The sequence below is a fragment of the Ranitomeya variabilis genome, chromosome 1, assembly GCF_051348905.1.
Source record: "Ranitomeya variabilis isolate aRanVar5 chromosome 1, aRanVar5.hap1, whole genome shotgun sequence".
NCBI lineage: Eukaryota > Metazoa > Chordata > Amphibia > Anura > Dendrobatidae > Ranitomeya > Ranitomeya variabilis.
In genome coordinates, this window is record NC_135232.1 from 920,431,093 (window position 1) to 921,007,808 (window position 576,716).

At 42.7% G+C, this 576,716-nt stretch overlaps 1 protein-coding gene across 1 annotated transcript; it reads left to right on the top strand.

The window, feature by feature from the left end:
* The first annotated feature begins 111,366 nt into the window (after positions 1-111,366).
* FAT4 (FAT atypical cadherin 4) lies at positions 111,367-451,854 on the top strand. The gene is made up of 17 exons (XM_077279100.1): positions 111,367-117,137; positions 329,106-329,237; positions 349,778-350,039; positions 350,526-350,876; positions 380,127-381,049; positions 381,174-381,348; positions 402,476-402,656; positions 403,543-403,790; positions 405,359-409,708; positions 413,278-413,382; positions 426,076-426,383; positions 433,046-433,131; positions 436,613-436,792; positions 442,483-442,607; positions 444,511-444,722; positions 446,688-446,949; positions 448,993-451,854. The coding sequence occupies exons 1-17, from the start codon at positions 111,990-111,992 to the stop codon at positions 450,849-450,851; spliced, it is 14,907 nt and encodes a 4,968-aa protein (XP_077135215.1). The 5' UTR covers positions 111,367-111,989; the 3' UTR covers positions 450,852-451,854.
* Positions 451,855-576,716: the final 124,862 nt, after the last annotated feature.

A 576,716-nucleotide genomic window follows, 5' to 3' on the forward strand; every position in this document is an offset into this window, starting at 1 on the left:
AGGTTGATACATAAAATGAGAACAATGGGGATAGGGGAAAATATGTGTAAGTGGGTTAAGAGCTGGCTCAGGGATAGGAAACAAAGTGTGGTTATTAATGGAGCACACTCGGACTGGGTCGCGGTTAGCAGTGGGGTACCACAGGGGTCAGTATTGGACCCTCTTATTTTTAACATATTTATTAATGACCTTGTAGGGGACATACAATCAATATTTGCAGATGACACTAAACTCTGCAAGGTAATCAATACAGAGGAGTACAATTTTATATTACAGGATGATTTATGTAAACTAGAAGCTTGGGCTGATAAATGGCAAGTGAGCTTTAATGGGGATAAATGTAAGGTCATGCACTTGGGTGGAGCAAATAAGATGTATAATTATGTGCTCAATTATTCTTATTATTCGTATTTATTATTATAGCGCCATTTATTCCATGGCGCTTTACATGTGGGGAGGGATATACATAATAAAAACAAGTACAATAATCTTGAACAATACAAGTCACAACTGGTACAGGAGGACAGAGGACCCTGCCCGCGAGGGCTCACAATCTACAAGGGATGGGTGAGGATACAGTAGGTGAGGGTTGAGCTGGTCGTGCAGCTGTTTGGTCGATCCGTGGTTACTGCAGGTTGCAGGCTTGTCGGAAGAGGTTGGTCTTCACGTTCTTTTTGAAGGTTTCGATGGCAGGCGAGAGTTTGATGTGTTGTGGTAGAGAGTTCCAGAGTAGGGGTGATGCGCGAGAGAAATCTTGTATACAATTGTGGGAAGAGGAGATAAGAGGGGAGTAGAGAAGGAGATCTTGTGAGGATCGGAGGTTGCGTGCAGGAAAGTACCGGGAGACGAGGTCACAGATGTGTGGAGGAGACAGGTTCTGGATGGCTTTGTATGTCATGGTTAGGCTTTTGTACTTGAGTCTCTGGGTAATGGGGAGCCTGTGAAGGGATTGACAGAGGGGAGAGGCCGGGGAATAGCGGGGGGACAGGTGGATTAGTCGGGCAGCAGAGTTTAGAATAGCCTGGAGGGGTGCGAGAGTGTTAGAGGGGAGGCCACAGAGCAGGAGGTTACAGTAGTCGAGGCGGGAGATGATGAGGGCATGGACTAGGGTTTTTTCAGATTCTTGGTTTAGGAAGGTACAGATCCGTGAAATATTTTTGAGTTGAAGGCGGAAGGAAGTGGAAAGGGCTTGGATATGTAGTTTGAAGTAGAGATCAGTGTCAAGGATTACCCCGAGGCAACGAGCTTGTGGGACTGGGGAGAGTGGGCAGCCATTTACTGTAATGGATAGGTTCGTTGGGGCGGTCGCATGAGATGGGTGAAAGACGATGAATTCTGTTTTGTCCATGTTAAGTTTTAGAATTCTAGTGGACAAGAAGGATAAAATAGCGGATAGACATTGAGGGATTCTGGTTAGTAGGGTGGTGATATCTGGTCCAGAGATGTAGATCTGTGTGTCATCAGCATAGAGGTGATACTGAAAGCCTTGAGATTCTATGAGCTGTCCCAGGCCAAGGGTGTAGATGGAGAAGAGCAGAGGCCCTAGGACTGAACCTTACGGTACTACGACAGATAGGGGGCGAGGTGAGGAGGTGGTGTGTGAGCCCAACAAACAGGCTTTCCATGCATGTGTTGTGACTGTCACACAGCAGCGACACATACAGCTGCAGCATCGGACAGCTGATTATCGGGAGCACTCCAGGTATCCAGGTTCCCGATGCAGCTATTCGGTAAGTTCTATAGCTATTCGGATAAGGAGTTAAGTACTTTCACTTAAGTTTATGTTCTGCTTTGGAACTTTAATACTAGAAAGTCCACCTCCTTGCTAAAACAAGGAGTTAGCAAGTCAGACATGTCATTTTACGTTACATAATTTTACACATGTGTCCCATCTGTGTGCCCTCAGCCACTGTGATCGACACAGCTATCCATACATTCCATAGTGTTTTGTTATGCATACAATACAATTACAATACTGACCTCTTGTGGAAAAATCTTCAACTACATCATTTTCAGAACAAGTTAAAGGGAGCTTAATTTTAAGGAAGAATACAAAATGAAGTAGTATTTTGATGCAATACATGCAATAATCTGATTTGTGTGCAATGCATCAGAACTAAATAGTCTAAGTTAGTAAAGTGAAGTGAGAAAAATATAGGCATAAATTAAATTTATGGGATCAAATAACTAAAAATTGGCATGTACATATGTATTCACTCCTTTTGCGATGAAACCACTAAAAATTTCTGGTGCAAAACAATTACATTCATAAGTCACATGCATAGTGAAAGGAAGACCACTTGTGCGCAATCTAAGTGTCACATGTTCTGTCATGACCGTGTATGGCCAATATGGCTCCTTCTTACCCATAAAACATCACCCACCACCCCGTGCGCTCAGAAACCAAAACTTCAAAATAAAAACAAAACACAAAAGCTTCTTTTGGATAATTTTGGCCACAGCGGCCAGTTTATTAACAAACAATACAAACATTTACTTTACGCATTAACATCCATTTTATGCAAAACATTCGAGGGGAGGGTTCTTGGAGCCCACCGGGAAACGTTCTGGCTTAAAATATTTTGGCAAAAGCCAAAAACATAACTTAAACATCTCAAATTACCCTCAGCCGTACCACCAGCTCGAGGGCACCATAATTCCCATTCCGGGAACAAATTAACCACCACCAGCTCCCAGAGTAAAAACCCCGTCCAGAGCCTGTAACCAAAAATGCCAGAACAACCAACCCATTTAACTGTCTGGAATTTCCTTCAAATTCCTTCCCCGCTTAATCCGCATCAACTCCAAGAACCCCACCCCCCGCCACGAGCCACTGCGACAAATCAATGACAAGCCTTTACAAAATTGTCCGCCACCATCCGTTCCTAAAAAACAACCCATGGTTACCGCTACCAACTAAATAAGTGAATCTAAATAAACATATATACAAAATACAACCTGTCTATAGGGAGGGTGGGTGGGTCTCTTTCCTCTGGCTTGATCTGGTGCAATGTGACACCTTTTCCCGCACTTTTCCCCTTTTATACCCTCGCCCTCCCCCCACTTCAAAACCCCTCTCAAAGCTCCCCTTCTACCCAATCATACTATTCAGGCCCGATTTCAAATAATGCCTTATGGCCAAGCACAGTCATGGGGGGCCTACATTGAGCTGCACCTATTCCTGCCCCCTCCTGTATATAAACACCTTTTCTGAAAGGCCACAGAGGCGACAACACCATTAAGCAAGTTCTCCACTAACCATAAAACACCATGAAGCCCTATGAGATCTCCAAACAAGTCAGGGGCAAAGTAGTTGAGAAGTACAAGTCAGGGATGGGTTGTAAAAAAAATCCCAATCTCTGATGATTCCCAGAGTATCATCAAATCCATTATCATCAAATGTAAAGAACACGGTATCACAACAAACCTGCTAAGAGAGGGCCTCCCACCAAAACTCTAAGCCCTGGCAAGCAGGGCATTACTCAGAGAGGCAGCACAGAGACATAACCTTGAAGGAGCTGCAGAGTTCTCAATCAGAGACTTTAGTATCTGTTCATATGACCACAATAAACTGTACACTGTAAACTTTACATAGTGATGTCCCACCCTGGGACAATGTAAAACAGTAATAAAAAAAAAATACTATACTGTGTAAAAATAAATAAATATTGTTCCAATAAATACATTTCTTTATGTAAATAAAAAAATAAAAGTACACATATTTAGTATCGCCGTGTCCATAACGACCCGACCTATAAAACTTTCCCACTTGTTAACCCCTTCAGTGAACACTGTTAAAAAATAAATAAAAAACAAGGCAAGAAACAATGCTTTATCATCATACCGCTGAACAAAAAGTGGAATAACACGCGATCAAAAAGATGGATATAAATAAACATGGTAACACTGAAAATGTCATCTTGTCCCGCTGCCACACAGCTTCATCAGCAAAAAAATAAAAAAGTTATAGCTCTCACAATAAAGTGATGCAAAAACAATTATTTTTTACATAAAATAGTTTTTATTGTATTAAAGTGCCAAAACATAATAAACAGATATAAATGAGGTATCACTGTAATCATACTGACCCGAAGAATAAAAATGCTTTATCAATTTTACCACACGCAGAACGGTATAAATGCCCCACCAAAAATATATTCATGAATTGCTGGTTTTGCTCACTCTGCCTCCCAAATATCGTAATAAAAAGAGATAAAAAAAAAGTTATGTGCCCGAAAATGGTACTAATAAAAATATCAACTTGTCCCGCAAAAAACGAGACCTCACATAACTCTGTGGGCCAAAATATGGAAAAATTATAGCTCTCAAAATGTGGTGATGCAAAAACTATTTTTTGCAATAAAAAGCGTTCTTTAGTGAGTGACAGCTGCCAGACATAAAAACTCGATATAAAAACCCATTATAAATAGCAAATCAAACCCCCCTTTATCACCCCCTTAGTTAGGGAAAAATGATAAAATAAAAAAATGTATTTATTTCCATTTTCCCATTAGGGTTAGGGTTGGGGCTAAAGTTAGGGTTAGGGTTGGGGCGAAAGTTATGGTTAGGGTTTGGATTAGGGTTAGAGTTGGGATTAGGGTTAGGGTTGGGATTAGAGTTAGGGTTGTGTTAGAGTTAGGTTTGTGGTTAGGGTTATGGTTAGGGCTGGAATTAGGGTTACGGGTGTATTGGGGTTAGGATTGGAGTTAGAATTGGGGGGCTTGCACTGTTTAGGCACATCAGTGGCTCTCCAAACACGACATGGCATCCGATCTCAATTCCAGCTAATTGTGCTTTGAAAAAGTCAAATGGTGCTCCTTCCATTCCGAGCTCTGCTGTGCGACCAAACAGTGATTTACTCCCACATATAGGGTATCAGCGTACTCGGTTCAAATTGGACAACAACTTTTGGGATTCCAATTTCTCCTTTTACCCTTGTGAAAATAAAATAAAAAAATTGTAGGCGAAAAGATCATTTTTTGGTGAAAAAAATATGATTTTTTATTTTTACGGCTCTACATTATAAACTTCTGTGAAGCAATTGGAGGTTCAAAGTGCTCACCACACATCTAGATAAGTTCCTTAAGGAGTCTAGTTTCCAAAATGGGGTGACTTGTGAGGGGTTTCCACTGTTTAGACACATCAGGGGCTAGCCAAACACGACATGGCGTCCTATGTCAATTCCAGCCAATTTTAGTTTTAAAAAGTCAAACAGCACTCTTTTCCTTCCGAGCTCTGCCATGTGCCCAAACAGTGGTTCCCCCCCCCACCTATGGGGTATCGGCATACTCAGAACAAATTGGACAACAACTTTTGTGATCCAATTTTACCTGTTACCCTTGGTAAAATAAAAAAAAATTGGATCTGAAGTAAATTTTTTGTGAAAAAAAGTTAAATGTTCATTTTTTTAAAACATTCCGAAAAATCCTGTGAAGCACTTGAACGGTTAATAAACTTCTTGAATGTGATTTTGAGCACCTTGAGGGGTGCAGTTTTTAGAATGGTGTAACTTTTTGGTATTTTCTATCATATAGACCCCTCAAAGTAACTTCAAATGTGATGTGGTCCCTTAAAAAATGGAGTTGTAAAAATAAGAAATTGCTGGTCAACTTTAAACCTTATAACTTCCAAACCAAAAAAAATGTTGGTTGCTGATGTAAAGTAGACATGTGGGAAATGTTACTTATTAAATATTTTGTGTGACATAACTCTATTATTTAAGGGCATAAAAATTCAAAGTTGTAAAATTTCTGTTTTTTTTTCACAAAATAACACAAGCCATATCAAAGAAATGTTACCACTCACGTGAAGTAAAATATGTCAAGAGAAAACATTGTCAGAAACACCGGGATCCATTGAACCATTCCAGAGTTATTACCTTATAAAGGAACAGTGGTCAGAATTGTAAAAATTGGCCTGGTCATTAACATGCAAACCACCCTTGAGGATAAGGGGTTAAATACCTCTATGTGTGCATTATAACAAGTGCTAATGACATTTGACTCTATTCATATTATGGAATAGGGTTGAGTAGGATGTCCCTAGCAGGGCATATGACTCCCCTTACCCTTCTTGATATGGATTTACCCGCTCCAGCGAATAGGGGGTGTTACCCGTTCCTTTGCATGGTTATGCTTTACTGTTTGTGTCCTTTAGCCTGCCTTATATTTGGCGCATATTCCCATTACTATTTCAACATTTTTAGCAGTTAATTGCTGGAGCATTATTATGCTCTTTTTCTATATTTTCTAAGAAGGGGTGATGTCTTCATCTTTTTGTACTATATTGGTATTGTATGTGGATGGCATTGCATGTGGATGTATTTTATGGAAATTATATTGTAGTAGATGGAGGCCTGATGCTGTTGCATCCGGAGGGCGGTAATGTAATGATGGGGTGTGGCTTTACAGCATTGAGAATCTCTCCCCCCATGTGCTCACCCACCTATCCACTCTCTCCCCCATGCGCTGACTTCTCCCGTCTACCCCCCCGTCACGTCTGTGCTCTCTTCTTTGACCTGTCTACCCCATGTGCTATCCCCCTTGTCTGCTGTGTTGTGCCTTCGCTGCTTTCTTTTCTTTGTCATTGGCATACTTTTTAGGAGGAGCCATGTTGGCGTTGATATTTGCTTTTTAAAGGGATTTTCCCACAAATGAAAGTTAATTTTAAAAATTGTCTGTGTCTGACCGTGTACGGAGCATACCACAGTTCCTGAGCAGGGGAGGAAGCAAAAGATAATACTAACATTACAGCAGGAGATCGCAGAGGATACATTTTGTGAGATAAAATATTGTTTAAAAACAGTCAGTGAAATATTTTACCTGACAAAAGAAATCCTCTGTGATCCCCTGCTGTAATGTCAGTATTGTCTTTTGCTTCCTCCCCTGCCCAGGAGATGTGGTATGCTCCGTACATGGTCAGACAAAGACAATTTTTAAAATGAACTTTCATTTGTGGGAAAACCCCTTTAATGTGACCGGTTTCCTCTGCCTGTAGACACGTTGCGCATCTGCCGCCGGGATCAGCCGAATTATTCCATGCAGGCGCAGTAAATCAGACCGCTCCTATCTTTGTGCAGACAGATAGCGGCGAGCACATTAAAACTGCGCATGTGCTTCTCCTATACAAAGATGGTGGCAGTCAGTGAATCATTTGGCTGATCCTGGCGGCGGCGTGTTCGCGATGGTGTTTCGCTGGTGGTACCGCGCTAGAGGCTGCGTACGGTGTATACAGTGTGTGTGTGGTGTGTACGGCGCATACAGTGTGTGTGTGTGCGTGTGGTGCGTACGGCATATACAGTGTGTGTTTGTGTGTCTGTGTGGTGCTTACGGCGATGGTGTTCCACTGGTGGTAACCTGCAAGAGGCTGGTACCACTAGCAGTTTCCATATTGAGACATCCATCACTTGGGTGTCTCAATATGGAGGTTGGTGAACTTCCGCCATTTGGAATTCTGGGATCCGGACACATCTGGACAGAACAGGATGTGAAGCCATTACAAGGTAAGTATATATTAAGATGTGGATGGTATTGTATGTGGAAGTAAATGGTATTGTATGTGGACATACTGGATGTTGATGTGGATGTATTTTATAAGGATGCATTGTATGTGTATTCGGACACATTTGGATTGTTTGGAAAGGGTTCTAATACTCTGGCCCATGTGATTTCTATTGGCTTTGGTTGTAATGTCTATAATGGCAGTGGGCAGAATATTTACCCAAACATCATAGTGGAAGGTTTATTTCTATTTCTCAGTCATCCAGGGGACACAAAGACTGCTTGTCATCAAGGTGTATTTTGGAAGTGGATGAAGAGACATTGCATTCCTGCATTGAGCAATCACATTATATTTTTTAGGTGTGACCTGTCAAGAGGTCAATTGCCCATGGTATGGGTAAGGTAAACGAGTTTTAAGGATATGTATGCATATTGCCTGTGCAAAGTAGATTTCATTTGTGTCTGACCCACAACATTGGCATCACTGAGACTCACCTTCTACTACCTGTTGATTGGATGGTTACAATTCTTTGCCTATGTGAAGTGTTCTACCTCTCTGATGAGAAGTTGGCATCTCAAGTAAAGCTCCCTGTTGCTTGCTTAAGTTTGTGATGAGCACATATATGCGGTCACGTTCTGCTATTGCTGGCTCTGACACCCAAGAATGCCCACAGCGGGCGCTATGTGAGGACTAACAACCTGAATGTTCTCCCTCATGTCTTTGGTAAATATGTATTTACTCAACCTGATTTTTTTTATTGATCCAGTGGCATGTCATGTGTTTTATTCTAATCCTATAGCTATCATTATACAGTTCTAAAAGTACATCTACATTTGTGAATCTTTGCTGACAGCATACCTCCAGATTCCTCTGAGAATGTCCTGGGCATCCTCGCAAGAGTTATTAATGTTCAAAAATAAAATCTAGAGTTGTCTCCAGTCCATTCTACTGTCATATTGATATTAGCAGCTTGTGTAAAGGCACCAAGACTTACAGGAATCTGTCAGCCCCAAATGGCATTTTAAACTGAGCAGCTAGCCTGATATCAACATTCGCCTTATCCAAATCAAACCGTTTATTTTTCTCTGTTTCCATTAAAATCATCTTGATTCCATGTGCTAATTCCTTAGTGCTTGGTGCCTCCTAGGCATGGCTGAGTGCCAACTTGCTTAGCATATACGCATATTTCCCTCTCTGGTGATTGACAGTGATGACTTTCCTGAGGTGAGCGTTGTGTGCAATCTAAATCCCACACATACACATTACATTAATGGTAGCCAAACCCACCGAAATCGATGCGTTTGGATGACAGTTTAATGAATATATAGGCCTCGGAAAATCCATTATTGAGGGAGCTAAGTATCTGTCATGTTCGATTTCAAACTGCCTTTTGTTCTCCCTGAGATCAGCCACTGATAGAGATGGGAAAGCTGTGTAAGATGGCTGCCGGCCTAACAATGGCTCAATTGACAGCCATCTAATGTATATGTTGGGCTTAAAGAGTTTGTCTGGCCTTAGACTACAAGTCTGCAGTCACTGCTCGCTGTGTGGTTTTTACGGTGCTGGCGTCTTGATCGGTTGGTCATGTGACTGCAAGTATGCGGTTTTCATACTTCTGGCCACAGTCTGACTAGACTGTATCCATCTAGTCGGCACGTTAGTGCATGCATGAAAATCACATACTTAAGTCAAATGACTGCCCGCTCCTAGCACCGGCACCGGAGAATCCTCACAGCACACAGTGCACGCAATGCACTGCATATGTCTGCAGTTGTAGTGACCAGGAGGGCAGCATAGAATGAAATAGTTTACTTCCTCTCAAGGCAAGACAAGGAGCCAGTGTCGCAAGTGTAATCATGTAAGAAATAGAGAACACACTTACCATATGATATATAACATACATTAGTAATGGCTTTCCTGGTCACTACACAGTCATATAGAGTGACTGCAAACATGTAGCCTAAGGCTGGACAACCCCTTAAAGCTCCAGCATGCCAGTATATATGCACAAAGAGCCTTCTTATGTGTCTTCAGACTTCACTCACTACAACCAGATGTATAGAGGAGCAGCCTCAATAACACAAGAGAAGTCTATAGCTGTAGAGTAGCTAATCTCTGCTACTCCCACAACTGTGTACATCTATATCTATAAATTAAGTTATGCCAGGTGGTACCTGTAAATCAAAGCTAAATTCTCTGTAGGTAAAGGTGACATTCAGGGGAGTTGGCTTACTGTTAATGAGAAGCTGAATTGGTATTGCAGATTATTTTACCATGGATCATACATTGTTGGAATACCATTTGTTTCCTCGAGGTTCTTCTAGATAAACTACAGTTGATAGCCTTCATTTAACATTAAAAGTAATTCCACAAAATGTAATCCAGTGACAGCAGTAAGAATAAATACAATAAATACCAGAAAAACTAATCCACATTCAATTGCCAAATACTATAAAGACCATCAAAAGTAATCCAGGTTCAATGGCCAAAAGCCTTAAAAAATAATCTCAAGTAATTCAAACCGTATGACCGAAAACTTAAACATCATCAAATGTAATCCTGACCTTATTGCCAAATGTCATAAAGGAAAGCAGAGGCAATCCAGGAACAAAATGGAAAAGTGGTCTTCTCAGGATATGCCTCCTGGCTTGTGATAGGTGTTACATTTGATATGTCAGATGTATGTTAACTCCTAGCAAACCTGTGGTGGTTCTTGTCACAGTAAAAATTGGGATCCACATTATTTAAGCAGCACTATAATCAGGAAATACCAGGACAGTGATTTCATTTTTAATGCCTGTATCAATAATTTTAAAATCCCTACGTTTTTACACTGATCATTAAGCACCAAGAAGGTAAACCACAATGGGAAGATGTCCTGGCTGCATCTTAACTGTTTACCGATGACATTTGTGCTGCGAAAGTTGATTGACAGCTATTTCTCCTGATTCCCAATGCACATACTTGCTCGGCTAAGCGTACATATTTTTTAATGGTGTAAAGCACAGTAAAAGCCTCCATAAACATCAGACAAAAGTTGGCCGAATTTGATGATTTTTGGTAGGATTGGCTGACCATGATATTGTGATTAATGGATCTGACCTCCTGGTGACCCCAGCTAAGGCTGGCGGAAGCATACCTGGGGCCTCGCAGGCCTGCCAGGTTATTTGTTTTCTATTTTCTGTAAAATTACTTTAGTTAGAATTTTGAAACTCTAGGTATTCCTCAGGTATATAGTTGTTAGTAATTTCCAGTTGTTCATATATTTTTATGTTATAGGCATTTCGGTATAACAACCTTTTTTTGGGACTACCCCATATTCACGCACCTGGGGCCTTTTAGGCCTGTGTGCAAATAACACGGAATAACTCAAATAAAAATACTTTTCAAAATGTATTTTACAATTGCAAGGTAAGGATGCATTCCAACTAGCGCTGGGGTCCGCCAGGAGGGGATCCGTAATGGATCTGACCTCCTGGTGACCCCAGCGGAATCCCGCCATTCCGGCAGCCTTAGCTGGAGTTACCAGGAGGTCATATCCATTATGGATCCCCTTCTGGCGAACCCCAGCGCTACTGGGAACACAGCCTAAGATGTGTACATTTCAAAACATAATTATGTGCATAAAACAACAAAAAAGTAAGTAAACGGGCACGCCAAATATAGGCATTGTATATGCAATTTTTTTATGAAAACGTTTTTTGGTTGTAGCAAACTTGGTGCAGGAATATTTATTTGTAACTTTACATATTCCCCCGACAATTCTCGCATATTATTTTTTCGGCTGAATGTTCCTTGCGTACATTTTGTCCGAAAGTAGAACAGAAACGCTCCGATTTTCTTTCCTTCTTTGCTGGACAAATATAGCAGCGCTTTCTTTTTTTTTCTCTTTGCTCTGGATGTTCCAGAAAGCGTATTCCACATCGGATCATTGCCTCCGTAATTTACCTTGATAAGAAAATCTGTGCATCACATGTAAATCTAGTACAGGCCTAAAAGGCCCCAGGTGCGTCAATATGGGGTAGTCCCAAAAAAAGGTTGTTATACCGAAATGTCTGTAACATAAAAATATATGAATAACTGGAAATTACTAACAACTATATACCTGAGGATTACCTAGATTTTCAAAATTCTAACTAAAGTACTTTTACAGAAAATAGAAAACAAGTAACCTGGCAGGCCTGCAAGGCCCCAGGTATGCCTTCTAGGGTTAACACAGCGGAACAGTCACCCACGGCAATAGGTCAGAGGTGGACTGTCATGTTTAGTGACTGTAATTCAGAGGATATGTTTCCCGGCTGCGATCCAGAGGATATCGTGTGCTGTGTTTGTATGAGTTGGACTTTAATGCTGTGAAGTAAACGCATTAAAGAGACTTTTGCTGGAACTTTGCTGGGTCACTGCCTCATTACTGCATAAGTGTGCTACCGCTGCACTACAATGAGAAAATAATTATTAAATGTGAATCCATTATAAAAACTCAATCTAGGAGCAACAAATTACACGACTGCCTGAACAGTTAATTGATGAGTGCTTTTGTTATGAATGAGTAAAGCAGACATCATCAGTATCATGGACACCCAGAAAAGAGAATAAACTCTTTGGACACACAGCAACTTTAATCTTCATCATCAACATCATCATCATACAAGAAAGAACGGAGAGGTCATACAGTACCTGCACCCACATATCAGCAATCTGTAACTGTTAATATAGCGCTATCTGTTGCCTGCTCAAGATAGGAAGCAAATGTAGCATATGTCTGCAGCTGTTGTGTGCTCCAATTCAGACAGCTCTATCAACCCACAGCACCAATGATAAATGATTATTAACCCCTTCATGACCCAGCCTATTTTGGCCTTAATGACCTTGCCGTTTTTTGCAATTCTGACCAGTGTCCCTTTATGAGGTAATAACTCAGGAAATCTTCAATGGATCCTAGCGATTCTGAGATTGTTTTTTCGTGACATAGTGGGCTTCATGTTAGTGGTAAATTTAGGTCGATAATTTCTGAGTTTATTTGTGAAAAAAACGGAAATTTGGCGAAAATTTTGAAAATTTCGCAATTTTCACATTTTGAATTTTTATTCTGTTAAACCAGAGAGTTATGTGACACAAAATAGTTAATAAATAACGTTTCCCACATGTCTACTTTACATCAGCACAATTTTGGAAACAAATTTTTTTTTTGCTAGGAAGTTATAAGGGTTAAAATTTGACCAGTGATTTCTCATTTTTACAACAAAATTTACAAAACCATTTTTTTTAGGGACCACCTCACATTTGAAGTCATTTTGAGGGTTCTATATGGCTGAAAATACCCAAAAGTGACACCATTCTAAAAACTGCACCCCTCAAGGTGCTCAAAACCACATTCAAGAAGTTTATTAACCCTTCAGGTGTTTCACAGCAGCAGAAGCAACATGGAAGTAAAAAATGAACATTTAACTTTTTAGTCACAAAAATGATCTTTTAGCAACAATTTTTTTATTTTCCCAAGGGTAAAAGGAGAAACTGGACCACGGACATTGTTGTCCAATTTGTCCTGAGTACGCTGATACCTCATATGTGGGGGTAAACCACTGTTTGGGCGCACGGCAGGGCTCGGAAGGGAAGGAGCGCCATTTGACTTTTTCAATGAAAAATTGGCTCCAATCTTTAGCGGACACCATGTCGCGTTTGGAGAGCCCCCGTGTGCCTAAACATTGGAGCTCCCCCACAAGTGACCCCATTTTGGAAACTAGACCCCCCAAGGAACTTATCTAGAAGCATAGTGAGCACTTTAAACCCCCAGGTGCTTCACAAATTGATCTGTAAAAATGAAAAAGTACTTTTTTTTCCCAAAAAAATTATTTTAGCCTCAATTTTTTCATTTTCACATGGGCAACAGGATAAAATGGATCCTAAATTTTGTTGGGCAATTTCTCCTGAGTACACCGATACCTCACATGTGGGGGGTAAACTACTGTTTGGGCACATGGTAAGGCTCGGAAGAGAAGGAGCGCCATTTGACTTTTTGAATGAAAAATTATCTCCATCGTTAGCGGATACCATGTCGCTTTTGGAATGCCCCTGTGTGCCTAAACATTGGAGCTCCTCCACAAGTGACCCCATTTTGGAAACTAGACCCCCCAAGGAACTTATCTAGAGGCATAGTGAGCACTTTAAACCCCAAGGTGCTTCACAAATTGATCCGCAAAAATAAAAAAGTACTTTTTTTTCACACAAAATTTCTTTTAGCCTCAATTCTTTCATTTTCACATGGGCAACAGGATAAAATGGATCCTAAAATTTGTTGGGCAATTTCTCCTGAGTATGCCGATACCTCATATGTGGGGGTAAACCACTGTTTGGGTGCACGGCAAGGCTCGGAAGGGGAGGCATGCCATTTGACTTTTTGAATGGAAAATTAGCTCCAATCGTTAGCGGACACCAAGTCGCGTTTGGAGAGCCCCTGTGTGCCTAAACATTGGAGATCCCCTACAAGTGACCCCATTTTGGAAACTAGACCCCCCAAGGAACTTATCTAGATGCATAGTGAGCACTTATAACCCCCAGGTGCTTCACAGAAGTTTATAACGCAGAGCCGTGAAAATAAAAAATAATTTTTCTTTCCTCAAAAATGATTTTTAGCCCAGAATTTTTTATTTTCCCAAGGGTAATAGGAGAAATTGGACCCCAAATGTTGTTGTCCAGTTTGTCCTGAGTACGATGATACCCCATATGTGGGGGTAAACCACTCTTTGGGCGCACGGCAGGGCTCGTTTGGCTTTTTGAATGGAAAATTAGCTCCAATCATTAGCGGACACCATGTCGCGTTTGGAGAGCCCCTGTGTGCCTAAACATTGGAGCTCCCGCACAAGTGACCCCATTTTGGAAACTAGACCTCCCAAGGAACTAACCTAGATGTGTGGTGAGCACTTTGAACCCCCAAGTGCTTCACAGAAGTTTATAACGCAGAGCCATGAAAATAAAAAATAATTTTTCTTTTCTCAAAAATGATTTTTTAGCCCACAATTTTTTATTTTCCCAAGGGTAACAGGAGAAATTGGACCCCAAAAGTTGTTGTCCAGTTTCTCCTGAGTACGCTGATACCCCATATGTGGGGGTAAACCACTGTTTTGGCACACGTCGGGGTTCGGAAGGGAAGTAGTGACGTTTTGAAATGCAGACTTTGATGGAATGCTCTGCGGGCGTCAGGTTGCTTTTGCAGAGCCCCTGATGTGCCTAAACAGTAGGAACTCCCCACAAGTGACTCCATTTTGGAAACTAGACCCCCAAGGGAACTTATCTAGATGTGTGGTGAGCACTTTGAACCCCCAAGTGCTTCACAGAAGTTTATAACTCAGAGCCGTGAAAATAATAAATGTGTTTCCTTTCCTCAAAAATATTTTTTTAGCCCAGAATTTTTTATTTTTGCAAGAGTAACAGGAGAAATTGGACCCAAAAGTTGTTGTCCAGTTTCTCCTGAGTACGCGGATACCCCATATATGGGGATAAACCACTGTTTGGGCACATGCCGGGGGTCGGAAGGGAAGTAGTGACGTTTTGGAATGCAGACTTTGATGGAATGGTCTGCGGGCATCATGTTACGTTTGCAGAGCCCCTGACAGGGGCGTAACTACCGCGGTCGCAGCGGTCGCAGTTGCGATGGGGCCCAGACTACTTAGGGGCCCCATGGACAGTAGTGAAGCCGGAGAATGAAATGACCCATGATTGCACCATTTGTGAGTGACCCGCGGCAGGGAGCCGTCACTGCTCTCTAATTATACTTACCTACTCCCGGCGCGGTCCCTGGAAGTCTCTGCTTCTTCCAGCGCTGCAAATTCTTCCTGCACTGAGCGGTCACATGGTCCCGCTCATTACAGAAATGAATATGCGGCTCCACCTCCCATAGAGGTGGAGCCTCATATTCATTTCTGTAATGAACGGGACCATGTGACCGCTCAATACAGGAAGAAGATGCAGCGGTGGAAGAAGCAGTGACGCAGCGCCAGGAGCAGCCTGCAGGTGACTGGTGTTGAGTATATAGCGCTGCGCAGCGCTGGGCGATATTTACCTCTCCTCGTTCTGGTCGGCTCTGTCATCAGCGTCCTCTGGCAGTGACGTTCAGGTCAGAGGGCGCGGTGACGTAGTCAGTGCGCGCCCTCTGCTGAACGTCAGTGCCGAAGACGGAGCCGCACGAGGAGCAGCCAGGTAAATATTGATAGTGCCGGGGGTCCTGAGCGAAGAGAGAGAGGTGAGGTGAGTATGTGATTTATTTTTTTTATGGCAGCAAAAGCAAAAGGGGCAAGTCGCAAGTGGCTATACGGAGCATCTTATGGGGCCATAACACTTGTGCAGCACCAGCACTATAAGGGGCAGTGGCTGTGCGGAGCATCTTATGGGGCCATAACTCTTGTGCAGCAGTATAAGGGGCATTGACTGTGCGGAGCATCTTATGGGGCCATAACACTTGTGCAGCACTATAAGGGGCAGTGGCTGTGCGGAGCATCTTATGGGGCCATAACACTTGTGCAGCACCAGCACTATAAGGGGCAGTGACTGTACGGAGCATCTTATGGGGCCATAACTCTTGTGCAGCAGTATAAGGGGCATTGACTGTGCGGAGCATCTTATGGGGCCATAACACTTGTGCAGCATTATCCCCTGACGAAGGAGCTTCCGCTCCGAAACGCGCGTCGGGTGCCCGTGCGGTGACCGTTCCTGGCTTCCTCCTCCACATCCCCCTGCTTACAGGTAAACTCCCGACCGCTATTGCGGTGATTAGTCCTGGTTTTCCAGGCATAGACAGTTGGAGCTGCACGGTCTTTGATGACCAGGGGGGTACAATTTACATGATATTGACTGGATGTTATTTGGAGTAGGTAGCTGTTGGGCTCGGGTCCGCACGGTTTCTATACATGGTGGCCATGTTATAGGTGCACAGCCACCATTTTAGCACCTTGTTCCATTTTCTGGTCTGAGCCTTATTAAGTGTGTTACTTATTTGTGGTTATTTTCAATAAAGATTTTGTTGCATTAATACCCAGTTTGGTCGTTTCTTATGTGGTTTTCCACATTCCCATTGTATTCAAAGTTGTACGGCTGGGCGTTGATATATCCAGTAGAGGCAATGTTAATACTTATGGTATTTTGACAATGTTGCTATATAATACCTTTATTTCTTCAGCATTATAAGGGGCAGTGACTGTACGGAGCATCTTATGGGGCCATAACACTTGTGCAGCACTATAAGGGGCAGTGGCTGTGCGGAGCATCTTATGGGGCCATAACTCTTGTGCAGCACTATAAGGGGCAGTGACTGTGTACGGAGCATCTTATGGGGCCATAACACTTGTGCAGCACTATAAGGGGCAGTGGCTGTGCGGAGCATCTTATGGGGCCATAACTCTTGTGCAGCACTATAAGGGGCAGTGGCTGTGCGGAGCATCTTATGGGGCCATAACTCTTGTGCAGTACTATGCAATGGCTGTGCGGGCTGTGCTCTATATACCCCTGTGCGGGCTGTGCTGTATATATCCCTGTGCGGGCTGTGCTGTATATATCCCTGTGCGGGCTGTGCTGTATATATCCCTGTGCGGGCTGTGCTGTATATATCCCTGTGCGGGCTGTGCTGTATATATCCCTGTGCGGGCTGTGCTGTATATATCCCTGTGCGGGCTGTGCTGTATATATCCCTGTGCGGGCTGTGCTGTATATATCCCTGTGCAGGCTGTGCTCTATATACCCCTGTGTGGGCTGTGCTCTATATATCTATATACCCCTGTGCGGGCTGTGCTGTATATATCCCTGTGCGGGCTGTGCTGGATATACCCCTATGCGGGCTGTGCTGGATATACCCCTGTGCGGGCTGTGCTGGATATACCCCCGTGCGGGCTGTGCTGTATATATCCCTGTGCGGGCTGTGCTGTATATATCCCTGTGTGGGCTGTGCTCTATATACCCCTGTGCGGGCTGTGCTCTATATATCCCTGTGCGGGCTGTGCTGGATATACCACTGTGTTGGCTGTGCTCTATATACCCCTGTGCGGGCTGTGCTGGATATACCACTGTGCGGGCTGTGCTGGATATACCACTGTGCGGGCTGTGCTGGCACCCAACACCATGTTGCAGTGCAGGAGATTCCTGCAACAGTCCGAGGCGTATCTAGGGGAAGGTGGGGGGGCCCCATTTGGAAGTTCGCACCGGGGCCCATGACTTTGTAGTTACGCCACTGGCCCCTGATATGCCTAAACAGTAGAAACCCCCCACAAGTGACCCCATTTTGGAAACTAGACCCCCCAAGGAACTTATCTAGATGTGTGGTGAGCACGTTCAACCCCCAAGTGCTTCACAGAAGTTTACAACGCAGAGCAGTGAAAATAAAAAATCATTTTTCTTTCCTCAAAAAAGATGTTTTAGCAAGCAATTTTTTATTTTCACAAGGGTAACAGGAGAAATTGGGCCCCAATATTTGTTGCCCAGTTTGTTGTGAGTGTGCTGGTACCCCATATGTGGGGGTAAACCACTGTTTGGGCACACGTCAGGGCTCGGAAGGGAAGTAGTGACATTTGAAATGCAGACTTTAATGGAATGGTCTGCGGGCATCACGTTGCATTTTCAGAGCCCCTGATGTGCCTAAACAGTAGAAACACCCCACAAGTGACCCCATTTTGGAAACTAGACCCCCGAAGGAACTTATCTAGATGTGTGGTGAGCACGTTCAACCCCCAAGTGCTTCACAGAAGTTTACAACGCAGAGCCGTGAAAATAAAAAATCATTTTTCTTTCCTCAAAAAAGATGTTTTAGCAAGCAATTTTTTATTTTCACAAGGGTAACAGGAGAAATTGGGCCCCAATATTTGTTGCCCAGTTTGTTGTGAGTGTGTTGGTACCCCATATGTGGGGGTAAACCACTGTTTGGGCACACGTCAGGGCTCGGAAGGGAAGTAGTGACATTTGAAATGCAGACTTTGATGGAATGGTCTGCGGGCATCACGTTGCATTTGCAGAGCCCCTGATGTGCCTAAACAGTAGAAACACCCCACAAGTGACCCCATTTTGGAAACTAGACCCCCGAAGGAACTTATCTAGATGTGTGGTGACCACTTTCAACTCCCAAGTGCTTCACAGAAGTTTATAACGCAGAGCCGTGAAAATAAAAAATAATTGTTCTTTCCTCAAAAATTATGTTTTAGCAAGTAATTTTTTATTTTTGCAAGGGTAACAGGAGAAATTGGACCCCAACAGTTGTTGCCCAGTTTGTCCTGAGTACGCTGGCACCCCAAATGTGGGGGTAAACCACTGTTTGGGCGCACGTCGGGGCTTGGAAGGGAGGGAGCACCATTTGACTTTTTGAACGCAAGATTGGCTGGAATCAATGGTGGCGCCATGTTGCGTTTGGAGACCCCTGATGTGCCTAAACAGTGGAAACCCCTCAATTCTAACTTCAACACTAACCCCAACACACCCCTAATCCTAATCCCAACTGTAGCTATAACCCTAATCACAACCCTAACCCCAACACACCCCTAACCACAACCCTAACCGCAACACACCCGTAACCCTAATTCCAACCCTAATCCTAACCCTAATCCCAACCCTAACCCTAATCCCAACCCTAACCACAACTGTAACCCCAACGCACCCCTAACCCTATCCGTAACCCTAACCACAAGCCTAATCTTAACCCTATTTCCAACCCTAGCCCTAATTCCAACCCTAACTCTAATTCCAACCCTAACCCTAAGGCTATGTGCCCACGTTGCGGATTCGTGTGAGATTTTTCTGCACGATTTTTGAAAAATCTGCAGGTAAAAGGCACTGCGTTTTACCTGCGGATTTACAACAGATTTCCAGTGTTTTTTTGTGCGGATTTCACCTGCGGATTCCTATTGAGGAACAGGTGTAAAACGCTGCGGAATCCGCACAAAGAATTGACATGCTGCGGAAAATACAACGCAGCGTTTCTGCACGGAATTTTCCGCACCATGGGCACAGCGGATTTGGTTTTCCATAGGTGTACATGGTACTGTAAACCTGATGGAAAACTGCTACGAATTCGCAGCGGCCAATCCGCTGCGGATCCGCGGCCAATCCGCTGCGGATCCGCGGCCAATCCGCTGCGGATCCGTGGCCAATCCGCTGCGGATCCGTGGCCAATCCGCTGCGGATCCGCGGCCAATCCGCTGCGGATCCGCAGCCAAATCCGCACTGTGTGCACATGCCATAACCCTAACCCTACCCCTAACCCTAACCCTACCCGTAACCCTAACCCTACCCCTACCCCTAGTTTTAACCGTAGTTCTAACCCTAACCCTAGTGGAAAAAGAAAAAAAAATATTTTCTTTATTTTATTATTGTCCCTACCTATGGGGGTGATAAAGGGGGGGGTTTATTTATTATTTTTTTTATTTTGATCGCTGTGATAGAACCTACCACAGCGATCAAAATGTACTTTGTAATGAATCTGCCGGCCGGCAGATTCGGCGGGCGCACTGAGCATGCGCCTGCCATTTTGGAAGATGGCGGCGCCCATGATGGAGGCGGACGGGGACCGGGAGCCTCGGTAAGTATAAGGGGGGGAGATCGGGGCACGGGGGGGCGTCGGAGCACGGGGGGGTGACATAGGAGCAGGGGGGGAGCGGGCAGGAGGACGGGGGAGCGGAGCACAGGACGGAGGGGACCGGACCCCATAACGGAGCACTGGGGGGGTGATCGGTGGGGTTGGGGGGGGTCACTTCAGGTTTTCCAGCCATGGCCGATGATATTGCAGCATCGGCCATGGCTGGATTGTAATATTTCACCAGTTTTTTAGGTGAAATATTACAAATCGCTCTGATTGGCAGTTTCACTTTCAACAGCCAATCAGAGCGATCGTAGCCACGGGGGGTGAAGCCACCCCCCCTGGGCTGAAGTACCACTCCCCCTGTCCCTGCAGAACGGGTGAAATCGGAGTTAACCCTTTCACCCGCTCTGCAGCGACGCGATCATTCCATGACGCCACATAGGCGTCATGGGTCGGATTGGCACGGGTTTTCATGACGCCTACGTGGCGTCATGGGTCAGGAAGGGGTTAAGGATGTCTGAGCGCAAATTTTGAGCTTCTGAAAAAGTGTTTGTGGGGAATCTAGATGCACATTTCAAAAATTGTCCTCAATCCGAAGGCTGGTGAGAAACGTTCACTGCTGAAATGTATAGCTTTGATTTGTAAAAACAGCATCAGTTTTTTACTCTGCAATTTTCACATTCATTTTTCTAATTTTCATCAATGGATCAAATAGTCACAAAAGCTCCAGGAATAAGGAATCACAAGGGTATAACTAAGGCAGCTGACCCTAAAACCGCAACATAGAGAAGAACAAAGCCTCATGTTAACCTAGATAGAAAAGGAGAAACCTTGAAATCCTCTGATTCAACCTTCAGAGCACATGGAAGAATTTGTGGCTTATGTGGTCTTTACTTTTTGATTAATAATACTATTAACCACCGCGCTAAACCGAAACTGGAATATCAATGTACTTACTTTTGATATGGCTATTACTATGTTGTCTGGGGTCCCTTGTGAGTGAAGGGTTACACCTGGTTACAGTGGTTTGCTGAAAGGTAAAGTGTGCAGCAGAGTGATATATTATTTGATTTGGACCTTACAAAAAAAAAGGTGTTGATTACAAACACTTACTCTTTTTATGAGGCTGTATAGGTTGCACCTGTGGTGTTTCAATGTGGGGTTAATAGTTTCTCTTTCCACAGTGTAGTGAACCAATACTGGAAGGCAAAGTGTGTAAAACCTCGGTATATTGTTTATATTTTATACACAAAGTATCAAGGGTATTAGCTGGGTGCACTTACTCCTTATATAAGGTTGTACAGTTTACACTTGGGATGTTCTTATGTGAGGTTTTGGTATTTGTCTTTCCACAGTGTGGTAAACTGATGCTGGTGAGTAAACAAAGTAGAGAATAAAGTGATTTGCAAGCAATACACTAGAATAGTAGGAAGTTACTGGCCACAATAATTGCAGTGGTATTAATAGGAATTAGTTGGCACTCACCACATGTTTGCTTATGAAGGTACCCGCGGTGAGGTAGGCAAGGTAGTCCACTGGATACGGTGCCGATAAAGTAACCCGCTGAGCTGGGAGGGTTAGAGTCCGGTGTGCGTGCCAGAGGCCGCGGTTCCTGGACGAGAACGTACCGGCGAGTGGTGAGGAGGTACCAGCGCCTCGCGTGCCCCGGCCGGAAGCAACGCTGAGGATGCGGTGCCGAGATGGGGCAGAGCTAGTGTGACGTCACAGAAAGCAGGGATGGGTGCGCGAGAGAGACAAGCTGCCAACTAGTTTCGAGAGGTAACTCCCCTCTTCGTCAGGGCTAGCCTTCCCTTCACTCACAAGGGACCCCAGACAACATAGTAATAGCCATATCAAAAGTAAGTACATTGATATTCCAGTTTCGGTTTAGCGCGGTGGTTAATAGTATTATTAATCAACTGGTTTAATTTTTAACAGAGTTTTGCACAGAACCTGTTTTAACCACCTGCAGCTTCCGTGGCTTCCTACCTCATCCTTCCAGGTGAATAAGCGCCAGTGTATATACGTTTTTATTTTTGGTCTTTACTTTTTCCCAAACACAGATTTTTTACATGCTCCAGATATGACCAAATCTGCCCTGAGTTTCCAGATACCGTACATGTACACAGAATCAATCGTGTCCTTGGACTGTTCACTAATTATGCTAATAATTATGTATAACTAACAAAATCCATCCTCAAATACAAAGAAAAAGTGAAAGGACTTTTATGCTATCACTAAGATGGCAATGATGAAATATTACAAGTATAAGCAATAGATCATTTCTAACATTTCTCCTTGACTGCATTCTGAACTGCATATCATTTTACAAACCACCGACCATATCATCTCATAGCAATCTCATTTACGCTGAGGTTTATTATGAGCAGTCACCACCACAAGTGCATTATGCTTCACTGACCACAAGATGTAGCTGTCCTATTAAATCAGCCTCATGTTCCGCACTGACGCAGGCAGCAGGATATAATGAAACACTGTGCTATCAATGCTATTTAATCACATGGTATATGTAATGATTCCTAGATTGGTTTTCTGACTATGAATAATAACATTTTCTTGGATCAGGATTCAGCAAGGCTCAAACAGTTTATGATTAGTCAGCATCATAAAAGAGACCGGACACTGAATAGGATTTTTTGTACAATAAAGGAGTTGACTGGTATTTTCATGAAAGTCTGCACTCTGTGACAGCAGACTTCTGAATCCTTTTAGCATGCACTCCACATGGTGTCAGGATTCTTCAGTGCTACTGGTATGAGCTGATGGTAACGTGACTGAAAGTACAGTTGTGCTCAAAAGTTTACATACCCAGGCAGAATTTTTGCTTGCTTGTTTTTTTTTCAGAGAATATGATTGATAACACCAAATTGTTTCCTCAACTCATGGTTTTTCGTTGGGTGAAGCCATTTATTGTCAAACTACTGTGTTTTCTCTTTTTAAATCATAATGACAACCCAAAACATCCAAATTACCCTGATCAAAAGTTCACATACCCTGGTGATTTTGGCCTGATAACATGCACAGAAGTTGACACAAATGGGTTTGAATGGCTGCTAAAGGTAACATCCTCACCTGTGACCAGTATGCTTGTAATCAGTGTGTGCATAAAAGTTGAGTGAGTTTCTGGGATTCAGACAGACTCTTGCATCTTTCATCCAGCCACTGATGTTTCAGGATTGTGAGTAATGGGGAAAGCAAAAGAATTGTCAACGGATCTACGGGAAAAGGTAATTTAACTGTATAAAACAGGAAAGGAATACAAAAAGATATCCAAGGAATTGATAATGCCAGTCAGCAGCGTTCAAGCTGTGATTAGCAAATGAAAAAAATCAGAGGCTCTGTAAAAACAAAACCACAGTCTGGTAGACCAACAAAAATTTCGTCCACAACTGCCAGGAAAATTGTTCGGGTTGCAAAGAAAAACCCACAAATAACATCAGCTGAAATACCAGACTCTCTGAAAACTAGCGGTGTTGGTGTTTCAAGAAGCACAATAATGAGGCACTTGAAGAAAAATGGGCTGCATGGTCGAGTTGCCAGAAGAAAGCCATTATTGCATAAATGCCACAAAGTATCTCGCAAACAATACTCAAAACAGCACAGAGACAAGCCTCAAAACTTGAACTTTTTAGCCACAACCATAAATGTTACATTTGGAGAGAGGTCAACAAGGCCTATTGTTATGAACTGGTGGCCTAGGAGCAGCATGGACGAGCTCTGGAGTAGGTGGCCTCTATACTGACCGCAGACCCTGAACTTAACACATCAACTAGAAGTAGCCGTGGGATGTTCCTGTCACTCCCTAGACACCTCGTCACGACCGGAGGACTAATTACACCTAAAGAAAGAAACAGGAATACTATCTTGCCTCAGAGAAAATTCCCAAAGGAAAGGCAGCCCCCCACAAATATTGACTGTGAGAGGAGAGGGAAATTACAAATGCAGACTGAAAACAGAATTTAGCAAAGGAGGCCACGCTACCTAGAAAGAAAAGACAGGAAAGAGTACTGTGCGGTCAGTGTCATGGTTCCCAATGGCAAGGGAACGTAAGAAACATATAAATAACGAACGAGCTCTCGGGTGATGGAAACTCGAGTTGACCATGAGCTAAATCTACCACACAACTAATAGTAGCCAGGGAGCATTCCTACGGCTTCCTAAAGGCCACGCGCCAGCCGGAGGACTAACTAAGCCTGGTAGAGGAAGAAACAGACCTGGCTTACCTCTAGGGAAATACCCCAAAAGATGATAGCAGCCCCCCACATGTAATAACGGTGAAATAAGAGGAAAAGACATACACAGTATGAAAGTAGATTTAGCAAAGAGAGGTCCACTTACTAGATAGCAGAAGGATACAAAAGAGGACTTCACGGTCAACTGAAAACCCTTTCAAAAAACCATCCTGAAATTACTTTAAGACTCCTGTGTCAACTCATGACACAGGAGTGGCAATTTCAGCCCGCAAGAGCTTCCAGCTACAGAGAATTACAAAAACTGCAAACTGGACTAAAGATACAAAACAAAAGGACAAAGTCCACTTAGCTGATCAGCAGACTAGTAGCAGGAACATGCAACCGAAGGCTCTGGTTACAATGATGACCGGCAAGGAAATGACTGGAGAGCAAGGCTAAATAGGAAACTCCCAAACGCTGATGGAAGCAGGTGAACAGAAGCAGCAAAGTGCAAACAAGTCACCAGTACCACCAGCAACCACCAGGGGAGCCCAAAAAGCGGATACACAACAGTACCCTCCCCTTAAGGAGGGGGCACCGAACCCTCACAAGAACCGCCAGGGCGATCTGGATGAGCCCTATGAAAGGCACGAACCAAATCCGAGGCATGAACATCAGAGGCAGTTACCCAAGAATTATCTTCCTGACCATAGCCCTTCCATTTAACCAGATATTGAAGTCTTCGTCTGGAAATACGGGAGTCCAAGATCTTTTCTACCACGTACTCCAATTCACCCTCCACCAGCACAGGAGCAGGAGGTTCAGTGGAAGGAACCACCGGTACCTCATATCTCCGCAACAGCGACCGATGGAACACATTATGGATAGCGAAAGATGCCGGGAGGTCCAAACGAAAGGAGACAGGGTTAAGAATCTCCAAAATCCTATAAGGACCGATGAACTGAGGCTTAAATTTAGGAGAAGAAACCCTCATAGGGACAAAACGGGAAGACAACCACACCAAGTCCCCAACACGAAGGTGGGGGCCAACACGACGACGGCGGTTAGCAAACTGCTGAGTCCTCTCCTGGGACAATTCCAAATTATCCACCACTTGTCCCCAAATCTGATGCAACTGATCCACTACAGCATCCACTCCAGGACAATCCAAAGATTCAACCTGACCAGATGAAAAACGCGGATGAAACCCTGAATTGCAAAAGAAAGGAGAAACCAAAGTGGCAGAACTAGCCCGATTATTAAGAGCAAACTCCGCCAACGGCAGAAAGGCAACCCAATCATCCTGATCCGCAGACACAAAACACCTCAAATAAGTCTCCAAAGTTTGATTAGTTCGTTCCGTCTGGCCATTGGTCTGAGGATGGAATGCAGACGAAAAAGACAAATCAATGCCCAACCTGGCACAGACTGCCCGCCAAAATCTAGACACGAACTGGGTACCCCTGTCAGAAACGATGTTTTCCGGAATACCATGCAGGCGAACCACATTTTGAAAAAACAGAGGGACCAACTCAGATGAGGAAGGCAACTTAGGCAATGGCACCAAATGAACCATTTTAGAAAAACGGTCACACACCACCCAGATGACAGACATCTTCTGAGAAACAGGGAGGTCCGAGATAAAGTCCATAGAGATGTGCGTCCAAGGCCTCTTCGGAATAGGCAAGGGCAACAACAACCCACTAGCCCTAGAACAACAAGGCTTGGCCCGAGCACACACATCGCAAGACTGCACAAAAACACGCACATCTCGAGACAGGGAAGGCCACCAGAAGGATCTAGCCACCAAATCTCTGGTGCCAAAAATTCCCGGATGACCTGCCAGAGTAGAAGAATGAACTTCCGAGATGACTCTAGTGGTCCACTCGTCAGGAACAAACAGTCTACCAGACGGACAACGATCAGGTCTATCCGCCTGAAATTCTTGCAAAGCACGTCGCAAATCAGGAGAGACAGCAGACAAAACCACTCCATCCTTAAGGACACCAGCAGGTTCAGAATTCCCAGGAGAGTCAGGCTCAAAACTCCTAGAAAGAGCATCTGCCTTCACATTCCTAGAACCCGGTAAGTACGAGACCACAAAATTAAACCGGGAAAAGAACAACGACCAACGTGCCTGTCTAGGATTCAGGCGCCTGGCCGACTCCAAATAAATTAAATTCTTGTGATCAGTCAAAACTACCACCTGATGTTTGGCACCCTCAAGCCAATCACGCCACTCCTCAAATAACCACTTCATGGCCAAAAGCTCCCGATTACCAACATCATAGTTTCTCTCGGCGGCCGAAAATTTTCGCGAAAAGAACGCACAAGGTCTCATCACTGAGCAGTCGGGACTTTTCTGCGACAAAACCGCCCCCGCTCCAATCTCGGAAGCATCGACCTCAACCTGAAAGGGAAGGGAAACATCAGGCTGGCGCAACACAGGGGCAGACAAATGCGGCGCTTAAGCTCCCGAAAGGCCTCCACGGCAGCAGGGGACCAATTGGCAACATCAGCACCCTTTTTAGTCAAATCCGTCAGAGGTTTAGCAACGCCAGAAAAACCAGCTATAAATTGACGATAAAAATTAGCAAAGCCCAAGAATTTCTGGAGACTCTTCAGAGAAGTAGGCTGCGTCCAGTCGTAAATAGCCCGAACCTTGACAGGGTCCATCTCAATAGAAGAAGGGGAAAAAATGTACCCCAAAAAGGAAATTTTTTGAACCCCAAAAACACACTTTGAACCCTTTACACACAAAGAATTCTCCCGCAAAACCTGAAAAACCCTCCTGACCTGCTGAACATGAGACTCCCAGTCATCAGAAAAAAATCAAAATATCATCCAAGTACACTATCATAAATTTATCCAAATATTCACGGAAAATATCATGCATTAAGGACTGAAAGACAGAAGGTGCATTAGAAAGGCCGAAAGGCATTACCAAATACTCAAAATGGCCCTCAGGCGTATTAAATGCGGTTTTCCACTCATCCCCCTGCTTAATTCGCACCAAATTATACGCCCCACGAAGATCAATCTTAGAGAACCACTTAGCCCCCCTTGTTGTGAATTTGGATTCTGGGCTCCCCCGGTGGCTACTGGTGGAATTGAACTTGTGACATCATCTTCCCTGTTCACCTGTTCTGATTAGATCTGGGTGTCGCTATATAACCTGGCTTCTCTGTTAGATGCTTGCCGGTCAACAATGTTATCAGAAGCCTCTCTGTGCTTGTTCCTGCTCCCAGACATCTACTAGATAAGTTGGACATTCGTCCATGTTTTGTTTTTGTATTTTGGTTCCAGTTCACAGCTGCAGTTTCGTTACTGTGTCTGGAAAGCTCTTGTTGATCAGGAATTGCCACTCTGGTATTATGAGTTAATGCCAGAGTCCTAAAGTAATTTCTGGATGTGTTTTGTTAGGGTTTTCTACTGACCATGAAAGTATGCTTTCTGTCTTCTGCTATCTAGAAAGCGGACCTCAAATTTGCTAAAACTATTTTCCTGCTGCGTTTGTTGTTTCATCTCATATCACCGCCAATATATGTGGGGGGCCTCTGTCTCCTTTTTGGGCATTTCTCTAGAGGTGAGTCAGGTCTTATATTTCCCTCTGCTAGCATTATTTAGTTCTCCGGCCGGCGCTGGGCATATAGGGATAAAAAGTAGGACATGCTACCTGGCTACTTCTAGATGATGCGGTAGGTTTAGTTCATGGTCAGTATAGTTACATCTTCCAAGAGCTTGTTCCTATTGAGGCTTATGCTAGTTCTCTGGCCATGGAGATCATGACAGTTTGACCGGACACGAAAAGGGTTAAAATCCTTGGCTGAGAAAGGAGAGAAATAAGAAGTCTGCTGAGAGTTTTTTTTTTTTCTCTGTGCTCTTAATTGGATCACTTGCCAGTCTTTCTATGCTGCAGTCTTTCTTTTTTTTCTCTCTCCTTCTAATCTTTGAATGGCTCTATGTTCACCTGTCTATAATGGATCTACAGAGTGTAACTGCAGGTTTGAATAATCTCGCCACGAAAGTACAAAGTTTGCAAGATTTTGTTGTTCATGCTCCGGTATCAGAGCCGAGAATTCCTTTGCCGGAATTCTTCTCAGGGAATAGATCTAGCTTTCAGAATTTTAGAAATAATTGTAAGTTATTTTTGTCCCTGAAATCTCGTTCTGCTGGAGACCCTGCACAGCAGGTTGGGATTGTGATTTCCTTGCTCCGCGGCGACCCTCAAGATTGGGCTTTTGCATTGGCACCAGGGGATCCTGCGTTGCGCAATGTGGATGCGTTTTTTCTGGCCTTGGGCTTGCTGTATGAGGAACCTCATTTGGAACTTCAGGCAGAAAAAACTTTGATGTCCCTATCGCAGGGGCAAGATGAAGCTGAAATTTACTGCCAAAAATTCCGTAAATGGTCTGTGCTTACTCAGTGGAATGAGTGTGCCTTGGCGGCTACTTTCAGAGAGGGTCTTTCTGATGCCATTAAGGATGTTATGGTGGGGTTCCCTGTGCCTGCAAGTCTGAATGAGTCCATGACAATGGCCATTCAGATCGATAGGCGTCTGCGGGAGCGCAAACCAGTGCACCATCTGGCGGTGTCCACTGAGAAGACGCCAGAAAACATGCAGTGTGATAGAATTCTGTCCAGAAGCGAGCGGCAGAATTTTAGACGGAAAAATGGGTTGTGTTTCTATTGTGGGGATTCTACTCATGTTATATCAGCATGCTTTAAGCGTACTAAAAAGCTTGATAAATCCGTTCCCATTGGCACTTTACAGTCTAAATTTATTTTGTCTGTGACCCTGATTTGCTCTTTGTCATCTATTGCTACGGACGCCTATATCGACTCTGGCGCCGCTTTGAGTCTTATGGATTGGTCCTTTGCCAATCGTTGTGGGTATGATTTAGAGCCTTTGGAGACTCTTATTCCTCTGAAGGGGATTGACTCCACCCCATTGGCTAATAATAAACCACAATACTGGACACAAGTGACTATGTGTATTAATCCGGATCACCAGGAGACTATTCGTTTTCTGGTGCTGTATAATCTACATGATGATTTGGTGCTGGGATTGCCATGGCTGCAGTCTCACAACCCAGTCCTTGACTGGAGAGCTATGTCTGTGTTGAGCTGGGGATGTAAGGGGACTCATGGGGACGTACCTTTGGTGTCCATTTCATCATCTATTCCCTCTGAAATCCCTGAGTTCCTGTCTGATTATCGTGACGTCTTTGAAGAACCCAAGCTGGGTTCACTACCTCCGCACCGTGAGTGCGATTGTGCTATAGATTTAATTCCGGGTAGTAAATACCCAAAGGGTCGTTTATTTAATCTGTCTGTGCCTGAACATACTGCTATGCGAGAATATATAAAGGAGTCCTTGGAAAAGGGACATATTCGTCCATCGTCATCTCCCTTAGGAGCCGGTTTTTTCTTTGTGTCAAAAAAAGACGGCTCTTTGAGACCATGTATTGATTATCGGCTTTTGAATAAAATCACGGTTAAATATCAATACCCATTGCCGTTGCTGACTGATTTGTTTGCTCGCATAAAGGGGGCCAAGTGGTTCTCTAAGATTGATCTCCGTGGGGCGTATAATTTGGTGCGGATCAGGCAGGGGGATGAGTGGAAAACCGCATTTAATACGCCCGAGGGCCACTTTGAGTATTTGGTGATGCCTTTTGGTCTTTCTAATGCCCCTTCAGTCTTCCAGTCCTTTATGCATGATATTTTCCGCGATTTTTTGGATAAATTTATGATAGTGTATCTGGATGATATTCTGATTTTTTCGGATGATTGGGACTCTCATGTCCGGCATGTTAAGAGGGTTTTTCAGGTTTTGCGGTCTAATTCTCTGTGTGTCAAGGGTTCTAAGTGCGTTTTTGGGGTTCAGAGAATTTCCTTTTTGGGATATATTTTTTCTCCCTCTTCCATTGAGATGGATCCTGTCAAGGTTCAAGCTATTTGTGATTGGACGCAGCCCTCTTCTCTTAAAAGTCTTCAGAAATTTTTGGGCTTTGCCAACTTTTATCGTCGATTTATTTCTGGTTTTTCGGATGTCGTTAAGCCATTGACCGATTTGACTAGACAGGGTGCTGATGTTGCTAATTGGTCCCCTGATGCTGTGGAGGCCTTTCAGGAGCTTAAGCGCCGTTTTTCTTCTGCCCCTGTGTTGCGTCAGCCTGATGTGACTCTTCCTTTTCAGGTTGAGGTCGACGCTTCTGAGATCGGGGCTGGGGCAGTGTTGTCGCAGAAAAGTTCTGACTGCGCCGTGATGAGGCCTTGTGCCTTCTTTTCCCGTAAATTTTCGCCCGCTGAGCGGAATTATGATGTTGGGAATCGGGAGCTTTTGGCCATGAAGTGGGCGTTTGAGGAGTGGCGCCATTGGCTCGAGGGGGCCAGACATCAGGTGGTGGTATTGACTGACCACAAAAATTTGATCTATCTTGAGACCGCCAGGCGCCTGAATCCTAGACAGGCGCGCTGGTCATTATTTTTCTCTCGGTTTAATTTTGTGGTATCGTACCTACCGGGTTCTAAGAATGTTAAGGCGGATGCCCTTTCTAGGAGTTTTGAGCCTGATTCACCCGGCAACTCTGACCCCACAGGTATTCTTAAGGAGGGAGTTATCTTGTCAGCCGTTTCTCCAGACCTGCGGCGGGCCTTGCAGGAGTTTCAGGCGGATAGACCGGATCGTTGTCCGCCTGATAGGTTGTTTGTTCCTGATGATTGGACCAGTAGAGTCATCTCTGAGGTACATTCTTCTGCATTGGCAGGTCATCCTGGAATTTTTGGTACCAGGGATTTGGTGGCAAGATCCTTCTGGTGGCCTTCCCTGTCACGAGATGTGCGAGGCTTTGTGCAGTCTTGTGACGTTTGTGCTCGGGCCAAGCCTTGTTGTTCTCGGGCTAGTGGATTATTGTTGCCCTTGCCTATTCCTAAGAGGCCTTGGACACACATCTCGATGGATTTTATTTCAGATCTGCCTGTTTCTCAGAAGATGTCTGTCATCTGGGTGGTGTGTGACCGTTTTTCTAAGATGGTCCATTTGGTTCCCCTGCCCAAATTGCCTTCTTCTTCCGAGTTGGTGCCCCTGTTTTTTCAAAATGTTGTTCGTTTGCATGGTATTCCTGAGAATATCGTTTCTGACAGAGGAACCCAATTTGTGTCTAGATTTTGGCGGGCATTCTGTGCTAGGATGGGCATAGATTTGTCTTTTTCGTCTGCTTTTCACCCTCAGACTAATGGCCAGACCGAGCGGACTAATCAGACCCTGGAGACATATCTGAGGTGTTTTGTGTCTGCTGACCAGGATGATTGGGTTGCTTTTTTGCCATTGGCGGAGTTCGCCCTCAATAATCGGGCCAGCTCTGCCACTTTGGTGTCCCCGTTTTTCTGTAATTCGGGGTTCCACCCTCGATTTTCCTCCGGTCAGATGGAATCCTCGGATTGTCCTGGAGTGGATGCGGTGGTGGAGAGATTGCATCATATCTGGGGGCAGGTGATGGACAATTTAAAGTTGTCCCAGGAGAAGACTCAGCTTTTTGCCAACCGTCACCGTCGTGTTGGTCCTCGGCTTTGTGTTGGAGATTTGGTGTGGTTGTCTTCTCGTTTTGTCCCTATGAGGGTCTCATCTCCTAAGTTTAAGCCTCGGTTCATCGGTCCGTATAAAATATTGGAGATTCTTAACCCTGTTTCCTTCCGTTTGGACCTCCCTGCATCCTTTTCTATTCATAACGTTTTTCATCGGTCGTTATTGCGCAGGTATGAGGCACCGGTTGTGCCTTCCGTTGAGCCTCCTGCTCCGGTGTTGGTTGAGGGTGAGTTGGAGTACGTTGTGGAAAAAATCCTAGACTCCCGTGTTTCCAGACGGAGACTCCAGTATCTGGTCAAGTGGAAGGGATACGGCCAGGAGGATAATTCTTGGGTCACTGCATCTGATGTTCATGCCTCTGATCTGGTTCGTGCCTTTCATAGGGCCCATCCTGATCGCCCTGGTGGTTCTGGTGAGGGTTCGGTGCCCCCTCCTTGAGGGGGGGGTACTGTTGTGAATTTGGATTCTGGGCTCCCCCGGTGGCTACTGGTGGAATTGAACTTGTGACATCATCTTCCCTGTTCACCTGTTCTGATTAGATCTGGGTGTCGCTATATAACCTGGCTTCTCTGTTAGATGCTTGCCGGTCAACAATGTTATCAGAAGCCTCTCTGTGCTTGTTCCTGCTCCCAGACATCTACTAGATAAGTTGGACATTCGTCCATGTTTTGTTTTTGTATTTTGGTTCCAGTTCACAGCTGCAGTTTCGTTACTGTGTCTGGAAAGCTCTTGTTGATCAGGAATTGCCACTCTGGTATTATGAGTTAATGCCAGAGTCCTAAAGTAATTTCTGGATGTGTTTTGTTAGGGTTTTCTACTGACCATGAAAGTATGCTTTCTGTCTTCTGCTATCTAGAAAGCGGACCTCAAATTTGCTAAAACTATTTTCCTGCTGCGTTTGTTGTTTCATCTCATATCACCGCCAATATATGTGGGGGGCCTCTGTCTCCTTTTTGGGCATTTCTCTAGAGGTGAGTCAGGTCTTATATTTCCCTCTGCTAGCATTATTTAGTTCTCCGGCCGGCGCTGGGCATATAGGGATAAAAAGTAGGACATGCTACCTGGCTACTTCTAGATGATGCGGTAGGTTTAGTTCATGGTCAGTATAGTTACATCTTCCAAGAGCTTGTTCCTATTGAGGCTTATGCTAGTTCTCTGGCCATGGAGATCATGACACCCCCTTATGCGAATAAACAAATCAGTCAGCAAAGGCAACGGATACTGATATTTGACTGTAATTTTATTCAGGAGTCGATAATCAATACAAGGCCTCAGAGAGCCATCCTTTTTAGAGACAAAGAAAAAACAGGCTCCTAAAGGTGATGAAGAAGGACGAATATGTCCCTTTTCCAGGGACTCCTTAATATACTCGCGCATAGCAGCATGTTCAGGTACAGATAGGTTAAACAAACGACCCTTTGGAAATTTACTGCCAGGAATCAGATCTATGGCGCAATCACACTCCCTGTGAGGAGGGAGTGAACCAATCTTAGGCTCTTCAAAAATATCACGATAATCAGACAAAAATGCCGGAATCTCAGATGGAATAGATGACGAAATGGGCACCATAGGAGTGTCCCCATGAGCCCCCCGATATCCCCAGCTTAACACAGACATAGCTTTCCAGTCAAGGACTGGGTTATGAGACTGTAACCATGGTAATCCAAGCACCAAAACATCATGTAAATTGTACAACACAAGGAAGCGAATCACCTCCTGATGGTCTGGAGTCATACGCATAGTCACTTGCGTCCAGAACTGTGGTTTATTACAAGCCAAAGGTGTAGAATCAATACCCTTCAGAGGTATAGGGACTTCCAGAGGCTCTAAATCAAACCCACAGCGCCTGGCAAAGGACCAGTCCAAAAGACTCAGAGCGGCGCCAGAGTCCACATAGGCATCCACGGTAATAACTGATAATGAACAAATCAAGGTTACAGACAAAATAAATTTGGACTGTAAAGTGCCAATTGAAATAGACTTGTCAACCTTCCTAGTACGTTTACAGCATGCCGATATAACATGAGCAGAATCACCACAATAGAAGCATAACCCATTTTTACGCCTATAATTCTGCCGCTCGCTTCTGGACATAATTCTGTCACATTGCATTTTCTCTGGCGTCTCTTCAGAAGATACCGCCAAATGGTGCACGGGTTTGCGCTCCCGCAAACGCCGATCAATCTGAATTGCCATTGTCATGGACTCATTCAGACCTGTAGGCGCAGGGAACCCCACCATAACATCTTTAACGGCATCAGAAAGGCCCTCTCTGAAATTTGCCGCTAAGGCGCACTCATTCCACTGAGTAAGCACAGACCATTTACGAAATTTTTGGCAGTATATCTCAGCTTCATCTTGCCCTTGAGATAGCGCTACCAAAGATTTTTCAGCTTGACTCTCCAAATTAGGTTCCTCATAAAGCAACCCTAAAGCCAGGAAAAACGCATCCACATTGAGCAACGCAGGATCCCCTGGTGCCAATGAAAATGCCCAATTTTGAGGGTCACCTCGCAGCAAAGAAATTACAATCTTAACCTGCTGGACAGGATCACCTGAGGAGTGAGGTCTGAGAGAAAGGAATAATTTACAATTATATTTGAAATTCAAAAACCGAGATCTATCTCCGGAAAACACCTCTGGTGTAGGGATTTTAGGTTCAGAAATAGGAGTATGCATAACAAAATCTTGTAAATTTTGAACCTTTGTAGCAAGATTATTTAAACCTGCAGCCAAACTCTAAGGATCCATCTTTAAACAGGTGAGCTCAGAGCCATTCAAGGATTATAAGGAGAGAAAGGCAAAGGCAGTAATTAGAGCTGAAATACAACTGATCCAACTATGGAGCAAGCATAGGGAAAAAGAAAAAAAAAAAATTTACAGACTTCCTTTTTCTCTCCTTTCTTCTGCCAATAAGTTTAACACATGGCCGGTCATACTGTCATGGTTCCCAATGGCAAGGGAACGTAAGAAACATATAAATAACGAACGAGCTCTCGGGTGATGGAAACTCGAGTTGACCGTGAGCTAAATCTACCACACAACTAATAGTAGCCAGGGAGCATACCTACGGCTTCCTAAAGGCCACGCGCCAGCCGGAGGACTAACTAAGCCTGGTAGAGGAAGAAACAGACCTGGCTTACCTCTAGGGAAATACCCCAAAAGATGATAGCAGCCCCCCACATGTAATAACGGTGAAATAAGAGGAAAAGACATACACAGTATGAAAGTAGATTTAGCAAAGAGAGGTCCACTTACTAGATAGCAGAAGGATACAAAAGAGGACTTCACGGTCAACTGAAAACCCTTTCAAAAAACCATCCTAAAATTACTTTAAGACTCCTGTGTCAACTCATGACACAGGAGTGGCAATTTCAGCCCGCAAGAGCTTCCAGCTACAGAGAATTACAAAAACTGCAAACTGGACTAAAGATACAAAACAAAAGGACAAAGTCCACTTAGCTGATCAGCAGACTAGTAGCAGGAACATGCAACCGAAGGCTCTGGTTACAATGATGACCGGCAAGGAAATGACTGGAGAGCAAGGCTAAATAGGAAACTCCCAAACGCTGATGGAAGCAGGTGAACAGAAGCAGCAAAGTGCAAACAAGTCACCAGTACCACCAGCAACCACCAGGGGAGCCCAAAAAGCGGATACACAACAGGTCAGTATAAAAAATACTACAAAATCCACCACAGAGAATACAAAAATCTCCACACCTAACTAAAGGCATGGAGGGTAACTCTGTGACTCCAGAGCTTCCAACTTGGCTGAGTAAATCTTAACACAGACAAAGCTGGACAAGAAAAAACAAAGCAATTCACAGAACTATTAAGTCCACCGCATGTGGACTGCAAAAACAGAGCCAGGACTTATCTTTGATGATTTGAACAATCCAGAGGGAGAAACCAAGCAGAGATGTGGATCCCTAGAAAACAATGGACAACTGGCACTCAATAAAGGAAGGAGCCAGACTAAATAGCCCCGTCCAAAGTGGAAGCAGCTGATGACTGTTGTGAAGGACAAACAGCAGCAGTACCACTTACAACCACCGGAGGGAGCCTAAGAGCAGAACCCACAACAGAATTCACAACAGTACCCCCCCCGTGAGGAGGGGTCACTGAACCCTCACCAGAGCCCCCAGGCCGATCCGGACGAGCCAAATGGAAGGCACGAACCAAATCGTCAGCATGAACATCGGAGGCAACAACCCAAGAATTATCCTCCTGGCCATAACCCTTCCACTTGACAAGATACTGAAGCCTCCGTCTAGAAAAACGAGAATCCAAGATCTTCTCCACAACATACTCCAACTCCCCATCAATCAACACCGGGGCAGGAGGATCAACAGAGGGAACCACGGGCACCACATATTTCCGCAACAAAGATCTATGAAAAACATTATGGATGGAAAAAGAGGCTGGAAGGGCCAAATGAAAAGACACTGGATTGATAATCTCAGAAATCCTATAAGGACCAATAAACCGAGGCTTGAATTTCGGGGAAGAAACTTTCATAGGAACATGACGAGAAGACAACCAGACCAAATCCCCAACCCGAAGCCGGGAACCCACACGCCGACGACGGTTGGCAAAATGCTGGGCCTCCTCCTGAGACAACACCAAATTGTCCACAACATGAGCCCAAATCTGCTGCAACCTGTCAACCACAGAGTCCACCCCAGGACAATCAGAAGACTCAACCTGCCCTGAAGAAAAACGAGGATGAAACCCAGAATTACAAAAGAATGGTGACACCAAGGTAGCAGAACTAGCCCGATTATTAAGGGCAAACTCGGCCAATGGCAAGAAAGCCACCCAATCATCCTGATCGGCAGACACAAAGAATCTCAAATAAGTTTCCAAAGTCTGGTTAGTTCGCTCAGTTTGGCCGTTTGTCTGAGGATGAAATGCGGAAGAAAAAGACAAATCAATGCCCAGCTTAGCACAAAAGGACCGCCAAAACCTAGAAACAAACTGGGAACCTCTATTGGACACAATATTCTCCGGAATGCCATGCAAATGAACCACATGCTGAAAAAACAACGGAACCAACTCAGAAGAGGAAGGCAACTTAGGCAAAGGTACCAAATGAACCATCTTAGAAAACCGGTCACAGACCACCCAGATAACAGACATCCTCTGGGAAACAGGAAGATCCGAAATAAAATCCATAGAAATATGCGTCCAAGGCCTCTCCGGGACCGGCAAAGGCAAAAGCAACCCACTGGCGCAGGAGCAGCAAGGTTTGGCCCGCGCACAAGTCCCACAGGACTGCACAAAAGAACGCACATCCCGTGACAAAGAAGGCCACCAAAAGGACCTACTAACCAAATCTCTGGTACCAAAAATCCCAGGATGGCCAGCCAACACAGAACAGTGAACCTCAGAAATCACTTACTAGCCCATCTGTCAGGAACAAACAGTTTCCCCGCTGGACAGCGATCAGGTTTATCAGCCTGAAACTCCTGAAGAGCCCGTCGCAAATCAGGGGAGATGGCAGAAAGAATCACCCCCTCCTTAAGAATACCAACCGGCTCAAGAATCCCAGGGGAATCAGGCAAGAAACTCCTAGAGAGGGCATCAGCCTTAACATTCTTAGAACCTGGAAGATACGAGACAACAAAATCAAAATGGGAGAAAAACAGGGACCATCGGGCCTGTCTAGGATTCAGCCGTTTGGCAGACTCAAGGTAAATCAGATTCTTATGATCGGTCAAGACCACAATACGGTGATTGGCCCCCTCAAGCCAATGTTGCCACTCCTCAAATGCCCACGTCATAGCCAACAACTCATGATTGCCGACATCATAATTGCGTTCCGCAGGCGAAAACTTTCGAGAAAAGAAGGCACACGGTTTCATCAAGGAACCATCAGAATTCCTCTGAGACAAAACGACCCCTGCCCCAATCTCAGAAGCGTCAACCTCAACCTGAAAAGGAAGAGAAACATCCGGCTGACGCAACACAGGGGCAGAAGTAAATCGGCGCTTAAGCTCCTGAAAGGCAGAAACGGCCTCAGAGGACCAATTAGCTACATCAGCGCCCTTCCTCGTCAAATCGGTCAGGGGTTTAACCACACTGGAGAAGTTGGCAATAAAACGGCGATAAAAATTAGCAAAGCCCAAAACTTTCTGAAGGCTCTTCACGGATGTGGGCTGGATCCAATCATGAATGGCCTGAACCTTAGCCGGATCAATTTCTATAGATGATGGAGAAAAAATGAAGCCCAAAAAAGAAACCTTCTGTACACCAAAGAGGCACTTAGACCCCTTCACAAACAAGGCATTGTCACGAGGGACCTGAAATACCATCCTAACTTGTTTCACATGAGACTCCCAATCATCTGAAAAAATCAAAATATCATCCAAATATACAATCATGAATTTATCAAGATAATTCCGAAAAATATCATGCATGAAGGACTGAAACACAGATGGGGCATTAGAGAGTCCGAATGGCATCACAAGATACTCAAAATGGCCCTCGGACGTATTAAAAGCAGTTTTCCATTCGTCACCCTGCTTAATACGAACCAGATTATATGCCCCTCGAAGGTCAATCTTAGTAAACCAACTAGCCCCCTTAATTCTGGCAAACAAATCAGAAAGCAAAGGCAAAGGGTATTGGAATTTGACCGTGATCTTATTCAAGAGGCGATAATCAATACAGGGTCTCAAGGAGCCATCCTTCTTGGCAACAAAAAAAACCCCTGCTCCTAATGGAGAAGAAGATGGCCGAATATGCCCCTTCTCCAAAGACTCCCTTACATAGCTCCGCATGGCGGCATGTTCAGGCACAGACAGGTTGAAAAGTCGGCCCTTAGGAAACTTACAGCCTTGAATCAAATCAATAGCACAATCACAGTCTCTATGCGGTGGAAGGGAACTGGACTTGGGCTCATCGAAAACATCCTGGAAATCTGACAGAAACTCAGGAATTTCAGAAGAGGGGGAGGAGGAAATTGACATCAGAGGAACGTCATCGTGAACCCCCTGACAACCCCAACTAGTCACAGACATAAATTTCCAATCCAACACCGGATTATGTACCTGTAACCATGGAAACCCCAGCACAACAGCATCATGCAAATTATGTAACACCAGGAAGCGACAATCTTCCTGATGGGCTGGCGCCATGCACATGGTTAACTGTGTCCAAAACTGAGGTTTATTTTTAGCCAATGGTGTAGCATCAATCCCCCTCAAAGGGATAGGACTCTGCAAAGGCTGTAAGGAAAAACCACAACGTCTAGCAAATTCTAAGTCCATTAAATTTAAAGCGGCGCCTGAATCCACAAATGCCATGACAGAGAATGACGATAATGAGCAGATCAGGGTCACAGATAACAGAAATTTAGGTTGTACAGTACTGATAGTAACGGAATTAGCGGTTCTCTTGGCAAGCTTAGGGCAATCAGAAATAACATGAGCAGAATCGCCGCAGTAAAAGCACAACCTATTCTGACGTCTGAATCCTTGGCGTTCCGCTCTAGACACAATCCTATCACACTGCATAGGCTCAGGACTCCGCTCGGAAGACAACGCCATAGTGTGCACAACTCTGCGCTCACGCAAGCGCCGATCAATTTGAATGGTCAGAGACATAGAATCACTCAGACCTGCAGGCGTGGGGAACCCCACCATAACATCTTTAACAGATTCAGAAAGACCCTTTCTGAAAATTGCCGCCAAAGCATCCTCATTCCACTTAGTAAGCACAGACCATTTTCTGAATTTCTGGCAATATGACTCTGCCGCTTCTTGACCCTGACACAGGGCCAAAAGTGTTTTCTCAGCATGCTCTACAGAGTTAGGTTCATCATACAATAACCCAAGCGCCTGAAAAAAGGTGTCTACATTAAGCAAGGCCGGATTCCCAGATTCCAGGGAAAATGCCCATTCCTGTGGGTCACCACGCAACAGAGAAATGACAATTTTAACCTGCTGGATGGGATCACCAGAGGAACGGGGCTTAAGAGCAAAAAACAGTTTACAGTTATTTTTAAAGCTCAAAAATTTGGACCTGTCCCCGAAGAACAGATCGGGGGTAGGAATTCTAGGCTCTAAAACAGGAGTCTGCACGATATAATCAGAAATACCCTGTACTCTAGCAGCAAGTTGATCCACCCGAGAAGCAAGTCCCTGAACATCCATGTCAACGCCTAACTCCTGAGCCACCCAGAAGTGAAGAGGGAAAAAAAACACAACAGAGTACAGAAAAAAAAAAAGCTCAGCACTTTCTTTCCCTTCTTTTGAGATGCGGTTAACTCATTGTTGGCCAGTTGTACTGTTATGAACTGGTGGCCTAGGAGCAGCATGGACGAGCTCTGGAGTAGGTGGCCTCTATACTGACCGCAGACCCTGAACTTAACACATCAACTAGAAGTAGCCGTGGGATGTTCCTGTCACTCCCTAGACACCTCGTCACGACCGGAGGACTAATTACACCTAAAGAAAGAAACAGGAATACTATCTTGCCTCAGAGAAAATTCCCAAAGGAAAGGCAGCCCCCCACAAATATTGACTGTGAGAGGAGAGGGAAATTACAAACGCAGACTGAAAACAGAATTTAGCAAAGGAGGCCACGCTACCTAAAAAGAAAAGACAGGAAAGAGTACTGTGCGGTCAGTATAAAAAATACTACAAAATCCACCACTGAGAATACAAAAATCTCCACACCTAACTAAAGGCATGGAGGGTAACTCTGTGACTCCAGAGCTTCCAACTTGGCTGAGTAAATCTTAACACAGACAAAGCTGGACAAGAAAAAACATAGCAATTCACACAACTATTAAGTCCACCGCATGTGGACTGCAAAAACAGAGCCAGGACTTATCTTTGATGATTTGGACAATCCAGAAGGAGAAACCAAGCAGAGATGTGGATCCCTAGAAAACAATGGACAACTGGCACTCAAAAAAGGAAGGAGCCAGACTAAATTGCCCCGTCCAAAGTGGAAGCAGCTGATGACTGTTGTGAAGGACAAACAGCAGCACTACCACTTACAACCACCGGAGGGAGCCTAAGAGCAGAACCCACAACAGAATTCACAACAGTCTATGATGAAAGGAACACCATTCCTACTGTAAAGCACAGAGGTGGATCGCTGATGTTTTGGGGATATGTGAGCTACAAAGGCACAGGAAACGCGGTCAAAGTTTAAGGAAAAATGAATGTGGCATGTTATCAGCAAATACTGCAAGCAAATTTGCAATCATTAGCCTAGAAGCTGCGCATGGGATGTACTTGGACGTTCCAACATGACAACAATCCAAAACACAAGGCCAGGTCAACCTGTCATTGACTACAGCAGAACAAAGTAAAGGGCCCGGAGGGGCCATCTCTGTCTCCGGACGTCAATATCATTGAGCCACTTTGGGGAGATCTCAAGCGCGCAGTTCATGCTAGAGAGCCCAGGAATTTACAGGAACTGGAGGCTTTTTGCCAAGAAGAGTGGGCAGCTTTACCATCTGAGAAAATAATGAACCTCATCCACTTAAGGTCAATAATAAAATCCATGGACAAGTGTGACCATGGTCTACTAGGAATAGGTAGTGGAAGAAGGGTACCAGACGGATGTGTATGAGATACTTTAGAACGTGCGCAGTTACTACAAGCAGCTACTTATTCAAGCACATCACAATGCATCCCTGGCCATCAAAACAATGAGAAAGGAGGTCCGTGGTTGCCTTGCCACCTGGGATGACCACCAAGCACACAGTTGTGATGTTCCCCAATTACTTTGCGGCACAGATTTGGTGGCACAAATAACCTTCCTGAAGGGCAGGAGGGCAGGGCGTCCCCCTTGGCCTCCAACATCTCACCCTCCAGCTCAGGGTACAATACCAAAATGCCTATCCCCTTCTGCAAAATCAGGACAGGGTGACAGCTATGGATCCATCCAAAAACCTGAAGATGACAACAGGTACCCCAAAAACGGCACCTCCTGGATGGCGGAAACACATTTTTCTAGTTTGGCATATAATTTGTTATATCTTAATATTTGCAGCACCTGTTTAACATACCCCCGATGTGTCTCCAAATCAGGAGAGTAAACCAAAATATCATCTAGATAGACCCTACAAACCTACCCACCAAATGATGGAAAATATCCATCATGACCAGACTCTCAAAATGACCCTCAGGGGATATTGACTGCCATATTCCATTCACGCCCTTCTCTTATTCTAACCAGCTTGTAGGCCCCCTTTAAATCCAACTTGGAGAGCATCTTAGCTCCCACAAACTGACTGAACAGATCAATAATCAGAGGAAGAGGGTATGGATCTTGGACGGTAATTTGATTTAATTACCAGAAATCTAAACAGGGTAGTAGACCGCCATCTTTTTTCTTCACGAAGAAGAACCCTGCCGCCATGGGCAAAGATGAGGGTCTGATGTGTCCCTTCTCCAGACTTTCTGCAATGAAATCCTTAAACAGTTCTCCTGGCAGTAATCCCTCCACTCAATAATCTCCCTGGCTTGCCAATCCACCAACGGAATATGTTTCACCAACCAGGGAAGACCCAATGCAATTGGGGTGGGAAGACCGTCCAGGACATAGCAAGGAATTATTTCGGAATGAATCGACCCCACCCTCAGTCTTATATTCTATGCAATTTGAGCGAGAGCTTTCTGTGCAAGTGGCGCTGCGTCGATGGCGAAAATGGGAATGGGCTTAGCTAAAGCACAGCAAACCAGCCCGTGAGTTCTGGCAAGCTCAGCATAAACCATGCTGACTCCAGCTCCACTGTCAACAACACAGAAATATGCTTGGTTTTGCTCTCCAGCACTACCTCAGCTGTCAGGACAAACTGGGAACTGGAGGATGACAATAGATGTACCACTTGCTTATTCCACTTTAGACTACCACGGGGTTAACCAAGTCTCCGTTTGTTTAGGCATCAAAGGACATGCCCCAATTAAATGTCCCTTTTTTTGCAAAAAAGAGCACACCCCTTTTTTTTGCAAACATCCTGGGAAATATACGATGCAGAGGCACTCCATAACTGCATAGGTTCCTCCACCCTCTCCTGTATAAGTTTACCACTAGACTGCTCCCTTGGCAAAGGGGAAATACTCCAAAAAAGAGGCTCCAGAGAAGGTGGTGTTACCCACCTATCTCGAAGGTGTCTGTCAACATGTATAGCCAATGACATAGCGGCCTCATAGGACAAATGGGTTTCATATACCGCCAAGGTATCTTTCAACCTTTCAGCGAGACCCTGAAGAAATTGGTTTCTCAGAGCCAGGTCATTCCACTTAGTATCAGTTGCCCACCTGTGGAATTCGGAGTTATACATCTCCACTGACCAATTCTCCTGCTGAAGGTGACGCAACCTGGACTCAGCCAAGGTGACTCATTAGGGGTCATCATAGATAAGGGCTAGAGCCAAAAAAAATCCCTCCACAGACTGGAGACAAACCGTATCCTGTGGCAAAGAGAAAGCCCAGGACTGCAGATCTTCCTGTAGTAGAGATACAATACAGACTCGTTGCTGTTCATTTATGGAGGAGTGACGACGAAGTTTAAAATAAAGTCTGCAAGCTTCCTTAAACACAAAAAACATGCCCCTCCCTCCAGAAAACCTGTCTGGGAGGGCAAACTTGGATTCAGGTTGGACTGGCCTACCTGCAGAGACCCAAACATCAGCTACTGTCGTTGCTGCTGAACCTCATATCAGAGTTCATTCACCTCCAGAGACAGACAGTGTAGGTGCTCTGTTAGCCCTGTGACTGGATCCATATCAAGAGAGAAAAAGAAAAAAAAACACACCTGAAAAAACATACACAAAAAAACTAAGTCAGTTTTTTTTTTCCTTAAATATGCACAGCTAGTGATAATGTCACGCACGGTGTTGGAAAAACTAAGTGCAACATGATGGTATGAGGGGAAAGAAGCCCAACACTAAGGAAGGGGAGAGTGTAGACCTAGATCTAGCATCTTCCTGTCTGCCCTACACATCCCTATTTAGGTTCTGCACCTATCGCCGAGAAGGGACCTAATCATTGCCTGACCCTGTCTATAAGTTCTGCTTAGGGAATGACGAGGTAAGCACTGGTCGATCCCCACTAAACTAAAGCCAGCTGAGATAGGCAAACAAGGGGAACAAATATCTTGAGTAGACTCAGAGATGTAACACAGATGTCCTCCAGCAACACCGAAGAGGAAGATAGCCGACTGCTATAGCTCAAAAACTGTCAACTCCCAGCAGTAGCCTGGGAGTCCATAAACACCCAGGTCCAGGTGTGTCAATTAGAGCCAGAAAAAAGTTGCCACTGGGTCAAAGAGTCAAAAGGGTTAAGAAGGTGTCTGCAAAGCCAAAACACAGAGACCTTCTGCAGCTAGATGCAGTGTGAGTGTCTGCAGCCTCTGACACACCCATGACAGCGCCTCTCTATTACTAATCCTATAGTTGTATGGTAAATAAACACAGAGCCAGTATAAAGTCCTTTATTTGAAATCAAAACAAACGATACTTTTCAGTTTTATTTAAAAATAACAAACACAGTTATACTCACCTAACACCAATTCCATTGAAGCCCTTGTCTCCTGTAAGAAAACATAAATAAAAAAGCAATATCCCTCACCTGTCCAATGTTCTATCCCATGCCTTAATCCATGTCTGCGGAGAAATAGTTTTCAACTTGAACGGTGCCAAGATGCGACCATCCAGACTGAGAACCACTGATGAATGAGCTGCTGTGATCACAGCATCGGTGAGCAGCTGTGACCTCATCGAGGTTACCGCCAGTCACTGAGGCTGCGTTCCCAGTCAGGCTGAACTTTGCTGACCTCAGCACCATGAGAAAAAGTCAATGAGTTTACCACCGTTCAGGTCAGTAAGTTCACCGCAGATCTTTGAACCTGCTCTGGCTGATTGACAGGTCAGTGGTCATCAACCAGAGAAAACAACCTGTCAATCAGCCAGGGGAGAGAGCTGCTAGGTAGGGAATACAGCTTGAGGTCTCTTTCACACATCCGTGTCTCCGGTACGTGTGGTGACAGTTTTCACACGTACCCATTAAAATTAATGGTTCTGTGCACATGTCAATGTTTTTCTATGGACCGTGTACCCCACATATAGACATGTCCATTTTTTACCGTCAACACGGGTGGCAAAAAATCTCACACTCGTGCACATGGAGAACACAAGTTGACGTCATCTGTGTGACACGCATCGGCAACGGGGAACAAGCGCTACAGTAAGCACTGTTCCCCAGAGGCAGGTGCTGATGATGGCTTTCATCATTCTCCCCTGCTCTGGCAGCGATCGGCGCGATCAGAGGAGAAAGATGAGAGTTATACTAAAGTCAGAATGATGACATCAGGTGGGGGCTTTTGGGACTATTACTCCCATCATCCGACACCTGCTGTCTAGTGTTGAGCATTCCGATACCGAGTTCCGATATTTTTGTGATATCGGAAATCGGAATCGGAAGTTCCCAGTGTATGGTTCCCAGGGTCTGGAGGAGAGGAGACTCTCCTTCAGGCCCTGGGATCCATATTCATGTAAAAAATAAAGAATAAAAATAAAAAATATGGATATACTCACCCCTCTGGCGGAGCCTGGACCTTAGCGGTGTAACTGGCAGCCTCCGTTCCTAAGAATGCAGTGAGATTAGGACCTGCGATGACGTCGCGGCTTGTGATTGGTCGCGTGAGCAGTCACATGAGCGGTCACGCGACCAATCACAAGCCGCGACGTCATCGAAGGTCCTTTACTCAGCATTCTTAGGAACGGAAGCAGACGCTTGGACCGGTAAGAGCCAGGGGCCGTCCGAGGGGTGAGTATATCAATATTTTTTATTTTTATTCTTTATTTTATACATGAATATGGATCCCAGGGCCTGAAAGGAGAGTTTCCTCTCCTTCAGACCCTGGGAACCATTCCGATATTTTGTGTCCCATTGATATGCATTGGTATCGGGTATCGGTATCGGCGATATCCGATACTTTTTGGGTATCGGCCGATCCAATCTGACACTGATACCTTTGCATATCGGAAGTTATTGCTCAACACTACTGCTGTCGCTAATAACAGTAACAGCAGGAGTGGATGATCGGGGTATTCCTCAACCACTGCCCGCCATATAATGAAATAAATGAATGAATAACCCGGCGTGGGTTCCCCCCTATTTTCTTTAACCAACCAGGCAAAACTCACAACTGGATGCTGCACCCCTCAGGTGTTAGCTTCAGCAAGGTTGGTTATCAAGAATAGATGGGTCCTCACCCTGCCACAAATATTACACACAAGGACACGGATATCTCCAGTAACGGTTTTTCTGATACCAGAAATATCAGGATGCGTGAAAAAGGCCTAAGGCTGAGAAGCTGCAAGTGCATCGTCACGTGTCAATGCAATTTCTCACTGCTGGAGTTATGTTCATAAAGAGATTCATTTATGGTCATAAAAAGATTCAATTAACCTATCTTTTAAAGGGCTACTCAATCATATATATTATTTAGGGAGTTAAAGTGTCTGACAGGTTCTCTTTAAAAGATCAAGCAAGCTTTTTTTATTGCAAATTAAAGGGTTGCCTTCTAATAAAAGTCTGCAGTCACTCTATGTGGGGATTGGAATAGTAAAACAGGTGTCCTTTAACATAATGTAACATCTATGGAATGAAGAAGTGTATCTACATTACCTCCATTATTGTATTTTTGTACAGGATACGTTATAATTAGTGTTGAGCATTCCGATACCGCAAGTATCAGGTATCGGCCGATATTTGCTGTATCGGAATTCCGATACCGAGATCCGATACTTTTGTGGTATCGGGTATCGGTATCGAAACAACATTAATGTGTAAAATAAAGAATTAAAATAAAAAATATTGCTATACTCACCTCTCCGACGCAGCCTGCACCTTACCTCTCCTTCAGACCCTGGGAACCATCAGGAATACCGTCCGATACATGAGTCCGATTGACTTGTATTGGTATCGGGTATCGGTATCGGATTAGATCCGATACTTTGCCGATATCGGCCGATACTTTCCGATACCGATACTTTCAAGTATCGGACGGTATCGCTCAACACTAGTTATAATGATTTTTTCTCACCAAAGAGAACCACTTATGTTCATAGGTTGTGTATGCTACTAGCCCTGTTCAAGTGAACTGTGTTGGCTTTTTTTTGATCAGACATGGTAAAACACGCTATCTGGCATTAGGTGCATGTTATGACCCCAATGGCAGAGGGTCTCAGAAATAAATTCTAAGTCTGCAAACACAAAAAACCAGCTCATAGGGCAGTGGTAACTGGGCTGACAGTATATCTAATCCTAGCACCACAAATAGCAGCAGCCGGGGAACGTGCCTACGTTGGTTCTAGACGTTTCGCGCCAGCCGGAGAACTAACTAACCCTAGAAGGGAAAAGATAGACCTTTCTTGCCTCCAGAGAAAAGACCCCAAAAGTTGGATACAAGCCCCCAACAAATAATAACGGTGAGGTAAGAAGAAAAGACAAACGTAAGAATGAACTACAGTGCCTACAAGTAGTATTCAACCCCCTGCAGATTTAGCAGGTTTAATAAGATGCAAATAGGTTAGAGCCTTCAAACTTGAAACAAGAGCAGGATTTATTAACAGATGCATAAATCTTACAAACCAAAAAGTTTTGTTGCTCAGTTAAATTTTTATAAATTTTAAACATAAAAGTGTGGGTCAATTATTATTCAACCCCTAGGTTTAATATTTTGTGGAATAACCTTTGTTTGCAATTACAGCTAATAATCGTCTTTTATAAGACCTGATCAGGCTGGCACAGGTCTCTGGAGTTATCTTGGCCCACTCCTCCATGCAGATCTTCTCCAAGTTATCTAGGTTCTTTGGGTGTCTCATGTGGACTTTAATCTTGAGCTCCTTCCACAAGTTTTCAATTGGGTTAAGGTCAGGAGACTGACTAGGCCACTGCAACACCTTGATTTTTTGCCTCTTGAACCAGGCCTTGGTTTTCTTGGCTGTGTGCTTTGGGTCGTTGTCTTGTTGGAAGATGAAATGACGACCCATCTTAAGATCCTTGATGGAGGAGCGGAGGTTCTTGGCCAAAATCTCCAGGTAGGCCGTGCTATCCATCTTCCCATGGATGCGGACCAGATGGCCAGGCCCCTTGGCTGAGAAACAGCCCCACAGCATGATGCTGCCACCACCATGCTTGACTGTAGGGATGGTATTCTTGGGGTCATATGCAGTGCCATCCAGTCTCCAAACGTCACGTGTGTGGTTGGCACCAAAGATATCGATCTTGGTCTCATCAGACCAGAGAACCTTGAACCAGTCAGTCTCAGAGTCCTCCAAGTGATCATGAGCAAACTGTAGACGAGCCTTGACATGACGCTTTGAAAGTAAAGGTACCTTACGGGCTCGTCTGGAACGGAGACCATTGCGGTGGAGTACGTTACTTATGGTATTGACTGAAACCAATGTCCCCACTGCCATGAGATCTTCCCGGAGCTCCTTCCTTGTTGTCCTTGGGTTAGCCTTGACTCTTCGGACAAGCCTGGCCTCGGCACGGGAGGAAACTTTCAAAGGCTGTCCAGGCCGTGGAAGGCTAACAGTAGTTCCATAAGCCTTCCACTTCCAGATGATGCTCCCAACAGTGGAGACAGGTAGGCCCAACTCCTTGGAAAGGGTTTTGTACCCCTTGCCAGCCTTGTGACCCTCCATGATCTTGTCTCTGATGGCCTTGGAATGCTCCTTTGTCTTTCCCATGTTGACCATGTATGAGTGCTGTTCACAAGTTTGGGGAGGGTCTTAAATAGTCAGAAAAGGCTGGAAAAAGAGATAATTAATCCAAACATGTGAAGCTCATTGTTCTTTGTGCCTGAACTACTTCTTAATACTTTAGGGGAACCAAACAGAATTCTGGTGGGTTGAGGGGTTGAATAATAAATGACCCTCTGAAAAGACTTTTCACAATTAAAAAAAAAAATAAACAAAGAAATAACATTCTTTTTTGCTGCAGTGCATTTCACACTTCCAGGCTGATCTACAGTCCAAATGTCACAATGCCAAGTTAATTCCAAATGTGTAAACCTGCTAAATCTGCAGGGGGTTGAATACTACTTGTAGGCACTGTATGTATTTAGCAAAGAGAGGCCCACTGACTAATAGCAGAATATAGTAAGATGACTTATACGGTCAGCAAAAACCCTATCAAAATTTCCACGCTGGATATTCAAGAACCCCCGAACCGTCTAACGGCCCGGGGGGAGAATACCAGCCCCCTAGAGCTTCCAGCAAAATCAGGAATCACATTTAGTACAAGCTGGACAAAAAATAATAGCAATACAAATAACCAAAAAACAAGGAAGCAGGACTTAGCTTAATTATGCACGAACCAGGACCAGCAGACAGGAGCAAACAGAAAGAACTGATTACAACGATGCCAGGCACCAGACTGAGAATTCAGGAAGTTCATATAGCAACACCCCTGGACTAACGACCCAGGTGGGTGCCAAACTGAGGAAAGACAATCCCAGAGTCATATCACTAGTGACCACAAGAGGGAGCCAAAAAAGTCTAATTCACAACAGTACCCCCCTTTAAGGAGGGGTCACCGAACCCTCACCAAGACCACCAGGGCGATCAGGATGAGCAGCGTGAAAGGCACGAACTAAATCGGCCGCATGCACATCAGAGGCAACCACCCAGGAATTATCCTCCTGACCATAGCCCTTCCACTTGACCAGATACTGAAGCCTCCGCCTGGAGAGACGAGAATCCAAGATCTTCTCCACCACGTACTCTAACTCGCCCTCAACCAACACCGGAGCAGGAGGCTCAACAGAAGGGACCACAGGTACAACGTACCACCGCAACAAAGACCTATGGAACACGTTGTGAATGGCAAACGACACCGGAAGATCCAAGCGAAAGGACACAGGATTAAGGATTTCCAATATCTTGTAAGGACCGATGAAGCGAGGCTTAAATTTAGGAGAGGAGACCTTCATAGGAACAAATCGAGAAGACAGCCATACCAAATCCCCAACACGAAGTCGGGGACCCACACCGCGGCGGCGGTTGGCAAAACGCTGAGCCTTCTCCTGTGACAACTTTAAGTTGTCCACCACATGATTCCAAATCTGCTGCAACCTATCCACCACAGAATCTACCCCAGGACAGTCAGAAGGCTCCACATGTCCTGAGGAAAAACGAGGGTGGAAACCAGAGTTGCAGAAAAATGGCGAAACCAAAGTAGCGGAACTAGCCCGATTATTAAGGGCAAACTCAGCCAACGGCAGGAAGGTCACCCAATCATCCTGATCTGCAGAAACAAAACACCTCAAATAAGCCTCCAGAGTCTGATTAGTTCGCTCCGTTTGTCCATTAGTCTGAGAATGAAAGGTAGACGAAAACGACAAGTCAATGCCCATCTTAGCACAAAAGGATCGCCAGAACCTGGAAACAAACTGGGATCCTCTGTCAGACACAATATTCTCAGGAATGCCGTGTAAACGAACCACATTCTGAAAGAACAGAGGAACCAGATCGGAAGAGGAAGGCAGCTTAGGCAAAGATACCAAATGGACCATCTTGGAAAAGCGATCACATACCACCCAGATGACAGACATGCCCTGAGACACCAGAAGATCTGAAATGAAATCCATGGAAATGTGTGTCCAAGGCCTCTTCGGGACAGGCAAGGGCAAGAGCAACCTGCTGGCACGAGAACAGCAAGGCTTAGCTCGAGCACAAGTCCCACAGGACTGCACAAATGACCGCACATCCCGTGACAAGGAAGGCCACCAAAAGGACCTAGCCACCAAATCTCTGGTGCCAAAAATTCCCGGATGCCCTGCCAACACCGAGGAATGAACCTCGGAAATGACTCTGCTGGTCCACTTATCAGGAACAAACAGTCTGTCAGGTGGACAAGAGTCAGGTCTACCAGCCTGAAATCTCTGCAACACACGTCGCAAATCCGGAGAAATGGCTGACAAGATTACTCCCTCTTTAAGAATACCAACTGGTTCAGCGACTCCAGGAGAGTCAGGCACAAAGCTCCTTGAAAGAGCATCAGCCTTCACATTCTTTGAACCTGGTAAATACGAGACCACAAAGTCAAAACGGGAGAAAAACAATGACCAACGGGCCTGTCTAGGATTCAGGCGTTTAGCAGACTCGAGATACATTAGATTTTTGTGATCAGTCAAGACCACCACACGATGCTTAGCACCCTCGAGCCAATGACGCCACTCCTCAAATGCCCACTTCATGGCCAGCAACTCCCGATTGCCAACATCATAATTCCGCTCAGCAGGCGAAGACTTCCTAGAGAAAAAAGCACATGGTCTCATTACAGAGCAACCAGGGCCTCTCTGCGACAAAACGGCCCCTGCCCCAATCTCAGAAGCATCCACTTCAACCTGAAAGGGAAGTGATACATCAGGCTGGCACAAAACAGGCGCTGAAGTAAACCGGCGCTTCAACTCTTGGAAAGCTTCCACGGCTGCAGGAGCCCAGTTAGCAACATCAGAACCTTTCTTGGTCATATCCGTCAAAGGTTTAACAACGCTAGAAAAATTAGCGATAAAACGACGGTAGAAGTTAGCAAAACCCAAGAACTTCTGAAGACTCTTAACTGACGTGGGTTGAGTCCAATCATGAATAGCTCGGACCTTGACTGGGTCCATCTCCACCGCAGAGGGGGAAAAAATAAAACCCAAAAAGGGAACCTTCTGTACTCCAAAGAGACACTTTGAGCCCTTAACAAACAAAGCATTCTCACGCAAAACCTGAAACACCATCCTGACCTGCTCTACATGCGAGTCCCAATCATCAGAAAAAAACAGAATATCATCCAGATAAACAATCATAAATTTATCCAGATACTTCCGGAAAATATCATGCATAAAGGACTGAAACACTGAAGGAGCATTAGAGAGCCCAAAAGGCATCACCAAGTACTCAAAATGACCTTCGGGCGTATTAAATGCAGTTTTCCATTCATCTCCTTGCTTAATGCGCACAAGGTTGTACGCACCACGAAGATCTATTTTGGTGAACCACTTGGCACCTTTAATCCGGGCAAACAAGTCCGACAACAGAGGCAAAGGATACTGAAATTTAACAGTGATTTTATTCAGAAGCCGATAGTCAATACAAGGTCTCAAAGATCCGTCTTTCTTGGCCACAAAAAAGAATCCAGCACCAAGAGGGGAAGAGGATGGACGGATATGCCCCTTCTCCAGAGATTCCTTGATATACGAACGCATTGCGGTATGCTCAGGTACAGACAGATTAAACAGTCTTCCCTTAGGAAATTTACTGCCTGGAATCAAATCTATAGCGCAGTCACAGTCCCTATGAGGAGGCAGAGCACTGGACCTGGACTCGCTGAATACATCCTGAAAATCAGACAAATACTCAGGAACTTCCGAAGGAGTAGAGGAAGCAATAGACACCGGCGGGGAATCACCATGAATTCCCTGACAGCCCCAACTTGATACAGACATTGCCTTCCAATCCAAGACTGGATTATGGGTCTGTAACCATGGCAGCCCCAAAACGACCAAATCATGCATTTTATGCAGAACAAGAAAACGAATCACCTCCCGATGTTCAGGAGTCATGCACATGGTTACCTGTGTCCAAAACTGCGGTTTATTTTCCGCCAATGGCGTAGCATCAATACCTCTAAGAGGGATAGGATTTACCAACGGCTCAAGAACAAAACCACAGCGCTTGGCAAATGACAGATCCATAAGACTCAGGGCAGCACCTGAATCCACAAACGCCATAACAGGGTAGGAAGACAATGAGCAAATTAAAGTCACAGACAAAATAAATTTAGGTTGCAAATTACCAATGGCGACAGGACTAACAACCCTTGTTAGGCGTTTAGAGCATGCTGATATAACATGTGTAGAATCACCACAGTAAAAACACAACCCATTCTGACGTCTATGATTTTTCCGTTCATTTCTAGTCTGAATTCTACCACATTGCATTAAATCAGGTGTTTGTTCAGACAACACCACAAGAGGATTAGCGGCTTTGCGCTCCCGCAAACGCCGGTCAATTTAAATAGCCAGCGCCATGGAATCATTCAGACTTGTAGGAATGGAGAAACCCACCATCACATTCTTAATGGCTTCAGAAAGGCCATTTCTGAAATTTGCGGCCAGAGCACACTCATTCCACTGAGTAAGCACGGACCATTTCCGAAATTTTTGGCAATACACTTCAGCTTCATCCTGGCCCTCAGAAATAGCCAGCAAGGCTTTTTCTGCCTGAATTTCAAGATTGGGTTCCTCGTAAAGCAATCCGAGCGCCAGAAAAAACGCATCAATATTTGCCAATGCCGGATCTCCTGGCGCTAGCGAGAAGGCCCAATCCTGAGGGTCGCCCCGTAAGAAAGAGATAACAATTTTTACTTGCTGAGCTGAGTCTCCACATGAACGGGGTCTCAGAGATAGAAACAATTTACAATTATTCCTGAAATTCCTAAACTTAAATCGGTCTCCAGAGAACAGTTCAGGAATAGGTATTTTAGGTTCAGACATAGGACTACTGGTAACAAAATCTTGTATGCCCTGCACACGAGCAGCAAGCTGGTCCACACTTGTAATCAAGGTCTGGACATTCATGTCTGTAGCAAGCTCAAGCCACTCAAAGGTAAAGGGGAGGAAGAAAGGAAAAAAAAAAAAAAACTCAGAATTTCCTTTCTTATAATCCCACTTCTGCAATGCATTAAACATTCAACTTTGGCCTGGCATACTGTTATGACCCCAATGGCAGAGGGTCTCAGAAATAAATTCTAAGTCTGCAAACACAAAAAACCAGCTCATAGGGCAGTGGTAACTGGGCTGACCGTATATCTAATCCTAGCACCACAAATAGCAGCAGCCAGGGAACGTGCCTACGTTGGTTCTAGACGTCTCGCGCCAGCCGGAGAACTAACTAACCCTAGAAGGGAAAAGATAGACCTTTCTTGCCTCCAGAGAAAAGACCCCAAAAGTTGGATACAAGCCCCCAACAAATAATAACGGTGAGGTAAGAAGAAAAGACAAACGTAAGAATGAACTAGGTATTTAGCAAAGAGAGGCCCACTGACTAATAGCAGAATATAGTAAGATGACTTATACGGTCAGCAAAAACCCTATCAAAATTTCCACGCTGGATATTCAAGAACCCCCGAACCGTCTAACGGCCCGGGGGGAGAATACCAGCCCCCTAGAGCTTCCAGCAAAATCAGGAATCACATTTAGTACAAGCTGGACAAAAAATAATAGCAATACAAATAACCAAAAAACAAGGAAGCAGGACTTAGCTTAATTATGCACGAACCAGGACCAGCAGACAGGAGCAAACAGAAAGAACTGATTACAACGATGCCAGGCACCAGACTGAGAATTCAGGAAGTTCATATAGCAACACCCCTGGACTAACGACCCAGGTGGGTGCCAAACTGAGGAAAGACAATCCCAGAGTCATATCACTAGTGACCACAAGAGGGAGCCAAAAAAGTCTAATTCACAACAGGTGCAGGTATTTTTTTAAATTATATCTGATACCGATTTTAGTCAAAGATCGGTAAAAAAATAATTTTCTACAGTTAATCCACCATTTGTGAACATCTCCTAATTCTCATAGGAGTATTTGCAATCTAAAGCCTATAGGAATGACAAAACACAAAAAGGTACAAACTTTGCATTTTACCTTTTTCTCTGTGTTTGTTCTACTGGTTTTAGTTTAGAAACATTGTGTGAAAGTGTGAGCTCCTCCTCAACCTCTTTCCTAATTATGGAGCGTATAAAAATATAATCCTGATATTGTATATGGATTGTTATTATCCAGTTTCAGCGCATAGAACTTTATGAGTAAAATCTGTTGTAAAAGTAAAAAGTAAAGAGTTTGTCCTGAGGTATAAGAGTGCGTGCACAAAATGTCTTTTAAACTCGGGCAAACCAGACAAATTTTGAAAGTGAAATCGGCTTCAGGAAACGACGACTTTTTTGCAGCATTTTAAAAGTACTACAAATGATGCCAGCCATCTTCTGTTTGTCTTTTGGAATTCCCCCCAAAAACGTCTTCATTTCATTTGTGACGTCTTCCAAGCTCAAGACTTTAGAAGAATGGTCAGGTCACTTGTAACTGCTTTGCATCTATTGAAGCCGTTAAAAGACAATCATAGTAACATAGTTAGCAAGGCCGAAAAAGACATTCCATCCAGTTCAGCCTATATTCCGTCAGAATAATTCCCCAGATCTACAGTATGTCCTTCTAAAGAACCTAATAACTGTAAGATACAATATTGTTACGCTCCAGGAAGACATCCAGGCCTCTCTTGAACCCTTGACTGTGTTCGCCTTTACCACCTCCTCAGGCAAGGAATTCCAGATTCTCACTGCCCTCACAGTAAAGAATCCTCTTCTATTTTGGTAGAAAAACCTTCTCTCCTCCAGATGCAGAGAACGCACCCTTGTGACCGTCATCTTCCTTGGTATAAACAGATCTCCGGAGAGATATTTGTATTGTCCCCTTCTATACTTATGAATGGTTATTAGATCGCCCCTCAGTCGCCTTTTTTCTAGACTAAATAATCCTAATTTTGCTAATCTCTCTGGGTATTTCTGGGTAGTTACCCCAAATCAAAAGGCTGAATATATACACTGCTCAAAAAAATAAAGGGAACTCTTAAACAACAGAATATAACTCCAGGTAAATCAAACTTCTGTGAAATCAAACTGTCCACTTAGGAAGCAACACTGTTTGACAATCAATTTCACATGCTGTTGTGCAAATGGAATAGACAACAGATGGAAATTATTGGCAATTATCAAGACACATTCAATAAAGGAGTGGTTCTGCAGGTGGGGACCACAGACCACATCTCAGTACCAATGCTTTCTGGCTAATGTTTTGGTCACTTTTGAATGTTGGTTGTGCTTTCACACTCGTGGTAGCATGAGACGGACTCTACAGCCCACAAAAGTGGCTCAGGTAGTGCAGCTTTTCCAGGATGGCACATCAATGCGAGCTGTGGCAAGAAGGTTTGCTGTGTTCGTCAGCGTAGTGTTCAGAGGCTGGAGGCACTACCAGGAGACAGGCCAGTACACCAGGAGACGTGGAGGGGGCCGTAGGAGGGCAACAACCCAGCAGCAGGACTGCTACCTCAGCCTTTGTGCAAGGAGGAACAGGAGGAGCACTGCCAGAGCACTGCAAAATGACCTCCAGCAGGCCACAAATGTGCATGTGTCTGCACAAACGGTTAGAAACCGACTCCTTGAGGATGGTCTGAGTGCCCGACGTCCACCATGCTGGATGCTTGCTATTTGCCACAGAACACCAGGCGCCCTGTGCTCTTCACAGATGAAAGCAGGTTCACATTGAGCACATGTGACAGATGTGACAGAGTCTGGAGACGCCAAGGTGAGTGATCTGCTGCTTGCAACATCCTTCAGCATGACCAGTTTGGCAGTGGATCAGTAATGGTGTGGGGTGGCATTTCTTTGGAGGGCCGCACAGCCCTCCATGTGCTCGCATGAGGTAGCCTCACTGCCATTAGTAACCAAGATGAGATCCTCAGAGCCCTTGTGAGACCATATGCTGGTGTGGTTGGCCCTGGGTTCATACTAATGCAGGACCATGCCAGACCTCATGTGGCTGGAGTGTGTCAGCAGTTCCTGCAAGATGAAAGAATTGAAGCTATGGACTGGGCTGCCCGTTCCCCAGACCTGAATCCAATTGAACACATTGGGGACATCATGTCTCGCACCATTCACCAATGTCACGTTGCACCACAGAGTCTCCAGGAGTTGGCGGATGCTTTAGTCCAGGTCTGGGAGGAGATCCCTCAGGAGACCATCCGCTGCCTCATCAGGAGCATGCCCAGGTACTGTAGGGAGATCATACAGGCACGTGGAGGCCACACACACACACACACTACTGAGCATCATTTCCTTGTTTTGAGGCATTTCCACTGAAGTTGGATCAGCCTGTAATTTGATTTTCCACTTTGATTTTGAGTATCGTTCCAAATCCAGGCCTACATTGGTTAATAAATTTGATGTCCATTGAATATTTTTGTGTGATTTTGTTGTCAGCACATTCAACTTTGCACAGAACAAAGTATTCAATGAGAATATTTAATTCATTCAGATCTAGGATGTGTTATTTGAGTGTTCCCTTTATTTTTTGAGCAGTGTATATAGTCTGCAAAGCAGGTTGTTTTGAAATAAAATATGCCATATAGTTTGAGCATTTTAGGGCACTTTTTTCAGGATGGTTTCAGAACAGAACAGCCTGAAAAAACATCATGTGCATATGCCCTAAGAGTGTAAAAAAATTCTTCATCACGCGCTTTCCTTTCCACAGTATACATCCGGTTCCCAGGACAATCAGTAACTAAGCCACTTTTATTAACAAATTGCATTGCCTTAGCTGCTAATGTTGATGCAGATCTACTAATTTAACTTTCGGTTTTTATGATCAGAGTAGAGCAGTTGGCAGCTTGAACCTTGTGGCTTTCTATATGAAAACACTGGAGATGTAGCTTTAAAGGTGTGTGCACCCTACATATTTTTTCAGGCCTCAAAACATGAAAGTAGTGCACAGCAATATAAAAACAACATTGCTGTGCACATGTTCCATTTTTTGATTCTTCAGGACTCTGAAACCGTGAAGCAGTTAAATGAAATTACACAGTCATTCCTCACGTTCCTCAGGTCCACTAGGATGTGTTTCGCCCCTCTTGTGGAAAGTACAGAGAACAAATGCTGAAGGCAGAACTTCCACAAAAAAATGACGGCAATGCCACTAGCAAAGCCACATGAGGAAAAAGATTGCCAGCGTTATCCTGGAGCAGTTTTGTCTGGAAAAATATGGCAGCTCTACTACTTGTGTGTACATGCACTTAGGGATCTTCTGCTTTAAAGCAAACCTGTCATAAGGATTTTGCTAAGTAAACTACAGATACTGTGAGGTTGGTGCTGTTATACTGATTAAAATGATATCTGGGTTGAAGAAATCTGTGGCTCCCCAGGAGTCCGGTTGCCACAGTGGCATTGCCTTCCTCACAGTGGGTGATGTCATGCCTGGAAGCAAGGAGTGATCCCCTTTCCAGGTACTGCAGCATGCAACACCTTTCCTACTCCAGACCAGAAGGGGGAGCGCTAACACCTAATTTCAGGGGAGCTTCCCGATAAGTTCTGGCATGGAGGCGGGGTTAGTGAGTTTTAGGCAGAGTCTGAGAGAGGCAAGTGAGGAGAACCTGGGGGATTGGAGCTGCGACTGAGCTCACCCCAGGACTGAGCGCCAAGGACCGGACACCGGAGTCCGTAGTTGTGTGGGGACTGCAGGCCCAGCAACTAAAACTGGAGGGTAGGAGATTGCAGGTCTCCTGGCCCCAGCTGACACCCTGAAACACAGCAGCATATAAGAGCCCGGAGTCACCATGAGGGATTGACACCTGGAACAGGTTCAAACTGCCTGACATGCGGGGAAATGTTCCATTTCATGAACAGACTGTGACAGGGACTTGTGCGGAGCTTAAGGCACAAAGGACCTAGGGAACAGCGCAGAGGGAAGGCCTCCAAATCCACCTGGCTAAGTGTACCCTGAAATACCTCGGACTGCACCTTCAACCAAGGATTAAATGTAAAGAATACTGCAGCCCTTGTGTCCACTAGTCCTTTCCAGCACCCTCAGTCCTGCACCCCAACGTTCACAATCCCTGATAGACTATACTGGAAGCCCTGGGGCCCCACTCCACCTGTGGGGAGCAGAACCATCTCAGCTGCGACACCATCAGCCCCAGCGGTCCCCTTAAACAGCGTCGGCTACCCATTGCCAAACACCACAGGTGGCGTCACGTGAAATCCCCTACAAACATTCCTTTCTCATTTTTATTGCGCCCAAGGCCACGGATCAGGTCACTGCTGCCATGAACCGTCTGACCCAGTCCCAAGTACCCCATGGCCTTAGCGGATGTAGCATTCTGGCGTCACGAACAGGATGGACTGACCCAGCAAACTGGGTCCTGTGCGGCATAGATTTTATTAAACTATATGATAACCGCCATTTTTCACGCCGCGCAGCGTGCAAGAAGCAGAGGAGGTGTGTCTTTGTTGGGGGAGCAAGAGAAAGAGCGCGAAGGGAAAGCGTGCTCCGTGCTCTGCCATCAGCGGGCAAAAAAGCAGGAGGCCCCAACAGGAAACCCGCAGGATCTCAACCCTGAGCGATTTTAAGGAGAGCCTATGTAGTTTGTTTGAAGTGTACTCCCTGTCTCAGAATCAAAAAGTCAGCATCCTAACTGGCCAGTTAACTGGTGAGGCCCAGAGGGAGGTAAAGTCCTGGCAGGACGCTGATAAAAAAACTGTTAAGCAAATCTTGGCCAGGCTGAAGGACACCTTTGACACCCAGACTGCAGCAGAGTTTAAAATGAGATTCTTTGGGTGCAAACAAAGGGTGCAGGACAGTACACGGGACTATGCCCTTAATCTCCAGGAGGTGCTGTGGGCCATTAAGCAGGTTGACCCCAACAGCGTGCAAGATGGGGACAGATTGTTAAAGGAGCAGTTTATTGAGGGACTCCTGTCCAACACCCACAGGACACAGCTGCGCATGATGGCCCTACAAAACTCTGACCTGGACTTTGAACATTTTAAAGATAGGGCCATCCGGGTGCTGTGTGAACCAAATTCCAGCACAGCGCCCCCTAGGTGACCAGCAATTACTTACCACCAGGAAGTGACATCCTTTCCCCAGACCCTCTTGGAATCCGATGCACAGACCCTAGATAATGACCCTTCTGCAGAATTATGTCTTCAGGTTCAGGAGCTGACCAAAAGTGTGGCTGCACTAACCAAAACCATGCCCTTGCAAGTGTCCCCAAAGGAGAAGATCCAGCTGGCCTCCAGTCCAGATGATGTCCAGTGGCGATGGAAGAAGAGGATCCCACCATTGAGAGGGAGAGACAACGATCGCTATGACCAGGATGGACGACCCATTTGTTGCCGCTGCAGCAAGGCGGGATACATCGCAAGATTCTGCAATTTAAACGAGCAACTCTTGGGGCAGAGGGCCAACCCCAGGAGTAAGATGACCAGGCCCACAAAGCTGGCGAGGCAAGTCCATGGGAGGATGGCCGGTCCTGCCCATTGTGATAGATGGCATCCAGATGAACGCTTTACTGGACATTGGCTCCCAGGTGACGACTATGCCATATATTCTTTACAAACAGTACTGGGCTGACTCTTTTACCCGCAGCCCAGATACTGATCTGACAATAGTCGCCAGCAATGGTCAGCCTTTGCCGCAAGTGGGGTATAAGGAGGTGAGCATTAAGGTGGGGCGAGTACAGTTGAAAGCCCAAGGTCTGATAATTGTAGATATTGTTCAGCAAGAATGCAACCCAATGATGACCTTAGGTACCAATGTGATAGAAAATTGTCTTGGCGAGGTTATTGTTTTATTGCAGCAAGTAGCCGAAACTGCCAGTTCTGGTGAGCAGCGTGTCCTGTAGAAAGAGATCAAAGCCCTAATGCAGCGACAACAGGTAGAGCTGTGTGGTGGAGAATTTGGCATGTCAGAGTGAGTGATCCAATCCCCATTGCAATACCCTCTAGGAATGAAATGCTAACCTGGTGTTGAGCAGCAATAGGCCTCAGGGGTCAAGACTACCAGGCCCTGGTAGAACCCGTGTACTCTGACAGTAGGCCCACCATCCTGACAGCCAGAGGGGTAGTCGGTGTCCATAAGGGGAGGGTACCGATACACATCCTGAATTGTGGGGAGAAAGAGGTCCATTTACACCGATATGCCACCCTTGCTAAGCTGTTCACTGTAAATAACAATGCAATACAGGCAGTAGAACCCTTGCTTCCATCTGACCAGGTGGAAGACAATGGCTCTGAGGGTCAATTGGAGGATTGGTATCAGAAGTTACACGAGGGCACTGACTCCACCCCATTGCACCAAAAGCATGGGGCTTACCAGGTGGTCCAAGAACATGAGTGGGTCTTTAGCAAACACCCTCTAGATTTTGGGCATGTAAAAGGGCTCCAACACCTTATCCCCACCGGAGATTAACCCCTTAACCCCCAAGGGTGGTTTGCATGTTAATGACCTGGCCACTTTTTACAATTCTGACCACTGTCCATTTAAGAGGTTATAACTCTGGAACACTTGCATGAATCCAAGTGATTCTGACAATGTTTTCTCATGACATATTGTACTTCATGATAGTCTTAAAAATTCTGTGACATTACTTGCATTTATTTGTGAAAAAAATGGAAATTTGGTGAAAATTTGGAAAATTTCGCAATTTTCTAACTTTGAATTTTCATGCCCTTAAATCACAGAGATATGTCACACAAAATACTTAATAAGTAACATTTCCCACATGTCTACTTTACATCAGCACAATTTTGGAACCAAAATTTTTTTCTGTTAGGGAGTTATAAGGATTAAAAGTTGACCAGCAATTTCTCATTTTTACAACTCCATTTTTTTAAGGGAACACATCACATTTGAAGTAACTTTGAGGGGTCTATATGATAGAAAATACCCAAGTGTGACACCTTTCTAAAAACTGCACCCCTCAAGGTGCTGAAAATCACATTCAAGAAGTTTATTAACCCTTCAGGTGTTTCACAGGAATTTTTGGAATGTTTAAAAAAAAATGAACATTTAACTTTTTTTCACAAAAAATGTATTCAGATCCAATTTGTTTTATTTCACCAAGGGTAACAGAAGAAATTATACCACAAAAGTTGTTGTGCAATTTGTCTTGAGTACGCTGATACCCCATATATGCGGGTAAACCACTGTTTGGGCGCATGGCAGAGCTTCGAAAGAAAGGAGCGCCGTTTGACTTTTCAATGCAAAATTGACTGTAATTGAGATAGGAAGCCATGTCGCATTTGGAGAGCCCCTGATGTGCCTAAACAGTCAAACCCCCCACAAGTTACACCATTTTGGAAAGTAGACTCCCTAAGGATCTTTTCTAGATGTGTGGTGAGCACTTTGAATCCCCAAGTGCTTCACAGAAGTTTATAATATAGAGCCATAAAAATAAAAAATCATATTTTTTAACAAAAATGATCTTTTTGCCCCCAATTTTTTTTTCTCAAGGGTAACAGGAGAAATTGGACACCAAAAGTTATTGTGCAATTTGTCCTGAGTTTTTTTTTATGGTGTTCACTGAAGGGGTTAACTAGTGGAACAGTTTCATAGGTCGGGTCGGGTACTAAATATGTGTACTTTTATTTTATTTTTTTTTTTACATAAAGAGATGTATTTACAGTATTGGAACAATATATATATATATATATATATATATATATATATATATATATATATATATATATATATATATATATATTTTATTATTATTTATTTATTTATTTTTTCTTTATTTAGGATTTTTTTTTTTTTTTACACATGTTAATATTTTTTTTTTACTTTGTCCCAGGGTGGCACATCATTGTATAGTGTCAGATCGCTAATCTGACACTTTGCAAAGCACTGTGTCAGATCAGCGATTTGACAGGTAGTGCAGGAGGCTTGCCGGCCACCGCCCTGCAGGACGTGGAACGACCCCCGTGGCCATCTTGGATCTGGGGCCTGCAGAGAGTAGGACGGAGGAGATGCTCGGAACAACCCGATCACATCGCGCTGTTCCGAGGGTCTCAGGGAAGCACGCAGGGAGCCCCTCCCTGCACGATGCTTCCCTATGCCGCCAGAACGCTGCTATCATGCTTGATCGCATTGTTCCAGGGGTTAAAGTACCAGGAGCAGTCCGTGACATGTAATGTCTGTCCGTGTAATAATCAGCTGACACCCGGCCGCGATCAGCCGCACTCCCCCGTGAGCACGGCTGATCGCCTATGATGTACTGGAGCGCCCCCACGTGTAGGGCAATGGGGTACTTGGTACCGGGTCTATCTCTCTCGGTTCTGGGGATGTCACGGTGGCCCGACCCAGTCCGTGGCCCTTCTGAGGGGCGTCCAATTAAAAGTGAAGTAGTTTGTACGGTGTTCGTGACACCACCTGTGGTATTCGGTCAGGGTGACCGACGCTCTTAGGGGTCCACTGGGGTGATGGAATGGCAGCTAGATGGTGAACCTTCCCACAGGTGAAGTGTATCCCCAGGGCTTCCCAGATGTATAGGTGGTGATGGTGGACGTTGTAAGGCGCAATGAATAACGCGGACACAAAGGTTGCAGTCTCTTTACCTTTTACTGAAGACGTCAGCGTCCACAGTCCAGAGCACAGATCACAGGGTAGGCCGAGTCCGGCCGGTCCGAAGGCACATCCAGAGTTCCCTTATCCAGGTGGAAATCAGCAGCCTTCCTACTAGCGCCTGTGTGTTGTAGTACATCCCTGCTGAGCACCACGGGATAGTCCTTACAACTTTCGTGGATGTTTCTGATGTTCTCTCTCTCTGTCCCCCAGATGATATGGATAGGACAACCCGTATGACGGGGTAGGCCTGGAGCTTATTTATAGGGACCCTAGAGACACCCCTCTCCCACAATTTGCCTCCGTGTCTTCATAGGTATTAAGGTCGGGCAGCCAACTTGGAATCAACTGTCCTGCCGGTCTCTGAAGTAATGCATAGAGCCTATTACTCCCTCGGTGTTCCGGCCACTGGCTACGTGCCTCAGAAGGAGGCTGTCGATCTTGGGGCAGAACTCCTCCCGGTATTATCTCCTTGTGCTGTGACTTTGTTTCTCACTCTCCACAATACAATTAGCTTTGTGTCCTTTCTTAGGATGCTGCCACAATGGGTGCAGGCGCAGCTCCGTAACGTTCTATCTCAAGCTTGGTCTCTTGTCATGATCTCAATGGCAAGAGAACATAGCATAAGCATATATAGGAACTAGCTCTTGGAAGATGGGAACTGAGCTGACCATGAACTAAACCTAACGCACAACTAGCAGTGGCCGGGTAGCATGCCTACGTTGATTCTAGATGCCCAGCCCAGCCGGAGGACTAAATAAAGCTAGCAGAGGAAAATCTTAGTCCTAGCTCACCTCTAGAGAAATACCCCGAAAGGAGACAGAGGCCCCCCACATGTATTGGCGGTGAGTTGAGATGAAATAACAAACGTAGTATGAAAATAGGTTTAGCAAATTTGAGGTCCACTTACTACATAGCAGAAGACAGAAAGGACACTTTCATGGTCAGCTGAAAACCCTATCAAAAAACACCATCCAGAAATTACTTTAAAACTCTGGCATTAACTCATAACACCAGAGTGGCAATTCCCGTTCACAAGAGCTTTCCAGACACAGTAACGAAACTACAGCTGTGAACTGGAACAAAATGCAAAAACAAACATGGACAAGAGTCCAACTTATCTAGTAGTTGTCTAGGAGCAGGAACAAGCACAGAGAGGCTTCTGATAACATTGTAAACCGGCAAGCAACTAACAGAGCAGCAAGGTTATATAGCGACTCCCACATCTTGATGGGAACAGGTGAACAGAGAAGATGAAGACACCAGTTCAATTCCACCAGTAGCCACCGGGGGAGCCCAGAATCCAAATTCACAACAGTACCCCCCCCTCAAGGAGGGGGCACCGAACCCTCACCAGAACCACCAGGGCGATCAGGATGGGCCCTATGAAAGGCACGAACCAGATCGGAGGCATGAACATCAGATGCATTCACCCAAGAATTATCCTCCTGGCCGTATCCCTTCCACTTGACCAGATACTGGAGTCTCCGTCTGGAAACACGAGAGTCCAAGATTTTCTCCACAACGTACTCCAACTCACCCTCAACCAACACCGGAGCAGGAGGCTCAACGGAAGGCACAACCGGTACCTCATACCTGCGCAATAATGACCGATGAAAAACGTTATGAATAGAAAAGGATGCAGGGAGGTCCAAACGGAAGGAAACAGGGTTAAGAATCTCCAATATCTTATACGGGCCGATAAACCGAGGCTTAAACTTAGGAGAAGAGACCCTCATAGGGACAAAACGAGAAGACAACCACACCAAATCCCCAACAGAAAGCCGAGGACCAACACGACGGTGGCGGTTGGCAAAAAGCTGAGTCTTCTCCTGGGACAACCTCAAATTGTCCACCACCTGCCCCCAGATCTGATGCAATCTCTCCACCACAGCATCCACTCCAGGACAATCCGAAGATTCCACCTGACCAGAGGAAAATCGAGGATGAAACCCCGAATTACAGAAAAACGGGGACACCAAAGTGGCAGAGCTGGCCCGATTATTGAGAGCGAACTCCGCCAATGGCAAAAAAGCAACCCAATCATCCTGGTCAGCAGACACAAAACACCTCAGATATGTCTCCAGGGTCTGATTAATCCGCTCGGTCTGGCCATTCGTCTGAGGATGGAAAGCGGACGAAAAAGATAAATCTATGCCCATCCTAGCACAGAATGCCCGCCAAAATCTAGACACGAATTGGGTCCCTCTGTCAGAAACGATATTCTCAGGAATACCATGCAAACGAACAACATTTTGAAAAAACAGAGGAACCAACTCGGAAGAAGAAGGTAACTTGGGCAGAGGAACCAAATGGACCATCTTAGAAAAACGGTCACACACCACCCAGATGACAGACATCTTCTGAGAAACAGGCAGATCTGAAATAAAATCCATCGAGATGTGCGTCCAAGGCCTCTTAGGAATAGGCAAGGGCAACAATAATCCACTAGCCCGAGAACAACAAGGCTTGGCCCGAGCACAAACGTCACAAGACTGCACAAAGCCTCGCACATCTCGTGACAGGGAAGGCCACCAGAAGGACCTTGCCACCAAATCCCTGGTACCAAAAATGCCAGGATGACCTGCCAACGCAGAAGAATGAACCTCAGAGATGACTCTACTGGTCCAATCATCAGGAACAAACAGTTTATCAGGTGGGCAACGATCAGGTCTCTCCGCCTGAAACTCCTGCAAGGCCCGCCGCAGGTCTGGAGAAACGGCTGACAATACCACTCCATCCTTAAGGATACCTGTGGGCTCAGAGTTACCAGGCGAGTCAGGCTCAAAACTCCTAGAAAGGGCATCCGCCTTAACATTCTTAGAACCCGGTAGGTATGACACCACAAAATTAAACCGAGAGAAAAATAATGACCAGCGCGCCTGTCTAGGATTCAGGCGCCTGGCGGTCTCAAGATAAATCAAATTTTTGTGGTCAGTCAATACCACCACCTGATGTCTGGCCCCCTCAAGCCAATGGCGCCACTCCTCAAAAGCCCACTTCATGGCCAAAAGCTCCCGATTCCCAACATCATAATTCCGCTCAGCGGGCGAAAATTTACGGGAAAAGAAGGCACAAGGCCTCATCACGGAGCAGTCAGAACTTTTCTGCGACAACACTGCCCCAGCTCCGATCTCAGAAGCGTCGACCTCAACCTGAAAAGGTAGAGCAACATCAGGCTGACGCAACACAGGGGCAGAGGAAAAACGGCGCTTAAGCTCCCGAAAGGCCTCCACAGCATCAGGGGACCAATCAGCAACATCAGCACCCTTCTTAGTCAAATCGGTCAATGGCTTAGCAATATCCGAAAAACCAGCAATAAATCGACGATAAAAGTTAGCAAAGCCCAAAAATTTCTGAAGACTCTTAAGAGAAGAGGGCTGCGTCCAATCACAAATAGCTTGAACCTTGACAGGATCCATTTCAATGGAAGAGGGGGAAAAAATATATCCCAAAAAGGAAATCCTCTGTACCCCAAAAACACACTTAGAACCCTTCACACACAAAGAATTAGACCACAAAACCTGAAAAACCCTCCTGACTTGCTGGACATGAGAGTCCCAGTCATCCGAAAAAATCAGAATATCATCCAGATACACAATCATAAATTTATCCAAATAATCGCGAAAAATATCATGCATAAAGGACTGGAAAACTGACGGAGCATTAGAAAGACCAAAAGGCATCACTAAATACTCAAAGTGGCCCTCGGGCGTATTAAATGCGGTTTTCCACTCATCCCCCTGCCTGATTCGCACCAAATTATACGCCCCACGAAGGTCAATCTTAGAGAACCACTTGGCCCCCTTTATGCGAGCAAACAAATCAGTCAGCAACGGCAATGGGTATTGATATTTAACAGTGATTTTATTCAAAAGCCGATAATCAATACATGGTCTCAAAGAGCCGTCTTTTTTTGACACAAAGAAAAAACCGGCTCCTAAGGGAGATGACGATGGACGAATATGTCCCTTTTCCAAGGACTCCTTTATATATTCTCGCATAGCAGCATGTTCAGGCACAGACAGATTAAATAACCGACCCTTTGGGTATTTACTACCCGGGATTAAATCTATGGCACAATCGCACTCTCGGTGCGGAGGTAACGAACCAAGCTTGGATTCTTCAAAGACGTCACGATAGTCAGACAGGAACTCAGGAATTTCAGAGGGAATGGATGATGAAATGGAAACCACAGGTACATCCCCATGAGCCCCCTTACATCCCCAACTCAACACAGACATAGCTCTCCAGTCGAGGACTGGGTTGTGAGATTGCAGCCAAGGCAATCCTAGCACCAAATCATCATGTAGATTATACAGCACCAGAAAGCGAATAATCTCCTGGTGATCCGGATTAATACGCATAGTTACTTGTGTCCAGTATTGTGGTTTATTATTAGCCAATGGGGTGGAGTCAATCCCCTTCAGAGGAATAGGAGTCTCCAAAGGCTCTAAATCATACCCACAGCGTTTGGCAAAGGACCAATCCATAAGACTCAAAGCGGCGCCAGAGTCGACATAGGCGTCCGTGGTAATAGATGACAAAGAGCAAATCAGGGTCACAGATAGAATAAATTTAGACGGTAAGGTGCAAATGGAAACAGATTTACCAAGCTTTTTAGTGCGCTTAGAGCATGCTGATATAACATGAGTAGAATCACCACAATAGAAACACAACCCATTTTTCCGTCTAAAATTCTGCCGCTCGCTTCGGGACAGAATTCTATCACACTGCATACTCTCTGGCGACTTCTCAGTGGACACCGCCAGATGGTGCACTGGTTTGCGCTCCCGCAAACGCCTATCGATCTGAATAGCCATTGTCATGGACTCATTCAGACCCGCAGGCACAGGGAACCCCACCATAACATCCTTAATGGCATCAGAGAGACCCTCTCTGAAAGTCGCCGCCAGGGCGCACTCATTCCACTGAGTAAGCACAGACCATTTACGGAATCTTTGGCAGTAAATTTCCGCTTCATCTTGCCCCTGAGATAGGGACATCAAAGTTTTTTCTGCCTGAAGCTCCAAATGAGGTTCGTCATAAAGCAACCCCAAGGCCAGAAAAAACGCATCCACATTGAGCAACGCAGGATCCCCTGGTGTCAATGAAAAAGCCCAGTCTTGAGGGTCGCCCCGGAGCAAGGAAATCACAATCCTGACCTGCTGTGCAGGGTCTCCGGCAGAGCGAGATTTCAGAGACAAAAATAATTTGCAATTATTTCGAAAATTCTGAAACCCGGATCTATTCCCCGAGAAAAATTCCGGCAAAGGAATTCTCGGCTCCGATACAGGTGCATGACAAACAAAATCTTGCAAATTTTGTACCTTCGTGGCGAGAATATTCAAACCTGCAGTTACACTCTGAAGATCCATTACAAACAGGTGGACACAGAGCCATTCAAGGGTTAAGAGGAGGTAAGAAGCAGCTAGACAGCAATTAAGGGCTAGGCAGCAAAACTCTGAGGGGAAAAAAAAAAAAAATTTCCCTTCAACACTTCTTTTTCTCCTGCTTCAGCCCAAACAATTAACACTTTGCGGGCCGGTCAAACTGTCATGATCTCAATGGCAAGAGAACATAGCATAAGCATATATAGGAACTAGCTCTTGGAAGATGGGAACTGAGCTGACCATGAACTAAACCTAACGCACAACTAGCAGTGGCCGGGTAGCATGCCTACGTTGATTCTAGATGCCCAGCCCAGCCGGAGGACTAAATAAAGCTAGCAGAGGAAAATCTTAGTCCTAGCTCACCTCTAGAGAAATACCCCGAAAGGAGACAGAGGCCCCCCACATGTATTGGCGGTGAGTTGAGATGAAATAACAAACGTAGTATGAAAATAGGTTTAGCAAATTTGAGGTCCACTTACTACATAGCAGAAGACAGAAAGGACACTTTCATGGTCAGCTGAAAACCCTATCAAAAAACACCATCCAGAAATTACTTTAAAACTCTGGCATTAACTCATAACACCAGAGTGGCAATTCCCGTTCACAAGAGCTTTCCAGACACAGTAACGAAACTACAGCTGTGAACTGGAACAAAATGCAAAAACAAACATGGACAAGAGTCCAACTTATCTAGTAGTTGTCTAGGAGCAGGAACAAGCACAGAGAGGCTTCTGATAACATTGTAAACCGGCAAGCAACTAACAGAGCAGCAAGGTTATATAGCGACTCCCACATCTTGATGGGAACAGGTGAACAGAGAAGATGAAGACACCAGTTCAATTCCACCAGTAGCCACCGGGGGAGCCCAGAATCCAAATTCACAACAGTCTCTGTCAGGATCCCACCCCTGACAGGGACCCTCTGTCTGCAGCTCAGATGTTCCTCCTTTCCCCCTGTCTGCCTGACAGGTCCTCTCTGGGTCAAACCCAGGTAGCTTCTGCCTAACTTCCTATCCAACCCACCAGTTTTACCCGTGTGTGAGGAGTGGCCTAGCAGATAGTACCTTTGCTCCCCCTGGTGGACTGGAGTGTGAAGTGTAGTGTGTGACTGTGATACCTGGCAAGGTGAACTCCTTTAGTACCATCAGACGTAATATCACTCCCCCTGGTGGAAGAGCGACATTACTGCAATGACCAGGACTCTGGGGCGCTGCAGTACTATCCCGTCCCTGGGAATTAAGTCCCAGGTCACTTCGACGGGATAGTACATCAAATGGCAGAAAGGGGTTAAAGAGAGTTACCGGCCTGTACCTCCAGCTCACTATCAATGTGCCAAGGGTATGTTACAGGAGATGAAGGAGGCTGGGGTGATCAGAGACAGTTGTAGTCCCTGGGCAGCTCTGTTAGTCCTCGTTAGAAAAAAAGATGCTACAATGAGGATGTGTGTTGAATTCAGGCAGATTAACCGCATTACACATAAAGATGCCTACCCGTTACCCAGAATTGAGGAATCATTAGCTGCACTGAAATCTGCTATTTCTCCATCATAGATCTCACCAGTGGGTATTGGCAGGTTCCCATGGCAGAGGCGGATAAAGAGAAGACTGCCTTCACGACACCCATGGGCTTAAGCGAGTTCAACTACATGCCATTCGGGCTTTGTAACGCACCGGGGACGTTCCAGAGGATGATGGAGTGTTGCCTCGGGCACAAAAACTTTGAAACCGTTCTGTTGTACCTGAATGATGTCATCATCTTCTCCAAGACCTATGAAGACCACTTGAAGCACCTCTCCGAGGTGTTTGAAGCCCTATCCAACTTTGGCCTGAAAGTGAAGCTGTCCAAATGCCACCTGTTGAAGTCCAAGGTACAGTACCTAGGCGACGTAGTAAGCACAGAAAGGCGTGGCACCAGACCCTGACAAAGTCACCGTTATCAGGGACTGGCCAAAACCCAACACCATTCATGAAGTAGGCTACTACCAGAGAATCATCAAGGACTTCACCAAGATAGCCACACTCCTGCAAGACCTGCTGGGCCAGTCCAAGAAGGCCAAGAACAAGAATCCTCAATTCGAGTAGAACAGCAGGCTAGAAGAATCCTTCACCCGGTTGAACTTGGCTCTCATGGGAGATGAAGTCCTGGCCTACCCTGACTGTGACCAACCATTCATACTTTACACTGACGCCAGCAATGTGGGATTGGGAGCAGTGCTGTCACAAGTGCAGAAAGGCAGAGAGAGAGAGTGATTGCCTACACCAGCAGGAAGCTTCGTTCCACTGAATGGAACCCCGACAAATATAGTTCCTGCAAGTTGGAGTTTCTCACCATAGCCTGGGCTGTGACCGAGGGATTCAAACACTACCTGGCTTCAGCAAAGTTTACCGTCTTCACAGATAATAATCTGCTGACTCACTTGGAAACTGCAAGGCTAGGTGCATTGGAACAGCGGTGGATGGCCCGGCTGTCCAACTACGAGTTTCCCATCAAGTACCAAGCGGGGCATAAGAACGCTAATGCTGATGCGCTGTCCAGGATGTCCAATTTACCAGACGAGGGAGAAGACCCGGAAGAGCTAAAAGAAATCGAGTTACCGGCCTTCCACCGCCCCAAGGCGGCCCAGTGCTCCCATTGCGTGAAGAACAAGCTCTATGTCATGAAAGAGGCCACGCTTAACCCATTGCCCCACCTTGGATGGGCAGAGATGCAGGATATCGACCTGGCAGTTAGACTAGTAAAGGAGTTGCTGACACAAGCTGACTCACACCCTGGCCCAGATGCTCCACAGGAAACACAACAGTTGTGGAAGGAGAAGGGCAAGCTGTTCATCTACGAGGGTAAGCTGTGTCAGAGGAACATCAACTCATGCACAAACAAACTGGTCTGGCAAGTGGCAGTCCTGAAGCGGGATGTGCTAATGGTCTTAGAGGCATACCAAGATGGAGCAGGACACTTTGGGTGGAAGAAGCTGGAGGACCTACTTCATGAGAGATTCTACTGGATTGGCATGAGGAAAGCCACTGAGAGGTGGTGCCAAGAGTGTGGCCCCTGCAACCTGCGCAGGAAAGACTGTAACAGCAAGCGAGCCCCATTACAACCAATAATCACAAAGCAGCCACTTGAACTGGTAGCTTTGGACCACGTGAAGCTAGCCCCAAGCCGGTCATTCTAAGTCAACGCCCTCACAATAGTGGACCATTACTCAAGGTCCCGGGTAGTCATGCCTGTCAAAGACCAAACCACGAAGATAGCAGCCAAAGCATTTCAAGAACACTTTTGTCACCTGCACGGTTACCCTGAACAAGTGCTCACTGACAAAGGCCCAGCCTTTGTAACCTGTACGGCTGCAAGAAAATCAGGATGAAGTCGTACCATCCACAGACAAATGGCATGTGTGAGAAAATAAACCAGATGACAATTGACCTGTGGAAGACCTTGCCCCTGGAAGAGCGAAACCAGTGGCCAGAGAAGTTCCGGACATATCCATTATTCTGGGCTTAAATAAAAGGTCAGTGACCTGCCTGCTATTTTAAATAATGCGCTTGTGCAGTTAATATTTTGGTCTTCAGAAAAAAATTTGGCTCCAACAAAATGTGGATGGCAGCGGCACATGCACAGTAGCATATTTCGGCAAGTAATATTCTCAATCTGTTCATATGCCCGCCCATTGTGTTATGAGGACCAGTGTGGAAGAGCACACAAGAAGAGGAAAACATCGCTGCTGAGCACAGCAATGCAGGGCACACAGGAGATTTGATATTAACATGTATAAAATAATGAGTTCAACCTCACTGTACCACCAATGTATTAGCATATATCAAATCTTAAAATGTATCTTTGGAACACAGTGGGTGGAGCATGCGCAGATTGAGAGCACATCAGGATCTCTCTAAACTCGACATGGCATCCGATCTCAATTGCAGCCAATTATGCATTGAAAAAGTCAAACGGCGCTCCTTGCCTTCTAAGCTCTGCCAAGTGTCCAAACAGGGGTTTACCTCTACATATGGAGTATTGCCGTATTCAGGAGAAATTGCACAACAAATTTTGTGGTTCATTTTCTATTTTTACTCTTATGAAAATAAAAAAAATTGGTTCTGAAGTAAAATGTTTAAAAAAAAGTTAACTGTTAATTTTTTTCTTCCACATTGCTTCAGTTCCTGTGAAGAATGTAAAGGGTTAATAAACTTCTTGACTGTGGTTTTGAGCACCTTAAGGGGTGAAATTTTTAGAATGGTGTCACATTTGGGTATTTTCTGTCGTGTACAACCCTCAGCGTGACTTTAAATGTGAGATGGTCCCTAAAAAAATAGTTTTGTAAATTTTGTTGTAAAAATGAGACTCGCTGGTCAACTTTTAACCATTATCACTTCCTAACAAAAAAAATTTTGTTTCCAAAATTGTGCTGATGTAAAGTAGACATGTGGAAAATGTTATTTGTTATTATTTATTAACTATTTTGTGTGACACATCTCTCTGATTTAAGGACATAAAAATTAAAAGTTTGAAAATTGCTAAATTTAAATTTTTTTTGCCATATTTCCATTTTTCATAATTAAACGCAAGTAATATCGAATAAATTTTACCGCTATCATAAAGTACAGTAAGTCACAAAAAAACAGTCTCAGAATCAGCGGGATCCGTTAAAGCGTTCCAGAGTTATAACCTCATGAAGGTACAGTGGTCAGAATTGTAAAAATTGGCCTGGTCATTAAGCTGCAAATTGGCTCTTTTTAGTAGCGTAGCTACCGGGGGGGGGGGCAAAGGGGACCAATGCCATGGGCCCCACGCTCTGCGGGAGCCCACTCGGAGCTACACTAGTGTAACTGCCGATACATTTACATTCTGCAGCAGAGCAGGGAGAATCGATCTCCCTGCTCTACCGCCAGGCCACTATGCAGCCCCTGAGCAAGCGGGGGGGGGGCCCGTGCCAGCAGTGGGCCCCCACCCATCATCGCAGGATCAGCTGTAACGGCATCTAGCTGATACAGCTGACCACATTGATGAGAGAGGGCGCGTAATGCTCCCTCTCCCATCATCCCCCTGTCAGTGTTTGACATCTCTGATGCTGACACTGACAAGGGGTTGCGATGACGTAATCACTCAGCGCCCACGGTCCGAAGACGATCAGGCGCTCAGAGCAACAGAGGAACCAGGAGAAAGAAAGGTGAGTATTGGATTTATTTTTTTGGGGGGTGCATCATGTTATAAAGTCTGCCTATGGGGGGTGTATTATACTGTAGAGGCTGCCTATGGGGATGCAATATAGTATACAGGCTGCCTATGGGAATGTAATATGGTATAATGCACCCCCGTAAGCAGACTGTATACATAGTATAATGCACCCCCATAGGCAGTCTGTATACTATATTGCATCCCCATAGGCAGCCTCTATAGTATAATACACCCCCATAGGCATATGGGGCTGCATTATACTATACAGGCTACCTATGAGGGTGCAATATACTATACATGCTGCCTATGGGGGTGCATTATACTATACAGGCTGCCTATGGCGAGTGCATTATACTATATAGGCTTCCTATGGGGGTGCATTACACTATAGAGGCTGCCTATGGGGATGCATTACACTATACAGGCTTTCTATGGGGGTGTTAGGTGTCGAGTTCCCACCTCTGCACAGGGGGAATCTCAAACCATCTCTGCTGCGGTCTCCCATTTTTCTCCAGCTGCAGTGCAGTCTGCACAGCAGAGACGTCGGTCCCAGCATCTAGCTCAGGCTGACACTGGACAACTGGTTACTACTGCCCTTCCAGGCTCTGTCCTTGTAGCCAGCAATGTTCAGCAGCGAGCAGGTCTTTCTGGGACTAAGTCCTGCTTTTCACATACTGAGCCTGCCCATGGTAAGATCTCTCGTTGGAGATCAAGGGTCACATGCTTAGATACTGCAGCAAATCCCATTGGTCCTCTAGGAAGGTCCTGAAGGTGCTCAACTTCTGTGGCAGCCTCCCATTGGTCCTTCTGGGAAGGTCCTGTACTTGCTGCAGCTATAAAAGGTTTGCATGACCGCACGGCCATGCGCAAGTGTATACTTGAAATCGTGTGTGTGTTGATGTGTGAAAGTCGTTCATTAATTATCCCCTCCCTTGTGTATGACTGCTCGTGTAAGGTGGATGTTTGCTATCTAGCGCCCGACAGAGCCATCAGTACTAAAAACACGATACAGCGTCAATTGCTGTGACTACCAGTGCGGTGCCGTGCGCTATTAGAGCGCTTTCCTATCCCAAGTCTGGGTGGTTAGTGGCTTCGGCCAACGCGGCACAACACCCACTCTTGTGCATTTAAATTATATTTTCAGTTACTCTGACACCCCAGATGCGGTGTCGAGCGCAAGTGGTCTGAACGTACTTTAATCCTGTGTCTTGGGATTGAGTTCTGAGACTCCTTGCTTGCGCTCTTGGTGCGGTACCGCAGCCCTGTGACGCAACAGGGTTTGCTTCCTTCACACAGGGTGAAGTTAACCCGTGTTTGTATCCACAGTGTACTGCCATACAGTCCGTCATTACTCAGCAGCAGGTTCCATCTCTGCATGGTGGACCCCGGGCTGCGAACGCACCTTATACCATCTCTCTTATAATTTGGTGCGTTCCGCTAGCCCTAACATTACACTAGCGCCAGGGTCTGGCTAGTAATGACAGACAAGCAGCAATCCTTGTGGTACATCCAGCTGCTGGAGGGCAGGTTGGCGGCTCTCGAGTGCACAACCTCAGCTGTGGATGTAACCGCAGTTGTTGTTCAGACTGCTAGCGTGGCTGCAGCAACATTGTCCACTGCCACCTCTGTTCCAACTCTATCTCACCTCCCGCTGCCAGAAAAATGTTCTGGTGATAGTAAGTCTTATACTCAAAATACCAAACAACCACATTGTGACTATACCATGTGTAAAGTTACGCTAAACAAAACCTCTAAAAGAGGGAAAATGTTAACCCACTCCATATATGCATAGAAAAATTGGAGGAAAGTTGAGTATTAAGGGTTAAAACGAGTACTTTATTATAAACTTGTCAAGTGGCATAAATACAATACAAAAAGTAAAAGAGGAAATGGATGATGTGCCAGATCACAGTTGTCACCCCCCCCCCCAGTAATACACAAAATCTCTGAGGTATAGGAAGCGTGCTCTAAGTAAGGTGCAGACATATCATGACCAAATGGTCTGTACATACATATATATTTCCAGAGCAACGCTTACCAGCAAAAATTAAATGGGGTAGATGGCACCAGATTGCATCCAAGAGCGCCCCAACGCACGTTTCGCCTGTTGGTATCTAGCTTTTTCAAGGGGATAACTCTATAGTCAGGCAAGGACCTTTATATCCCATTAGTAATCGTTTAAGGCCGGTCACATGTTGTGACCTGGCCATTCACATCAGCATATGCGGCGCGTGCGCACTGCGAGCCGCAGGTCCTGTATCGGCCACCGGCGTCAGGCGCGACTGCGCTTGCGCGGGAATAGGATTCACCGCGCACGCGCAGGGAGCTGTGGAGATGCCGCGACAGGGAGAGGAGCCGCCGCAAAGACAGCGCGCACGCGCACAGTCAAGTAAATATGGTAAATACACATCCATATGAGGTTTAACCCTGTATCCACATATACAGCAGTAAAATATTGTCCAATATAGTAATAATCCACAGGCCGCTGTAAGTCTTTAAAAGGTGTTTGTAACAGGTGATCCTCATGCTGAAATAGTCCATTCATGTTAAATGTTGAATACAGAACCACCAATATACTGGATTCAATAAAACGGACATAGGATGTAGCTGGAAACATATATAGATACATATGGGAATATTTTGGTCCGTGCCATGAGATTTACTAAAAACTGTAAAGATAATAAAGAAAGATAAAGATTAAAATAACGAACATTAAGAACAACAATAGAATCCAAACCGTGATCATGGGGGTGCATGATGGTAAGAAACTGGGAACGATTTCATGAATCTCAGGGAGTAGTCTATTCATCACAAAAACGAGGCAAAACTCAGTGCCTCGTTTAACCCATTTGGTACCATAGTATTGAGGTGCACTATCCAGCTTGCCTCTCGTTGGGCCAAAAGTTTTTTGTAATTCCTACCCCTCACCCCAAGTGTAGACTCTCAATCCCCCTGACCCGAAGAGATCCCGCGTCACAATTGTGAAAAGTCCTGAAATGAAGCGGGATTATCTTCAGCTCAGAAGGGTAGACCACCGCCCTAGCCGCGCAAATGTCCCGAACATGCTCGCGCACCCTCACTCTGAGTTCCCTAGACGTGAGGCCAATATAAATCCGGGGACAAGCACATGTGGCATAGTAGATGACATTACTTGTACCACAAGTGATGTGCTGTCTGATTTTAAATTGTTTGAGGCCATCTGATGTTTCAAAGGTAGAGATGCGTTGGACATTCGAGCAGGCCAGGCAGTGGCCACACTGAAAGCACCCCAGAAGGGGGCCCCGAGTGCCAAAAATGTTCTTGATGGGTGGAACATAATGACTTGTTTTGAGCATTCCGATACCGCAAGTATCGGGTATCGGCCAATACTTGCGGTATCGGAATTCCGATACCGAGTTCCGATATTTTTGTGGTATCGGAAATCGGAATCGGAAGTTCCCAGTGTATGGTTCCCAGGGTCTGGAGGAGAGGAGACTCTCCTTCAGGCCCTGGGATCCATATTCATGTAAAAAATAAAGAATTAAAATAAAAAATATGGATATACTCATCCGTCCGGCAACCCCTGGACCTTACCGATTGTAACCGGCAGCCTCCGTTCTTAAGAATGAGGAGTTTAGGACCCTCGATGACGTCGCGGCTTGTAATTGGTCGTGTGCCGCTCATGTGACCGCTCACGCAACCAATCACAAGCCGCGACGTCATCGCAGGTCCTAAACTCCTCATTGAGGCACATATTAGCTGTATAGATCAGCTGCCATGTGCCCAGAAAGGTGCAGGTTCAGCGCCGGAGCCCTCACCAAACAGGGGGAGTCCACATGTGTGCACTATTACGGCACATGTCGGAAAGGGGTTAAGGAAAGCAGACATCAATTGATCTTATATACCTAAAATAATAAACAGAACAGGTACGGCTCTTTTCTTGGTCCATTGGTGGATTCCCAATGCTGCTTGGATCTCAATGTTTTGGCTTCATAGAAAAGAGTGCGCATAGCCACTACAGCCAATCACTGAGCATAATGACATGTGCCGACTATCTTGACTTAGCCGTTGAGTTCAGAGCTTGGCCATGGTGGTGATGCGGGTCCACTTTCCTTAAAATAGAATAACACTTTAACTTACTCATATCAATTTTATTTTGACACAAACTTATCTCAACAGGTGTAGTTATTGCTCTAAAGAACAGTTTTCAAGTATCAGGGTTAAAAGGATGGATGTGATCAAAAGAAATATTGGGCTATTATCTTTTACAGACCCATTCTGTGTGCTGCTATATGGAGCCTTTGGTAGAATGAGGGAAGGTCTTCTGTTTCGAATTTAACTGCTTCATAGTTTAGGCCGTTGTTTTGGATCAGGAGTAAAGATGAACATATTGCTTTACGCAACCGTGGTCCACAGTCCAGGTCAGTGCTCTCTGGCCATGGACAAGTGCTGTGGGAATCTCCAGAGCTTCTAAGCTCCCCAGAGAAGCATTTGATTTAGCAACCTGGCATGTAACCATCTGTCGAGTGTGCAGGTGACGACTGGCCAGCTTGACAAATGATTAGTGATGAGCAAATACACTCGTTACTCGAGATTTCTCGAGCATGCTCGGGTGTCCTCCAAGTATTTTTTAATGGTAAGAAATTTAGTTTTTCTTGCCGCAGCTGAATGATTTACATCTGTTAGCCAGCATAAGTACATGTGGGGGTTGCCTGGTTGGTAGTGAATCTCCACATGTACTTAACCTACCTATCAGATGTAAATCATTCAGCTGCGGCAGTAAAAACTAAATTTCCGACCACTAAAAAATACTCGGTAGACACCCGAGCATGCTCGGGAAATCTTGAGTAACGATTATGTTCGCTCATCACTACTAATGATCCGTCAAGCCTGGGATCCCAAAGGGTAAGAACATGTACGCAGCTCCTGTCCAAGGCCAGGGAACACTGTCCTGGACCGTGGATATTCACATGTGGATATGTTGTAGAAATGTCTGTGACTAAAAATACATTCCATTTTTCTAAATAGAGCTTTTCTGCACCATGTGTATAGATTTCTGAAGACCCCAATGAGATGAATGTAATTGGTGCACAGCCAATGTTGTTCCTCTGCTATGGCTGTATATACTGTAGATATAAAGTAATGATAATAGATGTCTCTGCGTGAGTGAAGGAAGTTTGTATACATAATTGCTTCATATTATAATGCTTGAAATGACCCAAGATTACTGTTTACCTCTCTCACAGTGTATACATTTTAGTGGCAATGTAGTCGCTGCCTAAACCCACAGACTAATTAACATTTATGTTGTTCCTAAATGTTATTTCAGTCCTAGACACCATTATATAAACACACCTTCCAGCACCGCCAGCCAGTGTTAGACTGCGGCCGGGTGATTATAATGCATCATTCATTGTGGTTACATCAAGAATTTATCTCCAACCTTAATTATCATGTGCCCAGTTTTCCAAACATTTTCCCACACATACAAACATTATGGAAAATAATTTGGCACAAAGCCTTTTTAGTCATTTAATCTCTCCAGTGGTGCAGAAATGTGGATATCCCGGCAGGCATCAATGGCACAGACACAGCGCTGTCTACAACTGCAAGAATACAAGCCAGGAATAAAGGGAACGTAGCTGTGTATATATGTAGTGCTAAGCCAGCCCTGCTGAGTTACAAATTGGCTGGTACTGTTCATCTGATTAAAACAATAACAATTTGAAACAATATGTTCATTATATATTTTGGAATAGATATAATCATTAACATCTTCTTTTCAGACTGGGAATTTCTTGTATAATTTGGGTCCTACTGCAGGGAGTCAATGTAATAAGCTTTTATTATACGGGGACTACAATAGAATATATTATTTAAGGGGCTAAAAACTGGTGCAGACCTTATTCTTCCCACAGCTGAGAGTATGTACATATCCAGTTCATGCAATCTTCTGTGAGCTGAATACTAATCTCTTTCCTATAGTGATACTTTGCTAGTATGTATAAGTGTAATGTTGGCTAGACTAACACCATGTTTGTGAATTATGCTTCCCAGAATCTTTTGTATGCCCAGGCTGTATGCAGCTGTATACCCAGTGGTAAAATCATTACAGTTCTCCTTAGTACTCTCAAAATGGTTTTGTAAATTGACAGTCCATTCTAGATTGCAAAGAAAAGTAAGATCCTAATCTAGTGAGCCTGGAATTAAATGTATCAGCATCCATAGGGCACAGTTACAAGGAGCCATCAGGTGCCTAGCAGTGAGTCTAAAAAAACTGCTATAGAGCAGGCAGCATGATTACATCATGGTGTCGACTGTGATGCCTGATCCTGACAAGAACGTACCTGATTGTTCATTCAATTTATTGCAACAAGAGCCATTTTACATAAAATGTTTCAGTATGGCTATATGGTCACTTCTTCCAGTTTTATCAGCATGTACCTGAGCTCACGTTACCCTACCAGCCACTCAAGCACACATCTCATATGCCCCACCTCTTGGGACAGTCAAAAACGCCCGTCATCTCTATCTGTCTCTGGCCGCCGGATCTTCTGGCTTTTCACTGTGGCTTACTCTAACTCCAAGGTTTTCCACCTGCTCTCTACCAGCAGAAGTCTGCACATCTCTAATCTGCACCTAAGGCCCTCAGCCTTTCTCCTCAATCGCATTCATGAGCTAGTCTTTCATAGATGGTTTTGGATGTCTGTTGCTTCAGGCAGTGGACCCCCATCACTCACTCTCCCTATATGTCTGTTCATCTGAACTTTGGTGTCTACAACTAATACAGACAGCATATACTTGTCAGTCTCTCCTGGTGACAACAGCTTCCTGTCTTTTCAGGAGTTGGACTTCTTCTCCTTATGGGCAGGCATGGCTTCTTCCAAACAGGACAGTTACAGAGGCAATTTCACCTCTGTAACTCCTGTTCACTCTACATGCTGTCTGCAACTGATCCAGAGTGGCTGGAGACCAGTCCTTAAATCTCCTTCATTCTGACACTACCCAGACTCACATCAATCAACAATACACTTAAAGCTGACCGTCCCCCAGTTTTAGCATGTTACATTTCCCACATCATATTATAATGGCTGCAGAGTGGAATAAAATATGGTTTTTATTATTTTTTATCTCTATTGCAGAGATATTAGCTTGTAGTCTATATGTATCTTCCCTTTTAGCAAATCTTTAGCAAAGATTCTTTTTTGAGGCAGTGGGAAAAATAATGTATGTCAACAATGACCAATCATAACCAATACTGTAAGTATACTGCATGGGGAAAAACATGTATCCAAAAAAATGTCAGAGCCAGCTTTCTCTGCGTGAGACATGTAGTGACACTTAGCTCTGCCCTTTGATGGCATTTAATGTGACTACAAGTGGGGGAGTAGAGATGAGCCATGGGTCATTACAAACACCTCTGTATCTGCAGATCTCTTCTCACAATGCTGTCATCCATGCTCTACCATCCCCTCCCTCCACATTGAAAGTGTAGTGAGATCAGAGCTGCAGAGGTGTTTGTAATGACACACAGCTCTGCTCAGCAGTTAGATAAATGATGAGAGCAGGGCATTATGCCATTAACCCCTTCACCCCCAAGGGTGGTTTGCACGTTAATGACCGGGCCAATTTTTACAATTCTGACCACTGTCCCTTTATGAGGTTATAACTCTGGAACGCTTCAACGGATCCCGGTGATTCTGACATTGTTTTCTCGTGACATATTGTACTTCATGATAGTGGTAAAATTTATTTGATATTACCTGCGTTTATTTGCAGAAAAAATGGAAATTTGGCGAAAATGTTGAAAATTTTGCAATTTTCCAACTTTGAATTTTTATGCCCTTAAATCACAGAGATATGTCATGCAAAATACTTAATAAGTAACATTTCCCACATGTCTACTTTACATCAGCACAATTTTGGAACCAAAATTTTTTTTTGTTAGGGAGTTATAAGGGTTAAAAGTTGACCAGCAATTTCTCATTTTTACAACACCATTTTTTTTTAGGGACCACATCTCATTTGAAGTCATTTTGAGGGGTCTATATGATAGAAAATACCCATGTGTGACACCATTCTAAAAACTGCACCCCTCAAGGTGCTCAAAACCATATTCAAGAAGTTTATTAACCCTTCTGGTGCTTCACAGGAATTTTTGGAATGTTTAAATAAAAATGAACATTTAACTTTTTTTCACAAAAAATTTACTTCAGCTCCAATTTGTTTTATTTTACCAAGGGTAACAGGAGAAAATGGACCCCAAAAGTTGTTGTACAATTTGTCCTGAGTACGCCGATACCCCATATGTGGGGGTAAACCACTGTTTGGGCGCATGACAGAGCTCGGAAGCGAAGGAGCGCCATTTGACTTTTCAATGCAAAATTGACTGGAATTGAGATGGGACGCCATGTTGCGTTTGGGGAGCCCCTGATGTGCCTAAACATTGAAACCCCCCACAAGTGATACCATTTTGGAAAGTAGACCCCCTAAGGAACTTATCTAGAGGTGTGGTGAGCACTTTGACCCACCAAGTACTTCACAGAAGTTTATAATGCAGAACCGTAAAAATAAAAAATCATATTTTTCACAAAAATTATTTTTCGCCCCCAATTTTTTATTTTCCCAAGGGTAAGAGAAGAAATTGGACCCCAAAAGTTGTTGTACAATTTGTCCTGAGTACGCTGATACCCCATATGTGGCGATAAACCACTGTTTGGGCGCATGGGAGAGCTCGGAAGGGAAGTAGCACCGTTTGACTTTTCAATGCAAAATTGACTGGAATTGAGATGGGATGCCATGTTGCGTTTGGGGAGCCCCTGATGTGCCTAAACATTGAAACCCCCCACAAGTGACACCATTTTGGAAAGTAGACCCCCTAAGGAACTTATCTAGAGGTGTGGTGAGCACTTTGACCCACCAAGTACTTCACAGAAGTTTATAATGCAGAACCGTAAAAATAAAAAATCATATTTTTTCACAAAAATTATTTTTCGCCCCCAATTTTTTATTTTCCCAAGGGTAAGAGAAGAAATTGGACCCCAACAGTTGTTGTACAATTTGTCCTGAGTACGCTGATACCCCATATGTGGCGATAAACCACTGTTTGGGCGCATGGGAGAGCTCGGAAGGGAAGTAGCACCGTTTGACTTTTCAATGCAAAATTGACAGGAATTGAGATGGGACGCCATGTTGCGTTTGGAGAGCCACTGATGTGCCTAAACATTGAAACCCCCCACAAGTGACACCATTTTGGAAAGTAGACCCCCTAAGGAACTTATCTAGATGTGTTTTGAGCGCTTTGACCCACCAAGGGCTTCACAGAAGTTAATAATGCAGAGCCGTAAAAATAAAACAAAAATTTTTTCCCACAAAAATTATTTTTTTAGCCCCCAGTTTTGTATTTTCCCGAGGGTAGCAGGAGAAATTGGACCCCAAAATCTGTTGTCCAAGTTGTCCTGAGTGCGATGATATACCATATGTGGGGAGAACCACTGTTTGGGCGCATGGGAGGGCTCGGAAAGGAAGGAGCGCCATTTGGAATGCAGACTTAGATGGAATGGTCTGCAGGCGTCACATTGCGTTTGCAGAGCCCCTAATGTACCTAAACAGTAGAAACCCCCCACAAGTGACACCATGTTGGAAAGTAGACCCCCTAAGGAACTTATCTAGATGTGTGGTGAGCGCTTTGACCCACCAAGGGCTTCACAGAAGTTTATAATGCAGAGCCGTAAAAATAAAACAAAAATTTTTTCCCACAAAAATTATTTTTCAGCCCCCAGTTTTGTATTTTCCCGAGGGTAACAGGAGAAATTGGACCCCAAAAGTTGTTGTCCAATTTGTCCTGAGTGCGCTGATACCCCATATGTGGGGGGAAACCACCGTTTGGACGCATGGAAGGGCTCGGAAGTGAAGGAGCGCCATTTGGAATGCAGACTTAGATGGAATGGTCTGCAGGCGTCACATTGCGTTTGCAGAGCCCCTAATGTACTTAAACAGTAGAAACCCCCCACAAGTGACACCATGTTGGAAAGTAGACCCCCTAAGGAACTTATCTAGATGTGTGGTGAGCGCTTTGACCCACCAAGGGCTTCACAGAAGTTTATAATGCAGAGCCGTAAAAATAAAACAAAAATTTTTTCCCACAAAAATTATTTTTCAGCCCCCAGTTTTGTATTTTCCCGAGGGTAACAGGAGAAATTGGACCCCAAAAGTTGTTGTCCAATTTGTCCTGAGTGCGCTGATACCCCATATGTGGGGGGAAACCACCGTTTGGATGCATGGAAGGGCTCGGAAGTGAAGGAGCGCCATTTGGAATGCAGACTTAGATGGAATGGTCTGCAGGCGTCACATTGCGTTTGCAGAGCCCCTAATGTACCTAAACAGTAGAAGCCCCGCACAAGTGACCCCATTTTGGAAACTAGACCCCCCAAGGAACTTATCTAGATGTGTTGTAAGAACTTTGAACCCCCAAGTGTTTCACTACAGTTTATAACGCAGAGCCGTGAAAATAAAAAATCCTTTTTTTTCCCACAAAAATTATTTTTTAGCCCCTAGTTTTGTATTTTCCTAGGGGTAACAGGAGAAATTGGACCCCAAAGGTTGTTGTTCTATTTGTCCTGAGTACGCTGATACCCCATATGTTGGGGTAAACCCCTGTTTGGGCACACGGGAGAGCTCGGAAGGGAAGGAGCACTGTTTTACTTTTTCAACGCAGAATTGGCTGGAATTGAGATCGGACGCCATGTCGCGTTTGGAGAGCCCCTGATGTGCCGAAACAGTGGAAACCCCCCAATTATAACTGAAACCCTAATCCAAACACACCCCTAACCCTAATCCCAACAGTAACCCTAACCACACCTCTAACCCTGACACACCCCTAACCCTAATCCCAACCCTATTCCCAACCGTAAATGTAATCTAAACCCTAACCGTAACTTTAGCCCCAACCCTAACCCTAACTTTAGCCCCAACCCTAACTGTAGCCTTAACCCTAGCCCCAACCCTAGCCCTAACCCTAGCCCTAATGGGAAAATGGAAATAAATACATTTTTTTTATTTTTCCCTAACTAAGGGGGTGATGAAGGGGGGTTTGATTTACTTTTATAGCGAGTTTTTTAGCGGATTTTTATGATTGGCAGCCGTCACACACTGAAAGACGCTTTTTATTGCAAAAAATATTTTTTGCGTTACCACATTTTGAGAGCTATAAATTTTCCATATTTTGGTCCACAGAGTCATGTGAGGTCTTGTTTTTTGCGGGACGAGTTGACGTTTTTATTGGTAACATTTTTGGGCACGTCACATTTTTTGATCGCTTTTTATTCCGATTTTTGTGAGGCAGAATGACCAAAAACCAGCTATTCATGAATTTCTTTTGGGGGAGGCGTTTATACCGTTCCGCGTTTGGTAAAATTGATAAAGCAGTTTTATTCTTCGGGTCAGTACGATTACAGCGATATCTCATTTATATTATTTTTTTTATGTTTTGGCGCTTTTATACGATAAAAACTATTTTATGGAAAAAAATAATTATTTTTGCATCGCTTTATTCTCAGGACTATAACTTTTTTATTTTTCTGCTGATGATGCTGTATTGTGGCTCGTTATTTGTGGGACAAGATGACGCTTTCAGCGGTACCATGGTTATTTATATCTGTCTTTTTGATCGCGTGTTATTCCACTTTTTGTTCGGCGGTATGATAATAAAGCGTTGTTTTTTGCCTCGTTTTTTTTTTTTTTTTCTTACGGTGTTTACTGAAGGGGTTAACTAGTGGGCCAGTTTTATAGGTCGGGTCGTTACGGACGCGGCGATACTAAATATGTGTACTTTTATTGTTTTTTTTTTTTATTTAGGTAAAGAAATGTATTTATGGGAATAATATTTTTTTTTTTTTTTCATTATTTTGGAATATTTTTTTTTATTTTTTTTTACACATTTGGAAAATTTTTTTTTTTTACTTTTTTACTTTGCCCCAGGGGGGGACAATACAGATCGGTGATCTGTCAGTTTGCATAGCACTCTGACAGATCACCGATCTGAGAGAAGTGCAGGCTGCTTCACAGTGCCTGCTCTGAGCAGGCTTCTGTGAAGCCACCTCCCTCCCTGCAGGACCCGGATCCGCGGCCATCTTGGATCCGGGTCTGGAGCAGGCAGGGAGGGAGGTAAGACCCTCGCAGCAACGCGATCACATCGCGTTGCTGCGGGGGGCTCAGGGAAGCCCGCAGGGAGCCCTCTCCCTGCGCGATGCTTCCCTGCATCGCCGGCACATCGCGATCATGTTTGATCGCGGTGTGCCGGGGGTTAATGTGCCGGGGGCGGTCCGTGACCGCTCCTGGCACATAGTGCCGGATGTCAGCTGCGATAGTCAGCTGACACCCGGCCGCGATCGGCCGCGCTCCCCCCGTGAGCGCGGCCGATTGGCTATGACGTACTATCCCGTCAAGGGTCAGATAGGCCCAGGTCACCTCGACGGGATAGTACGTCAAAGGTCACAGAGGGGTTAAGGCTGCCGTCACACTAGCAGTATTTGGTCAGTATTTTACATCAGTATTTGTAAGCCAAAACCAGGAGTGGAACAAATAGAGGAAAAGTATAATAGAAACACGTCACCACTTCTGTATTTATCACGTACTCCTTACAAATACTGATGTAAAATACTGACCAAATACTGCTAGTATGACGGCAGCCTAAATGTCTCACAAAGAAAAAGCTGCTTCTGACCTTTTCTGGAGAAATTATTTTTATTCTCTTTTTATGATGGCTCCTGCTTATGAATTGTTAACATCATGCAGAGGAAAAAAAGTCAACACCCCAGAGAAGAACTTCTGACTATGCCCTTGTGGCTGAAGGGAAAGTTAACATACAAAATTTAAGAGCTAATGTGTTTGCAACAGAGATGGGAAATAAAAACATAAAAATGTTTTATTCAGATCTTCAGGAGCTGTTTATAAAGTGTCCAGTTTAACATGATAAAACTGGTGAATGGTCCTTTTTATTGAAGGGTACGCTGGAGTAAGATGCTCCTCTTAAAGGATTATTCTTAAGTTGTATCATGAGCAGCACACAACTCTGCAGTCTATTTACTTCCTTGTTGCTGATAGTGAGGGGGTGATCCTCTTTGAGTGACAATTCTGGTCAGTAACAGAATATTTAATGCATTAGCAGCACTTCTACTGAGCTTTCTACTGTAAGGGTACTGTCTCACAGTGGCACTTTTGTCGCTACGACGGTACGATCCGTGACGTTCCAGCGATATCCATACGATATCGCTGTGTCTGACACGCAGCAGCGATCAGGGACCCTGCTGAGAATCGTACGTCGTAGCAGATCGTTTGGAACTTTCTTTCGTCGCTGGATCTCCCGCTGTCATCGTTGGATCGGTGTGTGTGACACCGATCAAACGATGCGTTCGCTTGTAACCAGGGTAAACATCGGGTTACTAAGCGCAGGGCCGTGCTTAGTAACCCGATGTTTACCCTGGTTACCATCGTAAAAGTAAAAAAAAAAAAACAGTACAAACTCACATTCCGGTGTCCGTCAGGGTCCCTCGCAGTCTGCTTCCCGCTCTGACTGACTGCTGTTATGATCACCAAACTGACCAAACTGGTAGGATCACCAAACTGACCTGATAGGTAAACCTGAATAGTAGGACAAGCTCCTGGAATGTGGAACTATACCGACCGTAATCCTGATCCTATCCACACACACTAAAGGCAGCCGTGGAGCGTTACCTAAAAACCTAGACACCTCTTCACAGCCTGAGAAACTAGCTACCCCTAGAGAGAAAGCAAAGCCTCACTTGCCTCAGAGAAATAACCCCAAAGTTTAGACAGCCCCCCACAAATAATAACGGTGAGTTAAGGGGAAAATACAAACGTAGGAATGAAAAACAGGTTTAAGCAAATGAGGCCCGCTAACACTAAATAGACAGAAGATAGCAGGGATCTGTGCGGTCGGTACAAAAACTATCAAAAACTATCCACGCAGAAAGTACAAGAACCCCCACACCGACTCACGATGTGAGGGGCGCACTTCTGCTCCCCAGAGCTACCAGCAAGCGAAAAATCACATATAAGCAAGCTGGACTGAACACATCATATACTGAGAAACATATTCAAGGAAACAATGAGCAAAAAGAACTAGCAAGACTTAGCTTCTCAGAAATAGACAGGTCACCAGGAAAATCCAGGAGAGGTCAGAACCAGTACTGAATACAACGACAGCAGGCAACAAGTAAAGGTCCAGGTGGAGTTAAATAGGAACCAGCACAGCAGGAAATGAGGCAGCTGAGCCCAGCTCCAGACCCGCAGTATAGCTAAAGGCCACCAGAGGGAACCCAGACGGAATTCACAACAGTACCCCCCCCTTGAGGAGGGGTCACCGAACCCTCACCAGAGCCCCCAGGCCGATCAGGACGAGCCGAATGAAAGGCACAAACCAAATCGGCCGCATGGACATCAGAGGCGACAACCCAGGAATTATCCTCCTGACCATAGCCCTTCCATTTAACTAAGTACTGAAGCTTCCGTCTCAAAACACGAGAATCCAAGATCTTCTCCACCACATACTGCAATTCTCCCTCGACCAAGACCGGAGCAGGAGGGTCAACAGAAGGAACCACAGGCACCACATATCTCCGCAACAATGACCTATGGAACTCATTGTGAATGGCAAATGATGCTGGGAGGTCCAAACGAAATGACACAGGGTTGAGGAGCAAAAAGAACTAGCAAGACTTAGCTTCTCAGAAATAGACAGGTCACCAGGAAAATCCAGGAGAGGTCAGAACCAGTACTGAATACAACGACAGCAGGCAACAAGTAAAGGTCCAGGTGGAGTTAAATAGGAACCAGCACAGCAGGAAATGAGGCAGCTGAGCCCAGCTCCAGACCCGCAGTATAGCTAAAGGCCACCAGAGGGAACCCAGACGGAATTCACAACAGTACCCTCCCCTTGAGGAGGGGTCACCGAACCCTCACCAGAGCCCCCAGGCCGATCAGGACGAGCCGAATGAAAGGCGCAAACCCAATCGGCCGCATGGACATCAGAGGCGACAACCCAGGAATTATCCTCCTGACCATAGCCCTTCCATTTAACTAAGTACTGAAGCTTCCGTCTCAAAACACGAGAATCCAAGATCTTCTCCACCACATACTGCAATTCTCCCTCGACCAAGACCGGAGCAGGAGGGTCAACAGAAGGAACCACAGGCACCACATATCTCTGCAACAATGACCTATGGAACTCATTGTGAATGGCAAATGATGCTGGGAGGTCCAAACGAAATGACACAGGGTTGAGGAGCAAAAAGAACTAGCAAGACTTAGCTTCTCAGAAATAGACAGGTCACCAGGAAAATCCAGGAGAGGTCAGAACCAGTACTGAATACAACGACAGCAGGCAACAAGTAAAGGTCCAGGTGGAGTTAAATAGGAACCAGCATAGCAGGAAATGAGGCAGCTGAGCCCAGCTCCAGACCCGCAGTATAGCTAAAGGCCACCAGAGGGAACCCAGACGGAATTCACAACAGTACCCCCCCCCTTGAGGAGGGGTCACCGAACCCTCACCAGAGCCCCCAGGCCGATCAGGACGAGCCGAATGAAAGGCACAAACCAAATCGGCCGCATGGACATCAGAGGCGACAACCCAGGAATTATCCTCCTGACCATAGCCCTTCCATTTAACTAAGTACTGAAGCTTCCGTCTCAAAACACGAGAATCCAAGATCTTCTCCACCACATACTGCAATTCTCCCTCGACCAAGACCGGAGCAGGAGGGTCAACAGTAGGAACCACAGGCACCACATATCTCCGCAACAATGACCTATGGAACTCATTGTGAATGGCAAATGATGCTGGGAGGTCCAAACGAAATGACACAGGGTTGAGGAGCAAAAAGAACTAGCAAGACTTAGCTTCTCAGAAATAGACAGGTCACCAGGAAAATCCAGGAGAGGTCAGAACCAGTACTGAATACAACGACAGCAGGCAACAAGTAAAGGTCCAGGTGGAGTTAAATAGGAACCAGCATAGCAGGAAATGAGGCAGCTGAGCCCAGCTCCAGACCCGCAGTATCGCTAAAGGCCACCAGAGGGAACCCAGACGGAATTCACAACAGACTGCCGGCCGGAAAGTAAGCAGAGCACAGCGGTGATGTCACCGCTGTGATCTGCTTTCACTTTACGGCGGCACTCAGTCAGAGCGGGAAGCAGACTGCGAGGGACCCTGACGGACACTGGAATGTGAGTATGTACTGTTTGTTTGTTTTTACTTTTACGATGGTAACCAGGGTAAACATCGGGTTACTAAGCGCAGCCCTGCGCTTAGTAACCCGATGTTTACCCTGGTTACCCGGGGCCCTCGGCATCGTTGGTCGCTGGAGAGCGGTCTGTGTGACAGCTCTCCAGCGACCACACAACGACTTTCCAACGATCACGGCCAGGTCGTATCGCTGGTCGTGATAGTTGGAAAGTTGCAGAGTGTGACAGTACCCTTTTACACTTTAAGCTATCAGTTGCTTGTTCTGAACTGTACACTATCACTATATTTGAATATGGAGATACCAGGGCTTTTGAACAAACATACAGCTTGGTATAATGAGAACCAAGAACTGCTCTGGAAGCTGCTGATGGTGGGTGCTGTGGGATTGTTATTTTGCAGTCTTGATTAGAGGACAGGAGTCATAGAATCATAAAATCACAGAATGTTAGAGTTGGAAGGGACCTCAAGAGTTATCGTGTCCAACCCCCTGTTCAATGCAGGATTCACTAAACCATCTCAGACAAATATCTGTCCAGCCTCTGTTTCAAGACTTTCATTGATGGAGAACTCACCGCCTCTTGTGGCAGCCTGTCCAACTCCCTGCTCAATGCATGCTTCACTAAATCATGCAAGACAGATGTCTGTCCAGCCTCTGTTTGAAGACTTCCATTGAAAGAGAACTCACCACCTATCGTGACAGCCTGTTCAACTCATAGATCACCCTCACTGTCAAAAAGTGTTTTCTAATATCTAATTTGTATCTTCTCTCTTTCAGTTTTATTCCATTGCTTATCTTGTTTCCATGTGCAAATAAGGATAATGATGATCCCTCTACACTGTGACATTCGTTTAGATATTTGTAGACAGCTATTAAGTCTCCTCTTAGCCTTTTCTTTGCTTTTTTGCAAGCTAATCATTCCCAGATCCTTTAACCGTTCCTCGTAGGACATACTTTGCAGTTCCCTTACCATCCTGGTAGCTCTTCTCTGAACTTTCTCCAGTTTTTCAATGTCTTTTTAAAATGCGGTGCCTAGAACTGGACACAGTATTCCAAATGAGGTCTGACCAAGGAGGAGTAGAGGGAGATAATTACTTCACGTGATCTGGACTCTGTTTCTCTTAATACATCCTAGAACTGTGTTTGCCTTTTTTGCTGCTGCATCACACTGTTGACTTAGGGCAGTCTGTGATCTATTCGTAGACCAAAGTCTTTTTCACACGTGCTGTTGTTTGGTTCTATTCCTCCCATTCTATAGATGTAATTTTCATTTTTCTTGCACAGATGTAGAATCTTGCATTTCATTTCTCCCTGGTAAATACTATTCAAGCTTATCTAGATCCTTCTGAATCCTTTCCGTCTTCTCTAGTGTTAGCTATCCCTCCTAGCTTTGCATCATCTGCAAATTTGATTAGTTTACCTTCAGTTCCCTTATCTAGATCATTTATAAAAAATGGTGAACAATGCTGGGGCCAGGATAGAGCCTCTTGGTACCCCACTTGAAACACTTCACATTGGATGTGCAACCATTTATTACCTCTTTGAGAACGGTCACTGAGCCAGTTATAAATCCACTTAATTGTAGTCTTGTCAATCCCATACTTAGTCACTTTATCAAATGCTGTGCTGAAGTTGAGATATACTTTATCTACCACGTTTCCCTGATCCACCTCTCACAAATGACACGGTTAGGTCCAGCAGACAACACAACATATACCAACAATGGGATGGAATGGGGTGAGAAAGGCCCTAACCATAAGGAACGAGGGATGGGACACCTCTTGAACTCCAACCTGTACCTGTCCCCAAACTCCCCTAACATCCTAAGTGGTGGGTACTTCCCCACCAACCAACACTTCAGCCAGAGTGGTAAACTGAGATGTAAAGGTGGTGGAAAAGAACACCCCCTGGTCATCTCCCCCCATATGACCAAGGTAATGTGGCTTTTGTGATGGAGTACATACTTTGGCACAAGCTGGGCAGACATTGATTTAATGATCAATCAGACCACAGAAAAAACATGCCTCCATCCTACGGAGAACTGCAGGCAATCTAGTTTGTGCAGATGCTCCTCTCACTTGCAAGGATTCATCCATCTGCACCATTGGGCCAAGGAGTAGCATACTGCACCAGAGTATCCTGAAGCCTAACTGACAGACCTGGACAGAAATGGCTCCTAACAGCAGGGTCATTCCACTGCATGTCAGTGGCCCATCTCTGAAACTCCGAGCAGTACTCCTCAGCCGCCCGGCCCCCCTGCTTGATTTTACGGAGTCTACATTCAGCCAGGGAGACGCCATTAGGACCGCAAAGATGGTGAATCGGTTGGCAGGGAGAAGGCCCAGGATTGGGGATCACCCTTGAGAAGGAAGACTATAATCCCCAAATGATGTTCCTCACTCCCTGAAGAATGAGGGCGAAGAAATATAATTTACAGGCTACTTTGAAGACCATAAATGTATCTCTCCCTCCCAAAAATCTGTCAGGGAGAGATATTTTGGGTTCCAGTTGAGCCAGGATTTGATTTGAGACCAAGAACCTGGTCACCTGCTGAAGCTGCAGCACCACCTGAGTCCGCAACTAGGTAACCTCATCCATGAGGGTCTGGTTCAGGTGAGCAAAAGCCTCAGCCTGAGCCATGGGTTCACCTGAAAAAAGTATGGGTCACTAATAATGTCATGAACTACAAGGTTAATTTCAGCGGACGACACAACATATACCAACAATGGGATGGAATGGGGTGAGGAAGGCCCTAACCGTATGGAACGAGGGATGGAGCACCTCCTGAACTCCAACCTGTGCCTGTCCTTAAACTCCACTAATGCCCTAAGCGGGTCCATCCCTACGCCGCTGTCACATGTCTAGTCTCTGATTATCACCTCGCTATTCCCTGTCTAGTGCACTGGCCAGCAAGTATGCTAGCCTCATCACTGCAGATGGTGAACAGCACAGGGAGAGAGACAACAACCAGACAGACAGAAAAAGGAGAATAGTACTTAACACTGTCCCTTTTTGTAAAGCACCACACAGCAGATGATAAGGCACCAGGACCACGAACTCCATGAAAACAGTAGATTCACCACTAAAACCAGAGAGCTCTTTACTCCAGGCTGGTCATCATAAATTACTCTATTAACGACAGCTAGTGTTGAGCGATACCGTCCGATACTTGAAAGTATCGGTATCGGATAGTATCGGCCGATACCCGAAAAGTATCGGATATCGCCGTTACCGATACCCGATACCAATACAAGTCAATGGGACACCAAGTATCAGAAGGTATCCTGATGGTTCCCAGGGTCTGAAGGAGAGGAAACTCCCCTTCAGGCCCTGGGATCCATATTAATGTGTAAAATAAAGAATAAAAATAAAAAATATTGATATACTCACCCTCTGACGCGCCCTGGTTGTAACCGCCAGCCTCCGTTCATAAGAATGAGCGCTTGAAAGTCCTTAGATGACGTCGCGGCCTGTGATTGGTCGCGGAGCGGTCACGTGACCGCAACGCGACCAATCACAAGCTGTGACGTCATCTAAGGTCTTTCAAGCGCTCGAAAGTCCTTAGATGACGTCGCGGCCTGTGATTGGTCGCGGAGCGGTCACGTGACTGCAACGCGACCAATCACAGGCCGTGACATCATCTAAGGACTTTCAAGCGCTTGAAAGACCTTAGATGATGTCACGGCTTGTGATTGGTCGCGTTGCGGTCACGTGACCGCTCCGTAACCAATCACAGGCCATGACGTCATCTAAGGACTTTCAAGCGCTCTTTCTTATGAACGGAGGCTGGCGGTTACATCGGTAAGGTCCAGGCTGCGTCGGAGAGGTGAGTATATCAATATTTTTTATTTTTATTCTTTATTTTACACATTAATATCGATCCCGATACCGATTCCCGATATCACAAAAGTATCGGATCTCGGTATCGGAATTCCGATACAGCAAATATCGGCCGATACCCGATACTTGCGGTATCGGAATGCTCAACACTAACGACAGCTGATGGGTCATGTGACTTTTTAAAGAATGATGGAAGTGGTCATCACCCACATCAGCTGACTAGCAGCAAAGCAGCTGGCAGCAAGGAAATTGACATTATCTCTTGCTGGCCTGAAAGGAAAAAAAGCTACATTTAAATTAGAGCAGAAGCAGAGCTGAAACAAATTCAAAAATGAATGGTGACACCACCCAGTCAGTGATTCCATCATACAAGGAAATTAGATTAGTCTGGCATGACTAAATGCTACAAACTGGCGCTGGCCCTGGTTAATTACTGTACTCTTAACCGAATACTTACATATATGTGGCGTCCTTGAGGGTCCAATCGCCTCAGAGGTACTGAACCTCAGTCAGAGGTGTGGTATACAACTCTCGGGTAAGGAGGGGGCACTACCCAGTACCTGCACATTAGCATCCAACACCACACCACTCCAGGCCAGGGAATCTGGGCAGAACCCATTTAGGAAGGGCCCCATCTCAGGCTGTAGGGGGGAACTAGGTAGAGGGTGTGGGTGGAGAGAGTGATAGTTGGGAGCGAAGTGTTGTCATGGAAATGGGAGGAGGAGTCCTTAAAGAGTAAGTCAGTCAGAGAGAGGAGGACGAAGGAGGGACGGAGAGGAGCTCCAGAGAGAAGGGGTCTTAGGGGCCAGGGAAGTGAAGAATCCACCCATTGCGCCCAAATCCAGACCGACGGTAGTCAGGTGGAGGGACCAGATCGCAGTGGGGGACCGGCCCCAGACTAGTGGAGAGACTGTAGGACTTAGCTAGCAAATCGGAGGCTGTGGTGTCTGTATGTGCCACAGCCAAATCTACACACATTCGCTAAAAAGGCAGCCACATGGGGTCAGGAGGACCAGGAGGATGTCGTCCGACAGGACCTGAGGCTGCTGGCTTGGGACACTGTGTGTAAGGCGCAGGGCAGGACAGCGCAAACCAGCACAGGGAGAGACAACCCGGAAAGGTAAAAAAGAAGGGGGTCCCGGAAAAGTGCACCCCAGACTACCTGAGAGTAGGCTGGACCACCTAACCGGAGGACACAGCAGCTGGCTGGTGTTTGTAACCAACAGACTGTGAGTAAAGTGTGAAGACTGCACCCCGATGTGTCCTCAGAATTATTTACTGCATCACCTACCCTGTACCACAACAGTTACCATCATCAAATTTACCCTATAACTGCCATGGGGCCCCACTCTACCCGTGGGGAGCTGTAGCATCTTTGCCACATCATCGGCCCCAGTGGACCTGAACTGCAGTGTCAGCCATCCCTTGCCGACACCACGGGTGGCATCACAAATCAATCCCATATAACTTTTCCCCTTGCATCATTTTTATTGCATGCCCAGGGCCACAGAGTCGGGTCACGGCCCCTTGACTTCCCCAAAGAACTGTCTGACCCAGTTCCGAGTACCCCACAACCCTGGCGGGCGTCGCATATATGATGTTTAATAATTTGTTCTAATATCTTCCCTGGTATAGAAGTAAGGCTCACCGGCCTGTAATTTCCTGGCTCCGTCTACTTTCCTTTTTTGAAGCATCAATAGTAAAAACATATAATCTTAAAAATAATAATAATAAAAAAAAAATCATTATATTCTCACCTTCCGGCGTCTGCGGCAGCCTTTCCCGCTCCTCCCGACGCTCTAGTCCCAAGAATGCATTGCGGCAATGACCCCAGATGACGTAGCGGTCTCGCGAGACCGCTACATCATCACGGGTTATTGCCGCAAAGCATTACTGGGAATGTAGCGTCACAAGGAGCATCGCTAAAGACCTGGGCTGGATCCGGGGGCCGCCGGAAGGTGAGTATATAACTATTTTTTATTTTAATTCTTTTTTAACAAGGATATGGTGCCCTCACTGCTATATACTACGTGGGCTGTGTTATATACTACGTGGGCTGTGCTATATACTGTGTGGGCTGTGTTCTATACTGCGTGGGCTGTGTTATATACTGCGTGGGCTGTGTTATATACTACGTCACTGTGCTATATACTACTTGGGCTGGGCTATATACTACGTGGCTGTGCAATATACTATGTGGCTGTGCTATATACTGCGTGGCTGTGTTATATACTATGTGGGCTGTGTTATACACTGCGTGGGCTATGTAATATACTGCGTGGGCTGTGTTATATACTACGTCGCTGTGCTATATGCTACGTGGGCTGTGCTATATACTACGTGGCTGTGCTATATGTTATGCCATTCTATACTTACCTTTCCGGCCAGCACGCTCCCGACGCTCCTCCTCGCCCCTCTGTCTCTGCTTTCCAGGGTGCTCGTCCCTTTGCCGGTCCGCGCATGCGCAGACGGGCTTCTTGTACCGCTGGGGCTTCTGGGAGTTTGTGACCCGTTAGCTCCGCCCCCAATATGGCGGCGCCCATTGGGTATTTCACTCCTGCACTTGCCCTGGTTAGACTATTGGCCTATCGTGTTTGTCGGCTCCTTGCCTGCATCCCTTTAGTTTCCTTGGTTCCACCAGCATTTACTCTGTTTTGGTCCTTGTCTCATTGTTGCCTTCCTTGTCAGTCCTGTGTTCCTGCCTCCGTGCCAGTCCTGTGTTCCAGCCTCCATGCCAGTCCTGTCTTCCTGCCTCTGTGCCAGTCCTGTCTTCTTGCCTCCGTGCCAGTCCTGTGTTCCTGCCTCCGTGCCAGTCCTGTGTTCCTGCCTCCGTGCTAGTCCTGTGTTCCTGCCTCCGTGCCAGTCCTGTGTTCCTGCCTCCGTGCCAGTCCTGTGTTCCTGTCGTCTTGCCAGTCCCGTGTTCCTGCCGTCTTGCCAGCCCTGTGTTCCAGCCTTCCTAGCCGGTCCTGTGTTTCTGATGTTCCCCATCACACACCGAATCCTGTGTATTCATTGCATTATTCTGAAATGTTCATAAATAAACTACATACTTGTTCTAGAATACCGGATGCGTTAGAGTCGGGCCACCATCTAGTATATATATATATATATATATATATATATATATATATATATATATATATATATACAGTACAGACCAAAAGTTTGAACACACCTCATTTAAAGATTTTTCTGTATTTTCATGACTATGAAAATTGTACATTCACACTGAAGGCATCAAAACTATGAATTAACACATGTGGAATTATATACTTAACAAAAATGTGTGAAACAACTGAAAATATGTCTTATATTCTAGGTTCTTCAAAGTAGCCACCTTTTGCTTTGATGACTGCATTGCACACTCTTGGCATTCTCTTGATGAGCTTCAAGAGGTAGTCACCGGGAATGGTTTTCAATTCACAGGTGTGCCCTGTCAGGTTTAATAAGTGGGATTTCTTGCCTTATAAATGGGGTTGGGACCATCAGTTGTATTGAGCAGAAGTCTGGTGGATCAGCTGATAGTCCTACTGAATAGACTGTTAGAATTTGTATAATGGCAAGAATAAAGCAGCTAAGTAAAGAAAAACGAGTGGCCATCATTACTTTAAGAAATGAAGGTCAGTCAGTTCGAAAAAATGGCAAACTTTGAAAGTGTCCCCAAGTGCAGTGGCAAAAACCATCAAGCGCTACAAAGAAACTGGCTCACATGAGGACCGCCCCAGGAAAGGAAGACCAAGAGTCACCTCTGCTTCTGAGGATAAGTTTATCCGAGTCACCAGCCTCAGAAATCGCAGGTTAACAGCAGCTCAGATTAGAGACCAGGTCAATGCCACACAGAGTTCTAGCAGCAGACACATCTCTACAACAACTGTTAAGAGGAGACTTTGTGCAGGAGGCCTAAAGAACACAAGGAATGGACATTAGACCAGTGGAAATCTGTGCTTTGGTCTGATGAGTCCAAATTTGAGATCTTTGTTTCCAACCACCGTGTCTTTGTGCGACGCAGAAAAGGTGAACAGATGGACTCTACATGCCTGGTTCCCACCGTGAAGCATGGAGGAGGAGTTGTGATGGTGTGGGGGTGCTTTGCTGGTGACACTGTTGGGGATTTATCCAAAATTGAAGGCATACTGAACCAGCATGGCTACCACAGCATCTTGCAGCGGCATGCTATTCCATCCGGTTTGCGTTTAGTTGGACCATCATTTATTTTTCAACAGGACAATGACCCCAAACACACCTCCAGGCTGTGTAAGGGCTATTTGGCCAAGAAGGAGAGTGATTGGGTGCTACGCCAGAAGACCTGGCCTCCACAGTCACCAGACCTGAACCCAATCGAGATGGTTTGGGGTGAGCTGGACCGCAGAGTGAAGGCAAAATGGCCAACAAGTGCTAAGCATCTCTGGGAATTCCTTCAAGATTGTTGGAAGACCATTCCCGGTGACTACCTCTTGAAGCTTATCAAGAGAATGCCCAGAGTGTGCAATGCAGTCACCAAAGCAAAATGTGGCTACTTTGAAGAACCTAGAATATAAGACATATTTTCAGTTGTTTCACGCTTTTTTGTTAAGTATATAATTCCACAAGTGTTAATTCATAGTTTTGATGCCTTCAGTGTGAATGTACAATTTTCATAGTCATGAAAATACAGAAAAATCTTTAAATGAGAAGGTGTGTCCAAACTTTTGGTCTGTACTGTATATATATATATGTACTTGGTATTGCTGAGTTCAAAATGACCCAAACTATAGGAATCGGGAAATATAGGATTCCAGTGAGACAGTGTGAGGAAGCTAAAAATCCATGATAAAAAATCCATGAAAAAGCTCATATGATAAACCTACACCTTTCAGCTGTTGCCAGCCTTACTCATGCCATTTCTAACCCCCAAACTATTTTTTAAGGCTTGGTCTGTTTTTTTCTAGTACTTTTGCAATATATCACATCAGCCTTCTCATTGCCATTTCTAGGCCACAAAAATAGCTTTTCAGCCCTGGTGTCTGTTTTCTAGTAGTTTTGCAAATCAATATATTGAAGGAGCCGTCTCGTTGCCATTGTTAGGACCCAAAAGCAGTTTTCAGGCCAGGTGTATGTGTGTTTTGTAGTACTTTGGCAAATTAATATATATTACTATATCACATCCACTGGGTTGTTGCCATTTCTAGGCCCCAAAAATAATTTTCAGGTCTGGTGTCTGTTTTCAACTAGTTTTGCAAATGAATATATTGCATCAGCCTTCTCGCTGCCATTTCTGGGCCCCAAAAATATTTTTTAACGTCTGGTGTATGTTTTCTAGCACTTTGGAAAATCAGTATATCACATCAGCCATGTTGTTGCTATTTCTAGGCACGAAAAATGCTTTTTCTGGGCCTGGTGTGTGTTTTGAAGTACTTTGGCAAATCAATATATACATCAATGTCGCTGCCATTTCTAGGCTCCAAAGATACTTTTTCAGGCCTAGTGTCTGTTACATAGTAGTTTTGCAAATTAATATATCGCATCAGCTGTGTCGTTGCCATTTATAGGCCCCAAAACTAATTTTTAGTGTATGGTTTTTAGCAGTCTGGGAAATTAATGATTTGCATCAGCCGTCTACTTGCCATTTTTAGACCAAAGATAAAAGTCAGGACTGCTGTGTTTTTTCAACGTGGGTAACCAAATATTCCTTAAAATGAACCAGGCATGGACCCCACACGACTTGTCCATATCTTTGGATGACTAGACAACTATAACAGCCGCACCCAGTCAGTCTTCAACTGTATTTGCCATTCATTTCATTTGGGGGCCTCGTCCACAAATAAAAAACACAAAAACTGTGTTGGCTACCTCCGCCACCTCTTCCACCTGTACGACTACGTCCACCTCCTCCACTTGGAACTGTACTTGGAACTGTTCCTCCTGGTTCAAGATTCTTAATTTTTATTTCTACTATGCTTAGCATGGAGACAGGAGACAGCTGTATTGAGGGACAGTATTACGTTTTGCATGTATGTAGTTTTACAAAAACACTATGTGTACTATGCAACCATGTCTGTGATAGTTCCATGCGTACCCAAAACTTTTTAGCATCTTCAACTGGGAGTTATGTGTATGTAAATAAAATGTGTACTCTTAGGCAACCATGTCTGACATAGTACTGTGCCAAAAGGAGCTGTGTGTATTCTTAAACCAATATCTGTGGGAGTAGTTTGCCAAAAGCCGCTGTGTGTGTGAGTCTGTGAGTACTTTGCCTGTGTGGTACTGTGAGCCACTGTCTGGGTGTGAAATTTGTTATCAGCCTCTGTGTGAAAAATTTGGAAACATGCTCTGTGGATGCAATTTTTAACTGGACTGCCAGTAGCAATCCTCGCTGCGGACCGACAGTTTGATCCAAGATCATACTACAAGCTTTTCATCGGCTGCATTTGGAACATACGCTACTAGGGCAGACATTTTGGAGCTGTTGGGGTACTCTACCCCATGGTCTGTGGGTCAAATCTGTAAGCTGCTTCTTAGGGGGTACTCTGCCCCATGGTCTGTGAGTGAAACCTGTAAGCTACTTCCTAGGGGGTACTCTGCCCCATGGTCTGTGGGTGAAATTTGTAAGCTGCTAATGGAAGGGTACTGTTCCCCATGCTCTGTGGGTGAAATTTTGAACAGGACTGGAAGTAGCTATCCCCAGTCTCTGTGAGGGTACTGTTAAAATTTTTATTTTATTTATTCGCAATTTTTTGGCAGGGCAAAAACCCCCATCTTACCCCCATTTCGCTTCCTTTTGCAGCCCACTAACCCTCACTTCAACTATTTTACAGCCATTTTAAAGCACTGAAGTTCAGGTCCCCATTGACTTCTATTGGGTTCAGGTCCTTGGTCTAGTTCAAGGTCAAGTTTGGACCCAAACTGAACTTTTTACTGTATGGTCATCGAACCCAGCGAACCCTAACATCCATGGGCTCGCTCATCTCTAGCCAACAGCATAAAAAGGAAATAAAAATTCCTGAATTGCTAGTTACATAATCTTTCTGTATCGCAAAAATTGGAATAGTCAAAAGTGTTATGTGTCCCAAAATAAAATCTTCATGGCCAAACAAAAGGCCCTGATATAGATCTGTCAGTCAGGAAACTAAAAAATTGTATCGAAAATGAAAATGACTGCATTGAATTGAAAATGGCAGTGAAAAAATGTCTTACAATTATTTTTAGGGTTCGCTCACACTGGCGAATAACAAGGCCGAGTGCTATGCTATGTTTTATCTGATAGAACTTTATGCCCAACGTTATACTTTTGGGGAAGTGCGATTATTTCCTTACATGAATTCGACATGAGAGAACAATTGTAGCATGCTGGAAGGAACGCCGATATTCAGATCATGCGCATTCATACAAGTCTATGGGTGTGTGTGAAACCTCAGACTGTACTCAGTTCCTCACAGAGACAATGGAGAAGATGGAGAAATTCAGTTATTCACCTTTTTCCTTCTGTGCTGCAATTCTCTGTAACAGCAAACTAAATATTCTGTGAACATTAACCCCTTCCTGACATGCGCCGTACTAGTACTGCTTCGGAAACTGCGTTCCCACAAACTGCAGTACTAGTACGGGGCACGATCGCGCGGCCTCACGGTGAGCGCCGTGGCGATTGCGTGCGGGTGTCAGCAGTATGTGACAGCTGACACCCTGCAGCAATGCCCACGATCGGGGTTAGCGCCAATCATGGGCATTTAACCCCTATGATGCCACTGTCAGTAGTGACAGCGGCATAGAGAACAATCACGCAGGGAGGGGGCTCCCTGCGCTCTCCCAACCGGAACAACGTGATGCAATCGCGTTGTTCCGGTGGTTTCCATGGACACCTTGGATCCAAAATGGCCGCGAGGATCCTTTCAGGTCCTGCAGTGAGGTGGCTTGGAGGGCCTGCTGAGAGCAGGCGCCGGCAAGCCTCCTGCACTGCCTGTTAGATCGCTGATCTGACACAATGCTATGCAAAGTGTCAGATCAGCGATCTGACTTTATATAGTGATGTCCCAACCTGGGACAATGTTATAAAGTAAAAAAAAAATTACACTGTATAAAGATATTTTAAAAAATCCCCAAATAAAGGAAAAAAAAAATATTTTTCCAATAAATCCATTTATTTATGTAAATAATAAAAAACAAAAAAAGTACACATATTTGGTATCACCGCGTCCATAACGTCCTGCTCTATAAAACTATCCCACTAGTTAACCCCTTCAGTGAACACTGTAAAAAAAATGAGGCAAAAAACAATGCTTTATCATCATACCGCCGAACAAAAAGTGCAATAAAACGGGATCAAAAAGACGGATATAAATAATCATGGTACCGCTGAAAACGACATCTTGTCCCGCAAAAAACAAGCTGCGATATAGCTCCATCAGCAGAAAAATAAAAAGTTATAGCTCTCAGAATAAAGTGATGCAAAAACAATTATTTTTTATATAAAATAGTTTTTATTGTGTAAAAGAGCCAAAACAAAAAAAAATGATATAAATGAGGTATCGGTGTAATCGAAATGACCCGAAGAATAAAGCTGCCTTATCAATTTTGCCACAGGCGGAACGGTATAAGCACCCCCCCCCCCCAAAGAATTGCAGGAATTGCTGGTTTTTGTTCATTCTGCCTCCCAAAAATCCAAATAAAAAGCGATCAAAAAATGTCATGTGCCCGAAAATGATACCAATAAAAACATCAACTCTTTCCGCAAAAAACAAGACCTCATATGACTCTGCTTGACAAAATATGGATAAATTATAATGTAAAGAAGTACACCAGCGCTGCGTTCCCAAGATCACTGAGCCGCAGGAACCAAGACAGAAAGGGGCTTAGACTGTCAGGTAGTGAAAACAATGAACATAAAAAACAACTGGGTCCGCGCTACAGTGCTGATAAACAACTATAAATGAGTACCCAAAGCACCGCTTGGATACTACACAATGTGACAGTTAGAAAGATAAGTGCTGCGTTGTCCAGCACAGCCCAGGACCACCATATGCCTGATATCACTGGTCAGGGTTGAGACCTGGAGACAGGGATGAAGGTGTGCCTAAAAAAGAGGATAGTGCACTAACCGTTATGATGCAGTGTTCCGGCAAACGATAATGGATGGGGTCCAGTTGGAGGGTAATGTCCGTCGGGCAGGTGTGTGGGCAAGCGGGCGGGCAAATGGAGAAGCACTGTAGCGCGGGCCCAGTTGTTTTTTATGGATAAATTATAGCTCTCAAAATGTGGTGATGCAAAAACTATTTTTTGCAATAAAAAGCGTCTTTTAGTGTGTAACAGCAGCCAATCATAAAAATCCGCTACAAAAACCAGCTATAAATAGTAAATCAAACCCTCCTTTATCACCCCATTAGTTAGGGAAAAATAATAAAATACTAAAAGTGTATTTATTTTTTTTTTCCGGTTAGGGTTGGGGCTAAAGTTAGGTTGGGGCTAAACTTAGGGATAGGGTTGGGACTAAAGTTAGGGTTAGAGTTGGGGCCAAAGTTAGGGTTAGAGTTGGGGTTAGGCTTTGGATTACATTTACGGTTGGGGTTAGGGTTGGGATTAGGGTTAGGGGTGTGTCAGGGTTAGGGGTGTGATTAAGGTTATGGTTTGGATTAGGGTTAGGGGTGTGTTGGGGTTAAGGGTGTGGTTAGGGTTGGGATCAGGGTTATGGTTAGGGCTGGGATTAGGGTTAGGGGTGTGTTGGGGTTGGGGTGTGTTGGGATTAGTGGTGTGTTTGGGTTAGGGGTGTGGTTAGAGTTATGGTTACTGTTGGGATTAGGGTTAGGTGTGTGTTGGGGTTGGGGTTAGAGTTAGAATTGGGGGGTTTCCACTGTTTAGGCACACCAGGGGCTCTCCAAACGCGACATGGCGTCCGATCTCAATTCCAGCCATTTCTGTGTTGAAAAAGTAAAACGGTGCTACTTCCCTTCCGAGCTCTGCCGTGCACCCAAACAGTGGTTTTCCCCCACATATGGGGTATCAGCGTACTCAGGACAAATTGCACAACAGCTTTTTGAGTCCAATTTCTCTGGATACCCTCGGCAAAATAAAAAATTGCGGGCTAAAAGATCATTTTTGTGAAAAAAAAATGATTTTTTTATTTTCACGGCTCTACATTATAAACTTTAGTGAAACAAAGTGGGGGTTCAAAGTGCTCACCACACTTCTAGATAAGTTCCTTGGGTAGTCTAGTTTCCAATATGGGGTCACTTTTGGAAAAAATGGGTGTGTAAAACGGGCTTTACTGTGCAGGAGCATGGTCTGATCATACCACATCTCCTCGGCAGGTGAGGAGGCAAGAGAGTATTCAGAAAGGACAACATGGGATCACAGCTGATTCTTTTTATAGAATCATAGAAAGGTAGAGTTGGAAGGGACCTCCTGGGTCATCTGGTCAAACCCCCTGCTCAAAGCAGGATTCACTAAATCATCCAAGACAGATGTCTGTCCAGACTATGTTGAAGACTTCCAGTGAAGGAGAACTCACCACCTCTCGTGGCAGTCTGTTCCACTCATTGATCACCCTCACTGTCAAAAAGTTTTTTCTAATATCTAATCTGTGTCTCCTCCCATTCAGTTTCATCCCATTGCTTCTAGTCTTTCCTTGTGCAAATGAGAATAAAGATGATCCTTCTACAATGTGACAGGCCTTGAGATATTTGTGGACAGCTATTAAGTCTCCTCTCAGTCTTCTTTTTTGCAAGCTAAATATTCACAAATCCTGTTCCTCATAGGACATGGTTTGCCGACCGGTCACCATTCTGGTCGCTCTTCTCTGAACTTGCTCCAGTTTGTTGACGTCTTTTTAAAAATGTGGTGCTCAGAACTGGACACAATATTCCAGATGAGGTCTGACCAAAGAGGAGTAGAGGGCAATAATGACTTCACGTGATCTAGACTGTATACTTCTGTTAATACATCTGAGAATTGCATTTGCCTTATTTGCTGCTGCATCACACTGTTGATTGATGTTCGGCTTTTGATCTATTAGTATACCCAAGTCTTTTTCACATGTGCTGTTGCTTAGCCCTATTCAACCCATTCTGTATATGCTTTTTTCATTTTTATTGCCCAGATGTAGTACTTTGCATTTTTCCCTGTTAACCCCTTTACCCTGAAGGGTGGTTTGCACGTTAATGACCAGGCCAATTTTTACAATTCTGACCACTGTCCCTTTATGAGGTTATAACTCTGGAACACTTCTACGGATCCCAGTGATTCTGAAACGGTTTTCTCGTGACATATTGTACTTCATGATAGTGGTAAAATTTCTTTGATATTACCTGCATTTATTTGTGGAAAAAACGGAAATTTGGCAGAAATTTTGAAAATTTTTCAATTTTCCAACTTTGAATTTTTATGCAATTAAATCACAGAGATATGTCACACAAAATACTTAATAAGTAACATTTTCCACATGTCTACTTTACATCAGCACAATTTTGGAACCAACATTTTTTTTTGTTAGGGAGTTATAAGGGTTAAAAGTTGACCAGCAATTTCTCATTTTTACAACACCATTTTTTTTAGGGACCACATCTCATTTGAAGTCATTTTGAGGGGTCTATATGATAGAAAATAACCAAGTGTGACACCATTCTAAAAAACTGCACCCCTCAAGGTGCTCAAACCACATTCAAGAAGATTATTAACCCTTCAGGTGATTCACAGGAATTTTTGGAATGTTTAAATAAAAATGAACATTTAACTTTTTTTCACAAAAAATTTACTTCACCTCCAATTTTTTTTATTTTACCAAGGGTAACAGGAGAAAATGGACCCCAAAAGTTGTTGTACAATTTGTCCTGAGTACGCCGATACCTCATATGTGGGGGTAAACCACTGTTTGGGCGCATGGCAGAGCTCGGAAGTGAAAGAGCGCATTGACTTTTCAATGCAAAATTGACTGGTATTGAGATGGGACGCCATGTTGCGTTTGGAGAGCCCCTGATGTGCCTAAACATTGAAACCCCCAAGTGACACCATTTTGGAAAGTAGACCCCCTAAAGAACTTATCTAGATGTGTGGTGAGCACTTTGACCCATTAAGTGATTCACAGAAGTTTATAATGCAGAGCTGTAAAAATAAAAAATCATATTTTTTCCCAAAAATGATCTTTTTGCCCCCAATTTTTTTATTTCCCCAAGGGTAAGAGAAGAAAATGGATGCCAAAAGTTGTTGTACAATTTGTCCTGAGTACGCTGATACCCCATATGTGGAGGTAAACCATCGTTTGGGTGCATGGGAGAGCTCGGAAGGGAAGGAGTGCCGTTTGACTTTTCAATACAAAATTGACAGGAATTGAGATGGGACGCCATGTTGCGTTTGGAGAGCCACTGATGTGCCTAAACATTGAAAACCCCCACAAGTGACACCATTTTGGAAAGTAGACCCCCTAAGGAACTCATCTAGGTGTGTTGTGAGAGCTTTGAACCCCCAAGTGTTTCACTACAGTTTATAACGCAGAGCCGTGAAAATAAAAATTCTTTTTTTTTCCACAAAAATTATTTTAAGCCCCCAGTTTTGTATTTTTCCAAGGGTAACAGTTGAAATTGGACCCCAAAAGTTGTTGTCCAATTTGTCCTGAGTACGCTGATACCGGATATGTGGGGGGGAACCACCATTTGAGCGCATGGCAGAGCTCGGAAGGGAAGGAGCGTCATTTGGAATGCAGATTTAGATGGATTGGTCTGCAGGCGTCACATTGCGTTTGCAGAGCCCCTAATGTACCTAAACAGTAGAAACCCCCCACAAGTGACCCCATATTGGAAACTAGACCCCCCAAGGAACTTATCTAGATGTGTTGTGAGAAATTTGAACCCTCAAGTGTTTCACTACAGTTTATAACGCAGAGCCGTGAATATAAAAAATCTTTTTTTTCCACAAAAATTATTTTTTAGCCCCCAGTTTTGTATTTTCCCAAGGGTAAAAGGAGAAATTGGACCCCAAAAGTTGTTGTCCAATGTGTCCTGAGTACGATGATATGTTGGGGTAAACCCCTGTTTGGGCACACAAGAGAGCTCGGAAGGGAAGGAGCACTGTTTTTTTTTTTCAACGCAGAATTGGCTGGAATTGAGATCGGACGCCATTTTGCGTTTGGAGAGCCCCTGATGTGCCTAAACAGTGGAAACCCCCCAATTATAACTGAAACCCTAATCCAAACACATCCCTAACCCTAATCCCAATGGTAACCCTAACCACACCCCTAACCCTGACACACCCCTAACCCTAATCCCAACCCTATTCCCAACCGTAAATGTAATCCAAACCCTAACTTTAGCCCCAACCCTAACCCTAACTTTAGCCCCAACCCTTACTGTAGCCTTAACCCTAGCTCCAACCCTAACCCTAGCCCTATCCCTAGCCCTAACCCCAGCCCTAACCCTAGCCCTAACCCTAGCCCTAACCCTAACCCTAGCCCTAACGCTAGCCCTAACCCTAGCCCTAACCCTAACCCTAGCCCTAGCCCTAACCCTAGCCCTAACCCTAGTCCTAACCCTAGCCTTAAACCCTAGCCCTAACCCTAACCCTAATGGGAAAATGGAAATAAATACATTTTTTTAATTTTTTAAATTTTCCCTAACTAAGGGGGTGATGAAAGGGGGTTTGATTTACTTTTATAGCGGGTTTTTTAGCGGATTTTTATGATTAGCAGCTGTCACACACTGAAAGAGGCTTTTTATTGCTAAAAATATTTTTTGCATTACCACATTTTGAGAGCTATAATTTTTCCATATTTTGGTCCACAGTGTCATGTGAGGTCTTGTTTTTTGCGGGACGAGTTGCCGTTTTTATTGGTAACATTTTCGGGCACGTGACATTTTTTGATCGCTTTTTTTTCCGATTTTTGTGGGGCAGAATGACTAAAAACCAGCTATTCATGAATTTCTTTTGGGGGAGGCGTTTATACCGTTCCGCGTTTGGTAAAATGGATAAAGCAGTTTTATTCTTCGGGTCAGTATGATTACAGCAATACCTCATTTATATCATTTTTTTATGTTTTGCCGCTTTTATACGATAAAAACTATTTTATAGAAAAAATAATTATTTTTGCATCGCTTGATTCTGAGGACTATAACTTTTTTATTTTTTCATTGATGACACTGTATCATGGCTCGTTTTTTGTGGGACAAGATGACGTTTTCAGCGGTACCATGGTTATTTATATCCGTCTTTTTGATCGCGTGTTATTCCACTTTTTGCTTGGCGGTATGATATTAAAGCGTTGTTTTTTGCCTCGTTTTTTTTCTTTTTACGGTGTTCACTGAAGGGGTTAACTAGTGGGACAGTTTTATAGGTCGGATCATTACGGATGCGGCGATACTAAATATGTGTACTTTTATTGTTTTTTTTTTTTTTAGATAAAGAAATGTATTTATAGGAACAATATTTATTTATTTTTTTGGAATTTTTTTTTTTTTTACACGTGAATATTTTTTTTTTTACACTATAACATTGCCCCAGGGGGGGCATCATGTTATAACGTAAGATCGCTGATCTGACACTTTGCTGTGCACTGTGTCAGATCAGCGATCTGATGTGCACAGCTCCAGGCTTACAGGCGCTGTGGAGCCACCTCCCTGCAGGACCCGGATGCCTTGGCCCTTTTGGATCCAGGCCTGCTGCAGGGAGGAGGAGGTAAGAGACCCTCAGAGCAACGCGATCACATCGCGTTGCTCCGGGGGTCTCAGGGAAGCCCGCAGAGAGCCCCCTCCCTGCGCGATGCTTCCCTATACCACCGGAACACTGCGATCATGTTTGATCACAGTGTGCCGGGGGTTAATGTGCCGGGGGCGGTCCTTGACCACTCCTGGCACATAGTGCCGGATGTCAGCTGCGATAGTCAACTGACACCCAGCCGCGATCGGCCGCGCTCCCCGTGAGCGTGGCCGATCGCATATGACGTACTATCCCGTCGGTGGTCATACGGGCCCACCCCACCTCGATGGGATAGTACGTCTAATGTCAGAAAAGGGTTAAAAAACATTCTGTTAGTTGCTGCCCACTGCTCCAGTTTATTTATATTGTTTTGAATCCTCTCTCTCTCTTCTCTAGTATTAGCTATCCCTCCTAGCTTTGTGACATCAGCAAATTTAATCATTTTACTCTCAATTCCTTTATCTAAATCATTGATAAAGATGTTGAACAATACAGGGCCCAGGACAGAACCCTGTGGTACTCCACTTGAGACATTCTTCCAACTGGATGTGCAGCCATTTATGACCACTCTTTGGGTCCGATCACTAAGCCAGTTGCCTTGTCCATTCCATACTTAGTCATTTTTTCAATAAGGTTGGTGTGAGATACTTTGTCAAATGCTTTGCAGAAGTCAAGATATACAATATCTACAGCATTTCCCTGCTCCGCTCAGTCAGTGATTCTGTCATAGAAGGAAATTAAGTTTGTTTGACATGACTTATTAGTTACAAACCCATGCTGACTCTGATTATTATACACTTCATTCTTATCCAGGTACTTACATACATGTTGTTTAATAATTTGTTCAACTATCTTTCCTGGTATAGAAGTCAGACTCATCAGTCTATAGTTCCATGGGTCCACCTTCTTCCCCTTTTTGAAGATAAGAACAATATTTACTCTTCTCCAGTCTTCTGGGACTTCTCCTGTTCTCCAAGAATTTTCAAAGATTATGGAGAGTGGTTCAAAAATGTATTCTGCTATCTCCTTCAGTACTCTGGGGTGTCTCTAATGATCTACTAACAGCTAAATCTAATGGTCACTGCTCCCTGCTAATTCTCTTGGATCTCTCTGCAGCATTCGACACTGTAGATCATCGGCTCCTCCTCACTATGCTCCGCTCCATAAGTCTGAAGGACACTGTTCTCTCCTGGTTCTCCTTCTATCTCTCTGACTGCTCCTTCACTGTATCTTTTGCTGGCACCTCCTTCTCTCATCTTCCCTTTACTGTTGGAGTTCCTCAAGGATTGGTTCTAGGCCCCCTCCTCTTCTCTTTGTATACTGCCCCTATTGGTCAAACAATCAGTAGATTTGGTTTCCAGTACCATCTCTATGCTGATGACACCCAATTATACACCTCTACTCCTGATATCTCGCCTGCCTTTTTAGAAAAAACTAGTGATTGTCTTACCACTGGCTCTAGCATCATGTCCTCCCTCTATCTGAAACTGAATCTACTAATCGGCCTCCCTCTTACCAAACTCTCCCCTCTCCAATCTGTCTTGAATGCCGCAGCCAGGATCATATTCCTCACCAATCGTTACACCAATGACTCTACCTTGTGCCAGTCATTACACTGTTTACCTATTCTATCCAGAATTCAATATAAACGTATTACCCTCATCCACAAAGCACTCCATGCTCAGCACCACCCTACATCTCCTCCCTTATCTCAGACGACCACCCTACCCGTGCCCTCCGTTCTACTAATGACCTGAGGTTAACATCCTCAATAATCAGAACCTCCAATTCCCATCTCCAAGACTTTTCACATGCTGCTCCAATTCTTTGGAATGCACTACCCAGGTTAATACGATTAATCCCCAATCCCCACAGTTTTAAGCGTGCCCTAAAAATGCATTTGTTCAGATTGGCCTACCGCCTCAATGCATTAACCTAACTATCCCTGTGTTGCCCATTCAAAATTTTGACCATAACCAGGTTCCTCGCATCATGTTCTCATACGCTTTATGCAGTTAATAGCCCTCTGTGTCTGTACTGCTACATATTTAGGCCAATAACCGGTACATGCAGCTTTACATGAAGACCTGATTCTTGCACTATGGCTGCTCCGAACAACAAAAGCAATTGTTACCATCCACCTCTCGTGTCTCCCCTATTTCCTCATTGATTGTAAGCTTGCGAGCAGGGACCTCATTCTTCTTGGTATCTGTTGTGATCTATGTTCTTATTATTATGCTGTAATATCTATTGTCTGTACAAGTCCCCTCTAAAATGTAAAGTGCTGCGAAATATGTTGGCGCTATAGAAATAAAATTATTATTATTATTATTATTAATATTATTATTAATAAGATGGTATCAATAAAAACATCAGATCAAGACACAACAAATAAGGCATCCCCCGGCCCCAGATCCCGAAAAATGGAGACACTAGGAGTCTCGGAATATGGTGACAAATGCAAAAGAAATTTCATACAAATGTGAGAATTTTTTTTCACCACTTAAATAAAAGAAAAAACCTGTACATCTTTGGTATCTGCATACGTGTACTGACCTGGGGAATCATATTGCCAGGTCAGTTTTACAATATAGTGAACATGCTAAATAGTTTCCAGTCTTGCTTTCTTTTCTGGCACAGTTTCCATTTTAGGTTTGTTCTGACTGAAGAAATAAATTGAGTGTTAGTTTACTTATTTATTGTAGTTTCAAAATAATCTCATTGCTAAATTCCAACGGAAGTGGAGACGGGTCAGTCCTTTGTGTAGTATAGGGCACTTTCATATCGCAGTTCTCTATAATTGCCACTAGATGTCCTCGGTATTCGGATTGTTTGTCGCATTACTGCGGTGCAGTTCCACACTCTGGTCAGTAGATGCCACTGTTCCTCCACTTTTGCACACAATGGCACTGCATAGCGGAGGTGCACGGGCAGGAGACTGAGTGGGATGCTTCGTTACAGAATCGCGGTTTATTTACAAGGTGACTTCTGAAATTTCATTGGGGGGTGCAGTGAGAAGAGAGAAGGGGGCAGCAGCAGCTCTTCACATGCTGCCCAATGGTGGGCTCCGGAGGAGGGTCTGGAAGTGACAAGCGTGTGGCTGGGCGGAGTGAGGGGAGGGCAGTCTGGAGCCTGGGCTGAAGGGAACGAGGATCAATGAGAGAAGAAAGTTTTTTTGTTCCAGGAGACAGTTGTGCTGCACGGAGCCCCCCGTCCTGTGCCATGCAATAAGCCCCCCACATGTACTGAGGATGCCCAGGAGAGCTGGCATCTTCTCCAGGCTGCAGAGGACTGCAGGGGCTTCTGTGCGGACAGTACCAGCAGCCTCTGCCCAGGGGACCCTATGAAGGTTGTGGGGCAGAGTGTGGGCATCTGTCCTCTGCTGATGTGGATGGATCTGGATGGACCAAGCTGCTCCTCAGTGCCTGACTCTACATTTGGATGCTTATCAACTGCAAGAAGTTCTTAATGAGTCTTTAAGATGTTCCCTGTGGGATGTGTGACTGTCCTGAGCTCCTGGATGGACTACTGAACTCATCATCTCATGCCTGTGCACATCCAGAGCTGTCCAGGAGAAAGTGCTAACACCCTGTGCAGTGCTCTCACAGTAAGTGGATGCTTTTCGCCCCTTTCTGATATTCTGCATGGACTTGCATGTGCATCATGAGCCCCCTGTGTGCCAGGACTGTGGACCCCCAAGATCTGGCACCCATGCGTTTCTTACTGGCTTTTTTGATACTATCTGTGCCTGGAGCATTCAGCAGCTCCCAACCTCGGCAGATCTTTCAAGTTTTGGAGGAGCAGCCACCAGGGACTTATGTCGGCACCATCAGCACTAAACCAGGCTTTACCTACAGACTTAGTGAATCCCATGCACTGTTTAGCATTAACTCCTCGTCTGGCTCCATATACAGCACCTCCACCATAGACAGGGAGAGTCTTGCCAGTGATGTTATCAATTTGGTGGTCCTGTCTAGTCAACCGACGTATCCAACCGAAGTTCGGATTACTGTGCTGGATATCAATGACAATTCACCTGTGTTTCCCGATCCATCCATTATGGTGTCTTTTAAAGAGGACACCCAAGGAGGAAGGCAGGTTATACTGGACACTGCAATGGATTCTGATGCAGGTACCAATGGTGTGGATCACCGCTCTTACCGGATTGTGTCCGGCAATCAGGATGGGCGCTTCAAATTGGGAATTACAGTTAACCCAAGTGGTGATGGTGCATTTCTCCATTTAATGTCACAAGGTCCGTTAGACAGAGAGGCTGTTTCGTGTTATTATCTCGTGGTAGAAGTGGAAGATAAAGGTACACCCAAAAAAGTAGGCCACTTACAAGTGAATGTGACAGTTCATGACATCAATGACAACCCACCCATGTTTAGCAGCTCACAGTACCGAGCTAGAGTTGAGGAAGATGCCCCTGTGGGTTCAAGTGTTCTTAAAGTAGAGGCCAGTGACAGGGATGAAGGGGACAATGCTGCAATCATATACCAACTGGCAGAGGGAACCCCTTTTCAAATTGACCCAGAAAGTGGACTGGTTACCATTAGGGAGCCATTGGACTATGAAAGTCAACAACAATATACTCTAAGCATTGAGGCCAAAGACCTTGGCACCCCACCACTAACTGGTCGTGCAGAAGCTATTGTTTCCTTGATTGATGTTAATGATAATGATCCTGTTGTAAAGTTCCGCTATTTTCCTGCCAACTCTCGTTATGCATCAGTGGATGAGAATGCCCAGGTTGGCACAGTGGTGGCTCTACTTACCGTCACAGACTCAGACTCACCTGCTGCAAATGGAAACGTCACAGTGGCTATATTAGGAGGAAATGAGCAGCGCCACTTTGAGGTACAGACTCTAAAGGTGCCCAACCTAAGCCTTATCAAAGTGGCTAGTGCACTGGATAGAGAGCGCATCCCTTCCTACAATTTGACTGTTAGTGTGTCAGATCAGGGTCATCCCAGGCCAAGATCATCTGTGGCTAGCCTTGTCATCTATGTGAATGATATCAACGATCATCCTCCAGTTTTCCAAGAGCCACAAAGTAAAGTTGAAATCAATGAGGACTTACCACCTGGATCTTACATTTGTGGAGTATCAGCTACAGATGGGGATACTGGTCTTAATGCCAACTTACGATATTCAATTGTATCTGGAAATAAGCTTGGATGGTTCTCTATTAGTGAGAACAGTGGACTGGTGACCAGTATATCTGCTTTAGACCGTGAAACAGCTTCACAGTTGCTTCTTAATATCAGTGCACGAGATCAAGGCCCTCAACCGAAAACAAGTTATGCTACCCTACTTGTCAATCTCTTGGATGTAAATGATCAAAGGCCCACGTTTACTAGCCTTCAAGGGGATAACAAGCAGTGGGTCTCCATACCAGAGAATTCCCTTATAGGTACTGAGCTGATCACGCTAAAGGCCACGGATGGTGATCTAGGGAGCAATGGCACTATCCGTTTCTACCTTGACTCTGATAACCCAAGCGCATGTCAAGCATTTTTTCGTTTGGACCCTTTGTCTGGACTACTCAGTACACGAGCAGAACTGGACAGAGAGCATCAAGAAAATTGCACTTTGGCTGTGCTGGCTACCGATCTTGGAACTCCAGCCCTTTCTTCCTCCGCTAAAATTACTGTCACTCTATTGGATATAAATGACAATAGTCCTGTTTTTTATCCTGTGCAATACTTTGCCAACATTCAAGAGAATGAACCACCCGCAAGTTTTGTTGTTTTTGTGACAGCAGCTGATTCAGACATGGGTGCAAATGGTACAGTTAAATATTCCATCAAAGCAGGGGACACTTCCAAATTCCAGATAAATGCTGATACGGGAGCCATTACTACAAAAGCTGCATTAGACAGGGAAGAAAAAATGGCTTACCAGCTAAAAATTGTTGCCACTGATGGAGGAGGCCTACAATCCCATAACCATGCCATTGTTACTATCACTGTGTTAGACACCCAGGACAACCCACCAGCCTTTTCACAAGACACTTATACTTTCGTTATGTTTGAAAATGTGCCTTCAGGATATAATATTGGGACTGTCACAGCAACCACTATGGATCTTAACACTAATATCACTTACCTTATAACTACGGGGGACCAAAAAGGCATATTTACTATTGATAAAAACAGTGGCCTCATCATGACAGCTGGGGTGGTTGATAGAGAAGAACAGGGCTCTTATCATCTTAAGGTTGTGGCTACTGGTGGGGCAGTAACTGGTGAAGCAATAGTTAATATAACAGTGAAAGACTTGAATGACAATGCTCCCCATTTTCTGCATGCAGTGGAAAGTGTAAATGTGGTAGAAAATTGGAAAGCCGGTCATATTATCTTTCATGCTAAGGCCGTTGATCCAGATGAAGGTGTAAATGGCAGGATTGCTTACAGCTTAAAACAGAACCCGCTAGGCTTGTTCCAAGTGGATGAAGCTGGTGGAGCTGTGAGCATCACTGGAGTCTTAGATGTCACTGCTGGGTCATACCAAGTAGAGATTTTGGCCTCAGACATGGGTGTTCCTTTGCTCACAGCTAGCTTCATATTAACTGTCTCCGTACACGATGTCAATGATAACCCTCCAGTGTTTGACCAGATTTCATATGAAGTTACTTTGTTAGAGTCTGAACCAGTTAATTCAAGATTTTTTAAAGTACATGCCTCTGATAAAGATTCTGGGACAAATGGAGAGATTACATATCATATTGCAGCTGGGAATGTGGGGGATGCATTTGGTATATTTCCTGATGGACAGTTGTATGTAAAGAGTGAGCTTGACAGAGAAGTTAAAGATATATACCTTTTGCTTATTACTGCTTCCGACAGAGCCGTAGAGCCGCTGAGAGCTACAGTGAATGTCACCATCATCCTTGAGGATGTCAATGATAATAGGCCATTATTTAACAGCACAAACTATGTCTTCTACTTTGAGGAAGAACAGACAGGTGGGTCATTTGTAGGTAAAGTCTATGCTGTAGATAGAGACTTTGGTTCTAATGGGGACATCATGTATGCTTTCGAAACTATACAACCTGACTTTCAACTGAACACAATTACTGGGGACATAACCAGCACCTATCAGTTTGACCGTGAGACTCTTATGAGGCAAAGGGGAGCAGCCACATTTACTCTTAAAGTGGTCTCAACTGATTTAGGTTTACCAAAACCACTGAAGGACCAAGCTACAGTCCAGGTTTACATAAAAGATATCAATGATAATGCTCCTAAGTTCTCTAAAGATCTCTATCAAGCTAGTATATCCGAATCTGCAGCAAACATGACCCCCGTATTACGAGTCTCTTCTTCTGATGTCGATGAGGGAAATAATGGATTGATAAACTATTCTATTATTAAAGGCAATGAGGAAAATCACTTTTCAGTTGACAGTAGCACAGGACAGGTGTCACTGATAGGAAAGTTAGACCACGAAGCCACAGCTGCCTATTCTCTTATGATACAAGGTGTGGATTCTGGGAAGATTCCACTAACCTCCACATGCACTTTAAGTATTGATGTACTTGATGAAAATGATAACACTCCTTCATTTCCCAGGTTGGCTCTATTTGTAGATGTTTTAGAAAATATGAGAGTTGGGGAACTGGTGTCTTCAGTTGCAGCAACAGATTCAGACACTGGGGACAATGCTGACATTCACTATAGTATTACAGGGACTAATAACCATGGGACTTTTAGTATTAGCCCCAACACTGGAAGCATCTTCCTGGCTAAGAAGCTGGATTTTGAAACCCAGTCATTATACAAATTGAACATTACAGCGAAAGATAATGGTAGGCCTCCCCGCTCATCCACCATGTCAGTTGTCATACAAGTCAGAGATTTCAATGACAACTCACCCAGCTTCCCAGACGGAGACATTTTCAAGTCGGTGACAGAGAACGTCCCTATTGGTACATCCATTTTGACTGTGACTGCCTCAGATCCCGATGCAGACATTAATGGACAACTGAACTATGCTATCATCCATCAAAAACCAAGGGGCAGTCACTTTGTAATTGATGAGTTGCGGGGAATCATTTTCACTAATGCAGAAATTGACCGAGAGTTCTCCAATCTTTTTGAACTCACTGTTAGAGCCAGTGACCAGGCCGTGCCTGTAGAATCCCGAAAATATGCCCTGAAAAATGTAACTATATTAGTAAATGATCTTAATGACAATGTTCCTACATTTGTGTCACAGAATGCCTTTGCTGCCGATCCTACTCTGGTTATTGGCTCTGTCTTGACAACAGTAACGGCTTTTGACCCAGATGAGGGCCCTAATGGGGAGATAGAATATGAAATTGTTAATGGAGACACTGAAACTTTCATTGTGGATCGTTACAGTGGGGACTTGAGGGTGGCCTCTGCAATGGTGCCATCACATCTCATTTACAACCTTATTGTGGCTGCCACTGACTTAGGCCTTGAAAGAAAGAGAACTACAACCGAGTTGACCATTATTCTTCAAGGGACTGATGGACCAGTCTTTTCCCAGCCAAAATATATAACAATTTTAAAAGAAGGGGAGCCTGTTGGTACAAATGTTATATCTCTTGATGCATCCAGTGCTCGGGGCTCAGAGACTTTAGTGGAATACTTCATTGTTTCGGTAAAATGTGAAGGCAAGACTGTTGGACGTGTATTCACCATTGGGCGCAATACAGGTGTCATCCAGACTGCAGCCGTTTTGGACAGGGAGCGAGGAGCAAAGCTATACATGCTGGACATCTTTGCTATTGAGAAAGTAAGCAGTTTTCCCAAGACTCAAAAAGCCGAGGTAAGATTTTCTGTTTCACCTTTCTGTATTGTACATGAGTATTGTGCAACTTTATGCTTCTTGCGTGTTTTAGAAACCCTTGTCTATACTGCTCAGGAAGCATTGGGTTTATGGACTGTTAGTGCTTACCCCAGACGTGCCCAAGAGTGCGATAGGAGCTTGGATTTTATGATGTAACTTTTAGATTAAGGAAAGATTGATGGATGCTGGACAGCTCAGGGAATGACGACTTCTGCTGAACCTTGTGCTGTTCCTTTGTATATAATAGTTTAGTTCACCTTGTCTTTATTACAGATGAATATTATAGTGTATAACCTGATATGTAGCATGTAACCATCCTAAGAATGAATTGTAATTGTCTACATGATTTCCGGGCTGTTGTGTGTTTGTAGTAAAGTTTGGTATCTAAGAGTTCCACCATTATGGTGTCTGTATTGGTCGGTACCAGGAATCCTGACTGTCAGATATGCCCATTTACGCCATACTAGTGACAAATGTATCACACAGTAACCAGGCATATTGGCCTTTCAGGAGCACAAGGAAGTTGGGTGACTACTGCTGTGGGAGCTGGTACTTAGGCACTCACCTCTTTGCAGAAACAGATATAACCAAGAAATGGCTGCATGGAAGAGTTATCAGACGAGGACAAGATAAAGACATATCATTCCTGGTGATTTTTCTTCCTGTACTTGATAAGTCCAGATGTTCCTGGGATCACGTACCAAATCATTCAAAGTGTCCTCCACTCTTTTATTTCTTACTTCATAGTTTAAGGTTGAAGGTAGACTTAAGTCTATCAAGGTCAACCTACAGCCTAAAATGTTTAGATTTCTATTGATATATATATATATATATATTGAGCACAATTGTCTTCTTATGGGTTGTGTCTTCTAATGGGGACATTGGGCAAGCAGTGACAGCTACTCCTGGGCCTCCTATATCTTGCAGACATGCTCCATGGCATAACAGCCCAATTTTATGTGTCCCAATTTAGGCAGATGGAAATTTGTTGTACATGTGCTGAAGGACATCATTTCATTAATAAGTAGGATTGCACCTAGGGCCTCATTCAGACATTCATGAGTGACATATGCATTCTATCCATGGTTTTCAGGGAACCCTTAGCTATACATGTCTATGGGACTGTGATAATCGCTGACAGCTCACAAATGGCATCAGTGTATAGTCCGTGTCCTGTCCGTGGTTAATCTATAGGAGAAAAGCTTTGTAATCTATTTGTATATCCAAATGTAAAAATCACTGATGGAAAAAACTGATCCACGGTCCAAACACTAATGAAACTCGGACTGTTGTTTTGCGTACGTGAAGAATCGCGGATGTCTGAATGAGGCCTTGTGGGGTCAGTTTCTGTCTTGCAGAGATGGCATGCTACTGCTATAAGCACTGACTAAACCTCTGGGAAGTTGTGTGGCCGTAAACTAAACACAAGATTAGGTTCTCTCTACTTAATGAAAACATTTTCAAAGTGCTCAAGTTCTGTCGCTGACATGCTCAGTGTTTCATTGCAAGCTCTCAGTGGCGGAGTGAACTCTTCTGAGTGAGGAGCTCGGATTTCCAGCCAATGCTGAAGTCTTTTTGGTTGCAGTAGCCTGAGAAACGTTCTTTTGCTTACAGAGCCTTTCTACATGCGAGTTATGGCTTTTTCTGGTAAGCACAAGTCTTACCTCAAATGAAAAACAAATGTTTTACTAGTGAAGCATTTTAAGATCTTCAGTTTGAGGGTAAAGTTGATGCTTGCATGGCTTCTTGCCTTACATTTCAGACAAATAATAGCTTTACTGGGAGATTCCTATAGAACTGCGTACACTTTTCTGAATACTAGACAGATGTAGCTGGTGTTATTAATAACTGCCCCCCTAGAGAACTTGACCAAGCAGGGGTCTCGGATTATTACCATTCAGAGTTACAGACACACATATTGCACTAGAAATGGCTCAATTTCAAAAGTAAACTTATGTTTATGTTTTTTTTTCTTTGTCTGTTTTGGACACAGAAATACTTTCACACAGTTTTGCTGATCTGAATTCTGCAATCTGACAGTAATATGCTGCTATGAGCAATCTTACATTAGATAATGGATTATATTAATGACTTTTTTTATAAGCTTTTTTCCTTTGGCCAATTTCAGACCATGGTAATATAGCTGCAAGATGCAGACACCCCATTGTTCTAATTAAGCAAACTGCTATCACCTATGGTAATATATATTTGGCTGAGAAGAAACATTAATTTCTGATTAGCACAGCAAATGGACCATGATTTGGTGCAATGCATCCTTTGTTTTCTAGAATAAGCTGCAGAACTAGGCTGATTGGTGATCTGGAGTCTAGCAAAGCTGGGTGACCCTATGGGAGGTGTAATGGCAGCCGGGTTGGTTGTTGCCTTCCTCTAAACCCATACCAATGTAGCAAATGCCAAACCAATATGCTAAGAAATGATCACATTGCGCTTTTTTTATTTGCATAACATGGCCGCTCTTTACTTTTGTATTATTTGGCTGCATTTCTCAAATAATGTAGCATGTCACATCTGTTTGCTGAATAGATTTATTTGGGTAGATTCGCACAAGGCAGATTTAGTTGCAGACATTTATACGACTGTTTTATATATCTAAATAGAGCTTGAAGAAATCCATGCACTTACCACCAAAACAACCTCAACCAGATGTTTGAAACTGATTTTCAATTTCTGCAACAAAATCTTCCATTTGTGAATCAAAGATACTTCTTTGTGGAATTTATATGCTTTCATATGATCTGTTGCAGTTAGAGATAAGCAAAAGATTTGCGGTGCCTTGTTCTGACCTTCCAGCTGGCCTTTGTTGCAGCCAGACTTCACTTCTATGGCCATCTTCCTTGGCCCAATATCACCTGGACACCTTTGCCGCTTCCTCGGACTAACGCGACGTAATAAAGTGTGTCATTCAACATTGTCATGGATGTTGCATGGCCTAGAAAGTAGCCATGCAGCATCCATGACAATATGGCACGACACACGTCATTTCATTGCGTGAGTCCTACTAGGAAGCAGCAGAGGTGTCCAGAAAATGCGGGCAGAGAAGTCAGAACAGGAGGTCATGACAGGGTACCACAATTCTTTTTGCTCATTCCTAGCTGCAATCTTAATGCACATTGGATTACACAACTATAAGGAGTACAAACTACTGTTAGAAGAGAAGAGTTAGCAGGATGGTGAGCTGACTGCAAACCATGTCCTACGAGGAACGGTTAAAGGATCTGGAAATGTTTAGCTTGCAAAAAAGAAGGCCAAGAGGAGACTTAAAGGGAACCTGTCACCCCGGTTTTTCATTCGGAGATAAAAATACCGCTACATAGGGCATGAGCTGTGCTTTACAAAAGTGTTTTTTTTTCTACCCTGATTCCCCACCTAAGCTGCCGAAATTACTTACCAAAGTCGCCGTTTTCGCTTGTCAATCATGCAGGTCTGGTCATAGGGGCGTGGTGACAAAGCTGTTTCTTCCCCCAGATCTTGCTTAGGTTTCCGTTGGTGGCGTAGTGGTTTGCGACTGCGCAGGTGACGAAAAACAGCGCGCTCTGCGCTATATCCCTGGTGATCGGTGGGGGCGGCCATCTTCCTGTGGCCGCGCATGCGCAGTTGGAGCGCTCTGCTGCCCGGCGCTTCAGGAAAATGGCCGCGGGCTGCCGCGCATGCGCAGATGGAGATCGCGGCGGCCATTTTCCTGAAGCCGAGATGCGAACTCTGCTTCAGGAAAATGGCCGCCGCGATCCCCATCTGCGCACACGCGGCATCCCGCGGCCGTTTTCCTGAAGCCCAGGGCAGCAGAGCGCTCCAACTGCGCACGCGCGGCCACAGGAAGATGGCCGCCCCCACCGATCACCAGGGATATAGCGCAGAGCGCGCTGTTTTTCGCCACCTGCGCAGTCGCAAACCACTACGCCACCAACGGAAACCTAAGCAAGATCTGGGGGAAGAAACAGCTTTGTCACCACGCCCCTATGACCAGACCAGCATGATTGACAAGCGAAAACGGCGACTTTGGTAAGTAATTTCGGCAGCTTAGGTGGGGAATCAGGGTAGAAAAAAAACACTTTTGTAAAGCACAGCTCATGCCCTATGTAGCGGTATTTTTATCTCCAAGTGAAAAACCGGGGTGACAGGTTCCCTTTAATAGCTGTCTACAAATATCTGAAGGGTTGTCACAGTGTAGAGGGATCATCCTTATTCTCATTTGCACATGGAAACACGAGACACAAAGGAATGAAACTGAAAGGAAGATACAGATTAGATATTAGAAAAACACTTTTTGATAGTGAGGGTGATGAATGAGTGGAACAGGCTGCCACAACAGATGGTGAGTTTTCCTTCAATGGAAGTCTTCGAACAGAGGCTGGACAGACATCTGTCTGAGATGGTTTAGTGTATCCTGCGCTGCATTGAGCAGAGGGTTGGACACAATGACCCTGGTGATCACTTCCAACTGTAACAGTCTAAGATTCTAGGAACAGTTAAGAAAATGCAGCGAGCACCATTTGCTAGAAGGCCCAGTTCTCAGCTTTTGGTCAGCACTGACAGTCATCAAACCAGTTGAGTTTTTCTTCCACATTGCTGCAAATGTGTAAAAAATAAAGTGTATAGATGTGAATATTCTGTGTATCAGTTGGTCATATTCTATGGCTTCTTTCAATGTTTTTTTTTGTAATTAATGTAGCTTCTTACTATTACTATTAAAAAGACAATTTGGTGGATGGAAAGCCATTTATTTCATTACACAAATTAGATTTAAATGCAATTTTGTAGTCTGTAATAATCGCTCCAAGTGCTCTGCAGCAGACACTGAGCGCTGATTGCAGTGATTGCATTCTCCCGTAATGGGTTCATTATGTTGTTTGGTGTTATCTGTGGACACTGTGGCGGTAATGTTGTGTTCAGTACAGCCATGGCTTATGCTCTGCAGATCATCTCCCACTTGGGGATTTGAAAAACTATTAATATGTAATAACAGAATATTCTTTTTGTCACAGTATACGGAGAGATTCTTTACTTTAAACTTGCCTACATTCAGACAACCATCTCTGAGGAGCACAGGTCTCCTCAGGATCCCGTGCCTACACCAATATCCCATAAACTATAAATTATGGATATGAAACAGGTAAACGTTCAGCCTTCAGAAGATTTTCTTAATTGGGATAATATATGTCCTTCCTCCAAGTCCCAAGTAAAATATTGTGCACGAAGCGAGGAACATTACTTTTCCCCTTAAATGTAGAAGAAGCAAAAGGAAATTAGCATTCACATGATTATTCATTGGATCTCCAATGTAATACATCTTCTTCTGAGTAACGCTCCCTTATTCCCCCTCCACCACCACTTCCCATATTACCTGCATATATTATGTGGGAGCATAGAAATCTGTTCAGCAAACCCCTCTGACCGATATTGTCCTGATGGCTGGTCAGTGGACCTTCTGGGTGAAGCTCTTCCTTCCCTTTGTCAGTATTGCTCCTGCTTATAATGCACTTATTCTATAATATCCTTGTATTAGAAGACTGATGAAAATGCCATTCCTAGATAGAATATTTTATTTAGTTTTCTAGTTTCTTCTTCACTCTTGTATGATGTAAAATTATACTCCCTATTAGAAATCCTTATTGTTTGTCTCCTAGGGGATAGAAATCTTCTTGATCATGTGATGACCCCCCAGGCACATAGCTCCATTGTATTGTAGTAATGAACCATGCTTATAGCGGTCATACAGTACTTTAAACACTACATACCATCTATATCATATCTAGTGATAGACACTAACTTAGATGTGCAGCAGCTTGGTGGGGGTCCTGTTCATGAGACACCACCGGTCATTCATAAAACGGTTCACTGCTCAGCAGGCAGAGGTGGTCTGAGCGCTCTGTAAAAGGATATGAGCATGTACTCTACTCCATATACAAACTCATAGCGCCTGATTCATGAAGACCAGCGTTGTTCACGCCTGCCTTGATGAGAGGGCGTGCTGCATTTAAATGCTCCTGATTCATGAAGAGGTGCATGCATCTTTATGAATCTGGAGCATCTGACAATTGGCGAGTGCTTCTGTGGGACATACCAGAAATCTCACTCCAGTCATTGACTAGAGTGAGATATTTGGCATCGGGAACACCACAGCTCGTTATGAATTAGACAAGCTGTTGCGTCCTGCCAAATTTGTCAGCTGGGAGAAACTGAAAATGCAAAAAGTACCAAAATTTTGGCTCAACTCTGAATTGCATCAAAACTTTAAGACTGTTCAAAGCTTTTACGCCAGAACTCTTGTGTGAAAACTTTGCTAAACCGGGGCCATAGACTTTGTGCTAAACCTGTACACCACTCTCTGCACATGCTCAGATAAAACCTCAGCTCTTCTGTCTGCTGATCATTGCATCGTAGAGCGGCTACTTGAGCAATTGGTGGTGGTCACAGGACGAGGTCCACATCTTAGCTAGTATCTATCATTAAAAAAATGTAAGTGATACATATTCTATAAATGGGTGACCTATGCCCAGAATCAATGTTAGATTGATAAGGTCTGACTCACAGTGCCCCCGTCATCATCATCTCTATGGAGGGGATGGGGTGGTCATTATTTACCATGCACAGCTCTGTACTTTTTAATAGCAACCTGGAATTACAGTTAGGATTGCATTGTAGTATTATGGGCAATTGCTACTAAATGAAGGAGCTGTGCCTGGTAGGCAGTGAGGTAGATGTGATGCTTAATAGAGCACCAAATACCCTTAGAAAGCTAATTAAAGGGGGTTACCAAAGTCAGACCTGCACTGATTTCATATTGATCACTTGTTAGTAGGATAGGCCTTCAATATTAATGGACCAGATAGCCTTTTGAATGAATGTTTCCATTCAATGACAACAAGCAGGGCACAGTTGATGCATGAAAGTCTCCAGAAATGGCATGTCTTTTTAATTATGACTGAATGCAGGTCATTGTGATTTTCCTATAGATTTTCACTGCCACTTTCATTGTTATATCCCCTCATAAAGCAATATTAGCCGTGATGTGAATACGGCAGTTCAGTGGAGGGTTTTCACATCATAGATGGCACAAGAATGAATTTTCATTGCGTGGTCCTCCCCGCGCCTCCTGCCTGCTAGGCCCAATATCTTCCGCATATCAGCTAGAGTTCTTCTTCCTACGCGGTATGTCTGATCTCATCCTCTGCTATGTAGGACGATCCTCGTCACCTCGCGTCTGAGTCTAGCATGTATTTTTCTCTTAACCATCTGTCTATAGGCAGACATAAGATTACATTTGCTAAACCTGAGATCTGCCACAGACTGTAAATCAGCTGCAGCCTACAGAGGCCTCCAGCAGGAGAATGGTCAGTGCTTCCTTTTGTAATAAAGTAGCGAACAAGAGGAAACCGGGCTCTTCCTGTTGAATTGTTCAATCATTTTTATTGTTCCAATGACAAAAGATCATTTTTATTCCACAAGCCCCTACATTCTTGTCCCAGTCATTTTCTGCAGTGGGCATCACTATAGGATATGAGGTCCCAGTGCTGGACCCTCGTAGCGCTGGGTTCCCCCCAGCCTATAGCGTTGGCATGTCCAGCTGATGTGGTGTTGCTAGGTAACTCATTAGTTCCCAGACTGCAGTTCTTGTTGGCACTTTACTTTCTGAAGTTTAATAAACCCGCTGGACATACTTGAGATGCCATTGTTGATTAATTGCATCCTTGCCATTCTGTATCTGCCAGCTGATACGCTAAGTGCTTTTGTGCTCACTACTGGACCAGACACACTTTTACTTATGGTTTTCTCTGCTCTCCTATACACTCCATACATACTGTAATGTAGGATTTATGGCCCATGAATGACAATACTTTAGGCCCAAACAGTGCTCTGCACTATGAATAACCTACGGATAATGGATAGTTAAAGTGAATCTGTCGCTTACTGAGATGATGGCTGTAGTTTTGATAACATTTCACATGTTTATCAGTGGGAGATTAGCCCTAGAAAACTAATAAACCTGCTTACAAATCGTCCTCCATATCCATGATCTCTGTTTAACCTGCCCCAAACACTGATTGGCAGCTTTCTGCCTATGCACAGTGTATACAGCAAGCTGCTAATCAGTGTGGAGGGCGGGATTATACAGAGCTCAGCATTCCGAAAACTGGAAGATCTGTAGCAAATAAAACTGTGATTTTATCAAAAGTGCAGCAAGCAGTGACACATTGCTGGAATCATAGTCTCTACCCTTACATCATCCTCTTCTCAGATTGGGTAGCACAAACCTGCTTACAAATTCTCTTTAAACGTGGGTTATTCACAGGGCTGGTGCGAGGGGTACATATGGGTGGCACAATTGCCTTCAGTTTTCATTCTGCAACCAAATAGGCACTGTAGATGAATAATATGAATGTTAGACACCAAGCCATAATGCACATGTAGAAGAGCCAAATATACATGTCACTGGTGTATTACAGCGGTTGTCTGGCCTCAGGCTACAAGTCTGCAGTCACTCTTTAGGACTGCAGTTGATTTGTCCTCACATTGCACTGCTCCGGTAGTGAGCGGTCATGTGACCCCAAGTATGCATACATCTGGCCACATTCCGACTAGACTATATCCGGCCTTGCTCAATGCTCACACATTGAGCAAAGTTGTGTTCATCTAGTCAGCACGTGACTACAAGTATGCAAATCACATACTTGCGATCACGCATCCACTGCCCCCAGCGCCAGCACCAAAGAATCCTTATAGACCAGTGCAATGTGAGGATTCACAAGTCTGCAGTCACATAGCCTAAGTTTGGACAACTCATTTCAGGTTGATATCATCTGTGGGTGAATATTTGTCAGTTCAGTAGCTATCATACTAAGGGACATGTTGTGGGGGGCGGACGTCCAATGTAAAACCCATTACTTGGGCACCAAGAGAGCATATCCCATCTCTAATTAGTCATTCTACTACTCAAAGCATCTAATTAAATGTCATACTGATATAGACAAGAATGGACAGAGACAGAAGGGGACCTCTGTGCAAGAACAGTATGTGAGCAATTTAAGAGTTCATCAGAATGCACCCCCTCACATGCTGCCTTGTAGGTGTAATTGGATCCCCTTCTCCTTGGGCCTCGGTCACCAATGCTACGTCCGCCATGGACACTAGACCATTCTAGGTCATACATAAGTTGTGCCACACCATAGTTTAGGAGCCTCAGATTTACACTCTATAAACCCTCCATAAAATTATGAATATTAGATATTAGAGGGAGAAGCAGGGTGGGGGCAAGCGTCTTGTTTTCTGAGCCCCATTGTCACCTTTCTATGGGACACGCTCCTGTATACTTGCATTTTTTGATCCTCGTCTATATTAGTATTTGTGTTCATACCACCCCATTGGGCTTTGATTATTTTTAAAATTGTTCAAAATCTAATAACTGGGCCATTCTCCATGTTTATTGAAGGCTCCTTATCAAACAATGATATCAGACTGCAGACAGATACGAGTCTCTGAACATCTAATTCCAGCCATGATTCTGTACACATAGTTATTCTGCGAGTTTCCAGGCCAAATAATACTTAATAAGCAATGTAATGAAGCAGACTCTGTGGAGCTCTCAGTCCTCTGCAGTCTCCAAAAAATACTGGAGAATCCGATCCAAGAGTCACAGTTTAGTTGCAGATTATGACCTTTGGCTTACAAGACAGTTTCGGATATCTCTTTAATAATATACAGCACAATATATATAAATTACTTTCTCTGTTACATTACCATAGACAGTGACCTTCCTTAAAAATATATTAATAACAACTGTCTTTCCCTTCATCTCCTAACATTGTTTTTCCCATTGGGCGTTGCTTGCCCCTCATATGGCGAGATCAGTCACCCGTGCACAAGCTGTTAGACAGACAGACGACAAACAGGCGGAATACAAACAGACTGATCGGCTACAGGCAGATAGTGAGGCTGGAGCTGTAAAAGGTTATTTAAGATGCTGCAGAGAGACTGACCTCCAGTTCAACTGATGATTTGCTGCATCAGATGCTGAGACATCTAAATGACCTCATAAGTTATGTGACTTCACAGGTCTAACGGTAAAGGTCATTGACCGTAATGTTCTTGGGTGCATTTTGTAACTATCATAAAAGTAATCAAATAACAATAAATATTATTTTTTATTTTATTAAGTCTTATTCTTCAGGCTGAACTAAGACTTAAAGTCTATCCCTGAATCTTGCCCCTTCGTAGTAGCAACAGTTGAGGTTACCATTAGTGGCCAAACAAGGACTCGTGTTCATGTCATCTTGTATAGGTCAAGTGTTTCATGATAATGCATGAGTTGGAGACAGGCCACATTCTTGCCATGAATAAGACGGATGTCAAAATGTCAAGGCTAAACGCAGCACGGTGGTTCAGTGGATAGCAGTGCAGCCTCGCAGCGCTGGAGTCCTGGGTTCTAATCCCACCTTGGACAACATCTGCAAGGAGTTTGTATGTTCTCCCTGTGTTTGCATGGGTTTCCTCCAAGTACTCCAGTTTCCTCCCACAGCCCTATCGGGGACAGTGATGGTAATGTGTGCAAAACTGCGTTATATAAATATTATTATTTTTTGTAGTGGTGTACCAGCAATTTTTTGCATCAATAATTTTATATTTTGTGATATAATAAATACTAAAATTTTATTCAACATTATTACATCCCGCTGGATCTATATTTTCTTTGCTCTATTTACACTGGTTGCTATATCCATTCCGTGCGGGATTAGATGTGGAGGAGTCCCTATACAGGTGAGCTGACTTTTCTATTTTTCTGACAGGCCACAGGAGAACCGGTAAATCCTCCGGTAGGCCCCTGTGCAGGAATGTGGCGCTGGCCTCTCTACATGGACAGTAGTTGGGACAATATGCTTGATTCACTTTGTACAGACAAAGACAAGTTCTCATCATTCATTTTATAAACTACTCAAGCTATTATTATATTAAAGCACTAGAAAATTACTGAATGAGGGAAATATAATATTTGCACGTAGCTGAACAGTGGGTGCCGAGAGTTAATGTTACTGGTGGTCTCTTGGTACTCTACTCCAACACTTGCTGAAGAGTAAAAACCTTGCAAATTAAATTGAAGGACAAGAAGAACAGATGGGCCGCAGCGAGGGCTTTCTTAGGCTACTTTCACACTAGCGTTAACTGCATTACGTCGCAAATGCGTTGTTTTGCCGAAAAAACGCATCCTGCAAAAGTGCTTGCAGGATGCGTTTTTTCTGCATTGACTAATATTAGCGACGCATTTGCGACGCAATGACACACGTCGCGACCGTCCTGCGACGGTTGCGCTGTGCTGTGGCGGACCGTCGGGAGCAAAAAACGTTACATGTAACGTTTTTTGCTCCCGACGGTCCGCTTTTTCCGACCGCGCATGCGCGGCCGGAACTCCGCCCCCACCTCCCCGCACTTCCCCGCACCTCACAATGGGGCAGCGGATGCGCTGGAAAAATGCATCCGCTGCCCCCATTGTGCGGCGGAGACAACGCTAGCGTCGGGAACGTCGGCCCGACGCACAGCGACGGGTTGTTCCCGACGCTAGTGTGAAAGTAGCCTTATGGATCTGTACAGCACTGGTCATGTTGTATAATGACCTAGTCTGTGGTACTTGTCACTCAGTCAACTGCAAGCTACCAAGAATGGGAGCTATTTTAACATAACGTTAAAGGAATTGGCCATTTTATCTTTATTTTAACAAATGTGTCAGAGACATAATTTTGTCGCACTTACTAATTAATGTTGCAGGTTCTCCTACACTTCATAGTAGAAATTTATTCATAGACTGCACAGCACTACTGTCCTTACAATGACCACATATGGAGGGACAACCAGGTCAGTCCATCTTCCTCCTTCAGTTGAAAAACAATGCACATGGGAAAGCTGTTTTCCAGTTGTAGGAAGTTGTTAGATCTGATTATATGCTGTTTTCACACAACCCAGTCCAGCGGCCAGGACAATAATCTGTGGTCACTGGATGGAAGCCCTAAGAATCGCCTCCAACCTCCCAGAATCCGTGACTCTTCTTTTAACTAGCTGGCCTGACTAGAAATCACATGTGTGTCATGACACAACAATAATGTTATGCCAGGCTAATCAAAAGAAAATCTGCAGATCCCATCAGGTAACAGGCAGTTCTTATGGCTCCCATACAGTGGCAAAATATTACTGATGTGGACTCTGGATTGGGTCCTGAAAATTGATTCACATATACTCTAGTGTTCTTCCAACAATGGCCATTTTGAGAATAGAAGCACTGTGCAGTCTGTGAAGAATCCTGTACTAACAAGTACAGTATCACGGGTTTACCATAACAGAGAGTAGCCATAAAATCACAGCATCTGATTTCTCCTACTAGGTTTCTTTTAACAGTGCAGGGGTTAATCTGCTCAGGTGAGAGCTCCTGGAAGCTTTCCTGCATTATGGCTCTCAGCTGTGCACTTTTAGACACTCCCATCTCTTATATAAATATGGTCCTGGCTAGCACTCATTGTCAGAGGTAGCTAATGCTGCATGGCTGGAGGTTCTTGTTGGTTGATATTTGAGAAGGTGTTTGATGGATTTATATGTGACTCCAGCTAGGTTTTGAGTGTGTGATAATTCCCTTTCTTCTCCTACTTTGGTTTAACCCCATCCTCCACTTCCCTAGTGTTTTCCTCTGTTGTTTACTGTATATGTGTATGTTTGTAGACTACTACTACCCTGTTCCCTTGGTGGGGGAAGTGTACAGACTGAGGGTGGATTCATGAGCTAAGGCAAGGTATGTGGCCCCGGCGTCTTCACCATCTGAAGTAATCCAGGGGACAGGGCGAGCTAAGGGGCCCCTAGCGTTAGGAGCCCCTGGTCCTGGGACACCCGACAACATAGTTGTGACATGCAAAAGGAGAACCTGTAATACTTATGTAATTGCAAACACCACAAAATCATGTGTCAATACTTCTATGAAAATAAAGATATAGTGGACAACTGCTTTAACTCTCTATATTTGTGCAAATTTGTTCTTTTCATTTATGGACACAAAAGGAAATTTCCAGCATTAATAGTAACCTCTATGTGGCACTTATAGCTCCAGATATGAGTGCTGCAAATAAAATGTTTCATATAATCGATGAGTCAGTACATTTTTTTCATATTATTTCATTTGTTTGTATATCAGTGTATTTGATGAGATACATGACATCATTCCATACTCTTCTAAATCCAGCCGCCACCTGATCGCTATGTTTCTTGCTATTAAACAGTAGGTTTAGTCATTGTTGAGCAATGTGGGAATAGTTGAATTTTCCAAGAATGCTGAAACAACAAACCTCAGTATTGAGTATCCTCACCCGTGCAATAGAGTTTTTGTGAAGGTTACTGAATCCATTTTTTTTTTTAAATAAATAAAAAGGTTCAGATTCAATATTCAGATTTCACTTTTTCCTAGTTTCCTATTCAGCAGAATGGGATGCATCCACTGCTGAATATTAAGCTGGCTCTGGGCACGTTAATAAGATTATATTAAGCTGAAGCGGTGTGAAGTGAGCTGTACAGCATGTCGAATAAAGGAATAAGCATGGAAAAACTGTCATTTGGGCTGCGATTATTCACTTGGTGGAATTTAGCTGATCAAAGCAAAATATGACTCTAGAAGATCCGCACATCTACATATTCATAAGAAAGTGATTGACTATTTAATTGGCAGCATACTTAAAATACAGAGTGCAGTACAAAGTCGTTTGGGTCACATATTCACCTCTGAACATAACGTTGGCTATACCCCTAAATAGTGTTACTGTATAAATACCTGTCTTATACTTATCCTGACTTTCTCACTAGTTGGCCCAGAGATTTTTCTAGTAATTTTCATTCTGGAAAGTTTGCGCTTTTATACCAGATATTGCGCAAATATTTGATACTTGATCAGAAAATTGTTCTAATACACTTAGTAGCTCATAGAAATGTCACCTGCAAAATGGATACCTGTGTGTTAAGGTAGAAGAGCAGTTCTCATGAGGAACAGTTGTAGATGAGTTGCAGTTCCAATATTGTAAGTGGTTCATTAGTGTTCTCCAAAATTAGGCCTCAATATTCAAATATTTAATTTGTAATGGTTTCTGACTCAATTCCATGGCGGCAACTCTGCCATGCACTGTGCAGGGAATCCACTGCACAACTCAGTTCAAGTGAATGGGACCAACTGCATTTCCCTGCACAGCCAGGAGTAGTGCTAAGAAAACAATGCTGTGCTAAAGCAGTTCTGGAGCCCTTCATTCTCAGGAACAGCAGAGTTCCCAGAGGTCAGACCCCAACTGACTACAAAGTGATGGCAATATGTAATGGTACCAAGTCATCCAGGGAAGTACATAGATATTCAGAGGCCCCATAGCGAATGACTGAATTGAGCTCCACCCATTGGTCTGAATTGAGCACAACCCATCAAGTCTGTGAGATCGCACTGCCACAATTATAGAGTGGACTCCCAACTTCTGCTGTACATCTGCAGCAGATGCTGGATAAAGTGGGCAGGTGCCCAAGAAAGGGCAGGAAAAATTCACCACTGAGCCTCTCCCATCCATGGGCCCCATAAAAATTGCATGGCTTGTAGTGATGAGCGAATGTGCTTGTTACTTGAGTTTTCCTGAGCATGCTCAAGTGTTCTCCGAGTATCTTGGGCGTGCTCATAGATTATGTTTGTGTCCCCACAGCTGCATGATTTGCGGTTGCTAGACAACCTGAACACATTCAGGGATTGCCTGTTTGTTAGGGAATTCCCACATGTATTCAGGCTGTCTAGCAGCCACAAATCATGCAGCTACGGGGACTCAAACATAATCTACAAGCACGCCCAAGATACTCGGAGAACACCCAAGCAGCACACTCGCTCATCACTAATGGCTTGTAACCGTAGACTGAACACCACTGATGCCCTCATTATATGGGAAAGGAATACATCTTTAATAAATATTAATCTGCTGTAAGAAAATATGTTGTGTGTTTATAACCCATTTAATATTATTTTAAATGAAATGGTCCCATTATGGTGAACATTATTTTCCCTTCTGGAAAAGTAAATAATATGGTGATTCTGTCATAGCCAAATCACACAGGACAGGTTTAGAGGATTTTACGTATTAGGTGAAGATTAGACATTTTTACTTTGACTTATATGAACATGGCATAAAAGTTCCAATATAGAGAAACATAACAATAAGATGATTACATGTCCGTTGGCTTTTCTATATGCCGTATAGAGCATATTGTCAGGCCCAGAATCTTGTATTGCAGTACGGGAGGCATAACCTGGGAAAGGAAATGCTTAGTCACAAGGAGCTACCATAGCCATCTCCCCCTCTTTGAAGACGTATTAGTGCAGTGGAAATAAAGGGTAAATGCTGGAATTCCTAGCGCTGAGTGCGGAGAACAATACATTGCACCTTTATCACTAACAGCCATCTGTGTTCCCTTAGTCCAATGCAAGGACTTGGCAAACGGACACTGCTTCCTCCTACGCTCTGTGATTTTACTCTACACTTTGTGTTTTCAGTTCAGATTCTTCTATTTTTATTAGGGAAGACCCAAGTCATATAAACTTGCAAAATTGTTTCTGGCAGAAGTTAAGAGCAGAGGAGCAGCGCTATTACTTGTGACTCGATAACCTTGTGCTATGTCATTGGCAGGACGCTCGAGTAGTCAGTTTATAATGCTGAGCATCATCGGTCCGGTGGTGACATTCTGCTGCAATTTTGGCCAAACCATGCAGAACGGTTTAGAAACATTTTGGATTCTGCTCTGTAAACCCAGACCCCTTTTCTTATGTCTTCGAAAAAACCTGAATGGTTACTATTCAACTTGTGGTGCAGAGAGAATACAGAAGTGCGAGACAGGGCAATAAATTCTTACATGGGTCTAAACAGCCATAAATTATTTCCTGTAATTTAGCACTGGTTGACGCCAATTTCTAACCACCCGCTGGGGTGAAAAATCTCTGTTTTCTTCTGTTTTGCTACTGAGCCAGCAATTTAGTAAATGAGGTAAACAAAAACTGCTTAATACACAAAATACGGCCGAATCGCGTCTGGATTTACTTTTTGTCTGGGATTATTATGACCTTGCTGGGGTTTAGTCTGTTAAATAATACTAAGGTAAAGTAAATGGGCTGTGTTTAAAATAAATAACCTTTACGGATTTAGTATGCAGGGACCACATGGAGACAGTATTTTTATGAGATGATCTGCAGATCTTGTATGGGAACCATTTTCTCTTGTTTCCACGTTTCGCAGCGTAAGTTTAGTGTAAACATGATCTCACCTCCCAACGTGAATTTTATCTGCCACAAATGACCTACTTTTTCAGCGTACCGTGAGCAGATCATGTTAGATGGTGGGATAGGAGAAAAGTTTAACGTCCTGCCAAAATTGGAAATGTAAAAATAATTAAAAAGAACAAAAAAATCCTATAGCACCCATTTATAGTAACAGGGGCTCATTGCACACCTACACCAATGCCATATTTGATCAAATATTGCTCTTTTTTTCCCACTTTTTTTAGTAAGCTGGTGTGACCTAGTGGGGGATGGGATGTAACCTGGAATCAATTATAAAGAAAATGTTCCGCAGCTTATACCTACCATAGATTTTACTTTTGGCACATAAGCTGTTCTGTGCATCTCTTAAAGGGGTTATCCAGCCGAGCACAATTTTGGAGCAAACAAGCTCGTTGAATCTTAACAGTGGATAAAATACACACTGTTAGGTCACATGCAGACGAGTGTATAAATCGGATGTGTGCTGTCGGATTTTTATTGAGACAGAATACGGGCAGCACATTGACCCATGTTATTCAGACGAGCAATTTTTTTCTCGGTCCAACTGTCCATTAGAAAAAAAATCGCACCATGCAATACGTTCTCCTGAGTCCCGTCTGAGGGGCATAAATGAGCCGAACCAACACTTAACATCTGAATGGCAATCAATTATAACAGATACTTTTCTATTATCAAACTATATTTGATCTTGTACATTTTTCAGTGTACATGTATGAAATCAGATCGCACACGTAGAAAACGGACACACGGATGGCACAAGGATGAAAATGGGAAGTTTGAGTTTTCTGGATGAAACTTGGACGCTTTCTCATATGGTCATCTGCATCCCCCTCTGGATTCTTCTCTGCTTGCCAGTTTGTGCGGTCAACACATGATTGCAAGTATGAGCTTTGCATAGTTGCGGTCATTTACTAGCTTTTCCTCTGTCTCAATAGAGCATTGACAGGAACAATTGAGAAGCAAGTCGACACATGACCACAACAAATCTGATACTTGAAGTCATGTGATGACCAATCAGACACTCAAGCAGAGCCGGATCTTAACAGTCTGCATGTTACACACTGCCAGGATTCGACAAGCTGGAGTGCGTGCCAAACAGTTACACAGGGCTGGACAAACCGATTAATAAATTTGGTACACCTTGCTTCAGCGCTGATAAAATTAGGATCGCCACATGAATAGTGATGAGCGAATATACTCGTTACTCAAGATTTCCCGAGCACGCTCGGGTGTCCTCTGAGTATTTTTTAGTGCTCGGAGATTTAGTTTTCATTGCCGCAGCTGAATGATTTACATCTGTTAGCCAGCATAAGTACATGTGGGGGTTGCCTGGTTGCTAGGGAATCCCCACATGTACTTATGCTGGCTAACAGATGTAAATCATTCAGCTGCGGCGCTAAAAACTAAAACTCCGAGCACTAATAAATACTCAGAGGACCCCCGAGCATGCTCGAGAAATCTCGAGTAACAAGTATATTCACTCATCACTACACATAAACATTCGACTTTACCGGCGTCACCACTCTGTACTGTGCCATGATACCACTACTAGGAAATGTGATCACTGAAACTACAGATTGGCTGCAGCGGTCACAAAATGTTCTTTAAAAAAAAAAAGGCTTAAAGTATTTATCACATTTATCTAATTTGTAAGACCCTTGTTCATTTGCCCTATTAGGGCATATGATGTCATGAAGAGGGCACCCTGTCTCTATTATGCAGGGTGGAGAGCCTCTGCAGAAGTGTCTCCTGCTGAGGAGTACCATGGACCTTTCCAAGCTGTAGTATATAGTTTGCTGGTAGGCTTCACTGGAAATGTTATTTTCTATGTCTCCTTACTTTAGATTCCACAATTCTTGTCAGAGGAAATTGCAGGTAATTAAATAAATTAACATTTGCACCTCCAAAGTGGGCATGCAAGATAAAACTATACCAAAACTGTGGTCACCAAAACCATGAGGCAGGTGGGTTCATACTTTGAAGGGTTTTCTGGTGTCACCATATCGATGGCCTATTCTAAGCGCACATTTGATTTCTACAAGTGCTGAGACTTTAGCTGTAATACTTGAATAAATTCACATTTTAGCTACAATTTGTAACCTCCACATCTTCCTTTATTTGGGCTTATTTTATTTTAAAGTCTCCAGAATACAGAATATGCAATAACTCAGTATTGTCCATTGTATGACTCTGCCTCTTTAATGAAATTGTCTGTAATTATAATAGTAATAACTTATTATTTACTTTGCCTCTTCAGTAAAAGATGTCTGTTAAACATATCAGCTGGGACCCCGGCCAAATAGTGTTCATCTACGGTATTGACTTTCAGCAGATTTGTTCCAGTTATGGAGAGATTTGGTTACCGTACCAAAAGCCAGGGAATATAATCGTGCAAGCTACTCCCCAGCTATATATATTTTACATACATTACATTGTACTTCTATATTGATTCTTGGCATTAGATTTCCATCAAATAGTTTTAAGATATTTCTTCTTTTATGTCATTTGTCCTTTAGCTTTTAAAGTGAACAATGTGTTATCCCCAATTTTGGAATTTTGAAATTAATATTCCTTTTTAAAGACTGACATTTTTTTATTTTATTTTTTTTTTATTTGTAATGATCTGCAAAGTGCAAGGGTTTAGGTAGTCTTATTGTTCTTGCCTTGCAGATGCATCATTGCACAGTAACCTAAGAGCTCGTATTCTCATCCCTACAGGTCTATTACAAGATGGTCAGGGTGTGACTGGGATAACATAATATTGTACCGAGTTTGGAAGCTATCCCCTATCCACAGAATAGGGAACAACTTGCTGATTACAGGATGTCCGATCCTGAGCACCAGGGCTGAGAAGAGTCCTATGAGAATGCAGTGGTGGTCCATCATGCGCACATCTGCTCCTTTCATTCTTTATTGGACCGCCTAGGATAGCTAGGCGCAGCTGTCCTATGGATTGGAGTTAACGTCCAAGCTTGGTACCACCTCTCCAAGGAAGTTTTCATCTATGCAATTTCCTACTGTGTTTTACAAAATGTACTCGAGTGTGACTCTGCACCTCAAGGTCTCCTGCACCTGGCAGCGCTGTGTGCACAGATCCAGTATGGTGGTTCACCAATTTCCTATGGTTCTTTAGATTGGGCCATAAGGTCTCCACGTATGGAGCACCATATGGTGGCAGATTTGTACTATGCCAATGTGCATGGTCTCGTATAGACACTGCACAGCACAGGGCTGCTCAGTCACACTCATAAGAGCTCTGAAAACAGGACTATAGGGATTTTTGTATTAAATGGATATTGAAATGGGTGCAGAAATGGCATCAGAATTGCTAGCTGCAGGGGACTTGGTTTCATGCACTAACTGATTTCTGGCACAAACAAATACATTGTAGATAATAGATTGTTATTTTTTGCAATAATATAGTATTGAGTAATCCTAGCCAGTGTTGGAGTGGGGTGCCAAGGGCCCACCCGTAGCATTGACTCTGGGAGCCCACTGATCAGTTACATGCAATCATTACTTTACCCTTTTAGCCTATTTAGCTTTCTTCTGTAGAATAATAAACTGAGTAGTTTTTTTAAATGACTGATGAGACCCTGCCATTATTTGTACATAGAGTTTGTGGCCAACTACTAATCTTATAGAGAGGTGGGGCCTACCGGGGGATACACCTGCTCCCCAGTGAGCCAGAACTGACGGCATATACATATTAGGAAGTATTATATATGTATTTATAGGTTTTCTTCCTTTTCGGATTTCACAGTTGTCTTTGCTCATTTAACGCCCACTGTGATGAGTTTGAAGTGGTATATTGGAATCCCCGGTGACCCCACTGAGGTCTTTGGTGTGACCTTCCTACAATTCATGTCCAATCAACACATTAGAGTCCAGGAAGTGCCCAATGAAAGTAGCTCTGCTTGGATTATGGGATTGTAACGATCACTTTGAAGGCAGTAATGGATATTCTCTAAGAATCCATCAACCCAATTAGTGTCAGGTACATCGGTGATTTCTATCCCATGCCATAAAATATTCTTGTGAGAGATTTGCAGATGATCTGCGAGCTGTCTGTATCACATTAACCTTTTCTAGTGCCAGGTAAAGATTTATCACTAGCCCTATTCCCATTTTGCACTTTTTTCATCAGTGGATCAAAATAAAAAATAAAAATCAAGTGAGCAGGACCATTTATAATTTGAAGATTCCATGCCCTCAAGCAAAATCTGTCTAATAGCCCCTGTTAGGCATCATTGTTAGTACTGGGATCATTTTAAGCCCCCTGAGGATCCAGGGTCCAGGTGTGAGTTTTATTCCCAATCACTAACATGATGGTACATCTGACTACGGTACTAAATTGCAGGGTCATGTCACAGATCAAGAGACTGGTGGTGGTGGGGTAATAGCAGATTCTTTATTTGCCACTTACAGCAGTCTTCGAATATGTGTGTAGGATGGCAGTAAGATGCAAGTGACAACTATGTTTGTAATGCACTATTTTACCAAAGCCTGAAACACAAGTAGATCACACTTATGTATCTATTTTCTAAGATTTTAGGCATATTGTACAATGCAGCAATTCCAGGAGTATTCTTCTATAGAGCGGATGCGGCAGATGTATTGCGAGCACCACAGTGCCATCTAGTGGCCACATGTCAGTTGCATTCCATGAATGTCTAGCAATTCATTTATATTTCTTTACTGTCATCATGTAATAAAATTTCCTATGTCCTTAAATTTATGCTGCTTCTAGAATAAAATAAATCTATTATTGTACAATTCCACAAAGTATGTCAAATATATGAGTTGCGGTCACAAAGGACAGTACAGAATGTACTTTTGCATTTGTAAACTAATCTTAACTCTTAATTAGTCACAGCATAACCATGAGCGAAGTATAGATTTTTATTGTTTATGGAAGATTTATTATCAGTGCTATTTTCCAGTGCTTTCCTGTAATTCCTCACTCATTTAGACTTGTCATGTCTTTTACTAAACATTTCCCTTGTGAATGAAAATGAGAAGGACAGGAGTGAGAGCGAATGAGCGAAAAACTAGCGACTCAATAATGATCTATTACCTTAATGACAAAGTGACAATGTTTGTGATTCAGGCACAAGCTTCAGCAATGGAATAGACAACTGCACACGTATAATCCTCTAACTTTATTTGTATTTCTCATATACAGTGGGTATGGAAAGTATTCAGACCCCTTTAAAGTTTTCACCATTTGTTTCATTGCAGCCATTTGGTAAATTCCAAAAAGTTCCTTTTTTTCTCATTATTGTACACTCTGCGCCCCATCTTGACTGAAAAAAACCCCAGAAATGTAGGAATTTTTGCAAATTTATTAAAAAAGAAAATCTGAAATATCACATGGTCATAAGTATTCAGACCCTTCGCTCAGTATTGAGTAGAAGCGCCCTTTGAGCTAGTACAGCCTTGAGTCTTCTTGGGAATGATGCAGCAAGTTTTTCACACCTGGATTTGTGGATCCTCTGCCATTTTTCCTTGCAGATCCTCTTCAGTTCCGTCAGGTTGGATGGTGAACGTTGGTGGACAGCCATTTTCAGGTCTCTCCAGAGAAGCTCAAATGGGTTTAGGTCAGCACTCTGGCTGGGCCAGTCAAGAATGGTCACATAGTTGTTCTGAAGTCACTCCTTTATTATTTTAGCTGTGTGCTTAGGGTCATTGTCTTGTTGGAAGGTGAACCTTCGGCCGAGTCTGCGGTCCAGAGCACTCTGGAAGAGGTTTTCATCTAGAATATATCTGTAGTTGGCCGCATTCATGTTTCCTTCAATGGTAAACAGTTGTCCTGTCCCTGTAGCTGTAAAAAACCCCAATAGCATGATGCTGCCTGTTATGATCCGGTGACCTTGGAGCCGCATGAAACTTTCTCTGGAGTGGGTGGAAACTGTACTGACCGCAGATCCTGAACTAACACCGCAACTAGAAGTAGCCGTGGGGTGTGCCTAACAAACCCTAGACACCTCGACACAGCCGGAGGACTAAATACCCCTATAGATGGAAATAGGAATACTACCTTGCCTCAGAGCAGAACCCCAAAGGATAGGCAGCCCCCACGAATATTGACTGTGAGTAGGAGAAGAAAATACACACGCAGGCAGAAAACAAGATTTAGCAAAAGAGGCCACTCTAGCTAAATAGGAAAGGATAGGACAGAATACTAAGCGGTCAGTATTAAAACCCTTAACAAAATATCCACAGCAGATAATACAAAAACTTCCACAATCTAACTAAAGACGTGGAGTGAATATCTGCAACCCTAGAGAATCCAACAAGACTGAGAAAATACTGACACAATCTAAGCTGGACAAGAAAACACAAAAGAATAGCACTGAATTATGAAGCACACAGCATGTGCGCCACAAAAAAAAAAACAGACACTTTGCTGATTTGGCAGAAAGGCAGGAGGAACCAGGCAGAGGTCCAACACCTCCCAACAACAATTGACAACTGGCAAGGACTAATGAATCCTGCACGCCTAAATACCCCAGTCAGAACTGCCATCAGCAGATACACCTGACCAGGACTGCAACTCAGGGACACCTGCATTACCACCTACAACCACCGGAGGGAGCCCAAAAGCAGAATTCACAACAGTACCCCCCCCTTGAGGTGGGGTCACCGAACCCTCACCAGAGCCCCCAGGCCGATCAGGACGAGCCAGATGAAAAGCATGAACCAAATCAGCAGCATGGACATCAGAGGCAAAAACCCAAGAATTATCCTCCTGGCCATAACCCTTCCATTTGACAAGATACTGAAGCTTCCGCCTCGAAAAACGAGAATCCAAAATCTTCTCAACCACATACTCCAACTCCCCATCAACCAACACAGAGGATCAACAGAGGGAACAACGGGTACCACATATTTCCGCAATAAAGATCTATGGAAGACATTATGGATAGCAAAAGAGGCCAGAAGCGCCAATCGAAAAGACACCGGTTTAATAATCCCAGAAATCCTATAAGGACCAATAAACCAAGGCTTAAACTTAGGAGAAGAAACCTTCATAGGAACATGACGGGAAGACAACCAGACCAGATCCCCAACCTGAAGCCGGGAACCAACACACCGACGACGGTTAGCAAAACGTTGAGCCTCCTCCTGAGGCAACACCAAATTGTCCACCACATGAGCCCAAATCTGCTGCAACCTGTCAACCACCGAATCCACACCAGGACAGTCAGAATTCTCAACCTGCACAGAAGAAAAACGAGGATGAAAACCAAAATTACAAAAGAAAGGCGAAACCAAAGTAGCTGAACTAGCCCGATTATTAAGGGCAAACTCGGCCAATGGCAAAAAGGCCACCCAATCATCCTGATCAGCAGACACAAAGCATCTCAAATAGGTCTCCAAAGTCTGATTAGTTCGCTCGGTTTGGCCATTTGTCTGAGGATGAAATGCAGAAGAAAAAGACAAATCAATGCCCAGCTTAGCACAAAAGGCCCGCCAAAACCTAGAAACAAACTGCGGACCTCTGTCGGACACAATATTCTCCGGAATACCATGCAAACGAACCACATGCTGAAAAAACAACGGAACCAAATCAGAAGAAGAAGGCAATTTAGGCAAAGGCACCAAATGAACCATCTTAGAAAACCGGTCACAAACAACCCAGATAACCGACATCCTCTGGGAAACCGGAAGATCAGAAATAAAATCTATAAAAATATGCGTCCAGGGCCTCTCAGGGACCGGCAATGGCAAAAGTAACCCACTAGCACGGGAACAACAAGGCTTGGCCCGCGCACAAGTCCCACAGGACTGCACAAAAGAACGCACATAACGTGACAAGGCCACCAAAAGGACCTACCAACCAAATCTCTGGTACCAAAAATACCAGGATGACCAGCCAACACAGAACAGTGAACCTCAGAAATAACTCTACTAGTCCTTCTGTCAGGAACAAACAATTTCCCCACAGGACAGCGGTCAGGTCTGTCAGCCTGAAATTCCTGAAGAACCCGCTGTAAATCAGGGGAAATGGCAGAAAGGACCACCCCTTCTTTCAGAATGCCGACCGGTTCAAGGACCTCAGGAGAATCAGGCAAAAAACTCCTAGAAAGGGCATCAGCCTTAATATTCTTAGAACCCGGAAGATACGAAACCACGAAATCAAAATGGGAAAAAAACAAGGACCATCGAGCCTGTCTAGGACTCAGCCGTTTGGCAGACTCGAGGTCAATCAGATTCTTAGGATCGGTCAGGACCACAATACGGTGCTTAGCTCCCTCAAGCCAATGTCGCCACTCCTCAAACGCCCACTTCATAGCCAACACAAGACTCCTCAGCCACCCATAGATAAAGAGGGAAGAAAAGACAAAACAGACTGCAGAAAAAAAAATGGCTCAACACCTTTCTTCCCTTCTTCTGAGATGCATTTAACTCATTATTGGCCAGTTGTACTGTTATGATCCGGTGACCTTGGAGCCGCATGAAACTTTCTCTGGAGTGGGTGGAAACTGTACTGACTGCAGATCCTGAACTAACACCGCAACTAGAAGTAGCCGTGGGGTGTGCCTAACAAACCCTAGACACCTCGACACAGCCGGAGGACTAAATACCCCTATAGATGGAAATAGGAATACTACCTTGCCTCAGAGCAGAACCCCAAAGGATAGGCAGCCCCCAGGAATATTGACTGTGAGTAGGAGAAGAAAAGACACACGCAGGCAGAAAACAAGATTTAGCAAAAGAGGCCACTCTAGCTAAATAGGAAAGGATAGGACGGAATACTAAGCGGTCAGTATTAAAACCCTTAACAAAATATCCACAGCAGATAATACAAAAACTTCCACAATCTAACTAAAGACGTGGAGTGAATATCTGCAACCCCAGAGAATCCAACAAGACTGAGAAAATACTGACACAATCTAAGCTGGACAAGAAAACACAAAAGAATAGCACTGAATTATGACGCACACAGCATGTGTGCCACAGAAAAAAGAAACCAGACACTTATCTTTGCTGATTTGGCAGAAAGGCAGGAGGAACCAGGCAGAGGTCCAACACCTCCCAACAACAATTGATAACTGGCAAGGACTAATGAATCCTGCATGCCTAAATACCCCAGTCAGAACTGCCATCAGCAGATACACCTGACCAGGATTGCAACTCAGAGACAACTGCATTACCACCTACAACCACCGGAGGGAGCCCAAAAGCAGAATTCACAACAGCTGCCACCACCATGTTTCACTGTTGGGATTGTAGTGGGCAGGTGATGAGCAGTGCCTGGTTTTCTCCACACATACCGCTTAGAGTTATCACCAAAAATGTCCATCTTCATCTCCTCAGACCAGAGAGTCTTATTTCTCATAGTCTGGGAGTCCTTCATGCTTCAGGCTGTCATATGTCTTGCACTGAGGAGAGGCTTCCGTTAGGCCACTCTGCCATAAAGGCCCGACTGGTGGAGGGCTGCAGTGATAGTTGACTTTGTGGAACTTTCTCCCATCTCCCTACTGCATCTCTGGAGCTCAGCCACAGTGATCCTGGGGTTCTTCTTTACCTCTCTCCCCAAGGCTCTTCTCCCATGATTGCTCAGTTTGGCTGGACAGACAGGTCTAGGAAGGCTTCTGGTGGTCCCAAACTTCTTCCATTTAAGCATTATGGAGGCCGATGTACTCTTAGGAACCTTGAGTACTGCAGAAATACTGTTGTAACTTTGGCCAGATCTGTGTCTTGCCACAATTCCGTCTCTGAGCTCCTTGGCCAGTTCCTTTGACCTCATAAATCTCATTTGGTCTGACATTCACTGTGAGCTGTGAGGTCTTATATAGACAGGTGTGTGCCTTTCCAAATCAAGTCATAGTTTAATTAAACACAGCTGCACTCCAATGAAGGAGTAGAACATCTCAAGGAGGATCACAAGGAAATGGACAGCATGTGACTTGTGTTGAGCATTCCGATACCGCAAGTATCAGGTATCGGCCGATACTTGCGGGTATCGGAATTCCGATACCGAGATCCGATACTTTTGTTGTATCGGGAATCGGTATCGGGATTAATATCAATGTGTAAAAGAAAGAATTAAAATAAAAAATAGGGATATACTCACCTCTCCGACGCAGCCTGGACTTTACCACCATAACCGGGAGCCGTTGTACCTAAGAATGCGCGCTTGAAGGGCCTTAGATGAGGTCACTGCGCTCTGATTGGTCCGTAGCGGTCGCGTGACCGCTACGCGACCAATCACAAAGCAGTGACGTCACCTAAAGTCTTTCAAGCGCTTGAAATACCTTAGAAGACGTCACTGCTTTGTGATTGGTCGCGTAGCGGTCACGCGACCGCTACGCGACCAATCAGAAGCTGCGGACGTCTTCTAAGGTATTTCAAGTGCTTGAAAGACCTTAGGTGACGTCACTGCTTTGTGATTGGTCGCGTAGCGGTCACGCGACCGCTACGGACCAATCAGAGCGCAGTGACCTCATCTAAGGCCCTTCAAGCGCACATTCTTAGGTACAACGGCTCCCGGTTATGGTGGTAAAGTCCAGGCTGTGTCGGAGGGTGAGTATATCCCTATTTTTTATTTTAATTCTTTCTTTTACACATTGATATGGATCCCAGGGCCTGAAGGAGAGTTTCCTCTCCTTCAGACCCTGGGAACCATACAGGATACCGTCCGATACTTGGTGTCCCATTGACTTGTATTGGTATCGGGTATCAGTATCGGATTAGATCCGATACTTTGCCGGTATCGGCCGATACTTTCCGATACCGATACTTTCAAGTATCGGACGGTATCGCTCAACACTACATGTGACTTAAATATGAGTGTCTGAGCAAAGGGTCTGAACACTTATAACCATGTGATATTTCAGGTTTTTTTTAATTAATTTGCTAAAATTTCTACATTTCTGTTTTTTTTCAAGTCAAGATGGGGTGCCGAGTGTACATTAATGAGAAAAAAATGAAGTTTTTTTAAATTTATCTAATGACTGCAATGAAACAAGGAGTGAAAAGTTTGAAGGGGTATGAATACTTTCTGTACCCACTGTGTATACTGTACATATATATATATTCTGCATGAAAAGTGATTTAATAGATGACTGCATATGTATAAGAAATACTCTAACCCTATTCTTTGTGTTGGTATATATACAGATATGGTTAGAGTACTATAAGTGTGCAGTCATCTATTTAATCAATCCAAGTATGCGCTTAAATCACAAACATATGTCTATATATATCCCGTATGTGAACCTGGAGTAATTGAACAGATGACTGCATACTAATAATATGCTAACCTTATCTCTATATACAGTGGCAGAAAATATAGTCATTTTTTTACATTTAAAAAGCACAAAAAGGAAAGTGGGACGATGCAAAACTTTGGGCACCATGCATGGTTAGTACCTGGTAGCACCCCCTTTTAAAAGTATCACATCTTGTAAACACTTTTGTAGCCAGCCTAGAGTCTTTCAATTCTTGTTGAGGGATTTTCCTCCATTCTTCCTTGGCAAATTCTTCCAGTTCTGTGAGATTTCTGGGTTGTCTTGCATGCACTGCTATTTTGAGGTCTTGCCACAGAGTTTCAATGATGTTCAGATCAGGGCACTGTGAGGGCCATTATAAAACGTTCAGCTTGTGCCTTTTGAGGTAGTCTATTGTGAATTTTGACGCGTTTTTAGGATCATTATCCATTTGTAAAAGCCATCGTCTTTACAACTTCAGCTCTTTTACAGATGGTGTTATGTTTTCATCAAGAATTTGTTGAAATTTATTTGAATCCATTTTTCCCATGACATTTTCTTTGTGCCATTGGCTGCAACACAATTCCAAAGCATGATTGATCCACCCCCATGCTTAGTGGTTGGTGAGATGTTCTTTTACTGGAAATCTGTGCCCTTTTCTCTCCACACATAGCTTTGATTATTGTGGTCAAAGAGTTCTATTTTAACCTCATCAGTCCACAGGACTTTTTTCCAAAATGCATCAGACTTGTTTAGATTTTTTTTGCACATTTCTGATGCTGAATTTTATGATGAGGACACAGGAGAGGTTTTCTTCTGATGACTGTTCTATGAAGGCCATATTTGAGATGGTGTTTTTGAACAGTAGAGCAATGTACAACAACTTCAGACTCTGTTAAATCTTTCTGAAATTCTTTTGCAGTCAAGGCGAGGTTCTGATTTGCCCCTAGCAACCTACGAGCAGCTGTCACTGAAATTTTCCTTGGTTTTCTAGAACTTATGTAGAAATCCACTGTTCTTTTTACTGCCATTTCTTAATTTCATTTCCAACTGAGGAAAGGGCACCTTGAAAATGCTTTGCTATCTTCTTATAGCCTTCTCCTGCTTTGTGGGCCTCCACCATTTTCATTTTCAGAGTGCTAGGCAGCTTCTTAGAAGAACCCATGGCTGCTGTTTTTGGCACAAGGTTAGAGGATAGCGAACAAGCCATAACCCTAACAGGCTAATTAAGGTCTGAAACCTTGGTGAAAGTTATCAGAGCGCACGAATCTGCAAGGGTGCCCAAACTTTTGCATCTCCCCATTTTCCGTTTTGTAATTTTTAAAATGTAAAAAATGACATTATATATATTTTTCTTTTATTATTATTATTATTATTATTACTGTACATTTTTTATTCCATGGCGCTTTACATGTGAAAGGGGCAGTTATGGACAAACACAATAAGCATGAGCAAAACAAGGCACACACAAGTATAGGAGAGAGAACTATATACAGTGGGGCAAAAAAGTATTTAGTCAGTCAGCAATAGTGCAAGTTCCACCACTTAAAAAGATGAGAGGCGTCTGTAATTTACATCACAGATAGACCTCAACTATGGGAGCCAAACTGAGAAAAAAAAATCCAGAAAATCACATTGTCTGTTTTTTTATCATTTTATTTGCATATTCTGGTGGAAAATAAGTATTTGGTCAGAAACAAAATTTCATCTCAATACTTTGTAATATATCCTTTGTTGGCAATGACAGAGGTCAAACGTTTTCTGTAAGTCTTCACAAGGTTGCCACACACTGTTGTCGGTATGTTGGCCCATTCCTCCATGCAGATCTCCTCTAGAGCAGTGATGTTTTTGGCTTTTCGCTTGGCAACACGGACTTTCAACTCCCTCCAAAGGTTTTCTATAGGGTTGAGATCTGGAGACTGGCTAGGCCACTCCAGGACCTTGAAATGCTTCTTACGAAGCCACTCCTTCGTTGCCCTGGCAGTGTGCTTTGGATCATTGTCATGTTGAAAGACCCAGCCACGTTTCATCTTCAATGCCCTTGCTGATGGAAGGCGGTTTGCACTCAAAATCTCACGATACATGGCCCCATTCATTCTTTCATGTACCCGGATCAGTCGTCCTGGCCCCTTTGCAGAGAAACAACCCCAAAGCATGATGTTTCCACCACCATGCTTTACAGTAGGTATGGTGTTTGATGGATGCAACTCAGTATTCTTTTTCCTCCAAACACGACAAGTTGTGTTTCTACCAAACAGTTCCAGTTTGGTTTCATCAGACCATAGGACATGCTCCCAAAACTCCTCTGGATCATCCAAATGCTCTCTAGCAAAGTTCAGACGGGCCCGGACATGTACTGGCTTAAGCAGTGGGACACGTCTGGCACTGCAGGATCTGAGTCCATGGTGGCGTAGTGTGTTACTTATGGTAGGCCTTGTTACATTGGTCCCAGCTCTCTGCAGTTCATTCACTAGGTCCCCCCGCGTAGTTCTGGGATTTTTGCTCACCGTTCTTGTGATCATTCTGACCCCACGGGGTGGGATTTTGCGTGGAGCCCCAGATCGAGGGAGATTATCAGTGGTCTTGAATGTCTTCCATTTTCTAATTATTGCTCCCACTGTTGATTTCTTCACTCCAAGCTGGTTGGCTATTGCAGATTCAGTCTTCCCAGCCTGGTGCAGGGCTACAATTTTGTTTCTGGTGTCCTTTGACAGCTCTTTGGTCTTCACCATAGTGGAGTTTGGAGTCAGACTGTTTGAGGGTGTGCACAGGTGTCTTTTTATACTGATAACAAGTTTAAACAGGTGCCATTACTACAGGTAATGAGTGGAGGAAAGAGGAGACTCTTAAAGAAGAAGTTACAGGTCTGTGAGAGCCAGAAATCTTGATTGTTTGTTTCTGACCAAATACTTATTTTCCACCAGAATATGCAAATAAAATGATAAAAAAACAGACAATGTGATTTTCTGGATTTTTTTTTCTCAGTTTGGCTCCCATAGTTGAGGTCTACCTATGATGTAAATTACAGACGCCTCTCATCTTTTTAAGTGGTGGAACTTGCACTAATGCTGACTGACTAAATACTTTTTTGCCCCACTGTATATATATTTATATATATACTTAAAAAAAACAGGCAGCACTCCATATTCCTTGTGATAATATGCAGGATTTATTCAGACCCACATGTCTGTGTGACGTTTCGGCTCTAAATGAGCCTTTCTCAAGCTCATTTAGAGCCGAAACGTCGCAATATGGAGTGCTGCCTGTTTTTTTGAAGTATATGGACTAGAGACAACCAGTGGGACAGCGGGCTGTCTGTGGGCTTTGCACCCGAAGATAAGTAAAGGATTTGTGCTGTTCCTTTTTTTGTTATTATATATTTATATATATATTTATATACAGTATGAAGGCATCAGGGCAAAGCTAAACTGTAAGTGAATGAAATCAAATCTGAAATGATATGAAATACTTCATCCTTTCCAATTATATCATTCCTACAACAGCGATGTACCTGTTTTCAATCCATGTTCCAAAAAACAGTATGTAATATTATGTAGATGCTGGTCATTTTGAATCATACTGCAAGGGTTGATAACCTTGCGGATGGAAACTATCAGTATTTCTTCATATGTGTTGCATCTACATACAAGTTGAGGTGTATCTTAAAGGGAATCTGTCATCAGGTGTTTGCTAACTCATCTGAGAGCAGTCTGATGTAGCAAGGCAAAGAAAGCCTGAATCCAATTATACTAATAAAGGAAAAAAAAAGTGGAGAATCAGCACTGCTAGGTGATGAATGCAAATCCACAGTCTATGCATTTCGAAGTACCATACTTCTTCCTCAGGACAAAAACCAATCTCAAAGCCAATGATGTATCACGTAGATTACTGGGTGCAGCCATTCTGACACAATCAGAGTTTTAGATTGATTTAGCAATGCAGCAGAGCTTAGAAAGCTAACACCACACACACCAGGCTTCTATGTACATTGTCTATAGACAGTGAGCTGCTTATCATAGGAGAGGGTGGAGTAGGACTAACATGACTTTGGAGAAAGTCATTGGCCAATCTTGAGATCTATATAATCGTCTAAGGGTCACTTCCATCTGTTTGTCTGTCACGGAAATCCCGCGTCGCTAATTGGTCGCGGCCGGCTGCCCGCAACCAATCAGTGATGGGCATAATTCCCCTTCCCTACTCCCCTCCAGTCAGTGCCCCCTCCCTACTGCCCTCCAGTCAGTGCCCTATAGTGGTTTAGCAGTCCGTTAAAGAGACTGCGTTACACCGTGGCATAACGCGGTGTAACGCAGTCCCTTAACGCTGCTATTAACCCTGTGTGACCAACTGTTTACTATTGATGCTGCCTATGCAGCATCAATAGTAAAAAGATCTAATGTTAAAAATAATAAAAAAAATAAAAAATCATTATATTCTCACCTTCCGGCTCCTCGCGACGCTCCGGTCTCAAGAATGGATTGCGGCAATAACCGGACATGACGTAGCGGTCTCGCGAGACCGCTATATCATCACATGTTATTGCCGCAATGCATTACTGGGAACAGAGCGTCACAACGAGCATCGATAAATGCGCGGGCTGGATGCGGGGGCCGCCGGAAGTATATAACTATTTTTTATTTTAATTCTTTTTTTTACAGGGATATGGTGCCCACATTGCTATATACTACGTGGGCCGTGTTATATACTGCATGGGCTATGTTATATACTATGTGAGCTGTGCTATATACTACGTGTCCTGTGTTATATACTGCATGGGCTGTGCAATATGCTACGTGGCTGTGTTATATACTACATTAGCTGTGTTATATACTGCGTGGGCTGTGTTATATACTACATGGGCGGTGCTATATACTATGTCTCTGTGCGATATACTACGTGGCCTGTGTTATATACTGCATAGGCTGTGTTATATACTGCGTGGCCTGTGTTATATACTGCTTGGGCTGTGTTATATACTGCGTGGCCTGTGTTATATACTGCATGGGCTGTGTTATATACTGTGTGGGCTGTGTTATATACTACATCTCTGCTATATACTATGTGGTCTGTGCTATATACTACAGGGCTGTGCAATATACTACGTGGCTGTGCTATATACTACGTGGCTGGGCAATATACTATGTGGGCTGTGTTATATACTACATGGGCTGTGTTATATACTACGTGGACTGTGTTATATACTACGTGGGCTGTGTTATATACTGCGTGGGCTGTGCTATATACTGCGTGGGCTGTGCTATATACTACTATACATATTCTAAAATACCCGATGCGTTAGAATCGGGCCACTATCTAGTTTCTTAAATAAATGTCTACATTTGAGGAAGTTTTACCTTATGAAATATAATGATGAACATTTTCATATGGAAACACACTTAAAGGGGTTGACCCACGCACAAAGTACATTTTAATTAACAGATCTTAGAATAAAATATTGGACTAATACTATATGTTATGTAAGAAATATACACTACAAGATAAAATAAAACAGATTGGTGCCTCAGACCAAGCAAACAGAGGCCAGCATAATGTAGGGAGACACAAAATTGCTATATGATATAATTTCTCCACTGCGTCAAATGGTCTTTTGGTGATATTAGGGTACATATATAATCCGACAAAATATTATCAATCAAAAAAATAGTCCAATATTTGCAAATATATCCATCTGTGTTACTGGTATGACGAATGTAGGAGACATCGAAAACATATCCACAACTCCCAAACAAGTACTAGGGGCGCGGTTCTGCCATCAATAGAAAAACACATAGCCCCTGCAGTTGTAATGTCCCTTCACATACCCAAGCACACAAGAAAAGCAAAGTACCCGTTACTCCACATATTACCTAGATAAATGTCCACCAAGTAGTTCATTCCACCCCTATGGGAGGTGGAGCCGCATATTCATCACTGTAATAAGCGGCACCACGTGACCGCTCATACAAGAAGAAGCTGCGGTGCTGAGAGGAAGCATCGAGGGAGCCGGGTGAGTATTTTATTTCCAGCGGGCGGGAGCACAGGGGGTGGGAGGGGGGTGTTGACAAGGATCTTTATTTAAAACACAAAAAAACCCAATGATTTTTCATTCATTCTCTCCAGTGAACGCTGCTGGAGAGAAGAAATGAATGGCGGCTTCAGCACCACGCTGGGGGGGACAGCGCTTACTGTAGCGCTGTCTCCTGCACGGCACACACGGAAAGCATCCATGTGCGGTATGTGTTTTACACGGACCCATTGACTTTAATGGGTCCGTGTGATCCATGCGCTCCCACGAACACTGACATGTCTCCGTGTTTTGCACACGGACACACGGTCCGCAAAAATCAATGACATGTGCAGAGACACATTGATTTTAATGTGTGTCAGTGTCTCCGGTACGTGAGAAAACTGACACCTCACCTACCGAAGCCACTGACGTGTGAAACCGGCCTAAGAGGACTAAGAACAACAGTGAAAAGTAAAGAAAAATGTTTTAAAAAATATGAAAAAAATAAAAAAACAAAGTTCAATTTTCCCCCAATTGAAAGGAAAGGTATTCATTTTTTAAATAAAAATACACCTATGTGGTATTGCTGCATTCAGAAGGCCAATATCAAAATATAAAAACAATTAACTTGATTGGTAAACACCATAAACAAAAACAACTTCAAGAATGTGAAAATTGCATTTTTTGGACTCTGCAATTCCAGAAAGAAGGCTGTAACAAGCGATCAAAAGGTAACATCTATCCCAGAACATTGTTTTGCCCTTTGATAGCTCCATTGGACAAAAAGAAAAATGCTACGAGTCTCAGAAAATGGCAACACAATCCCCAGCATTTATTCTTTGTAAACTCCTGATTTTTTTCAGTACTAAAATAATAAATAAATTGGACATGTTGGGTATCACCTAATCGCATTGATGAGGACAATCATATTGCAAGTAGTGTTGAGCGATACCGTCCGATACTTGAAAGTATCGGTATCGGAAAGTATCGGCCGATACCGGCAAAGTATCGCATCCAATCCGATACCGATACCCGATACCAATACAAGTCAATGGGACTCAGGTATCGGACGGTATTCCTGATGGTTCCCAGGGTCTGAAGGAGAGGAAACTCTCCTTCAGGCCCTGGGAACCATATTAATGTGTAAAAGAAAGAATTAAAATAAAAAATATTGCTATACTCACCTGTCCGACGCAGCCGGGACCTCAGCGAGGGAACCGGCAGCGTTGTTTGTTTAAAATTCGCGCTTTTACTTGGTTACGTGAGGTCCCGGCTTGTGATTGGTCAGGGCGGCCATGTTGCCGGGACGCGGACCAATCACAGCAAGCCGTGACGAAATTACGTCACGGCTTGCTGTGATTGGTCCGCGTCCCGGCAACATGGCCGCCATTAACCAATCACAAGCCGTGACGTCACGGGAGGCTGGACATGCGCGTATTTTGAAAAGCGCGCGTGTCCAGCCTCCAGTGACGTCCCGGCTTATGATTGGTCACGGCGCCATGTTGCCGGGACGCGGACCAATCACAGCAAGCCGTGACGAAATTACGTCACAGCTTGCTGTGATTGGTCCGCGTCCCGGCAACATGGCCGCCATTAACCAATCACAAGCCGTGACGTCACGGGAGGCTGGACACGCGCGCTTTTCAAAATACGCGCATGTCCAGCCTCCCGTGACGTCCCGGCTTGTGATTGGTTAATGGCGGCCATGTTGCCGGGACGTCACTGGAGGCTGGACACGCGCGCTTTTCAAAATACGCGCATGTCCAGCCTCCCGTGACGTCACGGCTTGTGATTGGTTAATGGCGGCCATGTTGCCGGGACGCGGACCAATCACAGCAAGCCGTGACGAAATTACGTCACGGCTTGCTGTGATTGGTCCGCGTCCCGGCAACATGGCCGCCATTAACCAATCACAAGCCGTGACGTCACGGGAGGCTGGACACGCGCGCTTTTCAAAATACGCTCATGTCCAGCCTCCCGTGACGTCCCGGCTTGTGATTGGTTAATGGCGGCCATGTTGCCGGGACGTCACTGGAGGCTGGACACGCGCGCTTTTCAAAATACGCGCATGTCCAGCCTCCCGTGACGTCACGGCTTGTGATTGGTTAATGGCGGCCATGTTGCCGAGACGCGGACCAATCACAGCAAGCCGTGACGTAATTTCGTCACGGCTTGCTGTGATTGGTCCGCGTCCCGGCAACATGGCCGCCCTGACCAATCACAAGCCGGGACTTCACGTAACCAAGTAAAAGCGCGAAATTTAAACAAACAACGCTGCCGGTTCCCTCGCTGAGATCCCGGCTGCGTCGGACAGGTGAGTATAGCGATATTTTTTATTTTAATTCTCTTTTTTACACATTATTACATTAATGTTGTTGCGATACCCGATACCACAAAAGTATCGTATCTCGGTATCGGAAATTCCGATACAGCAAGTATCGGCCGATACCCGATACTTGCAGTATCGGAATGCTCAACACTAATTGCAAGGTAATTGTCTCTACAAAATGTACACTGTAAAAACAATTCACAAAAATTGATGTCAGAATTGCGTTTTTTTACAATTTTACTGCACATGGAAGTTTTTTTCCCATTTTCCAGTACACTATGTGGTAAAATGAATGGAGTCATTCAAAAGTACAACTTGGCCTTCAAAAATACAAGTCCTCATACTGTATGTCTATGTGGACAGAAAAACAAAAGAGTTATGGCTCTGAGAACAAGGGGAGGAAAAAACAGAAAAAAACAGAAGTTCTTATGCCCCATACGAGATCTGTGAAGGAGCATCCACCAGTTTTTGCCATTGTAAATAGTTATTTATTGCATTTTATTAATTTAGTGGCAACCTATGTAAATGCTTGCGTCTGCACACGTGGCAAGGCCAAGGTACGGGTGTGATTACTACCTCTTCACCCACCACTGCTGATAGCATAAAGGAGTCACTATTGCAAACAGGTCAGGCGTTATTATTTTTGTTGTGTGGGCATTTATGGGGCATTATTGGGGGTGGATGATGCTATTCTTTCTCTGTTACATAGTGTACATTCATTTCTGGAGACTGACGGAACCATGGTGCGAGCGATGTTCTTTGATTTCTCGAGTGCATTTAATTCCCTGCAGCCACCTTTACTACACAAAAAGATGACTGATATGAAGGTGGAGGAGGAGATGAGAAATTGGATAACTGACTACCTATCAGATCGGCCACAGTTTGTACAGATGGGAGCAGTTGTGTCGAGCAGATTACTGAGCAGTGTAGGTGCCCCTCAGGGAACGGTGCTTGCACCCTTTCTATTCACACTGTATACATCAGACTTTCAGTATAAATCTGATCTTTGCCACCTTCAAAAATTTTCGGATGACTCCGTGGTTGTGGGATGTATTAGGGGAGATCGGGGGGATGAGGAATATAGAAGGGTGGTGTCGAATTTCGTGGATTGGTGCAATGGTAACTATCTACAACTAAATGTTAAGAAAACCAAGGAGTTGGTGGCCAACTACAGCAGGATTAAGTTGGAATGCTTACCGATCACTATTGCTGGTCAGGAGGTAGAGCAGGTGGAGAGTTACAAATATTTGGGGGTCCATTTGGATAGCAAACTGGACTGGAGATGCCACTCAGAGACTGTCTACAAGAAGGGGATGAGCAGATTGTATTTCCTAAGGAAACTGAGGTCTTTTAATGTGTGCAGCAAAATGTTAGAAATGTTCTACCAGTCTGTGGTGGCAAGTGCCATCTTTTTTGCAATCATATGCTGGGGTAATAGTGTGTGGGCCTCTGATGCTAATAAGCTGAATAAGCTTATCAAAAAGGCAAGCTCTGCTGTCGGCTGCAATCTGGACTCTCTTGAGGAGGTAGTGGAGAGAAGAACTCTGAAAAAGTGTATGGCAATTATGAACAATAATGCACATCCATTATATGAGCTATTCATGAGACAGAAGAGCACCTTCAGTAACCGGCTAATACTTCTGAGGTGTAAGAAGGAAAAATTTAGGAAATCGTTTGTGCCAACTGCTATGGGGATGTACAACAATAACATTAGGGTTAAATCATCAAGGTGAATGTCTACTTTATTTCTTCTACTTTTCAGTTCACCCGCTGTGTATGTCCTATTCTAATGTATAATGTATAATGTTCTTCTGTCAACAAACTGTCATGTCAATTAAGTAATTCATTTTATGATTCTTATGATGTAAGTTGTGCTGCTGTGATACCATAATTTCCCACGGGATCAATAAAGTGTATTGTATCGTATCGTATCGTATTATTACTGGGTTAGGAGGTGCAATTCTTGCCTTGTCCCTGGCACTGTGGACCCATGCTGCGTTACTGGCATCATCATTATACTCCTCTGCTTATTCCTCTAATACTATCATGATACACATGTCGTATTCCTCACTACCCTTATAATAGCAGCTTACGGACAGGGCAAAACTATCAATATGGTGAGAATGTGCTGGAGATAAGACAACTAGATTGTAAGCTCCAGAGGGGACGGGATCTACAACCTATGGACAGCGCTGCGGACTGTGTTGGCGCTATAATAATTACACTTGTGGAATGTGGTGATCGATAGAAAAATATAAAATCCTTCCCACCATACAAAGGGCCTTTCATACTAAGTAACAAACAAAAATGGGATCACTGAAAGACTGGGATTACATAGATATCCCCATGCCTCACAGATATTAAAGCACAGCCGTGTTTATAGACTGAACCAGCAGGTCATAAACTGCGATCTACATCAGTGTCTTTGCGATTGTGGGTAAGAAGAAAAACAAGGAACAGACCTGGGCTCATATACTGAGAGGGAGACTTATTCTAGTCTGACCATTTAATTTCTTAACACAACATCTATAGAGCAGGAAAAGTGCAGGAGACGAGATCTGGTTCTTGTATAAACAGTTTATTTCTTTGGGAAAATGAAGTATTAATCACCAGATCGCTTTTCACAAAGACCAATATTATGTAAATATTTAGCTCATATTGGGACGCTTTTACTGGGTCAGAAAAATACATTTGTTTTCTATAGAATTATTAGGACTAGCATGTGATATTTACATTGGGGCAGACATCCTGGCCTGGAAGCCACTTTTATTTCTTTCCAGCCTTGTCGTTCTTGTTTCTAGTGACTAGTGTTGAGCATTCCGATGCTGCAAGTATCGGGTATCGGCCGATACTTGCTGTATCGGAATCCCGATACCGGGATTCCGATACTCTTGTGGTATCGGGTATCGGGTATCGCAACAACATTAATGTTAAAATGTGTAAAAGAGAGAATTAAAATAAAAAATATCGCTATACTCACCTCTCCGACGCAGCCGGGACTTCAGCGAGGGAACCGGCAGCGTTGTTTGTTTAAAATTCGCGCTATTACTTGGTTACGTGAATTCCCGGCTTGTGATTGGTCAGGTCGGCCACGTTGCCGGGACGCGGACCAATCACAGCAAGCCGTGACGAAATTACGTCACGGCTTGCTGTGATTGGTCCGCGTCCCGGCAATATGGCCGCCCTGACCAATCACAAGCCGTGACGTCACGGGAGGCTGGACACGCGCCCATTTTAAAATGAGCGCGTCCAGCCTCCCGGCTTGTGATTGGTTGACCGCGGCGCAACCAATCACAAGCCGTGACGTCACGGGAGGCTGGACACGCGCCCATTTTAAAATGAGCGCGTCCAGCCTCCCGGCTTGTGATTGGTTGACCGCGGCGCAACCAATCACAAGCCGTGACGTCACGGGAGGCTGGACACGCGCCAATTTTAAAGTGAGCGCGTGTCCAGCCTCCCCTGACGTCACGGCTTGTGATTGGTCAGGGCGGCCATATTGCCGGGACGCGGACCAATCACAGCAAGCCGTGACGTAATTTCGTCACGGCTTGCTGTGATTGGTCCGCGTCCCGGCAACATGGCCGACCTGACCAATCACAAGCCGGGAATTCACGTAACCAAGTAATAGCGCGAATTTTAAACAAACAACGCTGCCGGTTCCCTCGCTGAAGTCCCGGCTGCGTCGGAGAGGTGAGTATAGCGATATTTTTTATTTTAATTATTTCTTTTACACATTTATATGGTTCCCAGGGCCTGAAGGAGAGTTTCCTCTCCTTCAGACCCTGGGAACCATCAGGAATACCGTCCGATACATGAGTCCCATTGACTTGTATTGGTATCGGGTATCGGTATCGGATTGGATCCGATATTTTGCCGGTATCGGCCGATACTTTCCGATACCGATACTTTCAAGTATCGGACGGTATTGCTCAACACTACTAGTGACACATTATTCTGATCCGAGTACCTGCTCTTATTTGTAATATTTGGGGCTGAGCTATCAATGTACATAATGTACTGTACAGAAGTAACGGAGCTGAATGAAAGACATGTTTTGGTGCAAATTTTGCCAAAATTCTGGTGTATTGAGTGTAATAAATATACCATATTTTTCAGATTATAAGACGCTCCGGATTATAAAATGCACTATAAATTTTGAGGAGAAAAATAGGAAAAAAACTTTTTTAAAATAAAGTGGTGGTGCTTCTTATAATCCATGCGTTTTATTGCTTACCGGGGGTGGTGGTTGCGGTGAAGTGGGGTCCCAGGGTCGCTGCTGGAGGAGGCAGCACTGGACACCACCCGCAGCACCGGACACCCGTGGCAGCGCGCCCAACATCCGAACACCCCCTGTGGCCTGCAGCAACCCTCCACTCTTTCCTCCCTCCAGCTGCGACCTTGGGACCCTGCTCCACAGCGGCCGGTAAGGTATATCCGCATTATAAGGCGCACCCCCATTTTCCCCCCAAATTTGGGGGGAAAAAGTGTGTCTTATAATCTGAAAAATACAGTGTTTGCCACGCTGATTTTTTTATGTTCTATATACAATTAATACATATAATATTTTTAATCATATTTAGCAACTTCTTATAGTGCAGTAAAGAATCGGTGAACTTACAAGGCTGATTCCATGTAAATATGCTGGCGATCGTCTGATGAATGGACAAAATGCTTGTTAGGTCACTGGATAGTTTATGCTAGCAAAAAAAAATCTTTGTTAGCGCTTGTGCACACAACCAGTTATATCGGACCAGTGCTATCCGTGGTTTTCCCAGGTAGCAGGGAAACTTGTAACCAGGTAACTTGTATCCAGGATATTTGGAAATGTCCGTCTTTGATCTGAGGGTCAGATTAAAATTGCCAATGAAAGTCTATGAGTCTGTGAAAAACATCGTATGGCTCTCGGATGACATTCAAGTGCGGTACAATTTTCACTGACAGACTGAGTGGTATGGGGGACTTGCATATACTTGATTGTTGCCCGTTAATGGTGCATTGATGGGCTAAAATCGTCAAGTGTAAATGCAACATAAGTATGGCCATCTGCGAGGAAATAGATCCTTTTTTGACCATGCCCTGTGCTTCTGTGTATTTGGGCACGGCTACAGTCTCCTGCAACCTCTCAGAAAACAGGTTTTAAGAAGGTTTGGTGGCTCGCATTTTGCAGGTCCCTGTTGGACCTTCTGGGAAAGTTAGCAGCAAGTATGCTTTGATTACATTGTTGGTTTTAGTGTTTTTTTGTGTCTATTTATTTTTTACAAACGTCTTAATACTTAAAGGGAACCTGTCACCCCTAAAATCGAAGATGAGATAAGCCCACCGGCATCAGGGACTTATCCTGAAAGATGAGAAAAAGAGGTTAGATTGTACTCACCCAGGGGCGGTCCGGTCCGATGGGCGTTGCGGTCCGGTCCGGGGCCTCCCATCTTCTTATGATGTCATCCTCTTCTTGTATTCACCTTGCGGCTTAGGCGCAGGCGTACTTTGTCTGCTCTGTTGAGGGCAGAGCAAAGTTTTGCAGTGCGCAGGCGCCTAGAAAGGTCAGAGAGGCCCGGTGCCTGCACTGGAAGATGGGAGGCCCCGGACCGTGACGCCCATCGGATCGGATCGCCCGCCCAGGTGAGTATAATCTAACCTCTTTTTCTCATCTTTCAGGATACATCAGGGGCTTATCTACAGCATTACAGAATGCTGTAGATAAGCCCCTGATGCTGGTGGGCTTAGCTCATCTTCAATTTTGGGGGTGACAGGTTCCCTGTAATAGTGTTTGCACGGCCAGCGTAGCATATTAGTATATTTATCATTGACTACGGAAGAAATTGGACTTGTATACATGTCTGTAGCCGTGAACTCTTTTGTTTCAATTGCATGTTGCATCCAGCAAATTATACATTTAAGGCTGCTTTCACACTAGCGTCGGTACGGGGCCGTCGCGCTACGTCGGCCTGACGTACCGACGCATACTGTGAAAAAAATGCCCGACGTGGGCAGTGGATGCAGTCTTATGACGCTTCTGCTGCCCCATTGCAAGGTCCGGGGAGGAGGGGGCGGAGTTTCGGCTGCGCATGCGCGGTCGAAAATGGCGGTCTCGACGCACAAAAAAACGTTACATGTAACTTGCACGACGTTGCAACGTGTGGCACTGCGTCGCAATGCGTCGCTAATAAAAGTCTGTGGAGAAAAAACGCATCCTGCAGATAACTTTGCAGGATGCGTTTTTTTCTCCACAACAACGCATTGCGACGTGCAGTGCCCGACGCTAGTGTGAAAGTAGCCTAAGGAAGAAAATTACTTTAAAATGTGGCTTTTTATTTTTGTGGCTAAACAGCTCTTTTTATGTAAAAAAAAAAGTTTAGACCGTCCCTCGCCCCTTTAAATTTCACTTAAGCCCTGCTGCAGGTTTCAATGGCGGATGCTGTTCTGTAGATTACTGCGAGGTGAGGTCTGCACAGCGCGCTGGGAGTCCTGTACAATGCTCATCCATAAATATACTTTTAGGACTCATTAAAGAAGTGGTTGCTTAGCAGTGCAGCATGCCAGAAAACTTCACACAAGCCAATCTTTTAATAGTGTGAATCCTTTTCGGCAGTCTCACAATGTTCAATCACTTTGCATTGCTGAATAGGGAGGCTGCAATCTGCATAGTTGATCACAATGAAGGCTTGACACTGGAAGAGAAGAGCGAGGGATGAAATAAAAGAGGGCTGCAAATTCTCTCTTGTGATCTCTATAGACATTGATTAATTAGGACAGTTAGCATGTCTGTTTTCTGATGGAGAAGGGTTAATTATGAACTAAATATTCTTTTCTGTTTGGTGCACAAAGCGGTTGTGAAATGTGTTATACTCTAGAGCTGTGCCATCGCGGTGCACAAGGGTAACATAGCTAGGATAGATAGAGATACATAGATAGATAGATAGATAGATAGATAGATAGCACTGCTTGAAAAAGGTTCGCTACACTGAACCGAAATGTCGCCATCATGGGCTAAATAAAATAGCTCCTTTTTCACAGACAGAGTTGTGTTCCTTCCTTTTTTGGACTACTAGACAGATAGAGAATAGACAGATAGATAGAGAATAGATAGAAAGATAGATAGACAGTAGCTAGATAGATAATGGCTGGATAGATAGACAGATAGATAGACAGATAGAGAGAGAGATAGATAGATAGATAGATAGATAGATAGATAGATGATAGATAATAGAGATAGATAGATAATACATAGATAGAGATATATACTAGATAGATGATAGATATGAGATAGATAATAGATGATAGATATATAATAGATACTGTAAATAGATATCTAGTAGATTATATATATAGAGATAGACATATATATATATATATATATATATATATATATATATATATATATATTTAATAGACAGATGAGAGGGAGAGAGAAATATCTGCCATTCCTTAAGATATCTTCTTTCTCATGACTCATCATTCCGGAAACGTCACGATTTCCGGAAACTTCACGAAGCTCTTAAAAGCCCAAATATCCATGTAGTCAAAGAAGCACTGTCATCAAATTTTGTATCCTCTTAATATATTGCAATCTTCATATTATATAGCACGGTGTACTTACAATTGCTCATTTTGCCTTTCTACCCAGTTAATGCTAATCTTCCTATTAGGTCATGTGATTAAAAACTGACTAGCTAAATCCTTCTAAACTCTATGTAGAAACAGGAAATCTCTTTTAGCTGCATGAGTCATCACTGTAATATCTGTCATAGGGAGGAGTGGAGCAGCTGGTTCGGAAGTTGAAGAGGGAGATGACTCATGCAGGGAAAAGAGACTTCCTGTTTCTACATAGAGTTTAGAAGGATTCAGCTAGTCAGTTTTTAATCACATGATGTCATAGACTTAATGGGAAGAGAAGAATGAACTGGGTAGAAAGGCAAATGAACAATTGTAAGTACCCAGTGCTGTATAATATGATGATTGCAATATATAAAGATGATAAAAGCTCTGATGGGAGGAGTGCTTCTTTAATACTTAAATTAGTTTAATAAGTTTTGACCAGTTTTATGAATTCCTCTGTATCTACAGTCCAGCCTGACTCTACAACCCTAAATTCCCCCATATCTGATATATCGCACAGGTTCCTATATCTATGTTCTTTTTTAGATGCTGGACTTTTCTTTTATACTTTTTATACTCAGTAGAAGGAATTATTGTATGTAACTTTGATTAGCGGAACAGACATTTCTTTGTGCATGATGAAAAGACATATGACATGTCATGGCTATTCAATATATGCAGTAAAAAAAAACCAAGTGATAGTTGAATCGTTGGCTTTGTCAGCCATACCCGCTGCGTGAAATAAGCCCCAGCCGAGAGTCTGACGGGCACTGAACAATCCCTGCATGTTGCCATTATAGTCCTGACAAGGCACATGCAGTAAGTTCATGGATGATTATATGAAGTGAACTCCACTTTTGCCAAAAAAGAAAATACTCTGTTGTCGAAGCAATTACCCTAAAATTAGCACAAGCAAATGGCCTGTGGTATTACGTAATGGATGAGAAATCAGTGTGCCCGGGTGCAAGTCAGTTTTACTTTCTCGTGTTTCTTTATATATTTTTCTGTATTTGTTAAACTCATTAGATGATGTTATAAAATCTAATTATAAAATATTTATTCTAAACTAGATTTAATACATTGTGTATAAAAGTGTAATTTTGAGCACTTTACGGCTATGTGCCCACGTTACGGATTTTTAGCATTTTTGCAGCAGTATTCCGCTGCAAAAAAACGCTTACATTAAGCATCCCCTTAAAATAATGCATTCTGCAATTTTTGTGCCCATGCTGCTTTTTTTTCGCAAAAAAAAACTCATCGCGGAAAAAAACACAGCACGTTCATTAATTTTGCGGAAAATCTGCAGATTTGCCGCTATATTATTGTATTGGGAACCTCTGGAAAAAAGGAAAAAAACATGAAAAATACGCAAAAAAACCCGCCAGAAAAACACGAGCGGATTTCCTGCGAAAGGAGTCCGGTTTTGATCAGGAAAATTCTGCGAACAATCCTGAATGTTGGCACATAGCCTAAGTCTCAGTTCAGGATGTGTCTTCCACCAGTTATTTCCCAGTACAAAGGACTGAGAACAGTATAGAATTAGAGGGCTTGTCGAGGCATTTAATACTGATTCTCATGATAAGTCATGGGTGCAATAGGTGGGGCCCAAGAGGTGAAGGGGCCCCTTCCATAATGCCGCAAGCAGCTTCTGTCACAAACACATTATTGGACTGTGAAGGGTCTATATACGTTTTTTGCATAGGGACCCTCGTCTGTCTATGTCCGTCCCTGTGATAATCAATACCAGATCAGTGGGGGTCCACCAGATCGGCTGTTATTAGCCCCAATGGAAGTGCGAAATAAAAATTAGGTAAAACCGATCAGCCCAGCTTGGTTTAGTATGTAGCGCCGCTGCCGGGTGCTGTGGATCCGCTCTTATGCAATGAATAGGGGTTGATCTGCACAGTGTTTTTTATTGTTCATCCATCTCTTACATGGTTAGTTGTCCCTTCACAATTTAAAGCCACGCAACAGATACGGACCAGGATTTTATCACTCATCGGCATTAAAATTAGTCATACGTGTTTTAGGTAAGTGTATTTTTTATCATTTATTTATGTGCAGTTAGGCTGCCGTCACACTAGCAGTATTGGGTCAGTATTTTACATCAGTATTTGTAGCCAAAACCAGGAGAGGAACAAATAGAGGAAAAGTATAACAGAAACATATGCCCCACTTCTGCATTTATCACCCACTCCTGGTTTTGGCTTACAAATACTGATGTCAAATACTGACCAAATACTGATAGCGTGACGGCAGCCTTCGACTGATAATTATTGTTTGGTTAAACATATGTGCGATAAATATGCACATACACATACATATATTTTGGCAGATTTACAGAGAAAAATTAACACCAGACCCCACTGCATACTATACGCAACTGTGAGCAACTAAAATTCCCAGTAATACCACAGACTACCTGTACATATTAGGTCTGGTATAAGACGCTGCTAAATCCCCAGACTTCTGGGGTAGAAGGAGATCCGGAGACATAAACGCTTCTCCAAACACTACAGGTAAACACTGGATATGTTCAGTTTATAATGTGTGTGTATTCTGTGAGAAGTTGCTCATTGCCCATGTTAGCAAAGGATCTAAGGATTCCCATGACATCCATCATCAGCGGAAGAGCCGAAACACCTCACACACATAAGTCATATGGCTAGTTTCATCTAATGTGTTTGGCCAACTCTGTCAGCAAGTTTTTTGCTATATAATCTGTGAGCAGCAAGATGTAGGGCCTGGAAGCCTGATTCCAGTGATGGATCACTTTCTAGGCTTTGTATTGGTGTTTCAATAAAATCCAGTGTTTTATCTTCAGGAGATTATTATTAGAGGACTATTGGTCTTGTGCCATGTAGTCCTTCTGCTCTGTGTAACCCTGCCACCACCACTGATTAGCAGTTTTCTGCCAATGTATAGTGTACACAGAAAACTGCCAATCGGGGCTGTGGGCGGGGTTACATGGGGCTCAGCATTCTGAGCACTGCTAGATCAGTTGCAGAGAAAATAGCAAGCAGACCAGCAAGTTACACATCACTGGAATCATTGTCTCTGCCCCTATATCATGCTGGTCTCAGATTACCTATAAAAACCTGACAGATTCCCTTTCATTTCTTTAGTATTATTCCCACCCTTGACATACCTGAATGAAAATGGTAGTATACGGGGAGCTATATCTGTGTTTTTTCCATCTGGTGAAACTAGTGCTCCACATATGTTTCCCTTTATATATTATTTCTCCGTTAAAAATGCATTACTTTAGTATTTTATAACATTGAAAAATTGAGACGCTTTGAAAGTATCTCCCTTTTCTTGGTTGTCTCTTGCTGTATTGTCAAATTGTAATTGATTCATGATGTTGATCAATGATAGTTTGAAACGTGTTGAGAACTTGAGCAGAGTCTTTTTTTTTTCCTTTCCTCAAAGAATAAAAGATCTGCTTTTGTTTTCCATAGAGCATCCAAAACCACATGATTTCCAGGGCTGGTGTGCCAAATTTGCGAGAATTATATGTCTGCGTAAATGCTTGGTGCACGTTAAATAATTATACCTTGCAAGAGTTGGCATCGATGTTGGGTCTCATGGGAAACATCTGAAAGACAAAAGAAGGAACATAATGTAAATCGTGTTCCTATTGAAGTTCCCCAAATTGTCTTGATACTCAGGGTTTCATACTTGACCCGTCCGCTGCTGTGACTATTTCTATGTGTGAGGATGTGATCTCTTTCACAGCTTGGCTGGGTCATTATCGAGGGAGATTATTTACGATTTGTAAGTATCAGATGCAAAATCTTCTCTTGTCTCCAGTGTTCGCTCCTCGTCTGCTTGTGCTTCAGGCTGCTGGATCTTATCTGGCTCAATCTAATGGAAAAAATCCTCCCAATTTGAATGATCTCCAAGTTGTCTTTCTTTAATTTCCTACTGAAATCCATGCATTACAAGCCTCCCATTAATCGTTTTACCAGACTTTTTTTTTTTCTCAAAATGCTCGTTCTAATTCCTACCACAAGAAGCATAGACCCTCACTCAACAAGTCACTAATCAAACTTATGTCATTTTCTCCTACAGAGCTTTTGCAAGTTTTCTCATTTTGATGTCATAGTTATTTTGCCACTATGTGTATTAGCTAAGGACACTTTCCCCTAAGCTGCCCGGAGTAACTGTAGGTCATCAGGCCCATGTATAAGAAAGTGTAAGGCAGGCTTCCTGAGAGAATATCTTCCCGTTTCTGAGGACTCCACCCTGACTAGATTACGGCTACTCATTTTAACGTCTCCTGTTTCCTGGATGGATAAGACCTTTTCTAGTTTCTTGAGATGGTTTGTTCTATAGATGAGCCATCTCAATTCGAGAGGATTTAGCACACCAGATCTATATATGTTTAGATTTCTTTTTAACTATATATTCAAATTATCTATGTTCTGGAAAGAAAATAAACTTTTCGGCTAGTGTAACCTTGTGAAAGTAGCTAGCCTATAAGTCAATGACCAGCCCAATCTTTGAAACATCACTAGGGGTGTTAGTAAACTTACAGATAGGTATTTCAGGGCACTTGAATACCAAATGCTGCCAGGGAGAGTAAAGATCATTTTCTCCCCATTCATTCTCTGCATTCGGCTGCGTGCAAGCGCCAGACAGCATAATAACAGTGTTAACCTGCAGATTAACCACATATCTGCAGGTTAACAATGTTATTTCTGGTGACAAGTTCCCTTTAAGGCATGAATTCTATTTGTTTCCAAAACAAAGCTGTAATACATGTGAACATAGGCATATTGGCATTTCTCTACGGGGAAAAAACCTGGTCTTTACTAGAGGTAAATAAACCTATCCCACTACTGTGACAAATTAGAGGTATGTAATTGCCTTGTAATTTGATGTTGACTGTTTAATGATCGGAGAAGTTATATAGAAACAGGGGCGCACTATAGTATCCTGGGAAGATAATGATCATCAAGGGGTGCAATACCTAGTCTATGTATGAACATATGAAACCAAAGAGAAAAAGGTAGACTAGTATAGTATGCACAACCACAGTCAATATAGAAAATATATATAACACCTTTATTGCACCTCAAAAGATATACACATAAAAACATTTAAAACATGGTACATGAATTAGTACGAAAAAACCCCCACTCCAAACGATAGAAACTCCTCATAACACCTATAAATATTGTCCTACATATGCATTGAAAATGAATGGCAATCCCTATATATGACAACAACAGCACTATGTATATACCCACTATCCCAGGTATGAAGAGCAAATAGCCCAAGAGGGTGACCCATACATATAGTCCCCTGAAGTAAAGGTGACAATGAAATACATCAACCCTGTGGATACAACCTGTGCATGGATAAGATGGATCCTGAAATGTGCTGCAGAAAAATATGAGGCAAAAGTCCAAAAATAGCAAGTAAATAAACTCCCTATGAATGAACCGGGGAGACGGGCAGAATAGCCCAGAAATGGAGGAGTGTGGTGGAAGCAGGCCCCATGCGTATCGCTGCTGCAGCAGCTTCGTCAGGGGTCTTCGTCAGGGTCGACTGTTTAATGATCCTCACATATCTAGGGATGTTATCCCAGATAGACACTTATCTACAGACTGCTGTTTTGGTGAACCTCTCATCAGTGAAAGTAAGGTTTGGCCAGGCAGAGCTTCACCTTGGGCAAAAAGGTACAATCTACTGCCATTTCCCTGTTTCTAAGCACCTTTGCAGAGGCAATGTGGCCAGTTAGCTCCCACTGACACCCAATACATGGGGCAAATGCCCTAGCTGCCACTCATAGCTAAGCGCCTGTAATGAGATATCTTTGTCTCAGCTTTGGGATGGTGGGGATACTCTTTACATATATAAATATTTTATTATTTACAAATCATAGATCTTAAATATTCCAAGGTTTCAAGTGAAGGCTCATTAGGTTGGAGAAGTGAAATATTCAAGGCTAAAATATAATTCTATAACTCATCCGCACATCTGCTAGAATTAGGCAAGTGCTGGAGTAAAGCAGGTGGTTTGCTAAATTGAGCTGTTTTTCTTACCCCTTGCTTTGCTTCTTGCTTACGTCCTTGAAACTGTCTTCACTCAGGGAGTGGCCTCTCAGCAAGGCACTTAGGGTGATGGTCTTACAATAACATAAGTATCAAGTCTCCTTAATCAACTTATGAAACATGTTTAGGATCGGGATTGTCTCATAAGACTGCTCGGCATCCATTGTAATGATTTTAAGGTTTTTTAATGAAATATTGGAAGGGATTTGGCACAGACCAGAACTTGCTTTCACTGGAAACAAGCTTAGTGAAAAGATAGTAATTCAATGATGGGTGTTCCTTCCAAGTAAATTGCCAAATATAGATGGACAGATTCATTTTTTCAAGCTATAGTTGAAGATCCTTCAGTACCTATTTTAATAACTATTGTGAGACATTTCGGTCAATGGCTTACTTCAAAGTTGATACCAGTAGCATAGTGTTCTTTAATGTCACTGGTGGTTTTCTTTCAGTTTGCATTAACATTTGGTCTGTTGCCCACAAGCTCAATGATAATAATGACTTTTTTTTTAATAATGATGTCTCACCAAGAAAGACCTTCGCCTTTTCCTTTAACCCCAGAGCGGTGAATTCCATCCCTTTCTATTGTAATAATAGAAAAGAAAAATAATATGTCTATTGCAAGGAAATTTGGCAACTTGTTTTCATTTGTTGTATTGTTGTGCTTGGCAGGCTTTAGGTTTGGATTGTAATGGACTACACAACCCATTAAAGATAAGGACCGATGACAAGCACACTGGGACAGAGAGCGTTACCCTTGCCAGCATTCATGTAGGCCAACTTATCTCAAGTGCCAAAATGTCCTATATGTCAATGTATCTTCCTTGCATGTTGCCAGATATAGTAAGACTGACTTATTATATCTGGACTTGTGTCAGTGGTCGGTGTAGTCACATAGAAGTAGCATGCTTCATATCTGCTTCTTCAGGGTCTGAACCTTCACCGCGGAGAATGACTCATTTTGCTATGGTGCATTTGTGTACATTGAGTTTAATAATGGTCTGGGATCCTTGAGTGTTTCTCACAAGCTCAATTCGGCTCAGTGTGTGTGATCTGCTTGGGATTAATCTTTTGGAGAAGGATTTCTTATTTAGCTTGCTGTCTACAAGTTTTCCTAAAAGTAATGCTCTTAGAAGGTCAGTAGGCTTTTAAAGGTTATTCGGTTTGTTAGCCCAAACACTAAAACTTTGTGTCTTTTCATTCTGATTAGTGACACTTTAATAAAGTCATTTGAAGTTCAGTGGACTGAATTTTCGACCATTTCTAATGTTTCTATGGTCACAGAGAAGAGTCCCGAATGTAAACCTACATATAATCATTTTGATGCAAATCCGTCCAAAGTGACTGTGTAATGTCGTTATCAGATTCCTTTCCTCCTGGCGCACAGATTTTTTTTTTTTTATTTAAGACGGAAAGACAAAAAAGATGAAGCTTTGTTGTTTTGATATATTTGTATGTGACAACCATTCACCGTGGCGGAGACCCTTTTTAGATAACAAAGGATTGAGAAGATCTTGAAAACGTTTTATTGCTGCTCTCTGGATGGGCCAATGGGAACAAAGACCTTTTGTCTTCCACTTGATTAGATAATAAAGCTAAGGCAGACTTTAAGGAAAACATTTCTAAACATAGCCAGAGTTATTTTTTTCCACCCTGAAAGTAAGAAAAACTATGTCTAATCGCTCACAATTAAATCATTCATGGTGTGCTCACATTGCAGGAATTAATGCATTTTGTATTAGGTAACAAGTGAACTTTTACAACATGTGAGAACTAAGGGGGAAAAATTATAGTCTCCCTTTGCTTCACAAGGGGCTTGGTAGTCAGGTCAATGACTTGATTTTCATGGGAACCCTGACTCCGCACAGCATATTCATAGGGTAAACAGCCCCTTTATTGACAGCTGCGGTTTGGGAGCGGGGCGCAGTGTAGTGCCGCACTATGGTTTGTTGAGAAAAAACAAGGCAATATTTAAGACAAAGAGCTGAATGGGAACAGTGGCCCTTGTGTCCTGAAGTTGACTGACTAATACTTGTTAGCGTCCAGATAAAAGCACTCCTCTCCTCTCTCCTCCTTCTTTGTGTTATTTTTATGTAAATTGACATGAGAGATGGGTGAGTTGTAATTAAACAATTCTGGTGAAAATGAGAACATGGAAAGAGGAGTGTAACAGAGCACCGGGGGGCTTACGTTCTAAATGCACACTCCACAAGACTGGCCTTGATACATTTCTCTTCACCATACCTCACATGAACAAAATGAAATATCACATTCACTTATGAGTGTAGACTCGCACTATAGTACGGGAGCCTCATTATGTAAAGCGGGGCCGCATTCATCGAGATCATTTGCTTGAATCATAATGAGAAAAGAAGTATATGGTAACTGCTGCCTGTCAATAGATATGAATATATTTTGCAAAGTATTCTTAGTTTGATACAAATAGATTATACTATGAAAATTATTTTTCTATGATGAGTTAATTTATTAATTACATTTTTTGTTCAATTGGAACAATTATTTTCAAGAAAAAAGGCTTAACATTCAGGCCTGGGCTACACTGCAACTTTTTGTAGCATTGAATGATCTTAACTATTAAGTGGTAGCTGTAATCCACCCAATTGCCTACAAGTCAATGTATTTCTCTGGACTGTAACTGTAACTACTGCGGTGGCAGCGCTGGACTCGCCAAATTTTCTCTTCACAATGCACACTGACAGTTCACTCTTTTGCCGGCTTGTTCTCATCAGAGCCGGCGAGGGAGAGCACTCACTGTGCATTCAAAGCATATTGCATAGTGACAAAATCCCATTGAGCATATGTCAAAATTGACAACTGAAACATGCTCAGTAGAGTAGGGACTGCCTCACAAGCTGAAAAGGCCTTAACTGATGACGCTTCGTTTCAAGGTTGGGGGTTGAGGCTTTGGCAGTGACCCCTAATGATGTCTTGTTTAAGTATCCCTGCATGCAGTGGGGGTTGTCAAATGAAGCATCATCAAAAAGAAAGTAGGAAAAACAATAAAGCAGTTAGATAGTGTAGTGATGGAATACAGACTTTTTAATTAAAATCTGGTGCATTCCCAGGGATGTGCAATTTTTACTAATATGATACAAAAAATGTATTAATCATTTTTTTAAATAAATGCTGTATTTGTTTTCAACACTTACCTCTCCGGATCTGTTGCTGGCCATCTTCCCTACCAAGTTGACTTTTTAATTAACGTATGTTAGAAATTAGATTAGATTATTACATTAAGTAAACATACATTTAGGCTTAAAATAAATGTTAGTTTCTATCTACCCCTTTAAAATCATTAAGCAGCACTACAAAAAGTTACAGCGCAGTCCAGGCCTTATATACTTGTTTATATGTTGTTAAATGCTGCAAATATTGACTGTGCAGTTCCATGCAATGTGCTTCTATCTGGAGGTTATACCATCTGGTGTTGCTGACCTAACCTTTGAAATGGTCATCAATATCTGGTGACCAGACAAGCCCTTTGCAGCACTGAAGTTCTGAGCTTAAATCTCACCAAGGACCCCGCCTGCAAGGAGTTTGTATGTTCTCCCCATGTTTGCGTGCGTTTCTTCCAGGTGCGGAAATTTGTTTCCACATTGTAAAGACATACTAAGATGGAATTTAGATTGTGAGCCCCAATGGGCACTGTGATGACAATGTGTGTAAAGCGCTGTGGAATAGGATGGTGCTATATAAGCAAGTATAACAAATAAACCCATTTAAGTATAATTAATACTGGATACAGTCACAGGTGTAGGTTTTATCAAAGTTTGCAGGTGCACAAAAATTGCGGAAACCATTAAAAGTGATGGGAAGCTTAATGTATGCATTTTTTAAGCATTTTTGCCTCGGAAAGCCGCCGAAAAAACGCACAAAAAATGCAAAAAATCCGCGAATAATCCGAAACGTGTGCGCATACCCTAAAACTTTTTCTCCACTCATGGTTAGTGGTTGGGTGAAAACATTTATTGTCAAACTACTGTGTTTTCTCTTTTTAAATCATAATGACAATCAAAAACATCCAGATGACCCTGATCAAAAGTTCACATACCCTGGTGATTTTGGCCTGATAACATGCACAGAAGTTGACACAAATGGGTTTGAATGGCTACTAAAGGTAAAATCCTCACCTGTGACCTGTTTGCTCGTAATCAGTGTGTGTGCATAAAAGCTGAGTGAGTTTCTGGGATCCAGACAGACTCTTGCATCTTTCATCCAGCCACTGACGTTTCTGGATTGGGAGTCATGGGGAAAGCAAAATATAGAAGTGTATTGTATTAGTGTACACAATTATTGTTGTTTAACCATATGGTTTTAGAAAAGTTTTGTAGATATGTTCTTTAAAACTATTATGGTACCACCTGTAACTACTGTCAATGTATTTTTGGCAAAATACATATTATTAGGCACATTGTAGTTTTATCTGCATCTGGCTACCATGGTGATTTACGATAGCCCAAAAAATGCTGCAAAACTACAAAATGAATACTGTACTCTGTAGAATAGTACAAATCCTTGATTATTAATTATTGCTACTATAAGGTGCAAATGTCAAATGACTTCTACAATATATTATTAAACCATATGGATGAGCTAGTAGCGTGGAGTTGACCGACTTCCTTGAACACTAGAATATTACATTTATACAATATGTTACATTCTGTCACTCAGACAAGTGAGGAGCCTGAATGACTTTGGAAGGTTTAATAGCCCAGAAGTTCTGCAATTTCCATAGGTTGAGCTATACCAGACCCAGTATGGTATAGACCACAGTGTTCGGAGTAAATAAATCACATGAAGCAAGCCTTGAGACTCACGAGGGAAGGAATTCTCATTAACAACTGCTTTCTATACACAAACAAGACTTTGTATGCTCTCTGACTCATAAATGTTTTCTTTTGCAATTGATGAAATAGCAAGCTGTGAGCAAAAGTCGCTGCAGCCAAGTCTTCCCAATATTCAACGATTAAAGAAAAGGCAGAAGAATTTCTGACGCTTCTGACATGGTTATTACTTATTCTCACTGATCATCTAAATTGAACACAACATCATTGATAGGGAAAACAATAAGAGTCATTTACGGACTCGGAATACATCGCATGCCAGGCCCCATTCTACTTCTTAATGGACCATTGAGGCAAATGTTTGGATATTGTGTTTGTTTGTAAGGGCAGTTTGTATTTCAACGAAAAGAAGTATAATAGCCACTCGAATATCTGAAGTGCTTCCTTGTTATAGTTGTTTGCTGACTATATTACCTAGATTCAGTATTTAAAGGGAACCTATCACCCCGTTTTTTAAAGATTAGATAAAAATAGTGTGAAATAGGGGCAGAGCTGGGCTTTACATTAGTGCCTTTTTGGTGCCTTTACACCCCCGTTAGGCTGCCGAAATACCTTTATGAAGTGGCCGTTTTGTCCTGTCACTCAAGTTGGTCAGGTCGGATGGGCGTGGTCACAGCGCTGTTTATCCCCCAGGATCCTGCTCATCATTACGTTGGTGGCGTAGTGGTGTGCGCATGTCCAGCAGGTGAATCCACTGCCCAGGAGATGAATAACAGCGCGGTCTTCGCTATTCAGCCGTTTACCGGTGGGCGTGGCCATCTTTCCTGTGGCCGCGCCTGCGCAGATGGAGCGCTCTGCTGCCCGGGGCTTCAGGAAAATGGCCGCCGCGATCTCCATCTGCGCACGCGCGGAATCCCGCGGCCATTTTCCTGAAGCCTTGGGCAGCAGAGCGCTCCATCTGCGCAGGCGCGGCCACAGGAAAGATGGCCGCGCCCACCGGTAAACGGCTGAATAGCGAAGACCGCGCTGTTATTCATCTCCTGGGCAGTGGATTCGCCTGCTGGACATGCGCACACCACTACGCCACCAACGTAATGATGAGCAGGATCCTGGGGGACAAACAGCGCTGTGACCACGCCCATCCGACCTGACCAACTTGAGTGACAGGACAAAACGGCCACTTCACAAAGGTATTTCGGCAGCCTAACTGGGGTGTAAAGGCACCAAAAAGGCACTAGTGTAAAGCCCAGCTCTGCCCCTATTTCACACTATTTTTATCTAATCTTTAAAAAACGGGGTGATAGGTTCCCTTTAAGTGTTACTTTTACTACTAATTCTATTGGCAATATTATACGTTCTGTGATTTAGTCATTGTTCTTTACAGGATACTTTTAGTTATTTTTCTTAGTCCTTTGATTTTATTTTACTATACAATGACATTTAAAAAAGTGACACCCCATGTAAAACTACCGAAATTTCTAGAAACTGACATTGCCGACAGGAGATGTTGTTTGTTCTCTACATTCTTGCATACAGTATCTATGTCATATGTGGAAAAGCGTATATACTGTGGATATGTTTCTCATTTATTAAACCTCTAAAAGCCATCACCACATCACAATGCGGTACTCTAATGAACTGCAAGCTAAGCAGACTGTCTGCCTATATCTTCCTTAAATTAGGTGAGTTCTCTGCAAATTTGGCAAACGTGCGTTCATACGAGCGTATAACGGTTTGTGTAAATATGCAGCATATCGTATGATGAACAAAACTCTTGGTCGTTGGTGATTGGATCACATCGGCATCATAAGATTACCTGCCTCCTGTGTACAAACAGAATAGTCATATTAATGTTCATTCTATTCCCATCAGTGTTCAGCGGCCAGGATAAACAGGACAGTAAATGAGCACTAACTTATTGATCAATATATATTATTAATTAGTGATCGCTAATGGTCCAAAATCGGTCCATCTAAATGCTTCATTAAAAGCTGGGGAGCTTGTTCTTCCCAGTTTATCAATTTACATGGTAAAACCTATGGATTACTAAGTGATACTTTGTTTGTGCTCTTATAGAGGAGCTGTAATCAGAAATTTACCTATTGTTTAAATCAGTATTTTTTCCAAAATATCTGGCATATTTCATAGATATATATGGGGACATGTACAAGTTTAAGCACTGATTGAATTACTGTTGTTCAGAACAGTTAAGCAAGTTGAAGACGAAATGATCTCTAAAAGGGCTAGAGAAAAAAATAAATGAAACATTTATGAAATATATATATTTTCATGTTGTACATTTTAAAGATTACAAAAAAGAAAATGGGCTGATGCGAAAGTTTGGGCACTCTGCATGGTTAGTGCTAGTGAAGGGCGAGCATTCTCTAATAAGGTGTTATCCAAGCATGCTCTAGTGCTAATAGAGCATCATTGGCGTGCTCTAATACTATGTTTGAGCTGCCATGCTGGCATGTCTCGCGGCTGTTTGACAGCCTCAATACATGCAAGGATTGCCTAACAAACAGCTATAGTGACTCTAACATAGTATTAGAGCTTGTGGAAGATACTCTATTAGTACTCGAGCATGCTTGGATGACACCTTATCGGCACGCGCTCGCCCATCACTAGTTAGTACCTAGTAACATTCACTTTTTGAAAGTATCACAGCTTACAAACACTTTTTGTAGCCAGCCAAGTCTTTCAATTGTTGTTTAAAGGATTTTGATCCATTCTTTCTTGTAAAATTCTTCCAACTCTGTGAGAATCCTGGGTTATCTTGCATGCACTGCTATTTTGAGATCTAGCCACAGATTTTCAATGATGTTCAGATCATGGGACTGTGAGGGCCATTGTAAAATCTTCAGCTTTTGTTTTTTGAAGTAGTCTATTGTGTATTTTGACTTGTATATAGGATCATTATCCATTTGTAGAAGCCATCCTCCTTTCAACTTCAGCTTTTTACAGATGGTGTTATGTTTGCATCAGTAATTTGTGGAAATTTAATTGAATCCATTCTTCCCTCTACCTGTGAAATGTTCACCTTGCCTTTGGCTGCAAAACAACCCCAAAGCATGATTGATCCTCCTTTTCCTGAAATTCTGTGCCTTTTCTTCTTTTCCTCCACACATACCTTTGATCATTGTGGCATACTGCTGAATTGTATGGTGACGATGCAAGAGAGGTTTTATTCCAATGACTCTTGCATGAATGGCATAGTTGTGCATGTGTTACTGTCGAACAATGTGCCACAACTCCATAGTCTGCTAAATCTTTCTGTATTTCTTTTGTAGTCAAGCGGGGGTTCTGATTTGTCTCTCTAGCAATGCAACAAGAGGCTTTCATTGAAATTTTGCTTGGTCTTCCAGACCTTTTCTTGATCTCCACTGTTCCTGTTAACTGCTGTTTCTTAATTACATTTCAAACTGAGGAAAGGGCAACTTGAAAATGCTTTGCTATCTTCTTATAACCTTCTCCTGCTTTGTGGACCTCCACCATTTTCAGAGTCCTGGGCAGCTGTTGAGAAGAACCCATGGCTGCTAGCTTTTGGCACAAGTTTAGAGGAGGCTGGCTTTTTCTAAAGCTGGGAAATTGGCATCACCTGGCTTTTCCTAATGATGATAATGAACAAACCATAACCCTAACAGGCTAATTAAGGTCTGAAACCTTGGTCAAAGTTATATGAGCACAAAAATTTCCAAGGGTGTCAAAGCATCTGCATCAACCTCTTTTCCTTTTGGTAATTCTTAAAATGTAAAAAATGACAATATTTTCTTTTTGTCTAAAATACAAAGGAAATGTGTCATCTTTATCTTTAGCCCTTTTAGAGATCATATCATCTTCAACTTGCTTAACTGTTCACAATAACAGTAATTTTGACCGGGGTTGCCCAAATTCTTACATGTCACTGTATATATACATATATATCTCATGATTTAAATATTTTGTTTTGCTTGTTTTTTTTTAAATAAACATCACTATATACAGTATATATATATATATATATATATATATATATATATATATATAGTGATCTTTATTTTAAAAATACAAGCAAAACAAAATTAGTAATCTTGAATTGTTCATACCTCTATTCTCAGCCATTAACACAAGAATCATCAATCACAGCTATTTACTTCCATTTGTGTATATTTAGTACATAATGTGATATGTAAAATAAACACTTTGCGAAATAGAATAAAGCATGCATATCTTCAATCACTAAGGCTTTGTGCACACGTTCAGGATTTTTAGCATTTTATTTAGCGTTTTTTTGGCCATTTTCCGCCGAACAAACACTAAAAAAAGCTTACATAAGCACCCCATCATTTTTAATGCATTCCGCATTTTTTGTGCACATGTGCGTTTTTTTTCCACGGCGGAATTGCATTCTGGGAAAAAAACACAGCATGTTCATTCTTTGTGCGGAATCGCAGGGATTCCGCACACATAGGAATGCATTGATCTGCTTACTTCCCACATGTGGCTATGCCCACCATGCAGGAAGCAAGCGGATCATGTGCGGTTGGTACCCAGGGTGGAGGAGAGGAGACTCTCCTCCAGGCCCTGGGAACCACATACCTGTAAAAAAAAAATAATTAAAATAAAAAATTGTGATATTCTCACCTTCCGGCGTCCCCCGCAGCCTTCCCGCTCCTCGCAATGCTCGCATTCCCAGTAATGCCTCGCAGCAATGACCTGTGATGACGTAGTTGTCTCGCAAAACCGCTACGTCATCTGGGGTCATTGCCGCAAGGCATTACTGGGAGCGGAAGCTGCCGGGAGCATCGCAAGGAGCGGGAAGGCTGCGGGGGATGCCGGAAGGTGAGAATATCACGATTTTTTATTTTTTTTATTATTTTTAACATTCTATCTTTTTACTATTGATGCTTTATAGGCAGCATCAATACTAAAAAGTTGGTCACACTTGTCAAACACTATGTTTGACAAGTGTGACCAACCTGTCACTCAGTTTTCCAAGCGATGCTACAGATCACTTGGAAAGCGCTAGCATTCTGCAAGCTAATAACGCTTGCATAACGCTAGTGTTTAGTGGGAATATGCATGCCAATTCTGCATGCTTTATACCCAGGGAGTTGCAGAATTGTCACAGAAATTTCCGAGGCAATTCTGCAACATGTGCACATAGCCTAAAGTGTAATCACCTAAAGTTTGTTAATGGCTCGCATTGGAACCTTCCAACATTGAGGTTTCAGCTAGATGCTGCAGACCCACGTTTGTCATTTTGGGAGAAAAAGATAAACTCTACTTTCAAAATAATTATTCCTTTAGTACAACAATCTACAATCTGCAGGAAAGTATCAACATCAGTGAAATCTTAAAGTTGTATTGTTTTACCATTTCTTTTTTTTACACTGGAATCAATCAGCAACCAGCTGTTATTATTAGTGGAAACTGCATGTAAGTGAGACAGTCTTCACAAGCAGCTCTTCACTTATTCCCCCTTATGACTTCCGTATGCTCTAATATGACATATTACAAGCATTGTATTCATTAGACAAACCCTTTAATTCAAAATTTACTGTACAGTTATATACAAATCTGAAATATATGCACTATTTCTACTAGAATAAGGGTAATAAAAGTAGCAGAATAGGAATATGAAATGGAATGTATTGAATCTATGGAACACTTGGGACAATTGTATGAATGAATGAAACCTCATAATGATATGCCCACGGTGTCTAGATCAAGGGCTGTTAAATCTACAGAGGGTTGAAACATGGGCTGGAGATATTTAAAGTAGCAGTGGAATTCTGGATAATGGATCAGACTGTCATCTCTAATAAATGTTTTGTTACATATGATTGGGAGCAAGTTTCATTCATCATGGAAATGAGTTGTGTAAAAATCCATATTGTTAGTATCTTTCTATCTACCTATCTAAAAAAAATCCAGAAAAATTGGAGGCAGCACACCGTTTGTAGTGAAAAGGAGTTATTTAATCAGCCCAGAAGGCGACGTTTCGGTCCCAGCAGGAACCTTTCTCAAACCATCCTACTGGGACCGAAACGTCGCCTTCTGGGCTGATTAAATAACTCCTTGTCACTACAAATGGTGTGCTGCCTCCAATTTTTCTGGATTTTTATAATTGAGGTTTGGTATTTGCCTGGGGGGAAATTTACAAGAATAAATTTGGGACTAAACAGAAATCATTTGTGCACATGTAATCCCTTTAAAACTTAGCTTTTAATATATTATTAATTATAAAACCCTGACCCAAAGCAAACCTTGGTTTAATACCATATAGAGTAAAATACAATACCACACATTAGGTCACCTATAAGATTACTGTACTATAACCTACTGTTCTCGCCTGCCTTACTGTGGAGGTTGGCACCCTAAGAGATGATTTTTTGGCGCCCCCACTCAACGCAGGCTGTCCCTCTCTTCCCTACAATGTCCCTCTAGATGTAGGTGGGAAAACAATATAGCGGAGAACAGTGGTGAAAAAATAGAATTTTACAAAATATGTGCAAACAGTGAAATAATTTAACAGGTGCCTCCAAATGCTACATAAATCCAGCACATAGCTAAACACCAATAAAGTATGGATATTCAGTCCAGCCAATACCGTATTTGTCCCATGTAAATGATGAACATTCAATGTCACATACTCAATATCAAAGGGACCAGCCCAAAAGGATCAGAATATACCAATGCACAATATAAAATATAATATAACTTAGCGTGTGCTGGTATTGCCCCGACGCGTTTCCCCGTTAGCACGGTTCATCAGGAGGGGATAATGTGGTCTTCAGTGCCACCGGATGCCATATGGATGAATATTCATCCATATGGCATCCGGTGGCACTGAAGACCACATTATCCCCTCCTGATGAACCGTGCTAACGGGGAAACGCGTCGGGGCAATACCAGCACACGCTAAGTTATATTATATTTTATATTGTGCATTGGTATATTCTGATCCTTTTGGGCTGGTCCCTTTGATATTGAGTATGTGACATTGAATGTTCATCATTTACATGGGACAAATACGGTATTGGCTGGACTGAATATCCATACTTTATTGGTGTTTAGCTATGTGCTGGATTTATGTAGCATTTGGAGGCACCTGTTAAATTATTTCACTGTTTGCATATACAGTTAGGTCCATATATATTTGGACAGAGACAACATTTTTCTAGTTTTGGTTATAGACAATACCACAATGAATTTTAAACAAAACAATTCAGATGCAGTTGAAGTTCAGACTTTCAGCTTTCATTTGAGGGTATCCACATTAAAATCGGATGAAGGGTTTAAGAGTTTCAGCTCCTTAACATGTGCCACCCTGTTTTTAAAAGGACCAAAAGTAATTGGACAGATTCAATAATTTTAACCCCTTCCCGACCCATGACGCCTATGTGGCGTCATGGAATGATCGCGTCCCTGCAGATCGGGTGAAGGGGTTAACTCCTATTTTACCCGATCTGCAGGGAGAGGGGGAGTGGTACTTCAGCCCAGGGGGGGTGGCTTCACCCCCCCGTGGCTACGATCGCTCTGATTGGCTGTTGAAAGTGAAACTGCCAATCAGAGCGATTTGTAATATTTCACCTAAAAAACTGGTGAAATATTACAATCCAGCCATGGCCGATGCTGCAATACCATCGGCCATGGCTGGAAAACCTGAAGTGACCCCCCCACCCCACCGATCGCTCCGTTATGGGGTCCGGTCCCCTCCGTCCTGTGCTCCGCTCCCCCGTCCTCCTGCCCGCTCCCCCCCTGCTCCTATGTCACCCCCCGGTGCTCCGACGCCCCCCCCGTGCCCCGATCTCCCCCCCCTTATACTTACCGAGGCTCCCGGTGTCGGTCCGTCTCCTCGCTGGGCGCCGCCATCTTCCAAAATGGCGGGCGCATGCTCAGTGCGCCCGCCGAATCTGCCGACCAGCAGATTCATTACAAGTACATTTTGATCGCTGTGGTAGGTTCTACCACAGCGATCAAAATAAAAAAATAATAAATAACCCCCCCCCCTTTATCACCCCCATAGGTAGGGACAATAATAAAATAAAGAAAATATTTTTTTTTCTTTTTCCACTAGGGTTAGGGTTAGAACTAGGGTTAGAACTAGGGGTAGGGTTAGGGGTAGGGTTAGGGTTACGGGAAGGGTTAGGGTTAGGGTTATGGCATGTGCACACAGAGCGGATCGGCCGCGGATCCGCAGCGGATCGGCCGCGGATCCGCAGCGGATCCGCAGCGGATCGGCCGCGGATCCGCAGCGGATCGGCCGCGGATCGGCAGCGGATCCGCAGCGGATCGGCCGCGGATCCGCAGCGGATCGGCCACGGATCCGCAGCGGATCCGCAGCGGATCCGCAGCGGATCGGCAGCGGATTGGCCGCGGATCCGCAGCGGATCGGCAGCGGATTGGCCGCGGATCCGCAGCGGATCGGCCGCGGATCCGCAGCGGATTGGCCGCTGCAAATTCAAAGCAGTTTTCCATCAGGTTTACAGTACCATGTACACCTAAGGAAAACCAAATCCGCTGTGCCCATGGTGCGGAAAATTCCGTGCAGAAACGCTGCATTGTATTTTCCGCAGCATGTCAATTCTTTGTGCGGATTCCGCAGCGTTTTACACCTGTTCCTCAATAGGAATCCGCAGGTGAAATCCGCACAAAAAAACACTGGAAATCTGCTGTAAATCCGCAGGCAAAACGCAGTGCCTTTTACCTGCAGATTTTTCAAAAATCGTGCGGAAAAATCTCACATGAATCCGCAACGTGGGCACATAGCCTTAGGGTTAGGGTTGGAATTAGAGTTAGGGTTGGAATTAGGGCTAGGGTTTGAAATAGGGTTAAGATTAGGCTTGTGGTTAGGGTTACGGATAGGGTTAGGGGTGTGTTGGGGTTACAGTTGTGGTTAGGGTTGGGATTAGGGTTACGGTTGGGATTAGGGTTAGGATTAGGGTTGGAATTAGGGTTACGGTTGTGTTGCGGTTAGGGTTGTGGTTAGGGGTGTGTTGGGGTTAGGGTTGTGATTAGGGTTATGGCTACAGTTGGGATTAGGATTAGGGGTGTGTTGGGGTTAGTGTTGAAGTTAGAATTGAGGGGTTTCCACTGTTTAGGCACATCAGGGGTCTCCAAACGCAACATGGCGCCACCATTGATTCCAGCCAATCTTGCGTTCAAAAAGTCAAATGGTGCTCCCGCCCTTCCAAGCCCCGACGTGCGCCCAAACAGTGGTTTACCCCCACATTTGGGGTACCAGCGTACTCAGGACAAACTGGGCAATAACTGTTGGGGTCCAATTTCTCCTGTTACCCTTGCAAAAATAAAAAATTACTTGCTAAAACATAATTTTTGAGGAAAGAACAATTATTTTTTATTTTCACGGCTCTGTGTTATAAACTTCTGTGAAGCACTTGGGGGTTGAAAGTGCTCACCACACATCTAGATAAGTTCCTTCGGGGGTCTAGTTTCCAAAATGGGGTCACTTGTGGGGTGTTTCTACTGTTTAGGCACATCAGGGGCTCTGCAAATGCAATGTGACGCCCGCAGACCATTCCATCAAAGTCTGCATTTCAAATGTCACTACTTCCCTTCCGAGCCCTGACGTGTGCCCAAACAGTGGTTTACCCCCACATATGGGGTATCAGCGTACTCACAACAAACTGGGCAACAAATATTGGGGTCCAAATTCTCCTGTTACCCTTGTGAAAATAAAAAATTGCTTGCTAAAACATCTTTTTTGAGGAAAGAAAAATGATTTTTTATTTTCACGGCTCTGCGTTGTAAACTTCTGTGAAGCACTTGGGGGTTGAACGTGCTCACCACACATCTAGATAAGTTCCTTGGGGGGTCTAGTTTCCAAAATGGGGTCACTTGTGGGGGGTTTCTACTGTTTAGGCATATCAGGGGCTCTGCAAACGTAACATGATGCCCGCAGACCATTCCATCAAAGTCTGCATTCCAAAACGTCACTACTTCCTTTCCGAGCCCCGACATGTGCCCAAACAGTGGTTTACCCCCACATATCGGGTATCAGCGTACTCAGGAGAAACTGGACAACAACTTTTGGGGTCCAATTTCTCCTGTTACTCTTGCAAAAATAAAAAAAATTCTGGGCTAAAAAAATATTTTTGAGGAAAGGAAACACATTTTTTATTTTCACGGCTCTGCGTTATAAACTTCTGTGAAGCACTTGGGGGTTCAAAGTGCTCACTACACATCTAGATAAGAAGAGAGAGAAGCACTCACCGTCCGTGCAAAAAACGGCCGTCGTCCTTTTTCCACAACTTCTCCCTGCAATACTCCGCTATTTTAATGTAATGCCACATCAATAAAGGATTTTTTGCACGGACGGTGAGTGCTTCTCTCTCTTCTTTTTTGCATTTATGGACACTGTTTTTCCTGAGATAGCACCTTAGTCCGGAGTGGCGGCATAGACGTTTCAGAGATTAAGCAGAGTGCAACAGGAAGATCTGGCTGAATGTGCGCCCATTTGGTTTTCTTATGTTGGACACATCTAGATAAGTTCCCTTGGGGGTGTAGTTTCCAAAATGGAGTCAATTGTGGGGAGTTCCTACTGTTTAGGCACATCAGGGGCTCTGCAAGCGCAACCTGACGCCCGCAGAGCATTCCATCAAAGTCTGCATTTCAAAACGTCACTACTTCCCTTCCGAACCCCGACGTGTGCCAAAACAGTGGTTTACCCCCACATATGGGGTATCAGCGTACTCAGGAGAAACTGGACAACAACTTTTGGGGTCCAATTTCTCCTGTTACCCTTGGGAAAATAAAAAATTGTGGGCTAAAATATCATATTTGAGAAAAGAAAAATTATTTTTTATTTTCATGGCTCTGCGTTATAAACTTCTGTGAAGCACTTTGGGGTTCAAAGTGCTCACCACACATCTAGATTAGTTCCTTGGGAGGTCTAGTTTCCAAAATGGGGTCACTTGTGCGGGAGCTCCAATGTTTAGGCACACAGGGGCTCTCCAAATGCGACATGGTGTCCGCTAATGATTGGAGCTAATTTTCCATTCAAAAAGCCAAATGGCGTGCCTTCCCTTCCGAGCCCTGCCGTGCGCCCAAACAGTGGTTTACCCCCACATATGGGGTATCATCGTACTCAGGACAAACTGGACAACAACATTTGGGGTCCAATTTCTCCTATTACCCTTGGGAAAATAAAAAATTCTGGGCTAAAAATCATTTTTGAGGAAAGAAAAATTATTTTTTTATTTTCACGGCTCTGCGTTATAAACTTCTGTGAAGCACCTGGGGGTTATAAGTGCTCACTATGCATTTAGATAAGTTCCTTGGGGGGTCTAGTTTCCAAAATGGGGTCACTTGTAGGGGAGCTCCAATGTTTAGGCACACAGGGGCTCTCCAAATGCGACATGGTGTCCGCTAACGATTGGAGCTAATTTTCCATTCAAAAAGTCAAATGGCACGCCTCCCCTTCCGAGCCTTGCCGTGCACCCAAACAGTGGTTTACCCCCACATATGAGGTATCGGCATACTCAGGAGAAATTGCCCAACAAATTTTATGATCCATTTTATCCTGTTGCCCATGTGAAAATGAAAGAATTGAGGCTAAAAGAAATTTTGTGTGAAAAAAAAGTACTTTTTCATTTTTGCGGATCAATTTGTGAAGCACCTGGGGGTTTAAAGTGCTCACTATGCCTCTAGATGAGTTCCTTGGGGGGTCTAGTTTCCAAAATGGGGTCACTTGTGGAGGAGCTCCAATGTTTAGGAACACAAGGGCTTTCCAAACGCGACATGGTGTCCGCTAACGATGGAGATAATTTTTCATTCAAAAAGTCAAATGGCGCTCCTTCCCTTCCGAGCCTTACCATGTGCCCAAACAGTGGTTTACCCCCACATGTGAGGTATTGGTGTACTCAGGAGAAATTGCCCAACAAAATTTAGGATCCATTTTATCCTGTTGCCCATGTGAAAATGAAAAAATTGAGGCTAAAATAATTTTTTTGTGAAAAAAAAGTACTTTTTCATTTTTACGGATCAATTTGTGAAGCACCTGGGGGTTTAAAGTGCTCACTATGCTTCTAGATAAGTTCCTTGGGGGGTCTAGTTTCCAAAATGTGGTCACTTGTGGGGGAGCTCCAATGTTTAGGCACATGGGGGCTCTCCAAACGCGACATGGTGTCCGCTAAAGATTGGAGCCAATTTTTCATTCAAAAAGTCAAATGGCGCTCCTTCCCTTCCGAGCACTGCCGTGCGCCCAAACAGTGGTTTACCCCCACATATGAGGTATCAGCGTACTCAGGACAAATTGGACAACAACGTTCGTTGTCCAGTTTCTCCTTTTACCCTTGGGAAAATAAAAAATTGTTGCTAAAAAGTCATTTTTGTGACTAAAAAGTTAAATGTTCATTTTTTACTTCCATGTTGCTTCTGCTGCTGTGAAACACCTGAAGGGTTAATAAACTTCTTGAATGTGGTTTTGAGCACCTTGAGGGGTGCAGTTTTTAGAATGGTGTCACTTTTGGGTATTTTCAGCCATATAGAACCCTCAAACTGACTTCAAATGTGAGGTGGTCCCTAAAAAAAATGGTTTTGTAAATTTTGTTGTAAAAATGAGAAATCACTGGTCAAATTTTAACCCTTATAACTTCCTAGCAAAAAAAAAATTTGTTTCCAAAATTGTGCTGATGTAAAGTAGACATGTGGGTAATGTTATTTATTAACTATTTTGTGTCACATAACTCTCTGGTTTAACAGAATAAAAATTCAAAATGTGAAAATTGCGAAATTTTCAAAATTTTTGCCAAATTTCCATTTTTTTCACAAATAAACTCAGAAGTTATCGACCTAAATTTACCACTAACATGAAGCCCAATATGTCACGAAAAAACAATCTCAGAATCGCTAGGATCCGTTGAAGCGTTCCTGAGTTATTACCTCATAAAGGGACACTGGTCAGAATTGCAAAAAACGGCAAGGTCATGAAGGGGTTAAATAAAATGTTCATTTTTAGTACTTGGTTGAAAACCCTTGGCTGGCAATGACTGCCTGAAGTCTTGAACTCATGGACATCACCAGACGCTGTGTTTCCTCCTTTTTGATGCTCTGTCAGGCCTTCACTGCGGTGGTTTTCAGTTGCTGTTTGTTTGTGGGCCTTTCTGTCTGAAGTTTAGTCTTTAACAAGTGAAATGCACGCTCAATTTGGTTGAGATCAGGTGACTGACTTGGCCATTCAAGAATATTCCACTTCTTTGCTTTAATAGACTCCTGGGTTGCTTTGGCTTTATGTTTTGGGTCATTGTCCATCTGTAGTATGAAACGACGACCAATCAGTTTGGCTGCATTTTGCTGGATCTGAGCACACAGTATGGCTCTGAATACCTCAGAATTCATTTGGCTGCTTCTGTCCTGTGTCACATCATCAATAAACACTAGTGACCCAGTGCCACTGGCAGCCATGCATGCCCAAGCCATCACACTGCCTCCTCCGGGTTTTACAGATGATGTGGTATGCTTTGGATCATGAGCTGTACCACGCCTTCGCCATACATTTCTCTTTCCATCATTCTGGTAGAGGTTGATCATGGCTTCATCTGTCCAAAGAATGTTCTTCCAGAACTGTGCTGGCTTTTTTAGATGTTTTATAGCAAAGTCCAGTCTAGCCTTTTTATTCTTGATTCTTATGAGTGGCTTGCACCGTGCAGTGAACCCTCTGTATTTACTTTCATGCAGTGTTCTCTTTATGGTAGATTTGGATATTGATACGCCTACCTCCTGGAGAGTGTTCTTCACTTGGTTGGCTGTTGTGAAGGGGTTTCTCTTCACCATGGAGATTATTCTTCTATCCTCCACCACTGTTGTCTTCCGTGGACGCCCAGGTCTTTTTGCATTGATGAGTTCACCAGTGCTTTCTTTCTTTCTCAGGATGTACCAAACTGTAGATTTTGCCACTCCTAATATTGTAGCAATTTCTCGGCTTGTTTTTTTCTGTTTTCGCAGCTTAAGGATGGCTTGTTTCACTTGCATGGAGAGCTCCTTTGACCGCATGTTTACTTCACAGCAAAACCTTCCAAATGCAAGCACCACATCTCAAATCAACTCCAGGCCTTTTATCTGCTTAATTGAGAATGACATAACGAAGGGATTGCCCACACCTGTTCATGAAATAGCCTTGGAGTCAATTGTCCAATTACTTTTGGTCCCTTTAAAAACAGGGTCGCACATGTTAAGGAGCTGAAACTCCTAAACCCTTCATCCAATTTTATTGTGGATACCCTCAAATGAAAGCTGAAAGTCTGAACTTCAACTGCATCTGAATTGTTTTGTTTAAAATTCATTGTGGTAATGTCTATAACCAAAATTAGAAAAATGTTGTCTCTGTCCAAATATATATGGACCTAACTGTATTTTGTAAAATTCTATTTTTTCACCACTGTTCTCCGCTATATTGTTTTCCCACCTACATCTAGAGGGACATTGTAGGGAAGAGAGGGACAGCCTGCGTTGAGTGGGGGCGCCAAAAAATCGTCTCTTAGGGTGCCAACCTCCACATTAAGGCAGGCGAGAACAGTAGGTTATAGTACAGTAATCTTATAGGTGACCTAATGTGTGGTATTGTATTTTACTCTATATGGTATTAAACCAAGGTTTGCTTTGGGTCAGGGTTTTATAATTAATAATATATTAAAAGCTAAGTTTTAAAGGTATTTGCCTGGGGGGCTCTGCACCCGGACTTTTTCTTTGTGTTGCTCTAATTTTCTCTAATTTTCTTCCTCTATCTATCTATCTATCTATCTATCTATCTATCTATCTATCTATCTATCTATCTATCTACCTGTCTGTCTGTCTATCTATCTATCTATCTATCTAGGGAACAAAACAAATGGAAGGCAGCACGTTTTTGCAAAACATATAAGTGGACTTTATTGGGCCCACATGGCGTGGTGCAACGTTTCGGCTTCCAAAAGCCTTTCTCAAGCAGTGGACTACAAGTGCATACAAGCCTATATATACAGTAGAGGTACATATCAATAAAGTGTAATTAACATTTTAGTCAAACAATATCTTTGTATACATAAGAAATCCTTTTCTTTTCATACAATCCGTGTAATTTATACAGTTAAAAATAGTGCACTTGCTTTAAAGTGCTCAGAGACAATTAGACATACAGTAAAAAGGAAAATATAGCTTATTCTAAATCAAGTGGTCTCATGTGCATCACATTAATGTATTATCACTCACCCAGGTGTGCATTGCTATAATCGCTATTGTATTTAGCATACACGCCATAGTCAGCGTGTTTAGGGTGTAACCACATACACAGTGTGCGTCATTCCCCTGTCACTAGCTGCATAGCCAATCAGAAAGTCATTTCCGCAGGATATTTCCCACGCATGCCCACAACTAAGAATCGGAAGCTTATCAGCGCCATGTTTATCAATCTATCTATTTATTATTATTATTATTTATTTATATAGCACCATTGATTCCATGGTGCTGTACAGGAGAAGGGGCTACATGCAAATTACAGATATCACTTACAGTAAGCAAACTAACAATTACAGACTGATACAGAGGGGCGAGGACCCTGCCCTTGCAGGCTTACATTCTACAGGATGGTGGGGAAGGAGACAATAGGTTGAGGGTTGCAACAGCTCTGGTGTTGGTGAGGCGGTAGCTCAGGTAGTGGTGAGGAGGCAGCGGGGTCAGTGCAGGCTGTAAGCTCTCCTGATGAGGTGGGGTATCAGGTTCCGTCTGAAGCATCCGAATGTGGTCGATAGTCAGATGTGTTGGGGCACAGAATCCCAGAGTATGGGGGATATTCTGGAGAAGTCTTGGAGACGGTTGGGTGAGGAGCAAATAAGTGAGGAGGCGAGAAGGAGGTCTTGGGAGGACCGGAGATTACGTGAGGAAAGATATCCGGGAGATTAGTTCAGAGATATATGGAGTAGACAGGTAATGGATGACTTTGTAGGTCAGTATGAGTAATTTGAATTGAATAAGCTGAGGGAATGGGAGACAGTGAAGAGATTTGCAGAGGGGAGAAGCGGAGGTGTAGTGAGGAGATCGATGAATTAATTGAGCAGCTGAGTTAAGGATGGACTGCAGGGGTGCAAGGGTGTTAGCAGGGAGGCCACAGAAAAGGATTTTGCAGTAGTCAAGGCGGGAGATGAGGGCATGCACAAGCATTTTATTAGATTGACGGTTGAGGAAAGAACGGATTCTGGAGATGTTTTTAAGCTTGAGGTGACAGGAGATGGAAAGAGCTTGGATGTGCGGTTTGAAGGACAGGGCAGAGTCAAGGGTTCAAGGCAGCGGACTTCCGGTACAGGGGAAAGTATGATGTCGTTAATTGCGATAGATAGGTCAGGTAAGGAAGTTCTATGAGATGGAGGAAAAATTACCAGTTTAGATTTGTCCACATTGAGTTTGAGGAAGCGAGAGGAGAAGAAGGAGCATATGGCTAATAGACACTACAGGATTCTGGACAGCAAAGAGGTGACCCCTGGGCCAGAGAGGTACATCTGAGTGTCATCAGCATAAAGGTGGTACTGGAATCCATGAGACTTTATGAGTTGTCCCAGGCCACGTGTATAGATTGAGAAGAGTAAGGGTCCTAGAACAGAGCCTTGGGGGACTCCAACAGAGAGAGGGTGGGATAAGGAGAGAGTGTGGGAGTGGGAGACGTTGAATGTGCGGTTGGAAAGGTATGAGGAGATCCAGGATAGGGCGAAGTCTTTCATGCCAAAGGAGGAGAGGATCTGTAGTAGGAGGCAGTCGTCAACTGTGTCGAAAGCAGAGAACAGGTCTTGGAGGAGGAGTATAGAGTATTGTCCTTTAGCTTTGGCTGTAAGTAGGTCAGTAGTAATTTTGGTCAGGGCTGTCTCAGTTGAGTGATGGTGGCAGAAACCAGATTGTAGATTGTCAAAGAGAAAATTAGATGAGAGGTAGGAGGAAAGTTCAGCGTGGACGTGCTGCTCCAGGAGTTTGGAAGCGAATGGGAGCAGCGATATTGGCCGATAGCTGGACATAGCAGTTAGATCGAGGGTTGGCTTTTGAAGGATAGGCGTGATTGTGGCATGTTTGAAAGCAGAAGGAAAGGTGACAGAAGTTAGTGATAGGTTGAGTAGGTGGGTTAGGGATAGGATAAGAGTAGCGGTAAGGTTTGGGTGGAGGTGGGATAGGATGGGGTCGAGCGCACAGGTGGTGAGGTGCGATTTGAAGAGGAGACAAGTAAGCTCTCCTTCAGTGATGCTGCATACGGAGGTTATGGGTTTTGGCATTGGTCTGGTATACAAAGGGGTTGTGGTGGTTGAGCAAGGAAGACTTGCCTTGTGTGGTCGATCTTATTTTTAAAGTGTGTGGCAAAGTCCTCAGCAGAGATGAGGGAGGTTGGAGTGGGCAGTGGTGGGCGCTGGAGGGAGTTAAAAGTTTTGAATAACTGGGGTTGTAGAATAGGGAAGCTACAAGGGTTGTGAAGTAGGCCTGTTTAGCAGAGGTGAGAGCAGATTTGAAAGCAAGTATTGCCTATTTGAATGCGGTGAAGTCGTCTTGCGAATGTGTTTTCTTCCAACAGCGCTCTGCAACCCTGGACACTTGCCAGAGATTTTAGTGGTGTTATTGTGCCAGGGTTGTCTATTGATATGTCGCACTCTGCCATGAATGAGAGGGGCAACTGTGTCAATAGCTGATGCGAGAGTGGCATTGTAGAAAGCAGTGGCACTGTCTGTGTTGTGGAGCGAGGATATGGATGCCAGTGGTAGGATAGAGTCAGAGAGTGTGTGGGTGTCTAGGTGTGTGAGGTTTCTGTGGGGGTGCGCATGTTGCTGGACATGGCTGACCGGTGAGGACAGGGATGAGAAAGTGAGCTGATGGTGGTCGGATAGAGGGAGAGGGGAGATGGTGAAGTTAGAGAGCAGAGACGGGTGAAGACCACGTCTAATGTATGTCCGTCTGTGTGGGTGGCTGCAGAGGACCACTAAGTTCAAAAGAAGAAGTAAGGGACAGAAGTTTGGAGGCTGTTGACTGAAGGGTATCAGTGGGGATGTTGAAGTCACCCATGATGATAGTGGGAATGCCAGTGGAAAGAAAGTGAAGAAGCCAGGTAGAGAATTGGTCAATAAAGGCAGTGGTCGGGCCCGGAGGTCGGTGTATGACGGCCACTTGGAGGTTGGGGGGAGAGTACATGCGGACAGAGTGGACTTCAAAAGAGGGGAGGATAAGGGAGGGTAGAGGTGGGATTGGGTTAAAGGTGCAGTTAGGAATTAAACTAAATGGTTCTTTGACAGACTCATTTCAGATACACAATGGCACGAGGCAGGGCTGCCCCCTATCCCCGCTACTATTTGTATTGTCGATCGAGCCACTTATACAAGCCATCCAACAATGCACTGAAATAACAGGCCTACAGATCCAGGGAGCCCACTACAAAACTATAGCGTTTGCAGACGACCTCTTGTTGATAATCACTAGACCACTGAAGACTATTCCAGCCATACTAGCAATTTTGGAAAAGTTTAGCAAATTATCAAATTTCAAAATAAATGAATCAAAGTCTGAATTCTTAAATTTAGGCCTCCCCATACATGTAGAAAATATGCTTAAACAAACGTACTCATTCCCTTGGCAAGCGGACAGCCTTAAATACTTGGGTATACAATTAAGTGCGTCAGAAAAGGACTTATTTGAGCTTAATTTCAATCAGCTATTAAAGAACACAACGAGAACCCTCCACTCCTGGAAGGACGCACATTTGTCGTGGGTGGGCAGAAAAAATATACTAAAGTGCATAATTCTGCCAAAATTTCTTTATGTATTTAACATGCTCCCAATCCAAGTCCCTTCCTCCTACCTCTCTAAAGTGCATTCACTCTTTTTTAGTTATATTTGGCGAAAAAATAAGCCACGAATCAACTCAAAAACCCTAACACTACCAAAGGAGATGGGAGGGATGAACGCTCCGGACATAATAAAATATTATCATGCAGCACACATCTCTAGAACAATTCATTGGATCAGAAATACTGAAAACAAACAATGGCTAAATATAGAACAAGAAATGTCGCCTCATCCTCTGCGTTCTATACTACTAGGACAAAACGCTGTTCAGTACCCAACAAAAATACAAAACGTTCTCACCTCAGCCACAATCAAGGTATGTTGAAAATATCGCCATAATTTGGCTCCTCCTATATCTCCCTTAGCAGCAATTACAGATTTGCTAGATTCCCTCCCAAAACAGGCTGCACAAATCTCATTGGAGCACATACTCGAAGACGGTGCCCTTATATCATTAGAAAAATTGCACAAAATTTCGGGTCTCTCAGGCCTCACATTTCTGCAACACAGAAAACTTTCCCATATAATTAATCAATATGCCCGTCAGGCCGATCTTAATAGATCATTAACCGCTTACGAAAGATTATGTGCTGAACTGAGGCCCCCTACCAAAATTTTGTCAACCATATATCAATCATTAATCAAAATTGACACAACGTTGAAACGTGCCTACTTAGCCAGATGGGAGAGAGATCTAGGTTGCTCCTTTTCTGACTCACAAATCAAACACATTTATAGGAACTCACATGGCCACTCAAAATGTGTGAGAATCCAAGAAAATTCTTTTAAACTACTCACTAGATGGTATATCACGCCCAAACAAATCCAAAAATGGAATCCTGCTGCGTCTATAGACTGTTGGAGATGTGGAGGGGAGGAAGGAAATTATCTACACATATGGTGGTCCTGCCCGGCATTAGCCCCCCTCTGGAAAGAAGTTAACTCATTATTATGCAAGCTACTAAATAAACGCATTATGTGTGGACCAGAGAATATATTCCTCCACTTCCCAACTGTGACAAACGACAAAGCAACCGACAAATTAGCTCAATTTATTATAGCAGCTGGGAAATCCTTGATCCCTCAACACTGGAACTCCAAAACAACACCCACTAATACCCAACTACTTCTTAAAATAGAACAATTATATCACATCGAAGAATTAGCTGCCAAAGTCAATCATAATCTAGAAAACTTTATCCGCGTCTGGAAACCTTGGATTCTTTACAGAACGCAACAACCCTTTATTTCTGAAATAACAGAAACAACATCATAAACCTACTCATGGATATCACAGGTGCCGTAGTTTTTCCCCCTCCCCCCGTCCTCCTCTCTCATACCTACTCTTTTGACCCTAATTTTCACTCCTTTGCTTCTTCCTCTCTTCTTCCTTCTAATATACTGGTGGATTTCTCTTTAAATTAGAACTGTTTATCAAATATGCGCCGAGAATGCAGTTTAATTCTATTATTCTCATATGTTACTATGTAGGTATGTCTGTACATATTTACTGGACAGTGGCGCTTAAAGAATAAGCAACCGATATTATTATGTAATTTTACTCTATATGCTAAAATTACCTTATATAAATGTGTATTCAAAGTTTTGTTTGTATAAATATGCTTTCAATAAAAAGAACGTTGAAAGAAAGAAAGGTGCAGTTAGAAGAAAGGAGAAGTCCCACTCCTACACCATGTCTGTTGCTGGGGCGAGGCATGTGGGTGAAATGGAGGCTGCCGTAACACAGCGCAGCAGGGGAGGATCTATCTATCCCATATCTATCTATCTTTCTATGTTTATATCTATCTGACACCAGTTCTTCAACATGTTTACTGTGAAATACAGGGCACCAGAGTTGAATGGTACTTGGACTTGTTGCTGCAAAGTTTTTGTTGATGGAGATTTGGACTTGTTTCTTACAAATTTGATCTTAATGTTTTTTCCTTTGTTTTATGTAATTATTTATTTCTTTTGTAAAAGATATTTTGATCCAGATCAGCTTATGCTTGGTTCACATCTTCAGCTGAGTTTATTTTAGGAAGCTTTATCAAAGGCTGCGTCATTTACAATGGAAGAAAAGATCAGCATGCTGGACTATTCTTTCCAGTATAATGACTGACTCTCTAATGGACAATGGGACGATATTAAAAGTAGTAAATAAGTAAATAGTAAAAAGATCTCTTTTGGTGCTGTTTATGTCTGTCATGTGATGGATCCATTTACTGCATGAATTTCATTTTTCTGTCCCAACAATGGGACAGGAAAACCACATTCCGGACACCAGTGTAAACCTAGCTTAAGATGTCAATTTCCCATTGGATTTCCTAGTTACCTCAGAGAAACCAGCACCCTAACTCTGTAGTCCAGAAAATGTTTTGCTGACAGATAACATATGGTGCCAATTATGATAGAAACCAATAGAATTGCAACCAGTCCAATAACAGGAAGACATAGAAGTCCTATGAATGAATCACTATCTATGAATCTCATTCATAATCAATGAATGTACAATAATTGGATTAAGATATATATCAGTTGTTGTTTTATTCAATATGATATATTCAGCTATTGATGTGATATAGTCAGCAATAGTAAAAAAAAATATGCATTGGGAAAAATTTGGCAAGAACTGCACTTTACTGAATCATAACAGTGTGTAATATGTACACTGTTAGATGTGTACTGCATGCACTGTTAGGAAGTGGCTCTGCTTACTAGTTTGGGCAATCATCAAGTCATCACAAGTTTGCACTGTGAATATCTGTGATCACTTGCCAGGCAGCTTCTCATCTGGTTCTCTGAATGTTAAAATTGCAGACTTGCCGTCACCTGATGACCCCTCGAACCATCAAGCAGAGCAGAAGTTGGCTGTAATTGCCATACATTTCCCCAAGGCCGGACATCCAGTTTAAGATAGTATTTTTTGGAATTTAAGTTAAAATTCTTTATATGTCTTTAAGAACTGTAATTTTAATTTAGAGTTTTGCATTCAACAAGCATATTTTTTGCTTCCTTACATTTGACTTTTGTTGATGGACCATGTCAACAGAAAAGTTTCAATGTCTCCATATTGAGCATTGTAATTCAGTTCAGTCTGGACCTGGATGATTTCACTTTAAAGAGGAGTAAGACTTTTTTCCACTGTTGAAATTTAGCTGACAATTTGAAGTGTCTCCAGGAAATTCACTTCCCCTCCAAAGGACACATTACTGCCTGTATAACCGACTCCTGGCTGGTATCATGTTGCTCCTTTATGGCTTTCCTGTTCACTGCCTTTATGACAGTGTTGGGGTCCTCCCTTGATTTTAACATGTTAACCCCCTCTCCTGTTCCCATGCCATCAGCAGGAAAGGGATTATTCTTTCTCCCTGAATGGCAGACATGGCAAAGGGATTATTTCTAGGCTAAGACCTCTTTTCTCAGCAATTCACCCCCTTCCACTTCTACACAAAAAAAGACACATATATAATGTTCTAAATCTAAAATTTGCAATCTTTGATTTAATTTAGGGAAGCTCGGTGCACAGAGGCTGGTTAGTTTGGAAATCCATTGATGCACAAGTCTGCACGGAGGTGGAAGCTATTAACTGTTCAGTTTTACAATGAAATAACCCTTTTTCTGTGATACCTTAAATTTTACAGGAAATTCTTTGAGCATTGTGTAATTTTATTATAAGGATGTGAATAAACTACCACATTTGGAAAAAGTAGTCTCCTGTTACATCAGAATTTTGAATGATTGATGTAGCATACTTTATTATTTACTTTTCATGAGGATCCATCATCTTTCCTAATAGGTCTCTTGTAGAGAAAAATTGTTTTTCCATGAAATTACACTTCTGGAACATCTTTTCTTAGAATGCTATTTTGTACCATTCCTTTGTTATTCCTACTAAAACTTTATAAATAAATTGACAACTGGGCTTTACCAGTTGGTGGTGCATCCTTACAGGTTCTAACTTTATCCAATCAATGCTGCTTGTATCATTTGACAAGGGAAATGGTAACACCCAATTGCTAATTAATTCATAATTCATACATTTTTAGGAGGAATAACAAAGCAACAGCACAATACAGATTTCTAAGAATTTTTTTGGGGGGGAGGGTGTTATGACCCCAGTGGACAGGGTCTCAGAGGAACGTGTAAGTCTGCGAGATTCAAAAATCCAGCTCATAGGGCTGTGGTAACTGGGTTGACCAAATAGCTACTCCTAACGCCAACACTAGAAGTAGCCGGGGATCATGCCTACGGTGATCGCTAGATGACTCGCGCCAGCCGGAGAATCTAACTACCCCTAGGAGAAGAAAACAAAGACCTCTCTTGCCTCCAGAGAAAGGGACCCCAAAGCAAGATACAAGCCCCCCACAAATAATAACGGTGAGGTAAGAGGAAATGACAAACACAGAAATGAACCAGGTTCAGCAAAGAGAGGCCAGCTTACTAATAGCAGAATATAGCAAGATAACTTATCTGGTCAACAAAAACCCTATAAAAATCCACGCTGGAGATTCAAGAACCCCCGAACCGTCTAACGGTCCGGGGGGAGAACACCAGCCCCCTAGAGCTTCCAGCAAAGGTCAGGATACAGATTGGAACAAGCTGGACAAAAATACCAAACTAAACAAAAGCAAAAAGCAAGGAAGCAGACTTAGCTTGAAATAGAGGAACCAGGATCATAGGACAAGAGCACAACAGATTAGCTCTGATTTCAACGATGCCAGGCATTGAACTGAAGGTCCAGGGAGCTTATATAGCAACGCCCCTGAACTAACGGCCCAGGTGAGGATATAGGAAAAGACAGAAGCTCCAGAGTCAAATCACTAATGACCACTAGAGGGAGCAAAAAGCAAAATCACAACAGTACCCCCCCCTTAGTGAGGGGTCACCGAACCCTCACCACGACCACCAGGGCGATCAGGACGAGCGGCGTGAAAAGCACGAACTAAATCGGCCGCATGAACATCAGAGGCGACCACCCAGGAATTATCTTCCTGACCATAGCCCTTCCACTTGACCAGGTACTGAAGCCTCCGCCTGGAGAGACGAGAATCCAAGATCTTCTCCACCACGTACTCCAACTCGCCCTCAACCAACACCGGAGCAGGAGGCTCAGCAGAAGGAACCACAGGCACAACGTACCGCCGCAACAAGGACCTATGAAACACGTGGATAGCAAACGACACAGGAAGATCCAGGCGAAAAGATACAGGATTAAGGATTTCCAATATCTTGTAAGGACCAATAAAACGAGGTTTAAATTTGGGAGAGGAAACCTTCATAGGAACAAAGCGGGAAGAAAGCCACACCAAATCCCCAACACGTAGTCGGGGACCCACACCGCGGCGGCGGTTGGCAAAGCGCTGAGCCCTCTCCTGTGACAACTTCAAGTTGTCCACCACAAGATTCCAGATCCGCTGCAACCTATCCACCACAGAATCCACCCCAGGGCAGTCAGAAGGTTCCACATGACCCGAAGAAAAACGAGGGTGGAAACCAGAGTTGCAGAAAAACGGCGAAACCAAGGTGGCAGAACTAGCTCGATTATTAAGGGCAAACTCAGCCAACGGCAAGAAGGTCACCCAATCGTCCTGATCAGCAGAGACAAAACACCTCAAATAAGCCTCCAAAGTCTGATTAGTTCGCTCCGTCTGTCCATTAGTCTGAGGATGGAAAGCAGATGAAAACGACAAGTCAATGCCCATCCTACTACAAAAGGATCGCCAGAATCTGGAAACGAACTGGGATCCTCTGTCTGACACAATATTCTCAGGGATGCCGTGCAAACGAACCATGTTCTGGAAAAACACAGGAACCAGATCGGAAGAGGAAGGCAGCTTAGGCAAAGGAACCAAATGGACCATCTTGGAGAAGCGATCACATATCACCCAGATAACAGACATGCCTTGAGACACCGGAAGATCAGAAATGAAATCCATGGAGATATGTGTCCAAGGTCTCTTAGGGACAGGCAAGGGCAAGAGCAACCCGCTGGCACGAGAACAGCAAGGCTTAGCTCGAGCACAAGTCCCACAGGACTGTACAAATGACCGCACATCCCTAGACAAGGAAGGCCACCAAAAGGATCTGGCCACCAGATCTCTGGTGCCAAAAATTCCTGGGTGACCTGCCAACACCGAGGAATGAACCTCGGAAATGACTCTGCTGGTCCACTTATCAGGCACAAACAGTCTGTCAGGTGGACAAGAATCAGGCCTATCAGCCTGAAATCTCTGCAACACACGTCGCAGATCTGGAGAAATAGCTGACAAGATAATACCATCCTTAAGAATACCAACAGGTTCAGCGACTCCAGGAGCATCAGGCACAAAGCTCCTGGAAAGAGCATCGGCCTTCACATTTTTTGAACCTGGTAAATACGAGACAACAAAGTCAAAACGGGAGAAAAACAATGACCAGCGGGCCTGTCTAGGATTCAGGCGTTTAGCAGACTCGAGATACATCAGATTTTTGTGATCAGTCAAGACCACCACACGATGCTTAGCACCCTCGAGCCAATGACGCCACTCCTCAAATGCCCATTTCATGGCCAACAACTCCCGATTGCCCACATCATAATTTCGCTCCGCAGGCGAAAACTTCCTAGAGAAAAAGGCGCAAGGTCTCATAACAGAGCAACCAGGGCCTCTCTGCGACAAAACGGCCCCTGCTCCAATCTCTGAAGCATCCACCTCAACCTGAAAGGGAAGCGAGACATCAGGCTGGCACAAAACAGGCGCCGAGGTAAACCGACGTTTCAACTCCTGGAAAGCCTCCACGGCAGCAGGAGCCCAATTAACCACATCGGAGCCCTTCTTGGTCATATCCGTCAAAGGTTTCACAATGCTAGAAAAGTTAGCGATAAAACGACGGTAGAAGTTAGCGAAACCCAAGAACTTCTGAAGACTCTTAACTGACGAGGGCTGAGTCCAATCAAGAATAGCTCGGACCTTGACTGGGTCCATCTCCACAGCAGAAGGGGAAAAAATGAACCCCAAAAAGGGAACCTTCTGTACACCAAAAAGACACTTTGAGCCCTTGACAAACAAAGAATTTTCACGCAAAATTTTAAAGACCATCCTGACCTGCTCCACATGTGAGTCCCAATTATCAGAAAAAAACAGAATATCATCCAGATAAACGATCAAAAATTTATCCAGATAGTTCCGGAAAATGTCATGCATAAAGGACTGAAAAACTGAAGGGGCATTAGAGAGCCCAAAAGGCATCACCAAGTACTCAAAATGACCTTCGGGCGCTTTGAATGCGGTTTTCCATTCATCCCCTTGCTTAATGCGCACAAGGTTGTACGCACCACGAAGGTCTATCTTGGTAAACCACTTGGCACCTTTAATCCGGGCAAACAAGTCAGACAACAGCGGCAAAGGATACTGAAATTTGACAGTGATCTTATTTAAAAGCCGATAGTCAATACAAGGCCTCAAAGATCCGTCCTTTTTAGCCACAAAAAAGAATCCCGCACCAAGAGGGGAAGAAGACGGACGGATGTGTCCTTTCTCCAGAGACTCCTTGATATATGAACGCATAGCGGTATGTTCAGGTATCGACAGATTAAACAGTCTTCCCTTAGGAAATTTACTGCCTGGAATCAAATCTATTGCACAGTCACATTCCCTATGAGGAGGCAATGCACTGGACCTGGACTCGCTAAAGACATCCTGATAATCAGACAAATACTCCGGAACTTCCGAAGGCGTAGAAGAAGCAATAGACACAGGCAGGGAATCCTCATGAATACCACGACAGCCCCAACTAGACACTGACATAGCCTTCCAGTCAAGGACTGGATTATGGGTCTGTAACCATGGCAGCCCCAAAACAACCAAATCATGCATTTTATGTAGAACGAGAAAACGTATCACCTCGCGGTGTTCAGGAGTCATGCACATGGTAACCTGTGTCCAATACTGCGGTTTATTTTCTGCTAATGGCGTAGCATCAATACCCCTAAGAGGGATAGGATTTTCTAATGGTTCAAGAATAAAACCACAGCGCTTAGCAAATGAGAGATCCATAAGACTCAGGGCAGCACCTGAATCTACAAACGCCATGACAGGATAAGATGACAGTGAGCAAATCAAAGTTACAGACAGAATAAACTTAGGATGCAAATTACCAACGGTGACAGGACTAACAACCTTAGATATACGTTTAGAGCATGCTGAGATAACGTGTAGAATCACCACAGTAGTAGCACAAGCCATTCCGGCGTCTATGAATTTTCCTCTCATTTCTAGTCAGGATTCTATCACATTGCATCAAATCAGGTGTCCGTTCAGACAACACCATGAGGGAATTTGCGGTTTTTCTATCACATTGCATCACATCAGGTGTCTGTTCAGACAACAACATGAGGGAATTTGCGGTTTTGCGCTCCCGCAACCGCCGGTCAATTTGAATAGCCAGGGACATGGTATCATTCAGACCTGTGGGAATGGGAAAACCCACCATAACATTCTTAATGGCCTCAGAAAGGCCATTTCTAAAATTAGCGGCCAGTGCACACTCGTTCCAATGTGTCAGCACGGACCATTTCCGAAATTTTTGGCAATACACCTCAGCCTCGTCCTGGCCCTGAGACATAGCCAGCAAGGCTTTCTCTGCCTGAATCTCAAGATTGGGTTCCTCATAAAGTAAACCGAGCGCCAGAAAAAACGCATCAATATCAGCCAATGCCGGATCTCCTGGCGCCAACGAAAAAGCCCAATCTTGAGGGTCACCCCGTAAGAATGAAATAACAATTTTTACTTGTTGAGCAGAGTCTCCAGACGAACAAGGTTTCAGGGACAAAAACAATTTACAATTATTCCTGAAATTCCTAAACTTAAATCGGTCTCCTGAAAACAGTTCAGGAATCGGAATCTTGGGTTCAGACCTAGGATTTCTGGTAACATAATCTTGTATACCCTGCACACGAGCGGCAAGCTGGTCCACACTTGTAATCAAGGTCTGGACATTCATGTCTGCAGCAAGCTTAAGCCACTCTGAGGTAAAGGGGAAAAGAAAAAAAAAAATGAGAGAGGGAAAAAAAAAACTCAAAATTTTCTTTCTTATAATCCCACTTCTGCAATGCATTAAACATTTAATACTGGCCTGGCATACTGTTATGACCCCAGTGGACAGGGTCTCAGAGGAACGTGTAAGTCTGCGAGATTCAAAAATCCAGCTCATAGGGCTGTGGTAACTGGGTTGACCAAATAGCTACTCCTAACGCCAACACTAGAAGTAGCCGGGGATCATGCCTACGGTGATCGCTAGATGACTCGCGCCAGCCGGAGAATCTAACTACCCCTAGGAGAAGAAAACAAAGACCTCTCTTGCCTCCAGAGAAAGGGACCCCAAAGCAAGATACAAGCCCCCCACAAATAATAACGGTGAGGTAAGAGGAAATGACAAACACAGAAATGAACCAGGTTCAGCAAAGAGAGGCCAGCTTACTAATAGCAGAATATAGCAAGATAACTTATCTGGTCAACAAAAACCCTATAAAAATCCACGCTGGAGATTCAAGAACCCCCGAACCGTCTAACGGTCTGGGGGGAGAACACCAGCCCCCTAGAGCTTCCAGCAAAGGTCAGGATACAGATTGGAACAAGCTGGACAAAAATACCAAACTAAACAAAAGCAAAAAGCAAGGAAGCAGACTTAGCTTGAAATAGAGGAACCAGGATCATAGGACAAGAGCACAACAGATTAGCTCTGATTTCAACGATGCCAGGCATTGAACTGAAGGTCCAGGGAGCTTATATAGCAACGCCCCTGAACTAACGGCCCAGGTGAGGATATAGGAAAAGACAGAAGCTCCAGAGTCAAATCACTAATGACCACTAGAGGGAGCAAAAAGCAAAATCACAACAGGAGGGGTAGTCAAATATTTACTTAGACTTGTTAGTAGAGCCCGCAGGTCCTTTACGCAGGTCCTTTACTTCTGTAGTAAATCAATAATCTCTTTTGTACAAACATATATAACAGAGCTTTAGACTCCGTGTCATCCGTTATGCATCAATATTAATGATGAGCGAATGTGCTGAAATTCAAATTAGGTACTTTGCTAAAATTTGGCCAGGACTTTAAATTTGCATCGACTTTATTTGATACAAACTGAATGTACATTATTAAGCTCTGAAATCTCTCCAGATCCCAGAGCAAAATAAACATCTGCAAATAAAGAATATTCTTACCACTTACCGTACTTTTCCAATCACACAGCTCCGCTCACACCTATCTTTTTTCTAGTTGTCGGTGTCATCTTCAATTGTGCCTCTTCTTTCGCATCATGCTGTGCACAGCATGTCCTATGCCTCCTACACTCCCTCGGCCATGCTGTGACATCATGACTAGGGATGAGTGGACCCGTACTTAAAAGTTCAGCATTCGTACCAGAAAGTTACTGTCTAGTGCTAAATGCCGAACATCGATTTTTCGTGGAAGTCCGTTGCAATGTTCAGAATTCTGGGGGAAGAGATTGAGAAAAAAATTTGGATTTCAAAAGTCTGGGTCCTCATTTTTTTCAATGGGGTTCTGGTTCTGGTTCGAGTTCAGAAACAGTTCTGGCACCCGAACCGAACATTGGAATAAAGTTCTGGTCGAGCACCAGAACCCGAACTTCCACAGGTCTTCTCATCCCTAATCATGACGTTATAGCCTAGCAGGCGCGGGAGATACCAAAGAAGCCGATCACCGGAAGATGTTGAAAATAGCCCAATGAAAACTGCACTGGTAACCTAAGAACAGAGGTGAGAGTCAGGTGAATTCACTAATGTCTAATCAACATAGAAAAGATGGAGTTTATGAGTTCTCCTCGTGTTTAAGTGCTTTTTCTTCGGGTACTCCAGTTTCCTCCATCATTACAAAATGCATTCTGATAGCAAATTTAGAATAAGAGCCCCGATGGGAACACTAAGTGATAACAGTGTATATAGGGTGCTGCAGAACATGTTGGCACTATATATGCATAATTAATTAAGTCGAACCTCATTAAGGCATAAGGATATCATGTCATGGGTTATGAGTTGCACATGCATTAATTCTTTTGACTGGGGAAATGTATAGGCAGATGCAGATCTACGCATTTAAAACAAAAGGCTACATTGGGTTAAAGAATCCAGACCTGTGCAATTAGTTAAAAAGAAATTGTCTGGGTGTGACAACCACGTTAAGTAATAGTTTAACATTTAAATTTTGATGATGTGTCATATAGGCTTCCAACATCGCATAGTAACATTTGGGAAGAAATAAGGTCAAGGTAGAAAAAAAGCTGAGATGTAAAACATTCTCTGGACGCCGTTGTGGTAACTGCCAGTCATCTGAATAAAGAAATACTCCCTCTGGTAGATATCACAGGAGTCAGTAGAGGGACTAATTATTTATACAGAGGACAGACGGATCATGACTATGTTGAGTGTATAGCATATGTGTGCCTTGATCTGGAGAAGCCAGGACAGAAGAGCCCTGGCAATTTATTCACTTCAGGGCCTTAAATAATACGATTTAATCTTTCCTCAACTACTGTAACGTACTTCTCTGTAACCTACCACACTAAAAATGTTGCCCCTCGACCATGGTTTCTTTTCAGTTCTTCCTCCACTGGTTGCTCTGGTTTATGATGCCCCCTACCATGACCAATATTACCTTTTTATCCACTTTTCTAAATGATTACACATTCACTATGCTTTAAAGGCATTTTTCCCAACTCTGCAATCTCTATTATGCTTAGCGGTCCCATAAACAATGAAGAAAGTGTTGGCCATTTCCCCATTCTAGCAGGGCATTTCAGAGCTCATCTCTCGGGATCAGTATGGTCTCAGTGGTTGAGCCCCAGTGAATAGTAAGTTATCATCTAACCTGTAGATAACTAATAACTTGCCAAGTTGACATGTGAGGAAAGGGAAAAAAGGAAAAATCATCAGCTCACCAGTGAAGAAGGAATGCCAGATAGGGTGCTGTCCATGGACAGTTTCAGGCCGGTTCCTGGGTTGAATATGCAAGAGAAAAGGGTTTTCATCCAGCAGCTATATCAAAGCAAAAAAAAAATCTAAAACTTCACATTGATTAATTTGGATTAACATTAAAAAACTGGAAAAAAAAATGAAATTATAACAGTAAGAGTTCCGACTTCTGGTCTATGTGTGTGGAGCAAAACACTCTTAATCATGACAATGTGTCTTTTCCACCCACTGGATTGTACCAATGGGAATGTCCATTGGACACTTGAAATGTTTTTAAACTTAAAAGTTGGCCATGAGGTGCTTTGTTTTCTGGGATATTGGCCTTATTGTTGTATGTATGCCCGAGCAAGGTATCAATGTAAGCCTTACTGGCCTCAGGGACTGACGTGAGTGCACCATTATAATAAAGATAGAAATAAAAGAAAATATATGAACCTTCAGAATAAAATCATTTCTGTCGGGACATTTGGAAAAGCTCGTCCAGCAGAGTTTTCAATCAGCTTTATGTAATGTGTGCTTGGAGAATTCAGTCTCTTTCCTACTTTAGAACCTATTCATATCCTAATGTAAGGGATCCGTCTGGATAAAAAAATAGCTATTTAGAGCTGACTACAGTAAAATGTGCTGCGTGCGGTCGGCAGCATTCTGTGCAGCACGACATGTAATGGAGACTAAATGAGGGGCTTCAAAACTGCTTGTTGAAAGACAATGCAATAAAGCCGGCGTGCACGGAAATGGTGTAATATTGTATTACCCTCTTCATTTACTAGTAACATAATCTTTACAGTTACAAAATTGGTGCCTATTGACATTCCTTAATAGTACGGTGTGAGATTTCTACAGATTTGGGATTTGCTGTAAATCTCAGGATAGGGTCATTATGCCGGCACTAATTATAGTGGGCTGACATCATAAGATGCAGTTAACACATCGCGACCAATGTCTCCGGCTGGTTTCCTAAACGGTAATTATTACGCTGTTTATATGTTTCCCCTAATCTTTTTTTGATAATATTATATCGTACTGAGTGTTTATTCAGAGCCCTACTCTCTGGTCCTTGGCATGAGTAATGATGACAGCGTCATTTGTTGGAAAGGTTAAGAGGAAAGGACAATAATTACCTGATAACATTTTATTTAAACAGTTCATGAGAAAAGTGAAAAGTGACTGATGTTTACATGAGAACGTAGCTGGGGGGGATCGTTAGCTCATCTCACTCGTTGTGCTCGTCTCTAGTCATATCATCTATTACAGGAAGTCCTCATAGATTGCAGTTACTATTTGGAGACGATTATGGCATTTTATTATCATCTTATAATGTAAAGCTACTATTTCTAGCTTGTCTATGCAATGTAGCCCAGAAGTCAAGGTGGGACCAATAGGGTCAAGTTCACATGCTGTAGAGAGTTTTTGCTGCAAAAATAGCACAAAGAATCCACATTTTGCAACCAATCTAACTGCATAATTCAACCATTGCAATGGGTAATATTTGGTGCAAACCAGTGACAGATTGGACATGCTGCAGATTTGTATAAACCGATTTACACCCATTGTATATATAGCACTTTGTAGAAACTTTTCTGGAATGAATGCTAAATGTGTAATTTTGGCAATACAAACTTATGGGCACTTTGCAGGCAGGATATGTCTGAGGTAAGCCATAAACTTGAAGCGAAGCCTAATACATGAAGATTAACAGGAGAAAACGCTGAAAAGACGAGAGAGGGAACTGTAAAAACGTGTATATAGATATAAGGATGTCAAACTAACTGAGAGATTTTGGTGGGATCAGCCAGCCATCTAATGTGTAATGGGGCCTCTAGAATCTCCCTTAGGGTATGTGTCTACGTGGCGTAGTGGCAGCTCTTTGGACGCAGTGGATACCCTACTCTGCCCAAAGCGCCACCCCCTGTTGTACACGTGGTGATTCCTGATGTGTTCATTGAACACATGTGGAATCACCGCATCGTATTCATAGACTATGTTATTTATCTTGCAGAGATGGAGCGTATCCAGAAGATAAATAGACATTCTGCAGTCTGGAAAGACGTACCGCATGTCCGGTTATGCAGGGCCGCCAGATGCGGCCCTACACGCATAGTGGAGATGGGATTTCACTATGCTGTAACATCTGGACGCTGTGGATTGGATGCTGCTGATGTATGCAGCGTCCAATCCACAGCAAGTACTGAAGGAATCCGAACAGTGGAAATATACCCTAAAAGTGTTTGTCCAGTCTTAATCTACATGTCTGCAGTCGCATTGTTACACACTTGTTCCAGGTCTGGGCTCTGTTCCCCTCCACCTGGTCCTCTCAATTCTGTTTTGCTTCAGTAGCCGGTGTGCTGCCATGTGATTGTCTGCCTAGGCCTATGTAAGGCCTACCAAGACACACACCTGTGTCTTGGTATTAAGATTCTTAGTTTTATCTGTGTCCTGTCTGCTTGTGACATCCTGAGCTTCCAGATCTTACTCCATATCCATGCCTTCTTCCAAGTGCTTCCAGTCCTTTGTGTCTTACCTGCTGCACCGACACCTGTGGCCCATGTGTCCACCCGGACCAGGGCCTTGGAGGATCCACCTCACCAGGTGAGTCAAAACACACTCTATGTGACTGCAGATTTGTGAATCCTAACTGCGCACTATGAGAATTGTCTGGTTCCAGCATCAGGAACAGTGGTCATGTGACCGCAAGAATGCAATATGCATACTCCCGGCCAAATTCTGACTAGGTAGGCTCAGCCTTGCTTAATTCCAGTGTATTGAGCGAGGCCGGAAACAGTCTAGTTGGAATGTGGCTGGGAGTATGCATGTCCATGTACATGACCACTGTTCCCGATGCTGGAACCAGACAAAAAAAGTAGAATTTCACACCATTCAGACTCATGGGAGGATTCGTGACGACCCCTGCAGGCACTGTATGGACTGTCACTGATATGAGTGTTTGGGTAGTTTTAGAGTTGTAGAATGGCTGCCTCATCCCGCAGGCAGCTGTGCCATTAAAAAACCACAGCAGCTTCTTCCATAATGTGTTAATCTGCTAACCTTTCTACTGTTTAAGGCCCCTTTCACACATCAGTTTTTTGCCATCAGTCACAATCCGTTGGCTCGACGGATCAACGGAACCGTCTCAGATTTTGAAAAACTGATGTGATGGATTCGTTTTTCCACGGATCCAACTAGCAGATCTGGCTAATTGGATCGGGGCAGGCTCAGTTAAAATAAAACAAATCCGTCACCGGATTCCATCATTTGACGGATCTGGTGCCCATAGGTTTCCATTCAAACAAACGACTGACGTCGCTGTCTGATTTTTCGATGTACACGAAAAAAGTTACTTTGTCCGTTGTCTCCGGCCGCCGGACAAACAATTTTCGACGGATCCGGCGAACAACGGATGAAACGTGAGGCCATCCATCACAATCCGTCGCTAATACAAGTCTATGAGAAAAAAAACGGATTCGGCGGCATCAGTCGCGGGATTCTTTTTTTAAAAAAATTCAACGGATTGCGACTGATAGCAAAAAACTGATGTGTGAAAGGGGCCTTATACTACCATACAATATATGCGTTATTACCTACCGCACAATGTGTATCTTATTACCAGTGTGAGCGCCAAACCTTTATTGGTTTAAGCAATTTTGACATAACAAACAGCAGAAGCAGCACTGCATGTAAGTAGACTGATGTTCTCCTGGTCATGTTTGGTCAGTGTCTTTTGTTTTGAGGAAAAAAAAAACAACTCCTTGTAGCTAAGGTGTTAAACTATGAGCCCATCGCCACAACATACACAATCCATAAGAGCCATAAAAATGCTCAAAGTGATTCTAAAGTGAAAGATTATTTACACTGGTCTAGACCTGCCTGTCCTGAAGGTGTTAAATGTCAGCGGTAACTGCTTTATGTCACTATCCAAAGAGCTGTGCAATGACTTCATGCACTTCTGTTCTCAGCTTCATCAAAGAAACCATCTTGCATTTGTTTTAATGGTATCTTGAGGGATGTGGAAACACAACGCCAATACCTTTTCCATTGCCTCTATGTTGTCAGATATTTCAGTAATAAAGGGAATATGGCTGTATGTGTATATATATACTGTATATATCTCAAATAATTGATGTTTTAATTGTGGTTATTCTCTTATGAGGGGTGCTACTACTGAGCTGTAGGCAGATATTCTGACAGAAAGTACATGTGTGAACTCAGAAAGGGCAGCACAGTTGATATTGTCCAGAAAGGTTTTTTCTTACTTATTTTGAATATTGTATATATTATTTAAGTTGTATAGTTACGAAGAGGGAACATTTGTTTAATGGTTCATTAGTACTTACTCCGTTTTGATCCTTGAGGGATCAGTTTTGTTGATATTAAGCAGAAGTGTGACCATAAAAAGGATTACTTAGCAAAGAATAAAGCAGCAAAAAGATAACCATGAAAATATCTAGTGCAAACCCCCCCCCCCCCCTGAAAACTTAAAAAAAGGTGGGTGGCCTGACATGGCCCTCACAGGGAATGTATGATGAGCCTATGGGTAGATAAAGCTACTGGCCAAATGCTCGATCTCCTTACGTTTTTTTCGACCCTCTGACCACATGAGCCATGCGTGGATGTGTTCTCCATAGTGAGTGGGGAGAAAGCCAGTCTCAGACACCTCTACTGCTGGCTTTACACCTAGAGAAAGAAGGATGGGGTATGTTGAAATCCGACATACCTAACGAATCTTTTCACAAACGTGCCACTGAGGGAGCATCAGAACACCACTGTGCACTTTAGAAATTGTCCTGTGTAGTGGACATTCATCCAGTGTGTAGGATTTCCTTAAGATCTGCTTATATTCATGTTTCCCATGCATTAGATCTATAAAGAAAGCTGAGCAGATACTACCACTAGACAACCTGTGGCTCCACAGTGAGTGCTCCCAGCTTATCCCACCATCAGATTACACCTTTTCTCATGTCATCTTAACTACATTTGTCTTTCCTTATTCTTTCTAGCCAACTACTTAAATAGCAGAAAATGGCTTTGACGTTTCCAAGTGAAGAGATAAATGCCCTGCTTGTATGATAAGGAATAGATGATATTAAACATTGAATGCCTGTAGTAGATGCATCCTACTGATGAGTGTCGTGGGAATGTTTCACCTTTTGATAGACATTATGTCACACCCTGTCAGTAATAGGAAATGTATAGTCAAACAAGGTCCTCCTTAAGTTCCCATTGTGTTCTTCATTATTGGTCCTTGAAGCTGAATAGTAAAGATTATTCACAAATATTCACAAATATATCGTACTCAATGTGACCTGTCCAAAGGTCAAAAGATTTCCAGTTTTTGCTCTAATTTCTTTTCACACTGCTCCCCTGATATTGCCGGCCTTTGTAATTTTAAAATCTGACATTTGAGCCAACAATAAGACCCTTTTAATGTATTTCTAATTTTTATGGTCTTTACAAGGGGGTGTGGCTCGCAGTATTCTCTGAGGGTGTGTCTTTGGACTACTCTATAATATAACCCTGTGACACAGCCCCCTTAGTAAAGGCCATAACAGTCAGCACCAAGTCCCATATCTCAGAAACCATGTGACGAGTTTACAATGAAAAAAAAAAAAAAAATTACTTAGGGGATAAAATAAGAGCAAAAACTGGCCAATATTAACTTGGTGAGTGCAAAAATAGTATAAGAACAGCGAGCACTCACCATCTTCTTATGTCCAAACTTTATTGTGGCATATTTACAATAGAAGGTATGGTCAGGGAGAAATGTGCTGACACAAGACGACGGCCGTTTTGCGCTCCTGCGCTTCCACGGGTCTTGATGCATACTGAAGGAAGGTGGAGCTCTTATGGCGTACCGCCACAGAGTTACCTCCCCTTCTGTGGCGGTAAAAGGATATCAAGCGAGCGGGTGAGGGTGATTTAACCAGCTGTTGGTGCTGCTTTTTTCGTTTTTCTTTAGTTTGGTAATTAACTTGGTGAGAGCTGCTTTAAGCTTAAACAGTAACAATGTATCTCCTTGGAAGGGCCATAAAGATGAATTCAGGAGAATACCAGAAACTCCTATTGTAATTATACATAAGTAAATCTTTTAATCTCATCCACAATATTTTTTATTTATTTCTCTACGTAGAACCAACATATTCTAGTGCACTGTACACAGATTAGCATTCCCGGTGGGCCAGGCCATTGCATAGCACAGCCCATGAGTGAGACATGCCGGTCACATTACTCTTTTGGACCTCAGAATGTATGTCCTGTTGTGTTGGTAACATTAGCTTGTATTGATGTATACTTTTCTGATTAATGGTGCCATTTAGTGCCCATTTAACAGCAATTGTGCAATCGGATGTCATTATCAGAAATCACTGTGATAAAATGATTTTCCATAATTTCTCCAGTTCCATAAACCCATAACGGGAAGATAAAATACATTTTTTCAAAATACATTAATGATTCCTTTGAAAAAATGTACAATCATCCTGATTTTGACATAAAATGGTTAAAAACATTTAATAATGTTTTCTTCCAGAACGCATTTTTTGCTGTATAGAGGACCTGAATTGCTAAAACTTTTACCGTTACGCTTTACTATAAGATGATCTGTGGGTCGGCACCTTTGTAGATGTGGTGGAGCTCAGGCCGCTTCTTTCTTATTCACATTGTTCTCTTTTTTAGTTGACCCTGCTTTCTATTTATAACTCGCATTGTTCAATATCTTTCCTTGAACAGTTGGTCTGTTGCCAAGTTTTTCTTGCCAAGAATGTATTAGAGCTAGGCTTAAATCACTTAACCCACCCCCCCAAAAAAATGTTTATTGCTTTTTAAAGTTTAATAATATCCCTAGGAGTTGAAATATAAATCTGCATTTTTTCCTTGGATTTATGGTGCTTGTTGTTTGTTTTTAATGCACATTGCTTTATACATTTGCTTTGAAGTTGAAGCCAGAGTAAGAACACCGGTGTAAACTGCAGCTAAAAGTATACATGAAATGTAGGCAGGAGGTTGCTAATGCACCTGCGTTGGCCAGGAACGGTTAGTTAATTTATCTACCATGACATTCACTTCTGGTGGACCTACGCTCAAGCACTAGGGACTTGCACATTGTGAGACAACTCCTTTACACTAACCTCTAGCCAAAAATTACGGCTCGTCTTTTAATTGTTTACATGTCATTACTTTTTACCCATTGCCTGTCTTCTACATTCCATTATTAGTTTAGGAAATAGCTGGCTGAAACATACTTCCTAGCAGCTGAGGAGTGAAACTGCATGAGTGTCATGGAAGAATGCTTCAAACACAATATTTTGTTAAAATCTCATGTCCCTTACTTACACCACAGTAGATACAGGGATAGATAGCAATGTTTCGCCAATGTTAACACCCTTCTTCAGGCATATAGAAAAGGATGAATGCACATATGTTAAGGAAGAGCCAAGGTACAGGGTGGGCTTCCTCTGGAGGCAAATTAGGACACAATACACTTTTCTGAGGAAGCCCACCTTTGAACTCTGAATCTTCCTTAACTTATGTGCATCCTTTTAATATTCCTGATGAAGGGTGTTATACCCAAAACGTTGTTATCTATTTTGTACCTACTGTGGTATGATTAATGGACATACAATATTAATAATAGGTTGTGTTTGAAGCATTCTTCTTTTCAAGTCGGTGTGCAGTTCCTTCCACTATCTGCTGCATTCTGATGGGGACTGTGTGTTTGACTCCATAGGAACTAGCACCCACCGTAATCTGCCAAACAATTCATGAGAGGGCTGTCTATCCAGGTTTATTATTTGAAACTTTCTTCCTACCCTTCATAATTTCTCTTTCTATTTTGCTCTTTTATTATATTTTACTCTTTAGGAGATCCTTTGCTCTCAAATTACATAGACTGACCTTTACGCCCATAATCTATAAAAAAAAAAATCCTTTAAAATGTCATCTGGTAATTTGTGAGTGAATACTTATTTGTCCATCAGACGCTCAGAGGCTATATAACTAACCAAGCCTTTGGGTTCAATTCATCAAGCAATTATCAACAAAAATCTGTCATAAAACTGTTTGAAATTTAGTTAGCAACTTTTTGAAAAGTGGATGGAGCTCAGGCTGGATGAAGTTTGACTCCGTGAGCCTTTACATGTTCATCATAATTTATGCCACACAAGAACAGTAAATTAGAATAAAAATGAAGACCAGCCCATATCTAATTTTTATATGGCGCGTATGGTGCAAACCGACTAGATAGTCTCAAAATTTATTAAAGTGGTTTGTGCTATTTGTTAAATCGATCTAATTTTAAGACTAAACTTACACCTGGTTTACTTTCTTCCAGAAATTTGCACCACAATTTTGGCACATTTTTTTATGTATAATGTCGCACTTTAAGCCATGCCCATTTTGCAATAAGCCACATCCCTTTCAGCACAATTACATCCTCTTTTCACCAAGTCATAATAAGTGTCTAAAACACATTATAAAAATGTTGCAAGTCTTGAGAAACATTTCAAAAGATCATTCTCTGAATAATAGAATAAGAGCAAGCAATTGCTACAGAATTTTCTCCCATAATTATATATATAAATATATAATTATGTATAAAATATCTAAATAATTTACATTGTTATGGAATAAATTGGGGCAATTTATATATATATAAATAAAATGGTGGCCCTTCTTATAAACCATGAGTCGTATTGCTTACCGGGGGTGGTGGCTGTGTGAAGCAGGGACCCAGGGTCGTTGCTGGAGCAGGCAGGAGTGGGGTAATGCTACAGGCCGCAGGCTGGGATGAAGAGGTGTCCGGCAGTGCTTCTAGTGTCTGGTGCTGCTGCCCGGTGCTCTGTGGATGTCTCCGGTGCCCGGCGGCACTGCTGGGGGGGTGTCCAGCGGTCCTGCTGCGGGAGTCCAGGGATGCTGCCCGGTGCTTTGCTGGTGTCTCCAGTGCTGCAGGTGCCCGGATGGTGCTGCTACGGTGGTCTCCAGTGCTGCCGGGGCTATGCCGACATTTTGTGAAAGGCCATAGCCATGATTTCCTGTGCAGTGGACTCCGGTAAAATGGCTGCCGGGAAGCGGCGCATGCACAGATGGAGATCTAGGCACCGAGATCTTGGGAAATGTGATTTCAGCGCTGAAATCTCATCTCCCGAGATCTCGATGCCGAGATTTCCATCTGCACGTGTGCCACCCGGGGCCATTTTACCAGAGCCCACCGCACAGGAAACCATGGAACTGCTGGGGTGGGCCCCGTCTGCACCGGAGCCCGCCGCAACAGCGTCGGGCAGCACCAGCAGCGCACCCGCAGTACCGGAGACACCAGCAGAGCACCGGGAAGCAGCTTTGGACACCCACAGTAGCACCGCCAGACACCTCCATAGCACCGCTGGGCACCGGAGACACCCACAGAGCACTGGGGAGCTGCGCCAGACTCCCCCAGCACAGCCGGACACCCCTTCATCCCAGCCTGCGGCCTGCAGCAACCGTATCAGTAAGGTACATTTACATTATAATACGCACCCCCATTTTCCCCCCAAATTTTTTGGGAAAAAAGTGCGTCTTATAATCCGAAAAATACGGTAATTTAAATTTTAATTGTAGAATCATTTTTTTTCTTTTCTCTTTGTAATGCCATGAAATGACCAGCTAATGCTGGGACTTATGACCTGAACACCTTTGTGTGTGTGTTAGTTCATTTACAACCCTGCAGTTTGTCTCAGTAAAACCTATACAGCTGAGTCCAGCTGTGCAGCTCCCCGGAGACCCATTTCCTTCTTCTTTTCTGTTAGATCCAAGGGACTGTTGAAGAATTCTTCTAGATTTGTAGAACCAGTCTGGAGCTGTGTACTCCTCTGGTGGCCTCGTGTGGGTCTTTACAGTCATGAACATACAAGGTTCATGTTACATTATGGAGATTATCTTTGAAGAGTCAAATCTCAAAATTATAAAACAAACAAGATGTGAATGCAAGTAAAAACCTTTAGACTGACATTGTATGGCTATGTGTAGAGCCTGTGCGAAAGCTTTGCTGACCTCTACAAAGCAATATCCCGGGAGCCTGGAGAAGACTGGTTTACTCACAGCAAGTTTGGCCTCCCCATTTGAGGCTCCAGTAAAGGGTAAGTAAACATAGTATTCAGTCTGCTCAAATTTATGATGGTGATGTATATAAATTTTCAGCTTGTTAAGAGTAATAAAAGTTTTACCAGAGCAGTTTTGTTAGCAGAACTGTAATTTGCTCCTGCGCTCTGAAGATATCACTTTAAGAATACCCACCACCTTGTTTAGCCATGTTCTCTTTAAAATGGAAAGAATTGATCATTAAATAGTTGCTGCTGAGATCTCTCCACCGCAATTTATACTAACCATAAAGTGTATTTTGTTTAAGCATTCTTAATGACTGCTTATATGAGCACAGGCCAACTGCTATGACGCCATCTTTTCCATGTCCTGTTTGTATGCATAAGCCAGAAAAATGGTGTTGTGTGACAGCTGATAAAGTTATGGCTTCTTGATAACTGTAACACCAGGGATATTGTTACAAAATCCTTATTGTAGTTTGTTTACTGAATACTTGTGGATTTAACAATGAATACTTGTGGATTTAACAATGTACTTTGGAGAAGCGGTCCTTATGGTTTGCATCTGCAGACAGCAAACATCTCAAAATGTGTGGTTCTGTTGAGTTGGGCGCGCAAAATTGGCATTTTACTAACATTTCATTAGTTGCAGTAAATGTATTTATTTTGCTTGCTTTTATAGTGCCAACATATTCCACAGCACTGTTTCACAATCTAGATTCCCTATCAGTATGACTTTGACGTGTGGAAAGAAACCCACGCAAACACGAGGAGAACATACAAACTCCTTGCATATGCTGTCCTTGGTGGGATTTTAACTCACAACCCCAGCACTGCAAATTACTAAATGATTTATTCTTATGAAATTAATACATTTTGCATCTTTTATGTATACATGACAGCTGCAAAATAATTTGAAAACACGTGTTTTCATCTATTAAACAGAGATTTCAGCATCACCCATAGGTGACACGAACTTCAGTAGGGCTTCTTTTCTCCAGAAGGAACATCATCATAAATGAAATTGAGGTAATCTGATCAAAGAGTTATGACTCTCTTTCATCCAAAATAAGAGAAGGAAAAACATGCTCCAATCGCTTATGAGATGGAGCACAAACTCCAGGACCACAAGGTCTATTTTATTATTTTGCGTTGAGCTCTCATCCTTTGTGAAGGACCTTGCCATTGACTTGATAGGGCCTAAAATGAAACAGCCAAAATAAAGTGAAACAAATTATTCTGCCTTGGCAAAATATTTAACTTTTCTATAGAGCTTGTAAATGCTGTTCTGAGGCTGAACACATCATTGGATCCAGCCAGCTTCAGTGCCCTTGTGCTTTTTGCAGTGCAATAGAGGCAAAGCTGCCTTATCTAGTAACATCAGAAGCTCTAAGATCAAGCCAGTTCCACAACATTGCTCCTATCTGAACTGTCAATCAGAGTGAAGTGCACTGCTTCCCTGCAAATAGAAAGTCAGAAGGCAGTGGAGCAGTGCACTCCTAAAAATCTAGATATCACTTGGTAAAAAAGTGCATTAATATTTAGCACAGTTCCTTTTCTTTTAATATAGAGTAAGCTTGGAAGATCGAAACTGATACCTGTCTGATAAGTAAACCTTTTGATAGATAAATCAGTTTATTAAGGAACCATTTAGATAAACACAGATTTTTTTTAAATTATTGTGTTGAGTTAGGTTTACCAATGTAATGTCAATTAAGCAGAAATTAGATTTATACAAATATTCAAAGTGACACATTATTATTCATTTATAATTAAGTTATTCTGCCCTGAAAATGGTTAACACACATTATCATGAATTTTATTATATTTACAGTTTCCCCTTTAACCTAGGTTTTTACACTATGTTAAATAAAAAAAAAAAATCCTCGGCAGAATCAATCATATTTTGAAAACACAATTTTTTACGGCAGATTTTCTGCAGTATCTTACACTGCCACATGGTCTGGAGAAGGATCTTATCCCTCGTTCATTTCAGAAGTAGAACTTCAATTTAAATTAATTTCAATATTTTAATTTTTTTCATGTATTATAAATGCCCTAGAAAATATTTTCTATCTTTTTTCTAATAGGAAAAAATTACAAAATTTCATGCTAGGCGATATAAGGAGACAGGATTACAGAATTTCATGCTTGGATATATAAGGAGACAAGATTACAGAATGTCATGCTTGGAGATATAAGTTGAATATCATTTCTATGCACACTACTAAGTATAGCAATATTAGAAGAGTCCATTATTGAGAGCTTGGGTTTAAAGACATACACTAGTTGTTTTTTTTTTCAGGAATATAGAATATAGTCTAACAAAACACTATCACTCCCAGCATAGCCTGACCATCATTTTACTTTTCTTTCCCTGTCTCACAACGCGCCTAACTAGAATATTTGGACAGTTTTACTGTGAGTGAAGAGGTGTATGAAAGTTGACAATAATTTTACGAGAACTGTGGATGGTCAGTATATTATTCCTCGTGTGGGGGAATTTCATCTGGCTGTTTTACTGCAACTGGCAAAAGATCAAAAGAATTGTGCTGCGCTTAAATCTATTCCATCTCGTGCTTGTTCCACCTCACATCTTCTTATTTATTGCGGCAGCTCGAGTGAGTGAGTGGTGGTACTGCATGGGACTGGTATTATGTCTCACCAGCTCATGATGTCACTTGGTGTCTGGCATCCTCATCTACCACATGTTAACAAAATTATATGGCAGCCCTATTGTGTGCAGAGGCAACTTCTGTTCTTCACATGACTTGATGAGATTCCCGGTATCTCTCGGAAGAATTCTTTTTTCATATGTTTTTACATGTACCATTTTCATGATTAATTTTACACACACCGACAAAAGCTGAACAAGTAATCCCATCATAAATTGTTTTATGTATCCAGACAGTGATGAGGACTGGCTGCTTCTATATTTTATATTAGAATAAAAAAATGGAATTTATGGGTAGCCTACCCTTGCCAGATATTAGTCGGGAGCAATAATTATTGTTTCATATAAGACATCACATCTACATACACATTCTGTATGGTGGTATCTGGAGTCTACAACCTACAGAACTGTCGGCATACAATGCTCCACCATCTAATACTTTACATGGCAGTATATTACCTAGATGTACTATGTGGTGTGGTGGGACTAAAAAGTATATGCTTTTTTCTTGAAAGCTAATTGCATATTATGATATCAGGCAGCTCAGAAGCCCTGATGCCCCCAATCTAGTTACTAGCAGTGGCGCAGTTGGTGTTGGGTTGGGAATTGACAAATTGACTGTTAAGTTCCCATACACATTATATGGCTGTCATCTAAATAATACTTCGGCTGATCGTTCAACCAGCAGCCGACTCTCCCATATACAGGAGCACTCATTTGACCTTAGTGGTTTCGTGTTCTCTATGAGAGCGCCGCAGCCAGACCTGTCACTGGGAAAATAAAAGGAACAGCAGTCCAAAATCGAGCATGCCGGATCCTTACCTCCCCTGAGAATCAATTGTCCGAGGTCTGCAAACACAGACTTTCACCCGAACCTATCGATATCGGTGTGTTCAGCTGACATTAGTGTAGTGGAGGCTTTACTTGTGATGATGAGATTTAAAGATGTAGATAGTAGGTACCTAGCAGGAGGAAGAGGAGGTGGTGACCATTTTGATTTGCTATGAGTCCTCCCTCCTTACCGTTCCCAGTTCTAGTACATGGAAAATTGAGAAAATTATGTATTTGTTAAAAAAGCAGTCCCATGAATATTTTTTTACGTTAAACGTCAGTATATGTGCATGTAATGTAGTGTGAGTGTATTATGTTACCACCTACTGCCATTTTCTCCGGTGTCCATTGCCGTTCTTCTCAGTGATGTCACCGCTCTGCAGACTCTCCGTGTCATACTGTGCCCTCTATGACCCAGAAGTCTATGGACCTTCAGAACAAGATTTCTTCCTGCTCTCGCACATAGAAGAGAGTGATCCAGCTAGTGGGAATTGTGGTGACATAACTGAGAAGGGGAGCGAGACAGTGCTGGATCCTGGGGAAAGCGGTAGGTGAGTATGTTAATACACAAACACTACACTACATATGCATATATACAGATTTAATGAAAAAAAATTCATGGGAGTGCTTCTTTAAGGCTAAGTTCACATTGCGTTAATGGCAATGCGCTGGCGGCATCCATTACATAGTGGCACTAACGCTATGTAACGGATGCGTTGGTGCACCCATTAACTGCCATTATGTAGCGCATCGCTAACGCATTTCATAATCGGCATGCGTTAGCGATGTGCCATCATTCTGTGACGGACCCTCGGACGCGGTCTGCAGCATTTTCAGGTCCGTCACTGCTAGCACAGATGGAGCTTCTTCGCTAGCACAATCGCATAACACAATCTTTAAAAGGCACTTGCGTTGCGCAGTCCGTTTAATGCATGCGTTGAACGGACTGCACTAACGCAATGTAAACCTAGCCTAATAGCTATTGACAACTGCACAGTTTTTTTTTCCTGGGCACTGAGGATACAATAGAATATTTCCTATTATAGGCTCCATTTCACAACTGCTTTTTTTTAGATACATTCTTGTTTATGCGTATGTAATATTTGTAGATGATCAATACATTAACATTGGTCAGGTAAAGATTTGTAGCACACCATTATTAAGGGTTAATCAGGGAATTGGTAATTCTTATAATAAATTACCAGCTGATGTACATTATAGAGTCAGAGAAAAGACACATTAGTTTGTTATTTTTCAGTTCTGATTCTTCTCACTTGTGGTTTTTGGCGGCGGCCCCTTTTTCTCCTTGCCTTACTTGCTTTGCATCCTAATACACATTAGGCTGATCTCATCCAAGCTCGGCATACATAAGCACAAGGAAGCTGATTAAGCTCATTTCAGTGCAGTAGAGCATTGTCTCAGTCACAGCTGCCCTCCCTGATTGACACACCAATATCTCAAAAGACGCTACCCTGCTGCTTCAATCATGTTTTGTCTTCTGTCATAAATGCATCACACGTATCCCGCTCAGTTCATAAACCCAAAGGGAGAGCTGATAAAGACTGCCCCTTGCCTCTCCGCCTTTGAACAACTGAAAAAGTACAAAAAACGCAGCTGAGCTCATTCTATTCTGTCCTGGTGGTCAGGACCAAAAAGCACAAAAAACCTCAAAAGAAAATTTTACAGTTGTGGCAAAAATATTGGTAATGTTTTTAATGAAAGAAAATTAAGCCTAATAAATATAGCGTAAAACAACTTAAAAAGATGCAATTTTTTTTTGGACAAGAAGCAGTTGCACAAAAATATTGCGACTTTTGGCACTTTTACACGAGTGCCGACCAGTTTTGTCAAAATGGGCTAAGCTGGGGAGGGACAGGGTCTAGCTAAGCCTGCCTGGCTAATTCATGACACTTCAGGAGCTAAATTTTGCAAAAAATGTACAGAGTGCATCTCTGGCAGGGAGTGCACAGCACTTGTAAGATGTGCCTAATTTACTGTATTAAATGGCAGAGTCATCTTGAAGAACTTGGTGCATCAAATCCGACTATGTCCCTTCATTAAAGGGAACCTGTCACCCCCAAAATGGAGTTGAGCTAAGCACACCGCCATCAGGGGCTTACCTACAGCATTCTGGATTATGACCCCAACAGTGCTCAATGGAACCTTTAGTAGTTGAGAAATTCTTCTGTAACCAATGTCATCAGTTCCTTTTTACAACAATAAGGTTGCAAAATCTTGAGACAGCTCACTGGTTTTACCCATTATGAGATGTTTGTTGTGTGGCACCTTGGTAATGAGACACCTTTTAATAGGCCATCATTTGAACTAGCTGACATTATTTTTCACTAAGTAGCAGGATTGCTTTCTAATTGCTGATAGATTTCAGTAGTGTCATGACTTTCCTTGGCTTTTTGCACCTTCTTCATGTGTTTAATACTATTTCCTTTTGTGATTTCTGATGATTAAACATAACTTAATTTATGGACATCTATGGTTTGATTTCTTTGCCTGTGTGGATTGGATGGGTTGTTACCGAGATCTAGTGAGAATTTCATGTCAATAGCACCTTTATAAATATATTTATTTCGAAAATTGGTGACATGTTCAATACTTGTTTCACCCGCTGTATGTATAATGAATGTGTCTTACTCTGCTAGCAGGAATATTCTGTATGATTACCAACAACAGATCTACTTTCTATAACAGTTGGCCTCCATTCTCTCCCCGGACAGATGATGTTGAGGGAGAGAAGTATCCAGCCTGCTGATCTTTTTAGATAAGAGATGTGTGGCAGAGGCCCTCTCATAAAGGGTATGGGAACACTCGGTTGAGCTAAGTGTTGGGAGAAATCTGTTGGCTGAACGATGGGCTCACATCTATATCCTGCAGAAAATATACGCAGTGCAGGAAAGAAAAGTTCATGCTGCAAACTTTAAAAACCAGTTAGTGTTTTCTCTCTACAGCCATAGATAATCATAAGCTGAACTTTTACTATAAACCACTTGAAGCAAAAGGCTTAGATTTCTCTGGAGACAATGATGAAGATTCAGCTTCTCCGGGGACAATGACAACAGTTTATTGCACACAAGTCTGTTGGAGTGAACAATAAAACTGTATTCTGAGCTGTAATGAACGCCATGATTTCAATTACAATACTGAGCATCTACAGAGAAAGAATGTATTTCATTGGCAGTGCCATCCCTTGTGTTTGAAGTGGAGACATTATTTTAATAGCAGCAATCTCCCTTTACTGTAGATTGGATTTCAGGCTTATGTGTGGCGCTAAAGCTTATGACTGCCCCTTGGAGTTCAATCAAATGACAGGATGTGCCCCATGTTTATTCTCATTCTCTAAAATAAATTAGAAAATTCAGTTTGCTATTTTAATTGAGATTTGGGGAAGGTTCATTGGAAATAGGATAAGCTTGATATTTTTAGTTAACTTGCTTATATAGCTCCACTAATTTCCGCAGCGCTTTACAGACATCGGCACTGCCCCATTGGGGCTCACTACCTAAATTCCCTATCACTATGTCTTTGTAGTGTGGGAGGAAACGTCCTGAAGATGTTGTCCTTGGTGGGATTTGAACCCAGGACCCCAGTGCTAACCACTGTGTCACTGTTCTGCTCATGTATTGATATATACTAATCTTCAATAATGAATATAAAATCTTACTTTTTAATTGGAAAACAAGTTTTGGGGCAGATTCTACTTTGTATTTAGGTGCCACATCAATTAGCCTAGGAAATGTTACTTGTATCGATCGACATCAACTAAGGGTCTGTTAATACCGACTGGCAGCACTAAACGACCGCCGATCCATAAACATTTGCTGATTGGCAGTAGTTTCATAGCCTGTTTATACAGACAGACAGCAGTAAACAATGCAAACCGAATAATCTGTAGTAGATTGCACAGTTCACATAGGCTGCCATTGTTATCACTAGTTTACTTAGGGCGATTTACCGCTGAGAATGCTGCACAAAAGATCATTTCACCTCATGAACGATTGATTACTGAAAGATTATCGTTCATAATGTAAATGCTGCTTCAGATGAACATCTGTCACTTCCGTACTGAATATCCTAATTGTGGCAAATAGATAAAAACAAATAGCATACTATGTGTGATGACAAGGATACTTTAGATTCCACATGCATAATGGCCAGTCAACAATATGGCTCTGTATAAGATTCTTTGTCAGAGAGCAGACTGTTCTACCTGCTGTGTCTTCATAAGGTGTTAAGAATCCACCAGAGGGCTAGCTGCAGGCCCTTCACACAATTACACCATTAGCATCTAGGCTTGGTAACATCTGTCATCTATACTCTTGCTTTTAGCACCACAAGAGTTTATTGCTGGCACAGGAGTGGGGCAGTATCCTTATTTTCACTTGCCTTGGCTATTACAATATGGGTCACCGTGTCAAGCCACATTGCATGTCATCTCTCAGCAGACAAACAATGGTTAAAAATGGAATTAGAGATGGTGGGAACTCTTAAAATGAGGAACCATTTCATTAATTTATTGTAAACCATTTTCTAAGGTTTCATTGTGTGTCCATGTGCATAGTACTTTGCATTTCTTTGTGCCTACATGCATGGTACATCGCATTTCTTTGTGCCCATGTGCGTGGTACATTGCATTCCTTTCTGCTATATGAATGGTACATTGCATTTCTTTCTGTCCATGTGAATGGTACATCGTATTTCTTTGTGCCCATGTGCATGGTACATCGCATTTCTTTGTGCCCATGTGCATGGTACATTGCATTTCTTTCTGCCATATGAATGATGCATCGCATTTATTTTTGCCCATGTGAATGGTACATCACATTTCTTTCTGCCCATGTGAATTGTACATCACGTTACATTGTGCCCATGTGTATTATTATTATTATTTATTTATATCACCATTGATTCCATGGTGCTGTACATGAGAAGGGGTTACATATAAATTACAGATATCATTTACAGTAAGCAAACTAACAATTACAGACTGACACAGAGGGGCGAGGACCCTGCCCTTGCGGGCTTACATTCTACAGGATGGTGGGGAAGGAAACAGTAGGTTGGGGGTTGCAGGAGCTCCAGTGTTGGTCAGGCGGTAGCGCTGGTAGTGGTGAGGAGGCAGCAGGGTCAGTGCAGGCTGTAGGCTTTCCTGAAGAGGTGGGTTTTAAAGTTCCCTTTGAAGAATCCAAATGTGGTAGATAGTTGGATGTGTTGGGGCAAAGAATTCCAGAGGATGGGGGATATTCGGGAGAAGTCTTGGAGGCAGTTGGGTGAGGAGTGAATTAGTGTGGAGGAGAGAAGGAGGTCTTGGGAGGACCGGAGATTATGTGAGGGAAGATATCAGGAGATTAGTTCAGAGATATATGGAGGAGACAGGTTATGGATGGCTTTGCAGGTCAGTATTAGTAATTTGAACTGGATACACTGAGGGAATGGGAGCCAGTGAAGAAATTTGCAGAGGGGGGAAGTAGAGGAGTAGCGAGGAGAGAAATTTATTAATCAGGCAGCAGAGTTAAGGATGTACTGGAGAGGTGCAAGGGTGTTAGCAGGGAGGCCGCAGAAAAGGTTGTTGCAGTAGTCAAGGTGGGAGATGATGAGGGCATGCACAAGCATTTTAGTAGATTGATGGTTGAGGAAAGGACGGCTGTGCCTATGTGTATGATACATTGCATTTCTTTGTGCCTATGTGTATGATACATCACATTTCTCTGTGCCTATGCGTATGATACATCGCATTTATCTGTGCCTATGCGTATGATACATTGCATTTCTCTGTGCCTATGTGTATGATACATTGCATTTCTCTGTGCTTATGTGTATGATACATCGCATTTCTCTGTGCCTATGTGTATAATACATTGCATTTCTTTGTGCCTATGCGAATGATACATTGCATTTCTCTGTGCCTATGTGTATGATACATTGCATTTCTTTGTGCCTATTTGTATGATACATTGCATTTCTTTGTGCCTATGTGTATGATACATCGCATTTCTCTGTGCCTATGCGTATGATACATTGCATTTCTTTGTGCCTATGTGTATGATACATTGCATTTCTCTGTGCCTATGTGTATGATACATCACATTTATCTGTGCCTATGTGTATGATACATTGCATTTCTTTGTGCCTATGTGTATGATACATTGCATTTCTTTGTGCCTATGTGTATGATACATCGCATTTCTCTGTGCCTATGCGTGTGATACATTGCTTTTCTTTGTGCCTATGTGTATGATACATTGCATTTCTTTGTGCCTATGTGTATGATGCATAAAATTTCTCTGTGCCTATGTGTATGATACATTGCATTTCTTTGTGCCTATGTGTATGATGCATAACATTTCTCTGAGCCTATGTGTATGATACATCGCATTTCTCTGTGCCTATGTGTATGATACATTTCATTGCTTTGTGCCTATGCATATGATACATCACATTTCTCTGTGCCTATGCGCATGATACATCGCATTTCTCTATTTCTCTGTGCCTATGTGTATGATACATCACATTTGTCTGTGCCTATGTGTATGATACATCGCATTTCTCTGTGCCTATGTGTATGATACATTGCATTTCTTTGTGCCTATGTGTATGATGCATAACATTTCTCTGTGCCTATGTGTATGAAACATTGCATTTCTCTGTGCCTATGTGTATGATACATCGCATTTCTCTGTGCCTATGTGTATGATACATTTCATTGCTTTGTGCCTATGCATATGATACATCACATTTCTCTGTGCCTATGCATATGATACATCGCATTTCTCTATTTCTCTGTGCCTATGTGTATGATACATCACATTTGTCTGTGCCTATGTGTATGATACATCGCATTTCTCTGTGCCTATGTGTATGATACATTGCATTTCTTTGTGCCTATGTGTATGATGCATAACATTTCTCTGTGCCTATGTGTATGAAACATTGCATTTCTTTGTGCCTATGTGTATGATACATTGCATTTCTCTGTGCCTATGTGTATGATACATTGCATTTCTTTGTGCCTATGTGTATGATGCATAACATTTCTCTGTGCCTATGTGTATGAAACATTGCATTTCTTTGTGCCTATGTGTATGATACATCACATTTCTCTGTGCCTATGTGTATGATACATTGCATTTCTTTGTGCCTATGTGTATGATACATCGCATTTCTTTGTGCCTATGTGTATGATGCATCACATTTCTCTGTGCCTATGTGTATGATACATCGCATTTCTCTGTGCCTATGTGTATGATACATTGCATTTCTTTGTGCCTATGTGTATGATGCATAACATTTCTCTGTGCCTATGTGTATGATACATTGCATTTCTTTGTGCCTATGTGTATGATATATCGCATTTCTCTGTGTCTATGTGCATGATACATCACATTTCTCTGTGCCTATGTGTATGATACATCACATTTCTCTGTGCCTATGTGTATGATACATCACATTTCTCTGTGCCTATGTGTATGATACATCGCATTTCTCTGTGCCTATGTGTATGATACATTGCATTTCTTTGTGCCTATGTGTATGATACATCGCATTTCTCTGTGCCTATGTGTATGATACATTGCATTTCTTTGTGCCTATGTGTATGATACATCGCATTTCTCTGTGTCTATGTGTATGATACATTGCATTGCTTTGTGCCTATGCATATGATACATCACATTTCTCTGTGCCTATGCGTATGATACATCGCATTTCTCTATTTCTCTGTGCCTATGTGTATGATACATCACATTTCTCTGTGCCTATGCGTATGATACATCACATTTCTCTGTGCCTATGTGTATGATACATTGCATTTCTCTGTGCCTATGTGTATGATACATCGCATTTCTCTATTTCTCTGTGCCTATGTGTATGATACATCACATTTCTCTGTGCCTATGTGTATGATACATTGCATTGCTTTGTGCCTATGCATATGATACATCACATTTCTCTGTGCCTATGCGTATGATACATCGCATTTCTCTATTTCTCTGTGCCTATGTGTATGATACATCACATTTCTCTGTGCCTATGCGTATGATACATCACATTTCTCTGTGCCTATGTGTATGATACATTGCATTTCTCTGTGCCTATGTGTATGATACATTGCATTGCTTTGTGCCTATGCATATGATACATCACATTTCTCTATTTCTCTGTGCCTATGTGTATGATACATCACATTTCTCTGTGCCTATGCGTATGATACATCACATTTCTCTGTGCCTATGTGTATGATACATCGCATTTCTCTGTGCCTATTTGCATGATACATCGCATTTCTCTGTGCCTATGTGTATGATACATCGCATTTCTCTGTGCCTATGTGTATGATACATCACATTTCTCTATTTCTCTGTGCCTATGTGTATGATACATCACATTTCTCTGTGCCTATGCGTATGATACATCACATTTCTCTGTGCCTATGTGTATGATACATCGCATTTCTCTGTGCCTATGTGTATGATACATTGCATTGCTTTGTGCCTATGCATATGATACATCACATTTCTCTGTGCCTATGCATATGATACATCACATTTCTCTATTTCTCTGTGCCTATGTGTATGATACATCGCATTTCTCTATTTCTCTGTGCCTATGTGTATGATACATCACATTTCTCTGTGCCTATGCATATGATACATCACATTTCTCTGTGCCTATGCATATGATACATCACATTTCTCTGTGCCTATGTGTATGATACATCGCATTTCTCTGTGCCTATGTGCATGATACATCGCATTTCTCTGTGCCTATGTGTATGATACATCGCATTTCTCTGTGCCTATGTGTATGATACATCGCATTTCTCTGTGCCTATGTGTATGATACATCGCATTTCTCTGTGCCTATGTGTATGATACATCGCATTTCTCTGTGCCTATGTGTATGATACATCGCATTGCTCTGTGCCTATGTGTATGATACATCACATTTCTCTGTGCCTATGTGTATGATACATCACATTTCTCTGTGCCTATGTGTATGATACATTGCATTTCTCTGTGCCTATGTGCATGATACATCACATTTCTCTGTGCCTATGTGTATGATACATCGCATTTCTCTGTGCCTATGTGCATGATACATCACATTTCTCTGTGCCTATGTGTATGATACATTGCATTTCTTTGTGCCTATGTGCATGATGCATCACATTTCTCTGTGCCTATGTGTATGATACATCGCATTTCTCTGTGCCTATGTGCATGATACATCACATTTCTCTGTGCCTATGTGTATGATACATTGCATCTCTCTGTGCCTATGTGTATGATACATCACATTTCTCTGTGCCTATGTGTATGATACATTGCATCTCTCTGTGCCTATGTGTATGATACATCACATTTCTCTGTGCCTATGTGCATGATACATCGCATTTCTCTGTGCCTATGTGTATGATACATCACATTTCTCTGTGCCTATGTGTATGATACATTGCATCTCTGTGCCTATGTGTATGATACATCACATTTCTCTGTGCCTATGTGTATGATACATTGCATCTCTCTGTGCCTATGTGTATGATACATCACATTTCTCTGTGCCTATGTGTATGATACATCGCATTTCTCTGTGCCTATGTGTATGATACATTACATTTCTTTGTATTGTTTGTTAGACGTCCGAATGAAAAAGTAAATATTTTCTGGATAGTTTTCCAACATTGGAGGAGAGTGTCAGTGAGCATACTGTACAGAAGGCTTGTGTCATAGGACTTGTGTGCAGCTTGCCTTCACAAAGGCCACAGACCTTCTTTGTAGGGGGCTTGTCATTTACAGCACAGCCTGTTGTTGCCCTGGTGTGAATGGCCTCTGAGAGCCCTCACACATTGTTTTCTAAACTGTGTAAATTAATGAAGTGACAGGTCTGGTAACCCTCATCCACTTCAAGAAAGAGCAAAGCTCAGTCCTTCACATTTCCTATTGAGAAGTATAGAAATAAGAAAGCTCTGCATGCTAAGTTGGTTAAACGCACCACCCCAGAAGATATTAACAGTGTACTGTACAGCCGTCTTTCCGATGTATTTTATTACATGATATTTCATTAATAATTTCTTCCATTTTACTGTGGTGTATAATATAAAAATATGGCAAGTTTGACTTTCTTAGATGCAGAACAGTTCATCATCTGGTAGAAGAGAAGACGACACTACAATAATAATAATTTTAATATTTTTTTATACAGTTAATCAATACACTTTCTTTTGTTTTAAATAAAATACCAAGTAAAACCCATCCCATTACCTGATGATTTATGAGTTAACGTGGAACAAACAGTTTTGTCAGACAGGTTCTGTATTTGAAAAGTTCGACTCTGCTTCATCTTTCAATATTTTGTTCTGCTGAGAGGTAGGGCTGGCCCAACAAAAGCCTAAACTAGAGCAGATTAAGTTGCCAAACATTTTCCTTCAGTTTGGTTACAAATCTGAAATGAACCCCCAGCAGAATTTACCGTATTTTTTGGACTATAAGGCGCACTCAGGTTTAGATGTGGAAAATAGGGAAAAAAATATTTGAAGCAAAAAAATGGTAAAATATTTAATAACATAAATAACATACTATTATATGTAATAACACCACATATAATAGTATGTTATAATGTTGGAAGCTGCGGGACCAGTGTGGTGTCTGTGAAGTACTATATGAAGATGCTGGAGGGTGAGTATAAGAATGGAGGCTCAGGGCTTATATTGAAAGCACCACTCCAGCACTGCAAAATAACACTGGAGTGCTGCTTTAAAATCCCATGGGAGAACTATAACTCCCAGCATGTCCTGCAGATCCTATGACGTGCTGGGAGTTATAGTTCACCAAAGGAGTGGCAGAGTGCTTTATTGTGTTTTGTAAAGACTAACCTCTTAATTGTGGCAGCCTGCCAGCCACTGTGGTGAGGTAAAAGCATCCCATGACTGCACACAGAGCCCTTCCTCTTGTTGCCTCTCCACAGCACAGGTTATAAGAGGAAGCTGCAGATTCTAGTGTTGGAGTCTGAAGGACCTGTGTTGATGTCAAGAAGAGGGAGGGTTCTGAGCTGCCATGTGATGCTCCAGCCCGCCCACTTCTGACATTACACAGGTCCTCCTTGTGCACAGCACTCAATGTCCAGCCCAGGCAGGTATGCAGCGATCTCCTCTCCCCTGGCCCCTGCTGCTGCTGCCTCCTCCTCCCCCCCCAGACACACAGATCTCCCCAGCTGCTGCAGGAATCAGCGCTGAGGAAACCATGTGTGTCCCTGCTTAAGTGCAGTATTCATTTGCTGCTTCCCTCACGGCTCAGCTGATAGGTGGGCGGGGAAGCAGCTAATAAATATTCACTGCACTTAATCATTGGGACCACATGGTTTCCCCAGCTGATTCCGAGCAGGGGACATTTTTCTGAAGTGGGATAACAGTGCGATCCCACTCGCTGCTGCCCCTCTCCCCACATGCTACATCCCTACCATAAGACACACCCACACTTTCCCCCCAAATTTGGAGAAAAAAAAGTGCGTCTTATGGTCGGAAAAATACGGTATATGTGTTACTTGCAAACATTCTTGTGGATTTCACTGTATTACAATGTATTGAAATCTGCAATGAAAATTTGCAGAAGAATGAGCATGCTTTCATTTTTGGGTGTTTTTTCCACAGCCTGAGAATGAGATTTTGAAAACCTCTTTTTTTTGGAGTGTCAATTGCTGTGTTAGAAATTAGCCGTTCTAGAAACCAACCTTTGTAGACTATGTGGAGTAACATCAGATGTTGCAATGCAATTAAAAATGTACGTGGCCAAAATTTTGCCCAATGGGTATCCCAGTGTCACATTGTAAATTCAGAATTTTCAGAATCTTGGTGGTACACACATGGTGTGGTACTAAAAACCACCGATCAACCATGGTCTACCATCTAGCTAGCAATTATCTTTTTTGTACATATGGAAAACACAGTGGAACAAAGTGTTACAGTTTGATCCGGAGAAATCTTACACTATTCCCTCTGTGCTGAATCCTGCTTTCTCGAATTGGTTGCATGTTCCTGTTGGCTTCAATGATGCTGATGAAGCAGGGAGACAGATTTCTAATGGGAAGAACGACCACAGTGAAAGCACCAAGTGTTTGATCTGCTCTTATGTTTCATTTACTCTGTAAATATGTGTGGAAAGCACATTAAAAGTTACTTTCTTTAGGTCATTTTACATGCAAATAAACACATGTTAAGTATCATAAATCTAACCAGGATGTAGATAAATCAATGGCAAAAGAAAAAATGAGCTCCCAATTTGTATCAACACCCACCCTCATCCCAACTATCCAGAAAGAGTGGGATATAGATGTTTTTATCTTTATACCCTGACATTAAACTACTGACAAGGCTTCCTTTTCCAACAATTAGCCATAAACTGCGCTGGAACAGTGTTCCATTTATCTGTTGTGCAACCACAGGGAACATCGACCGATAGGACTCTCAAATGGTGATCTGACCAGTGGGACATATCGCAATCCCAAGAACAGAGCTCTGAATAAAGCGGACTCCATTCATTGTCTATCGGACTACTAGAGAAAGCCCATTAGAGTTCTCCACTTTTTACACAGACCCTTGACAATGAATAGGGTGGAGGCCAAGCATGGGCTGTCAGGGTTTCGTAGCCCTCTTCTCTAGATTACCAGGCCCCTTCAGTCAACCCTCAGCGATCAATGAGATATCCACTTGACTATGGAAAGGAAATTATTATTTTGATAATATTCTGATAGTTTTAGAAAACCTCTTTAAGCCTAATAATTTCAGTGGCCGTAAATATTATGGACATTCTGTAAAGTAAAAGATGCAATTACATTACGAGAATGTTTGCAGCCACACATGCGTTCTCAGATTTTTAGATTTAGACAAGGCTTAATATAAAAAAGCACATAGTATTAATGGCCGGCGCTTAATTCACAGAATTGCTAATTAAATGTTTCACATAATGGAGAATTAATGCATAGAGAATATGCTCTTTACAGTATATAAAAGCTTAAAATTCATTGCTACGGTCATGAAAGCTTTTCCCTTTCTCAAGCGCCTTCTAATTTGTGCATTCAAGCAGATTGCAGAAACAAAGCGCCGTGCATACCATGCAATTCAGCTGGATTTGTGAGGAAGGCAGTACCATTGATCAGTTAGGTAGTGAATGCCTTTGAGAAGGGATTAATGTTCACAGTGACCTTTTCCCAAAGTCCTATTTGCCATCACTATGCACTCGGCTAAAGCGCACTATTTACAAATATTACCTATAGTGGTGTTACATTAGTATTCTGCCTGCGCACATGCTGAAGCGCGGCTGCATAGCTGCGGTGTGGAGAAATTGTAGCGGTTTATTAAGAAATACAAGACTACTAGAGTGATCTAGGAAAGTCTGGAAAAATAGACTTGTCCGTAATCTGCTGCCGATATGAGCTTATGAGCTGAGCAAAAGGACATTTTTCACACTTTGTTCCATTGACGTTGCTCAAAGCTAATTGTTGTGTTATGAAAGTTATGCACCATTTTTCTTCTTCTGCTGAAGCTCTTCATTTTTATATGTTTTCTCGCTGTCTGTGTATAAAACATTTGTGCTTACATTTAGGGGCGAATAACCTCTACCTATAATGTTCTCCTCACACTGCTATATGGTCCCATAATGGAGTATTAGAAATAGACGTTTAGGGTATATTTATATGAAAAAAAGATCAATGTCCCCTTTGCTCCTTTTGTGCAGTTGAAGCTGAGAGTAATGTATAGAAACGGGAGGAAAAGCAGATGGGTCTTCTCGTCTGAGGTTATTGCAGAGAGAATCTCTTTAAATTTTTACCGTCGTTTAAAAAATCTTTTCATATGACATAGAGACACACCAAAAGTTTTCATAAGTTGGTGTCTGGTTATTAAGACCACCATCAATGCCTAACGTGAAGCAGTAGAAGCCAGAACTTTTCCAACTTTGTGGATGGACTCCATAGACTTTCTGTTGAGGTTGTTTTTAGTAGCACTTAACTGAGCACTTCTGCTTAGGAAACCCCTTTCCCCATTAATGTTTTTGGAAATGATAGTTACTCTTCAAGCATATCAGAGATTTTTCTTCCTAAAAAGGAACATACTACTAAGACCTCCGATGTAGCACCCGTTCAGTAGTTGCACAGTGTTTAGCCTCCACTGTATAACTTACATTTGTAGACGTTGTCTATTCACTCTTATTGTAAAGAAAAAAATATATGTTTTTGTCTCTGCAATAAAACATCTTGAGTTGTGCTACAATGCACTACTTTAAAGAGTAAGAAAAATTGAATGAATTTAACATATAGCAGGTTTGTCAGCTGCAAATAGTTTTTTAAGGTCTATTTTTTTCCTTAATTTAATGCATATGGAAACATTAAAGCCTGGGATACATCTGTGCTACATATGCACTATTAGCCTAAAGACAGCTTTGACGCAACTCAAGACTGGAGTGTAATTCTAGCAAGTCATTACTGTGCGTACAGTAATAGGGTAAAAAATTAATAAGTTGTATCTGATCTTCATGGATTGACTTGTTATTGAATGACAAATTAGAAGCGATCAGCAATTGCAGTTCACTAGGCAAGTTGCCAAACATTCTCAAGACATAGTAGAAATATGACAGAATATGCCTTGAGGAGCACAAAGGCGCCTCAGGCAGAAGAAGAATGTGTATATGTGTGTGCATTTCTGTATGGATGAGAAGGGGGAGGACATGAGGTGGCATAGTAAATTTAGTTTGAGGGAGTACAGTTATCTCCCTTGGTGGGTGACCTAAGAACTTACCATTTTTTTAGCAATGGTTTGCTCCATTAATCATAGGATTTAAATACCCATTGAGTCAGCACTATGTTCTTCCTTGAACTGCTTCGTAAATTGATCTTGGGAGAATAACCCACCACAGCCATTTTCTCATCCACATGGACGTATTAACTAAATTCTCGTCTTTCAGAACTAGACTACAAATGGTGAGCGATTTGTGATATTTCATTTGTTTCTTTGACCATTTTCATTCCATTCATTGCTGAGAACATTCTTCCACCATTGTTGCTTTTATATTTTAGCCTAAATAGTCCTGTTGTCTGAATAATTTATGATCTTCTGAAAATGACAGGACCTTTCTCGGTTGTCAGGCCTTAGTGTACAAATCGGCAATTACTCTATGTGACTGCAGACTTGTGAATCCTAACATCATGCACACAGTGCACTATGAGGTTTGTCCGGTGCCGGGGACAGCGTGCACATGACCATAAGTATGTATATATAAGTATGTTATTTTCGTACAAGCGGTCATGTGCTGACTGAATGGATGTGGCCTTGCTCAGTGCAAGTGTATTGAACAAGACTGGGTGAGTCTAGTTGGAATGTGGCTGGAAGTATGCAAATTGCTCCTGGCGTCGGCACCAAAGAATGCTCAATGATGTGAGGATTCACAAGTCTGCAGTCTCGAAAAGTGACTTGGGACTTGTACTCTAAGATTGGACAACCCCTTTAAAACACTTGTCCATGTGCCCTACATAGCTGACATACAAAGGGAGGAACTTGCTGTTGTCATGATGCAACTATAGGGTAGCTGGGACTGTGGGCCCTAATTTAGTACCCCTGATGGTGAGGATGCCTGGGTCATGTACCTCACTCAACTCCTGCAGCGTACTAATCTGATCCCCTCTCCCACCCAGGGAAGAAAGGGGTAGAAGTAAAAGGGTTAACACAGAAAAGACAGTAGAAAACAGAAGCTCAGTCACAAAGAACTCACACAGGAATAATCACTAAGGTACAATAGTAAAATGGCGTTGAGGCAAATAAAATGCATGAAGAACGAATGGGAATGAAAAGGCTTTCTCCAAAAACCACACACAACAATCACAGAGCAACCACAAAAATGCCTGGATATGTCCACCTCTCCAGACAAGGTTAAGGCAAGCTACAACTAGCACTACCTGAACAGTCCAGCACACATATATAGGGGAAAAGAAGATATGAGTGATTCTCTCACCGCATATGACCAAATAGTACTAACAAACTATCCCAACAGAGATTTAACTCATTGTAACCTGCCTACAAGCTACAAGTCTTTGCATTGACGCCGAAGTCTCCCTGCGCTGATTACAGCTATCCCCAGATCCTGATGCCACCATGACAGTCGGCGATGTTTGGAAATACCTCCTTGTGACAATTGTAAACCAAAATCTGCCACTAGTTTCTTCCTTACGTTGGATGAGACTCACCTATTCAAGTCTATGGGTGAGCAAAAACAAATCAGATTCTGTATGGATCAACCGTATAACAATTGATTTGTATTGATACATTGCTATTCTTTAACATAGGAAACTGTATGTGATCTTATTAATAGCTGATGAATCTTGGACGATTTTTTAGACGCTCTTATGAACTTAGCTTTTCAATGTATTTTCTTATTTTGTGCTCTATTTTGCTTTTTTTAACACATCACATCATGTATTTTGCATTTTACATTTTAGTCCCAGACCAATACAAACAATGATTTGGTAGTAATATTACAGTATAGTGCATTGGTCGGTCAGAGGAACAAGACGACATATCTATCATTTTGCGGTGACACAAAATTACAAAGTACATTAACATGAAACAACATTTAAATTGCAATGTTCATTTTGGATTTGAAGCTAGAACAAACGGAAGTGGATGCTGTAGGGGTGCAGGAATCATTTTACCAATCTGTTTTAGTTAGCCACGATATTTGTCCTTTAATATTGGATACACATTGCTGACAAGCTGCTTGTAAGATATATTACTTAGCAATATTATTATTATATGTTGGATTATTTTTTTTGCTTCTTGCACACTTTGTGATCATTATAGAAGCTGCTGCGGGACTGTTTTGGTATTTGTATTGGCTATGCAAAAGAGCCTAACTCAATTTAAATGTTCAGAAAACTTCACTTGTGGGAAAAGGCGTTTTCATTTCCAACTTATTCCCACGTTTCCTGATGGCATAAGGGAAGAGAACTCATCTCTACTAAATGTGTGCTCTGTGCACTATAGTGAAGCTAGAAGAAATCACAAGAAAAATAAAGTATTTTTAGTATATTTGCCTTCATCGTGTCCTGTGGTAGCCGATGTGTACAGTTAAAGAAGCACTCCCCCTCCCATCAAAGTTTTTATCATCTTAATATATTGAAGTCATCATATTATATAGTACTGGGTACTTACAATTGCTACCCAGCAAATTAATCTCTTTTCAATTAGGTATGTGGCATCACTTGACTTAAAACTGACAAGCTGAATCCTTCTAAGCTGTATGTAGAAACAGGAGGTCAATTTTCCCTGTATGACTCATGAGTCACTGCAAAAGATCCTGAGAGGGGGATGGAGGGAGAAGCTGGGTCAGAAGTTGAAGAGGGAAATGACAAATGCAGGTCCAAGATACTTCCTGTTTCTACATAGAGCAAAGAAAAAAGAGAACAATCAGCTGGGTAGAAAGGTAAAATGAGCAATTGTAAGTACACAGTGTTGTATAATATGATGACTGTAATATATTAAGAGGACAAAAACATTGATGGGAGGAGTGCTTCTTTAATACATTATACTAGGGTTGAGCGACTTTTCCTTTTTTGAGGTCGAGTCGGGTTTCGCGAAACCCGACTTTCTCAAAAGTCGAGTCGAGTGAAATCGGCCGATCTTCTTGAAAAGTCGGGGTCGGGGGTCGGCCGAAACAAAACCCAATGCAAGTCATTGGGAAATCTATATATTTTTATATTTACTTCAGCGCGATATATGTGAAAAGCCGGTAATTCAATTGCCGGCTTTTCATTTCTCCTTCCCAAACCCAACATGATATGAGACATGATTACATACAGTAAACCATGTCATATCCCCCTTTTGTTGCATATTCCACACTACTAATGTTAGTAGTGTGTATGTGAAAAATTTCGGCGCTGTAGCTATTAAATTTAAGGGTTAAATCGCGGAAAAAATTTGCGTGGGCTCCCGCGCAATTTTCTCCACCAGAGTGGTAAAGCCAGTGACTGAGGGCAGATATTAATAGCCTAGAGAGGGTCCATGGTTATTGGCCCCCCTGGCTACAAACATCTGCCCCCAGCCACCCCAGAAAAGGCACATCTGGAAGATGCGCCTATTCTGGCACTTGGCCACTCTCTTCCCACTCCCGAGTAGCGGTGGGATATGGGGTAATGAAGGGTTAATGTCACCTTGCTATTGTATTAAGCCAGATTAATAATGGAGAGGCGTCAATTATGACACCTATCCATTATTAATCCAATTGTATGAAATGGTTAAAAAAACACACACACAATATTGCAAAGTATTTTAATGAAATAAACACACAGGCTGTTGAAATATTTTATTGCTCTCTCAATCCACCTGAAGACCATCGTTCTGTAACAAATTAAAAATAATAAACCAACAATATACATACCTTCCGTAGATCTGTAACGTCCCACGATGTAAATCCATCTGAAGGGGTTAAAATATTTTACAGGCAGGAGCTCTGCTATAATGCAGCTGTGCTCCTGCCTGTAAACCCTGGGGAATGAAGGTAATGTAGGTCAATGACCTATAGTTACCTTCAGTCGTGGTGATGCGCCCTCTGCTGGATGTCCTCATATGACCTCGAGCGTGGGAACTTTTACTAGGCTCCAGTTCATGAGGACATCCAGCAGAGGCTACATTTCTGGTGTCCTTTGACAGCTCTTTGGTCTTCACCATAGTGGAGTTTGGAGTCAGACTGTTTGAGGGTGTGCACAGGTGTCTTTTTATACTGATAACAAGTTTAAACAGGTGCCATTACTACAGGTAATGAGTGGAGGAAAGAGGAGACTCTTAAAGAAGAAGTTACAGGTCTGTGAGAGCCAGAAATCTTGATTGTTTGTGTCTGACCAAATACTTATTTTCCACCATAATATGCAAATAAAATGATAAAAAAACAGACAGTGTGATTTTCTGGATTTTTTTTTCTCAGTTTGTCTCCCATAGTTGAGGTCTACCTATGATGTAAATTACAGACGCCTCTCATCTTTTTAAGTGGTGGAACTTGCACTATTGCTGAATGACTAAATACTTTTTTGCCCCACTGTATATATATATATGTGCCTCAATTATATATATATATATATATATATATATATATATATATATATATATAAAGAAACCCGACTTTGGAGCGAAGATCGCCGACCGCCGACCCGATCCCACAGTGAGATCGGGTCGGGTTTTACGAAACCCGACTTTGCCAAAGATCAGCGACTTTTGAAATTGGCCGATCTGTTTCGCTCAACCCTACATTATACCAATAGACAATATATTCGGACCAACAGTACATATCTGGGAGTTTGATCTATGCATAGTGTACATTTCAATCAAGAGTCAACAGTAATCCTACATTTAGGCCATGTGCACACGTTCAGTATTTTTCGCGTTTTTTTCGCGTTTTTTCGCTATAAAAACGTGATAAAAACGCGAAAAAAACGCTTACATATGCCTCCTATTATTTTAAGTGTATTCCGCATTTTTTGTGCAAATGTAGCCTTTTTTTCCGCGAAAAAATCGCATCGCGGAAAAAAAAGCAACATGTTCATTAAAATGCGGAATTGCAGGGGATTCCGCACACCTAGGGGTCCATTGATCTGCTTACTTCCCGCACGGGGCTGTGCACACGATGCGGGAAGTAAGCAGATTATGTGCGGTTGGTACCCAGGGTGGAGGAGAGGAGACTCTCCTCCACGCACTGGGCACCATATAAGTGGTCAAAAAAATAAGAATTAAAATAAAAAACAGTCCTATACTCACCCTCGATGTCTTCCCGCCTCCACTGCATGCTGCCGTTCGGTTCCTGTAGCTGGTGTGCGGCGAAAGACCTAGCCGATGACGTCACTGTCCTGTGATTGGTCGTGAGCGGTCATGTGACCGCTCACGTGACCGTGACATCACGGAGGGTCCTGTGCGCACAGACCAGCTATAGGAAGACGAACGGACGCCGCTGATGAGATGTCTGGGTGAGTATAAGCATTTTTTTATTTTTTTTATTATTTTTAAACATTCTATCTTTTACTATAGATGCTGCATAGGCTGCATCTATAGTAAAAAGTTGGTCACACTTGTCAAACAGTATGTTTGACAAGTGTGACCAACTTGTCAGTCAGTTTTCCAAGCGATGCTACAGATCGCTTGGAAAACTTTAGCATTCTGCAAGCTAATTACGCTTGCAGAATGCTAAAAAAACGCGAAAAAAACGGAAAAGAAACGCAAAAAAAAAATTGCGGATTTCTTGCAGAAAATTTCTGGTTTTCTTCAGGAAATTTCTGCAAGAAATCCGCAACGTGTGCACATACCCTTAGGTTCAATTCTCTTATCAGCTAGATTTTATCCAATTTAGCCTCTCGGGGTCAAGTGGCCAGATCATTCTATATTTGGCTAGTGTATAAGAGGTCTTGAATAATGATTTGTGATGGCAGTCACTGGGCAAATCCATTAGCATAACCTGCACTGATTACATTTTCAGGTGAGGGTAGTGGCAGGAGTAGTAGTCGGGCAGTGCATGGAGGCTTGGCATTGAATGGCACTTTTCACTGCACTCAAAAGATTTCAACATTCAACCAATCAATCAATCAATCACAACATTATTTCCCATAATGTGACATCACAGCTCAATGCAATCAATTAACCCTTCTAAAGGACTATTATGGTATATAGTGATCTACGTAAGCATCCATGGATTTATCAATTACACTCTCCCTAACCTTTCACAAGAGTATTTTTGCTTGTCCCAGAGAACGTCCTATCCTTGTCCAACATCAGGTTCTTTTCATTTTTCAAGAAACATTTGTGAGAAAAGTTATTCAGCTGCATCATTTATTTTCTTATTTATTTTTATTGTAGAATTTTATATATTTGTACTAAATATTTTACATTTATAAAAAAATAGTATTATAGTGTCTCACCACTTACGCTGCGGCCTGTTAGAACTAAGAGTATTTTATTCCATTAGATGATGAAGGGGCTCATATTTAAGTAATGTAAAACGTTCAACAGATAGATATCTGCAATTAATTCAGTGGTGGCAAGTTACATACATTGAACTTACTGTTACCTTCTGCTTTAGCATCCCACTTAATTGATGGATCAGAATACCGAATGGTGAAATTAAAACCTGCATGTCTGGTCATGGTTGACAAGTTGCTGGGTTTTTCTGTTTCTCAGTCTTCACCAATAGAGATGTTGGTTATTCAGATGTGGTTTGCAAAAGAAAATGCTTCTCACAAACCATAAAGATTGTACATTATTCCAATGCACAAAACCCATGTATCAAAAATACATGAAATATGTGAGTTGAGATTTGATAATAACTATTATGGTTTCTTATTGCATATTACAATTTATGTAGGAATGCAAATCATGCGTTTAAGGGCTCTAAGGACTTATTTATTGAAATGAGACTTTGGCGCCATTGAGGTCAATGGATTTTCAAACAACTGAAATATCCACATACACGTCACTTAAGGTCGCCATTGATGTTGTATGGAAATTGGCTGATGGTTGATCAACCATATCACCTGCTACAGTCTTTTAAACTGACTATACTTGTCCAATAACAGCAGACATACATCCTGTGATATGATTTATCATTCGTGAGAATAAGGAGGCCCCAGTACACATCAGATAGTGCCATCAAAATTCGCAGATTCTGCCAACCTTATTCTAATGTGGATTCAGGAGTATGTGTGCCTTTAGAGTTACTAGATCCATGCTTTTAATATGGAAACAATCATGCAGTTATCTCATTGAACATAATATTAATCCCTTCACGACCTTTGACATACATTTACGTCAAAGGTCATGTCCAAGCCTCGGATGCGGGCTCGCACGCCAATCCTACATCTTTCCCCACTTGATTTATCAGCCATCATGTACCTTTATCAGCCACAGATGGAGCGATGCTTCGCCCGTGGCGGTTAACCAGTTAAATCCCACTGGCAATCACTGACAGCTGGATTTAACTCAACCACCAGAAGAGTGTCATTCATCCCACCCATTGACGACCCTGTTACGTAATCACAGGGTGCTGTTGGGGTTGTCATGACAGCCGGGGGTCCGCTGATGATAGGAGATCATGATTTCGGCTATACTTTGGAGTGCTGATGCTCTGTTATGTGTAGCACAAGTAATCAGCTCCCCTAAGAGGACTATTCAATATAGTAAATAGTGAGAAAAAAGTTTTTAAAAATATTAAAAAAAACAACTTCAAATCACCACCCTTTTGCCTCATTAAAATTAAAACAATAAAAAATACATATTTGCCATTGCTGCATTTGTAAAAGTCTGATCTATACAGTAAATTAATCCGATTGGTAAACATAACTAGAAAAAAGTCAAGATGTCAAGATGTCATGATTGCGGGGGGGGGGGGGGGGGGGGGTTTGTCCACCGCAACATTGCAATAAAATGCAATAAGAGATGATTCAAATATTGCATGCACCCCAAAATGGTATCAATAAAAATGACAGCTCAGGGTGGAAAAAATAGGCCACCACACAATGCCAGATCCTGAATAATGAAATGCTTCAGGTCTCCGAAATTGGTAACATAAGCAAAAAAAATTTCTTACAAACTTCTGAATTTTTTTTTCACCACTCAAAAAAAACCCCTATACATTTGGTATCTGTATACTCGTACTAACCTGGAGAATCCTATTGCCAGGTCAGTTTTACCATATAGTGAACATGGTGAATAAAAACTGCAAAAAACAATTGTGGAATTTGTAATTTCAACACACTTAACCCATTACTTGCCAAATTAAAATTTTTACAAGTACCGATTTTTCAGAAAAGGGCGTCCCAATATTCAATTAAAAATGACAATGACATGATTTTCTATTTTGAAAACATTCACTTTACAAACACAACACAAAAAATTGGACCTAATTATAAAAATTATAAAATCTTAGTTGCTAGAAGCTAAAGATTAGGCGTCCCCAAAAAAAGGACATTGGTAGATAATGGGTTAAAATTTTGTTTCTTACTTTCCAGTGCATCACATTATAAAATGAATGGTGTCATTCAAAAGAACAACTCGTCCCACAAAAAAAAAACAAGTGCACATACTGCTGTGGGAACTGAAAAATAAAAAAGTTATGGCCTTTGGAGTAAAGAGGGGGAATGAAAGGGCAAAAATGGATAATCGCAAGGCTGTGTTAGGTTTAAAAAAGTTGAGTAATGCTTCTCAAGTTATTGCTGAAAAAAAGTTGTAGCATTCTTACATAGCGGTGTAGTTAATTATATCATTACGATGCAGCAAATTTGTTGTAAGTACAGCACAGGCCAATTGATATGCAAATCAAATTATATAATTATATTCATAAGCTGCATAAACTTCACAAATACGTGTAAATAAATCAGATACGGAATATCTTGACATCTCTGTTGCAAAAGTAAGCAATTGAGGAATACTCACAACAGACGCTGTTATTCTTGTGGCAGACTGTATAATTGGATTTTAACCCCTTCCTGCCATGCGCCGTACTAGTACGGCGCTGCCGGCACTGCATTAGTGCCGGCCGCAGTACTAGTACGGCGCCCCGATCACCGCGGTCTCACGCTGAGCGCCGCGGTGATCGGGTGCGGGTGTCAGCTGTATAAGACAGCTGACACCCCGCAGCAATGCCCACGATCGGCGCTGTCGCCGATCGCGGGCATTTAACCCCTCTGATGCCGCTGTCAATAGTGACAGCGGCATAGAGGGGGATCGCGCAGGTCTCCCACCGGAGCAGCGCGATGAGATCGCGCTGCTCCGGTGACCTGGAAGGAGTCCCCGGATCCAAGATGGCCGCGGGACTCCTTCCGGGTCATAAGATGACCCTGCTTGCCGGCGTCTGCTGAGAATCCTCATAGCAGGCGCCGGCAAGCCCCTGCAATGTGCCTGTCACATCGGTGATCAGACCGAGTGCTATGCACACGGTCTGATCACCGATCTGTGATGTCCCCTCCTGGGACAAAGTAAAAAAGTTAAAAAAAAATTTTTCCACATGTGTAAAAAAAAAAAAAAAAAAAAATTCCTAAATAAAGAAAAAAAATATATATATATTCCCATAAATACATTTCTTTATCTAAATAAAAAAAACACCACACAATAAAAGTACACATATTTAGTATCGCCGCGTCCGTAACAACCCCACCTATAAAACTATATCACTAGTTAACCCCTTCAGTGAACACCGTAAAAAAAAAAAAAAAAAAACGAGGCAAAAAACAACGCTTTATTCTCATACCGCCAAACAAAAAGTGGAATAACACGCGATCAAAAAGACGGATATAAATAACCATGGTACCGCTGAAAACGTCATCTTGTCCCGCAAAAAAAAAGCCGCCATACAGCATTATCAGCAGAAAAATAAAAAAGTTATAGCTCTCAGAATAAAGCGATGCAAAAACAATTATTTTTTATATAAAATAGTTTTTATTGTGTAAAAGCGCCAAAACATAAAAATATTATATAAATGAGTTATCGCTGTAATCGTACTGACCCGAAGAATAAAACTGCTTTATCCTTTTTACCAAACGCGGAACGGTATAAACGCACCCCCTAAAAGAATTTCAGGAATTGCTGGTTTTTGTTCATTCCGCCTCCCAAAAATCGGAATAAAAAGCGATCAAAAAATGTCAAGTACCCGAAAATGGTAACAGCAAAAATGTCAACTCGTCCCGCAAAAAACGAGATCTCACATGACTCTGTGGACCAAAATATGGAAAAATTATAGCTCTCAAAATGTGGTGATGCAAAAACTATTGTTTGCAATAAAAAGCGTCTTTTAGTGTGTGACGGCTACCAATCATAAAAATCCGCCCAAAAAACGCTATATAAGTAAATCAAATCCCCCTTCATCACCCCCTTAGTTAGGAAAAATAATAAAATTTTAAAAAATATATTTATTTCCATTTTCCCGTTAGGCTACTTTCACACTAGCGTCGGTACGGGGCCGTCGCGCTGCGTCGGCCCGACATACCGACGCATACTGTGCAAGCGCTGCACAACGGGGGCAGCGGATGCTGTTTTTCCACGCATCCGCTGCCCCATTGTAAGGTGCGGGGAGGTGGGGGCGGAGTTCCAGCCGCGCATGCGCGGTCGGAAATGGTGGACCGTCAGCACAAAAAAAGTTACATGTAACGTTTTTTGCTGCCGGCGGTCCGCCACAACACGACGCAACCGTCGCACGACGCTTACGACGTGTGACAATACGTCGCTAATGTTAGTCTATGGGGAAAAAACGCATCCTGCAGATGACTTTGCAGGATGCGTTTTTTCGCCAAAACGACGCATTGCGACGTATGCAAAAAAACGCTAGTGTGAAAGTAGCGCTAGGGTTAGGACTAGGGTTAGGGTTGGGGTTAGGGTTTCAGTTAGAATTGGGGAGTTTTCACTGTTTAGGCACATCAGGGGCTCTCCAAACGCGACATGGCGTCCGATCTCAACGCGTTTGTTTGCGTTAAAAACGCATGCGTTTTTATAGAAAAAAAACAGAACACACACTGAAAAGTCACCCACCACCATCAAGGTGATAAAGGGATCCAAACCCTAACCCTAACCCTACCCCTAAACTCATCCCTAACCGTTTAATGAACATTTTCTGACAGTCATAGTGCCACGTATTTCAGTGCCACGTATTTCAGTGCCACGTATTTCAGTGCCACGATATTTCAGTGCCACGATATTTCAGTGCCACGTATTTAAGTGCCACGGTATTTCAGTGAAATACTTCGCACTGAAATATCGTGGCATTTACGTGAAATACGTGGCACTTAAATACGTGGCACTTAAATACGTGGCACTTAAATACGTGGCACTTAAATACGTGGCACTTAAATACGTGGCACTTAAATACGTGGCACTTATATACGTGGCACTTAAATATCGTGGCATGTACATGAAATACGTGGCACTTATATACGTGGCACTTATATACGTGGCACTTATATACGTGGCACTTATATACGTGGCACTTATATACGTGGCCACTGAAATATCGTGGCACTTATATACGTATATACGTATATACGTATATAAACGTATTTCAGTGCCACGTATTTCAGTGCCACGTATTTCAGGTTAGGGGTAGGGTTAGGGTTAGGGTTTTTTGGTTTTTTCTTGTTTTCTTGTGTTTTTCTATAAAAACGCATGCGTCTAAAAAAACGCATGCGTTTTACCGCGATTACATGCGTTTTTTCACACATGCGTTTTTTAAAAACCAGCCTTACCCTTGGGAAAATAAAAACATGGGGGCTAAAATATAATTTTCGTGGAAAAAAATATATTTTTTATTTTCGCGGCTCTGCGTTATAAACTGTAGTGAAGCACTTGGGGGTTCAAAGTTCTCACAACACATCTAGATAAGTTCCGTGGGGGGTCTAGTTTCCAATATGGGGTCACTTGTGGGGGGTTTCTACTGTTTAGGTACATCAGGGGCTCTGCAAATGCAACATGACACCTGCAGACCAATCCATCTAAGTCTGCATTTCAAACGGCGCTCCTTCCCTTCCGAGCTCTGCCGTGCGCCCAAACAGTGGTTTATCCCCATATATGAAGTATCAGCGTACTCAGGACAAATTGGACAACAACTTTTTTTGTCCAATTTCTCCTGTTACCCTTGGGAAAATAAAAATGTGGGGGCTAAAATATAATTTTTGTGGAAAAAAAAATATTTTTTATTTTCACGGCTCTGCGTGATAAACTGTAGTGAAACACTTGTTGGTTCAAAGTTCTCACAACACATCTAGATAAGTTCCGTGGGGGGTCTAGTTTCCAATATGGGGTCACTTGTGGGGGGTTTCTACTGTTTAAGTACATCAGGGGCTCTGCAAATGCAACATGACACCTGCAGACCAATCCATCTAAGTCTGCATTTCAAACGGCGCTCCTTCCCTTCCGAGCTCTGCCGTGCGCCCAAACAGTGGTTCCCCCCAATGTATGGGGTATCAGCGTACTCAGGACAAATTGGACAATACATTTTGTGGTCCAATTTCTCCTGTTACCCTTGGGGGAAAAAAAATTGCGGGCTAAAACATCATTTTGTGGAAAGAAAAAATGATTTTTTGATTTTCACAGCGCTACATTCTAAACTTTAGTGAAACAACTGGGGGTTAAAAGTGCTCACCACACATCTAAATAAGTTCCTTAGGGGGTCTTCTTTCCAAAATGGTGTCACTTGTGGGGGTTTCCACTGTTTAGGCACGTCAGGGGCTCTCCAAACACGACATGGGTTCCGATCTCAATTCCAGCCAATTTTGCATTGAAAAGTCAAATGGCGCTCCTTCCCTTCCGAGCTCTGCCATGCGCCCAAACAGTGGTTTATCCCCATATATGAAGTATCAGTGTACTCAGGACAAATTGCACAACAACTTTTGGGGTCCAATTTATCCTGCTACCCTTGGGAAAATAAAAAATTTGGGGCAAAAATATCATTTTTTGTGAAAATTAATATTAATTTTTTTTACGGCTCCACATTATAAACTTCTGTGAAGCACTTGGAGGTTCAAAGTGCTCACCACACATCTAGATTAGTTCCTTAGAGGGTCTACTTTCCAAAATGTTGTCACTTCTGGGGGTTTCCACTGTTTAGGCACGTCAGGGGCTCTCCAAACACGACATGGGTTCCGATCTCAATTCCAGCCAATTTTGCATTGAAAAGTCAAATGGCGCTCCTTCCCTTCCGAGCTCTGCCATGCGCCCAAACAGTGGTTTATCCCCATATATGAAGTATCAGCGTACTCAGGACAAATTGCACAACAACTTTTGGGGTCCAATTTATCCTGCTACCCTTGGGAAAATAAAAAATTTGGGGCAAAAATATCATTTTTTGTGAAAATTAATATTAATTTTTTTTACGGCTCCACATTATAAACTTCTGTGAAGCACTTGGAGGTTCAAAGTGCTCACCACACATCTAGATTAGTTCCTTAGAGGGTCTACTTTCCAAAATGGTGTCACTTGTGGGGGTTTCCACTGTTTAGGCACGTCAGGGGCTCTCCAAACACGACATGGGTTCCGATCTCAATTCCAGCCAATTTTGCATTGAAAAGTCAAATGGCGCTCCTTCCCTTCCGAGCTCTGCCATGTGCCCAATCAATGGTTTACCCCAACATGTGGGGTATCGGCGTACTCAGGACAAATTGTACAACAACTTTTTTGGTCCAATTTCTCCTGTTACCCTTGGTAAAATAAAACAAATTGGATCTGAAGTAAAAATTTTGTGAAAAAAAAGTTAAATGTTCAATTTTTTTTAAACATTCCAAAAATTCCTGTGAAGCACCTGAAGGGTTAATAAACTTTTTGAATGTGGTTTAGAGTACCTTGAGGGGTGCAGTTTTTAGAATGGTGTCACTTTTGGACATTTTCTGTCATATAGACCCCTCTAAGTCACTTCAAGTGTGAGGTGGTCCGTAAAAAAAATGGTTTTGCAAATTTTGTTGCAAAAATGAGAAATCGCTGGTCAACTTTTAACCCTTATAACTCCCTAACAAAAAAAAATTATGTTTCCAAAATTGTGCTGATGTAAAGCAGACATGTGGGAAATGTTGTTTATTAACTATATTATGTGATATAACTCTCTAATTTAAGGGCATAAAAACGAAAAATTTGAAAATTGCTAAATTTTCATAATTTTCGACAAATTTCTGTTTTTTTCACAAATAAATGCAAGTCATATCGAAGAAGTTTTACCACTATCATAAAGTACAATATGTCACGAGAAAACAATCTCAGAATCACCAGGATCCGTTGAAGCGTTTCAGAGTTATGACCTCATAAAGTGACAGTGGTCAGAATTGTAAAAATTGGCCGTGTCACTTAGGTGAAAACAGGCTTTTTGGTGAAGGGGTTAATGTGTAGGACCATATGTAGACAGGCACGTCTAAGCCTGAATGTAAACAGCGCATTTTCAGTGCTATTCGTGTATATGTATTATCTATATTCTCTCATAACACCTGTGAGATATCGCTCTGCAGATTAGGCATAAATTATTTAAATAAAAGGGGAGAAGCCAGCGCTGCTTGTAGTCAGAACGCAATACGAAAGTGCACATGCACATATTAATTTCTAACTGTATATCAAAATGAGACATTTAGTACTCTACGATTGTTATATTCGAGTAGGACTGCCCCATTATGAAAATGCCTTGGCGTGGCAGGGTGGCTCAAAGAATTGATCAATTGTTTGCTAAATGTCTCATTTTGATATACAGTTAGAAATTAATATGTGCATGTGCACTTTTGTATTGCGTTCTGACCACAAGCAGCGTTGGCTTCTTCCCTTTTATTATAAATTATTTAATAAAATGTTAACATGAAATAAATCATGAAAATATGTTGAGGTGACCATAGACACAACCAGTGTTGGACTGGCATGCCAAAGGCCCACCAGTAACATTGACTTTGGGAGGGCCCACTTTTCACCTACATACAAATATTACACTACCCTTTGTTAGGGGTCGAGTTCCCGCCTCTGCACGGGTATCTCGAGCCATCTCCGCTGCGGTCTCCAATTCTTCTCCTGCCGCAGTGGAGCCTGCACAGCGGAGGCATCGGCCCCAGCATCTCGCTCAGTCTGACACTGTTAAAAGGGTTACTGCTGCCTCTCCAACTTTTGCCATTGTAGCCAGTGCTGGTCAGCGGCAAGCAGATGTCTTTGGGACTAAGTCCTACTTTTCCCCTTCTGAGCATGCCCGGGGTAAGATCTCTCATTGGAGATCAAGGGTCACATGCTCAGGTACTGCAGCAACTCCCATTGATCCTCTGGGAAGGTCCTGAAGTTGCTCAAGTTCTGTGGCAGCCTCCTATTGGTCCTTTGGGGAAGGTCCTGTAGTTGCTGCAGCTATAAAAGGTTTGTATGACCGCACGGCCATGCGCTAGTATAAATCTATGTTATGTGCTTTGTGCCAGTGTGGTCTTGTGTGTATGTATTTAGGGCCCCGGCTGAAATAAGCCCCTAGAATACCGGCACCTCTGGTGAGGAGTTTTATGTGTATGTATTCAGGGTCCCAGCTGAAATAAGCCCTAGAATACCGGCACCTCCGGTGAGGAATTCGTGTGTGTGCAAGACCACTGACTGCTATCAGCTCAACAGTTAGCTGTGTACTCCTGTGAGTCTAACAGGGCACAGTGCTTTCTTTTGTCGGCGATTCTGTGAAGTAACAGAGTTTGCTTATACCGTCATATAGTGCCATTTGCTAGCAGCATGTTCCTCCTGCACGGTGGACTCCGGGCTGCAAATGCACCAATAACTTCATCTATTTACTCAGTGCGTTCCACTAGCCCTAACACCCTTGTTCAGGAATTTACCTATATCTGTATGTAATAATAAACTGGGTAGTTTGGTTAGTGAATGACAAGATGCTGTTTTTTGTGTACAAAGTGAATCAAATAAATTATGCCAAGTACTGTCCATAGAGTGGGGTTGGGGGCCCAGATCTGCATAGGGACCCACCTGGGGATTCCACTGTTCCCCTATGAGCCAGTCCCAGCCTGGACACAATTACAATATGAGCAGTAAGTATACACAGTGGGGGTGATTCATCATTAAGTGGCTCGCTCATGTATCTTGAATCCTGCATTGAGCAGGAGGTTGGACATGATGACCCTGAAGGTCCCTTCCAACTCTAACATTCTATGATTCTTAATGAATCAGGCGAAGTGCATAGTGACGTGTGCCACTATGTGCTCCTCACCATAAATCTTATTTCAACCTCTGAATTTGACGAACGGGGGTCGCCCCCACCCCCGTTCCGCCCAGATCTGTCCACTCTGTCAGAGCTGGGGCAAGAATAACGTTAATGACTTTTTGGGGCAACCTCACATTTCCATAAAAAATTTGACTTTTCAAAGGCTTTTTCACTAGAGAACTAGCGAATAAACTTTGATTAATCATCCCTATATTATATATGGTGATATGGATGATAACTGGCAGATTTCTTTTAAAAAATGTTGAATATTGCTGGGAGAAACCACATTTGCCCCCAAAACAACAATATTCGATTCAATGGACTTAATATTCAGCTGCAGAAATTTCTGCTCCATGTCTGTTGTTCGTGAATATAATCTTTTGTTGGGTTAAACATCAGTAGCAAAATTATGCATGAAAATTTGGGTCATTGATTCTTCTATCTTTTTCTATTTAGATGGCCATAGAGGTAAATATTTTTACTTGATATGATGAGCGTTCTGAGTTTGTTTTGTAGTCCGATACCTTGCCAGAAATATGGGCATGCTGAAAGGGCACAGACAGGAGATTCACACTGCCCAAACTACAGGCTGTGTCAATTGGACATTGGCAGCATTTTTATAGCCAGGTATGTTTTACTCTGAAATGCTGCAGTGTTTGTTTCAGAAAAGACATACCTTGAAAAGCCGGCTGAGGACTATGTGTCTTGTATGACTAGTCCAAGAGGCCAGTCCCGATTGCCTTCTTCCTGTCTCGCTCCCCTTTATTGAGCAGTCTATCCATAGATGTGTGTATAGGGAGAGACCTGTCAGTCTAGGGGAGCAGGGTGGGGAGAAGCTACCCGGGATTGGTCATCAGTCCCCGTTTGGCTTATCAAAGTTTGTTTTCTCTGAAATGCGGCAGCATCTCAGAGTAAGTCATACATGTCTGTAATACCATTGAATGAAGGAGAAAGAGTACAGCTCAAGGGCATCCCCTTGGAAAAGCAGCAAATAACACACGAAATGCGCGTTTTGGTTATTTTCATCCGGTCCGGTGCCTCCTGCCACCTGCACTTCATTCGTGGTAAGCTTCGCCTTAACCTGTCTAACATATATTGCCACTTGGCTACTTGGATCTTGCATGTGGTCTAAATACTGTATTAAATATATGGCTTCTTCCACTGTAATATTGGTGACGACATTATTTGGTGTCTGCTGTAATTTGGCACCGTTGGTTTGACCCGCCTGCTGTGCACTTTATGGTTTTGTACTACTTATTACTATATATTGATACAATAATTTTTTTTTTCACCGCAATATTTCTCTTTCTTCTTCATTTAATGTTATATGTGGAGTTGGTCTTTTTCCCTCGGGGACTCTTTGAACAATTTTTTTGCAATCCATTTTGCATAGAACTGCAACCTGGTTTTGTCTTCGTGTCTGTAACACTGCAGCCAGACTCTGATCTGTGGTGTAGAATCATTTTATTCAAGTATAACTGGTAGTGTTAGAGCCATAATCTAGCTTAGATTAGACCTTTATGGCACCGACTGAATTGCTAATATTAATCATGTTTATATGAGAAGAGAAAATAACCGCACTTTCAAGAAGGTTTTGGAATTTTTCAAAGTTGAAGTTTATTCGTTCAAAAATAGCATTGTGTCAGATACTGGAACATATGCAACAAATTAGAAGACGTGTTGTTTCAACCCACCCGGGGCTTTATTCATATAGTCACTGTGCCCAGAGCTAGGTGGGTCTTAGATGTCAGCTCCATGCAGGCTATGGGGAAGGTGTATAGCCAGTCCTGGTTACATTCTCCAATCAAATATTTGTGACTTGTAGAAATTGGCCCAATATCTGAGCAATTATCTATTCACTGGCAAATCATTGTGTCTATGGCTGCTTTTTTAACGGATGTCTAATTACAGAAATCCACTTTAGGCCATGTTCAGTATTTGGTCAGTATTTTACATTAGTAAATGTCAGCCAAAATCAGAAGTGGAAACACATCACCACTTCTGCATTTTTCCCCTGCTCCTGGTTTTGGCTTACCTTACAAATACTAATGTGAAATACTGAACCTGTCCTAAATCTCAGAATAGCCATGGCGATTAGTTTGTTGCCATAAATCCGCTGCTGGATATCAGAAGACATTACTAGGAGCATTTCATATACTTAGTGGCTATTCAGATGAGTGGTCACCCAAGAAATACAGAGTGTGTACTAACTCTAAGCTCTGGATCATATTCGTAGAGAAAGGTCCTGATTGAGGAACGTTTGCCTTCTATAAGATCCATGTATCTTTATAGTCTACAGACAGGACCTGAGGTTCTCCTGATGATGAGATTCTCTGGTATGCAGTTGATAGATTATTTTGCTTTCTTACTCATGGGTTGCTCTTTGCAGGAAATAGTGATATTACAATGACTTAGGTAGCGGTGTCATTCCCTAATATTTGGAGTGATAAGTGTGATAATAATGTGTCCACAGCATAGCTATGGAGAATTAAATTAAGTCCCTTATTTCACACTTGCTATATCCATCTTCCTAAATCTGCCTTTTCATGTCTTTCCATGCTGAGCAAATGAGACTGGAGCCCGCCATTAAACATAAGCACACTAATGAGCTTACAAGTCATTGCTGACTTTAACTTGATGGATGCTTGGCTGTCAAAGTGATAAGATAAATTACAGGAAAAGCGGCCAGGCCTCTGTGTAGATGGATAAGTTGTGGGTGGGTTGGTGATGTTTTACCTGCTGCTACGAAAGAAGCCAGCTCGGGTATCTAATCCTCCCACAGCTGTCCCATGTCTGTGGTCCCAGAGGTGGCTCTCGTAGAGCGCTCAAGGACAGACGGCCCCTGTTTATGTTAGTCCTGTATATAAACAGCGGTGGGGGGACCAGTGTAAACTCACCGACAAGATGCACTTAACCAGTTCCCTGTGGTTATTTAAATACATGATGATGTTAGTAAAACAATATTTAATTAATGCAACTCTTTGGCACGAAGACACCATGGCTAAAAATGTCTGAGCAGCTCCTCGGCCTACAATGCTTTGTATTGTTTTTCTTTTTTGCAGTGTTAAAATTTGCCTGCAGTCTCAATGAAAACCAAATACCCCCCCATGTGACTAGTTGAACCCCTCAAACTTGCCTCCTCATCCATCGCGGACATATGTGCGTGAGATATGACTTTGCTATGTTAGAAAACATAAGGAACATATGGCTGGAGCTGTAATTATGTGCTACAAGAAGAGGGATAATTAAGCAATAATCAGTAATAATAGTATTAACTGGCTGTAAATGTTGTACTTTGGGATTATGAGGATTCTACAATGTGCGATGAATAGCTGCCATTGTATGAATTACTAGTTTAGGCCAATACCATCTGTTTTACTGGAAGCAATTCCAGCAGAATCAGAATTGTTTTGTGCAGACCGGTTTGGTTTTAGGAGTAGAGTTGGGCGAATATGTTCGGAAGCAATCGCCTAATCAGATTTTTGTACCTATTCATGCCGAACATATGTTTGACGATTGGTTCTGAACATATTCGCTCAACTCTAGTCCCATTGACTCCAATGACATTCGGCTGTGTTCAGCGAATATTGCAAATACAATGTTCGCCGGTGATCGATATCCGAACCAAATTTTACAAGATTCGCTCACTCTAGTTAGGAGTCATCTTAGTACTCAGAATAAAGGGTTAAATCTGTGCTGCTGGTAAGGAAGGTTAAAGAGGAGAAAAAATGTCCAGGAATGCGGTTTTAATAGTCAACGTGTTTCTAAGTTAGAAAAACTTAATCAGAGCAATAAATGAAAATCACACATAGGACAGGAAAACTCCCATAAATACATGAAAAATTGTAATATTTGGAGTCATAAAATCTGGTGAATGTATTTGGTGATACTCTCCTGACTATCTATTTTGCCCTGTGTCCTTTGCATTGAATTTTTATCTACATAATATAATCTTGTACTGATTGATTTTATTGACTAGTTTGTTATTGTCATGTTGTTTATGGATTAATAAAAATATTTTGCATATACCTTTATGACAGATTTTATGACTCCAAATATTAAAATTTGTCGTGTTTCGAAGTTAGAAACTTTTTCATCGGGACAAAAGAAGTATGAAACTTGTTGACTCTTAAAGCCGCATTCCTGGACATTTTTTCTCCTCTTTAAACTTCCTTACCAGCAGCACAGATTTAACCCTTTATTCCATTCAACTTTTCTTCATGCCGTTAGAAGTCTAAAAAATGAATTAACCAAATGTTGCTCTACACATGCCGGATACCCAAGAATTTAAATTGAATCTGTCACCAGGTTTGTACTAACCCATCTGAGAGTGGCATGGTGTAGGACAGAGACCCTGATTCTTCAATGTATACTGGGCTGCGTGCTGCAGTTTTGAATAAAAAATGTTTTCCTTGCTGCAGATTTGCCAGGTCTCTGAGCACTGTACAGAGTACATAAAAAGTTGCTAGTCAGTGACATGTGCGGGGTTGCACATGTCACTGACTAGCAACTTTTTATGTACTCTGTGCATAGACAGAAAGCTGCCAATCAGTGGTGGTTGCATGGTTATCCAGAGATTATAAGCATGGAAGAATAAGCAGATTAGACCATGACTTTATAAAAAGTACACATAGCAGCCGGCTAAGTAACACATCCCTGGAACAAGGATCTCTGCCCCTACATTATGCTTTAAAGAGAATCTATGACTGAAGCAATAGGTATGTGAGACAATCACCTAATGATATAATGTGTTTTTTAAACATACCGTAATACTGGCAGATTTTCTTTCAGAAAACCATGTTAGTAATACACATTGTATCACTACCAACACACTGGGGCCAGTTTATTAGCTAAAAATGACCTGACAGGTTCCATTTAAAAGGACTTTCCACCCCCCCCCCCCCCCCCCCGCCCCACCAGCAAAAAAAATAAATTGGTATCTGCTCTCCTTAAAATAACTTGAGAATTGCTGGGAGTCTGACCACAGGGACCCTCAGCATCCTGAGATTGGGGCTGTGCAGCCCCTTCCTGAATGAAGCAGTAGTTCGCCTCCTCTCCATTCATTGTCAACTATTTGTGGCAGTCCCATAGACAATGAATGGGGCAGATGTCGAGCATGGACATCCGATTCTTCTCCACTCCATTAAGGATGGAGCTGCAGAGCCCCATTCTCAAGGTTCCTATGCCCCATTCTCAGGATTGCTAGGGGTCCCAGAACCCCGTAATTTAATGTTTATTCACTGTAAAATACGCTTAAAAAAAAATAATGTAAAAAGATATTAGAATTTACTTGACATTTGACCGCTCCAATACATACTGCAATATGTGTGGGAATGAAATCCCCTGACAGTATTGTAATAGTATAATTAACATACCAGCATTACAAATGCTGAATATTAAGTATATAGATTATTACAGTACACTCTTGCTTTTATAATCTGATTGATTATAGGAGCACAAATCTGCAAACACATGTATCCTTATTAACGCTTAAATGGAATTAATTCAGTATGACATATTATAAAGGGTTCCCCAGTGCTCAGGATAATCTTTACTGTTTAGACTATGGCCATCTGGTAACATATTCAACCTGTGTCATGGTCACAGTATGATTAATGAACACAACTTCATGAAGAATAAAGGCTGCTCTCACCCCTGTAGCTTTTGAATACAGATTCACTGCACAAATGATCCTTACAAAAAGAAGCTGTGGATCACGTTGGATCAGAATTGGCTTTATTTACAGTGGGATGGGCTTTATGTACAGTGGTACGGGCAGACCACAATGGCTGTGCCAGGGGCAGACATACCGCATGTGGTCCGGGAGGCCCCTGCAGGGCGGCTAATAATGAGGGCAATCTGGCCTGTTCATCCAGCTCTAAGGCTCCGGGAGAGCCCTGGCCAGATTTCCCTCATGTGCGGTGGGCTGGGAGAGATCCCTGCAGCTCCGCTGCCTACAAGAGAAAATGGCAGCGGAGCTGCAGCTATCCATCCTGCTTCCTGCCTGCGCTTCCTGTCTCACACAGCAGTCAGCGGCTGGATGACATCATCATTCAGCACCGTGGCCACTGTGCCAGTGAGAGGAGCTGCCAGCGACGGTGATGCTGTGGGACAGTGTGCGGAGAGGTGAGAGGTGCTGTCTGCTGTGTGTGTATGTGTGTACGTACGTGTGTGTGTGTAGAGATGAGTGGTGGTGTGTGTGTGTGCGTAGTGCTGTGGGGGAACGTGCAGAGAGGTGAATAGTGCTGTGTGTGTAGGTGGAGGAGAGGGCAATGATGGGGCTGATAGAGGAGAATGCAATGATGGGGTGACGGAAAGGGCAATGATGGGGGTGGTGGAGAATAAAGCAATGATGGGGGTGGTGGAAAGGACAATAATGGGGAGTGGGAAGGAGGAAATGATGAGGTGGTGGAATGGGCAATGATGTTGGTGGTGGGGGAGAAGGCAATGATGGAGATTTTGAAAAGGACAATGATGTTGATGGTCGAAGGGGCAATAATGGGGTGGTGGAGAGGAGGAAATGATGGAGGTGTTGGGATGGGCAATGATGGGCTGGTGGGGGAAAAGGCAATGATGGTGGAAAAAGGGCAATGATGGGGATGGTGGTGGAGGAGGAAATGATGGAAGTTGTGGAATGGGCAATGATGGGGGTGGTGGGGGGAAGGCAATGATGGTGGCAGTGGAAAGGACAATGATGGGGGTGGAGGGGAAGGAGGCAATGATGGGGATGGTGGGGGAGAGAGCAATGATGGGGGTGGTGTGGGAGATGGAGGTGGTGGAAAGGGCAATGATGGGGTAGTGGGGGTGAAAGCAATGATGGAGGTGGTGGAAAGGACTATGACGGGGTGGTGGGGGAGAAAGCAATAATAAGAATCCTTATATAGCGGCAACATATTCTGCATCGCTTTACAGTTTATGCAATGATGGAGATGGTGGAATGGGCATGATGGGGTGGTGGGGAAAAGGCAATGATGGTAGTGGTGGAAAGGACAATGATCGTTGTGGTGGAAAGGGCAATAATGGGGGCGCTGGGGAGGTGGAAATGATGGAGGTGGTGGAATGGGCAATGATGGGGTGGTGGGGGAAAAGGTCATGATGGTGGTAGTGGAAAGGACAATGATGGTGGAAAGAGCAATGATGGGTGATAGGGGAGGAGGAAATAATGGAGGTGGTAGGATGGGCAATTATGGGGTGGTGGGGAGAAGTCAATGATGGAGGTGGTGGAAAGGGCAATGATGGGGGTGCTGTGAGAGAAGGCAATGATGGGGGTGGGGAGAGGACAATAATGGGATGGAGGAGAGGAGGACAATGAGGGATGGGGGATTGGGAAGGGAGGAAGGGGGATTTTTAATGGATTTCGGAACAGAGGGAGGTGGAGGAAGATGTTATTATCACTTATTATGTTTAACACAGTCCCTTAGTATATTGTATACTCAATAATTATACATAGAACAGCCCCTTAGTATATAGTGCACTCGCTTATTATGTATAGCGCCATCCCTCAGTATGTAGTGTAGTCAATTTTTATGTATAGCACAGTCCCTTAGTATATAGTGTACTCATTTATGTATAGCACAGTCCCTTAGTATATAGTGTACTCACTTATTATGTCTAACACAGTCCCTTAGTATATAGTGTTGTCACTTATTATGTATAACACCATCCTTAGTTACATAGTTTCCTCTTTTATCATGTATAACACCGTCCCTTATTGCGTACCATCCTCTCTAGTTATATATGGTGCCATCCCTTATTGTATGGCTTTCTCTGCCGTTATGTACAGTGCTGTCTGTTACATAGTGTATTCTTGTTATTTTTGTTATTCACAGCGCCCTCTTTTATTACATAGTCCGCTCTCTGGTTAGATATAAAATGACTACTGATGGAGGAGCCGGTGACCAAACTACCAGTCCATCATCTCCTCCAATAGAAAAGAAGCTTTCTCATTCTCCATCAGCCATCATTGCATTATATATCTAACAAGAGAGGACAGTATGTAATAAAAAGCAGGGCTTTTTATATAATCTAATATGTAAGGGACGGTGCTATACATAGCAAATTGAGGGCTCTGTATAAGGGACAGCAGTATACATAATAAAGGAGACTATGTAATATATACACATGTATGTGTGTATGGATATATACAGTATATATATATATATATATATATATATATATATATATATATATATATATATATTCATAAGTTTGTCCTCATAAAAGGATGGGGCCAATACACATTTCTTGCACAGAGGCCCCAAGTTGTTGGTGCCCGCCAATGGGCTGTGCTCTGCCATGTGCCTTTAATTAAATGTCAATATCTTATATGACAAAACCACATGTTGTAGCAGTCAACCCTGACTACATTACCAGGGCCATGTGTATAGAATACTAGGACTATTATACCCTATCATTATAATTTACATAGGGATGCACACAGAACAAAATGATACTAGGGTCCATAGTAGTAGAAATTTACAAAACTTTATTTATTAAAATGCAAACAACTCAGGTGAAGGGGGGGGGTGTCACAAGGACTAGCACACATAATACATTGCAAACGTATGGCCGCGCACAAGATAGAACTGTGAGGTATTAGCACTCTCCCTCACCCAAGCACACAGTATTCAGAAGTATATTATATACTAGATGGTGGCCCGATTCTAACGCATCGGTATTCTAGAATATTCTGACTGACAGAATGTGTTCAGTGAGCGTGACTGAACTATGTCGCACTGTGACTGACTGAACGTGTTCAGTAAATGTGACTGAACTACGGCCGGACTGCGCCTGTCGCTGATTGGTCGCGGGCGGCTGGCGCGACCAATCAGCGACGCGGGATTTCCGTTACAGACAGAATTAGATGATTATATAGTAGACAAGATGGTGGCCCGATTCTAACGCATCGGGTATTCTAGAATATGCATGTCCACGTAGTATATTGCCCAGTCACTTAGTATATTGCCCAGTCACATAGTATTTTGCCCAGTCATGTAGTATAATGCTCCATGCAGTTATGGCCCCATAGATGCCCCATATAATGCTCCATGCAGTTATGGCCCCATAGATGCCCCATATAATGCTCCATGCAGTTATGGCCCCATAGATGCTCCATATAATGCTCCATGCAGTTATGGCCCCATAGATGTCCCATATAATGTTTCATGCAGTTCATTATGGCCCCATAGATGCCCCATATAATGCTCCATGCAGTTCATTATGGCCCCATAGATGCCCCATATAATGCTCCATGCAGTTATGGCCCCATATACAGTAATGCTCCATGCAGTTATGGCCCCATAGATGCCCCATATAATGTTCCATGCAGTTCTTTATGGCCCCATAGACGCTCCGTACAACATTGTGCCACATGTAATGCTGCTGCTGCTGCAATAAAAAATAAATTACATACTCACCTCTCGTCGCTGCCTGCTTCTCCTCAGCGTCCCGTCTCTCCACACTGACTGTTCAGGCAGAGGGCGGCACACACACTAATACGTCATCGCGCCCTTTGACCTGCACAGTCACTGCAAGAGGACGAGAAGACGGAGCGGCGCCCAGCGGATGGAACGCGGACAGGTGAATATGAAATACTCACCTGCTCCTGGCGCTCCTGACGCTGTCCCTGCCTGTCCCATGGTACCGCAGCTTCTTCGCGCCTGCGCGAGAAGAACCTGCCATGACGTAACGGTCACATGACCGTGACGTCATGCCAGGTCCTTCTCACGCAGTCCCTGTGATGACGTCACGGTCACATGACCGTGATGTCATGGCAGGTCCTTCTCGCGCAGGGCCTGTGATGACGTCGCGGTCACATGACCGTGACGTCATGGCAGGTCCTTCGTGCATACCATCCTTGCCACCGAAACCTGCCGGCAGAAGGTGAGTATATAATGATGTTTTATTTTTTTTACTATTTTTAAACATTAGATGTTTTTACTATTGACACTGCATAGGCAGCATCAATAGTAAAAACTTGGTCACACAGGGTTAATAGCGGCGGTAACGGAGCGAGTTACCCACGGCATAACGCGGTCCGTTACTGCCTGCATTAACCCTGTGTGAGCGGAGAATGGAGGGGAGTATGGAGCAGGCGCCGGGCACTGACTACAGGGGAGTAGGACTAATCGGACTGCGGCCATCGCTGATTGGTCGCGGCAGCCATGACAGGCAGCTGGCGAGACCAATCAGCGACTTGGATTCCATGACAGACAGAGGCCGCGACCAATGAATATCCGTGACAGACAGACAGAAAGACGAAAGTGACCCTTAGACAATTATATAGTAGATTAGATGTCAATGAGGGTTTCACCGTATCTCACCTATACTGCGCCCTATAGATCTGCCAAATCCCATATAGTATCATAGACAAATGTTTGGCCAAAAGGACCGCAATAATAATCCCAAAGATAATGTTTATTATAGGCAATCAAAGGCAGTTCAGGGCACAGTCCACACCCCTATCCCAGCCAGTCCGCCCCTTTACAAATAAAGCTTTGTAATTTTCTACTACTATGGACCCTAGTATAATTTTGTTCTGTGTGCATCCCTTTAATTAAATGTGCACGCCACCGTCACTCTGTTCCTGACTCCTCCTAACTCCTCTTTTCTAGTCCCGCACTGCTCCCGGATGAACTCTCTAGCTGGATTTGCATAAGGACGCCATGCCTCCTGGCTGAGGTACCTTTCCAGCCAGAGAGAGCAGTGTATGCTTGGCCCGGCCGGAAGTAGTTGCACATGTGAAGGTGGCTACCGGCTGTTGGAGGCGGAGTGTGAGGAGCTGAGGCTTTGTGGAGACGGAAGATGGTGAGCTGGGCCCGCTGTGATTTTTTTTCGGGGGGGCTATGGGGCCCCATGATTTCTGTATATGCCCCTGGGTGTGGACTTCATATGCAGTGGTACGGGCTTCATGTCCTGTGGTACGGGCTTCATGTCCTGTGGTATGGGCTTCATGTGCAGTGTTACGGGCTTCATGTACTGTGTTACGGGCTTCATGTACTGTGGTATGGGCTTCATGTACTGTGGTACGGGCTTTATGTACTCTGGTACGGACTTTATGTACTGTGGTACGGGCTTTATGTACTGTGGTACGGGCTTTATGTACTGTGGTACGGGCTTCATTTGCAGTGGTATAGGCTTCATGTACAGTGGTATGGGCTTTATGAACTTTTGTATGGGCTTCACGTACTGTGCTCCGGGCTTCACGTACTGTGGTACAGGCTTCATGTGCAGTGGTATGGGCTTCATATACTGTGGTATGGGCTTCATGTACTGTGGTACGGGCTTTATGTACTGTGGTACGGACTTTATGTACAGTGGTACGGGCTTTATGTACTGTGGTACGGGCTTCATGTGCAGTGGTATGGGCTTCATATACTGTGGTACGGGCTTCATGTACTGTGGTACGGGCTTTATGTACTGTGGTACGGACTTTATGTACTGTGGTACGGGCTTTATGTACTGTGGTACGGGCTTCATGTGTAGTGGTATGGGCTTCATATACTGTGGTACGGGCTTCATGTACTGTGGTACGGGCTTTATGAACTGTGGTACGGACTTTATGTACTGTGGTACGGGCTTTATGTACTGTGGTACGGGCTTCATGTGTAGTGGTATGGGCTTCATATACTGTGGTACGGGCTTCATGTACTGTGGTACGGGCTTTATGAACTGTGGTACGGACTTTATGTACTGTGGTACGGGCTTTATGTACTGTGGTACGGGCTTCATTTGCAGTGGTATAGGCTTCATGTACAGTGGTACGTGCTTTATGAACTTTTGTATGGGCTTCACGTACTGTGATACGAGCTTCACGTACTGTGGTACAGGCTTCATGTGCAGTGGTATGGGCTTCATATACTGTGGTATGGGCTTCATATACTGTGGTATGGGCTTCATGTCCTGTTGTACGGGTTTCATGTACTGTGGTATGGGCTTCATGTACTGTTGTATGGGCTTCATGTACTGTGGTACGGGCTACATGTACTGTGGTACGGGCTTCATGTACTGTGGTACGGGCTTCATGTACTGTGGTACGGGCTATATGTACTGTGGTGCGGGCTATATGTACTGTGGTATGGGCTTCATGTACTGTGGTACGGGCTTCATGTACTGTTGTACGGGCTTCATGTACTGTGGTATGGGCTTCATGTACTGTGGTACAGGATTCATGTACTGGGGTACGGGCTTCATGTACTGTGGTATGGGCTTCATGTACTGTGGTATGGGCTTCATGTCCTGTGGTACGGGCTTCATGTACAGTTGTACAGTCTTCATGTACTGTGGTACGGGCTTCATGTACTGTGGTATGGGATCATGTCCTGTGGTACGGGCTTCATGTACAGTTGTACAGTCTTCATGTACTGTGGTACGGGCTTCATGTACTGTGGTACGGGCTTCATGTACTGTGGTACGGGCTATATGTACTGTGGTGCGGGCTATATGTACTGTGGTATGGGCTTCATGTACTGTGGTACGGGCTTCATGTACTGTTGTACGGGCTTCATGTACTGTGGTATGGGCTTCATGTACTGTGGTACAGGATTCATGTACTGGGGTACGGGCTTCATGTACTGTGGTATGGGCTTCATGTACTGTGGTATGGGCTTCATGTCCTGTGGTACGGGCTTCATGTACAGTTGTACAGTCTTCATGTACTGTGGTACGGGCTTCATGTACTGTGGTATGGGATCATGTCCTGTGGTACGGGCTTCATGTACAGTTGTACAGTCTTCATGTACTGTGGTACGGGCTTCATGTACTGTGGTACGGGCTTCATGTACTGTGGTGCGGGCTATATGTACTGTGGTATGGGCTTCATGTACTGTGGTACGGGCTTCATGTACTGTGGTATGGGCTTCATGTACTGTGGTATGGGCTTCATGTACTGTGGTACGGGATTCATGTACTGTGGTATGGGACTCATGTACTGGGGTACGGGCTTCATGTACTGTGGTATGGGCTTCATGTACTGTGGTACAGGATTCATGTACTGGGGTACGGGCTTCATGTACTGTGGTATGGGCTTCATGTACTGTGGTATGGGCTTCATGTCCTGTGGTACGGGCTTCATGTACAGTTGTACAGTCTTCATGTACTGTGGTACGGGCTTCATGTACTGTGGTACGGGCTTCATGTACTGTGGTGCGGGCTGTATGTACTGTGGTACGGGCTTCATGTACTGTGGTATGGGCTTCATGTACTGTGGTATGGGCTACATGTACTGTGGTACGGGATTCATGTACTGGGGTGCAGACTTCATGTACTGTTGTACAGGCATTGTGTACAGTGGTATGGGCTTCATGTACTGTGGTGCAGACTTAATGTACTGTGGTACGGGCTTTATGTACAGTGGTACGGGCTTTATTTACAGTGGTATGGGCTTCATGTACTGTGGTACGGGCTTCATGTACTGTGGTATGGGCTTTATGTACTGTGGTACGGGCTTTATTTACAGTGGTATGGGCTTCATGTACTGTGGTACGGGCTTCATGTACTGTGGTATGGGCTTTATGTACTGTGGTACGGGCTTTATGTACTGTGGTATGGGCTTCATGTACTGTGGTACGGGCTTTATGTACTGTGGTATGGGCTTCATGTACTGGGGTACGGGCTTCATGTACTGTGGTGCGGGCTATATGTACTGTGGTACGGGCTTCATGTACTGTGGTACGGGCTTCATGTACTGTGGTACGGGCTTCATGTACTGTTATATGGGCTTCATGTACTGTGGTACGGGCTTCATGTACTGTGGTACGGGCTACATGTACTGTGGTACGGGCTTCATGTACTGTTATATGGGCTTCATGTACTGTGGTACGGGCTTCATGTACTGTGGTGCGGGCTATATGTACTGTGGTGCGGGCTATATGTACTGTGGTATGGGCTTCATGTACTGTGGTACGGGCTTCATGTACTGTGGTATGGGCTTCATGTACTGTGGTACAGGATTCATGTACTGGGGTACGGGCTTCATGTACTGTGGTATGGGCTTCATGTACTGTGGTACGGGCTTCATGTACTGTTATATGGGCTTCATGTACTGTGGTATGGGCTTCCTGTGCAGTGTTACGGGCTTCATGTACTGTTATACGGGCTTAATGTACGGTTGTATGGGCTTCATGTACTCTGGTACGGGCTTCATGTACTGTGGTTCGGGATTCATGTACAGTGGTTCGGGATTCATGTACAGTGGTATGGGCTTCATGTACTGGGGTGCAGACTTCATGTACTGTTGTACAGGCATTGCATACAGTGGTATGGGCTTTATGTACTGTGGTACAGGCTTTTTGTTCTGTGGTACAGGCTTCATTAAGGGCCTTATATATGGATGTGTCCCTTTTAGAAGCAATGCCTTTAGGCAGAAATACCTCTTTGCATACGGAGACTGATGCAACATAGCGCAATTTTTTACAGTCATATTTGAATGGTGTCCAAAAGAAATAACATTTCTAATGCCTCCATGTGAAATCGGAAATAAATCGCATTGATTCTATGATGGGTGCATTTGAAAATGTGCCACCATATAGGAAATGTATCATGCACATGTACAGTGGAAATGACTAATGTGCCTATGGAAAACTACTTTTCAAAAGTAAAAGTATGGTAAATGTCTATGAAATTGTGATCTCCGGTAGCTAAAAATAAGCAAAAGTATAAAGTAATTGGACACATGTCGTACTCCACGCGCGGTTCCAATTCTACGCTTGCAATCTCTTAGAGCTGGGTTCATCTGTCAAGGCGTAATCTCCAAGAGTAAAATAATCTGCAGGGCCCTGTAAAATATTCATGTAACACAGCCATTGCCCTCTTTGAGGTGTATCACCTTAATGGGTCAATGTTATGATAACTAAATAAATAATGAAAAGAGCATTGCAAATGTTATATATTTAGTGGGGATTTAATTAACCATGAAGTTCACCCACAAAGTTACCACTACTAATCAAAAGTTACAGCTGTACATCTTTTAGCTGTTGTTTTTGAGTTTTTTTTTAACTTTTACTTACATTAAATTGGTAGCTACCATCACAGACAAACATTTAATGCAAGGAAATATCAAATTCTATTTAGAGTTGCACTTTCAGATGAGTGAAATTTAAAGGGAATCTGTGAGAACGATTCACCCCTCAAAACTGTTCAAAGTCATGTTGCACCATATTGTTACTGATACTGAACTGAAAAATCAGTTTTAAGGCATATGCAAATGAGGCTTAAGTGCTGTAGTCGTGATCAGAGCACTTCCCAAACCTCTGCCTCTCTGGCTTTATTCCCCGCCCAGTTCTCAATGTCCACTGATTATCTAACAGCTCACTGGTAGTGTAGTCAAACAATGGAGATGTCAGTCAAATAGGATAGGTGAGGCTGGAGGGGGGGGGGGATGGAGGCAATTAGGCAGAAGTTTGGGAAGTGGTGAGTTTAAAAAAAGCAAACACTTTATTCCATCATTTGATAGAATTCAATTTTGTGGATATTTTGGCTGAAAAGAGTCCTTGCTCATTTGTACTTCTCCACTGGATAGGGTTTAGCTGGTAGATTAAGGTGGTCCAAACACTGGAATGGACCCCCACCACTCACTAGAACAGGGGTACCCAAATCCTCTGTATGAATGCAGCCACAATTAGTAGGTCTCCTAGCCATCAAAACCCATTGATCTACTACTTATCATCTAGAAAACCTACAAAAAAGAAGTCCTCCAATAAATTCATATAAAATATATATTTTATTAAACCATGTCTAAAAAATATTTAAAATGGGATGACATCATACAGAAAAGAAGCAAACAAACGTTAGGCAGGGGGATGAATCAGGTCCAACAATAATAATGAATACATGGAGAACAACAACATGCCACACATTTACCCCTGAGGAAGACACTCGTGCGGTGTCGATACGCGTGGGGCCCTCCCCGGCCTGCACATAGCACTTTAGCCTCAGATGGTGACCCTGAGTTGCCACAGCCTTATCCATTGATCACACTGGCGGGTTCTCCACTTGGTAATTATATGTTGATGTAGTACTAAGGCCATTTCTCCACAGTTAGGCTCTATTTGTATGAGATTGGGTTTTTTTAACCTTCAATTTTCTATTGGCTCTATTTGTATGTTTTGTTTTGTTTTTTACCCTCCAATTTTCTATTGCCTCACTAGGGCTGGCAACATACAGTGCCTACAAGTAGTATTCAACCCCCTGCAGATTTAGCAGGTTTACACATTTGGAATTAACTTGGCATTGTGACATTTGGACTGTAGATCAGCCTGGAAGTGTGAAATGCACTGCAGCAAAAAAGAATGTTATTTCTTTGTTTATTTTTTTTTTTAAATTGTGAAAAGTTTTTTCAGAGAGTCATTTATTATTCAACCCCTCAACCCCCCAGAATTCTGTTTGGTTCCCCTAAAGTATTAAGAAGTAGTTCACGCACAAAGAACAATGAGCTTCACATGTTTGGATTAATTATCTCTTTTTCCAGCCTTTTCTGACTATTTAAGACCCTCCCCACACTTGTGAACAGCACTCAAACATGGTCAACATGGGAAAGACAAAGGAGCATTCCAAGGCCATCAGAGACAAGATCGTGGAGGGTCACAAGGCTGGCAAGGGGTACAAAACCCTTTCCAAGGAGTTGGGCCTACCTGTCTCCACTGTTGGGAGCATCATCCGGAAGTGGAAGGCTTATGGAACTACTGTTAGCCTTCCACGGCCTGGACAGCCTTTGAAAGTTTCCTCCCGTGCCGAGGCCAGGCTTGTCCGAAGAGTCAAGGCTAACCCAAGGACAACAAGGAAGGAGCTCCGGGAAGATCTCATGGCAGTTGGGACATTGGTTTCAGTCAATACCATAAGTAACGTACTCCACCGCAATGGTCTCCATTCCAGACGAGCCCGTAAGGTACCTTTACTTTCAAAGCGTCATGTCAAGGCTCATCTACAGTTTGCTCATGATCACTTGGAGGACTCTGAGACTGACTGGTTCAAGGTTCTCTGGTCTGATGAGACCAAGATCGAGATCTTTGGTGCCAACCACACACGTGACGTTTGGAGACTGGATGGCACTGCATACGACCCCAAGAATATCATCCCTACAGTCAAGCATGGTTGTGGCAGCATCATGCTGTGGGGCTGTTTCTCAGCCAAGGGGCCTGGCCATCTGGTCCGCATCCATGGGAAGATGGATAGCACGGCCTACCTGGAGATTTTGGCCAAGAACCTCCGCTCCTCCATCAAGGATCTTAAGATGGGTCGTCATTTCATCTTCCAACAAGACAACGACCCAAAGCACACAGCCAAGAAAACCAAGGCCTGGTTCAAGAGGCAAAAAATCAAGGTGTTGCAGTGGCCTAGTCAGTCTCCTGACCTTAACCCAATTGAAAACTTGTGGAAGGAGCACAAGATTAAAGTCCACATGAGACACCCAAAGAACCTATATAACTTGGAGAAGATCTGCATGGAGGAGTGGGCCAAGATAACTCCAGAGACCTGTGCCGGCCTGATCAGGTCTTATAAAAGACGATTATTAGCTGTAATTGCAAACAAAGGTTATTCCACAAAATATTAAACCTACGGGTTGAATAATAATTGACCCACACTTTTATGTTTAAAATTTATAAAAATTTAACTGAGCAACAAAACTTTTTGGTTCGTAAGATTTATGCATCTGTTAATAAATCCTGCTCTTGTTTGAAGTTTGAAGGCTCTAACTTATTTGCATCTTATTAAACCTGCTAAATCTGCAGGGGGTTGAATACTATTTTTAGGCACTGTACCTATTATTTATAGGGTCCACCTATTTTGGTATAGCATAGATTTATATGTTTTTTGCCTGCATCTGAGTTGTTCACTTTAATGCATTATGTTTTGGTAATGACAAATGCATTTATTGTCTTTATCATCTCTTTATTGTGCTATGTGAGTCCCTTTAGGAGGGACCATTTTTGGTTTTGAGCGTTTGTGCCTATTGGAATTTTTTAAATATTTTTATTGTGCGCCTATGTTTGTTCTTTTTTGGTATCCCATTTCATAATAAAAATTGTTGTTCAGGTGATCCCTGTTTTTGTGCATATTCTTTCTGCTTTTTGGTTTTCCCGAGTAATTGGTATAGCTTTAATAACTATGGACACCCATTTGGCTAACAGATTTATTGCGCTGATTGATTTTTTGAAACCTCTGGAGACTGAACCATGGGACAAATGAGAACACACAACTAGGAGGCTTTGAAATTTGTAGGTCCATTAATTGTTCTTCTCTTGGGGGTCTTCACAAACATTGCTTTGGTGACCGACCTTGGCTGAACAGTCTTTGGTCTCTAGTCCACAGCTATATGGACATTAATCAGTTGACACTTTCTTTGTTTGTGCAGAATTGATGGAATTGGCGTTAATCAACTTTTCATCAGTTGTTTTATTATTTTAGACATGAAAAGAAATGTCTGTGTTTTGATGCCATATTGCCCTTGTGGTCGGCAGGCTAGAAATTGTTTTGGGTATTGCACCTATTCACTGGGGGACACACTTCAAAGCCAAGATGATAATCTAATATAGATAGAAAATGGCTTTCTGAATCTTCTTAAAATAAGCCCCAGTAATAAAATAAAAGAAAACTTCACAGACAGATGAATTCAAGCAATTACGAAAAAAAAGAAACCCAAAGCATTCCAAAATGACCAAATGGTCTTTATCTGACATTGGGCCTAATGGTTCTACATTCTTTGTTAGTGAAAAAATGTTAAATAGACCTAATTACTAAACATAATAAACCAGAATTATTTTGAGACCTAAAAGCAAATACGGGGGAATCAGGATAGGTCTGAGTTACTCAATGACTTCCAGATCTAGTCCATTCCCAAGCTATCAAAAGTAGTCTTTGGCATCTAACAGATGTAAATAGCAGTGTCAAGGTCACAGTACGTGCTGACATTGTGTATATGTTGACGGAGGCCAACACTATGAAATGTATTATCTTATCTTTCACCATGTATACTCCACTAGTCTTATTAAAAAACGTTCTCCTTATGTCCTAGCAGCTGAAATAGGAGAATAAAGTCTTTCCTTAGGTGAATGTATGTACTCTAATGCAATCCATGTGGTCTAGCCTTTTTTCGATTGATCATGAGTAAGTGAACACTCTTTCATCAGAATCACTTAATCTATCATCTATTGCTTTTCTAAAGCAGGGATACTTCTGGAGGCCATCCTTTGCTATAATTTTAAGACGTGTTATGGAAGGCTGACATAACAGTTATTCCATGCTCTTCATGTTCCTATCTGAGCAGATATTATATCATTGTATAGGGAATGTTTTACTTATTTTGCTTAATGGTGAATTTAATTTTTGGGGGTTTACGTCTTCAGATAGTACAGCGTCCAAAGTTAGCGATAATTTATCAATCCACAATCAGAAGATCAATGTGTAGCAAGCCTTTATCATAAATAATCAAACAGGAGGAATTTCACATCCATCCAGTTCTTCATAGTAGTCAGTAGTTACATGAGCATGGAGCTCCTGGGCCCTAATACCATCCATTTACCATGAGCCATTTCTACTTGGTGGGTTTTCATGTTGAAAAGGCACCTTTGTGTCTCACCATACACCAAGGCCAAACGCGACTTCTACTTTGTTGACCAACATTTTATATGGCATCATGTGTGTCATGTTACCTAAACTAGTGGTGCCTTGGCACCGCTCTGTCTGATACAAATTGGACTCAGATCTGGTCCTTGACAACACATGACCTGCTTAATGCTCTAATGATTGAAACAGACTACAAAGAGTGGCCAAAGCCGTTTCTAACTACTCCTCTCAGTACTTAAAGGGAAGGTACCGCGTTTGTAGATCATTAATAAATCAATGTAATGTAGGCTAACATGCTGTTATAACCAAGATTTGATTGCATTTGAAACACATTTTGTGTGTTATAGGGCTTTAAAGAAGGCACTGGAGGCTGACATTTTTCTTTCACAGCAGCAGCACGACAGTATCAGTTTCATAATACGGCACCCCATGGTCATAGGAGATAACAGATCAGCCGCTGACCCTATCTATTGTAATGGAGCAGTCACTGCTGTGAACTGGGCATACCTCTGTGGGCTGCACAATTCACAGTAGTGGGAGTGTTCTGCTGCCATTTTCATGGAGCCCTCAGCTGTCAATTTGTCTCCTGTCATTAGGATATGCTAACAGAAGCAGTACTACTTCAGAACAGATCCTATATTGGGAGGAGTAAAATGCTAGAGAAAAGATCTGGCAGAGTATCATTGACTGGAAAGACATCAAGGAGGAACAGTGTATGATCAGCATTATCCCAGCAGGAGCTGTCAGCAAGAGCTGTGACTCATCCCTCAGATAAGGAGCTGTGGGTCTGCAGTGAACTTGTGGAGAGGGGTGAGATACATGTAGTCTGGGTGAGAGAGACATGTGAAGACTGATGGGAGAGAGAGAGACAGTAACTGCTGAGGATAGCAGATCACAGGGCAGTCTCCCCTCAAAATGGTGCTGCCCTGCGATGCTACTCTTCATTCTGCCCCAGGTATACTAGACCACCCAAAAGGGGAGGGAAATGGTGATGTCAGCTGTTATTGCCCCAATTTTTGCAGCTAACAGTAAAGCTGGTAAGTCTTACTATAACTGCTTGAGGTCTAAAACAGAAAATGCTCCCTCTAGTGGTAATTATGTATATTTGTAAGAAAATATATATTTGTCACATAGAAATGTTTGCAAACAGTGCAAACATTGCATTAACCCCTTTCTGACATTAGACGTACTATCCCGTCGAGGTGGGGTGGGCCCGTATGACCACCGACGGGATAGTACATCATCACCGATCAGCCGCGCTCACGGGGGAGCGCGGCCGATCGGGGCCAGGTGTCAGCTGACTATCGCAGCTGACATCCGGCACTATGTGCCAGGAGCGGTCACGGACCGCCCCCGGCACATTAACCCCTGGCACACTGCGATCAAACATGATCGCAGTGTTCCGGCTGTATAGGGAAGCATTGCGCAGGGAGGGGGCTCCCTGCGTGCTTCCCTGAGACCCCCGGAGCAACGCGATGTGATCGCATTGCTCTGAGGGTCTCTTACCTCCTCCTCCCTGCAGCAGGCCCGGATCCAAGACGGCCACGGCATCCGGGTCCTGCAGGGAAGTGGCTTCACTGTGCCTGCTCAGAGCAGGCGCCGGGAAGCCTCCAGGAGCTGTGCACGTCAGATCGCCGATCTGACACAGTGCACAGCAAAGTGTCAGATCGGCGATCTTACACTATAACATGATGCCCCCCCCCCCCGGGGCAATGTTATAGTGTAAAAAAAAAATTATTCACATGTGTAAAAAAATTTAAAAAAATCCCCCCCAAAATTTAAAAATATATATATATTGTCCCTATAAATACATTTCTTTATCTAAATAAAAAAAAACAATAAAAGTGCACATATTTAGTATCGCCGCGTCCGTAACGACCCGACCTATAAAACTGTCCCACTACTTAACCCCTTCAGTAAACACCGTAAAAAAAAACGAGGCAAAAGACAACGCTTTATTATCATACCGCCAAACAAAAAGTGGAATAACACGCAATCAAAAAGACAGATATAAATAACCATGGTACCGCTGAAAACGTCATCTTGTCCCGCAAAAAATGAGCCACCATACAGTGTCATCAAAGAAAAAATAAAGTTATAGTACTCAGAATAAAGCGATGCAAAAATAATAATTTTTTCTATAAAATAGTTTTTATCGCATAAAAGCGGCAAAACATAAAAAAATGATATAAATGAGGTATCGCTGTAATCGTACTGACCCGAAGAATAAAACTGCTTTATCCATTTTACCAAACGCGGAACAGTATAAACGCCTCCCCCAAAAGAAATTCATGAATAGCTGGTTTTTGGTCATCTTGCCTCACAAAAATCAGAATAAAAAGCGATCAAAAAATGTCACGTGCCTGAAAATGTCACCAATACAAAACGTCAACTCGTCCTGCAAAAAACAAGACCTTACATAACTCTGTGGACCAAAATATGGAAAAATTATAGCTCTCAAAATGTGGTAACGCAAAAAATATTTTTTGCAATAAAAAGCGTCTTTCAGTGTGTGACAGCTGCCATAAAAATCTGCTAAAAAACCCACTATAAAAGTAAATAAAACCCCCCTTCATCACGCCCTTAGTTAGTGAAAAATTAAAAAATTAAAAAAATGTATTTATTTCCATTTTCCCATTAGGGTTAGGTTTAGGGTTAGGGCTAGGGTTAGGGCTAGGGTTAGGGTTAGAGCAAGGGTTAGGGTTAGGGCTAGGGTTAGGGCAAGGGTTAGGGTTGGGGCTACGGTTAGGGCTAGGGTTAGGGCAAGGGTTAGGGTTGGGGCTAGAGTTGGGGCTAGGGTTAAGACTACAGTTAGGGTTGGGGCTAAAGTTAGGGTTAGGGTTGGGGCTAAAGTTAGGGTTTGGATTACATTTACGGTTGGGAATAGGGTTGGGATTAGGGTTAGGGGTGTGTCAGGGTTAGGGGTGTGGTTAGGGTTACCGTTGGGATTAGGGTTAGGTATGTGTTTGGATTAGGGTTTCAGTTATAATTGGGGGTTTTCCACTGTTTAGGCACATCAGGGGATCTCCAAACGCGACATGGCGTCCGATCTCAATTCCAGCCAATTCTGCATTGAAAAAGTAAAACAGTGCTCCTTCCCTTCCGAGCTCTCCCGTGCGCCCAAACAGGGGTTTACCCCAACATATGGGGTATCAGCGTACTCAGGACACATTGGAGAACAACTTTTGGGGTCCAATTTCTCCTGTTACCCTTGGGAAAATACAAAACTGGGGGCTAAAAAATAATTTTTGTGGAAAAAAAAGATTTTTAATTTTCACTGCTCTGTATTATAAACTGTAGTGAAACACTTGGGGGTTCAAAGTTCTCATAACACATCTAGATAAGTTCCTTGGGGGTCTAATTTCCAATATGGGGTCACTTGTGGGGGGTTTCTACTGTTTAGGTACATTAGGGGCTCTTCAAACGCAATGTGATGCCTGCAGACCAATCCATCTTTGTCTGCATTCCAAATGACGCTCCTTCCCTTCCGAACTCTGCCATGCGCTCAAACGGTGATTCCCCCCCACATATGGGGTATTAGCATACTCAGAACAAATAGGACAACAACTTTTGGGGTCTAATTTCACCTGTTACCCTTGGAAAAATGCAAAACTGGGGGCTAAAAAATAATTTTTATGGATAAAAAAGCTTTTTTATTTTCACTGCTCTGCGTTATAAACTGTAGTGAAACACTTGCGGGTTCAAAGTTCTCATAACACATCTAGATAAGTTCCTTGGGGGGTCTAGTTTCCAATATGGGGTCACTTGTAGGGGGTTTCTACTGTTTAGGTACATTAGGGGCTCTGCAAATGCAATGTGACGCCTGCAGACCAATCCATCTAAGTCTGCATTCCAAATGACGCTCCTTCCCTTCCGAGCTCTGCCATGCGCTCAAATGGTGGTTCCCCCCACATATGGGGTATCAGCTTACTCAGGACAAATTGGACAACAACTTTTGTGGAAATATTTTTTATTATTATTTTCACGTCTCTGCGTTATAAACTGTAGTGAAACACTTGGGGGTTCAAAGCTCTCACAACACATCTAGATGAGTTCCTTGGGGGGTCTACTTTCCAAAATGGTGTCACTTGTGGAGGGTTTCAATGTTTAGGGGCTCTCCAAACGCAACATGGCGTGCCATCTCAATTCCTGTCAATTTTGCATTGAAAAGTCAAACGGCGCTCCTTCCCTTCCGAGCCCTCCCATGCACCCAAACAGTGGTTTACCCCCACATATTGGGGTATCAGCGTACTCAGGACAAATTGTACAACAACGTTTGAGGTCCAATTTCTTCTCTTACCCTTGGGAAAATAAAAAATTGGGGGTAAAAAGATCATTTTTGTGAAAAAATATGATTTTTTTATTTTTACGGCTCTGCATTATAAACTTCTGTGAATCACTTAATGGGTCAAAGTGCTCACCACACATCTAGATAAGTTCCTTACGGGGTGTACTTTCCAAAATGGTGTCACTTGTGTGGGGTTTCAATGTTTAGGCTCTCCAAACGCAACATGGCGTGCCATCTCAATTCCTGTCAATTTTGCATTGAAAAGTCAAATGGCGCTCCTTCGCTTCCGAGCTCTGCCATGCGCCCAAACAGTGGTTTACCCCCACATATGGGGTGTCGGCGTACTCAGGACAAATTATACAACAACTTTTGGGGTCCATTTTCTCCTGTTACCCTTGGTAAAATAAAACAAATTGGAGCTGAATTAAATTTTTTGTGAAAAAAGTTAAATGTTCATTTTTATTTAAACATTCCAAAAATTCCTGTGAAACACCTGAAGGGTTAAAAAACTTCTTGAATGTGGTTTTGAGCACCTTGAGGGGTGCAGTTTTTAGAATGGTGTCACACTTGGTTATTTTCTATCATATAGACCCCTCAAAATGACTTCAAATGAGATGTGGTCCCTAAAAAAAATGGTGTTGTAAAAATTAGAAATTGCTGGTCAATTTTTAACCCTTATAACTCCCTAACAAAAAAAAATGTTTGGTTCCAAAATTGTGCCGATGTAAAGTAGACATGTGGGAAATGTTACTTATTAAGTACCGTATATACTCGAGTATAAGCCGAGATTTTCAGCCCAAATTTTTGGGCTGAAAGTGCCCCCTCGGCTTATACTCGAGTCACGGTCGGCGGGTGAGGGGGAGAGGGCGCTGAGGCATACTTACCTGCTTCCGGGGCTCCTGGCGCTCCCCCTGCCCATCCCACGGTCTTCGTTGCCGCAGCTCTTCCCCTGTTCAGCGGTCACATGGGACCGCTCATTAGAGAAATGAATAGGCTGCTCCACCTCCCATAGGGGCGGAGCCGCATGATTCATTTCTCTAATCAGCGGTGTCGGTGACCGCTGACAGAGGACGAGGCTGCGGCACCGAAGACCAGCTGTCCGGGGGAAGGAGCCAGGGACGCCGGGAGCAGGTAAGTATTACATATTTACCTTCCCTCGTTCCACCCGCCGGGCGCCGCTCAGTCTTCGCGTCCTCTTGTTCTGACTGTTCAGGTCAGAGGGCGCGATGACGCATATAGTGTGCGCGCCGCCCTCTGCCTGATCAGTCAGTGCGGAGAGACGCCGGGACGGGACGCTGAGGAGCTGCAAGAGAGGTGAGTATGTGTTTTGTTTTTTTTATTGCAGCAGCAGCAGCAATGGCACAGCTTTATGTGGAGCATCTATGGGGCAATGGTGCAGAGCACTATATATAAGGCACAGATTTATGTGGAGCATCTATGGGGCAATGGTGCAGAGCACTATATATAAGGCACAGCTTTATGTGGAGCATCTAAGGGGCAACGGTGCAGAGCACTATATGTAAGGCACAGCTTTATGTGGAGCATCTATGGGGCAACGGTGCAGAGCACTATATATAAGGCACAGCTTTATGTGGAGCATCTAAGGGGCAACGGTGCAGAGCACTATATGTAAGGCACAGCTTTATGTGGAGCATCTAAGGGGCAACGGTGCAGAGCACTATATATAAGGCACAGCTTTATGTGGAGCATCTATGGGGCCATAATCAAAGGTCAAAGGTGCAGAGCATTATATATGGCACAGCTATCTATGGGGCCATAATTAAAGGTGCAGAGTAGGGTTGAGCGACCTTTAGTTTTTTAGGGTCGAGTCGGGTTTTGTGAAACCCGACTGTCTTAAAAGTCGAGTCGAGTGAAATCGGCCGACCACCGTGAAAAGTCAGGTTTCGGCCGAAACACGAAACCCAATGAAGGAAATTGTTATTATTATTATTTTTTTTTTTTATTTTTTTTTTCTTCTCTCTCTCTCTCTCTCTCTCTCTCTCTCTCCCCCTCCGTCCCAGCACAGAAAATTTCGTACTGCACATTCCAAATCCCTACTGCGCACAAGCGATAACATGACGATAGGCATTCACTCCCCTAAGACCTATGTCATCACTCTGCCCACGCTCATTCATTGGCTGAAAAAATGGCGCTAAACGCGTCATACGAAACGCGACTTTGGCGCCAAGATCGCGTACCGCATGGCCGACTCCGCACAGGGATCGGGTCGGGTTTCATGAGACGCCGACTTTGCCAAAAGTCGGCGACTTATGAAAATGAACGACCCGTTTCGCTCAACCCTAGTGCAGAGCATTATATATGGCACAGCTATCTATGGGGCCATAATCAAAGGTGCAGAGCATTGTATATGGCACAGCTATCTATGGGGCCATAATCAAAGGTGCAGAGCATTGTATATGGCACAGCTTTCTATGGAGCATCTATGGGGCCATAATGAACTGTGCAGAGCATTATATATGGCACAGCTTTATGTGGAGCATCTATGGGGCCATAATGAACTGTGCAGAGCATTATATGTGGCACAGCTTTATGTGGAGCATCTATGGGGCCATAATGAACGGTGCAGAGCATTATATGTGGCACTGCTTTATGTCGAGCATCTATGGGGCCATAATGAACGGTATCGAGCATCTATTTTTAATTTTGAAATTCACCGGTAGCTGCTGCATTTCCCACCCTAGGCTTATACTCGAGTCAATAAGTTTTCCCAGTTTTTTGTGGCAAAATTAGGGGGGTCGGCTTATACTCGGGTCGGCTTATACTCGAGTATATACGGGTATTTTGTGTGACATATCTCTATGATTTAATTGCATAAAAATTCAAAGTTGGAAAATTGCGAAATATTCAAAATTTTTGCCAAATTTCCGTTTTTTTCACAAATAAACACAGGTAATATCAAAGAAATTTTACAACTATCATGAACTACGATATGTCATGAGAAAACAATGTCAGAATCACCGGGATCCGTTGAAGCGTTCTAGAATTATAACCTCATAAATGGACAGTGGTCAGAATTGTAAACATTGGCCTGGTCATTAGCGTGCAAACCACCCTTGGGGGTAAAGGGGTTAATACATTTGAATTACTATTTTAAGCTTTATTTCACAAAAAATCAAACTACAAGAAAACTCGTGGCACCTTCCCTTTAACCCCTTCCCGACCTGTGACGCCATGTAGGCATCATGAAAGTCGGTGCCAATCCGACCTGTGACGCCTATGTGGCTTCATGGAGGGATCGCATCCCTGCAGATCGGGTGAAAGGGTTAACTCCAATTTCACCATTTCTGCAGGGACAGGGGGAGTGGTGCTTCATCGCAGGGGGGTGGCTTCACCCCCTCGTGGCTACAATCGCTCTGATTGGCTGTTGAAAGTGCAACAGCCAATCAGAGCAATTCGTAATATTTCACCTATAAAAAGTGGTGAAATATTACAATCCAGCCATGGCCGATGCTGCAATATCATCGTTCATGGCTGGAAACCCTGATGTGACCCCCCCCCGCAGCCACCGATCACCTCCCCAGTCCTCCGTTCTGTCCCGTAGTCCCCTCCGCCCGCTCCCCCGTCCTCCTGCCCGCTCCCCCCCATGCTCTGATCCACCCCCCGTGCTCCGATCCACCCCCCGTGCTCAGATCCCCCCCCTCATACTTACCGAGCCTCCCGGAGTCCGTCCGTCTTCTCCATGGGCGCCACCATCTTCCAAAATGTCGGGCGCATGCGCAGTGCGCCCGCCGAATCTGCCGACCGGCAGATTCGTTCCAGGTACATTTTGATCACTGTGATAAAACTTATCACAGTGATCAAAATAAAAAAATAGTAAATGAACCCCCCCTTTATCACCCCCATAGGTAGGGACAATAATAAAATAAAGAAAATATTTTTTTTTCTGCACTAGGGTTAGGGTTAGGGCTAGGGTTAGCATTAGGGTTAGGGCTAGGGTTAGGGTTAGGGCTAGGGTTAGGGTTAGAACTAGGGTTAGGGTTAGAATTAGGCTATGTGCACATGGTGCGGAGTTGGCTGCGGATCCGCAGCAGATTGGCCACTGCGGAGTCGTAGCAGTTTTCCATCAGGTTTACAGTACCATGTAAACCTATGGATAACCAAATCCGCTGTGCCCATGGTGCGGAAAATACAGCGCGGAAATACTGTGTTATATTTTCCACAGCATGTCAGTTCTTTTTGCGGATTCCGCAGCGTTTTACACCTGTTCTTCAAAAGGAATCCGCAGCTGAAATCTGCACAAAAAACACTGGAAATTCGCGGTAAATCCACAGGTAAAACGCAGTGCCTTTTACCTGCGGATTTTTCAAAAATGGTGCAGAAAAATCTCACACGAATCCGCAACGTGGGCACATAGCCTTAGGGTTAGGGTTGGAATTAGAGTTAGGGTTGGAATTAGGGCTAGGATTGGAAATAGGGTTAAGATTAGGCCTGTGGTTAGGGTTATGGTTAGGGTTAGGGGTGTGTTGGGGTTAGGTTTGTGGTTAGGGTTGGGATTAGGGTTAGGGTTGGGATTAGGGTTAGGATTAGGGTTGGGATTAGGGTTATGGGTGTGTCGGGGTTAGGGTTGTGGTTAGGGGTGTGTTGGGGTTAGGGTTGTGATTAGGGTCATGGCTAGAGTTGGGATTAGGGTTAGGGGTGTGTTGGGGTGAGTGTTGGAGTTAGAATTGAGGGGGTTCCACTTTTTAGGCACATCAGGGGTCTCCAAACGCAACATGGCGCCACCATTGATTCCAGCCAATCTTGAGTTCAAAAAAACAAAAATGGTGCTCCCTCCCTTCCGAGCCCCGACGTGCGCCCAATCAGTGGTTTACCCCCACATGTGGGGTAACAGCATACTCAGGACAAACTTGGCAACAATTATTGGGGTCCAAAATTCTCCTGTTACCCTTGCAAAAATAAAAAATTACTTGCTAAAACATAATTTTAGAGGAATGAAAAATTATCTTTTATTTTCAAGGCTCTGTGTCATAAACTTCTGTGAAGCACTTGGGGGTTCAAAGTGCTCACCACACATCTAGATAAGTTCCTTGGGGGGTCTAGTTTCCAAAATGGGGTCAATTGTTGGGTGTTTCTACTGTTTAGGCACATCAGGGACTCTACCCGCAGACCATTCCATCAAAGACTGCATTTCAAAAGTCACTACTTCCCTTCCGAGCCCCAACGTGTGCCCAAACAGTGGTTTACCCCCACATATGGGGTATCAGCGTACTCCGAACAAACTGGGCAACAACTATTGGGGTCAAATTTCTCCTGTAACCCTTGTGAAAATAAAAAATTGCTTGCTAAAACTTCATTTTTGAGGAAAGAAAAATATTTTTTTATTTTCACGGCTCTGCGTTGTAAACTTCAATGAAGCACTCGGGGGTTCAAAGTGCTCATGACATATCTAGATAAGTTCCGTGGAGGGTCTATTTTTCAAAATGGGGTCACTTGTGGGGAGTTTCTACTGTTTAGGCACATCAGGGGCTCTGTAAACGCAACGTGACGCCCGCAGAGCATTCCATCAAAGTCTGCATTTCAAAACGTCACTACTTCCCTTCCGAACCCCGACGTGTGCCCAAACAGTGGTTTACCCCCACATATGGGGTATCAGTGTACTCAGGACAAATTGGGCAACAACTCTTGGAGTCCAATTTCTCCTGTTACCCTTGTAAAAATAAAAAATTGTGGGCTAAAAAATAATTTTTGAGGAAAGAAAAAAGATTTTTTATTTTCACAGCTCTGCGTTATAAACTTCTGTGAAGCACTTGGGGGTTCAAAGTGGTCACCGCACATCTAGATTAGTTCCATGGGAGGTCTAGTTTCCAAAATGGGGTCACATGTGGGGGAGCTCCAATGTTTAGGCACACAGGAGTTCTCCAAATGCGACATGGTGTCCGCTAATGATTGGAGCTAATTTTTCATTCAAAAAGTCAAATGGCGCTCCTTCCCTTTCGAGCCCTGCCGTGTGCCCAAACAATGGTTTACCCCCACATGTGAGTTATCAGTGTACTCAGGAGAAATTGCCTAATAAATTTTAGGATCCATTTTATCCTGTTGCCCTTGTGGAAATGAACAAATTGAGGCTAAAAGAATTTTTTTGTGAAAAAAAGTACTTTTTAATTTTTACGGATCAATTTGTGAAGTACCTGGGGGTTCAAAGTGCTCACTATGCATCTAGATAAGTTCCTTGGGGGGTCTTGTTTCCAAAATGGGGTCACATGTGGAGGAGCTCCAATGTTTAGGCACACAGGGGCTCTCCAAACGCGACATGGTGCCCGCTAGCGATTGGAGCTAATTTTTCATTCAGAAGTAAAATGACGCTCCTTCCCTTCCGAGCCTTGCCGTGTACACAAAAAGTGGTTTGTGACCACATATAAGGTATCGTACTCAGGAGCAATTGCCCAACACATTTTAGGATCCATTTTATCCTGTTGCCCATGTGAAAATGAAAAAATTGAGGATAAAATATTTTTTTTGTGAAAAAAAGTACTTTTTCATTTTTACGGATCAATTTATGAAGCACCTGGGGGTTCAACATGCTCACTATGCATCTAGATGAGCTCCTTGGGGGGTCTAGTTTCCAAAATGGGGTCAGTTGTGGGGGAGCTCCAATATTTAGGCACACAGGGGCTCTCCAAACACGACACGGTGTCCGCTAAAGATTGGAGCCAGATTTTCATTGAAAAAGTCACATGGCGCTCCTTCCCTTCCGAGCCCTGTCTGCGCCCAAACAGTGGTTCCCCCCACATATGGGGTATCAGCGTACTCAGGACAAATTGTAAAATAACTTTTGGCATCCAGTTTCTCTTTTTACCTTTGGGAAAATAAAAAAATTGTTGCTAAAAGATCATTTTTGTGACTGAAAAGTTAAATGTTCATTTTTTCCTTCCATGTTGCTTCTGCTGCTGTGAAGCACCTGAAGGGTTAATAAACTTCTTGAATGTGGTTTTGAGTACCTTGAGGGGTGCAGTTTTTAGAATGGTGTCACTTTTGGGTATTTTCAGCCATATAGACCCCTCAAACTGACTTCAAATGTGAGGTGGTCCCTAAAAAAAAATGGTTTTGTAAATTTCGTTGTAAAAATGAGAAATTGCTGGTCAAATTTTAACCCTTATAACTTCCTAGCAAAAAAAAATTTTGTTTCCAAAATTGTACTGATGTAAAGTAGACATGTGGGTAATGTTATTTATTTATTATTTTGTGTCACATAACTCTCTTGTTTAACAGAATAAAAATTCAAAATTTGAAAATTGCAAAATTTTCAACATTTTAGCCAAATTTGCATTTTTTTCACAAATAAACGCAAAAATTATCGACCTAAATATACCACTAACATGAAGCCCAATATGTCACGAAAAAACAGTCTCAGAACTGCTAGGATCTGTCGAAGCATTCCTGAGTTATTACCTCATAAAGGGACACTGGTCAGAATTGCAAAAAACGGCCAGGTCATTAAGGTCAAAATAGGCTGGGTCATGAAGGGGTTAAGAGTTTGCTGATCTGAGGATGAAATGTATCACTGTGGTTTTTTCCCAAAGTGCACAAGCTCTGAATTAAAGTAAATTTTATTATCCTCTCATTCACAGGCCACAATCTAAAGAAAAAACCCTTGGAGCATCCCCCAAAATTCTAAATGCTCTCATTTCTTACATCTTCTTGGCCACTAAGCAGACCATTACTTCAACCTTTACAAAAGCAGGTTTAGATTTTATGAAAGTGAAAAAAAACAGATCTTCTGGTGCATGATTAGTGAGAAACTGTCATCTATATTATGTGACAAAGTAGCTAAATTTGAGAAAGTCTGGTCACCCTGTGCAGATTACAGTAGCAATACTCACTTTGCCATACCACCCTTGTACTTACAAGCACCTATAGCTTCTTTTTCTGCTTAAACAAAACACACGTTTGCACTTTTATTTACATGGCATGACAGCATGCCAAACACTGGATGTTTGGTCCCCCTTTCCAGTGAATGGGGTCTGGGTTTGGGTTCTTTTCTGGTACCCGAACCCAAACCTTTTTTTAACTGTTCGGCCGAACCCGCCAAACCTGAACATCCAGGTGTCCGCCCATCTCTATTAATGAATAGAGTTTTTCTCAATTCAAGTATGAGTTATGATGACAACAGTCAAGCAAGCTATTAGGAGAATGTGAGTCGCTAACAAATGTTTTGCCATCCAAGGTGGCCGTCCACAGCTGCATTCTGGTGGACAATAAATAGAGAGGTGGCCCTATATGTCTGCAGGTCTGTGCATTCAAGCCTTTGGGAGTTACTTAGGGACCCCCCACATGACAGATATTTACGGCATATCCTGTGGCTATACCATAAACTTTGAAGGTGTAAAAAATTGTGAGTTGATGACATTGGTTATATTAACTGCAGTATCATGACCTCCATGGCCACTTTTATTAGGCATGAACCCTTGCTCCAACGTAACCTCCCAAAAACTCAGAACTTGACAACCTTCAGAATTTGTAAACCAAATAAGAAACATAAGCCTTTGTCTCCATGTAGCATTTTCATAGATGAGGGTGAAAGGTCTGACTGTGATAACATTTTCATTGCAATTAAATCCACATGTAAGTGAATTACGGAATGTACTGAAGATGATGTCTTAGCTACTTAGCGCATGCTGGGCACATAAAGTAATATAGTCTGCGGGATGAGTCACAGTCCACATTGGCTGACAGAAATCTGACAGTAATGTTCTCACTACCATATTCATTGTAAAACGAGAGGCACTAATGCATTCTATGTTTAAATCACAGCCCTCTGCCTCCTTATAGAAATTGTAGCACTATGAATGCTCTGTCCTGTTGATAGCTTTGCTCTTCCATAGACTTTTTATTATTATATAGACATATTATGGTACCCATACTAAGATTAGCAATTTTTTTAATTTTGAGTTTGAATTTTTTTTTTAAATCAGCAAAAAAATCAATTTGAATCAAATCAATTAATCACATATAAAAAGTGCCCTGAAAAGAAATGTAGTACGCTCTAAGGTCCCTCCAGACCCAACGCATGATAACCAAAGAGGAGGAAAAGGGTTGAAAAAAGTACCGTAAATGATCATGTGCTGATCTTTCACTTTGTACCTTCCTGCTTCCAGTTATGTGATCCACAGATGCAGACTGGGCCATATATATATACATATATATGTATATATATATATATATATATATATATATATATATATATATATATAAAATCTTTTATTGTTTTTAAACCCTTCCTGGCCCTTAAATAATGTAACAAAACTTGCTGAAATTCTGCTGAATTTCTGAGAATTGAATCCAAAATAATACTAACGTAACTAAATGAATATCTCCATTGATCTGTGTATTACATTTTATAATTGCATTTTATTATTTGTGTTATAATAATTATTTTGTAGAATAATGGAAGGGACAATTCCTTTTTGTTGCCTTTGGTAGAGATCCTAAGGTTGTCACCTACAAGAATCAGATCCTTTTTGGGATTCTTTAGTAATACACTATCTTCTCCCATTTGTGATGTGACTTGCGCATCATTAAAGAAGACAGTGGAGCAGCAATAGATAGCACTACATACTAGTTTTGGCACCTTAAATGTTCCTCAAATTTCAAGTCCTCTTTCTGTAATTCTAACTGTACACTAAATTGCCTTCAGATTAAGTAATGCCTTGCTGAGTGTTCATTGCCCTGCTTCTCACCATGATGAATAGAGACTCAACGTGTCAAGCAATTCGGCTAAACTTCCTGGTCATTTAATTTAATCTTGGCTTACAAAAGATTGCCTTGGCTCAGAACCCTGCTGTTGCAGATCATATAAAGCTCTTTTTATGTATTTCCTCTATGAGTGTTTCAGTTTCTTCAAGAATTCAGTGAAGCGTCCACAAAGGTGATGAAGGAAGCAGGTGCAGACTGCTTCCTACATTACATCACATACCTCCCGTCTTTATCCTGACTTGTCAATTGCAACATGGTCTATATCGGATCTGCAGTTCATCTGCGCCATGGAAATAGCCAAATAGTAAATGATGGGCAAGAATAAAACTATTCCTCTATTCTAATATGTGAGAACAATAAAATGTAGTTTTTCTTGTACTTAAAAGAGAACCACTTGGAAAAAGGTGCAACTATATTATCTTTGAAGGCTTCCTATTTGCTGCAACATTGAAGCCCTTTTGACATTTCAGGTGCATGAGGTACCTTCTGCGTATCTGCAGGACAACTCTTCCTATTTCTTAATCTGGCTTTGTTCAGACATAGAGTAAAGCCCTCATACACTTAGATAGTTGTTGGCCAAACAATGGAACAGTCAAATATTCATCCGTCTGCTATCTTTCCCAATTCTCCCATGTGTTCTATATAAGAGAGCCATTCTGGCCATGGTTTATCTCTTGTAGAACGAAAGGATCGGTAGCCTGAAATTAGACATGTCAGATTCTCATCTCCCGTGACAGTGTTTTAGATTGTTGGGGTGCCTTAACTATCAGACATTGATGGCATGATCTATCAGTAAACCACTAAAGTGGATGTCTCAACTTAGCAATCCACAGGATAGGTAATAACTTGCCGATCACTTTGTGTCCCCACCAGTCTCAAGAATAGGGTTTTCAAGTATCTTGTTTCATTGGAGCAATGCCCTAACATGTGCGCCAACACTGCATTTATTGTCTGTAAGACTACTGTAGATACCAGAGCATTGTACTAAAGGCCCATTTACACTGCACGATTATCAGGAATGAGCATTTGTAAGAACTCTTGTTTCCCAATAGCCATGCTCCCTAAACAGCCTGCTGATCTCCAGACAAACTAGCAAAATGCTTGTTTATCAGGTGAAATGATATTTTGTCCTACCACAAAAAAATCATCATTCTCGGCTGCACATTTTCATGGATACCAGGACTTATGGCAACCTATGAGCACTAAGTGAGCTATTACTGATCATTCATTATGCACCTGAATCCGAGTCACCCTGTGTAAACAGGCTTATAAATGACCTCCGACTAGAAAGCATGTTGCTTGTTGGCAGTCGTCCCGTGTAAATGGACAATAACTCCAACAATCATGTGGATAGGTGATAACTTACTAAGTTGAGACAGACTCTTTAATGTCTTTACTGAGAAAACCCCCTTAAGAGCTCGGACACTTTTTTATTCATTTTTTTTCAATTGCTTGCACTTTTCGTTAACACACACCAGATGCAGCAGAGGAGAGAACATGTAAGTGTCTGAGCCCATAAACTGCTTAGGTTGTGTTTTACGGGATCAACTTGAGCACAGACATAGAAGTCCATAACAGAAAGTATTGAAGACCAAGATAATAATGAAGGCGCAAGCTTAGACCGTCTGCACATGCACTGAGGCATTACGCCGCACTCACTGGGTACTCACTTAATTGTAGGGCTAGACAAGCACATTTCAGGAATTTACTAATTAACCACATTTACGTCTGTGCTTCAGAATGTGAACAAAACGTATACATCATAATAAAATTAGAAACTATGCGGTAGAGTCATTTATATCCCTGCAACCATTCTAAATGATTACATATGTGAGGGAGGTCGACGGATTGTTCATATACCCAACTGTTCTTTGTTTTAATGGTTTCTAGTGCATCCATCAGTGATCTCATTTTGTCAGAGCCATGCCTTTTTAATATGAGCCTCAATATATAATAGAACATAACATGCTGCACATGGTAATTTGTCTGCTTTATATGGACGACGTCTGCAGGAACAATTTAAAATGTCACTGGTTTTGGCTTATGTCTCCGGAGACAAAATTATGCTGCAAGACATGATGCATATCATAAGGAAGACTCTACTAACTTCACAGGGGGTTAATCACACAAAATAATTTTTTCAAATAGTTTTGGAAGAAAAATGTAAGTCTGTTAGCTATAAGTACTGTGCATTTATACACACATTGATTTTTTACTTAGCTGGTATACCAGGACTTACAATAGATTCTGGTCTCTTCTCTGATGCCTCCATCATTACAGATATGTATTGAATTGTTTACTTTTTCTCTAGGCTTTAAAAATTTCAAGATGAGTGGTGCGAAATAAAAACCTAATTTTACAATACTCTGTCACGAGACTGTGTGTCTAATGTGTAGCTACCCAGTGGTTATAATATCTGATACCCCTATCATTACAGATGTGTCCTTCCTTACTTTTTCTCTTGGCTTCAAAAATCCCAAAATGAGTGGTGCAAAGTAAAAATATAATTTTGCAATACTCTGTCAAGAGACTATGTGTCTATGTATGGCCACTTAGGGATTAGGATGTCGATTGTAGCCTGTCAATGGTTTCGACAGAGCGTTGTGATACTGGACAAAATTAAATTTAAAAGAAAGTGTGGTTGTCAGCCTATTCCAAGTAAAGCTAAGGGTAGATACATCAGTATGTTATAATAAACTGCAATATGACTAGACAGAACCAAACTAGAGTTATTCGTGGAATGAAATAATAGAAAATAGTATGGAGGGAACAGGAATAGAGATGGGCGGACACCTGGATGTTCGGGTCAGGCGGGTTCAGCCGAACAGTTAAAAAAGGTTTAGGTTCGGGTACCAGAACAATACCCGAACCCGGACCCCTTTTACTTGAATGGGTGGTCCAAACATCTAGTGTTTGCCACGCTGTCATGTGCATGACAGCGCTGCAAACGCTGCTTCTGAAAGGCAGTAAAATTATTACCGCTGGTCAGACAGCCGCAGTTCCCACGCTGTCAAATGAGTGTGGACCCACAGCTGTGATCAGAAGTAAAAAGTTTACCTCTGGTCACTGGTGTCCGTTGATGGGACAACTGCTCCAGCTCTCATCAGCTTACGCTTGCTGCCTCTAATAACAGCGAGAGCAAGAGCGGCTGATGGGAGTATTCATCAGCCACCGCCTATGCTCTAAATAAATTTTTAAAAAAAACGGTGTGGGTTACCATGTAATTTTTATAACCAGTCAGGCAAAACTGACAGCTGGGGGAATTTAACCCTCAGCTATCAGCTTTAGCAAGACTGGTTATCAAGAATAGAGGGGTCCCCACTTAGAGTTTTTTAAGTATTTAAAGAAATAATTAAAAGGCTGGTAAGGTATCATGTCATTTGCCCCCCAGTCTAAAAATAGCAGCCCGCAGCCTCCCAGAAAAGGCGCATCTATTAGATGCAGCAATTCTGGCGCTTTGCCTGGCTCTTCCTACTTGCCCTGTAGAGGTGGCAAGTAGGGTAATATTTGTGGAGTTGTTGTCACCTTTGTATTGTCTGGTGACATCAAGCCCACAGATTAGTAATGGAGAGGCGTCTATAAGACACCTACCCCCTATTAATCCTTATGTTATATTGCAAATGAACACACAGCCAGAATAAATCAGCCGCTGCCTGCTCTCGCTGCTATTAGGCATAGACTGATGGGAGCAGTAGTCCCATCAGCAGAAGCCAGTGACCGGAGGTATACTTTTTACCTCAGATCACAGCGGGCTCACACAGCATGCGAACTGCGCCTCTCTGATTGGCGATAATGATTTTACCGCCTATGAGAAGCAGTATTTGCTGCACTGTCACGAACATGACAGCACAATATACACCTGGTTTTCGGGGGGCCTAATCCAAACAGTAACACGGACTTCCCGGTGAAGTCCGTATTCAGTGTCCGTGCCCGAACAGCAGGTGTTCGGTACGGATACTGCTCAGGTTCGCCCATCTCTAGACAGGAGCTGTAACTTAAAGCTCTTAGGCTACGTTCACATTAGCGTTGTGCGGTGCAGCGTCGGGCGCAGCCGCGGTGACGCATGCGTCATGCGTCCCTATATTTAACATGGGGGGCGCATGGACATGCGTTGTCTTGCGTTTTGTGACGCATGCGTCATTTTGACGCAACTGTCAGGGCGCAGAGGACGCTGCATGATGCAGTTTTTTCTGCGCCAAAAATCATGCAAAAAATGAACACATGCGTAACAAAACGCTGCGTTGTGCATGTGCTTTGCATGCATTGTGCGTTGCATCGCTGATGCTGCGCCGCACAACGCAAATGTGAACGTAGCCTTAGACCTCAGTGAAAAATCTGTTATAGGGTTCCCACCTTAATACATGTCATTATTAGTACTGGAGATTTCCTGTGTGTGCACCCCTCTGCCCAGGTAAAGCCCCATCACATCTGTGGAAGCTGATGCTATGTTTATTCCTGGTTATGAATTTTGTATTATTATTATTATTCATTTTTATAGCGCCATTTATTCCATGTGTAAAGATTATAAGGGATAACTCAGGAGACTCTTTGCATGGAACAAGACAACTACAGGACACAGTTTTATAAATGGTAAAGTCTATATTTTCACACGGTGATTCAAACAGGTGCAGAGAGAAACTCAAGTCCACAACACTTGGTGTAAATATTAAATGCAGCTTAACAGTCTATAGGAAACTTCAGAGGAAAATGCAATCACGCAGAAAGTCTATGAAGCACAATTATTCTTGAGGATACTTGACAAGAATAAGTCCTTGGTAGTCCAAACACAGATAGATATGCTTATAAGGCAGTTCAAATAATATCTTAGCATAACCAGGGAGGCCTGGGTAAAAGTCTCAGGTTTAAGCAGAGCAGCAACAGCTTACATGTCCAGCAAATGCAGATGGAAACAAACAAGCAGCCAGATGGAGGATTACTGGAAACCAATGTATGCAGCAGAAACTCAGAGCTGAGTAGCAGGATCTCCACACAGGTTCACAGGAGCAGGTGCAGGTGCAGGTGCAAAGCCAGGGAGTCATCAGGAGCTGGATGCAAGGCAGAATACTCTAGCACAGACTAAAGGCTGGGGTGGAGTTATATAGCAGGAAGACACAGTGCACATGAGACCAAAGATGCCATTTTGGAAAAGGGCAGTAATGCACAAAAGGTAATCAAAATGTTCAGAGTCCTGACATTACTCCCTCCTTAGAAGCGGCCTTAGGACGACCCTGGACCTGGTTTCTCAGGAAATCTTTGATGAAAACGAGAGATCTTCTGTTGGGCATTGATGTTTTCCACAGGTTCCCAAGAGTCTTCCTCAGGGGGATATCTCTGGCATCTTATAAGATATTGGAGCCGATTCCTGCGAATCCTGGAATCAATAATTTCCTCCACCACAAATTGTTCTTGCCCATCAATCACCACAGGCTGCGGAGGTGGCACAACACATCCCTGGAAGGCATTAAGAGATACAGGCTTTAATAAAGATACATGAAAAACTGGGTGTACCTTCATAGTCCTAGGCAGCTTCAGACGGCAGGCCACAGAGCTCACAATACCATTGATCTTAAAAGGGCCAATGAATTTCTGTCCAAGTTTTTGTGAAGTAACGTTTAACTTCAGATTCTTAGTTGATAACCACACGGAATCTCCTACCTTGAACATGGGTGCAGGTTTACGGAATCTATCAGCCGATCTCTTATAACGTTCTTGAGCCGTGGTCAGGGATTCCTTCAGAACCTCCAGATTTTGCCTCATCTCCGTCAGCCTTTCCTCAACTGCTGGAACCGGAGAATTAATCGGAGAACTAGGTAAGATACATGGATGATAACCCAGATTGGCAAAGAAAGGAGTGAACTTAGTGGAGGAGCTCTGAGAATTCTTGTATGAAAATTCGGCTAACGGCAGTAATTCCAACCAATCATCTTGGAGATGGCTAACATAGCATCTTAGAAATTGTTCAAATGTCTGGTTGGTACGCTCAGTCTGACCATTTGTCTGGGGATGATAAGCGGAAGGGAGACAGACATTAATAATGAGTGCAGAGCAAAACCCCTTCCAGAATCTTGAAGCGAACTGTACGCCACGGTCAGAGATGATCTCATCCGGGACCCCATGCAGCCGGATGACATTCTGAATAACCAAGTTCACTGTATCCTTAGCTGAGGGGAGGCCGGTGCATGGAACAAAATGAGTGGCTTTAGTCAGGCGATCAACTACTACCATGATCGTATTCATGCCCCCCGATGTAGGCAGCTCCACAATAAAGTCCATTGATATAGACCCCCAAGGTCGGGACGGAACAGGTAATGGTTGCAGGAGACCCATAGGTGCCACACGAGGAGTCTTGTAATGAGCACATACCTCGCAAGAGAGAACATAGTCCTTAGTATCCTTCAGGCAAGTTGGCCACCAGAAAAATCAGCTTAGGAACTCTTGTGTCTTCTGTACCCCCCTGTGACCAGCCAACTTGGAGTCATGTACCAACTTGAGGATCTGCAGACGGACAGCCTCAGGGATGTAGATACATCGATCTCTGAACCACATGCCACCCTTAAAGACAAGATTAATATCCACAGGTGGGTTGGCCAGAAATACATCACCGTCATAGGCCTCCCTGCACTCCTTCCACAAGTCCTGATCGTGGATAACTCCGATGAAATTGGCATCAGATAGAATGGTCTTGGACGGGGCTCCAGGTACGAAATCCGCAGCATGGATTCAGGATAAAGCATCAGCCTTCCCTTTATGAGAACCTGGACGGTACGAGATAAAAAATTAAATTGATTTAAAAAAAAATTCTGACGAGGAGAAAGACATCTAGCGGATCTGAGGAACTCTAAATTGCGATGGTCAGTAAGCACTACGATCTGTTGTCCAGCTCCTTGCAGATGATGCCTTAATCCCTTGAAAGCCGCAATAATAGCCAGCAATTCCTTGTCTCCCACATTGTAATTCTTCTCTGCTGAGGTTAGTCTATGGGAAAAGAAAGCACAAGGATGTAGCAGACCCTTCTCTCCAGTGCTTTGGGAGAGAATAGCCCCCAAGGCATTATCAGAAGCGTCCACCTCCACAATGAAAGAAAGTGTTGGATCTTGGTGTATCAACAGCGGTGCTGAGGTGAAACAGATCTTAAGCCGATCAAAAGCTTCTTGAGCCTGTGATGACAACTTAAAGGGCTTTTCCTTCTTTGTCAAGGAAGTAATGGGACGGACAATATCAGAAAAATTTAGAATAAAACGTCTGTAGAAATTTGCAAAACCAATAAAGCATTGGACCTCGTTAACGTTCTTGGGTACCGGCCAGTCAAGGATAGCCTGAATCTTACCAGATTCCATGTTCAGCCCCTGGGGAGAGATGATATAACCTAAGAACTGTATCTCAGAATGATGGAACTCTCATTTCTCCAGCTTGATATACAGATGAATCTGTTTCAGACGTCTTAAAACAGCTTTGACATAGTTACATAGTTATTAAGGTTGAAGGAAGACTGTAAGTCCATCTAGTTCAACCCATAGCCTAACCTAACATGCCCTAACATGTTGATCCAGGGGAAGGCAAAAAAACCCCATGTGGCAAAGAGTAACTCCACCATGGGGAAAAAATTCCTTCCCGACTCCACATACGGCAATCAGACCAGTTCCCTGGATCAACGCCTTATCAAGGAATCTAATATATATACCCTGTAATATTATACTTTTCCAGAAAGGTATCCAGTCCCCTCTTAAATTGAAGCAATGAGTCACTCATTACAACATCATACGGCAGAGAGTTCCATAGTCTCATTGCTCTTACAGTAAAGAATCCGCGTCTGTTATTATGCTTAAACCTTCTTTCCTCCAGACGTAGAGGATGCCCCCTTGTCCCTGTCACCGGTCTATGATTAAAAAGATCATCAGAAAGGTCTTTGTACTGTCCCCTCATATATTTATACATTAAAATAAGATCACCCCTTAGTCTTCGTTTTTCCAAACTAAATAGCCCCAAGTGTAATAACCTATCTTGGTATGGCAGACCCCCCAGTCCTCTAATAACCTTGGTCGCTCTTCTCTGCACCCGCTCCAGTTCAGCTATGTCTTTCTTATACACCGGAGACCAGAACTGTGCACAGTATTCTAAGTGTGGTCGAACTAGTGACTTGTATAGAGGTAAAATTATGTTCTCCTCATGAGCATCTATGCCTCTTTTAATACATCCCATTATTTTATTTGCCTTTGTAGCAGCTGCCTGACACTGGCCACTGAATATGAGTTTGTCATCCACCCATACACCCAGGTCTTTTTCATTGACGGTTTTGCCCAGAGTTTTAGAATTAAGCACATAGTTATACATCTTATTACTTCTACCCAAGTGCATGACCTTACATTTATCCCCATTAAAGCTCATTTGCCATTTATCAGCCCAAGCTTCTAGTTTACATAAATCATCCTGTAATATAAAATTGTCCTCCCCTGTATTGATTACCCTGCAGAGTTTAGTGTCATCTGCAAATATTGAAATTCTACTCTGAATGCCCCCTACAAGGTCATTAATAAATATGTTAAAAAGAAGAGGGCCCAATACTGACCCCTGTGGTACCCCACTGCTAACCGTGACCCAGTCCGAGTGTGCTCCATTAATAACCTGACATGTTCTTCATGTTCCTGTAGAGAGTCAGAAAAGATTAGAATATCATCCAAATAGATCACCACAAACTGGTCCAACAAATCTCTGAAAATGTCATTAGCAAGGTGTTGAAACATTGCAGGGGTGTCACAAAGCCCGAAGGGCATCACAAGAGATTCAAAGTGTCCATACCGGCATCTGAATGCTGTCTTCCACTCATCCCCTGGACGAATATGCACCAAATTATAAGCCCCACGAAGATCCAGTTTAGAGAACACCTTAGCATGGTGGACTCTTTCCAATAATTCGGGAATCAGAGGCAAAGGTTAATGATTCCGTACGATTATCTTCTTGAGCTCTCGATAGTCCACACAGGGTCTCAGGGACCCATCCTTCTTCTTTACAAAAATATAGGTGCCCCTCCTAGTGAAAAAGGACATATGAAGCCTTTGGCCAGATTTTCATCAATATACTCCTTTAAGGCTTGAAGCTCAGGTGCCGCCAAAGGATATACGTTACCAAAAAAGGAATAGCTGCCCCAGGAAGCAACTCAATGGGACAGTTATAATGCCTGTGTGGAGGAAGCTGATCTGCATTCTTCTTGTCACAGATGTCAGAGAACTCTTTATATGCTGAAGGTAAAGTAAATACCTGTACCGGTGGTTCCGTAGCTGTGGACTCGGGGACAGCTTCAGTTAATGCTGAGTTGCTCCTTGTTGGAAAGATAATCTCCTTGGTCTCCCAGTTGATAGTTGGATTCTGAGAACGCACCCAAGGGATGCCTAAAATCACAGGAAAATGAGGAGAAGAAATAAGCAAGAAAGAGAGTTGCTCTTGATGATTAGGCTCCAACAAAATCTCAAGGGGTGCGGTCTCCTGATCCACATGCCTGGAGATTAAAGGTGACCCATCCACTGTTTCCATGGTAATTGGAGAGGCTCTTTGCTGAATTTCAATACCATGTTCCTTGGCAAATGCAATATCCATAAAATTGCCACCTGCACCAGAGTCAGTCATAGCTGCACTGGAAATCCACTGTCCTGTACACAGGATCTTAATTGGGAGAGAACAGTGAGAGTTCTTTTCATTTAGCTCCTTGGCTGGTGAAGTCATAGAAAGTGAATGGAATACAGCGTTTAAAGGCAGGCTACATTCAGAGATTATTTAATTGAAAAATACTGAAACACTATTATAGATAGTACTGGGGAGCAAACCTCATAAGCTCCCTCAACACACCCAACGGGTGTCTGAAAAAAGGAATAGCTCCAAGCAAAGATTAATATGAAACAACGGAGCAGAAACATCCATGACCACATTATTATTTATATAAAATTGAAACTTTATTAAATACTTATAACTCAATAGTATCACAATAATGACATAAATACTGCGGTGAGTGCTGTACGCACTCCGCAGGAACAAGGAGGCAACAAACAAAGGGACGTGATGATAGCCAAGTACAGTAGGGGGAAGCACATATAGATAAATGTGCCCCTAAACTCTCTTGCCCATTAGAGTGCCCAGCCCATATAGTATGACAAGCAAGGTCCTTGCGGTATCCTAATAACATCTAGTACAGGGCTCTGATGCCAAACAGGCACCAAACATTAAATCAGGCTTACCCATAATGGCTGCTTGAAAGGGGTTCCCCCTCGTGACGTGGCTCCCCCTCCTATGTAGTGTGTAATGGCTGTGTCATGGTTGTGTAGAGCCATAATATGATCGTACCACATCTCCTGGGCAAGGGAAGACGCAAAAGAGTATACAGAAATTGCAACAGTGGATCGCAGTTGATTCTTTTTTTGAGGCAAAACATTTCACTGCCTGTTTTCAAGCAATGTTTTCCCTCAAGAAACAATCAGCTGCAATCCCCTACTATAATGACTGTATACTTTTTTCCTTCTTCCCCTGCCCATGAGATGTGGTGTGATCAGACCATGTTCCTGCATGGTCAGTTACAGCCATTACACAGCACACAACAGGAGCACATTTCTAAGATTATCTCAGCACAGGAACATTTTTTTTTAACAAATCCAATTATGGAACTTATTAATATTCAAAGACCTGTTGATTAAAATGTTGATAAAAGTGTACTTTGTTCATGGAAAAAACCCTTTAAAAATAAACATATTGATTATTTTTACTCAGAGTTTTTACATGGTGTCAGCTTCATGTACATTGAATAACCCTTTCCCTAACACTAACATATTTTAGGAAAGAAAATTGGAAAACTACATTTTACACACTGAAGCAATAACAATACATTTAAGTGATACTTAAGCAATTTGTATTGAGACAGAAAAACTTCTTCAGAGGTTCACTAAGTGGTGTCCCAACGTCAAAAGGTTAATGAGCGTTTAATAACATTTTTCATTTAATCACATTCTCACCACTGCCCTGGTTCTTGTCAGCATGGAACATATGGAGAATGATGGATCTGTCCTGGAGACCACCAATAAACAGAGTAAACAACATCCGCACATTGAATCTGTTACTTGAGCTGATGTTTACATTACTAGACATTATCATTCTGCAGCCACCATGTGCCACCTAGAAATGGTCATCGTCATTCTTCTTAAAGACCTAGGACTATGTTCAATTGCAACTGCTTAAAAATATTATTAATGTCACCCTCAGCTAATGAGAGGAAATGTCTTTGTTATAAATGATATTGATAATTCCAATTAGACAAATTCTGAATCAATAAACATGAAATATATAAAAGATCACAGAAAATAAAATATATGTTACTCATCATGATAGCAACCAAAACTTTACTTTTGTAGCCGCATTGCACACAAGTCTTATTGACTGTTTTCACAAGACTTAAAAGGAATCTGTAAGCAGATTTTTGCTACCTCATTGGAGAACAGCCTGACATAGGCAAAGAGAAGCTAAATCCAACAATGTATCACTTTACTTACTGGGTGCTGTGGTTCTGACATAGAGTTTTTAGATTTGGCAAAGCAGCAGAGCTGAGGAAGCTAACCCCACCCACACCAGGCTCTGTATATACAATGTTCATAGACAGTGAGCTGCTCATCAATCCTTTTCAATCCATATGTTTCCCTGTTTTAAAATAATAACAGTTATACTTACCTCCAGTGGTATTGGAACTGTCTCTCTTGACAATCGCATAACAGTGTGAAGTCACTCAAACCGTGCAACCAATCAGCAGTTGTTTTATGTAACAGCATGTCCCTCCCCCGGCCTGTGTCCCTGGACTGCCATGTAATCAGGCTTGAGTCAACAACCAGTAGGGGGGAGCCTTCCCCTATGGAGGGGTGGATCCCAGGACACAGAACGATAGACTCATGCGTTTGGCTGATTCAGTTGTGTGGTGACTTGTGAAGGGCTGGGATCTTATGCTGAGGTGAGATCCTGGTGCCCGTGTGTGGAGGGTTGAAAGCTGCCACGTGGAATGGTGTTATGTCCCTCATCGGTTGGGTCCATTGAACTTATCCCAGGATTGTTTCTGTCATTTCCCTGGCGTCGGATTACCGGGTGGTGCCCCCGGATCTGCTCTCTTTGTGTGGACTCATTGTGGACTCATTATGGACACTGCAGAATTACTTTCATTTGTGTTGTCCCAGTTCCTTGTTCCAATAAATCTTGCTGGATTGTTTATGGGCCTGGTGTCTCTTTCTGCTCTGTCACATACCCCATCACATTTTCCTCTCCCTGCCTTTCAATGTATCACATACATCCAGAGAAAGACAGAGAGCAGCAGAACTCACGTACTCTGGATGTATGCGGTTTTTCTAAAGGTGCGGAGAGTCAAACGACCGATGATTGGCCACAAGGTTCATGTGGCGTCACACTGATTGCTCTGAGAGACAGGGCCAATGCTGGGGGTGAGTATGAGTGTTATTTTCAAAGGAGGAAACAGATATTGATAAGTTGTGGTCAGAGTAGTGTACTACCCCTTTAAGAACCTATTGGTTCCAGTATATCTGATTGTACACTGACAATTCAGAATCACAAATAGTATCATGTCATCATGCTGCAACAAATGGAAAAGTGAATGAATCAGGATTATAGAGGAGCAGGACAGTTAGTGTTCAAAAGAAAGCAAAAGAGGGGAGTGATGGTGGTGGGGACTTTTCAAGTTTTTGTCATCCCATAACAAAGAGTAGAAGACCAACCAGAACTAGAACACATCTGTCTTTTGCTGGCAAAGTACAGACTGGAAAGAATTCTCCTGACCTGAACTAAAAAAAATAAGCTTTGGGATGTGTGAAACCGATTGAAGAGGAGACCTTAAGGGTTTGTGCACACGTTGCGAATTTTGCTGCGGATCCGCAGCGGATTGGCCACTGTGGATTCGCAGCAGTTTTCCATGAGTTTACAGTACCATGTAAACCTATGGAAAACAAAATCCGCAGTGCACATGCTGTGGAAAAAATGTGCGGAAACGTAGCATTGTTTATTCTGCAGCATGTCAATTCTTTGTGCGGATTCCGCAGCGGTTTACACCTGCTCCATAATAGGAATCCGCAGGCGTAAAACCGCAGGTGGAATCCGCACAAAATCCGAAAAAAAATTGCTGTAAATCCGCGGTAATTCCGCAGGAAATCCGCAGTGCAGTTTACCTGCGGATTTACCAAAATCAGTCGGGAAAAATCCGCAGAGTAATCCGCAGCGTGTGCACATACCCAAAGAGTGTGTGTGCCTGTGTATGTATGGATAGATAGATAGATATATAGATAGATAGATAGATAGATAGATAGATAGATAGATAGATAGATAGATAGATAGATAGATAGATAGAAAGATAATAATTAGTGTTGAGCATTCCGATACCGCAAGTATCGGGTATCGGCCGATACTTGCGGGTATCGGAATTCCGATACCGAGATCCGATACTTTCGTGGTATCGGGTATCTGTATCGAAACAACATTAATGTGTAAAATTAAGAATTAAAATAAAAAATATTGCTATACTCACCTCTCCGACGCAGCCTGGACCTCACCGAGGGAACCGGCAGCGTTGTTTGCTTAAAATGCGCGCTTTTACTTCCTTCCGTGACGTCACGGCTTGTGATTGGTCGCGTGCCACCCATGTGGCCGCGACGCGACCAATCACAGCAAGCCGTGACGTAATTTCAGGTCCTCAATGCAGAAATAGGCATCAGGACCTGAAATTACGTCACGGCTTGCTGTGATTGGTCGCGTCGCGGTCACATGGGCGGCACGCAACCAATCACAAGCCGTGACGTAATTTTAAAAATGCGCGCGTCTCCTGCCTCCCGTGACGTCACGGCTTGTGATTGGTCGCGTCACCCATGTGACCGCGACGCGACCAATCACAAGCCGGAACGTAATTTTAAATTCCTGAATGCCTAGAATTAGGCATTGAGGACCTGAAAATTACGTCACGGCTTGCTGTGATTGGTCGTGTCGCGGCCACATGGGCGGCACGCGACCAATCACAAGCCGTGACGTCACGGAAGGAAGTAAAAGCGCGCATTTTAAGCAAAGAACGCTGCCGGTTCCCTCGGTGAGGTCCAGGCTGCGTCGGAGAGGTGAGTATAGCAATATTTTTTATTTTAATTCTTTCTTTTACACATTAATATGGATCCCAGGGCCTGAAGGAGAGTTTCCTCTCCTTCAGACCCTGGGAACCATCAGGGATACCGTCCGATACTTGAGTCCCATTGACTTGTATTGGTATCGGGTATCGGTATCGGATTAGATCCGATACTTTGCCGGTATCGGCCGATACTTTCCGATACCGATACTTTCAAGTATCGGACGGTATCGCTCAACACTAATAATAATCATTTTATTTCTATAGCGACAACATATTCCGCAGCACCTTACATTTTAGAGGGGACTTGTACAGACAATAAAAGACATTACAGTATAACAATGAACACATAGATCAAAACAGATACCAAGAGGAATGAGGGCCCCGCTCGCAAGTTTACAATCTATGAGGAAATAGGGGAGACACGAGAGGTGGATGGTGACAATTGCTTTAGTTTTTTGGACCAGCCATAGTGTAAGAATCAGGTGTTCATGTAATGCTTCATGAACTGGTTATCAGCCTAATTATGTAACAGTACAGACCCAGAGGGCTATTAACTGCATAATGCATGTGAGAACATGATCCGAAGAACCTGATTATCGTAAAAATTTTGAATAGGGATTAATCATATTAACCTGGGTAGTGCATTCCAAAGAATTGGTGCAGCACGTGAAAAGTTTTGGAGACGGGAATTGGAGGTTCTGATTATTGAGGATGTTAACCTCAGGTCATTAGCAGAACAGAGAGCATGGGTAGGGTGGTAGGCTGAGACGAGGGAGGAGATGTAAGGTGGTGCTGAGCCATGGAGTGCTTTGTGGGTGAGAGTAAGGCTGTGTGCACACGTTCAGGATTTTTTGCGTTTTTTCGGCGGTGTTCCGCTATAAAAATGCAATAAAACTGCTAAAAAATGCTCACATTAAGCATCCTATTATTAGAATGCATTCCGCGTTTTTTGTGCACATGCTGCGTTTTTTCCGGAGCGGAAACGCATTCCAGAAAAAAACACATTATGTTAATTAATTTTGCAGAATCGCAGTAATTCCGCACACATAGGAATGCATTGATCCGCTTACTTTCCACATGGGGCTATGCCCACCATGCGGGAAGTAAACGGATCATGTGCGGTTGGTACCCAGGGTGGACAGACGGGGCATCATATCCCTGTAAAAAAAAAATAATTAAAATAAAAAATAGTGATATACTTACCTTCCGATGGCCCCGGAGTCCTCCCGCCTCTCAGTGGTGCACCCGGCCGCTTCCGTTGCCATGGATGCTTTGTGAGAAGAACTTGGCATGACGTCGCGGTCATGCGACCGTGACGTCACAAAGGTCCTTCGCGCAAAGCATTCCTGTCAACGGAAGCCGCCGCGTGCACCGCTGAGGAGATCAGGGGCCGTCGGAAGGTGAAAATAACAATTTTTTTATTTTTTTAATTATTTTTAACATTAGATCTTTTTACTATTGATGCTGCATAGCATAGGTGATTGACCAACCTGTCAATCAGTTTTCCAAGCGATGCTACAGATCGCTTGGAAAATGCTAGCACTCTGCAAGCTAATTACGCTTGCAAAACTCTAGTGTTTAGCGGGAATACGCATGCCAATTCCGTATGCGTATTTCCCGCGGCAGGGAGTTCCGGAATTTCCACGGCAATTCCGGAGGTGTGCACACAGTCTAATAAGTTTGTACTGGATTCTGGAGTGGATGGGTAACCAGTGTAATGACTGGCACAAGGTAGAGGCATCAGAATAACGATTGGTGAGGAATATGATCCTGGCTGCAGCATTCAAGACAGATTGGATAAGAGAGAATTTGGTAAGAGGGAGACCGATTTGTAGAGAGATAGATAGATAGATAGATAGATAGATAGATAATAGATAGATATATAGATAGATTATAGATATATAATAGATAGATAGATAATAGATAGATAATATATTAAAAATATAGATAGATGGAGAAGAGATAGATAGATAGATAGATAGATAGATAGATAGATAGATAGATAGATAGATAATAGATAGACATAATAGAGTGATAGATAGATAATAGATAGAAAGATAGATGATAGATAGATAGATAGATAGATAGATAGATAGATAATAGATAGAAATATATATAATAGATAGATAGAAATAGATAGATAATACATAGATAGATAGATAGAAAAATATATAGATAATAGATAAAAATATATAGATAATAGATAAAAATATATAGATAGATAATAGGTAGAGAAGAGATAGATAGACAGATAATGGAAAGATATATAATAGATAGACATAGATAGATAGAAAATAGATAGGTAATAGATAGACAGATAATAGATAGATACATAGATAGATGAATAGATAGATATGAGTGGATCACTTCGCTTAACCTGCTCCACGGTCCAGATAGACCGATAAATACTGATATAGATATACAGTACGCAGATCACTTTTGATCACACCACTGTTGTGCACTTATTAAACACCAAGATTTCAGGTGGAATGTTTAATAACATTTTACAGTCCATATGATAGACCACACTTTATACCCTTTGTGTTGATCATTTCGTTTCTGCTCTTGAACATGAAACCTAAATGTTTCCTGTGGATTTAAGATTTTTTTTAATAGACTTTTAAAATGGAAACAAACGCTGTTATGGAACACTCTATATATTCTATATTCTTTTGACCCAAATGTATAATGTTTTTTGTCTTTTTCATATATGACCCTTTTTTGCAGTTTATGGCTGAATTCCAGCCTTGCCTGTTGCACATGCATATTTGTTCATGGCTACAAACACATTTCATTCCAAGGAACATATGCTGCTGACTGCCAGAAGACGTTTTGTGGTTTTGGGTTGTTGGAAACAATTGCTTTTTTTATGTTAACCCTATATTTCTAGAAAGACTTGAGAAGCTTTTTCTTTACAATAAGTCTTTTTTTCCTTACCCCTAAAATGAACATATTAAACAGATCTCACCACTGACAAGTCATGAGATGGAACTTTATTGCCTCCTCTCATTTTGTACCACAAGATTCCTCGAAAAATACTCATATGAAGGACTAGCCCAGAGATAAAATACAATCTGGGTGAAATTGGGGCATTCAGACTGATTAACCCTTAGTTCATTACAATGTTGGCCTCTGATTTTTCTGGAACTAATGTACTAACACCATTTAATACATATTTTAATAATTGACTGGTGATTTTAGTTAGTGATTATTTATAAGGTAACTAAACTTTTTGTTCGTTTAGGTCCTGAAATTGCCTGCAGATGCTTGGAGGTTCGATTCATGAGACTCCCACGAATTGCCCAAAAGAATGCTCCAAAGTGCCACACTCTGGAGGCTGAAGCGCACGGCTGCTGCTTGACGCACGCTCAAAGATCTGAGTTCAGATTGCATCCGTCCTGTGCTCGTGCTGTGCGCTTCTGCCACAGCAGATTTGCTCACTTTTTAGCGTTCTTTTGAGTGGTCAGCAGGGGTCTCGGGATCCGGACCACTACCCATCTATAGTAAATTTAATGGTCTAAAAAATATTACAAAGTTTAGTTTAGTTAATCTTTGAATGGTTTTCTCCGCTAAATACATTTCACTTATGTACAGTTTAGGTGATAAGTGCGTGATCACTGGGAATCTGACTGCTGGTAACCCCACTGTTCCCGAGAGCAGGGGTCCCAAAGTTCACAATATAAATGGAGTGGTATTGTTCTGTGAAACCTCAAATTATAGAGAGAAGAGAACTTCACTTGTGACCAAATTAGCAGGCTTGGGTGCAGTTCTCCTTCACTAAAAGTCCAATCTTTTCAATTTAACCATTTGTGTAGAGCACATATGTCAAGCCTGGCCCACAGAGTGAGTATATTTGGCCCTCGCCAGAGTCGTAAGGGCCCTCTGCCCAACATCACACTTTCAACTGTATTGACCTCTTAACATTTTTTGTTTTTAATGTGGGGCCCATTATTCTGTATGAAGGAAAATGCACTGTCTATATGGAGCCCTATGTGGGACCCATTTTACTGTTTGGAGCACTGTGTAGGTCCATTATACTGTATAGAGCATTATGTGGGGCCATTATACTGTATGGAGCACTATGTGGGACCCATTATACTGTTTGGAGCACTGTGTAGGGCCATTATACTGTATGGAGCACTATGTGGGACCATTATACTGTATAGTGCATTATGTGGGGCCATTATACTGTATGTACCACTCTGTGGGACCCATTATACTGTTTGGAGCACTGTGTAGGGCCATTATACTGTATGGAGCACTATGTGGGACAGTGCGACCATTATACTGTATGGAGCACTACGTGGGGCCATTATACTGTATGGAGCACTATATGGGGCCAGTATACTGTATGGAGCACTATGTGGGGCCATTATACTGTATGGAGCACTATGTGTGGCCCATTATACTGTTTGGAGCACTATATGGGGCCATTATACTGTATGGAGGACTATGTGGGACCCATTATACTGTTTGGAGCACTATATGGAGCCATTATACTGTATGGAGAACTATGTGGGACCCATTATACCGTGTGGAGCACTATGTGGGGCCATTATACTGTATGGAGAACTATGTGGGACCCATTATACTGTATGGAGCACTATGTGGGGCCCATTATACTGTATGGAGCACTATGTGGGGCCATTATACTGTATGAAGCACTATGTGGGGCCATTATACTGTATGGAAGGCAATGCAGGGCCCATCATACTATATGAGTTCTATTTGGGGCCATTATACTGTATTGAGGGCTGTTTGGGGTCCATTATACTGTGTTCATGACTATGTGAGGTCCATTATTATGTATGGAGGGCTGTGTGTGGATTACCATTGTCGAATCATGCTGTGATGGGTTTACATATTTAGCCAGGAGAGGTTGAGGGGGCGATGGTACAGTAAGGTCATCATACTGTGGTGGTGTCTTACTGTGTTTTTTGGGACATTTTTGTTGGCATCATACTTTATTATCTGTATTTTTCAAGGTCTTTATCTTTGTTATTACATATTTAAGTTAGGTTATTGGGCCATATGCTTTTTTCTGTTCTTACATAGCATATTAAATTATTCCAATATTTTATTCTAAGATTTGTTAGGCCAGGTTCACATTGCGTTAAAGCAGCCCATTCAATGCATAGTGTTGATGGGCTGCGTTAACGCTATAGCATACACGCCATCGCGTTATGCTATACCGCTAGTGCAGATGCGGTGACGGAGCCTCAGACGCTGCAGCCCTCGTCCGAGGCTCCGTCACTGAATGATGGCACATCGCTAGCGCATGCCGATTATGAAATGCGCCCAATAAAAGGGGTTAATGGCAGCGTTAACGGACTGCCATAACGTAATGTGAACCCAGCCTAAATTAAAATGAACTTTGTTCGTGAGACAACCCCATTAAATGTGTTTCCATATGAAAAGGTTCATCGTTATAATTGATGATAAGGTAAAACTTCCTCAATTATAGACCTTTTTATATAAATAGCAAGGTCGGCCCGTGACTTTGTCCAAGCTTTTACTTTTGCCCCTCTGTGTATTTTAGCTTGACATCAATGGTTTAGAGCAAGATTCTGATATTTCCACTTTTGATTTGCAGTGACTCTTTCATCCATCTTCCGACCATCATACTGATATACTAAAATCACATTGTATATTTTTGTGTAGAATGTTCTGTTTCCTGAAAGGCTGAATTCATGCCTGCAGTTGTCTGTTTGACCCTACTTGCCCCGAACAACTTAACACGACATTACTATCAATCTCAAGTGAAAAATCTTGACGGGATATCTAAACACATAAACAAGTCAGTTTATATTAAGAAGGAATGCCAAGAAAATAAAAGACCGTCGCTAAAGTACTCAGTAGATAAATTAATGAAACGAAATCTAGCGCTGTAGAAATCTTCACTTCGGCTTTTGAGCGTCTTTTCTTTTTCATGTGAACTATAAGGGTCTCATATTGTTGCCTAAGTAATATGTTTTGAAGATTGTGGAATATGTGCAGTTCTAACAGTGATTGTGTGTCTAGATTATGTAAGAGCCAGCTGGATATTTTTTCATTATATTCCACTTAAGGGGCTTTTCCAAGAATACAATTTTTATCTTTAAAGGGGTTGTCTGGTCTAAAGCTACAAGTCTGCAGTCATTTTATGTGACTGCAGACTTGTGAAGCTTCACGTTTTGTGCACTGCATGGTTTGAGGGTTCTCCGATGCCAGCACCGCTATCAGCTGGCGCGTGACTTTAAGTGACACCCATCTAGTCGGCATGTGGCTGGGAGTATGCATAGCGCATATGTAAGGTCAAGTGACCTTACCGCTCCCGACTCCGGTGCAGCAATCTGTGAGAAAACGTAGCCTTTATTCCATAATCAGCACTTCTCACAAGGGGAACACAGCGGGTGGTAGTTGCAGGTGACGGCCATACACTTCCACTGGCCAATACACTTCTGTGTGCAAATATGTGAAACTACTGTCCCTGCATCTACCACCCACTGTGCTCCCTGCCTGAGAGTGCTGGTGTTTTGCTGGTCATGGACTCAATTTTATCATACTGGTGCCACACATTCACATCACCATGCTCTTCTGATAGGAATTATTCAGTTATCGATGTGCTCCACCATATACTATGGGCCTGTTTCAAAATTGCATTACTCCACTTTAAAATTTGGGATAAGCTGTTTGTGTCATCCTTTACTCTATCGGTTATACCGTATAGACATGTTAGACCGGTCCTGTAGTAAGGATCTCATATAAGGGAATCTGTTACCAGGATTTTGACACCTAATCTAAAAGCAGCACAATGTAGAGACAGAGACCCTGATTCCAGCGATGTGTCTCTGACTGTTCTGCTTAATGCATTTTTTATAAAATCACTTTTATTAGAAGGAGATTATCACTAGAGGAATAGTAGTAAACCTGCTGCCATACAGTCCTCCACATTCATGAGCTATATATACCCCCTGCACCACTGATTGATAGCTTTCTGCGTACACACAGCATACACAGAGAGGTGCCAATCAGTGGCGTGGGTGGGTTATACAGAGCTCAGCATTCAGAGGACTGATAGATATGCAGCAGCCATATCTGTCTTTAATCTAAACTATACAGCCATCAGCTCAGTAAGTGATACATCACTGGAATCAGCGCCTCTGAACCTGCAACGTGTTGCTCTCAGATGGGGTTTCAAAAACCTGGTGATAGATTCCTGTTGTGGATTCTGTTTTTGGGCTCCCTCTGGTGGTTACAACTGGTACTGGGTGACTTTGGTGGGTTGCGGTCTCTGGTTTCCACCTGTCCATCTGAGGCTGGGTGTTTCCTATTTAACCTGGCTTTCCTGTCATTCCCTTGCCGGCTATCAATGTATTCAGATGTGCTCAGTTTGGTTCTGACTACCTGCTTCCAGATCTCTCAGGATAAGCTAAGTTATGCTTTTCAGTTGTTTTGTTTTTTGTCCAGCTTGCTAAATATTACTCTATGCTAGTTGGAAGCTCTAGTGGGCTGAGGTGCTCCCCATGTGCCATGAATTGGCACATGGGTGCTTGTAATCTCAGGATGGTTTTTGATTAGGGTTTTTTGCTGACCGCTCAGACCCCTTTTGTATCCTTCTGCTTTCTAGTTATAGCGGGCCTCGTTTTGCTAACTCTATTTTCATATCTATGTGCGTGCCTTCCTCTCATTTTCACCGTCAATACATGTGGGGGGCAACTATACCTTTGGGGTTTATTTCTCTGGAGGCAAGTTAGGTCTTTATTTTCTCTGCAGTGCTAGTTAGCTCTTAGGCTGGCGCGAGGCGTCTAGAATCAACGTAGGCACGCTCCCTGGCTATTTCTAGTTGTGTTTGTCAGGAGTAGGGCAGCGGTCAGCCCAGGTTCCATCACCCTAGAGCTCGTCCGTTATTTGAGTTATTTTTTGCTTGTCCAGTGCGATCCCCTAGCCATTGGGATCCATAACAGTATAGCCGGCCCACAAAGTGTTAATTGTTTGGGCTGAAGCAGGAGAAAAAGAAGTGTTGAAGGGAAATTTTTTTTTTTTTTTTTTCCCTCAGAGTTTTGCTGCCTAGCCCTTAATTGCTGTCTAGCTGCTTCTTACCTCCTCTTAACCCTTGAATGGCTCTGACCTTAGCTGTTTAATATGGATGTCCAGAGTTTGGCTTCCAGCCTGAATAATCTCGCTGCAAAAGTTCAAAACATACAGGATTTTGTTGTTCACACTCCTATGTCTGAACCTAGAATTCCTATTCCAGAGTTTTTTTCTGGAGATAGATCTACCTTCCTGAATTTCAGGAACAATTGCAAATTGTTTCTTTCTTTGAAATCTCGCTCCTCTGGAGACCCTGCTCAGCAGGTCAAGATTGTAATATCTTTCCTGCGGGGCGACCCTCAGAATTGGGCATTTGCATTGGCACCAGGGGATCCTGCATTGCTCAGTGTGGATGCGTTTTTTCTGGCACTGGGATTGCTCTATGAGGAACCTAACCTGGAGATTCAGGCTGAAAAGGCTTTATTAGCCCTCTCTCAGGGGCATGATGAAGTGGAAGTATATTGTCAAAAATTTCGGAAATGGTCGGTACTTACTCAGTGGAATGAGTGCGCCCTGGCTGCAAACTTCAGAGATGGTCTTTCTGAGGCCATTAAGGATATTATGGTGGGGTTCCCTGCGCCTACAGGTCTGAATGAGTCTATGACTATGGCCATTCAGATTGATCGGCATTTGCGGGAGCGCAAACCTGTGCACCAGTTGGCGGTGTCTTCTGAACAGGCACCTGAGACTATGCAATGTGATAGAATTCAGTCCAGAAGTGAACGGCAAAATTATAGGCGGAAAAACGGATTGTGTTTTTATTGTGGTGATTCAGCTCATGTTATATCAGCATGCTCTAAACGCACAAAAAAGGTTGATAAGTCTTTTGCAATTAGTACTCTGCAGTCTAAGTTCATTTTGTCTGTAACTCTGATTTGTTCACTGTCATCCATTTCCGTCGATGCTTATGTGGATTCGGGCGCTGCCCTGAGTCTTATGGATTGGTCATTTGCCAAACGCTGCGGTTTTAGTCTGGAGCCTCTGGAAGTTCCTATTCCTTTGAAGGGAATTGACTCTACACCACTGGCTATGAATAAACCGCAGTACTGGACACAAGTGACCATGCGCATGACTCCCGTTCATCAGGAGGTGATTCGCTTCCTTGTACTGCATAATTTACATGATGTACTAGTGCTTGGTCTGCCATGGTTACAAACTCATAATCCAGTCCTGGATTGGAAAACAATGTCTGTGTTAAGCTGGGGATGTCAGGGGGTTCATGATTATGCACCTCTGATTTCAATCGCTTCATCTACTCCTTCTGAGGTCCCTGCGTTTTTGTCTGACTATCGGGATGTTTTTGAGGAGCCTAAGCTCAATTTGCTCCCTCATAGGGATTGTGACTGTGCTATAGAATTAATTTCTGGCAGTAAGTTCCCTAAGGGTCGTTTATTTAATCTGTCAGTGCCAGAGCATACTGCTATGCGGAATTATATTAAGGAGTCCTTGGAAAAGGGACATATTCGTCCATCTTTGTCCCCTCTGGGAGCAGGTTTTTTTTTCGTGGCTAAAAAAGATGGTTCCCTGAGGCCTTGTATAGATTATCGCCTTCTGAATAAGATTACAGTCAAATATCAGTATCCATTGCCATTATTGACTGATTTGTTTGCTCGCATTAAGGGGGCTAGGTGGTTCACTAAGATAGATCTTCGCGGTGCGTATAATCTTGTGCGGATAAAGCAGGGTGATGAGTGGAAAACCGCATTTAATACGCCTGAGGGCCATTTTGAGTATTTGGTAATGCCTTTTGGACTTTCTAATGCTCCTTCAGTCTTTCAGTCCTTTATGCACAATATTTTCCGTGAATATCTGGATAAGTTTATGATTGTGTATTTGGATGATATTTTGGTGTTTTCTGATGACTGGGAGTCTCATGTTCTACAGGTCAGGAAGGTGTTTCAAGTCCTGCGGGCCAATTCTCTGTTTGTGATGGGCTCGAAATGTCTCTTCGGAGTCCAGAAGATTTCTTTTTTGGGGTACATTTTTTCTCCTTCTACTATTGAGATGGATCCCGTCAAGGTTCAGGCGATTTGTGACTGGACACAACCTACATCTGTTAAGAGTCTTCAGAGGTTCTTGGGTTTTGCTAATTTTTATCGTCGGTTCATTGCTAATTTTTCCAGTGTTGTTAAGCCTTTGACTGATTTGACTAAAAAGGGTGCTGATGTTGCTGATTGGTCTCCTACGGCTGTGGAGGCCTTTCAGGAACTTAAGCGCCGGTTTTCTTCTGCTCCTGTGTTATGTCAACCAGATGTTTCACTTCCTTTTCAGGTTGAGGTTGATGCTTCCGAGATTAGAGCGGGGGCGGTTTTGTCACAGAGAAGTTCCGATGGCTCGGTGATGAAGCCATGTGCGTTCTTTTCTAGAAAATTCTCGCCCGCCGAGCGCAATTATGATGTGGGTAATCGGGAGCTTTTGGCCATGAAGTGGGCATTTGAGGAGTGGCGTCATTGGCTTGAGGGTGCTAGACATCGTGTGGTGGTCTTGACTGATCACAAAAATCTGATTTACCTTGAGTCTGCCAGGCGTCTGAATCCTAGACAGGCTCGTTGGTCGTTGTTTTTTTTCTCGTTTCAATTTTGTGGTTTCATACCTGCCAGGTTCAAAGAATGTGAAGGCAGATGCTCTTTCCAGGAGTTTTGTGCCTGACTCTCCTGGAGACTCTGGGCTTACTGGTATCCTTAGTGATGGGGTAATATTGTCCGCCGTCTCCCCAGACTTGCGTCGTGCATTGCAGGAGTTTCAGGCGGATAAACCTGATTGTTGTCCACCAGAAAGACTGTTTGTTCCGGATGATTGGACCAGTAGAGTCATCTCCGAGGTCCATTCTTCTATGTTGGCTGGTCATCCGGGAATATTTGGTACTAGAGACTTGGTGGCCAGGTCTTTTTGGTGGCCTTCCTTGTCAAGGGATGTGCGCACCTTCGTGCAGTCTTGTGAAGTGTGTGCTCGGGCTAAGCCTTGCTGTTCTCGGGCCAGTGGGTTGTTGTTATCCTTGCCTATCCCGAAGAGGCCTTGGACGCACATTTCCATGGATTTTATTTCAGATCTCCCTGTCTCACAGAAAATGTCCGTTATCTGGGTTGTGTGTGACCGCTTTTCTAAGATGGTTCATTTGGTACCCTTGCCTAAGTTGCCTTCCTCCTCTGAGTTGGTCCCTTTATTTTTTCAGAACGTGGTTCGTTTGCATGGGATTCCGGAGAATATCGTTTCTGACAGGGGATCCCAGTTTGTGTCTAGATTTTGGCGGACGTTTTGTGCTAAGATGGGCATTAATTTGTCTTTCTCGTCTGCATTCCATCCTCAGACGAATGGCCAGACGGAGCGAACTAATCAGACCTTGGAAACTTATTTAAGGTGTTTTGTTTCTGCTGATCAAGATGACTGGGTTGCCTTTTTGCCACTGGCCGAATTTGCCCTTAATAATCGGGCTAGTTCTGCTACTTTGGTTTCTCCTTTCTTTTGTAATTCGGGGTTTCATCCTCGTTTTTCCTCTGGTCAGGTGGAGCCTTCGGATTGTCCTGGAGTGGACGTGGTGGTGGACAGGCTACATCAGATTTGGAATCAGGTGGTGGACAATTTGAAGTTGTCTCAGGAGAAGGCTCAGCAGTTTGCTAATCGCCGTCGCCGCGTGGGTCCCCGACTTCGTTTTGGGGACTTGGTGTGGTTGTCTTCTCGTTTTGTCCCTATGAAGGTCTCTTCTCCCAAGTTCAAGCCTCGGTTCATCGGTCCTTATAAGATCTTGGAGATTCTTAACCCTGTATCTTTTCGTTTGGATCTCCCAGCATCGTTTGCTATTCATAACGTGTTCCATCGGTCGTTATTGCGGAGGTATGAGGTGCCCGTTGTTCCTTCGGTTGAGCCTCCTGCTCCGGTGCTGGTGGAGGGAGAATTGGAGTATGTTGTTGAGATTCTGTTTTTGGGCTCCCTCTGGTGGTTACAACTGGTACTGGGTGACTTTGGTGGGTTGCGGTCTCTGGTTTCCACCTGTCCATCTGAGGCTGGGTGTTTCATATTTAACCTGGCTTTCCTGTCATTCCCTTGCCGGCTATCAATGTATTCAGATGTGCTCAGTTTGGTTCTGACTACCTGCTTCCAGATCTCTCAGGATAAGCTAAGTTATGCTTTTCAGTTGTTTTGTTTTTTGTCCAGCTTGCTAAATATTACTCTATGCTAGTTGGAAGCTCTAGTGGGCTGAGGTGCACCCCATGTGCCATGAGTTGGCACATGGGTGCTTGTAATCTCAGGATGGTTTTTGATTAGGGTTTTTTGCTGACCGCTCAGACCCCTTTTGTATCCTTCTGCTTTCTAGTTATAGCGGGCCTCGTTTTGCTAACTCTATTTTCATATCTATGTGCGTGCCTTCCTCTCATTTTCACCGTCAATACATGTGGGGGGCAACTATACCTTTGGGGTTTATTTCTCTGGAGGCAAGTTAGGTCTTTATTTTCTCTGCAGTGCTAGTTAGCTCTTAGGCTGGCGCGAGGCGTCTAGAATCAACGTAGGCACGCTCCCTGGCTATTTCTAGTTGTGTTTGTCAGGAGTAGGGCAGCGGTCAGCCCAGGTTCCATCACCCTAGAGCTCGTCCGTTATTTGAGTTATTTTTTGCTTGTCCAGTGCGATCCCCTAGCCATTGGGATCCATAACAGATTCCCTTTAATGATGTCCTGTTTCTTTGCAATGTGCATGTTCATACTGATGCAGTATCTGTGTGCCTCCTTTCCACTTCCTAAGGCCACGTGCACACATTCAGTATTTGGTCAGTATTTTACATCAGTATTTGTAAGCCAAAACCAAAGGTGGGTGAAAAATACAGAAGTGGTGATGGTGACGTGTTTCTATTATACTTTTATACTATTATACTTATACCTGTCCCCCCGCTATTCACCGGCCTCTCCCCTCTGATAATCCCTGCACTGGCTCCCCATTGCCCAGAGACTCCAGTACAAAACCCTAACCATGACATACAAAGCTATCCACAACCTGTCTCCTCCATACATCTGTGACCTCGTCTCCCGGTACTTTCCTGCATGCAACCTCCGATCCTCACAAGATCTCCTTCTCTACTCCCCTCTTATCTCCTCTTCCCACAATCGTATACAAGATTTCTCTCGTGTATCACCCCTACTCTGGAACCCTCTATCACAACACATCAGACTCTCGCCTACCATCGAAATCTTCAAAAAGAGCCTGAAGACCCACCTCTTCCGACAAGCCTACAACCTGCAGTAACCACCGATCGACCAAACCACTGCACGACCAGCTCTATCCTCATCTACTGTATTCTCACCCATCCCTTGTAGATTGTGAGCCTTCACAGGCAGGATCCTCTCTCCTGTATGACTTGTATTGTTTAAGATTATTGTACTTGTTTTTATTATGTATACCCCTCCTTACATGTAAAGCGCCATGGAATAAATGGCACTATAACAATAAATAATAATAATTTAATAATACTTTTCCTCTGACCGTTCCTCTCCTTGTTTTGGCTTACAAATACTGATGTAGAATACTGACCAAATACCAAATACTGATGTGAATGTGGCCTAATTTTGCTGTCTGTGTAACGTGTAAAGCGAATATATATATGTTTAATAAGTTATTTTTATAATTGAATGTAGACTGGGGACATGGCCATTTTAAGCCCCACATTTCCACATTAGATTTTTTAGCTGGTCTTCAGATTCTTCTGTGCATCCAGAGCCTCCAGGCCTGTGCACCTTTTATCTTCACTTTTTGACTTTCAAATTTGGTTTTATTAAGTGCAATGAATACACGTTTTATCACACGCTGTCCTTGGCTCAGTTTTAGAGGCTGTTGGCAGATTCAGAACACACAGTAGTTCAATGGTAGTTACCTAATCTCTCTTGTGTCCCCCTTTCACCTCCTCCAACCCCAACTTCCCACAACTTGAGTTTGCGTGTAAATCTTCTGTGCAAACGGCATTAAAATGTAGAGACGTTCCCCTGCAAACATCGCTCCAAGGTTAGCAAATAAATTGTGCTTCAGTTATTGTACAAGTGTACGGAAATGATAATTTATGTCTCTTCCGAGCCGTAACTCACGCACAAGTGGACAGTTAGCAGCACACCTGCATGAGCAGACCATGGTATAGGAAAATGCAGACAGGACTGGAATTTGACACAGGGTGTTCCATGTTGTTTATTGTCCAAATATTTCTCTTTTTATTTTTTGGAACATATGTAAATCACAGGACACGCAGAGTATATTTTTCTATTCATTCTCCCATGCAAATTCTTAGTATGTGACGTCTCAAACTCAAGGTCCTTCATCAGGTGTCCTTAGGTCATTTAAAAACATAATTAGGAGGGGTTTTTGGGGTAAAGGCCCAATCTGACCAAGAATGTTGAGACCTGAATTATATAAGTTAACAGTAGATATTATTGGCCTCACCGCTCGTTAGTCCGTGGTATTTTCTACATGATTGTAACATTGTACATGATTGTAAAACAGTCTTTTTAGAAATGACAAGACTGCTTATTTGTTCTTCGCTTGATTTGTCATACTTTATGCTGGTGACTGTATAAAGGGGTGTGGCCTAGCTGAAGGGGGGAAGCTCCTGCTGCAGAAATGTGTGTTACAGCCAAACACAGGTTAAAGAGCAAAATGATTGGTAAGGGGAAATGGCATGTGTAAGGCTCTGTGGTATCACAAAAAATGTTCTACACATATTTCTCAGGTTAATTGGTTTGAGTTTTGTGGTAGATATTATGTTTTTTTGTTTTTATCGTCTGTTATTGCATTTTATTGCAATGCTGCGGCGACAGAAGAAACGTAATTCTGGCGTTTTGATTATTTTTTTTCTCATTACACCGTTTACCGATTGGATTAATTCTTTTTACATCTTGATAGATCGGGCATTTTTGAACACAGCTATACCAAATATGTGTTGTTTTATTATTATTTTTGTTTTATTTTGAATGGGGCAAAGAGGGAAAATCTTGAACTTTTATTCAAGTAACTTTAATATTTTTCAAAACCTTTATTTTCTACTTTTTACTGCCTTGTCTATTTTGCTTTGGAAACATTAAGCTGCAATCATCCAATCGCTTGTGCTACACATAGCAGTACTTCAGATTGACATCAGCATTTAACTACTTAACAGCCACTGGTGGATCGCGACTCCACCCGCGGCTGTTAGGGGCACACAACAGCCGATCAAAGCAGCTGTCATGTGCCGGAAAACATGCAGATTCAGCGCCATAGACTGCATCAAATGGGAACACACGACCTATGATGTACCTATATGTCATTGGTCGTGATTATTATTTTGCCTTATTTTTATTTTGTACATTTCACTGTTAACCTTTTTTTCTTTATCCAAGAAAACATTTAAATATTAAGCTAAAATTTACATTCAGATCAATAAACCTGTTGTCCTCTTTTGGTAATTTTCTTCCTTGGGTGCAGTTCGGTATAAAAAAAACAAGCCGTGTTGTACGCATTATTCCACTGGGTTTGTCAGTATAGATGGAGCCCCCGTACTCAGTGCCGCTGAGCCCTCTGATTGGCTGTCACAATGTTGACATGATGTCAATACCACAGCCGATACCTGATACCGTGAGCAACGGCAGAGACTTGCCAGTGAGCTCAGTGATTTTTTTTTTTTATAATAAACTGTGTTCAGGGACACAGATTAGCTCAAAGAGAACAATCTCGTTAATGATCTAGGAAAAAAAATACATCTTTGTACCCTATTAGCCAATAGATAGAAAAATATTAACATTTGAGAGTCCTCGGTGGTTGATATCTTTTAATTCCTAACTGAACAGATGGTAACAAAGTTATCGAGAATACTCAGGTCCCTTCCCTACTCAGGTTCATTATGAAGAGACCTGAGTAGTCTCGAAAGCTTGTAATTTGTTACCATGTTTTCAGTTAGCCATTAAAAGGTATCAACCACTGAGGACTCTCAAATTTTAATATTTTTTGCGTGATCTAGACATTCATCGGACGGGTGAAATTGGATCTAGTTAGCTAAGCTTTCTTATTTTCGCCTTACTTAGGCTAAAATGCTGCTCTGTGACTCAAGGGGGAACAATCTAACCACAAAGCTCCATTGAGATATGCTGTGCCCATGGATGTAGCTTGGGAAGGCAGAGTTATTCAGGATTTCTTGGTACTAAACAAAGGTCTCATGGAATGCTTTTCTATTAGACAGCATTTCCAATAAATGATGTGCATTCATCTTACCTCGTTGTTTTATAAGTACTATTGTCCCATATTGCTTCTAACTGATCACTTACTTGTCCTGATGGTGGTTCAGAATGGTCTTTCTATCGCATTTGGAGTGAATGTCGTACTGATTTGGTTATACACCCTTGTCAAGCTGTTGGCACAGCTACCTCACTTTTAACATGGGTTAAATCTAAGTCATCTGGTCAAATGCATGCTGGCGTCCAACCCCTAGCAGAATAAGAAACATTTGTTTGTACTTCATGTTATATATCTGTATTGCATTTTCCAGTGAATACTTGTGGATTTTAAAGTATTCACAGAATTTGGCAAAAAGTTTTGATCCTAAAACAGAATATTTTACTTTGCCGAGTTTGTATGTGCCAAACTAAGGTTATGGATATGGCATTTATGTTAATTGTTTTAAACTGTGTGCATAATCTTTAAAACATTTGCAATTTTCTTTATTTTGTGTTATCACTTAACTTACTCTTAGATAAAATCCAGACTTAATTTGACTGTTCTGTATACTTAGGGGGAATCTAGTAAGATTTCACCTCCCAAACTATTTATATGCAAATGTAGCTCTTTTATAGACAAGTCCAGCAATGCCTTTACATGGCCAGGCCTTCCCTCCATTATAGAGTTTCTATAGGTATGCAAATGAGACTGAAGACCTATTTGAAGATCTGAAGCCTCTGTCACTCCAGCTCGATTCCTCACCCATTACTGTGTCCTCCTTTACCTGAAGCCACACAGTGTAGAGGCCATCAGTCAAGCATAAGGAGGCAGGGCTGTGCATGGAATAGAGCTGGAGTGACAGAGGTTTCAGCTCTTCAGCCTCAATTACATATCAGTCCAAATGTTGATTTCTCACTAATGAAGAACAGACTGGCCATATAAACGTATTGCTCGACTTGTCTTTGAAACATCTACATGTGCATATAAATAGTTTGTGTTTTAGTTAATGAAATCTTGCTGGGAAATTCCCTTTAAAGCAGTATGTGACACTACAAAATATTAGATAGCTAGAGTTCTGGCTCTATGATTGAAGCAACACTCGGTTCTATGTCTCTGCCATAGATAACAGGAATGTCTCCATCCTTTTAGCTGTGACAGTGCTTGGTATTACACCTTAATACAGCTTAGTTCCCTGCAAGTAAAATGGTCTGCATTGTAATATCAGACTCCGCAACAAGTCTGGAGCTATACCAGGTAAACTATAATGGGCAAGAGGGCAGAGAGTCAGACCCCCACTGATCTGATTTTGCAAAACCCCTTTAAATGTTATCTGTACCATAAAAATTATTTGTTTGCCATCAGCTAAGAAGTCTTTTCAAATCCCCCCCTCCAATCAATCGTAGCAGATATCCAGGAATTCCAGATCTTATCGTCACCCATTCTAGGTGTTCAAAAAACTGTTGGGATAAAAGGGAGTGTGCTAGTTAGAAAATCTATGGATATTGACTTGTAGAGTCACTATCTAGTTGGCTATTGATAGGGTCATCTTCTGAGTTCAAGGAGTGTGACTTTAAACATCACCTAATTTACGTAGACAGCTGAGGTTATGACATGTTGGCATGATAGACAAAAAAAGGGATAAAAATGTAAAATGTAAAAAAGTACTAACAACAAATGAAGGTTCTTAGCACATAAATTGGCAACTCATGTGTGCCCATCAACCATGGCAAGGTGACACTTCTCTGATGAGTCGTATCGAAAGGCATGTTGGCATGATAGTTTTTTAAATTGGTCAGCACAGCGTGTAGTCCACTGGGTCATCAGTGGATTATACTTTGCTTAATGAAGGTTTATTCAGTAGATTCCATTGAAGACTTTGGCTCCTGAGAATTACCTCTATGCTGTAAGCACTTGTAGGAATTCAGGTTTGATGAGAGACTAAGGGTACCGTCACACATTGAAATTTTCATCGCTGCGACAGCACGATTCGTGACGTCGCAGCGTCGTATAATCATCGCTCCAGCGTCGTAGACTGCGGTCACACGTTGCAATCACGGCGCTGGAGCGATGCCGAAGTCCCCGGGTAACCAGGGTAAACATCGGGTAACTAAGCGCAGGGCCGCGCTTAGTAACCCGATGTTTACCCTGGTTACAAGCGAAGACATCGCTGGATCGCTGTCACACACAACGATCCAGCGATGTCAGCGGGTGATCAAGCGACGAAAGAAAGTTCCAAACGATCTGCTACGACGTACGATTCTCAGCAGGGTGTCTGATCGCAGTAGCGTGTCAGACACAGCGATATCGTAACGATATCGCTAGAACGTCACGAATCGTAACGTCGTAGCGATGGAAATTTCAATGTGTGACGGTACCCTTACTCATTACTGGCTGATCAGAATCTTGATAGCCTTCACCTAGTCCTTGAATTTATCAAAGTGGAGCAAATAAAAATTGGAAGAGGAACTGATATGTGTCATACCCAGTAATGTTAGTTGTGAAATTCTCAAGTGTAGTGGTATCTCCTCTGTTAACTCCATTCCTCATTTACTCAACTCTTTATTTAAATTCCCCAATGTGCCATCATCATGAAAAGTTTAGAAAACCCTTTTGTCTGAAGAGACGAGACCATGTTTTACTCTAAAACAGTATGTACCTTCTTGGTTTCGGGATTAAATTACCATGCATTTGGCATATCATGTAAAATGTTCTTTATTATGGCTTTCTCATACCTACAGCATGAGTCACCAGCAAACCAGAACAGATTTTGGCTAAGCTGCATGATGAAGTGTTCTGGATGCACAGAAAATTTAATCCAGACTCCAGGCCGAGAAAATTCCCAGGGGCTACCTTTAAGAAGCAGCCTTAGAAAAACATAACAAACATGTTTTAACACCTTTTAAAAAAAAAAGTTTGTTAAATATGCAAAACATGCAAGAATAGAATCCCTTCTGTAAGCTCCGATGGTCGGTCAATCACTCACTTCTGATTATTGTTGTTATTTAAAGCTGTTTTACATATGTCGTGGCCAAGAAATATAAGATTTCTCCTTAAGTATCCGCAAGGTTCAACTTCTCAGACAAAATGATCCATTTAGCAATATAAAGTAGGCTTAGTTTGCACAAAAATGTTTTAGCGTCTACCATGAATGTCATGCTCCAGCCCCCGAGTCCAGGAAATGTGAACTGCTAGATTTTAAGAAGGAAAAAATAGTATAAAACAAATCCATTTATTTCAACACAGTCCTAACAAGTCACTAAGAATAGAACAGGTATGTGATCTTATATCCGGAATACCGGTAACCCAGTAACATAAAAAAGGGAATAATTGGCAGGTTGCACAAATTGTATTTGGCCCAATTGAGGAAAATGTTTGACTTTTCTATTTTTCATGTAGACTGTGAACGTTCAGTTTTGGAATGTAATGTAACTTAGTAAACATTGAGATACTAATCTGTGTTATTCTTGGATTAATCAAGGCCTGCTCTGATCTGACTGATGTACTGACATGCTAGAGGCCTGCCGTCTAGAATTACTATTGGTTTTCACTGGGTTGTTGGCGAGTCAATGGTTGATGCCAGTTAGAAAGAATTGAAAAATCAGTACAACCTAAACTATTCTCTATGTGACATTCTAGTATCCTCTGTACAAATATGGACTCCATCACAAGCAATTTTTTTACTCAAATGTACATATTTTGGGCCAAAAATAATATTTGCTCCGTCTATTGATGGTTCAAGAATGAATTAACTAAGAATCCGTCAGTGAGCTACTTCCGACGCGGAGTTTGCTACTCTTTTATCTGTCCTTTATTGAGCTTCTCTCCACTGATGTATGCTCAGGTGAAAGTTCAGATCTCTTTTTTGATCTGATTTGTGGTCAAAATTCAGCTTAGATAAGCTCAGTAAATGAGAGATTAAGGAGTTATGAACGGCCTGTCAGCATGCGCTCACTGACAGATTATTTTAAAACCAGAAATGAGCGGGTTGAGCAACAGACTATAGAAGCCAGACAGTAATAATATCCAACGTTGCCTCCAAAAATGTCCATATCTTATACTTGTAGTTTCACTGCAAAAATCTCCCTCTATTGTTCCTGAACAATCCTGATGAAAAGATACAATCTGTGGAAGAAGTGGGCTGCAAGTATTTAGTTTCCCTGCAGCACCTCCACTGGAGAAAAGAAGCATTACACAATTCTCATGTCAATTACTGGCTATGACTATGGAATGTATGAACATGTCAGGTCCTCCAGAGAAAGAGGGCTTTGCATTTGCTCTCAAATCTGGGAAATAGATATGTGGGGAAACTAGGTCTATTAATTTAAAGTCCTCCATGGTGTTATGAAAACCAAACACCTTTGAATGGAATGAATCACCAGGAATGACCAATGTTATACTGAATTATGGAGTGTCTGGTTTGGATTTATATTCCAAGTCATGCGGTAAGACTCTTTAAAGGGTCGATATTGATTTTAGGATTGCTACTTCCAGTAGGTGGCGCTAGAGCTCCTGTCTTTTTTCTCTTTGAAGAGTACATTTGCACATTTAAACTACAGCATAAAATGCTAACAGCAGGGGGTTCCTAGACATATGTAGTAGCTGCCCTTTGTTCTTCCACAGTCAGTAGCAGTGAGAAGGCTCAAGTGACTTTCAGGTGAAAACTTCCAGCTGTAAAGGAATCCAAGAATGTGTCATGTGAGCTTCTAATTAGCAGACACTGCAACAATCCCCTCATGGGGATGCAATTCCGATGTCCTGTGACAGTCATGGAAATATATGTGTATGTGCAAATGTTCAGTACAGTAGCAGAATCTGATGTAAATACAGATGTGTTGGCAGGAGAAGGTGCTGCATAAAATACACACATTTTACACGCCTTTTTATGCATGTTTTTCCCTTTAATTAAAATGGGTGAAAAACACTGAAAAAAATTGACATGCTGCCAATTTTAAACTGCTTCAAATCTGCAAGAAAAAATAAGCAACGTGTGCATGAGACTTCAGGGATCTCATTTATTGTGCTGGGAAAGTAAAATTTGTCATGGCAAAAATGTGAGGGGGAAAACATGTTAAAAATGCGACGAGTGAACATACCCTATCACTAAATGTTTATAGGTTCTGTATATCAGGAGATACAGTACATACATCTAGAAGCCCCTGCAGTGTACAAATACATGAAAAAAATCACAAATTGAAAGTAATGTTTTTCGACATGGCTGTAACTTGAGACGCTGCGTGATTATGATTTAGAGCACAAAAGGACATAATTTAGAGGGGAAGTCCTAATTGCTTAAGAATAGTGTTGAGCATTCCGATACCGCAAGTATCGGGTATCGGCCGATATTTGCTGTATCGGAATTCCGATACCGAGATCCGATACTTTTGTGGTATCGGGTATCGGTATCGAAACAACATTAATGTAAAAATGTGTAAAAGAGAGAATTAAAATAAAAAATATTGCTATACTCACCTCTCCAACGCAGCCTGCACCTTACCGAGGGAAGCGGCAGCGTTCTTTGTTTAAAATTCGCGCTTTTCTTTCCTTACGTGAAGTCCCGGCTTTGTGATTGGTTGCGTCGCAGTCACATGGGCGACGCAACCAATCACAGCAAGCCGTGACGTAATTTCAGGTCCTTAAGGATTTTAAAATTACGTCCCGGCTTTGTGATTGGTTGCGTCGCAGTCACATGGGCGACGCAACCAATCACAAGCCGTGACGTCACGGGAGGCTGGACATGCGCGCATTTTAAAATGCGCGCTTGTCCAGCCTCCCGTGACGTCCCGGCTTGTGATTGGTTGCGTCGCGATCAACCAATCACAAGCCGGGAGGCTGGACATGCGCGCATTTTAAAATGCGCGCTTGTCCAGCCTCCCGTGACGTCCCGGCTTGTGATTGGTTGACCGCGAAGCAACCAATCACAAGCCGGGACGTCACGGGAGGTTGGACAAGCGCGCATTTTAAAATGCGCGCGTGTCCAGCCTCCCGGCTTGTGATTGGTTGACCGCGACGCAACCAATCACAAAGCCGGGACGTAATTTTAAAATCCTGAAGGACCTGAAATTACGTCACGGCTTGCTGTGATTGGTTGCGTCGCCCATGTGACTGCGACGCAACCAATCACAACACCGGAACGTAATTTTAAAATCCTGAAGGACCTGAAATTACGTCACGGCTTGCTGTGATTGGTTGCGTCCCGGCCACATGGGCGGCACGCGACCAATCACAAGCCGGGACTTCACGTAAAGGAAAGAAAAGCGCAAATTTTAAACAAAGAACGCTGCCGCTTCCCTCGGTAAGGTGCAGGCTGCGACGGAGAGGTGAGTATAGCAATATTTTTTATTTTAATTCTTTCTTTTACACATTAATATGGTTCCCAGGGCCTGAAGGAGAGTTTCCTCTCCTTCAGACCCTGGGAACCATCAGGGATACCGTCCGATACATGAGTCCCATTGACTTGTATTGGTATCGGGTATCGGTATCGGATTGGATCCGATACTTTGCCGGTATCGGCCGATACTTTCCGATACCGATACTTTCAAGTATCGGACGGTATCGCTCAACACTACTTAAGAAGTGTCTGAAAATATTCAAGGAAAGTCGTCATTGTAAAATATAAAGTTATAATTCGGAGAACAAAAGTCCTAATTTTAACAGGTGACATTAGAACTAGAAGCTTTTACTCATGTGACCATTAAAGGCCACGCGCACACGTTCAGTATTTGGTCAGTAATTTACCTCAGTATTTGTAAGCCTCCAGGAGTGGGTGATAAATGCAGAAGTGGTGCATATGTTTCTATTATACTTTTCCTCTATTTGTTCCACTCCTGGTTTTGGTTTACAAATACTGATGTAAAAAACTGACCAAATACTGAACATGTCCTAAGGCTACCTTCACTCTCACAATTCTCAGATTTTTTGGGTTCTTGTAAAAGATATGAAATGCTGTGATTTTCTTGACATTTTTATAGAAAAAAAATAAAATGCCTATATTTAGAGCATTCTGAAATTTGAATTTTTTTATTTATTATTTTTATTTTTTGCTTAAAAATGCCAAAACACATCAAATAAGCAGGAGAAAATGCAGTGTTTGTACTGCATTTCATAATTCCTCATTAACTGCTGTCATATTTTTGCAGTAAAAATGCCTGAAAAAGTGCCTCAGAAAAGCATTTTTTCCCTAAGAGTACTTCATATGAAGGCATCTTTCTTCTAGATAGGCCACGTTCACATGTTCAGTATTTGGTCAGTATTTTACCTCAGTATTTGTAAGCCAAGACCAGCAGGGGGTGAAAAATACAGAAGTGGTGACGTGTTTCTATTATACTTTTCCTCTGATGGTTCCCCTCCTGGTTTTGGCTTATAAACACTGATGTAAAATACTGACCAAATACTGAATGTGTGAACGTGGCCTTAGATGACATAGAAATCACTTGGACATATAGCTACGGTATATCACATGAGCATGGGACGTTACGTCACTGATGATGAAATGCCATTGCAGTCTATGGATTACACCTGGCCAGGGGTTGAAATAGAATATTAAAGGCAAGTATATTATAAAGTATAAGCTCTAAATGTTAAATTAAAACTGTCCAAGTCCTGGAAAATCCCTTTAATGGTTAAACCTTTCATAGTATGGTTGTCATACGATGGAAATTTTTTTCTCTAAAGTTGCATTTTATTACTTGACACTTCTGCAAAGCACACTCTGACATGATGCTTGGTAGCAAGGATTACTGTCAAGCAATTTAATAGTAAGCTCCTGCCAATGTAAAGTCCAGCGTCAGCCACATCAGCTAGATCAGCATTCCTGCGGAATCTGTCTCTCGGATTTGTCCCACTTCAGCTGTACAGGCAAAACTCCACGCCGTACCTGTTCCTTGTATTAAAAATATTTATGTCTAACTTTTCTGGATATCACACTGCATAAGCCATGGCCTGAGATCAGGAGGGAAAAATATAAGCGAGAAAAAGGAATTGAGTGTTAAAAATAAATATCCTAAAGATTTTTCTTTCAGATCCTCACAGACTAGAGGTGCAGGTGCTGCATCAATGTAAAAAAAAGCTGCGGCACTAAGCAAATAATGCAATGACTATACTTTATTTCCCGTCACATGGGTGACAAAGATATCACAAGTAATCAATCAGAAGTGCATATAAAATTCAACATCCAGATAATCCAATATTTTAGTGCAGATTGAAATTTCTGAAGGCATGTGCAATATGATGACCGGCTGTGTATGGCGGCAGCGCCTCTCATGGATGCAGTATCGGTTAGAGATGCAGACTTTAGGACTATTGAGAAATACAAATAGGGAAGCAGCAAAAGAAAATAGTGGTAAGTACGGTAGATGATTATTTCCTGTAGGGTCTGTACAAAGATAGCTGTCAGCACCTTTGGACACCCCAATGGTTTTTCCACCATTGGTTGTTACTAATACAACAGGTCAACATCTGATAAGGCCCCAGATTATATCAGAGGACATTAGGTTCAGGCATTTGGCCCAATTTTTTTGTGAGAGATGAGCCGCTATAAGATTATTCTGACAGCCGATCTCTTCAGGGAGTATAGGAACGCTCTGCAGAGACAAGTGTTCCTGTCTATGGCTATGCAAGCACATGCAGCAGATTTTTTTTGCAACAAAAAACAGATTGTTGATAGTAAAAATACTGTGTAAACTCATTTTTGCATGTGTTTTGATGCGTTTTTACTTGTTTTTTTCCATATTTTTGAATGAGTGAAAAATGACTGAAGAATTGACATGCTGCAGATTTGATAAAACGCTTTGACGGTTCAAATTTGCAAGGAAAAAATAAGTCACCTGTGCATGAGATTTCAGAAGACTCATTGTCTTTGCTGGTACTGTAGAACGCGGTGAGTCCTGTTTACACCAGACGATGCAATGCCAAGAATGATGATGTTTTGCGCAGCGATTGGCAACCTGTTTACACTCAAAGATTATCATGAAACGAGTGTTCTAACGAACGCTTCCAACCGATTATCTTTCAGTGTAAATACAGATTAAGAACCAGCCAGGTTTGAAACGCATCGATCTATAACCTGCATGCTTCTGTATGCTTCTCCTGAGACTTGTAGAGGGCAATAAATGCACAAATTGGATTGACTTGTATTTGCTTTTAATGGATAAATAATAAAATACATGTTTTTACGTACTGGATCTAGATTCTTCTCTTTTTGCTCTGTGTGCTGCCAATGCATGCTCTGTCATACCCTGAGATCTTATCCAATAGAAGGATTATTTCTAGAAAGGCATACATACATCCTTACATATCATATGCAAAAGAACATGCAACAATTTTTTCCTTTTGCATTTTTACAGAATCCCCTAAAAAAAAAAAAGAAAAACATTTCTTGCATGCCTCCACATAACATATGAACGTATAGTAGGGGCCCATTGACTCCTATGGCTGTCCTGTTAATGATCTGTATAAAATGGCCTAAGGAAAAGTGAAGAAAATCTTGACGATATTATTAGAGGAGCTGGTCCTATGTCCCAGAGCCCTTGTTATGATCCACTCCGGTGCCTGAAATTAACTTTATAGCTTTGCTTTATTCATCGGAAATTCAGATTTCATACTCAAAGGAGAAGTCAGTTAACCCTCAATGTAAGAAGTCATTTCTGTCATCCTATATCCATCTAATGGATCAGGGAGATTTTAATAAACCTATGATGTAGTTTGCCAAGATTTACTTCTACCCACAATTATATTATTAACATGTGTTTATAAAGCTTGGAAGCAGAACTGTTCCCATATGCTGCATTTGTTTTATGACACTCTTCCGTCTGCTTGAAAATCGCATTGAGTTGTGCATTAAAGATATACCGGTCTAATTGGAATGGTGTAAAAGTAAAAGTTTTCTACAAAAATTACCCAAAATACCAAAATTTGCTATTGTACTATGACATTAACACCTATAAAGTATTGATTTCATATTTTGTCCAACTTCACATTCACTAAATATAGTCTAGAAATGTCCAAAAAGAATATAAAACATTACTTAAGTATATTACTAGAGAAAAGGAAGGTAAAGAGATCATTATAGCCTTTTATTAACTGGGGCTGCATAGACTTAAAGGGAAGTCATCATCGGAAAAAGACCTATTGTTTAAATGAGGTTTTCTATTAAATGTTTTTTTAATATTACAATCTATATTAAAAATAAAAAAATACGAAACTTGCAATCTTCACACTGGCCACTGAGGCTATTGAGCCTGTGTAAAGGTCATTGTGAAGGTCAGGGGAGCAGGGGGGCTGTCATATCACTTTATTGTGATTGGTGGATCCTGTGTTATCAGCTGTGTGGAGAGGTGTTACCTGTCATTGTATTCCTGTCTGTGATGGTAGAAAGCCTTGCTGAAAACTCTTCCTCAAAGTACAAGCCTAAAAAAATCCCAGTGGTTAGTGTGAAAATGTAAGATTTCTTATTTTGTTTTTATACATATTGATAATAAAAATAGTGATAGTAAAAAAAATGGTAATGATAATAAGTGAACACATTTAATACAAAAACCTTATTTAAGCAATTGGTCATTTTATGCTAATAGCCTCTCCTTAAAGGGATATTCCTATCTTGTACAATTACGACATATTAATAGGATATATCATGACTGTATAGTACCTATGGGCTCCCACCAACGGGACCTGCATCATTCTCAAGAACGAGGACCAATTTTGAATCTGTCAGTAAAGAGGTAGTCGGAAACCCCATTCATTTGCATAGGGATTACTATGACGCCACATTAGTAGCATATGATGGGGTGACATTCTTGACATAGTTATGGGTTTTGTTACGCCCAGCGGTGGCGCATGTGGGTTTGTGAACCCACTCTGCCACAGGACCGGGCTTACCCAGGAAGGAGCATAACTAAGCAGCTCCTTGGTGTTCACTGGAGCCTTTAGTGGTGATGTCAGGCTTGTGGGGCAGGTATCAGCCAGGTACCAATCCTGGGAAGCTGCTGACACTCGGGGATCAGGTAAACTGATAAGGACTAGGTCTCCATTCAGACTAGTAAGTTATGGCACCTCTACAGAACATTTACTGACACGAAGTTGGTTTAGATTCAGACATGCCGGTCTTGGATACTAGATCAGGGTCTGGTTGCATATGGACCAGGGAACAAGTTCGGTGACTGGCCGCTCCAGGACCAGGCAACAAGGTTCAGGCACTGGCCACTCCAGGACCAGGGGATAGTCGATGGGTACAGGACTCACCACATCAGGACCAATGGAATACCAGGCATACAGGTTCAGGACACTGGCCGCACTGGGACCAGGGGACCTCACAACTCACTAGTAGTGCACCTTACTAACTAGATTCTACACGTTGCTTGGTGACTCACTGCTATTGACAGGGAGCCATCCTGCAGGTGCACTACATTATAGCAAATGCCTCTCAACAAGCTAAGAGTATTTAGTATATGTGCACTGCACTTTAAGAAAAGGGGAGCCTGCACAAGCGTAATAGGCAGTTCCAGGTGGCGCACACACCAGGAAGCAGGAGGGACACACCATTGAAACCACGCTGCGGGGCTGGGGCTTTGAATAAGCTGACATCCCTGCATGGAGGGAGAAGGAGACACCATGCAGGGGGGCCGGTAGCAGCGCTACAGGTTTTATTTGTGGGACAGTTATCTACTACAAACATATTGTGTATCACGTGGATGGGTATACTCTTTTACTTTCAAGGTTGTGGACTCCAATGCCAAATCTGCATCAGGGGTCCACACTTACCACACACCTCTTACAATAACTGTGTACTTTTAGATTAGAGAAAGCACTTTAACCCCTTTTAGGTCTCAGGTGAATTTGCCACCTCTGTACTCATTATAGTCATGACTGATGGCCTACTACTTTTTATTCCTTTACACTGGATGATCCAGGTGGTGACTTTTAAGCCCATTTATTGAAACAATGTCTTAATATGCTCGATTTACTCTTGTTACCCGTTCTAGAAATGTTGGTTTCCCAGAGCCATGACCCCAATGATAGAACTAACACATCATCAGTGATTGACCAGACTATACTAGGAACAAAGCAGACACAGTTGTAATCCCTAGTGCATGGGCTGAGGGGTGGTGCAAGACAAAGGGATTCTCGCTTTGTGTTTTTGCATCGTTATGCCACATATTATAAAGATTTGTCCTTCCTTACTTTTTTCCCCAAAATTTCATCAAGGACTGCTGTTTGTTTTAATTAATGTTAATACATTATCGTTAAATGGTAGCAAACCCCTTAACAGGCTGCAATTCACATGACAAACAGTAGGAGCAGCACTCCAAGCACTTACTATATACTGTAGTCCAAGATCCATCTTTCATTATGATATTATTATTTGAAACCACTTCTGGTGGGCTGCTTTTCCCTACTTAGGCTGCAATGAACATCACATCCACTGGATGGCTACATATACACATATAGCGGAAGCATCTCCCGACAGAGTGTCATGAATCATATTTTTTTCCAAGCTAGTCATCTAGCTATAGATTATGTTGGATACACTGAGCCAAAGGAAAGGTAAGGAAGGACTCGTGAGTGTCAGTGTATCAGTTTTGTTGGGAGTGTTCCTTTAATTATTTATTTGGGAACTGCACTATAAGCAACCTCAAATAAATTGCAACTGATGCTTACATTATCTACAGAGCAATGCAAACACATCTGATTTCCCTGAAGCCCTAGATTGTGGTCCATGTATTTATTAAATCTGTTATTCAAAGGAGGGATTGGTTGAAAGGAATCTGTCAGCAGGTTTTTCCTACCTCTTCTGAGAGCAGATTGATGTAGGGAAAGACACCCTGATTCCACTGATCTATCACTTAGTTTACTGGGTATAGCAGCTGTGAGACAAGCAGAGCTCAGAAAGCTAACCTGCCCACACCTCAACTTTCTGTGTATTTTGTACAATTGCAGTAAGCATCTAATCAGTGCTGGGTGTGTGGTTGGACCAGGATGCACGGGAGCTGTAGTCATGTAGTGTTAGTCTGCTGCTAATAAAACACTTATTGTATTGAAACAACAGCACCCAACCTAATAAGTGACACATCACTGAAATCAGTGTCTCAGCACCTAACTCATGCTGTTCTCCGATTACGTAGAAAACCTGCTGACAGACTCCCTTTAATAACTTTATATTGTTCAGATTACAATCTGATAAAATAAAGTGCTTATAAATTGTTGTTTTAGTGAGTAAGGAATAAAATTAGAAATTTCCATTTTTTTAGTCTATGTAAAATCCATCTTTGCACAATAGAATTGCGCTTCTTATTGAGATGCCTTTTCCAGAGACCACATATATTAAATACTAAATACTTGTGTATTGGAAGTCAAGCATGTAGAAATGGGAGTTATTCTTGGTTCCTTTTCCGTCCAACACTCCCCCATCGGTTTTCCGTCAGTCAGTGTTTTCATGGAGGCTGCTTCATGTTAAACTGACAGGTGGCCTCCATTGCTGAAACACTTCTAATGCACTAAAGATTGAGGCTTCTGGTTTGGGAGCAAACACTGGAGACAGCAGTCTGTATGTTTGAACTTAGGCATAAGTGTCTTGCTTTACTCTAGACAGCTCTAGACATTTGGCTTCCCACATGTGGGGAATCATTTGCAGGAGAACTGGCAGTGCCATGTCTGTGCCGCTCATGGACAAGAATAGTCAAGCGTTCTCCAGTTCATCCACTTGTAAATAGACTGGAAGGATCTTCTCATGTTCTATTCTCTCTGCGGATTTCTCCCGAATGGGCCACGGTAGTCAGTGAATGACATTACATGGACACCCCTTGTTTTCCTAACTTAATTGTACGACAGCCCCACTACCTAGCCTTCTGGACTTCACAACTGGAAAACAAATTGAAGCCGGCCACAGAGCAGAAACACATGAAAACTATTTCTACCCTATAAAAGAATCCAGATGTTAAGAGTTTTCTGCCAGAGTTTTCTCTGCTTCTTTCTGCAATGCAGCACATAGCAGCCGTCTTCCAGAAACAAGAGTTTTACTCAATCCCGTCTCCTTAAGCTTATGTTAATAATTACCAAGATACACATATAGTAAATAGGCATCCTGGTGCTGGAGAATATGCCGAGAAATCCAAACCTTCCATCTATTTTTACCATTAGATCTGAACTTGTAGAACCTGCCATGTCTCCACTGCCACTACCCAAAGCTGGCACCTTGTGAAAAAATCCCAATGAGTACACATGAAATAATAACTATAATGTGGGTAGTGTTTCCAGACCTTATATACTATATTTTGAGACATTCTTTATATATGTCTAAGAAACTTTGTTGAGCTTCATTTGATTTGCCGACTTGACGTCAACTGTGTGTCATGTGACACAAAAGTGGGGTCTTGCCAGCCTGGCAAATCAAAAGGATCCCGGAGCGTAAGTAAATTTACAAAATTCCTATCCACAGCCAGAGAGCACTGACTTGAACTGTGGAGCAGCAATTCACTCATCTAATTTTGCAAATTTTTGCATCTTCAAGACAGAATCTCCCAGCTCTGACAAATTGGGCGGGACAGGACATGGTGGCCACCTCTCACCGATCAAATTCATAACGATTGGCGGCATTTGCTTCCCAACAAATCTTACTCCAGCAGTGTTTGGAATAGGATTTCTGGCGAGGAACACACAGAAGTGCACACCACTCGCCCAACGCTCCTGATCCATCAAGAGAGATGTACAACTTCTCATGAACAAGGAGCGTCTGACTGCATCAAGAGTGGCATGAACAATGCCGGTTTTGATGAATCAGGCCCTAGTTGTGTATTTTATTTGTGGTGCAATATATTTTGACATGGAATTTGTTATACAAATACTGTACTATTAGCAATAATGGCAACATCCTTGTTTTCTGCACTTTATTCTACAGTCAAGTACAATGCTCTGCAGACCTATCCCGTGAATGTTCCCAAGCCTCGGCGATGCTTTATTCCCTTGGCTGATGCAATTTGTGAAAGATAATTTGTGTGTTTATCCAATTTTTATAATTCCCCATCAGATGGATTTTCTAAGTGTTATGCATGCTTCTGCAAAGAAAGTTAAGGAGTGCTCGGTGTCAGTAGTATTTCAAGTTTCCTTCAGTTTGAAATATGACCGTCTCCCTTTTTAAACCATTCTGCTTCCAGATAGCATTCCTCGCCATCTATTAATCTCAGTGTCTTTCCTTGTAATCAGCCTGACGCTGCCGAATATTTCTGCTGCCTTAATTAGCTGCAAGTTATTTGAACTTTTCTGTCCATTGAGGTCTCTGTTGTCTCAAGACAATGAAGGGATGAACCGTCAACCAGAAACAATATATTTAATTATCAGAAAAGCAGCCTATACAGAATATTCCGAGACAAAGGAGTCACAATTGCAATTCTTGTGGTCTCAGTAGATTTAGCTATGGAATTTAACATGTTTGTGTAGCTGCGATTTGCTATGTTTAGTGGACATTCCTTGTCTATATGTCACAATGATCAGTTTCTGAAAACAAACACGGCATATTAATGAGTATTTGGCGCTAGAAACAGTGCAAATAGGGGCATGACGGACAGCAGAGACCCTTCAAGATTTATACGCGTCAACCCCCCACTAAATAAGTGTCTGGCTAAAAGCTCCTGTCATCTAAGCCCTTAGTACTATTGGGGAGTGTACATATTAGGCTTTTCACCATAATGGGACGAGTCCAGATAACTCACTTTCATCATCCTTTTTTGCCCTGTTCTTACATGTGAAGATGTTTGCTATGATGGAAACCATTATTAATGGAAAATTCTAAAAAATAACACAACTCTACAATACTGTCTTCTCTTCTATTACCATTTATCCATCGGGTGAGGGGAACTCAAACTTTAGTAGATCAGGAGCAACTTAAAAATTTTTAAAAAAAGTATGACATAAAGTCATATTCAGTATTAAAACTGGAAAAACCTATTAATGATAGTTCCGAGTGACATGACTATTGCTCTGGTGTAAGCTGCCAGGGATAATTTCCAACCTTTCCATGTTTCAGTAATGCTATGATATTCCCAGTGCCACCAGTACACAGTAATGTCTGCAGCTGCCAAGAACCACAGCTTCACGTACGCGGTAGATATGGATCCCGAGCCTCAGATTGGGGAACACTATAACAGTGATACCTAGAAATGTCTAGAAATGTAGGTATATTTTCCACATTTACACACATTGACTATGCTTATGATTGGTCTTTGACTGATTGTAAGTAAAATTGTTTTAATCTCTGTGATTCATCGCATGTGATTGCACAGTTTTTCTATACCGGGCTTTTCTGGGTATGAAAACTGCTGTAGTAGGTCACTGAATTGGTCTGTGCATAGTTTCAGTCCAGAAGCCTAAGTGGGCAGCCGCACACAAATCGGCCCCATAGAATGTGGACCTGAAGCAGTTCAAACTGCAGGTCCATAGAAGACATCCCAAGGTCAGGATGTGATTTTTTTTCTCCAAGTTCCAGTGCATATGCCCATCAGATTTTCCACATAAAAATCGTATGTCTTAAAACACCACTTCAGCGGTTTTTTTTTTAATTCCAACACTGGAGTGGTGCTACTAAGGTAAGGTCCCTGTTCTTAGTCTTATATTTACCAGACACCATCTTCATCTGTTATTAGTGCTGCTGCGATTAGTCTCCTGTAGTTTGCGACCTGCCGAATTGCCCCAGCATTTGCTGGGTGAACTGTATGTCACTGCTCAGTGTAACTCTATGAGAGCCAGAACGAGGCCCTCATATACTTACATTTAGATCTCGTGACCGTTACCTTTGACTTCCAGTCAGTCAGAAGTTGTTGTCACAGGATGGTGGCATGGGACCGAGTGGCACTGGGAAGAGCTGAAGACGGCTGCTGGCGAGTATAATACTAGGCTCAGGGAGCTTAGATTAGTATCACCACTCCAGCACTGGAACCAAAAAAACTGAAGTGGTGTTTTAGAAATTAATGAAAGTGTCAAAATAGGTAACATATTTCTTTATTTAAGATTGATCATGCCAGGGCTTATCGGATGACAGAAATTGAGTTATAGAGATCTATATTGAAGAATAACTTAATTTATTATTTAAACTATCTATCTTTCTATTTATTTATCACTCTGAAATCTACCTATCTTTCCATCCATCCATCCATCTGTTTGGTAGAATCTATTCTATTTATCTATGTGGTATAAGCTATCTGTTTATTAGTCTGGTGTTGTTTCTATTGCTCTATTTATATGTCTTTTTTCATTTGTCTATCTGTTGTTACTGTCAAGTCTCTATCAATATGCTGGTCTATCTATTTATCTATTCATCTATTAGTCGATACTGGTGCTATTGCTCCACCTGTCTATCTTTCTGGATCTATCTATCTATCTATCTATCTATCTATCTATCTATCTATCTATCTATCTATCTATCTATCTATCTCAATGTGAGACTAATACTTCTTCAGCATGTATCTAGCCATTCAGCTGTGAAATATCATGCAGAGAATAAGAACTCAGGGTTAAATGCTGCTAGATTTAGACATGTTGCTACCAAGTTTGTGTCTTACTGGTGGTCCTGTGTTTTGTTGGTGGTCACTCAGTATTACAAGTTGTAAATGAATAAATTGCTCTAGGGGTAGACATAAAGCAGCCCTTTCAGTTTTCCTTATCGGAGGTTGGGCATCTACCCATCTCACACTTAAGAAAACAAATAGGTCTGTCTTTCTAGGCTCCATCTAAGTGCCTGTAAAACAATATTGCCTATACAAAAATACAAAAACAATGTGAAAATTGCCTGTTACTGCATCTTGTAGAGACTTTTGAAGACCACATAAACATCACGAGAAATGGGGACATTGCTTAGATGTCACAGAGTCGGCTGGGATTCCTCTCTAGTAATAAGCCTGTTTACTTTTAAAACTCCAAAAAATGAGAAGGTCTGTGATTTCCTACAAAAAGGGGAAATTTGTATTCTGCCATTGAGGGACCTGATGTATAAACATATCAAAGAGTGTTTTATTTCCCCTCATCTGTATGTCAATTACATTCTTCAGTGACTGAATAGCTGTTTCAGCCAGCTCTTGGCAGATACATGCCACTGAGCCTGTGAATTTGGAGTGTATTTACACTTGATTAAGTCCAAATGCCACAAAGGGCACATTACCCTGATAACTGATAGAAACATTTACTAGCTTAATAGTCTGGAGGTGTTGAGATATGACCATCCAAATGGACAGGATGCATACTATCGAAGTAATATATCCTGTGCCAGCAGATGGGGTAAAAGTATACAAAGTAAAAACAGCAAAATCACTAGTCATTTCATATATTATCAATGTCATGTCAAGTGTCAATATTTCTTCACAGTAAATCATGAGAAAACTTGAAATGTTCAACTAGGGATAAGATACTAAAGTTGATATTCTAGTTCTTAAGCTGCCCACACACCTTAGATAGACGTGAGCCAACTTGCCCATATACATGCCCGCTTAGTTTGGCCGAGCATGCAGAGTTTATCTCCAGTAGAAACAATTGATTGGGTATGTTAACATCCAACATCCATGATCTACTTGTGAAAACATATTTTATATATTGATCTTATTACATTCAGCCGTTTGTAGATCGCTTTTTCACCAAGTATTATGGTTTCTTCTGCAGGTGGAGATCACGCTTCAGGATATCAACGATAACCCACCAGTATTTCCAACAGATATTCTTGACCTCACAGTGGAAGAGAACATTGGGGATGGATCAAAAATAATGCAGTTGACAGCAACAGATGCAGATGAGGTATTTATATATTTTTTCTTAAAAAATATATATATATATATGTATATTTATATACCGTTCTGGCAAAAATTAAGAGACCACTGCAAAATGCTCAGTTTGATAACTAAGTTTAGTCCAAATAATCACAAGACTGGCACTTCATTAGCAATACATAACACAAATACGGACTAACTCTCTGCCGGAGGCCGTAAGAAGAGATCCAGATTTTTTTTAAAACATAAATCTATTTTTTATTAAAGAATTCTAAAAATGTATACAAACACTTCATAAAATTTATCAAAGTGCCCCAACTAGGAAGGACTCTGAAATTGAAAAGTAATATACCCAAAAATGGTGACCTCAAAATATTGAGGAGCCTATAGAATCTACATATATTGCCTAACACGGTATTTTATCTATTTATAAGAATACATACATCAATCAAGGCAAGGGTGCAAAGTACACACTATAATAGTGTCAAGTGACTACTTGTGTTCTAAATAAACTGTGCAGGAGGTGTGGGTTAAATCTGCGCACCTCCTGCACAGTTTATATTGTCATACGGCCGTTGATCGGCTTGTGGATCTGCAGCAGCCGAAATCGCTACATGCTCTTCATGGTGAGCAATTCTAAGAAAGCTCTCCTGGTTATCTAGAGGACAAGACCCTATTTTGCGCTTTGTGTCTCCATTTCTTTCCCCTATAGTTACTTGTGTTCTAAGCAATTCCAGCCAATGTAGCAAAAGAACACATAATGTAAAAGATGAAAATCCTATATAATTTACCCGATTGTAAAGAGCTCCACAAGCCCAGTGGGAGATCAGCATCCCTCCTCACCCCGACGCACGTTTGGTTTCCACTTCTTCTGGGGGCGTGTCTATGGATGGTTAGACAGGGGTTATATACTGTGCAGTGACCAATGGAGCTATTCGGGAACATGTGCGGTGAAGCAAAATGTGATTAGCCTCTAACCAGATGTTTATCGGTGCATGGGCTCCTCCTGCAATTCTCCTGTAAAAAGTTCACTTCCGGTCCTGCGCTCCCCGGAACGCAAGCTGAGACGCAAGCGGTCCGGTGTAGGAGCACATCCGGAAGTGCCAAGAGAAAGGGAAAAGCGCATGCGCACCATCCTAAAGGGGAAACAAGGTGCCATTGGACAGAAATTGGAAGAGAGGAGGCATTATAAAGAGGGGCAATCATTGGTATATACCTAACGTACCATTCACAGAATTCACCATAACTAGTGCAGGCAGATAAGCGAACTAACGGAATAAGCCTATTCTAAGCCATGAATTACACGTAAGTGAGTGAATAAGAAAGAAAGGGTAACTACGTGAAATTATATAGTACGTCACTGAAATACAAATATCTGAAGTGAGTGATCACTTTGTGCCATATTTAAATATACTTAGACCCAGTAATACTGCTAATGTGAGAAAATCAGTGACTTAAATAAAAACTCAATATGAGTTATAAAGTACCGTATTTTCCGGCGTACAAGACGACTTTTTAACCCCTGAAAATCTTCTTAAAAGTCGGGGGTCGTCTTGTACGCCGGGAATCGCCTTGTACGCCGGGTGTATATGGTGGGTGGGGGGGGGAGTGATCCTGATGACGACGAGGGGGCGTCTCACAGGAAAGTGAGTATCCCCCATTACCTTATCATAGCGCTGCAGCGCGGGGTCTCTGTGCTGGGAGCGGCGGCTGCTGTGCTGTGGGGCGGCGGCTCCTCTTCTGCAGTGTGGGGCCTCTGGTGCTGTGGGGCGGTGGCGGCGGTGGCGTATCTTCATGCAGTCGGGGCTCCTCCGGCATCTCAAAGCCTAGAAGCCCCGCCGGCAACTCCATCGGTGTAATGCGCTGGCCTCCGGGAAAATGGCCGCTGCTTAGATTCAGATCTCGTGTCCCGAGATTTCGGGACGAGATCTGAATCTGAGCATGCACAGCCCCCAGCGGCCGGGCCACCGCATCGCACCTATTGAGCTGCCTCCGGGAAAATGGCCGCTGCTCAGATTCAGATCTCGTCTCCCGAGATCTCGGGACGAGATCTGAATCTGAGCAGCGGCCATTTTCCCGGAGGCCACCTGACCGCATTGTACCGATGGAGTTGCCGGCGGGGCTTCCAGGCTGAGATGGAGAGAGGAGCCCCGACTGCATGAAGATACGCCGCCGCCACTGCCCCACAGCACCAGAGGCCCCACACTGCAGAAGAGGAGCCGCCACAGCACAGCAGCCACCGCTCCCAGCACAGAGACCCCACGCTGCAGCGCTATGATAAGGTAATGGGGGATACTCACTTTCCTGTGAGACGCCCCCTCGTCCTCATCAGGATCACTCCCCCCCCCCAAAAGGCACATATTCACCGGCCCTATAAGACGACATACGGTGTATAAGAAGACCCCCAACTTTTAAGAAGATTTTATTTTTTAACTGGTAAAGTTGGGGGGTCGTCTTATACGCCCAGTCGTCTTATACGCCGGAAAATACGGTACCTACATGTGAATAAAAGAATCACCCAGTGATATTAAATAAATCTTTATTATAAAAATATCCATATAAAGGATTATTGTCGTGCCATATTTGTGAGAATTAAAACGCACTTATATTAGTTATACATATATAAAGTGCAAGTGCATATACCGGACATATCCCGTTCATTACTGTGTAACCATGTTTATATGAATAAAATGCCTATGCTAGGTATACTACTTGGTATATGGGAATATCTCATATTTTCTATAATAACATCATACCCATTCCCATTTCCTAATTTAAATTTTCCTTACGGTATTTCACATCTACTCAAACCACATGATTAAGCCACCCCCCTTGAAACAATCTAATATTAAAGTACCAATATTAATACAAATAAAGGTGTATGTTATATCAATAATGAATTATAGATGAATTTATCCTATACTTAGCCTAATGACATAATACCTATACATATATCCCAATGTGAATTTTCCATTATAATAATTAATATCTACTCATACCACATAGCGAAACCATATCCCCATTAAACAATGTAAATCAAGTAATAAAAATGTCATTAATAATGCAAATAGCAATTAATGTACATCAATATTTAGTTAAAGTGAAAGTCCATCATGATGGAAAAAATATAACCCAGTCTTCCTCTCAGAAAACCTCCGAATACCCTCCATGGCGCCACGTCTTCCCCAAGGATCACATCTCAGACATATCCTCCACTGGATCAAAAGGTTAAACTATGAATAAAAAAAATTAAGATTAGCACCTCATGCATACAACAATATAAACATAGCGGTATTACTGGGTCTAAGTATATTTAAATATGGCACAAAGTGATCACTCACTTCAGATATTTGTATTTCAGTGACATACTATATAATTTCACGTAGTTACCCTTTCTTTCTTATTCACTCACTTACGTGTAATTCATGGCTTAGAATAGGCTTATTCCGTTAGTTTGCTTATCTGCCTGCACTAGTTATGGTGAATTCTGTGAATGGTACATTAGGTATATACCAATGATTGCCCCTCTTTATAACGCCTCCTCTCTTCCAATTTCTGTCCAATGGCACCTTGTTTCCTCTTTAGGATGGTGCGCATGCGCTTTTCCCTTTCTCTTGGCACTTCCGGATGTGCTCCTACACCGGACCGCTTGCGTCTCAGCTTGCATTCCGGGGAGCGCAGGACCGGAAGTGAACTTTTTACAGGAGAATTGCAGGAGGAGCCCATGCACCGATAAACATCTGGTTAGAGGCTAATCACATTTTGCTTCACCGCACATGTTCCCGAATAGCTCCATTAGTCACTGCACAGTATATAACCCCTGTCTAACCATCCATAGACACGCCCTCAGAAGAAGTGGAAGCCAAACGTGCGTCGGGGTGAGGAGGGATGCTGATCTCCCACTGGGCTTGTGGAGCTCTTTGATAAATTTTATGAAGGGTTTGTATACATTTTTGGAATACTTTAATAAAAAATTGTTTTATGTTTTTAAAAAATGTTCAGTTTGTCTGATTTTTCTCTTTATAGGTATATGTAAAATGTAAATTGTTCATTTATTCTATAAACTTCTGACAACATGTCTCCAAATTTCCAAGCAATAAAGTTTGTATTTTTTTTCTGAAAAGGAGAAATGGTCAAAATTAAAAAAAACCCAGTGCTTTCAGACCTCAAATAAAGTTCATAATCATTTAGAAACAACAATAATAATGTTTTAACTCAGGAAGAGTTCAGAAATCAATATTTTGTGGAATAACCATGATTTTTAATCACAGCTTTCATGCATCTTGGCATGTTTTCCACCAGTCTTTCACACTGCTCCTGGCGCAAAAATGTAAGCAGTTCTTTGTTTGATGGCTTGTGACTATCCATCATCCCCATGATTACATTCCAGAGATTTCCAATTGGGTTCAGGTCTGGTGAGTGGGCTGCCCATGACAGGGTTTTGATGTGGTGGTCTCTTAATTTTTACCAGAGCTGTGTGTATATATATATATATATATATATATATATATATATATATATATATACATAGTATATATAGATATAGATATATATACCGTATTTTCCGGCGTATAAGACGACTGGGCGTATAAGACGACCCCCCAACTTTACCAGTTAAAAAATAAAATCTTCTTAAAAGTTGGGGGTCTTCTTATACACCGTATGTCGTCTTATAGGGCCGGTGAATATGTGCCTTTTGGGGGGGGGGGGAGTGATCCTGATGAGGACGAGGGGGCGTCTCACAGGAAAGTGAGTATCCCCCATTACCTTATCATAGCGCTGCAGCGTGGAGTCTCTGTGCTGGGAGCGGCGGCTGCTGTGCTGTGCTGTGGCGGCTCCTCTTCTGCAGTGTGGGGCCTCTGGTGCTGTGGGGCAGTGGCGGCGGCGTATCTTCATGCAGTCGGGGCTCCTCCGGCATCTCAAAGACTGGAAGCCCCGCCGGCAACTCCATCGGTACAATGCGGTCAGGTGGCCTCCGGGAAAATGGCCGCTGCTCAGATTCAGATCTCATCCCGAGATCTCGGGAGACGAGATCTGAATCTGAGCAGCGGCCATTTTCCCGGAGGCAGCTCAATAGGTGCGATGCGGTGGCCCGGCCGCTGGGGGCTGCGCATGCTCAGATTCAGATCTCGTCCCGAAATCTCGGGACACGAGATCTGAATCTAAGCAGCGGCCATTTTCCCGGAGGTCAGCGCATTACACCGATGGAGTTGCCGGCGGGGCTTCCAGGCTGAGATGCCGGAGGAGCCCCGACTGCATGAAGATACGCCGCCGCCGCCACCGCCCCACAGCACCAGAGGCCCCACACTGCAGAAGAGGAGCCGCCACAGCACAGCACAGCACAGCAGCCGCCGCTCCCAGCACAGAGACCCCACGCTGCAGCGCTATGATAAGGTAATGGGGGATACTCACTTTCCTGTGAGACGCCCCCTCGTCGTCATCAGGATCACTCCCCCCCCCACCCACCATATACACCCGGCGTACAAGGCGATTCCCGGCGTACAAGACGACCCCCGACTTTTAAGAAGATTTTCAGGGGTTAAAAAGTCGTCTTGTACGCCGGAAAATACGGTATATATATAAAAGTGTCCATAGCTAATAACAGAATATACAGCATGGAATACTCATTAAGGACAAATTTACATTAGTCAGAGAAAATACTGCTCACAAAAAAGCTTGGTTCATGAAATCAGAAAATAAAAAAACTTTTGTAAATATGAAGCTTTTAGCCCAAAACACATCATCATAGATCAAAAACATCCTAACAGATTGAAAAGTTTACAGGACACTGTCTCTAAAGGAGCACTTAGCTAATTTAAATTAATTTAAATCTCCTGGCCAGATGATTTACATCCTAGGGTACTGAAAGAGCTAGCAGAGGAAATTGCAGAACCATACATTTTTGAAAATCCTGGAGAACAACAAAAGTCCCAGAAGATTGGAAAAGGGCAAATGTTGTCCCTATCTTCAAAAAAGGAAGGAAATGTAGCCAGGAAATTACAGGCCAGAGAGCCTTACTTGAATACCAGGAAAGATCTTTGAACAAATTATAAACTAGCATGTATGTAAGTACTTGGATGAGAAAGCAGTAATTAACCAGATTCTACATGGGTTTGTAGCAAACAAGTCATGCCAGACTAATCTAATTTCATTTTATGATGGAATCACTGACTTGGTGGATCGAGGAAATGAGGTATATATAGTATATCTTGACTTCAGTAAATTATTTGATAAAGTATCTCTTACTATCCTCATTGAAAAAATGACCAAGTATGGGATTGACAAGGCTACTGTCAGGTGGATTCATAATTGCCTCAGTAATCATTTTTCAACAGTGGTGATACATGGTTGCACATCCAATTAGAAGAGTGTCTCAAGTGGGGTACCAAAAGGCTCTGTCCTGGCACCAGTGTTGTTCAACATTTTAATAAATTATCTAGATAAGGGAACTGAAGGTAGGCTAATCAAATTTGCAGATGATGCAAAGCTAGGAAGGATACCTAATACTAGAGAAGGGAGAGAAATGATTCCTAAAGATCTGGATAATCTTGAACTATGGGCAGCTACTACTAGAATGGCATTTAACAGGGAGAAATGCAAGATTCTATATCTGGGCAAGAAAAATGAAAATTACATCTACAGAATGGGAAGAATAGAACTAAGCAAAAGCATGTGTGAAAAAGACTTGGGTATACTAATAGATTGCAAACTGCACATGAGTCAACAGTGTGATGCAGCAGCAAAAAAGGCAAACACAGTTCTAGGATGTATTAAGTTTAAGAGAAGCATAGAGTCTAGATCATGTGAAGTAATAATCCCGCCTCTACTCCTCCTTAGTGAGGCTTCATCTGGAATACTGTGTCCAGCACTTGGCACCACATTTAAAAAAAAAAACACATTGAAATACTGGAGCAAGTTCAGACAAGGGCTACTAGAATGGTGAGCTGACTGCAAAGTATGTCAAATGAGGAATGGTTAAAGGATCTAGGAATGTTTAGCTTGCAAAAAAAGAAGGCTAAGAAGAGACTTAATAGCTGTCTACAAATATCTGAAGGGCTGTCAAAGTATAGAGGGATCATCCTTATTCTCATTTGCACATGGAAACATGAGAAGAAATGGAATGAAACTGAAATGGAAAAGATACAGATTAGATATAAGAAATAATTTTTGACAGTGAGGGTGACTAATGAGTAGAACAGGCTGCCACAAGATGTGGTGAGTTATCTTTCAATGGAAGTCTTCAAACAGAGGCTGGACATACACCTGTCTGAGATGGTTTAGTGCAGAGGTGTCAAACTGCATTCCTCTAGGGCCGCCAACAGGTCATGTTTTCAGGATTTCCTTGTATTGCACAGGTGATAATTTAATCACCTCCACAGAATGATTCCAGCACCTTGTGGAATGCGAAGGAAATCCTGAAAACATGACCTGTTGGCGGCTCTCGAGGAATGCAGTTTGACACCTCTGCTTTAGTGAATCATACATTGAGCAGTTGGTTGGACATGATGACCTTGGAGGTCTCTTCCAACTCTAACATTCTATGATTCTATAGCGAACTCTAAACAATGCAGGAGCAGAAATCAGGGCAAGGTCAGGTCAGACCTGGCGTGCTTATAGGCAATTTTTATAAAAATGAACCACTGTTGCCATTAAGCTTTAAATTTGCAGTGCTGAAAGAAGTTGTTCATGAACAAAGTACATTTTAATTAATAGATCTTGTAATAATAAGTTCCACATTTATATGTGTTTAAAAATGTTTTTCCGGGGCTGAGGTTATCTTATAAATTTGCCTTTGCTAGTACTGTGAATTGGTTGTGTCCGACCATGAAGTGCTGCTCCAGTTCATAGTCACCACATTCCACAGTCCCTGGCCAGGGGACATAGCATAATTCATTTATGATAAGTAAGTATTCAGATGAAACAGCAGAAGCTTGCAGCTGATGCTTTCGATGGTAACACATTTTCCTGACTGAGGAAACACATTTCCCTGCACATTTTGTCATAGAGGTGAGTGTTTCTGTCACGTCACCAGTCCTGTGAGCTTATCGAAAGTCAAGTCAGTGACATATAAGCTCAGGAGCCACTGACTTGTTTTATGTTGAGCTCAGATGGCTAAAGACATAGCAGAAACACTCACTCCTATGATAAAACAGGCAGGGAAATGTATTACATCCGAAAGCAACCACTGCAATCCCCTGCTTTTTCCTCTGCATACTCACGTATCATAAGTGACTTATGCTATCTTACCTGGCCAGGAGCTATGGTATGTGCAGACCAAAAACTAAGATTCAGACCAAGAACTGTCACAGCTATGTATGATGAGACACATCAAATAACAGTATATAGCTGAGCAAGGTTGCATTATGGTGTCTGGGGCCAACAAGAGAAATTGACCCTAAGAGCCCACCCTACAGCTATATGCAAATACCTGTTAGCTGTTATCCCTGTTATAGTGGAGCATTGACTGCAAAACAGAGGCTGTTGCACATCTACTGTGCATACACTATACAACTGGGATGTACAATTACGGTAGTTTGCATTAGATGACTTCTTTGGTTAAAATAATTTATAATAATACCACATACAAGAGAGAATTACCGCCACACCATGATTGGACTGCATAGTCCACTGCATAGTGACCGAATAATACCACATACAAAGGAGAAATATCACCACATCGTGACCAGACCACATATTACCACCACATAGTGACCAAATAATACCACATACAAGGGAGAAATATCAGCACACCATGACCAGACCACAGATTTCCACACATAGTGACCGAATACTACAATACTGATCATTAATAAAAACCACAATACTAACAACATTGTTTTTACCACCAGTGACATCATACACAGGAGTGTATAGTGTACAGTATAGTGTCAGTGTACAGGTAATACAGTGATCACCGGTGACTTTATTCACAGGTGCTCTATATATAGTGTCAGTGTACAGATAATGCAGTTATCATGTGTGACATTATACACAAGGGTTCTGTATATAGTGTCAGTTTACAGGTAATACAGTGAATTTTGCCCTTGTGGGCATGATAGCATAATTTGTGGGAGCTGTTGTCTTCGCCAGCCCCTGCAAATCTTGCGCATGTGTTCCGCACATTTCAGCAGCGTCACTGCGTTTCTGCAGCCAGGTGTACAGTTCCCAGCTTCAGAGGCACGCACTGCTCATGTCCGGAAGCCATCTCCTGAACTTCCGATCATGTGTATTGCGCCTTTGAACGCTGTGATAACATGGAGAGAGGGCTGACCAGTCAAGGGTAACTAGCCCCATCGACTAGTCAAAGTCCTCATTAGCAAAGAAAACTGGGACAATATGAAGGCTTTTTTTAAACCTCATTTTTACTGACAAATGTTATACAGGTCTAGTTAGTCAGGGAATTTACTCATACATAAGTGAATGCTGCTGAGCTGGAGGGCATGGGGGACCTGACAGGCTCCCTCTAAGCCCCTATGTCCCTTGGCACTAGTTGTGTCCCCTAGGTCTCTTAACCCTAGCTGTGCCCCCTAGGTCCCTTGGTCTTGACTGTGCCCTCTGCGTCCCTTGGCCCTGTCTGTGCCCCCTAGGTTCCTTGGCCTGGCCCAACATTCACAGTGACAGAATGGGGAGAGAGAAAAAAAATTAAAAACCCTCTTACCTCCCTGCGCTTCCGGGGTACCGCGCGGATCTTGGAGATCCGCTGCGCTCATGTTAAAATATCCGTTGACCTAGCAGAGGCCAGTGGCTGACATGAGTGCCTCGTTGCAGATGTCGCATGACAGTGACATCAAATGCCGGCGATGTCACTGTCATGAGCCTCGTGCAACAGGCACACAAAGTAATACACGCGTCAACTTCCAGCCTGTGCTAGGACGGCGGCCTATTGCGACAGTAACGGGGCAATACATTTCACCTGTTGTGCATTCTCGGGCGCACATTCAATTGAAACCAGCAGGCCCCCTCTACGTCATGCTCAGGGGCCCGCCAAGTTCCAGGGGCCCACCTGATAATTCTCTGGTGTCCCAGTGGTCCAGTGTGACCCTGTAGCTGAGGCACATTTATAAGATTATCTTAACACAAGATCATTATTTTTCATACATCCAATTGTGAAACTCATTACACAGGTCTCCAAAAAAAATAAATAAATAAGGTGCCAAAGGTTTTTGAATGAATTTTGGGTATTTTGAAGGTACTAAAATAAAAAATCCCATTACATTTGCTGAATTGGTTCTAGTTTGTGAGCTAATTCATCCATGAAAATAATGCACTGCCCCAATGTGACTTGTGTGTGATAACAAATGCAATAGCTTTTGGTCTTTCTTTAGACTTTTAAACAGTGTCTTAGGTAATGAAATATCCCATATAATTATTTAGTATTTCAATTTGTAGGCTTACAATGCTATAAAAGTGACTTTTTGAAACCAGAATTCTACTGTAATAAATTTATTAACCTTTTAAAAATCTCAGATCTAGAGCCAGTCTGAGAAAACCAAATTGATATTCTTAATCAGCACCAGAAACTTAACAAAAAAACAATTCAGACATCGTTGGTACCAAAATCACTGCATACCAGTGTTATTATTCAGTGACCATTTATTAAAATAAACCTGTCAGCAGGATTTGGTTAAGTAAACTACAGGCATTGTCATGTTGGCACTATTACACAGGTTAAAATGATACCTGGGGTCCATCTTGTGGTTCTTGTGCACGAGCATGTCATTAACTGAAAACTTCTAAGATTGATTACACAAGAGCCACAAAATGGATTTATTCACCCCATGTATCATTTTAATCAGTGTCATGCGTCAACATGACAATGCATGTAGTTTACTTAGCAAAATCTTGCTCACAGGTTCCCTTTAAAATATGCTTTGAGGAACAAACCCATTAAACAGTTCCAGGTATGATAGTTCCTACATCATGGCTATCTTGGCAACTTTTTGGAGGCTGACAGTATGAGTGGAAGTAGAAGCCAAGAATAACTGGATCAGACTTTTTGCTATTGCAAGTGGGATGATTTTTTTTTTCTTTTACATTTCTCAATGCACAAATGAGATTGTTAAATAACACCCCGAAATGCATTTAGTTTAATTAAAAAAACAACGTTGAAGTTAAGCATATACCCCATTGTAAATGTCAGAATCTGATTCAAAAATCTGTTTTAGAATAATGTCAATTCTTTCAATGCTGGATTTTCATAAAGCTGGGAAATTTGCATCACCTGACCTTTCCTAACGATGATAGTGAACAAGCCATAACCTTAACAGGCTAATTAAGGTCTGAAACCTTGGTCAACGTTATCTGAGCACACACATCTCCAAACTTTTTCATCAGCCCATTTTCCTTTTTGTAATTTTTAAAATGTAAAATATGAAAAAAAAATATATATATATATTGGCTAAATACATCTTTAACTTTAGGCCTTTTAAAGATAATTAATCTTCAAGTTGCTTAATTGTTGACAATAGCAGTAATTTTGACCAGGGGTGCCCAAACCTTTTAAAAACCACTGTATTTCCTACATCAGTGTTTCCTAAACTCCAGTCCTCATGGCCCCCACAGGTCATGTTTTCAGGATTTCCATAGTGTTGAACAGGTGAGAGAACTCCTGATACTTCCATCACAAGTACAATACTAAGGAAAGCCTGAGGACATGATTTGTTGGGGGCAGTGAGGAGTGGAGTTTGGGAAACTCTGCCCTAAATGTTTCTATAAATGAATTTTGTTTGCAGAGGTCAATGCCGGGCAGAAGGTGAAAGTGAGTTACTGACAGACTGACATGTGTAAGAACTAATACTAGAAAATGATCCCTTTCCATTTTTAGTAAGAAGTTACTCTGCTATAGTAGAAAATGACTAAAAAGCAGCATAAAAGAAAGCACAAAATGACAGCCAAGTATTTGGGCAGTAGAGAAATATACAGTATGTGTAGTTGCCAAAAACATACATGTGGAGGGTATGGTTTATGACTCTGAAAAGTAATTTTTGTAATTGAGGACAGGAACAGCAGTTTTATTATACAAAATTTAAATGAAATATGATGAAATAATAATATTAATAATGGCATATTTGACGACATTACACTTCAAGTTTAATATCAAAGTACAAGAAGAGTGCAATATTACACACACACATTGGAATTCTCCAAGGGCAAATGCTAATAATTCCATATGGACGTCCATCTGTGTTTTCTATCAAATGAATATTTTAGTACTGAATTTAATTTATCATTACAGAAAGAAATGTGTCAACAAACATTACAGCACATGCACTATACTCCTCAGGGCGCCTCGTATATGAATATATTATACAGGCGTGTTACACAGTGTCCTATGCTGGCTCCCACATAGATCTTCAGCGGTTCAGCATATCTTAGCATTTATGAGTATTCGCTCAGTAATATTGATGGTCCATGATACCAAATATTTATGATGCCTTAATTTCTTAATCATGTTTTGTAAATGCAAATGTTTTTTCTTGGCAGACGTAAAGGGTCCTGAATAGCACCATAGTTGGTTGGGGCATCAAAAGCTTTAGATATTAGATAAAATGGGGTATATCAGCTTTTGCATGGTTTCCGTTCCATGGTTATTGTTAGCTAGGTTACACTCCGGTCCTCACTCCTGTGTCCTCTTTCTCCATCTTGGTGGTTTCTCCGTGGTTGCTCACTGGCAAGATCTCATTTGATCCCAGTCGCCTATTGAAGCTTCCATGTGTCATTTTGGTTCTTTTGCACAACCATAACTTTTTTAGCAAAGCAGAAGTTCTAATTCTGTAGTCATGCAACACAATCGGTTGCTTTTGGTCAGATTATCAAGAGCTCCTATTGTAAGGGAATATTTCAGGTAAGAATTCCCTATTTATGAATAGGCAGAGCCCACTAGGGGCAATTTTAGTGGAATAGGTAGCACTACGCCCCACTCTGTTCCAGTCATCTGATTCTCCCTTCATGCCCACTGTTTTGCTAATTGATGTCCAGCTCAGCACATAAACAGGCTGAACGTAGACATGACTGAAGAACAGCTTTGACTTTTCAGTTCTGCACCCCGCCCCAATGACTGCAATGGAAGCAGGTACAGTGTGACCGTAATCTTCATGGACATGATCCGGATGCTAGTAACAACCCCCACCTACTCTGCCTTTATTTACATAGGTAATAGAAACCTGACTGGTTCCTTTCCAACCCTGCATGTTTTCCCATTTATGGCTTTGTAGACTCAGTCTCCAGTCACCTTCTCCCGTCATTTCCCGAGTCAATGTACCTGTTGCTTGAGTGTCAGCTACAGCACTTTACTCTTCTTGATGCCGTTCCGCCTGGTTCTTATTCCATATTCCTAATTTCTTGTTCCCTGACCCTTAGGAGCAACTCCTGATACTTGTAGTACTAGTTCTGGTCCTGACTCTTACTTAGGCTACGTTCACACTAGCGTTGTGCGCCGCTGCGTCGGCGACGCAACGCACAACGCACGCAAAAACGCGGCAAAACGCACGCAAAAACGCTGCGTTTTGCGACGCATGCGTCGGTTTTTGCCGAAAATCGGACGCAAGAAAAATGCAACTTGTTGCGTTTTCTTGGTCCGACGCTTGCGGCAAAAAAGACGCATGTGTGGCACAACGCAACAAAAAAAAACGCATGCGTCCCCCATGTTAAGTATAGGGGGCACATGACGCATGCGTCGCCGCTGCGTCGCCGACGCAAACCCGACGCACATTAGCTTAACGCTAATGTGAACGTAGCCTAACTCCTGATAGCGTTCCGCCTTTATCTTTCAGATAATACTCCAGATACCAGTAGTGTAGACCTTCAGATTGCGTCTATCTTTCCTCCTAACTCCTCTTATGGTCTGTTTTATCTTGACTGCTCTCCAATCTTTGGTTCCATTCATGATGAAATCTCAGTTCTGCCTTGTCCTGGTCCAGAATGAAGCCTGCAATGTAACATAGAGTAAATGAGTTCCCAGGTTCACCTCTTTGTCTAGATATATTTAGATTTAAAATGTATATTTAGAGATAAGAGAGATAAGGAAAAATTAGTGTCACTTGACAAATTTATAGAAGTCTTTTTGTAAAGTTTACGGTGTAAGTTGAAACAGAGTAAGAGCAATGCATTTATTTCTAAGTTTAGAGAACTGTGACGGCTAGGGATCTAAACACGTCTTAAGACTCAGTTAGAACATAGTTTTAATCTGCTGAATCAACAGAGTTCAGATAAACTTCCATGGAGCTTTGAGCTTGGGAAATAGCATGTTTATAAATATAATAAATCCTTAGCTACTAAATGATGTAATGTCACTGATTAGTTTCTTGAGGAAAAAAAGCCTAATGCACTGAACATTGGTTGTAGTCCAACGGGTGCAGTAAGGTCTGGATCCAGTAAACTGTTTATTAACATTATGAAGTTTAGAAAAACTCCTGAAAATGTTGAGATATGAGAAATACCCATTTCTTATCCAATAAACATGAATTTTAATTTCATTATTTCGAAATGTATTAATACCTTCCAAGTTGTAGGTTGTTCTATGAACGGCAGCTGAAAGAGCCTTACAGGGGACGTATTTCCAGATTTTTGCCACCTTATCTGAGAGCAGCATAATGTAGAGACAGAGCCCCTGATTCCAGTCATATGTCACTTTTTTTTAATAGTTTTATATAGTTTTTTTTATAGTTTTGATAAACTCACTGTTGTAACAGCAGGAGTTTATCACTAGTGGACCAGTGAGCGGCTGCCAGATAGTCCTTCATATTTATAAGCTTTGTATAACCCTGCCACTGATTGACAGCTTTCTGCCCATTCAGTGTTCACAGAAATCTGCCAATCACTGGAGTAGGCGGAGCTATTTGCCTTTCATACAACTGTGATTTTATCAAAACATCAGCAGGTAGCTCAATAAGTGATACATCGCTGGACTCATGATTTCTGCACCTATAACATGCCACTCTCAGATGGGGTAGTTAAAATCTAGTGACAAAATCCCTTTATTATACACCTTTGGTCATTTGCTTTTTGGTGCTATATCTGGCAGTGTTCTAAAGGGGCAGTGATGGGATAATATTTCATGCTAGTCGAATAATAATGAAATGTGGATGGATTTCTATACTGTGTATTAGAAAATGGATATTTCATCTGTATATATAATTTACAGTGAGGATAACTGCTCCAGCTCCATCTTCTGCGTCTTTCAACAAGGAAAGGATTGTATGTGTCTGTTGGGACTGCAGACACCTGGTCTTGTCTCACAGATTTGTGGTTATTCTGTTTAACATTTTTGTAATATCTTTTACATCACATTTTTATGTGACACCTTGGTATAAGTGGTAACTGACGGAAAGGAAATATCAGTGTTTCATTTTTCTTTTATGGATAACAAGTCAATGAATTGTTAACATTGTCAGCACTGAGGGGCTCTCTACTGGCATGTAGGGAGAACAGCCCTTATCATAATAGTATCTTTTAAGATCGATTTGGCTAAAAAAACCAGAGCGCTCGGTATGGTGCCAGATAATAAAAACACAAAATAACCCTCTTCCTTGTGACACCCTATAATACATTTTTCCTCCTGCATACACATTCTTATTACTGGTGGAATGGAAAATGCGTACAGATAATATAATTATGTTTAACTATTCAGATGCCAAAATTAATTAATCCTAGACACTTGCAAGCTTGGCTCTACTGCACATATTCTCGAAAGCGGAGAAGAGTATGGCTCTATTAGACTCTGCTTATCTTTATTTTGAGAAAGGATGGAATCCAACATGCCCGATATCTTCTGACATCAGCCACGGAACAAGTTGGGATACTCCCACACTTTCGATGGTTGGCCAATACCCAGTGTAATCAGCTGGTTTGTCGGACTTTATCTAATGTGGCGTCAGACTATTCACGTGTAGCTGCTTGTTCAGGATAACATAAAGCACCTTTTCCCCACTCTAAAGAGGCTGTTGGTATTTTACCATCTAAATAAACATTTTGTTCTCAGGGTTTGTTGAGAAAGAATTATATTGAAAGCCCCTTGCTATTGTTATAGAATTGGCACAAAATGATATTTCTAAGAAGTATACAATGGACTAGAAGGCATCTTAACATTTAATTCAATAGTGTATGTCGGGATTCTTTAGAGTAAAAGTAGTGTAACTCTAGAATACCATAATGCAAGTGGAATAATATCAGATTTAAAGGACTTTTATGTAATAGAAGAAAATATCCAGCTCTCCATTTAGTATAGGTTTGTAGTTCAGAGCACGAAGAACGCTTTGTCATAGCGTGGGAGCAGGCGAAAACTAGTTAATGAATTTGTAACCTTGACTTTTCTCTATATTACTGTAAATTCTTATTATATGCTCATGCACCTTCAGATTCAGTATAACTTTGTAAAGAATAGGCAACTAATATTTAAGATGTCAGTGAAGATGGAGATCAAAATAATTATAAAATATGGAAATTAGGGCCTGTACTCACGGCCGGTAAATCAGCGTAGTCAAAACATAGTGTAAAGCCAATAGCATTTTTTTTCTAAAATGCTATTACCATACTCACAAAAGGACATAGTATAGTCAGCACATCAATGTTATCCAATTTAGGTAAATATATCCATATGCTCAGGGTTTTGCCCTTTCAGATTCTTCAAGGGGCATGTTTTAGGAGTCGAGTTTCCTCTGCTGCACAGGGGGAATCTCGATCCGTGTCTGCTGCGGTCTCCCATTCTGCATCGGCCGCAGTGGAGCCTGCTCAGCGGAGACGTCGGTCCCAGCGTCTCACTAAGACTGATACTGTGCAAAGGGTTACTGCTGCCTCTCCAGGCTCTGCTATTGTACCCTGCACTGATCTGCAGCAAGCAGGCTTTTCTGGGACTAAGTCCTGCTTTGCACACACTGAGCATGCCCAGGGCAAGATCTCTCAGTGGAGATCAAGGGTCACATGCTCAGGTACTGCAGCCAAATCTATTGGTCCTTCTAGGAAGGTCCTGTAGGTGCGCAGGCTCTGTAGCAGCCTCTCATTAGTCCTTCTAGGAAGGTCCTGTACGTCCTGCAGCTATTTAAGGCTCACATGGCCGCACGGCCATGCGCTAGGATCTTCCTACGTTATGTGCTTTGCGCCAGTGTGGTCATGTGTTTGTATGTGTTCAGGGACCCGGCTGAAATAAGCCCCTAGAATGCTGGCACCTCCGGCGAGGAGATTGTGTTTGTGTGTATTCAGGGACCTGGCTGAAATAAGCCCCTAGAATGCTGGCACCTCCGGCGAGGAGTTTTGTGTACATGCGTGACCACTGACTGCTCTCATTTGGGTAGTTGGCCTGTGCCTCTGTGAAAGTCTAACAGGGCACAGAGCTTTGCTTTCTCGGCCGCTCTGTGAAGCTAACAGAGCTGGATCATACCGCCATATAGTGCCGCCAATTACTTAGCAGCAGGTTCTTTCCTGCACGGTGGATCCCGGGTTGCGAACGCACCAATCCCATCTAATAAATATATTCGGTGCGTTCTGCCAACCCTAACAGCATGTGAACGTAGCACAGATTCTATTTAAATACACGTGCTAATTAGTGATGAGCGAATATACTCGTTGCTCGGGTTTTCCCGAGCACGCTTGGGTGACCTCCGAGTATTTGTTCGTGTTCGGAGATTAAGTTTTCATTCAGCGGCAGCTGAATGATTTACAGCTATTAGCTAGCTTGATTACATGTGGGGTTTGACTGGTATATTCGCTCATCACTAGTGCTATTGCCAAGTGCTTTGTGGACTTTCTGCTCCGAAGAGCCAGCGCCACTGAAAATTTTAGAATGAGACTTTTACTGGGACTTTTATTCCTTTTTTATTGTACTCTGAATATTCTATAATCTAAGATCAAAATAATTGCTGTAATTAGACGAATAGATTGTTGTATCAGTTTCTGAATAGGCATGAGCTGTTGCGTTCAATACATCGCCTATTTACGTTTTTGGGAAAAGTAAAGTAACTTGAAAGGTTTTATTCACAGAGCTTAGATGTTTACACCAGAATTCACTTGTGCTTCTGCACTGAGTCCTTCAAGTAATGATACTTAGGAAAATGGAGATTACAGATGTTCATCGCTTCTAATTTTTCATATAAAATTGTATTGTGTCATGTGTTACTTCTTCTAAAGTGGCATAGGGGACTAAGGGCCACCTTAGACACCAGGTTAAGAATACGAATACTACCTCTGCACCTCTACATACCGGGATGACATCACTTCCTGCAGTGCCATAGGAGAATCTCCTCAGCCACCCGATACCAACCATGAATGAGAGCTTTGTACCTCCAGCAGCAAGCAATGTATTATGTTAGTTTTTATATTTTAGGTCTTCTTGATAATGTGTCAATCTATGTAAAGGCATATAATAAACCCATTCCAACCATACGGCTAGGCACTCAAATCAATTTTTCAATATATTAGTATAATTAATTAGTATATTGACTTTCAGACCGAAGTCGATACAACTTTCAGAATCATACCATACCATACATCTATTCCCTATGCGATAAATAATATTTTATATTCCGTAGACATCACAATTATGACTGTATTTTATTACATGCTTTTTCTTCATGGAGTAATAGTGGTATGTGAAACTATTGTATCAGATTATAGCAATCATCATGTTGGGTAAGGCTTCATAAAATATTAATAATATTTGATATCAATAATACTGACGCTCTTTTGGGATTGCTTTTTTTAAAACATTGGTGTATTTATTTCTGTCCTTTTGCATTAGCCTAAAGGTTATTTCATTGCATACTTTCAGTGTTTGGTTTTGCATGAAATTCAACATCATAATAAAAAGTGACTGTTCTAAATGATTGTATCATATTACACATTATAAGTCACATATTGAAAGCTTCCTCATTAACTAACAGTGAAAACAGTTTTTTTTTACAACAGATGTTTAGAATTGTAATTACGACTAAGCCTATAACAAGACCGCCTACCATACTCCACCATTAAATTCCTGGCTAATTGTTCAAATGAATAAAGAAAATGTTACGATGCTATAATAACATTCTGCATTATGTATATTGTTTGTAGTCTTCTGGTTATGAATTAATAAAATTTAGTTGGTGCAAGGGAAATAATGGTAATTGATATAGAAAGGCGGTTAACATGAACAAAAAAGATGAACTTCTTAATATGTATTTATGTATTGTTACTGTAAGACTATGGTGTGACGGATGAGTGTTGTAAAACCTCATACATGGACTTACCAGATTTACACCTAAGGAGCCTATAGACACAAAATGACTGGTGTCTTAGTTGGGCATACATGTTTAATAGATGTTGGCTGAATGTTTCTTCATCTGACAGCTATACCTTCTGATTTCTATATTCAGACACTTGTTTTAGCTTAGCATTCATGCATTTTCTATGGAAGAGTAGAGTAAGCCACTGACAGGCCCTTCTGGCAGTGGCTTATCTTCCCTAAGAAAAACCGATGTTTCTTTCCCCTCAACATCATAGGTCCTTAAAGAGTGGCAAAGTACGGTGTATAGAAAAAGCACCAGCTCACCCTTTGTGTTCAAAATAGTGATAAACCACACCACTGCCAGCATAAGTAAATGCAAGTTTGAGAGAAATGGGTCCAGCTTCCAAGACCAATAGTAGATAAAATTGTGATTTTATTGTTAATCCATTAAAAAGATATACACATTGTAAAAAAAGAAAGGAAGGGGGAGACCTCCTCCATGTTTCGAATGCCAAACGTTCTTAGTCCTGACATCAGGACTAAGAATGTTTGGCGTACGAAACATGTAGGTTTCAAGGAGTTCTTGCCCTTTATTTTTGCAATGTGTATATCTTTTTAATGGATTAACAATAAAATCACAATTTTACCTCCAATTGGTTTTTGAAGCTGGACCCTTTTCTCTCAAACTTGCATTAAAGATTTGCCACATCTCCATACACATCAGATCATCAGGTATGTTTCTCATAGGTGTATCCCTGCTGTTCACATCCCCAACACTAATTGCTGGTCTTCTGTATACCTTGGCTGCAGAAGTTAGTCTGTAAACGCCACATGACCACTGCATCCAATCAGTGATCTCAACAGTATGTCTCAAGAGACCTTTGAGGTCAGTGATTAGCAGCAATGGGGTATGTGGGCTGTGACATCTTCATCCAAAGTAAACAGAAAACCAGCGGAGAGTATCGGGACACAACATTGGAACCACAGGGAGTAGAGGGGTTAGTATTAATCATATTTCAATATTGTAAAGGTTTTGCTGTCTGTATGCAGCTTTTTAATTATGCTGTACAACCCCTTTAATATAACACATATAAATTAATTGGAAATAAATGTATGTTATTAAATCCAGCAAGACCCACCAGAGTTATAAAACATGTAAAATCAAGTTCTTTGTCGAAATCTTAAATATCCATTGAATTTCTAAAAAGTATTTGATTTCCAACATGATTTAAAAAAATCCATATATATAAGGTGGAGGAGTAAAATATTTTTTCAATAATATTTTTACTTACTTATGCTTTATTATGTTCTTTCTATATTTACAAAAATATATATTTAGTCATATAAAAATAAATATATTTTTACTCTTTTAGGGCCCGAACGCTCTGGTAACATACACTATTATTAGTGGCGCCGATGACAGTTTCCGTATTGATCCGGAATCTGGAGATTTGATTGCTACCAAACGCTTGGACAGAGAACGCCGCTCTAAGTATTCCCTATTAGTTAGGGCAGATGACGGTCTTCAGTCTTCAGATATGAGAATAAATATCACAATCAGTGATGTCAATGATCACATCCCGAAATTCTCCAGAGCCGTCTACTCATTTGATGTAACAGAAGACACCATGGCAGGTAAGTCTTCTCATCCGTTGGCTTTTTGTCTAAGATAGTGTTTCTCAACTCCAGTCCTCAAGACCCACCAACAGGCCATGTTTTCATGATTTCCGTAGGTGATGGAGTTCATGCTGAAGCAGGTGATGAAATTATCACCTGTGAAATACTAAGAGATCCTGAAAACTTGACCTGTTGGTGGGTCTTGAGGACCGGAGTTGAGAAACACTGGTCTAAGAGATCATTTACAATATTGCGTAAATAGAGCCATTGTTAGGCTAGGAGAGCAGAAACTCAGACCTTACAAGGACTGAATATACAGCCATAGAAATCTACCCACCGCGTTCTAAAGTTGAAAGTTTCTTGCCAAAATTTTTCCCCTGAGATTTAGTATTTACCTAGAAGTAGAATTGAGCCCTCATCTGATTGAAATGTAGTTACATTTCATTTTATTTGTATTTTTTCCGTCCCATATTTGAAGTAATTTCTTTCTTTTCACATAATCAGGTTCCATTGTAGCTGCAATATTGGCCACAGATGATGACTCTGGTATCAATGGAGAAATCACCTACACTGTTACCGATGATGATGAGGATGGCATGTTCTTCTTGAATCCTGTAACTGGAGTATTTAACGTAACACGTGCCCTGGATTTTGAAGTTCAGCAGTATTACATTCTCACAGTATGTGCACGAGATGGCGGAGGGCAGTCCTCATGTGTGAGAGTCTATTTCAATATTTTGGATATCAATGACAACGCCCCAGTCTTCAGCTTGAGCTCCTATAGCACTTCTGTAATGGAGAATTTACCGATTGGCTCAACAATTCTTACGTTTAATGTGACCGATGCCGATGAAGGTATGCAGATTTTCTACTTTTATTTTTAGACTTTTCACTCACTAATTTAATTTAATGCATCATATCATAATAAAATGCTTCTTGGGGTCTACTTCTTCTGCCAAGCATTCTTGTCTATGTGGCATTTTTCTAATCCAGAATGTCAGCATTTATCTTAGCTCTAATTAGAATCACTACTCTCTGGTGACGGTGGCTGTGATTCTTCCATATTTATAACTGGGTATGCATTCTGTTTTGCAGAGATTTTTATTTTTATTAATGCATTTAAATGTTATGATCTGAAGCTGAAATGGTAATTTAGGGTTGCACAGTTCATTAGTTCCATGCTTTAATAGTTTGAGTGCAAATTTTAATTTTGCTGTGTTTGCACCTAGAATATGTTCTTTGACATACATTGCAAATAATTACGACAATTGATTGAATAATCATACAATTTGTTCTATTTGTGACCACGGCATGCTGTACAAAGTGTTTAATGTAGATGTACAAATTCCAATTCACAATGTAGAATGATAATTGATCATCTAATGGAAACTTATGTAAACACCTCAAAAATGTAGGTTTTTATTAAAAGTCAGCAATCCCATCTGTAAGTTTATTATCATGCTTCTCGATTAGCTTCCATACATATGAGGATAATGGCTTCCATTAATAATGGAACAATGGCAGCTCCTAACAAATCCTCATGGATGACATTCGAGTGTGATGACTGCTTCACCGCCTTATAATTCAGATATAACCAAGCCAAAATATGCTAGAAGTATTCTGGGCTTTCAGTGATTGCATGGCATTTTATCTGAGTATCTTAGTTTGTTTAGGGTTACATAATAAAAAGCATATTATTGTCTAAGATTAAAAAATAATAATCATTGTGGTTCTTCTGGATATAGTAACTTGTCTTGATACACACCTAATGCATTAGATTTCATCCAGCTAAATCCACTGATTTTTTTCAGGTCCTGCCAACCATCGTGTATTGAGTCCCCTGACTCCCCTACCCGACAATGTTGGGGGAGAAGAACTAGGCTTGTTGAGTTATTTCCCAGATCTTTTGTTTCCCTGGGAAATAATCTACTTATAGGGAAGTCTGGCAATGGCTTATACTACTTTCCTCTTTAAAGGGAACCTGTGAGATAAAAAAATACTATTAACCTGCAGATATGGGGTTTATTTGCTGGCTAAAAGCGTTCTGAAACCATGCGGCATTCACATTGAAAGGTCGGCTGCTGGGAGGAAATGTACTTTATTCCTCCCATCATACTCTGGATTTCAGTCATAAAGGCGAGGCTTCAATCACCACTCAGTACATAGTGAACAGTGACTGTAACCACTACCTGGTACTGACTGACAGTCTGCTCAGCAGAGCACCAGTACAGAGCCAGCTGTCAGTCAGTGATGGCGCACAGTTACAGCCGCCACTCACTATGCACTGAGTGGTGACTGAAGCCGTGCCAGCGGCGCCTCTATGAATCAAAACCGGAGGCTGCCAGGAGAAATAGAGCACATTTCTTCCCAGCAGCCAAGCTTTTAGCGTGGAAGCCATGTGGCTTCATAATTATGTTACCCAGCATATTAACCCCATATCTGCAGGTTAATAGCGTTAAAATCTATAAAGGGCCTAAAACTGTAAAGGTTACTGCGAGCAATTATTTAGATATCAAAAAACAAATGGAAGAAAAAACAAAAACGTAATATTAATCTTTATTGAAATGTATCAAAAACAGTAAAAAAGATAGTGTGGAGGAAAAAATCCCACTCACCCAAGGACCAACAATAAAATGAACATATAGATGCAAAATTCCAAATACACTAATGTACATAGATCACAATTCGCACAATGCAAGTGTGTAAAATAATGCCAGAAATTTGCAACAATATTCATGAAAAAATCCTAGAAGAACAGCTGGAGATAAAATATAGCAAGATCATACCATAGTGCAGTAGACAGAAGACATATAATTAGGGTTGAGCGACTTTTGCTTTTTTAGGATCGAGTCGGGTTTCGTGAAACCCGACTGTCTCGAAAGTCGGATCGTGTGAAATCGGCCGATTATTGTGAAAAGTCGGGGGGCCGACCGAAACACGAAACCCAATGCAAGTCAATGGGGATTTTTTTTTTTCTCCTCCTCCTCCTCCTCATCCTCCTCCCACTGTGCAAATCGCTATATCCCAAACGTTAAGATGGCGGTTTTACCCCCTGTGACGCCGCACAAAGCAAGCCGGAACCTATGTCATCACGCTGCCCACACTCCTTCATTGGCTGAAAAAATGGCGGGGAAAGCGTCATATGAAACGCGACTTTGGCGCGAAGATCGCCGACCGCATGGCTGATCCCACAGTGGGATCGGGTCGGGTTTCATGAAACCCGACTTTGCTGAAAGTCGGTGACTTTTGAAAATGTCCGATCCGTTTCGCTCAACCCTACATATAATGATTAACACTGCAAATGCTCTTCCAAAGAGGAACATGAAATAAATACCAATGATGGAACAACCTGGGGGTGGGGGAGGGGAAAACAGACATTCTTTCACATGACAGGTTCCTTTTAAAAAGACATGTACAGTAGGCATAGCTGCGCATGTGTATGGGGGTTTGGGGAGAGATGAACAATTCAGTTGAGCAAGTGTTCGGCTGGCTCTAAGTTGTATGATGAAAATGGGTAAAAATGAGAAAAACGTAAGGTGCTGCATACTATAGAGGGAATAGATTCAAAATGTGTTTAGCTTAATTCATGCAAGGAGATTTACTTTAAGTGGTATTGTTTGCATAGGCGCTACCCAATGAGAAGGTTGCAGAAAGATTGCAGCCAGGGATGTACTGTATATGTGAGCTCAGAGGACCAGCCAGTACTTTCAAGAAGAGCTAAGGACCAGTTCCCAGGTGCAGCTTCCATGGCTAAGACTTCATATAGAAATCATTTTTATTTTAAAAGTATAAAAAAGTAAAAACATTTAAAAGCAAAGTAAAGAAGGTTATAAAAGCTCAATAAAACCATCATGTTTGACATTTGTCAAGTTGAGCGAAGTGTATGGGCACCGATGCTTGTGCCCCGCTTAGTAAGGTTGACCATTCCGTACGTTGTCACAGTTTATATACATTCAATAGACTCATCCTATTCCCTATCATTTGTGCTGTACATTTCTAACATGTGGGATACAAGAGGTTACTGAGTGGCTCAGTGAACGTCCCTTGTCCCCTAGTTACTTGTGTCAGCTGAGAATGGTGGAACTGCTCAGGACATCTGGGCAGATTTCCTCTTCATGCCAGCTGTTAGGAGGGTGAGGGGATTCATTCATTCTTCATTGTAGATAGGAAGCTGAGTTAAATAAAATAAAGATTGTTTACTTAGATAATTTCCAGTATTTATTTTCAGCATTACGCTAAGTACCTCAGTTACCATGACAACAGACTGAGAATAAACACTAAAATTAAGATTATGCTGTAATAGTACATCAAACAGCCTATCATTCTGTCAAATGCTATCAACAGTAAAAATGCAATTAAAGCTTTCATATGCTAATTGTTTTAATTGGACTGTACATTTTGTCTCCATGCCAAATGCATATGCTCATCCTTATAAAAAAAAAGCATTATCCTTAGAATGTTTAAACATCACAAACAAAGAGGTCCACTTACAGTATTATGTAATACATTTCAGTACAAGAGTACTAACAACTGTAAACCCATATTACAGAGATTGACCCTTTGTGAATTGCCTTCCAGCAACAGTCAGGCTTCCTAAACGTGTGTTATTTAAGAAAAAAATAACATAGGAAAAGTTGCATCTTAAAGTCTTCATAAACTTTAAATTAAAGGTGGCCCACTTGCTGATGTCAGAGAGACCCCCTGTATATTTATGCCTCTCCTGGCAGGTGATTTTAGGGGGCTAAAAGATCGGTCAATTACAATTTATACGCCTGATACTTTTGTTCCTGCGGGAGATAATTAGAGGTATTTGGCCATAACTTACTCTCTTTTCCCCATTTAAAGCACATAAATGTTTGGCCGAGCCAGGCATACATGTGTATGGGAGGGAGAAGTAGAGAAAGCTGTTGGCTGACAGATATCTAAGGTGTATGGACACCTTTCAACATTGTTGGCACTATCTGAAATATCAGCGGTTCATTAGTGATTTATTGTTATTATTTGTTTATTTTACTCGCTTATATGGTTCCATTACTTCCACAGCACTTTACAGACATCAGCATTGCTGTCCCATTTAGGCTCACAGTCTAAAATCCTCTAGCATGTGGGAGAAAACCGGATTACCTGGAAGAGGCTCACACAAACAAGGGGAGAACATACAAACCTCTTGCAGATGTTGTCTTTGTGGATATTTTAACCCTGAACCCCAGTGCTACAAAGCTACAGTGCTAACCACTGAGCCACCATGTTAATATCACCCTGTTGGAACTTTGTTACCCTAGATGTCGTCCTTTTGATGTTAGTCTGCCAGGTCTTATAGCCTTGTGACCATTCCTCAGTGGGACTGCGAGCTCGAATGACACGAGATTGCTGAGGCCAGTTATTGACTGCAACGGTCACATGGATGTTGTAGATGTAAATAATGTCGTCAGTTTAGGAAGCTAAACAGTGACCACCAGGAACCACTGCTGTTTACATTACTCTTTAAATTAAAGCTAATAATCTCAAACATCATGAGGTTCTTCTACTGACTTGGACATAATTCAACATTGGATCTTACATACCCAAAGCATGCCATTATTACATCCTTCTGAGAACAATTCTAAAGAGCACAATCTCTTTAACTTTCATACTTCATGTTTTTTTAAGATACATGACCTCCTGAATTCTACAAAATAGCAGTATCACAGTCAGGTCGCGTACGTGCTCTTATCAATTTATTTTCCTATGTACCCCCAGTATTACTACTCATGTAATATTGTTTGTTTTTATCTTAGTAGCTTCCTGAACATTGTGCTTGTAAACTTTAACTCTACACCCATTCCAGCTACCGCCATTCATGATTAATGCTTGCAGGAATCCACACAAAGGAACTGTCTGCTGTTCAGGAAGTTTCCAAATACACCAATCATGAATATTTACAACAATGACACTATTCCAAATCCATTCAAAGGAAAATCCTCACTGTGACTTAGAGTGTCTGCTGAGGTTTTACAAATCAGAGGTTACATTCCTCTTTTTTTCTATATTTCATTTTCTAGGAATAGGAGTTGTTCTTCAAGCTGAGTTTTTATGTAAAAGAAAATAAATGTAAAAATCAGAGAGTGATTTGCACAAAAAAATGGTTAGACATGTAGGCACCTTCCTTGTTTTCCAACTTGCTCTATATTTATCTCTTTTAATTGCTCAAAAGCCTGAATTTGATGTAGCATTGAGTTAAGTTGCAACTGGTCAGGATACAGGATAGGCAAAGTAAGTGGTTACTAATGGTGCCATTGAAGTGAGGGTCACAGTTTATGCATTTAAAGGGAGTATGTCAGATGATTTTTTCATAGCATACTTACAGTATCTGTCCCAGGGGCTCCTTCCCTGTCCCTAACACTACCCTAGCTTTCCCTATTCCCTGGATTATTTCTGAGGGTGAAGATGCCGGGTCCATGCACCTTGCATTAGCTCCTGAATCTGCCCTCAGTCTGTACCCTTCCCCCACGCAGGGAAGAGGGGAGTTGTAGTGTACCATAATACACCAACCACACTAACACGGTAATACAAACAGGGGTAAAGGAAAATATCAATCATACAAATATAATCACACAAACATCAGAGGTGAACATCAGGGAGTGGAGGATGGGGTAAAACCAAAGTAAGAGAAGGAGGGGAATTAGCACACACCCAAAACCTAGCAACAGTCACAGATAAATCTGCCAAATGCCTTCTCAAACAACAACCACAAACCACCATCTCCTAACTATGCAGCGTGAAGCTTGCTCTGGCAATGAGTGCTTGCTAGAGCCCAGATTATATAGGAGATGGAAGTGCCTAACAGTGAACAGCTGAGAGCCTTAATGCAGGAAAGCTTCCAGTAGCTCTAAACTGAGCAGATTAGCCCATGCACTGCTAAAAGAAACCTGCACCTTCTAATATGAAGATGAGGTGCTTCTAAATAGTGCAGGAGTAGAATAAATGAGACGCTTCAGTCTTCTGGCTCCTCTCTGTCATGGTAAACCTGTGACAGTACCCTGAAATAGAACTTTGATAGCCCCGTCAGAACATGCAACGTTTATTGCTCTACCTTCTCACATTTTCTTGCTGTAAGCTCCGGACAATTTAGAGTTGCATGCCGTCTAGTCAAGCTTTTGTAAGTCAAAAGTAAATATTCACCACTACCAGTACCCATATCCTCCCACCCATCGGCATCAGTGATAGTAAATGAAAGTATGCGAATACACAAAGCCTCTCATGCACAAGACTTTTACTATCACTAATGCTGGAACAGAGGGTGGGCGGGATTATGATTGGGGGTAGTGGTGCATAACTACCGTATTTTTGATTTACATATGCTTGACTAGCTGGCGCCCGACTCTGAATTGTCCAGAGTTTAAAGCAAGAAAGTGGGAGAAGGTACAGCAATGAACATTAAGTTTAATATTCTGAATTGGTTGGCCAAGACCTATTTCAGAATGCTATTAGTATCTTATGAAAAAAAATCACCTGATAAAGAAAATCATTTAAAGAAATCCTTTAAAAAAAATTCAAAAACAATATTCTAACTTGATTTTTTTTACCTGTTTTCCTGTATCAATGAAAGCACTGGAGAAAGACAGCAGAAAATTAAATGATTGTCTATGTCAGAGCTAAAATGCAAAACTTCAAAGACTGAAAGAGGCAGAAGACGCTGTAAAATATTTTACTTGAGCAGCAAAAGAGTTTATGCTTCACCTGAGATACAGTACTGTGCCTGAAAAACTCAATGTTAGAATATCTCACTGTTATAAATTCTTAGACACGCTTAATTAGCATATTATACTCATTTTGTATATGTAGGTAATCACTCTTAAATTAAAATGGCCACTGTTTTGTTACTCTGTCAGAAACCTGTCCTACAATGATAATAGGGCAAGTGTATGGGAGCAAGTGCAGTAGGAAGCTTTGCTGTTGTGACTTTTGTGAGAAAACCAATGCCACAATCTGTCCAGCCATTTCTAGGTCCCAGCAGTGACTTGACAGGATGGGCAGTATTGTAACTGGCCTCTTCTTAGCTTTAGTACACATATATATATATCCAGTATTAGATAGAAAGCCAGGATAGACATCAGTATGTGCAGTCTCTTCTTACCTCAGGACTCCTGGTATTATATCAGAAAGACAGGGTGAACAGCTGTGTGAGCAGCCTCTTCTTACCTTAACATACGTGTTATCTCCGGTATTACATCAGAAAGACAGATTGGACAGCAGTGTGAGCAGCCTATTCTTATCTCGCACCCCTGGTACCTCCAGCATTAGATTAGAAAGACAGGATATAAAGCAGCATGAGCAGCTGCTTCTCACCCATCATGCTGGTAATTTGCAGTATTTCATCAGAAAGACAGGGTGAACAGCTGTGTGAGCAGCCACTTCTTAGCCAGTATGCTAGTAATCTGCAGTATTACATCAGAAACACCAGGTGGACTGCAGTGTGAGAATCCACTTCTTACCCAGCACCCCTGTTATCTTCAGTATTACATCAAACAGGGCATGCAATAGTGTGAGCAGTCACTTCTTAGCCAGCATGCTAGTAACCTGCAGTATTACATCAGAAAGACAGGGTGGACAGCAGTGTGAGCAGTCACTTCTTACCCACCACTCTGGTAATCTGCAGTATTACATGAGAAAGACAGTGTGGACAGCAGTGTGAGCAGCCACTTCTTACCCACCACGCTGGCAATCTGCAATATTTGTCATGATCTCTGCAGGCAGAGATCATAGCAAGCCTATAGAGGGACAAGCTCTCGGAAGATGGAACTATACTGACCATGAACTAAGCCTGCCGCGCAACTAGAAATAGCCAGGTAGCATTTCCTATGTATTGCTAGATGCCCAGCTCTGGCCTAAGACCTAAATAGCTAGCAGAGGAAAATATAAGACCTGGCTCACCTCTAGAGAAATATTCCAAAGAAGACAGTAGCCCCCCACATATAATGACGGTGAGTTCAGATGAAACAACAAACGCAGCAGGAAAATAGTCTTAGCAAATTTGAGGTCCGCTTACTAGATAGCAGAAGACAGATAGTATACTTTCATGGTCAGCAGAAAAACACTAACAAAACACCATCCAGAGATTACCTTAAACTCTGGCATTAACTCATAACGCCAGAGTAGCAATCCCTGATCAACGAGAGCTTTCCAGACACAGTAACAAAACTTCAGCTGTGAACTGGAACAAATAGGCAAAATGAAACATGGACAAAAGTCCAACTTATCTAGTAGTTGTCAGAAGCAGGAACAAGCACTGAGAGGCATCAGATAACATTGTTGACCGGCAAGAAACCACCAGAGAAATGAGCTTAAATAGCGACACCCACTACTGATGGAACCAGGTGAAACAGGAAAGAGGATGACAAGTCCAATTCCACAAGCGGCCACCGGGGGAGCCCAGAATCCAAATTCACAACAGTACCCCCCCCTCAAGGAGGGGGCACCGAACCCTCACCAGATCCACCAGGGCGACCAGGATGAGCCCTATGGAAGGCACGAACAAGATCAGAAGCATGAACATCAGATGCATTGACCCAAGAATTATCCTCCTGGCCGTAACCCTTCCAGTTGACCAGATACTGGAGTCTCCGTCTGGAAACACGAGAGTCCAAAATTTTCTCCACAACGTACTCCAACTCACCCTCAACCAACACCGGAGCAGGAGGCTCAACTGAAGGTACAACAGGTACCTCATACCTGCGCAATAACGACCGATGAAAAACGTTATGAATGGAAAAGGACGCAGGGAGGTCCAAACGGAAAGAAACAGGATTAAGAATCTCCAATATTCTATAAGGGCCGATGAACCGAGGTTTAAACTTAGGAGAAGAGACCCTCATAGGGACAAAACGAGAAGACAACCACACCAAATCTCCAACACAAAGCCGAGAACCAACACGACGATGACGGTTGGCAAAACGCTGAGTCTTCTCCTGGGACAACTTCAAATTGTCCATAACCTGCCCCCAGATGTGATGCAATCTCTCCACCACCGCATCCACTCCAGGACAATCCGAGGATTCCACCTGACCGGAGGAAAATCGAGGGTGAAACCCCGAATTACAGAAAAACGGGGACACCAAGGTGGAAGAGCTGGCCCGATTATTGAGGGCGAACTCTGCCAATGGCAAAAAAGCAACCCAATCATCCTGGTCAGCAGAGACAAAACACCTCAGATATGTCTCCAGGGTCTGATTAGTCCGCTCGGTCTGGCCATTAGTCTGAGGGTGAAAAGCAGATGAAAAAGACAAATCTATGCCCATCCTAGCACAGAATGCCCGCCAAAATCTAGACACAAATTGGGTACCTCTGTCAGAAACAATATTCTCAGGAATACCGTGCAATCGGACAACATTCTGAAAAAACAGAGGAACCAACTCAGAAGAAGAAGGCAACTTGGGCAGAGGAACCAAATGGACCATTTTAGAGAAACGGTCACAGACCACCCAGATGACAGACATCTTCTGGGAAACAGGCAGATCTGAAATAAAATCCATCGAGATGTGTGTCCAAGGCCTCTTAGGAATAGGCAAGGGCAACAGCAGTCCGCTAGCCCGAGAACTACAAGACTTGGCCCGAGCACAAATGTCACATGACTGCACAAAGACTCGCACATCTCGTGACAGGGAAGGCCACCAGAAGGATCTTGCCACCAAATCCCTGGTACCAAAAATTCCGGGATGACCTGCCAATGCAGAAGAATGTACCTCAGAGATGACTCTACTGGTCCAATCATCCGGAACAAACAGTCTATCAGGCGGACAACGATCCGGTCTATCCGCCTGAAACTCTTGCAAGGACCGCCGCAGATCAGGAGAAACGGCCGACAAAATTACTCCCTCCCTAAGGATACCTGTGGGTTCAGCATTACCAGGAGAGTCCGGGTCAAAACTCCTAGAAAGGGCATCTGCCTTAACATTCTTAGAACCCGGTAGGTATGACACCACAAAATTAAAGCGAGAAAAAAATAAAGACCAGCGCGCCTGTCTAGGATTCAGGCGCCTGGCAGTCTCAAGATAAATCAAATTTTTGTGGTCAGTCAATACCACCACCTGATGCTTAGCCCCCTCTAGCCAATGGCGCCACTCCTCAAACGCCCACTTCATGGCCAAAAGCTCCCTATTCCCAACATCATAATTCCGCTCTGCGGGCGAAAATTTGCGAGAAAAGAAGGCACAAGGCCTAATGACAGAGCAGTCGGAACCTTTCTGCGACAACACTGCCCCAGCTCCGATCTCCGAAGCGTCAACCTCAACCTGAAAAGGCAGATTCACATCAGGCTGACGTAACACAGGGGCAGAGGCAAAACGGTGCTTAAGCTCCTGAAAGGCCTCTACAGCATGAGGGGACCAATTAGCAACATCAGCGCCATGTCTGGTCAAATCAGTCAGTGGTTTAACGACATCCGAAAAACCAGCAATAAATCGGCGGTAAAAGTTGGCAAAGCCCAAAAATCTCTGAAGACCCTTAAGAGAGGAGGGCTGAGTCCAGTCACAAATAGCTTGCACCTTGACGGGATCCATCTCAATGGAAGAGGGAGAAAAAATATACCCCAAAAAGGAAATTTTCTGGACCCCAAAAACGCACTTAGACCCCTTCACACATAAAGAATTAGACCGCAGAACCTGAAAAACTCTCCTGACCTGCTGGACATGAGAGTCCCAGTCATCAGAAAAAATCAGAATATCATCCAGATATATTATCATAAATTTATCCAGAAAATCGCGGAAAATATCATGCATAAAAGACTGGAAAACTGAAGGGGCATTAGAAAGACCAAAAGGCATGACCAAATACTCAAAGTGGCCCTCGGGCGTATTAAATGCGGTCTTCCACTCATCCCCCTGCCTGATCCGCACCAAATTATACGCCCCACGAAGATCAATTTTAGAGAACCACTTAGCACCCTCTATACGAGCAAACAAATCAGTAAGCAATGGCAATGGGTATTGGTACTTAACAGTGATCTTATTCAGAAGCCGATAATCAATACATGGTCTCAAAGAGCCGTCCTTTTTTGAGACAAAGAAAAACCCAGCTCCCAGGGGAGAAGAAGATGGACGAATATGTCCCTTTTCCAAAGACTCCTTTATATATTCCCGCATAGCAGCATGTTCCGGCACAGACAGATTAAACAAACGACCCTTTGGATATTTGCAACCCGGTATCAAATCTATGGCACAATCGCACTCACGGTGCGGAGGTAACGACCCAAGCTTGGGTTCGTCAAAGACGTCTTGATAATCAGAGAGGAACTCAGGGACTTCAGAGGGAATGGACGACGAAATAGAAACCAAAGGTAAGTCCCCATGAATACCCTTACATCCCCAGCTCAACACAGACATTGCTCTCCAGTCCAAGACTGGATTGTGAGACTGCAACCATGGCAATCCCAGTACCAAATCGTCATGTAAATTATACAGCACCAGGAAACGAATAATCTCCTGGTGATCCGGATTGATACGCATGGTTACTTGTGTCCAGTATTGTGGTTTATTATTAGCCAATGGGGTGGAGTCAATCCCCTTCAGAGGAATAAGAGTCTCCAAAGGCTCTAAATCAAAACCACAACGATTGGCAAAGGACCAATCCATAAGACTCAGAGCGGCGCCAGAGTCAACATAGGCGTCCGTGGCAATGGATGACAAAGAGCAAATCAGGGTTACAGACAAAATAAACTTAGACTGAATGGTGCCAATGGAAACAGACTTATCAAGCTTCTTTGTACGCCTAGAGCATGCTGATATAACATGAGTAGAATCCCCACAATAGAAGCACAATCCATTCTTCCGTCTAAAATTCTGTCGCTCGCTCCTGGACAGAATTCTATCACACTGCATACTTTCTGGCGTCTTTTCCATAGACACCGCCAGATGGTGCACCGGTTTGCGCTCCCGCAGACGCCTATCAATCTGAATAGCCATTGTCATGGACTCATTCAGACCTGCAGGCACAGGGAACCCCACCATAACATCCTTAACGGCATCAGAGAGACCTTCTCTGAAAGTTGCCGCCAAGGCGCACTCATTCCACTGAGTAAGCACAGACCATTTACGGAACTTTTGGCAGTAAACCTCAGCTTCGTCTTGCCCCTGAGATAGTGCCATCAAAGTTTTTTCTGCCTGAAGTTCCAAATGAGGTTCCTCATAAAGCAAGCCCAAGGCCAGAAAAAACGCATCCACATCGCGCAACGCAGGATCCCCTGCTGGCAATGAGAAGGCCCAATCTTGAGGGTCACCCCTGAGCAAGGAAATCACAATCCTAACCTGCTGAGCAGGGTCTCCAGCTGAACGAGACTTCAGGGACAAATAAAGCTTACAATTATTTCGGAAATTCTGGAAGCTAGCTCTATTCCCTGTGAAGAACTCCGGCAAAGGAATTCTCGGCTCAGATACTGGAGCATGTACCACAAAATCTTGTAAATTTTGTACTTTCGTGATGAGATTATTCAAACCCGCAGTTACACTCTGAAGATCCATTATTGTCAGGTGCACACAGAGCCATACAGAGATTAGGAGGAGAGAGAGAAAAAAGACTGCAGCAAGGCAAACTGGAGGAAAAAAAAAAAAAAAAAAAAAAAAATTCCAGCAGACTTCTTATAACTCTCCTTTCTCAACCTGGGTCTTTAACACTTTATTGGCCGGTCAAACTGTCATGATCTCTGCAGGCAGAGATCATAGCAAGCCTATAGAGGGACAAGCTCTCGGAAGATGGAACTATACTGACCATGAACTAAGCCTGCCGCGCAACTAGAAATAGCCAGGTAGCATTTCCTATGTATTGCTAGATGCCCAGCTCTGGCCTAAGACCTAAATAGCTAGCAGAGGAAAATATAAGACCTGGCTCACCTCTAGAGAAATATTCCAAAGAAGACAGTAGCCCCCCACATATAATGACGGTGAGTTCAGATGAAACAACAAACGCAGCAGGAAAATAGTCTTAGCAAATTTGAGGTCCGCTTACTAGATAGCAGAAGACAGATAGTATACTTTCATGGTCAGCAGAAAAACACTAACAAAACACCATCCAGAGATTACCTTAAACTCTGGCATTAACTCATAACGCCAGAGTAGCAATCCCTGATCAACGAGAGCTTTCCAGACACAGTAACAAAACTTCAGCTGTGAACTGGAACAAATAGGCAAAATGAAACATGGACAAAAGTCCAACTTATCTAGTAGTTGTCAGTAGGGTTGAGCGACTTTCATTTTTTTAAGATCGAGTAGGGTTTTGGGAAACCCGATTTTGTCCAGAGTCGAGTCGAGTGCAGTCGGCCGATTATCGCTAAAAATCGGGGATCGACCGAAACACGAAACCCAATGCAAGTCAATGGGGAAGCATAGTCGGCAGTGAGTGGAGGCCAGGAAAACACCTACAGTGCCCATTTTAATGCCAAAAACATCCATTCTTGTTTCTGAAGCTTGCCAATCTTAATTAACTGTATAATAATAGTTGGGCATAGGGAATTGGGGGAAAGTTGTGGGGGGAGTAGGGCTGGCTCAAGTTTTTCGTGGGCCCAGGAAATGCGGACTACGTCACGGCGGTGTTGCAGGGAAAGGTAAGTATTTAAAAGTTGCAAGTGCTGTGATCCTGAGCAAGCAGGGGGGGCCCACTCGTTCGCATTGCCACTGGCACAGGGCCCCTCAAAGTACGGCGGTGTGTTTGCATGGCGGGGGCGCCTCCCACCAGCAGCGACACTTTTGCGTACTCTGAGGGGCCCTGTGCCAGTGACGTCGCCAACGAGTATGCCCCCCCACCTGATGAAGGAACCTGCACTTTCATCTGCACCTTCCTCTTTGTCCCTGTGTAAGGTGGTATAACATGCGGGAAGGGGAACCTTACTTTCAGCAGGGACAGATTCTGGCTGTGTAGAGTACAAGGGGAATGTAGTGGTCTAGGTCAATGTACCAGCAGACTCATTTAGCAGTGGCTGGGCAATGGGCAGGATGAGGAGGAAACAGATATAGGGCCAAAGAATAAAGTAGGCTACATGCAGTTCAAAATTGGTAACAGGACTAAACAGGCGGCATTGCTTTGTTCAGTGGAGTAGCAAACCCAAGAGCAGCAGACACTGTTTCAAGGGCCTAACCACACTAGTAGGCCAAATGCAGTTTAATATCTGATAGTATAGGGCGAAAGCCAGAATGTGGAAGCTCAGCTTTGTTCAGTTGAGGACAACACCAGGGAGGGGCAGACACCTTTAGTAGGCCGGAAAAGCCTATTGCATTTTTTAAAATGGTAATTTGGAGCAGAAGGTTGAAGCTCAGCTTTATTTAGTTGAGGGCAACACCAGGGAGGGGCAGAAGCCGTTAGTAGGCCCTAACCACCATTTTTTTTTTTTTTAAAACCACTTAATGAGAGCCGGAAGGTTGAAGCTCAGCTTTATTTAGTTGAGGACAACACCAGGGAGGGGCAGAAGCCGTTAGTAGGCCCTAACCACCATTTTTTTTTTAAAACCACTTAATGAGAGCCGGAAGGTTGAAGCTCAGCTTTATTTAGTTGAGGACAACACCAGGGAGGGGCAGAAGCCGTTAGTAGGCCCTAACCACCATTTTTTTTTTTTTTAAAACCACTTAATGAGAGCCGGAAGGTTGAAGCTCAGCTTTATTTAGTTGAGGACAACACCAGGGAGGGGCAGAAGCCGTTAGTAGGCCCTAACCACCATTTTTTTTTTAAAACCACTTAATGAGAGCCGGAAGGTTGAAGCTCAGCTTTATTTAGTTGAGGACAACACCAGGGAGGGGCAGAAGCCGTTAGTAGGCCCTAACCACCATTTTTTTTTTTTAAACCACATAATGAGAGCCGGAAGGTTGAAGCTCAGCTTTATTTAGTTGAGGACAACACCAGGGAGGGGCAGAAGCCGTTAGTAGGCCCTAACCACCATTTTTTTTTTAAAACCACTTAATGAGAGCCGGAAGGTTGAAGCTCAGCTTTATTTAGTTGAGGACAACACCAGGGAGGGGCAGAAGCCGTTAGTAGGCCCTAACCACCATTTTTTTTTTTTAAACCACATAATGAGAGCCGGAAGGTTGAAGCTCAGCTTTATTTAGTTGAGGACAACACCAGGGAGGGGCAGAAGCCGTTAGTAGGCCCTAACCACCATTTTTTTTTTTTTTAAAACCACTTAATGAGAGCCGGAAGGTTGAAGCTCAGCTTTATTTAGTTGAGGACAACACCAGGGAGGGGCAGAAGCCGTTAGTAGGCCCTAACCACCATTTTTTTTTAAAAACCACTTAATGAGAGCCGGAAGGTTGAAGCTCAGCTTTATTTAGTTGAGGACAACACCAGGGAGGGGCAGAAGCCGTTAGTAGGCCCTAACCACCATTTTTTTTTTTAAAACCACATAATGAGAGCCGGAAGGTTGAAGCTCAGCTTTATTTAGTTGAGGACAACACCAGGGAGGGGCAGAAGCCGTTAGTAGGCCCTAACCACCATTTTTTTTTTTTTTAAAACCACTTAATGAGAGCCGGAAGGTTGAAGCTCAGCTTTATTTAGTTGAGGACAACACCAGGGAGGGGCAGAAGCCGTTAGTAGGCCCTAACCACCATTTTTTTTTTAAAACCACTTAATGAGAGCCGGAAGGTTGAAGCTCAGCTTTATTTAGTTGAGGACAACACCAGGGAGGGGCAGAAGCCGTTAGTAGGCCCTAACCACCATTTTTTTTTTTTAAACCACATAATGAGAGCCGGAAGGTTGAAGCTCAGCTTTATTTAGTTGAGGACAACACCAGGGAGGGGCAGAAGCCGTTAGTAGGCCCTAACCACCATTTTTTTTTTTAAAACCACATAATGAGAGCCGGAAGGTTGAAGCTCAGCTTTATTTAGTTGAGGGCAACACCAGGGAGGGGCAGAAGCCGTTAGTAGGCCCTAACCAAAGTTGAAGGCCAAATGCAGTTTAATTTCTGATACTATAGGCCGAAAGCCAGAAGGTGGAAGTTCCGATTTAGACAGTGGAGGACAATTTGAATTAGGGACTGCAGACAGACTTAGTAGGCTGTCCCCTGTGGACCATGCATCCACCACATTAACCCATTGCGCCGTAATGGACACGTAATCTTCCGTGGCCATGCCTACAGGTCCATGCGTCTGTTGTCAGGTGCACCTTTGTACTCACAGATTGCCAGAGTGCATGGACAATGCGGTCTTCTACATGCTGGTGGAGGGTTGGGATGGCTTTTCTCGCAAAAGAAGTGTCGACTGGTTAGCTTGTAGCGTGGTACAGCGTAGTCCATCATGGCCTTATTAATAGTAAATAAAATATATAACTAGGCTCTATGAACTTTTAAATAGGTTCCAGGGGTACACGGGCAGCATTGGTGTGGTCAGTGGAGGAGTATTGCAAGTAGGGGCTGCAGACAGGCTATCAAAGGCCTAAAATAACAAACAGTAGGCAGTCATGGCAGTTTTACATCGGTTACATGGATACACAGGCAGGCACTCCAGGCAGCATTGTGCTCAGTGGAGGAGTATTGCAAGTAGGGGCCGCAGACAGGCTATCAAAGGCCTAAAATAACAAACAGTAGGCAGTCATGCCAGTTTTACATCGGTTACATGGATACACAGGCAGGCACTCCAGGCAGCATTGTGGTCAGTGGAGGAGTATTGCAAGTAGGGGCCGCAGACAGGCTATCAAAGGCCTAAAATAACAAACAGTAGGCAGTCATGGCAGTTTTACATCGGTTACATGGATACACAGGCAGCTAGGTGGTGAGTGGAGGAGTATTTAAAGTAAGGACCGCAGACAGGCTATCAAAGGCCTAACATAACAAACAATAGGCTCATGGCAGTTTTACAGCGGTTACATGGATACACGGGCAGGCAGCTTGGTGGTGGTGAGTGGAGGAGTATTTAAAGTAGGGACCGCAGACAGGCTATCAAAGGCCTAACATAACAAACAATAGGCTCATGGCAGTTTTACAGCGGTTACATGGATACACGGGCAGGCAGCTTGGTGGTGAGTGGAGGAGTATTTAAAGTATGGACCGCAGACAGGCTTCGAAGGCCTAACACAATAAAATGGGCTGGCTGTAGGCACTTTAAAATTGGTTCCAGGGGTACACGGGCAGCAGTGGTCTGGTCAGTGGAGGCCTAGTGGAAGTATGGACCGCAGACAGGCTTCGAAGGCCTAACACAATAAAATGGGCTGGCTGTAGGCACTTTAAAATTGGTTCCAGGGGTACACGGGCAGCAGTGGTCTGGTCAGTGGAGGCCTAGTGGAAGTATGGACCGCAGACAGGCTTCGAAGGCCTAACACAATAAAATGGGCTGGCTGTAGGCACTTTAAAATTGGTTCCAGGGGTACACGGGCAGCAGTGGTCTGGTCAGTGGAGGACTAGTGGAAGTATGGACCGCAGACAGGCTTCGAAGGCCTAACACAATAAAATGGGCTGGCTGTAGGCACTTTAAAATTGGTTCCAGGGGTACACGGGCAGCAGTGGTCTGGTCAGTGGAGGACTAGTGGAAGGAGGGAGCGCAGAAAGGCTTCAAAGGCCTAAAATAACAAACAATAGGCTCATGGCAGTTTTACAGCGGTTACATGGATACACGGGCAGGCAGCTTGGTGGTCAGTGGAGGAGTAGGGACCGCAGACAGGCTATCAAAGGCCTAAAATAACAAACAATAGGCTCATGGCAGTTTTACAGCGGTTACATGGATACACGGGCAGGCAGCTTGGTGCTGAGTGGAGGAGTAGTGCAAGGAGTGTCTGTCCCAGTACTCCCAAAATATAAATAGATGTTAATGTCTCGCAAAACAACCAAAACAAAAAAAAAGATGGCATACTTAGGTACAGGGGTGGGCTCATCTGCTGTGTTTCTGACATAGTAATTTGGCAGTAACTATTTAATGGTGCCAATATAGGACACAGACACAGACTACTTTAAGTTGCATCATAGATGTCTACAAATTTGTATTGTCAGTGCCAGACATTGAATGATGTCAGCGAATAGACTAAAGATTGGTGGAGCTGTGCGACATAATTTTGCACGTAGTAGAGCCCAGTTTGAGCTGGGGTAGGGGGGAACTCTCTTGAGGCCGGCGGGACCGCCCCAGGGCCACTCATGTTACAACGGTGTGTCTGACGTTGGGTGCGCACCACCACCGCCAGAGACACTACATTGTACTATGAGGGACCCAGTAGCAATGCCGTCAACCAAAAGCGAGCACACCCACCTCTTCAGACAAACAGCAGTCTCACGGGTGCTTGCGCCAAGTCGCGATACCACGGCCCCGTGTGGGGAGTTTGGCCATTTAGGGAGGTGTAAACATGTCGTATGCTGTACAATCTGCAGCAGCAAATTAGACATTAGAAAAGTAATTCACAGGCAAGAGCTTTTCATAGGAAAGCTAGGTGTCGGCCGGGCAAGGTGGGGCAAAAGATTTTGAAATCCAGTTGTGGTTCATTTTAATGAATGTTAGATCGTCAACATTTTGGGTAGCCAGACGAGTCCTTTTTTCGGTTAATATTGACCCTGCAGCACTGAATACTCTTTCTGATAGGACACTTGCTGCCGGGCAAGCAAGCTCCTGCAATGCATATTCTGCCAATTCTGGCCAGGTGTCTAATTTGGAGGCCCAGTAATCAAATGGGAATGACGGTTGAGGGAGAACATCGATAAGGGATGAAAAATAGTTAGTAACCATACTGGACAAATGTTGTCTCCTGTCACTTTCAATTGATGCAGCAGTACCTGTCCTGTCTGCGGTCATAGCAAAATCACTCCACAACCTGGTCAGAAAACCCCTCTGTCCAACGCCACTTCTGATGTGTGCACCCCTAACACTCCTAGTCTGCTGCCCCCTGGAGCTCGTGTGAGAACGATCACGTGCGCTGTGTGCTGGGAATGCCTGAAGCAAACGGTCAACAAGAGTTGATTGTTTGGTTGCTAATATTAGTTCCAAGTTCTCATGTGGCATAATATTTTGCAATTTGCCTTTATAGCGTGGATCAAGGAGGCAGGCCAACCAGTAATCGTCATCGTTCATCATTTTCGTAATGCGTGTGTCCCTTTTTAGGATACGTAAGGCATAATCCGCCATGTGGGCCAAAGTTCCAGTTGTCAAATCTCCGGTTGTGATTGGTTGAGGGGCAGTTGCAGGCAAATCTACGTCACTTGTGTCCCTCAAAAAACCAGAACCCGGCCGTGACACGCAACCAATTTCCTGTGCCCCCGTGAAAGTTTCCGCATTAAAAATATACTCATCCCCATCATCCTCCTCGTCCTCCACCTCCTCTTCGCCCGCTACCTCGTCCTGTACACTGCCCTGACCAGACAATGGCTGACTGTCATCAAGGCTTCCCTCTTCCTCTGGTGCAGACGCCTGCTCCTTTATGTGCGTCAAACTTTGCATCAGCAGACGCATTAGGGGGATGCTCATGCTTATTACGGCGTTGTCTGCACTAACCAGCCGTGTGCATTCCTCAAAACACTGAAGGACTTGACACATGTCTTGTATCTTCGACCACTGCACACCTGACAACTCCATGTCTGCCATCCTACTGCCTGCCCGTGTATCCTCCCACAAATAAATAACAGCACGCCTCTGTTCGCACAGTCTCTGAAGCATGTGCAGTGTTGAGTTCCACCTTGTTGCAACGTCTATGATTAGGCGATGCTGGGGAAGGTTCAAAGACCGCTGATAGGTTTGCATACGGCTGGCGTGTACAGGCGAACGTCGGATATGTGAGCAAAGTGCACGCACTTTGAGGAGCAGGTCGGAGAACCCAGGATAAGTTTTCAATAAGCACTGCACCACCAGGTTTAAGGTGTGAGCCAGGCAAGGAATGTGTTTCAGTTGGGAAAGGGAGATGGCAGCCATGAAATTCCTTCCGTTATCACTCACTACCTTGCCTGCCTCAAGATCTACTGTGCCCAGCCACGACTGCGTTTCTTGTTGCAAGAACTCGGACAGAACTTCCGCGGTGTGTCTGTTGTCGCCCAAACACTTCATAGCCAATACAGCCTGCTGACGCTTGGCAGTAGCTGGCCCATAATGGGACAACTGGTGTGCAACAGTGTCATCTGCCGATGGAGTGGTTGGCCGACTGCGTTCTGTGGAAGAGCTGTAGCTTCTGCAGGAGGACGAGGAGGAGGAGGAGGGGGTGCGAACGCCTACAGCCAACTGTTTCCTAGACCGTGGGCTAGGCACAACTGTCCCTAAATTGATGTCGCCTGTGGACCCTGCATCCACCACATTCACCCAGTGTGCCGTGATGGACACATAACGTCCCTGGCCATGCCTACTGGTCCATGCATCTGTAGTCAGGTGCACCTTTGTACTCACAGATTGCCTGAGTGCATGGACGATGCGCTGTTTAACATGCTGGTGCAGGGCTGGGATGGCTTTTCTGGAAAAAAAGTGTCGACTGGGTAGCTCGTATCGTGGTTCAGCGTACTCCATCAGGGCTTTGAAAGCTTCGCTTTCAACTAACCGGTAGGGCATCATCTCTAACGAGATTAGTCTAGCTATGTGGGCGTTAAAACCCTGTGTACGCGGATGCGAGGATAAGTACTTCCTTTTTCTAACCAGAGTCTCATGTAGGGTGAGCTGGACTGGAGAGCTGTAGATCGTGGAACTTTCGGGTGTGCCGGTGGACATGGCAGACTGAGAGACGGTTGGAGACGGTATTGTTTCCGCCGGTGCCCTACATGCAATATTTCCTCCTACAAAACTGGTGATTCCCTGACCCTGACTGCTTTTGGCTGGCAAAGAAACCTGCGCAGATACTGCCGGTGGTGCGGAAAATGGTGGCCTTACAGTGACGGAAGGGATGTTGCGTTGCTGACTAGCTTCATTGGCCGAGGGTGCTACAACCTTGAGGGACGTTTGGTAGTTAGTCCAGGCTTGAGAATGCATGGTGGTTAAGTGTCTATGCATGCAACTAGTATTTAGACTTTTCAGATTCTGACCTCTGCTTAAGCTAGTTGAACATTTTTGACAGATGACTTTGCGCTGATCAGTTGGATGTTGTTTAAAAAAATGCCAGACTGCACTCTTCCTAGACTCTGATCCCTTTTCAGGGATTGCAGACTGAGCTTTAACCGGATGGCAACGCTGTGCTCCAACAGGTTTTGGCTTTGACACGCGTTTTGGTCCAGATACGGGCCCGGCAGATGGAACCTGTTGCGATGTTGATGCCTGCTGCGGCCCCTCCTCCACCTCCGCTTCTGAACTACTGCCGCCTGCACCCTGTTCCCCCAATGGCTGCCAATCGGGGTCAATAACTGGGTCATCTATTACCTCCTCTTCGAGCTCGTGTGCAACTTCGTCTGTGTCACTGTGTCGGTCGGTGGTATAGCGTTCGTGGCGGGGCAACATAGTCTCATCAGGGTCTGATTGTGGATCTGTACCCTGAGAGGGCAATGTGGTGGTCTGAGTCAAAGGAGCAGCATAGTACTCTGGCTGTGGCTGTGCATCAGTGCACTCCATGTCAGAATATACTTGTAATGGGCATGGCCTGTTAAATGTTTCACTTTCTAAGCCAGGGACGGTATGTGTAAAGAGCTCCATGGAGTGACCCGTTGTGTCGCCTGCTGCATCCTTCTCTCTTGTTGTAGTTTTTGCTGAGGAGGACAAGGAAGCGACTTGTCCCTGACCGTGAACATCCACAAGCGACGCGCTGCTTTTACATTTACCAGTTTCGGAAGAGGAGGCAAAAGAGCTAGAGGCTGAGTCTGCAATGTAAGCCAAAACTTGCTGTTGCTGCTCCGCCTTTAAAAGCGGTTTTCCTACTCCCAGAAAAGAGAGCGTTCGAGGCCTTGTGTAGCCTGACGACGAAACTGGCTCCACAGCTCCAGACTTAGGTGGAATATTTTTATCCCCACGACCACCTGATGCTCCACTACCACTACCATCATTACCAGCTGACAATGAACGCCCACGACGACCTCTTGCACCAGACTTCCTCATTGTTTTAAAATCTTAACCAAAGTAACTTTATTTGTTGCTATCAAACAACTTACACGGTGAGCTATAACTTCAGTATGATTTCAATATCCCTTAACAGGTTGGTGAGACCACAAGGAAAATCAGGCACAATGTTACACACTCTGTTTTCTGTGGCACAAAATCACAGAGATGACACACACGCAGGACTGTCACTCAAGCACTAATGTCAATATTAATCTCCCACCTAATTTATTTATTTTTTTTTCTCAGGGAGACTTTAGAAACCAAATAATATTAAAAAAAAAAAAAAAAAAGGCTTTCTATGGCCCACAATTAGAGAGAGAGAGGTGGCACAACCAGGAGTCAAGACTGGCGCACAAGCTGAAAGGGCAATATTACTCTCCCACTGTTTTTTATGTTTTTTTTGTTTTTTTCAGGGAGACTTTAGAAACCAAATAATATTAAAAAAACCAAAAAAAAAAAAGGCTTTCTATGGCCCACTGAATGAGAGGGAGAGAGGTGGCACACCCAGGAGTCAAGACTGGCACACAAGCTGAAAGGGCAATATTACTCTCCCACTGTTTTTTTATGTATTTTTTGTTTTTTCAGGGAGACTTTAGAAACCCAATAATATTTAAAAAAAAAAATAAATAGGCTTTCTATGGCCCACTGAATGAGAGGGAGAGAGGTGACACACCCAGGAGTCAAGACTGGCACACAAGCTGAAAGGGCAATATTACTCTCCCACTGTTTTTTTAGGTTTTTTTTTTTTTTTCAGGGAGAATTAGAAACCAAATAATATTAAAAAAAAAAAAAAAATAGGCTTTCTATGGCCCACTGAATGAAAGGGAGAGAGGTGGCACACCCAGGAGTCAAGACTGGCACACAAGCTGAAAGGGCAATATTACTCTCCCACTGTTTTTTTATGTATTTTTTGTTTTTTCAGGGAGACTTTAGAAACCCAATAATATTTAAAAAAAAAAATAAATAGGCTTTCTATGGCCCACTGAATGAGAGGGAGAGAGGTGGCACACCCAGGAGTCAAGACTGGCACACAAGCTGAAAGGGCAATATTACTCTCCCACTGTTTTTTTAGGTTTTTTTTTTTTTTCAGGGAGACTTTAGAAACCAAATAATATTAAAAAAAAAAAAAAAAAAAAAAAATAGGCTTGCTATAGCCCACTGAATGAGAGATAGCACACACAGCAGTGGCACACAAGCCCTGACTGAGGCCAATATTTTTCTCCCACTGATTGATGTAGTGTTTTTGTGTTGAGGTAGAATTTAGAACACAAATCACGGAAAAAATAAATAGGCTTTCTATGGCCCACTGAATGAAAGGGAGAGAGGTGGCACACCCAGGAGTCAAGACTGGCACACAAGCTGAAAGGGCAATATTACTCTCCCACTGTTTTTTTATGTATTTTTTGTTTTTTCAGGGAGACTTTAGAAACCCAATAATATTTTAAAAAAAAAAAAAGGCTTTCTATGGCCCACAATTAGAGAGAGAGAGGTGGCACAACCAGGAGTCAAGACTGGCGCACAAGCTGAAAGGGCAATATTACTCTCCCACTGTTTTTTATGTTTTTTTTGTTTTTTTCAGGGAGACTTTAGAAACCAAATAATATTAAAAAAACCAAAAAAAAAAAAGGCTTTCTATGGCCCACTGAATGAGAGGGAGAGAGGTGGCACACCCAGGAGTCAAGACTGGCACACAAGCTGAAAGGGCAATATTACTCTCCCACTGTTTTTTTAGGTTTTTTTTGTTTTTTCAGGGAGACTTTAGAAACCCAATAATATTAAAAAAAAAAAATAAATAGGCTTTCTATGGCCCACTGAATGAAAGGGAGAGAGGTGGCACACCCAGGAGTCAAGACTGGCACACAAGCTGAAAGGGCAATATTACTCTCCCACTGTTTTTTTATGTATTTTTTGTTTTTTTCAGGGAGACTTTAGAAACCCAATAATATTTAAAAAAAAAAATAAATAGGCTTTCTATGGCCCACTGAATGAGAGGGAGAGAGGTGGCACACCCAGGAGTCAAGACTGGCACACAAGCTGAAAGGGCAATATTACTCTCCCACTGTTTTTTTAGGTTTTTTTTTTTTTTCAGGGAGACTTTTGAAACCAAATAATATTAAAAAAAAAAAAAAAAAAAAAATATAGGCTTGCTATAGCCCACTGAATGAGAGATAGCGCACACACAGCAGTGGCACACAAGCCCTGACTGAGGCCAATATTTTTCTCCCACTGATTGATGTAGTGTTTCTGTGTTGAGGTAGATTTTAGAACACAAATCACGGAAAAAATAAATAGGCTTTCTATGGCCCACTCAGTGAGAGATGGCACACACAGGGATGGCACTGTAGCAGAAATGCCAATCTTAATCTCCCACAAAAAAAAAACAAAAAAAAAAAAAAAACTGTCCTACAATTACTATCTCCCTGCAGTAATGTAAGCCAGGTATGGCAGGCAGCAATAGGAGTGGACTGATGCACAAATTAAATAAAAAGTGTGGACAAACAAAAAAGATAGCTGTGCAGAAAGGAAGGAACAAGAGGATATGTGCTTTGAAAAAAGCAGTTGGTTTCCACAGTGGCGTACACACAGCAATACAGCTATCACGGAGCCTTCTAGGGCAGCCCAATGAGCTACAGCGCTGAGGGGAAAAAAAAAAAAAAATAGCTTCCACTGTTCCTGCACACCGAAGGTGGTGTTGGACAGTGGAAATCGCTGCAGCACAAGCGGTTTGGTGGTTAGTGGACCCTGCCTAACGCTCTCCCTGCTTCTGATGAAGCGGCAGCAACCTGTCCCTAAGCTCAGATCAGCAGCAGTAAGATGGCGGTCGGCGGGAACGCCCCTTTATAGCCCCTGTGACGCCGCAGACAGCAAGCCAATCACTGCAATGCCCTTCTCTAAGATGGTGGGGACCAGGATCTATGTCATCACGCTGCCCACACTCTGCGTTCACCTTCATTGGCTGAGAAATGGCGCTTTTCGCGTCATTGAAACGCGACTTTGGCGCGAAAGTCGCGTACCGCATGGCCGACAAGCACAGGGGTCGGATCGGGTTTCATGAGACGCCGACTTAGCCAAAAGTCGGCGACTTTTGAAAATGATCGACCCGTTTCGCTCAACCCTAGTTGTCAGAAGCAGGAACAAGCACTGAGAGGCATCAGATAACATTGTTGACCGGCAAGAAACCACCAGAGAAATGAGCTTAAATAGCGACACCCACTACTGATGGAACCAGGTGAAACAGGAAAGAGGATGACAAGTCCAATTCCACAAGCGGCCACCGGGGGAGCCCAGAATCCAAATTCACAACAAATATTACATCAGAAAGACAGGGGCAGCAGTGCGAGCAGCCAATTCTTAGCCAGCATGCTAGTAATCTGCAGTATTACATCAGAAAGACAGGGTGGACAGCAGTGTGAGCAGACACTTCTTAGCCAGCACGCTGGTAATCTGCAGTATTACATCAGAAAGACAGGGTGGACAGCAGTGTGAGCAGCCACTTCATAGCCAGCACACTAGTAATCTGCAGTATAGTATTACAGCAGAAAGAGGGTGCACAGCAGTGTGAGCAGTCATTTCTTACCCACCACGCTGGTAATCTGCAGTGTTACATCAGAAAGACAGGGTAGACAGCAGTGTGAGCAGCCACTTCTTAGCCAGCGCGTTAGTAATCTGCAGTATTGTCAAGGTGAAAATATACTTTCTTATATACTTTTTGTACTTTTATATAACTTATACTGTGAAACAATAAGTTTTCCCTTGCTAATGCAAATGTAACTGTATTAAAGATGGCTGCCAGTGTTCATTCTTCACTTCAGTTTAGAATCTGAAAGGTTAAAGTTTCATTTCTTCTGAAATCGAAACTTGGAAATAGAAAGAAGAGGAGGAATCCACCAGAAGACGTCCGGCGAATCAGAAAGGGATTGAACACTAGATGTATACTGCTTAAACCCCGCCTATTGCATTCCTTTTTAGTACTGTGTATTGTAAAATAAACTCAGTTGCTGTACTGCTTCTGACAGACGTAGATGCGGGACATCAGCTAAACTTGAATCAGCTGGGTGCCTGAATCATTTTTACTCGGTACCAGATGCCCTGCACATACTATAATTTGGAATGACTGGTGAATGAGGATTTATTGTCGTTACGACCCCGACAGTATTACATCAGAAAGGGTGGACAGCAGTGTGAGCAGCCACTTTTTAGCCAGCACGTTAGTAATCTGCAGTATTACATCAGAAAGACAGGGTGGACAGCAGTGTGAGCAGCCACTTCTTACCCAGCACCCCTCTTATCTTCAGTATTACATCAGACAAACAAGGCAGACAATAGTGTGAGTAGCAGCATTTTATCTCAGGACCCTTGTTATCTCTAGCATTAGATAAGAATACCACTGGAAACCAATCTTCCTAAACATGGAGAGAGCTGGCGCTTCCTACACATGAAGGGAGAGGACGGAGCTTATTAATGCACATACTTAATGGCACCTATCCTATTAACATTCTAACAAAAGAATGTGTAACAAGAAGGCAACAATTTTTATATACTGCTGTAGTCACCTTCATACACAAAATAAGTGAAATGTAATAATTAAAGGCACATATTTCTAATGATATCATTTCCTTTAGATATTTATTTTTGTCTACTCTGGAGAACCCCTTTAATTACTTTTTTATCCCTTCTATATTTGCTGTTGCAAACAACGTACTTTTCGGATTATAAGACGCACTTTTTTTACCCCCAAATTTCGGAGGAAAATGGGGGTGCGTGTTATAATGTGGATATACCTTACCGGCTGCGGTGGAGCAGGGTCCCAGGGTCACGGCTGGAGGAGGAAAGAGTGGAGTGTTGCTGCAGGCCACAGGGGGTGTTCGGATGTGCGGCGCACCGCTGCGGGTGTCCGGCACTGCGGGTGGTGTCCGCTGCTGTTTGGGGGGCTCTGCCGACATTTTGTGAAAGGCCAGAGCCCCCGCAGTTCCATGGTTTCCTATGCAGTGAACTCTGGGAAAATGGCAGCCAGGGGTGGTGCATGCGAATATGGAGATCTCGTCATCAAGATCTTGGTAGATGAGATCTCAGCGCAGAGCCCCCCGAAACAACGGACACCACACGCAGCACCGGACACCACCCACTGCATCGGACACCCGCAGCAGTGCGCCGCACATCCGGGCACTCCCTTATCTAAGTCTGCGGCCTGCAGCAACGCTCCACTCTTGCCTCCTCCAGCAGCGACCATGGGACCCCGCTCCACCACAGCCACCACCACCCTGGTAAGCAATAAGGCGCATGGATTAAAAGAAGCACCACCATTTTATTAAAAAAAAAATTTCCTATTTTTTTCCTCAAAATTTGGGGTGAGTCTTATAATGCAGAGTGTCTTATAATCCGAAAAATACGGTACGGTAATTTTTTCTATTTCAGAGCTCTCAGAAATTTCCCTCTTGATAAATTCCCTCCATAATTTCACATGATATTGTTTGTTATTTCTTGTCCAATGAATAATTGGTCTCCTTTACTTTATTAATATTGGATTAGAAAGAAATTGCCATTAGAACAAGAGCCTAAGTATGCTTACTGTCATATTTTTCATTTGCAGACAGTGCTATGGAATTGTCTTCAGACATTACTTTCAGGACTTGGAATAAAGAAAACTTTTACTCTTGCTTACAGTGCACTATGTTCTCCCTTATAAACAAATGGAAGATTAGTTTATGATATAACGCTACAATATATAATATTGTTTCTGAATATATAATACTGAAATACATATGGCATGCTGGATAAGGAATGGTGTCCTGTCCTCAGACGCTTACTTCAGGACTTATTTTTATTAACCAGATAATTCTGTTTAATGGTCCATCACTTTTCTAAAGGCTCTAATTAGTCTTGCAGTCCGCAGAGTCATATGAATTTAGCGATGTGTGGGTGACTTCTCTCATTCTGTTTCAATCTATTCTTGATCTTATTATAGCCTTGTCCTGTATTTCTGTCTTCTATTATCTAGGTCTTTATGCTGAGACTTATTGCTTATATTATGAAGGCAGATGGGAACACTATGGTTCACATGTGGAAGCAGTTGACAAACCATGAAGTAGTGTTCTATAAATTAACATATATGTACAAGGTGTTTCCTTAAAAGTTTGGCTTTGTGCACAGTGTATACCTAGCTGAGTATTTGCATCTTCTTTTCTTCCTGTGGAGTAGACAAGTACAAATTTTGTTTTTCAGAATGGGCAAACTCTCATAATAGAAGAAAAGTCGTAGTTCATATTTGGATCACCACAATAATTCCACATTTGTAAAGAGAGTGTCGGCTCTTCTGATATGTCTTTTTTTGAGCAGTAAATGCTTGTGTTTCCCATATCATAATAATTATGAATCGTACTATGAATCTGCTACAGCTCCCATGCAGATCGTTGTGTTTCCGTGGTTACAGACTGTAAATAAACCTTTTCAAGCTTCATTCTGCAGTCATGTTTCCACTTATGGTGGAATAAACAGAGCACAACACTCTCCTGGTAGTAGGTGCACAAGTATGATCCTATTCCACGTTACGTTTAAAAGAGAACTTGACACTCGAATATATATGAAGTATTTTTATTGGCGAAATAATCCAAAATAAACGTTTCAGTCTTATCTCGAGTCATTCATCAGTAATATTATATATAAAAGAATATATTTATCCTTTGCAAAATAGTGGTGTAGAAATATCCACTTATTTCCACTTACTACTTCTTGACAATATGCAGTACATTTAGTAGGCTAATAAGAAGTTGGGGGCAGAAGGGACTCTGGCTGTTGGATCACTGGATTTGCTTCTAATTTTTAACCATGGAATCACGTAGATCTCTTTAGAAATAAGTTGTAAAATCTATATTTAAGACTGTTTACAAAACAATTTTCTATCTAGAATGCATTAGAGCTACAATAATTGAATTGGAACAATATAAAATTTATTGCATCCCTACAACGTAATAAGTTTAAAGTAGGCATTTGATTGAAAAATTCAATAAAGATTGAGTAAATGCATTTTATACTGTAGTTAAATTGATTCCATTTTACCGGTCAAACCCTTTTGGACTTACTTGTGTTGTGAGACCATACCATCAAATTTTATGAGTTTTTTTTTAGTTTTTCCTATGACTTTTAAAGGTTAAAAATGAATCTTATTTCCATGTATTTGCAGGGCTGAATTCTAAGTTGGTATACAGTATTTCTTCGGGGGACAGTATGGGCCAGTTCCGAATTAACAAGGATGGAGCCTTAAGTATTCTTCAGACACTAGACCGAGAAAGCCAGTCCTTCTATAATCTAGTGGTACAGGCTCATGATTTGGCCCCACCACCGGCATACAGATACACAAGTACCGTGGAAGTGTCCATCATATTGCTGGATGTCAATGATAATCCACCAAATTTTATTTCTCCAAAGCTGACTTATGTCCAAGAGAACACACCTATTGATACTATTGTATTTCGTGCTCAAGCCACTGATCCAGACAGTGGTCCAAACTGCTATGTCCAGTACTCTTTGCTCAGCTCACTAGGGAATAAATTCAGTATTGGAAATATCGATGGTGAAGTGCGACTGACGGGAGAGCTAGATCGAGAAGATATTTCTAACTATACCTTAACAATTATAGCTACTGATAAAGGAGAACCTTCACTTTCATCTTCTGTAGATGTTGCAGTTATGGTTCTTGATATTAATGACAATAACCCTCACTTTTCAAAAAGTCTCTTTAAATTGGAGATCAGTGAAAACATATTAACTGGAACAGATCTCATTCAGGTGATAGCTACAGATGCAGATGAAGGAATAAATGGCATGATCCGTTATGCTATTATAGATGGCAATCCAAGCAGTGAATTCAGGATTGATTCAGTCACCGGAATTATTTCAATAGCCAAACCTTTGGATCGAGAGAAGAAATTGTCATATTCCTTGGTCATCCAATCTTCAGATCGTGGCAGTAGCCCACGCACAGACACAGCAACGGTCAGCATTCTCCTTTCTGATGTCAATGATGTGGTTCCGAAATTTGAACTGTCTCCCTATTCTGTTAATATTCCAGAGAACTTAGATGTATTACCCAAGACTGTGCTCCAGGTAAGGGTAACTTCTCAATTACTTTTATATTTCTTTAGACATAACCAGAAACATTAATTACCTTCATAAAATCTAAAATGTCTAGATTAATAAGTAAAATTGAGGTTTCATTTCATTCTTTCAGGTTGTTGCCAGAGATGATGACCAAGGGCTTAACAGTAGATTAACATATGCTCTAGTTTCTGGCAATGATGATGGTGCTTTCAGATTGTCATCCAGTGGACAACTTAGTTTGGTGAAGACTCTTGATCGAGAGAAGAAAGAACAATATATATTACTGATCACGGCTGCTGATTCAGGTACTTTGCTTTAAATGCTTTCCTGTTAGTTCTGTTAAAGCGCTCATGTACTTTCTCATAAACTGACTCCCATAAAAGTCCATAGAGCCCATTCTTTACTTCTGTGTGTCGCTACATTCATAAGCGTGACTTAGAATAATGACTTCTGTGTTGGGATCTCTGCAATATGGTACCACACAGAGGCACCAGATATTATGGAGCCATAGAAACTGTGTCATAATGAAGAGAAAGTAACTTGCATTTCGAATTAAGAGTTGCATTTTGATACATTTGGTACGATGTATAGAATTTTAACTACTTTGTGCTAAAATATGCAGTGAAGAGCCATTAATGCCAATAATTTTTCACCATTTTCAATTCTGATTTATGTGGTCATAAAGTAAAATTAAAGGGAAGCTATCATCACACAATGATTAAATCCATTCTTGTGTGTTATATGTATTTCTTAAAACAATTTGCCATTATTTTTACATATCGCAGTATGTATTGAAAATAAAAATGAGAAATCTTACAATTCATACTGGCCACTTTGGCGTTTTTAGATTCAGTCTTCCTATTGTTTCTGAGAGTGACACATGTACATAGCCACAATAGTCAGGTCCCGACCACATCTTTTGTATTGCAGTGCCTTATGAGCCAGTGGGAAAGGTCATTGTGAAGGGAGGGGAAGCAAGGTCTGCTTTGATATCACCTACTGGATCCTGTGTTATCAGCTGTGTATAGGAGTGTTACCTGTCATTGTAATCATGGCTGAAAGGACAATACATATGAGTCTAACAATGTCCTAGTGATCGGAATGAAAATTGGAAGATTACTAATTTTATTTTATTTTTTAAAGATGATATGGACAAAAAACATCTACTGTACATTTTTTTTAAAATACATGTCACAAAAAAACCTGATTTAAGCAACAGGTGACTTTCTGATGATAGCTTCCCTTTAAAGAGATTTTCCAAAAGTAGCTTTCATATTCCCAAATACTTGTAGACTTCTAAAACAACTATCAAATATATTGTGCTTCTGCCTGAGGTCCAGCGACAACTCTCTGCCACTGCTCCGGTTTTTGTTTATTGACCACGGCAGCGACATAATGATTACCTTGCATGTCACCGCTGCAGCCAATTGTCTACAATAGTGATGTGATCTGTGGTCGTGATGCCATCGCTGCATCCAGACTGAGCAGTGATGGAGAACCTGTGCTGGAATCAGGGAAAGTTAATACCACCTGAGTCCTCAAGCATTTGAAGACATGAGAGCTGATTATGGAACTCCTCTTCAATTTGTATGGAGTCGTCTTTTATTCTAGAATATTATCGTTCATAAGTTTTGTCAGTATGGATAGCTTTCTAATATATTACAGCCTGTAAGTCTATGAAGCAATTTGGAGACATGTAATTCTCATTAGCATAGCTTTAGGACTTACTAACCAAACATTTGGATGGAGGATATTTGAGACATGGTCATGCTGTTTCCCCACTCACTAAGGAGAGCCATGTATGGCATATACAGTTTGTTAATGGAATTAATACACTTGAATTATGTCTTTGGAGCCACTTGAAACATTAAGAAGTGTGTCTGTGGTACTCTGAGTCCAATGAGTGATGTCACAACAAGACAGAAAACAGTTGATCTTACAGAAATGTGAATTTTTGCCAGGCAGCTATTTAGGGGAGGATCTAGATTCAAGGGTGACATTGACTTTTATCCAGTCATAATACAGAGAAGCTGTTTGTACGCTTTAATCATTGCATATAGGATTCATAGGAAGAAATATTTCTCTTTACAATCAGTGCCAGGGGGTTTCAAATATAATATTGTACAATCCAGTGTTTACATTTGTATGTACGGCAATGTAAAACGAAACTGTCTGATCTCTCTCTTGAGATGCATTGCTAGATTCTGTCCTCAGTTCCCCTTTTCTATATGCGATAACTGTTACTCTTGCACAGACTTTGGAATCTATGCTCTTAAGAGCAATAAATGATATTTTTATCAATACTGTCATTTAAACAACAGTATATTCACCAAGTATTGGTTTTAGAACTTTTTCACACTTCAATAAGTTCTTCTTTATCAGTTTTTCATTTCTCTCTGACACCTTGAATAATGTAGCATTATTCTATCCAATATAGCTTTAGGACCCAAACTGGACCAAAGTCAGTACAAATTGGGTTATTTTTATAGACGAGCAACCCTGGTCCAGCATCCAATCCAGGCCTCTGTGGCAAATGTTCTTCATTTCTACTGCCCTTGTGGTGCCAAGCAAGTGCTGGAGCTGCTTTGGGTGTCCGGCTGATGATGCCAGGTTCAAAAATGAAGACCTTGTTCGGAGGACCTAGGGAGATTCTTGATCAGGGCAGCGTGAATTGAGTGGGTCAGCTTTGATTATAACAGATAAGTACTTCTACAAATATACAATCCATGATGTCAGGGTGAATAGTTGTCTGCAATTAAAAATAAATACATTGTTACTTGGTACAGACACAAACTGACAGCGGCATTTAACATGTACTTCCGGCAATTGCGCCGGAAATCCGCACTTCGGTGACTCCCATCACGTCACTGATGGGTTGGCAAGACAACCAGAGGTCTCCTGCAGACCTCTGTGATTGTCACTGCCTGATTGCTATGAGCGCCACCCGGTGGTCAGTGCACATATCAAGTGAGTAATTTTGCTACATACAGGCAATCTGATCATTGCCTGTATGTAGTAGAGCCGATTGGGTTATGGCAGCTTCTAGTCTTCCATGGAGACTATTGAAGCATGTCAAAAGTTAAAAAAAAATGTTTTTAAAAATATAAAAAAAATATAAAAGTTCAAATCACCCCCCCCCTTCGCCCCATTCAAAATAAAACAATAAAAAAATCAAATATACTCATAATGACCTCACATGGCCATATTGACAGAAAAATAAAAAAGTTATGGCCGTGGGAAGAAGGGGAGTAAAAAATGGAAACGCAAAAACGGAAACGGTTCTTAACCCCTTCACCCCCGGAGCTTTTTCCGTTTTTCCGTTTTCGTTTTTCGCTCCCCTCCTTCCCAGAGCCATAACTTTTTTATTTTTCTGTCAATTTGGCCATGTGAGGGCTTATTTTTTGCGGGACGAGTTGTACTTTTGAACGACATCATTGGTTTTACCATGTCGTGTACTAGAAAACGGGAAAAAAATTCCAAGTGCAGTGAAATTGCAAAAAAAGTGCAATCCCACACTTGTTTTTTGCTTGCCTATTTTGCTAGGTTCACTAAATGCTAAAACTGACCTGCCATTATGATTCTCCAGGTCAGTACGAGTTCATAGACACCTAACATGACTAGGTTCTTTTTTACCTAAGTGGTGAAAAAAAATTCCAAACTTTGCAAAAAAATAAATAAATAAAATTGCGCCATTTTCCGATACCCGTAGCGTCTCCATTTTTCGTGATCTGGGGTCGGGTGAGGGCTTATTTTTTGCGTGCCGAGCTGGCATTTTTAATGATAGCATTTTGGTGCAGATACGTTCTTTTGATCTGCCCCTATTGGACAAACAATCAGTAGATTTGGTTTCCAGTACCATCTCTATGCTGACGACACCCAATTATATACCTCTTCTCCTGTTATCACGCCGACCTTTTTAGAAAACACCAGTGATTGTCTTACCGCTGTCTCTAACATCATGTCCTCCCTCTATCTGAAACTGAACCTGTCAAAAACTGAACTCCTCGTGTTCTCTCCCTCTACAAACCTACCTTTGCCCGACATTGCCATCTCTGTGTGCGGTTCCACCATTACTCCAAAGCAACATGCCCGCTGCCTTGGAGTCATCCTTGATTCCGAGCTTTCATTCACCCCCCACATCCGATCACTGGCTCGCTCTTCTTATCTGCATCTCAAAAACATTTCCAGAATTCGCCCTTTTCTTACTTTCGACTCTGCAAAAACTCTTACTGTCTCACTTATTCATTCTCGTCTGGACTATTGTAACTCTCTACTAATTGGCCTACCTTTTACCAGACTCTCCCCGCTCCAATCTGTCCTGAATGCTGCTGCCAGGATCATATTCCTCGCCAACCGTTACACCGATGCCTCTACCTTGTGCCAGTCATTACACTGGCTACCCATCCAATCCAGAATCCAGTACAAAACTACTACCCTCATCCACAAAGCACTCCATGGCTCAGCACCACCCTACATCTCCTCTCTGGTCTCAGTCTACCAACCTACCCGTGCCCTCCGCTCTGCTAATGACCTCAGGTTAGCATCCTCAATAATCAGAACCTCCCACTCCCGTCTCCAAGACTTTACACGTGCGGCGCCGATTCTTTGGAATGCACTACCTAGGTTAATACAATTAATCCCCAATCCCCACAGTTTTAAGCGTGCACTAAAAACTCATTTGTTCAGATTGGCCTACCGCCTCAACGCATTAACCTAATTATCCCTGTGTGGCCTATTAATAAAAAACAACAACATAATCACGTTCCTCCATCATGTTCTCATACACTTTATGCAGTTAATAGCCTCTGTGTCTGTACTGTTACATACTTAGGCAGTTAACTGGTTCATGCAGCTTTACATGAACACCCGAGCCTTACACTATGGCTGGTCCAAATAACTAAAGCAATTGTTACCATCCACCTCTTGTGTCTCCCCTTTTTCCTCATAGATTGTAAGCTTGCGAGCAGCAGGGCCCTCATTCCTCCTGGTATCTGTTTTGAACTGTGATTTCTGTTATGCTGTAATGTCTGTTGTCTGTATAAGTCCCCTCTATAAGTTGTAAAGCGCTGCGGAATATGTTGGCGCTATATAAATAAAATTATTATTATAAATTATTATTATTGATCGCCCGATATTGCATTTTAATGCAATGTCGTGGCGACCAAAAAAACGTAAATCTGGCGTTTCGATTTTTTTTTTCATTACGCCGTTTAGCGATCAGGTTAATGCTTTTGTTTTTTTGATAGATCGGGCGATTCTGAACGCGGCGATACCAAATATGTGTAGGTTGGGTTTTTTTTTTATTGATTTATTTTGATTGGGGCGAAAGGGGGGTGATTTAAACTTTTATATTTTTTTTATTTTTTTCACATTTTTTTTTACTTTTTTTTTTAACTTTTACCATGCTTCTATAGCCTCCATGGGAGGCTAGAAGCAGGCACAGCCCGATCGGCTCTGCTACATAACAGCGATCATCAGATCGCTGTTATGTAGCTAAAATGCAGGTGTGCTGTGAGCGCCGACCACAGGGGGGCGCTCACAGCCACCGGCGATCAGTAACCATAGAGGTCTCCAGGACCTCTATGGTTACAATGTACAAGCATCGCCGACCTCCGATCATGTGACGGGGGTCGGCGATGCGCTCATATCCGGCTGCACGGCCGGATGCGGTAGTTAAATGCCGCTGTCTGAGTTTGACAGCGGCATTTAACTAGTTAATAGCGGCGGGTGATCGCGATTTCACCCGCCGCTATTGCGCGCACATGTCAGCTGTAAAAAACAGCTGACATGTCGCGACTTTGATGTGCGCTCACCGCCGGAGCGCACATCAAAGCGGGGGTCCCGACATGTGACGTACTATTCCGTCACATGTCGGGAAGGGGTTAAAGGGAACCTGTCACCTGAATTTGGCGGGACCAGTTTTGGGTCATAGGGGCGGGGTTTTCGGGTATTTGATTCACCCTTTCCTTACCCGCTGGCTGCATGCTGGCCGCAATATTGGATTGAAGTTCATTCTCTGTCCTCCGGAGTACACGCCAGCGCCATGCGTCCTGTGCTTAAATCTCTATGGGTGATGGTATGAATACTCCAAAAACTATGGCAGCCTTTAGATTACAGATATGAGCCTATTATTCTACCTTGCACTTTTGCCAGGAAACCAACAGGCGTCTATGTGAAAGTTTTTATTATGGGACTTTTGCAGCTTGCAAGTGTATAAATCACTGTTTTGCCTTTCTGCGGCTTGCTTTGTGAAAAAGCCAATGAGAATATACATCTCTCTTATTCCATCTGGCAGAAGCTAAGCAAGATAGGTAAATATTACGTTCTGGCTCGATGTCAGGAGTGCTATCAGTACGGCAGCTTTGTTCATTAATGTCCTTAAGTCTTTGAACATTTTTTCTATGGGGAAAACACTCACATTCCACCCATCAACATCCATTTATTTATTGGTTGCATAGATATTGAACTGCACATCTGGAAACCTGCTAACAGTCATGGTCTACTGTTCAGGACAAGACTCGATTGTAGCGTCCAAAGATTCTCTATAAAGCACAGCTGCATCCAAACTATAAATACCATTTGTCACTTACAGTACTTGCAGTTTAATGCTCTTTGAGGATCTCCAGTATTTAGTCATGCAGTGTAAGCCTTGTAATGACTGGAACTGTTAGATTAGGGTCCCATTACCATATGTAGAGCTCAGACCTGTAATATAATAAACGATTACCAGAATATATAATCTAATACACATAAAGGTTTACCTGCAAACAACTGCTGAGAACATATTCTGTAGTTCTTTTTCCACCTTAGTATCATGACCTGTCTTGTCAGTTTTGGTACCTGTTGACTTTAAGGTTTCTTCTATTTACACTTTTATGGTTCTCCATGGCATTTTTCTATTGACTGTAATAATATTTGTGCATTTGTTGCTCATGATCTTCTTGCGTGATTCTTTTCATCTATTCAACCATACATGGGTTTTCCAAAATGTACGGTCTTATAATATTTTCCTATTAACATGTAAAATAAGGCTTGATTTGGTCATTGAGTCAATTTTTGGGGATGCATAGGAATGGGTGCCAAAGCAAATATCATTATGGGATTTAAACCTATTATCTTTACGTATGCGACATGAGAAAAAGACCAATTTGAACTCAACTGAATTATATTTTTCTAGGGAAAAAAAATCAGTTTATCTTCTAACTTACTGATCTAATCATCTGCTCTTTCTGTTGTACGGGGTCCAGTGGGTAGTCCTAATCCCTAATTGATCTCAGTATGTAATCATAGAGATGTCTGTTAGTGATTAGGACCACCCACTGGACTCCTAAGCCCTGAAAAAGAAGAGATTTAGATCCACGAATAACAAGTTATGCTCAATCTTTTCCAACAAAACTCTATATCAATCTTCTTAGCTCCTCTTGTTTTAGACCATGATGCCTGTCAACTTGACAGATTCCCATAACACTCGAAATGTAACTTTCATAATAATCTCCTATGGCATAGCTTATCTTTATTGTTATAAAGACTGAAGGTCTCTCCCTGAATATGAAAACCTCAAAAATCCTGAATCAACCACTAATTTATTAATGTTCCAAAATATACAGTATATTGTACAGTGTATGCTTTATAAAGACTTAATCGTGACTCTGTAAAAGCTTTCCATTTTGGATATATATGTCATTCCAATTAGAAGTGAACCAAATGCCAAATAGCATAGGAAATGTATGGTAATTTTGTTAATTTCCTTTTGTCGGCACTGCTAATTTATGAGCCACTAAAATAGACATTGCAGTCCTTCACAATGTAGCCAATGTCTTTTCCCCAACTAAGTTCTTCAGGTCATTGCCGTATAGTATAATACTGTATTTGTATCAAGTGCTGTAGATAAATTAGTAAAATCTATAATAATTCCATCTGTCTGAGTTGCTCGGTATATCTGGTGTATTGGAGGAGGCTTGTAGCATGCTGCTCAGTAATGGCCATAATAGTGTATGTAGTATTCATCAGCCAGAAGGAAAATATTGTGCATGGGCTCAATAAGGAAAGTAGGCTTTAAGATTGATTTTATTCCTGGAGATGTAATATTAGACTGTTTACATTGCTACTTTGGGTTCAATTCTAAGACATTTAAGCTGAACACAGTAAAACAAACACACTTGTTATAAAGTATCAAATATTTTTTCTAGTAAATTTGCCAATTTAAAATGAAATTTGGTATCCTCCTGCGCTGTTCTAGAAAACATCTGGGTATAATTTCATTGATGCAGGATGATCTCAAGAAAGTGGTGACTTACAAACAAATCCATTGAAAAAGTGAAGTAAGGACACTAATGAAAAGTTTCATACTTGGAGCGGCTGCTTCATTTATCCTGTCTGCTGTATCAATGTCATCAGTGGCTCAGCCATACTCGCAGCAGAATATAGGCTTCAAAACATACACAAATCACCTCCTGCATGACTTGGTCACACATTTTATTTTCTTTTTGCTGTACTTTTGGGAAGCTCATTTAATGCAGTTACTGGCAGACAAATCAAAAAAGAGGAAAGCCATATGATGAAGGTGTGAAAGTACTTCACTTATTAGAAGTAAAATAACAGCTCGTCCTGGACTCTCCGAACTGCTCCCACAGGAACCAATTGTGTTATATTGCTTGAGAGAAAGAGCCAAAATATTACTAAATACTTAAATGTTTTTCCACTTTTTTCATTTATGTACTGAAAATATTGCTATCTTTTTCTTAAATCTATCTTTTTCTTACATCTATCTATCTATCTATCTATCTATCTATCTATCTATCTATCTATCTATCTATCTACCATGAAAAAGATGAAAGCATAGTAAGGATAGTAAGACAAGCCAGTTGCCACACAGGACCAGTATGTGATACTCTAGAATAGATGTAAGACAAGTTTAACAAAGGGAAAGTTTGGATAACTTAAAGGGAACCTGTCACCAGATTTGGCCGATATTAGATATGGCCACCACCTTTCAGGGCTTACATATAGCATTCTGTAATGCTATTTATCTGCCTCCAACGCAACCTGAAAGACAAGAAAAAGAACTTTTATTATACTCATCTGGTATATGGGATTGTCAGCTGAGATGGCTGTTGGCTAACAGCCATCTAATATGTTTGGCCAGCTTGAAGCGAACCTGTCACCAGATTTGACTGATATGAGATACTGCCACCACCTTTTAGGGCTGACATATAGCATTCTATAATGCTGTATATCTGCTCCCCAACTCAACCTGAAAGAGAAGAAAAAGATATTTTTTTATACTCTGGGGGCAGTCTGGTCCGAGGGGTGTCGATTTTCTTATTCCAATTTTCTTACTATCTTCCTTCTTCTTGTTTCATGTGGGTGACGCATCCCTACGTCATCCACACAGTCTCCTTGGCATTATGCTTCTGCGCGGCGTACTTCTCTGCTCTGTTGAAGGCAGAGCAAAGTACTGCAGTGCACAGGGAAAGATCAAAGAGCCCCGGCGCATGTGCACTTCAGTACTTTGCTCTCAACAGGGTTTATGTAGGGATGCGTCATCCACATTGAAGCAAGAAGGAGGTGTTTGTAAGAAGATGGGAGGTGCCTGAGCAAGAACATTGACATCCCTTGGTCCAGACTGCCTCTCAAGTGAGTATAATAAAAGCTCTTTTTCTTTCAGGTCGAGTTAGAGGCAGATATACAGCATTATAGAATGCTGTATACCAGGGCTGAAAGGTGGTGGCCATATCACAAATCAGTCAAACCTGGTGACAGGTTCGCTTTAAGCAGGCTAAACATATTAGAAGGCTGGCTGGCAGCCATCATAGCCGACAATCCCATACACAAGATTGCTTGCTTGGCCGAACACTCCTGTGTTCTCTATGAGAAAACCTCCAACTGACATGTCAGCCAATGGCTTATATCAGGAAGAACCATGCAGTCGGTAGTCTGAAATCAGACATATGTGTGATGTACATGTCCCCTGAGCATCAGTTGGCCCGATACACAGTATCGTTAGGTTCAATCGATGTTAATCGAATGTGCATGAGGGCCTTTAATTTAGGTCACACGAGACCGGAATGCTGTACAGTGAAGAATCTAAAAGTTAGTCAGCTTCACAGAAAACAGAATATAATCATGATTTCAGAGTAAAATATCAATGCAGGAGGAGAGAGAAAATGTATCTGATAAGATATTACAAAGTCACTTATTTTCATGTGTACTATTGATTTGTGAAATAAAAATTAAAATGATGGTTACTCTTGTAGTTGTACTTTGGATGGAAGGATTCCAGTGGCTATTAAAACATTTGCATTGAGTTCCTGCTACAGATGATCTACTGTAGAATGCAAAAAAAATTGTTCTTATGGAGTAAAGTAAACTAATGGTCCATTACTTTCAATATTTAAGAGATGAAAATGTCAGGAAATGTCTCGATAGTGCCTCCTTTATAAAGCCTAACAGGTGCTTTTATGACAGTAGAGATAACTTTTTTGATCTTGTTTAATTTATTTAATAGCTCAGTATTCAAGTCACTTGCCACTTCACCCATCCCTATCATGCCGGCGTTTTCATGATGTGCCAAAACACTACATTTGTTTAAAAAAAAAAAAAAAAAAAAAATCCCCACAAATGAAAGAGATTAAATTTGTAAGAACTAATTGTTCTGTCCTTGGCAATGTGCGTCCATCCTTCATGAGATCAAACCTGCATAAGCTGTAAGCATTCTCAGAGTTCACACCTCACTTCTTCATAAATATTGCATTGTAGGTCTACAATCTGCCAGTTAGACTATAATACTTCTAGATGTCTCAGCTCTACCACAACTAGCCTATTATTGCAACTCTACTATTAAGTCAGACGAGGGATGAATCTTGATTATAAGGATTCTTCAATTGCTGCTTGTTTCTGTTTCCCATGAGACAATAGATGTCATTGCATTTTCTAATGAGTGGTGTCGGACTAGGGGGCTCCCAGGGCCCACGGTCCAGCTACATGTACATATTGTATTACCCTCTTTCACAAAGTTTCCTATGCTCCTAAAGAAAAATAAGTTGGGTAGGTTGAAAAATTAATGATGAGGTACTGCCTTTGTCAGTACATACGGAATCAAGTTTATTGTACCAACTACTGTTCATTTAGGCTAGGTTCACATTAGCATTTCCGTGCACAGCGTATCATCTGCATACGCAAACGCATGCCAAAACGCATGCAAAAGCATGCTTATGCCTGCGCATCATCTTGTGCATGACGCAAACAAAAACGCTGCGTGTGCATTCGTTTAAATGCATTTTGGCATGCATTTGCGTTTTTTATGTGAATGGTGGAGACGGTGACATCATTTTTTGGACATGCGCAGTCTATAGCCTGCATGCGTATCGAAAGCATGCATACGCATGTCCTTGTGTACCAATGCGTTCCCATAGACAGTAATGGATTTTTTTGATGCAATCATCCGCAATCGTCTGCATGCGGACGATTGTGCAATACTTGATGCCTCAAAAAATGCAACATGTTGCGTTCACCGTACACCGCCCAAACCGCAAAACGACGCATCCGCATGTGTACGCATGCAAAAGCATGTCCCTGCATACACCATATTAAAGATACAGTACGTACGCATAACGCATGCGGATGTATGCGGATCATGCACAGAAACGCTAATGTGAACCCGACCTTAGAGAGGCCCCTTCTGCCCAAGGTGCCTACCAGGGGATTCACCTGTTCTCCTGTGTGCCAGTCTGAGTATAGTAACATGGTAATAGCAGGTTTTAAGCTTTCATGGATTATTATTTCTCCACGATGGCCCCCTTAAGAGTTATTGATGGTTGCTGGTGTGATCCCTTTATGAATATTGTGAAATTTGCTTCATTTTTATTGGAAATTTTAACTGTGACTAAACACAGTTCCAAAAGGTCAGTCACTTTAGTATTAAAGTAGTTGACCGGGAATGGAAAATTGACTGCCTTCTTCCACAAGCAAAGGCACACATGTGCACAGGTTGTGTAGCATATTTCAGCTTGGTTCCAATTAAGTTTACCTGCCATAACACACAAGCCCAGGCCAACTATTCTACTGTTTTTTGGAAGGAAGTGACTAATTCTACTTTACGGACAACCATGTTATATTCTGTTGTTCTTCGGGGGTCCTAGAAGCCAAGTATGATTACAACATGACTCCAAATACGTTGGACTAAGAGTGCTGTACTTTTTTAAGCTTGACAAATTCGATGTATTCATAATCAACAATGTGAAGTCTTCAGACAACTAATTATTCCAAAAAGTGTCCTAATCAGCTTATACCACTAATCCAATCGACAGACATGTCAGTGATTAAAAGACATTAGGCATCACAATATTAATGAGCTTGTGTATGTCATTGTACTCCGTCCTGGCGTCTCACCGCAGGTGCGCCTACCAATTCCATTGTGATACTGTTCCAATCACAGTCTTTTCATTAAATATTAAAGTTTCTTGATCTGAAGGTTCCATTAAACATATATTGTTAGTAAACACTATACATTATTAAATAGACTTGTAATATTACCCATATTATTTTTCTTTTGTCATATAGTATTACAAAAGTTCTAATGATATTATGGCTGGAGACAGTAATTAAGACTAATTAGGACTCATGATGCCACATTGCAACATCAGCTTGAAATCCAATCTGATTAGCACATAATAAGGACAATTATTGTTAGTGGGTATTTTCCGAGTATTTCTATAATCTAATTTAAATTACTTGTAATTAGTCATGTCGCCAACCTCCCTCCTGCTGCTATAGGGTTCTAGTCATTCTAAGCTCTCTAATTTATAGATATAATAAAGCAACAACTCAATAAGATTGAAGAATAGAGATTACGAGGAATTGTATTTTGTCTTCAATTGTCTACCCAATCAGAGTGTCACATGGTCCATAGCCAGTGGAGGTGACCTCAATTTTATTCCAGCTTAAACTGCCCAAGCAGGACAAAGGGGAAGGGTTTGTCCAAAAACAACTCTTTGTTATGAGTATAAGTAGAACTTGTAGATATCCGCCTAATTATTAGCTTCTGTGAAGTCTACTTCGACATTGTTTCAGTCCTGGTTAGTGTATATCTAATGACGTTGGAATGCATCGTATGATATTAATATCTTAAAATAATATAATTTACAGGGTGTGTATGGAGACAGTAAAGCTCTCGTCCTCATCATGTAGATTATCATCAAGGGAGGCTTTAGGAAAGACTTTCTGGTGGTCCACTGTTAAATGATTAAAAACCCAGTCCTCAGGAGTAAGTACTATTGCAGTGAAATTGAGGATTCCGGGAAATGAGCCTGACCAAGAAAAACACAATCTTTCACCACAAATATGATATTGGTATTAAGCTTAGGCTACATTGTTAAAATGTTACCAACTCACTCTCTGCTTAGTGCGGTGACCTCACTATTAAATTATTCCTGCGCTAAGACATCACAGAACATATGCTACGCATGTCAAGGGCAAATAAGAACACAAGTGTCAAGTATCGTTACAGACCAGACATATTGCACCAAGTTTACTAAACTGACACATTCAGTATAACTAGTGATGAGTGAATATGCTGAAATTTGAATTCAACAATTTGCTTGAATTTTGGAAAATAAATTTGATTGGCAACAAATGTATTAAATGCAAATTAAATGTTTATTATTATTCCCTCTCCAGACCCCAGAGCATAATAAAAATAGGATGAAAAAAATATGGTTACTCACCTCTCCACTACCCTCAGCTTATCCGTACATCTCCCAGCTAGGTCATTTTGGTCCTGTCTTAATTCACTAGCCACTGGTCTTCTTCAGTCCATGGCTTCTATGGGGTCTTCAGCACCTCTTGGCTTCAGGCAACATTAGTCTAGACCTCACACAACATCGTAATGTATATTAGGCTCTGAATTCATGGAGTTGAATGTCCAAGTTATAGACAGAGGTGCCAAATTCTTGAAGGAACCCATGGCATGAAGAAGACTGGTGGCCTGTGAATAAATACCAGATCAAAACAACCAAGTGAGGAGGTATGAGGAGAGTATTTTTTAATTTTTTAATCCCTTCTCATGACTTTTGAATCCAACTAGATGCCAACCAACCAGCCACCATTTTGTTAGATTTTTGCAAATTGAGTTGGAAAAGATTTGGATTCTGGCATATTAGAATTGATTTGTGAAATTCAATGTATAATATATTTAGGGCAACTCTCTAGATACATTACACACTTTTCTCTTCCTTACGCATCTTCATAAGAGGATTCCTTTATACCAGCAAGTGTAACTAAGCTTTTAGAAACTTTTTTTTTATTTGTTGGAATCCCTCAAGCATTTTCTAGATTGATAGTGTTCGGAGACCTGAGAACCCACTGGTGGCTCAGTCCACTGCGCAGATGTGCTCAGTTCCTGCATGAGCACACATGCAACATGGATCCATAGGGTTTATATTGGATGCATACACCGCTGCATGGAAACTCATAGGGAAGCTCAATATTTCTGCACAGTGATTTCAACAGTTGGTGAGCGTCTCTGGACCTGGACCCCACCAATCCAATATGAAAGGTGTTTAAGAGGGTCAAGGGTATAAACATGTTTAAATGTTTAGTGATATTTTAATAAATTTGGCATATTTTAACATTTTCTAAACACTACAGAACGAGAATCACAAAAAAATGTCTAAGACAGCAATAAGTTTGCCACACGCTGTACACCTCAAATCTTGATGCAATCTTTCTCCTCATGTAAAGAAATCAAATGCGACTTTATCACCGGACCATAAATGGTTTTATAAATTCCTTTTTTATTTCTATGTCCTTTTGATCAAAGTGCTTTTATAAATGTTGACTTCCAACTTTGCAGTCAACATAGACTTCTCATCTAACTTCAAAAACTTGCTCTTCAGGAATGCAGAGTTACACAAAAATCTCAAACCGCTATGGTCTAATGAATAGCTCAGAAATACAAGCATGTGGCTGGCAAATCACTTAAAGGGAGTCTGTCACCAGGTTATTGTTACCTAATCTGTGAGGAGCATAATTTAGAAACAGAGACCATGATTCCACTGATGTGTCACTTGCTGGACTTTTTCTTGTAGTTTTGATAAAATCAGTGTTTTATCATCAGGAAATCATCACTTGTGAATCTGCTACCATGTAGGCCTCCATATTCATGAACTGTATATAACCCCACCCCCATCATTCATTGGCAATTTTCTGCCTATGCACAGTGTACGCAAAAAAGCTGTCAATTAGTGGTGTGGGTGGGATTATACACAGCGCAGCATTCAGAGAACTGGTAGTTCTGCTGCATTCAGTGACTTTATCAAAACTGCAACAGATATCACAGTAAGTGATACATCGCTGAAATCAAGGTCTCTTTCCCTATATCATGCTGCTCTCAGTTTGGGCAGCAAAATCTTGCGGACAGATTCCCTTTAATATATGTCACAGTCATTTCTTTTAGATAGATATAAAGTATATGTGTCGTTTTAGCCAAATGCATTGTCATAGGCAGTGATATCATAACTTTTATGAGTGAATTAAAGTATAGGAATATCCCTGGTCTGATGTGACTTTCGTTATTCTATATACTTTAGTCTGCTTTTCCTGACCACTTTCAATATATCAGATTGGTAAACAGTCAAATACTGTTGATAAGAGATAGATAGATATATAGATAGATAGATAGATAGATAGATAGATAGATAGATAGATAGATAGATAGATAGATAGATAGATAGATAGATAGATAGATTTCCACTCATGGTTAGTGGTTGGGTGAAGCCATTTATTGTCAAACTACTGTGTTTTCTGTTTTTAAATCATAATGACCAAAATATCCAAATGACCCTGATCAAAAATTCACATACCCACGTGATTTTGGCTGATAACATGCACAGTTGTTGACACAAATGGGTTTGAATGGCTACTAAAGGTAACATTCTCACCTGTGACCAGGCCAGGAAAGCAAAAATTCATTCATTTTTTTCTCAATAATGTACACTCTGCACCCCAACTTGACTGAAAAAACAGATATGTAGACATTTTTGCAAATTTAATAGAAAAGAAAAACTGAAATATCGCATGGTCATAAGTATTTAGACCCTTTGCTTAGACACTCATATTTAAGTCACATGCTGTCCATTTCCTTGTGATCCTCCTTGAGATGGTTCTACTCCTTCATTGGAGGCCAGCTGTGTTTAATTAAACTGATAGGACTTGATTTGGAAAGGCACACACCTGTCTATATAAGACCTCACAGCTCACAGTGCATGTCAGACCAAATGAGAATCATGAGGTGAAAGGAACTGGCCAAGGAGCTCAGAGACGGAATTGTGGCAAGACACAGATCTGGCCAAAGTTACAACAGTATTTCTGCAGTACTCAAGGTTCCTAAGAGTACATCGGCCTCCATAATGCTTAAATGGAAGAAGTTTGGGACCACCAGAAGCCTTCCTAGACTTGGCTGTCCAGCCAAACTGAGCAATCATGGGAGATGAGCCTTGGTGAGAGAGGTAAAGAAGAACCCCAAGGTCACTGTGGCTGAGCTCCAGAGATGCAGTAGGGAGAAGGGAGAAAGTTCCACAAAGTCAACTATCACTGCAGCCCTCCACCAGTTGGGCCTTTATGGCAGAGTGGCCCGACGGAAGCCTCTCCTCAGTGCAAGGTATATGCAAGCCCACATAGAGTTTGCTAAAAAAAACACATGAAGGACTCCCAGACTATGAGAAATAAGATTCTCTGGTCTGATGAGATGAAGATAGACCTTTTTGGTGATGATTCTAAGTGGTATGTGTGGAGAAAACCAGGCACTGCTCATCACCTGCCCAATACAATCCCAACAGTGAAACATGGTGGTGGCAACATCATGCTATGGGGGTGTTTTTCAGCTGCAGGGACAGGATGACTGATTGTCATTGAAGGAAACATGAATGTGGAGAAGTGCAGAGATATCCTGGATGAAAACCTCTTCCAGAGTGCTCTGGACCTCTGACTTGGAAAAAGATTCACCTTCCAACAAGACAATGACCCTAAGCACACAGCTAAAATAACAAAGGAGTGGCTTAATGAGCGGTGCCACGTGATCGCTCAGCGCAGGAAGAGCTGCACGCGCGGGTCCAACGAGATGCTGCAATGGCTCTAAGGAGGGTGAGTATGATGTGCTTTTTTGGAATAGGAAGCATGCATACTGGGACTGGAGGGAGCCATGCATACAACGAGGGGACCCATGCATATGACGGGACCCGGGGAGCCATGCATACAACGACGGGACGGGGGGAGCCATGCACACAATGACGAGACCGGAGAGCCATGCATACGACGGAAGCAGGGAAGCCATGCATACAACGATGGGAAGGGTGGAGCCACGCATACCAGGACAGGAAGGAGGAGCCATGCATAGCAGGACAGCGATGGGGAAGCCACACGTAGCAGGACAGGGATGAGGGAACAATGCATACCCGACTTATACTCGAGTTAATAAGCTTACCCAGTTTTTCGTGGCAAAATTAGGTGCCTCGGCTTATACTCGGGTTGGCTTATACTCTAGTATATACGGTATAAGGATAAAAAATGGGAAGCAGCACCCCAAAGTTTTGCAAAAAGTAAAAGTGGACTTTATTAGGCCCACACGGACTCTATGATAGGCGTATTACATCTGGCAGACCTATTAGGCCCAAGGATATGCGCAGTAGACTCTCCGATCTGTCAGCTTGCCTCACCTAACATGCCGCTGACACGTTCAAATTGTGGAAGTGCGCATGCGCACACAAAAACTTGCCATGCGGATGTCACTATTGGCTGGCTGTCCATGACAGGTTGATGACGCACTGTAACATGAGCAGTAAGCCTCAAGGAAAGCTAAATATGGCATTTCCAGCATCCTCTATATGTAAGTTGATAATCCACACTGGGTGAGTTAATTTAAAAGTCTTTTACACAGCTGCACAAGTAATGGAATTAAGAGCAATTAATGTCCATTATGTTGCACTGAATGTATTCACATAGCATTTTGAAACACTAGCACTTTTAATGATATATGAAATGTACTACATGCATTGCTATATCATTTTTGTACTGTTTATAAGAATAGTTATTAATTGATGATTGTAAACTATACCTATATATACCCACCTGTATGTTGAATTCACTGCTTGACAAAAGCTTAGTGTGAGTCGAAACTTCGGCACGCCATGTGGGTCTGAGTAGATCCACTTTTTCACTTGAAGTTTATGGACTCTTGCTTCCTTTTTTCTTCTTTATAGATAAATGATAGATAGATAGATAGATAGATAGATAGATAGATAGAGCTGTTCAGTCACTAAATGGCAACAATAAGACAAATTAAGGCAGTATCACATGTGCAGACCTTGATGTCTTGTGATCATTTCATACTATCTGCTAGAAGAATTATCAAAACAATAGTTAGATCTTAGTTTCTTCTGTAAAATTAATTGCTCTGTTTTAAAGGAATCTAAAAAAGTGTCCAAACTGCAGTGTGCGAACAAGCCCTTGCCTAGGAATTAGGGACGATGGTACCAAGCTTCCCTTTACTGCGGCTCGCTCCCTTTCCGTTCTGATGACACTAGACTGATTGGGCATATGGTAGTTAGTTTCCACTCCTTTAACTGTGCAGCGCCAAATAATGACGGTAATACACAAATATTACCGACTAATAAATAGTAATGCTAACAACATTCCATAGTAAGCTTTCTGAAATGTGTGACTGTGTGAAACAAACTGCAAAGGGAAAATGTCCAGGAGAGATTTATTTTTAAGACATGGTGATAGAAATGTTAATTACTAGTGGAAAAAAAAAGCCACTTTATTACCTGGGCGAAGTGTCAGCCGAACATTCCTCTCCTCGTACTGTAATTGTTGAAATCGGGAAGTAATTGCAAATTTCTTTTTCCTCCTAAACTTTATTGCTGTTGACAAATGGCAAATTACCGATGCTTGTTTTATAAGTAGTTTTTAAAGAAAAACACTCAGCAACTTTTTTAGACTTCAAGAACACTTCTTGTCATTTCCAGTAGAGCATGGTGTGAAATGAGTCAGACTAATAGGTCTTATGTTACTGGGAAGGTGCTAATTGGACTCGTACTTTCCTTATGTTGGATATTTCTTATAAATAGTGATTTAATAAGAATATACCAGTTGTCTACAGGAAAATAAATCTGAGTATGTGTTATAATGCTGAAATGTTCGTGTTTTAGGAGCGCTGCATGAATGAAACTAATTGCACTAAGTACGTATTCCCATTTACTGTGTTCGTGCTGTTACTTACCATGTGGTCTCAGGTGGAAGGCACCCTAATTTGTGAGCAGCCCACTCATCTTGTCTTGTAATGCAAGAATAGCAGGAAGGTTATCATACCGTATAGGTTTGGGACCTTTACGGGTCACTACTTTTTGCCCATTTTGCTTTAAAATCACAGCTTATTAATTCACATAATTTTCTAGTAGAATATGGATTGTGAAATGGTATCACACTTGTGAAATCTCTCCATGCACTTGCTATAGGTTTATGGAAACACATAAAAGTAAAAAGGAATGTGTGATCAAAATAATTTTGTACTGTTCAATCAGGTTTTTATATTAATAGTTTGGTAACTCTTTTATTTTTAACTAGATGTAGGCCCGATGCTATTGCATCGAGAGGGTGGTGACGTCCCGATGGGGCCAGTGGTTGGGAGGGGTGCTTGAGGCATGGGTTTTTGCAGCGGGGGAGTCCCAGCAGCGGGGGGGTCCGGCGATGACCTGCTGGTGGTATTGCGCAAGGGCCTGGTACCACCAGCGGGTGCCATATTGGAATACCCATCACTTGGGTATTCCAATATGGCGGTCGGCGTACTTCTGGTGCAGCGCGGTGGATTGTGGGATTTGAGGACGCCCAGATAGAAGCGGATGACAGACAATTTAAGGTAATTATATAAATAGATATCACGATTTCGAATTTAGAAAAATAGATTCTTGCAATTTTTACACTGACCACTGGGGCTATTCTAGATTCATACTTCCTGTTCTTTCAGGAAGTAGCCCATGTGCAGTAGCAGCAATAGTCTGACTCAGACTCTATTCTTGTATTGAAGAGACTAATGAGAGTGTGCAAAAGACATTGTAGTGGGAAGGGGGATCAGGGGACCTGGGACATCACCTATTGTGAATGTGGCATTACGTGTGATCAGTTGTGTTTAGCGGTTTTAGCTGTCATTGTGATCCTACCTGTGACGATAGTGAAACATCTGAAAAGTTTTATGTAAAGAGCAGAAAGCATGAGTCTAAAATAACCCCAATGTCCAGAATGAAGAATGCAATATTTCTATATTTTTTTAATTAGAGATTAAAATCTGAAAAATAGAAAACAAACAGTGACAAACATTTTTTTATGAAAATACTTGTAACACTAAATCCTGATTTAAACAATAGGTAATTTTCTGATGATATAGCCTAAAATAATAACAGTGGATACTCTGCAGTAAGTTAATAAGTAGTAGTATACATGTAAAAACATACGTAAAAGTCATCCCACCGTGACAAGGTGTACCCAATCTGGATGGTCCCTAGCTCTAGTACACTAGTAACGCACCTTGCTACAATGCCAGCAGGTCTCAAAATATACAGTGGATGGAGGACGATATGGAGGCAGAAAAGGACCTGGACCTGACTGTTTTACACCTGTCTGTCGAATGCTAAAGGGATTAGGTGCACAACTCATTGTACCAAGACAAGAAACCAAGAAATGGGCATGAAATACTGGTAGTTCTTATTTGGCACTTGCTATTGTGCCATAACCTGACGATGCTATCTGTAGTCTTGTGAAGGCAACCTTTTCATACTGAACCGATCATGTGATCATCTGATCTCCATGGGTCAGCAGAAATCATTGTTCATTGAAAAAAAAAAAAAAAAGGAAAAACCATTGATATCCATGGTTTTTCCTTTTTTTCTGTGCTATGTTGTGCATAAATATGTGATTCTTCAGAATTTCTTTTAGTCTTTGTCTGATGAAGAGACCTGTGTAGTCTCGAAAGCTTGCAATTTGTTACCATCTTTTCAGTTAGCCATTAAAAGGTATCAACCACTGAGGACTCTCAATTCTAAATATTTTTCTATCTACTGGCTAACACGGTGCCAAGATATATTTCTTTCCTGACTTGAAACAAGACATATAAAGTAAAGAAGATTTTTCTTTTTTTTTTTTCACTATGCTTTTTTCAAAATTTTTATAAAAAAGCACAATGAACAGATAAGTGGCACCTGAAGGACATGAGAACTAAAATGAACTAAGAATAATATTAATAATATCAAACAACAACTTGCATGTAAATGAACAAGAAATGATGTAGTGTTTCTATCACTCTTTATATTCTTCTCAATATCCTCCTTATTCGATTGGATTTACATTACTTTTATTTGACCTTTTTCTCTTGTTGATTTACAGGGTCTCCTTCTCTCACTGGAACAGGTACAATTATTATCAGCATAGACGATGTCAATGACAACAAACCCACGTTTGCTTTAAGTCAGCATTTTATTAGTATCCCCGAAGACGCACCCACTGGAACCGATGTCCTTCTGGTCAGTTGTTCTGATCCTGATGCGAGTGTGAACGGAGTCATTCGGTAAGCTGCGTCACATGATTACATTTCCTCTAATTCGTTACAAGTTGTTCTTTTCAACCCCCTACTGAAAACCACCTCCTGTTGTCAACACCACTAGGCATCATGTGACAAACCATAATTTAACGTATTTGCCGCTACTATATTATACAAGGCAAGTAACGAGGATGTTAAGTTATATTGACAAGCCAAGTGCTACCAACTGAGAATTCAAGGAAGTCTAAGCAATCTTAGAATTTATTAATTAGGCCTTTGGTGCTAGCAGTACTTATTAAGGAACGCATCGTCTTCAAAGACGAAAACTGAGGCAACATAGACATCCCAACAGAGCTGATTATAGAAAAAAACTCGAGAAAATCATTTGTAATGCAAATGTATACAGAGTAACTATATATATATTTCACATGTAATTTTTAAATTATTATCATTGTATTGCTTGGTATGTTATTTCTGATTGTTGTATATTACGTCACGGTTTTCCCACAAGAATAATAGCTCTTTTGAACATAGTGTACTTTGTTTAGAACCGATATTTGGTACTTAGTTTTCCATAAAGAGGTTATTTATTTTGGATGCAGATCATTAAGAGCGAGGATTTAGCGATGATAGTTGTAATATTAAAGTAATTTACAATGATCACTGAGGTTTATGTGAATCAGACACGTCATTAATAGAACATTAAGTCTTCTGCTTGGCTTAGAATTCATTAGGTAAATATCTCCGTTTTAATGAGTTTCTTCAGATGTACTTTTTTTCATTGTTTTTAATGTAAGGGATACCGCTCTGGAGTTAGTGATAGAGTCTATAATCTAACACCAACATTTAATGAGTTTAATAAACAAGGAACCTAATAAATGAATATTAAATGACTTTCCTGTTTCTTAAATAGCTACAGTCTGCTTGGTGGCAATTCCCAGTTTACAATCAATCCTTCCACTGGTCAGATCATCAGCAGCTCGTTGTTAGACAGAGAGGTGAAGGACAATTATACCCTTCTCATTGTGGCTATGGATGGCGGTTCCCCGAGCTTGTCCAGTTCAACCAGTGTAACAGTGAATATCATGGATGTAAATGACAATCCACCAAGATTTTTACATCACCCATATGTAACGCATATACCATCACCCACAGCCTCAGGTAAGAACTCCACTATTGGTTGTGTAGTGTACTTGTAACAACATTGCTTTCCATTTACAAACTGTACGTATATGTATATATATGTATTGATAGATATATTTTGAGATATATGTGTATATATCTATATGTCTATATACAGTAGATATATACAGTATATTGTTATATAAATATACGTGATGGTGGTCCTCCTCACAATTGTTCATCAAGATTCAGTGCCATATAAACAGTTATTGATGTACTGGCTAGAGCAGCTCAGTTGGATAGTCCTAAACATCAACTAGCTGCAGTGCCAAACATAGCCATGATTACATGTTTTGAACAGCTGACATGTGCCTCTAACAGCCGCTGGTGGAATCGCGATCCACCTGCTGATGTTAAGTAGTTAAATTCTGATAGCAATCACTGACAGCAGCATTTAACACGCGCTTCTGGTGAACCCGTCACGTGATCGAGGGTCACCGATGGGTTGGCATGGCAACAGAGGTCTCCAGCAGACCTCTATGGTTGTCACTGCCGGATTGCTCTGCTATTCTCATATCAAGTGAGCAATTCTGCTACATACAGGCGATCTGATCATCGCCTGTATGTAGCAGAGCCGATCAGATTATGGAAGCTTCTAGTCTTTCATGTAGACTATTGAAGTATGCCAAAAGTAAAAAAAATGTTTTTAAAAATGTGAAAAGAATAAAAAAAATATAAAAGTTCAAATCACCTCCCTATCGCCCCATTCAAAATAAAACAATTTAAAAAAAAATCAGACATATACATATTTGGTATTGCTGCATTCAGAATCGCCCAATCTATCAAGATATACAAAGAATTAATCAGATAGGTAAATGGCGTAGCGAAAAAGAAATCAAAACCCTAAAATTACATGTTTTTGGTCGCTGCAATATTGCATTAAAATGCAAGAACAGGAGATCAAAAGATCGTATACACATCAAAATGGTTTCAGTAAAAATGTCAGCTCGGCACGCAAAAAATAAGCCCTCACCCTGCCCCAGATCCTGAAAAATGGCGACTCTTCAAGTCTCAGAAAATGACACAATTTTTATTTTTTTTTAAAACAAGCTTTAGATTTTTTTACACCACTTAAATAAAAAAAAGAACCTAGTCAGGTCAGTTTTGGTATTTGGTGAACATTGTAAAAAAAATCCAAAAAACATTTGTGGATTTGCACTTTTTTGCAATTTCACCGCACTTGAAATTTTTTCCCATTTTGAGTACATGTTATGGTAAAACCAGTGGTGTCCTTCAAAAGTACAACTCATTCCACAAAAAACAAACCCTCACATGCCCATATTGACAGAAAAACGAAATAGTTATGGCTTTGGGAAGAAGGGGAGCGAAAAACAGAAACGCAAAAACGAAGAATGGCTCTGTCATGAAGGGGTTAACTGTTTTATCACCCTACCCAGGCATATAACTATGTTCTTTTCTAGTCCGAGAGACCCATTTTTAACAGCAAGTTTGTATTTTCTTGCTTTTATGCCATGTCAATTTATATGTAGTTTCTACTTTGAGTCTTTTATAAAATGTTTTTTTGTTTGATTTTGTTTTGCTTCTAGATTCATTTGTGTTTGCTGTGACCGTGACTGATGAAGATATTGGCACAAATTCAGAGCTTCATTTTAATTTAAAAGGCCGGCATGCAGATAAGTTTCACATTGATCCCTTACGTGGTGCTATAAGAACTGCAGAGCCATTAGAAGGATCTTCAGAGATAACATTTTCTGTCCAAGTGAAGGATGGTGGTGTTAATTATAAATTGGATTCAACCACTGTGACTGTCAGGTTTGCTAACAAAGCTGACTTCCCCCAAATTAGTGCTGATCAGACAACATTCGCATTTTCAGAGAATCAAGAAGTAGGAACATTGGTGACAACAGTCTTTGGCTCATCTACAAGAGATGGAAGTTTATCTTTTTACATTGCCAGTGGTAACTTTGGTAATGCATTTCATATTGATGAATTCAATGGACAACTTTACATTAAAAACTCTTTGGATTTTGAAACCATTTCAAAGTATGTTCTATGGATTGAAGCTAGAGATACGGGATTTCCACCATTCTCCTCATATCAAAAGATTGAAGTCAATATCTTAGATGTTAATGACAATGTGCCCCAATTTAGGCAAAATCCTTTTGTTGCAGAAATTATGGAAAACCTGCCATCTCGTAGGGTACTCACAGTTTATGCGAAGGACAAGGATAGTGGATCAAATGGTCAACTCGATTATGCCATTATTGATGGGAATAAAGAGAGCCTATTTAGTATAAACAGAGTAAGTGGTGAAATAAGAAGTACAAAACCACTGGATCGAGAAAAGGTTTCTCAGCATATTTTATCCATCAAAGCATCTGATAAAGGGACTCCTCCCCAAAGCTCTTTAGTCAAGGTAGTGATAAACATTTTAGATGATAATGATAACGCACCAAGATTTTCTCAGATATTCAGTGCATCAGTTCAAGAGAATGCAGCTCTGGGCTTTGTTGTTACTCAAGTTACAACATCAGATGAGGACTCTGGGGCAAACGCAATAAGTAGGTACACAATTGCAGATACTAGTCTTCCTTTTCACATAAATCCCAATACAGGTGTGATAACAGTAAGCAGACCAATTAACAGAGAAGATAGAGATCGGTATGTTGTCCGAGTCTCTGCTCATGATTCCGGTTGGACTGTAAGCACTGATGTTACCATATTTGTGACGGATGTGAACGATAATGCGCCACGATTTAGTAAGCCATCCTACTATTTAAACTTTCCAGAAACTACAGAGCCTGGGATTAAGATTACTCAAGTTTTAGCATCTGATCCTGATGAAGAACTGAACGGCCAAGTATATTACTTCATCAAATCTCAATCTGAATTTTTTAGAATAAACTCTACAACAGGAGAAATATTTAACAAGCAGCATTTAAAGTATCAAAACCCTAGTGCATCAGGAAACATTAATATAAACAGGCACAGCTTTATCGTCTGTGCTTCTGACAGAGGTAGCCCTCCTCTCATGAGCGAAACCACACTATCAATTAACATTGTTGACAGCAATGACAATCCCCCTAAATTTTTACAAAGCAAATATTTTACTCCTGTAGCCAAAAATGCAAAAATTGGCACAAAATTAATGAAAGTTACAGCTGTTGATGAAAAAGACTTTGGACTGAATTCTCAAGTGGAATATTCAATGTCAGATGAGAACTCTGCTGGAAAGTTTCATATAAACAAAGACTCCGGATGGATTAGTGTGGTCTCTTCTTTAATGATGGATTTACATAAAAATTTCTTGATTAAAGTTACAGCAAAAGACAAAGGTAATCCTCCACTATCATCACAGGTAATGATTAACATTACTGTAACTGAGGAAAACTACCATACACCAGAATTTTCTCAAAGCCATATAAGTATAACAGTCTTGGAAAGTTTTACAGTGGGAACAGTTATCAGGACTGTATCAGCAAGGGATAGGGATACTTCTATGAATGGTGTGATCACATATAACATAACGGCAGGAAATGAAGCTGGTCTCTTTGCTATAAACACTTCCACAGGTGCATTATCTTTATCCAAAAACCTTGACTACGAAACGTGCCAAAAACATGACTTAACCATGAGTGCTGTAGATGGAGGATGGGTTGCTAAAACAGGTTACTGTGTTGTAACAGTAAATGTTAAAGATGTCAATGACAATCCACCTGTTTTCCAGTTAGAGGACTATATGCCCAGTGTCATGGAAAATGCACCAAGTGGCACAACAGTTATACGCCTGAATGCAACTGATGCAGATTCTTCACCAAATGCCGTTACAGCTTATTCCATACAGTCATCAGACAGTGACCTTTTTGTCATTGACCCAAACACAGGTGTGATCACAACCCAAGGTTTTCTTGATTATGAAACAAAGCAGTCCTACCATCTCACTGTGAAGGCATTCAATGTTCCCGATGAAGACCGATGCAGTTTTGTAACTGTTACGGTTCAGCTTCAGGGAGCAAATGAATATGTACCTCGATTTGTATCAAAAATGTATTATTTTGAAGTTTCTGAGGCTGCGCCTAAAGGCACTTTAGTTGGAGAAGTTTTTGCAAGTGACCGGGACTTAGGAGTTGATGGGGAAGTCCATTATTTAATTTTTGGCAGTAGCAGAAAAAAGGGCTTTAAGATTGAGAAAAAGACAGGAAAGCTGTATGTTTCTGGTCTGCTGGACAGAGAAAGGGAAGAAAGAATCTCGCTAAAAGTCTTGGCTAAAAATATTGGCAGTATCCGTGGGGCTGATATAGATGAAGTGACCGTTAATATCACTGTACTTGATGCTAATGATCCCCCTGTTTTCAGCCTAAAATTTTACAATGTTCAAATCAGTGAAGGTGTAGCACCTGGGACACATGTCACATTTGTTAGTGCCTTTGACTCTGATTCAGTTCCAAGTTGGAGCCGATTTTCCTACTTTATTGGTTCTGGAAATGAAAAAGGTGCCTTTTCAATAAATCCACAAACAGGCCAGGTTACTGTTACTACTGAATTGGATAGAGAAATTACACCCATCTACAATCTCACTGTGCTGGCTATTGACTCAGGAACACCTTCTTCAACTGGAAGTGCTACCCTTATTGTATCCCTTGAAGATATTAATGACAATGGGCCCGCGTTATCTACCACTGAAGGAGAAGTCAAGGAAAATCATAGAGCAGGAACTCATGTGATGACCCTACAATCCACAGACATGGACCTTCCTCCAAATCAAGGCCCATTTAATTATTATCTCCTTAGCACTGGACCTGTTACCAGCTATTTTAGCCTTAGCCCTAGTGGCACTCTTACTACAACCAGAGAGATTGATAGGGAACAAATCAGTGAGTTTTTCTTATCTGTTGTGACTAGAGATTCTGGTTTCCCGCAAATGTCTTCCACAGGAACTGTACATGTTAAAGTTATTGACCAAAATGATAACCCATCTGAATCAAGGACTGTTGAGATTTTTGTTCAGTATTATGGAAATGTCTTTCCAGGTTTCAATTTGGGCAGTGTCAAACCTCAAGATCCTGATGTTTTGGATAGCTTCCACTGCACTTTAACATCCGGCGTTACAAGCCTTTTCAGTATTCCAGCTGATAGTTGTGACCTCCATTCTCAATCAAGGTCTACTGATGGGACATTTGATCTAATGGTCCATAGTAACGATGGTTTACACAGTGCAGTCACAAATAACATCAGAGTTTTCTTTACAGGATTCAGTAACGCTACAATCGATAACAGTATTCTTCTAAGGATTAATATACCAACTGTTAAAGACTTTTTAACCAACAATTACCTACATTTCTTGCGCATAGCTAGTTCACAGTTGACTGGACTTGGAACTGCCATACAAGTATGTGGGATGTTTGAAAAGAGTAACCGGACTTATGTCATGACTGCAGTGAAAAGAAGCAATAACCAGTATGTTAACCCAAGTGGAGTAGGCACTTTTTTTGAGAGCATTAAAGAAGTATTGTTCCGTCAGAGTGGTGTATGGATAGAATCAGTAGATCATGACTCTTGTGCACATAATCCTTGTCACAATGGTGGAAGCTGTATGAGAAGACTTGCTGTAAGTCCAGGAATTACAGTTTTGGAAAGCGTTCCTGTAATCATAGTGGCAAATGAACCCCTTCAGACATTCATATGCAAATGTATGCCAGGATACGAAGGGAATTTATGTGAAACTGATATTGATGAATGCTTGCCGCTTCCCTGTCATAATGGTGGAACTTGTCACAACCTAGTTGGAGGATTTTCCTGCAGTTGCCCAGATGGTTTTACAGGCATTGCTTGTGAGAGAGATATTAACGAGTGCCTTTCCAGTCCCTGCAAAAATGGTGGGATATGCCAGAACTTTCCTGGAGGCTTTAACTGTGTGTGTAAAGCTGGTTCCACAGGTAAGACATTGTCCAACCTATGTCTTGTCATTGTTTCAGTGTTTATGCAGCATTTAGCTAGGATATCTGCTAGTATAGATGGGGCATCATATAGACAGATTCCCTTTAAGTGGCACTATCATCATTATTATTACTACCATAAATTGAAAAGGGATAGAATATACTGTAAACCTGTAACTTATTCCATATTAAAATGGATTATGTCACTCTGATCTTGGAGGAGACAGTAATAACACATGTATCCGTATACAGTTTAGGATGGGATGAATCTATTGAAACGATGCAAAAAAATTGTGGATTACATTATATCAAATATCAAATACAGCTAAATTAGTAGAAGTTAATACTGTGCAAATCTCTAATTCTTGATAAATGAAACCTGTTGGTTTCCAATTTTTATTTTCAATGAGATATAATATCAGGCAGATATTACTGCATCAAATACATTAATGTTTAGTGCTATGTTTATTACATTTGTCAAATCACCTGGTCTCATGCTGCACTCTATATAAATGTTATTATTTCATTGCAGTTTTGCAGTACTTTAGCAATAGATCACATGTCTTACATATGTCCCTCATTATTTTTTATCTTGGTTTTACGATGCCTGAAATGAGTGATATGATCTGTTCTGAGATGAGTGACATGATCCAGTTCTGAAAACACAACATGATGTTATGTTTTTTTTACTGCTATATTTGGCCACGTCATGATAATGTATTGAATATATTTTGTGAGAAATTGAACTACAAAATTTGCAGAAAGGTTATCATAGACACACCTATATTAGGGTTGAGGAGCATTAAGTAGAGTTTAAGGTGGATACAGTCACCAATAAGGTACTATGGCAAATCTGGGGCTGTGCTGTTCTACTCCATTCTCCACATGTCGGCTCCACATTGATTTTGATATCGATGACCTATCTGGAGCATAGGCTATCAATGTAATAAGAATGGGAAACCCCTTTAGTTAAGCACTCATTTTTGAATAACCGTAAATTAGCATAGCAATTAACCTAAACTATACAAAATTTGACAATTATTAAATTGTTGGAATATTTTTCAAGTTTGTTTTTATATTTAATACATCTAACACTAAATAGTAGGGTTGAGCAAAAAGATTCTTAGGACCCATTTCCAGTGTCCACATGTGTGGCTTGTGCTTGCTGGACCAGAGCACTTTGAGCCTTCTCCTACTTGACGGCATCCCCTGCTTCTCCTCTTCTGATTTTAGGTCTGGCATGATGTCATGAGTGATGACTCATCACTCATGTAGTCTTTCTCAGCTTACCAATCAGAAGAAGCATTGAGGATGCCCGCAGGTCGGAGGAGGTTTGCAGGGCTTTGGTCCAGCAGCCACAGTCTGTTGACGGCCATTGGACAAGGGTGTTGCAAATCCTTTTGCTGAAGTCTGCTAAATAGCATAAATAGGAAAAGTGTTTAGAAAGCTTGCACGATACTCCAGATACATGTGTGTGATATATTGAAAAGCTGGAAACAAATTTTAATAGTAGTAGGTTCCAAATCTAAATGCTGAGTAAACCATGGGGAGACGTGTTTTCCTCAGGGTCCTAGGATCCCAATGGTGATGAGCCAATGATCAAATCTATGAGCTAAGACTAGAGTTACACCCTTGCATATAGCTAAAACACCTTGTTTATAGTGCCTGCCCTGCATATAGTCTGTGTGTATAAAGCATGTAATTGGAAACCATCATGACTAACCGAGTCAGACAGTCTTAGTCGTGAGTGAGCCAGAGGTCAGTCTGTCCTGGTACACTAATGTACTAAAAAAAGCAAATAAATATTAATATATAACTCTATTATCTATATGAGTTTGTCAATGTCGATGGGATATTCTTTAATCAGAATATGAATCTTGGCCTAAGATGTTCCACCATTTTTGGATACTTTTAAGATCTCAGTGGATACAAATACTTGACAGATCTGAACTATATTCCTTTAAAGATTCCTTGTCCAGCCCATGATTCATCTTAATGTCCTGTACATTTCTTACCGTGTGGAATTGCTATTAGATTATAAATTGGATGTTAGAATGAAGAGCTGTAAGTGCTGTAACACTATGGTTTCTGGAGTAGAAATACATGTAGTGATCAAATTCCCAGGATGACTGGCTACATATTTTATGTCTTATGTATATAGAAATATGTATAATGATATTATAGAAAAGTTGATAAATTAGTGTGTGTGTCATGAAGGGCTACTTTTTATCTTCGATTTCTAATTGGTTGGAGACTAAAGAATTTTAACAGCTGTATCACGTCCTAAATTCCCAGCCAAAATGACTACCAATCTGAACAATATGGAGGGGCATTTTGATATTTTAACTAAGGTCATATAATTCATGGTGTGTACAGGACTGCCTTACCCTATTTTTGGATGGTGCATTAGGACTGGTGTTGAGGTGACATAACTTTCACCTACTATGCTCATCCAATCACCCAGCTTTTATGGAGTAGAATGTAGCAAATGTTATTTTTTGCTTAAGAAAAGAGGAATTATGTTCCTAAATAATAATAATAAAAATAATAAAAAATTAAGAGTAAATTGCATGTACTGTGTATGCCTGGTGTAGAGACTGAGGGAATGGTGAATGACAGAGATTCTTTCTTAGGCTGGTTTCACATTTGCGTTTTTTGCCGCTGCGTTTTAGCACAAAAAAATGCATGCGTTTTTTTCCTATATTTAACATTAAAAACGCATGCGTTTTTTTTGTATGCATTTTGCCGCGTTTGACGACGCATGCGTCTTTTCTATGCTTGCGTTTTGTTGCAGAAATGCATAATGTAGTAATTTCTAGAGGCGTTTTTTTGCCGCAAAAAAAAGCATGCGTTTTTTTGCCGCAAAAAAAGTATTGCTGTCTATGTAAATGCATGCGTTTTTAAGCACATGCGTTTGGTTGTGTTTTAAACGCATGCGTTTCAATAGAAAAAAACAAGAATACACACTGATAAGCTACCCCCCACCATCAAGGTGATAAAGGGATCCAAACCCTAACCCTACCCCTAACCCTAGGGATCCTAACCCTAACCCTAACCCTAGGGATCCTAACCCTAACCCTACCCCTAACCCTAACCCTAGGGATCCTAACCCTAACCCCAGCCCTAGCTATTTCTATTTATAGTGGGTTTTCTAGATGATTTTGATGATTGGCAGCTGTCAAAAACTTCTCAGCATGCGTTTCAAAAACGCAAACGCAGGAAATAACGCATGTAAACGCGTCAAAACGCCGCGTTTTTTTTACCGCATTGGAAAAAGCATGCATCTAAAAAACACAGCGTTTGCACGCGTTTACATGCGTTTTTTTCACCACCTGCGTTTGCATTTTTTGAACACTGCGTTTTTAAACGCAAATGTGAAACTAGCCTAAGATGTATTTTGACCTCCTATCTCATGTACTGTATTTCCATCTCGATTTTTGCACTTAAAATAATGATTTATATGGAGCCTATCCTTAAGTGATATCAAGATTCAATGTCAGTAAAACGGGGTGTGATCCTGACTTTTATTTGACTAAGTTTTATTTTAACAGAGTCTGTTTCTCCTGTAGGGAAGCTGTGCGAATCTGCCATTAATTACTGTGAATGCAACCCATGTTTTAATGGGGGATCTTGCCAAAGTGGAATGGATGGATACTACTGCCATTGTCCTTTTGGTGAGTTTTCTTAACTATTGTTTTGGGCACTTTTTATCTTTCATAAGGAAAAAATGCATACTATTTTTTGATTGTATATTATATTATTAGTCATGGGTTGCCTATTTTAGTCAATGGGAAGACACCTCATCTACTGTTTGCATTGGACACTTGGTGGGCTGGTGGTAAAAATTGTACAACATACTGTTTATCAGCTTTAGCAAATGAGGAGTACCACCATATCTGCAATAGTCCTCATATCAAGAACATAGCTGAGAAGGGAGACAGTTGAGACATGTTGATTTTAAGCGAGGACTCCAAAAGGCCAAATAGGTCAAACTAAACGTTCCGACCGGTGTTCTGTAAACTTTAACTGATCAATGGTCACTGCCTGTTTACACAGGCAGTCAAAAGCTAATGATGCACCCACAGTGATCTACACAAGAGCCCTGCTTACACTGGACGATGCACTGATGAGAACAATTATCTTTTATGCTGCACAAAAGATCATTTCACCCACTTTGCTTGTCCATTGGGTGATCGGCATCCTGCTTACTTGGCAAGATAATCATGAAATAACACCCCTTCAGTCTACATGTACAATGGCCGACCACTGTGTGAAATGTCCACAGATCAACTACATGCTAGCAGTTCAGCGGTCATTTAATAGTCTTTTTAGACAGGCTGACAGCAATACTATGTGAACGGAACGATCGTTAATATGATCATTCTGTGCACATGTCATATCAGTGTTCTTTGCAGCACATTGTTATGATCTGGTGACCTTGGAGCCGCATGAAAACTTTCTCTGGAGTCGGTGGAACCTGTACTGACCGCAAATCCTGAACTAACACCGCAACTAGAAGTAGCCGTGGGGTGTGCCTAACAAACCCTAGACACCTCGACACAGCCGGAGGACTAAATACCCCTATAGATGGAAATAGGAATGCTATCTTGCCTCAGAGCAGACCCCCAAAGGATAGGCAGCCCCCCACGAATAATGACTGTGAGTAGGAGAAGAATAGACACACGCAGGTAGAAAACAGGATTTAGCAAAAGAGGCCACTCTAGCTAAATAGGAAAGGATAGGACAGATTACTAGGTGGTCAGTATTAAAACCCTTCCAAAAATATCCACAACAGATAATACAAAAAGTTCCACAATCTAACTAAAGACATGGAATGTATATCTGCCACTCCAGAGAATCCAACAAGACTGAGAAAATACTGACACAATCTAAGCTGGACAAGAAAACACAAAGAATAGCACTGAATTGTGAAGCACACAGCATGTGTGCCACAGGAAAAAAAAAACAGACACTTATCTTTGCTGATTTGGCAGAAAGGCAGGAGGAACCAGGCAGAGGTCCTACACCTCCCAACAACAATTGACAACTGGCAAGGACTAATGAATCCTGCACACCTAAATACCCCAGTCAGAACTGCAATCAGCAGACACACCTGACCAGGACTGCAACCCAGGGACAACTGCATTACCACCTACTACCACCGGAGGGAACCCAAAAGCAGAATTCACAACAGTACCCTCCCCTTGAGGAGGGGCCACCGAACCCTCACCAGTGCCCCCAGGCCGATCAGGATGAGCCAGATGAAAGGCACGGACCAGATCAGCAGCATGGACATCAGAAGCAAAAACCCAAGAATTATCCTCCTGGCCATAACCCTTCCATTTGACAAGGTACTGAAGCCTCCGCCTCGAAAAACGAGAATCCAAAATCTTCTCAACCACATACTCCAACTCCCCATCAACCAAAACAGGGGCCGGAGGATCAACAGAGGGAACAACGGGCACCACATATTTCCGCAATAAAGATCTATGGAAGACATTATGGATAGCAAAAGAGGCCGGAAGCGCCAATCGAAAAGACACCGGATTAATAATCTCAGAAATCCTATAAGGACCAATAAACCGAGGCTTAAACTTAGGGGAAGAGACCTTCATAGGAACATGACGTGAAGACAACCAAACCAAATCCCCAACCCGAAGCCGGGAACCAACACACCGACGACGGTTAGCAAAACGTTGAGCCTCCTCCTGAGACAACACCAAATTGTCCACCACATGAGCCCAAATCTGCTGCAACCTGTCAACCACAGAATCCACACCAGGACAGTCAGAAGGCTCAACCTGCCCAGACGAAAAACGAGGATGAAAACCAAAATTACAAAAAAAAGGCGAAACCAAAGTAGCCGAACTAGCCCGATTATTAAAGGGAACCTGTCACCACGTTTTTGGAAGATGGGATAAAAATAGCGTTAAATAGGGGCAGAGGTGGGCGTTACATTAGTGTGTGTGTTATGCGTTTATTACCCACCTAAGTTGCCGAAATAACTTTGCAAAGTCTCCGTTTTCGCCTGTCAATCAGGCTGGTCAGGTCACATGGGCGTGGTGTCTTCACCCAGATTTGGCGTAGTTTTCCGTTGGTGGCGTAGTGGTGTGCGCATGCCCAAAGTCCGGAATCCTCTTCCAGGGGATTTAAAATAGCGCGGTGTTCGTTATTGCATTGGTGATCGGTGGGCGCGGCCATCTTCCTTTGGCCGCGCGTGCGCAGAAGCGGCGCTCTGCTGGCCGCGGCTTCAGGAAAATGGCCGCGGGATGCCGCGCGTGCGCAGATGGATATCGCGGCGGCCATTTTCCTGAAGCCGCGGCCAGCAGAGCGCCGCTTCTGCGCACGCGCGGCCAAAGGAAGATGGCCGCGCCCACCGATCACCAATGCAATAACGAACACCGCGCTATTTTAAATCCCCTGGAAGAGGATTCCGGACTTTGGGCATGCGCACACCACTACGCCACCAACGGAAAACTACGCCAAATCTGGGGGAAGACAACGCCCATGCGACCTGACCAGCCTGATTGACAGGCGAAAACGGAGACTTTGCAAAGTTATTTCGGCAACTTAGGTGGGTAATAAACGCATAACACACACACTAATGTAACGCCCACCTCTGCCCCTATTTAACGCTATTTTTATCCCATCTTCCAAAAACGTGGTGACAGGTTCCCTTTAAGGGCAAACTCGGCCAATGGCAAAAAGGCCACCCAATCATCCTGATCGGCAGACACAAAGCATCTCAAATAAGTCTCCAAAGTCTGATTAGTTTGCTCGGTCTGGCCATTTGTCTGAGGATGAAATGCAGAAGAAAAAGACAAATCAATGCCCAGCCTAGCACAAAAGGCCCGCCAAAACCTAGAAACAAACTGGGAACCTCTGTCAGACACAATATTCTCCGGAATACCATGCAAATGAACCACATGCTGAAAAAACAACAGAACCAACTCTGAAGAGGAAGGCAATTTAGGCAAAGGCACCAAATGAACCATCTTAGAAAACCGGTCACAAACAACCCAGATAACCGACATCCTCTGGGAAACCGGAAGATCAGAAATAAAATCCATAGAAATATGCGTCCAGGGCCTCTCAGGGACTGGCAATGGCAAAAGTAACCCACTAGCACGGGAACAACAAGGCTTGGCTCACGCACAAGTCCCACAGGACTGCACAAAAGAATGCACATCACGTGACAACGAAGGCCACCAAAAGGACCTACCAACCAAATCTCTGGTACCAAAAATGCCAGGATGACCAGCCAACACAGAACAGTGAACCTCAGAAATCACTCTACTAGTTCATCTGTCAGGAATAAACAATTTCCCCACAGGACAGCGATCAGGTCTATCAGCCTGAAATTCCTGAAGAACCCGCCGTAAATCAGGGGAAATGGCAGAAAGGACCACCCCTTCTTTCAGAATGCCGACCGGTTCAAGGACCTCAGGAGAATCAGGCAAAAAACTCCTAGAAAGGGCATCAGCCTTAATATTCTTAGAACCCGGAAGATACGAAACCACGAAATCAAAACGGGAAAAAAACAAGGACCATCGAGCCTGTCTAGGACTCAGCCGTTTGGCAGACTCGAGGTAAATCAAATTCTTATGATCGGTCAGGACCACAATACGGTGCTTAGCTCCCTCAAGCCAATGTCGCCACTCCTCAAACGCCCACTTCATAGCCAACAACTCCCGATTGCCGACATTATAATTGCGTTCAGCAGGCGAAAACTTGCGGGAGAAGAAGGCACACAGTTTCATCAAAGAACCAACAGAATCCCTCTGAGACAAAACGGCCCCTGCCCCAATCTCAGAAGCATCAATCTCAACCTGAAACGGAAGAGAAACATCTGGTTGGCGCAACACCGGAGCAGAAGTAAATCGGCATTTAAGCTCCTGAAAGGCAGAGACAGCCGCAGAGGACCAATTTGCCACATCAGCGCCTTTTTTCGTCAAATCAGTCAAAGGTTTAACCACGCTGGAGAAGTTAGCAATGAACCGGCCATAAAAATTTGCAAAACCCAAAAATTTCTGAAGGCTCTTCACGGATGTGGGTTAAATCCAATCATGAATGGCCTGAACCTTAACCGGATCCATCTCCATAGATGAGGGAGAAAAAATAAAGCCCAAAAAAGAAACCTTCTGCACCCCAAAGAGACACTTAGACCCCTTCACAAACAAAGCATTGTCACGAAGGATCTGAAATACCATCCTGACCTGTTCCACATGAGACTTCCAATTATCGGAAAAAATCAAAATATCGTCCAAATATACAATCAAAAATTTATCAATATAAGTCCGGAAGATATCATGCATGAAGGATTGAAAAACAGATGGAGCGTTAGTGAGCCCGAATGGCATCACAAGGTATTCAAAATGGCCTTCGGATGTATTAAACGCAGTTTTCCATTCATCACCCTGCTTAATATGAACAAGATTACATGCCTCCCGAAGGTCAATCTTCGTAAACCAACTAGCCCCCTTAATCCTAGCAAACAAATCGGAAAGCAAAGGTAAAGGGTATTGAAACTTGACCGTGATCTTATTCAAGAGGTGATAATCAATACAAGGTCTCAAGGAGCCATCCTTCTTAGCAACAAAAAAAAAACCTGCTCCCAACGGTGAAGAAGATGGCCGAATATGCCCTTTCTCCAAAGACTCCTTAACATACCTCCGCATGGCGGTATGTTCAGGCACAGACAGGTTGAAAAGTCGGCCTTTAGGAAACTTACTGCCTGGAATCAAGTCAATCGCACAATCACAGTCCCTGTGCGGTGGAAGGGAACTGGACTTGGGCTCATCGAATACATCCTGAAAATCAGACAAAAACTCTGGAATTTCAGAAGAGGAAGAAGAGGAGATTGACATCAAAGGAACATCATTATGAACCCCCTGACAACCCCAACTAGTCACAGACATAGATTTCCAATCCGACACAGGATTATGTACCTGTAACCATGGGAAACCCAGCATGATAACATCATGCAAATTATGCAACACCAGAAATCGACAATCTTCCTGATGGGCTGGCGCCATGTGCATGGTCACCTGTTTACAAAACTGGGGCTTATTTTTAGCCAAAGGTGTAGCATCAATCCCCCTTAAAGGAATAGGGTTCTGCAAAGGCTGCAAGGGAAAACCACAATGCCTGGCAAACTCAAAATCCATTAAGTTCAAGGCGGCGCCTGAATCCACAAACGCCATGACAGAAAATGATGACAATGAGCAGATCAAGGACACCGATAACAGAAATTTAGGTTGTACAGTACTGATAGTAAATGAACTAGCGATCCTTTTTGTCCGCTTAGGGCAGTCTGAAATGACATGAGAAGCGTTGCCACAATAATAACACAACCTATTCTGATGTCTGAATCCTTGTCGTTCCGTTCTAGACAAAATCCTATCACACTGCATTGGCTCAGGACTTTGCTCTAAGGACGACGCCACAGTGCGCACAGTTTGACGCTCCCGCAAGCGCCGATCAATCTGAATGGCCAGAGACATAGAATCACTCAGACCGGAAGGCGTGGGAAACCCCACCATAACATCTTTAACGGATTCAGAAAGACCCTTTTCTGAAAATTGCCACCAAAGCATCATCATTCAATTTAGTCAAAACAGACCATTTTCTAAATTTCTGACAATACAATTCTGCCGCCTCTTGACCCTGAGACAGGGCCAACAAGGTTTTCTCCGCTTGATCCACAGAATTAGGTTCATCATATAATAATCCTAAAGCCTGAAAAAAGGAATCTACATTAAGCAAGGCCGGATTCCCAGATTCCAGGGAAAATGCCCAATCCTGTGGATCGCCACGCAGCAGGGAGATGACAGTTTTAACCTGCTGAATGGAATCACCGGAGGATCGTTGTCTCAGAGCAAAAAACAGTTTACAATTGTTTTTAAAACCCCAAAATTTGGACCTATCACCAAAAAACAAATCAGGAGTAGGAATCTTCAGCTCTAAAGCAGGAGTCTGAACAATATAATCAGAAATACCCTGTACCCTAGAAGCAAGCTGGTCTACACGAGAAGCTAATTCCTGAACATCCATGCTGGCACAAGACTCCTCAGCCACCCATAAATAAAGAGGGAAGAAAAGACAGAACAGACTGCAGAAAAAAAATGGCTCAACACCTTTCTTCCCTTCTTCTGAGATGCATTTAACTCATTATGGGCCAGTTGTACTGTTATTATCTGGTGACCTTGGAGCCACATGAAAACTTTATCTGGAGTCGGTGGAACCTGTACTGACCGCAAATCCTGAACTAACACCGCAACTAGAAGTAGCCGTGGGGTGTGCCTAACAAACCCTAGACACCTCGACACAGCCAGAGGACTAAATACCCCTATAGATGGAAATAGGAATGCTATCTTGCCTCAGAGCAGACCCCCAAAGGATAGGCAGCCCCCCACGAATAATGACTGTGAGTAGGAGAAGAATAGACACACACAGGTAGAAAACGGGATTTAGCAAAAGAGGCCACTCTAGCTAAATAGGAAAGGATAGGACAGATTACTAGATGGTCAGTATTAAAACCCTTCCAAAAATATCCACAACAGATAATACAAAAAGTTCCACAATCTAACTAAAGACATGGAATGTATATCTGCCACTCCAGAGAATCCAACAAGACTGAGAAAATACTGACACAATCTAAGCTGGACAAGAAAACACAAAGAATAGCACTGAATTGTGAAGCACACAGCATGTGTGCCACAGGAAAAAAAACCCAGACACTTATCTTTGCTGATTTGGCAGAAAGGCAGAAGGAACCAGGCAGAGGTCCTACACCTCCCAACAACAATTGACAACTGGCAAGGAATAATGAATCCTGCACACCTAAATACCCCAGTCAGAACTGCAATCAGCAGACACACCTGACCAGGACTGCAACCCAGGGACAACTGCATTACCACCTACTACCACCGGAGGGAACCCAAAAGCAGAATTCACAACAGCACATGTCCTGTTTACACGGGTCGATGTGCTACCGAGAACGATCATTTTTAAGCAAGCTTAAAAATAATAATTTCACCTAACAATTGAGTATTTAGTTTGTTCATCGGGTGATTGGCAGCCTAATTAGACAGGCTGGTAATCGGAATGTTTCTAAGAACACTGATTCCCTCTTATCGGCCAGTGTAAATGCTCCCTTTGCCAGAGTAAATAGTTAAGGATGAGCTCAACAAGTGGAACCTGTATCTCAGGTGAAGGGAAGCATGATTTAAACTTTGCATTGTTCCATTATAAACTGATACAAATCATGTAATTGATGTACATGGTAATAATTACTATAATTTAGAGCTGGACAGCTCTTGAGCTACATATTCCCATCTTTGAAAATGCCTGACAAAAATTGAACTCAACCATTCAAGGCTTTGTCCACACTTCTAAAGGACAATAAACGATTAAGTCAGGGAGTTTCTGTATCACCTTTATTGCAGCTCATCTTTAATTTTAAATAATAAGGACTTGGAACCAGAAGATTTGTAAAGCGCCAATAGGATCGACTGTTGGACAGAAATCAGCTGAGAATGTACAAAAAAAGCTGTCTTTAAATAATTAGAGCTATGTCTTCATCCATCTTGGAAGACACACACTGTTAAATCACTAGTTTCCACTCTCTTTGAAAGCCAAAGATATATCTTCTCATAAAGCAGTTACCTCATAAGTGTTGTAGTGTGCCTTCCAGGTTTTCCATGAAAAGACAATCTTATTTATCAACTTGGTGATCCCTGCAGCTTGGAATAATCCAAAGAAATGCAGTCAATTAGTTATCTTTGAGAAACAAGGGACTTCACTCAAGACTCAAGTGACTCTAGCAACACAAGCTTGTTAATAAAAAAATATAATGCTTATTTTCAGTGTAACATTTTTAGAGTATGTCAGCTTAAATAATTACAACACGTTAAGGATCTATGATCACATTTCGCCATAGCCAATTTTAAAACATGCCTGGAAATTGATATCTTGAGTATTTAAAGGGAACCTACATAGTAGCATAGTTAGCAAGGCCGAAAAAAGACATTTGTCCATCCAGTTCAGCCTATATTCCATCAAAATAAATCCTCAGATCTACGTCCTTCTAAAGAATCTAACAACTGTTATTGTTACGCTCCAGGAAGACATCCAGGCCTCTCTTGAACCCCTCGACTGAGTTCGCCATCACCGCCTCCTCAGGCAAGGAATGCCAGATTCTCTCTGCCCTAACAGTAAAGAATACTCTTCTATGTTGGTGGAAAAACGTTCTCTCCTGTTATGTTTGATTGTGCTGTGCAGTCATAAGTTTAATCTGCAGGTGAAAAAGCATTATGAAGATTCCCGACTGCTTACTGACAGCATGACTACCTGGAGAAAATGAACTTTATCTTTCAGGAAGCCACCAGCTTTCAGTTATAGAGGCATGCCCAGTTTGGCTTCAGTTACTGTTCTGTACAAAGTGTGCCACAATAAGCATCCTCTGGCACTTTTATTGATAGCTTGCTCTGCACAGATGCACTGCTGAGCTAGCTGTCAATCAAAGTGCTGGGGTTGCTTAGAACTGACACGCACTGTATACTGAGCAATACTGTAGACGCTCTGGGAACGTTTTTATGATTGAGAGTCAGTGGCTCCCTGGAGGAAACAAAATCAGTTTTTCCTGTTATCCTCAATTTACATTTTAAGTGACTTTGAGGGGTCTATATGACTGAAAATACCCAAAAGTGACAACATTCTAAAAACTGCAGACCTCAAAGTACTCAAAACCACATTCAAGAAGTTTATTAGGCCTTCAGGTACTTCACATGAATTTTTAAAATGTGGAAGGAAAAAAAAAAACATTTAACTTTTTTCCAAAAATTTTAACTTTAGACCCACTTTTTTATTTCCACAAGGGTAAAAGGAAAAAAATGGACTCCAAAATGTGTTGTGCTATTTCTCCTGAACATGCTGATATGTGGGGAAAACCACTGTTTGGTTGCACGGCAGGGCTCGGAAGGGAAAGAGCGCCATGAAAATAAAATAAAAAAATCACATTTTTCCCACAAAAAAAATTTTTGCCCAGAATTTTGAATTTTCATAAGAGTAACAGGAGAAATTGTACTATTTGTTGTGCAATTTCTCCTGAGTTTATTGATTCCCCATATGTGGGGGAAAACTACTGTTTGGGTGCATGGCAGGGTTCGGAAATGAAAGAGTGCTGGAATAAATAGCAGATGTCATGCTGCATTTGGAGAGCCCCTGATGTGCCTAAACAGTGGAAACCCCTCAAGTGACACCAATTTTAGAAACTAGACTCATCATAAAACTTATCTAGATGTGTGGCAAGCACCTTGAACCCCCAAGTGCTTCTCAGAAGTTTATAACATTGAGATGTGAAGATAAAAAATAACATTTTTCCCACAAAAATGATATTTTAGTCCCAATTTTTTTATTTTCACAAGGTAACAAAAGAAAATTGGCCCAAAAATGTATTGTGTAATTTGTCCTGAGTATGGAGATACCCCAAATATCGTGAAAAACTACTATTTGGATGCACTGTAGGGCTCATGAAGGAAAAAGTAATGTTTTGTAACACAGATTTTAATGGAATAGTGTGCAGGTGTCATGTTGTGTTTCGAGAGCACTTTATGTGCCTAAACATTGTAAACCCCCCAAGTGACCCCATGTTTGAAACTAGACCCCTCATAGAATGTATCCAGCTTTGTCGAGAGCACCTTGAACACCCAGGTGCTTCACAAAAGTTTATTACATGAAGCCATGAAAATAAAAAAATCTAAATTTTCCCACAAAAATGTTATTTTAGCTCCCATTTTTTTTATTTTTACAAGGGTAACAGGAGAAATGGACCCCAGAATTTGGTGAGCATTTTCTCCTGAGTACACCGATACTCCTTATGTGATCTAAACTACTAGGGGAGCAGTGATCATATTGACACCACAAGTGTGTCACACATTTTTATACCAGTGAAGAAAAAATAATTTACCACCAAGATTGTGTGTTATCCTGAAATTTTACATTTTTGTACAGGGAAATAGGTAAAAATGGCACCAAAATTTGTCTCATACGGAGTGACTCGGGAGGGACAAAAAAGCTATTTGCCTCCTGGAGCGCAGATTTTCCTGGTTAGTTTGTCATTAATTGGTTGGACACTGGCTTATAGACTTATAGGGTTTTTTTCTGGTTTTTTTTAACCGCTTAAGCTTGATTTTGAGCTATGGCACATTGATGAATGACCCATCTGTAGCAAGATCGAATTTGGGCAAGCTTAGATAAATCCACCAGGGTGTTCTCTACCGCTATCTTGATAGTATCAAGCCATCGGGTTGCTGGTCTTCCTCTTCGCCCTGTTCCTTCTATTCTTCCAACCTTGATTTTCTTCTCCAGTGATTGCTCTCTTCGTATGATGTGTTCAAAACAAGCAAGTCGTAGCTTGGGGATCCTTGCTTCAAGTGACAAGTGCGGCTTGAGTTGCTCCAACATTGATTTGTTTGTTCTTCTTGCCATCCAAGGTATTGATAACATCCTGACTTGTTTCTACCTAAAAATAGTGACTCTAGCAAGATAGTTTTCTTTTTTTAGGCAAAAGCAGTTGCAACTTGTCATCAAAAATGGGTCACGTTATACAGCCGTTTGTATAGTTAGCCTTCAATCAATCTTTAGAAATGATGATTTAGGTATATTAGTTCAACGCTCATTATTTATGTAATGCAAAATGACAGTACATAATAATGATACGCTATACTGCTATTTGGTACTTTTGATAAACCATTTAGGTTCTCTGGTATGGTATTCCCCAAAGCACGAAAAGCATCAAGAATGTCAGCTCAGACTGGTATCTTTTATGTGATGTCCTCGTTATAATAAATTCATTACACTGAGACTCCTCATTCTACAGCATCTTTTCAATACCTACCATACATGGAGCTTGTTCAATGGTCGCGCCAATATTTAGTTGCATTATCTGTACAGTATGTTAATCTCAGGATATCTAGAGACGTCAAGCAACATATTTTCCTGGTAGAGATAACTCAGACCTCTACATTTCCAGATGATTCTGCTTTCACATTTTAACTGGATTATTTGATACAGTTCACTAAAATTTTTAAGAGGAGGATTTAAGGTTTAATAGGTCTATATAAAAAGGTAAGCCAACTTCCCAAAACTTGTGTGTATCATTAAAATATACTTTTGTTGGCTAATACATAAAAAAGGAGATCAGGCACAACAAATTTATATGAAAAATGAAGCAGCTTCAACTCTCTGGCCTGAAGTTCTTCCACTGGTTTTCATGTGAAAGTAAGCTTAAAAGTCCGGAAGGAATGAACGACACGAGATGATTAATGAAGTGAAGGAAGCTACATTTGACTTACAGAAGAATATAAAATGTAAAATCTGTATAGTGAGGCCCCCTCTCATCTCTTGGATTCTACTTTGCATAGTCAACTTTTTATGACCCACAGCTTAGTAGGGCCCTCTACTTTTACATACTAGGAAAATTCCTGCCCCACTGAATAGTTCTAACTATAAGGTGGACCCTCAGCACTGGGAATGCAATGGAAACCTTTTTGCTCCACTGATTGCATGTAAAGGGAATTTGTCACCAGATTTTTGCCACCCAATCTGAGAGGAGCATGATGTAGGGGCAGAGACTCTGATTCAAGGGATTTCTCACTTACTGGGCTGCTTTTTGTATTTTTAATAAAATCAGTGTTTTATCTGCTGCTAATCTACCAGTTCTCTGAATGCTCAGCTGTGTATAACCCCGCCCACACCACTGACTAGCAACTTTGTGTGTTCACTGTGCATAGGCAGAAAACTGAAAATCAGTGATGTGGGCGGGTTTTTACAGTCATTTACTGATAATCTCTCGAAGATAAAACATTGATATTATCAAAGCTACCTTAAGCAGCCCTGTAAGTTAAACACCGCATTATGATGCTCTCAGAATAGGTGCTAAAAATCTGGTAATTGCTTGGACTTTAATTTTCCATTACTTGATCAAATGAGCAAGTCAACTTAAATGACATCATCTCTCTGTATGTGATGACATCACTGATCTCTATCCTGAATGTAAAGCATGAACTAAGGACTTCTATCTGTGACCTAACGTATCATAGTCAATCAATTTATAGAATATATACAGTAGTTAAAAAATAGGTGAAAAGCAAAGAGTGCTGGGAAGAGTGTTTCATCAGAAGAGATGCTGCTATTAAGGGGTTCTATGGTCGTCTTTGTACAGGTAGTGTGGAACTTAATTTTATGAAAAATGGGGACACTTGGGATTTTTACCAAACTTAGTCGTTGTATTGTACATCATGAACAGGTTTTGTTCAAATCTTTCGGAAAACACTTTAACACCAATGTTTGCTCTCACTTTTTAGGTGTTTTTGGAAAACACTGTGAATTAAACAGCTATGGGTTTGAAGAACTATCCTACATGGAGTTTCCCAGTTTGGATCCCAACAATAATTACATTTACATCAAGTTTTCTACCATTAAAGCCAATGCCTTGCTGTTATATAATTATGACAACCAGACTGGTGACACTGCTGAATTTCTTGCTCTGGAGATAGTGGAGGAAAGACTGAGGTTCTCCTATAACCTTGGCGGTGGAACGTACAAACTCACTACAATGAAGAAAGTATCCGATGGCTATTTCCACACGGTGATCGCTCGCAGAGCGGGAATGGTAACTTATCCTGTTTTTAATCATTCTTGATGTTATTTACTTTCTGTTTTAACCACGTTTATTATTATTTTCTAACACTTTTATTAGAAGATAGAAGGATAATGAAGATTTGTAATGCAGATATAATAGATAGATAGATGATAGATAGATAATATATAGATAGATAACTGTATACCTGTTACAGATTGTACATTTCTGTTGCATGTACTATATACCATCTAGAATAGTTCAGGAGATCATCACGATGATTAATTACACTGTTTCAGACATGCAGAATTATTCAAACATGTCTTACACTATATATAATAATAATGCTGGTTGTTTAACCTTCCACGGCAATGTTATCACTACTCCCAATGCTGTCAGTGAATCCAGGAACACTATAGAGCTGCAGACATATACATTAGAATGACTGCGTTGAGGGATCCCGAGTCGGCAGTAGATAATATTGTTTTGTATCGCCACCTAAAGGCCGAGAGGAGAACAACCTCCCTTACAACTGGTACAGAAAAATAGCTTTTTTTTGGAGAGTCGATAGTTTTGTGCAACTTACTATGAAGAAACCATCCAGTGAGATAAGGCCATCAGAAAAGCCTGATATAGAAAATGAAGGCAAATTTAAGGAATAAGTCTACACATTGAAAGCTGTTTGGGGCCACATTATCTTTCAGCAACAACTAGGATTTGTCTCGTAAAGTTCAGAATCTTCACCATTAAAATTATTTATTGTCTATTTAATTCGCCATGTTGTTACTACACATGTGAATACAGTGTAATAAAAATGAGGAATATTCTGTATATTACATAAATAATTAAATAGCAAAAGGATTGTCCCACACAGGACATTTTTAGCATTTCGACAGGCTACGTCATAAACGGTTAATGTCCCAGTAAGGTCTGCCTCATTTCGCGCATGTTAGAAAAAGATGAATACTATCAGGACAGAGGCCAGACCGTGACTCCCTCAGTTTCATATAGAGGGAACCTTTTAGAAACTTTACCCCCTCCACCATTAATAGATTGTGTATCCCTATAAGGGATAAGCCAGTCAATCCCATAATAACCCCAACGTGCTGCTTCTGCAGGGAGTAATCACAGTCTGGATGTGCATTGAGGTGTGGCGATGCACTTACAGCTTCTCAGCCTTGCGCTGTGTTCCTGAACTAGCAGCGCCCTCCCCTGTCTGAGAGACCGGGCATTGGCTCTGGTAGTTAGCCAGGGGAGGTTGCCGCTACTGCAGGAATACAGTGCGGCCTGAGGAGCTGTAAGTGCATCATCACGATCCACCAATGAGGCACCACTTAGGGGTAATAAAGGGATTGACTGGCTTATCTTCTTAAGGGCTACACAGTCAATTAATAATTTGGGGTGATGTAAAAGTTTCTGATGGGTTCCCTTTAAGTAAATGGCTCCATCAAAACTTTGTTGAAATTCCTGTTGGAATCTTTTTTTAAGGGATCCTGACAAAAACCTGAATGTAGTGCTCGACAGAGAGCACTGTGTTATCTAGATTAACATGTCAGATTGCATTGGTTTATACACATTATAAATGCATAAGCAAATGTTAAAGGGATCATCTGAAGTTAGAATTTTTTTTTCCCAGAAACAGGCCACTTCTGCTTCCGGGCGTTGTTTGGTATTGCAGCTAACGTCCATTCACATCAGTGTTGATGAGCTGTAATGGCAGACATTACTATTCACCAGAAGGAAATAAAGCCTCACCATTACTAATCAATGCTTGGTAGACTTTTTGGTAGATTTAGGGTCACAAATACACAATGGCCATGTGAACAGTACGTGGCCACCATCCAGAGCTCCGAGCCTCCTGCTACCGGCCAGAATCCTTGGTGCCTTTTCTGATTTTTAGGGTTCTGTGAGTCATTTGGATCAATTCTATTCACTTTCTCTCCTTCCTGCATCCATACTAATCTGCCTGCCTTTAGGCACATATAATATATTAATTACCCATGACTACCATACACAGCATATGGCACAGTAAGGAGTGTGGAGAATAATACACTACAGATGTGTTAGCCTCATATATTGCTCACCTAAATGGGGCGCTGAATTTTGTAACTTGGGGCTACTTCATTTATGTCTTAAACTTGTCTGCCAGCACCATCAGGTTATATTTTTCTGCCAAGACCAGAGGTCAAGAGAAGGCAGATATTTCATGGGATATTATTGTGTGCAATGTACGTGCGTAAATTCTCTATGCCATAAAACAGAATCACATTGTAGTGTTAATGGTGACCATTAATAGAGCATAATATTTATAGTGATCTGCCGTCTCAGCAGAATTCAGGTTTTCCTTTTTAACTGCTTAATCTACCTAATTGCATGAAAATGTAACTGGCGGGAGTAGGAGTACCATAGACATATTAAAGTCATTATACAGCTGAAAACAAGCATTTATGAGGCCAGCATCCAGCGCACTCGAAAAGCCAATTTGCAGATTTCAGTGCAGTAAAAATGTTAATTCAGACCCACAAGTATTGCTTAGGATATAGGCTGTGCCTGTATGTAAATGTAATTCAATTTTGTTTTGTTTTTTATGTTGGGAATTGTGGAACCTTAAAAATAACAGAATAACAATTTTTCTGCCATAAACATTTAACGAAACGCAATTTCCACATGTAAAACTGCACAATATACATCTGTCCTCAACCCACAGATTTCAAAGCTGTCATTTCCTACAGTGCAAAGGGAGTTTATGGGAAAATGGTAAAAGCATTATGTTGTCATTTTTGAGATATTGCAGATTAGAAAAGAAAAGACAGAACGAGCGAAGGGAAAAATAAAAACGCAGCAGATATTTGAAAAAATAATGTCATATCCCTTTCAAGTAGAATATCATACATGCCATTTTTATGTTCGACGAGTAAATACATCATCATCGTCTATTTGGGGAGGTTTGAGAGACGGAAGCAAATATGATCTTACACTAACGCCCTTGATATTTGTTGTAAAGAATGAAGGAGTAAAGAAAATCCAAGCAAATGAAATATTTGACTGTGAAGGCTTTAAATATACACTCATGAGCAGAACTAAGTACACCCTACTTGAATTCTAAGGCTTTACCTATCAGGACTTAACAAAAAAACATCTGGTCCTTCAGAGGTCTTAATATTATTGTAATACAACTTAACATGAACTACAACACATCACAATTTACTTGATCAAAATGAGGCAGTATTTAAGTACACCACATAAATCAGTAGTTTGTAGATCCACCTACAGTAGCTATAACTTGAAGTCATCATACTTTGCGTGACTTTCTCTCACACAAAGTCTCTCACATCATTCTGGAGTCTCTCGCATTGTTCTGGAGAAATGTAGGCCTATTTTTCTTTACTAAGTTGCTTAAGTTCATTGAGGTTTGTGGGCATTCATCTATGCACAGCTCTCTTAATTTTCCGTCAGTGCATTTTAGTTGGTGTGAGTTCTGGACATTGTCTGGGCCACTTCAGCACATTGATTATTTTCTTTTTCAAGCATTCTGATGTAGATTTGGTGGTGAGCTTGGGATCATTGTCTTATTGCATGATCCAGTTTTGTCCAAGCCTTGGCTTTTGAGTAGATGGCCTTACGTTTTACTCCAGAGTAGTTCAGTATACAGTTCAAGGTTTATTCAATGACAGCAAAGGTCTAAGGTCCTGTGGCAGCAAAACCAACCCAAATGATCACCTCTCTTGATACTTGGTATGACATGTTTATGCTGAAATGCTGTGTTTGGTTTTCTCCAAATGTCATACAAGGCATTATTGTCAAACATTTCATCTTTGATGTTGTTCATCCAAAAAGCATTGCTTAAAACTTTAGCAATGGGCCATGCTATTTTTAGAAAGAAGAGTCTGTCTCCTGGCAGCCCTTTTAAACAAGTCATACTTGTCTATTTTAATTGTACTGTCATGAACATTTAACTTGCTAACTGAGGCCTTCAGAGTCTGAGTATTAGCTCTTGAGTTTTTTACAATATCTATCAGCAGGATTGCATGGTTTGCCATCTGCCTTGAATGTTTTCCACTTGTAAATAATCTTTCTCAATACAATGTTTGGAAATAGCCTTATAGCAGATCCCAGATTGATCAGCAGCAATAATTGCTTCTCTAAGACCACTGCTGATGTCTTTCCTGCTTGGCATTGTGTTAACAGTGCCTTACAAAAATATTTGGCTCCCTGGAACTTTTCAACCTTTTCCCACAAATCATGCTTCAAACAGAAAGATACCAAATGTAAATTTTTGGTGAAGAATCAACAACAAGTGGAACACAATTGTAACGTTGAATGAAATTTATTGCTTATTTTAAATTTTTTTGATAATTCAAATTCTGAAAAGTGGGGCGTGCAATATTTAACTTAATACTTTGTTGCACTACCTTTTGCTGCGTTTACAGCTGCAAATCGCTTGGGGTATGTCTCTATCAGTTTTGTACATCGAGAGACTGAAATTCTTGCCCATTTTCCTTGGCAAACAGCTCAAGCTCAGTGAGGTTTGATGGAGATCGTTTGAGAACAGCAGTTTTCAGCTCTTTCCACAGATTCTCGATAGAGGTCTGGACTTAGACTTGGCCATTCTAACACCTGGATACGTTTATTTGTGAACCATTCCATTGCAGATTTTGCTTTATGTTTGGGATCATTGTCTTGTTGGAAGACAAATCTCCGTCCCAGTCTTAGGTCTTTTGCAGACTCAAACAGGCTTTCTTCAAGAATGGTCCTGCATTTGGCTCCATCCATCTTTCCATCAATTTTAACCATCTTCCCTGTCCCTGCTGAAGAAAAGCAGGCCCAAACCATGATGCTGCCACCACCATGTTTGACAGTGGGGATGGTGTGTTCACGGTGATGAGCTGAGTTGCCTTTACGCCAAACATATCGTTTGGCATTGTTGCCAAAAAGTTTGATTTTGGTTTCATCTGACCAGAGCACCTTCTTCCACATGTTTGGTGTGTCTCTCAGGTGGCTTGTTGCAAACTTCAAACAATACTTTTTATGGATATCTTTGAGAAATAGCTTTCTTCTTGCCACTCTTCAATAAAGGCCAGATTTGTGCAGTGTACGACTGATTGTTGTACTATGGACAGACTGTCCGACCTCAGCTGTAGATTTCTGCAGTTCATCCAGAGTGATCATGGGCCTCTTGGCTGCATCTCTGATCAGTCTTCTCCTTGTTTGAGATGAAAGTTTAGAGGGACGGCCAGGTTTTGGTAAGATTTCCAGTGCTATGATACTCCTTCCATTTCAATATGATCGCTTGCACAGTGCTCCTTGGGATGTTTAAAGTTTTGGAAATCATTTTATATCCAAATCCAGCTTTAAACTTCTTCACAACAGTATCACGGACCTGCCTGTTGTGTTCCTTGGTCTTCATTATGCTCTCTGTGCTTCAAACAGAACCTTGAAACTATCACAGAGCAGGTGCATTTATACGGAGACTTGATTACACACAGGTGGATTATATTTATCATGATTGGGCATTTAGGACAACATTGGATCATTCAGAGATCCACAATGAACTTCTGGAGTGAGTTTGCTGCACTGAAAGTAAAGGGGCCGAATAATATTGCATGCCCCAATTTTCAGTTTTTAAATTTTCAAAAAAATTGAAAATAACCAATAAATTTCGTTCAACTTCACAATTGTGTTCCACTTGTTGTTGATTCTTCACCAAAAATTTACATTTGGTATCTTTATGTTTGAAGCATGATATGTGGGAAAAGGTTGAAAAGTTCCAGGGAGCCGAATACGTTCGCAAGGCACTGTAGATACTCCAGACCATCATGTTGCCCAAGCTTCTGCTTTTATACAGGTGATCACACTTGCTATTGAACAATTGATATGGGGCATTTGATTACCATCACCTGACTGCTGTGTACTTTATTAATTCATAAGGAGGCAGTAAGAATTAGCTTCATTTTATACAACGATTCTGCATTTTGCTCTATTTTTTGCTAATTTGTCATGTGTTCTGGTTATTTATCTGATATATTTAACTCATTTAAAGACCAGAATTTTTTATATTATGTCTCAATATGTAAAACAATCATTCATAAAGGGGGCACTTAGTTTTCCTCATGGAGTTCTTATTATTGTATTTCACATTACTTTGTGTTTGGGATCATGCAATTCTTAAGAGGGTTGTCTGGGTCTAAGATATTGATTATGGTACCTATACTTAGAAACGTTTATCAATATTAGATTGATGGGGGTCCCACATCCGAAAATGGCTGAGCCAATGTACGGATAAAGAAGACCATTGCTAGTGTAATGTGTAGTGGCCATTACACACCTGCAGCTCATCTCCTATTGAGGTGAGTGGTCACTACACAGTGTACAGAGCTGTGCTGTCAGGTGCAGGTGCTGGTAACAGATGAGCATAGGGTTGTTAGGTAGACCCTCACCAATCTGATATTGATCAGCGGGATAGGTAATCAGTATGTTAGGACCTGTGTGGAGCCATGATACCTAGGAGTGTTGTCCAGGACTAGGTTGTTCAGTGCCATAATACGGGGCCATTCTGTACCTGTGGAAGCTCATGATGTAATACAAAGGCATGTGGAGATGTTTTCCATTCAGAATTTGACTGGAAAATGCATTTATTTATATACCATATCTATAGGTCCTATTGTAACCCTAACATGAATCTGTGTTTATTGTAGGCGGCTTCACTGACAGTTGATACCTGCTCAGAGGACCAGGAGCCAGGGTTCTGTACCGTCAGTACTACAGCTGTTTCCAGTGACTGGTAAATCTCGGAACATTTACAGTATATTACAATGATGCCAGATGACAGTGAAGCATTTAGGACAAGTAGGAGAATAATTAATTATTTAACCAGACGAGGACTTTTGTGTATCTGGAGATCCCTTTGGATAGATTTCACCATGTCTCGCAAATTCGATCTTCCTGTTAAGTTGTTAATAAGTGAAACCGTCATCCTCCTACTGTCAGTTTTTGCAGTAAAATGCTTCTAAATTTCACAAGATGTTCCCTATAGGCAGAGTTACTTTTAATAAGGATATAGTGTATATCCAAGACATTCTGGCCCCAACTTCCTACTAGATTGCACTCTATAAAATCTGTGAATATATTACTCGTTCATTTCAATGAAGTGTACAGATCCCCCTTATGTCTGTACGTCTTATGTATAAATCCACATATTAACCAGGGGACACTTAACTGATTCTCACAGACACTTTTATTAGGTCAATATACTTTTGCATTATTACAGAGTATCTTCAGAAGCTCCGAAACAATACTGCTCCCTTCTTCCTACCACATTGTACATATAAAATGATTTATTTTCTCTGTTAAAATATTCTAAAATGGGAATTTGAACAAGGATTCCTTAATTGAAATTATAACACAGCACGGTGGCTCAGTAGTTAGCACTGTTGCAGCGCTGGGGTCCTGGGTTCAAATCCCACCAAGGACATGTGTTCTCCCCCATGTTTGCTTGGGGTTCTCCGGTATCCGGATAATGTCCGTAAAGCACTGTGGAATGTGATACCGCTATTTAAGCAAAGCATAATAATATGACCATGTTCACTCTAAATTTTACTTACACTTGAGGTAAATGTTGAGAAATGCCATTTCTGTAGGGTGTGATGTCTTTCTCCCACCCGAACTGGGAAAGGAAGGGGACTTCTGACTTCTCGATCTTATCCATAATCCTCCAAGCACCTAGTTTTCATATGAACATAAAAATTGTGTTTTCCAAAACTATCCTGTGGATTCTAAGCTAAAGATATGGCTCTTCTTAGCACAAAGTTCACTACAAAGGTTTTCAGATAGGATTTTGAGTTGACAAACTCTTTAGCTAACATGGTCTTCTCAAATATTTACCCCATCTAATTTCCTCATTTCATACTAGCTATTGAACCCGTTCTACGCCCAGGTGGTGACCATTTGTATTGGTACATTTATACAGTGTATTTAATAAAATGTTGCCGGAGATCGCAATATGCGCACGCATTGACTCCAGCACTATTTTATTGAACTAATGTGCTACAATGTCAACATAGCACTGCGCACGCGCATACCGTGCTATCCGGCACCATTTTTGTGAAGACACTGTGACTGCGAATTTGCTTATCCAGTGTTTTCAATAAAATGGCGCCGGAGATTGCGGTATGCACACGCCCTTCCTTCGGAGCCATTTTGTTGAAGTAATGTACTACAACGTCAACATAGCAGTGCGCTCACTCCAGCCATAGGGATAATGGCATCGGCTTGTGCGTGCTCATTGCTATGTTGACGCTGTAATACAATTCATCAATAAAATGTCACCGGAGTCAACGCATGCACATCCCGCGATATTCGGCGCCATTTTGTTTAATATACTGTGTCTTCAATAAAATGGCTATGCAGTGTGCTGACTCCCGGCTTCGGAGAGAAGGACTCATCCACCGTTATATATAAGATACAAACTCTTTTAGGGCCATTTTTATAGAAAACCAAGGACTAAACAAGTTGGAGGAATTTAGACTTCAAGAAACAGGAAGAAGATAATAAACTGCCTCCATACATTATTCTGTATCTTGTCCTCATCCATAAGTAAGCCCAACCTAGGCCACAATACAAGACATACATCAAATAGCATAAACAAGTATGTTAAACAGTTTAAAGGGAACCTGAAAAAATTATATTTACCTGCAGATATAGTGGTAATCTGCAGGAAAATAGCATATAAATTCTGTCTGGAAGACTTATTGGAATAGTGACTACAGGGATTAAATGAATTTATGTTCTCACAGCCACTTGCTTCCAGTCATCGTGGTGGTGCAGGTAGTGGTTACAGTGATTGCTTAATACACAGTGAGCGCACAGCGATCACTCCCCTGCACATTTATTGACAGCCTGCCTGTGCAGCATGTCTGTGCAGTGTTTGTGTGCAGGGCAAGCTGTCAATCAGTGTGCTGGGGAGTGATTGTGTATTAGGCCCACTTGACATGTACATTTGTGCGGTACATGTGTCATCCATTTTTTTCACTGATACCACATGAACCCATTATAACCTGTGGTGATCTTCACATGTCTGTGTTTTCCACGGACAGAGTGTCTGTGTGAACCACACGGAGACATGTCTATTTTTTCCAGCTGCACAGATGACAAAGGCAAATACAAGTCTGTGGGTCTATGAAAAACACATACAACACACGGATACCATCCGTGTTTCGTACATGTTTAACATTGCAAAGTATTCTAGAAACTTCTTCATTTCTTTCTTTATACATACCTGAAAAACACGGATCGCACACTGATGGAGCACTGGTGGCACACTGATGACACAATGATGGAACACTGATGGAAAATACTTTTGACACCGGTACTATTTTTTCATGTTTTTGCTTTTTATACGTACATGTTAAGGGGGCCTACGGTGTTGACTGACACTGCTTCATGCACCGCCCCGATAACTGGAAGTGAGCGGCTGCGTGGAAAACATAAATTCATTTTCTGTGATTCTCATAAGCCAACCTGACATATTTTAAATGCAATTTACCTGTGATTATCCCTATATCTTCAGGTAAGTAGCATGTTTTGTAGGTGACAGGTTTCCTTTAAATGATATTGACTCAAAAAATAGCTCTTAATAAAGAAATAATTAATATGAAGTAATTATAGAAAAGTATAATTGTTTACAAATGATAAGGACTCGGACTATCATCTTCCTTAGTTATTTCAGCATCTCACAATAAAACTCTTTACTCCAGTAGCTTAATAAACTCAGCAAAGTCAAAGTTCCTGGATGTCTGCTCATGTCATTTTCTAAGGTCCTGAAATCACATATCAGGAAATAATAAAATCAGTGAACCTATTAAGTATCTGTTTGGTGTTCCTCAGAAGACATTAGTTGTGAAAGACTTAGTTTTCCCCCCCAAGTGTAACTTAGCAGGAAGGTAAACCAATTATCCAGTCTTCCTACTTATAGTAAGACGCTCAGAATACCCCCTACAAAGTGTGTTCCCTATTGGCCCACCTTTACTTATTGACTATTTATCTTCCATCTGTTCACCTTGACCTAAAATATTATGTTTTTACAATGTAATAGTCCCAAAGCGTGAAAATCAGCTCAGTCATAGTATATGTTACTAAAATTAAGGATTGTGTTAAAAAGTTTGCCTATCTTGTGTTCAGTCTAGACATGAAGGTGATTTATGCTATGATCATCAGTGCCTTAAAAAAGTTATTTGGTTTGCAATGATTCTTCTTTCTTGGAACAGGACTCTGGATGTTCAGCCAAACAGAATAACAGTAGGAGGTATCAGATCCCTGGATCCAATACTACAAAGAAAAGGACAAGTACAAAGTCATGACTTTGTAGGTTGTATAATGGAATTTGCAGTGAATGGGCGACCTCTAGAACCAAGCCAAGCTTTGTCAGCACAAGGAATCCTAGATCGGTATGTTTTAAGCACCACAAAATCAGATAATGTAATGATATATTTTATCATTGCTTAATACATGGCCATAAATTGTAATGTCCTTCATTTTACAAAAGGATAACGTTACACTGATCACATTGCATAGAGCACTTGCGGTATCCTCTAGCGTTAGGTGAATTTATTCGAGTGGAATTGAATTTGACAAAAATCCACATTTAAAAGGATATGGATATTTTATACCTTGCTCTTCAGCAATTCAGCAAAAGGGTGTCCAGCTGCAGCAGCCATCTTGCTGAACAGTAGTGGTCCAGCAAAAGGGTAAAAAAAAATAAATATATATATATATATATATATATATATATACACCACCTGTCATCTCTCCTTCCACCCCCACTGCTCCATGCTCTCTCTACACTGTCCAGTTCTCTGCACCTCTGTCGTTTTGTATCTCCAGCCTGGTGTTCATCTTTGGCCTGGTGTTCAGTAGAGTTGAGTGAATTTGTTCCGATTCTGTTCCTAATACGATTGACATCAAATATTTTTGCAATATTTGTTTAATACAGCCGAATGTCATTAGAGTCAATTGGAGTAGAATTTACCGAAAATGTTCAGAACCGATCATCAAACATACACTTGGCACGAATAGGGTACCAATATAGCACAAATATGGCAAATTCAGATTCGGCGACCAAATCCGAACAAATTCACTCAACTCTATGTTCAGTCTAGGTCGTACAAACAGTGACCTCTGGAGAAGGGGGAGCAATACAATGCAATTGAAAAACAGTAATTTCTTTGAGAAGACCACCCCCAGTCCAGACAATTTCCAATGATGGATTTTCAGTTTCACCATATATTATGGCTACTGTCCATCTTTGTGGAGACCACCTCCTTAGAGGACAGTTACTCAATGCAATTTTGGGTAGTCTTTCAAAGAGGATTGACTGTGCATTAGTCAAAGCATAATAAATTATCTATAATTTTATGTTTAATTACAAATAGCAGAGGATAGAAGATTTCTTTTCTAAAGTTTTGCTCAATAACAGGGAGCTGGAAACAATTATAGCCCATTAATCATCAATAATTAGTTGATTGTGTTATCTTAAGCAATGCGTATTAACTCTGCTCCAACGGGTCAGTTTTTGGTTGATTGCTTTAACCAAAAGTGAATTATTTCTATTTGCTTAAATAGCTTATTATTTTATGTGACACCAATTCTAAAAGGTTGAACTAGTGTGAGTTTATGTGGCAATTTAGAGATCCAATTCTGTAGTTTATGTAGTTGGCCAGGTTAATGTTGGCTGCTCTCACTGCAATAATTGCAATTATACCAGGAAATTGGCTTCATGTAGCAGTGTGTAGTCTGAAAATTACCCCAATGTCCAATAATATTCCTCTTGACATTTAATGATAATTGTCATCATAAATGGTGAATAATACAGCTTACAGAAAATTATTGGCAGCCCCTAGGCTACAGCTGAGATACATGAGGTCTGATAAATTAAATGAACTTCTGACCACCCACCTGTGTTAGTAACCAAACTGGACAGATATTATATTTTTTTTCTAATTTTAGATTCACTATATATAAAACTATATAAAATTAATGTAAGGAATATTGGTTATGTCCAGGCATTGCTTTACCATACCATACCATAGACGAACGGCATTATTGCAAAGAGTTTGGTAAAACGTCAAAGTCCCACAGAAAGGGGTCAGATGGAAAAAATGCACCAGACTCTTCTATCCTGGGTGGCAAAACCTCTTACCATAATGATGGGACCACACTGATCTTTTCCATAGGGCTCTGTCTCTTCTTAGAAAGCCACTAGCTAAAATTATATGAGGAGAAATCTCTGGCAACTTGTGAGATCAGAAATTCTAAAAACTTAAATCTAGACATACTGTATACATGATATATACAACCAAAGAGTGCAGCTGCACACAGTGTGTGCCAAGGTATAGTGCAAATATTGGATATATATGAGTTAAAAATGGAATTACTGCTACATAGACTGTACACCAGCACCACCAGCAAGCAAGGCATACCGTATTTTTCTAACTATAAGACGCACCGGACCATAAGAAGCACCTAGGTTTTAGAGGAGTTAATTAGGAAAAAAATTGAACCAAAAAATGTGGTCAATTATTTACTTAATTTCCCCTATCCTGGTATATATGGTCCCCTCATCCCCATCCTGATATACATGGCCCCCTCATTCCTATCCCGGTATGCATGGCCCCTTCATCCCCATCCTGATATACATGGCCCCCTCAGTCATATCCTGGTATGCATGGCCTCCTCATCCCTATCCTGGTATGCATGGTCCATCCCTATCCTGGTACGCAGGGCCCCATCCCTATTCTGGTATGATTTTCCCCAAACCTGTCCCTAGTATGCATGGTCCAATCCTTATAATTGGCCTCCATCCCATCCCCATCCTGGTATGCATGGCCCCATCAGAAAACGTTTAAAAAGCCAAACCATTACACTCACCTTCCCGGTGCTCACTGTCAGCTTCCTGCTCTGGTGCCAGCAACTGCTTTATGCTTGTAAGCAGTGCATAGCAGGGACGTCATGCGCTGCTCTCAAGCAGAGCACAGCTACCGTAATACTCACCGGGACTGCGCGCTCAAAGAGTATTCATTGCTCTTCTGTAGCATGCAGTGTCAGGATCTGGCTTCCTGCTGCTGCTGGCATCACATGTGCCGCTACTTGAATATTCATTTATCTTAAGTAGCGGCACACGTGACCACCGGCTGCAGCAAGAAGCTGGTTCCTGACACTGTGTGCTACAGAAGAGGAATGAATAGTCACTGCTTTTTGCGCGCATAGTCCCAGTGAGTATTCCGGCAGCTGTACTCTGCTTGTGAGCAGTGCATGACATCCCTGCCATGCGCTGCTTACAAGCATAATGCAGTTGCTGGCACCGAAGCAGGACGCTGTGAGGGAGCGCCAGGTAGGTGAATGTAATGTGTTTTTTTTATGTTTTCTGATGGAGTCCATGCATACCAGGATGGGGATGGGGGGAAACCATACCATGATACTATTATTACAGAGAAATGAATATTAATTTCCCTCCACGCCCATGGGTGTGGAATGCAATGAATATTAATTTCTCTTTAGCAGCGGAAACAGGAGTTAGCTGCAGCTGTCGGCTCCAGCCTCCTGTGACCCGCTGCTATGCTGATGCCATTCTGCCACCTCCCCACCACAGCCAGACTAAACACCATACCCCACCATACATCTGGACTATAAGACGCACCCCCCATTTTCCTCCACATTTTTGGAGGAAAAAAGTGCATCTTATAGTCTGAAAAATACGGTACTTTTCTTGATGAGACTCTACACTTTTTTTTATTAGACTTGCCTCTTTTGGGCCAATACCTTCAGATTTCAAGATTTCAAGGACTGTTCGAACCAGCATTAGTTAAAGGAGAAGTGAGATGTAGTGCAAGTTTATCAAAATGCTTACCAATCGCTGTCTTCCGTGGTTTCCTGCTCTGATCCTCTTCTTGGTCTTGTGACCTTAAAACAGACTTGTCAGATTATAGAGGAGTTTATGTATGAATCTGAAGTCACTTTCCTATTGTTAGTCTATGGACTCTCTTTCTGAAGCTCCATAGACTTATATTGAATGAAATAGCTCTGCGCCACACAGCAGTCCCTGTAATCCGGCACAGAGGATCACTCACAATTTAGAAGAGGACAGGAACAGCGCTGGAAACGGCAATCACTAAGTATTTTAATACACTTGCATTATCTCTCTTACATAATTAGGAAGATTTAGGGAAAATGTTATTTACTGAGACTTCTGTAACAACAGTCTTAGGCCGGCGTGACACTCAGCGTAGGGAAATACGGTCCGTATTTTACGGCCGTAATACGCAGTAATTTTCCCAAAACACTGTTCCGTATTCAATGCGAGGATGCGATTTTTACGGACAAATGTATCCGTGTGTCATCAGTATGGCTTCCGTACGGCGATTTTTTTTGCGCAAGCTTGCAAAATGGACAAATCATGGATCCAGCGGCTAAAATATTCCTAAAAACATATATACAGTCTATATATATATATTTATATATGTCAGTGAGACACACACATATATATATATATATATATATATATATATATATATATATATATATATATATATATATATATATATATTTATATTTAATTCAGCGCAAGATAGCATAAAAGCCGGTAATTCAATTGCCGGCTTTTGCTCTCTACTTCCCAAACCCGACAGAATATGAGACATGGTTTACATACAGTAAACCATCTCATATCCCTTTTTTATTACATATTCCTCTTTAGTAATGTAACAAGTGTCTGTGTGTAAAATTTTGAAGCTCTAGCTATTAAATTAAAGGGTTAAATCCCGGAAAAAATTGGCGTGGGCTACTGCGCAATTTTCTCCACCACAGTGGGAAAGCCAGTAACTGAGGGCAGATATTAATAGCCTAGGGAGGTACAATGGTTATAGGACCCCCCCGGCTAAAAATATCTGCCCCCAGCCACCCCAGAAAAGGCACATCTGGAAGATGCGCCTATTCTGGCACTTAGCCTCTTTCTTCCCACTCCGGTGTAGCGGTGAGATATGGGGTAATGAAGGGTTAATGTCACCTTCCTATTGTAAGGTGACATTAAGGCAGGTTAATAATGGAGAGGCGTCAATTATGACACCTATCCATTATTAATCCAATACTATGAAATGGTTAATAAAACACACATTATTAAAAAGTATTTTAATGAAATAAAGACACAGGGTGTTTTAATATTTTATTATACTCTCAATCCACCTGAAGACCCTTGTCATCTGAAATAAAGTTAAACAAAACAAACAATAATATTCCATACCTTCCGTCATTCAGTCTTGTCCCACGCTGTAAATCCATCTGAAGGAGTTAAATCATTTTACACCCAGGAGCTCTGCTAATGCAGCTGTGCTCCTGTCTGTAAAATTAGGTGAATTAATGGAATGCAGGGGAATGTACTGTAGTTACCTCAAGTCGCTGTTATGCGCCCTCTGCTGGATGAACTCATATGAACTCGACCGTGGGAACTTTTCAGAAAAGATTTTTTTGCGCAATACGCTGACAAACGCAGCATTCTGCGATTTTCTACGGCCGTACAAGACCGTGTAATACGGATCAGTAAAATACGGCAGATAGGAGCAGGGCCATAGAGAATCATGGTACCGTATGCAGTCCGTATTTTCTGCGCCTCTCATATGTCCGTAAAACACGCCAGTGTGACGCCGGCCTTAGAGTGATAGGAGGAATGCTCAGCCAAATGTGGATGCAGTCACTGTCCCCCAAATGTATGCTGCAAAATAACTAATCTGTTGGTACTGGGATATCTCTATAGTCTATGATGTTAGAACTGCTTTATAACTCCTTATACAAAGTCCAACATGGGGTGAAGTATTGTGCCATGGGTGGCTAAGGTACAATCAAACATTTGTTGCAAAACTCTTATAGAACTCAGCAGAATTGAAAACGGGAGCCGATCAAAAAAGAAGTAAGAAAAGATTGAAAATCCTATTTGTAAGATTAATTACCAGTATGACATAGAAATCAGTTCAACTTATGAGCACCTTTCATTAATGTTAAAATCATGTTGGGTAACTAAGAAAACAAGCTTCACTCAGTTGCCACTTTTTTATAACACTCGTTTCTCTTCTCTTATTTTTGTGTGTAGGTGTCCAAGATTTGAAGGAGCCTGTACTACAACTCCTTGCCAAAATGGAGCAACCTGCGTTGATAATTGGTCCTGGCAGCAATGTAACTGTAAAGATGGCTTTACTGGAAAGCACTGTGAAAAGTGTATGTTAAGTTTTACACCACTTTATAACAACCTGACTTCACTAGAAAAATAGCCTAAGTGCTCACAAATATAAAATAATGCATTTTATATGCTGGTTTTATGCTGTTCCAATTCTAAGTGTTATCATATACACTACAGGTGTTTCTATGGGTTTTCCAGATTTTACACTGAGGTTTTACACATCAGAGAAGTCAAATTATTAAATAATGTTTTAAGGTTTATTCATTAACTGACAGGAATGAAAATAGCTCTTTTACTATTCTGCATTTGTGGCATGTACAGCTTAGGGCCATTAAAAACTATATGCATTTTAGCAAAGGTCAGTTTTGATGAACATGTACATGTGTCCTTCCTTCCCTTTCTCCATGGTCCTCATATCCCAAGAATATTGGCACAAGATGGCCATGTTTGGAAGAAAAGAAAACAAAACATGATTTGATGATACTCTCCTGGGAGTGATGTGATCTTTAGTTTGTGGAAGGTTTTGATTACATGTTGCAATAATTTATTGAATATGTAAAGAGAGAAAAGAAACTCATTAACCCATTCCCGACCTAGCAATTTTACATTTTTGCGCTTTTGTTTTTTCTAATTATTTTAACAAGAGCCATAACTTTTTCACTTTTTTATTTTTTTTCTGTCATCATACCTATATAAAGGCTGTTTTTTAGTGGACAAGTCCTAGTTTTGAATGGTGCCACTCATCTTTTTATAACATTTTTTTCCATTGTAGCAGCCAAAAGAAACGCAATTCAGCCATTTTGATTTTTTTCCTATTATGGTGATTACTGAGTTGTTGAATGTTATATTTTGATTCATTTGACTTTTGAAGAACAGTGATACCACATATGTGGATATTTTTATTTCTATATTTTTAATCAGTGAAAATTGGAGTTGATTTGAAGGTTTATAGTTTTAATTTTTTTTTTCTACGTTTTTCTTTATTTGTTAGTCTCCTGTGAGTACATGTACTTGGGACCGTTCGATGACCTGTACGACATACTGCAGTACAAACACTGTCATGACACAGGTGTCACCAGCATGGGTGTCTTCAGCAGACCCCCAGCCCTTATGGTATTGCTTTTGCACCCTGCGATTTTGTCACTGGGGACGAATGGGCATGTGGAACACTGTGCCCCCTTTCGGTCTATGTGCTTAACCTGCCGGAAGAGCTTGGTGCCATCTACTGTTGTTACAAGCGGATCGTTGCTGTGTATCACAGTCATTATCCGTAACCAATGTATATGCTCGCTTTCGGGGCTTGCATAGAGACTGTGAAATAATATATGACATAAAAATACGTGATATGTTTGGAAGGGGATGATTAAATTTGTGAAAAGGTAAAGGTGGGCACATCTGCAATTTACTAGTTTCAACTATAACCAAATTGATTGAAAATTGTTAATAATTTCAAAATGAATCTTGTATGGGTTTATGTTTTGTGGCATGTCTTTCTGTACTTCTATCATCGTCATTTCTGTAAAATTTGTTACAATTTTCAAAGTTATAGAGTGCTTAATCTCTTTTTGAGGCCGTTTAAAGGTTTCCAGACACAACCATACTAACGAGTAAGTTGCATCATTTTACATTCTGGAAACCTGATATGGGTTCTTCAGGAATCCCTCCTCTTGCTTTCTTTTGGTAGGATTCCTATCCAGGCTACAAGAAATCCCAGGACCTGTGGTGAGGGTACAGAGTTCTAAATAAAGGATATGTTTGAGCAGCTTAGACACTTCATATAGATCCTTCAGTATAGAAATTCAGGGGGATATTTCAAAGAGTCCAATAATTTAATATGGCATTTATCTGGACTTTTTTTTGCAACAATTCTCCTTTAATGTATTATTTGACAGTACCATTTTCTTAATTAATTATTTTCTATGAATTTTACTGTTTTTATAGATATAAGCCCAGACACTGCCCTATCCCTTGAAGGAAAAGGTTATCTTGAATATACCATAAGCCAGGCCAAGAAAAGAGAGTATCTTTTAAGACATCGCTTTGTGGATTCAGACACTACGTACGTAAATCAATTGGCTATAAAGTTCAGGACCAGAAGTGACAACGGTATTTTACTTCAGGTTCATGAAATCAGCAATTACACTATGATAAAGGTATGCATTTTTTATTAAACTTTTTTATATTAATGGTACAATTGATAACTCTTTTCTTAATTGAAAACAATTCTTGTTCTTTATTTTTTAGTTAAAGGGGGTTTCTACTCTTTGTAATCCAATGTCCACATGACTTACTAAGGCATAAGGATGTATTAGTGAGCAGTAGTCCCCAACTCCAGACCCAATTGATCAGAGCAGACTGAAGGGAAGATGAACATGTAGTAACAGACCAATACACTAAATGCCAGCCAGAGGAGCTCAATGGTTTCCAGGCAGAGCATAGCAGGGAAGCGTCTGCTGCAGCCAGTTGTCTAACAGCGGCAAGCAGAACAGTGACAAGGTTAAAGACAGACATGGCTGAACTCCGGAGACACACAGAGAAGAGATTTTAATATATTTTTCAGTTTAATATATATAATATGACACAAAATAGGATCAAAGAAAAGTAAGATGTTAAAGGTGGATTTACTGATATGTTTAATTTTTGGCACTATTTCTTTTTAGTGTAACTTTCAGGCCAAAATCTGTGGAACATTTTCTCCAGTTACTTTGTTGTGTTATTTTTCTGGTTTCTTTGTCTTGCTAAAAGATACATGATACCCTTTTAGCATCTGTAAAAGTCTTTCTGTTGTGTTCTCCATGAATTCCACAGACTAAGCCATATCTAATTTTACATTTGGATCCTTGGTCTTTTCTTATATTTGTTTAAAGATGGCAAACAAGTTACAGAGTTTGAAGGGTGTTTTGAAGCCAGAAAAGTGTCCCTATCTTCCTCCCTTTAGCATTAAAAACACAAGTCTGCAGAACTTACCTCTCCCTAAAGAACCTGATAACTTCAGTGCCTGGCTATGGCTCAGTCAGGCTTGTCATAATTCTAAATGAGAGCAGCAGTAATGCTGGCAAAACGCTTTATTAGACAGATCACTAGCCAACAGTTCCCGGGATTTCTGGAATACATCCCAATATTTGTATCTATAGGTATAAGTAATATATAAGAATGGATATATATGTATATATATTTTGTAAAAAGCCCGCTATCCTGAAATATCAAACACTTTCAATAGATGATAAATGACAGAGAGAGAGAGAGAGTATGATGTAGTGTAATCTTAAGCTCCAATATGAAAATTCTAATTTTAAGGTGATTATTTTTTAAAAAACAGTAGGCATTTTCATTTGGGGGTCTGCACAATAATTTCTAGAAGAATTTAGTCCAGCACTCAATATATGACAATATAATCATATTCGAACCTGAAAGACATGTGGCAGTACAGTATGAGTAAAAGCTGTCTAGGCAAGAGATGGCAAGAAACAATGGAGACCAGCTGGCCCTCAAGCCACAGATGGGGCAGCTACATAAAAAAGCCACTAAGTGCCTTCTGTACAAGGTTTACAATGAGCAATGTGTATTCATTTATCTGCCACCTTGCCCTTAGCCCTCAATAATTTACTTGGATAGATGGAAAAAATGTCAAATATGCCCAAAATGCTTTATTGCTCCTAGTCTACCAGATTATACTTTTTATTAGGTGAAGCAGAAAATTATCAATTTAAATGCAATGCATTCTGTTTCTGATTGACTAAAGACTATGGAGCTAACAAAGAGCAGTGGAACCACAGTAGACCAATTAACAGCTCTTTCAGTTATATAAGATGATTGTAAAATGCATAGAAATGGTTTTATGAACTTATAAAAAATTATAGCTATTCAGTTACACATGTATATCTCCAAATTGAATATATCTGCTTTGTAAGGTTAAATAGCATTGTGGCTTAGAGTAAAGGCTATTTTTTCTTATCCAAGAATTTAATTTTGTTTTTCCAACGTTTTTGAGTCCTAATTGCTTTTCATAGCCATGGTCAATTGGAACTTTGATTAGGGAAATGTTGTAGCTTTTAAAGTTAAGGAGGTAACACCGTAGGAAAAAAAATACATATATGTTCTGTGTTTTTTAAACTTAGGTGAAGAATGGCAAATTACATTATACATCTGATGCAGGAGTTGCAGGAAAAGTAGAACGAAACATCCCAGAAATGTATGTAGCTGATGGACGATGGCACACTCTTGTAATGGAGAAGAATGGATCACTAACTACCTTGTCTTTGGACAAAGCTTACAATCGAGAGATTCATCATGTAACACAAGACTTTGGAGGTCTCAATGTTCTTACTCTTCATCTTGGTGGATCTCCATATGGACAGATATCACAAAGCAATCACAATGGTACCAGAATATTTTATTTCTATCATATCTGGAGTCTTACCTAAAATTATTTTGGGTTGAATAGAATTATATGAACAGATTTTAAAGGAACTAAACTGTTTACCTTCACATAATAGAACGTTGGTAGAAAACACGCATTTATAAATATTACAGATGAGCAAATCTTTCAAAAATTCACAGTCAGCAGATTTGCTTAAATTTGGCTGGTAGATTTTAGGCAAATTTATTCCATGTAAATCAAATTTGGGTTAAAAAAAGAATATATATGATATTCACGTCTCCTTGACCATAACCTGTCCCGCTGTGCAGCTCCCTTCCACTTCAGGTCCGTTTGTCATCCCTGGTGCTGACTAGACCCCACTCTTTTATCATGACCTAGTTGGAAGGAGCTGCACAGATGAGGGCGGATGAGGTTTCATCACCAATTTTTTTACCTTATGTAAAGAATGGTCCGTGGTGTTTTTTTCAGCATACTGGACCTTTTTTCATCCGGTGTCAGTTTTTATAATACTTGTTGTATCTGTTTTTCTTGTTTGAAGAAATGCATTTTTCTCTTCACCTATTCATGAAAACACAGACGGCAGACAAATTATATCATTGACTTGCAGTGGTGATCAAAGTAGGATAAGTCTTAGCTTTTATATTTACTGACCAACGGTCCACAAGAGAAGGCACATTCATTGTAATTGACACCAAAAACCACAGAGTCCTTATATTTATCTTTTTAAATCACTGCCGTCCCTAAAATGAATTTTGTGGGATTCAAAGTGAAATATACTTGTTTTAAATCTATTCACTCATCTCTAATATACCTAAAAACAGTGTTTGCAGGTCACATTTTTCATGGGAGATGGGGGAGCATTTTTTATTCATAAACTTGTGGATAATTTCGGGTGATAATTAGTAGTAATTGACATTCTTTGATAGCGAGTCTCCGGTAAAACTTCCCCAAGACTCATTATCAATGAATGTCATTACTTATTTTCTTCAAGGGGTTGTCCAATTTTAGACATTTATATCATATCAGTAGAACACTAATACTATTGGTAAGGCCATCATTTCATTCTGCCCTGGGCCCCATTCTTGAGATTGCTGCAAGTACTATTGGTGGGACCCACATATATCTGACATTCTGAATATGCTATATATATCACAGATGGAAACACTCTTTTAACCTGTTCAAGACCAGGCTACTTTCTTCTTTAAAGTTCAAACATATTTTAATTTTTTTTAAGTACTTGTGGCTTAAAATCTATAAAAATAGCATTTTTATTGTTCAGATGATTAAATAATCTATGCACTTTATTGTCATTTTTATATTTGTATTTTTGGTTATTCAGCAGGTGTAAAAGAGGGAACAGTGTTTGTTTTTCAATTTTTTTCACATGTTTTTAATGATAAAAGTAGCGCTAAAATATCATTTTACATTTCTGTTAAAGTCATTTTTATACTGGGATATTATTGTTTCGGAACTTGGGGGATGGACCAGAAGAAATGGTTTGGGCTGATTGATGTTTTTTTAAGTTTTATTATTTTATTTTATTTCATTCATTTTTTGTCTATATTTTATTATTTTTTTATTGCACATATTATGGTCCCTGTAAAGGGATAAATTATACATATTTTTAATTGCTGATTTCTCCTGTACCGGGGACTGACATATTACCCTATATTATGCAGCCTCATGAATTACACAGTAGAGCAGAACTTGGGCTGTTAGGACCCGACTGTTCCTGCAGCTTTCCGGTTTGTGCCGATCACTTGATCACTGGCACAGGAGCAGGAAGTGTTATAGCTACTTTCTGCACTGCATACACAGCACTAATTCACAACATCCTTGCTTAGTCATTTGCAAGCTGCCTAGAGGTTTAACATTGTCAGTTGGTCTGCAAGTAATTAAAGTATATTAGGCATAATTACCATTTTAATAATTGTGTTCTTTTATTACACATTGCATGAACTAAAAATGGAAACTAAATGAAGTAAGGTAAAATAAATAGTTGCTAGTATGACATACTAAAATGTTCTTTTTCCTTTTTGCAGGCTTTGATGGTTGCATTGCCTATTTTAAATATAATCGGGAGAATCTTCCATTCAGTGGAAAACATGATATGGTGCACATATCTAAATCAGAGTCATCATTTAAACTGGGATGTAGAGGTCCTAACATATGTGCCAGTAACCCCTGTTGGGGCGATTTGATGTGCATAAATCAGTGGTATGCATATAGCTGTGTACCACCCGGGGATTGTTCCTCAAACCCTTGCCAAAATGGAGGAAGTTGTGAACCTCACTCTCAATCTGGATTCAACTGTATCTGTCCTGAGACACATACTGGAAATTTCTGTGAATCAGTTGTCGCTTGTCTTGGCGTGGTTTGCCCTCAGGGTAATGTTTGTAAGAGTGGATTAAATGGAGGATATATGTGTACTCAAATCGCACATACTGAGCAGCTATCTCTCCCACTTTGGGCTGTCCCAGCAATTGTTGGAAGTTGTGCTACTATTCTTGCTCTGCTGGTCCTTAGCTTAATTTTATGTAACCAGTGCAGAGGAAGAAAAAATAAAGTGCCAAAAGAAGAGAAGAAACCAAAAGAAAAGAAGAAAAAGGGAAGTGAGAATGTTGCCTTTGATGATCCTGACAATATTCCACCATATGGCGATGATATGACAATAAGAAAACAGCCTGAAGGGAACCCTAAACCTGATATTATTGAAAGGGAAAACCCGTATCTCATATATGATGAAACTGATATACCACACAGCTCAGAAATCATACCTAGTGCACCATTAGCTATGCCTGATGCAGAAATAGAGCATTATGATATTGATAACGCCAGCAGTATTGCTCCCTCTGATGCTGACATTATTCAACACTACAAGCAATTCCGGAGCCACACTCCTAAATTCTCTATTCAAAGACATAGTCCACTTGGCTTTGCACGACAATCCCCTCTGCCTTTGGGTGCAAGTAGTTTAACATATCAACCATCCTATGGCCAGGGACTTAGAACTGCTACACTTGGCCATTCTGGTTGTCCACCTCCAAATGCTTTGTCTCGTCATAGTCCAGCACCATTTTCCAAGTCTTCAACATTTTACAGAAGCAGTCCAGCAAGAGAACTACATCTTTCATCATTGGAAATGCATAATGATGTCTGCCAGCCTGGTCTTTTTAATTATGCAACTCGTCTGGGTAGAAGAAGCAAGAGTCCTCAAACAATGGCAGGTCATAGCTCCAGACCAGGAAGTCGCCTTAAGCAGCCTATAGGGCAGATTGCCGTAGAAAGTGGACCCCCTGTTGGCCTTTCAATAGAGGAAGTTGAAAGACTTAATACTCCAAGACCAAGAAACCCTAGCATCTGCAGTGCAGACCATGGGAGGTCTTCATCAGAGGAGGACTGCCAGAGGCCTCTTTCAAGAATAAGGAATCCAGCTGATGGCATTCCTGCTCCAGAATCATCATCAGATAGTGATTCACATGAGTCCTTCACATGCTCAGAAATGGAGTATGATAGAGACAAGCCAATGGTGTACACATCAAGAATGCCAAAATTAACTCAAGTTAATGAGTCAGATGCAGATGATGAAGACAACTATGGTGCTAGACTAAAGCCAAGGAGATATCCAGGCCGAAGAGCTGAGGGTGGGCCTTCAGGAGCTCAATCTCCAACAGCCACTCTGCCAGCTGATAGTACATTACCTATGAAGCTATCCCAGCAAGCTAGCAATTTCAACTGGGACAATCTATTGAACTGGGGTCCAGGTTTTGGGCATTATGTAGATGTTTTTAAAGATCTAGCTTCACTACCAGAAAAGGCTTCAGCAAATGTAAATGAGGAATTAAAGGCAAGTCCATCAAAAACAGGTTCTGAAAGTGGAGAAACAGAACAATATGTCTAGATATGACATAACTGGATTGTTGAACTGCAAATGCTTATGACAGTCAAACATTTTATGTTTGTTTACAACAGAACGTTTCCATTTTGAGAATCGGCCAGTGCAGTCTAAAATTTAAGGAGACGTCTTCACAATAATAAACATATTGCTGCTGGAAAGGACTGAAATGTATTTAAAACAATTGTGTTCATTATTCAATTTATCTGCATGCATTACACTTTACAACCTAATTTCCAGCATGCACAATGTTAAGTAGACTTCCTACTTTTAACTGGTCCCATTGTGATATTCGTGAATGTTATAATTGATGTTGTTTTTCTCAGTTACGTTAATAATACAGATGTAGCACTTCATTTTTTGGAATTTCTCTGAAAGGTTAGGTGACATTGAAAGCTAAATTCATGTTCCAAGAACTTTAATGTATCTAGACTATAACTTTACAGATGTATAATAGATAACTGAAATATTGGCAAATGGGTGATAAAAAAGGGATTAAAGCAGATTCAAGATGGTTGCACCATAGGATCTTTTTTTACATTGATTTTACAAGAAAAACAAAAATAAATTGGTTAAAAGAAAGTTTCCGTCTTTGTAAAATTCAGACATATTTCAAAATTTCATTTAATACTTTCAGAAGATTTATTTTTGTAAAGACTTTTCCAGACACTCACTAAAAATGGGAAATAAGTTGTTGAAACCTTGAGACTAGTTTTTACTAAAATTCTTACATAGAAATTTGTACGTTGAGATTTCAACTTCACTTTTTGTGATACTTTGTACTGTGGAACAATTTTTTTTAAAGTGCTTTTACCTGATCTGTTTTTGATATTGGTATTTTTCCTATGCTGTATAGTTTTCTTACTTTCAGGGAAGGCAAGAAAATGCTTTTCTGTAAAATCTGTTACTTGTGTAACATACATATTTTTAAAATTTTGATACAATTGTAACATATCAGTATGCTTTTTTCTTCTTGTAAATGTCAATAATAAAATTAAAATATTTATTTAAAATATTGCGTTTGTAAGGTAAGTTACTTTTGTGTCTTGCTTTTATAATATCCCTTACAAGACCTAACTAGTCACAACAGATACTGTACATATATAATATTAAAGTTTATTTAAAGTTGTAAAGTACCTGAACTAATATATTAGGGTACAAGTTGTCAAATACTATATCACCTACCAGTAGACTGCAGAGCAACAATTAGGTGTTCCTGGTGTTGAACAACTAGGCTATTTCGCTGTAAATTTCAACCCAATGCAAATCTGTGCCAAATTCAGATGATGCACAAATTGGCTGTGAGTCTACTGACCTGAATTTGGTAGCCCCATGTATGCCTATGAGGCTGTAAAGTTGGGTGAAAAGACAGTCAACCAGTCCATATTTTGTGGTCCGTATTCAGACCGTGATGAATTGATATCTGAATTTGGATTTACAAGAATGTTTTTCAGTATGCCAAACAAAATACTCATTTACCTAAATCATAGGTGCACATGATCAGTAATTAGCATGTCCAAAGCGTCCAAACGCTTTTGAACTCAGGTGATTCCGCATGTGTTCACTGAACTGTGCTTAATCATCACGTCCAATACATTGACATGCGTCTACGCAAGATAAATAGACATGCTGCGGTTTGGAAAGACATGCCGCATGTCCGTCTCCGCAGGTGATCCGCGGGCGTCGGTGCATACATAATGGACATGGGATTTCTTGAAATCCTATCCACTGTGCTGTAACATCTGGATGCTGTGAGTTGGACGCTGTGGAAGTACGCAGTGTGCAACCCGCAGCATTTAGTGAGTTTGTGCACTTACCCTTAGGCATATTAAGTTTTAGACACATTCCCTAATATAAAATATATACTAGTGTGCAAAACTTTGTTAATATGCCAGGGTTTTGTCATATAACAAATTATACCAAGAAGTATAATTTCGGAACTTTTACCACCTTTATAGTCACCTATAATCTGTACAGATGCATTTGGTAACAAAATTAAATAATTTTGAGCGTGGGAATAAAAATAACAAAACTAAATTTCTTTGCAAAAGTGTATACACGTTCTTAGAATTGGAAATTTGGTTGTGTTCAGAAGTAGGCTACTTTCACATTAGCGTAGGTATGGGGCCGTCGCCATGTGTCGGCCCAAAGTACCAACGCATGCTGTGAAATAAAAACACAACGGGGCAGCGGATGCAGCTTTTCAATGCATCCGCTGCCCCATTGTAATGTCCGGGGAGGAGGGGGCGGAGTTTCGGCCGCGCATGCGCGGTCAAAAATGGCGGACACGACGCACAAAAAAAGTTAAATGGAACTTTTTTTGTGCCGACGGTCAGCCAAAACACGATGGATGCGACGTGTGGCCATATTCACAATGCGTCGCTAATGTACAGTAAGTCTATGGGGAAAAAACGCATCCTGCAGACAACTTTGCAGGATGCGCTTTTTCTCCTAAACGACGCATTGCGACGTAGGCAAAACGACGCTAGTGTGAAAGTAGCCGTAGTCTGTCACAGAGTAGTCAGTAAACAGCCACCATCATTTAAAGAGAGTCTGGTTAACCTCATATAAAGTTTAGCTGTTATAGTAGCATTTTCCTGACACTTTCGTAGTTTTGTTTTACCGCAAAAGTCGTGGTCCTTAACCCCTTAATGACCTTGGGATTTTCCGCGTTCGTTTTTCACTCCCCTCCTTCCCAGAGCCATAACTTTTTTATTTTTCCATCAATATGGCCAAGCGAGAACTTATTTTTTGCGGAAAGAGTTGTACTTTTGAACGACATCATTGGTTTTACCATGAAGTGTACTAGCAAATGGGAAAAAAAATCCAAGTGCGGTGAAATTGCAAAAAATGTGCAATCCCATGCGTGTTTTTTGTTTGGCTTTTTTGCTAGGTTCACTAAATGCTAAAACTAACCTGCCATTATGATTCTCCAGGTCATTTCGAGTTCATAGACACCAAATATGTCTAGGTTATTTTTTATCTAAGTAGTGAAAAAAAATTCCAAACATTGCAAAAAAGAAAAAAAACATTGCGCCATTTTTGGATACCCATAGCGTCTCCATTTTTCGTGATCTGGGGTCGAGTGAGGGTTTATTTTTTGCGCGCCGAGCTGACATTTTTAGTGATACCATTTTGGTGCAGATACGTTCTTTTGATCGGCCGTTATTGCATTTTAATGCAATATCGCGGCAACCAAAAAAACGTAATTTGGGCGTTTTTAATTTTTTTCTCTCTACTCCGTTTAGCGATCAGGTTAAACCTTTTTTTTTATTGATAAATCAGGCGATTCTGAATGTTGCGATGGCAAATATGTGTATATTTGATTTTATTTTTATTGTTTTATTTTGAATTGGGCTAAAAGGGGGGTGATTTAAACGTTTATATTTTTTTATTTACCGTATATACTCGAGTATAAGCCGAGATTTTCAGCCCAAATTTTTGGGCTGAAAGTGCCCCTCTCGGCTTATACTCGAGTCACGGTCGGCGGTGGGGTCGGCGGGTGAGGGAAGAGGGCGCTGAGGCATACTCACCTAGTCCCGGCGCTCCTGACGCTCCCCCTGCCCGTCACACTGTCTTCGGGTGCCGCAGCTCTTCCCCTGTTCAGCGGTCACATGGGACCGCTCATTAGAGAAATGATTATGGACTCCACTCCCATAGGGGTGGAGCCGCCTATTCATTTCTCTAATCAGCGGTGCCTGTGACCGCTGACAGAGGAAGAGCTGCGGCACCCGGAGACAGTGTGACAGGCAAGGGGAGCGCCAGGAGCGCCGGGACTAGGTGAGTATTTTATATTCACCTGTCCACGTTCCACACGCCGGGCGCCGCTCTGTCTTCGCGTCCTCTTGTTCTGACTGTGCAGGTCAGAGGGCGCGATGACGCATATAGTGTGCGCGCCGCCCTCTGCCTGATCAGTCAGTGCGGAGAGATGCCGGGACGGGACGCTGAGGAGCTGCAAGCAAGAGAGGTGAGTATGTGTTTTTTTTTTTTATTGCAGCAGCAGCATTATATATGGCACAGATTTATATGGCACATCTATGGGGCAACGGTGCAGAGCATTGTATATGGCACAGATTTATATGGCACATCTATGGGGCAACAATGAACAGTGCAGAGCATATATGGCACAGCTTAATAAGGAGCTTCTATGGGGCAACAATGAACAGTGCAGAGCATATATGGCACAGCTTTATAAGGAGCATCTATGGGGCAACAATGAACAGTGCAGAGCATATATGGCACAGCTTTATAAGGAGCATCTATGGGGCAACAATTAACAGTGCAGAGCATATATGGCACAGCTTTATAAGGAGCATCTATGGGGCAATAATGAACAGTGCAGAGCATATATGGCACTGCTTTATAAGGAGCATCTATGGGGCCATAATGAACGGTGCAGAGCATTCTATATGGCACAGCTATATATGGAGCATCTATGGGGCAATAATCAACAGTATGGAGCATTATATATGGCACAGCTTTATATGGAACCTCCTTTGGGGCAATAATGAACGGTATGGAGCATCTATTTTTATTTTTGAAATTCACCGGTAGCTGCTGTATTTTCCACCCTAGGCTTATACTCGAGTCAATAAGTTTTCCCAGTTTTTTGTGGCAAAATTAGGGGGGTCGGCTTATACTCGAGTATATACGGTATTTCATATTTTTTAAAACATTTTTTTTTACTTTTGCCATGCTTTAATAGCCTCCATGGGAGGCTAGAAGCTGGCATAGCCTGATCGCTCCTATGTAGCTTAATTACAGACTTGCTATAAGCGCCGACCACAGGGTGGCACTCACAGCAAGCCGGCATCAGTAACCATAGAGGTCTCAAGGAGACCTCTGGTTACCATGCTGACGCATCGCTGACCCCCGATCATGTGACGTGTGTCAGCGATGAGCCGCCGGAGCCCACATCAAAGCAGGGGATCTGACCTCGGATGTACTATGCCGTCCGAGGTCAGAAAGGGGTTAAACAGCTTGCAACACAGCAATGGAATCTCATTATTGAAAATTATCAGGCAGGAGTTTAGAAATAGAATTCAAGGCATTAGATCTACCATGTAACACTGTGAAGATGATCATCAAGAAGTGTCTTAAATATGTCACAACATGAATATGACTCAGTACTGAACGACCCTCAAAATTGATGAAAAGACAAGAAGGAAATTGGTCAGTAAGGCTGCCAAGAAGCCTACAGTACCCATTAAAGGAGCTGCCGACATTTCTGTCAAGTACTAGTGTACTGCATGTGACAACAATCTACCATATTAGTCATATCTGGCCTGTGGGGTAAGGTGGCAAGAAGGAAGCCTTTTGTTACAAAGAAAAACATCCAATCACAGCTTTGTTTTGTGAAAACCTACTTCAAATCTGCAAAAAGCATGTTAGAAAATGTGCTGCAGCCTTGTCACGGGCTTACTGTGACAGTGTGAAGCCAAAAGACCGCAGCGTTTGATTGCTGCTACTTCGGCGCTGAGAAGAACCACTTCTCTTTCATTTTAAATGTGTTTATTTCTTCTGGCAGAACATTGGTTAATCGGCCCTGTTGGAAATCCCTGTGTTCACAGCTGAGCTCGGTTAGCCTCTCCCTTCCCCTTTATAATCTGGGCTCTGTTACAAATCCTTGTCAGAGCAAGCATTTCCTGCATAGCTAATGGTGGGAGAGGAGTACATATGAGGAGAGTTGAAGGAGTTATTAGTGACTGCTGCTGTATGCATGGTAATTCCTTATCTTTCTCTGTTTTCACACTCTGGTGCATTCCTCTGTTACATGTGAGTGCATATTTTGTATGCCTGGAGTTTTCTGTTAACCTTTGTTTGTGTTGCTTGTTTGTCGGGCTGGTGTACTATGGTGCACAGTAGTGCCCCCTCTTCCCTGGGTGGGGGAAGAGAACAGACAAAGCGCTAACTCAGGAGATAAGGCAAGGGAGAAAGCCCCGCCATTTTTGCCATCTAAAGTATCCCACGGCGAGTTAGGGCACCCCCTAGTGTTAGAGACAGGGAAGGAGCCCCTGGTACCGGGTCATCCAACAGCTGTGTCGTGACAATTGCTTTGACCGTAACCATTTTTTCTTATCCATTATGGATCCAATCGCTGCTGTGACAGAGCAACTGCATCAGCTCAGTCTGGAGGTGGCGGATTTACACATGGTGGTTTCTGCAGCACCCTGATACATCTGATGTGGGACTCCCATCTCCCCAGCAAACCATAGTGGAGCCCAAGATCGTGTTGCCTGACAGATTCTCTGGGGAGCATGACAAGTTTGCTGTGTTCCGGGAGGCCTGTAAACTGTACTTTAGGTTACGTCCGGTTTCCTCAGGTACAGAGGAGGAACAGGTGTGGATAGTTATCTCGCTCCTCCAAGGAGACCACCAAGTGTGGGCATTTTCTCTCCCTTCTGACTCTCAGTCACTTCAGACACTGGAGGGATTATTTCTGGCACTGGGCCTTATACAGGTGCTTCTCACAAAATTAGAATATCACCAAAAAGTTAGTTTATTTCAGTTCTTCAATACAAAAAGTGAAACTCATATATAAAGTCATTACAAACTGAGTGATCTATTTCAAGTGTTTATTTCTGTTAATGTCGATGATTATGGCTTATAGCCAATGAAAACGCAAAAGTCATTATCTCAGTAAATTAGAATACGCCAGCTTGAAAAATGATTTTAAAATCCGAAATGTTGGTCTACTGAAATGAATTTCCAGTAAATGCACTCCATACTTGGTCGGGGCTCCTTTTGCATCAATTACTGGATCAATGTGGCATGGCATGGAGGCGATCTGCCTGTGGCACTGCTGAGGTGTTATGGAATCCCAGGTTGCTTTGATAGCAGCCTTCAGCTCGTCTGCATTGTTGAGTCTGGTGTCTCTCAACTTCCTCTTGACAATAGCCCATAGATTCTCTATGAGGTTATGGTCAGGCGAGTTTGCTGGCCAATCAAGGACAATGATCTCGATAAAACACAGTAGTCCTACACCAGCAGATAACATGGCTCCAAAAACCATCACTGATTGTGGAAACTTCACAATAGACCTCAAGCAGCTTGGATTGTGTGCCTTTCCACTCTTCCTCCAGACTCTGGGACCTTGATTTCCAAATAAAAAGCAAAATTTACTTTCATCTGAAAACAAAACCTTGAACCACTGAGCATCAGTCTGGTTCTTTTTCTCTTAGGCCCAGGTAAGATGATTCTGGCAGTGTCTATTGGTCATGAGTGGCTTGACACAAGCAATGTGACACTTGTAGCCCTTGTCCTGGATACATGTGTTTTGTGGCTCTTGAAGCAATGACTCCAGCAACAGTCTACTCCTTGTGAATCTCCACCGAATTTGTAATGACTCTATATAATATATGAGTTTCACTTTTTGTATTGAAGAACTGAAATAAATTAACTTTTCCATGATATTCTAATTTTGTGAGAAGCACCTGTATATGTTGACCCCGATCGTATCTCGTTAGCTAAGTCCACACTGTGCCAACTTTAGCAAAGGGACCGGCCAGCAGAGGAATATTGGTCTGAGTTCTAGAGGTGGGCAACGGACACCAAGTGGAATGACCCTTCACTCCATAGTCAGTTCTGTGAGGGGCTCACAGTAAGGGTAAAGGATGCCTCAGCTCTGTATAAGACTCCTGACTCCCTCTGGTGATCCGTGTTGATTGCCATCTTCGCCAGAGACATAGGGAGTCACGTCTGTGTGCGGGAGGTCCAGGGTCAAGAGTGGTCAGCACTGAGCCTACTGTGGGACCCATGCAGGTGGGGGCGGCACCACACTCGGGTAAACTACGTTTTATCCAGCATAAGGAGTGTGTGTTTCATTTGTGGAAAAAAAGGTCATTTTGTGGGCACGTGTCCCTCCCGATCACATGGTAAACAGCCAAGAAAACTAGATGGCTCGGGTTGCGGGGTGGTTAGCAACCGAGGTGTCCTCATCACCTTCATAGGTAGGACACAAATTTTCCAACTAGCTGTAGTGCACCTGGGTTGGTTTAAGGTGGATGTGTCTGCATTTCTGGACAGTGGGGCGGGGTTTAATTTGATTGATGCTAGGTTCCTCCATGTTCAAGGCCTCATCCCGCATACTCTGTCCAGACCTATACCCATAATAGCCATTGACTCTGCCCCCTTGAGACGGGCATTTTAATCTAGTCACCCGAGACTTACAGCTTCAGGTGGGGGCCATGCACACTGACGTGTTAGACTGTTATGTGTTAGAGGTTCTGCCCTCGCCTATGGTACTGGGACTTTCTTGGCTCGCTCTTCACAATCCTATATTAGATTGATAGACTCAGGAAGTAGTAAAATGGAGTGGGTATTGTCAAGGATACTGCTTGGATACCCAGTTTGCTAGGGTGCCCAGTCTAGGCCTAGTTACCTGTACGATTTTGAGGATGTGTTCTCAGAGCAGGGGTGCCAAGAACTTCTCCATCATCCTTATGATTGCGCCATTAATCTCATTCCTGATGGCAAGCTGCCCAAGAGCACACTATAATATCTCTGGTCCAGAGAGACAGGCCATGAAGGACTACATTGTGGAAATCCTGGCAAAGGGTGATATCAGACCATCCTCATCTCCTATTGCCATGGGGTTCTTTTTTGTAAAGAAAAAAGATGGGGGTTGCGCCCCTGCCTGGATTTCCATGAACTCAATATTATCACTGTCCGTGATCCTTATCCGCTCCCTCTCATTCCAGACAACTTTAACCAAATTGTAGGGGCAAAATGGTTCTCTAACATGTATCTCAGGGGGCGTACATTCTCATCCATATTAAAGAGGGGGATGAGTGAAAAACAGCGTTTAATACGCCCGAGGCTCACTATGAGAATCTGGTGATGCCTTTTGGGATGACGAACGCGCCCGCCATCTTTCAACACTTTATAAATGATATCTTTAGTCACCTGGTAGGGCGATTCATGGTTTTCTATCTGGATGACATATTAATTTATTCACCTGACCTTGATTCACCAAGTACATGTCAGGCAGGACTTACGTATACTCCGAGACAATAAATTATATGTCAAACCTGAGAAGTGTATGTTCTCGGTTGAGGAGATCCCTTTCCTAGGATATGTGTTGTCTTCCACCAGTTTTTGCATGGTCCCGGCGAAAGTCCGGGTGGTATTGGATTGGGGTCGTTCTGAGGATTTGAAGGCGTTACAAAGGTTTTTAGGATTCGCCAACTACTACCGTAAATTCATACAGAACTTTTCGGTAGTAGCCAAACCTCTTACAGATATGACCAGGCAGGGGACGGACTTCTCCAAGTGGTCCAGTCCTGCCAGGTAGGCGTTTGATATGTTGAAGAGGTGTTTTTCTTCTGTGCCAATCCTTATACAGTCTGACGTCTCTCAGGCTTTTATCGTTGTGGTTGATGCGTCTCAGGTGGCAGTGGGGGCTATATTGTCGCAGGGTGCGTCTCCTGGTAAATGGCAACCATGAGCTTATTATTCTAAAAAACTGTCACCGGCTGTGAAAAATTATGACATCGGTAACAGGGAACTCTTGACAATCAAATGGGCTTATTAAGAGTGGCATCATTTTTTAAAGGGAGCGGTTCACCTAGTTGTGGTAATCACGGATTATAAAAATCTGGTATATTTGGAATCAGCGAAACTAACACCTCGACAGGCAAGATGGGCATTGTTGTTTATCATGTTTAATTTTTTTGTCACATATAGGCTGGAGAACAAAAGCATTAAGGCAGATGCTTTCCTGGGGAGGAGATAAGTGTGAACCGGTAGCTGTTCTTCAAAAAGGGATAATTATGGCATGTATATGCTCTGATCTAGAAAGAGAGGTTGTTGATGCTCAGGGGGACGCCTCTGCTGCCTGTCCACTTGGTAAACTATTTGTTCCTGTTAATCTCCGTCTTAGAGTCCTTAGCGAACATCACAATTCAGTGTTGGCCAGACACCCTGGTAATAAATCCACCGCTGATCTGCTTACTCAGCGTTTTTCGTGGCCAGATTCTCATCAGGATGTCCGGGAGTATGTAGCAGCCTCCAGTGTCTGTTCTAAAACCTCTCACACTCGCCCGTTGGGGGCTCTCCAGTCATTGGAGATTCCCAGTAGACCTTGGAGTCACTTGTCGGTTGATTTTATCACGGATCTTCCCTTATCGAAAGGGAATACTGTAATACTGCTGGTGGTAGATAGATTCAGTAAAATATCTCATTTTATCACCTTACCATCTTTACTGAACAACCAAATCCTTTGCGCAAGTTTTCGGCAGGGATATAATTAGACTGCATGGGATCCCGACCAATATTGTTTCTGATCGAGAGGTGCAGTTTGTCTCCAAGTTTTGGAGGGCATTTTGCATCTGTCTGGGGATTCATTTGTCTTTTTCTTCCGCTTTTCACCTGCAGTCTAATGGGCAGACTGAATGGGTTAACCAGAATCTAGAGATGTACCTCAGATGTTTTGTATCTGAAAATCAGGAGGACTGGGTTACCTATTTACCACTAGCCGAATTAGCTGTAAGTAATTGTCAGGAATCGAACGATAAGTCCCTGTTTTTCAGGGCATATGGGTTCCATCCTCAGTTTAGTTAATTTAATGGTAATAATCGCCTTTCTGGATTACCGGAAGATCGGTTTTCATCTTCTATTACTACCATAAGGCAAGTGGTTATGAATAAATTGAGGAAGATGGGAACCAAATATAAGAGTGTGGCTGATCAGAGACATTTGGTGGGTCCGGATCTGTGTGTTGATGACTTGGTGTGACTGTACTCTAGGAACATTAAGCTGAAGGTTCCATCTTGGAAACTGAGTCCCAGGTTTATTGGTCCCTATAAGATCATAGCCATCGTTAATCCCCTAGCATTTCGCCTTGCTTTACCACCTATGTTTAGGATCCATAATGCATTCCATCGATCTCTCCTCAAAAGATATGTTGAATCTTCAGTTCCATCACATCTGCCACCATCTCCTGTCATTGTCAATGGATACTTGGAGTTTCAGATTGTGAAGATCTTGGATTATCGTATTGTTCGTCTGTCGCTTCAGTATCTGGTACATTGAAGGGGGTATGAAATTGAGGAGAGGATGTGGGTACCAGCATCTGATGTTCATGTGGCCAGATTTGTCCCAGGTACACCCTGATAGGCCTGGTCCTGAGCTTCCGGAGGTCCCTCATAGAAGAGAGGGTACTGTCACGGGGTTACCGTGACAGTGTGGAGCCAGAAGCACTTCTTCATTTTAAATGTGATTATTTCTTCTGGCAGAACAGGGGTTAATTGGCCATGTTGGAAATCCCTGTGTTCACAGCTGAGCTTGGTTAGCCACTCCATTCCCCTTTATAATCTGGGCTCTGTTACAAATCTTTGTCAGAGTAAGCATTTGCTGAATGGCTAACGTTGTGAGAGGATTACATATGAGAAGGAGAGTTGAAGGAGTTATTAGTGACTATTGCTTGGTTTGTATGCGTGGTAATTAGTGATGAGCATTCCGATACTGCATCGGCCGATATTCGCTGTATCGGAATTCCGAAACAGAGTTCCGATATTTTTGTGATATCGGAAATCGGAATCGGAAGTTCATATAAGTTCCCAGTCATCTTCGGCGTGTGCGGTGCGTATGGTTCCCAGGGTCTGGAGGAGAGGAGACTCTCCTTCAGGCCCTGGGATCCATATTCATGTAAAAATAAAAGAATAAAAATAAAAAATATGGATATACTCACCCCTCCGACAGCCCCTGGCTCTCAGCGGTGCAACCGGCAGCCTCCGTTCCTAAGAATGCAGTGAGTGTAGGACCTGCGATGACGTCGCAGTCTTGTGACTGGTCGCTTGACCGGCGCCTGACCGCGACGTCATCGCAGGTCCTTCACTCACTGCATTCTTAGGAACGGAGGCAGACGCTTGCACCGCTGAAGTCCAGGGTCCGTCGGAGGGGTGAGTATATCCATATTTTTTTTTTATTCTTTATTTTTTACATTAATATGGATCCCAGGGCCTGAAGGAGAGTTTCCTCTCCTTAAGACCCTGGGAACCATCCAGGATCGCTTCCGATATTTGTGTCCCATTGACTTGTATTGGTATCGGGTATCGGTCTCGGCGATATCCGATATTTTTGGGATATCGGCCGATCCAATCTGATACCGATACTTTTGAATATCGGAAGGTATCGCTCAACACTAGTGGTAATTCCTTATTCTCTGTTTGGTTAATTCCCCTACCTTCACACCCAGATTAATTCCTCTGTTACATGTAAGTGAATATTTTGTATGCTTGGAGTTTTCTGTTAACCCTTGTTTGTGTTGCCTTGTTTGTCGGGTTGGTGTACTACGGTGCACAATAGCACCCCCTCTTCCCTGGGTGGGGGAAAAGAACAGACAGAAGGCTAACTCAGGTGATAAAGCAAGGTGGAGGCCTCAGCATCTTTGCTATCTGAAATATACCAGGGAGCAGGGCGAGCTAGTTCACCTCCTAGTGTTAGAATCAGAGAAGGAGCCCCAGGTCACCCAACAGCTGTGTCGTGACATAGCCACTGAGACTACGGTTGAATTTTTTACCATAATTCTTAAAGGTATGTTTGTTACAAAGCCAACACTGTGCATGACCAAAAACACACCATACCTACAGTGAAGCATGGTGGAGGCAGCATTATGCTCTGGGGCTGTTTTTCAGCAGCTTGAACTGAGGCTTTAATCAAGGTGGAGGGAATTAAGAACAGTTCCAAATATCATGCTAAAAAGCTAAAGATGAAAACAATGAACCTAAGATGACAACCTAACCATAATTATACATCAAAATCAACAAAATAATAGCTGTTTCAGAAGAAGATCAAGGTTATGGAAATGCCCAGCCAGAGCCCAGACCTGAAGAAGGCTGTACACAGGATATTCCCCTGCAATCTGACAGATTTGGAGCACTGCTGCAAGGAAGAGAGGGCAAAGATTGCCAACTCTGTCTGTGACATGCAGGTACACTCCGACTAGTGATGAGCGAATATACTCGTTACTCGAGATTTCTCGAGCATGCTCGGGGGTCCTCCGAGTATTTTTTAGTGCTCGGAGTTTTAGTTTTTAGCACCGCAGCTGAATGATTTACATCTGTTAGCCAGCATAAGTACATGTGGGGGTTGCCTGGTTGCTAGGTAAACATGTACTTTTGCTGGCTAACAGATGTAAATAATTCAGCTGCGGCGCTAAAAACTAAAACTCCGAGCACTAAAAAATACTCGGAGGACCCCTGAACATGCTCGAGAAATCTCGAGTAACTAGTGTATTTGCTCATTACTAACTCCAACCAATTAAGACTGAATTCTGTCATAAAGTCAAAAATTAGTTTTATGTTGTAGAAAGATATTTAGAATTGAGAGTCCTCAGTGGTTGATACCTTTTAATGGCTAACTGAAAAGATGGTAACAAATTGCAAGCTTTCGAAACTACTCAGGTCTCTTCATCAGGCATAGACTAATGAAGAATCACATATTTATGCACAACCCAGCACAGAAATAATGTCATAGATAAGACAGGTGACGTGAAGCAGAAATACCATTATAGGTTAGTGATAAACAGTTGTGTCCATAAATATTGGAACAGTTCATAGATAAGGAGTGTGAATGTTTTGTTGTCCTTTGATTGGGGTCTGGTTCTGTGTTGTGATGCCCCCACAAGGTCTGAGGAGCAAATTCCTTAATTGATGTAAAAAGACATAAATCCATGCGACACATTCATTCCTGCACTGATAGTGTCAAAGGTCATCATCAGTTTATACTTCCAGACTCTTCTGTCTCTCTGAGATTTAAAGCTACGTTTTAATCTCTTGGTGCTGTGATCAGGGAGACAAAAAGGTTTTGCCACAGGTAGATCTATTCTTTTTTCTCTTATTGTGTGGAGATGAGAGTTCATCCTTGTTCTTAGTTTTTGCCCTGTCTCCCCTAAATACAGGCCCCCAGTTGAACATTTAGTACAAATAATTAAGTACACCACATTAGAAGTGACGCAGCTAAAAGTACCTGGTATCTTGTAGTCCTGATGTGAATTGGGGATCTTTATCTTTTCCATGCTCATTATAAATGGACAGGTTTTACATTTTTTCTGGTTGCAAGGAAAGGTTCCTGCAGCTGTTGGAGAGGACAGGGAGCTTCTGACAATGATGCTTCTTCGTTTTGGGGGCTGCCTAAAACACAGTAGTGGGGGGTCTGGAAAAATGGATTGTAAGCGGGTATCTTTTTGTAGTAAAGGTTGTAATTTCCATGCAGCTCCCCTTAGCACCTCCAGATTTGGATTGTAAGTGACTACTAGAGGCACCCAGTTAATGACTTTTTTAGCTTTGTAATGTAGGAGATGATTCCTTGATATTCTAGTTGATCTTGTAATTTGGTTTTGAATTGTTCTTGGATGGTAGCCTTGATTCAAAAAGGTCTTTCTGAGGCGACCAAGGAGTTCATCCCTATCCATGGGGTTGGAACATATATGATTGTATCTGATGGCTTGGCTATAGACAACAGAGTTTTTTATGTGTTTTGTATGGAAACTGTCCCATTTAAGGTATGTTGGACGGTCGATTGGCTTCTGATACAGGGATGTCTCTATTTCATTGTTCTTTAGCTTAATGATTGTGTCCAAAAAGTTAATTTCAGTGCAGGAGTAGTTGAGTGTTAAGTTGATGGTGGTATGAAATTGATTAAACTGTTCATGGAACGTCTTTAGCTTAGGCTCAGACTCCATCCAGATGATTAAAATATCATCAATGTAACGGTAGTAGGTAGTGTTGAGCATTCCGATACCGCAAGTATCGGGTATCGGCCGATACTTGCGGTATCGGAATTCCGATACCGGGATTCCGATACTTGCCGCGTATCGGATACCGGAATCGGAAGTTCACAGATTCAAACTGCACAAATTCATCCAATGAGAATGATTCCAAGTGTGGGCACATCCTGTTCAGCATGGAGGGCATGAAACTACTGGCATGGCTGTGATTGGCTGCTGAAATGATGTCATGATGCAGTTTAAAAGTCGCTGGCGCCATTTTGCGCTCACTCTGCTGTGAATTCAGTTAGTGACAGGACGCTGTTTGCTGACTGAGGGACAGTTTAGAGATAGCGATTTGCTTCTTTGTGCTTTCCAAAGGCTAATTTAGCAACCGCTGTGTTCACCTACTATTCACCTTGCTTTTGCCTTGTAGCGCTGTTTTCACAGCGATCTGCAAGGTCTGTGTGTGTGTGTGTGAGTGCAGCCCACTCTCTAGTCTGAGTGCAGCCACATAGGCCATCCATAGCTGGTTGTATTCAGTTCAGGGAGGGTGGTTCATTGCCTCATACTGTTCTTTTTTTTTTTTTCCAAGTAGTGTAGTCTGCTGCTAATTTTTTCAAAAAAATCCTATTAGTGTCTTTCCACCCGTCTCCAGCTAATTTGTGGAAAAACACTACATAGGATAATGTAGAGGAGGGTTTTTGGGCCTTGCAGCGCCGTTTACGGCTGTCTGCACGGTCTCCGTGTGACTGCAGCTCGCCCTGTAGTCTGTGAGCAGCCATAGCCTGGTTGTCTCCAGCTCAGGGTTCTTCACTGCGTCATACCGCAAAATCAATTTTCATTTTGTTTTAAGTAGTGCAGGCTGCTGCACATTTTTTCAAAAAATTCCTATTAGTGTCTTTCCACCCGTCTCCAGCTAATTTGTGGAAAAACACTACATAGGATAACGTAGAGGAGGGTTTTTGGGCCTTGCAGCGCCGTTTACGGCTGTCTGCACGGTCTCCGTGTGACTGCAGCTCGCCCTGTAGTCTGTGAGCAGCCATAGCCTGGTTGTCTCCAGCTCAGGGTTCTTCACTGCGTCATACCGCAAAATCAATTTTCATTTTGTTTTAAGTAGTGCAGGCTGCTGCACATTTTTTCAAAAAATTCCTATTAGTGTCTTTCCACCCGTCTCTAGCTAACTTGTGGAAAAACACTACATAGGATAACGTAGAGGAGGGTTTTTGGGCCTTGCAGCGCCGTTTACGGCTGTCTGCACGGTCTCCGTGTGACTGCAGCTCTATCTGTTGTCAGTTCAGCCCCCAAAAAATAAATAAATAATAAAGTTCACCAAACACACCAGTGACACCACTTTACATTTGTGTAGGCCACATTAGCTCATATTAAAGTCTAGTCCACACTTTAGAAAATTAGTGTTTCTTATACCTGTTAGGAGGAGTTGTTCAGGAATAAGCACACAAACCCGTTAGTACTTTTCTGCTTATCTTTATCAGTCAACCAAGATGAAGAAGGCAGTGAGTAAGGCACGTGGGCGTGGGCACGGAGCAGGGAGGGGACATGGGGATTCTGTGCCTGCTGCGGGCACCGGTGACTCATCAGCACCCACTTTCACAAGGGAACAGTCATTCATGCGCAGCTTTGTCGCAGAGCGCCGTACACCGCTGCTGCGTGAAGAACAAATTGAAGCCGTTGTCGGATGGATGGCAGCTAATGCATCAACTTCAATTAGTGCCACATCCTCTCAGACACAGAGCACTGGAGAGCAGCCATCTGTCTCTTCACCACCTGCCAAATTGCCCAGGCAGACAGAGAGCCCAGGACAGGAGCCGTCTCTACTTCTGTTCTCTGAATCTCTTGGCTTGGAAACAGGGGGCCAGCCAAGCAGCATTGGAGAAATGGAAGAAGAGGCAGGGTGCAGTGATGCCCAACAGCTTTTTCTCTCTTCCTCTGAAGAGGCGGGTGGGCCAGTGGCTCCGGTAACCACATCGCAGGCCGCATCAGCTGATGATGACACTCAGGTGCCACTTACTGGTGCGTGCTCTGCTGCTGAGACTACCCAGGAGGAGCAGTTGGGGGCAGAGGGTAGTGTAGATGATGAGGTCCTTGACCCATCTTGGCGTGAGGGACAGGAAGGTGGTGGGAGCAGCTCTGAGGAAGAGATTCCCCGTACGGCCCAAAGAGGGAGAGGGAGGGGGAAGACTGCGGATCCTGCAGCCTCCGCTTTGGCAGCCGTTAGGAGCATGTCTCTTCCAAAAGCCAAAAAGGGCGCTCCAAAGACTTGCAGTGCCTGGTCCTTTTTTGACACAGTTGCAGATGACATTTGCTATGTCAAATGCAAGGTGTGTCATCACAAAGTCAAAAGAGGGAAAAATGTCAGCAACCTCAATACCTCCAACATGTGGAAACATGTGCGCACCAGGCACCCAGCGGAGTTAGAAAAACACACTGAAGAGCTAGGCCAACCAACAGCGGCAGCTACCACCTCTTCAGCTCGTGTTGCCTCTTCCTCCAGCTCACACGCAGCTGGTTCGGCTTCCTCCCAGGATCGCCGTGGAAGAACCTCTGGCCCTGTTGTCCAGAGACCCGCTGTAATTCCACCCGCAGCACCACTTTCCCAGTCATCCACACACTCCCAGCCCAGTCTACAGCCATCGGTAGTACAGGCATGGGAGAAAAGGCGGCCTTTCTCGTCAAACCACCCACGAGCACAGGCTCTGACTGCAGGCATTGCCAAACTTCTGTCACTGGAAATGCTGTCATTCAGGCTGGTGGAGACTGACAGCTTCCGTGACTTGATGTCATTGGCAGTCCCACAGTACAATGTGCCCAGCCGCTTTTACTTCAGCAGGCAAGCCATCCCTGCCCTGCACAAGCATGTGGAGGGACACATAAAACACGCGCTACTGAACGCCGTCAGTAGCAAGGTCCACCTCACCACCGATGCGTGGACCAGTCAACATGGACAGGGGCGATACCTTTCCCTCACTGCCCATTGGGTTAATGTTGTTGAGCCGGGTACAGATCGTGCGAGTGGCGCAGGATGTGTCCTGCCCACTCCAAGGATTGCAGGAATCCATTCTGTACGCATTGACTCCTCCTCTTACACCAGTTCCTCAGAATCATTGCTGCAGGAGCCGTCACAGTCCACCTCCACATGGACCCGTGATGAACGTTTACCTGTTACGACCGACATGAGCACAGCCGTGGCCAAACGTCAACAGGCCGTCTTGAAATTAATTTATTTGGGGAATCGAAGCCACACAGCGCAGGAGCTCTGGAATGCCATCAAGCAGGAGAGCGATGTGTGGTTTGTGCCAGCGAATCTCCAGCCAGGCATGGTAGTGTGTGATAATGGCTGAAATCTGGTGGCAGCTCTGGGCCTCGGCAACCTCACTCACATCCCATGTCTGGCACATGTGCTCAATTTGGTCGTGCAGAGTTTCTTGAGGGACTGTCCGGATCTTGATGCACTGCTGCACAAGGTCCGCCTAGAGTGTGCTCACTTGCGGCGTTCCAGCACGGCAAAAGCGCGCATTGCGGCTCTGCAGCGCCGACACCGCCTGCCGGAACATCGCATCATATGTGACCTACCTACCAGGTGGAATTCCACGTTACATATGTTGGAGCGGTTGTGTGAGCAGCAGCAAGCTGTAATGGAGTACCAGCTGCTTCAGGCGAAAAGAAGTCGCACTCAGCGCCGTACAGACTTCACAACCACAGAGTGGGCCACTATGAATGACGTCTGCCAGGTTTTGCGTCCCTTTGATTATTCCACGCGGATGGCGAGTGCAGATGATGCACTAGTCAGCATGACTGTCCCCCTTATCTGCCTGCTTGAAAAATCACTGCAAGCGCTAAGGGATGATGTTGTGGAAGAGGTGGAGGATGAGGATTCAGCATTTCCATCATCTTCTGGACAGTCAGCGCCACGTGGTTCCTCACAAACGCGTAGGCAGGGGACAGTTTGTGAGGAGGATGAGGAGGAGTCAATGGAGGAGGAAGACATCCGTCCAGAGGAGGGAGTTACACAATTGTCCAGTACTCAGTGTGTACAGCGAGGGTGGGGTGATGACGAGCGGGCAGAGATCACGCCTCCAGCAGGGGACAGCGTTTCTTGGGCAGTTGGCAGTCTGCAGCACATGGTGGATTACATGCTGCAGTGCCTGAGAAACGACCGCCGCATCGCCCACATTCTCAACATGTCTGATTATTGGGTGTTCACCCTCCTCGATCCTCGCTACCGGGACAACGTAGAAAGCCTTATCACACCGTTGAACCGGAAGCGAAAAATGCGGGAGTACCAAGACACACTGGTGAATTCCATCATCTTCTCCATTCCAACTGAGAGAAGTGCTGGTAGTGCATTCCAAAGCAGCTCAGTGCGTCCAGGCAGTGGTGGAGGCTCTGCACAAAGAGGGAGCAGAAGCAGTGCCTCTGCCCAAGGCAAGACCAGTATGGCCCAACTGTGGCACAGTTTTCTGTGCCCGCCACAAAAGTCTACACCATCACAGACGGCTCCAGTCAGCAGGAGGCAACGGTTCCGTCAGATGGTGACAGACTACATGTCTTGCCCTCTTGCTGTACTCCCAGACGGCTCTTCCCCTTTCAAGTTTTGGGTCTCAAAGCTGGATACATGGCCAGAGCTAAGCCAGTATGCATTGGAGGTGCTGTCTTGCCCTGCGGCCAGTGTATTATCGGAACGTGTCTTTAGTGCTGCAGGTGGTGTACTAACTGACCGTCGCATGGGACTATCCTCCGATAACGTTGACCGGCTTACTTTCCTGAAAATGAACAAGGTCTGGATCTCGCAGGAATTTGCCACTCCTCTTCCTGATTAAATAATTAGGTCACTGTCTACGTTATCCAGGTCTCCTGTTGTGTTCATCTTTCTACCACCTGAACTTAAATTCCTGGGCTCCAACACCGCCAGTTGAGGCTCAGAAGTGCCGTCTGCACAGTCAAAACATACGACCCAGTGTTATTGGGTTTCAGTAACGTCAGCTGATCCCCAGCTGTGTAGCCGGCAATGTGTCCTGCGACCGCCACGCTGGCACAACAACTGAAATGTAAGGGAATCTGTCCCCCCCCCCCCAAGGCGTTTGTTACTGAAAGAGCCACCTTGTGCAACAGTAATGCTGCACAAGGAAAAGGTAGCTATTTTTGTTTAGCTCCTTGCACACGCAGAACTTAACACTTATAAAATGTGTCCACTGATACCGTAAAACCGTCCCGGAGGTGGAACTTTCCTTCGTAATATGACGCAGCACAGCCATCATTCCTACCCCCTTGGCGCCGTGCCCCGGCTCCTCAGCGTTGTTTGATTCCGTCCCGGAGCCTGCGCTGTTATGTTATCCCGTGGCCAGGCACACTTAGCGCTGCCCGTCTTCTGACATCATTTGGTGTCAGGATGGCTGCGCCTGTGCGGCCGCGCTGGCCGAGAGCCCGCCTCGCAGTGTCTTCTGATTTAATACCACTGGGGGCCTGAGATCCATGGACATGCGCAGTGCATATCTGAACCTCCACCTCTCACTCATGTCCCTACGGCTTCTTCAGACTGTGCGGTGTCAGCTGGTCCCTAATAGCATGCCACGGCCGTGACACCGCACAGTCTTAAGAAGCCGTAGGGAGGGGAGTGAGAGGCGAGGATATGCACTGCGCATGGCCATGGATCCCAGGCCCGCGGTGGGATTACATTAGACGACACTGCGAGGCGGGCTCTCGGCCAGCGCGTCCGCACAGGCGCAGCCAGCCTGACACCAAATGATGTCAGAAGATGGGCAGCGCTAAGTGTGCCTGGCCAAGGGATAACATAACAGCGCAGGCTCCGGGATGGAATCAAACAACGCTGAGGAGCCGTGGCACAGCGCCGGGGGGGTAAGAATGACGGCTGTGCTGCGTCATATTACGAAGGAAAGTTCCACCTCCGGGACGGTCTCACGGTTTCAGGGGACACATTTTATAAGTGTTTAGTTCTGTGTTTGCAAGGAGCATCATGAAAAGAGCCACCTTTTCCTTTTGCATCTTTTGTGCTGCACAAGCTGGCTCTTTCAGCTACAAACGCCTTGGGGGGGGGTTAAAGGTTCCATTTCGACTTTCTCCAATCAGGCTTCGGCCTACATTGTGTTCCTCTGCTTTTCCACCTGTCCCTGGGCTCCAACACCGCTAGTTGCCGTCCAGAAGTGCTGTCCGCACAGTCCCAACAGTCACTCCTCTGTTATTGGGGTTCAGTAACGTCAGCTGTTCCCCTGCTGTGTGTGTGGCAATCCCTCCTACCTCCTCCTACCTCCTCCACCTCCTCCTCCTCCACCTGTCCCTGGGCTCCAACACCGCTAGTTGCCGTCCAGAAGTGCTGTCCGCACAGTCCCAACAGTCGCTCCTCTGTTATTGGGGTTCAGTAACGTCAGCTGTTCCCCTGCTGTGTGTGTGGCAATCCCTCCTACCTCCTCCTACCTCCTCCACCTCCTCCTCCTCCACCTGTCCCTGGGCTCCAACACCGCTAGTTGCCGTCCAGAAGTGCTGTCCGCACAGTCCCAACAGTCGCTCCTCTGTTATTGGGGTTCAGTAACGTCAGCTGTTCCCCTGCTGTGTGTGTGGCAATCCCTCCTACCTCCTCCTACCTCCTCCACCTCCTCCTCCTCCACCTGTCCCTGGGCTCCAACACCGCTAGTTGCCGTCCAGAAGTGCTGTCCGCACAGTCCCAACAGTCGCTCCTCTGTTATTGGGGTTCAGTAACGTCAGCTGTTCCCCTGCTGTGTGTGTGGCAATCCCTCCTACCTCCTCCTACCTCCTCCACCTCCTCCTCCTCCACCTGTCCCTGGGCTCCAACACCGCTAGTTGCCGTCCAGAAGTGCTGTCCGCACAGTCCCAAAAGTCCCTCCTCTGTTATTGGGGTTCAGTAACGTCAGCTGTTCCCCAGCTGTGTGTGTGGCAATCCCTCCTATCTCCTCCTCCTCCTCCTCCTCCTGTCCCTGGGCTCCAACACCGCTAGTTGCTGTCCAGAAGTGCTGTCCGCACAGAGCCAAACACCTCGCCAATGTGTGTACTGCGACCGCCACGCAGGCACAACAAGTTAAATTTAAGGGAACCTGTCCCCCCCCCCAGGCGTTTGTTACTGAAGGAGCCACCTTGTGCAGCAGTAATGATGCAAAGGGAAAAAGTGCCTCTTTTCGTGGTGCTCCTTGCACATGCTGAACCTAACACTTATGAAAAGTGTCCCCTCCTACCGTGATACCGTCCGGTTGGTGGAACTGTCCTTTGTGATGTGACGCAGCACAGCCGTCATTCTTACCCCCTTGGCGCCGTGCGCCGCCTCCTCAGCGTTGTTTGAATCAGTCCCGGAGCCTGCGCTGTTAGGTTAGCCCTTGGCCATGCACACATTTTGCGCTGCCCGTCTTCTGACATCATTTGGTGTCAGGCTGGCTGCGCCTGTGCGGCCGCGCTGGCCGAGAGCCCGCCTCGTACTGTCTTCTGATTTAATCCCACTGGGGGCCTGAGATCCATGGACATGCGCAGTGCATATCTGAACCTCCACCTCTCACTCATCTCCCTACGGCTTTTTCAGACTGTGCGGTGTCAGCTGGTCCCTAATAGCATGCCACGGCCGTGACACCGCACAGTCTGAAGAAGCCGTAGGGAGGGGAGTGAGAGGTGAGGATATGCACTGCGCATGGCCACGGATCCCAGGCCCGCGGTGGGATTACATTAGACGACACTGCGAGGCGGGCTCTCGGCCAGCGCGGCCGCACAGGCGCAGCCAGCCTGACACCAAATGATGTCAGAAGACGGGCAGCGCAAAATGTGTGCTTGGCCAAGGGCTAACCTAACAGCGCAGGCTCCGGGACTGATTCAAACAACGCTGAGGAGGCGGCGCACGGCGCCAAGGGGGTAAGAATGACGGCTGTGCTGCGTCACATCACAAAGGACAGTTCCACCAACCGGACGGTATCACGGTAGAAGGGGACACTTTTCATAAGTGTTAGGTTCAGCATGTGCAAGGACCATAATTAAAAGAGCTAAGTTTACCTTTTCCAGCATTAGTGCTGTACACGATGGCTCTTTCAGCTACAAACGCTTGGGGGGGGGGGTTAAAGTTTCCCTTTCAACTTGCTCCAGTGCAGGCTTCAGCCTACACTGTAATCCCTCTCCTCCTCCTGCTGACCCTGGGCTCTAACACCGCCAGTTGGGGCCCAGATGTGCTGGCTGCACAGAGCCAAACACCAGCCAATGTGTCAGTGGGGTTCAGCACCGCCAGCTGTTCCCCTGCTGTGTAGCCGGCAACGTGTCCTGCAAAAGCCTCGCAGGCACAAGAACTGAAATTGAAGGAAACCTGTCCCCCCTCCCCCAGGCGTTTCTACGTTTTACAGCCACCTTGTACGACAGTAATGCTGCATGTGTGCAAGGTGGTTCAGAAACTTATTCTCCTTGCCCAGGTTGAACTGAACACGTCTAAAATGAGTCCTCTGCGACCATTAAAACGTCCCTCAGGTGTGATTTTCCTTTGTATTGACACGCAACAAGCTCCTTGGTAGCGCTGCCCATCTTCTGGCATCATTTGTTAAGACACTGCGGGGCTGGGATTCATGGTCATCGCGAACCGCACCGGCCGACATTAAATGATGTCAGAAGATGGGCAGCGCTAACAGCGCTAGGCCAGGGGATAACACGACAGCGCAGACTCCTGTACAGCAAATAACAACGCTCAGGAGGCTGCACCCAGCACCAAGGTGGGATTCTTGACATCTGTGCTGCGTCTCATTACGAAGGGAACTCGCGCCTCCAACACAGTTTGACTGTATAAAGGGCTAAATGTTATACGTGTTTCATTCAGCGTGTGCAAGGAGAAAAATTAAAAGAGCAACCTTTGACTTGTGCAGCACTACTGCTGCATAAGCTGTGGCTCTTCTACTTTGTAACACCTGAGGGGGGGTTAAAGGTTACCTTTGAAATTGGTTCAATTAGGCTTCGGCCTACACTCTGCTCCCCCTGCAGAGCCCGGGCTCCAACACCGCCAGTTGGGGCCCGGTACTGCTAGCTGCACAGAGAAAAACACCAGCCAATGTGTCAGTGGGGTTCAGCACCGCCAGCTGTTCCCCTGCTGTGCAGCCGGCAACGTGTCCTGCAACTGCCACGCAGACACAACAGAACCAAAGCTGCCGCCAGTGCAGGCTTCGGCCTACACTCTACTCCCTCTCCTCCTCCTGCTGACCCTGGGCTCTAACACCGCCAGTTGGGGCCCGGTACTGCTAGCTGCACAGAGAAAAACACCAGCCAATGTGTCAGTGGGGTTCAGCACCGCCAGCTGTTCCCCTGCTGTGTAGCCGGCATCGTGTCCTGCAAAAGCCACGCAGACACAAGAACTGAAATTGAAGGGAACCTGTCCCCCCTCCCCCAGGCGTTTGTACGTTCTACAGCCACCTTGTACAGCGGTAATTGTTGTGGATTCTGTTTGTGGGCTCCCTCTGGTGGTTACTGCTGGTACTGGGTGACTTTGGTGGGTTGCGGCCTTTGGTTTCCACCTGTCCATCAGAAGCTGGGTGTTTCCTATTTTACCTGGCCTTTCTGTCATTTCCCTTGCCGGCTATCAATGTGTTCAAATGTGCTCTGTTTGGTTCCTGCCTACCTGCTCCCAGATCTTTCAGGATAAGCTAAGTGCTGATTTTCAGTTGTTTGGTTTTTGGTCCAGCTTGCTTAGAATGTCTCTATGCTAGCTGGTTGCTCTAGTGGACTGAGGTTCTCCCCATGTGCCATGAGTTGGCACATGGGTTCTTGTAATCTCAGGATGGTTTTTTCGATTAGGGTTTTTTGCTGACCGCTCAGTCCCCTTTTGTATCACTCTGCTTTCTAGTTTTCAGCGGGCCTCAATTTGCTAAAGCTATATACATCATCTCTATGTGTGTGCCTTCCTCTCATTTCACCGTCAATACATGTGGGGTGCAACTATACCTTTTGGGGTTAATTCCTCTGGAGGCAAGTGAGGTCTTTGTTTTCTCTGCAGAACTAGTTAGCTCTTAGGCTGGTGCGTGGCGTCTAGAACCAACGTAGGCATGCTCCCTGGCTATCTCTAGTTGCGTTTGTCAGGCGTAGGGCAGCGGTCAGCCCAGTTTCCATCACCCTAGAGCTCGTTTGATATTTGTTATACCTTGCTTGTCCTGTGCTATCCCTAGCCATTGGGGATTCATGACAGTATAGCCGGCCCACAAAGTGTTAATTGTTTTGGGCTGAAGCAGGAGAAAAAGAAGTGTTCAAGGAAAATTTTTTTTTTTTTTTTTTTCCTTCAAAGTTTTGCTGCCTAGCCCTTAATTGCTGTCTAGCTGCTTCTTACCTCCTCTTAACCTTTGAATGGCTCTGATCTTAGCTGTTTATCATGGATGTCCAGAGTTTGGCTTCCAGCCTGAGTAATCTCGCGGCGAAGGTTCAAAACATACAGGATTTCGTTGTTCACACTCCCATGTCTGAACCTAGAATTCCTATTCCAGAGTTTTTTTCTGGAGATAGATCTACCTTCCTGAATTTCAGGAACAATTGTAAATTGTTTCTCTCTTTAAAATCTCGCTCCTCTGGAGACCCTGCTCAACAGGTCAAGATTGTTATATCGTTCCTACGGGGCGACCCTCAGAATTGGGCATTTGCATTGGCACCAGGGGATCCTGCATTGCTCAGTGTGGATGCGTTTTTTCTGGCATTGGGATTGCTCTATGAGGAACCTAACCTAGAGATTCAGGCTGAAAAGGCTTTATTAGCCCTCTCTCAGGGGCATGATGAAGCGGAAATATATTGTCAGAAATTTCGGAAATGGTCGGGGCTTACTCAGTGGAATGAGTGCGCCCTGGCTGCAAACTTCAGAAATGGTCTTTCTGAGGCCATTAAGGATGTTATGGTGGGGTTCCCTGTGCCTACAGGTCTGAATGAGTCTATGGCTATGGCCATTCAGATTGATCGGCGTTTACGGGAGCGCAAACCCGTGCACCAGTTGGCGGTGTCTTCTGAACAGGCACCTGAGACTATGCAATGTGATAGAATTCAGTCCAGAAGTGAACGGCAAAATTATAGGCGGAAAAATGGTTTGTGTTTTTATTGTGGTGATTCAGCTCATGTTATATCAGCATGCTCTAAACGCACAAAAAGGGTTGATAAATCTTTTGCCATTGATACTCTGCAGTCTAAGTTCATTTTGTCTGTGACTCTGATTTTTTCACTGTCTTCCATTTCCGTCGATGCCTATGTGGATTCAGGCGCTGCCCTGAGTCTTATGGATTGGTCATTTGCTAAACGCTGCGGTTTTAGTCTAGAGCCTCTGGAAGATCCTATTCCTCTGAAGGGAATCGATTCTACACCATTGGCTATGAATAAACCGCAGTATTGGACACAAGTGACCATGCGCATGACTCCCGTTCATCAGGAGGTGATTCGCTTCCTTGTACTGTATAATTTACATGATGTACTAGTGCTTGGTCTGCCATGGTTACAAACTCATAATCCTGTCCTGGACTGGAAAACAATGTCTGTGCTAAGCTGGGGATGTCAGGGGGTTCATGATGATGCACCTCCGATTTCTATCGCTTCATCTACTCCTTCGGAGATCCCTGCGTTTTTGTCGGATTATAGAGATGTTTTTGAGGAGCCTAAGCTCAATTCGCTTCCTCCGCATAGAGAGTGTGACTGTGCTATAGAATTGATTCCTGGCAGTAAGTTCCCTAAGGGTCGGTTATTTAATCTGTCACTGCCAGAGCATACTGCTATGCGGAATTATATTAAGGAGTCCTTGGAAAAGGGACATATTCGTCCATCTTCGTCCCCTCTGGGAGCAGGTTTTTTTTTCGTGGCAAAAAAAGATGGTTCCCTGAGGCCTTGTATAGATTATCGCCTTCTGAATAAGATTACAGTCAAATACCAGTATCCATTGCCATTATTTACTGATTTGTTTGCTCGCATTAAGGGGGCTAGGTGGTTCACTAAAATAGATCTTCGTGGTGCGTATAATCTGGTGCGGATAAAACAGGGTGATGAGTGGAAAACCGCATTTAATACGCCTGAGGGCCATTTTGAGTATTTGGTAATGCCTTTTGGACTCTCCAATGCTCCGTCAGTCTTTCAGTCCTTTATGCACAATATTTTCCGTGAATATCTGGATAAGTTTATGATTGTGTATTTGGATGATATTTTGGTGTTTTCTGATGACTGGGAGTCTCATGTTCTACAGGTCAGGAAGGTGTTTCAGGTTTTGCGGGCCAATTCTCTGTTTGTGAAGGGCTCAAAGTGTCTCTTCGGAGTCCAGAAGATTTCTTTTTTGGGGTACATTTTTTCTCCTTCTACTATTGAGATGGATCCCGTTAAGGTTCAGGCTATTTGTGACTGGACACAACCTACATCTGTTAAGAGCCTTCAGAAGTTCTTGGGGTTTGCTAATTTTTATCGTCGGTTCATTGCTAATTTTTCCAGTATTGTTAAACCTTTGACTGATTTGACTAAAAAGGGTGCTGATGTTGCTGATTGGTCTCCTGCGGCCGTGGAGGCCTTTCGGGAACTTAAGCGCCGGTTTTCTTCTGCTCCTGTGTTGTGTCAACCAGATGTTTCACTTCCTTTTCAGGTGGAGGTTGATGCTTCCGAGATTGGAGCGGGGGCGGTTTTGTCACAGAGAAGTTCTAATGGCTCGGTGATGAAGCCATGTGCTTTCTTCTCTAGAAAATTCTCGCCCGCCGAGCGCAATTATGATGTGGGTAATCGGGAGCTTTTGGCCATGAAGTGGGCATTTGAGGAGTGGCGTCATTGGCTTGAGGGTGCTAAACATCGCGTGGTGGTCTTGACTGATCACAAGAATCTCATTTACCTTGAGTCTGCCAGGCGTTTGAATCCTAGACAGGCTCGTTGGTCGTTATTTTTTTCTCGTTTCAATTTCGTGGTTTCATACCTGCCAGGTTCAAAGAATGTGAAGGCAGATGCTCTTTCCAGGAGTTTTGTGCCTGACTCTCCTGGAGACACTGGGCCTGCTGGTATCCTTAGGGATGGGGTAATATTGTCCGCCGTATCCCCAGACTTGCGACGCGCATTGCAGGAGTTTCAGGTGGATAAACCGGATCGATGTCCACCAGAAAGACTGTTTGTTCCGGATGATTGGACCAGTAGAGTCATCTCCGAGGTCCATTCTTCTGTGTTGGCTGGTCATCCTGGAATATTTGGTACAAGAGACTTGGTGGCCAGGTCTTTTTGGTGGCCTTCTTTGTCTAGGGATGTGCGTGCCTTTGTGCAGTCTTGTGAAGTGTGTGCTCGAGCTAAGCCTTGCTGTTCACGGGCTAGTGGGTTGTTGTTATCATTGCCCATCCCGAAGAGGCCTTGGACGCACATTTCCATGGATTTTATTTCTGATCTCCCGGTTTCACAGAAAATGTCCGTTATCTGGGTTGTGTGTGACCGCTTTTCTAAGATGGTTCATTTGGTGCCCTTACCTAAGTTGCCCTCCTCCTCTGAGTTGGTTCCTTTGTTTTTTCAGAACGTGGTTCGTTTGCATGGGATGCCGGAGAATATCGTTTCTGATAGGGGATCCCAGTTTGTGTCTAGATTTTGGCGGACGTTTTGTGCCAAGATGGGCATTGAGTTGTCTTTCTCGTCTGCATTCCATCCTCAGACGAATGGCCAGACGGAGCGAACTAATCAGACCTTGGAAACTTATTTGAGGTGTTTTGTTTCTGCTGATCAGGATGACTGGGTTGCTTTTTTGCCACTGGCCGAATTTGCTCTTAATAATCGGGCTAGTTCTGCCACGTTGGTCTCTCCTTTTTTTTGTAATTCGGGGTTTCATCCTCGTTTTTCCTCTGGTCAGGGGGAATCTTCGGATTGTCCTGGAGTGGACGTGGTGGTGGACAGGCTACATCAGATTTGGAATCAGGTGGTGGACAATTTGAAGTTATCTCAGGAGAAGACTCAGCAGTTTGCTAATCGCCGTCGCCGCGTGGGTCCCCGACTTCTTGTTGGGGACTTGGTGTGGTTGTCTTCTCGTTTTGTCCCTATGAAGGTCTCTTCTCCTAAGTTCAAGCCTCGGTTCATCGGTCCTTATAGGATCTCGGAGATTCTTAACCCTGTATCTTTCCGTTTGGATCTCCCAGCATCGTTCGCTATTCATAATGTGTTCCATCGGTCGTTGTTGCGGAGGTATGAGGTGCCTGTTGTTCCTTCGGTCGAGCCTCCTGCTCCGGTGCTGGTGGAGGGAGAATTGGAGTATGTTGTTGAAAAGATCTTGGATTCTCGTGTTTCCAGACGCAAACTCCAGTATTTGGTTAAGTGGAAGGGTTATGGTCAGGAGGATAATTCCTGGGTGGTCGCCTCCGATGTTCATGCGACTGATTTGGTCCGCGCCTTCCATAGAGCTCACCCTGATCGCCCTGGGGGTTCTCGTGAGGGTTCGGTGACCCCTCCTCAAGGGGGGGGTACTGTTGTGGATTCTGTTTGTGGGCTCCCTCTGGTGGTTACTGCTGGTACTGGGTGACTTTGGTGGGTTGCGGCCTTTGGTTTCCACCTGTCCATCAGAAGCTGGGTGTTTCCTATTTTACCTGGCCTTTCTGTCATTTCCCTTGCCGGCTATCAATGTGTTCAGATGTGCTCTGTTTGGTTCCTGCCTACCTGCTCCCAGATCTTTCAGGATAAGCTAAGTGCTGATTTTCAGTTGTTTGGTTTTTGGTCCAGCTTGCTTAGAATGTCTCTATGCTAGCTGGTTGCTCTAGTGGACTGAGGTTCTCCCCATGTGCCATGAGTTGGCACATGGGTTCTTGTAATCTCAGGATGGTTTTTTCGATTAGGGTTTTTTGCTGACCGCTCAGTCCCCTTTTGTATCACTCTGCTTTCTAGTTTTCAGCGGGCCTCAATTTGCTAAAGCTATATACATCATCTCTATGTGTGTGCCTTCCTCTCATTTCACCGTCAATACATGTGGGGGGCAACTATACCTTTTGGGGTTAATTCCTCTGGAGGCAAGTGAGGTCTTTGTTTTCTCTGCAGAACTAGTTAGCTCTTAGGCTGGTGCGTGGCGTCTAGAACCAACGTAGGCACGCTCCCTGGCTATCTCTAGTTGCGTTTGTCAGGCGTAGGGCAGCGGTCAGCCCAGTTTCCATCACCCTAGAGCTCGTCCGATATTTGTTATACCTTGCTTGTCCTGTGCTATCCCTAGCCATTGGGGATTCATGACAGGTAATACTGCATGTGTGCAAGGTGGCTCATAAATGTATTCTCCTCGCACATGTGGAACTGAAAACACGTCTAAAATGTGTCCTCTGTGTGACCATTTAACCGTCCCGGAGGTGTGACTTTCCTTTGTAATGACACGCTGCAACCCCCTTGGTAGCGCTGCCCGTCTTCTGGCATCATTGTTTGGCTGCCTGCGCCTCTGCGGCCGCCCTGACCCACACAACGCCCCTCGGTGTCTTATTTATTGGGACTGCGAGGGTGTGATTGATGGGCATGAGCAGTGCATCAGTTCGCCTGTCCCTCATCTCCTTCCGCCTTCTTCAGACTGTGCGGCTTCATGGCCGTGGCATGCGATAAGGGATCAGCTGACGCCGCACAGTCTGAAGCGGGTGTAAGGACCCGAGTGTGAGAGGCGAACATATGTGCTGCGCCAAGCCATGAATCCCAGCCCCGCAGTGTTTTAACAATGTTAAGACACTGCGGGGCTGGGATTCATGGTCATCGCGAACCGCACCGGCCGACATTAAATGATGTCAGAAGATGGGCAGCGCTAACAGCGCTAGGCCAGGGGATAACACGACAGCGCAGACTCCTGTACAGCAAATAACAACGCTCAGGAGGCTGCACCCAGCACCAAGGTGGGATTCTTGACATCTGTGCTGCTTCTCATTACGAAGGGAACTCGCGCCTCCAACACAGTTTGACTGTATAAAGGGCTAAATGTTATACGTGTTTCATTCAGCGTGTGCAAGGAGAAAAATTAAAAGAGCAACCTTTGACTTGTGCAGCACTACTGCTGCATAAGCTGTGGCTCTTCTACTTTGTAACACCTGAGGGGGGGTTAAAGGTTACCTTTGAAATTGGTTCAATTAGGCTTCGGCCTACACTCTGCTCCCCCTGCAGAGCCCGGGCTCTAACACCGCCAGTTGGGGCCCGGGACTGCTAGCTGCACAGAGAAAAACACCTCGCTAATGTGTCAGTGGGGTTCAGCACTGCCAGCTGTTCCCCTGCTGTGTAGCCGGCAACGTGTCCTGCAACTGCCACGCAGACACAACAGACCCAAAGCTGCCGCCAGTGCAGGCTTCGGCCTACACTCTGCTCCCTCTCCTCCTCCTGCTGACTCTGGGCTCTAACACCGCCAGTTGGGGCTCTAGGAAAACAAGCTTGAATAGGTCCCCATCCTGGTTCCAGCACCGTCAGCTGGTTCCGGGCAGAGCCTTTGGCTTAGGTGCCTCCTTCTGGGTATCCGATTTCCACCAACGTCAGTTGGTCCTTGGTAGTGCTTTCAGCACGGGTACCTCCTGCTTAGTAACCGGGTTCCAGTAACGTCAGCTGGTCCTCGGTAGTTCCATTGGCTCTTGGACCTTCGGCTACCCATCCGGGTTCCAGTAACGTCAGCTGGTTCTCGGCAGTGTCTTTTGCTCTTGTACCTTCTGCTCCCCATCCTGGTTCCAGTACCGTCAGCTGGTTCCGGGCAGAGCCTTTGGCTTAGGTGCCTCCCTCTGGGTATCCGAGTTCCACCAACGTCAGGTGGTCCTTGGTAATGCTTTCAGGCATGGGTACCTCCTGCTTAGTAACCGGGTTCCAGTAACGTCAGCTGGTCCTTGGTAGTTCCATTGGCTCTTGGACCTTCGGCTACCCATCCGGGTTCCAGTACCGTCAGCTGGTTCTCGGCAGTGTCTTTTGCTCTTGTACCTTCTGCTCCCCATCCTGGTTCCAGTACCGTCAGCTGGTTCCGGGCAGAGCCTTTGGCTTAGGTGCCTCCCTCTGGGTATCCGAGTTCCACCAACGTCAGGTGGTCCTTGGTAGTGCTTTCAGGCACGGGTACCTCCTGCTTAGTAACCGTGTTCCAGTAACGTCAGCTGGTCCTCGGTAGTTCCATTGGCTCTTGGACCTTCGGGTAGCCATCCGAGTTCCAGTTCCATCAGCTGTTTCTCGGCATTTTCTCAGCCTTCTTGTACCTTCTGCTACATTTCCAAGTTCAAGACCCTAAAGACGACGACCCGGAAGACCACCCCTAAGATGACGACGACACCAGAGACGACGACCACTGAGATGACGACGACCCTGGAGACGATGACCCTGAAGACCACCCCGATGACGACGACCCCGGAGACGATGACCCTGGAGACGACGACCCTGGAGACGACGACGACATGGGAGACCGAGAAGCAGAAGAACAAGAGGCTGCAGAACAAAGAGCAGAAGAACATTAAGCATAAGACTAAATATCAGAGCAAAAGATATTATCTAAATTATAAGCAGAAGATGACTAAGCAGTGTATGGGGGTGAGTCCGTTCCTCCTCGTGGTGCCCCTGGATAAAGCCTGATGCTGCAGGCCAAACTGAACGCGGACAAATGTAACTCTTTTGTGACAGGCAGAATGGAAGGTGTAATCTTCAAACATTTATAGATAACAACTACGGGAATGCCTGTCACAAATAAGAATATGATGAAGAAGTTGAATATGAAAAAGATGATAGTTAAATAAAAAGAATATGAACAATGTAAAAAAAAAAAAATATAGGTAGAAGAAGAAGAAGATGAATAAGGTGAAGATAGTTGATGTCAAAGAAGCTGATGATGAGGATAATGAAGAAGAAAGTGGGAGAAGTAAAAAAGAAGGTGAAGGACGTGGAAGTAGTGAAACATCAATATCTGAAAAAAAAAATACATAGTCAAAATCTTTCTAACGCCGAACGTCATAAAAAAAAATAAAAAAAAATGCTATTCTATTTGTTTGGGCTAAACCTCTGTGCCTTTAATGTCTCCGCCACGTCCCCCAATACATCCTACATTATTCTTAGTTGTTTTCCTTCATGTAGAATTAACCTACAAGGAAAGAAAGGGTTTATTTTAATTCCGATATTTTCGTCCCATTGACTTGCATTGGGATCGGGTATCGGTATCGGATTAGATCCGATACTTTGACGGTATCGGCCGATACTTTCCGATACCGATACTTTCCGATATCGGAAGGTATCGCTCAACACTAGTAGTAGGCCAGACGCCTGATGGGACATGAAGACAAAAATTCGCTGTCAAGCTTGGCCATGAAAAGATTTGCTTACTGTGGAGCCATTTTACTTCCCATTGCTGTGACATTCTCCTGTAGATATATCTTGTTGTCAAATTCAAAGTAATTGCGGGCGAGGATTAATTTTATGGTTTCACCACAGAATCAGCATCAGTCCCTTAAAAGGTATTAAAAGGTATCAACCACTGTGGACTCTCAATTCTAAATATTTTTCTATCTACTGGCTAACACGGTACAAAGATATATACCTTTCCTGTATTTGAGGCCATGTTCACACGTTGCGGTTTTTACCGCGGATCCGCTGCGTTTTTGACGCTGCGGATCAGCAGCAGTTTCCCATGCGGTTTACAGCACCTGCGCGGAAATGCAGCGTTGTTTTTTCCACAGCATGTCAATTCTTTGTGCGGATCTGCAGCGTTTCTGCACCCATTGACTTGCATTGAGTCGGGCACATCCGCAGCAAAAGCGCAGATGTAAAAAAGATCTACAGTTTAGCTGTGCGTGAAACGCTGCAGATCGGGAGGAGAGAAGAGTGTGGGCAGAGTGTGGGTGGAGTGTGGGCATGTATGTGTGTGTGGGTGGGGTCTGTGCGGGGCTTCAGGGGTCTGTGCAGGCTGCCTGAGGATCTGTGCGGGCTGCCGGGGGTCTGTGCAGGCTGCCAAGGGTCTGTGCGGGATGCCCTGGGGTCTGTGCGGGCTGCCCTGTGGTCTGTGTGGGCTGCCGGGGGTCTCTGTGGGCTGCCTGGGGGGACTACAAGTCCTATCGGGCTATGCCTGCTGCAGTGACAGTGATTGACACATTAGCCAATGATGGGACAGTAGTAGTCCCATCATCCGGCTAATGTGTTGAATGTAAAAAAAACCCCCACAAACATATAACATACAACTGAACATACAACATATGACAGAACATATAACATACAACATACAACAGAACATAGAACATATAGCATACAACATACAACAGAACATACAACATATAACATATAACAGTACATACAACATACAACAGAACATGCAACATATAACAATACATACAACAGAACATACAACATATGACATACAACATATAACAGAACATACAACATATAACATATAACAGAACATATAGCATACAACATACAACAGAACATACAACATATAACATACAACATATAACATAACATACAACATACAACATATAACTATACACACAACATAAAACAGAACACATAACATACAATACATACAGTACATTCATACTTTACATACAAGGCACACATATATACGTAGAGTACATACTCACTATCACCTTGTCACCTTGATCCCCGAAGCCAGTGTCACCTGTAAAAAATATTAAAATAATAAACAAATACTATACTCCCTGATCCGCAGAAATCCAATTAAAACGAGTGTTCCACGACGATCTCCCATGGAGAGCAGCAGCATCAGATGATGCAACAGCTCTCCACGGGCTCCAGGAATACAATGATGGAAGGTATCCTTCCGCACTGTATTCGTCCACCACTGTAAAAAATAGTCCCTCGTCTCACCTGTGGCACTGCTGTGTCAGAAATTTCCCATGCAGCAATGCCATAAAGTGAGACTCTGAACTAAGGAAACCTCAGTGATGCACTGCAGGAGCCATTATCTCCTGTCAGTGTGTCACTGAAGGCCCTATAGAGCAGTGACATCACCCAATGTCACTGTTCTATAGGGGGGATCGTCGTGGGACACTCGTTATTAATTGGACTGCGTCGGACAGGGAGTATACGGTTTATAATTTTTTAATTTTTTGCAGACGCTCGAGTACGGTAAATATGGTTAAATTAAGAATAATAAAATACTTTTTTCTGGCTGTGTCTTTACTGTTTTTTTAACTCTTTCACTACTATTGGATTAATAATGGATAGGCGTCTTATTGACGCCTCTCCATTATTAACCAGGCTTAATGTCACCTTACATTAGCAAGGTGACATTAACCCCTTATTACCCCATATCCCACCGCTACTCCGGAGTGGGAAGAGAGGGGCTGAGTGCCGGAATTGGCCATTTCTGGGACAGCTGGGGGCTGGTATTTGGAGCCGGGGGGGGGCAATATCCATGGCCCCTCTCTAGGCTATGAATATCTGCCCGCAGCTGTCTGCATAGCCTTTCTGGCTATAAAATATAGGGGGCCCCGCGTAATTTTTTTTAGGGGGGTCCCCCTATTTTAATAGCCAATAAAGGCTACACAGACAGCTGCGGGCTGATATTCATAACCTGGGAGGGACCATGGGTATTAACCTCTTCCCAGGCTACAACTATTTGCCCCTGGCAGTCGGCTTTCCCCCTCTGGCGCAGAGAATTGCGCGGGAGCCCACGCTATTTTTTTTCCGTTTTTTTGTTTTTTTAATTAACCCCTTTCTGACATCTGATGTACTATCCCGTCGAGGTGGGGTGGGCCTGTATGACCACCGACGGGACAGTACGTCATACGCGATCGGCCGCGCTCACGGGGGGTGCGCGGCCGATCGCCAGCTGCATATAGCAGCTGACATCCGGCACTATGTGCCAGGAGCAGTCACGGACCGCCCCCGGCACATTAACCCCCGGCACACCGCGATCAAACATGATCGCGGTGTACCGGCGGTATAGGGAAGCATCGCGCAGGGAGGGGGCTCCCTGCGGGCTTCCCTGAGACCCCCGCAGCAACGCGATGTGATCGCGTTGCTCCGAGGGTCTCCTACCTCCCTCCTCGCCGCAGGTCCCGGATCCAAGATGGCCGCGGCATTCGGGTCCTGCAGGGAGGGAGGTGGCTTTACCGAGAGCCTGCTCAGAGCAGGCGCTGGTAAGCCTGCAGCCCTGCACAGCAGATCGCCGATCTGACAGAGTGCTGTGCACACTGTCAGATCACCGATCTGTAATGTCCCCCCCTGGGACAAAGTAAAAAAAGTAAAAAAAAAATTTTTCCACATGTGTAAAAAAATAAATAAAAAATAAATTCCTAAATAAAGAAAAAAAAAATATATTATTCCCATAAATACTTTTCTTTATCTAAATAATAAAAAAAAACAATAAAAGTACACATATTTAGTATCGCCGCGTCCGTAACGACCCAACCTATAAAACTGTCCCACTAGTTAACCCCTTCAGTAAACACCGTGAGAAAAAAAAAAAAAACGAGGCAAAAACAACGCTTTATTACCATACCGCCGAACAAAAAGTGGAATAACACGCGATCAAAAAGACAGATATAAATAACCATTGTACCGCTGAAAACGACATCTTGTCCCGCAAAAAACGAACTGCCATACAGCATCATCAGCAAAAAAATAAAAAAGTTATAGTCCTGAGAATAAAGCGATACCAAAATAATTATTTTTTCTATAAAATAGCTTTTATCGTATAAAAGCGCCAAAACATAAAAAAATGATATAAATGAGGTATCGCTGTAATCGTACTGACCCGAAGAATAAAACTGCTTTATCAATTTTACCAAACGCGGAACGGTATAAACGCCTCCCCCAAAAGAAATTCATGAATAGCTGGTTTTTGATCATTCTGCCTCACAAAAATCGGAATAAAAAGCGATTAAAAAATGTCATGTGCCCGAAAATGTTACCAATAAAAACATCAACTCGTCCCGCAAAAAACAAGACCTCACATGACTCTGTGGACTCAAATATGGAAAAATTATAGCTTTCAAAATGTGGTAACGCAAAAAATATTTTTTGGAATAAAAAGCGTCTTTCAGTGTGTGACGGCTGCCAATCATAAAAATCCGCTAAATAACCAGCTATAAAAGTAAATCAAACCCCCCTTCATCACCCCCTTAGTTAGGGAAAAATAAAAAAATAAAAAAAATGTATTTATTTCCATTTTCCCATTAGGGTTAGGGTTAGGGCTAGGCTTAGGGCTAGGGTTAGGGCTAGGGTTATTGCTAGGGTTAGGGCTAGGGTTATTGCTAGGGTTAGGGTTAGGGCTAGGGTTAGGGCTAGGGTTATTGCTAGGGTTAGGGCTAGGGTTAGGGCTAGGGTTATTGCTAGGGTTAGGGCTAGGGTTATTGCTAGGGTTAGGGCTAGGGTTAGGGTTATTGCTAGGGTTAGGGCTAGGGTTAGGGCTAGGGTTAGGGTTAAGGCTACAGTTAGGGTTGGGGCTAAAGTTAGGGTTAGGGTTTGGATTACATTTACGGTTGGGAATAGGGTTGGGATTAGGGTTAGGGGTGTGTCAGGGTTAGGGGTGTGGTTAGGGTTACCGTTTGGATTAGGGTAAGGGGTGTGTTTGGATTAGGGTTTCAGTTATAATTGGGGGGTTTCCACTGTTTAGGCACATCAGGGGCTCTCCAAATGGGACATGGCATCCGATCTCAATTCCAGACAATTCTGCGTTGAAAAAGTAAAACAGTGCTCCTTCCCTTCAGAGCTCTATTCCGTGTACCCAAACAGAGGTTTACCCCAACATATGGGGTATCAGCGTACTCAGGACAAATTGGACAACATCTTTTGGGGTCCAATTTCTCCTGTTACCCTTGGGAAAATACATAACTGGGGGCTAAAAAATAAGTTTTGTGGGAAAAAAAGATTTTTTATTTTCACGGCTCTGCGTTGTAAACTGTAGGGAAACACTTGGGGATTCAAAGTTTTCATAACACATCTAGATAAGTTCCTTGGGGGGTCTAATTTCCAATATGGGGTCACTTGTGGGGGGTTTCTACTGTTTAGGTACATCAGGGGCTCTGAAAATGCAACGTGACGCCTGCAGACCAATCCATCTAAGTGTGCATTCCAAACGCCGCTCCTTCCCTTCCGAGCTCTGCCATGCGCCCAAACAGTGGTTTACCCCCACATATGGGGTATCAGCATACACAGGACAAATTGGACAACAACTTTTGCGGTCCAATTTATCCTGTTACCCTAGTGAAAATACAAAACTGGGGGCTAAAAAGAATTTTTGTGAAAAAAAAAATAATTTTTATTTTCATGGCTCTGCGTTATAAACTGTAGTGAAACACTTGGGGGTTCAAAGTTCTCACAACACATCTAGATAAGTTCCTTGGGAGGTCTAGTTTCCAATTTGGGGTCACTTGTGGGGGGTTTCTACTGTTTGGGTACATCAGGGGCTCTGCAAATGCAACGTGACGCCTGCAGACCAATCCATTTAAGTCTGCATTCCAAATGGCGCTCCTTCCCTTCCGAGCTCTGTCATGCGCCCAAACAGTGGTTCCTCCCCACATATGGGGTATCAACGTACTCAGGACAAATTGGACAACAACTTTTGGGGTCCAATTTATTATGTTACCCTTGTAAAAATACAAAGCTGGGGGGCTAAAAAATCATTTCTGTGAAAAAAAAGAGGAATTTTTATTTTCACGGCTCAGCGTTATAAACTGTAGTGAAACACTTGGGGGTTCAAAGCTCTCAAAACACATCTAGATAAGTTCCTTAGGGGGTCTACTTTCCAAAATGGTGTCAGTTGTGGGGGGTTTCAATGTTTCGGCACATCAGGGGCTCTCCAAACGCAACATGGCGTCCCATCTCAATTCCAGTCAATTTTGCATTGAAAAGTCAAATGGCGCTCCTTCCCTTCCGAGCTCTGCCCTGCGCCCAAACAATGGTTTACACCCACATATGGGGTATCGTTGTACTCAGGACAAATTGCACAACAACTTTTGTGGTCTAATTTCTTCTCTTACCCTTGGGAAAATAAAAAAATGGGGGTGAAAAGATCATTTTTGTGAAAAAATATGATTTTTTATTTTTACGGCTCTGCATTATAAACTTCTGTGAAGCACTTGTTGGGTCAAAGTGCTCACCACACATCTAGATAAGTTCCGTAGGGGGTCTACTTTCCAAAATGGTGTCAGTTGTGGGGGGTTTCAATGTTTAGTCACATCAGGGGCTCTCCAAACGCAACATGGCGTCCCATGTCAATTCCAGTCAATTTTGCATTGAAAAGTCAAATGGCGCTCCTTTCCTTCCGAGCTCTGCCATGCGCCCAAACAGTGGTTTACCCCCACATATGGGGTATTAGCGTACTCAGGAAAAATTGTAAAACAACTTTTGGGGTCCATTTTCTCCTGTTACCCTTGGTAAAATAAAACAAATTGGAGCTGAAATAAATTTTGTGTAAATAAAAATGAACATTTAACTTTTTTTCAAACATTCCAAAAATTCCTGTGAAACACCTGAAAGGTTCATAAATTTCTTGAATGTGGTTTTGAGCACCTTGAGGGGTGCAGTTTTTAGAATGGTGTCACACTTGGGTATTTTCTGTCATATAGACCCCTCAAAATGACTTCAAATGAGATGTGGTCCCTGAAAAAAAATGGTGTTGTAAAAATGAGAAATTGCTGGTCAATTTTTAACCCTTATAACTCAATAACAAAAAAAAAATTTGGTTCCAAAATTGTGCTCATGTAAAGTAGACATGTGGGAAATGTTACTTATTAAGTATTTTGCATGACATATGTCTGTGATTTAAGGGCATAAAAATTCAAAGTTGGAAAATTGCAAAATTTTCAAAATTTTCGCCAAATATCCGTTTTAAAAAAAAATAAACGCGTTATATCGAAGAAATTTTACCACCATCATGAAGTACAATATGTCTCGAGAAAACAATGTCAGAATCGCCAAGATCCGTTGAAGCATTCCAGAGTTATAACCTCATAAAGGGACAGTGGTCAGAATTGTAAAAATTGGCCTGGTCATTAACGTGCAAAGCACCCTTGAGGGGTGAAGGGGTTAAACGTTCCTTGCTATTATATATCTATGGATATATCTATGGATATATCCATAGATAAATCTATATATCTATACATGGATATCTATGGATATATGTATAGATATATGTATAGATATAACTATGGATATATCTATGAATGGATAACTATGGATATATGTATAGATATATCTATAGATATAACTATGGATATATCTATCTATAGATATATCTATAGATACATAGATATATATATATCCATATACAGTGTCTATCTGGCGACTTTCACACATCAGGTTTTTGCTGTCAGGCACAATCCGGCGAGTTTTGAAAAAAACGGATCTGTTTTTTTTTTCGCCGGATCTGTTTTTTTCTCATAGAGTTGTATTAGCGCCGGATTGCGCCTGATGGCCACACGTTTTATCCGTTTTTTGCCGGATCCGTCAGAAAAGCTGTTTCCGGCGTATGGAGAAAACGTACTGTCTGGCGAAAAAACGCACAGCGACGGATCCGGCAAAAAATGTATGAAACTGAGATGTGAAATGATGAATCCGGCCTCCCAATCCAGTTTTTCATGCATTTTTTCCATTGGAATCATGCATGCACGTTTTCCGTTCTCTCCGGCGCTAATACAACTCTTTAAGAAAAAACGGATCTGACAAAAAAAGAATCCGTTTTTTTCAAAACTCGCCGGATTATGCCTGATGGCAAAAACCTGATGTGTGAAAGTAGCCTAACTATCCATATATCTATCTACATCTATCTATCTCATTCCTTCTATCTATCTATCTATCTATCTATCTATCTATCTATCTATCTATCTATCTATCTATCTATCTATCTATCTGTCTCTGTCTGTCTGTCTGTCTCTATCTACATCTATCTATCTATATGTATCTATCTCTATCTACTGTATCTATATCTATCTATCTATCTATCCATCCATCCATCCATCCATCCATCCATCCATCCATCCATCCATCTATCTATCTATCTATCTATCTATCTATCTATCCATCTATCTATCCGTCTATCTGTCTGTCTATCTGTCTGTCTGTTTGTAATGGAGTGTGGGTTGGACAAATGTAAAAGAGGAGGTTGGACAAGGAATGACATCACAAATCTTTTTTTTTTGTTCAATAATACATCTTTATTTAGCTTTCAAAAACGCATAAAAAAACGCATCAACAAGCGCACCAAAACCACGCAAAAAACGCATCAAAAACGCACCTGCGTTTTCTGCCAAGAGGAACCGATTTAGTGCAGAAAAATCCGCAGGCAAATCTGCAATGTGTCCACATAGCCTTAATGTTGTGGATATTTATGCAACCACATTAACTTTTCTTTTTAAAGATTTCAATTTATATTTCAACTTTATTGCACAGATTGTAGGTAAAATTAAAGGTGGAAAAAGGTTCTGAAATTATTGTTCTAGGTATTATTTTTTTTTACATTACAATAATGTGTAGATTTTTTTATATCCACTGTATACACAGAAAGCTTCAAATATCGTAGTACTTCACAAGGCTCTATTCACCCATTTAATTTTTTTTTGCTGTGTTTTGTACAGTCACAGCATTTTGCATAATGATATCTTCCTGTTCTATGCTCATCTAGTCAGGGGTATTAGGGGGAATGTGTTAGGCCATGTGCACACGTTCAGTATTTTTCGCGTTTTTTCGCTATAAAAACATGATAAAAACGCGAAAAAAACGCTTACATATGCCTCCTATTATTTTAAGTGTATTCCGCATTTTTTGTGCAAATGTAGCCTTTTTTTCCGCGAAAAAATCGCATCGCGGAAAAAAAAGCAACATGTTCATTAAAATGCGGAATTGCAGGGGATTCCGCACACCTAGGGGTCCATTGATCTGCTTACTTCCCGCACGGCGCTGTGCCCACGATGCGGGAAGTAAGCAGATTATATGCGGTTGGTACCCAGGGTGGAGGAGAGGAGACTCTCCTCCACGCACTGGGCACCATATAAGTGGTCAAAAAAATAAGAATTAAAATAAAAAACAGTCCTATACTCACCCTCGATGTCTTCCCGCCTCCACTGCACGCTGCCGTTCGGTTCCTGTAGCTGGTGTGCGGCGAAAGACCTGCCAATGACGTCACTGTCCTGTGATTGGTCGTGAGCGCTCACGTGACCGCTCACGTGACCGCTCACGTGACCGCTCACGTGACCGCTCACGTGACCGCTCACGTGACCGTGACGTCACGGAAGGTCCTGTGCGCACAGACCAGCTATAGGAAGAGGAGCCGGACGCCGGTGAGGAGATGTCTGGGTGAGTATAAGCATTTTTTTATTTTTTTTATTATTTTTAAACATTCTATCTTTTACTATAGATGCTGCATAAGCTGCATCTATAGTAAAAAGTTGGTCACACTTGTCAAACGCTATGTTTGACAAGTGTGACCAACCTGTCAGTCAGTTTTCCAAGCGATGCTACAGATCGCTTGGAAAACTTTAGCATTCTGCAAGCTAATTACGCTTGCAGAATGCTAAAAAACCGCGAAAAAAACGGAAAAAAAACGCAAAAAAAAAATGCGGATTTCTTGCAGAAAATTTCCGGTTTTCTTCAGGAAATTTCTGCAAGAAATCCTGAACGTGTGCACATACCCTAACAAGTTTTTGCTACTCCATCTGGGAGCAGCATGATGTAGGTGCTGATTCCAGCTTTACTGGTTGCTGATGATTAGATACTGTTTTATCTGCTGTAGATCTACTAGTTTCCTAGCTCTGTATAACCCCACCCAGACCATTGATCGGCAGCCTTCTGTGTACACTGTGTTTAGGCAGAAAGGCGCCAATCAGTGGTGGTTGAGTGGGTGGACCACATAGCAGCAGGTTTACTAATCCAGTTGCTGATAAAAGAGAGATTTTCTAAAACCTACCTTAATCATCCCAGCAGGTAACACATTGCTAGAATTAGGGTCTCTGTCTCTACATTACGAAGCTCTCGTATTATATAGCAAAAATTTGATGAAAAATTTCATTTAATTAAAATGTATAGTTTTTCTTTAAAAGGAACCTGTCACCAAGAATAATGCTTTTAGCCTACAGATACTGTATGGGGTTAACCTGCAGGTTAATAATGCTATCCTTGCTGCATGTAGATGAATGCAGTGGGGAGAAAATTATCTTTATTCTCCACCGCCAGTATTCGGTTTCACGGTCACGGAAGGAGATACCGGCACTGGTTCAGTCATGCTCTGAGTATACAGAGCAACTGTAGTAACCATGCTCCCAGCCCTGACTGACAGCCGGCCCCAATGTAGAGCCTGTGTCAGTCAGGACTAGGGCGCGTTACAATGGCAGCTGTGTATACTCATGACTGAACCCACGCCGGCCCCACCCCTATGACTAAATACTGAATGCCATCGGCGGCACTCATTGCAATCTGGCTATGACTACCATAGAGGTTTGCTGGAGATCTCTAGTAGTCATGCCAACCCATCAGTGACCCGCGATCACATGACGGGCTCACCAATGGGCGGGATTTCTAGCATGCTTACCGGAAGCACAAGTTAAATGCCGCTGTCAGAGATATAACAGGTTAACAGCAACGGGTGGATCGCGATTCCACCCGTGGCTGTTAGAGGAACATGTCAGGTGTTCAAAACAACTGACATGTGCTGGGAAATATTTGGGCTAAGTGCTGGAGCCCACATCAAAGGGAGGGATTCCAACATGGGTGTACTATTACACCCAACATTTGAAAGGGGTTAATGCATGGACAAATAAAAACTGTTTGAAGGAATCGCTATTACAAAGCAGGTTAATAGCAGATAAAAAAAATTTAAACCAGAGAATCCATTTATTAGTCTGTTAAGTGAGTTAATGTGCAATCCAGTTTTGGACTTCAGTTGAAAAAGTTGAGAAAGCAGTTCAAAGAAATATAAACAAATTAATAAGATGTATGGAAAATCTTAGTATGAAGAAAGGCCAAACAAAATGTACTTACTCTTTACTGAGTGACTTGTGATACAATGTTTTTATATAACTCTGTAATAGTCCCTATAAAAAGTACAGAGCAAAAAAAATTATATTTTTGTGCCCCCACAGAGAACTTAAAGTCACTGCTTGGGATTTAAATAACTGTGATTTCATCACAAAATTCAAAAGCATTACTTTACAAACCCGAAAGTTGTGGAGTATTCAGGTATCAAATCTAGTAAAGGCTGAAATTTTGGATAGGCTTATGAAACAATAGACACACTGTTAAAGGGAATCTGTCAGTAGGGTCAACCCTCCTAAGCTGTCTATATGGACATGTAGGTCATAGGAAGCTGAATAAAATGATATCTTGATAACTGCTATCCGATTTCTTTTTTCAGAGAATTAGCGTTTGTCTTAATATGTAAATGAGCTGTTAAGATCTATGGGCCGGACACAGATCTCCATGAGAATCTGCCTCCAGGGTTTATTTTAAATAAAAGGGTCTGTTACCAGTATGAGACATATAATGATTGACGGTCTGCTCTTCTGATCTACATGCCTCACACTGGTAATACCCCCTTTAATTTAAAATAAGCTCTGGATGCAGATTCTCGTCCACCCATCTGTGTTTGGCTCATGGGTCTTAAAAGCTTATTTACATATTAAGAAAACATGGATTTCTCTGAAATAAGACATTGGATCGCAAATATCAAGGTATCATTTTATTCAACTTCCTATGACCTACATGTGCATATAGATGAGTTAGGAAGGTTAATCCTACTGACAGATTGCCTTTAAGGCCGGTGTCACGCTACCGTAGAATACAGACGAGTGCTATGCGAAGAAACATCGTGTTAATCTGGGGCAGCTCACATCACCGTATTTTTTCTCAGGCGTATTCGACGTGTATAAAATCACAGCATGCTGCATTTGTATGCGCAGGGCCGGCGTTAGGGGCAGGCAGACCAGGCAGCTGCCTGGGGCCCTCGCTCCTCCAGGGGCCCCCAGCTAGCGGCAAGTCATGCAGCCGCTATGGGGCCCCTGTGAGGCAGGGGGCCCGCTTGCCGCCAGTGCTGACTCCCCCGCCGCATTCAACTATACCGGCGTCTGTCGGTACAGTTCAAAGCAATGACGGATGAGAGAGCGTCACCTGACGCTCCCTCTCCCATCATTCCCCGCTCTGCCTCTGACACAGTGGGTGCGCATCATCGCGTACTCACTGTGAGCCAGGCAGTGCGGCGGGAGCCGCCGACACAGGAGCAGGGAGCAGCACGGGCTCAGGGAGAGGTAAGGAGCTTGTGTTTTTTTTTTTTTACTGGACTGTGCGGCCATTCTCGAGAGGAGAGAGGCGGGGAGGGAAGGGGGATGTGGGCAGTGCTGTATACTACTGTGGGCTCTGCTGTATAGTACTGTGGGCAGTGCTGTATACTCCTGTGGGCTGTGCTGTATACTCCTGTGGGCTGTGCTGTATACTCCTGTGGGCTGTGCTGTATACTCCTGTGGGCTGTGCTGTATACTCGTGTGGGCAGTGCTGTATACTCGTGTGGGCAGTGCTGTATACTACTGTGGGTAGTGCTGTATACTACTGTAGGCAGTGCTGTATACTCCTGTGGGCAGTGCTGTATACTCCTGTGGGCAGTGCTGTATACTCCTGTGGGCAGTGCTGCTGTATATTCCTGTGGGCAGTGCTGTATACTACTGTAGGCTCTGCTGTATAGTACTGTGGGCAGAGCTGTATACTCCTGTGGGCAGTGCTGTATACTCCTGTAGGCTGTGCTGTATACTCCTGTGGGCTGTGCTGTATACTCCTGTAGGCTGTGCTGTATACTACTGTGGGCTGTGCTGTATACTACTGTGGGCAGTGCTGTATACTACTGTATGGCCAGTGCTGTATACTACTGTGGGCAGTGCTGTATACTACTGTGGGCAGTGCTGTATACTACTGTGTGGGCAGTGCTGTATATTACTGTGTGGGCAGTGCTATATATTACTGTGGGCAGTGCTGTCTACTCCTGTGGGCTGTGCTGTATACTCCTGTGGGCAGTGCTGTATACTACTGTGGGCAGTGCTGTATACTATTGTGGGCAGTGCTGTATACTACTGTGGGCAGTGCTGTATACTACTGTGTGGGCTGTTCTATAAACTACTGTGTGGGCTGTGCTATATACTACTGTGTGGGCTGTGCTATATACTAAGTGGCTGTGCTATATACTACTATATGGGCTGTGCTATATACTACTATGTGGGCTGTGCTATATACTATGGGGGTATATTATATTCTATGGGGGAGGCTGTGTTATATACTATGTGGCTGTGTTATATATTTGGGGGGTAATTATACATTATATTATATGGAGGAGGCTGTGTTATATACTATGGGGGCTGCATTATATTCTGTGGGGGGCTTTATTAGATTTTATGAGGGTTGATTGCATCATACCCTTTGATGGGGCTACATTATATTCTATGGGGAGGTGGGCTGTATTATATCTTGTTCGGGGCTACATTATATTCTATGGGGGGGCTGTATTATATTTATATTCCTTGATGGGTGATTGCATCATACTCTATGAGGGGGCTACATTATACTATATGGGGGGGTTGCATTATATTCTATGGGGAGGTTACATTATACTCTGTGGGGGGGTTACATTATACTCTGGCGTGGCTGCATTATACTCTTTGGGGTGGTGGCTGCATTATACTATTTGTGGGCTGAATTATACTGTATCGAGGACTATGGGGAATACATTATACTATATGAAGAACTATGGGGTGCATTATACTATGGGAAGTGAATTGTACTACATGGATGACTATGGTGGTGCATTACACTATATGGGGCACTCTGAGGAGTGTATTATGCTATATGGAGGACTGAGGAGTATATTTTAATATATGGAGGACTGTATTATGCTATATGGAGGACTATGGGAAGTGTCATGATCTCTGCAAGCAGAGATCATAGCAAGCCTATAGAGGGACAAGCTCTCGGAAGATGGAACTATACTGACCATGAACTAAGCCTGCCGCGCAACTAGAAATAGCCAGGTAGCATTTCCTATTTATTGCTAGATGCCCAGCTCTGGCCTAAGACCTAAATAGCTAGCAGAGGGAAATATAAGACCTGGCTCACCTCTAGAGAAATATTCCAAAGAAGACAGTAGCCCCCCACATATAATGACGGTGAGTTCAGATGAAACAACAAACGCAGCAGGAAAATAGTCTTAGCAAATTTGAGGTCCGCTTACTAGATAGCAGAAGACAGATAGTATACTTTCATGGTCAGCAGAAAAACACTAACAAAACACCATCCAGAGATTACCTTAAACTCTGGCATTAACTCATAACACCAGAGTAGCAATCCCTGATCAACGAGAGCTTTCCAGACACAGTAACAAAACTTCAGCTGTGAACTGGAACAAATAGACAAACGAAACATGGACCAACGTCCAACTTATCTAGTAGTTGTCAGAAGCAGGAACAAGCACTGAGAGGCATCAGATAACATTGTTGACCGGCAAGAAACCACCAGAGAAATGAGCTTAAATAGCGACACCCACTACTGATGGAACCAGGTGAAACAGGAAAGAGGATGACAAGTCCAATTCCACAAGCGGCCACCGGGGGAGCCCAGAATCCAAATTCACAACAGTACCCCCCCCTCAAGGAGGGGGCACCGAACCCTCACCAGATCCACCAGGGCGACCAGGATGAGCCCTATGGAAGGCACGAACAAGATCAGAAGCATGAACATCAGATGCATTGACCCAAGAATTATCCTCCTGGCCGTAACCCTTCCAGTTGACCAGATACTGGAGTCTCCGTCTGGAAACACGAGAGTCCAAAATTTTCTCCACAACGTACTCCAACTCACCCTCAACCAACACCGGAGCAGGAGGCTCAACTGAAGGTACAACAGGCACCTCATACCTGCGCAATAACGACCGATGAAAAACGTTATGAATGGAAAAGGACGCAGGGAGGTCCAAACGGAAAGAAACAGGATTAAGAATCTCCAATATTCTATAAGGGCCGATGAACCGAGGTTTAAACTTAGGAGAAGAGACCCTCATAGGGACAAAACGAGAAGACAACCAGACCAAATCTCCAACACAAAGCCGAGAACCAACACGACGATGACGGTTGGCAAAACGCTGAGTCTTCTCCTGGGACAACTTCAAATTGTCCATAACCTGCCCCCAGATGTGATGCAATCTCTCCACCACCGCATCCACTCCAGGACAATCCGAGGATTCCACCTGACCGGAGGAAAATCGAGGGTGAAACCCCGAATTACAGAAAAACGGGGACACCAAGGTGGAAGAGCTGGCCCGATTATTGAGGGCGAACTCTGCCAATGGCAAAAAAGCAACCCAATCATCCTGGTCAGCAGAGACAAAACACCTCAGATATGTCTCCAGGGTCTGATTAGTCCGCTCGGTCTGGCCATTAGTCTGAGGGTGAAAAGCAGATGAAAAAGACAAATCTATGCCCATCCTAGCACAGAATGCCCGCCAAAATCTAGACACAAATTGGGTACCTCTGTCAGAAACAATATTCTCAGGAATACCGTGCAATCGGACAACATTCTGAAAAAACAGAGGAACCAACTCAGAAGAAGAAGGCAACTTGGGCAGAGGAACCAAATGGACCATTTTAGAGAAACGGTCACAGACCACCCAGATGACAGACATCTTCTGGGAAACAGGCAGATCTGAAATAAAATCCATCGAGATGTGTGTCCAAGGCCTCTTAGGAATAGGCAAGGGCAACAGCAGTCCGCTAGCCCGAGAACTACAAGACTTGGCCCGAGCACAAATGTCACATGACTGCACAAAGACTCGCACATCTCGTGACAGGGAAGGCCACCAGAAGGATCTTGCCACCAAATCCCTGGTACCAAAAATTCCGGGATGACCTGCCAATGCAGAAGAATGTACCTCAGAGATGACTCTACTGGTCCAATCATCCGGAACAAACAGTCTATCAGGCGGACAACGATCCGGTCTATCCGCCTGAAACTCTTGCAAGGACCGCCGCAGATCAGGAGAAACGGCCGACAAAATTACTCCCTCCCTAAGGATACCTGTGGGTTCAGTATTACCAGGAGAGTCCGGGTCAAAACTCCTAGAAAGGGCATCTGCCTTAACATTCTTAGAACCCGGTAGGTATGACACCACAAAATTAAAGCGAGAAAAAAATAAAGACCAGCGCGCCTGTCTAGGATTCAGGCGCCTGGCAGTCTCAAGATAAATCAAATTTTTGTGGTCAGTCAATACCACCACCTGATGCTTAGCCCCCTCTAGCCAATGGCGCCACTCCTCAAACGCCCACTTCATGGCCAAAAGCTCCCTATTCCCAACATCATAATTCCGCTCTGCGGGCGAAAATTTGCGAGAAAAGAAGGCACAAGGTCTAATGACGGAGCAGTCGGAACCTTTCTGCGACAACACTGCCCCAGCTCCGATCTCCGAAGCGTCAACCTCAACCTGAAAAGGCAGATTCACATCAGGCTGACGTAACACAGGGGCAGAGGCAAAACGGTGCTTAAGCTCCTGAAAGGCCTCTACAGCATGAGGGGACCAATTAGCAACATCAGCGCCATGTCTGGTCAAATCAGTCAGTGGTTTAACGACATCCGAAAAACCAGCAATAAATCGGCGGTAAAAGTTGGCAAAGCCCAAAAATCTCTGAAGACCCTTAAGAGAGGAGGGCTGAGTCCAGTCACAAATAGCTTGCACCTTGACGGGATCCATCTCAATAGAAGAGGGAGAAAAAATATACCCCAAAAAGGAAATTTTCTGGACCCCAAAAACGCACTTAGACCCCTTCACACATAAAGAATTAGACCGCAGAACCTGAAAAACTCTCCTGACCTGCTGGACATGAGAGTCCCAGTCATCAGAAAAAATCAGAATATCATCCAGATATATTATCATAAATTTATCCAGAAAATCGCGGAAAATATCATGCATAAAAGACTGGAAAACTGAAGGGGCATTAGAAAGACCAAAAGGCATGACCAAATACTCAAAGTGGCCCTCGGGCGTATTAAATGCGGTCTTCCACTCATCCCCCTGCCTGATCCGCACCAAATTATACGCCCCACGAAGATCAATTTTAGAGAACCACCTAGCACCCTCTATACGAGCAAACAAATCAGTAAGCAATGGCAATGGGTATTGGTACTTAACAGTGATCTGATTCAGAAGCCGATAATCAATACATGGTCTCAAAGAGCCGTCCTTTTTTGAGACAAAGAAAAACCCAGCTCCCAAGGGAGAAGAAGATGGACGAATATGTCCCTTTTCCAAAGACTCCTTTATATATTCCCGCATAGCAGCATGTTCCGGCACGGACAAATTAAACAAACGACCCTTTGGATATTTGCAACCCGGTATCAAATCTATGGCACAATCGCACTCACGGTGCGGAGGTAACGACCCAAGCTTGGGTTCGTCAAAGACGTCTTGATAATCTGAGAGGAACTCAGGGACTTCAGAGGGAATGGACGACGAAATAGAAACCAAAGGTAAGTCCCCATGAATACCCTTACATCCCCAGCTCAACACAGACATTGCTCTCCAGTCCAAGACTGGATTGTGAGACTGCAACCATGGCAATCCCAGTACCAAATCGTCATGTAAATTATACAGCACCAGGAAACGAATAATCTCCTGGTGATCCGGATTGATACGCATGGTTACTTGTGTCCAGTATTGTGGTTTATTATTAGCCAATGGGGTGGAGTCAATCCCCTTCAGAGGAATAAGAGTCTCCAAAGGCTCTAAATCAAAACCACAACGATTGGCAAAGGACCAATCCATAAGACTCAGAGCGGCGCCAGAGTCAACATAGGCGTCCGTGGCAATGGATGACAAAGAGCAAATCAGGGTTACAGACAAAATAAACTTAGACTGAATGGTGCCAATGGAAACAGACTTATCAAGCTTCTTTGTACGCCTAGAGCATGCTGATATAACATGAGTAGAATCCCCACAATAGAAGCACAATCCATTCTTCCGTCTAAAATTCTGTCGCTCGCTCCTGGACAGAATTCTATCACACTGCATACTTTCTGGCGTCTTTTCCATAGACACCGCCAGATGGTGCACCGGTTTGCGCTCCCGCAGACGCCTATCAATCTGAATAGCCATTGTCATGGACTCATTCAGACCTGCAGGCACAGGGAACCCCACCATAACATCCTTAACGGCATCAGAGAGACCTTCTCTGAAAGTTGCCGCCAAGGCGCACTCATTCCACTGAGTAAGCACAGACCATTTACGGAATTTTTGGCAGTAAACCTCAGCTTCGTCTTGCCCCTGAGATAGTGCCATCAAAGTTTTTTCTGCCTGAAGTTCCAAATGAGGTTCCTCATAAAGCAAGCCCAAGGCCAGAAAAAACGCATCCACATCGCGCAACGCAGGATCCCCTGCTGGCAATGAGAAGGCCCAATCTTGAGGGTCACCCCTGAGCAAGGAAATCACAATCCTAACCTGCTGAGCAGGGTCTCCAGCTGAACGAGACTTCAGGGACAAATAAAGCTTACAATTATTTCGGAAATTCTGGAAGCTAGCTCTATTCCCTGTGAAGAACTCCGGCAAAGGAATTCTCGGCTCAGATACTGGAGCATGTACCACAAAATCTTGTAAATTTTGTACTTTCGTGATGAGATTATTCAAACCCGCAGTTACACTCTGAAGATCCATTATTGTCAGGTGCACACAGAGCCATACAGAGATGAGGAGGAGAGAGAGAAAAAAGACTGCAGCAAGGCAAACTGGAGGGAAAAAAAAAAAAAAAATTCCAGCAGACTTCTTATAACTCTCCTTTCTCAACCTGGGTCTTTAACACTTTATGGGCCGGTCAAACTGTCATGATCTCTGCAAGCAGAGATCATAGCAAGCCTATAGAGGGACAAGCTCTCGGAAGATGGAACTATACTGACCATGAACTAAGCCTGCCGCGCAACTAGAAATAGCCAGGTAGCATTTCCTATTTATTGCTAGATGCCCAGCTCTGGCCTAAGACCTAAATAGCTAGCAGAGGGAAATATAAGACCTGGCTCACCTCTAGAGAAATATTCCAAAGAAGACAGTAGCCCCCCACATATAATGACGGTGAGTTCAGATGAAACAACAAACGCAGCAGGAAAATAGTCTTAGCAAATTTGAGGTCCGCTTACTAGATAGCAGAAGACAGATAGTATACTTTCATGGTCAGCAGAAAAACACTAACAAAACACCATCCAGAGATTACCTTAAACTCTGGCATTAACTCATAACACCAGAGTAGCAATCCCTGATCAACTAGAGCTTTCCAGACACAGTAACAAAACTTCAGCTGTGAACTGGAACAAATAGACAAACGAAACATGGACCAACGTCCAACTTATCTAGTAGTTGTCAGAAGCAGGAACAAGCACTGAGAGGCATCAGATAACATTGTTGACCGGCAAGAAACCACCAGAGAAATGAGCTTAAATAGCGACACCCACTACTGATGGAACCAGGTGAAACAGGAAAGAGGATGACAAGTCCAATTCCACAAGCGGCCACCGGGGGAGCCCAGAATCCAAATTCACAACAGGGAAGTGTATAATACTATATGGAGGATTATGAGGAGTGTATTATACTATATGGAGGACTATGGGACACATTATATTATATGGAGGACTATGGGGTGTGCATTTTACAATATGGAGGACTGTGGTGCACATTATACTATATGGAGGACTATGGGGTATATTATACTAAACAAGCAAAATGCTGCATATTCATTGGGTGATTGGATTGTTTATGCCGGAATAAAAATCCTTGTTCTCAGCAGCACATCGCCGGTGTAAACTGTAGATGTGCTGCTGATAACATGATACTGTATGGTGATCTGTTAGTGCTCTATTAGTGATCTTTCTGTCCTCTTCATTCTTTCTCAGTTGGTGTAAAGAGGCCGGGAAACAAGCATCCAACGACTTCAGTATTGTCGATCACACTCTTTTAGCGGCCTGAGATCAGTGCATGTAAATACAACCGAAATGCTTCTGTGTGATGTGCAATATGTTAGCATTTGGGGCCCCATATTAAACTTTGCCTAGGGCCCCACTTTGCCTAAAACCGGCCCTGTGTACGCGTATATCATCCGAGACTCGCCAATGGAAGCCTATGGGTGTGAGAAAAACTCAGACACCACACAGACCATTTGTCTAGCTTGTGACAAATACGCACACATTTTCCTCATTTCAGCCCTTTGAGCCATTAATTTCAATGGGGAAAATCAGTGAGAAATGTAAAGCCATACGCATGTCATACGCATATCATACAGATGTCATACGTATATCATACGGATGCCATACGGATACATAGGTGCGAAAAAATCACATCATCGCATTGCAAACACATTACACACGGATGACCATACGGAGAACACTCGTGCAACTCTCAGCAGGGAGACTCAGACCGATTTTCTGATTTTGTGACTCCGGCCTAAGGCCTAAAAAAGGTAATCTGATGTAAAAATATGTTTACAGTCAAGGATGACCTCCATACTGCATCCATTTTCTATGTGTTTTGTACTGACTAGTGCTTGGAGAGGCTTTGGAAACCTATTTTTTTCTCATGGAAGGAAAACAGATGTCAAATGGATGGTAAAAACTTACACATTTATAAAAAATAAAATACTTGTTTGTACATTTTTGCATGATTTCTCCAATATAGATACCTCCAGGGCACCTTGCACGTTATATCATGTACACCACATTGGAGGATGTACATGAAAAAATACCATGCACAAATCAGGACTATAAGGTGATACATTTTTTCATGTACAACCTCCAAAGTGGTGTACATGATACAATGTACGAGGTGCCCTGGATGTATCTATATTGGGGAAACCATGCAAAAACTACAGACAGGGTGTATGTTTGAATCTGACAGGACACACATGTGGGAGAGCATTTCTCTGGACCTGCAGAATGAATGACAGATTTACAAGTGTTAATAGTAAAATGTCATCTTAAGGACAACAGAGAGAAAAATTTTGGAGCTCAAACTGATAAATATGCTAAATTCTTTGACACTAGGACTTCATTTAACACCTGGATTTATGACTCACTACATGGATACAATTCACACCTCCACCAGGACTCAAGATAACTAAGATGAACATTCCCACTGCTTCTCCATTTATAACAAGATAATCTTGTAGTTACGATACCTTTTAATGGCTAACAAAAATAAAATAAATGATGTTACAAGGCAAGCTTTCAAGGCTTCTTAGGTCCCTTCCTCAGACATGGCATGGTTTCTGAAGAAACACAAATATATGTACATGTGTTGTTCTTACATATATTTGCGTTTCTTCAGAAACTTTGTTATATACCATGTCTGAGGAATTGACCTAAGAAGTCTTGAAAGCTTGCCTTGTAACATTTATTTGATCTTTGTTAGCCATTAAAAGGTATCGTAACTACAAGATTATCTTGTTATAAATGGAGAAACAGTGGGAATGTTCTTCTTAGTTATCTGGAGTCCGTCTGGTGGAGGTGTGAATTGTGTCCACATCGAGAGTCATAAATGCAGGTGATAAATTGAGTCCTAGTGTCAATGAATTGAACATCTTTAAATTCATAAATTTTTCTTTCCCTGTGGTCCTTAAAATGACCTTTTACTATTAAGACTTTTAAGTCTGTCATACTGTGTCCAGTTCCAGAGAAATGTTTTCCCACAGGTGTGTCCACTTCATTCCTGATTGTGTGTCTGTGTAGATTCCAGAGGTGCATCTAGCGTTTCTGGCACCCGGGGCAAGAATTCATTTTGGCGCCCCCCCCCCCAAGGACATATGCCCCCCGTCAGCCCCATCATTGTCCTCTCCTCCTCCACCATCCCCATCATTGCTCTCTCCCCGTCAGCCCCATCATTGCCCTCTCCTCCCCCCACACACACCATTCACTTCTCTGCACATTCCCCTGCAGCGCGATACACACACACCCAATACTGAGCCACACACACACATACACACATTCACACACACACACACACACACACACACACACACACTTACATACACACATTCACACACACACACACACACACACATTCACACACACACATTCACACACACACTCACACACATACACACATTCACACACACACACATTCACACACACACATACACACACATTCACACACACCTCTCACCTCTCCTCACGCTCTGCCGCAGCAGCTCCATCGACTTCCTCTGACACACCCGGCCGCTGAATGATGACGTCATCCAGCGGCACGTCTGTGTGAGAGGAAGCAGGAAGACAGATCGCTGGGCAGCGGAGCTGCAGGGATTTCTCCCTGCCCGCCGCAGCCACTCTGCAGGGGCTCCCCTCCCCCTCTGCACACATTGGGAGCCGGCACTCTGCAGCTTCTCTGTGCCGGCTGTCAGCTTGACAGTCGGCACAGAGAACAGCTGACTCCCAGACCAGGGGCGGCAGAATGCAGCCGCCGGGGGAGACACTGCGGATCGCCGAATTAGGCGGCCCGACTGCGCCCCCCTGCCAGCTGCGCCCGGGGCACATGCCCCGGCTGCCCCCCCTAGATACGCCACTGGTAGATTCATCCTAGTTTGTAGTCTTTGCATGGTTTCCACAATATAGATACGGTACTTCCAGGGCACCTCGTACATTGTTTCATGTACACCACGTTGGAGGATGTACATGAACAGGAACCCGTGACCTTATAGTCCTGATTTATGTATGGATTGAATTTCTCATTATTGATAAATGTGTACGTTTTTACCATCCATGTGCCATCTGTTTTCCTTCCATGTGAAAAAAATAGTTTTCCAAATCCTCTCCAAGCACTAGTCAGCTAGTCATTCCAACATATAGAAAATGGATGCAGTATGGAGGCCATCCTTGACTGGAAACATACTTTTTATATCAGAATACCTTTTTATCAATAAAGGTATCACTTCGAGAATACTTTTGTCATCGTAGGGCATAAAAGTAGTCACATCGATTTTTCTGGCTAACACGGTACCACAATATTATTTGTTATTGTACATCAGGTTATATAGAAGAAAATCAACTACGAAATACAGTATACCCAGTATTTTCTACAGTATCCACAATAAACACAGTATGATTGCCTTTACTCTCATATAACATGTTTTTACCGTTTTCTGCACATTTCAGAGATAAATCATCCTGGTAACCTTCTTAATTCCCCAGAACAGGTTGCTAGAAGTGAAAATGATTATTCCATTGTCAGTTATGAGTTTCCATCTGTCATAATAGATTATATGTGCTCGATGGAATTTTTGTCTTTTCTACTTCCTTACGAGTACCTGGCTGTCTCTGAAGTGGGGCTTACAAAATGTACCTGAAAGCTCTGCGCTTGCCAACCCACACATTATCCACTAACGTATGAGCTTGGTGTTTATTACTTAACATGGCTGTAGCAGAGCAGACTGGTAATGTGTTGGAAAATAACATAAAACTGATGTTTAGCGGATGGCTTTACATTCCCTGGTTATTACCGGTACTTAGAGATCCTTGATTTTCATTTTCTCAGTAGATGTATGGTTTAATTTTTACCTTCTTTTTCATGTTTAACTTAAAGAGAAAGTATTACCAGGATTTTATACTATAAAGAGATATCCTGTGTTTTTATTCACTCCAATCATTTATATAAAATAGGGAATATTTAAAATGCTGCAAATATATCTTTCCTATAATGGGACTATGTAGAAAAGAAAGGAATGGGAGCCATATTTTAATCGGATGTATAGCTTATTTTGCTATAAATACATTAAAGAGGTTGATATTTTATTTTGAGTGTCAGAAAGGCAATAAATAAAATACAGTGTAATGGAGGGCCCCTTTAACATATATAATAAAATATGATAAGGGCAGATACCCTGATTCCAGATATGTATCACTGGTTTTGTGTACTGTGCATAGGAAGAAGATTGTCAAAAAGTGGTGGGGGTGGTGGTGGGGTTATACAGAGCTCAAGAATATGGAAGACTACATGGCAGCAGGTTTACTAGTCCTCCAGTAATGATCTCTGGCTGATAAAACACTGATTTTAACAAAACTGCAGAAAAAGGCTAGTAAGTGATACATGACTGGAGTCAGGGTTTCTGTCTCCACAATATACTACTTCTCAGATTGAGTGACAGTTTCCATTTACAATTACATTGCTGTATATAAATTGCATAATTATATGCATATGCATTCTAAAGTGTGTGTATCTGTGTATATATATATATATATATGCACATATGTGCGTGTGTAGAATATATACGTGTTTATATATATATATATATACATGTTTATATATATATATATATATATATATATATACATGTGACCCATGTTACAAAAAGAGGGCGCTATATGTGCTCCTCAGGATACACATGGAGGCGTATCTGGAATGGTGATAATGAAACTGTATAAATGGCCGGTGTGTGTCGCTGAGGGAATCTGCGCTGTAAGCCTGAAGTTATGTTATGTTATGTATGGTTCTGGGACCTGTAGTACCACAAGTATTTGTATAGTTTAAAGGGAGGCTTGCAGGGTTGGTCGGAATGCTGAGTGAGTCTGGCCAACCACACACACCTCCCATCCAGGTAAGAGGTTACAGGTACATAATGTGACTATGGTGTGGTCATATGGTTCAGAGTGTTTGGACCTGAATGGTCTATGTTGTAGGTCCGGAAAGATGTCAGGTCTGTGTTGGAAGTTCAGGCTAGTGGAGACTCCCTGAAGAGCACATGGAGAGACCGTGGACTTGGATGGTCTGTGTTGGAAGCTCCTGTGAGTGGAGACTTCCTGAATAGCAGCTGGTGAGACCATGTACCTACAGAGCATGGGACGGCTGCTGTGTTGGCAAAGCCAGGACTGACAAGGAGTCAGCATGAGAAGCAGGGAGTTGTAATATATAGCAGAGAGGTTTATCTGCTTCACGAACAGACTAGTGGTCATGATATGTTCGTGGATGTTATGAAATGGACTTTATGTTATGTGGTTTATGCAGAGTTAAAAACCAAATGGACTGTTTATGTGAGAAAACGTTCCTGTGTGCTTTAATCCTGTTGCCAAGCGAGTGTCCCCAATGCCCTCAGGGAGCGCTATCTCACAATATATACATATATATAGTACATGTACTGTACAGACCAAAAGTTTGGACACACCTTCTCATTTCAAGATTTTTCTGTATTTTCATGACTACGAAAATTGTACATTCACACTGAGGGCATCAAAACTATGAATTAACACATGTGGAATTACACTCACCGGCCACTTTATTAGGTACACCATGCTAGTAACGGGTTGGACCCCCTTTTGCCTTCAGAACTGCCTCAATTCTTCGTGGCATAGATTCAACAAGGTGCTGGAAGCATTCCTCAGAGATTTTGGTCCATATTGACATGATGGCATCACACAGTTGCCGCAGATTTGTCGGCTGCACATCCCAAAGATGCTCCATACAAGGCAGGATGGATCCATGCTTTCATGTTGTTTACGCCAAATTCTGACCCTACCATCCGAATGTCGCAGCAGAAATCGAGACTCATCAGACCAAGCAACGTTTTTCCAATCTTCTACTGTCCAATTTCGATGAGCTTGTACAAATTGTAGCCTCAGTTTCCTGTTCTTAGCTGAAAGGAGTGGTACCCGGTGTGGTCTTCTGCTGCTGTAGCCCATCTGCCTCAAAGTTCGACGCACTGTGCGTTCAGAGATGCTCTTAGGCCTACCTTGGTTGTAACGGGTGGCGATTTGAGTCACTGTTGCCTTTCTATCAGCTCGAACCAGTCTGCCCATTCTCCTCTGACCTCTGGCATCAACAAGGCATTTCCGCCCACAGAACTGCCGCTCACTGGATTTTTTTTCTTTTTCGGACCATTCTCTGTAAACCCTAGAGATGGTTGTGCGTGAAAATCCCAGTAGATCAGCAGTTTCTGAAATACTCAGACCAGCCCTTCTGGCACCAACAAGCATGCCACGTTCAAAGGCACTCAAATCACCTTTCTTCCCCATACTGATGCTCGGTTTGAACTGCAGGAGATTGTCTTGACCATGTCTACATGCCTAAATGCACTGAGTTGCCGCCATGTGATTGGCTGATTAGAAATTAAGTGTTAACAAGAAGTTGGACAGGTGTACCTAATAAAGTGGCCACTGAGTGTATATACTTAACAAAAAAGTGTGAAACAACTGAAATTATGTCTTATATTCTAGGTTCTTCAAAGTAGCCACCTTTTGCTTTGATGACGGCTTTGCACACTCTTGGCATCCTCTTGATGAGCTTCAAGAGGTAGTCACTGGGAATGGTCCTCCAACAATCTTGAAGGAGTTCCCAGAGATGCTTAGCACTTGTTGGCCTTTTAGCCTTCACTCCAGCTCACCCCAAACCATCTTGATTGGGTTCAGGTCTGGTGACTGTGGAGGCCAGGTCATCTGGCGTAGCACCCCATCACTCTCCTTCTTGGTCAAATAGCCCTTACACAGCCTGGAGGTGTGTTTGGGGTCATTGTCCTGTTGAAAAATAAATGATGGTCCAACTAAACGCAAATTGGATGGAATAGCATGTCGCTGCAATATGCTGTGGTAGCCATGCTGGTTCAGTGTGGCTTCAATTTTGAATAAATCCCCAACAGTGTCACCAGCAAAGCACCCTCACACCATCACACCTCCTCCTCCATGCTTCACGGTGGGAACCAGGCATGTAGAGTCCATCCGTTCACCTTTTCTGCATCGCACAAAGACACGGTAGTTGGAACCAAAGATCTAAAATTTGGACTCATCAGACCAAAACACAGATTTTCACTGGTCTAATGTCCATTCCCTGTGTTATTTAGCCCAAACAAGTCTCTTTTGCTTGTTGCCTGTCCTTAGCAGTGGTTTCCTAGCAGCTATTTTACCATGAAGGCCTGCTGCACAAAGTCTCCTCTTAACAGTTGTTGTAGAGATGTGTCTGCTGCTAGAACTCTGTGTGGCATTTACCTGGTCTCTAGTCTGAGCTGCGATTTCTGAGGCTGGTGACTCGGATAAACTTATCCTCAGAAGCAGAGGTGACTCTTGGTCTTCCTTTCCTGGGGCGGTCCTCATGTGAGCCAGTTTCTTTGAAGCGCTTGGTGGTTTTGGCCACTGCACTTGGGGACACTTTCAAAGTTTTTCCAATTTTTCAGACTGACTGACCTTCATTTCTTAAAGTAATGATGGCCACTCGTTTTTCTTTACTTAGCTGCTTTTTTCTTGCCATAATACAAATTCTAACAGTCTATTCAGTAGGACTATCTGCTGTGTATCCACCAGACTTCTGCACAACACAACTGATGGTCCCAACACCATTTATAAGGCAAGAAATCCCACTTATTAAACCTGACAGGGCACACCTGTGAAGTGAAAACCATTCCCGGTGACTACCTCTTGAAGCTCATCAAGAGAATGCCAAGAGTGTGCAAAGCAGTCATCAAAGCAAAAGGTGGCTACTTTGAAGAACCTAGAATATAAGACATAATTTCAGTTGTTTCACACTTTTTTGTTGAGTATATAATTCCACATGTGTTAATTCATAGTTTTGATGCCTTCAGTGTGAATGTATAATTTTCATAGTCATGAAAATACTGAAAAATCTTTAAATGAGAAGGTGTGTCCAAACTTTTGGTCTGTACTGTATATATACCGTATTTTTTGGATTATAAGATGCACATTTTTTCTACAACTTTGGGGAGAAAATGGGGGTGCGTCTTATAATGCGGATATACCTTCCCAGTACCGTTGCTGCTGGCCGGGGTCCACGGTGCTGCGTGGGGCTCTGCCGACATTTTCTGAAAGGCCAGAGCCCCCACAGTTCCATGGTTTCCTGTGCGATGGACTCCGCACTGAGATCTCATCTCCCGAGATCTTGTTGCCTAGATCTCCATCTGTGCATGCGCCGCCCCCAGTGGCCATTTTCCCGGAGTCCATCTTGCCGCACATCAGAACACCCCCTCATCCCAGCTTGCGGCCTACAGCATCATTCCACTCCTGCCTCCTCCAGCAGCGACCCTGGGACCCCACTTCACCACCCCCGGTAAGCAATAAGACGCATTGATTATAAGAAGCACCACCATTTTATTTTTAAAAAATTCCTTTTTTTCTCTCCTCAAAATTTGGGGTGCGTCTTATAATCCAGAGCGTCTTATAAAACCCATGTCTTCAAACAAGCCTACCACATCAACTACTCAGTAAACTAACTTTGCCCTGTTCCCTCCTTCCAAATATTACTCTGAATCTGCACCCTACTATTCATCTGTCTCCACACCCTCCATGCTCATGATAACTGCACTTGATACTTGACTATTGCACTTAAACACACGGGCTGATGACCGGATCATGTAGCTTTTATATGAAAATCCCTATTTATTATAATTGCCAGACCTGAAATAACAAGCACTTTTCACCTATTGTGTCCCCCCCATTTCCTGGTAGATTGTAAGCTTGCGAGCAGGGACCTCACTCCTAATGTCACTGTTTAAATTTTTAAATTGTCTTAACTTGTACTGAATTTATTGTCTGTAAATGTCCCGGCTTAATTGTAAAGTGCTGCGGAATATGTTGGCGCTATATAAATAAAAATTATTATTATTTATTATTATTATTAATCCGAAAAATACGGAATATATACATATCACAGAAGTGAGTACACCTCTCAAATTTTTCTAAATATTATATCTATTCATGGGGCAACATTGAAGATATGTCACCTTGATACAATATAAAGTAGTCAGTTTACAATCGTTGTTCCCTCTAAATAACTTAACACACAGTCATTAATGTCTAAACCGCTGGCAACAAAAGTGAGTACACCCTTAAGTGCCAGTGATAAAATTGTGCCCAATTAGACATTTTCCCGCAAGGTGTCATGTGACTCATTAGTATTACAAGGTCTCAGGTATGAATGTGGAGCAGGTGTGTTATATTTGGTGTTATCGCTCTTATACTCTCTCATACTGGTCACTGGAAGTTCAACATGGTTCCTCATGGTTAAGTATCTGAAAAAAAATGTATACTGTATATGAATATACAGTATATACACAGTCAGAGCTGAAAGTGTTGGCACCCTTGAAATTGTTCCAGAAAATGCAGTATTTATACATCGGTATATATGTCACGATATGCCACATATTGTACGTACATTCTGTGGGCTTCACTTGGCCCTGCACCTGACATTTACAAGTCCTATTCCCCACAGGAATACACAATGAAGATAAGAAATTATAAAATTAAAACCAAAAAAAAACCTTCCAGTTGAAGAACTCAGAACAAAAAAGAATTGCCCCCAATAGCTGCTTGACGAACCATAAAGTGAACCATAATGATCCCTCATTGCTGGGACCAAGAGCTGTAAAATTCACTGAGAAAAAAAAGGGCTGTGTCTTCTGAGTGTATGACTATTACACAAGATAACACAGTGAAATGACACTTTTTGCATGGTATTTGTTATCAGAGAATGGGGGGGGTATGAATAACACAAAAATGACAAATAAGTCTGTTTGCAAATAAAAGTATAACAACTTTATTAGGAGAAAGTGAAAATCATAGGGTATCAAATATCAATATTATAATGATACTAAGAGAGTAGAAGTCACAGAATATATGCGGGAAAGTCATATGTGCATCAGTACGTATGAGTGTAATGGGATCAAATGATGGCTACTAGATACATAGGACATTTAGCTGGATATTGAGTAACGAAAGTGTACTGGTAAATAACGTGTGTATAGCAAAAGTACCGAGCTATGGCATTTTTATCTATAGTAGGTGGCAGACGGGCTCCCTGGGTTCGTGCGTCCGCATTTTGGATGCTTGTCATTCGTCAGGTGGCATAGAGGTGAGTGTAAGCAGGGCATGGGGTGAAGTTTAAAAGCAGGCCGGACCAGAGGTAAAAAGACCGCGGGTCGGATGTGATGCAAACAAATGTGATAGGGAAAAGACTTAGGCTATGTGTACACGATGCAGATTTAGTGCAGATCTGCAGCGTTTTTTTCTGCTGCAGAAACGCTGCAGATCTGCACTGTCATTTACAGTACAATGTAAATCAATGTGGAAAAAAAAAGCTGTGCACATGGTGCAGAAAAATCCACGCAGAAACGCTGCAGATTTCAAAGAAGTGCATGTCACTTCCTTTGTGCGTTTCTGCAGCGTTTTTGCACCCCTCCATTAATAGAAATCCGCAGTGGTAAAATCTGCAGAAAATCCGCACAAAAAACGCATCAAATACGTGCAAAAAACGCATCAAAAACGCAGCTGCGGATTCTGCCCGAAGATGCAGATTTTGTGCAGAAAATTCTGCACCAATTCTGCATTGTGTGCACACAGCCTTAACCCCTTCACCCCGAAGCCTGTTTTCACCTAACTGACACGGCCAATTTTTACAATTCTGACCACTGTCACTTTATGAGGTCATAACTCTGAAACGCTTCAACGGATCTTGGTGATTCTGAGATTGTTTTCTCGTGACATATTGTACTTTATGATAGTGGTAAAACTTCTTCGATATGACTTGCATTTATTTGTGAAAAAAACAGAAATTTGTCGAAAATTATGAAAATTTCGCAATTTTCAAATTTTTCGTTTTTATGCCCTTAAACTATATCACATAATATAGTTAATAAACAACATTTCCCACATGTCTGCTTTACATCAGCACAATTTTGGAAACATAATTTTTTTTTGTTAGGGAGTTATAAGGGTTAAAAGTTGAAAAGCGATTTCTCATTTTTGCAACAAAATTTGCAAAACCATTTTTTTTACGGACCACCTCACACTTGAAGTGACTTTGAGGGGTCTATATGACAGAAAATGCCAAAAAGTGACACCACTCTAAAAACTGCACCCCTCAAGGTACTCAAAACCACATTCAAAAAGTTTATTAACCCTTCAGGTGCTTCACAGGAATTTTTGGAATGTTTAAAAAAAATTGAACATTTAACTTTTTTTTCACACAATTTTTACTTCAGATCCAATTTGTTTTATTTTACCAAGGGTAACAGGAGAAATTGGACCAAAAAAGTCGTTGTACAATTTGTCCTGAGTACGCCGATACCCCACATGTTGGGGTAAACCATTGATTGGGCACATGGCAGAGCTCGGAAGGGAAGGAGCGCCATTTGACTTTTCAATGCAAAATTGTCTGGAATTGAGATCGGAACCCATGTCGTGTTTGGAGAGCCCCTGACGTGCCTAAACAGTGGAAACCCACACAAGTGACACCATTTTGGAAAGTAGACCCTCTAAGGAACTAATCTAGATGTGTCGTGAGCACTCTGAACCTCCAAGTGCTTCACAGAAGTTTATAATGTAGAGCCGTAAAAAAAAATTAATATTAATTTTCACAAAAAATGATCTTTTTGCCCCAAATTTTTTATTTTCCCAAGGCTAGCAGGATAAATTGGACCCCAAACGTTGTTGGGCAATTTGTCCTGAGTACGCTGATAATTCATATATGGGGATAAACCACTGTTTGGGCGCATGGCAGAGCTCGGAAGGGAAGGAGCGCCATTTGACTTTTCAATGCAAAATTGGCTGGAATTGAGATCGGAACCCATGTCGTGTTTGGAGAGCCCCTGACGTGCCTAAACAGTGGAAACCCCCACAAGTGACACCATTTTGGAAAGAAGACCCCCTAAGGAACTTATCTAGATGTGTGGTGAGCACTTTTAACCCCCAATTGTTTCACTAAAGTTTAGAATGTAGCGCTATGAAAATTAAAAAATATTTTTTTCTTTCCACTAAATTATGTTTTAGCCCGCAATTTCCCCAAGGGTAACAGGAGAAATTGGACCACAAAAGTTATTGTCCAATTTGTCCTGAGTACGCTGATACCCCACACATTGGGGGGAACCACTGTTTGGGCGCACGGCAGAGCTCGGAAGGGAAGGAGCGCCGTTTGAAATGCAGACTTAGATGGATTGGTCTGCAGGTGTCATGTTGCATTTGCAGAGCCCCTGATGTACCTAAGCAGTAGAAACCCCCCACAAGTGACACCATATTGGAAACTAGACCCCCCACGGAACTTATCTAGATGTGTTGTGAGAACTTTGAACCCCCAAGTGTTTCACTACAGTTTATAACGCAAAGCCGCGAAAATAAAAAATATATTTTTTTCCACGAAAATTATATTTTAGCCCCCACGTTTTTATTTTCCCAAGGGTAAGGCTGGTTTCACACTTGCGTTTTTATCTAAATGCGTTTTTTTAAAAAACGCATGTGTGAAAAAACGCATGTAAACGCGGTAAAACGCATGCGTTTTTTAGACGCATGCGTTTTTATAGAAAAACACAAGAAAACGAGAAAAAAACAAAAACCCTAACCCTACCCCTAACCCTAACCTGAAATACGTGGCACTGAAATACATGGCACTGAAATACATTTATATACGTATATACGTATATAAGTGCCACGATATTTCAGTGGCCACGTATATAAGTGCCACGTATATAAGTGCCACGTATATAAGTGCCACATATATAAGTGCCACGTATATAAGTGCCACATATATAAGTGCCACGTATTTCACGTAAATGCCACGATATTTCAGTGCCACGTAATTCACTGAAATATCGTGGCACTTAAATACGTGGCACTGAAATATCGTGGCACTGAAAGACGTGGCACTGAAATATCGTGGCACTGAAATACGTGGCACTGAAATATCGTGGCACTGAAAGACGTGGCACTGAAATACGTGGCACTGAAATTCGTGGCACTGAAATATCGTGGCACTGAAATATCGTGGCACTGAAATATGTGGCACTGAAATACGTGGCACTATGACTGTCAGAAAATGTTCATTAAACGGTTAGGGGTGAGTTTAGGGGTAGGGTTAGGGTTAGGGTTTGGATCCCTTTATCACCTTGATGGTGGTGGGTGACTTTTCAGTGTGTGTTCTGTTTTTTTTCTATAAAAACGCATGCGTTTTTAACGCAAACAAACGCGTTGAGATCGGACGCCATGTCGCGTTTGGAGAGCCCCTGATGTGCCTAAACAGTGAAAACTCCCCAATTCTAACTGAAACCCCAACCCTAACCCCAGCCCTAACCCTAGCCCTAACCCCAACCCTAACCCTAGTCCTAACCCTAGCGCTACTTTCACACTAGCGTTTTTTTGCATACGTCGCAATGCGTCGTTTTGGCAAAAAAACGCATCCTGCAAAGTCATCTGCAGGATGCGTTTTTTCCCCATAGACTAACATTAGCGACATATTGACACACGTCGCAAGCGTCGTGCGACGGTTGCGTCGTGTTGTGGCGGACCGCCGGCAGCAACAAACGTTACATGTAACTTTTTTTGTGCCGACGGTCCACCATTTCCGACCGCGCATGCGCGGCTGGAACTCCGCCCCCACCTCCCCGCACCTCACAATGGGGCAGAGGATGCGTGGAAAAACAGCATCCGCTGCCCCCGTTGTGCGGCGCTTGCACAGTATGCGTCGGTATGTCGGGCCGACGCAGCGCGACGGCCCCGTACTGACGCTAGTGTGAAAGTAGCCTAACGGGAAAATGGAAATAAATATATTTTTTTAAATTGTATTATTTTTCCCTAACTAAGGGGGTGATGAAGGGGGATTTGATTTACTTTTATAGCGGGTTTATTAGCGGATTTTTATGATTGGCAGCCGTCACACACTAAAAGACGCTTTATATTGCAAAAAATAGTTTTTGCATCACCACATTTTGAGAGCTATAATTTTTCCAGATTTTGGTCCACAGAGTCATGTGAGATCTTGTTTTTTGCGGGACGAGTTGACGTTTTTATTGGTACCATTTTCGGGTACATGACATTTTTTGATCGCTTTTTATTCCGATTTTTGGGAGGCGGAATGAACAAAAATCAGCAATTCCTGAAATTCTTTTAGGGGGGGCGTTTATACCGTTCCGCGTTTGGTAAAAAGGATAAAGCAGTTTTATTCTGTCAGTACGATTACAGCGATAACTCATTTATGTAATTTTTTTATGTTTTGGCACTTTTACACAATAAAAACTATTTTATATAAAAAAATAATTGTTTTTGCATCGCTTTATTCTGAGGACTATAACTTTTTTATTTTTCTGCTGATGATGCTGTATGGCGGCTTTTTTTTTGCGGGACAAGAGGACATTTTCAGCGGTACCATGCTTATTTATATCCGTCTTTTTGATCGCGTGTTATTCCACTTTTTGTTTGGCGGTATGAGAATAAAGTGTTGTTTTTTGCCTCGTTTTTTTTTTTTTTTTTTTTTTTACGGTGTTCACTGAAGGGGTTAACTAGTGATATAGTTTTATAGGTGGGGTCGTTACGGACGCGGCGATACCAAATATGTGTACTTTTATTGTGTGATTTTTTTTTTATTTAGATAAAGAAATGTATTTATGGGAATTTTTTTTTTTTTTCTTTATTTAGGAATTTTTTTTTATTTTTTTTTTTACACGTGGAAACATTTTTTTTTTACTTTTTTACTTTGTCCCAGGAGGGGACATCACAGATCGGTGATCTGACAGTGTGCACAGCACTCTGTCTGATCACCGATGTGACAGGCACGTTCCACAGGCTTGCCGGCGCCTGCTATGAGGATTCTCAGCAGACGCCGGCAAGCAGGGTCATCTCATGACCCGGAAGGAGTCCCGCGGCCATCTTGGATCCGGGGACTCCTTCCAGGTCACCGGAGCAGCGCGATCTCATCGCGTTGCTCCGGTGGGAGAGCGCAGGGAGCCCCCGTCCCTGCGCGATCCCCCTCTATGCCGCTGTCACTATTGACAGCGGCATCAGAGGGGTTAAATGCCCGCGATCGGCGATAGCGCCGATCGTGGGCATTGCTGCGGGGTGTCAGCTGTCATATACAGCTGACACCCGCACCCGATCACCGCGGCGCTCAGCGCGAGACCGCGGTGATCGAGCCGCCGTACTAGTACTGCGGCTGTCAGTAATGCAGTGCCGGCAGCGCAGTACTAGTACGGCGCATGTCGGGAAGGGGTTAAAGGGGTTCTGTCAGCATAGCAATCATGGTAAAATAGGAAGTAAATGAATAACACAAACATTTTAACATCGCACTCACAGAGACTGAGGCTTACTTTCGCCTGTCCAGTTAAAAATGTCACCCACAGAGCATGGGCCAGAGTACCCCCACAGAAGCAGCTTACAAATTTCACAAACAGAGCATGGGTTAGAGTACCCATACAGAATCTTATAAAAAATGTCACCCACAGAGCATGCTTTCATATTTCCCCAACAGCTCCTAAAATTTCACCTTCTGTAGCATAAAAGCAGCTGCTGGAAGTATGATCTTGGATCGAGCTGGCGGTCTGCCACAAGGCTTGCTACCAGAGGTCCAGTTAAATATTTTACCCACAGAAGGGTCAGAGTAGCCCAAACAGAAGCAGCTTACAAATTTCACCCACACAGCATGAGGCAGAGTACCCCTACATCCCTACATTAGTAGCTTACAAATTTCACCAACAGTGCATGGGGCACAGTACTCCTACAGAATCGCATAAAATAATTTACCCACAGAACATGAGACAGAGTATCCCTATAGAATCATCTTAACAATTTCACCCACAGAACATGGTCCAGAGTTCCTCCACAGAATCTTATTAAAAATTTCACCCACAGAGCATGTTTTCACATTTCCCCTCCACGGCTCCAAAATTTCACTTCCAGTAACGTACAAGCAACCGCTTGTTGAATAAAACAGCTGTCAGTATGATCTTGGATCAAGCTGGCAGTCTGCTGTGAGGCTTGCTACTGTAAGTCCATTAAACAATTTCACCCACAGAGCATGAGCTAGAGTACCCCCACAGAGTCTTATAAAAATATGCAATCTGCAGAGCATGGTCCAGAGTACCCGTATTTAATCTTATTAAACATTTCACTCACAGAGCATGCTGTCACATTTTCCCCACATCTCCAAAATGTAAGGTCCAGTTGCGTACATTACAAATGCTGCCAATGAAAAGCTGGCAGTATGATCTTGGATCGACGTGGCGGTCAGCCCCGAGGCTTGGGACTCCAAGTCTCAGCCCCTTTGCCTTAGGACCCCTCCTCAATGCTGTTGCCTTAGGTTCCCTAGGGCACAAAGTGATTCCCTTGAAAAAAAATTGTGCTTTAATCAGGTAACCACGCCTGAATACTTCATCTAGGGATAATGGAATTGTAAACCATTTCTGTTTTCTTGTTTGTTCGATCGGGGCAATGATTAAGAGGGGACCCAGTAGAAGGAAGGAACTGGGAGCACTTTCAGCCATCCAGTTTCAAACTGCCCACAGGCGGGGTTGCTGAGTACACAGGGGTAACAGAGAATCAGGGTTCTATTCTGGAGAGGCAGCCTGACAAATATGTAGCACATTCAAGGAAGGCAGTAGTCAAGCAGACTAACCACTACTCAAGTGAGTTAGCAGTTGATGTAAAGAGACAGAATAGACATCCATGACAATTTACAGGTTTTGTAGTTTGAATGAGTAGTTAAATCCGTAAATGAGCATTAGTCATGGCCTCAACGGTAGCGTAAAAATTTTTTTTAGGCCCACTACTCGTAGAGACTCAGCTGCAGATTGCAGAAGGGCTTTTGGGCACAGTACCCCCAGAGAAGCTGATAACAAATTTAACACAGAGAGCATGTTTTCACATTTCTCCCACAGAAGTTGATAACATATTTCACCCACAGAAGCTGATTTAAAATTTTTCACAGTACCCCCACAGGTTGAGTTGCAGAGTACAGCGATTTTACCCCCTAACGACAAGATGTATTTTTGGTTTTGCATCTTGATTTTTTGCACCCTTTCTTCCCAGAGCCATAACTATTTTAGTTTTCTGTCAATATGGTCATTGGAGGGCTTGCTTTTTGCAAGATGAGTTGTACTTTTGAACGACACCATTGGTTTTACCATGTTGTGTACTAGAAAACGGGAAAAAAAATCCAAGTGCGGTGAAAAAAAAAGTGCAATTCCACTCTGGTTTTTTATTTTGCTTTTTTACTAGGTTCACTAAATGCTAAAACTGACCTGCAATTATGATTTTCCAGGTCATTACCAGTTAATAGACACCAAACATGTCTAGGTTCTTTTTTATCTAAGTGGTGAAAAAAAAATTCCAAACTTTGTTAAAAAAAACAAAGTGCCATTTTCTGATACCAGTAGCATCTCTATTTTTCATGATCTCGGGTTGGGTGAGGGCTTATTTTTTGCACACCAAGCTGACGTTTTTAATTATACCATTTTGGTGCAGATACGATCTTTTGATCGCCCATTATTGCATTTTAATGCAATGTCGCAGTGACCAAAAAAATTAATTCTGGCATTTTACATAGTAACATAGTAACAAAGTTAGCAAGGCCGAAAAAAGACATTTTTCCATCCAGTTCAGCCTATATTCTGTCAGTAAATCCCCAGATCTACGTCCTTCTAAAGAACCTAATAATTGTAAGATACAATATTGTTATTTTCCAGGAAGACATCCAGGCCTCTCTTGAACCCCTCGACTGAGTTCGCCATCACCACCTCTTCAGGCAAGGAATTCCAGATTCTCACTGCCCTAACAGTAAAGAATGCTCTTCTATGTTGGTGGAAAAATCTTCTCTCCTCCAGATGCAGAGAATGCCCCCTTGTGACCGTCACCTTCCTTGGTATAAACAGATCCTCGGAGAGATATTTGTATTGTCCCCTTATATACTTATACATGGTTATTAGATCGCCCCTCAGTTGTCTTTTTTCTACACTAAATAGTTCTAATTTTGCTAATCTATCTGGGTATTGTAGTTCTCCCATCCCCTTTATTAATTTTGCTGCCCTCCTTTGTACTCGATCTAGTTCCATTATATCCTTCCCGAGCACCGGTGCCCAAAACTGTACACAGTACTCCATGTGCGGTCTAACCAGGGATGTGTATCCAAACCTCTTTTAATACACCCCATGATCCCGTTTGCCTTGGCAGCTGCTGCCTGGCACTGGCTGTTCCAGGTAAGTTTATCATTAACTAGGATCCCCAAGTTTTTTTTTTATTGCTACGCCATATAGCGATCTGAAGGCAGCGATACCAAATATGTGTATGTTTGAATTTATTTATTGGTTTATTTTGAATGGGGCGAAAGGGGGGTGATTTGAACTTTTATATTTTTTAAAAAACATATTTTTTTACTTTTGGCATGCTTCAATAGTCTCTATGGGAGACTAGAAGCTGCCATAACCTGATCGGCTCTGCTACATACAGGCGGTGATCAGTTTGCCTGCATGTAGCTGAATTGCTCACTTGCCAGGGGTCAGCGCTCACAACAAGCCTACAGTGACAACCATAGGGGTTTCCAGGAGACCTCCATCACCCATTATCACCGGTGGGGGTCACTGGTGGGCTGATTTCCAGCATGATTGCCAGAAGCAATTGTTAAATGCCGCTGTCAGCGTTTGACAGCAGTATTTAATGGGTTAATAGCTGTGGGTGGATCGCGATTCCACCCGTGGCTTTTCCGGGCACATGTCAGCTGTTAAAAACAGCTGACATGTGAAGGAAGAGGTGGACATGGTGGTATAGGTCGAAGAGGCAGAGTAGGAGGGTAGCCAACACAGTCATTTGGGTTTTTTATATGTGGAAGAGACACCCAAATAAAACAAATGGCAAATAGAGTTGAATACTGTCTGAGTGCAGCTGCAATAGTTATCTAGTCATCCAAATGTATGGCCAAGTCATGTGCGATCCATGTCTGGTTAATTTTAAGGAATGTTAGGTTCCCCATGTTGGATGTAGACAGGCGGATGCACCTGTGATCACACCCATCTCTCCCCTTCCATGCTCCAGTGAAGCCCATGAGCTGATATGTGTGCCACACTGCTCTGAAGATGGTTGTTCCTCCTCATCATCATCATCATCCTCCCAAACTGTCCCCTGGCTGTACAGTAGAGTACCTGTCTACTGTGGGGACAGTAACCCTCCCTCTCTGCGGATCACAGGCCTGATAAAGGTGTTAATTGGTCCTGTCCTTTTCCTCCGTTGCCACCAAGGCCTGAATTGTTTCCATATAAGTAATTTCAGTAATGCTGATGAAATGATGGCATCATGATGGCCATATTGGTGGAATGTTCAAAGCAGCGCAAGACAGCACACACATCCCATATGGAGACCCATTCATTGGTGATGAATTGTTGTGTTTTTGCAGAGCAATTTACCCATGCGTGCTGCAGCTGAAATCACCAGCACAGTCTCTCCAGCATATGCAACGTGGAGTTCCACCTTGTTGGTATGTCGCATATCAGCTTGTGAGCAGGAAGGAAGAAGTGACTCTGCAAGGCAGACAGGGGGAGAATGCCGAAAGTGCGCACACACTGCTCAGACTTTCAAAAGCAGCTCCAACATGTGTGAGTAATTTTTTAGGAAGCTCTGCACCACCAAGTTTAGCACATGCAGCAGGCAAGTGATGTCCTTCAAACCGGCTAGGCCCAGAGGTGCTATGAAATTTCGCCCTCTATCTCACATCACCAGACAGGGGTTGAGGTTCACTGGCATCAACCACTCCTCTGTCTGCTGTTTGATCCCAGTCCACAGCTAATGTGTGTTGTGGAATTTGCAACTGAGTTTCATCATCGGATATGCTGTGGTGGTCCATTGACCATGTACACTAGCCCTCCCATGTACTCATCCTCTAACATAACTTGTGGATGGGCATCAGTACACTCAGTCTCTTCCACTTCGAGGCAAGACAAGGTGAATGGACCATGGAACCACAGCCGATGGAGTCATCAAAAAACAAGAGACTGCTGCATGACTTGGGGCTCAGACTGCTTGGTGGGGGTGAGGGAGTGAGGCAGAAGTCAGATGACCATGGTCCTCAGGTGCCAACTGTGCACTTTCTATAGTGGGAGGGGAAGTTTGTGGAGACCACAAAAATTGCGACATAACGACCTGAAATGTATGTAACACAAGATCTTTATTAGGACATGTAATGGGACCAGTGGAGAACACGTGCAAATGCATATAAAAAGTACAACCGTGCAAAAAGATGACGACGGTCTGGAGAAAAGATCACCATGGATGTTATTTCCAGTAACAAGAGTCATAAATAAATAAATGCATAAAAACACGGCAATAGTAACAATAGTGGTCTTCACCTCAAAACAAACTTGGTATAGAAATATACAAACAATAATGATAGAATATATGAGGGAAACCTGGAGGTATATCTATCAGGGATGGTCAATATGACACCTCAATCGGAAAAAATAGTAGTGCCGTAATAGCAATTTGCCAGCTGGTATATAATAAACCAGCCTATTTAAAATAACCACGTAATAGTGAGTGCAAATAGCAATTTGGCAACCGAAAAGAGGAGAGTGACCTGAGTGAGGAATGATGAAAGGACCATCCCAGTATAGCTACCTGAATGCCGGCTGGTGAAGATTCACAGACTGCCCGTCTGTCCCGATGCGCATTTCGGAGACTAGCTCCTTCGTCAGGGGACGTAACTATAGTGGACTGGGTGAAAGATAATGCAAAGGAACTGGCGGCACTCTCAGCCATCCAATCTAACACCTTTTCAACATTTTGAGACCTCATCATTCATGCAGAGGTATTCATGCCTATGCAAGGATACATGATGTCCTGTCGCCTGTGTGCACCAAAGGAAGTTCTTGTATTTGGACACATAGCAGGTGCAGAATGACCACATTCTTTCAATGCATAAGCTACAACACCACCATCAGCAGCAAAACAAGCACCACCATGGCCACGTCCCCATCTCCCATTGATGTTCTCCTCATTTTTGGAAGTGATTTTTCTAACACAACTTGCAAAGAGATGGCGGAAAAGTAGATTTGTTTATTTGCAACACTACTAGAAAACACACAGCGGTCATGAAAAAATATTTATTTGGCCTATAAATTGCAACGAGCTGGCTGATGCCAATTATTTATTTTCCGCAATACTAGAAAAGACAGTGGTACAGAAAAATGATTTCTTTGGCCTATAAATGGAAACAAGATGGCTGGTGACAATTATTTATTTGCAGCACTACTAGAAAAGACACTGGTACAGAAAATGTATTTATTTGGCCTACAAATGGCAAAGAGATGTCTCATGCCAATTATTTATTTTTAACACTACTAGAAAACACACAGCTTTTCTCCAAAAATATTTCTTTAGCCTATAAATGGCAATGAGCTGGCTGAGGCCAATTATTTATTTCCCAGACTACAACAAAACACACACCAGTTAATAAAATTATTTATTTGGCTTAGAAATGGCAATGAGATTGCTGATACCAAGTATTTATTTCCAAAACTTTTATAAAACCCACACCATTTTAGGAAAATTATTTATTTGGCCTAAAAATGGCAATAAGATGGCTGATACCAAAGATAGCGGTACAGAAAAATTATTTATTTGGCCTCTAAATGGCAATGTGCTGGATGATGCCAATTATTTATTACCCAGACTACTATAAAATACACAAAGGTTTAGGAAAGTTATTTCTTTGTCCTAGAAATGGCAACAAGACAGCTGATGCCAATTATTTATTTCCAAGACTACAAGAAAACACATTACAGCTTTAACGCACAGTACTTCCTTAGAGTAAGCACAGCAGCTTAAAGGCACAGTACTTTCACAGGCAAGGGGAGTCAGTATACACACGGTGGCTTTTTGGCCCTGTACTCCCTCAGGCGAGGGGGGACAGAGTACACACAGCAAAATAAAGGAACAGTATTTTTATAGGCGGGGTTGCAGAGTACACTCAGTGGCTTACAGGAACAGTACTCCCACAGGCTGGGTGATGCAGAGTACACACAGTGGCTTTTGTCACATTACTCCAACATATAAGTGTTGCAGAATACACACAGCACACTACTCCCACAGATATCAGTTGCAGAGTACACACAGCGGCTTTTAGCACATTACTCCTACAGATATGGTTTGCAGAGTACACACAGTGGCTTTTAGCACACTACTCCCACAGATATGGGTTGCAGAGTACACACAGAGGCTTTTAGCACACTACTCCCACAGATATGGGTTGCAGAGTACACACAGCGGCTTTTAGCACACTACTCCCACAGATGTGGGTTGCAGAGTAGACACAGCAGCTTTTAGCACACTACTCCCACAGATATCGGTTGCAGAGTACACACAGCGGCTTTCTTGCAGAGTGTGCAGTCAGAATCTGTTTCTCACTGCAGCTGTGTCCTACCTCTACACTAATGAAAGGCATAATGGTGGTGGCACTTGCTCTTCCCTAAATATAAGTGTAGAGTCCACTTTTTTTTTTTTTGCTTTTCCCTTGGAGACTCGTTGAATGACTTAGGAGCTGTAGACACAAAATAGTGGATTTTTTTTTCTTAAATAAGCTTCTATTTTTATTTTAAATGACTAGGAAAGTCAATACAATTTTTAGTTCACATTCTAGAACAGTATTTTCTTTATTCAGTTACAATTGGCAGATAATATTCTGGCAGATTACAGATAAGATAGCTTAGGTTTGTACACACATATACTTGTATAGACGTGAGTTAACTATTACAAGTGTGATTAAAGTTGTGATCAACATTGTGTTAGTTGCTAAACTCTCAAGTATTCTGAATGCAGTAATTCAACTATTAAATTGATCTAAGTGACATCAAGTACATAAAAAAGCCAAAACAGTCTGTGAAAGAGATGCTTTTCACTAGGAAACACAATAGTCTAACCTGACTGAAAAGGGATGCATTTGTTATGTATCCATTGCCAACAAAGGAGCATTTTATCTGAAAAAGAAGCAGAGAAGTAGGCTGTGAAACATTAAGAATAAGGGCAGCATGCAACAAATCTACATAAAAAGGTCTGATGGAAGTTATGCTTGGAAAAATCCAAAGAAGGGATTTGTTCACTATTTTAGAATTTCCCATGTTATATGATTTGGAAACATTATAGGTCTTACATTCAACCCTTTATTTTGTGGGAACTTGAGTTGTGCATTGGCTTGCTAAGTTTTCCTCATATGTTTAATTCTGATGGGAACATTCAAGTATCTTTTGTTACATTGGATTCCAAAGGCTTGCAATCAATGGACTTTTTATATAGATTTTCACACTTGAGATCCTCAGCAGAAGAGCAAACCCAATGATCAATGGGTGCATTTGACATTCCAACCTCAGAACATTTAAAATCTGCTGATACTGCTCCACCATGTTCTAGAAAAGTGAAATGTTTCTGTCTTCTTTGTTCTTTCTTAAGAGTTTTAATGTACTAGAGAGTCGATTTTTCCTCTCTGACTAAGATACTGATTAACGTGGCTGGAAAAATGATGATATAAATAGCGATGATCAATCACAAATTTATATTGAATATCCAGTTTGGATTAAATTTATCCATAGAGAGATATTCACATCACAGGCATTTATGGATGTGGGAAAAAAATTAAAGCAGCAGGTCATATCTCAAGGATTAATTCCCATGTTTAAAACACTGAATTCCCCTTGTCTCATCATGGTCACCTTTAAACTAAAGGGACTCTGTCAGTAGAATCATATACTGCCTAGGAGGGTTAACCCTAGTGACATATTCCCTTTAGTTCTCTAGCAGGCACTTCAACATGTGAGGCAGGGGTAAGGTCAACTCCTTCCTCAACATACGAGCACGTCTTGTGTTGCGAGACAACATCTCATAATTGCAGATCCCAGTGGTTGGACCCATATCTATCAGACACTTTCTGTATGTCACATCATGTAGATATTCCATAAATGTTTGTGATGGAAATACACTTTCAAAAGTTCATAATCATCACAGAGTTTATTATTAGCTGTGCCATAACAACTTTAATAGTTCTCTTAGCTATTCACTTTTTTCACAGTAAGAATACTTCATCAGGCTTCTCTAATCTTGTCATCTAAAAGCAGCAGTGTAGTCCACAATATCCATGATGTTGGCCCACCCCCAGGGGCTTTTATAGCACCCTGCTCAGCATGTAATTTCATCTAGTTGTGCTGAAGTGAACATTACTAGAGGCAGATGGGGTACCAATTGACCAATCTTCCACAAAAAATGGGCAGTTAACATTCTTTTCAGAAACCATGCAATTCCTATCTGGAAATTTCCCCTGCTATTACAGTGTCATAAACTTGGTTCAATGCGCAATTTTTTCATTGAAATCTTATCCAACTGCGGGCTTCTGAGTCTAATGAATTGTCTTACTCATTGACGCCCATTCATGTGTGAGTGTATATAAACATATAAACATAGCTCAACCACTTAGTAGGACCACGCACCAGACTATAAGCCTAGAGAGCAGAGGTTTAGTTGAAAAAATGTACCAGCTTTTTTGACTGCCAATAAACTATGTATTAATCTGTCCAGTACATCTGCCAATAAAGCAGTGTATTTGCTGTGACAGGTTGTATTTCAAAGGGTTTGTATGAGATTAGGATAACATGACTGCCTGTTCTAGAAAAGTTCAATTTTTCCCAAAAGTTTTCAATGTTATTGCACAGTAGCGAAATGCAAGTAAATCATACTGATCAATATCAGATACAGCCATGAATCAGACCACTTTTAGCCACATGGCAATGGCTCTGTTGGGATTTCTGTCTGAAGTCCTGAAAAACAGGCATTCAGTCTTATACATTATTGTGCTTGTTTTAATTAGGTATACCCTTTTTCACAATGAAAGCACAAAGGAATAAATGGCATTATAATAAATAATTATAATATACAGTACGTCAATGGGGACTTGACTTTAAAGGGAACCTGTCACCTGGAAATATACGCTCTTAACCTGCAGATGTGGGGTTAATCTGTAGGTCAATAGGGTTGTGAACTTGCCCGGTGCCCACACTTAGACCCAGGCTACCGGGAGGAAATTAACTTCATTCCTCCCGGCAGCGTTCTGGTTTCAGTTATGGAGGTGGCGCTGGCACGAATTCAGTGATTGCTCCGTGTATAATGAGCAGAGGCTGCAGCTACGCTATCTGCACTAACTGACAGCCGGCCCTAATGCTGAGTCGCTGTCAGTCAATGCGGGGGGTGCGGTAACAGCCGCTCACTATGCACAGAGCGATGACTGCACTCATGCCAGCGCCAACTCCATGACTGAAACTGGAATGATGCCAGGAGGAATAAAGTTAAATTCCTTCTGGCAGCATGGGTCTGAGTGTGGGCATCTGGCAGGTTCACAACGCTATTAACCCCATATCTGCAGAGCATTTTTCCAGGTGACAGGCTGCCTTTAATGAATTCGATGGAGTCACTTTATGCTCAGTCTGACCTTATTTTTGGCAGCTTTTTTGAGGTGGTCACAAGCATAGTTGACTGTGGATACTGCTAAAATGACATTGAACAGAGCACAGAATGATACTCGCTGCTTTTTTAATGTCAATAGTCCTGTAGGTGGATATGACTGAATCCTGTGTTTCAGAGCTTCACACAGAAGCCGCGATGGAGGCAATGAAGTGTGCCAAAAATGTGATGTGATCCTGGCCTAATAGTAGAGTTATTTCTGATACATATGGCAGAGATGTTTTTCTAATCTCATAACTAATTTAAAGGGAACCTATCATGTCTCCAAATGCTATTGACCTGCAGATATTGGGTTAATCTGCAGGTTAATAGCATTACAATGCTGTCCAGCTCCCTTCCTTAACATGCAGCTACAGGAAAAAATCAACTTTATTCCTCCAATGAGCGACTGGTTAAATGATAAAGGCATCCCCAAAACAGTTTCAGTCACCGCTCAGTACACAGTGGGAGCCAGGTATAAGCGCGCCCTGGCATTTTTATTGACAGCTCATTCTGCACAGTTGTGCTGTAGATGGAGATGTCAATTAGGCCTGTCCCACACATCCAGATAATTCCGGTACCGGAAAAATCGGTACCGGAGTTATCCGTGTCCGTTTGTCCGTGAGCTCACGTGGCACATCAGTGTGGCACACATGCGGCAGCCATGTGCCGCCCGTGTGCCGACTGGGTACCACACGGACCGTGCAGGAGACAGCGCTACAGTAAGCGCTGTCCCCTGCTTTGGGTGATGAAGCCGCCATTCATTTCTTCTCTCCAACAGCGTTCGCTGGAGAGAAGAAATGAAAAATCATTGTATTTTGTTTTTTTTGCGGTAGAAATAAATATCTTTGTCTCCACCCCCTCCCACCCCCTGTGCGCCCGACCGCTGGAAAGAAAATACTCACCCAGCTCCCTCGAAGCGTCCTCTCCGCGCCGCAGCTTCTCCTGTATGAGCGGTCACGTGGTGCCGCCCATTACAGTGATGAATATGCGGCTCCACCTCCCATAGGGAATGGGTCCATGTGATCCGTGCGCTCCCACGAACACTGACATGTCTCCGTGTTTTTCAAATTGACACACGGTCCATGAAAACACACTGACATTTGCAGAGACACATTGATTTTAATGTGTCTACGTGTGTCAGTGTCTCCGGCACGTGAGAAAACTGACACCTCACATACCGGAATCACTGACGTGTGAAACCGGCCTTAAAGTGCTTGGGTGTGCTTACATCTAACACTTATTGTGTACTGCAGTGAGTGAAGCCGTTCTGGTCATGCCTCTATAACTGAAAAGTGGCAGCTCCCAGGAAGAAAAAAGTTCATTTTCTCCCAGTAGCTGCGCTTTCAGCTAGTCAGACAGCATTGTAACTCCTTTTCCTTGCAGAATAACCCTTTATCTTCAAGTATAGGGGCATGACAGCGCTAGGGGACCTTACAGTTTTTCAACTAGTATTCAAACAACACAGTTCATGCTATTCCTTTAGTAACAGAGTTAGCATAAATAGATGTCCATTAAGAATGAAGAAATCAACCTACCCACATGTAATGTTTTTAATGTAAAACCATAAGCAGCTCAGGACATTAACTTGTTTTCTGCTCTGTAGTTTCTCAGTAAAGCCCTATTTTAGGTTAGGGGATTGACAGATACAGCATGGTAATTGCTTGGAATACACTAGACCGGGTGCTTCTTTGAATTGTTTTTTTTTTCTAACCTTTTGATGGTAACTAGGGAAGTTGGCATCTTTCCCTAAGACAAGACATTTGTATTTAACTCACACACCAAAGGCATCTATTTGCCAACTGCTGGAAACAGAAAAATAAATTAGGAAATGTTAGAGTATCATTAAAGAAACATAATTAGGTTTTCATGACCACAAAAAATATTTTATGAACAGTATTAATGCCGCCTTAGATATTTAAATAGCTTGCAAGTAAATAATAGTTTTATGTGACAATATCTACAATTCCCATTTTCTTGGATTATTTCTGTTGGCAAATGTTTTACATTGGTGGTAGCATCTGACATTGCCAATGTTCTTTCTGAGAAATGATATTCCAAAAGTCGACTTTACCAATATTCTATTCAAAAACCACTAAAAAGGCAATCAGCGTCATGCTTCATGCTGCACAACATGCCAATAATGTCAGCAGCTTCCAGGGAACAGGAACGGTGTCCGCTTACTTGTGACAAAAAAAATGCAGAGTTATACAAGAAAAATAGAAAAATGTGTGATCCATGGAGCTATCATTTATCCATCAATCTAAAATAACCACTGCCATGAAAGAACATGGATTCGTTTAACAGTTTATATAAATAGTAAGAAAAATATTTGACGTTGAGTGAATGGACAAGAAAATGATTCCATGGAAACACTGGTTTAATGATGTCTCCAAAATTTGCTTTTATAAACGATTTCATGGAGTAGTTCAGAATTGGATAAACATTAATTTTGATAGTTAATTTGAGTCCTGAGTGAATTTTTACAATTGATACATTATTTATTTTAAAGTTCTAACCATTCTAGTATGCTTTATATATGAAATACAAAAAGGTTTAAGTATATAACATGAGACAATAAAAACAAAAAGTACAATAAACGAGATTTTAATTACTAGGCACAGTAGAAAGTAGACCTTGTCAGTGAAGGCAAAGGAAGGGGTGAGGAGACAGTAAGTGAGGTTCTTATAAAAGACGTAAAAGAGGTAGGGTTATTGTATGGTATAGGCTTTTATTAAGGGATGATATATTTAGTTGGTTGTGAAAATTTATATAGTGGGTGGAAGCCCAAAATGCTGGAGGAGCAAGTTTCAAAGTATGGGGGATACAAGAGACATCTTGGAAACTGTTATATGAGAAGATGAGAAGAGGAGAGCAGAGGAGGTTTAGCAGGAGGACCTTAGCTTACATGTGTATTTTGGATTAGGAAAGAATTCATTTGATGGGCATTGGGTAGCCAATGAAGGGATTGGCAGAGGGGAGAGGTAGTGAGGGAATGAGGAACATCATTTGAGCAATGGAGATTAAAGTGGATTGTAGGATTGTAAGAGTGTTAAAGCCTATTTACATGGGCCAATAATCAGAAAATGAGTGATTAACCCCTTTCCGCCACGGCCCTTTTTCGTTTTTGCTTTTTCGTTTTTCGCTCCCCTCCTTCCCAGAGCCATAACTTTTTTATTTTTTCGTCAATATGGTCGTGTGAGGGCTTATTTTTTGCGGGATGAGTTGTACTTTTGAATGACACCATTGTTTTTACCATGTCTTGTACTAGAAAATGGGAAAAAAATTCCAAGTGTGGTGAAATTGCAAAAAAAGTGCAATCCCACACTAGTTTTTTGTTTGGCTTTTTTCTAGCTTCACTAAATGCTAAAATGCTAAAACTGACCTGATATTATAATTCTCCAGATCATTACAAGTTCATAGACCCCTAACATATTTTTTATCTAAGTGGTGAAAAAAAATTAAAAACTTTGCTAAAAATAAAAAAATGTGCCATTTTCTGATATCCGTAGCGTCTCCATTTTTCGTGATCTGGGGTCGGTTGAGGGCTTATTTTTTGCGTGCCGAGGTGACATTTTTAATGATACCACTTTTGTGCAGATACTTTCTTTTGCTGTTTAGCGATTAGGCTAATGCTTTTTTTTATTGATAGATCGGGCGATTCTGAACGCGGCGATACCAAATATGCGTAGGTTAGATTTTTTTTTATTGTTTTGTTTAGGATGGGGCAAAAGGGGGTGATTTAAACTTTTATATTTTTTCGTTTTTTTCATATTTTTAAAAACATTTTTTTTAACTTGTGCCATGCTTTAATAGCATCCATGGGAGGCTAGAAGCTGGCACCACTCGATCTGCTCAGCTACATAGCAGCGATCATCAGATCACTGCTATGTAGCTGAAATGCAGGCTTGCTATGAGCGCCGAGCACAGGGGGGAGCTCATAGCAGGCCGGCATCAGTAACCATAGAGGTCTCAAGGACCTCTATGGTTACTGTCCTGACACATCGCCGACCCCCGATCATGTGACGGGGGTCAGCGATGCACTCATTTCCGGCCGCGCAGCCGGAAGCGGTAGTTAAATGCCGCTGTCAGCATTTGACAGTTGCATTTATCAGGTTAATAGCGGCGGGTGAATCGCAATTTCACCCGCCGCTATTGCGTGAACATGTCAGCTGTACAAAACAGCTGACATGTTGCGACTTTGATGTGGGCTCACCGCCGGAGCCCTCATCAAAGGGGGAGACACCACACTAGTACGGCGCATGTCATGAAGGGGTTAAAGACACAATAGATAAAAGTAAATGTCATGTATGGTCCAGCCGCCATTATAATAAATAGGGATTTCAAATAATAAATAGGGATCTCAAATATGCTGCTTGAGCCAGTAACCAGCTAGTATCTGTCTAAGTGCCTAAGTGCAGTAACCAAGTGCTATTGGGTGCATAGAGGATGTGGAGACAGATTAATAGGAGGAACCAGATTCTGAGGAAAATCTAGAAAGAGGGAAAGGAGAAGAGCTAGATTAGTGAGGTGAGATGTGTTGTTAAAGCACGCAAAAAAATGTGAGGCCTAGGTATTAATTGGATTGTCTAAGGTAATGCATACCAGAAAACTGGTGCAGCATGAAAGAAGTCTTGGAGATGTTGGTGCAAGATTTGGATTATGAATGATGTTAGTCTTAAATCAGTTGCAGAAAGGAGAGCATTGATAGAATAATAGACAGAGATGAGGGAGGACATGTAAGGTGGTGCAGAACTGTGGAGAGCATTGTGGATGAGACAGGTAAGTATGCATTGTTTTCTGCAGTGAATGGGCAATCAATGCATCACTGACACAAGGGAGCATTGGTGTAGCAGCTGGAAATAAATATGACTCTGGGTGCCACATCCAGGATGGCTTGGAGAGGAGGAAGTTTGTTTAAGGGCAGCACGGTGGCTCAGTGGTTAGCATTGCAGCGCTGGAGTCCTGGGTTCTAATCCCACCTTGGCCAACATCTGCAAGGAGTTTGTATGTTCTCCCCATGTTTGCGTGGGTTTCCTCCGGTTTCCCCCCACATTCCAAAAACATACTGATAGGGAATTTAGATTGTGAGCCCCATCGGGGACAGCGATGATAATGTGTGCAAAACTGTAAAGCGCTGCGGAATATGTTAGCGCTATATAAAAATAAAGATTATTATTATTGTTAGCGAGAGACCGATCAGTAGAGAGTTGCAGTGATCCAGACAAGAATGAATTTTTGACAAATCACAACTGACATTAACCCCAACTACCTTTACCCTGGTTGCCACTGCACCAGGGCAATCAGGAAATGCAAGGCAAAGCGCAAGAATTGGTACATTCATTGTGATGCGCCACTTCTGGGGTGGCTGTGAGCTGGTGTTTTTAGGCTGGGAAAGGCCCAATATCCATGGACCTTCCCAGCTTGATAATATCATCTCACAACTGTCTGCTTTATGGTGGTTATCATAAATAAGGGAGACCCCAAGTAATTTTTTTTAATTTATATATTTATTAGCTTAATAAATGTACTATCTATCTATCTATCTATCTATCTATCTATCTATCTATCTCTATCTCTTTGCACATCTTTAACATCTAAACATCTTTCATTTCTATCCACCATTTTATTCAGGTACTTGTCACATGGAGGGTGCACACTGTTATCCCCGGTCCCGTTAGGACTCCCGCTCTGTTACGGCTCCATGCTGTCTCTCTGCAGCCTCTGCTTCCTCTCTTTCCTCTGCTTCCTGGCATGCAGCCAGCAGGTTCCTGGGTAGAGTACTTGGGTCGCGCGTTCTCCCAGTCTCTTAAAGAGGCAGCGCACATTTTTCAAAAGTACTTCTGACCAATGGCGTGTTAGTGATTATTATTTCTAGCCCCTCCATCATAGGGAGGTGCCGGAGCAAGAAGTATCCTCTGTCGCTAGCTTCCAGTGTCCGCTAGTGTGTGCTGTAGCTTCTGAAGTGTTTTGCCAGTGCTCTGCTTACACTGTTTGTATCCGTAGACTGTCAGCTACCTGCTACCCGGCTATCCTGGACGACGTCCATTCTGTCTACGCCAGTTCCTCATGTCCCGTGATACAGCCATTCATACCTCTGGACAACGCTAGTACCACCTGTGCTTGCTCCTACCTGTACACCCGGAATCCAATGGTCAGCTCCATAACATCTGCTAACCCTGCTAGTCCATCTGTCCCACTGGGACAGCTGCCAAGTGTTCGGGGTCCAACTGGAGGTAGCACCCCTGTCCCCAGGCATTCAATTCTGACGCTGTTCGAGGGGACTTACTACGGGTGTCTGGGGCTAACGTAGTCACACCCCCTTTGGAGCACCCCAGATCGTGCCCCGTGGTTCCACAGAAATATCAATAAAAAACAAATGTGAACTTTACTACCTGCGCCTCTGCTTCCATTCGTTACAGATTGCTCCAGCCATGGAACCCGCTGGATCCCAGGTACCTCTGGCAGAAGAGCTATGTCTAGAGGTTAGAGGGATCAACAGGATAATTTCACAACCTATCTGCGCAAATTGTCTACTCGCATGGAGTCCCTGATATCCTCGACTGTACCCGTCTCTGCTACCGGCAACCAGGTATCCAGTTGCACGGCGAGTAAAGGTCCTCCCTGGCAGCTCCCACCCACTTCCATGGCAACCACGTTCTGTGTCAGGGGTTCATTAACCAGTGCATGCTGCACTTTGAACTCGTGGGGTATATGTTTGCTTCTGATCGGACCAAGGTGGACTTCATTATGTCTCACCTTGCTGGAGAGGCCCTCACCTTGCTGAATCCGCTGTGGGAGAGAGGGGATCCTCTGGTTACTAATCTCCAGTCTTTTCTTGAAGCATTTTGCAGTACCTTTGACTATCCCGGTCGTGGCATGTCAACAGCTTCGGCTCTTATTCGGCTTCGCCAGGAGGCTCTTACTGTGGCTCAGTATGCTGTTTGGTTCTGTACCCTTTCATCTGAGTTATCCTGGAACAACAAGGCCTTTCTTCTGGGAAGCTCTTTGCCGCCTTCTGGGAAGTTCTTTTTTGAAGAATAAAGGATGAGCTGGCAGGACGGGACATGCCTACAACTTTGGATGACCTGATTTCCCTGGCAATCCGGATACACCTACGATTTCAGGAAAGTTCCAAGGAAGCCAAACGGGATAAGAGGCCCTACCATCTGGTTTCTAGTTCGCCAAGACCAGCGGCCTTTCTGACTTTGCCCTCCTCTCCCGAGGCTATTACTGTGGCAGTCTTGAACATCTGATCCGCTCCTGCCTAAAGAAGTGGGGAAACTCCAGTGCCTAGAGTCTATAGGAGAGGCTACCCTAGGTAAGGAACATCTCTCTCCATCTCTGCAAATAATTGTCTCCGTGTCCTTCAGCACGGTAAAATTTTCGGAACTCTGTCACTTGGACTCTGGAGCCTCCGGGAATCTCATTCAACAAGCGGTTGTGGACTATTACTAGATACCAGTCCAGCGTCTTCCAGATCCATTGCAGGTGATATCCGTGGATTGCAAACCCCTGACCAAGCCTATCCGGTTCCAGACTGTGCCAGTGGAACTTCGGGTGGGTCTAATGCATTCAGAAAGAATCCGTCTTTATGTGTTACCTGGTTTGTCTCATCCCTTGCTTTTAGGTCTACCCTGACTCCGGATGCATGAACCAGTCTTAAATTGGAAGATGGGAGAGGTTCTGCGTTGGGGGACTTCTGCTCAGACCGGTGTATCATCCCTGTTCTACCTGTTACACCTCCAGTCCAGCCAACTGCCCTGCCAGGTCTACCTTCCTCTTACTGGACCTTCGCTGATCTCTTTGGGAAAAAGGAGGCAGAGAGTCTACCTCCGCACAAGTCTACCTCCGCACAGGACGTATGACTGTACCCCGAAACATCTCCTACTCGAGGGTGAATCTATCCTTTTTCTCTAGCAGAGACCCAGTCCATGTCTGATTACATTCAGGAGAACCTGGCCAGAGGATTTATCCAGAAGTCATCTTCGCCGGCAGGGGCAGGATTCTTCTTCGTGAAGAAAAAAGATGGATCCCTACCGCTCTGTATCGATTACAGGGGGATGAACCAAATCATGGTAAAGAACTGTTACCTCTTATTTCAGAGCTGTTTGATCGTCTCAGAGGGGCTAAGATCTTCACCAAACTGGATCTTAGAGGGACCTACAACCTGATTCGTATACAGGAAGGTGGAAAACAGCTTTTAACATTCTGGATGGACAGTACGAATACCTGGTAATGCCGTTCAGCCTAAATAATGTACCCACAGTTTTCCAGGAATTCATAAAAGATATTTTCAGAGACCTGCTCTATTCTTGTGTTGTTGTTTACCTGGACGATATCTTGATCTTGTCTGCAGACTTAGCCTCACATCGGAGGCAAGTGTGTCAGGTCTTACAAAGACTCAGGGAGAACAGACTTTATACAAAATTTGAAAAATGCCTCTTTGAACAATCCTCTCTCCCTTTATATAGTGAGTCTCGTTCATTGGATTAAAGATAGATCTGTAGAAGTTGTCCACCGTCCTCAAGTGGCCTTGCTCATCTGGACTGAAAGCCATACAACGGTTCCTGGGGTTCGCCAACTACTATCGTCTATTCATTCCACACTTTTCCACCCAAGTGGCACCCATCTCGGCTTTGACCCGGAAAGGCGCAAATGCCACAGATTGGACTCCCGAGGCAGAGGAAGCTTTTGTTTCTCTAAAACAGACCTTCTCTTCTGCACCTGTTCTCCATCGATCGGACTCTGATAAGCAATTCTTGCTTGAGGTAGACGCTTCCTCCATAGGTGCTTGAGCGGCTCTCACTCAGAAGTCATCCACCGGTCATATGGTCACCTGTGTTTTTTTTTTTTCTTGAAGGTTTTTTCCACTTCTGAAAGGAACTGTTCTGTGGGAGATCGGAAATTGTTGGCAATTAAGTTGGCCCTGCAGAAGTGGTGACACCTCCTCGAGGGAGCAGTCCATCAGGTTGTCATCTTCACTGATCATAAAAACCTCACTTATCTCCAATCCGCACAGATGCTGAATCCCTGTCAGGCCCAGTGGGCTTTGCTTTTTGCCCAATTTAATTTTGTCCTTTATTTTCATCCTGGTAACAAGAACTTTAAAGCCGATGCACTCTCTAGAACGTTCCCGCCTCCTAAATCTGAGGAAGAACCGTAACACATCATCGAGCCATCCAGGTTAGTGCCCATGGCCTCAGTTAATCTTGCTCGGCTTCCTCCAGGAAAGACTCTCATGCCCACTTCAGATCAGAGTCGTGTCCTCCGGTGGGGTCACTCTTCCAAGTTGGCCAGCCGCGTCGGTCAGAAAAAGACTCTGTAACTCATCTCCTGTTACTACAGGTGACCCACCATGGGCAAAGATATCCAGGAGTATGTCACAGCCTGTCCTTTGTATGCCCGCAACAAGACTGCTATACATCTGCCATCTGGGCAGCTGTTACCTCTTTCTATTCCTGCAGCTCTCTGGCAGCACATCGCGATGGACTTCCTTTTGGATCTGCCCATCTCTTCTGTCTGTTCCGCTGTCTGGGTTGTGGTGGATCTCTTCTCGAAGATGGCTCACTTCATTCTGCTACCCAGTCTTCCATCTGCTCCTGAGCTCGCTGTCCATTTCATACAGCACATCTTCCGTCTTCATGGGTTTCCTCTCCACATTGTGTCCGACAGGGGCATCCAGTTCACCTCCAAGTTCTGGAGAGCAGTTTCTAAATTAGTGAAAGTGGAACTGGACTTTTCTTCTGCATACCACCCTCAATCCAATGGGCAAGTGGAGAGGACCAATCAAATCTTGACCAAATTCCTGTGTCACTTCATCAATGCGCATCATGATGACTGGGTCAAGTTGCTGCCTTGGGCATAATTCTCCTATAATAATCAGGTAAGTGAATCCTCAGGAAGATCTCCCTTTTAGATTGTGTGTGGACTCCAACCCAGGATCTCTCTTCCCATTTCTGGGTCTTCGGGCATTCCTGCAGCTGATACCTTTACAGAGGAATTCTCGAAAGTGTGGAACGAAACCAAGGTCATCATGAGAAAGCCTCACAGCGTATGAAGAGGCATGTGGACAAAAGATGCCTGGATGCTTCCATCTTTTGGCCCAGAGAGAAGGGGTGGCTCTCCTCAGGTACATCCATCTGAAAGTGCCCTCTTACAAATTGGGTCCAAGCTTCATTGGTCCTTTTAATGTCTTGAAACAAATCAACGCGGTCTCATACAAATTGAAATTGCCTGCTTCTTTACGTGTGCCTAATGCCTTCCATGTTTCCCTCCTCAAACCAGTAGTTTGGAGCTCCTTCTTTAAAAACCCAGGTTCCATTCCTGATCCCGTCAGTGAGGAGGATGTCTTTGAGGTAGAAAATATCTTGGCCACTGAGAAAGTAAGGGGTAAGACCTATTTTTTGGTGGATTGGAGGGACTTTGGTTCTGAGGAGAGGTCATGGGAGCCTAAAGAGAACATCCAGGCCCCTCTCCTACAGAAAATATTCTATGCTTGCTTGAAAAAGAGGGGGTGTAAAGAGGCAGATACTGTTACACACGGTCCCGGTCCCATACCTTCACAGGGTCCCTGTTGGAACTCCCACTCTGTGCCGGCTCCATGCCATCTCGCTGCAGCCTCTGCTTCCTCTTTTCTCTGCTTCCTGGAGCAAAGCCAGCAGGTTACCGGGTAGAGTACTTAGGTCGCGCGCTCCCAGTCTCTTAAGGAGACAGCACGCATTTTTCAAAAGTACTTCTGACCAATGGCGTGTTAGTGATTACTATTTCTAGCCCCTCCATTACAGAGAGGGTGCCGGAGCAACAAGTATCCTCTGTCGCTAGCTTTCGGTGTCTGCTAGTGTGTGCTTTAGCTTCTGAAGTGTTTTGCCAGTACTCCGCTTACACTGTTTGTCTCCGCAGACTGTCAGCTACCTGCTGCACAGCTATCCTGGACGATGTCCATTCTGTCTATGCCAGTTCCTCACGTCCTGCAATACAGCCATCCGTACCTCTGGACAATGCCAGTACCACCTGTGCTTGCTCCTACCCGTACACCTAGAATCTGCAGGTCAGCTCCACGACATCTGCTAACCCTGCTAGTCCGTCTGTCCCACTGGGACAGCTGCCACGTGTCCGGGGTCTAACTGGAGGTAGCACCCTTGTCCCCCTGGCATTCCATTCTGACTCTGTTCGAGGGGATATACTATGGGTGTCTGGGGCTCACATAGTCACACCCCCTTCGGAGCCCCCTAGATCGTGGCTCCACAGAAATATCAATAAAAAACAAATGTGAACTTTACCATCTGTGCATCCGCTTCCATTCGTTACACACACAGATGTCACACTTCACATCATCCGTATGCTCACTTGCGGGACTTATTGTCATCCGTGCTGATAGAAAAAAATGGACATGTGGGTCAAACCGACATGTGCACAGCCCCATAGATTATAATGGGTGTACATGTGTAAGTGTCTCTGGTTCATGTGAAAACTGTTACCACACATACCGGAGACACTCACGTGTGAAGGGGCCCTTAGTCATACTATGATCTATGGCAAGAAGTTTGGCAACTGAACTGTGGTATCAGAAGTCCATTTTGATAGTGTTGGTTGCTAATGACATGTGCTTCATTCAACATTAATGAGGACCTCAATACTTTCTGTTTGGGATAATTAAATGTTTACAAATGAAAGTATTTTAGCATGACATACCCCTCTTCTGTACTAGTTTGATGAGTCAAATATGAACAGTAACTTCCCATTTGGAAAAAATAAAGTTGAATCCAAGATGGCAATATTCAGTCAGGTCACCAAGTTGGTGTCTTGGTGACATAATCTTAGAGGTTTCATCTTTCCCTGAGACTTGTGTCTAATATTGGATGAGCTGATGAAGCTGACAAACAGGTGATTCGTGTGAGGATTTTAATACCATCTTATCTGCTTTATTTTTTCTTCCCTCTTTTTTGGGGGGTTGTATATTACTTGATTGATGTTTTATTAATTTATTATTTAATACATTTATGCTATAATTGTTTTGAAGGGACTTGAAAACACAATTGTGAATACTGAAGGTTACATACCTCATATTCAAAATTGATCAATGTGGAAGTTCTTTCTGAAAGTATTACCAACAGGCACAATGGCTCTTTTGATTGTTTTTATTTTCCTAGTCTGTTGTGAAATATTCATAATTTTTAAAAATAAAGAATGGATACATGTTGTATAAGATATATGTTGTGCTGGATGTGCCAGTGAATTCACAGTGTACTTTTTCGTGTGTGATTTTAAATAGTCTTTTACACTGTTAAATGAGGATTCGCATATGATCATTTTGGTGCCCATCCATTTTCTCCTTTTGTCAAAAATCTGACTATCGTCTGCCAAACCTTTTTCTTCTTATATGGATGTTTCCTTACTTTAGAGCCACAGTACTTTATATGAACTGACAAAACATAAACTCACATTTTTTTACCTAAAAAGTACATATGCAAAATAAATTTAGGAAAGCTATTGCTATTTTTGCCAACTAAAATCAGGTCATATTACTAATGATGTTCAAATTCATCAGATTTAATACTGGCATAAAAGCAGCTCACACACATTGCAAGAATGGCTGCTCAAGTTATCCACAATGACAATCAATCTATTATTCATGTATCTAATGGAGATATTATCCACCCCTGCCCCAGCTCCTCATTGTTTTTCTTTTTTTAATTAAATGAACTGTATACTTAGAAGATATTGGAAGGTTTAGGTTGAAATCAGACGTTCGTGTACCACGGTTCAATTACAGACAATGATGCAGGGACCGGCAGCAGTCTCCTGACTCGAACTTGACAGACCCACAGCTAAACCATACTTAATCCTTACCATACCATAATCATTACCATACCGTAATCCTTACTTAGACCATGATACAGGTGCTTCTCATAAAATTAGAATATCATCAAAAAGTTAATTTATTTCAGTCCTTCAATACAAAAAGTGAAACTCATATATTATATAGAGAAACGTTATATTGTTGTATTATATTTGTTGTATTATAAGGAGAAACGTTACCCCTTAGACCCCCAGTCCAGAGCCTCTCACCTAGCCAAATCAGTTCTCATGCTTCGCACTGACGAGGGGCAACAGCCCGAAACACCGTGTCTGCGAATTGAGATACTGATTTGGCTTTTATCCTAAGTCATATTGCACAACTCGTTAAAGGGTTGATTGTGACTTGTAGGATCGCTACTACCAACAGGTGGCGCTATAGAGTTAAGTCCTCTTTTTCTCAGAAGAGGCAATTTGCATATTTAAATTCCCAGAGGAGCATTGCACGGCGAATAAGCCTCCTTACCTTGAAAAGCCAGCTGGTATGTCACTCTCCATAAGGAGAAACGTTACCCCTTAGACCCCCAGTCCAGAGCCTCTCACCTAGCCAAATCAGTTCTCATGCTTCGCACTGACGAGGGCCAACAGCCCGAAACACCGTGTCTGTGAATTGAGATACTGATTTGGCTTTTATCCTAAGTCATATTGCACGACTCATTAAAGGGTTGATTGTGACTTGTAGGATCGCTACTACCAACAGGTGGCGCTATAGAGTTAAGTCCTCTTTTTCTCAGAAGAGGCAATTTGCATATATTATATAGAGTCATTACAAACAGCGTGATCTGTTTAAAGTGTTTTTTTTCTGTTAATGTTGATGATTATGGCTTACAGCCAATGAAAACCCCAAAATTATTATCTCAGGAAATTAGAATAATTAACAGAAAACACCTGCAAAGGCTTCTAAAGTGTTTAAAAAGGTCCCTTAGTCTGTTTCAGTAGGCTCCACAATCATGGAGAAGACTGCTGACTTGACAGATGTCCAGAAGGCAGTCACTGACACACTTCACAAGGAGGGTAAGCCAGATTGCTAAAGAAGCTGGCTCTTCATAGAGTGCTGTATCCAAGCATATAAATGGATAGTTGAGTGGAAGGAAAAAGTGTGGTAGAAAAAGGTGCACAACCAACCGGGATAACCGCAGCCTTGAAAGGATTGTTAAGAAAAGGCCATTCAGAAATTTGGGGGAGAGTCACAAGGACTGCACTGCTGCTGGAGTCATTGCTTCAAGAGCCATCACACACAGACGTATCCAGGACATGGGCTACAAGTGTCGCATTACTTGTGTTAAACCACTCATGACCATTAGACAACGTCAGAAGCATCTTACCTGGGCCAAGGAGAAGAAGAACTAGACTGTTGCACAGTGGTCCAAGGTGTTGCTTTCAGATGAGAGAAAATTTTGTATTTAATTTGGAAATCAAGGTTCCAGAGACTGGAGGAAGAGTGAAGAGGCACACAATCCAAGGTGCTTGAGGTCTAGTGTGAAGTTTCCACGATCAGTGATGGTTTGGGAAGCCATGTCATCTGCTGGTGTAGGTCCACTTTTTTTTATCAAGACCAAAGTCAGCGCAGCTGTCTACCAGGAAATTTTAGAGCACTTCATGCTTCCCTTTGCCAACAAGCTTTTTGGAGATGGAAATTTCATTCTCCAGCAGGACTCGGCACCTGTCCACACTGCCAAAAGTGCCAATACCTGGTTTAAAAACAACAGAATAGATGGACCCGTGGAAGCATGTTAAATGAGAAACCGCTGTAATCCTGTTCTTTTGCCTGCATACCTGCATTCGTCCTGCCCTCAAAAACCTTGTCCATGAAAAGCTTTTTAAAATAAAGGACTTAGGTTTTTATGACATGGTAAATGGAGTGTTGCTGCTTTTTTCCCTATTTTGGATTGCTACACATGTGTTTTTCCAAGCAAGCACCTGCATCACCGTGATTTCACCCAGCAAAGTGTCGCTGACTCAGAGGCCACCTACTCCACCAGTAAGTAGACTGTTTCTTAGTGCCATTCTATTTTTTCCCTTTTTGGTTCACCTGATCTTAACCTCATAGAGAATCTATGGAGTATTGTCAAGAGGAAGATGAGAGACACCAGACAGAACAATGCAGATGAGCTGAAAGCTGCTATTAAAGCAACCTGGGCTTCCATAACCCCTCAACAGTGCCACAAGTCGATCGCTTCCATGCCATGCCGCATTGATGCAGTAATTGATGTAAACAGAGCCCCGACCAAGTATTGAGCGCATTTACTGAACATACATTTCAGTAGGCCAACATTTCTGATTTTAAAATAATTTTTCAAGCTGGTGTTATAAAATATTCTAATTTACTGAGATAATGACTGGGGTTTTCATTGGCTGTAAGTCATAATCAACATAAACAGAAATAAACACTTGAAATAGATCACTCTGTTTGTAATGAATCTATATAATATGATTTTGTGAGAAGCACAAATTCTGAATAGTACATCTGAATAGTTCTTAAAGGGGTATTTTATTTTCAAGTTGTCTCAAGCAGGTAGGAGCTGTGCAGTCTCTCCTCACTTCCTGATTGCTTGAGGGTGAGTGCTCCTCTTTAAATGACAGATCTGGTGAGCAGCTTTATTCCACTAATAATGCTACTGCATGCTAAAGGTCTGTTGGTGTTTATCTACACTGCTGTCACTGCTTTTACATATACACATAACAGGGACTTTGAACAAACACATGGCTTAGAAAATTGAAAGCCATGACTGACTTAAGGCCCCGTCACACATAGCGATTTACCAACGATCACGACCAGCGATACGACCTGGCCGTGATCGTTGGTAAGTCGCTGTGTGGTCGCTGGGGAGCTGTCACACAGACAGCTCTCTCCAGCGACCAACGATCAGGGGAACGACTTCGGCATCGTTGAAACTGTCTTCAACGATGCCGAAGTCCCCCTGCAGCACCCGGGTAACCAGGGTAAACATCGGGTTACTAAGCGCAGGGCCGCGCTTAGTAACCCGATGTTTACCCTGGTTACCAAAAAAAACAAACAGTACATACTCACCATCTGATGTCCGTCAGGTCCCTTGCCATCTACTTCCTGCTCTGACTGAGTGCCGCCGTACAGTGAGAGCAGAGCGCAGCGGTGACGTCACCGCTGTGCTGTACTTTCACTTTCACTTTGCGGCGCTCAGTCAGTGTGGGAAGCAGACGGCAAGGGACCTGACGGACATCAGATGGTGAGTATGTACTGTTTTTTTTTTTTTACATTTACGCTGGTAACCAGGGTAAACATCGGGTTACTAAGCGCGGCCCTGCGCTTAGTAACCCGATGTTTACCCTGGTTACCAGTGAAGACATCGCTGGATCGGTGTCACACACACCGATTCAGCGATGTCAGCGGGACCTCAATGACCAAAAAACGGCCCAGGCCATTCCGACACGACCAGCGATCTCGCAGCAGGGGCCGGGTCGCTGGTACGTGTCACACATAGCGAGATCGCTACTGAGGTCGCTGTTGCGTCACAAAACTTGTGACTCAGCAGCGATCTCGCTAGCGATCTCGCTATGTGTGACGGGGCCTTTAGGTTGCTTCACAGGGATTGTGACTTTATAGATTTGATAAGAGCCTTATCAGGAGCTGAGAGGGAGGAGGAGAGAGGTTAGTATCTAGCTGCTGTAAAGAGATGAATGGGCTGTAGAGAATTATCTGCGCCGCCTCATCAGCACAAAACCTCAGCAACAATAGCCGCCACACAGTACCCACACCAAATGAAAGGAGTAATGAAACTCACCTTCCTCCTGCTCTTCAGTGAGAGCAAAAATGGGCTAGACCCCTTACTTTGCAGTCTCCCATTTTTGCACTCACTGAAGAGCAGGAGGAAGGCGAGTTTTATTACTCCTTTCATTTGGTGGGGGTGCTGTGTGGCGGCCATTGTTGCTGTGGTTTTGTGCGGGTGGGGTGGCATGGTCTGGAGTCATGGGGCTCAGCCTTGCAGCATGGGTGCTGTGGGGCAACAGGCTGTCTGCCCTGCTGGTGCATGGCCGCTGTGGCGGTGGTCGGCGCACGGCTCCGCTCCATTAGGACGGTAGGGCCCACTACGAAGTTTGCTGTGAAGTGGCAGTGGGCTTCATACAGTCTGTTCAGATTGTTAAACAAAGAACCTCATGTTCAGTTATATATATTTTTGCCAAGAGGCTAAATTAGATCACTGTATGATTTTTAGAGGTGCTGTCCTTTCTCTTTTTTGAGCATATTTCTTATTTTCATGCTGTCTAATTAAAGCAATTTAATAACATGAGAATACCCCTTTAATCTGGGCGGCACGGTGGCGCCGTGGTTAGCACTGCAGCCTTGCAGCGCTGGAGTCCTGGGTTCAAACCCCACTAAGGACAACATCTGCAAAGAGTTTGTATGTTCTCTCCGTGTTTGCGTGGGTATTCTCCGGGTTCTCTGGCTTCCTCCCTCATTCCAAAGACATACTGATAGGGAATTTAGATTGTGAGCCCCATAGGGGACAGTGATGATAATGTGTGCAAATTGTAAAGCGCTGCGGAATATGTTAGCGCTATATAAAAAATAAAGATTATTATTATAATCCTCTACATTGGGGAATAATGCCTGGGAATCGTGACAACATGCGCACCGCACACTGTCTTCAATTTGGCAGTTTGCAGGCACATCGATGGACTGCAGACTTTTCTTCCAAGCTCTTTAGTGATGTGATTTGAGTGATCGATCTCTGCTCCCTATACGAAATAAGATATTACATGTTTAAAGCACATGGCTGGCAGACTCTTCATACATTTGCTTATCTGCTGATAAAAAAACTACATGGAATAGACTAGGTGGAACTAGTATGAATGAAGGGTCTCTCTTTGCTAGATGTCTAATCAATGTTTTCCAGGCGGCTTTGTCTCCCTTCTCCAGATAATAATGTCTTTGAATAAATCAGGGTGTTATGACCACTGAAATGGAATTTGGAAAAGAAATAAAAGATTATAGTCTATTCAACATTTTTTGACACTGGTCCAAAAGACTCAATACCTATAACAGCATAAAACCTATACAAGTGGAACGTTCACAACAAAAGTAATCAGTGACTACTAGCTCTTCATCTGCAAAAAAAAATAAAATGTCATCTAATCTTTCTTTAAAATCTATTTGCTTCATTGATGCATATTAAAAATGTCTAAAAAAATGCAATGTTATTCGCAATGGATTATGAACTTCATCATTATCATTATGCCAATCCATTCAAAGCAACTATCCAGTTATTTATTGTAATCACTTAGGCTGGTTTCACATTTGTGTTGGGCAGAGCTGTGGAGGGCTGCGTACTTCCTCTGTAAAGCCCCGCCCACTGCCACACCTCTTCCATTCAGCTCCGCCTACATCTGCATGCATCGTAGCATTTGGGTATGCAGGCTATACGGATGTATGAGGATGCGACCGCATGCATCATTTTCATGCTGTGCCGACCACAACAAAATGCAACATGTTGTGTTCCATGCAGCGTCAAAATGATGCATGCGGACGCATTCGCATATATCCACATGGCCTGTGTACCCAATGTTAAAGATAGGTACACAGGACTCATGCAGATGTAGGCGGAGCTGAATGGAAGAGGTGTGGCAGTGGGCAGGGCTTAATGGAGGAAATACGCAGCTCTGCCCAACGCAAATGTGAAACCAGCCTTATATAGCACCATTACCTCCACAGGGCTTAACAGACATTATTATCTCTGTCCCCTCTGGGGCTCACAATCTAAACTCCCTATCAGTATGCCTTTGAAGTGTGGGAGGAAACCAGAGAACCCAGAGGAAACCCATGCAAACATGGGGAGAACATACAAACTCCTTGCAGATGTTGTTCTTGGTGGGATTTGAACCCAGAATCCCAGCGCTGTAAGGCTGCAGTTCTAACCAGTGAGACACCGTGCTGCTATGTGGCATCATATCTGTGTAACCCCGTTAATAAACTAAATTCAGTAGTAAAGTAAAAATAACAATAGTAACAATAATAAAGATACTTTATAATCAAAATTAAGCAGGTTAGATCTCCCAGTCATTGTACATTGAACAACACCAACAATAAACGATAAATACTTATCTTATATATAATGGTGGATGCATCCTTCTGTCAGAAGCCGAGATGGGTGGCACCTGCAGTGTGGCATTGGGGACATCATGTGCACATAGCAGTGCACACGTGAAGATTATTGCCACTATCCCTGTGACGAGGCGCATGCACACTGCTATAATGACGTTGTAGTACGTTACTTCAATAAAAAGGAGTCATTCAGAGTAAATGCGTGCACATACCACGATCTCTAGTGCCAGTTTATTGAAGACACTGTGTATGTGAATTCACAGACACAGTGTCTTCAACAAAGTGGCGCAGGATATCGCAGGATGTGCATGCATTGACTCCGGCACCATTTCATTGAAGAATTGTACTACAACATCAACATAGCAGTGTGCACGCGTCTGCCATCACTATCATCCCAATGGCCGGCACGTGCGCACTGCTTTATTGACTGTGCAATGTGGCTCCGGAGTCAGTGCGTGTGCATACTGCACTATGACACCATTTTATTGAAGGCACTATGTATGCAAATTCACATTCTGTTAAAAAAAGTGATGAAGGATTGCGCGGTATGCGCATTCACTAGCTCCGGCACCATTTTATGGAAGAATTCTCCTACAACGTCAACATAGCATTGCACACGCTCTGGCCACCAGCATTATCCCTATGGCCGGATCGTGCGCACTGCTACGTTGACGTTGTAGTACATTGCTTCAATAAAATGGCGCCGGAGTCAGCATGTGCGCATGCCACACTACAATGCCATTTTATTGAAGACACTGTATAAATGTACCAATAAAAATTCTCGCAATCCGGGCGTAGAACAGGTTCAATAGCTAGTGGTAATAAAAGAAAATATTTCAGCAAGAACATAAAAGACTGTACTCAGCCTGGGGTGTAATCCAACTAGTTTTTTGTATAAGCGTATAGGATAAAAACATAACCTTTACTATGATTCTTAAAAGGCACATAATATACCAAAAGTGATCACCATACCAAAGTGCAAGGTGCATACGACAAACAAACACAAAACAATGCGTGGATTGCGCTATGACTCAGTACTTGGACCCAGTATAAAAACTAGAATCCAATCTCAGAACTACTGGTCTATTGTTAGCAATATTTACAAAGAGCTTCTCCAGTCCTTTGGCCACATGTAATCAATAACCAATAAATTTCCAATGTGTGGTTATCTTCATTTTAGCGCAAAACACAACAAAGCTAAAAAGCACTCACATACTGAGCTTATACAGACCAAACTGTTGTAGCTTCACTTAATCCACATATTTAGTAAGCCCTAGTGAGTGTATTTGCTCTCTATGACGGTTCTTAGAACATACATCCGCCTTTTACCATAATAGGAATTAACCCTAAGTCAAATGTCCTATAAAACCAATATGCCATCTGTTTAAGGGTTAGCAGTGTCCTGTGAATGAATCCCCAGATACCATCTATTATAATGCGCCACATATATTACCTTGGGCATTAAAGGAATATACCACATACACATTATTCTGGCTATTCTGGCTAGCCTGGAAAGCTACCAGTACCCACGCACACAGTATCAGTTTGAGCCAGATGCTGAGATCGACGTCTCTACTGAGCAGGTTCCACTGCGGCTGGAGGAGAATGGGAGACCACAGTGGACATGTTTTGAGAGTCCCTCTGTGCAGCGGCGGGAACTTGACACCTAACACATGTAGCCTCTTACTGTGGTTTAAGCCCCCGTCTCACTAAGCGAGATCGCTAGCGAGATCGCTGCTGAGTCACAAGTTTTGTGATGCAACAGCGACCTCAGTAGCGATCTCGCTATGTTTGACACGTAGCAGCGATCAGGCCCCTGCTGTGAGATCGCTGGTCGTGTCGGAATGGCCTGGACCTTTTTTTGGTCGTTGAGGTCCCGCTGACATCGCTGAATCGGTGTGTATGACAAGGATTCAGCGATGTCTTCACTGGTAACCAGGGTAAACATCGGGTTACTAAGCGCAGGGCCGCGCTTAGTGACCCAATGTTTACCCTGGTTACCATCGTAAATGTAAAAAAAAACAAACAGTACATACTCACATTCCGGTGTCCGTCAGGTCCCTTGCCGTCCGCTTCCCGCTCTGACTGACTGCCGGCCGGAAAGTGAAAGTACAGCACAGCGGTGACGTCACCGCTCTGCTGTTAGGGCCGGCGCTCAGTCAGTGCAGGAAGCGGACGCTGGGGGACGCGAAGGTGAGTATGTAGTGTTTGTTATTTTTTCATTTTACACTGGTAACCAGGGTAAACATTGGGTTACTAAGCGCGGCCCTGCACTTAGCAACCCGATGTTTACCCTGGTTACCCGGGGACCTCGGCATCGTTGGTCGCTGGAGAGCGGTCTGTGTGACAGCTCTCCAGTGACCACACAGCGACTAAACAGTGACGCTGCAGCGATCGGCATCGTTGTCTGTATCGCTGCAGCTTCGCTATGTGTGACGGGGCCTTTAGGCACAGTGTGGCTCAGGAGGGGGCATTTGGATTTGGGAGCGCAGAATTCACTGGATTTTATTTGAGGGGGTTGGAGCCATATCACTCTTCCAGAGTCTTTGTTCTACAAGTAACATGTGATCCCCCAATAGTTCCAGTGACAGATGATGAACCTGAGTAGGGTCTGGTTTTGTACGGGATAAATTAGGGGTTTTCTTGGTAACATTTTGGAGTACATAATATTGTTCGATAGCTTCCAAAATAAGGCTGGATCACATTCTTGTGTTTTATGCTGAACACTTACGTAGGGGTTTCTGTATAAATCCCACAAAAATGCAAATCAGACAAAATCCCCAACGAAACCACCCACCATGAGGCAATTTCTCCTGTTACCCTTATTTTCATAGGTCAACATTATAAACTTCTGTGAAGCACCTCTGGGTTCAATGTGCTCACCACACACACATAGATTAGTTCCCTGAGAAGTCTATTTTCCAAAATGGTGTCACTTGTGGGGGATTTTTACTGTTTAGGCACATCAGAGGCTCTCCAAACGTGACATGGCATCCACCAATTGTTTCAGCAAATTTTGCATTCAAAAAGTCAAATGGCGCTACTTCCCTTCTGAGCCCTGCTGTGCACCCAAATAGTAGTTTTCTGCCTTATATTGAGTATTATCGTACTCAGCAGAAATTGCAGAACAAATTGTATGGTGCAATATCTCCTGTTACCCTTATGAAAATGCAAAATTTGGGGCTAAAATAAAAAATTTTTGAGGAAAATGTGATTTTATTATTTACATGACTCAATGTTATAAACTTCTGTGAAGCACCTGAGGGTTCAAAGGGCTCACCACACATCTAGATCAGTTCCCTGAGGGGTCTATTTTCCAAAATGATGTCACTTGTGGGGGATTTTCAGTTTAGGTACATCAGAGGCTCTCCAAGCGTGACATGGCGTCCGCCAATTGTGCCAGCAAATTTTGCATTCAAATAGCCAAATGGCGCTTCCTTCCTTTCCGAGCCCTGCCGTGTGCCCAAATAGTAGTTTTCTGCCTCATGTTGGGTATCGGCGTACTCAGCAGAAATTGTAGAACAAATTGTATGGTGCAATATTTCCTGTTACCCTTACAAAAATGCAAAATTTGGGGCTAAAATAATTTTTTTTTAGGAAAATGTGATTTTATTTTTTTCACGACTCAATGTTATAAACTCCTGTGAAGCACCTGAGGGTTCAAGGTGCTCACTACACATCTATATTAGTTCCCTGAGGGGTCTATTTTCCAAAATGGTGTCACTTTTGGGGGATTTTTCACTGTTTAGGCACATCAGAGGCTCTCCAAATGCGACATGGCATCTGACAATTATTCCAGCAAATTTTGCATTCAAAAAGTCAAATAGTGCTCCTTCCCTTCTGAGCTCTGCCGTGTGCCTAAACAGTGGTTTTCTCCTTCACATATAAGGTGTTGGCATGTTCAGGAAAAATTACACAACTAACTTTTGGGGTGCATTTTTTTTCTAGTTACCCATGTCAAAATATAAAAAAATTGGATCTGTAGTAAATTTTTGGCGAAAAAATTTAAATGTTCATTTTTTCTCCACGTTCCAAAAATTCCTGTGAAGCGCCTGAAGGGTTAATAAACTTATTTGATATGGTTTTGAGCACCCCGAGGGGTGCAGTTTTTAGAATGGTGTCATTTTTGAGTATCTTCTATCATATAGACCCCGCAAAGTGACTTCAAATGTGTTGTGGTCCCTAAAGAAATGGTTTTGTAAAATTTGTTGGAAGTATGAAAACTCACTTGTCAACTTTTAACCTTTATAACTTCCTAACAAAAAAATGTTGGTTCCAAAATGATGCTGCTGTAAAGTACACATGTGGGAAATGTTACTTATTAACTATGTTGTGTGACATATCTCTGCGATTTAAGGGCATAAAAATTCAAAGTTGGAAAATTGCAAAATTTTCAAAATTTTTACCAAATTTCCAAGTAAAAGCAAGGTATGTTGAAGAAATTTTGCCACTATCATGAAGTAGAAACCTTAGAATCCCTGGGATCTGTTGAAGCATTCCTGAGCTATTACCTCATAAAGTGACAGTGGTCAGAATTGTAAAAATTGGCTTGGTGATTAACGTGCAAACCACCTTAGGGGCGAAAAGGGGTTAAATACAGCTGTCATGATTGACAGAGGTATTTAAGGAGTTAATCAACCCCGATGGGTCGCAAAACCAGTCGGATCCGATACTGCAGGGTGTCAGCTGTCATCTACAGGTGATACCCGCTTTGTGGTGCTATTCTCTTAATGACTGCTGTTAAAAGGTGTATTGGTGTACATTAAGAGGTTAAACAGATCAGTAGATTGGTTACCTAAAATGTAAAGTGCTGTGTAATATGTTGTCCCTATAGAAATAAAATTATTATTATTATTATTATTATTATTATTATTATTAACATAACATGTTGTTAACACAATGGAGAATGACCATACAGATTCCTGTTAGTCCACACAACTTATGGTGATTTACAAAAAATGGTAGTTTAGTTTATTTTGTTAGACTGTGGAAGGAGTAAAATGTACAGTATTTAACAGCGGAGTTGTCATTGTATCCTGCCTATTCAACTGTGCAAAGCTCATACTATATACAGCATAGTATTGTAAAAACAAAGCTTTTGGTTCAGTAAAATTGCAGTGAAGAAGTCGAGTTACACAGTGAGAAAATGAAGAATCTATTTTTCTAAGAAAGAACTGAGATCTATAGAGTTACTCTCCCATAGTATAAAACGTCAATAACTCAAGCAAATATTTATAATACTATATTAATTACAATGAATACAGAAACTATAGGGAGGTCAGATAATTATATAGCAGAGGTTGTTCAGTAAATGGATGACTAAGTTCATATAAATAGCTGAGAAAACCTCACAGGACCATGAATATAATTATCAAAATTGCTCCATAAATCATAAACTGTCATAATTCAGAACTGATCAGAATTAGTTTCAATGTACTATATTATGTTTGTACTGTTCACTGTATTACATAGATTTACTCTATGTTATATTTATTGTAGGGTTAAGAAGTGTGTATCCTAAAAAGGAAGAAGACAAATGAGATTATTAAAATTGATTCACATCGTCTTACAAAGACATTCATTTACCACTTATATCCATCTGTGCTTAGAAGAACAATTTGATACCTCTAGAAAATACTGTATATATTGTTTTATGAAACATTTGACTGTGTGTGGTATATATGTGTTTGTATAAAAAAATTGCATGACGTACTTGCTATGATGTAGGTGTATTTACTCACATGAATTCAAGCCCGAGTGCTGGCAGCAGTGTCCGGTATTAATGCGAAAGACTCGTGCGAGTTTCTCGCATTGCTCTCGCAAGTGTGACCCCGGGCTGATGATCATAAAATATTAATCATACATTAGTACCTTATAGTGTCTAAATAATATAAAATTTTAAATGCCAAATAAACAATGCTACTGTCACGACTCACACCGTGACTGTCACCAGTTGTCACGATCCCTTAGCCGCTGCCACCAATTGGTCATGAAATCCACAGGGATTCCTGACCACTGTCACCAATATGTCATGGATTGGGGTGACTTTAGACCAACAGACGGCTATCACATGTGCAGGGGAGCTTATCTTAGTTATCCCTCCACTGCCACAATGTGATGAAAAAACACACACAAGGCTAGGGACCTCTTAGTTTACAGCAGGGGCTTATTTTAGGTATCCCACTGCTCTTCAATATACCACGAACTGCAGGGATTTTTGTGTATCCTGCTTACAGTTCCACTTAAACCTTGCAGCTCTCTGGCGCCCCCCTTTCTATCAGGTCAGGTTAGGTACTGCACCTAGGGTAATTAGTCGCCAGAAAGGCAGCCTGCTATGTACTGGCTATTGGGCACGCTGCAGCGACGCGATAACCTACTCCCGCTCAGGCAGGAACAATAATTATCAAGCCGCAATCGCTACAACACCCAAAGGCCTGCACACGGTAGTGCCGCCACCAGCTTCGATTACACAGGTCCGAAGCTAACCCAAAACAGTAGCGTAATTCCCTTCAGACTTAGGGTACGTTTTTAGAGCATGGAGAAAGAACTGGCATGAAATAATATACCCCACAAAATGTAGGCAGTGCTTTATCAAAATATTTTACAAAGATGTTACAAATGAGACAATTGCAAATATGTACAAGGTAATTATAAAAAAAACAGGGAATAACATGAGAAATAACACTTACAGTTGTTCAAAGCATTGCAGGCAACAGGCTAGGGGAACTTTCCATCTATCCCAGTGCATCAGGGCGTGCACTCTGGGCTCTTCAGGTAAAAACTCAAATCTGCCTCCTGAAAGTCTGCCAGCAACTTAAAACCTACAGTCTGTGACCTCACAGAAAGGGCTGGCTTTTCCAACCCCTCCTACCTCGTCAGTGTTACTCACTGTGCATTAAATATATCTGATGCCCGTAACTTCGCTCCAGAACATGTCATAGTCATATCAAACCCAGCATTCATCTCGAACTAACGTGAGCATTCTAATGAGATCAAATATGTCCTATCTGAGATACATATTTACAGAGAAATCCCTACTTCTTCACCAGATGGAGTTAGATGCCCGTGTTTAGAGTGATGAGTAGGTCCACCGAGTGGAAGTAAGAATATGTATTTTCGTGCTCTTAACTTAGATGGTTTGCTTAATATCTTACAAAAACCAAACAAAGAACTTTCATGGATTCTAGAAGTTTCTCATCCAGTTAAAGCTGGTCACTTTCCACTACAGGAAATGCCGGTCGTAAATACCTTGGTGAGGGGGATGAAAGCTTGTGAGCTGAAAGTCAGGAATTTGCAGCTACAAGCTGTTGCAGAGACACTCCAAGAAGGGGGGCTTAGCCCACAGCATGCTAGCAAGAGAACTAAACTTATATGATATTTCATACCATATCGTGACAGCTACCATTAAATGATTTCATAACATATTATACAGTACACACATAACAGTGCCATACAATGTTTAGCTTGTTCATTCGTTATTTTCCCACATCTCCAGGTTCTTTTTGTTCATGCAGTTTTATTACCTCAATTTTTTTTCCTTATTTGGTTATTCAAATCATTTTTGCACTGTTTTCATTATTCACTGGACCCAATCTCTATGCTATTTTCATATGAATTTTTTTTCCAATATTGGTCAATATTAAGGGGAAAAAAGGGAACACTTGTATATTTACAAAAATTTTTTGATACAAGTGACCACTAAAATACATTTTACAATTTGTTCCCCTTTTTGTAACAATTATTTACCTATATCAGACACATATTGTTTTTTTTAATTGGGACCAGGTAACTGTGATTTAGTCTGACAGGCTTTTTTCTTCTTTTCATTTATTTAGATATTCATTCATTAATTTGTTGATTTTTTCACACACTGTGTCGTTATAAGGTCACAAAACCACTTTGGGACATTTCACAGATTTTTTATGTTAGGCACCAGGATTTTCCCTCTGCACAGGATGGATCCCAAGCCCCCATTCAGTCTCGACCACAGTGAATGCTGCTGAGCAAAGATGCCGGTCTCAGCATCTTGTTCAGATCCAGGCTGTATGCTTGGTTACTGCTGCTTCTTCAGGTTCAGCTATCGTAACTGGCAATATTCAGCAGCGAACAGTCACTCCTGAGACTAAGTCCAGGTTTTGCTCTACTGAGCATGCTCGTGGGTCGACTTCTCGTTGGTGGTTGCCCATCACATGCTCTCTCTCTGCAGAGGCTTGTGTGGATTCTGGGGCAGAGGGTAATTTTCTGCCTTCCTCCTGCGCCCTACGGCACGCAATACCCCTAGTGATGCTCTCTAAGCCGGTCACCATCCAAGTGGTTAATGGTTCAGCACTACCCTATCAGATCACTCATCAAACCAATTCCCCTTTCCCTTGAACCATCAGGAGTTAATCTCCTTGTTAGTCATGCCCGAGGGTATTGATGAGGTGTTGCTGGGTATGCCCTGGTTGCGCCACCATAAACCCCGTATTATTTGGGCTACTGGGAGTATACAAGGATTGAGTAGGTCATGCGAGGGACAGTGTCTCAAGGCCCAAGTCCTGGTTGGGTCATCCGAGGTTACATTATGTAACCTCGCTCCCCAAGTACTACTGGCAGTATGCGGATGTGTTTTCAAAGAAAACAGCAGAGACACTTCCTCCTCATCATCCTTATGACGGCCCGATAGACCTCATACCAGGGAGAGAGCCACCCCGTGGGTGTGTATACCCCTTGTCACTCCTGGAGACTGAGGCTATGTCGGCATACATAAAGGAGAATCTGCCGAGGGGATTTATTAGGAAATCTGTGTCTCCTGCTGGGGTAGGTTCTTCTTCATCCAGAAGAAGAACAGGAAACTCGTCCTTCTATAGATTATAGGAGTCTGAACACCATCACCATTAAAAATAAATATCCTCTGCCACTTATCTCTGAGCTGTTTGACATACTGCGGGGTGCGAGGATATTTACTATACTAGATCTGCAAGGCACCTATAATTTAATACGCATTTGAGAGGGTGCCGAATGGAAGACAGCACTTAACACTCGGGATGGGCATTATGAATACTTAGTAATGCCATTCGGTATTTGTAATGCTCCAGCTGTCTTCCAGGACTTAGTAAATGACATCTTTTGGGAGATGTTATCCACCTCAGTGGTTGTCTACTTGGATGCAGGGCCGGACTGGGACTAAAATTCAGCCCAGGCCCACTTGTCACATGGTGACTGTATAATATCTTTGTACACTTGTAGGTTACAAGAAGTGAGGGGAGTGTAACACGACTATATAACATATAATCACAGCTGTATCCAGCATTACAGCTCAGTCCTATTTATTGCTTTTAGTTGCAGTACCCAGAAAAGCCACTACTTTACCTACATAACTGGATCTCGTAGATAATGAAGGGATGAGACAACCAAAGGCTATGAAACCTCAATCTGATGCTCCATATAGTTTGCCTACAGCCACTTTTGGTTCCGCTGCGCAGCACAAGACCCGGTGACTCTGAAGAGCGGTGACATCAGTAACGTCACCGCTCTTAAGATATTCTGGGTCTTGCGCTGAGCTCGGCGACTGTGAAGAGCGGTATTGTTACTACCGTCACCACTCTACAGAGTCGCTGGGTCTCGCCAGGTCTGGTCTAGTAGTGGGGGTGTCTGATAGACACCTCTCCATTACTTACACCAGGGATTGATAGCAGCTGACATTACGCAGCTGACATCAACCCTAAAAATCATTACACATACCAGAATTAAATGCTCTAGCGGCTGGGAAAAGCAGTAGAGTTAGCGCTATTCCCAGGAGCCGGGTGCTAACTACAACTGTCATCATCCTTGCCTGGTCTCCCTGCGAAGCATTTCTGCTGTATTAACATGCGCTGATCTCAGGCCACTAAACGAGTGTGATCGACAATAGTGAAGTCGTTCACTTGTTTCCCGGCCTCTTTACACCAACTGAGAAAGAATGAAGGGAACAGAACAATCACAATTAGATCAATCTGTCCCCATACAGTATCATGTTATCAGCAGCACAACTACAGTTTACACCGGCGATGTGCTGCTGAGAACAACGATTTCTGTTCCCACATAAACAATCCAATTACTCGATGAATAGGCAGCATTTTGCTTGTTTAGTATAATACACCCCATAGTCCTCCATATATTATAATGTGCACCTCAGTCCTCCATATAGTATTATACACTCCTCAGTCCTCCATATAGTATAATACACTCCTCAGTCCTCCATATAGTTTAATACACTCCTCATAGTCCTCCATATATTAAAATACACTGCTCAGTCCTCCATATAGTATAATACACTCTTCAGTCCTCCATATAGTATAATGCACCGCCATTGTCATCCATGTAGTACAATTCACTTCCCATAGTATAATGCACCCCATAGTTCTTCATATAGTATAATGTATTCCCCATAGTCCTCGATACAGTATAATGCAGCCCACATATAGTATAATGATGCCACTCCAGGGTATAATGCAGCCACCCCACAGAATATATTGTAGCCCCCTGAGTATAATGTAACCCCCCCAGAAAATATAATGCAGCCCCCTAATATAGTATAATGCAGCCCCTGCATATATATGGTAGCCCCCTCATAGAGCATAATGCAGCCCCCCATAGAATATAATGTAGCACCTCCATAGAATACAATGTAGCACTCCTCATATAGTATAATGCAGCTCCCCGTAGAATATAATGTAGCCCCCTCATAGAGTATGATGCAATCACCCCTCATAGAATATAATACAGCCCCCCATAGAATATAATGTAGCCCCCAGAGAATGTAATACAGCCCCCCATAAAATGTAATACAGCCCCCTCATAGAATATAATACAGCCCCCCATAGAATATAATACAGCACCCCATAGAATGTAATACAGCCCACCTCCCCACAGAATATAATACAACCCCCCATGGAATATAATGTAGCCCCCATAGAATGTAATACAGCCCCCCATAGAATGTAATACAGCCCAGCTCCCATTAAATATAATACAGCACAGCCCCCATAGAATATAATATAGCACAGCCCCATAGAATGTAATACAGCACAGCCCCCATTTAATGTAATAAAGCCCCCCATAGAATGTAATACAGCACAGCCCCCATAGAATGTAATACAGCCCCCCATAGAATGTAATGCAGCCAGCCCCCATAGAATGTAATGCAGCCAGCCCCCATAGAATGTAATAAAGCCCCCAATAGAATGTAATACAGCAATGTAATGCAGCCAGCCCCCATAGAATGTAATGCAGCCAGCCCCCATAGAATGTAATGCAGCCAGCCCCCATAGAATGTAATGCAGCCAGCCCCAATAGAATGTAATAAAGCCCCCCCCCATAGAATGTAATGCTGCACAGCCCCCATAGAATGTAATACAGCCCCGCCAATTGCCCCACACACTGATATATTTAAAAAAAACACTCTCCTCACCTCTCCTTGTGCCCCGCACTGCTCCCGGCTGCAGTCTCAGCAGCTGCAGTCTGCCCGGCCACACAGCAGGTGCACGATGATACAACGTCAGCGCGCACCCTCAGTGTCAGCGCGAGGCAGAGCGGGGAATGATGGGAGAGGGAGCGACGCTCTCTCCTCCATCATTGCATTCAACTGTACCGGCGGGAGGAGTCGGCCCTGGTACCGCTGATAGTGGCAGCGGCCCACTCCTGACACCGGCCCTTCTGGCATTTGCCAGAAGTGCCCTATGGCCAGTCCGGCCCTGCTTGGATGACATTCTTATTTTCTCTCCCCATCTGAATGCTCATCGCAGAGATGTTGCCAGAGTATTTGAGCTCTTGTGTTTCAACTCTTTCTATGTCAAACTTGAGAAGGGTCTCTTTGAGCAGGAGTCTTTACCATTCCTTGGCTATATCATCTCAGCCAAGAGTTTGGCTATGGATCCTGCCAAGGTGGAATCGGTGTTGAACTTGCAGGAACCACATTCTCTTAAAGTGGTGCAGTGCTTTATGGGATTTATTAACTACTACCACCAGTTCATTCCCAACTTCTCTACATCCCCTGCCGGTGGCAGATAGGCCCTGGGAAATGGTCAGGATGGACTTCATTGTGGGCTTTCCCAAGTCCCGTAGCAATACTGTCATCTGAGTAGTCACTGATCATTTCTCCAAGATGGTACATCTTGTTCTCCTTCCGTATGTACAGTCTGCATGGGCTCTGGCCATGCTTTACATGGGGCATGTCTTCCGTCTCCACGGGATGCCTGATAAAATAGTCAGTGACCTGACTATCGGTTCTGGAGAGAGCTCTGTCGGCTGCTCAGTATTGAGCTTAATGTCACCTCAGCATATCATCCCGAGACGAATGGATTGGTGGAGAGGACCAATCAGACTCTGCTACCATGGGCAATGTCTGCCTTTAATAATGCCATCACTGATTCTACAGGGCAGACACCGTTCCTCCTTAATTCCGGTCAGCATCCATGTGTTTCCGTGCCCATGTCCATTTTTTCTTCTGACTCTAGGGTGGTAGACTGGGTTGTGGAAGCTCATGACATTTGGGACTACACACAGGATGCCATTCAGGCCTCTAAGGAGAGAATGAGAGCCTCTGCTGACGCACATCGCCATTCCGCTCCGGTCTTCGCACCCGGCAACTTGGTGTGGCTTTCGGCCCGCAATATCAAGTTGCACGTAGAGCACATTAAATTTGCTCCCCGATATCTGGGTCCCTTTAAAGTCCTGGAGCAGGTTAATCCGGTGGTGTATCGCTTGTCCCTTCCACCGCGCCTGAATATCACCGACATCTTTCACGTGTCCCTTTTGAAACCCGATCACATGTCCCGGTTTTCTGAGTCATCTGACAAGACGTCGAGTACGTCCTCAGACGACTTTGAGGTGAATGCGATTGTCAGTTCCAAGGTGGTATGTGGCAAAAATTTTTATTTAGTAGACTAGAAGGGTCATGTGCCAGAGGATAGGACCTGGGAGCCGGTTGAGCACATTCGTGCCCCCCTGCTTATTGCGGCCTTTGAGCTTGGTGAGGCTTGCAGGGGGCGCAAGGATGGGGGTAATGTTAGGCTCCGGGATTCTTCCTCTGCACAGGATGGCTCCCAAGCCTTGTCTTCTCCTGCAGTCCCCCAGTCAGTCTTGACCGCAGTGAATGCTTGAGCAAAGATGTCGGTCTCAGCATCTTGCTCAGATCCGGGCTGTATGCTTAGTTACTGCTGCCTCTCCAGGTTCAGCTATGGTAACTGGCAATACTCAGCAGCGAGCAGTGACTCCTGAGACTAAGTCCATGTTTTGCTCTACTGAGCATTCTCGTGGGTCGACTTCTCATTGGTGGTCGCCTGTCACACGCCCAAGTCCTGGTCCGACTCCAGATTGGCCAGTGAGCAGGGTCCTGTCAGATTGACCAAAACTATAAAAGGATCTTTGGCATGCCCATCAGTGCACTAAGGTCACTTACGTTGGGTGTGTGTGAGGAACCTGATGTTAGTGTGGACTTGGCTGTATGTGCTCAGGGCAGGCTCAGCACCTTTAGAATTCTGGCTTCTCCGGAGAGGAGATTGTGTGTGTGAATTCCGGTCAGGCGCTAGTGCCTTTAGAATTACAGCATCTCCAGAAAGAAGTTCTGTGAGTGCTTGGAGTCCACTACCGGTCCCGTGCCCCAGTGGGGTTGTGTACTCCTGTGATGCTATCAGGGTACACGATTAGCGCCATATCACTCTGCGGCTGTGTGCCTATAAACACAGCTCTGCTACAGAGTTTCTTTCCCGTCACTGTGTGCGATTGGCACAGCCATTTCCTTCTCTGCTGAGTGACATTTAACTCAGTGCGAATCAGTTTTGCTCGCTGTTTGTTTCGCCATTGTCCTCCTAGCTGCAGTATACCATCCCTGCATGGTGGACCGTGGGTGGCGAACGCACTTTATTATTATATTTTCTTTTGTGCGTTCCGCCAACCCTAACATTTTATATATATGATTTGTCCTGTGCTTGGGGCTGGTGTATTAGTCCCATCTATAGGATATATCGAGTCTATTGGCTAAACTGCAGAGTTGTAGTGTGTCAGTTAAGACTCAGCATCTCTTGCTCCTTTCCGCTATCATATGATCGCTCAGTCCAGTGGAGGAAGTGCTGTTGGCGCTTACTATCCTGAACACACAATGCAGTATATGCAGAGATTGTAAACAAACCATTTATGACTTCTGTATGGGGAGTCTAGCTGTGTCTGAGACCCAGGTCCTCGTTCATACAGCTGCATGATCTCACACAGTTATTTCTTCTGCAATTACTTTTTAGAATGTCAGAGCACAGTAATACACAGATCACTTGGACATTTTAAGTCTGTTGACAGTCAGGAAGTAGTTAAGTAACAATAGTGCTACCCATCAGCTTTACAATTGAAAACACTTGCCATTAACTTAATGTGTATGTCCACCTGAGACACCAAAGCAACTATGATCTGTTGAGGACTATATGTGACCTCTGAAAGTGTCCTGCGTTATCTGGCCAAAATAGCAAAACGCCAAACTCACTTGTGCCATATCAAGTACTCAGGTACAACAGCAAAGCCCCAATGAAATGCCTAAGAATTGGGGCACTGTCCACCAAAATGTTTTATGTGTGAGTATGCCCCCATGCTGATACTCCTTTTCAGCTGTGTCTGCAGAATTGTGAAATGTCTTTCTACAGCATGTGACTTAACGATCACTAAGCGGGTTGGGGTACACTCACTTGGCAGCGATATTTCAACACACAGCAACAGTTTATTCATTAAAACAAGTCCATCTCTGGTTTATTACACCTCATAAAAAAGTGTAGGCTCTGTAAACATCACAGAAACAACCTGACATATATTCCATATCAACCACAGTTATGTCCATACAGTTCAGTCACTGACTCCTGTCAGTTCACACAATTCCCCATGCTCTGGGTTACCTGCTTAGCAGGCTTCACAGGCTGGCTTCACTGAGATCCTGTTAGTAGACCAGACCTTCAATACTCCCTGGCCTCTCAGGAGCTCCAGCCTGCTCCCATCTCACACATGGTGTAGTGCAACCAGGAAGACACATAGGACCTTCCTGAAGTCATAGGATCACACCCCTTGGGAGCTGTGTGGTTAACCAGTCCCACCCATTACTTCTGGTTAACCCTAAATCCCGCCCTTTACTAAAAATACAGGCTTGTGGGACTACAAGACCCAGCAACCTGTCCTGGATTCAGATCACAGCAGACTTCTGTCTGTGTGATACACACCTATTCCTCCATAAACCAATAGTTGGTACCCCACAAGCTCTTTAAATGGATTTTTGATATATCACTAAGGCATTAAAAGCAAACCCTTAAAGACTTGTCGGTTGTTGTGTATGGCCTTTGGACTTATTTTTCATCACATCCTACACATGCTCAGTTGGATTGTGATCTTGGGAATTTAGAAACAAGTCAACAACTAGATATATTTCTTGAGACTCCATACTGTTTGCTCACTTCTGTATTTCTTCATATGAAATCATGTGTATTCAGCAGTTCAATATGGCTCCATATACTTCTATCCTTGCCATATTGTGGCTCGTAACAAGATTGGGAAGTGACGTAATATACTAGTGTGCATAAGCTTCCAGTTATGCACATATAAACATGTTACTCTATTCCCTGAAGGTCTATCCTCACCAGAAATCATACATATCCATGAGACTCTAATCTACACATTCGACAGTATCAAAAGCATTTTGGCATTCTAATCAGAAAGGTATTTTTTGTCATGACTATAGTATTAGTAATCTTTAACACCTTGTTCATTCACTTTAGTCCTAAAAACAGTAGAACAAATGTATAATATAAAAGCTGTCACAACATTAGTCATACAAGAAAATTAAAAAGTAATAAAAGCAAACAAGAATGAAAGGCAAAACCAGATCCTGAAATTATTAAATAATAATCCAATATTTTATATGACATTAGAACCAAATTAAAAATGTCATGTTCTAGGCATGAGATTGTATAGAAGTAAAAACTGGGCTGATAGACTCCAGAGCTAGGCTTGAGTTTAGGTTTAGGGCAAAAATATGTATTTTGTGTATTTTTTTTTTACTGTACACCGTGATACCAGAAGCCGTTATCATAATCACAGTTATCATCCTTCATCATATATATTGATATCTCACTGTAGAAGTGGATTGACTTTCCAAACATGAGATATAGCATGTGAGCTGAGGTTGTGTGTGCTGGTTGCTCAGTTGTGGAGGTTCTTTGATCTTTAAGAAAAAAAACAAAACAGTTCAGTCAGCGAAGTAAGAGGGGAATGCTGTCACACATTCAATAGCCACCAATTACTTTGCAGTAGATAAAGAGCTAATTGAGCCGAGATGCATTAGCATAAATTTCTTTTCAAGTATTGTGATCTATAAATGTGTAGTCATTAATAACCTTCATGGTTTTTACGGATCCATCTTTGTTAAAGTGGATTATTGTACAGTGTCTATAGAAATCTGCAGGTGTCAGATGGAATATGTGGGTTACTCACGTAGGGGATAGCTTTCACAGAAATGGGGGGAGGAAGAAAAACATAACCTCAGATTACAGACGGTGCTCAGCTACAAAATAAGCCATTTTCTGCTACAAAGAAAAAAATGAATACATAAAAAGCATTAATTGAATGGCAGTCATCATCATTGATTAGTTTTACATTCCGCGCTCTTACACTGATTGGTTAAAAAAAAAATATGTCCAAGAAACACATTCAAATATGCATTTTACAGCAAAAATGATGTCTCTTCCATAACCCCATTCCTCCAAAGCCAAGTTTCGATTTTGCACTTTTTTTTTTTTCCCGTTTTATTTTTCCATCCACATAGTTGTATGATGGCTTGTTTTTTGCAGGACAAATGGTAGTTTTGAAAAAATGGCATTCATTTTACTATTCAAAATACTGAAGAATAGGACAAAAACCTACAAGTGTGGTGTAATTGGGAAACAAAGTCAATTCTGCCATGTTTTTTGGGGTTTTGGTTTGACAGCGTACAGTCTATGGTAAAAGTTACTCTAAATGACTCTAAATCATGATTTTTCATGTCATTACGAATATGTTCATACCAAATTTATTTTGATTATTTTAAATTTAAATAGAATAAAAAATTCCGAAATTTTTAATAAAAAAAATGTTTTGTTTTGTGTCACCATTTTCTGATACCCATAACATTTTTGTTTTTCCATCCATTGGTCTAGATGAGTTATTATTTTTTTCAAGGTATTTGGCACCTAATCAGTTAACTTTCTTTAAGTTCAAGTAGGCGTTATCAGAGGGTTTTCACTAGGGTTGTGTACTTCTTCTCCCTTTATGATGCCGACCAATCATAAACAGGCAGCAACCTAGAATGGAAGAAGAACATGCCCCCAAAGTAGCCTTGAGCAAGTTTCTCAATGTAATGATACAGCTCTAACTACTGAGTATGTCAGTAATCATACTTATGTCTGCTTCGCTGAGGCACCTCGTAATCACTCTGCAGTGAGATCAGGGCTGCATTATATTTTACCCAGAAGAAAACTGCTTGTTCTGGACTATTCCTGAGTGAGATATAATGACAGCCTGCTCTGATTTCACAGCAGAGTGATTATACATTGAGCACAACAGACCTAAATCTAAAACAGTTCTCTAGGCTTTTCCCTGTTTGCCAGTGATTTCCAGCATCCCACCTGCTTGGCTGCAGTCTCCTGGACATTTCTGCTTGCCTGTGGCTTCTAGCATCCTTCCTTCTTGTCTGTGGTTTCCAGGACTTTAATAAAACATTTAGTTTGCCTGTACATGCCCATCTGTAGCTTCTAGTGATTCTGCTTTCTGTTTCCTATGAACTACGCCCACCTGCTGCACCAACTCCAGCATCGGACAGGAGCACCTTGAGCCCACCAGAGAAAATTATTCTTGGGGCCCACTATGTAGCTACATAGAAATAAATACAAGACCACCGATTGTGAGGTAAAATGAGCTAATATCAGGGTATAATATAAGGTAGTACATGACTTAATGATATAGCAGTGGTTGTGGTAACCCCCTCATAGAATATAATGTAGCCCCTCATAGAATATACTGCAGCCCTCATAGAATATAATGTAGCCCCCTCATATATAATGTAGCCCCCTCATAGAATATAATATAACCCCCGCATAGAATATAAAGTAGCCCCCTCATAGAATATAATGCAGCCCTCAAATAGTATAATGTGCTCCCTCATAGAATTTTATGTAGCTCCTCTCATAGAATATAATGCAGCCCCCTAATAGGGTATTATGCAGCCAGCCTCATATAGTATACAGCAGCCGCCTCACAGAATATAATGTAGCCCCCTCAGAGCGTAATGCAATCCCATAATAAGGTATAATGTAGCCCCCTCATAGGGTATAATGCAGCCCCCATAGAATATAATGTAGCCCCCTTCATACAGTATAATGCAGCACCCCACAGAATATAATGTAGCCCCCTCAGAGGATAATGCAACACACTCATAAGGTAGAATGCGCCCCCCATAGAATATAATGTAGCCCCCTTATAGGGTATAATGAAGCCCTCCTCATAAGGTATAATGCTGTCTCCCTCATAGGGTATGATGCTGCGCCCTCATAGGGTATAATGTTGCCTACCTCATAGGCTATACTGCTGCCCCCTCATATGGTATAATGCTTCCCCCCTCATAAGGTATAATATAGCCCCCCCTCATAGGGTATAATGCAGCCCCCCTCATAGGATATAATGCTGACCCCTCATAGGGTCTAATGCTGCCCCCCTCAAAGGGTATAATGCTGCCCCAGTTATATAGTATAATGCAACCAGGACTCATGATTATATATATATATATATATAATTTATGGTAGCGGGGGCTCTGGTCTGCTGGCCCTGATAGCGGGCAGTGTTAGCCACAGCTTGCGGCTAACACTGCCCGCTATTAAAGTTAAATGAATATTGATATTCACTCCTCTCCACACCAATGGGGGCATGGGGAAGAGTGAATGTTTATTTCACTTTAGCAGCGGGGACAGGCTTTAGCTGCAGCAGCCAGCTTCTGCCTCCTGGCCCCCCCTGCTGCTACTCTGGCACCGAGGCTCCCACAGCAGCTGTGTGGTGTGCCACTATTAGCAACATGCCACTGGCTGGGGCCCCTGGAGCAGTAGAAGCCCTAGGCAGCTGCTGGTCCTATATGCCAGCATGTGTCAGTGCCTGGACCCACCAGAGAATCCCCCGGTTCTCCAGTGGGCCAGTCGAACCCAGACCAACGCCCATGGCCCCTTTGCCTACCCAGACCTTTGACTTGGAGGATCCACTTTTATAGTGTGAGACCGCTATGTGTAAAAGGGGTTGTCTGATGAAAACAAGTTCACTTTGTTCATGCTTGGAACATAGTTATAAGATACAGTTTCTCTTCATAAATAGTGAGGTTTTAATTTTCCCAAGGGGCCACAGGAGAGACCATGATTGTTGCAGAGGGCCAAGCCAATAGGCTGAAATTAATTCTGCTCAATATTAATATTATTTGATATTTACTGTATCACTTAATACTGAGCAGAATTAATTCTGCTGACTCGCTCTACATGTTTCGATAAGGCTTATCAAAACCCTATAGTTTACAGCTTTTTCTAAAGTTTATAAATCACATGCTCCTGTTATTCAGCCATTGTACCTTGATAAACAGCTCCCCTTACACAGTGCAATGTTCCCACAGCTCCCCAAAATATTTTGATGACCCACAAAATATGATGGATTTCACAGCCCTCCCACACATGGCTTGATAATCATCCCAATCCCCCCCACACAGCCTTCTACACAGAACGATGGACCCATATCCCTCTACAAACAGTAATGATGGTTCTCAAAGCCGTCCCCACACATAGTATGATGGTCCTCACAGCACCCCATACATGGTATAAAGGTTCTCACAAGCCACCTATTCACAGTATGATCCCCCTCAACCTGCCACAAAGTATAATCGTCCACCACAGCCCCCCCTGTATACAGTATGATCCCCCACACAATCACACATCTAAAAAACTCACCTGTCTCCCATTCCCCTTACAACTGTTATGGTTTTTGATGTGTGCATTGAAGCGCTGCAAAGCAAACGTGTTATAGTGATGTCATTGTGTCTGCTGAATAGTGGAAGGAGCTAGAGGCTCAATCCTCCACTATGTTCACCATTCTCTACATCCTGTTGATATTGTTGATATGATGCTGGTAGGGCTGCCAACTTCTTTTTTTTTCTGGACAGCTTATCAAGAAATTGCAGACAGGGAAAAAATGTAAGAACAAATTGGAAAAACCACAATAAATCATTCTGACTATAAGTGGATATACACCCATCTATGCAATATAGATTAGAGTTACTGCAAATTATGTATTCTTCCTTAGCCAAAAGTACTCCTTAAAATTGCTAGTAGTGTGACCTCTGACAGAGACTGTCCTATGGAGCAGTTGGGGTACTAGCAGTCAGACACTCAGCAACTGATGCCTCTTTAATAAGGTTGCTCGATCCGATCATGTAAAATCGGAATTATACAGATTTTCACTATGATCCGAATTCCGAATCCCGATTCCGATCTTTGAATGTGATCGGAAATCGGAATGAACCACCCAATGAAGAGCCTGTGTAGTGTGGGCACATCCAGTTCGGGAGGGGGAAAGAATGTGGGCGGAGTGTGGGTGGTGCGTGGGCAGAGACTATTCGTGTCTGTGTGTGCGGGCTGCCGGGGGTCTGTGCGGGCCTGCCGGGGGTCTGTGCGGGCCTGTCTGGGGTCTGTGTGGGCCTCTCAGGGGTCTGTGCGGGCTGCCGGGGGTCTGTACGGGCCTGCCAGAGGTCTGTGCAGGCTGCCGGGGGTCTGTGCGGGCCTGTCGGTGGTCTGTGCGGGCCTGCCGGGGGTCTGTGCGGGCCTGCCAGGGGTCTTTGCGGGCTGCCGGGGGTCTGTGCGGGCCTGCCGGGGGTCTGTGCGGGCTTATTGGGGGTCTGCGCAGGCCTGCCAGGGGTCTGTGCGGGCCTGCTGGGGGTCTGTGCGGGCTGCTGGGGGTCTGTGTGAGCCTCTAGGGGGTCTGTGCGGACCTGTCAGGGGTCTGTGCGGGCTGCCGGGGGTCTGTGCGGGCCTGCCGGGGGTCTGTGCGAGCCTGTCGGGGGTCTGAGCGAGCTGCCGGGGGTCTGTGCGGGCTGCCGGGGGTCTGTGTGAGCCTGCCAGGGTCTGTGTGGGCTGCCAGGGGTCTATGCGGGCCTTCCGGGGGTCTGTGAGGACCTGTCGGGGGTCTGTGCAGGCCTTTTGGGGGTCTGTGTGGGCCTGTTGGGGGTCTGTGTGGGCCTCTCGGGGGTCTTTGTGTATGTGTGCAGTGTGTGTGTGATCTGTTTTTTCAAAAATTCGCCGGATCCTGCCTGACGGATAGATGTAGATGGATATATGGATAGTTAGGCTACTTTCACACATGAGTTTGTTTCCATCAGGCAAGATCCCGTGAATTTTTGAAAAAACGGATCCGTTGCAAATAGTGAAAAATTGATGCAACTGATCCTTTTTTTGTTTTTTTTTAGAGAGAGAGAATGAAACCTGTGCATGATTTCAATAGAAAAAAATGCATGAAAAACCGGATTCGGAGGCCGGATTCATCATTTCAGATCTCAGTTTCATATATTTTTCGCCGGATCCGTCGCTGTTCGTTTTTTCGCCGGACAGAAAAACCGTTCTTCTGTACATTTTCTCTGTCTGCCGTAAACAGCTTTTCTGAAGGATCCGGCAAAAAACGGATGAAACATGTGGCCATTAGGCGTAATCCGGCGCTAATACAACTCTATGAGAAAAAAACGGATTCGGCGGAAAAAAAAACGATCTGTTTTTTTCAAAACTCGCCGGATTGTGCCTGACGGCAAAAACCTGATGTGTGAAAGCAGCCAGATGTATGGATAGATACATCTATGTATCTATAGATATATCTATCTAGAAATATATCTATAGATCGATATATCCATAGATGTATAATAGAAAGGCCGATGTTTCTTAATGAGCGTTTAATTTAGAAAAAAAAAAAATGGAAAAAAATGGCGTGGGCTCCCGTGCAATTTTCTGCGCCAGAGGGGGAAAGCCGACGCCCGGGGGCCAATATTTGTAGCCTGGGAAGGGGGCAATTCCCATGGCCCCTCCCAGGCTATGAATATCAGCCCGCAGCTGTCTGCGTAGCCTTTACTGGCTATTAAAATAGGGGGACCCCCCCAAAAATGACGTGGGGTCCCCTATATTTTATAGCCAGAAAGGCTACGCAGACAGCTGCGGGCTGATATTCATAGCCTAGAGAAGGGCCATGGATATTGGCTCCCCGGCTATAAATATCAGTCCGCAGCCGCCCCAGAAATGGTGCATCTGTAAGATGCACCAATTCCGGCACTTAGCCCCTCTCTTCCCACTCCAGAGTAGCGGTGGGATATGGGGTAATAAGGGGTTAATGTCACCTTGCTGTTGTAAGGTTACATTAAGTCGGGTTAATAATGGAGAGGCATCAATAAGATGCCTATCCATTATTAATCCTATAGTAGTGAAAGGGTTAAAAACAAAATACAAAATATTTATGCAACCACTTTATTCAGTCCCAGCAGTGTTTCTTGGTGTAACCCGGTCTTCTGTGGCAACTTAGCTTCACATGGCTTCACATGTGGCCCATACAGCCTGATCTGTTATAGAGGTCATATGGGGCAAAACTATTTTTTACATATTTTTTTATTAAAGAGTAGGGTTGATCGATCACCCTAAAAATCGGATCGGAAAGGATCGGTCCGATCACACTTGAAAATCGGCGTCAGGAATTCTGATTTCTGATCCTCATTGAAGTCAATGGGGATAAAAAATCGGAACAAGGCTCTCATAGACTTGCATTGAAAAGTGTCCTCCGCGTAGCTCCATGAAACACTGAAGTGATCACGCAGGTCATAACATGCTGGAGACCGATGAGAGCGGTGTCCACAATAGGTGAAGAAACCAGCTACAAAGTATAATACTAGAGGCAGGGACCTTCGATAAGGAGCACCACTCCAGTGCTGCAATAAAAAACACTGAGGTGGTGCTTTAAAAGCTGCTAAAGACAGGAAAGAAATTGTCAGCGAGTTCTGAACAATTTACTGGTGAGGTGAGGCGAGAGGAGAGAGATATTTTTCAGCTCAAAAGTTTGGGTCCTCATTGTTTTCCATGGGGTTCAGGTTCTGGTTCAAATACATTCTGGTACCCGAAACAAACTTTGAAATAAATTTCAGCTCTGGTACCAGAATCAACGAGTCCACTCAACTCCACTTCCACGAGTCCACTCAACTCTACTCGTGAGGACTTTGCGGAAGATAATTTCCCCAACAAATCACAATGTGTGAACAGACCCTGATATAGATCCAACTTGGAGTTACTCTTCACTAGTGTCAGGCCAAGCTTTATAATTATAGAAATGAAAATTCAACCTGAAGTCCTAAAACAGTTTTATTAAAACACGTAAATGAATAAGTTAGCAAAAAAGGAGAAAGATATGGATATATGCATACATTCAAATCAAATACAGTTGGGTGAAAAAGTGTTTACCTGTTCCTGATTTACTATTCTTTACATGTTTGTCACACTTAAATATTTCAGATCACCAAACAAATTTAAATAGTAGAAAAAGATAACACAAGTAAACACAAAATGAAGTTTTTAAATTAAGTTCTTTATTATTAAGGGGAATAGAAATCCTAACCTACTGGGCCCTGGGTGAAAAAGTAAACCTAATAACTGGTTGAGCCACCCTTCGCAGCAGCAACTGCAATCAAGGGTTTAAGATAACTGGACATGAATCTTTTACAAAGCTCTGGAGAAATTTTGGCCCACTCATCTTTTCAGCATTGTTGTCATTCAGTCACATTGGGGGTTTCCGGGCATGACCCATCTTTTTAAGGTCAAGCCACATCATCTCAATCAGATTAAAGTCAGGACTTTGACTAGGCCACTCCAAAGTCTTCATTTTGTTTTTCTTAAGCCATTCAGAGGTGGACTTACTGGTGTGCTTTGGATCATTGTCCTGCTGCATAACACAAGTATACTTCAGCTTGAGGTAATGAACAGGCCGGGCATTCTCCTTCTGGATTTTTTTTGCTAGACAGCAGAATTTATGCTTCCATTTACTAGAGCAAGTCTTCCAAATCCTGAAGCAGCAAAACAGACCCAGGCCATCACACTATCACCACCATATTTACTGTTGGTCTGATGTTCCTTTCCTGAAATGCTGTGTTACTTCAATGCCAACCGTAGTGGGACATACACCTTCCTAAAAGTTCAACTTTTGTCTTGTCAGTCCGCAAAGAATCAAGATGTTTTATGGCAAAACTGAGACAAACATTTATGTTCTTATTGCTCAGCAGTGGTTTTTGTCTTAGAACTCTGCCATGCAGGCCATTTTTGCCCAGTCTCTTACTTATGGTGGAGTCATGAACACACCTTAACTGAGACAAGTGAGGCCTGAAGTTCTTTGGATGTTGTTGTCTCTGTGGTTTGCTGGAGTCCCAAAGCTTGAGAAATGGCTTTATAACCTTTTCCAGACTGATATATCTCCATTACTTTGTTTCTAATTTACTCCAGCATTTCTTTGGATCACGGCATGATGTCTAGCTTTTGAGGAACTTTTGGTCTACTTAGCTTTGTCAGGCAGGTTCTATTTAAGTGATTTCTTGATTGAGAACAGGTTTGGCAGTAATCAGGCTTTCATGTGGCTGGGGGATTCAAACTCAGTTTCACAAAGATGTGATAAACCACACTTAATGCTTTAAAGGGGGGGAGGAGGGGGGCAATCACTTTTTTTCAGACAGTGACCTGTAAGTTTGGATTTCTTTTTACCTTACTAATAAAGACGTTCATTGAAAAACTGCATTTTGTGTTTACTTGTGTTATCCTTGCCTAATATTTAAAATTGTTTGGTGATCTGAAACATTTTAGTGTGCCGAACATGCAAAAAATAGGAAATCAAGAAGGGGAAAACACTTTTTCACACAACTGTATATAACTATGAACTTTAAAAACCATTACATAGTATAAAGCCACATTGGCGATAAATGACAATGAAAGCAAATAGCACATAAGTCACATCATCCCCCTCCCCAACATTCCCACCAAAATGCAGTCCCTTATGAATGACATTACTCCCTTTACCACTCAAACCCCCAGAAAGTCACATCACCGCTTTCCACAAAAAGCCATCCAACATGAGAAACAACGTGAGTGAAATTAACCTCCTTCATCACACAGACTCCCAGAATGCAGCACCACACGAGTGACATCAGTAGCCTCCCATCATGCAGCATCATTCCCTTCTCCGCACAGCGGACCAGGACACATCATTCCTTTCTTTGCACAGCCCCACCAAGCACACATCATCCTCTTCTCCACACAGCCCCCCAGCATACAGCATACCCTTCTCCACACAGCTCCCAGCACACATCATCGCTTCTCCACAGAGTCCCTCAGCACACATCATCCCACTCTCCGCATAGCCCCCTGAATACATTATCCCCTTCTCTGCACAGCCCCCCAGCATACATCATCTTTTTCTCTGCACAGCCCCCAGCATACATCATCTACTCTGCACAGCCCTCAAACACACATCATCTAATCTGTGCAGCACCCCCCCAGCATGCAATCCCACTCAAGTAACATCAACCCCTTTCTGTGAAGGCCTCCCCAATATGCAGCCGCATACAAGTAGCAGCAGCCCCTTCCTTGTGCAGTGCTCCATCCTCAGACCACTCACACTTAGCCCAATGTATAAAAAGAAAATCCTTCATTCCCATCTGTACACAGCTTCATTGTGTAGGAGCTCAGTCCTCACATGCTCTGGACTCCATGTTTTCTCATCTCTGGCAGCCAAAGAACGACAGTGCTTTCTGGTCTCAGCTCAGCTCTGCATTGCACTGTTGGAGGAGGTCCTGTCCACTCTTGAGACATCATCTCCACTCCACCTGCTGCAATCTCAGGGAGACTGGGTCAGGTGCTTGTGATGCAACGTCTACTTCCGGAGTCTGGAAGTTGACATAACATCACAGGCTATGAGTGCAAGACACTTCAAGGGTCAAGTGAACTGCGCTTAGAGTGCAAGGATAGCGCCCCTCAGTTGCAACAATATCAAACGAAAGTATTTGAAGAAATACTTGTTTGCTTGATTTAAATCGATTTTCCAACTATAGAATGTAGCTGACAACCTGTTTAAGTGCCCAGACTAGTGCAAGATATAAATAGAGAGTATTCCACTAGCCAGAGTATGAAAATTAGCTGAACAATCAGTGAAATCTGTAAAATGGTAATGAATGCAAATTACAAAGCTATCACATATTACAGTAACAGTTTGGGCACTCCTAGTCTAAATTACTGTTATTGTGAACAGTTAAGCAAGTTGAGGATGAAATGATCTCTAAAAGTCCTAAAGTTAAAGATGACACTTTTTTGAAATTTACGCAAAAAAAATATATATTTTTATCTTTTACATTTAAAAAATTACAAAAAGGAAGATGGGCAGTTGCAAAAGTTTTGGCACCATGCATGGTTAGTATGTAGTAGAACCTCTTTTGAAAGTATCACAGCTTGTAAACACTTTTTGTAGCCAGACAAGAGTCTTTCAATTCTTGTTTCAAGGATTTTCTTCCATTGTTCCTTGGAAGAAAGGCGATTCCGACAGCTAAATAGGAATGGATTCTTTACAGTTAGAGCAGTTAAAATATGGAATGCCCTGCCACAAGAGGTAGTAATGGAAGACACTATAACAACTTTTAAAAAAGGACTGGACAATTTCATCAATACACATAACATTGTGGATTATAGTTACTTTAGTGACAAAAATAACACAATTGGTGGAGAAAGGTTGAACTTGATGGACCTAGATCTTTTTTCAATCTATGTAAATATGTAAATTCTTACAGTTCTGTGAGATTCCTGGGTTGTTATAACAAGCAAGATGTATCAGGTCCAGATTCCTGGGTTGTCTTGCATGCACTGCTATTTTGAGGTCTTGCCACAGATTTTCATTGGCCTTCAGATCAGGGAACTGTGAGGGCCATTGTAAAACCTTCAGCTTGAGCCTATTGAGGTAGTGTATTGTGGATTTTGACGTGTTTAGGATCATTATCCATTTGCAGAAGCTATCCTCATTTCAACACAACTTTTTTTTACAGATGGTGTTATGTTTGCAGCAAAAATTTGTTGAAATTTCATTGAATCCATTCTTTCCTATACCTGTGAAATGTTCCACGTGCCATTGGCTACAACCCTAAGCTTACACCCCAATGCTTAATGGCTGGTGAGATGTTCTTTTCCTTAAAGTCTATGCCCCTTTTTCTCCACAAATACCTTTGATAATTGCGGCCAAAGCGTTCTATTTTAACCTCATCAGTCCATGCATCAGGCTTGTTTAGATGTTCTTTTGAATACTTCTGATGCTGAATTTTATGGTGAGCATGTAGGAGAGGTTTTATGATGAATTTTTCATGAACACCATTTTTGTGCAGATGTCGCTGAACAGTAGAACAATATACCACAACTCCATAGTCTGCTAAATCTTTCTGAAGGTCTTTTACAGTCGAGCAGGGGTTCTGACGTGCCTCTAGTAATTCTACAAGCAGCTCTCGTGGAAATTTTGCTTTGTCTTTCAGGAGTCTTGACCTCCACTGTTCCTGTTAACTGCAAACTTCTTAATCACATTTCAAACTGAGGAAAGGGCAACTTGAAAATGCTTTGCTATCTTCTTATAGCCTTCTCCACATTTGTGGGCCTCCACCATTTTAATTTTTAGAATGCTAGGCAACTGCTTAAAAGAACCCATGCCTGCTATTTTTTGGTATAAGGTTAGAGTAGGCTGATTTTTTAAAGCTGGGAAACATTCATCACCTGGCCTTTCCTAATGATGATAGTGAACAATCCATATCCCAAACAGTCTAATTAAGGTCTGAAACCTCGATCAAAGTTATCTGAGCGCATACAGTACATCTCCAACGGTGGCCAAACATTGGCATCCGCCCTTTTTCCTTTTTGTAATTTTTAAAAATGTAAATTTTTTTTATTTTTTTGCTTGAATTACAAAGGAAATGTGTCATCTTTAATTTTATTTTTTTTTCTCTTCCTACCTTTTACTTTAGCATAACTTCTCTCTCATTGGAGACTTCAAATGTAATCTTGCATGCAAGCCGGAATTGCCCATTTGGTAGTTTGAACTCATATTCTCCGTTATACAACCCATGGCAAAAATTATTGAATCACCGGCCTTGGAGGATGTTCATTCAGTTGTTTAATTTTGTAGTAAAAAAGCCGATCACAGACATGGCACAAAACTAAAGTCATTTTACATTTCAACTTTCTGGCTTTAAGAAACACTAAAAGAAATCAAGTACAAAAAATGTGGTAGTCAGTAATGGTTACTTTTTTTTAACCAAGCATAGGGGAAAAATTATGGATTCACTCAATTCTGAGGAAAAAATTATGGAATCATGAAAAACAAACAAACAAAAAAACACTCCAACACATCACTAGTATTTTGTTGCACCACTTCTGGCTTTTATAACATCTTGCAGTCTCTGAGGCATGGACTGAGTGTCAAACAGTACTCTTCATAAATCTGGCTCCAGCTTTCTCTGATTGCTGTTGGCAGATCAGCTTTGCAGGTTGGAGCCTTGTCATGGACCATTTTCTTCAACTTCCACCAAAGATTTCCAATTGGATTGAGATCAGGACTATTTGCAGGCCATGACATTGATCTTATGTGTCTCTTTTCAAGAAATGTTTTCACAGTTTTTGCTCTATGGCAGGATGCATTATCATCTTGAAAAATGATTTCATCATCCCTAAACATCCTTTCAATTGATGGGATAAGAAAAGTGTCCAAAATATCAACACAAAACTTGTGCATTTATTGAAGATGTAATGATAGCCATCTCCCCAGTGCCTTCACCTGACATGCAGCCCCATATCATCAATGACTGTGGAATTTTGCATGTTCTCTTCAGGCAGTCATCTTTATAAATCTCATTGGAGAGGCACCAAACAAAAGTTCCGGCATCATCACCTTGCCCAATGTAGATTTGTGATGTCTTCCTTGGTCTACCAGTGTTTTTGCCTTTAATAACCTTCCCATATTGCTTGTATTTGGCCCAGATTTTAGACAGCTGACTGTGAACAACCAACTAGGG

Bases quoted from the DNA above. Each gene is read 5' to 3' on its own strand.
- FAT4 (XM_077279100.1), top strand. From the start codon at position 111,990: ATGTGCATCATGAGCCCCCTGTGTGCCAGGACTGTGGACCCCCAAGAT. The intron at 381,349-402,475 runs GTACTTTGCTTT...GTTGATTTACAG, and splicing joins GATCACGGCTGCTGATTCAG to GGTCTCCTTCTCTCACTGGA. The intron at 403,791-405,358 runs GTAAGAACTCCA...TTTTGCTTCTAG, and splicing joins ACCATCACCCACAGCCTCAG to ATTCATTTGTGTTTGCTGTG.